The sequence below is a fragment of the Lynx canadensis genome, chromosome A2 (assembly GCF_007474595.2).
Source record: "Lynx canadensis isolate LIC74 chromosome A2, mLynCan4.pri.v2, whole genome shotgun sequence".
Lineage (NCBI taxonomy): Eukaryota > Metazoa > Chordata > Mammalia > Carnivora > Felidae > Lynx > Lynx canadensis.
The window spans coordinates 77,096,054-77,672,769 of NC_044304.2; the positions used below are offsets into that span (position 1 = coordinate 77,096,054).

General features: G+C 39.9%; 2 protein-coding genes, 5 long non-coding RNA genes and 3 pseudogenes across 9 annotated transcripts; 6 read left to right on the plus strand and 4 right to left on the minus strand.

The window, feature by feature from the left end:
• Positions 1 to 5,892: 5,892 nt before the first annotated feature.
• LOC115508783 lies at positions 5,893 to 7,569 on the minus strand. The gene is made up of 3 exons (XR_003967112.1): positions 7,430 to 7,569; positions 7,103 to 7,247; positions 5,893 to 5,934 (listed from the first exon to the last, which is right to left on the minus strand). It is a non-coding gene; the product is annotated as an uncharacterized LOC115508783 (long non-coding RNA).
• An 897-nt stretch (positions 7,570 to 8,466) lies between these two features.
• Positions 8,467 to 300,430, plus strand: LOC115508780. 2 transcript variants are annotated; one of them, XR_004343283.1, is made up of 6 exons: positions 8,467 to 8,540; positions 8,826 to 8,954; positions 103,996 to 104,208; positions 171,288 to 171,441; positions 171,790 to 171,889; positions 299,874 to 300,430. It is a non-coding gene; the product is annotated as an uncharacterized LOC115508780 (long non-coding RNA). The 2 variants fall into 2 exon arrangements; XR_004343284.1 differs by lacking the exons at positions 8,467 to 8,540; positions 8,826 to 8,954; positions 103,996 to 104,208 and adding an exon at positions 128,345 to 128,406.
• PIK3CG (phosphatidylinositol-4,5-bisphosphate 3-kinase catalytic subunit gamma) lies at positions 97,920 to 131,764 on the minus strand. Its single transcript, XM_030307778.1, is given in 21 exon segments — positions 97,920 to 99,181; positions 111,874 to 112,031; positions 113,511 to 113,622; positions 114,612 to 114,742; positions 115,994 to 116,084; positions 117,630 to 117,776; positions 121,780 to 121,829; positions 121,832 to 121,882; positions 123,645 to 123,689; positions 123,692 to 123,814; positions 123,817 to 123,865; positions 123,982 to 124,005; positions 124,008 to 124,049; positions 127,678 to 127,697; positions 127,700 to 127,733; positions 127,735 to 127,878; positions 127,880 to 128,038; positions 128,040 to 128,150; positions 128,153 to 129,213; positions 129,216 to 129,690; positions 131,626 to 131,764. Coding segments are annotated over 21 exon segments (3,378 nt in total). The 5' UTR covers positions 131,698 to 131,764; the 3' UTR covers positions 97,920 to 98,902.
• Positions 113,820 to 115,398, plus strand: LOC116737937. The gene is made up of 2 exons (XR_004343287.1): positions 113,820 to 113,858; positions 114,045 to 115,398. It is a non-coding gene; the product is annotated as an uncharacterized LOC116737937 (long non-coding RNA).
• On the plus strand, positions 182,579 to 183,251 carry LOC116737727 (annotated as a pseudogene).
• Positions 187,986 to 189,302, minus strand: LOC115508777 (annotated as a pseudogene).
• Positions 199,957 to 212,643, plus strand: LOC116737938. The gene is made up of 2 exons (XR_004343288.1): positions 199,957 to 200,048; positions 212,572 to 212,643. It is a non-coding gene; the product is annotated as an uncharacterized LOC116737938 (long non-coding RNA).
• LOC116737936 lies at positions 260,851 to 280,096 on the plus strand. Of its 2 annotated transcripts, XR_004343285.1 has the most exons (3): positions 260,851 to 261,584; positions 263,277 to 263,319; positions 280,006 to 280,096. It is a non-coding gene; the product is annotated as an uncharacterized LOC116737936 (long non-coding RNA). The 2 variants fall into 2 exon arrangements; XR_004343286.1 differs by lacking the exon at positions 263,277 to 263,319 and having other exon boundaries at positions 260,852 to 261,584.
• Positions 300,431 to 322,958: 22,528 nt separating the features above from the next.
• Positions 322,959 to 327,131, plus strand: CCDC71L (coiled-coil domain containing 71 like). The gene has a single exon (XM_030307777.1). The coding sequence runs from the start codon at positions 322,965 to 322,967 to the stop codon at positions 323,643 to 323,645; it is 681 nt and encodes a 226-aa protein (XP_030163637.1). The 5' UTR covers positions 322,959 to 322,964; the 3' UTR covers positions 323,646 to 327,131.
• Positions 327,132 to 516,837: 189,706 nt separating this feature from the next.
• LOC115508778 lies at positions 516,838 to 518,116 on the minus strand (annotated as a pseudogene).
• Between the last annotated feature and the right edge of the window lie 58,600 nt (positions 518,117 to 576,716).

Consider the following 576,716-nt stretch of genomic DNA (forward strand, 5'->3'; position numbering starts at 1 on the left):
GAACTTGTCAAGAATGAACTTAAGTATATGGATCTTTCCCAAAGTCACCTAACTGAAAATTTTCTTTAAACTTCAGCACCTTAAATTGTGTAGCTTATCTGGAACTCTGACTCTGCCTCGATTCTTGGTTTCCTCATTGAGCATCCTTCTTTCATCTTTCATGATTCCTCATTTGGAGCAGAATCCTAATCCCTTTTCATCTCTGACTCTCTCTCTCTCTCTCTCTCTCTCTCTTTCCCTCTCTCTCTCCCTCTCTCTCTCTATATATATTTTCAACTTGTGCATTAACCTTTGTTATTCAGCTTCACCATACTGCTTTCACACCAACCTGCTTTCATCATATTTTCTTTTTTCTTTCCTCTTTTAAAAGAAAAAACTTTTTTTAAGAGTTGTTTTGTTTTTGTTTTTTACATCCAAATTGGTTAACATGTAGTGCAACAATGATTTTAGGAGTAGATTCCTTAATGCCTCCTATCCATTTAGCCCATCCCCCCCACACACCCCCTCCAGTAACCCTCAGTTTGTTCTCCATATTTGAGAGTCTCTTCTGTTTTGTCCCCCTCCCTGTTTTTATATTATTTTTGCTTCCCTTCCTTTATGTTCATCTGTTTTGTATCTTAAAGTCTTCATATGAGTGAAGTCATGTGATATTTGTCTTTCACTGACTGACAAATTTCACTTAGCATAATACCCTCTAGTTCTATCCATGTAGTTGCAAATGGCAAGATGTCATTCTTTTTGATTGCTGAGTAATACTCCATTGTATATATATACCACATCTTCTTTATCCATTCATCCATCAATGGACAAAAGAAAAAAAAATTTTTTAGTGTTTATTTTTGAGAGAGAGATAGAGACAGAGTGCAAGTGAGGGAGGGGTAGAGGAAGAGGGAGACACTGAATCTGAAGCAGGTTCTAGGCGCTGAGCTGTCAGCACAGAGGCTGAAACGAGGCTCGAATTCATGAACTGTGAGATCATGACCTGAACCAAAGTCTAAGGCTTAACCAACTGAGCCACCCAGGTGCCCCACTTTCCATTTTTTGGTTTGTTTGTTTTTTTTTTTTTGTTTTGTTTTTTGGTAAGTGGGAGTTCAAAATTCCTGTTTTTTATTAGTTTTTCCTCTTTGCTCCCATTTGTCTTTCCATTTCTGTTCCTTCCCCCTTAATATCACTGCCTTAAGTTGTCTTTCCCATACTCCCACCCCTTGCCTTGTTCTGTTTACTCCTGCATCCGCATCAAGTGAGGCACAATTTTCCTCTTGTGTCTCACAGTCTGTAAGTTTCTGGTTATGGCTGTTGCCAAGTGCTCCTTTGCCTAACTGCTCTTTTCTGGCTCTGATACATTATATCTCATATGCCAGTTGGTTTTTTTTTTTTTTTTTTTGGTGGGAGGGGTGGGGTTTTTTTTTAGGTCCACATGGTGGTTCCAATCTCATATGCCATTTTTAAAAAGTTCTAGGGAAGTGGGGGGATGGGCAAAATGGGTGAAAGGAAGCAGGAGGTACAGGCTTCCAATTATGAAATGACTAAGTCATGAGGATGAAACGTACAGCACAGGGAATATAGTCAGTGATACGGTGATAGGGTTGTATGGTGACAGATGGTAGCTAGGCTTGTGAGCATAGCATAAGAGCAAAGCATAGCATAACATAAGGTGTAGACTTGTTGAGGCATTCTGTTGTACACCTGAAACTATGTAACACTGTATGTGTCTACTACATTTCAATAAAAAAAGAGAAAAACGTTCTATACTGCAAATTTTCAAGGACACCTAAAAGTAGGGAGAATAATAGAATCCCTATCACCTAGCTTCAACAATTACTGACATTTGCCAGTTTTGTTTCTAGATGTGACTTTCTAGGATTATATATGACCAAGCTCTACCTCCAGCAGGCACGCACGATACAGATATGTTTGGATGCCCTCTGGAGCCACAGAATGTCCAGTGGAGCTCACTGTTCACTGCCCTGCTTGCCCTCACATGCTCTGAACAAACCTAGGTGGTTCTCAGTGTGCTGTTGATACCATTTGTGGCCTTCTCTCTCCCCTCTCCTACACTGTGAGCTCTTTGAGCTCTTTAAGGCTGGGAGTTTCATCCTCTTCCTTATCTCCCGGCACCTGGCACATAATGCCTGACACATAGTGGCTCTTAACTTAAAGTTCTGGGGGCACCTGGGCAGCTCAGTAGCTTGAGTGTCGACTTGGGCTCAGGTTACTATCTCACAATTCATGTGTTCAAACGGCGCATCAGGCTCTGTGCTGACAGCTCAGAGCCTGCTTCAGATTCTGTGTCTCCCTCTCTTTCTGCCCTTCCCTGCTTGCACGCTGTCTCTCTCAAAAATAAACATTAATTTTTTTAATTAAAAAAAGTTCTGGAAAGAATGAATGAAAAAATATATTGCAATGACTCACCTATTTCAAATAAAATATTCAGGTATCCTGGTCACTTCTGGGCAGTGGTCTGCTCTCCCTTCTTCTGTTTCCAGCTTTTTTTCTCCAAGACAATGCAGTTTTTCATTCAGTTGATTTAGGCTACGTATTTTGATGCCACTTTCTACATTTCTACAATATGTGCATTGTATCTATCAGCCGTTCTCCTTCTAAATAATACGAATGCCAACATTTATGTACACTTATGTGCTGGGCACTGTACAAAGTTCTCTGCAAATGTTATCTTTGTCAATCCTGAATCACAAGAGCCCCTGAACTAGAAACTGTTATCATCCTTAATTACCAGATGAGGAAGCCTTGGTCCAGAGAGAATATGGAATATGTCAAGGTCATACCACCAATGAGGGGAGGAGTCTGTACTTAAACCTGGATTCCAGAACTTGAGCATCTAACTGCTGTGCCACACTACCATGGCTGCGTCTTTATCTTTGGCTGGCTTAGTGCTATTTGTGTCCAGTCAACACTAAATCTTTCTCTGTGGATACTGTGTCCAAAATAAATAAGAAATTGCTCTGCTCCTAAAGCTTGATTCTTGCTCTTTTCTGCCCTCTCACCCTTGGCAACTGAATCACTGCAGAAATGCCTCTTGAAGTCTTCCCCAGTGACTTCCTAATCTGAATTCCCACACAACATCCTCATGCAGACACTTGTTGACCACTTTTCATCTGACGCTGATGACAAATCATCCTCTGGATGGCTTCAACAATCGACTTGCCTTTCCTTCAGGAACCGAAGAAGTCTTTCTTCTCCTGCAGAAGTGCAGGCCCACACTAACAGGACACTTCTCTTGTCTTTTCTCTTTGCTTGTTCCTGAATTTTACTTTAGCCTTTTTCTTATATCATCACTTCAGTCAACATGGGCTTCAAGTCTCCCCTTCCTTGGCTTGCTTACCATCATAGTCATGTCTGTGATCACTGGAGGGGGCATATATTTTTCTGTGCTCAGTATCACTTTGGGGCATCACTCTTAACACCCATCCCTCTTGATCTGTATGTTCTGGTGGTACTGGCCTTCCTCCTGGCTCTAGGGCTGAGTGCATGAACCAGGCCCGGCCAATCAATTCTAAATTACTCCAACCATAGTAATTGCACCAGGATGAGCACATGACTGATGGTGTTGAATCCTTCAAGAGGTCTTGGACTATTGATCGAGAGTCATTCTCTCCCGAGATTGTAGATACTAGGGATGATAGAAGCCTGAAACCGCTGGTGGCCATCTCTGTCATGTGTAGAAAGAGCATGCTTAAGAATGGCATCTTCAGGGGTGCCTGGGTGGCTCAGTTGGTAAGCATCCGACTCTTGGTTTCAGCTCAAGTCACGATCTCACGGCTTCATGGTTTTGAGCCCCACACTGGGCTCTGTGCTGGCAGTGCAGAGCTGCTTGGAATTCTCTCTCCATATCACTCTGCCCTACCCCATTCATGCTGTCTCTGTCTCTCTCTCAGGAAAAAAAAAAAAAAAGGAATGGTGTCTTCGTGGAGAATACAGTATCAGAAAACGAAGAGGTACATATTCCTGACCCCATAGTTGAAAGCCTGAATCAAACCAGGCCTAAAGTCACCTCCACCTCTGAACATGATAACCATCAGCAGGAAAACCCTCTGCAGAGTATCTCTATACTATTATTAGGATAAAGGGAACACCTACCCTTCATTAATTGTAAATACTATGTTTGACTGGGTGTTGAGGGAGGAGGCAGCTATAAGAGCAGGAAGTTTCAAACCTTGCCCTGAGTGGGCCTTAGGGGTTCTGTAAAAGTTCCTTAGGGGACACCATGGAAACCAGAAAGCAGGGCTAAGAATAGCTCTGTATTTGTTTTATATATTGGGCTTCAAAATAAGGTTTCTGAAGAACGGCTCTGTTGCTAACAAAAGCAAAAACAAAAATCCTTTGAAAATTGATGTACTGTTTATGTTAGTTCTCCTAGAAACCCAAGTTCTCCTATTCTCTGGATCCTGCTTTGCACCCTGCTTTGGCTGAACTTATACCCCCCCGTCTACACAATCACTGAGTTGTGTGTCATGCTTTTTGTCCCTCCCCATCTCAGTAGTGATCAATCAGGCATTTCCTCCACATACTCTTCTCTCCTTTCTCCTGGGTAACAGCCAATTCAGATGTTCAACAAAATTCCAATTCAGCAAATATTTAGTGAGTGCAAGGTAGTGCTGTGTGCGGTGTTTTGTAACATTCACGAGTTCTTTCAACACCCTGAGGGATGGGTAGCTATTTACATTTGTGTTTAATGAATGAGGTAAACTGATCATCTCAAAAGGACACAGGGCAAATTGTTGGTAGAGCTAAAAATAGTACAACCACTAACCGTAGGCAGGTATAATAGAAGGAGCCTGAAGTTGGGGAACAGACAGACTTGGAGTTGAATCCTGGTTTGTGACATACTTATTTTTGGAACATGAGCAAATTATTCAAGCTCCCTGAGCCTCCGTTCTCTACCCATGAGATGTAATATCCTCTACCTTCTAATGACATATGTGGATTGTATTAAATAATGTGTGAAACATATTAGCATGAAATTGGCTCAGGAACTGTTAGTTTCCTTCCACCCCACCAGGAAATACGGGTGTTCCTCCATCCAGGATGATTTGCACGTAAAAGAGGCCTGTGTTGTGTAACTCCCTTTTTGTACCGTTTTCTATTGAGATGCTCATGCATGTAGGACATATTGTACTATAAGTCATAATATTTAGTCATTTCATTGTCGATAATACCCTGTTGGCCAGGAGAGAGCAAAGGCCTGTTACTATGAATTTGCAACACCAAGATTCTGGGAGGAAAGAATCAACATCAAATGGCAGACTTTCAACAAATTGCAACTTCTCTCCAGCTGTCAGAGCCCAGCTACCATTTACTGAATCAGCGATCACATATTTAGGCCTAATGACCACTAGGCACTGTTTGAGGGGCTGGAGCCCATTGTAATGGAAACAAGACAGACTAGTCTGTGAAAATGACAGAAGTGGATATGGATGGCCTGTCTGCTCTGCCCTCCTGCCCTTCAAGGCCCTTATATTTGCTGCAATAGCTTAGGATGGGGGCAGCAAATTGTATTTTTGTACAGCTGAGCTAAGAATAATTTTTACATTTTTAAAGAGATCCTGTATAGCCTGCAAAGCCTAAAATGTTTGCCATCTGGCCCTTCAAAGAAAATATTTGCTGACTCCTGGTTTAGAGTCACCTTATAATTCTTCCATCAACATCAGAATAAAGAGTTTCATGGTATAATTACTAGAGTATTTTTTATTAATAATTTGTTATTATATAAAGCATTATTAAGAATTATTTATTATGGGGGCTCCTGGGTGGCTCAGTCAGTTAAGCATCCGACTTCAGCTCAGGTCATGATCTCGCGGTCCGTGAGTTCGAGCCCTGCGTCGGGCTCTGTGCTGATGGCTCAGAGCCTGGAGCCTGTTTCAGATTCTGTGTCTCCCTCTCTCTGACCCTCCCCCGTTCATGCTCTGTCTCTCCCTGTCTCAAAAATAAATGTTAAGACAAAATTAAAATAATTATTTATTATGATTGTTAAACAGTATTTTTTAAATATTGTTTATTTTTGAGAGAGAGAGGAGTGTGATTGGGAGAGGAGCAGAGGGAGACACACCATCGAAAGCAGGCTGCAGGCTCCAAGCTGTCAGCACAGCCATAAGATCATGACCTGAGCTGAAGTCAGATGCTTAACCAACTGAGCCACTCAGGCGCCCCTGATTGTTAAACAGTATTAAAGGACAGAAAGCGATGGGTAGTGAGAAGGTAGATTTTTATATCAATTTTGCAAGAAAGTACAGTAAAATCTTGGTTTGTGAGCATAACCCATTTCAGAAACATGCTTGTAATGCAAAGCACTTGCATAGCAAAGCAAGTTTCAGGAACCATTGGCTCAGTTGTGATCATGTAACATTCAGCATCATGTACTACTCGTATTGCAAGACATTGCTCGTTTATCGAATTAAAATTTATTAGAAATGTTTGCTCATCTTGTGGAACACTCACAGAACAAGTTACTTGCAACCAAAGGTTTTCCTGTAATTCTCTTTTGTTAGGTCATTTGACTATCACTTTGTTTTCCTAGACTATAACCTCCACATAAAAGGTGGACCTTCCCTATACAGCTTTCCTGGGGTTTTCCAATCTTTTTTCCCTGTACCAAAAACAGAAGTTGAGAAGATGACGTGGGGAAGGGTCATCATTCCCCTGTGACAATGGGGAAGGAAGGCGAAAAGTTACTTCATTGTCACTCCAGCCCTTTGACAATTGAAAAATCTTCACCTTTCCATTTAAGTATGCCCTGCATTTCTTGCCTGTGCCACATTTATTTAAAATGGAACAGCCTTCCTTGTACTTGTCTAGATGTTTCTTAACACTTTCTCTTTAATGCTCACATATTTTCCCTTCCCTTGCTGCTTGCCCTGGCTTCTCCTACCTGGGCAAAGTGAGAGTCACTGGCTAGTGCACTCTTAGCATTGACTTTCTGTTGACTTTCACCTCGAAGGGTAATTCAGAGCCTGGGAGTGGCACCCTCTTCTTCCTCCTGTAAAATACTTCCAGGTAACAAGACTGTTGGTGCCCACCCAAAGCTTGTGTAGGCCCCCCTGGTGTCAACCCTCATATAGAAGAGCCCATGACAAACCAAGCTCACAGGGCACATGATGTGGAAGCTTCCAGCTGTAGGCACAAGTGTCCTGGGTTGGGTGTTAACAGTCCAGTTTCAGCTCTTCTTCCTCTGCTTCATCTTGTTGAATCTGGGCCAGTTACTTAGCTTTCGAATGCTTAAATTCTCACATCTGTAACATTAAGATAATGCCGACTCTCATTTCAGCTTCTGGGAATAGAATTAAACTGTATATGGACATTGATGTTCCCATAGTAACAGTCACGTAAGGTATCTAGCCTGCCACCAGAGGCAATAAATTATTTATGATAAGTACTTGTAAAAACTCCTGTCACTGTAATAAAAGATTCTTACAGGAAATCCTGGGGATATACTTTCACATTAATTTGCATTCATTATTTCAGGAAGAGTTCACTCTGCTCCCAACTACCAAATTCTAAACTCCCAGAATCAAATCAATTAGCACAGGCTGGAGCTGCTGAATTCAAAAGCAGAACAGAGTCCTCCCTTGGCCCCTGTGAAGGGAAGGAAGAGACTGACTTCCTGGGGCTATTTATTAAAACCTGGGAGGAGTCAGTGGGTGTGGCTTCTCGGGGAGAGATAGCTCCAGCTTGGGGCTGCATAAAGAAAACAAGAATGATAGCTATAGCTCTACAAAAAAAAAAAAGTATTATAATATTATTAGTGTTGTTATTATTATTGGGGAAATTTTAAATGTACAATAAAACACAAACAAAAATGTAATAATAATCCCTCATCCTCAGAGATAACCATTAACATTTTTGTTTGTAGCCTTCCTTTCTTTATATTTATATTTTTACAAATATTGTTTGGTAGCCTGCTTCTTATATTTGTGAACATGTGTCCAAGTTATTAAATATTCTTTTCAGAACATACTTGGCTGGAAATGCACCATAAGGATGTATCACAACTCACAATTGGTCAACATTTAGGTTGTATCCTGACTTGTCTTTTAATTAAACTTGATTCATATTCAGCCTGAGATCTCGCATTAATTTAGCTGACAGATTTAGACCTACAAATATTTTGATCCATCCATAATACTACCATTGCTAACAACACCCTCTTCCTTCCCAATGCTTTTGCTATTAGCCCATAGTGCAAATACACCCAAACTCCCCTTCAAAAACAAATTTCTGTGAAATTCTGTGAAATTTTTATTTTTCCATATTCTTTGGACCTTGCATGTGGATCTTTTGCCTAAAACATGATCTTCTTTCTTAATTTTATTGAAAATATCTTTTTTTCTTTCTTAATTCTACAATGGTGAACTACAATAGTGATCTTCATTTTAATTTCAAAATTGTCCTTATTATTCTCTTTTGATAATATTATTTGACTTGCTTTTCCCACGAAGGTTTTATTCTTTCACCCAGATCTCAAACTTTTTAGTATCAAGATTCCTTTACAAATTCATTGAGGACCCCAAAGAGCTTTTGGTTATGTAAGTTATATCTATTGCTGTTTGCCATATTAGAAATTAAAACTGAGAAATTTAAGAAATACTTTCATATTTCATTTTAAAGTAATGATAGAAGCCTATAACGTGTTAACATAAATGCATATTTTATGACAGATAACTGTATTTTGCCAAGCGAAATCCAGTGAGAAGAATGGTATTGTTTTACATTTTGCAAATCTCTTTAAATGTCTAGCCTGACAAAAGGCAGTTGGATTCAACAATCTGCTTCTGCATTGACACCATTGCCATGTGTTGTTTTTGTTGAAGTTCATGTACGGAGAAAACCCTGCCTCACACAGATACATGGTTGGAAAAGGAAGGACCTGGCTGGCCCTCTGCAAGATCTCTGGGCTTACAGTGATCCTCTCTCAGCCTACACATTAGGAACCACTGACTGTAAGTGCTGGACAGCCTTTTTATGCTTCGGTTTCCTTTTTGTAAAAATATGGTGGTAATAACAGCATTTCAAAGTGTTCTGAAATTATAATGTGAAAACTGCTACAGCAACAGGCAGAAATCTACACCTGTTCATAAAATAGGAAAACTGTTCTCTCGTTTGGGAGATATGTAGCTATCCAAAGTAACATGGTTACTAAAGCAATAGATATTTCCAATAGGTATGTAGGTTTCACATTCCACCATGGCAACCAAAACCTAGGAATTTTCAAAAGAAAATTTTAAAGTGTCTTATGTAGTTTTGGTAAGGAAACATTTTTTTCAGGAGGGTAAGATATGAATTCTGGCTCAATTTCAAAGTGGAGATCTATTTCTCTGAAACCCATTGCATAGTTATCTTGACATTCTTTGATCTAGAAAATGTGCTCATGTGTTTTGTTTTAGCTTAGGTCAAGGGTAGAACTAATCCCTATTGGACATTTTAAAGCCAGAATATATGGAGAACAAACAGAGGGTTACTGGAGGGGGTGTGGGAGGAGGGATGGGCTAAATGGGTAAGGGGCATTAAGGAATCTACTCCTGAAATCATTGTTGCACTATATGCTAAATAATTTGGATGTAAATTAAAGAAAATTAAAGAAAAAAAATAATAAAGCCAGAATGTAAGTTTCTCATGGCAGACCTCATAATGAGTTCTGTGTACTGCAACAGATCCAGTATGAGCTAGACTGATTGTAATATACATATTTGGCAGTGGACTTGCTTGCAGGTACCCTGTGCAGCTGAAATGTGGGGATAACTCCCAGGGCTGGTTTACAGCAGTAGACATTCCGTTTCAACTGACACAGTGACTCAGCCTGGGAAGGTGAGATTCGAGTGGCAGGATGGCACAGAACCCTCTGTCCTTTACCCCCACCCAGAGGTCCAGTGGATTGTCCAGCCCCCAGGAGAACCACTCACTGATCTGGCGGTTGCTTTGATGGCCATGTTTGGGGTGGCGCCCAGATGTTTTCCTCTGATCTGCCCCCAATTCTGGATTGTATCTCAACGTAGCATCTCCTGTTGTTGAACAGTGGTTGCAGCCCGGATTTCAGAGAGCTTGAGTTGCGTCTGCATTTGGCAAATGGAGATAATGGGCTGGGTGAGGACAAAAGTGAGAAAGGATAGGAAAGTGTTTTGAAAATACTTTAAGTGCAACCATTGTCGGGGGCGCCCGTGTGGCTCCGTCGGTTGAGTGTCCGACTCTTGATCTCAGCTCAGGGCTTGATCTCAGGGTCTTGATCTCAGGGTCGTGAGTTCAAGCCCTGCATTGGGCCCCCACATGGGGCATGAAGCGTACTTAAAAAAAAAAAAAGGAAAAAAAAAGGTGCAAGAATTGTTATTATTGCTCCTAAACCAGTAAACTGAGAAACCAGCCTAGTGTGAGGAGCTGTGGTGAAGAGAGACACCAGGCCTGAGGGGGTTCTTTCATTTGCTTCTAGCAGGTGAGGGAAAGAACTTGCCAGATCCTTCCCAGATCTTGTTATGCTAATCCTCCTGTCTATGGAGTTCCTGAAGTTGTTAATTTAATATTGGCTAACCAGCCACTTGTTGATTCCCCCAATCCTCCCTTAAGTCACAAAAGAAGGTATGGTCTGGCACTGAATATTTTTATGTCCCTAAATAATCACTTGTTCTGTCACTGCAAAAATGATTGCACCCTTCATTACCAATGACTTTATTTTTCAAGTCTTTTCTACTTCTTTGACATCTGAAAGTAGCTGATAACATCACGGAATATAGTCATTGTGAGAATATAGCACATAGTTCAGTGTGCATGTCCAGTGTTTTAAAAATCCTCTATTAATTAATTTTCAGTTTAAAGTAAGCAGAACCTTGGCACGGAATGGATTTTTGAATTTAGAAATTGGTTCTTCAGTGAAATCTTAACTTCTTTGTGTTTAATTAGACTTCAATTGCTGCACTTAAAAAAGGTCACCTAAATTTGGAAAAGACAACCAATTCTAATTGTGACAATCTCACACTTGCTGAATTTTGTCAGAAAGGTTAAAGTACTTTTTTCCATTTACTAAGTAACATTTCTACATACTCCCACCACACTGGCACACCAAAAACTCTTGGCTTCTAAGGAAAAATGAGGCAATCGTATTTGAATGGATTAGGCTTTGAATTCTTGTGACCACAGGTTCATCAGCTCCTCGTATGCAAACATTTTAGACTATATGCACCAAATTTTCTTTGCTGCAATAATGGAACTGTGTTTCCATTGGGTCTAATAGACCCATACTAAATGGGTCTATTAGAGGTGTTGCTGGTTGCCTAAGAAAGTGTGTGCAAAGCACTTAGAGTTTCCTGAGATAGCTGGAAATAAATTAAAGTGACTTTACTTCTAGAGAACCAGGGTAAGATAAACTGAGTGACTGAGGGAGAGGGTTCAGTAGGAATACAGGTGGAGGACCTTGGAAGAAGGAGCTCTGAGGAAACCTGCCCTGGGGTTGCAGAAGTTTCTCCAGCTGCCATGGTTACTGTGTCAATAAGAACTACTAGGCTACATAGCATCATCCAGTTTTGGGGTTCCATGGAAAATGGAGCTATGTTCTTAAGCTGATGGCTGAGCACTGGACAAAAAGCTCCAGCTTCCTGGGAACCATGTCAACTTAGTTTATATATAAGTATTGGCCAAAATATTTTAGCCAAAAACATCTCACATAGACTACTATCCAAGCATCAGTTGGATTATCATTATTATTATTTTCACTCCGGACTATATATAAAGAACCAAGGATTTTTTTCCCCAGCTTTATTAAAATAAAATTGACATGTACCGTTATATGTTTAAGGTCTATGACATGATGATTTGATGTATGTATGAATTGCAAATGATTACTGTAATAAAGTTGGTTAATATATCCATCATCTTACATAGTTACCCTTATTTTCCTCTGGTTTTATTGAGGTATAACTGACACACAGCAGTGTGTACTTTTTTTTTTTAATATATGAAATTTATTGTCAAATTGGTTTCCATACAACACCCAGTGCTCATCCCAAAATATGCCCTCTTCAATGCTCATCACCTACCCTCCCTCCCCTCCCACCCCCCATCAACCCTCAGTTTGTTCTCAGTTTTTAAGAGTCTCTTCTGGGGGCACCTGGGTGGCTCAGTCGGTTAAGCGTCCGACTTTAGCTCAGGTCACGATCTCGTGGTCTGTGAGTTCAAGCCCCGGTCGGGCTCTGGGCTGATGGCACAGAGCCTGGAGCCTGCTTCTGATTCTGTGTCTCCGTCTCTCTCTGCCCCTCCCCCATTCATGCTCTGTCTCTCTCTGTCTCAAAACTAAATAAACTTAAAAAAAAAAGAGTCTCTTATGCTTTGGCTCTCTCCCACTCTAACCTCTTTTTTTTTTATTTCCTTCCCCTCCCCCATTGGTTTCTGTTAAGTTTCTCAGGATCCACATAAGAGTGAAAACATATGGTATCTGTCTTTCTCTGTATGGCTTATTTCACTTAGCATCACACTCTCCAGTTCCATCCACGTTGCTACAAAGGGCCATGTTTCATTCTTTCTCATTGTCACGTAGTACTCCATTGTGTATGTAAACCACAATTTCTTTATCCATTCATCGGTTGATGGACATTTAGGCTTTTTCCACAATTTGGCTATTGTTGAGAGTGCTGCTATAAACATTGGGGTACAAGTGCCCCTATGCATCAGCACTCCTGTATCCCTTGGGTAAATTCCTAGCAGTGCTACTGCTGGGTCATAGGGGAGGTCTATTTTTAATTTTTTGAGGAACCTCCACACTGTCTTCCAGAGCGGCTGCATCAGTTTGCATTCCCACCAACAGTGCAAGAGGGTTCCCGTTTCTCCACATCCTCTCCAGCATCTATAGTCTCCTGATTTGTTCGTTTTGGCCACTCTGACTGGCGTGAGGTGATATCTGAGTGTGGTTTTGATTTGTATTTCCCTGATGAGGAGCAATGTTGAGCATCTTTTCATGTGCCTGTTGGCCATCTGGGTGTCTTCTTTAGAGAAGTGTCTATTCATGTTTTCTGCCCATTTCTTCACTGGATTATTTGTTTTTCGGGAGTGGAGTTTGGTGAGCTCTTTATAGATTTTGGATACTAGCCCTTTGTCGGATATGTCATTTGCAGATATCTTTGCCCATTCCGTTGGCTGCCTTTTAGTTTTGTTGATTGTTTCCTTTGCTGTGCAGAAGCTTTTTTATCTTCATGAGGTCCCAATAGTTCATTTTTGCTTTTAATTCCCTTGCCTTTGGAGATGTGTCAAGTAAGAAATTGCTACGGCTGAGGTCAGAGAGGTCTTTTCCTGCTGTCTCCTCTAGTGTTTTGATGGTTTCCTGTCTCACATTTAGGTCTTTATCCATTTTGAGTTTGTTTTTGTGAATGGTGTAAGAAAGTGGTCTAGTTTCATTCTTCTGAATGTTGCTGTCCAGTTCTCCCAGCACCATTTGTTAAAGAGACTGTCTGTTTTCCATTGGATGTTCTTTCCTGCTTTGTCAAAGATGAGTTGGCCATACGTTTGTGGGTCCAGTTCTGGGGTTTCTATTCTATTCCATTGGCCTATGTGTCTGTTTTGTGCCAATACCATGCTGTCTTGATGATGACAGCTTTGTAGTAGAGGCTAAAGTCTGGGATTGTGATGCCTCCTGCTTTGGTCTTCTTCTTCAAAATTCCTTTGGCTATTCGGGGCCTTTTGTGGTTCCATATGAATTTTAGGATTGCTTGTTCTAGCTTTGAGAAGAATGCTGGTGCAATTTTGATTGGGATTGCATTGAATGTGTAGATAGCTTTGGGTAGTATTGACATTTGAACAATATTTATTCTTCCAACCCATGAGCATGGAATGTTTTTCCATTTCTTTATATCTTCTTCAATTTCCTTCATAAGCTTTCTATAGTTTTCAGCATACAGATCTTTTACATCTTTGGTCAGGTTTATTCCTAGGTATTTTATGCTTCTTGGTGCAATTGTGAATGGGATCCGTTTCTTTATTTGTCTTTCTGTTGCTTCGTTATTAGTGTTTAAGAATGCAACTGATTTCTGTACATTGATTTTGTATCCTGCGACTTTGCTGAATTCATGTATCAGTTCTAGCAGACTTTTGGTGGAGTCTATCGGGTTTTCCATGTATAATATCATGTCATCTGCAAAAAGTGAAAGCTTAACTTCATCTATGCCAATTCTGATGCCTTTGATTTCCTTTTGTTGTCTGATTGCTGATGCTAGAAGCTCCAACACTATGTTAAACAACAGCGGTGAGAGTGGACATCCCTGTTGTGTTCCTGATCTCAGGGGGAAAGCTCTCAGTTTTTACCCATTGAGGAGGATATTAGCTGTGGGCTTTTCATAAGTGGCTTTTATGATGTTTAAGTATGTTCCTTCTATCCCGACTTTCTCGAGGGTTTTTATTAAGAAAGATGCTGAATTTTGTCAAATGCTTTTTCTGCATCGATTGACAGGATCATATGGTTCTTATCTTTTCTTTTATTAATGTGATGTATCACGTTGATTGATTTGCGAATGTTGAACCAGCCCTGCAGCTCAGGAATGAATCCCACTTGATCATGGTGAATAATTCTTTTTATATGCTTTTGAATTCGATTTGCTAGTATCTTATTGAGAATTTTTGCATCCATACTCATCAGGGATATTGGCCTGTAGTTCTCTTTTTTTTACTGGGTCTCTGTCTGGTTTAGGAATCAAAGTAATGCTGGCTTCATAGAATGAGTCTGGAAGTTTTCCTTCCCTTTCTATTTTTTGGAATAGCTTGAGAAGGATAGGTATTATCTCTGCTTTAAATGTCTGGTAGAATTCCCCAGGGAAGCCATCTGGTCCTGGACTCTTATTTGTTGGGAGATTTTTGATAACTGATTCAATTTCTTCGCTGGTTATGGGTCTGTTCAAGCTTTCTATTTCTTCCTGTTTGAGTTTTGGAAGTGTGTGGGTGTTGAGGAATTTGTCCATTTCTTCCAGGTTGTCCAGTTTGTTGGCATATAATTTTTCATAGTATTCCCTGATAATTGCTTGTATTTCTGAGGGATTGGTTGTAATAATTCCATTTTCATTCATGATTTTATCTATTTGGGTCATCTCCCTTTTCTTTATGAGAAGCCTGGCTAGGGGTTTATCCATTTTGTTTATTTTTTCAAGAAACCAACTCTTGGTTTCATTGATCTGCTCTACAGTGTTTTTAGATTCTCTGTTGTTTATTTCTGCTCTGATCTTTATTATTTCTCTTCTTCTGCTGGGTTTGGGGTGTCTTTGCTGCTCTGCTTCTGTTTCCTTTAGGTGTGCTGTTAGATTTTGTATTTGGGATTTTTCTTGTTTCTTGAGATAGGCCTGGATTGCAATGTATTTTCCTCTCAGGAAGCAGTGTGTACGTTTAAAGGTGGTCCACATAAGGACTCAACATACATACATTGTGAAATGATCACTACAATAAGTTTAGTTAACATCTCTTCATATCATTACAAAATTTTTTTTTTGCCTTGTGATGAGAACTTTTAGGATCTACTTTCTTAGCAACTTTCAAATATACTATACAGCAGCATTGACTATAGCCACTGTACAACTATAGTATAATTACCTCGTCTCTACTTACTTATCTTACAACTGGAACTTTGTACCTATCGACCACCTTCATCCATTCCCCTTGCCCAGCTGACCATTTTGTGTGTGTATGTATGGTGAGAATGTTCAAGATCTACTCTTTAGCAACTTTCAAGTATACTATACAGTATATATTGTTTTATATGTCATATATATGCATGTATTGTATATACAGTTAATAGAGATTTTTTTAAAGCAGTTTTCACCTTCATTTTTGTGAACTTTCTCACACATCTGAGTGCTGATTTCAAACACTATGAAATTACTACAGTGCTTAAAATGCAGTTTTGCATTACAGCAAAGCAACAGCCTGAGCTATAATGTTCCCCTGGATGTCTCTGAAAGGACAAGGGTGACCACATTCAAGTTTAGAATTTGGGAAAGAGGAGCAGAGATAGGGAGGGCTATCAAAGCTACCACCACCATAGCTGCTGCTGTGGTCGCCCTGATAAAGACAGGAGGAAGTAAGGCAGCCCAAGATCTTTGACCTTGAAGCCCTTGATCTACCAGCAAGAGAAAAATAGTGCTGAAGAATTTATCAGCATCCAGTTTCTCAAGAAGAGTTGAACAGTGCTATGGAAGATGAACCAGTGTCTGTTTTACAGTGTTTCTGGCAAGAAGGCTTGCACTCCTGTTTTAGATATAATGACCACCCTCAGAATTTTGAATATCTCATAGGGATATCTTCCCAAAGCCTGTAGGATATGAGTCGTTACATCAGAATCTTGAGCAAAAGACAACTTAGTTGTGGAGGACTTGCAGAAAATGACATTTCATCTCTAAGTCTAGCTAATACACTAATTCCTTTAAAGGTCTAGGTCTGGGATTCTATACTGTCCCACTAATGGTGAGGATGTTCCCAGGACAAAGGGACCTAGCATTTCTGCATGACCCAAGAGAAGCTGGCTAGAGACTTTTTCCCTCTTATGTTTTCTCCTTACCTATTCTCTATTAGATTGCTTTTAAGAAAGAATTTGATCAACTCCTTTCTCTGAAGAGACAGAAAGAGAAAATAAACAAAGGTTTGATGTGTTCTCTTTCTCAGGAGTACCCTCATTAGGGAACTAAGGGATGAAACTCTGTTGGTAGAATTTCAAAACTCAGCTAGCCTAGTGGGAAGGAATTTGAAGTGGCAAGGAGAATGTTGTCAACCCTACCTCGTTGTCTCTCTGCCTTTAGCAAGGCAAGCCCCGATGGGTTTCCACTAACATGGTAGATGTCCCCCTTACAGCCCTTCAGAAATCTTACTTGTCTCTGTGTGTGTCAGGGAAAATGGCTGAGTGGAAGAGGCATTTCCTCTTGTCCTGTCTGGCACTGCTGGCCTCAAGGGTTGGGCCTAATGTGGCTTTATAAGAGTTATACAAGTTTCCAAGCTGAAGCCCATTTTAGTGAGGGTGGAGACATCATACCCAGAATAGGAGCCAGTCACTGAGAAGGGTCACTGTCTTTTCTCAAGATGATTTTTATAAAGAAAGCCAGGAGAAATTTTTATTACACTGTTACAATAGATTATGGTAAGAAATACCAGAGCAACATTAAGTATGAAACTGCCCTCCTCCTTCCTTTTATCCAGAAAACACAAGATTCTCTTATTTAGTAACATTCCCTCCTTCTATGTCATGGACTTATTTGTCTTACTGTGCATCCTTGTCAAGCTTGTGGATTAATGTCAGAGGGAGCTCTACCAAAACCATGGCATAATCTGCACAGCTTTTTCTCTGTTTCCCTGAAAAATGTACCAATCAGGACACCTAATCTTTGTAACAATACCAACCCTACTCTGTAAAGGACACTTTGGGTACTTTATGTTGAAAAATTAAAAGTCATATTGGTTTTGGTGGAATGTGGTCTACAATAAGTGCCATTAGAAACATATCAACACACGTTTTTGGAATAGAAAGAAGAAAAAATAAATTCCAGCCAGGGAAGGAAATTATATGGACAAGAGCAATAATTGTGGCAGGTATCTATTCAACTCTCCAGTTAGGCCCCAACTGTATACCAGGGCTTAATCTTGAGACGTAAATGTTCTGTTTCAAAGGGGGTGAATTATAGGAGATGATAGTTCTGTGACAGTGTCACTCTTGATTAAATAGCAGACTACCATTAAGGTATTTACTAATCTTATTTGTGTCAGCTTCTTCACCTATACATAATGAGGCTGATAATACTTGTATATGACATATTTCATAGGAAGACTTCAAATGAGAACAAGTGCATAGATGCACCAAGCTAGTTTCCTGATAAACAGCCATAAGCAGCAGTAAGGTGTTGCTGTGTGCTTCGACATTGCCATTATGTCTTGGCATTGATTGTGTATGTGGAAATACATTTCATAAGCATTTTGGGAGGTGAACTTAGGCTTTTTGAAATACTGGAATATTTTTAGTAATTTCAAATAAGAAGGGTTCAAGTAAGCCTAATTAAGTAGGCTCTGGTATATTCAGCCACGTTCAGCATGTTCAACTAGTTCCCAGCTAGTGTTGGGAATGCCAGGCGAGAGGGAGAGATACAAAAACAAAGTTGACCAGATCTCTGCCGTCAAGGCCCTTCCAACCTGGTAGGGGAGACAGTTGCTTAACCAACATTTCAGCACCATGGGAGACTTAAGAATAAAAATATTGGATCGACACAGAGGGAGTATACATTTTAAGTGTGACAATTAGAGAAGGAAATTATACCAACAGTCACAACAATACAAATATTAATAACTAATAATTGCAAAAGAGCCTTTTACATCCAAGACCCACTAAAACATGTTACCGCATTTACTCCCCTCCAAAAAATGAAATAATTATCATCCTTATTTTATAGATGCAGAAACTGAGGCTTAGACAGATAAAATGACTTGTGCAAGATGGCGTGGCTGGAAAGGTGGAGCCAAGATTTTGAGTTCCAAACCCATGTTCTTTCTACTCTGCCACCATGCACCTTGGTAACAGTGTCATTCTACAAACATATTACGGTGATGTCCAAGCAATTTTGAGTCTTTTAGAGAGGCTGTTTCCCTGATAGCAGCCATGGCTCTGTGATTTGTCCATGGCCATTCAAGACCATCAAGGTCAGGAGGTGGGAGCCCTGCACACCAGCAGGTCTGAGGTCCATGTAGAGAATTCCTCCCTAATCTGCTGGGGCTTGTGTGCACCTGGTCACTTGACCTAGTAACAACAAACTGCAGGGATTTTTTTTTTTTTCTTTTCTTTTGAAAAGACTGGAGAGTGGGGAATAATCCCATTCAGCCATTTTCAAGGGCAAGCCAGCTAACTAACACTTCTATACATGCAGATGGTTTGCATTTCATGCTTTCCTTACTGGAACCTTTTCCTTCTAACATCTCTTAGGAAACTCTTCCCAGAAAATAAGTAGGCACACAGGAATCTTCACTATGTTTTAAATGATTATATTTTCTAAGATACATATTCTAAATAAAGGATTTTTCCTGATCACTAAATTTATTATATAAAAATTCTTATAAAAGTATAAAAATTCTTACAAAGGTATAAAAATTTGAGGGGCACGTGCCTGGTTCAGTCGGTAGGGTATGTGACTCTTCACCTCAGAGTCATGAGTTCAAGCTCCATGTTGGTTGTAGAGTTTACTTAAAAAAAGATGACATAACCATTTGGCTATTTTTTTTAATTAGTTGCTTTAATTGAATGTAGTAAAAATTACATGACACTAGAAGGGGTTTGGGACTATGCTATATTTATTTATAGTATGCAAAGTGCACTGAAAATCTGATATAATAATTTCTTTGTTTTTTAATTTTTATTTATTTTATTTTTTAAACTCTGCTGTAATTAATGTGTAGTGTTATATTAGTTTCAGGTGTGAAATATAGTGATTCAACAATTCTATACATTACTTAGTGCTCATCACAATAAATGTACTTATAATCCCCTTCACCTATTTCACCCATCCCCCCTCCTTCACTCTGGCAATCACCAGTTTGTTCTCTAATATAAAAGCCTGTTTTTTGGTTTGTCTCTTTTTTACTTTGTAAATTTGCTTTGTTTCTTAAATTCCACATATGAATGAAATTACATGGCATTTAACAAAATTTTCATCCTGATGTGAAAAAGCTTAAAGAACAATATATTCTGATTATATTCTTATTTGAGAATCAGATAGCAAGAAAAATGACAGATCCATGGAATGAAATTTTAGAAATATTACCTCAAATTAAACAAGAAGTTGTATCTGAGATATGATCCTTCTGTGATCAGCACAATGCCTAACAGATGTGGTGTCTGGATAGCTCACTGTTGGTTTGTTGAAACCCCAAAGTACAGAAGAAGCAACCTTTGCTTTTTCCAGTGTGGTCAGTAGCCTGAATTCTTATTGAAGGCACGGTTAACAGAATTGTTCCAAGATGGCTGCCATAGTTATAAAGAATGATAAATGATTCTACTGTGTCACCAATTTTTAAAGTTCTCTTTAGCTCTTGCAATGGAATTCAGATTGTGCCAACCATCTTTTATTAGTCAGTCCCATGGGTTTTTTATTGTTATTTTGAACAAGATCTATTTTTGTTTAATTCTATGGGAACCACACATAGTTTGTACTTTTGCCAGAAATTTATTTTCCAATGAGTATTACCCAATTCTAAATAAGTACATTTTTATGCTGAGACATAGTAGGGGTGAGTTCAATCAGGAATGCCATTTAAAATTGTATAATGCAGCCTGGACTTTTTTGGTAATTCTAATATTCTGGTAACCAAAAGTGAGTTTGGGGTTTGTTTACTGTCTTTCAAAGTGATCCATTTTGGGGCACCTGGGTGGCTCAGTTGGTTAAGCATCTGACTTCCGCTTAGGTCATGATCTCGTGGTTGGTGAGTTTGAGCCCTGCGTGGGGCCCTGTGCTGACATCTCAGAGCCTGGAGCCTGCTTCAGATTCTGTATCTCCCTCACTCTCTGTCTCCCCCCCCTCAAAAATAAGTAAACATTAAAAAACAAATTCAAAGTGATCCATATTAAACAAAAACATCTTCTTTTTAAAAAAGTCATTAAGAATTGATTTTATAGCAATGTAGCTTTTTTGTTGACTTATAGCATTGATTTGTATAATTTCACAATGTGTTTATTCATGCACAGAGATAAATATTATAATATTTCTAATAATCAGAAAATTAATATCACATGTCCTTTCACAAAAGAAAAAAGGAAACATTTTCTTACCTAACTTGGTGTATGATATATACAGAAATCTTGAGCTTGTTTTCAGACGTGGGAAGACAGTCTTGTTCTATTGCTCTAAAGTGTCAGGGTATGGATAATAAGACTATATCTCTTTGATCTGAGGAAAGCAGAATATTTTCACTTGTAACAAAGCTGAACTCCCAGGACTGCAAGAAGCAAGAGAGGCAATCTTATTAGAAGACAGGACCTTCAAGTGTCTTAGACCCTGAGGGATGTGTAGATGTTATATTTTATTCAATGCAATAACACAATCTGTGAACAAAACTGTGTAAGCAAAATCTCTAGAAAATGATGAATCCTGCACTAAGGCTTAAAGAAATCATAGAACTACAAAGCTTCTACAAAGACCACTTTTAGAGCACCAAGGAGAAAACTGAGGGGACTTTTAGTAAATATCATTTATTCTCATGTCAGAAAAGAAACTAAAGCAATTTCTTTTGTTTGTTTTTTTTTTTTTTTAATTTTTTTTTTTTTCAACGTTTATTTATTTTTGGGACAGAGAGAGACAGAGCATGAACGGGGGAGGGGCAGAGAGAGAGGGAGACACAGAATCAGAAACAGGCTCCAGGCTCCAAGCCATCAGCCCAGAGCCTGACGCAGGGCTCGAACTCACGGACCGTGAGATCGTGACCTGGCTGAGGTCAGACGCTTAACTGACTGTGCCACCCAGGCGCCCCTCTTTTGTTTGTTTGATTGGTTTGGTTTGGTTTGGTGTTTTTTTTTTGTAGGAACATAAACCATGGAAGATTATATAACTTAGTGTAGTTGTGCAAGTAATTATATGCCCAAATATCTAAGACATGAAGTAAAATTTTATATTTTGTTTTGCCTTTCAAATGGATAGAGATTTTTATTATTTTTAAAAATTATTTTATTATGAAATTTATTGTCAAACTGGTTTCCATACAACACCCAGTGCTCATCCCAGCAGGTGCCCTCAATACCCATCACCCACTCACCCCTCCCTCCCACCCCCCCATAAACCCTCAGTTTGTTCTCAGTTTTTAGGAGTCTCTTATGTTGTGGCTCCCTCCCTCTCTAACCATTTTTTTCTTCCCCTCCCCCATGGTCTTCTGTTAAGTTTCTAAGGACCCAAAAAGGAGTGAAAACATATGGAGTCTGTCCTTCTCTGTATGACTTATTTCACTTAGCATCACACTCTCCAGTTCCATCCATGTTGCTACAAAAGGCCATGTTTCATTCTTTCTCATTGTCACGTAGTACTCCATTGTGTATGTAAACCACAATTTCTTTATCCATTCATCGGTTGATGGACATTTAGGCTTTTTCCACAATTTGGCTATTGTTGAGAGTGCTGCTATAAACATTGGGGTACAAGTGCCCCTATGCATCAGCACTCCTGTATCCCTTGGGTAAATTCCTAGCAGTGCTACTGCTGGGTCATAGGGGAGGTCTATTTTTAATTTTTTGAGGAACCTCCACACTGTCTTCCAGAGCGGCTGCATCAGTTTGCATTCCCACCAACAGTGCAAGAGGGTTCCCGTTTCTCCACATCCTCTCCAGCATCTATAGTCTCCTGATTTGTTCGTTTTGGCCACTCTGACTGGCGTGAGGTGATATCTGAGTGTGGTTTTGATTTGTATTTCCCTGATGAGGAGCAATGTTGAGCATCTTTTCATGTGCCTGTTGGCCATCTGGGTGTCTTCTTTAGAGAAGTGTCTATTCATGTTTTCTGCCCATTTCTTCACTGGATTATTTGTTTTTCGGGAGTGGAGTTTGGTGAGCTCTTTATAGATTTTGGATACTAGCCCTTTGTCGGATATGTCATTTGCAGATATCTTTGCCCATTCCGTTGGCTGCCTTTTAGTTTTGTTGATTGTTTCCTTTGCTGTGCAGAAGCTTTTTTATCTTCATGAGGTCCCAATAGTTCATTTTTGCTTTTAATTCCCTTGCCTTTGGAGATGTGTCAAGTAAGAAATTGCTACGGCTGAGGTCAGAGAGGTCTTTTCCTGCTGTCTCCTCTAGTGTTTTGATGGTTTCCTGTCTCACATTTAGGTCTTTATCCATTTTGAGTTTGTTTTTGTGAATGGTGTAAGAAAGTGGTCTAGTTTCATTCTTCTGAATGTTGCTGTCCAGTTCTCCCAGCACCATTTGTTAAAGAGACTGTCTGTTTTCCATTGGATGTTCTTTCCTGCTTTGTCAAAGATGAGTTGGCCATACGTTTGTGGGTCCAGTTCTGGGGTTTCTATTCTATTCCATTGGCCTATGTGTCTGTTTTTGTGCCAATACCATGCTGTCTTGATGATGACAGCTTTGTAGTAGAGGCTAAAGTCTGGGATTGTGATGCCTCCTGCTTTGGTCTTCTTCTTCAAAATTCCTTTGGCTATTCGGGGCCTTTTGTGGTTCCATATGAATTTTAGGATTGCTTGTTCTAGCTTTGAGAAGAATGCTGGTGCAATTTTGATTGGGATTGCATTGAATGTGTAGATAGCTTTGGGTAGTATTGACATTTGAACAATATTTATTCTTCCAACCCATGAGCATGGAATGTTTTTCCATTTCTTTATATCTTCTTCAATTTCCTTCATAAGCTTTCTATAGTTTTCAGCATACAGATCTTTTACATCTTTGGTCAGGTTTATTCCTAGGTATTTTATGCTTCTTGGTGCAATTGTGAATGGGATCCGTTTCTTTATTTGTCTTTCTGTTGCTTCGTTATTAGTGTTTAAGAATGCAACTGATTTCTGTACATTGATTTTGTATCCTGCGACTTTGCTGAATTCATGTATCAGTTCTAGCAGACTTTTGGTGGAGTCTATCGGGTTTTCCATGTATAATATCATGTCATCTGCAAAAAGTGAAAGCTTAACTTCATCTATGCCAATTCTGATGCCTTTGATTTCCTTTTGTTGTCTGATTGCTGATGCTAGAAGCTCCAACACTATGTTAAACAACAGCGGTGAGAGTGAACATCTGTGTTGTGTTCCTGATCCCAGGGGGAGAGCTCTCAGTGTTTCCCCACTGAGAATGATATCAGCTTAGGGCTTTTCATAAGTGGCTTTTATGAAGTTTAAGTATGTTCCTTCTATCCCAACTTTTCCGATGGTTTGTATTAAGAAAGGATGCTGAATTTTGTCAAATGCTTTTTCTGCACCGAATGACAGGATCATATGGTCCTTTCCTTTTCTTTTATTAATGTGATGTATCACGTTGATTGATTTGCGAATGTTGAACCAGCCCTGCAGCTCAGGAATGAATCCCACTTGATCATGGTGAATAATTCTTTTTATATGCTTTTGAATTCGATTTGCTAGTATCTTATTGAGAATTTTTGCATCCATACTCATCAGGGATATTGGCCTGTAGTTCTCTTTTTTTACTGGGTCTCTGTCTGGTTTAGGAATCAAAGTAATGCTGGCTTCATAGAATGAGTCTGGAAGTTTTCCTTCCCTTTCTATTTTTTGGAATAGCTTGAGAAGGATAGGTATTATCTCTGCTTTAAATGTCTGGTAGAATTCCCCAGGGAAGCCATCTGGTCCTGGACTCTTATTTGTTGGGAGATTTTGATAACTGATTCAATTTCTTCGCTGGTTATGGGTCTGTTCAAGCTTTCTATTTCTTCCTGTTTGAGTTTTGGAAGTGTGTGGGTGTTGAGGAATTTGTCCATTTCTTCCAGGTTGTCCAGTTTGTTGGCATATAATTTTTCATAGTATTCCCTGATAATTGCTTGTATTTCTGAGGGATTGGTTGTAATAATTCCATTTTCATTCATGATTTTATCTATTTGGGTCATCTCCCTTTTCTTTATGAGAAGCCTGGCTAGGGGTTTATCCATTTTGTTTATTTTTTCAAGAAACCAACTCTTGGTTTCATTGATCTGCTCTACAGTGTTTTTAGATTCTCTGTTGTTTATTTCTGCTCTGATCTTTATTATTTCTCTTCTTCTGCTGGGTTTGGGGTGTCTTTGCTGCTCTGCTTCTGTTTCCTTTAGGTGTGCTGTTAGATTTTGTATTTGGGATTTTTCTTGTTTCTTGAGATAGGCCTGGATTGCAATGTATTTTCCTCTGAGGACTGCCTTGTCTGCATCCCAAAGCATTTGGATTGTTGTATTTTCATTTTCATTTGTTTCCATATTTTTTTAAATTTCTTCTCTAATTGCCTGGTTGACCCATTCATTCTCTCGTAGGGTTTTCTTTAACCTCCATGCTTTTGGAAGTTTTCCAGACTTTTTCATGTGGTTGATTTCAAGCTTCATCGCATTGTGGTCCGAAAGTATGCATGGTATGATTTCAATTCTTGTATACTTATGAAGGGCTGTTTTGTCACCCAGTATGTGAGCTATCTTGGAGAAGGTTCCATGTGCACTCGAGAAGAAAGTATATTCTGTTGCTTTGGGATGCAGAGTTCTAAGTTTATGTGTCAAGTCCATCTGATCCAGTGTATCATTCAGAGCCCTTGTTTCTTTATTGATCCTGTGTGTAGGTGATCTATCCAATGTTGTAAGTGGAGTATTAAATTCCCCTGCAATTACCACATTCTTATCAATATGGTTGCTTATGTTTGTGATTGTTTTATATATTTGGGGGCTCCCGTATTCGGCACATAGACATTTATAATTGTTAGCTCTTCCTGATGGATAGACCCTGTAATTATTATATAATGCTCTTCTTCATCTCTTGTTACAGACTTTAAAGTCTAGTTTGTCTGATATAAGTATGGGTACTTCAGCTCTCTTTTAACTTCCAGTAGCATGATAGATAGTTCTCCATCTCCTCACTTTCAATCTGAAGGTGTCCTCAGGTCTAAAATCAGTCTCTTGTAGACAGCAAATAGATGGGTCTTGTTTTTTTATCCATTCTGATACCCTCTGTCTTTTGGTTGGAACATTTAGTCCATTTACATTCACTGTTATTATTGAAAAATATGGGTTTAGAGTCATTGTGACGTCTGTAGGTTTCATGCTTGCAGTGATGTCTCTGGTACTTTGTCTCACAGGATCCCCCTTAGGATCTCTTGTAGGGCTGGTTTAGTGGTGATGAATTCCTTCAGTTTTTGTTTGTTTGGGAAGACCTTTATCTCTCCTTCTATTCTAAATGACAGACTTGCTGGATAAAGGACTCTTGGCTGCATATTTTTTCTGTTCATCACATTGAAGATTTCCTGCCATTCCTTCTGGCCTGCCAAGTTTCAGTAGACAGATCCGTCACGAGTCTTATCAGTCTCCCTTTATATGTTAGAGCATGTTTATCCCAAGCTGCTTTCAGAATTCTCTTTATCCTTGTATTTTGCCAGTTTCACTATGATATGTTGTGCAGAAGATCAATTCAAGTTACGTCTGAAGGGAGTTCTCTGTGCCTCTTGGATTTCAATGCCTTTTTCCTTCCCCAGTTCAGGGAAGTTCTCAGCTATGATTTTTTCAAGTACACCTTCAGCACCTTTCCCTCTCTCTTCCTCCTCTGGATTCCCAATTATGCGTACATTATTTCGCTTAATTATGTCACTTAGTTCTCTGAGTCTCCCCTCATACTCCTGGATTTTTTTATATATCTTTTTCTCAGCTTCTTTTTCCATAATTTCATCTTCTAATTCACCTATTCTCTCCTCTGCCTCTTCGATCGGAGCTGTGGTTGCCTCCATTTTATTTTGCAGTTCATTTATAGCATTTTTTAGCTCCTCCTGACTGTTTCTTAGTCCCTTGATCTCTGTAGTAATAGATTCTCTGCTGTCCTCTATACTTTTTTCAAGCCCAGCGATTAATTTTATGACTATTATTTTAAATTCATTTTCTGCTATATTGCTTAAATGGTTTTTGATCAGTTTGTTAGCTGTTGCTACTTCCTGGAGTTTCTTTTGAGGAGAATTCCTCCATTTTGTCATTTTGGATAGTCCCTGGAGTGGCTGGGAACTGCAGGGCTCTTCCTCTGTGCTGTCTGGAGTAACTTGCGTTGGTGGGCGGGGCCGCAGTCAGACCTGATGTCTGCCCCCAGCCCACCACTGGGGCCACAGTCCAACTGGTGTGTACCTTATCTTCCCCTCTCCCAGGGGCAGGACTCACTGTGGAGCGGTGTGGCCTCTGTCTGGGCTACTTGCACACTGCCAGGCTGGTGGTGCTGCTTCGATGGGATCTGGCGTATTGGCAGGGGTGGATCCGCAAGGTGCACAGGGGCTGGAGGGGCAGGCTCAGCTCGCTTTGCCTTTGGTGGTCCGCTTCGGGAGGGGCTTTGCAGCACCGAGAGGGAGGCAGACCTGTCAGAGGGATGGATCCACAGAAGCACAGCATTGGGTGTTTGTGCGGTGCATGCAAGTTCTGTAACGGGAACTGGTTCCCTTGGGATTTTGTCTAGGGGATGGGCAAGGGAGAAGGTGCTTCCCAGCTTCTTTGGTCTCCGCCAAGCTGAGCTCTGTCCTCCGGGGCTCAACAACTCTTCCTCCTGCTCTCTGAGCAGAGCTGTTGACTTATAACATTCCAGATGTTAAGTCCCACTGGCTGTCAGAACACACTCCATCCGGCCCCTCCGCTTTTGCAAGCCAGACTCGGGGGCTCTGCCTTGCCGGATGGGCTGGCTGCCCCTCCACCACACTGGCTCCCTCCCGCCAGTGCGTGTAGCTCACACTGCCTCTCCACCCTTCCTACCCTCTTCCCTGGGCCTCTTGTCTAAGCTTGGCTCCAGAGAGTCTGTTCTGCTAGTCTTCTGGTGGTTAGCGGGGTAAATTAGGCAGATGTGGGTGGAATCTAAGCGATCAGCAGGACGGTGTGAGCCCAGCATCCTCCTATGCCGCCATCTTCCTCTCGATCTGGATAGAGATTTTTAAAATGTACTTTGTATACATAGAAAATGATGAAGAGTAAAATTTAAAAGGCCTGTAATTCCATTGACTAGATAACACTGTTGACATTTAAAGACAATTTTTTTTATTTAAAAATTTTTTTTAATATTTATTTTATTTTTGAGAGAGACAGAGAGTGAGTGGGGGAGGGACACACACACACACACACACACACACACAGAATTCGAAGCAGGCTCCAGGCTCTTAGCTGTCAGCATAAAGCCCAATGCTGGGCTCAAACTCAGGAACCATGAGATCATGACCTGAGCCAAAGTCAGAAGCCTAACTGCCTGAGCCACCCAGATAGAGCCTGATGTGGGGCTTGGACTCACAATGAGATCATGACCTGAGCCAAGATCAAGAGTTGGATGCTCAACTGACTGAGCCATCCAGGCCCCTAAAGAATTTTAAAGTAATACAAGCACATGTTTTTAAAAATTCAAATAGTACTGAGAGGTGTAAATGAAACACAGATTTGTTCCTCCCCTCCCATATCCCTCCATAACCACCAGCCTTTTTCCACCAAACTGCAATTGTTAACAATTGTTTGTTAATCCTTCCAGAAAAGGAATATATCTTCAGACATCAATACATATGTGTGTGTGTGTGTGTGTGTGTAAGATTTTTTCACAAAAAGTTTATGCCCTTCCATATATCTTGAATTTTTCATTTAATAATATATTTTAAGATCTTCTCATATCAGCACACATGGAACTATCACATTCTTTTTTAATAGTTTTATAATTGTTTTTTATATAGTGTACTGTAAGTATTTAACCTGTCCCCTATTAATATTTAAGTTATTTTATATTTTTGTGAATATATATGTAATGACGGTTAAATAGCTGGTGAAGAGATGTCTACATTTTTTATTTTTTAATTTTTTATTCATTTTTAACATTTTATTTTATTTTTTTGAGAGACAGAGACAGACAGAGTGCGAGCAGGGGAGGGGCAGAGAGGAAGACACAGAATCCTAGGCCGGCTCCAGGCTCTGAGCTGTTAGCACAGAGCCCAATCAATGTGGGGCTCGAACCCATGAACTGTGAGATCATGACCTGAGCTGAAGTTAGACGCTCAACTGACTGAGCCACACAGGCACCCCCATTTTTTATTTGGATAGATACTATCTAATTTGTTGAATCAGTTTCCCCCCCCCCCCCAACATTTGAGAGTTAACTATTTATCTGACACGGGTATTATCAGAATTTAAAATTTTCACTCAAGAGAAATTCAGTTTATAGCATTCTACTTTTATTCTTTGTTAAGTGGACATTTTACCTAAAGAAAAACCAGAATGGGGGCACCTGGGTGGTTCAGTTAGTTAGGTGTCCAACTTTTGATGACTTTTGATCTCAGCTCAGGTCTTGATCTTGGAGTCATGAGTTCAAGCCCCATGTTGGGCTCCATGCTGGGCATGAAGCCTACTTAAAAAAAAAATGGAAAAAAAAAAAACCCAGAATGCACTTGGTTTTGGAGTATATGATGTCTTAGCCCAGTGATACCTGGACTTACAAAGGAGAAAGGAAATAGTTTAGTTTAATAAGATTGGATTGGCAAATGTGGCTAACACCGAGTAACACTTTATAGGCCAGTGAATTTTAGGAAACTTTTTAAAGAGTAGATTTAATTGATGACTCTCATCTTCAAAAGACAGTATACAGCAAAGGGAGAGGGGAGAATGGGAAGTTGTTTAATGGGTAAGGTTTCAGTTTTGCAAGAATTTTCAGTTTTGAAAAGAATTCCGGAGATTAATTGCATGATGTGAATGTACTTAACAACACTGAACAGGGCACTTAAAAATGGTTGAGATAGTACCTCTTGCATTATGTGTATTTCACCGCAATTAAAAAAAAAGATAATGTGCAAAGTTATGCTGTATAGAGAAAGAGGCCAGTTATCGACAACATAACTTCAAGAGTATAAGTGAAGAGCCTGTACCAGAAATTCAGTTGAATCCCTTCAGGGGCCAATTAATGTTGTTACACAATCAGATAAGGTCCAGAATGCAAAGATCCCTGGGAACGGACTGAAATTTAATCTAAGGCACAAGTCATTAATATCTGTAGCTGTAATCACCCCTATTCTGCCACGAAGTGGCTGCCTGCTGTACCTGATGACTACCAGGACATTTCCCCAACTGGAAAAGCACCTGTTCTCTGGGGCCTAATCAAGTGTATCTGCAAATAATCTTCCATCCATTGTCTTCAATTTTTTAAAAAAATTTTTAATGTTTATTTATTTATTTTTATTAAATACAATTTATTGTGAAATCAGTTTCCATACAACACCCACTGCTCATCCCAGTAGGTGCCCTCCTCAATGCCCATAATGTTTATTTATTTTTGAGAGAGAGACCGAGCGTGAGCAGGGGAGGGGCAGAGAGAGGGTGACACAGAATCCGAAGCAGGCTCCAGGCTCTAAGCTGTCAGCACAGAGCCCTATGCGGGGCTTGAACTACAGACTGTGAGATCATGACCTGAGACGAAGTCGGAGGCTTGACGGACTGTGCCACCCAGGCATGCCTCATTGTCTTCAATTCTGATGACCAGATTTAATACCTGCAGTCAAAGATGATGCGTGACCACAGAGAAGAGGAAGACCTCACTGAGCACCAAGGGGCCCTGGTCATTCTCTGACATACATCATTGTTCAAAAGCACTCTGTAATATTTTTATTTGTCACGGCTGACAGCCACTCATGAGAGAAACTAGAATGAAAGGGACAGTGAAAATCACAAAAGCCAGAGAAAATCGTACCTTTTGTTCACATTGACTTTGAGTCCCAGTTCCTGGTTACCAGAGCAGGGAAATCACTGCTACAAAAATAAAATGCATTGGGGTGCCTGGGTGGCTCAGTCAGTTGAGCGTCCGACTTCAGTTCAGGTCATGATCTCATGGTTAGTGAGTTTGAGCCCCGTGTCGGGCTCTGCGCTGACCGCTCGGAGCCTGGAGCCTGCTTCAGATTCTGTGTCTCCCTCTCTCTCTGCTCCTCCCCTGCTCACATGCTGTCTTTCTCTCTAAAAAATAAATAAAGATTAAAAAAATAAAATGCATTTGTCTTGGAAAGGTGAGTCATCGTGAATGTTAAGGCATTATCTAATTAAAGTGTTCCGCAAACTTCCTAAGCCCATTGCCCAATGGAAGTCGAGCAGTTGCTTCTTGGTATTCATACCTCGTATCTTGGCACGGAGGGAGGTTCTCAACTTTGGCAGCATTTTAGAATCACCTGCAGGCACTGTTAAAAGTCTGTTGCCCTGGGCCCAACCCAGACCGATTAATCAGAATCTCTGGGGTGGGTCTACAGGTGATTTCAACCTTCAGCCAAGGCTGAGAATCACTGGCACAAAGATTCTCAATTTTAATGTGAATAACCTTGGTGGAAGGCCTCCCCCTCCTCCAAAAGAAATTTGGTTTAATAGGTTTGGGATTTTCCCAGGATCTGTACTTTTTACATGCATTTCAGTGATGCTAATGCATTATGTCTCTGGTGTACACTTTGAAAAATACTATTAAAGTGGCCTAAATTCCTGATTTTTTCATCCTAATCACTGATCTCTTCTGCTTCCTGATAAATTTGGTTGCCTGGGCTTTGTTAATATGGCTGTTTACCCCAAGCTAATCACTTTCATTGCTTTGCCCCCTGGAATATGCCCAAGATCTTCACATATTACTTGTGATGAGAGGCTCCAAAAATTGGCCATTAATCCAACAAAGGCCCGACCAAGACTGAACAGAGTGGAAAGATTCCATCATGGCTTCTCCATGCCAGGTGTTTGATAAAAACTCCTGGAGTTGTACTTTAAAAAATAATAATACAATATTCAACACTATCATCAACATCAAGATGTAACGTTAGGGTTGTTCTGCTAGATCACTATGAACCTGAGAATACTTTTAAGTAAGCTTATTTTATTTTATTATTATTTTTTAATGTTTATTTTCGAGAGAGAGAGACACACACACAGAGTGTGAGCAGGGGAGGGGCAGAGAGAGAGGGAGACATAGAATCCGAAGCAGGCCCCAGGCCGTTAGCTGTCAGCACAGAGCCCGACACAGGGCTTGAACTCACAAACTGTGAGATCATGACCTGAGCCGAAGTTGGATGCTCAACCGACTGAGCCACCCGGGTGCCCCAGTAAGTTTATTTTTAAAGTGTGCATTTATATTTTACCTTTAGAAGTTTTGTCCTTGTTAAATCTTACCATGATTATTTTTGGCTGCTGCTCAGCTAATCACCTTAATATCACTGGCAAATGATGGGCACTTGTCTGTTCTATTATTCTCGATGCAGAGAGAAATATGAAATATTCTGATGCTCAGGAAAGATTTCGTACATTTGTACTTTGTTTCCCCAGGCTCACCTTGAACTCTGTATGCCTGTTTGAGTCATCATAGCCCAGCATGGGGTGGTCAGAGTCCACACTGTGGAGTGGAAAGGGCATGAATGGTCTTTGAGATGAAATAAACCTAGTTCAGACTCCCAACCCCACTTCTTACTAGCTGTGGGACCTTCAGCAATACCCTGATTTTAGAGAGCCTCTTTTTCTTTTTCTTCTGGAAACATGCAGCTACAATACCTCCCTTCAAAGGGGTATTTTGGCAACGATTAAAATGAAACACACAAATGTTTAGCACGTTGGATGACAGTAAGGTGCTTGAGATATAGGGCTTTTTTTTTCTTTCATGTAATATAGATAACATGAAGAGCGAAGAGCAAAAATATGGGTGTTCTGGGGCGCCTGGGTGGCGCAGTCGGTTAAGCGTCCGACTTCAGCCAGGTCACGATCTCGCAGTCCGTGAGTTCGAGCCCCGCGTCAGGCTCTGGGCTGATGGCTCAGAGCCTGGAGCCTGTTTCCGATTCTGTGTCTCCCTCTCTCTCTGCCCCTCCCCCGTTCATGCTCTGTCTCTCTCTGTCCCAAAAATAAATAAAACGTTGAAGAAAAAAAAAAAAAATAAAAAAAAATATGGGTGTTCTTCTAACTTAATCCATTCAAATAAATTATGGAAAAGAGAAAATAATTCAGATATGTTGGACTAACTGAAGGTCACTTAACCAAGGGTGACTGGGGTAACTGTAGCATCAGGCCAGGTGGGGCATGGAGCATTCTGGGTGTTGGGTGGGAGCCAGGCCAGGAGCCCTAAGGCCACTGCCAAGAATGAGGCACGGGGTGAAGCCAAGGAGACGAACCTGAGCCAAAGAGAAGCAAGGGCTGGTACTTGAAGGCAGCGGGGGGTCAACACTGAGCAATAGCCAGCCCTCAAAAGAACCTGGAAAAAGCCTAGAGGAGGTAAAGGGTCGGCCTCAAGGAAAAGATCTGGAACCCAAGAGTCTTCCTCAGGGAAGATGGTGGAGCCTGGCAGGGAGGGCCTCCAGAGCAGCAAGGCGACAGGCTGGGATCACCCAGGAGATAGGTTACCATCTTCTGAGGCTCTCTTGTCTTTCTATATTAGCCTGGCTACACTTTTCTGTCCTTGTCAGAGTCTTTCCTTCTGTTAGGCTTTCTTTGATGGATATAAATGTATTCTTCTATAATTAGGCACTATACTAAGAAGAGCAGGCTAGATCATGTACCTCCAAAATCTCAGTGACTTAACACAATAAAAGTTCACGTTAGGCTCCTATCACAGCCCGAGCTAAGTCTTTGAGGGTGGGGAGAGAGGGGACTCAGGTTCCTTTATCTGGTGGTGCTGCCATTCTCCATCAGGGATTCTTAACATTGGTTTATAATATCCTTTTTCACATTTTTAGCACCAGCTTGTTAAGGAAGTGTGAGCTACCTCCTGCTCCCCTACCAGCTGCCTCCTTAGCCTTCCCATCGATATGCTCATTAACAAATTCAGAAAATGTGGTTTTGACCAAGTAAATTGATAAACAGGTGGCAAACCTGGGGTGACTAGCAAACAAGACTGGGGATGTTTCCTCAGGATTGGTTCTGAGCCCAGTATTCTTATTTCCTTTGGTGGTTTGTATAATAGAGAAGTAGCTCATTATATTTCCAAAATAAATTTTCAGCATGAGAAGAGAGAGGCCCTTAATTTGGAATGGTTTTGATTTAGTTGGAGAAGTTATCAGAGACTGTCCATAGAAATAAGACTCATCCACTGAAATGAGAAAGAGCCTCTTGGAGTCTCAGATTCCCTCAGTGGAGGAAGTGGATCAGACAGTCCCCAGGGTTTCTTCTAGTTTTAGTCTTTAGGTAGTATAAAGATGAAGAAAAACTTTAAGAATATGATAGTCAAAGCTGAAAAATACCTAGGGGTTTTTAGTGCTTTATATGTGACTATCTTATTAAAGTAAAGCAGTTGTAAAGGAAAAAATGTACTAATAAAAATGTAGTGGGTGTGTGGGTTAGCATTCTTGATTGCAAGCAAGAGAAATTCTGACTGATTTAAGCCAAAAAGCAATTTGTTGAGAGGGTCTTGGGGTAAGTCACAGAATCTCCAAGAAGGCCAAGCTTAAGACCCAGGTGAGATTCAGAGCCTGAATCATGCCAGAGAACACATGATCAGGACATGTCTGCTGTTCTCACTAAATGCTAGATGTCCCATGGTCCCCCTAGGGCACAGATGAATTCTCGACCGTTCCAGCTTCTTTGCTTCACTCTTTCCAGATTTAAAGTCTCAGGCAGGAGCATCTGATTGGCTAAGACTGGTTTACATATCTGAGCCCTGTCTTTCAGCCATGGTAAAATTAAAGATCAGACCCATCCACTCAGACCTATGTAACGGGGAAAATCCCCCAAACACAGGCAAGGACTCCTTCAGAGTCCCTACAAATTTTCACTACATCTAGCATACTGAGGATCATCTCTATCAGTCCAGAGGCAGGGAAAAAAAAGGGTAATTTCTTTCTAGTATATTTGTATTTCTAATATAATTTTTCTAATATTAGTATTTCTAATATAATTTCCTTATATTCTTCTAGAAGTGAGGCAGATTTCTCTCTTTAGTGTTTTACCTCCTAAAAAGGTACAGAACTGAAAAACACAAGATTCTTGATTCATTCAAAATCAACAGTCCATAGGTATAGGGAGACTGGTTAAATTCCTCCATGATAGATATCATGCATATATCTGTTAGTTTTGGTGGCCAAGCTTTGGAACCTTTTTCCTATGTTGGGACATTCTTCATTTTGTGCTTTACTGTGATGTACAGCCTGCTAGCACTTGACAAGTTGAAAATTTGAGATGATTCCCATTTTACTTTCCCTGCTGCCAAGTCTTGGGCATGTGATGCAGGCACCAACCACCCCCAGGTGGTCTGCTCCAGACCTTGAACTGGAAACTGGAGACACAGAGGAGGGGATGGTGAGGAAGTCTCTCTGGTAGTGAGGCAATAGAGGCAGTGGTGCTGGTGACCACTGCGGGTGCTGAGGGCCAGTGGCGTTAGCCCTACAGGTGTCCAGGGTTGGGTGCTAGTCAAGAAGTACCTCTCAAGACCAGTTCCGCAGGGTGATTCGGGGTGGTTTTCCTGGCCTCATAACCACATTCCTGGATGTCCAGTCGTCTTGGTGACTTTGTGATACCCAATATTTTCTTTAGTAAGTAGTCTTTTTCTCTGTAATGAACTAGTATAGGAGCCCCTGGGTGGTTCAGTTGGTTAAGCCTCTGACTCTTGATTTCGGCGCAGGTCATGATCTCATGGTTCGTGAGTCTGAGCCCTGTGTCAGGCTCTGTGCTGACGGTATGTGGAGCCTGCTTAGGATTCTCTCTCTTTCTCTCTCTCTGTCCCTCCCCGCCCCCCACACTCTCTCTCAAAATAAATAAACTTAAAAAAAAGTTGAAATGAAGTAGTATAGATTTCCATTGCTGGCAGCTAAGAACTCTGTTACATATTGGCACTTTAATATCCTCTTATGGTGCCCAACCTAGTGCCTGATATACAGTATAAGAACTGTAACTATTTGTTATGTAGGTTGACAAGAAGGAGGAAAGGAAGGAGAGAAAGAAAGATGGAAGAAGGGAGGAAAGGAAAGAAAGGGAAAGGAAGGGAAGGAGGGAGAAAAAAAAGAATAGGGTATATAGTTTGGAAGCTAATCCTTTTATTGTTTATAACTTTCAGAGGTCGGGTTGGGGGGAGGTGGTCACACGAAATGAAGAACAGAGGGTACCTGGAGAAAGTATACAGGGAGGTCACAAGGACAGGGGAAAATAGAGATTTATTTTGAGAGGGTCAAAACAATGAGTGTGATTTGGCCTTAAAAAGGTTCAGGGATAGGGGCGCCTGGGTGGCTCAGTTGGTTGAGCGTCTAGCTTCGGCTCGGGTCATGATCTCATGGTTTGTGAGTTCAAGCCCAGCGTCAGGCTCTGTGCTGACAGCTCAGAGCCTGGAGCCTGCTTTGGATTCTGTCTCCTTCTCTCTCTGCCCCTCCCCCCACTTGTGCTCTGTCTCTGTCTCTCAAAAATAGATAAATGAAAAAAAAAATTTTAAAGGTTCAGGGACAGAGAACACATGTATTTATTGTTATATAGGTTCTGCGGCTTTCATCAGAGACCCAAACTAACTGTGACGTAAACAAGGTAGAAATTTGTTTGTCATGTTACAGTCAAGAAGTAGATGGTGTGGAGCTTTTGCTCCATGAAGTCATTCAGGGATCTGAGTTTCTTCCATGTTATTGTTCCGTGATACTTAGGATATTGCCCTTGCCGACATGGTCCATAGGGCATACCGTCACGTCCACGCCCACAGTGCAAGCAAAAGGAGGAGGAATGACAGGTGTGCCCCTTCCATTACAACACATTCCGGAGCTGAATCTATCATTTCCCTTCACATGCAGTTGGTCTGCTCGTGACCACACTGGACTGTAAGGGAAGATGAACAATGCAGTCTTTATGTTGAACGTTCATTTGAACCTCTACCAGTCAAGGGTTCTATCACTACAAAGAAAGAGGAGAAAAGATAACTAGAGAACAACCAATGTGGAAGCAATCTCTGCTAGGACAGAGAATTAGCAGGTTGAAACTTTAACACATGGGATTAGATGAGAATACAGAAGAATTTTCGAGGGTTTCTGAGCACAGTTACTTTAGAATGTGAGAAATGCTTCCAGATGTCAGACGGTTGTGATTTGTAATGAAATAGGTTGAGGAAAGGGACGGCTCATGCTCAGCCTCAGCCTAATGTCTATATTCAGAAATGACAAAGGGTACAAAACAGCACTGAATGAAAGTTTAAAGGTCTTTCTCAGGGCAGATTGCTACAGTTAGAGTTGGATGCTTGGCGGAAGGCAGCGTGCCTGTCCAAATGCTCCTCTGGGCCATTGTAGAAAATGCAGTGGCCCCTAAGGAGGTCAGAGAGGCGTCCGCCCTGGAGGAGACAGAGAAAATACCAAGAGAAATTTACAGATGACAAATACAAGGGCAAATTGGGTGCAAGTTCAAAGCTGTGGAAATATCGTGGAGAGAGAGAGGGCACATGTACATCTGTGTTCTCTTGCAACACATTGCTCGGGGCCAAGAGTAACAGGGCTCTAAGCCACTGGTGGCAGGGATGAAGGGCAGCGTCCAGGGAATGGCAGCTGGCTCTGACCCTTCCAGGGCCCCTGCCACCCAGGCGGAAGGCTTCCACTGTCTCTTCTGAAGCACGCTTTCTGAAGCAGTCTTTAAGTAACTGATTTTTCTAGGAGAGCAGTAATGCTTGGCCTGTCTCCACTACTGTAAATGCCTCAAAAGCTTTTTATAGGCATTGCCTTTGAAAAGCTTTGAAAAGCTCAATGAAAGCTTTGAGATACATGCAGCCATCTTTCCTGCCTGCACTGAGGGGGCCCACCTGAGCCGGGAGTCAGTACGGCCAACCCACAGAAGAAAGAAGAACTGAGAGATCCCAGGCTGGGGAGGAGAAACAGAGATAAAGGCTTGGAACGAGGAGTCGTGGGGGCTGGCCACCCCTGACCTTCCCAGGCAAGGGAGCCCAAACAGTCTCTGTTGTTGCTCCAGGTAGTTTGAACGGAGTTGTCATTGTAGCTAAAAGACTCTGGGCTGAGATGCTCTTTACAGGGAGTTTGTCCTTCTTCGATTCCTTCCCTGACATTGACCCCTTTCTTTCTAGACCCCCTGAGGGAGTTGGCATTGCAGGACCTACCTCTCTCCTTTTCCTAGTTCAGGAGTTTTCCGCCTCTCACTAATTTTCCTAGTTTCCTTTGCGGGGGATCTCCAACTGCAAGCTGGAATTCTTATTTATCATTTCTTCCTGAGTCTGTCCTTACTGCCTAGCCCCACCTTTTTTGCTTGCTTGCTTGCTTGCTTTCTTTCTTTCTTTCTTTCATCACCTCAGATGGCTTCTCTGTTTTTGTTTGAGGAGGTGTATCAGGCTCAGTTTTCTCTCTTTTGCCTTCGTTCTGTGTCTTTGCAGCTGGTAACCCTATGTCTTTCTTCTCTTCTGATCTTCATCTTGGGACATTTGTATAAATATGTTCCTTTTTGACACAGATATCACACACCGGCCGCTTGCCAACCTGTTTTTGTTTTGTTACTATATTAGACACTGCTCTGTTATGTTTCATACCTAAAGTGCTTCCAGGGGCGCCTGGGTGGCGCAGTCGGTTAAGCGTCCGACTTCAGCCAGGTCACGATCTCGCGGTCCGTGAGTTCAAGCCCCGCGTCGGGCTCTGGGCTGATGGCTCAGAGCCTGGAGCCTGTTTCCGATTCTGTGTCTCCCTCTCTCTCTGCCCCTTCCCCGTTCATGCTGTGTCTCTCTCTGTCCCAAAAATAAATAAACGTTGAAAAAAAATTTAAAAAAAAAAAAAATAAATAAAGTGCTTCCAGACTACACATTTCACTCTGATGTTTTTGTTTTTGTTTTTTTTAAGTTTTATTTATTTTGAGAGAAAGAGAGAGAGCATGAGCAGGGGAGGGGCAGAGAGAGAGGGAGATAGGAAATGCTAAGCAGGCTCTGTGCTGTCAGTGTGGAGCCTGATGCAGGGCTTGAACTCACAAACTGTGAGATCATTACCTGAGCCGAAATCAAGAGTTGGACGCTTAACTGACCGAGCCAGCAGGCACTCCACTCTGATGGTTTATTTATGCCTTATCTCTGGCTGCTCCTCATATCAAGTGAAATGATTAGTCCTAAATGAACATCACTGGCAAGTATTTCATTCTCCTCATGCCAGCAGTTCTGTTTCTTACTTATCCCTTAAAAAAATTTTTTTTTATGTTTATTTATTTTTGAGAGAGAGAAAGAGAGAGAGAGAAAGAGACACAGCATGAACGAGGGAGGGGCAGAGAGAGAGGGAGACACAATCGGAAGCAGGCTCCAGGCTCCGAGCTGTCAGCACAGAGCCCGACGTGGGGCTTAAACCCACAAACCGTGAGATCACGACCTGAGGTGAGTCGGACGTTCAGCCGACTGAACCACCCAGGCACCCGTTTCTCACTTACTCCTTTCATTAAGCCTCAAACCAGTGCCTTTCTCCAGGGCTGTTAAACCTTTGTAGTTATTTAAAGGCAAATCACATAGCACTTGCTTAGATTATAAGTCCAATTGATAAATGTTGAAGGAATGAAGAATGTGACATACACCACAGTTAAATAAGTGTTGGTAAGAACAATCAATGGATGCTGAAATCAGTGGGCAAAGTATAAGGAGAAACAGGATATTTGTGTAGTCTCAAAGCATCTCCCCACAAGAAATATATTGATTGTGAGGGGGAAAATAATAAATTTACATTAGAGAAACCTAGAAGACATCACCTTAACCAAGGTGATGCATGAGACATGTAAACAATATTCCTTCTAAGGCATTCTCGCCAAAAAATGTATAACCTCAGTGTAATCATGAGATATCAGAAAAATCCAAATCAAGGAACATTCTGTAGAATAACTAACCAGTATTCCTGGAATCACATTCCCAAATAAATGATTTACTCACAAGGTAAAAGCGTCAAAGTCATGATAAGGAAAGACTGAGGAAATGTTACAGATTGGAGGAGACTAGGGACACTGGACAACTGAATGCGCTTGACCCTGGATTGGATCCTGAACAAAAAAAGGACAGCAGCAGGCAACTGGTGAAATTTGAGTAACACCTGCAGATTAAGTAATGTTATTATTGATGTTAGTTTTCTTTTTTCTAACTGTGGTTTTTAAAAAGTTGAGATATAATTGACGTATTATATTAGTTTCAGGCATATAACATAATCATTTGATATCTGTGTACATCCCCAAATGATCACCACAATAAATCTTGTGAACATCCATCACAACACATAGTTGTAAAATTTTCTTCTTGTGATAAGAACTTTTAAGATCTATTCTCCTAGCAACTTTCAAATATGTAATGCAGTATTGTTAACTATAGTCACTATGTTAATTTTCTAATTTAGACAATTACTGATTCACTGTCTGGGTTATAGTCTAGGCATCAGGATTTTTAAAAAGCAGCTCCAGAGGCACCTGGGTGGCTCAGTTGGTTAAGCATCCAACTTTGGCTCAGGTCATGATCTCATGGTTTGTGGGTTTGAGTCCCACGTTGGGCTCTGTGCTGACAGCTCAGAGCCTGGAGCCTGCCTCAAATCCTTTGTCTCCCTCCACCCCTCCCCTGCTCATGCTCTGTCTCTGTCTCTCTCTCAAAAATAAATAAACATTAAAAAAAATTTTTTTTTTAAAAAGCAGCTCCAGTGGGGCACCTGGGTGGCTTGTTCTGCTAGGTGTCTGACTTCACCTTGAGTCATGGTGTCATTTTGTGTGGGTTCAAGCCCCACATTGGGCTCTCTGCTATCAGCTCAGAGCCCGCTTTGGATTCTCTGTCTCTCTCTGTCTCCTCTCTCTGCCCCTCCTGCACATGCACTCTCTCTCTCAAAAATTTTCTTTTTAAAAAAGCAGCTCCAGTGTTTCTAATGTGCAAAATTTGAAAACCACTGATCTAACTATATGGTAAAGGGGGGAAGTCTTAAATATTAGTAATGGCTTGGGGACCAGCTGCAGCTATTCCACTCTCCTTTGTGTAGTAAGTCCTTGCAAAGATTGCAACCAGCCATGACCTTGACTGGGACTCTTGAAGGACTGGACTTCCGAGAGGTGGGACACCTGCAGATCAGAGAGGATCCGGGTGGAGACTGTGCCCCACATCCACATCTCCTGGCCCCATGTCCTACTCCAGGCACGGCTGCGCTGACTGGTTTCCTGTGGGCTTTGATGGGCCTTGTGCAGATGCACTTGAGCCTATGCAGTGAACCTCTCACTTTTGGTCTGGGGTGTTGCTGATGCCGAGGTAAGAGACACCTGTAGGAAACCACCCTGTGCTTATCCATGCACAGCCCAGAAGCGTGGGTGAGTTAATGACAGTTCCCTATGTTATCTCCTCGGGAGACAGTTTAGGGGTGTCTCATCGGCTCCTCAGGGTGTCCTGGCATTATGGAGCACCAGTTTTGCCCTTAGCAAAGTGAGGCCCAGTCTCACTTCCTTACATTGTCTCTCCCTCCCTCCCTGTTTCCTTCACCTGTCCTGCCCTAGTGCTCCAGGAATCACATTCTCAAATAAACAACTTACAAATTCCAAAGGCTCTATTTTGCAGAGAACCGAGGCTAAGATAACCTTTGGTGAAAACAATAAAATGATTCAAAGTTGAGACCGTCATGGAAAAATCCAGGAGGTCTGGTCTGGGGATGAGGTTCTCTTCTGTTCTGTGCTCTATGGCCCTCTTTCCTCCTCTTTTTTTTATGGAAGCCCAGACAGCTAGTCCAGCATCAGCTTTCTTTCTTTTTTGACTAGTCCTTCCTAACTCTACAACTTTCCTCGGCCACCTCTCTCCTCATGTTTCCATTTGTGGCTCATAGCTCTTCCTCACGAGCCCCTTGGCGGAAGCCAGAAGAAAACTAAGCTGCTTACACCACTGCTCTGCTCTGCTTAAACAAATCCGCCCCTTCTCAGCCTGCTGCTGCTGCTGTTGCTCTTGGAACCAACTCTTCTTTCCTCCTCCAGCATGTTCGCCCAGGTTCTGCTTCGCCTTCTGGCCAGTCCACCTGCCTCCTGAGTTCCCCATCTGCACATTGGTGGCACCTGCCTTTCTTCCTGTGCCTCATCACCGCCACTTGGTTGGGGTCTTTCCCACTCTCATCAAGGTCCTTTGACTTGGACAACACTGTGAGGCAAGTAGGGGAAGAATCAGTGATGAAGTAGTCCCTAAGGGCTGTTTGCCTTCTTGAAGACTATAATCCTTTATTTATTCATTTGGTAGTTATTGAGTGCCCAATATGCGAGACACTTCATTCTAGGTGTTGGGTATATTGCCATGAATAAGACCAACAAAAAAGCCCCCGCCTACATACAGCTTACATCCCAGTAACTGGCAAATTAGTGATAGATGTGTGATCTAAAGGGGCATCTGGTAGCTTAGTCGGTTAAGCATCTGACTCTTCATTTCAGCTCAGGTCGTGATCTCTCAGTTAGTGGGTTCGAGCCCTGCGTCAGGCTCTGTGCACACAGCGCAGAACCTGCTTAGGATTCTTTCTGTCCCTCTCTCTCTTTGCCTGTCCCCCATTCATACTCTCTCTCTCTCTCTCTCTCTCTCTCTCTCTCGCTCTCTCTCGAAACTAAATAAACATTAAAAAAAGGAAGTGTGACCTAAATGCTGCACCTCTCTTTCTTTCTAAAATAGTTCTTTTCTCACTGTATTCTTCTTTTCACTCCACCTGTTTCCTGAACGGTGGGCACACAGCATTCATTCTTACACCTCATGGGGCAGCTTCCTTATTTGTCTCTGGGTTAAGATTAAAGTCCATCTCTGACTCACTGTCCCTCCCCCCGCACCACCACCCGGGGCTCCTCTCCTTTTCTGTTGAGGGAACACTTGGCTACCTGAGTGGTCTTCAGTTGTAAATACTTGCGAATTTTGGACCTAGCTTTCCGTGTCTTAGCTGGGATCCCACCACCTGGAGGGCAGGAAAGCCAGGTTCTCCACCACACTTTCACTCTCAGCTACAGCTCTTTTCCATTGATCATTCTCTTTGTGGTTTTGCAAAAGAGTGCCCCATTCTCAGATCTGTAACTTAATGTTTATTATAACAGCAGCAACAGAAACTCTTCCTTATGTAACAGCTGTTACATAATAAACCATCCTTATTATTAGTTGAGGTTAGTGAATGGGACCACCAATCGCTGTGGAGTCTGCACAGGAGCAGTTCAGCATTGTAGATGCACAAGCTGATTCAGAAAGAGGCCACGTGATGTGCAGACTTTCTTATTTCCCCTCATTCCCCTCAGATACCCGAGTATGACTGAGTGCTTTTACAGTTTGGGGGCGCACTCTCTTTGGGAATTTGCCATTGTTGTTTTTGAAGATAAAGGAATTTGTGCTGTTGTTGCCAGCTCGCTCTGAAGGCACACAAGCAAGTTGTGTCTTTCCACGATGTTGGCTTCATTCAATCCTAAAGCAAGGCTAACATAATTGTAAAGCAGATTCAGGATTCCAAACTCAGTGACATTTCATGACACATGGCTTCATGCAGGTCATACAAAGCAAAGCACAATACGAACTCACAACACAAACAAGATACAATAAAGGGTAAGAAGTTAACAAACTGCACATGAGGTCAGTCCATGAGCACACAGATGAGATGAGGCATCATTCTGGTCCAAGCCAGCTCTCAGCACATGCTGCTTGTTATGGAGAATCTCTGCTGTGGTTAGAGATCAATCTGGTGGCAGTCACATTTTTGATATGTTGAGGCATGAAAGGGTCAACATCTGGACAGTCTGAGAGTTTGCTGCAAAAATCCTGCCTTTTTAAAGAAGTTTAATTAGTCTCAGGCCTTTGCAGACCTCCTCTGGTTTTGGTTATCATTTCTGGGTGTCATCAGCCTGTGCTGGTTTTGGCAATATCTAGTCTCAGCTGCAACACCCCTGGCTGCTCATGTCAATGCTTGACATGAGTCTCTGCTTGACATGAGTGACTCCATCTTGCTCTCTGTAACGATAGAAAACTATCTAACTTTTCTGTTTTCAAGCACAAGTTTGGGAAAAGACGTCTCCATTTCTTGATGGATTTGAAAGAGGGAGAACTGTTTACTCACCAGCTGACCTATCTTTACAAGATCTCCCTACAAGCCTCTCCTTCCCTCTCTCGATGGCTCACATTTTCTGACTGCCAAGATGATGAGAGGGGTATAAGATTACCTCCATTTGGGAGATTTATTCCTTGAAATTTTACCTTTAGAGATCAAATATTTTGGATTAAGTGTTACCTTTCTTAACATCTACAATGTAAATAATTTCTGGAAGGAGGAGTAGGGAAGGAAAAATAATTGTCCCTCTACTTTTCTAGGTTCTTGTGTGAAAAACAAATTTAATCAAGTACATATGTGGTGAGAGCCCACTAAAGAAGTAACCAAAGCAGAAAGATTTTATGCCTTTTAGACAAACAAATTTGTGAAGAATCGATAAGAGAAAGAGGTTTGGACTACGTGTGGTAAAATGGCAAAGATATAACAAGGTTATTTACACAGTGTTCTTGGCCCTAAATTCCCTATTTCTGGTGATAAGGATGCCTATTAGCCTCCTGGTACAGAGAGGATATTTTCACATGGGAGATTTATCTCCTGCTTTCAGGGACACAGAGAGGGTCAGAGTGTCCTTATACCCGCTATTTCTCAAATACCTTTAATTCAAAATAATCAGTAGCCAAAGTGGCATATTTGGGGGTAACATATTCTGAGCCCTTACAGAGGTAACCTATTACTTTCTTTATACATTAGGGAGTTTATCACATCAGTCTCCTCCACTTGAAAGAACTGGGTAGAATGAGCTCTGAATATCTTTTGGAGAGGGAAGCAGAAAGCCTTGAAAGATATGCAAGGCAGGCGTTGAAAGGGGACATGAGAGTCCCCAACACCAATAAAGGGCTGGGTGGCCCTTTGTGATTACCAGGATGTCATTAAGGGTGAGGCTAGGAGAAGAGATAGAGGCTCCTGAGGGTTCTTCACTGTTCAAAAGAAATGGACGATTCTACTTCCTCTGTAGACTTCTGGTAATAGTGCTGCTTCTGGAAACAAGCCCCCATTGACCCACTTCCCCAGGGTAAGCAGTGTCTCTCAGCCTTTTTTCCCACTCTGAGTTAGGCCAGACCACAGAAACTCATCTGCGTTTACAGATAGGCAGTAATGACAATTTGTTATAGGTATGACCGATTTTACTTTGGTTTTCTTCAAAAGCAATGAAAAAGAGCCACCACAAAGGATATAAACAAGGTTAAGTTTGCTGGAGTGTGGAATGGCTCCCCATTGTCTCTCTTTATCTTATAGAGACTTTTCTAGAGTTTGATGATCTTGCCAGCCTGCAAAGATGCTTTTTATGCTCCAAATAAGAAAAAAATTTACACTAGCACATGAGGCGATGATTTTACTGCACAGGAAGCTACATCTCTCAGACCTTCTGTCTGAGTTTACAGCCTTGAAATTCTTGTTGCATCAGCCCTGGGACAAATTTCCCCTTATCTGTGCTTATGCTTCTGGGCTGAGTTTTCCATTTATATCTACTAGAGATGATGGTAACTACGTATGCTCCATACTCCAGGGGTGGGGCACACTTCTGTGAATAACAGTACCTCATACCAGTGGGAACTTAGGTGGTCAGAGAAGAGAAGAGTAGCTATTGGCCTTTCTGGAGCAGGGAAGCTTCTAATATATCCTACAAGAGACAGAGAGAGAGAGAGAGAGAGAGAGAGAGAGAGAGGGCTCCAGGCAGTGTTTCCTTTAAAATATATACTTTTGGGGCACCTGGGTGGCTCATTTGGTTAAGTGTCCAACTATAGCTCAGGTCATGATCTCGTCGTTCCTGAGTTTGAGTCCCACGTTGGGGCTCTGTGCTGACGGCTTAGAGCCTGGAGCCTGTTTGATTCTGTGTCTCCCTCTCTCTGCCCTTCCCCCACTTGCAGTCTGTCTCTCTCTGTCTCTCTCTCAAAAATAAATAAATGTTAAAAAAATTTTTTAATATATAATTCTAGTGTTAATGGAAAATGGCAAACAAACTTACAATATAAGTTTTGCTTTATAAAGTTTAAACTAGTTTCCAGCTGCTATGATGCATATTGAAGGTGGTAGTTAGGATATCTGTAATGTATTCTCTTTAATGTCATGTATTCTGATTTCAAATGCTTGAATTTGCAACGCTTAAGGACTATAGACTGCTTTTAAAATTGTAATTTTTTATAATTTTTGTTTTTCTTGATGAACTTTTAAAAATACTTTTGGCAATCTAAGAAATTACCTTCTATGCCTGGAGGGTAAGGATGTGATGACAGTTGTTCTTCTTTATAAACTCCTATCTTTTTGGAACAGGGTGTGATTGTGGGAGGATTATTCTGATACTATTGCTTTGGCTGTGCAGTATTTTGCAACCTAAAAGTGAAAGTTTTCTCTGTTATCACTGAACATGCATCTTTGCTAAGCATACAATGGTGGCTCTCTAGATACAAATGAGTTCTTTAAAATCTGTTATTTCAGTTCAGTGGCTCTCAAATTTTAGCATGTATTAACATCACCTGGGAAGATTTCTGAAATGCACATATTTGGGTGTTACTCACAAAGCTTATAATTGAGTAGTGTGGGTTGGGGTCCAAGGATCTGCATCTATATTATGTTTTTTAAAATTTTAATTCCAGTATAATTAACATACAGTGTTATATGAGTTTCAGGTGTACAGTATAGTGATTCAAAAATTCTATGCATTACTTAGTGCTCACCAGGATAAATGTATTTTTTAATCCCTACCACCTACTTCACCCATTTTCCCCACTCCACGTTTGTTCTCTATATTTAAGAGTCTGTTTTTTGGCTTGTCTCTTTTTTTTCTTTGTTTGGTGTTTTGTTTCTTAAATTCCACATATAAGTGAAATCATATGGTATTTGTCTTTCTCCAACTGACTTATTTCGCTTTTACCCTTTAGATCCATCCATGTCATTGCAAATGGCAAGATTTCATTCATTTTTAAGGCAGAGTAATATTCCAGTGTGTGTGTGTGTGTGTGTGTGTGTGTGTGTGTGTGTGTGTATAAATCATCTCTTTATCCATTCATCTATCAATGGACAGACACTTTGGCTGTTTCCATATCTTGGCTATTATAAATACTGCTGCAATAAATGGGTACATGTATCCCTTTGAATTAGTGTTTTCACATTTTTTTGGTAAATACCCAGTAGTGGAATTACTGGATCATATGGTAATTCTATTTTTAAATTTTTGAAGAACCTCCATACTGTTTTCCACTGTGGCTGCCCCAGTTTGCATCCCCACCAACAGTACACAACAGTTCCTTTTTCTCTACATCCTCACTAACACTTGTTGTTTCTTATGTTTTTGCTTTTAGCCATTCTGCCAGGGATGAGGTGATATCTCATTGTGGTTTTGATTTCCATTGTCCTGATGATGAGTGATGTTGAGTATCTTTTCATGTATCTGTTGGCCATCTGTATGTCTTCTTTGGAGAAATTTCTGTTCATGTCTTCTGCCCATTTTTTAAGTGGATTATTTGTTTTTTGGGTGTTGAGTTGTATAAGATTTTTATGTATTTTGGATACTAACCCTTTATTGGATATGTCATTTGCAAATATCTTCTCCCATTCAGTAGGTTGTATTTTAATTTTGCTGATTGTTTCCTTTGCTGTGCAGAAACTTTTTATTTTGATGTAGTTGCAATAGTTTATTTTTGCTTTTGTTTCCCTTACCTCAGGAGACATTTGTCTAGACATTTTTTAAAGTTTATGTATGTATTTTGAGATGGGGGAGCAGAGAGAGAGAGGGAGGGAGAGAATCCCAAGCAGGATCCATGCTGCCAGTACAGAGCCCAATGTGGGACTCAATCTCACCAGTTGTGAGATCATGACCCAAGATGAGGTCAAGAGGGGGATACTTACCTGCCTGAGCCATGCAGAGGCCCAAGGCATTGGTATTTTGATAGGGATTGTATTGAATCTGAAGATTGCTTTAGGTAGTATGGGCATTTTGACAACATTTGTTCTTCTGATCCATGAGCATGGGATACCTTTCCATTTGTATCATCTTCAATTTCTTTCATCAGTGTTTTTTTAGTTTTCAGAGCATAGGTCTTTCCCCTCAAGGATCTGCATTTTAAAGCTGTGGACTGAGACCCACACTCTGAGGGTAAATCATTGCATTAGAGCAGGTCTCTCAACCTCAGCACTATTGCTGTTTGGCTGGATGAGTATTTGTTGTGTGCTGTTCTCTGTGTTGTGGGATGTTTAGCAGCATCCCTAGCCTCTACTCATGAGATGACAGTAGCATTCCCACTCTCTTCTTGGTTATGACAACCAAAAATGTCTCCAGACATTGCCAAATGTCCCCTGGAGTTGTGAATTTGTGAACCACTGCCTTTGGAATTTTATTATTTGTAATTCAAACAGCCTAGCTACCCATTCTTATAAATGACAGATTTGTTTATGGAACTCTAGTCCCAAACTTAGTTTTCTAGTCCCAAACTTAGGATTCTGTGTGATGAAATAAGTCTTTTGTCATGTAGGGCTCAAACTAAGGAGCCATGGCCATTTCTAGTTCCCAGACATCTTCATTTGACTAGGATAGATTTTTTTTTAATTATTAAAATTAGTTGCTAGCACATGCAATTTGGGATATACTCATTTCTAACTGTGCTTGAAAATTCAGAAGATTTGACCCCATTATCCCTTATTAATATGAAGTTAGGACCAGCTGTATTAGGGGGACAGCTGCAACAGAGACCCAGATGTGCTCTCTAGCCGCCTGAGTCTGCAGTTGGCCGATCTCACTTACCCACAGATCTTGTCTGGCTCCTACACACATTGGATTTGCAATTCTTGATTTAATGCTCCACAACCACTAGATAAAAATGGAATATTCCATATGGAATATTTCTGTTAGAGTTGGCAACTTTGATGCCAACTCTTGAATATATTTAAAGATTAAGTGGATTGTAAGGCAATGGACCAAACGTTTTAATCTCCTGTGATTAATGTCTTCTAATTTTGTGATAGATTTACGTGGAGTTTCAGGTATTTGCCCTTTCAAAAGGAGAAAATTTCTAAAATGTGGATCCTACGTACTCAAGATGCATCACCAGTTTATCACATTCGACCAATATTTGTTGTTGTTGACTGATGCAATTCTGCATTGTCTGTTAAGAATTCTTGTTTTCTCAAGTGGTGGTTCTTGGGAGGCAAATGAACATTTCAGGAAACAGAAAAACAAAGGAGAAATGGGTGTGTGATGAACTCCCACCCAAATTACTCTTACCCCATATGAACCTATGTCATTGTGGGAATAACAATTTCATATGGGGTGGCTAGAAACTGGTTCTATGACTGATCTCAAAAGAAAGGTAGAAGGAAATGCCATGGGGTGGGGCTGGATTCGTGAGTGTACGACTGCACAGTTACCAAAGGCCTTGTGTGTAGAAGGGCCCTGCCCTTCTTTTAATGCTCCACTCTTGCCATCTTGAAAGGTTTTTTTTTTTTTTTTTAGTATAATCCATTATAACTCTTTCAGAGTAGTAAAAACACTGGAAACAGGGCAAATGTCCATCAGCAGCAACTGGTTGAATAAGCCACACAATGGAGGACACTGAAGCTGCAAAAGGAACAAAGAATAGCTCAACACAGTACTGCAAAGAGATCCCTGGGGTGGGTTGTTCTGTGAATAAAGCAAAGTGGGTGTCCAGGATAGGCAAATGTTTACCAGTTTATTATAAAAGAGTTTAACTGAGGAATAACCAGATGGAAGAGATGCGTAGGGCCAGGTATGTGGGAAGGGGCGGAGCACGCAGCTGCCAGCCATGCTCTCTGGCTGAGCTGCTCTCCCTGAACCCCCATGTGTTCACCAACCTGGAAGCTCTTGATATTCTTAATGACTTTTGACCGAGAGGCCCTGCAATTGCAATTTCATTTTGCACCAAGCTCTGCAAATTAGGTAGATAAATCTGTATGGAGGAGTTTTTCAGTTGATTTGATTTGATTTTTGCAGGATGTGGGAATGTTCAAGAACATCAAGTTTAGGAATTTCATTATTGTAGGAGCCTTCAGGTGGCTCAGTTGGTTGAACATCTGACTTCGGCTCAGGTCATGATCTCATGGTTTGTGAATTCGAGCTCCACGCTGGGCTTTGCGCTTGTATTGTGGAGCCTGCTTTGAATTTCTCCCTTTCTCTCTGCCCCTCCCCTGCTCTTTCTCTCTCTCTCTCTCAAAAATAAGTAAACATTAAAGAAAAAATTTTAAAGGAATTTCATTGTTGTAAAGAGAAAGCGTCCTTTTCTCTTAATGTGATTGGAGTGCATTTATTCAGGAAACTAACATGCTCTTAAAGTCAGCTGTGTGTGGGGAACCACTAAGAGGCAAGGAAACACAGATGACAAGGAAAGCAGTATGGTGATGTGGAGCCTGGTGGAAATGGGTTCTAATGAATTTAGACAAACCATATAATGTCTCCAAACCTTAGTTTCTTAATCTATAAGATGAGGATAATAGTTCCAACCTTGAGAAATTGTAAGGATTAAATGAGATTGTATCTCTTACAGTGATTGGCACTTAACCCTCAATATATGGCAGTTATGTGAATATGGGTCTTTGCTTTCAGGAAGTCTAGAATCTAAAAGAGGAGATAGACACGTATTGAATCAATTGCAGTAGAACCTGGTATACTAGTCACCTTGGGCAGCCATGACAAAAGACTGTAAACTGGGTGGCTTAAAGAACACAAATTAGTTTTCTTACAGTTTTGGAAGCTGTAAGTTGAGACCAGTGTACCAATGTGGTTGGGTTCTGGTGAGCACTGGCTTTCTTTTTGCTGTGTGCTCATGTGATAGAGCTCTGGTGTATCTTCCTCTTCTTATAAGGACACCATTTCTGTTGGATCAGTAGTGTACCCTTAAGACTTTATCTAATCTTAATCACCCCCTTAAAGATCCTTTCACCAAATACAGTCACATGAATGGCTACAGCCACCCATGTGCATTTGGGGGATGCAATTCAGGCCATAACACCTGGTATAAGTACAACTAGGGCATAACTGAAAGTGATTCTATGGTAGGGGAAGGTCAGAGAAGGCTTCATGGAGGAGGTGATTCCTGAAATGCATCTAAAACATTTAATTAAAAAAATATGTGTTTGAAATAACAAAGAGCATAGAGTAGTTTAGAGTAAAACACAATGGTCTCCCCACTTCTCTCCAGCCTCAGGAGTCAGTGCTATGGAATAAGTATTTATGTCCCTCCAAATCCATATGTTGAAACCCTAATCCCAAGTGTGATAGTTTTAGGAGGTGGGGCCTTTAGGGAGATGACTAGGTCATAAGAGTGGGGCTCTCGTGATGAGATTAGTGCTCTTATAAGAAGAGACACAAGAGAACTTTTTCTCTCTTTCTCTCTCTCATCTCCCCTCCCTCTTCCCTTCCTCTCTCTTTCTCTCCCTCTCTACACCAGAAGGATACAACACAAACATGGCCTTCTATAACCCAGGAAGAATACTCTCACTAAATACTGGACCTCCCAATGTCTTAATCTCGTATCTCCCAGCCTCCAGAACTGTGAGGCCACCCCAACGTACAATAGTCTGTTATAGCCATTCACACTGACTAAGACAGTCAACATTGTAAAAATATTTGTTTTAGTTCTCATATTGCAATGACATGCTCCTTCAGTCCTTCCAGTGCTGGATGACTCACCTGTATTTTTCCCCCATTGGTTTCCTTTGTAACTGAAGGTAATTTACCTCTACCTGTGTTTCCTGTGTCATCAACTTTATCATCTATCTATTGCCTCCCTGCTTAATAGAATATATCGGTGCCCCATTCTTTTCTCTGGCTTTCCCCTCTTGCCACGGCCTCCCTTCTGTCAGCTATCCTTTTCCATGATCACGATTACCAATTTGCATTCTGTTCTGCCATCACAGTCAAGTCTTCCTTAGAAGCCAAAAAAGCAGGTTTTGTGTTAGTCGGCCCGTGCAAACGCTGGCCCAGCTTATGTGCCTGAAATACTTTCAGTTTTTTACTGGGCCAAATGATATAAACTCAGGATCGGTAGGAGGATTTCTTTTCCTCAAAGTCAAATGGAATTTCTTTTCTTATAATTTAAAAATTTCTTAAAACCATTATGCATTTGAGTTTGCTATATATTTAGATACCTTTTTCTTATAGAGTTTTATTTTTAAGTTTCTAAATGCCTCCCCCCCCGCCACTCTCTATTGCTCTCTCCTCTTAAAGCACTTGCTTTGGCTGATCCTTTCTATTATACCATCTACCCCATCATACCATCTGTCTGCAATCCAGGCTGCTGTAACTGCACACTATACACTAGGTGTTCAAACAATACAAATTTAGTTCCCACAGGGCTGGAGGCTAGAAATCCAGGATCAAGGTGCCAGTATGGATGGATTCTGGTGAAGACCCTCTCCTGGGTTGCAGAATGCAACTTCTTGTGTCCTCACATGGTGAGGACAGAGAGAGAGGAAGCAAGCTCTCATGACTGTCATAAGGGCACCAACCCTATCCACGAGGGCTTCATCCTCATGACCTTATCTGACCCTGATTACCTCCCAAAGGTTCCAACTCCTAATACCATCACATCGGGGGATCCGATTTCAACATATGAATTTTCGGGGGGATATAAACCACTAGTCCATCCACCATCTTTTTCATCAAGAATACCTTTTTAACAGAGACCATCCTCTCAAAGATCTGCCTCCGTTCCAGAGAGCTCCATCTTTCTGCTCCTTTAAGAATGGCTTACTTTGGGGTACCAGGGTGGCTCCGTTGGTTGAGTGTCCGACTTCGGCTCAGGTCATGATCTCACGGTTTGTGAGGTTGAGTCCCATGTCAGGCTCTGTGCCGACAGCTCAGAGCCTGGAGCCTGCTTCTGATTCTGTGTCTCCCTCTCTCTCTGCCCCTCCCCCACTTGTTCTCTCTCTCTCTCTCTCTCTCTCTCTCTTTCTCTCTCTCTCTCTCACACACACACACACCCACACCCCCCCCCACACACAACTAAATAAACATTAAAAAAAAATAAAAAAGAATGGCTTATTTTCTAGCCCTGCACTGCAGTTATCATTCTGGAATTCTGGAACTTTCCTTCATTGCTGTTTTCTATGGCATCTACTGTTTCCTGAATACCATATCTTCTTCTTTCTTGGTTCCCTCCCTGTTGTGCTAAAATAGATCAAGAAATTTCCTAAAAATGGTGTTAAACTGAGAGAAATGTCTCAAAATATCTCAGTTCTGTCAGTGCATTTGATAGTTTGGTTGGGTATAGTGTTCAAGTATAACTGGAAGAGGGCAATTTTCTTTTTTTTTTTTTTTTTAATTTTTTTTTTTTAATGTTTATTTATTTTTGAGACAGAGAGAGACAGAGCATGAACGGGGGAGGGTCAGAGAGAGAGGGAGACACAGAATCGGAAACAGGCTCCAGGCTCTGAGCAGGCAGCACAGAGCCCGACGCGGGGCTCGAACTCACAGACCGCGAGATCGTGACCTGGCTGAAGTCGGACGCTTAACCGACTGCGCCACCCAGGCGCCCCTGGAAGAGGGCAATTTTCAATTAGTTTTGCACAGTCTTGGTCAGAGGAAAGTGCTTTCTATTCATGCCACCAAATCCCCACAAAACGACTTAGGTATACACTGTCAGACAGTGCATAGTCCACTCATACTAATGATTGTCCCATCAAACTGGGCACTCAGGGGGTGATGACCAGCCATTAGACCGGAAGCACGGAGCTCCTCACCAGAGCCGGCAACTGGTGTGGACAGCTCAGCACCAGATCAGTTTCCAGGCAACCAACTGATACCTGTGATGAGAAGCTTTCCCCACCTTCCCCATTCCCCTCCTAAATTTGGAGTTATCTTCGTTCCTTTCTAAGGTGGTCCCTCTGCCTTTTTCTTCCTTCTCCAGTTAATACTCTGCCTCATCTTGGAGGTAGAAAACCTAGCTCTGCAAGCATGCTGATACATCTTTCTGTCCGATCCTTTGTCTAAAGGCTTTTTCCTTTTAATTTTATACTCTTTGTTGCCTATTCCAAAGTGGGTGACTCATGGCTATCTGAGTAGGACTGAGTGGAAGAAAAAAAGGCCCCAGGGGTTCAAGTAAGTAAAGAGGGAAGGAAACACACAGGAAACATACAGATTAATACCTCAAGATATCATCTTACCACAACAGGTCAAAAATTATTTTCCCTTCAACCTTTGAAAGCATAGTGCCATTGCTCTCTAGCACCCGCTGTTACTAATGAGAAATCAGAAGCTAGTCTGGCTTGTTCCTTTGTGGCTGATTTGGTTTTCCTTTCTGGAAGGTTTTAAGATGTTCTCTTTATGTTTGGTGTTCTAAAATTTCATAGTAATGTGTGTAGGAACAGATATTTTTAAATTCTTGAACTGAGCATTTAATAGCTCCTTTCAACTTGTAGACTTGTGACCTCTTGGCTTTAAAAAATTTTCGTTATTTTTTTTTGCAAGTTTCCTCTTCTGCATGGTCTCTGTTTTCTCTTGGAATGTGATTTGTTTGCATGTTGGCTTGCTGAATTAGTCTTGTCTCATCTTTTTTTTTTGTTTTTGTTTTTAATTGTGGGAAAATACATGAAACAAAATTGTCTCTTAACCTTCACTTTTTCTGTATCTCTGTGTTGTTGTTGTTGTTGTTGTTCTATGGTCTAAAGAGAGATTGTCTGAAATTTTCCATTCTTCCATTGCATTTTTTTATATCATCAACTAATAATTTCTTTAAAAAATTTTTAGTATTTATTTTTGAGAAAGAGAGAGAGAGAGAGAGAGAGACAGAGTGTGAGTGGGGGAGGGACAGAGAGAGAGGGAGACACAGAATCTGAAGCAGGCTCCAGGCTCTGAGCTGTCAGCACAGAGCCCAATGTGGCACTCAAACTCAGGAACAGCGAGATCATGACCTGAGCTGAAGTTGGACGCCTAACCGACTGAGCCACCCAGGCACCCCATCAGCTAATAATTTCTAATTATTCTTTCTGTTTTCTGATTTCTCCTTGTGTATAGTACCTTAATCTTGGCTTATGAATAGCTAATTGCTCTGAGGATTTTCATTGCTTTCTTTCCTAAATTCTGTTTTTCCAGTTAGTTATCTTGGTCTCTCTTTCTTGTTGCTGGTTTTCTTCCTATGCCTGGCAATCCTAAACTGTCTTTTCATATGTAAGAAGGAAAGACTGAGTAGCTAGTGTATCTTTCTTCTGCTGTGTGTGTTCATTTATATATATCTTGGGTAGTTCCAACAGTATGCTTTAAAAAGAAATAAAACTCTGGTACATCCAAATGATAAAAATTTCCTAGTCTCTGCACTTGAACTCACTTTCTCCTTCCTCCCTCCATAGAAGTTTAGTAATGGTTCAGAAAATATCTATTTAATTCAGTTCTTTTTAACATCCGTTGCAGGAATTCTGAATCCAATCCGGCATCACTGTGTTTCTGGATGGCAAAGTTGAAGATTCTAGGATCTTTATGTTTTGTGTCTACAATTGGTAAATTACCCTGTTGCTTATCTGGGCTGCCTCTACTTAATTCTGAGGCTTTAACTTTGGTGGATCCTGAGGCATATCACATCTTCTCTTTCTCTAGTTTACTCTGGAGCTGGATAAGCTGTCCTGCCTGCTCTGTAGAGGTCCCTGGGGTCACGTCCTTGCTCATCACCCACTCACAATACAGAGAGTGGATCATGTCCAACAATCCCCAACGTTTTCAGTAGAATCTTAAGACTCCTCTTTGATAAAATGTTGAGACTTTTTTCTCCTCATTCAGGTTGGATCCCCAATTTTCTGGGGGTGACAGCAGCCTAGGCTGGAATTCTGCATGCCTTTTTTATTGCTGCAGGCACCGACGGGTACCCCAGAGAGAAGGCAAAGGCCACTCCAGGAGTCCGCCATCTCTATAAAGTGAATGATGAACACTGTGTGCACACTTTCCATACGGAAACCCTAATGGTGTCCTCCTTGCAGCCAAGGTCAGTGGTCTCTGCTATACAATGTGAGACCCACGTGCTTAAAGTAAAGGGTCAAAGGGCAGGGGAAGGTAGAGCCTGGACCCCTCAAATGGGTTCCCATTCCTTAATGCCCCACCCAACACATCTCTTTGGAATCCATGAACTGAGCGTTGTTTGTTTGTTTGTTTGTTTTTTACATTCCATTTGACCTGACCTAATCCTTCATTTTGGAGTGGTAGCTTCATTCCAGGCTAATGCTTTAGAAGAACTTGAGTCCCTGGCCCCTTTCCTCCAGTAGCTAAAAAGAGCAAATGGCCCCGAAGGGTTATATAAATTGCTTCTTCCCCCTTTCTTTTTGCTTAGTAGAATTTACCTGAACATGAATAAATTCTGTGCAAAATTACTTACATTCATGCAATTGATGTTCAGTCCAACAAATTACACAAAAATTAATAGAACAAATTGAATTTAAAAGATTCTTTACTGTGCCTTCAGATGGGCCCCAGGGGACCTATGTCCCCGTCTGCACTCCCTCTGCTTTATCCTACCCACCCCTCCCACCCGCCCCCCCCCACTCCCCCACCCCTGCACCCCCACTCTGCCCTTTCGGTTTAAGACACAGGCATTCACCTAATGAGTAGCTGGTGCTGGACTAATGGTGATGGGGGAGGGGTGGGGAGAAGCCAAACAAGTACAATAAGGAAGAGAGCATCTCTAAAGCAACTACTGATGCCCCTGCAATAGCATTTGGAGGTGGCTCAGCTCAGCTCACAGTCTGAACCAAATCCATGCTAAGGAAGAGATGGATTGTCAACTTATTACTGTCTTCTAAATGCAAGTTGGAGTCACTTGCAAATCAGAAGAAATACAACGTTGTAGCCAGAAACGTTGCCCACCTATCGGGAGCTTCAGAGAGGTTGCCCTCAAGAAACTGAAATAAGGTAGCTGGCACGGAGTTAAACAATGACAGCAGTACAACATGGCACAGAATACGGAACATTGAATATACATTTAAAAGACAATTGCCCCCCCAGCCTGCAAGACAGCAACCTGACTGATGTTAATCAGAGCTAAAGAAGTCATGTGGAAATCAGGAGCATGGTTATTAGCTTAGAAAATTGAGTCACCGCGGACAGCTGGCAGGGTTCTTCAAAGCATTGTCCAGGGCAAAGAGGCTAATCCCTTCCATTGGCTGGACCCATCCTGTCATGTAGGTGGAAGCATCAGGCTATCTAGCCTGATGCCATTAAGCATTGGATTTATCTGAACAACTCTCTTTGTTCTGACTTCCTGCTCTTCAGGCAATCTCTGATTATTATCTGACTTCCTCTATAGTTCTGCCTTTGGAAATGGATCTGCTACAAGGGCTTTTAGTATTCGTTCCATATAATGGTTTAAAAAAATTTGTTTTTCTGATTATAAATGAACAAATGGTATTTTGACCATTATATTATTTGGCTTCTCCTGTAGTTTGGCAACTGGGGAAGAAAGGCCCAGTTATATAATATATGTGCTCCTGTTCCCGTGAGAGGTACTTCTTGTTGCAAATGAACAAGCTGGCCCTCAGTTTTGGGGGATTTAGTGGATGTGAGTCTGTCCCTGAGGAGATTAACGTACTCAGGGAGCACTAGGTTTCTGAGCCTGGAAAGGGGAAGGCCTGCCTGCCTCTGGAATGTGGAAAGTTCCCCTTGCTAAAGGACACAGCCACTGAGCCTTGTTTCCTATGTGATAAGCACATATGCTTCTAGCTGCTGTTATTTTACCATTTTTAGGCAAAGATAAAATGCTTGATTCATAATGTAAGATACAGTGCTTACTGTGCGTGGTCTGTTCAACATTAACATTTAAGCTTCTAGAACAAAAACGTGGCATTGTTTCCCTCATATTCATCCTTTTAAAAGTTCTCCTCCATTCAGTACAAAATAAACAAGATCTTAACATTTCAACTTAATTAAAATCCTGGTGTTGATGCATTTATTATTAGGCCCATTAACCAGGAAGGGAAGGGAGGAAGGCAAATGGATTATTGCAGCCCCAAACTCAGCCCCTCCTGTTCCCCTCCAAGCAAGAGGCAAGATGAGATTTGTGCCAAGAAAGGAGAAGAATTTCCATCCTGTTTGGATTATGCAGAGATGCTTTTGGAAGACTGTTAAGGAGAAAACGGAGCGGTAGGAAAGCACAATTGCCTATTTGCTTCTGTTTTGGATACACATTTATAAACCCTTAGAACGATGTCCCAAGAAGGCAGGATTTCCAATATGAAGCAAGCAGAAGTAGGGGCGTTTAAAATGGACTGGCAGGATTGCCTGGGAGGGGATCCTATCTAGTGATAATGGCTGCTGTTTCCATGGCAATTGCAAGCACAACTCAAATTCACCTGCATACCCTATCTCTCTGCTCCTTTTGTTCAGAGCAAACTACCAATAAGCTCCGAATGGCGATATTAGCAAGGCAGAGGCATTGAAGTGAACTGGAAGCCACCATTCTGCGTTCTCTGTACAGATCTTTTGTTTGTCATGAATCTGCAACTTCCTAAGTGCCTTGCTGTTAGCACAACGGAGGGAGCTGGAAAAAAATACCGGTCTAAAAATGGGATCTCACGTGGGCCAAATTTTTCTGAGAAAGAGTTTGAGTCTTGAATTCTCTAATCTAGTGATACCCAAACCCCAGTATGCCTCAGACTCCCTAAAACCTGCAAAATGCAAATCCCACCCTCAGGGAATCTGAGTTTTTGGGTCTGAGATTGGGCCCAAGACTGAATTTTTAATAGGTACCCCAGCTGACTCAGATACAGATGGTCCCGAGACCACACTGAGAAGCCTTGTTTTGGATATTTGAGGATGCTCACTCCTTCATGGAAGATCAAGATTTTAAAGAGAAGGGTTGAGTGTCAGAGGATTTCCTCCACAAGGAATCTACTTTGAATATATCCAGGTGGCAGAGTGATTTTAGGATAGGCCTGGGCTTTAGACTGCTTGCTTTGGGGTTCTTGGTTCATTATAATTCTGTTGCTGGGCTCGCTCAGAGTGGCATCCAGCTCCTGCTGTGTCATCTAGAGAGAAGACAAGGAACCACTCCCTCTCCTGCAGCACCTGGCAGGTTTCAGAGAGCAGGCAGGGGATGCTGTGACTTCCAAGTTCAAGGCAAAGAGATCAGGTTCTAATCACCTTCTGCCTTTGTCCTAAGGGTCAGTGAGAGCTTCAGCTTTAGGAAGGGGGAAGATGTCCCTTTAATTTCCTGTTCTTGCTGATGCGAGGCTCCCATACCTTGGAGAAGTTTTGTAGCAACCTCTTCCATCAACCAGTTTGTCCAGGCTCTTAAGTCTTAGATGTGCTAAGTTAGTCTCTCCTTGCTCCTTTTTTCCCCCATTTCTGGGTTGCTCTAGATGCTTCTTTTAACCATATTCTGTTTGTTAAATGGATGCAGAATCCCCATAAGCACCTGCCTCCAACAGCCGTGGAAAAGAGTTTGGCACATCCCAGAAACCTTCCCGCAGGGCCTGCATTGAAGGTAGACAGGAGTCACACACAGTGGCTCAGGTGGAAATTCAGAACATCCTAGGTAAAACTTTGCAGGAGGCTGTTCCCCCTGCCCCAACCCACAGTCCTCTGGTTCAGAAATAACTTCAGTGTGCATGTGCCAAAGCACCGCAGGTGGTACTTATGCTTTTATTCAAATGCAGTTTCTCTTTGAAGGAGAACAAAGTAGATCCGAATAAAAGTCCTATTTTTGGAAAGGAGAAGTGAGTGATGCACTGGGAGATATGGGCAATGTAAAAACTCCTTCCTGATGCCTCATCCTCATCACCTTCAGCAGGTGGCCGAGGAGAGGCCCAGAACACGAGAGGAGCTGGTGACCGCTGTGTTGCTGACACTTTGTGGCTTTTCCCTTCTTCTCAAAATGGGAGCAAAAGGACAGGTTTCCAATGATGAAAATTAAAAATGAAATAATGTAGAGGCAATTGTTGACAATACCTTTGTTTTCCTTTTTAAAAATCTCTACTGGGGTGCCTGGGTGGCTCAGTCAGTTGAGTGTCTGACTTCGGCTCAGGTCATGATTTCACAGTTCATGAGCTCGAGCCCCAGGTCGGGCTCTGGGCTGACAGCTCAGAGCCTGGAGCCTGCTTTGGATTCTGTGTTTCCCTCTTTCTCTGCCCCTCCCTCGCTCATGTTCTCTCTCTCTTTCTCTCTCTCACTCTCTCTCTCTCTGTCAAATATATAAACAAACGTTAAAAAAAATTTTTTTTTAAATCTCTACTTTAACTGTTGTGAGTTAGAACCTCCCTTGCACCAATAAGTGCAAGGGCCAGCTTTATGTTTATAAAGTCACAGTTTAGGTCTGAGCACAGAGATGCTGGGGTATTATCCTTGTCCATTGAACTACAGGGAGTAGTTTTACTAAGAAAGTGGCAGTGGAGGGAATCCGTAAAAAGTAGTGGTTAAGCCTGGAAGCTTCGGAACCAGGCTGCCTGGGCACTAAGGCACACTTCCTACATAAGCGCCAGGCTCCCTATCTGTAAAATGGGACCACTGAGAGCTACCTCACAGTGTTATGGTGAGCCTGAGACTAGGAACGCATGTTAAGCCTTTAGTGGAGGGCTGGTGCTTAGCAAGGGCCCAGTACAAATTCGCGATTCTAAACGTGGAGAAAAGGCTGCTGCATCTAAAATCACTCCATGGACTTGCTTGGGTTTATTTGGAAGATCAGGGAAACCACGTGATCACCGTTTGGATTGGAAGAGTTGGCTCTCTGGCTGCCACCTTGTGTTCACAGGGTGGATCCTGGGGTTAGCCACTGTGACTCCCTTAATCAAGCAAGTGAGAGAGAGCATGCCTACAGGCTTGGATTTGGCTCTAGCCGTTCCTGTTTCCTGCTGACCAGGACCCCCCTTTTCACCACACCAAGGTTCCATTATCAGAGCCTCTTTAGCAGATCTTGTACCTTGCCCTTTGAATATCGAGAAATATTGATGTCCGCCGTCCCCTTACTTCTTCATCTCTCTCTCCCTTCCTCAGACGTTCACTACTTTGCTATCGTGTGTGCTAAGTGCTAGTGACAAGGCAGTGAAGAAGACACACGTGCTCCAGTCCTGGTGGAGAAAGTCCACAAACAGGCAAAGGACAAAACAATAATTTCATTGTTTTATAACAAGCACTTCAAAGAAAGGAAAGAAGGAGCTGCAGGAAAACAGTGGAACAGAGTCAGCGTGCTCCTTTAGAAAGGGAAGGAGATGCTGGGGTGGTGCATTTAAGCTGAGAAAAAAATCACGTCTTTGTAAGAGGACAGCAGGGGAGGCGATGTTCTTAGGTGATGCTGATGTTCTCTGTAGAGAGCCAGGCTTGGGTTGAGAGGAAGAGGTAAAAAAGACTTTGGAAAAGTCTGACATTATGGCACCGGTGCTGAGCTCAGAGCCGCGTCCCAGGGTGCTCAGGGAATTAGGTGCATGTGGTGGTTCGCTGGGTGCCTGGTAGATCAGGGACATACAGAACAAAATGCAGATTTACTAATTCTGTCACTCTGCATGTGCTATGGAGCATTACAACATGTCAGGCACTGTTCTGGGCAGTTGGGCTACATCAGCACATGAAACAAAGATTCCCACTTGGTGGAGCTTATGTTCTAGCTGGGAGAAATGGAAAATAATTGACAAAAGTCATACCCAAGTAAATGATGTCCAAGGTAGGTAGAGAAGGATGAGCTGGGAGTGAGAAGTACGGAGGTCGAGGAGCACATGCCTCTGTGTGTGTGTGTGTGTGTGTGTGTGTGTGTGTGTGTGATTTAAAATAGAGTGATCACCATAGGCTTCATTCAGAGGTCAGATTCAAGGATGACTGGGGAAGAGGGGCCCACACAGACTGAACAGGCAGTATGAAGGCCCAAATGTAGGAACATGAGCCTCTGGGTAATGATGGGTGTCTGGGCACCGGGGTCTCTGGAGGTGACTGAGCTAAGCAGGGAGGTGAGGCTGGATGGTTTCTGAGGGGAGAGTGGAGCTGCCGTTCCTAAGGCAGATTGTTCTGGTGTTCAGCTGCAGGTGCCACTGCAGACGCCAGACCTGGTGTCTCATAGCATTTATGAGCTAAGGCTCAGGAAGTGTGGGTGGGACACTGTGCGGGGTACGGGGGTCATGCAGAAGCCTTGTCTGCCTCTCTCCCTGGGCCTCTAGGTTTCCCTAAGCCCTCCAGGGTGGCACCGGCCCGACTCACAACCACCCACAGGGCTTTGTGGGTCCACGTTGCCTGTACGCACTTCTGGTCCCATCTTGTGCAGACCCCAGTCCCGATTCCTCAGGGCAGGGGACCTGAGGGAGATGTCAGGAGGGAAGGAGCTGGCGGCCTGCACTAACAAACAATGCTGATGAGTTAAGGGGCTGACTGAACCTGACCTTGGACTGATGAGAACCAGGCTATGCAGAACCAGACAGGTTTTGGCTTACATTTTGCCTTCGCCCCTTACTAGTTAAGGCACCTTGTGAAACTTATTCTAGGAGCTTCAGAGAATCCTGGGAAGCTTCCAGATTTTGAAGATCTTCACCCTTGGGTTTTTTTTTTTTTTTGAGATACAATTCACATACTGTAAAAAGTGTACAATTCAGTGGCTTTTCGTATATTCCCAAAGCTGTTCAATCATCACCACTATCTAATTCCGGAACGTTTTTCTCACCCAGAAAGAGACCCATACCCATTCACACTTACTCAGCATTCACCCCTGGCCTCAGCCCCAGCAAGCAGAAGCATACATTCTGTCTCTATGGATTTGCCTATCCCAGACATCTTGTATAAATGGAATCATACAATATGTGACCTTTCGTGACTGGCTTTCTTCACTTAACATAATGTTCTCAAAGGTCATCCGTGTTCTAGCACTGATCAGTACTTTATTCTTTTTACAGCTGAATAGTGGTCCCCCTTGGACTTAATTAGCACCAGGCCTCAGGGAATTTCTGTAGCACCTACTTCTCTGTAAGGATTTGCCATTGATGAGCAGTCAACAACCTCATCCCCCAAGCTTGAGGCCATGATACAGATGCTTTTGCATTTAGGGGCGCCTGACTGGCTCAGTTGGCTAATCACCCAGCTCTTGATTTTAGCCCAGGTCATGATCTCATGGTTTGTGAGATCGAGCCCCACATCGGGCTCTGCACAGATAGCATGGAGCCTGTGTGGGATTCTCTCTCTCCCTCCCTCTCCCAGTTTCTCTCTCTCTCTCTCTCAAAATAAATAAATAAACTTTAAAAATTGCTTTTGCATTTATTGCCTCCTAGGTCCTGGGTATGTGTCCTTCTTGGGCTACCTGAGCTGTAAAACAGATAATAATTATTATCTCACAGGATGTTGTGAAGACTATTGAAACAGGTATAAGAGCATTTATCCTCTCCCTTTGTATCATATATGCTATGAGAAAACTGTGCATATTCCTGCATTAAATACCTTACTCTCCATCCATGCAGGAAGACCATTACTAGTCCTGGCTCCTGGATATGGTCTGGGCATGGGGCTCCCTGGGGTGGTAAGAGTCATGATTAAGCTGGATCCCAGGTTCTGGGGGTGTTTCCGACGATAGTGTTGGATACAGGGGCTACTTGCTTTAGCCTCAGGGAGACAGTAAGCAGTATGGGTCTGAGAGAAGCTTGGCTCAGAGGTGAGCCAAGTGCTGAGCTATAGCTGGAGCCTCAGTACAGACAGTGCCTCATGTCGCCATGGTTCTCTGGCCTGGCCAGCCACCGCTTCTTGCCACTCCTCTCCATCATCGAGGGGCCCTTTGGAATAGGAGGAATGCGTTGCAAGTAGCTTTGGGCAACCTGTAGGCTCTACAGTGACAGGTGTTGTGCTTCTTGGGCACTGGGACTCCAGGCAAGGCAGTGGGTTTGCAGAAAGTTAGAGCCTTGAACAGACCAGCACTCTCTCATGACGTTTAGAGACATCCAAGCAGGATCCAGACATTTTTTTAAAAAGGGGATAAATGTTTTGAGGAGAGAAAGGAAGAACGGTGACAGGATACTGGTTCAATTTTGGCGTACCCCCATTCTGTGATGCACCTTTCTTATCATCCCAGGTCTGTGTCTCGCTCATTTGAGAACTTACACCAACAGTTCTAAATCATCCTGAGCAGCAGAACCACGCGGGGACATGTAAAAGTACACGGATCCCGAGGCCCCTGTCTCAGCCATATCTGATTCAATTGCTCTAGGGGCATCCGGGCAATCGGTATTTCTAATAAGCTCTCCAGGTGGTGCCAATGTGCACAAAGTCGAGCGCTTAGCTGGAGTCTCCTCTCACTCACCTGGGAGGAAATTTCCTGTAGGCTGCTCTGTGACAGCCAGCAAGATGCAGTCTGTGGTGCATTTGGGGGACAGCCAACTCTTAAAGTAGAGAGATCTCTGCCCCCACGGGCATTCATCCTGAGGCTTCATTCTTGCTTCTTGTCTTTCCTCCTGCCCACTTGGCTTTGTGGCTGCGGGCAGGCAGCCACTCCTGGAGCAAGCAGGGCCTGCACCCCCGCAGTAACCTGTGTTCTAGTACTTGTGTAGGAGGGAGGTCGGAAGGCAGCAGACACCACAGAGAGGCACTCTGCTGAGCGGTGTAGTCAGAGGAAGTGGGCTTAGGCTCCAGGACCATCTCTAACCAGCTTGGATGTTTGATGGGCAAGTTATCTGACCTTTGTGAGTTCCATAATTCCAGTCTGAACAGCCCCCTTAATACGGTTGTTGTCAGGTTCCAATAAAATAATGTAGGCATGAAAGGGCATTGTTGATTGTGAAGCTCAAATAGGACATTCATTCTATTACTATGGAGTGGGCTTCAGGCCCCCTTTTCCTCTCCAGCACACAACCGTCTCACCAGTAGATGGGAACTCATCTCCTGCCCTGGGGACGGGGCTTAAGACCAGGACATCAGGAGCAAACTTGTTGGTGAGTCAACTCTTATGAACACAGTGCTGCCAAACTGGATGGTGAACACAGAGGGAAGTTTTTATTCCCAAGAAAGGGTGGGGGGGGGGTAGAAAGAAAACCAAGTGAGCCCTATGTGACTGAATTCATCTAAGGCCTGGGCTCCTATTTGGGTTTCCTTTATTTTTTTTAGTTTTTTTTTTTTAATGTTTATTTTGAGACAGAGAGAGAGAGAGAGAGCATGAGCAGGGGAAGAGCAGAGACAGAGGGAGGGAGACAGAGAATCCAAAGCAGGCTCCAGGCTCTGAGCTGTTAGCACAGAGCCCCACACGGGGCTTGAACTCACAAACTGTGAGATCATGACCTGAGCCAAAGTCCGATACTTAACCAACTGAACCACCCAGGCATCCCATATTTTTGTTTTCAAGGTGGGAGAGCAAGAGGCCACGAGAAGGTGAGGCTGAGAGAGGCACAGGTCAGGGCATTGGGACCCATAGGGATCAGGGACTGGGGAGAACCTTCCCAGGGTGGGGTGCCAAGGGGCCACAATGTAGGTGGGTGCAGAGGAGATGCCAGGCGGCACTACAGCCTCCTCTGCAACCCTGTGTAACAACCCAGCTGCCTACATGCCCCTAAGGGAGCTCAGAGAGGGCCCCTGAAAGTTCCCTGTGGGCCTGGGGTGCCTCACTGGACTATGACAGGACGATCCCCAGTGCTCTCCCTGCCCCATCCTGGCTGAGGCAGGCACGTTCCCCACACTGGCAGGAGACAGGAGCAACGTATTGTTGCACTCAAAGGTAGAGGCAGCGGGGTGTGCGGCACACCCTCTGGCAGGCCCACTTTCCATGAGAGCCGCCGTTGATGGGGAGGCAGGAAGATGAGAGAGTTGAGCAGGAGGAAGTGGGTGGGGAGAGCAGGACTCTAGAGGTTTTATATTTTGCTCTTGCTGGGCAGGGCTCCGAGAAAAGAGAAGATGGAGAGAAAAGTGCACCACAGGCTGCCACGTGCCACGCTGTGCCTCAGCTCAAGCTCGCCGGGAAGAAAGCCATGTGCTCCATCAAGCACAGAGCTGAGGTCCCAGGGGGGGCTCTGACCTAATGTGGAAGCGTGCTTCTGTTGGAGGGGACAGGGGCTCTGGGGATGTACCTGTACTGAACCCTGCTTAGGTGGATGCTTTGCTTCTGTTTATGAAATATTTTCTCTTACAACTCTTTTGATTCTTCCAACAACCCCGGAAGGCAAGCCGGGCCGGCTGTATCGACCCCATCTTATAGAGGAGCAAACTGTGGTCCCCAAAGGTGAAGTGCATTATTGGAGAGCCTGACTTGTAAGCAGTGGAACTGGTGGGGGGTGTGGAACACATGTGTGATGACTTTTACTTTCCTGTTTGCTCATGTTCCTCCCCAGTCCCTGGCCTCCCATGGGCCTCCATAGGGCCCCGACCTATGCCCCCACTGGTTTCACCTTCTCTGGCATTACCCAGTCTGCCGTGTCACCAGACCCTCCATCCGGCTTTGCTTCATCCAGGGCCCCTGGGCAGGTGCGTGATGGGAGCACTCTTGTGTCTTGGCTCCTCTGGTGAGAGACTGGAGTTTTGGCCCACGTGGGAACCTCTGCTTTTGCTCTGAGTGTTGTGTGCATTTAATCATGTTTGACAGAATTTACTTTAGCTCAAATTCAGGCTGTGAGCCTTTCTCCTCTCATGGTTGCTTTCACTTTTACTCACACTCAGTACAAGTGATTTGTCCTACTTACACCTCAAAATGCAGGTTCCCTCCCCTCCCCCCGCTCCCCCAGTCAGAGAAGATGCCATCCTCTGAAAAAGTCTCCCTCTTCCCCTTGGAACAGACATTTGCTCATGGGACAGACGATTGCCTTGGGATAAGAAGCCAGAGTTCTCTTAGCTTTTTGGCTCTTTTTCTTCTTTAAGCTGCACATTTGTTTTACTCTTCCTTTCCCTGTCTCAGTTTTTCCAAGGTTCCCTCCTGGGTTGACCTGAGACTTTCCCTGCATAAGTTGCCTGAAATTTTCCTGCTGCTTCTCAGTGCTTCCCCATTTAATTATTCCAAGCAGGAATTACAACAACCTTTTGTTCTGGTTAAACAAGAAAACCAGGAGCGAATATTCATAATGTGTGGCTCCCTTCTGGGCAGGGAGGTGGGCAGGGTCGATCGTGGGATCCTGGAGTGTCCCGAGGCACGTCTGGGTTTGCAGAGTGCTCTGATGTCCCTGATTATCACAGTAGTGATGTGAGGCTGGCAGAGCAGGGATTGTCAATCCCATTTTACAGAGGACAAAATAGAGGATCACAGAGGGTGGTCCATCAAGGGTCCCCTGACTTTAAGTTTTGGCCTTAAACTCCGAATTTTGCATGAGAAAGCCCTTTGTTTGAGAGTAAAAAAACCTCAAAAAACCTCAATATATAGAGCTCAAGTTGATACCAGGTGCTGTCTCTTTTTGCTCCGGCTTCCACAACAAAATATCACAGCTTAGGTGGTTTAAGTAAGAGAAATCTATTTCTCATGGTTCTAGAGACTGGGAAGTCCAAGATCAAGATTTGCCAGCTGATTTGGTTCCTGGCAAAGCTGTCTTCCTGTCTTGCAGACAGCTGCCTTCTCTCTGTGTCCTGTCCTGGTGTCTCACATGAGATCGCACTCTCTCTCTCTCTCTCTCTTTTCCTCTTTTAAGGCCACAGTTCTATTGGAATTAGGGCCTGCCATGACCTCATTTAACCTTAATTACCCCCTAAAGATTCCATTTTCAGATACACAAGTGGTTTAGAGCTTCAACATATGAATTTGGGGAGCACACGATTCAGCCCATAGCAGATGTGTCTAGGAGAGATCAGCCTGACTTCTAATAGCCGTCACATCTTAGCGAATTCACTTTGGTCCAAAGTCCTTGGGTCCTCAGGTTCTCAGAACTGGGAGTTTCTCAAGGTTCCCAAGCTCAGCCCTGCTTGTCTGTGCTCTAGACATTGGTTGCTAGCACACCTTTCCCAAGCTTCAAAGTCACACATTGATTAAGATAAACTAATTGCATTACAGTCAAATATTGTAGTCCTAAGAGGTAGCAGCTTTATCTCCAGTCTCTTCCATTGAATGTTAGTTTATATTTACTCTCAGAGAGCCAACTTATTTCTGTTTCTTATGGGACAACCCACTGTCATTTCCATGCATCACCTGTATGGAAAAGACAGGTTTGTTCACTCTTTGTTAAACTTGATTTCCCCTCTCTTGGCTCCAGTTGTCTTACTGTTTTTGAGAATCTCATTGATACCCATGGGCGCTTCATTTCTTGCATCAGAGAAGAAAGATGCCATATCTCACTTTCTGCATTATAGGTTTTAAAAAATATTTTATTTTTATATAATCTCTACACCCAACATGAGGCTTGAACTAACAACCCCGAGATCAAGAGTAAAAATCTCCATTGACTGAGCCAGCCAGGCACCCCAGAGGGTTCTTGCTCATTATTGCCATTAAATAGCTGGCTCAGCAAATTGTTATTTTCATTTTAATTTAGTATCACTTTTTTGGGGACCTAAGAGAAAAGTGCACCCCAGGGTAACCTAATCCTGGAGACAGAAGGAGCCTAACACAGTGGTGCTTTTCTTATCTTAAGAAACATATTCCCCAGACTCTGCCTTGAATTCTCACTTTCCTTCCATTCTACTATTGCTTGTAAACCCACTGATTTCAGATTCCACTTTGAAAAATGTGAAACTAGTTGGATCAGTTTATTTGCTCATTAATTCAGCAAACATTTGTTGAACCCTCTGTATATGCCAGATACTGTGCTCTGTATGTTTGGGACATGCTGAGGCAAGGAAAGTCTATGTCCTCTGAAAATGTAGAAGCCAGACAGGGGAAAGAGCTGCCACAATGGTGTGTGAACAGTACTGTGCTAAGTGTTACACACCGTACCAGAGGATCACTGCATCTCCCAACAACTATACTTCCAAAGGGATAATCCTCTCCCCATTGGCTTCAGCTCTCCCTGAGCTCTGATGTCTGTTTCTTCCCTTTGTCTTTTCAGCCCCAGGGTGGTAATGGCTTCCCACCATTGCTAGTCTATGGGCAATCCAATTTCCTTTCTTGATTCACTTAACCCTTCCCATACCTTTGAAGTTGGTTCTTTCATTCAGGAGCCTTCATTTGAACCATCCCAGGTGAGTTCTATTTCTGCCAGCATCATCATTACTGATACAGGCACCAGAACATGAGAGAGTTTGGCACATGCAGGGAACTGAATGTAGCCCAGGAGGACCTAAGAATAGGGTGTGAGGTAGAAAGAAGGGAGAGGAATGGTAGGGATGGGGCCAAGAGAATCCAATTCATGAATGCTTAGGATATAGGGATTTTATTCTGAAAGCTCAGATTAGCCAATGAAAGATTTTAAGAATGAGAGACTTGATTAGATTTCTGTTTTATAAAGAAAGCTTACTGACTACAGTGTGTAGCCTGGATTGTCAAGGTAGTATGGGAGGGGTTAAGGCAGGGAGGTTAGTGAGAAGTTCATGGAGACACAAGATGAATAGAGCTGCATCAGCTAATGGTACACCTTAGGTGGTAAAGAATCCTGATGCCAGACTCCAGTAGGAAATGAATAGGGTTCATATGATCTGGGATAGAAGGATTCCACAGACACTCGGGAATAAGTACAACTGATTGAATGTTGTGATTAAAAGGATGCATGTGGCTAAGGAAGAGAGAGAAGTCCAGAGTGACTTGGTTTTTAGATTTGAGAGACTAGGGGGGCACCTGCGTATTTCAGTTGGTTAAGCATCCAACTTCAGCTCAGGTCATGATCTCACAGTTCATGAGTTCGAGCCCTGCATCGGGTTCTGTGCTGACAGCTCAGAGCCTGGAGCCTGTTTTGGATTCTGTGTCTCCCTCTCTCTCTCCACCCCTTCCCTGCTCTCTCTCTCTTTCAAAAATAAACATTAAAAAAAATAAAAAAAATAAAAAAGAAAACTTTAGATTTGAGAGACCAGGTACATGATGCATCATTCATGAAGATGGGGATATAAGAGGAGGATCACTTTTTCCATCCCAACCATTGGGGAGGGATGGTTAGCTCAGTTTTGACAAACTGAGTTTGCAAGTATTTATGGAAACATCCAAGAGACAGGCAGCTATGTGCCTCCTCCTGAATTTAGGAAAAATATCCAGCTGGAGATAGATATTTGGGAAGCATCAGCTTATCAGTAGCAGTTAAAAGAGTAGGTAACCTGAAAATAGAAGAAGGAAGAGCTGGGGGAAGGTAAGCAGCCCACACCGGTGAGGCATTAGAAATAGTAGTAGAAGGTCAAGGGGAAAAGAGTGAAGAGATTGAGCATGGGGTCTGGGGTGGAGAAAAGAGGGTTTTGACAGGATAGAGAGAGTGGGTGGGATTTAGGACTAGAGGTGCCAGTTTGCTTGAATGGTGTGGCAGTATTGTGATGCTCTGGAAGAACAGGATGAGGTCAGGGGGTGGGTATTTGAGTCTAAGATTTCAGAGGTGGAGCAATTCTAGGGAGCAATTAAACTTAAGACGAGGTCTTGAGAGGTAAAGGTACTATGAAACTAAGGTGGTTTATGGATGATCTTTTGCACAGAGATGAAAGTCCTCTGGAAGAAAGTGATGCCACACATGCCTGAGTTTGAGGCGAATGTGTAGTGAGGTCAGAGGTGAGAACGACAGTGAGGGACTGAGGGAAGTATTCATGACCCGGAAGTGCAAACGGGAGAATTCTGCACATATGCAGAGCTTGAAAATACACAGCAGCCTCTATTCCAGACGACTGCAGACAAGAAATAGTCTCTGGGAGAGCAGAGTTTCCCTTCATGCAAGGAAGGTAGAGGATACAGAAGACAGGGAACCTCTTTGATTAGATTGAGAATAATAAAGGTGGTTTTTGTTTTGTTTTGTTTTGTTTTGTTTTTGTTTTGTTTTACCATCAACTGAGGCATGATAGGTAACTGTAAGAAGGAGGAGAATGGTGGGAAATAGGATTTCAGGAGCAGAATGGGGAAGGGGATAGACAATCAGAGGGGTCTGCAGTGTTGATAATGTCCAGAGAGGGTAGTGGAAGGAAACCTGGGTTCACATTGGTGCCTTGGCCTGGTGGTTATCCACCCATGGCAGCCTACTTTTTGTCCTTCCATGAGCAAAAGTGAAGTCACCTGGGATGTGGGACACTCTGGGACTTGTGTTTCCTCCCAAAGGAGTGGTTTCCTACTCCAGTCTAAAGAAGCAACTCTCAGGGTCCTTGGGTGGCTCAGTTGGTTGAGCGTCCAACTCTTGACTTCCCCTCAGGTCATGGTCTCATGGTTTGTGGGATCCAGCCCTGCGTCTGACAGTGCAGAACCTGCTTGGGATTCTCTTTCTCCTTCTCTCTCTTCCCCTCCCCTGCTTGCTGGCATGTTCTCTCTCTCTCTCTCTCTCTCTCTCTCTCTCAAAATAAGTAAATAAAATTAAATAAAGAAGAAACTCACCTTCTAACAGGAATACCCACCAAGAGGTAGTAAGTGATAATGAGAAATTTTGATACCATGAACATTTAAAGCATTAAGCCCTTCTCAACTGTTTGCCTTTGCTGCGCTCTGTAATTGATGTCACATACAAATGTACTCCTGTGAATACTCCTGTGATGGTTTTCTGAAGTGTTTATCAATTATAATTTTAAAAAATATATTAAAAACATGTTTTCTTCTAAGAAGATACATACAGTAGTCTCATAACAAGGAGGAAGAATTCTGTCAGTGTGAACATAGGGTCTATTTGCTCCAAGTTGGTACATCAGCAAAGAACGTTCTTCCTTGTTAAGGGATTAGGAAAGACTTAAAGTAGCTACCAAAATTGTCAAGTCAGGAGCATTTTTGTGCAATATACAAAAGGTTCATTAGCCTACTCGTGATGATTTTGACATGTCTTCTGTCTTTGTCATCTGGACTGACTCCTCTATCAGGAGGTGAAGAGAAGCCAAAGATCCTTTGGGGAAAATCCCAATTCTCTCACAACAGAGAAGAGGTTACTCTCCAGATTAAAAGCGCTGAGGGTTCTTGAGCTAATAATGAAGCCTGAGGCCACTTATAGTTTGTGAATTCTGACCCCTGGGGGTTGGTTTCTGCAAATGCACCTGCACACTGGGGCAGAACACGCAGGACTCAACTTTGACTTGCCCTGCCTTTAAAAAGAACGGTTGCTGAACTGGTGCAAGAATGTGCAGCCATTTGTTACCAAACTGAAGAGAAAGGAGGTATTAAAAGGCACCTGAATGCAAAAGTGAACTCATTAAAAAGTTTAAAAAATCCAAAGGGAATTTATTGGCATTCTGATTACCCAGCAAAGAATGCATTATTTACAAAATCATGAAAATGTCATTGTTTGTCAATTTTCTTCATAAAAACAAAATGGCAAATAACAGTACTTTGTTAAAGATTTATTAAGCATGGAATGTCTGCCATGTATATTCAAATAAATTGTTACTGAGCTCATGTAATATGGGGAAGAAGAACAGCACTATTAGCTCTGGAGATTGTACCGGTAATAGATGAAATTAGTAAACATAGAAATCTTAACTTATAATTTTTTTTAACAAGGCAAGCTAAGTGGGAATGAAAAACAGATTCAGAATATGGGGCTAAGCTGCAAAAAATTCAGTGTGTTTCTCATTTCTCTTAAAACCTGATAATGGAATATACGTATGGTCTCAGAAGCTACATCTTTACACTCAGTCTTAGCCAAAAAGCCAAGAAGTGTTAGAAGCTAAATCTTTGGCTTCATGAAAGAATGGGAGTTGAATTCCTGCTAATGCCATGTCCCCCACATAAAATTACAAGTCTTTATTTGAAATTAATAAAATTGGCTTGAAATTGTCTTTGGCAATCAATGCAAATGCGGATCACATGGGAGATGCCCAAGGGCATCTTCTAAGTATCTTCAGAGTACTTTCCCCATTATTTGTGTATATTCAGCCAATGGTTGACAGAACGATCCCAGCTGTAGTATACAACTCTTCCTAAATAGGGGCATTTGATGAATAGGGTCTCACTTGTGCAAATAGAATAGTGGGGGTGGGGGTGGGGCTTTCTAGTGTGAATACAACTGGGGTAAGTAGAAACCTCCTAGTATGACTGCTAGGGAATTTTCTATTTTGTGGTTTGGCCCCAGTAATTAAATGGTGCTCAACCTAGTAGACCTTGATCAAAACTGAAGCAAGGTTTGTTCCTGGTGCACTCAACAACATTCTTTGCATTTTTTTCCACTGAGTACATATTATGTGCCAGGCATAGATTTTAGGGATACATGGCCCTAACCCAAATGGATCTAATAGTCTAAAGAGAGAATCAATACATGACAAAAACAAATCTTTTTTGAGAGAGAGTGTGTGCATGTGCATGTGTGAGCCAGGGAGAGCAGAGGGAGAAAAGAAGGGAGAAAGAATCTTAAGCAGGCTCCACACCTAGAGCAGAGCCCAATGCAGGGCTAGATCCTCTGACCATGAGATCATGACCTGAGCTGAAATCAAGAATCAAACATTAGGAAGGAAACATACAAGGGGGAGAGAAAATGGGAAACATTCAAACTAAGATCTAAAGATGAAAAGGAGCTTCAGTTTAGTGAATTGTAGTGGGTCCAAGAATCTGAGAAATGCCAGTGAGGCCAGAGCTTTCTAAGCTAGAGAGAAAAAGTCATATGAGTCTAGAGACAAAATTGGTGTCTTCCTCCCAATGATTTTCATCCCTTCCCCTGCCTTCCATCACCCAAAGCAAAGGTCATGGTCATTCGTTTATTTGTTCATTCAATATATAGGTACTATTCTAGGTGATCAGAATGTGGCAGGTAACAAAACAGACAAAATTCCTACTCACATGACTTTTACATTCTAGTAAGAATGTAAAGTGAAAGTTCACTAAGTGGTTGGAAAGAGGTAGAGGTAGGATGGGAATTGGGAAAAGAAGGGAAAGTATTGATACAGGGTGGTCAGAAAAGGCTCTATGATTAGGTGACTACCTCTCAGCCTTTCAAAGTAGGAAACAAAGATAACCCAATGACCAATAAGGTGTTGGTTGATGGACTTAAGATGAGCGTTTCCCTAGGGTGTTTTATTCAATACTTGACACAAAGGGCATTGGGGTACCCATTTTCTGTCTAGATGAGATTGGAATACAGACTGGGGGTCAATATGTGTGAGAATTAGAGGAAAGCTCCTGGAGAAGACAGACTTTGGGCTGAGCCTTAGGGGATGAGTGAGGTCTGGCTGAAAGAGAGGAGAAAGGATGACATTCCAGGCTGAGGGAGCTATGTGAATGAAAGCCCAGAGGCATAGCAGTACTTAGTATGTTTAGTGCAAGAAAGGTAGGGCAGACGGTGTGGTTTTTTATTACTGTGGGAAGAGGGCATAGGGCACCATTCTCTGTATATCCAGAAAAACGCAAAGCCCTTTAGGTATTTCGAAAGGAAATTTAATGCAGAGAACTGGTTTCATAGATGATAGTAGAGTTAGGACGTTCCAGCAGAGGTGATGAGGCAGCTCAGAGTTTAGCACCAGCAGGAACTGCTCCCTCTCCTAGGGCTGGTGGGACAAAGAGTGCTGTTACCAGAGCCTGGGACCTGGGACCATCTTGTGGGAACTGGAACCACAATATGTCCACGAAAGAAGAATATGTCCCATGGCACCTGGGGACACAGTCAGTGTTAGAGATGGTGATCTGAAGCAGAGAAAGGAGAAATACTCTGACTTCTTCCCAACTCCTGCCTTCCACATCCTGCCAGGGCTCCCTCTGATCAACTCCACTCAAGTTGCTTGGGAAATGTAGTTTCTTGTGATGTAGAGGGAAGGGAGAAGGGCAGAGAGTGGATCTAAGAGCAGACAGACAAATTACCAACAAAGGGGGTGTGGGGGGGGTGCAAAAGAGGGAGGCAAGGCAATTCTGATTATAGGAGATGAGGCTGAAAAGAAAGGTATGTTAGAAATAAACCATGGCAGCCTTTGGTGTGCTAAGGACTTGTGCTTTGTTTTTGGTTACAGAGAGCCATAGCATGACTTTTTAAAAAAGAAGTTAATTTCTATGAGTTTTAAAAATTATAAAAGTAATGCACACATTATAAAAATACTTTAACAGCACAGAAACATGTAATATAGGAATAAAAAGAAAAGATTCTCTATTTCTTTCCTGGGGCATCTGGGCGGCTCTGTTGGCTGGGCAACAAGCTCTTGATTTTGGCTCAGGTCATGACCTCACAGTTGATGGGATCGAGCCCAAGTCCAGCTCTGTGCTGACAGCATGGAGCCTGCTTGGGATTCTCTCTCCCTCTCTCTGCCCCCCCCCCCACTCTCTCTCACTTTCTCAAAATAAATAAATAAACATTAGAAAAGAGAAAAGAGTCTCTATTTCCTTCCTGATTGCCTCCCTTCCCATTCCATACTCCACACATTACCAGTTTGGGGTATGGCACACACTCTTCAAGTGTATACAAACATCATCACCACCACCACTTTTACACACACACTACTACTTATAGATATATGCATAATGTAACTAATTTATTATTTATATGTGTACAGTATGCCCCATTATGTATTTTAATATGTATGTATATTATGTACATGTGAACACATAAATGGGGCATATGATGTATATTTATATTGATATTAAAACACATAAATGGATTCATATTAAACAGTCTTTTCTGTCATTTTTTTTTTACCACTAAAAATACATCTTGGACATTTTTCATGATAGTGCATGTAATATACACATCTACCCGTGGTTTTATTAATGGCTGTATAGTATTCTAGTGTACAGGATTTATTTAACCAGTACCTTATTAATAGCTGTTTAGATTTTTCCAGTATTTTGTTCTTATGAACATTACTGCAATAACATATTTATACATACTCTTGGATTTTTGTCCAAGTATCTAGAAATAGAATTTCTGAGTAAAAAGGAATGTACATTTCTAATTGAAAATATATAATCAAATTGCCTTTAAAACCACTGCACAATCTACGCTCCAACTAGCAGTAAATTAAATTGTTTTTCCCATATCCTCAACAGCACTGATTTTTATAAATGAAGTAGCTAATCTGATAGTTGTAAATTGATATTTAATTGTTTGAAATGTACATTTATTTAATTATAAAGAAATTGAATATTTTCCCTATATTTATTAATCATTTGTAGATTCTTTGTCTAGTTTTCTGTTGGAAGTGTAGCTCTTTTCTTACTGATTTTGAAGAACTCTTTGTATTTTCTGGAAATTAGTCCTTACACTTTCATTTGTGTTGTAGATATTTCTATTTGCTATTTGGCTTTTGACCTCATAATATTTTCACCCTAAACATTTGTTTTCAACTTCCCCCCTAAACGTTTGCTTTTAATTACAGTTAGCAATCCTGCAGAATCTTTTTTTTTATCCTAGTAAGACATCCCTTAATGTTATAAAAATACTCACCCATATTTTTTCTACTGTTACTTTCAATTTTCAGATTTAAATCTTTGACCTACCTTGAATTTATTTTGATATAAGATGTGAGTTAGAGATTTTATTTTATTTTTCCAAATAGCTGCCTTCTTGTGCCAAAAACACTTATTAATAATTGAGTAATATATATTTTCTTTGCTAACTTGAAATGCCACATTTATCATACACTAAATCCCCATATGTATTTGGGTCAGTTTCAGGAACAATTTATATCTGCCTCTTTCTGCATGAATCCCTTATTATTGTGGCTTTATTTTTTAAATATATTTTTTTAATGTTTATTTTTGAGAGAGAGAGCATCAGCAGGGGAGGGGCAGAGAGGGAGAGGAACAGAGGCTCCGAAGTGGGCTCTGTGAGAGAGCCTGATGGGGGGCTGGAACCCACGATCCACATGATCATGACCTGAGCTGAAGTCGGACACTTAACTGACTGGGCCATGCAGGCACCCTTAAAGTGGCTTTATTTTTAATTTTCATATCTGGTAATGCTAGTCATCCCTCATTACTTTTATTTTTCAGCTTACTACACATATATTATTGCACACACATTCTCATGGAAGGTTTTTGAGTAGAAGACAACTGTTGATGATGATGATGATGATGATGATGATGATGATGTGTTTATGGCATGCTTATTAAGTGCCGGATCCTATCCTAAGTGCTTTATTACTGATTAATTTCTGCTATATTATAAATGCTTTTATTACCATTCCCATTACGGACATGAGAAACTGAGAAAGTAAGGTGCTTATTTCTTGTGTTCTCAACATTTCTTAGTTTACATTTTCAAGAGAAGGACTCATCAACTTTCCATACCAGGATCCATCAAGGGTCACCGGCCAAGCTATGGACTGGCTCATATTCAGCTATAGTTCGGTGAGGTCACAGTCTCTTAGAACAAAGCAGAGCTCCCTAGGCTGGACTGTGGTGGGGCAGGCACCATGGCTGCTAGGTTTGGTACATCCTCCAAACGATATCATGTGTACAGTGCTTTCTCTGTTTCCTTTGATATTTGATGCTGGACCATAAACCCATGTCTTCTTTGGGGTTCTGAATATGAGCAAATGAACTTAAAACTTCTTGGGGGCAGAATCAACCCGCCATAAAAGACACGTGGATTCATATGGGATCAGGGATTTTTGCCATACCAGGGCACCTAAAAAATATTTAAGAGGTTCACTAGATTTGCTTGGCTCACCAGCAAGCTTATCTGGTTGGCCTAATCAAAGACTAAACTTTCAGGTTTAATAGTGGGTATGATACTAGGGTTAAGTAGTTGAAGCATTAGAGGAAGAAGAGAAAAATATAATGGATATGACATATGCTGAAAATAGATGGCATTCACGCCCAGAGGACTGAGTTCTTAAAATGATCTTTTCTCCCCTCCCCCACTTAACCGTCTCCTAAAAGGAAATGTTTTTCTGTAACTCTCATTGTTTGTTTTAAGAGAACACTCCATTAATTCTGTGGTGTAGAAAGGGAGTTGGAGTTTTGCATTTGTCTCTGAATGTCTCAAATATTTATGCATAACGTCAGTGAATTTTAAGGTGTTAGTGTTACTTGTATTTTTATGAAAGCTGTCTGCAGGGAAATTCAACTGTTGGGGGAATCTAGAAACACCTGGGTCTTTTAAATCATAAAGAATTAAATAGTTTTCCATCAGGTTCTCTGGCTTACTTTTGAAAGCTTCCTTTGCTTTTCCAGCTTATCATTGTTCTTTCTGTTATAGGATGTAAATCTCCCACTGAAAAGAGATCTAAATGCTAGAGCATTAGAAGACTTGAGTGTTGTTTTTAACAGGAAATCACACTGGATGAAATGATATAGAACTGTGAGCAGAAGACCTCATATTTGTTTGTTTATGTATTGATGTATTTATTTATTTTTATAAAGATTTTATTTTTAGTCATCTCTACTTGATGGGGCTGGAACTCACGACCCTGAGATCAAGAGTCCACGCTTCACCAACTGAGCCAGCCAGGTGCCCCTAGAAGACCTCATATTTAGATGATTGTTTATTATTTGCATTTTATTCATATTCTTAGGAGTCCTTGAGAATTAAAGACAGAAGGAAAGCTTTGGAAATCACCAGCTAAATACCAATGCAGATGGATGACACTTGTCCTGCTCTGTCTTGTGTCAAAGTTATTTGTGCCCTTTTTCACCTCATTAGACTCTAAGGTCCTTGAGAGTTGTGTCTAAGTTATATTCTTAACCCCCATGGTGCTTCATATAGTATTTAATAATCATCGTGCCAAAACAAACTTTCATTTGACAAAATTTTCAATAGATAAAAATTTCCCTATCTTGGAAAAATTAGGATCTTATCAGCAAAAAACTCTGAAATAAGCACATAGTAAACACAACATAATCTGGGAAAAAGGCTATCTTAGTGTGACAATCTCTTATTGCATTAAAATAATATATATTAAAGTAATACATAATTATTTCATTATTGAACTTTCTTTAAAAAAATTTTTTTTAACATTTATTTATTTTTGAAAGACAGAGAAAGAGCACAAGCAGGGGAGGGGCAGAGAGAGAGAGGGAGACACAGAATCTGAAGCAGGCTCCAGGGTCCCAGCTGTCAGCACAGAGCCCTATGTGGAGCCGGAACTCGCAAACTGTGAGGTCATGACCTGAGCTGAAGTCGGATGCTCGACCAACTGAGCCACCCAGGCACCCCTCATTATTGAAATTTCAAGATGAAAGATAGCCCAGCTAGAACTCTCTAGGACAGCTTTGAAGACAATCTAATAGTAATATGTTGGGGTTTTGTTGTTGTTGTTGTTGGTGGTGGTGGTGGTGTTGTTTTGAGAGAAAGAGCATGAGCACATGAGCAGGGCAGAGGGAGAGAGAGAATCCTAAGCAGACTCCACGCCCAACACAGAGCCTGACACTAGACTCGATCTCACAACCATGAGATTATGACCTGAGCTGAAATCAAGAGTTGGATGATCAACCGACTGTGCCACCGAGGCGCAACCCCCACCTTTGTCCCAGCCTAGTCTAAATATGTTGGGTAGAAGAGAGAAAAACTGGCAGAGCTCCAAATTAAAAGCCTCATTACTTCTTACCTGTCCCACTTTGCTTCCTCCTTTCCACCTTCTTGGAGAGCTGTTTGTAATTGTCTTTGTAGCTCTTTTTCTCACAGTCTTCAGCCACTGTGTTTCAGATTTTCATAAGGTTGTGGTGTGTTTAAAAATCTGCTGATACTGAAGTACATAAGGCATCAGGCAAAGAGTATTTAAGAACTTTAAATTAAGGTGTTTAAAAGCACCTTCGGAAAAAAGAAAAGGACCTTTTGGTTTGGCAAAACTGTAAAAGAGTAATCAATATCTTACCACTTTTTTTTAAATGATGCTATTGTTCTTGGGTTATACTTTTCCTTTTGTATTTAAGCTCATTTATCACACACTATCCTATGAAATTGATAGGATCAGATTATCTCATTTTAGAAATAACAACAGGGAGAAATGAAAGCAGGGAGAAAGTAACTCATTTATACAGCACCACTCTTGTCCTAAACTAAGATGTGAGACTTCCACTCAGCCTTTGCAGTAAGGAACCAAGCCTGAGATGGGACCAGTAAAGCAGAGGCATAGTATATTAGCACCAGGGTTTTGGTTCTAGAATAGAAAGAAACACCCAGAAAAATAGGAAACACAGTAATTATTATATTGACCTTTTTTCCTCAAGGGAGATTAATCTTGGCCTACAATCTAACATGGGGTTGGTCTTAGAAAAGACTGTTGAGTCCTAGAGTTGATGTTGCAACTGGAAAGGTTTATTGAAGTGCCTGATGGATGCTCCTTTACGTGAGGGCTTAAAAACAACAGATTTTCATCAAGTGTTATTACACAGAGGTTGTACCTAAAAGCAAGGTAGGTAAGTTGCCTTAATAAATTCTTGTTGACTCTTCTGATCTTCTGATAGGAGCACCGAGGTTTCCTGGTATTGTCTCTGGTTTACTTTTCTTTTTTTTTTCTTTTGACTTTTTTTTAATATAAACATTTTATTGAGATATAATTCACATACCATACAATTCACCCATTAAAGTGTACAATTTAGTATATTCACAGAGTTGTGTAACCATTATCACAAGCAATCTTAGGACATGATCAGAAAGAAACCCCTCAGAAAGAAACCCCATGACTATTAACAGTTAACCTCCCCCCTAGTTCCCTCCCCCTTGCCCCCCCCCCCCCCCCCCCCGCTACTAGCCTCCAGCCCAATCCCCAGGGCTTCTAACCGTTAATCTTCTTTCTGTCTCTATAGATTTACCAAATCTGGATATTTAATATAAATGGTCTTTTGTAACTGGCTTCTTTGACATAAACTTAGCATAGTGTTTGCAATGTTCATCCATGTTGTAGCATATATCAGTACTTCGTTGTTTTTTGTTGCTGAATAATATTCCATTGTACATTTTAATTCATTCATTCATCAATTGGTGAGTCGTGGGTTGTTGCTAATTTTTGCTTATTATGAGTAATGCTACTATGAACATTTGGTACTAGTTTTTATATGGATATAGGTTTTCATTTCTCTTGGTATATACCTGAGTGGAATTGCTGGGTCAAATGGTAACTTGATGTTCAGTCTTTGGAGGAACCGCCAGACTTTTCCAAAGCAGCTGAGCCATTTTCCATTCCCACCAGCAGTGTATGAGGGTTCCAATTTCTCCACATCTTCACCAGCCTCATTATTCTCTTTTTGATTATTGCCATCCTACTGGGTGGGAAGTGGTCTTTCATTGTGGGTTTGATTTACATTTCCTGATGGCTAATGTTATTAAGCATCTTTTTGTGTGCTTATTGACTGTTTAAAATTTTCCCTGGAGAAATGTCTATTCATATCCTTCGTCCATTCACAGACTGGATTCTCAATGCTAGTCCGTTGATCTATATGTCTGTCCTTATGCCAGTAACACATGGTTTTCATTAACTGTACATTTGTGGTAAGTTTAGAAATCAGGAAATCCTCCAACCATGTTCTTCCTTTTTGAAATTGTTTCAGTTATTCTGGGTCCTTTGCATGTCCATATTAGGATCAGCCTGTCAATTTCTACAACAAAGCCAGCTGGGATTTTGATGAAGATTGTGTTGATTCTGTGATCAGTTTGGGGAGTATCGCCATCTTAACAATACTGTCTTCTGGTCCATGTATATGGATGTGTCTATGTTTATCTAGATCTCCTTTAATTTCTTTCAACAATGTTTTGTAGTTTTCAGAGTATAAGTTTGCCCTTCTTAGTTAAATTTATTCCTAAGTATTTTATTCTTTTGTGTGTTATTGTAAATGGAATTTTTTCTTTATTTCATTTTCAGACTGTTCCTTGCAAGTGTATAGAAATACAACTGGATTTTGTACATTTGATTCACTTTTGATCTAAAGTAACACTTATACTGGCAACAGAAAACAGTTATAAAAAATACTGTTTGTTCTAAATAGATTGTGCTAATGAAATAGCACATTATAGCCCAAGAAGTGTCTCTGTTTCATCCTGAGGACTGAAATATGTCATCAAAAAGCAGTTGCATAATGCAGAGGCATTTAAGCATATCCTATCTATCCCATAGATGGCTTTTGGTGCTTAAGTATACCTCCCGGAACAGGTATTGTCTATACCAATAGCATTGTCTATTTCTATATGTACTTAATTTTCTCTGGCAACAGCTAATAATTAACTAAGTACCAGCACCCTAATTCTCTTCCTTCTAGTTTTGACTCAGATGTCAGTTCCTCAGGAGGTCTTTCCTGACCCATCTATGTGTGGTTGTCCTCCTGCAAATACTGCTAACACATCACCTAGTTTATTTTCTTAATCACACTTATTACAGTCTGTAATTATCTCATTTGTTTATTGTCTGCCCTCATTATACAGTGTAAGTCCATGAGAAAAGGGATTTTCCCTGTATTTCCTCATGAAAGAATTTTTTTTTTCAACGTTTATTTATTTTTGGGACAGAGAGAGACACAGCATGAACGGGGGACGGGCAGAGAGAGAGGGAGACACAGAATTGGAAGCAGGCTCCAGGCTCTGAGCCATCAGCCCAGAGCCTGACGCGGGGCTCGAACTCACGGACCGCGAGATCGTGACCTGGCTGAAGTCGGCCGCTTAACCGACTGCGCCACCCAGGCGCCCCATGAAAGAATTTTTTTAAATTATTTATTTTAGAGAGAGGGAGGGTGAGAGAGAGAGAGAGAGAGAGAGCAAGGGAGGGGCAGAGAGAGAGGGAGACCCAGAATCCGAAGCAGGCTCCAGGCTCTGAGCTGCCAGCACAGAGCCTGACGCAGGGCTCAAACCCATGAACCGTGATATCATGACCTGAGCCGAAGTCGGACGCTTAATCAACTGAGCCACCCAGGTGCCCCATCACTAAAGAATTTCTAATGACTAACACACACTAATTTTTGGTGCACACGGGAATAAACATATTTCTAACTACAAAAGCATAGCACAGATAACTACTAAACATGCAAAGCGATAAACAAGTGGCACTGACATTGCACTTGTGTATGCTTTTGATGTACACCCGGAAGAACTGTAGAGATATGAATAAGATGGGTCAGAAGACTCATTAGCTAAGTGCCTCAAGTCCTCACATGAGCCTCAAAGCTGGGTTCAAAGTTGGCCTTTCTACAAAAAAATGATCAGTTAGTACCTACGATGGACCTTCAGAGTTGCCCTTCAATAGTTGGGCTCTTGGATGTTAGATCTGCAAGTGTCCATGACATATTTTATGGCTGTCTCAGGAAAGTTCGTGGGAGGATTTTCTTTTAACCTGAGTACATTTAGATTCTAGTAATTCTAGTTGTCCCAATATAATTCATGTGATTATTTAGTCCAATTAGTTAGGCATCCTGAAATCTTTAATTCTATTCTGCAGTTTCTATATCCAGATTTGTGTAAATTCAAAATATTCTCAAGTCAATTGATGTACTTGGTGAAGACAAAGTATTATAAGCATTCAAAATATGCCCTACATATTTCACCAAGATAAATATAACATTTTTAGAGAGTTCCAGGAAACTTGAGGAAAAGGAAATGCTGTGTTAGTTACCAATCAACAGTGTATTTCACTTGTTATTTGCAGAAATAGAGGGTTGAATTTAAATGGCAGGCCCACTAACAAAATGATAAGCCTTTATTGAGTTTTGCAGGTGAGCTGATGGTAGTTCTTATTCACACAAAGCCTATGTCAATTTGGATTTCTAGCTCCTTTTTCCTTCTAAGAAGAGCAAAGGCCAGGAAGGATAAGAATCATTCATCAGTGATCAACATTTGAAGAACTTGAGCTCTTGTGGTATAAAACATTTAGAAGGCCAGGCGATTCAAGAAAATTTCTCCCATCTAATATTTTATTCAGATTAATTAGGGAACATGATATTGCCCTAAATGTGAGCCAGAAGAAAATACAGGTGGGAGACTTAATTACCCTTTCTCTGAAGGAATCGTGTGTTATTAATTCTGAATTCCAAAGATTTCACAAGGTGTCTGGCACATAAATGATAGTCATATTGAAAGAGAAAGTACATTATCTTGAAAGTAGATTGGGTACTTCTGGCCGTGACCTCACGGCATCTTAAGTGCTGAGGATGACTTCAAGTGGAAATGGGGGCGCTGTTTTGGAGGCCTTGCCAGGGAGTCCAGAGTAGGTGCTGTTCTAGCTAATGTTTTTTCCTCTTGCCTATACAAGACTGGTCAATGTTATAATTGCACTGCCTGTCCTGATCTATTAAATAGAATCATGCAGTCTCTTCCATATCTTAGAATGATACCCCTTTCCTGGTGTGATTTGTTTGATTTTCATCTGCTCTATTGATGTTGGACATGGGGGAGGATCTTGAAACCCAGATATTGAACTGATGCCTTAAAATGTTAAGGGTTCCCAAGGAAGAAATAAAGTAGACCTCCCAAGATAAGCATCCCTAAATTAGAGACAAAAGTCAAAGAGGCAGGCTGATTTCTTTCTGATAACAGCCCTGGTTGTTATGGAGATGGGAGGGGGGAGGAAACAGGAGGATGGTGAAATGTTGCAGTGGAAGAAAGGGTTACTTATATAAGCTGGTGGCTTATAATATATCCCTTTAAGCTAGGCAGGAATCATGCTCAACCTAGCTCCCATGGCTCTTTGGGAATCGAGGTATTAGTAATTTCCTAAAATTCTTCAAGCCTGATTGTTCTTTTTTTTGGTAACCTTACCCCAAAACTCTAAAAGGTCACAGCTATTGATAAAGGCCCTGGGACTGATCCATCACTCATTCTGATACACACTATGGGACTTTCTCCATTTCCCTTTGATAAGCTAATGCTTGCAAATGCTTTTAAAATATGCCAAAAGCCACCTGGGCATATTTTTCTAATAGAACCAGGTAGTAAAGAGAGACTTGATACTAAATAACTGTAAGCAAAATAAGCCCAACCATTGCTCATAGAGCTGAAGAGCCCTCACCTTGACCTTTTAATGAATAGCAGGGGGCAGCCGGCAGGAAAGAATCCCCAGGCAGCAGCACCTGCTTCTTGAGAAGGTGCATGTGCAAGGTTCTTTAGAAAAAGGTTTCCAGGGAAACCATATAACTTCTATTCTGTTTTCTTAAATGTATTAAGCACTAAACGTGCCTGCGAATGCTTGGAGTTCTCATTTGAAGTCAGGAGCTGCTGAAGAAGAGTGTTTTCATGAAACACACCTACATAGCCAGAAATCATTTTTATGCTTCCTTCACTAAATGTCAGCTGCATACTCAGCTGGGGAGAATTAAGTGACCTGGGTTCATCTGTGGGGTGAAAGATAGGGAAGATTAACTCCAGTTGCTTGAATTGCTTTTCTTCCCTGTTATTATGATGGTTACTAATAAATGATAGTAATGTTCAGATTCAGCAGCTGTGTCTTACCAGTTAGATCTTATGTACATTAGACCATGTAGAAAATGTTAATACCATAGAATGTCTTTCTGTATATTGTTTAATATGTAAAGAAATATTCAAGCAAGAAAAATCACAGAAAACTTGGCCGAAGTGTTTCTACACCTACGTATTGCCTTTCATGGCCAAAGACCTTCAGACATTTGTGTGTTACCCTGCCCCTGTTTCCAGCGTGGTGGGGGGTGGAGGGGTGGGTCCTGGCAGCCATGTTTTCACCAAGTGGCCCCGCCTCCCTGATCACAACTGATTGGCCTAGAGGTGGACAAGCTGAGCCAATCATAACCTTCAGTGTGGTTTAATTGGAACATGAAGATGCTGGAGGTTTAAATTAGATGTTCCTACGAGAGGGGGGATGAGACGTGGCCATTTAGCGACCTGCTCCACCCCGGCGAGGAGAGGGGGGTACGCAAGGAGAGACAGTCAAGCACACAGAGGAGAAAGGTAAGGCAGAGGGAGGGAGGGAAGGAGAGAGATTGGAAAGACTTTTTTTTTTTTGTTTTTTTTGTTTTTTTTGTTTTTTTTGGAAAGACTTTTAATGTTTTTCAGTTCCTGTTTCTTTGGGAAGCTTGGATATACTTCTTGATCCAAGGTTTTATGAGACAGATTTATATCCTTAAAATAAACCCCACCTCGTTCCTAAGTTAGACTGGTTTTCTGTTACTTCCAATTAAAAGGCCTGTCATAGAACACCCAGCTTTGCTAGAATCAGCATTTACCACATTTCTTTCCATGGTCTGGGGGTGCGGGTTTTTGGTCTTGTCATTTCTGACTGCCTGGGTGCTGTGGTAGATGTCCTTTTGGCAGTATCACAAGGATGCTGACCTCCCACACTGGCCATTTAAGAGGTGGGTGTGTGGCTTTAGTCACACTCTTCACACTGGGTGTGGCTGGGTGATCTGCACAGAAATGCTGCTTCACACTCATGTGATGGGTTCTGGTGGGAGTGTCAGGGAGGCTTTTTATAGAACTGACACCAACGGAGCAGGCTGACCAGACAGGGACTAGAATTGAGGAGATTCAGGATTGTCCCTGGGAGGGAGAGCTCTGGGCAGAGAGGGACTTTTTGGTACAAAAACACCAAATAGTAGATATGGAAGGAACCCTAGGCAGAGTCCAGCTCTACCTCTTTGTCTAGATGAGAATCTTGTTGCCCAGGGAGGCTGATTGGTTTGCCCTGGAGTGGAGCCTGGACTCCCCACCTCCAGCACAGTGTTCTTTCCACATCCCCATTCTGCCACTAGCACTTTCTTAATGAAAAGAGTATTTAGAATCCTGTGTAAGGGAGGAAAAAAATTCTCTGTCCTCTGAGTGTCTCCAGCTGGGCCTGGAATTAAAATGATATAAGCAGATTAACAGGTGAAATGCATACACATTTTATTAAATTTTTTTCATGTACATGGAGGGCTTCACAAGAGAATGAGGACCCAAAGAAGTGACCAGAACAGAAAGCTTTTATACCTTTTAGATAAGGAGATGAGGGGCACCGGGGTGGCTCAGTCAGTTAAGCATCTGACTCTTGATTTTGGCTCAGGTCGTGATCTCATGGTTTGTGAGTTCGAGCCCCACATTGGGCTCTTCTCTGATGGCTCAGAGCCTGCTTGCAATTCTCTCTCTCCCCCTCTATCTCTGCCCCTCCCTTGCTCATGTTCTACTCTCTCTCTCTTAAAATAAATAAAACATTAAAAAAATTTTTTTAAAGGGAAATGATGATACATTTGGGAACAAATGACAAGGCAAAGGGTTTTGGGTTGGGGGCAGTAAATTGTAGGGCAGTTCCTAAGAGATATATTGGTGAGGGAAGCTAGTGGAAGATGAGTTATTTTAGTATATTTGTAGAGGTCCATTTCGGTGATGATTCCAAGTCTCTGGTGATAAGGATGTGCTTCTCTTCCTGACATAAAGAGGGCACCTCTCTCATGGAAGCTTGTATAGAAAAGGGGAGGCCAGAGCATTCATGCATCTGCTGTTTCTTAAGTGCTTTCAGTTCCAAATAAACAATAAGCCAAAGTGGTATCTTTGGAGTGGCATGTTCTGAACTCCTTCCCTGGGCTCTTCTCTTATGCATTGTATTTGGAATATACATAAGAAAGTACTGATATGACATATATGCCTAAGGATTTTTATGGCCCTTGTAATGAAATTAGATATTTATTTTATTTTTAAGGCAAATTGAAGAAAAATATGAGTCCCTAGGTAATGAGAATGAGTTTTTTTTCCAGTAGATTTGTATGTATGCCGTTTGTCTAACTTCAACCCAAGCTGTCTTAGCCTGTGTTTGTGCTCACAGCACATAAGCCATGTAACATGCCAGGGTCACCTGAACTTATTTCTCATGGGTAGAAACATGATGAAATCTAAGTTTTGTCTTTGTGTCACAGGACCCCATTGATGACACCTAAGATTTCCACACTTCTTAAAACTTTTCTCCCTTGACCCTTAAATATTCCTTGTGAGGTTATGAACAACTGCTGTGTTCATGTCATGCCTGTGATGTCTTTCCTGGTTCACACCATTTGATCTCTTGACTAGCCTACTGCAGGGCCTTTCTGGCTTCTGGGGGAACACCTCTACCTCATTGGCCCCCAAAGACTGTCTCTAGAATTCCTTTTTTTTATTTTGCACAGTTTTTTTTCCCCAGATTTGCACCCATTTCTGTTTCTTTTGAAAACAGCACTTGGATTTTCTGTTGAGGACTCACTCCCCCTTCAGTGAATAGAGTTTGGGTTGGGCTGATGCATGGGCACTACATTGCCCTGGCCCTGGCATTTATGATGGTAATGGGCGATCTAGATTATCCAGTAAGTTTCAGCCACCAGACTCTTGAAGAGAAACCCTCTTGTCTCACAGAAGGCCCTAAGCCGCTGGGATGTAAATCATAAGCTGTTGATGAGTAACTTTGCTACAGTGTGGAGAGAATCCCCTTGAGAAAGGAGTCAAGAAGGGGAAGGTAGTGCTGAGAGATGATATCATTTATTCTTTGGCACCAGCTGAGCCTGAAGCCAGATGTACCTCTTTTCTTTCCAGTTGAGTGAACCAATACATTCTGTTTCACTGAAGCCAATTTGAATTGGGTTTCAGTCACTAGCAACCTAAAGCATGCTGGCTAATGAATGGCCGGATTGCTCTTGTCCTTAAAAGGTAATCATGCTTTCCTATTACACGCAGAATGTATGTCATAAATCCAACCTCTTTTTGGTTTCAAGGCTTTTTATGATCTTCCCCCATTTTAGCCTTTGCTTCCCACTCTCTTGCCATCCAGCTGACACTTCCGTTGTGGTGCTGTAGCTAGCATTTCTTGACGTACCTTACATTTTTACACCTCACTTTTTGTCTCTGCTGCTCCTACCCTCACCCCATCTGGAATGCTTTTACCCACATGGTGAGATCCTATTTATTCCTCAAAACCACACTCAAATGTTCCCTTCATTAGAAAGCCTTTTCTGGTCCCTTAGTCAGAATTAATTTTTGGCGCCTTTCTATTTTCTCCACTCTTTACATATACCCCTAATACAACACGTCACAGCCTGCCTTGCCTCTCTAGTTAAGAGGTCATCTTTGCATCCTCGTCTTTGCTCCCAAGCCTATAACACAGCAGGTGGCCATTGGTTATGATGCTCCCTCATGGGTTTTCCTGACAGTCAAGTGTGACTGTGCCTGCTCCGTCCACCAGATGGTGCTTGACTTATTTTTGTTTCCTGGGTGATCCCAGGAGGGCGGAATGCCAGGCACACAGCGGATGCTGAATAAAGGTCTGATAGATATGATGGACTTGGTCTCACTTTGAAATGCTCTTACATGTTTATCAGTGATTTTCATGTAGATTTTGGTGATACTGAACCCATTTGAAAGTCCAGTTTCAGTGAAGGGCCATAATGGCTGGTAAGAGAGTGGCAGCTCCCAGCCTGGACTGACTTCCCTTCTTAGAGTTTCCATTTGGTTTGATGATTGCTGTTGAACTTGTATCTTTGAATAAACTGGAAGGTAGGAGGGAGAGAATGAGAAGAAAAATGTGGGAATGCCACTTTATAAAACATAGTTCAGTGGGAGCTCCCCTTCTTTCCTCCTCCTCTTCCCTCCTCCTCTCCCCTCCTCCTTCCCCTCCCCCTCTGCTCCTCCTTCCCCCTCCTCCTTCCCCTCCCCCTCTGCTCCCTCCTCCCCCCTCCTCCTCCCCCTCTTCCTCCTTCTCCCTCTCCCCCTCTTCCTCCTCCTCCTCTTCCTCTTCTTCCTCCTTGCTGGGGTACTTGAGCACAGCTCTAAGATCCATGAAAAAACAAGCTTATATTTAAAAAGTGAGATATCTACATATGTATGTAAAACATGCATGGGTATTAGTTATGTCTTTGTATTTATATGTATATGTCAAACTTTTTGGTCTACAGGTTCCCCAACAAGGCTGAAAGTAACAGACTTTATACACATGGATTGTTCTTGGATTAGTGGATGCAGCTGCTGTTTACAAATCCTGGTGATGTTTATGACTCTGCTGTTTTTAGATTCAACTAGCATTGCCAAGCAGCTACTCTGTGCCAGGCACTGTGCTAAGTTCATTCACATATATTAATTCTTTTGTCTTTTTTAATCCTTAAAACAACTCTGAAATCTATTAGTTATCTATTGCTACACAATAAATTACTCTAAAACTTTGTGGCTTAAAACCGAAACATTTATTATCTCATGGCCTCCGTATCAGGAATCCAGGCATGGCTTAGCTGAGTCCTCTGGCTCTGGATCTCTCACAAGACTTGACTTGAAAAGACACTTTTCCCAGTTCATTTATGTGGTTGGTGGCAGAATTCACTCCGTTTCTTACCGTGGGCCAGAGGCCTCCCTGGATTCCTTGCCATGTAGATCTCTCCAGAGAATGGCTCACAACATGGTGGGTGGCTTCGTCAAACTGCAAAGGTGGGAAAGAGCAAGCTAGAAATGCCAGTATGATGAAACTCCTAGGCTTTTAGAACCCAATCTTGAAAGTGATGTTGCATCATCTTTGCTATATTTTATTTGTTAGAAGCAACTCACTAGACCCAGTTCATACTCATGGGGAAAGAATCCCACAGGGGTGTAACATCAGGAGTCAGAGATCATAGGGGACCATACTGGAGGTCTACCTACCACAGATAGTTTAATTCCCATTTTACAGATGAGAAAATTGAGATGCCATTAGAAAAAACAAAGATGATATATACATACACATATATGGATTGATGAAAATTCATGTCTTTGGGTAGTATTTCTCAGGTGCAGATTGGTACATATTTTCAGCCTTCTTATTGCTTTGACATTCCCTACCAACCCACAGAATCTGCCTCTGTGTCTTATAGAACCTTGTTATGCAAAGTGTGGTTTGGGGACCAGAAGCATCGGCTTCCCCTGGAAGCTTGTTGGAGAGACAGAACCCCAGGCCCTGTCCTACACTATGGAATCAGAATATGTATCCCTAGTGATTTATGTGCACGTTAGGAGACACGCTGCTCTAGAAGGTCTCTTTTCTAGATTCTCTGATGACTTCAGGGGTTCCTGTGTTTGTCTGTCTGTTGGCACTGCTAGTTGCTTGCCCTTCGGCAGCAGTGGGGAATATTACAATCTACCGCTGCACTATTTCAAAACCAGAGGAAATGAAAGCTCCTTGTCATCTATTATCTTATATAAACAACAAGGTAAGAGTAATAATGGGTCTTTCTCAATAATCTAAGACAGAACAGGAGCCATGGGCATGCATTGTCACAGACAGCAGACAAAAGTGAAAGTTGGCATTTGACTGTAGAGTGAACCATAGCAAACCTGTCCAGCAAATGAACCTCCCTAAATTATATTTTATTTAGGCAATCTAGATGAATCTCCAAAATATCATACTATGTGAACAAAAGACCACATATTGCATGATTCCATTTATATGCAGTTCTAGAAAAGGCAAAACTATAGTGACAGAAAGCATTTCAGTGAAGACATGGGAAGAAATTTACTACATGCAGGCCTGAGGGAGCTTTTTGGTGATGGGGCCGTGCTGGATCTTGGCTGTGGTGATAGATGGATATATGGGTGTGACGTGTGTCAAACTTATCACATGATACATTTAAATGGCTGAATTGTATTTTATATAAATTAACTTTCCATAAAGTTCACAGGGAGGGGGAAAGTGAATAGGAGTTAATGGCCTTGTCAATTGGTTCCAGGCCCTCTAACTTTCCTTAGGCCCAGACAGAACCCACGGATAACGTACACTGATTAGATTAACTGGTCCGAGAAGGATGTTGTTTAAAAGATTTCCTTGGTATCTGATGTTGACATAGAGTGGAAATTATTTCTCCTTTGAAGTCATACTGGGAGGATGTCATATTTATAAAGTCATTAAGATTTCCATCATTTACTTCTAGAAGTCATTCCAAGGATAATGCCTTAGAACTTTTGATTTCTTGAGATTCTTCAGCCTTCCTTGAAAAGGAGCACGGAAACAATGGCTTTTGTTTATTGAGCAAAGACTCCAGACATTCCAGTTAATGCTTCACTTTCATTATTTATTTAAAAACATTTTTTTAATGTTTGTTTATTTTTGAGAGAGAGAGAGAGACAAACAGAGCGAGAACAAGGGAGGGACAAAGAGAGAGGGAGACACAGAATCTGAAGCAGGCTCCAGGCTCTGAGCTGTCAGCACAGAGCCTGATGTGGGCTCTAACTCATGAACTGCGAGATCATGACCTGAGCCAAAGTCAGTCACTTAACTGATTGAGCCGCCCAGACACCCCTCACTTTCACGATTTCATTTAATCTGCACAGCAGTTCTGTGAAAGAGGTACCACTCTCTACCCAGTTTATGGAGGAGAGAGCTGAAGCTTAGCAAGATTAGACAACTCTTTCAGGTGGACAGTTTGTACTGAATTTGGAATGATCAAATGCCGGAGCCACCGATCTACCCTCTTTCCTGCCTCACCTACTCTGAACTGCTACTGTGGCATCTGGCTGACTTTAAAGTGGATTATCCCCCAGTTACTGGCTTATGGTCCACTCTGCATCCACAGCCACACACACTCACCCTGGCTTTCCACTAGGGTATCTCAAGTCTCAGACTCCTTTAAATCTGTATAGGTTAAAGGAGTCAAACTCCTCTACCAGTTGAAAACCTACAGAATGTGCTTTGCCATGATAAACAATTACTGCCTAAGCAAGGGGTTGCTTCAAAATTGAGAAATTAGTGGGGCACTGGGGTGGCTCAGTCAGTTAAGCGGCTGACTCTTGATTTCAGCTCAGGTCATGATCTCACAGTTCATGAGTTTGAGCCCTGCATCAGGCTCCATGCTGACAGTGTGGAGCCTGCTTGGATTCTCTCTCCCACTCCCTCTCCCTCTTCTTCTCCCTCTCCCTCCCCACCCCCGCCCTTCCCTGCCTCTCTCTCCTCCCCTCTCTCTAAATAAATAAATAAACATTAAAAAAAAATTAAAAATACAGAGAAATTGTCTCTTCTGGTTTCTAGAGCCATGGATTGGGGAAAGAGAGCCAGGGAGAACTCAGGGATTTGGCAGTGGTTTGTGGCCACAGGATTTTCCCAGTGGAGACTCTGGTAATTTTGTAGAACAGGTGTTTGGCGATGATACAAAGAAAGGCATGGGGTGGGGGTGCTAGGGACCAGTATGGCTTTGGCTGCCATATACATCCGGTAATGGGAGGTTCTGTTCAGCCACAACCCTGCATGTGGCTGGAAATGGTGGGGGTCATGGTGGGCACATCTCTGAAGAGAATAGGGACCCATTTTAACACTTAAGTGTAATCAGAAGAATTCTGAGTTTGATTCTCTGCGTATAAAACTTGTCAGGGGACTGGCCACCCACTACGAGATACAGAGGGGCTGCAGGTAAATTCTATGTTCCTTTTTACGTCCCTGTCTCCATCATATCCTCCAAATTGAATGACCGGTGCATTATAAACCCAGACTCAGAGCCCAGCTCCCAGAAGGAAAACATCATACCAAAGCCACAGGCAGTGAGATTTAATTTGTACTAATGAGTGAATGCATAGAAAAAATTCTGGCACTCCCCGAGAAGTGAAAATGAGGTGCTTTGCACCTCCAAGGGGGACGTCATGTGTGAGCTAGAGAGCTCAGTGTAGAAGATTTGCAGAGCTGACAAGAGCTGGCCCGGGCAAGGCATCCCTTACTGACTAAACAGACAGCATCCTTGGAGGCCTCTCTTCTCTAAAAGCATTATCATTTTAGGGGATGGATCAGGCTGGCATTAGTGTACCAAAGATCACAACCAGGTAGGGTTGAGTAAGACAGGAAACTTTGACACGGTCATTTGTATGCCAGAAAGTTCTGACAACAGCTTGGCCGTCACTCCTTGACAACTGCTGACTTCATGGGTTTTTTTTTCCCTTAGAGAAACAAAATTTTCTGAGCTTTTAGTGAGGCTTGATGTAAGCTAAAGGATATGATTATCGTGTAGACTGTATTGTTTTCCCAAAATTAAAATACTATTTTTCCCTTTTTAAAAAATTCAAAAATATAGCATCAAGTTTCCCAAAACCCGAGAGAAAAAAAAAATAAATGTAGGGTAAAAAAAATCACAATTGACAGTTTGGTGTGAATATATTCTCCCAGCCTTTTAATGTTGCTATAAGCTTACATTTTTACTTGAATATGACTGTACTGCAACACTGACCTGGTAACCACCTTGTTTCACTCAATTATGTCATAGATCTACGTGGATGTTAATACATTTTCATCTACCTTATCTTTTCAGGGGTTTCATTGTACTCCATTGTATGAATGTGATTTAATTAACCAATCCCCTATTGAGGGACTGTTAGGCCATTTCCAATTTTGGGTTGTATTATAAAGAATATTGGTAACTGGTTTTGTCTGTAAGTCTTTGCACACTTGTCGGATAGTTTCTAAAGGATAAATTCTTGGATGTGAACTTGCTGGGTAGGAGAATAGACATCCTCTTTTTCTTTTGTTTTTTTTAAGTTGATTTATTGGGGCTCCTGGGTGGCTCAGTCAGTTAACCCTCATACTCTTGATTTCAGCTTAGGTCGTGATCTCATAGTTCCTGAGATCAAGCCCCACATCGGGCTCCCCGCTGTCTTTGCCCATACCCAGCTCACTCTCCTGTGTGTGAGTCGGGGAGGAGATGAGCAAGAGAGAGAGAGAAAGAGAAAATCCCAAGCAGGCTCCACACTCGGCATGGAGCGTCTAGATCATGATTGAAAGATCATGACGTGAGCTGATATCAAGAGTCAGATGCTTGGGGCGCCTGGGTGGTGCAGTCGGTTAAGCGTCCAACTCTTGATCTGGGCTCAGGTCATGATCTCACAGTTTGTGAGTTCAAGCCCTGCAGCGGGCTCTCACTGATGTTGCAGAGCCTGCTTGGAATTCTGTCTCTACTTCTCTCTGACCCTATCCCGTTTGTGTGCTCTCTCTCTGTCTCCAAAAAAAAAAAAGTCAGATGCTCAACAGACTGAGCCACCCCAATATCTTCTTAATTTTGATAAAATGTGACAAAATGCCATGCATAAATTTTATCAACTTGCTCTGTTTTCAACAGTGTGCTAGAGTATTCTTTCTTCCAAATTATCACCAACTCTCAGTATTACCAATCTTTCCTAATCTGATGGTGAAAAGACACTTAAATTATCTTAATTTGCATTTGCTTCATCAGCAGTGATTTGGGGTTCTTGTGATATGGTTATTGGCCACATGTATTTTTTTGGTGAATTCAACATTTTCTGATAAGGTATTCATTTTTTACTTATTGAATTATTACAGCTTTTTATATATTAAGTATATTAGCACTTTGTCACATATTTTGCACTCAATTAAGTCTTTTTGGTAACAGTAGAAAGCATCAAACAGGTTTACTTACATAAACTCTGTCTGCTCCTCCAAAAAGAAACCCCCACAAAACTGATGATGGTCGACACTCTATTAATTTCCTAGGGATGTCATAACAAAATATCACACACTGGGTGACTCAAAACAGTAGAAATTTATTCTTTCACAGTTCTAGAGGCTAGACATCTGCAAGTGTTGGCAGGGCCATGCTCCCTTCAAGCTTCTAGGGTGGGACCCTTCCTTGCTTCTTCCGGCATCTGGTACCCCAGGTGTCCGTTGGCTGGTAGACACTATCTCTACCTCTATCACATTCTTTTTCCTTTTGAGTATGCCAGACATATTGAATCAGGGCTCACCATCATGACCTCACCTTAACTCTATTACATCTATAGAACCTAATTCAAATAGAATTACATTTACAGGGACCAAGGGTGAGGACTTCATCTTTTTGGGAGGACACAATTTGACCCACAAGACACAACCATTATGAGGTGTCTGCTATTGCCAGCAAACTATAAACCTTTTAAGGACTGAGGCTGGGTCGATTTTGTTCCACATTCTAATACCCAGTCCTCAGCACACAGTCTAGTAGGGCGGTGGGCACTCCATAAAGATATTTTTTCTTTCTTCTTTTTTTAATGTTTATTTATTTATTCTGAGAGAGAGAGAGAGAGGGAGAGACAGCAAGGGGGGGAAGGGCAGAGAGAAAATCCCAAGCAGGCTCCATGCTATCAGCACAGAGCCCAATGCGGGGCTTTAACTCAAACTGTGAGATCATGACCTGAGCCCATGTCAGGAGTCAGACTGACTGAGCCAGCCAGGCACCATACTCCATAAAGATTTGTTAAGGAATCTGACTTTCAGGAATATCTGGACTTTCAGACATTAAAAGACGTGTACAGAGAATACAAGGCGTCGATTCTTTAATTTGAATTTACATTCAACGATTGTAATTGAAATGCAAATACAAGTGGGGATAGCTGGACTGTCCAGAAGAGGAAATATCTCTTGACTTTCTGAATGAGCGCCTTTGCCAAGGTGTGTGCTTTAGGCTCCCCTGGCATCTGTCCTAAAAATGAGTCCTTGCAAATATGCAGACAAGCACACAGATAAGAACCAGATTAATTGACCAGAATTATTAGGTTGGGTAAAACAGATATAAGATGGCAGAGTCCTTAAAAATCCAAAAACTTTTTTCTTCATGTTGTAAAATATAACTGACAATTTATTTCATAGCCATGGCAAATAGAGCCTGGTTTGCCAAACGCCAGAACTTGCTCCAGAAATATACTTTCTAAATTATTTTTTGGCCCATATCAAAAAAATAATTTCCATTTACCTAGGATTCCCAGCCTCCAAATTATCCCACAGAATTCCCATATCTAACCTTTCTTTAATTTTTTTTTTACGTTTATTTATTTTTGAGGGACAGAGGGAGACAGAGCACAAGTGGGGGAGGGGCAGAGAGAGAAAGACACAGAATCTGAAGCAGGCTCCAAGCTCTGAGCTGTCAGCACAGAGCCCGATGCGGGGCTCAAACTCACAAACCGCAAGATCATGAACTGGGCCGAAGTTGGATGCCCAACCGACTGAGCCACCCAGGTGCCCTTCTGGTCTTTCTTTAAAAAATGATTCATCTCCTATAAATATATATAGTTAATAAAGTTACCTTTTTAAAAGTCAAGAGTCTTCTCTAGGAATTTCTATATTTTATCTACGAGGTCTCCACTCCCTCATACTTCCACTAAAGGTAGTTAAATGGGGTCATATGGGGCTAGGTCTCGAACATCTGCTTTGCTGTCCTTTTAGTGGCCATTGTTCCAGGCCTAAATCAATGGGCCAGTGTTTTACGTCCAAATGTACAGCCACAGAAATGAGGTATTTTAATTAGAACATAAACAGCATTTCGATCTGGGCACTTTATCTGAACTCATACAGATGGAGTCCAAATGCAAAATTGAGCATCAAAGCCATTATTCAGATCTGTACAGCGCCAGCTTCACAGGCTTGTGACCTGTGCAGTGACTCATGGTCAGAAGTTCCTGTGCTTGGTTTCATGCTCTGCTGTTGCTCTCTTGAACTTCTTAATAATTTTTGAATGGCAGGCCCCACATTTTCATTTTGTACTGGGCTCTGCAAATCATGTATCCAGTCCTGGACATACATGAAAGCTGCTTTTACCCAAATCATCTGACCTGTAATCTCTGTTTTCATCTGGCAGTGAAGACAGAGTTGTGGGTAGTTCCCCCAAATCTCCTCCCAGGAGGAGATGACCTGAACTCTAGAACGTTTTCAAAGGTCTAAAAGCTGTGGGTCATGTGATTCACTGTAAATAATGAACGGAAGAGGCACACAGAAGTAATTTTTGTCTGTAAGTCTAAAGAGTTAAAGTTCTACCTTCACTGAAATACAGAAGAATCAGGCCCAATGTGTTGTGTGTCAGCATAACAAAAGAACTTGTCCATCTGAAAATAGGTATGCCCATGTGCCAGCAAGCTAAATATAAATACATTCCTCTAACTCTTCTATCAAGACGATTATTTCAGCAATTCAAATAAAAAGCAGAATCTGTGCAAGGGCCAGCTCAGCTATTTCTTATAAGAATAATGACTACATCTTCTCAATTAGAAAGCATCATCCTTCCTGTTCTTGTTCAGAAGAATGGTGGGGAATAGTTGTAAAAATGTCATACAACATCTATCTTCCATCAATGCATTCATTAATGCGTTGCAGGGCATGGTCTTCCGTACCGGGGGATGGAGTAGTTTTGAAAGAACGAGCTGTCAAGGAAGAGTTCTTTCTAGACACCTTATGAAGCAGGGGAAAGGCTCAGCCGGCAAGGAAGCAGTGTTACCCATACCTTCAAAGGCCTTTTGCATATACAAAAAAAAAAAAAAAAAAAGTTCAGGCTACACCAAAGGTATCTATTTAGAAAAGTTTTAACTTAAATACCTATTTATATCTGATTGTGTTTAAACACAGAGATGGTTAACAGTTATTTCTAGGTAAAGTATTAACTATAGGTAATTTAGAAATATTTTATAAATAATTTAACAATCTTTCTCTAAGGTTAAACAACACTTCCAATAAATAGCAAGCTATTTAGGAGATGAACATGGTTTTTAAAGAAACCATTTCAATTTTTAGGAAATCTGAAGAATGTGTCAGAGTTTAAAAGTCCTTTAAACTGAGAGATGAACAGGGCAAGTAGTGTTCTTGCTAATATGAAATACTGTTCAGATACCAAATACCTTCTTCCATTAAAAAAAAAAAAGAATAAAAATTCTTAGACCAAAATGTAAAATTAAGGTGTGTGAAAACAAATCCACATTTCCTAGAATGTCCTCTTTAATAATATACTTAAAAAAAAAACTCCACCAAACATTTTTACAAATAAGTACATAAAATTCCAGTAACCCTAGGGGAGAAATTGCTTTTCAACTAAGTTTTGAATTCTAGGGTAGATGCATTCTTGAGGACTTCACAACTTGGGTAAAGAGTTGTGGGAGGGTAACAGTTAAGGAAGAAAGGAGGCAGGGAGGAGGATGTAAAGGTGAAAAATGAGTCCCTTTAGTTTCTTCCTGTTTCCATGCTGGAGAAGGCTGTAGTAGCTGGAATTGGCAATCTGCTCTTGGGCCAAGTTAAGATGAATGGTCTCCTCTCTGTTCTTCCTCTTCGTAACCCTGAAGCAGACCAGCAGAGAAGTGCCAGGGCACAAAGGTTCAGATTTTCCATTGTATGTTTGTGCATCTCAGCTGTACACTGTACAAGAACCTAATTACAAAAGACACTGAAAAGACCAACTCGCCTTCCTTTGCTTTTAGCAAATCGCTATCATCTACAGACATGGAGGGGGATGTTTGGAAGTGTCCTTTAGGGAATGAGACAGAGGTTACGATTACGTCTTTTTCTCTAAAGAGGTTGAGGAGCACAAGAATGACCCAAATTGAGAGTATACGCAGATGAAAAGAGATGTCACCAATTATTCCCAATTTCCAGAGGCACTTGATAATAAGACAGTCAAACCAGCAGGCACAATGAAGAAATAGTTTGTTTAAACTTAGAATGTTCTCCAACATCACTGAAGCAAATGAGGAAAAACAAACCTGCATACAAGCCTAAAACTGAACATTATTTAAACAAACCGACATGCCAGTGTTTTTCTCCAGTAAAGGGTTCAACCAGCAACAGAGCTGCATTTCTGAAGTGCCAGCTTTCATAATGTCCTGTCCATCAGTCCAAGTTCAATGATGGACATGCTGACTTAAAGCTTTAGAACACTCACTTGTTTTTAATTCTAGCCCAAAGAATTAGGCTGAATGTTTCTCCCCTTGTTTGATGCCCAGAACAAGATGCAGGAACCAGTTAAACTGCACGGTCCATCCTTTGTCTCTACACACTTCGATCTGATCAAGAAAATACTTCTTAGCATCCTCCTCACTTTTCCCCACTGTTAGGGCATCCCGAATATATTCAATATCTTCTTTGCTTGTTAACTGGGGCATTCCTGTCATCAGCATCATGGAGAAGAGGATGATCAGCAGGTTTGTGTGATGACGAAGGGCGAGGTAAGCCTTAACGCAGACGTCCTGGATAAAGGGAAAGAAAGTACAGTTATGTTGATGCGGTAACTAAGTAGGGTGATGACTGCCCAGGGATCCTGGAATTTACATAGCATTATCCTGTCCATGAGAGGAAGCTACCACCAACAGGGCAGATCCTCTTTCTCAGATGGAGGGTTTGATGAGAACATATGCTATTTCCATACCCTAGGAAGCACATTAGTGTAATCGCCCATGTCCAGGGTGTGCTCGGGGAAAACTGGTTGATACGGTACATTTCATCTTTTTTCTAATTTTTTTTTTCAACGTTTATTTATTTTTGGGACAGAGAGAGAGAGACAGAGCATGAACGGGCAAGGGGCAGAGAGAGAGGGAGACACAGAATCGGAAACAGGCTCCAGGCTCTGAGCCATCAGCCCAGAGCCCGACGCGGGGCTCGAACTCACGACCGCGAGATCGTGACCTGGCTGAAGTCGGACGCTTAACCGACTGCGCCACCCAGGCGCCCCGATTTCATCTTTTTTCTTACTCTACCTTTCACATCAGTTTCTCTCCTAGGAAACTGAAGGTAGAAATTTCTGTACTCTCTTTAAAGAAATGAGTCAGTTTTTGAACACCATACTGGGATCACTGAGCTTCATGTAAGCATACGTGTTTGCCAAGGGCTAACGGAATCCAGAGAAATGATGGAAATGTGGCGTTTGAGGTTTTGTTTTCACCTTTATTTTACAATTTGGCCTATTCTAAGAAAACCAATGTATTAGCGTTTCACTGATGCTCCAAACTGTTGAAAAAACTTGGGAATTTTAATACAAATTCTTTTTTTTAAGTTTATTTAAAAACTTAAATAAAAGCAGGGTAGGGGCAGAAGGAAGGAGAGACACAATCCTAAGCAGGCTCTGTGCCATCAGCACACAGCCTGATGCAGGGCTTGAACTTAAAAACTGTGAGATCTTGACCTGAGGCGAGATCAAGAGTCAGATGCTTAACCGTCTACGCCACCCAGGAGCCCCTACACACATTCTGAATACTGAGTGAGAGGGCTTTAAAAATGCTTTGGCGTGGGGCGCCTGGGTGGCGCAGTCGGTTAAGCGTCCTACTTCGTCTCAGGTCATGATCTCGTGGTTCATGGGTTTGAGTCCCGCGTTGGGCTCTGTGCTGACCATGCAGAACCTGGAGCCTGCTTTGGATTCTGTGTCTCCCTCTCTCTCTGCTCCTCCCCCATTCATGCTCTGTCTCTCAAAAATAAAGTTAAAAAAAATTTAAAAAAATGCTTTGCCTGGCACATTCTCCAAAAGCCTTTGAGCAAGGTGCCACAGGTGAGTTAAGTCCACTTATTAAGCAAGGCATGCTTATTTCAATCATATTGTGCCAAAGTAAAGAAGAAAGTGCAAGGTTCTCAATTTTACAACACGAGGACAGCCCAACCTTAATGTTGTAACTTGGCAAAGATGGTGTGTTGAAGAAAACTGAAGTTAATGATTACAGATATAAATACTTCAAAAAAATCTGGATATAAGGATATAAATGTGATTTCACACCATAAGGCATAAAAACAGAGCATAAATGTGAAAAAATATGCAACCTCATTTGTAATCAAAGATATGTAAGGGAATGAGATGGAAACATTCACCTATCCAACTGGAAAATCTTAAAAAAAATTTTTTTTTGAAGAATAATACCCAATGTTCACCTTTCATAGGCTGATGGTAGGTGGGAATAGGTATAATTTTACTAGCAGACAATTTGATAACATGCATCAAAAGCTTTAGAATGCTAATAAATGTTAGAGAAGCTCATTGCGGTGATGGTTACGTGACTGATGCATTTGTCAAAATTCAAAGAACTGTACCCACAAAAAGGCCCAGTTCTGCTGTAGGTGAATAATGCCTCAATAAACTGGACTTTAAAAAAATGCCTATGTCCTTGTACCCAGCAATTTTCATGCTAGAAATTTACCTTTAAAAACTTGGATAATTTTGGGGCACCTGGGTGGCTCAGTGGGTTAAGCGTCCGACTTCAGCTCAGGTCATGATCTCACGGTCTGTGAGTTCGAGCCCCGCGTCGGGCTCTGGGCTGATGGCTCAGAGCCTGGAGCCTGCTTCCGATTCTGTGTCTCCCTCTCTCTCTGCCCCTCCCCCATTCATGCTCTGTCTCTCTCTGTCCCCAAAATAAATAAACATTAAAAAAAAATTTAAAAAAAAACTTGGATAATTTTGCAGTGACCAATACATAAGAATATTTGTTAGGATGTTTAAAAATGCGAGAACTTGAAGGTAACCTAAATATCCTACAGTTGGGTACTGATGAAAGTACCTACAACTGCCTGCTCTGTAACTGCTAGAATGATACTGTGAAAGAATATTGAACAAGCATGTGAAAGTGTCTGAGTTAAAAAGCAGGCATAAAACAACAACATAGGTGGCATCAGCCCATGTTGGCAAATGAACACAAAATATTTATATGGAAAAGAGATTGGAAGTCTACAGGCCAAAATGTTAAGATAGTGAGTTTTCTTTTCTTTTTTTTTTTTTTAAGTTTTTAAATTTACGTGTTGAGAGAGAAAGAGAGAAAGAGTAAGGGAGGGGCAGAGAGAGACAGAGTCCCAAGCAGGCTCCTCACTGTCAGTGCAGAGCCCAATGCAGGGCTCGAACTCATGAACCGTGAGATCATGGCTTGAGCAGAAACCAAGAGTCAGATGCTTAACCGACTGAGTCACCCAGGCACTCCTCCTGTTTGCTTTTACATTATCTTGTGTGTGTCATTTGCACGTGGCAGGATAACGGCAATGGTCATGGCGGTCATGCCTATATCATTCTGTGTGTCAAGGCTGGACCATGAACACATCACCCTGTCTAAGTAGAAAAACCCATGGACGGATCTGGCATTAAATGAGACCATATATATAAAAAATGTCTGGCACAGAGACTGGCACATAGCAAGTGTTCAATAAGTGTTAGTCCTCTCCTTTCCCTACCTGGAGGGTAGATCACTTTTACCTGCTTTCTGCTTACTTGTCAGGGAGCTGGACACTCCCAGACTCAAAAGACTGGGCTCTTCCTACTGTGGACCCAGCGCAGTAGTGTTCTTGCATCCTTAATGACTTCACTTATGTCCGGAAATCATTATCTTTTGCTCCTCCATTGGACTGACCAAAGTCACTCTCATTTCTTGGTGATTACACAGGCAAAGGGCAGACTTCACCCCGGGCAACTGGCTTATTAATTTGTTAGCTCACACAATTTTCACAAGGGCAGAGATGGGGATGCCTTTTGATTTTGAATTAGAGTACATTCTGATTTTTAATTATTTTCTATCCTTCTGTACACTGGGGGCTTCAGGCACAACCCTTGCTTTCTGAGCTCACTGTGTGGTCAAACTCCTTAACAGAACATTTTTGAGAAGGGAAATTGACCTGGGGCCAAGCTATTCTAACACCAGTCCGTAGGTGCTCCGGTGCATATTTGTTCAGCAGCAACCCACGGATTCACTCGTCACTATAGCACACAGGGACATGGTAAAGGAAGACAAATGTCTTGTGTCAGTCTCGAAGGCCATCTCCTCTATATAAAGCATTTCTGCTGGTTCGAATTTATTCAGTTCTGATTTTTACATACAAGGGTCACTTCTGTGAGAAAGAACTTTCCTCCCCCCAGATTTTCATGCCCTATGCTGGTCAGACACAATGTGTAAATTCTGACTGGCAGTGCAGGCTTAGAGATTTAATTAGAGATTTATTCTCTTTTTCTTATAGTACAGAGCCACGGTAAGAAGTGCAGGTTCACACCTTGCTGCCTGGGTTCAAATGTTGGCTTTATTACCGACAAGCTGTTTGTCATTGGAAAAATCACTTAACCTCTCTGGACCCCAGTTTCCTCATCTGTAGAATAAGAAGAATAATAACAATACCCGTTTCATATGGTTGTGGTGAGATTTCAGTGCTATGTATGTGGTCGGCAATTATTATTAATAGTATGAGAAGTTGCATTATTGAACGCTCACTTCTCAATGCGGAGGTGGGTGGGAAGTAGGAAGCCAGCACCCTGGCTGTGTGTGCAGATGGTTCTCTTGCCCCAGGGGCACAGCTGGGTGCTTGCTCCACCCCCTCAAGCCCCAGAAGTTTCATTTCTGCCCTTTGTGCTCAGCCACAGGGTGTCTGAAAGAACCCTGGCCATGCTGCCTTGGGGCTGGAGGCCTGTGGTTTGGGGGACTGAGGATGTGGCCTGGGGACCTGGGGGGGGGGTTGGTGTGGAAGCACAGAACACAGAAGTGACTGGCTGGGGAAGCAGAGTTTTTCCCTTCTGCCAGGCCTGCCTCGCACTGACCTCAGACATCCTCATTCTGTCCTTCTCAGCTGCCTGGGGAAGGCTTTATAATATTGAGTGGAGAAGAAGGGGCAAAGGAAGAACCTGATTTCAGGGATTTGGTGTAATGTACTTGTTAATGGATGTGAATGTGGGGAACACTGAAACGTTGTTAGCCGGAATGGTATACATGAGTAGCTGATCAAGTGATTGAGCCTAGATAGTATATCAGCTCTTAATTTCATAGTTGATTCAAATGCCTTGATTACAGCATCTAGTACCAAAAGAGAGGATTGTTTTTACAAAGCTACCACTCCCATAAGTCTTGGGAACAAAGGACTTCATGATCATTTAGGGGTCCAAACTTGGAGTTGATTTGTTAACCGGCCCAACGTAGTTCACTAAACTGAAAACTTTCTATACACAGTCTCCTAATTTCTTCTTAACTGCCAGTGAGTTCTGGCTGCCTCAGACTGTGCAGGGTCATACGGAATGGGCCTACTTTTTCTTAAAACAAACTCCTATATTTTCATCTAGAGAACAAAGTGGAAGTGAAATATTACTGTCCATCTTGACACAAATGAGGAAGTAGCCCCAGGACTACAAAACAGGAACTCCGGGGCCCAGAGAAGAGAGAGAAGAAAACTCACAAATAGCCGTCAATGAAAAGCAATGTCCTCACCCACTGACTTTTCCTAAATATTAATGCTGCCGCTGTCTGCTGGAGGAAGGAGACGGTGGATAGAAATGGTATTTCTGTCAAAGAGGATTTTATTTTTGTTTTGTATAAAAATTAATGAATTGGCCAAGCAATGCCTTTAGAAGTTATTTTGGCAAAACAGAGAGTCACCGATTAGCCGAGCTCATAAGGCAGGAGGAAGCACTTTCCGAGAAATCTGAAAGAAGAGTGTGTCTGACGCTTGGCTGTGTGTTTGCTGAGTTTGAATTAGGATTCTTATCCCTAAGGACCTCTTAAGAATGATTCTCAGACTAGTTCTGTCTAGCAGGGAAAGGGCGGTATTGCCCTCTTCTCAGATACTTGGAAGCTCATTAGAAACCTAAAGGTTACAATTAGGTCGTTCTGCTTTAGTCACATATTCTAAATGGATTGTATGTAGGGGTGTGTGTGTGTGTGTGTGTGTATGCGCATGCACGCACTAGCCTGTTCTGAAAAAGACTGAGGGTGGATTACCTGGATACGCAAAAGTCAAAATAACATTAATTAGAATTGGGTAGAAAAAGGAAAGGAATGACAAAGGAAAAGATCACAGTGGATTTCGAACAGAGACCAGTTTAACGCTATACATCACAAATGCTATTTACTTGCTATGGGTGGTCTTCAAATATATCTGTAGCCAAAAGGAAAATCAAATCCATTATTTAACCAATGCTCAGAAGAGTTTTTTAAAAATGTTAGGAGAAACACAGCTTTTCTAGAAATTATGACCTGATAGAGATTTCACAAGAGGATCTCTATAAAGAGTACACTTTTGGTAACATGGTGAGTAACCCCCTCGGTAATATTCTTCAGGTAGACAAAACACTTCTCTAAAAGAAACTAAACACTGAAAGAAGATACCAGTTGGAAGCTTATTCTCCATAAATGTTTAAAAGTCACAGGGGTCTAATATCTTAGACACTGAGTGACCCTGCATGCTGGTAGATTAACACATCAGTCCAATTCAAGGCCATCTTTCAAGTCTGCGTCTGGGGCAGGTACCTCACCAGGGGATTCAAACGCCTACAAATGGCTGATGCTGGACCCTTCTCTGATAGTATCTTCCAATGGATAGTACAGTACTGAGCATCTTCAGGCCTGGCTAGAAGGCTGAGCTTGACCTTGTTAGTGGTCCTGGGTGTAGGTCCTGAGAGTGAATCCTTTATCAATTCAGTGTATTGTGGGCAGTTTGACAGATAAACTTGTCATCTCCCTGTTGACCTATAGTAGGCCTCTATTACAGTCATTTGTGGTTAACCAATTGAGCTCTAAATGACTTCTTTGCTTTGCTCTCTAACCCCCCTAATCCAGCCCTTGCACTGCTTCAAATGGAATGCAGATCTCCTTTCTTGACCCAAACTCCAGGACACATTCACATCAATACCTGTGTTCCAACCATACCAAACAACTGTACTTTTTGTTCTTAAATACTGATACTAAATACGCACTTCATGCCCTTGCTAATGTTATTCTTTCTGCTTGGGTGTTCCTCCCCTCCCTGTATCTGCCTAACAAATGGAACTGATCTTATCAAGGGCTGATGAGAACCCTTCACTGGCAGTCCCTTTCCAACCCCCAGGGCAGGATTGCTCCCCCTGCAAACCACTTTTGCAATCCTTAGAACAAAGCTGTGTGTGTGTGTGTGTGTGTGTGTGTGTTTGTGTGTGTGTGTGTGTCTTCTGCAGTGTGTCAGGGCTGTGCTCCTGGCCACCTGTGCCCAGAACAGAGTCTGGAACACTGTTGGGCATCTGCAAACACACGATGAAAGAATGCTAAGATTCAATGCTTTAAAATCAGGATGAATCTGTGAACAAGTCATATTGGAAGGCTATTCAACTGTAAAGACATCTTGCCTTGCTACAGCAGGACTTGGGCCTTCTCTGGGCCTGGCACAGGCCTGAAATGTAGCAGGTAGTTAAGAAGTGTGTGTTGAAATGGTATGCTATCTTGGATATGGAAGAACAGGGCCTGGGGACTATAACAGGATGGAGCAGGAGGCTGAGAAAGCCCAGCCTGGAAGGTTACAAGTATAGATAGCTACTGGTGTAGACCAGTGCAGGGTTACCACACAAGGGCAGCCAGAGAATAGGGATGGGAAATAATGGGGAGGGGACCACAGTCCTCAGAAGTGGTCAGATGGTCAGGTCCCTGTGGCCCGGGAGGTCCCTGTGGCTGGGGTGAAGGAGAGTACTTGCATTTCCAACAAGGCAAGTGGCAGGAGGGAGCAGGACCCCAGTCCTGGAGGTGGATTAACTGAGGCAGAAGTAGTTAAAAGACTCTGGGATCCAAGATGAGAGCAAGATGGCAGCAGAGATAGACTTTGAATAAAGGTTTCCTAACAGCCCAGGTCAGGACACTGCATGGAGACTGGGCACAGGGCTGAGCCTGCAGGTGAAGGCTCCAGGGTACGCCCTAGGGTGGGGACAGCTCCGCCAGCGGTGGGCACCAGGCAGGGCCTGATAAAGCTGCACCCAAGACTAAAATAACACAACGAATAGGTCCCAGACTACTCTCCTATAAAATGTTTCTTAAGAGTGACATCTAGGGGCAAATGCCTTCCTTTTAAGTATGCTCATCAAGCCGCCTGCTTTATGTCGATGCACCTGTGAAGGTGTTATTGGGCTCCCCTGGTTTCTTCAGCTGTATTGAACATACATTTGCTTAGTGCCTACTGTGTCCAAAGAACATCTTCAAAATACTTGTTTATATACTAGGCCAAGTTGTTCACACTCCTTGGAAACTGTTCCATATTGAAAGTACACTATAGGTATATACTGTGTGTCCTGTTCTCTTGGCATGAGCTACTAATCCAATCGGGGAAAAATATGTATATTTATATTGTTAAGGAACTCTCCACAAAAATGTAAACAGGCACCATGTGACACTTACATTTTTGTATAATTAAAAAAAATTTTTTGTAACACTTACTTATTTTTGAGACAGAGAGAGACAGAGCGTGAGTGGGGGAAGGGCAGAGAGAGAGGGAGACACAGAATCTGAAGCAGGTTCCAGGCTCTGAGCCGTCAGCACAGAGCCTGACCCAGGGTTCAAACCCACAAGCTGTGAGATCATGACCTGAGCCAAAGTTGGATGCCCAGCCAACTGAGCCACCCACCCAGGCGCCCCACATTTTTGTATAATTTAATAAAATGTTAGATTTCATGGGCGCCTGGGTGACTCATTTGGTTAAGAGTCTGACTCCTTGATTTTGGCTCAGGTAGTGATCTCATCATTGTGAGATTGAGCCCCATGTCAGGCTCTGCACTGCGTGGAGCCTGCTTAAGTTTCTCTCTCTCTTTCTCTCTGCCTCTCTCCAGCTAGCACACATTCTCTCTCTCAAAACAAATAAACATTTAAAAAAACACATCAGATTTCATAACTAGGATTACTTCCTCTTCTGATGTGTAGATATTTAACCTGTATCTTGAAGGCTTATTAACATATGTGTGGCAGGAGCTTGTCAATCTATGCCTGAGTTGATATTTCATAAACTCACAGAATACAATGTATTATGGAGAAGGAGGAAATCCAAGGAGGTCGCCTGGCCTCATCCAGCCACTAACCAATTCCAGACTGTCCCCCTCCCCCCCCAACCTTCTCTCCTCCACTCAGCAAATAACCACTGAGCGCTCACTAGGTCTCAGGTCCCTGATGAGGGAGTCCGGTCAGGGGTGGTCCTGCTGCACAGACTCATACATATAATGATATGCTGTCATAGGTGCTGTGAAGGCAACATGCAGGGGCTGAGGCAAAGGATAACTCGAGGGACCTCATTGGGGGTCTGCTCTGAGGAATGACATTGAGGCTGAGATCTGAGGGTGTTCCAGGGAGAAGGCAGGAATGGGGAGGATGTGGAGGAAAGCCACTGTGACCTTGACCAAATGAGAGACTGTGGGGAGAGCCTTATAGGGAATGCTTAGTTAGATTTTATTCAAAGTGAGGTGAGAAGCCACTGAACAGTTTATAGGGAGTCACACTGTATCTGTAAAGTTCCGTCTTTAACCAAATTCTGGTTAATTTATAACCTTGTATAATACCAAATAATAGAATGAAGGAAAAACACTAAAATGTTGACAGTGTTATTTCTGGAAGGCGGGATAATGGGTTCTTAATATCCTTCTGATATTTTAAATATTTTGTTGGCTTTTTAAAAAGAAACACTTACTACTTTTAAAATTAGAAACGAAGCCCCCACATTCCTATATAAAAATAAAGGGGAAGGCAAATTTCACTTGCTAATGATATAAATGTATTTGCATGTAATCTATGTTCTAAAACCGTTTAGTGACATTTAAAGCAAAGTGGTTCTAAAATAAATTATTGGGGTAAAATATTGTTTTCTCTTTTCACTCTTCAGTAAGGGAGAGAGTTTTCAAAAGAGAATGTATTTATCAATATCGTCACCACTGAAATGTACATGTTTAGCACCTGGTGTATAGGACCGTGCTCCGCAGGCTAACAGATATTCCTGGACTCAAGTAGTAAGTACGCCTTGGTTTTATGTCTTTTTGTCCGATTACAGCTTGCTCCCGAAGTCTGCCCTATTCTAGAAACAATTTATTAATATGGTCCGGGGCTAAACTGAGTAGTTTGGAAAAAAGAAAGGGGTGGGATAAAACAGTGCCTTCCTCTTTCATTTTCTGGCCTTCTATCCACCAGCCAAGAGCTAGATATATTTTTAAATCTTTGTGGGGAAGGCTCACCTCACCCTTAACAAAAAGTGGGTCAGCTTTTATCCACCCTCCCTAACAGGTTATTTAAATGTGCTGCATGCATTAAATAACCTTCCCATTCAAAATTAGTGGTTCACTGGAAATGAGGACACCTTTGATTCAAAATGTAAATATATACAACATTTCCCAGCCTACCTAAAAGTGGCAGTTTTAGTATACAAGATCCTGCGTTGCTATTTAGAGGGTTTAGAGATGTACTCCCAGAGCCTGAAGGATGTCATCTCAAAAAGGGAACATAAAACTAAAAAACAGAAAAACATCCGGAAGGCTTAGTAGTGTGTTTAAAAAAAAAAAAATTGTCACAAGGTCTGAGTCAAATGACGAAAAACCTGCTGCTCATCTTTATCAAGCTGGAAACTTTAGAAAGCCTGTGTCTGTATAATTGTACACATAGATGTATATATGTCCACTGTTTTTCCTGTTGTCCGGTGGGGGGGTGGGGGCAGACAAGGGCGCAGGTTGGGGGATGGGGGCAAGCAGGCAGAGCTTGGACCCCCGCGTGCTCTTTAACCAGAACAATGCTACTACTTTCTTGTGTTTCATATGTTGCCGTTGGACTTGAGATCTCATTTCTAAGAGGGCTTCTCGGGGCGCCTGGGTGGCGCAGTCGGTTAAGCGTCCGACTTCAGCCAGGTCACGATCTCGCGGTCTGTGAGTTCGAGCCCCGCGTCGGGCTCTGTGCTGCCTGCTCAGAGCCTGGAGCCTGTTTCCGATTCTGTGTCTCCCTCTCTCTCTGACCCTCCCCCGTTCATGCTCTCTCTCTGTCTCAAAAATAAATAAACATTAAAAAAAAAAAAAAAAAAAAAAAGAGGGCTTCTCAACTTAAAAGTTTTCAAAGTTGGAAGACCCTTTGTGATGTATGTGACATCGGAAGCTACTGTGTATTAAATTTTTGCTGTGGTCTAGGCACTGGGGGAAGCATTCTACACATTTCATTCAAATAATCCCTTTAAAAATCCCTTAAAAAAAAAAGAGGTTTTAGTGATTTTAAGAAAGCAGCTTTGGTCACAGGGACGGAGAACTGGTCCCAGACCAAGAGGTTGGCACAAAGGCGCCTTGCAAAGGTTTCATGCTTGGAGTGGAAGCTGCCTGGGGCCGGGAGCAACCTCTCCTTGGCCTCCCACATCCCAAATCTTTTCATTAAAGAATATTTTGAAACTTAACAACAAAGAAGATTACAGGAAGAAGTGCTGCTGGGATTTTAGGGGTGGCACGGGTGCTCTGGGTGGTCATTCTGGGGAGCGATGCTGACAAAAAGGAAGAGAAGGCACAGAAAGCAGGAGAGCCTGCCAGCGAGGGCGGATGCCTTTGCGCCTGCCTCTCCTGGTGGCAGGATTGCCGCTGTGCTTGAAGCTAGGTAGATGAACCCCCTCCTCTGCAGGAGAATTGAGTGTCCCCCACTTCTTTTTTTTTTTTTTCCAACGTTTATTTATTTTTGGGACAGAGAGAGACAGAGCATGAACAGGGGAGGGGCAGAGAGAGAGGGAGACACAGAATTGGAAACAGACTCCAGGCTCCGAGCCATCAGCCCAGAGCCTGACGCGGGACTCGAACTCACGGACCGCGAGATCGTGACCTGGCTGAAGTTGGACGCTTAACCGACTGCGCCACCCAGGCGCCCCTTCCCCCCACTTCTTTAAATGGTAAAATTCGTCCAGGTTATTATTATTATTTTTGGAACCATTTTTCTGTTCCAGGAAGTTGTCAACATATGTGATTTTTAACTTTAAAGAAAAACAGGACTGAAATGTGTCAAATCCCTGGAAATAGTCTGAAACCCAGTTGAGTTTACCCAGAAACACACACTAAAAAATCCTAAGACCATCTGGCCCCAAAGATCTCAGTTTCTCTGACAAGCCTCCTAGAACTGTGGGGGCTGGGGGACGGGTAAGTCCTGTAATCAAATCGAAATCAGCCGGGAGAACAAACAAGAACAGGCAGGTTTCAAAACAATACATACATCCTAGTTCCTGTTCCACGCAATTTCAAGGCCCAGGCCATGTCCCAAGGATAACAGGGAACTCAAGAAGAGACTCTGAAAAAAGGCTTGTTCCTGACCTAATTGCAAGCCACACTGGGTTTAAGACAGGCCTAAAGTGGGGAGGGCAGGGGGCGGGGGCACTCTTTAAAGGTGACCCAAGGCGCCTGTGCATATAAAGGAATCCCTCTTCGCCTCTACTGATCTGTTTTGTGTCTGTGTGGGCTATAAATAGGTATTTTATGTAGTCATTACGTAGTAATTTCGAGGTCTGTTCCTTCACAGTTATTAAATTTGCAAGCGTGAAAATTTTACTCCTTGCGTTTTTGAAATATTTGATAGTCAAAAGTGGATGGAGACCAGGAAGGAGTGACAAAGAAAGCAGGATGTGAACACTTCCAGGGAGATGGGGTGACCCATGCAGGAGCTTGTTTACAGGTGAGCAGGACAGGCCTGAGCTTTTCTGTACAACCCGCAGTGGAGTTGACAGGATCAAGTGAGGGAAGAGACTGTCCTTCACCGAAAGGGGACTACATACAGTGGTGCGGCCAGAATTCCCTCTGTAGTAACCTGATAAACACACACCTGCAGCAAAAATCAGAAGCTCACAATTGTTTGAGAGTCCTGAAAAAATACATGTGGAATTTGGATCTTCCAGACAGTCTTGAATTGATAAATATTCAAAGGCTAAACCTGCTTACCAGACGCTCCTCCTGAAAGCCCCTTTTGGGCACAGTGCCATCCTGGCATTCTCTATTTGCTCTCTATTTGATTACGGAATGCTCTCTCTCGCTTCCTGGTTGGTTTTAGATGGGAAACCACGTTTTGTACTCAGGGATGGAATGGAGGGAACAGAGGGGAGGGAGGGTAGTCAGAAGCAGAGAAGCCTTAACGTGGAGTGAGGGGGAAGGCTGCTGTGCTCTGAAGGCACTATCTGATTGGTACTCTGGGAGGAGGCAGAGGCAATGAAGAGGGAGGCCAGTTACCTGAAATTTCTGGAAGTGCAGGCTTGTCTTCTTTCCAGAAGTTCCCATCACAAACAGGAAGTCTGGGGTTAGCACAAATGGCACTCTCTCTTTATTGATGCCCAGAAAACTTTTGTAATTCCCAAGAATGTGTCCAAAGTCAATATGAAATAGATTTCCTTAAGAGAAGAAAATGTCTGACATCATTACGCGGGCATAAGCACTTGTAACAACACTCTGGTTTGTTTATTTCCTGAGATATTTTTTAAGTTGCCTGAAAATGAGCTATCTTGGGCGAGAGAGCTATTTTTACACTGTTTTATCAGCTTGTGATATTTTTTGGCTTAGCAGGTGTGTATGGTAGTAACCACAAAGCACTCTTTGAACCAAGTGTGTTTTTGATATCCTTCTGGTGTTCTTCAGATGACAGCCAAATGCCATTAAAAAAATTCTCGTCTCGTCTGAGAATTATTCTTAGAAATAGAAGTCAGAACTCTCTGGCTAATCTGTCATCATTTTGCCCGAGACTCTCTTATGCCCTTTATATGACTCAGGATAGACTGATGGTTCGCTCTGCTTGGTGGGGGTGGGGGATAGGGGGGGGGGAAGGCATTCACCTTTTCCTTTTGAGTAGCACCATAGAAATACATCACTGTGAATCTCGTTTGACTCAGTTTCTACCACTGTCGCTGTTGCTACCATGATTACCATCATCTCTTCTTGTTTAGATACCCTGTATCATACGTATGGTCCATAAATACGTGATGTCTTTTGATTCTCACAGAGAGTAAGCAGTTTACCTCAATATGGTGCTTTTTCTGGATCCTACTTTTAAACTGGTCCAAATTTCTTAGAGATACTTTTCATGGCACGGCAGCCAATACTGACCATGGTCAGAGTGGTCAGTGAACTCGTGACACGAGGTAGGTTAGGAAGGCAGAGCATCTCAGATTTAAGGATGTCTGGGAGTTCTTTTTGTTGCTTCCGTGTAACATCTGACAGTATCGATCACACCCTCCTTCACCAGCTTCTGGGATATGCCCCTACTTATCTTTCTAGCTAATCGCTTTTCCTTCTTAGGTCTCATTTCTGGTATCTTCTTCCTCTCTGGGGTGATCGCAACATCTATGTTCCTACATAGTAATGACTTCTAGATGTGTACTCCAACCTTAAACTCTTTAAATATTACTCTCTGCTGAGGGATAGGGGAAATGGGGAGTTAGTACCCGTTCAGTGGGGCCAGTGTTTAAGTTGGGGAAGATGAGAAAGTTTTGGGGGATGATGGTGATGGTTGCACAGTAATGTGAATGTATTAAAAAATTTTTTTAATGTTTATTTTTGAAAGAGAGAGAGAACACACACACACACACACACACACACACACACACATGCATGAGTGGGGAAAGGGCAGAGAGAGGGAGACAGAAGATTCAAAGCAGGCTCCAGGCTGAGAGCCCAATGTGGGGCTTGAATCCACACAACTGTGAGATCATGAGCCGACACCTGTCACTTAACAGACTGAGCCACCCAGGGGCCCCACAGGATGAATGTGTTTAATGCCACTTAACTACACACTTAAAACTGGTTGATATGGTTGGTAAATTTTATGTCCTGTATGTTTTGCCACTGTAAAAACAAATTATAATAAATAAACTCACCTGTCTCTGTGATCATAATATTGTCGTTGTGCCTGTCGCCTATTCCAAGAACAAAGGTAGCCACACAGTAGCCAGCACAGGAATAAACAAATCTCTCCACTGCTGCCTGAAACTAATTAGACACATCTGAACATTAGTTGTGTTCTAGCTACAAAGAGCAGTGTGGATCTGTTATAAACGACTTCCAAAAAGGTACTATTCTGGGAACCAGTTTCAAGTTCATGGCACCTGATTTCATTAACATCCTATCTGCTACATGCCAACTTTCTCCTTGCTCTCCTTACATTCTAGGCGAAGATTCAGTGACTCACAATAGCACATGGAGGAAACGAGAGTCAAAGAGCAATGGTAATTTAATCAAAGGGTTCATTTCCTCTCCATGCCATCGTTTGCCAATGCTACAGAGCCTATAATAATTTCTCCTTCAGTGGAGAACATATGTTTTGCTTGTGACCACTTCACGTATGCATGGGTTCACAAATCCACACATATAACAGACTAATAAATGCTGCTAATTATATTTCCTACCCAAAGGGCTGCTAACCATGCAAATGAGAAGTGGTAATCCTGTACCGCAGAACTTGAAACGGCAGCCAAACAGCCAGCCTAACCATGCAGCTTGTGAAGGATTCAGCATGTGTACTTCGCAAGGATGGTGAAACTGATGTTTTCAGGATCTCTAATTTACCATTCAGAGTGCAGAGGTACATCAGAAATTACTTTGGAGGATATGTGGCATCTCCCAGGTAGGAAAGGACCTATCCACGGTAACTAGATTTTTCTGCCGAACATCAAAAGGAGGTGGTCGTAAAAAATGCCCACCAAGTTATTTCATAGAACCAAATTTTATGCAAAGCATGCCTGATAGTCAAAGGACAAACAAATGCTCACTGGCATTCTGAACTGAGAGCTTCCGTCTTACACAGATATGCTGTGTCACACGGGAAGGCACTTAAAACCCCCACGGCCTCACAAGTAAAGTATTTTGCCAAACCTCAGGAGGCACGACATTGGTAGATCCTTTGAAAATGCAAACCCATTATTGCTACATGAATGACAGCTCATAAGGAGCCTTCAGAGTGGGGAAAAGCTGGAGCTCACCTTTTCTTCAATAGGGCATTTCTCTTTGAGCCAGTGATTCAGGACTTCATCTTTAAACGCGCCCGTGTTGCCCACGGTGCTTTGCTGAATTTTGGCAATTGTCGTGGCCTCTTTCACGATCTCGATCATTCCTATGAGAAGATGCACAGAGGCTGATGGACACTGGGGCCTGGGGCCTGACCCAGAGGAGGAATGGCTGGGTCTCTGTTGACAGGAGGGCAGAGGGCTTTTCAACCAGGCGGCTATTTCCCTGGTTTGGTTTTCTTAGGAGAGAGAGAAAGAAAAGGAGGAGGATGCAGAAGTTTTGTGGGACATGCTTTCAGTCCCTGAATGAAAAGAGGAAAGGTTGGCTTTCAAAGGCAATAAGTAAAAGCACTTATGTGCTGAGCATATGTGCTTGGCAAACGGTGCCTTTTCCTTTTTTAATCACAGGGTCAAATGGAAGTGGTTTTGTACAGTTCTCGGATTGGAAACTTGAATAAAAATATGTCTGCTTGAAACAAAAATGTTAAATGTCTGTAAAAGCACCTAAGAGTAGAGTATGTAATAGTTTCAATAATGTGAATTCTAAGATATTAAAATAAGTGACAGATCTTTGTGTCTATTTTTAAACGTTATTTGTGAGAGAGAGGTTTTATGTGCAGTGAAACGAGTTACAGTTTAGAGGTGGAGAAGTAAAGAGGAGGGAACAAGTTCTTATGAAAATCATTTCCATGTATAGTCACAGGGATTTAAATCACACATTCATGTATTTTCAACAGATCCATATTAAATCAAGAGTCACATTCACCAACCTTGGAACATTTTCTTCCTTTTCTATTTGGATTATGATTGTAATTTTTCACTTATTAAATGCCTACGCTAAAGGACTTATGATCCCTTATTTTATTTTTCAATATTTTTTTATTTGAGAGAGAGGGAGAGTGTGTGTGCACAAGTGGGGTAGGGACGGGGGGGTGAAGAGAGAGAAAGAGAGAGAGAGAGGGAGAGAATCTTAAGCAGGCTCCACACTCAGCTCAGAGCCCCCATGTGGGGCTCGATCCCATGACCCTGGGATCATGACCTGGCTGAAATCAAAAGTCAGATGCTCAGCTTAGGGGGGTGCCTGGGTGGCTCAGTCAGTTGAGCATCCAACTTCAGCTCAGGTCATGATCTTTCGGTTTGTGGGTTTGAGCCCTGCGTTGGGCTCTGTGCTGACAGCTCAGAGCCTGGAGCCTGCTTTGGATTCTGTGTCTCCCATTCTCTCTACCCCCCCCCCCACTTATTCTCTGTCTCTCTCTGTTTCTGTCTCTCTCAAAAATAACTAGACATTTTAAAAAAAGGACTTACGATCTTTTAGAATGAGCTGAGTGGTATATTCATCTCCTGAGGTAATCACATACCTATTTTGTCACCAGTTGAAATGCAACCATATGGCAGGAGGCACAGATCCAGAGATTCAGTCTCCCAAATGGATTCCATGATTCGTAGAATCTAGACATCAAACACAAAACCGTTTCCATTACATTGGTTTAATAATTTTCTTCTCCTTAAAAAAACAACATGTATTTTGTGTCTGGTAACACAAAATATATGTCAGCATAAAATCTGTAAGTCACAACTATATTTATCAACCTGGTGCTCTAAAGTTCCCCTTCCCTGGGAGCCTGTTAATTTTGGTCCCTGAGATGGACCCTGGGGAAGAGGATACATGGAGTTCATGTGGGGAGAGGTTGCAGTGGTGTTTCAGCATTCAAATGTTCCACTCCACTTATGTATATTTTACCATCACAACAAAGTGTTCTCCCCTACCATTCTTAGAAATTTTTATCCATAAGGCACTCTGGGGCTAAACCAAGGCAACACTAGCACTGATGAGAATGCTTGCTAATTTACCAAGTGCTGTTTTGTGTTAATCTTTTGCATTTACCCTATAACATGAATATGATTAATATTCCCATTCTGCACATGAAGAGACTGAGGCTTCAAGACCTCACCTAACTTGCCCTCACCTGCCAAGCAGTGTGCCTCAGCAGGGAAACAAGTACATAAAGGGCAAGTGCAAAGTTCCCCTCAAAAGGAGAGGAACACAGTGATGCTTTGTGTTTCTGAAGAGTTTGTCTGCCAAGAATCAGAAGATTCTATGGATTTATTTGAAAGGCAGCAAACCTTCAAAAGGTTTGAAGGATTTCTTTTTCTTTCTTTCAATACTTCGGGACAATACACATAGTATTCTTGAAAAGAGAGCAAGAGGTATTATTGTTTCCATATTAGAAACAAGTACAAGCAGAAACACACAGAGAGAATTGAAAACATGACCAATTTTTTAATAGGCTACATTTAAATCAATGAGGTTTGCCTATTTTAAATAAACCTGATTAAATATTAGGAATTGTGTTACTCTACAACAGTGGACTATGGAGAAGATTACTTTCCAGGTTTGCAAAGCTAAAGTTGATCCAGAAATGTTAGAAAATATGCAAAATGATTAACATTGATTACTGTCCACCTTCTGGTCTAGTAACTTATTCATGCTTGTTACTTAACTGCACGATTTCTTCAGTCACTTATGTGTCATTCTTCTGTCTCCTTCCTATCAAATCATTTACTTGAGTTTGTGGATGTGGATGTAGATCAAAGTGAAGTATATAAAGAGAGCACTTGTGGGTACACAGATATGTCTATAAATATGAATAAAGTGGATGCCAGGGGGGTACATACGTCTATATTTTATGTTACTACACTAGGAATGGGATGTATAAAAGAGAGGTTAGGTGAGGGAGACATATCTGGTTATATGGGAAAGTTGGATATGCTTCTTCTCAGGAATAGACAGCATTGGGATGCTCACTAGATCACATATCTAATGGCCCTCAGCCATGTTTCCCCAGTGCCAACTCTCTGTTACAAAATCTTCTATCATTGTATATGGACAAAATAGGAGAATGGGAATAAAATCAGTAGCAGGCATTTTTTAGATCAAATACAGAATTCTTTTTTCAGGTAATTGAACAAAAAAATTCCTTAATGGTAGCATACCTGTAAAATCAGCATGTCTTGGCGCAGATCATCACCATGTTTAAAGATAATGCCAATCGTTTCATTTGATAGGGCTGTAGGGTCGGCACATTTAAACTCAAGCCATAGGGGCTTTTTCTTGGAGGCCATCACTTTACATTTTTCAATCTGTAAGGAAATAGTCACATGTTTCCTACATATAATGAACACATATCGTGGACGCGTAAATCCTCTTGCAAAATATTATTATAAACAACCAGTACAAAGTCCTAGTTGGAAGAGAAGATATTTGCAAATACCTATCAGATAAAGGATTAGTATCTAAAATCTATAAAGAATTTATCAAACTCAACATCCCAAAAACAAGGAATCCAGTGAAGAAATGGGCAGAAGACGTGAACAGACACTTTACCAAAGAAGACATCCAGATGGCTAACAGACACATGAAAAGATGCTCAACATCACTCATCATTAGGGAAATGCAAATCAAAACCACAATGAGATACCACCTCACGCCCCTGTCAGAATGGCTAAAATGAACAACTCAAGAAACAACAGATGTTGGCAAGGATGTGGAGAAAGGGAAACACTTTGCATTGTTGATAGGAATGGAAACTGGTATAGCCACTCTGGAAAATAGGATGAATTTCCTCAAAAAACTAAAAATAGAGCTACCCTACGACCCAGCAATTACACTATTAGGTATTTATCCAAGGGATAAAAAATTGCTGATTTGTAGGGGCACATGCACCCCAATGTTTGTAGCAGCACTGTTGACTATAGCCACAGTATGGAAAGAGCCATTGACTTTTGAATGGATAAAGAAGATGTGGGATTTATATATAATGGAATATACTTGGTAATCAAAAGAATGAAATCTTGCCATTTGCCACAATGTGGATGGAACTAGAATGCATTATGCTAAGGGAAAGAAGTCAGAGAAAGACAAATATCATATGATTTCACTCATATGTGGAATTTAAGAAACACAACGAATGAACATAGGAGAAGGGAAGGAAAAATAAGATAAAAACAGAGAGGGAGGGAAGCCGCAAGAGACTCTTAAATACGGAGAATAAACAGGGTCGCTGGAGGGGAGGTGGGTGGGGGGATGCACTAAATGGGTGATGGGCGTTAAGGAGGGCACTTGTTGGGATGAGCACAGGGTGTTATATGTAAGTGATGAATCACTAAATTCTATTCCTGAAACCATTATTACACATATATTAATTAACTTGGATTTAAATTGAAAAAACAAAAAACAAAGTCCTAGTTGGAAGATGATGTTCAATGATTTGGGTAAAAATACAGAAAGCGTTCTTACCAAATCTGCAAATGTTATAGGAGAGCAAGTTATAACACTTAAAAGCAAGGATTCTCAAACTGTATTCCGAGGAACCCTATGAGTCTGTGGAGGTGTTCAAGAGGCAATGACAGATCCTGTCCTCTGCATGCCTCACTCCTACAGGGCTCTGGTACTCCCATGTGCCCATTACTACAGAGCAACTATGCTGTTTATCTAAGCTCAACATACCCTAGGAAATGAAACATAAAGAAAACTATACCAAGGCTGATCCTAATCAAATTGCTGAAGACCATGGTACCAAAAAGAAAATCTTAAAAGTAGCCTGGGGAAGAAAGACACATACAGAAATCAGAGGTAAGAATGAAAGGAAACTTACAGAAAATATGCAAGCCCAAAGAAAAAGCTGCTGAAAGGGAGGAAAAAAAAAAATCCAACCTAGAATTCTATATTCAGGGAAAACATCTTTCAAAAATGAAGGTGGAATAAAGAGGTTTCAGACAAACAAAAGCTGGAAGAATTCTTGCCAGAAGACTTGCACTATAAGAAATTTTAAGGCTGAAGGAAAATGATGCCAGATGGAAACACAAACCTTTACAAAGAAATAAAGAGTCCCAAAATGTGGTAAATGTGTGGGTAAATATATATATCTATATCTATCTATCTATCTATATGACATATTTATATAGATATATATATTTATATTATATATATACATTTACATATGTAAGTTTAATCTATTAAATCTGCTAAATCTATTTTTAACTATTTAAGGCAATAATAATAATTATTATTGGGTTTATAACATATGTAGGAGGTAAAAGCATGACAAAAATAGCATAAAGGTCGGGAAGAAGTTAATGGAAGTATACTGTTGTAAGATTCTTACGCACACGTGAAGTGGTGTATTATCTGAGTGTAACCAAGAGCATGAGGTAACAGATATTTAGTATATGTGCTGCCGAAGCGAGCACTAGGTAACAGATATTTAGATCAATGAAGTGAACTAGAGAATCTAGATATGGACCCACACATATACGGGCAGTTGATATTTGACAAAAGCGCTGTGGTATTTCAACAGGTGGTGCCAGGAAAGTTGGATATTCAATACCAAAAAAACCACACCTGATCTTTACTTTCCATCATACCCAAAAATTAACTCCAAGCTGGATCAAAGACTGAAATGTAAGAGTGAAAACTATGAAACTTCCAGGAAAAAATATTTGTCACATTGAATTAGGCAGTCTTTCTCAACATTGGCACTGTTGACATTTTGGGCTAGATTGTTCATTGTTGTTGGGGGGCTGTCCTGTGCAATGTAGGATGTTTAGCAGCATCCCTGGTCTCTACTCACTAGATGCCAGTAGAATTTTCCCAGTTGTAACAGTAAAAAATACCTCTAGACATTACCAAATGTTCCCTGGTGTGTGTGTGTGTGTGTGTGTGTGTGTGTGTGTGTGTGTTGGGGGTGTCTCCCCAGGTTGAGTATTATTGGATTAGGCAAATGTTTATTTAAAAAAATTTTTTTAATGTTTATTTATTTTTGAGACAGAGAAAGAGAGAGACAGAGTGTGAGTGGGGGAAGGGCAGAGAGAGAGAGGGAGACACAGAATCTGAAGCAGGCTCCAGGCTCTGAGCTGTCAGCACAGAGCCCGACATGGGGCTTGAACCCATGAGCTGTGAGATCATCTGAGCAAAGTTGGACGCCCAACTGACTGAGCCACCTAGGCGCCCCACAAATGTTTCTTAGGATACACAAAAGCAAACTATACAAAAGGTGATGAATTGGACTTAATAAAAATTTAAAAACCCTTCTGCTCTCTGAAATATACTACTAAGAAAATGAAAAGGTAAGCCACAGACTGGAATTTGTAAAATGTATACCTGATAAAGGATTTGTATCTAGAATATATAAACAACTCAAAAACAAGAAGGCAACCCATATTAAACATGAATGAAAGATGTGAACAGAAACTTCTCAATAGAAGATGGAAAATAAGCACATGAGAAGATACTCAACATCATTACAGAAATGCAACATTGAGATGCCACTTCACCATTGGAATGGCTAAAATTAAAAGATTGGTGATAATTAGTATTGGCAAAGATGTGGAACAGTGGGAACTCATGTACATTGATGGTGGGAATATACAATGTTACACACTTTGGAAAAACAGTTCAGCAGTATCTTATAAAATTAAACACACATGTACCATGACTCAAACTATCTCACTGTTAAATATTTACTCAAAAGGTGAATGGAAAATAAAGCATAGTATATCCACACAGGGGACTACTACTCAGTCATAAAAAGGAACAGATGGCACACACAGCAATGTGGATGGATCGTAAAAGCACTGTGCTAAGTAAAAGGATCCAGATACAAAAACTACATACTGTATGATTCCACTTGATGAAATTCTAGAAAATGACATGACAGAAGCAGATCAGTTGTTCAGGATAGGGGATGGAAGGAGGAAAGGACTGCCTCTGCAAGGGAACATGAAAGAACCTTCCCTATAACGTCTCTATGGAAGTGTTCTGTATCCTGGTTACAATGGCAGTGGTTATGTGATTGCACACGTTTGTCAAAACTCATTGCACTGCCCACTTAAAACAAACAAAATTTATTATATGTAAATGATTCCTTAAGAAAGCTGATTTAAAACAAAATGGATGGGAGACTGCCTGGTTTTGAGGCTTTGAGGAGCTAGTGGTTAGAGAAAGGCTTGACAGAAGCCCGTCCAGGGACTTTCCAGCTTCTCTGTCTCTACAGAAACATTAGCTTTTACCCACAAGGCCCTGTGAAGCGTGCACAGACAGTTACAAGACATAAAGACCACTTGGGGACATCGAGGTGATACCTACCACTAGTGCTCCGGCCTTCAGTCCAGGATCATATGGGACTCTAAAGCTTTTGGGAGATTCGAATTCTGCAGGTTTTCAAGTTTTTGCTTAAGTTGTGAAATAACTGTAATTGTCAGAAGTGCACAAAGTTACATGAGTTCAAATAATCACCGACATTATCTATAGCATTTCCTGAGGCCACGTCTATTCATAACATTCTACACATTTGGTCTGGTGTGGAGTGGGAGCAAAGGGTGTAGGTTTCTGTCTTTGAGGAACTAACCATAAGACATGGTGAGATAAGTCAGGTTTACTGTGAGCAATACAACCATGTACACAATACTACAGCAGTGGATAGAAGCATGCGAGTAAAGATATGGGAGGCCAAGACATCAGGTAGGGAAGGATATCTTGAAGGTAATGCTAAGGAATATATACTGTTGTTCTCTTCCCAAGATGTGAAACTTTGAACTGCCATTTGGTTTGGGGAACAGACGTTCAAAGACCATATTAAATGCAATTCAGTTAGGGTTGTATAAATTCTTTTCAAAAGAAGAAGTCAGGTTATGTGGAGACAGTGTGATAGCCTCAAACTCAAGAGTTCTTTAGAATTCTAAATTCTAAGACAAAATATATAGGTTAAAAATTTCTTCCTGGATAACATACTAGAGGCCGGTACAAGTGTTTCCCTTTCTTACTTACAATGAAAATAAAAGTAAGATGATTATGACCACGATTATTTTTTTGGAGAGAACATTATTGGTGTATTGGAAAAGAATTCAAGGGGAAAAGTGGAAATTCCAGGAATATTCAAAATACTAGCTGACTATGTTAGTATATGTGTCCATTATGAGCCATAGTGCTGGTCTATGTATATAAAAATGAATAAAAAATATCCCTAGTTTTCAAGGCTCATGCAGTTTACCAGACCAGAAAGATGTGTCAATGACTATATTTTAATATAGTATCAACCCAAGCCTAGGGGAATACAGAGAAAGAGTGATTAATTTTCCTAGGGGCAGGGACAGGATTTATTAGGATAAGATCATATTGGAAATGACATCAGAGAGGAGGTATATATGTCTGTGTATAATTATGCTGATCTCTATATAATATATATAAAAAATAGAAGTACAACTGACATATATAAATATATATACACAAATTTAAAAAGCTTCTCAATAATTCATTTCTTTTTTTTAAATTTTTTTAATGTTTACTTATTTTCTGAGAGAGAGTGAGACAGAGTGTGAGTGGGGGAGGGGCAGAGAGAGAGGGAGACACAGAATCTGAAGCAGGCTCCAGGCTCTGAGCTGTCAGCACAGAGCCCGACATGGGCCTCAAACTCACGAACTGTGATGTGAGATCATGACCTGAGCTGAAGTTGGACACTTAACCAACTGAGCAAACCCTGGCACCCCAATTCATTTCTTTAAAAGACTGAAAATTTGAAAATTATACACATATATTGAAAGGAAGGAAAAAAGTAAATATTTGCAAATAACTAATCTTCGTGTGCGTGCAACTGTTCTGTTTTTTTGGTTTGCTTTTGTTTTTGTTTTTTAGTTTCAAGTTTTTAATTGACATTCCAGTGAGTTAGCATACAGTATAATATTAGTTTCAGGGCCTGCAATTGTTCTTAAATATATACCTTACATCTGCATGCTTTTAAATTTTCAAAGAGTTCAACATCTATTATAAATTCATCATTAGCATATATCCATAGTTTAAAAAATACGAACTTGTAAAAGGAGACTTTAAATTTGCTTACTCCACAAAGATGGGAAGATTGAAAAATGTTGTTCTTGGCTTCCTTTAGGAAGGTACAGCCCAACCTCCCTGAAGGAAGGAGAATCGCAGGGATAATGGCAGTGGAATAGAGGCACCATACCTTGGGAACGTGACATCATACTTTTCAGCAGAGAGTGATTAATATCAAGGGTGACCTTCTGTAGCATCTCGATCCACTTGCACTTGGTCGGTGAAGTCATGCAGCATGCTGTGCCACAGCCCATCAGGTAGGCTTCTAGGATCACTGCAAACCTCTGCTGGTAGGTCTGGACTGTGCTATCTCGCTTCTCAAAAACCAAAACAAGAAGTGACAATTCTTTTGTTCTGAAGGTGGGAACAAGAAGGGTGAACAGTTGTGACTAATGCTCTATCAGTCAGTTCTCGCTAAACTTTTTAAAAAGGTCACACTATTCTCAAAGTGGAAGTACTTACTCGTAAGCCACGCTTCAGCAGAAAATCTGGCGAGGGGCGCTGTCATGATAGGGTTCAAATTTCACAGCCTAAAGGAAGAACACAGGGGCATTTGTAGGACTGCATTTCTGTGTTGGTTAATCAGGGTAAAAAGGAAATGGAGGAAAAGCACTCTGCCTTACTGGGTCCTTTGTGGCTAGGCTGATGACAATCTTACCAGTCACTTCACTCAACCCTTTCTTTTGAGGACACTTTGGGTCAGAGTGAGCCACTTGCTTAGGGACTGGATTAGAAACCATAACTCTTGACCTCCAGTTATATTCTTTTGCTACCGTCAAAGGTTAGGCTTTGGCTCCCATTAAGGGCTTACTTGACTTATTGGAAGGATAGAGGGGAAATATGGGGATGACTGTAACACATCCTTAAAAGAGGAATGTAAAAGAGGTTGTTGGAAGAAAACACACAGTGGAGACGCAACATATAACAAGAAAAAATATGTTAGAGGTGAAGATTGTAAAAATTCTATAGCTTCCCTTCAGCTCAAGATGTGTGTTTCGCATCTCGCTGGCCAGGTCACCACGCTACCTCATGTGCTCTTACGTCCAAGTAAACAGCAGGCCTGGATCCACCCACACAGAGTGATCACTACCCTCTGCCATGCGGCAGTGTATACAGAGAGTTTTTCTGAAAAGTCTCTGATTTTATGTGCTTCCTAGGGTTTGTAGTTTTTGTATCACTTGGCTGTTATAGAGGTATTGACCTGCATGGCAGACAGCGCTTATGGACTGAAGAAAATCACCAATAAATATAAAAAAATAATTTAGAATGGTGGGGTATAGGAACATTTGGTATACCATTCTTAGTATTTACAGTAAGTCTGCAATAGTTCACAATTTTATGGCAAGACTAACAAATATAGTTTAAATTGTTAACAGATGTGTAGATAGATTTATAGGCTGATATCGTGTGTGTGCATAAGAGTCTTAAAAATGAAATATCTCAGTATTTCGTTACAGATAGAAATGGCCTACCTTTTTTTTTTCTCCCCCAAGGACAAGAGAAAATTCCCATTCCACTTTATCTTTTAGGGCCTGTGTGGGTTCTTGGTACAATTTCCAGTTCTTACTCTGGTTTTCCAGTTTGGAAATGATCAATATTGACATGCTTCCAAAGATGCTTTTCTTTTCTTAAAAAAAATTTTTTTTTTAATGTTATTCATTCTTGGGGGAGAGAGAGAGAGAGACAGAGTGGTGAGCAGGAGAGGGGGCAGAGAGAGAGAGGCAGACACAGAATCTGAAGCAGGCTCCAGGTTCTGAGCTGTCAGCACAGAGCCCAATGTGGGGCTTGAACCCACGATTATGAGATCATGACCTGAGCCAAGTTGGACGCTCAACTGACTGAGCCACCCAGTCGCTCCTCAAAGTGCTTTTCATGGCTGTTGGGCCGGTAGGTGCCTGTAGCTGCCGTTAAGGGCTGAATTCTGAGAATGTGGTTTATTTGGCCACTGGTACAGACTTCAGAATTGTTTTTCTAAGGTTCCAGTCAAACGTGAGTCGTTTCAACCTTATTCGTGTTTTCACTTCTGTAAACACAATGCAGATCTCAACTAGGAGACCATTTTAATCAGGAATGAGTCATTCAGCCGTATCTGAAAATGTCTCAAATAGTTTTACAATGACTACTCTTTTTCAAATTTATGACCACAAATATCAATGTTAATATTACTTATTGACCTCTTTCATTTAAAACATTCCAAGAAGACACGATTCATTTTCCAATTCTGCAAAATTTACTTGTGAAAATGACAATGAAAAATAATTCATTATGAATTAATTTTCATTCATTTTCAGTTGTCTTATGTTCACTATCTGAACTAGTGGGCAGAGAAAACTATTAGATACATTTAACAGAGGGAAGGCAAAGGTCAAGTGTAATGTTTCAAGTATCTGCTTAATGAGAAGGCAAGATTCAGAGTTAAAGTTGAGAATATTCAAAATGCTCAGAAAACTCCAGGGCCTTCCTCTAACTACAAATAATGATTACAGAGTTTAGTGGCAAACACTAAGAGTGGCTAATCCTCAAGAGCTCAGTTCAGGGGTGCCATAGGTGGCCCAGTGAGTTAAGCATCTGACTTTGGCTCAGGTCATGACCTCATGGTTCGTGAGTTTGAGCCCCGCATCAGGCTCTGTGCTGACAGCTCGGAGCCTGGAGCCTGCTTCTGATTCTGTGTGTTGTCTCTGTCCCTCCCATGCTCATGCTCTGTCTCCCGCTCAAAAATAATAAGCATTTAAAAAAATTAAAAAATAAATAAAGAGATCAGGTCAAACATCACTTACTCAGAACTGTCCCTGGTTTCCTCAATCTAAATTAAGTATCTCCAGGACCCCTGCCTATTTTGTCATAATACCCTGCAGATCTCCCCAGAGCACCTTGCACAATTTGTTATGAATATCTGTTTGTATGTGTATGCATTTAATGCATTTAATGTCAGTCTTTCCCCCCGCCATCACAAGCTATAGGGGGACAGAGACAGGCTCTGTTGTGATCACTGATCGCTCTAGTATCCAGAAGTGCACAGTACATGTTGTTGAATTAATGGAGGGACATGTCTACACTCTAAAATATAATTCTGTTCCAATTCCTTACTTCCTCTTCCTTGTTAAACAGGACATCGGTCTCAGAAGTGCCTCTGGTGTGCAGAACTGTGCCTCCTTTTTCTTCAACTTCCTAGTAACCTTAGGCAAATCACTTAGTCCTCTGGGACTACTTGGAAAGGTGTGACAACAGGAGTGGAATCCTATACCAGACCTGTCTGAAGAGAGGGGCTTTTGAGGTCCCACCCAGATAGATGTTATTCTATGAATTATGATAAGCGTGATCAAAGAGGGTGAGCTTTTCTCTCTGGACACACTATCCTGACCCCGGATTTTTTTTTTTATTTTTAATGTTTATTTTTTGAGAGAGAGACAGAGAGTGTGTGTGAGAGAGCAGAGGAGGAACAGAGAGAGAGGGAGACACAGAATCCAAAGCAGGCTCCTGGCCTCCGAGCTGTCAGCAGAGAGCCAGACACAGGGCTTTAAACTCACGAACCCCGGATCATGGACCTGAGCCGAATTCAGACGCTTAACCAATTGATACACCCAGGTACCCCCCTCACCCTGGATTTGATGCAGGAAATTGGAGGCAGAGAAAAGAGCAGGGCCTGGAGGCAATCTGCCTGGGGGTTTGATTTCTGGTCTGATTTTTAAAAGTATGTGACCTTGAGCACATTACTTAGACTCTCTAAGCCTTGGTTTCCATATATATATAATGCAAATGTTAATTTGAACCTCCATCATAGTGTTTGGAGAGTTCAGTGTGATAATACACGAAACGCATGCAAATCACTTGCAGCCTCAGAGCCTTGGTACAAGGGAGCATTCCACTAATCGCATCTGTCACTAATATAGTAATGAGAACAAGCTACTCCTATAGGGCCAGTTTTCCTAAAAAAGCAAAATACTATGTCCTCAAACTTGATGTTGCAATGCCTCAAAGACAGTAAAAAAGTAAATGGAACAGTTTACTACTGTTTGAAGTGGCTTCGTCAGATCTCCATTGACTGACTGTGACGCTATATGGGCAAAGGGCATTTGGTGACAACTGAATGGGGTGCCTGTGCACATGCAAATAAACTCTTTGAGAAGAGTGCTCCCTTGAGAACACCAGAATCCCTACCTGGACCAGCTGGAGGAGGTATGCAGAACATCATCGTCCTCCAAGCTCTCCAGTTTTCTGCACTGCAATGGCTCTTACATTTTCATCCGAAAAGTTGCAGTCCCGGAGTTGCATTGTTAACCCCACATCCAAAGCACTTTGATCCCAGACCTCCCGTCTGGCTAACAATTGGTACGTTTTGGCTACAATTTCTTGCTGTCCCCCATTTTACGGAGCTAAACAGCTTAGGATATGCCTTTGGATGCTTAAGGCTTTCATATCTAAAATGCCAGAGCAATTCTTTGTCCTCTGCTGTGAGAGGGTTAAGTGGATCAGTGGCTATGATTGCTTCCAGTTGCTTCCGAAGCTGGTTGGGCATTTCCTGCTCGAACCCGGTCCCTTCGGGGGTCAGGGGTGGGGCGATGCTTAGGCAAGGCTATTGGGTGACAGTAATTGTCCAGAAGAATGGAGATGGACATTGAGTTCCTCCTTGTCCTGGGTTCGTCGCAGACGTGAGCTTGTCAGCATTGAAGCTCCCTTGGTCTTCTCCCTTTCCAGATATCTGCCACATGTGGAGCACATACTCCCCGTGGCGCAGGAGGAATCGGTGGTCTATCAGCAGCAGGTTCACGTAATAGAGGAGCTGAGTTTTGCCTTTAGACTCGGAACTGGGGAGTCTCTGCAGAGGCTTGCCAGCCAGCAACGGAGCTTTGCTGCAGTAGATCTGGAGGTTGAGTAGAGCCCCTCTGGGTAAGTCTTTTATTTTGATACTGAACTCGAGCCACACATTCCAGAGCACCTCCTCTGTGAAGGGTTTGGGGCTGGTTCTCCTTTGGCAAAGGACTTGCTGCCCATGCTGGATGTTTGCCTCCACAAAAACTGTGAGGTCAGCATTCCGGGGCAGGACGGGGATATCAATGCCTCTGATTTTGACCCTGAACTTCCGGTCACAGTCCCACAGGGACACGGTGAACACACTCTCGTGGTCCTTCCCGTGGATGGTCAGCTGCTCATGGTAGCCAGTGACTCCCGTGCAGTCATCCACCAGTGGCCACTCTTCTTTCCTCACCTCGTCCAGGGCTGGGTCTGGAGGCGTGTCAAGCACCAGGTGAATCTCTTCTCCATTCTTGAGGCATTGCCTCACCCACTGAAAGTTTTTGATGGGCGTTTCACCCACTAGGTACTCATCCCGGCCGCAGACGCGCAGCACAAAATCCTGTTCGCTCTGGCTTTCGGGGATATCCATCAGAGACTTCTTCTTGGCCATCTTGGTGAAGAAGCTCTGGAGGATGGCGCCTGGGGTGTCATCGGCCGAGACCTTGATGGTCTGGCTGGTGGTGCTGCGGTGAATGACGATGAAGATGCAGTTGTTGGTGATCTTCTTCAACAGATACTCCGGGAGGGGCTTCGATGTCACCCAAGGGTGCATGGCGTAGAGCTTAGGGTCCGCGGCCGGCCACCTCGACCATGAGCGCGGGGTGACCAGGCGGCGGCGCGTGAACTCGAGCTCGTTATCGTGCACGTTGCTGACGTCGGTGACGTCGTAGCCGATCAGGCGGTGAGCTGCCGCTGGAAGGCCAGCGTCTCGTCCGAGGGCGCGCGCCGCTGCACCACGTGGATCTGGCCCGGGCTCCTGTGCAGCACCTGCCAGTAGCGCAGGCAGTCCAGGGTCTGCACCACCTGGTACTTGTCGTAGATCTCATACCACTGGCCCTTCTTCTGGTAGAGCAGGAGGAAGTGGTCCGGGCCGAGCCGGCGGTAGAAGTCGGTCGCCACGCTAGTCTCCAGCGCGCGCAGCCACACCTGGGCCTTCATCTGCTCCACGTTGCCGTGGCCGGCCACGTGCAGCAGCGCCGTCTCGGGGGTCTTGCTGTTGCGCTGGCTGGTGGGCAGCACGAACTCGATGGGGATGAGCTCCATGGAGGACAGGCTGGCCGTGGTGCTGCGCGGCTTCATCCTCCGGCGCCGGCGGCGGTTGTCCTCTCTCAGAACCACGGGCTGTTCATAGTTGTCCAGCTCCATGCCCTGCGTGACCTGGGAGTGGAGACACAGAGGGCTTGGTCACGGGGCAGGCACTTTCTGTAAACACTCTTCGACAAGGTGGCAGAAGGAGAAGGTAGAGGAAGGCAGTGATGTGCGCCCGAAGATACAGGGGTTTTGGAAGTGGGGCCCAGGAATGCTGCTCCCACCACTTAGTATCAGGGTGACTTGATCTAGTTAGAGAATCTCTGCGCCTGTTTCCCACCTGTAAGATGGGTTTAGTGATACCTCAGAGGGTGGAGGTGAGGATTAAAAAAGGTAATATGCTTGTTCGGCATGGGCGATAGGTACATGGGGGTTCATCAATCAGGTACCTTATGTTTGAAACTTTAATTAAGGAGAGAGAGAGAGAGAGAGAGATGTGAAGCACTCATCCATCACAGTCCCTGACACTTTATAATGGCTCAAGGTGGTAAGCGTTGTTCTTAAGCATACTGAAATGGATAGATGAATAAAATCATCCAGTTAAATGATCAAGTTCTAATTTTCAAGGTGCAGCGTGAGATGCTGAAACCCCACACTGTGACAACACGCCCTCAACCTGTTTCATCTTTGTTCATTCTTACACTTCTCTCTGGGACCGAGATACCTCGCCCAACCACGCTTCACATTCTCGACTTTCAAACTGTCTGGATCAGGTATCTCCTCCCTAGTCAACTTCCTGTCTGTCTTTTTCTTTTCTTTCTTTTTTTTTTTTTTCTTTCTAGTTAAGAAAGGTAGTAATTTCATTGATATATTCAAAAACATCAGAATTGGTGAAGTCGCAAGCAAGAACTTTTGCAGATACTTGAATTTTTGAATCACGAAATGGGTAGTCATTCTGGCTGTCATCGTTACATTAAAGCAGTGTCTTAGGGGAGTCACCCAAGGCTGTACTCTTCTAGCATGAACAATCAGATATTTTTAACTTTGTACCAATTCATTCCATCTGCCCCTGCATTAGATAGTGGAGAAGCCACCAGATGGGAGGGTGGATTTCTGGACTCCAGTGACCTGCTATTTGGACCCCAATCGATCACTTAACTTCCTTTTTGCTCCTATTTTCATCTCTAATGAGAATTCACAAACTGATTCTCATCAATTCACTTTCCTCAAGTCTTTAGTAAGTACCTACTCCGCACAAAGCATTTCAGTATAAGTGTGACAGAATGCAATAGGAAACACTTCAAATAATGATTGAAATATTAAAAATATTAAAATTGAAATACAAACAAGGTGTTTTGATTTTAATATCTAGTATCCCTAGGTTGTAAGATGTTCCACATAAGAATCAAATACTGAAAAAAATTGTTTCCAAAATTGTCATTTACTCTCTTAAATGACTAATGTTAGTGAGACTCATAACTACTTATTTTTTCATAGTGGACCACTTGATATATCAAAAAGGAGAGTTTGATTCAAAGATAAGAAAGACAAGTTTCAAATCTTGACTTTTAAGCTGACTTATAAAGTCAATAGTCCCTCTCTTAAATATTATGAAGTTATCTTCAGCAAATACAGAAAGCAACTGTTCCAGAGGACTATCTCTTGTAGCTTTTAATTCACTGTTTGGTCTGTTGCTACATTGTAGAATAACTACCAAAGAAGAGAACCACAAGATATATTTATATTGACAACAAACTGAAACAAAATAGTTCCATGTTGAGGCAAAATACAAATACATAGCAATAACTTCTGCCTCAGTGCTACCAAACAGTCTTACAAGATACAAGACACAGAGGAAAAAAAAGGCTGGCTAAATACTCACTGCTTTCCTTCATGGCTGAGGCTATGAAGCTTTCTCCTCTTATGAGAAGACATCAGAAACACTGTTAAGCACAATAATCGCTAAGCATGCACTTGTGAGAACGTAAAACCCGGCTGGCACAAGCTCCTGTGCCCTCCCTCTTCCTCCCAAACAAAACAAACAAACAAAAAGGACAGATGCACCTGCAAAGCTATGGCCGGAACCTTATGGATATCCACACGTATAGGTCTGGCCAGACAATGAAACGGAGGCATTCAGTGGTAGTATCATCTCAAGAACCGACAACCGTTCCAGAAAATATTCTACCCCAGACGGAAGTGTCACTATTCCGAGTCAGACCCAACAAAGGGCAAAAAAATAGAAGGAAGTAATACCTGATAAAGCAGCGGAGGTGATGATGCTGAAGGATCATTTGTTTAATTTTTGAAAACAAAACAAATTCGAATCTACCCAGTGTGCCTCTAAACTCTTCCGCTTTTCTGGGTCTCCCTTCGTATCCAGATGCAGAGGAAGTGTTGCAGTTACCAGGAAGGAAGTTTTAACCAAGTTGATTATACGTGTGATTGCTCATTTTAAAAGTGTCAGAAATGCATTTCCTGTTAAAGCACAGAGTGAAACACAGGAGTGAAAAATGTTTACCGTATACACACACACACACACACACACACACACACACACATATATTCTATTCTTTGAACTAATTTTTTTTTAAATAGGAGAGACTGAAACAAATTAAAATACACATTCACAAGACATAAACACATGAGACATAAATACTCTTTCTAGATAGTTCTTAGAAGAAAAGGCCTAACAGCCACAATATTAGAGAAACAGCCTGGTAGGCAGATTTTTAAGAGTTAAATTAAACTCATTAGTCCTGCAAAGCTCACTTAATTAAATTTTCTTTGCAGGAACTCAAATGAACTCTTGTTCATATGCTGTAACTGAGGAATGGGGGAGAGAAACCTAGTGATCCAGGGGCCTGAGTTACACAAGCTGAATATTTTCAAAGACAAGGTCTGGGAGCTTGCCTCCTTACCTTGGTGAGACATTTCTGTATATTTTCAGAGCATTCAGGGTCCAAAATATCACTGTCGTGTGTATGCGCGTGTGCATGCATGTCCATGTGTGTTGTAGAGGTAGACTTACTATGAGCCATGATTGGCTGCAGACAAAATAAAAGGTTTTTTGGTGTCATGGGAACATTGGGGAGTTGAGCACTGTCATCCCATCAGATAGACAGTCACTAGGAGATGGCTCCTGAGTCCCATGGGAGTACAGAATACATAGAAAAGCCATACTAGGGGCACCTGTATGGTCTAGTAGGTTAAGTGTTTGACTTCAGCTCAGCTCATTATTTCATGGTTCGTGAGTTTCAGCCCATGTTGGGCTCCCTGCAGTCAGCACAGAGTCTGCATCAGATCCTCTGTCCCCTCTCCCTGCCTCTCAAAATAAACAAACATTAAAAAAAAAACTCAAAAAAGAAAAAGAAAAGAAAAATCATCTTAAATCATTTTTAGAGCAGCTCTGTATTTTCAGGTGACCTCAATTTCCTCTAGAACCCCCAAGCCCACTCAGATCCTGAACCAGTGTTCCGTCTCCTCTCTCCCAGGGTTTTCTATACTTGAGTTCATCCTCTAGTCTGTGTTCTCATGGACTCCAGCTGAGTCCCAGGAACAGCCAGTAGGATGGTGCTTTCTTGGAGGTATATAATTGAGAGGTTCTCCGAGTTCCATTGACATCAGAATAAATTATTGTTGATCCAGTCTGTCTCCTTTCACACAGACCCCTTGGGGTCTTAGCTTTCTGCAAACAGTTTCTACACATAGTCAAAGAGTACCTATAATAGTTGACATCAAGCAGGAAAACCATTTAATTCAAAGACTGCCTCCCAAATATTTGGAGGGAGCTTATCAGCTTTCCAAAGTATATTCCTACTTAGGAATACTCCCTTGGGAGGCTGGCAGATTTAGAAGCCTAAGAGCTGGCCCTCTTTGTTGATTCTGAATGAGGGACCAAGGAGCCATGCTAAAGGAGTTTGCTAAGTTGTTATGGGGGTAGGTGGGCTGACCGCAGATTGACCACAAGCTTGGCCAGCCTTGTTCCCTAGACCATGCAACAGATACCTTCCTCACCCTGACTCAGTCACACCCAGGGGGCCAAATCCCAACCCGATTACCCACCTCCCCAACCACTTCCCATATACACACTAGTTATTCCAGCTGACTCTTGGGTCTCCTTGCTGCTGAAGGAACTACTCAGCTAAGTCCAATTATGCAAATATTTTCTGTTCTATGACTAAACTTGCAAATGGTTCAGGCTTTATTGGTGGTTTGAGATTAAAAATACCCTGCCCTTCCCCAAATCCTAATATAGCCACTAAAATTTGACTATATGTCATAAGCGTTCCAAGACAGAAGTCATGGCCAATATCACCCTTTCAGTGGATACTTCCTCCTTGCAGAGGAGTCCTCTTGTTGGGGCCTCTTTCGTCCCCAGATTTTTTAGGTTAGGAGACTTGTAGGCTTCATCATTCACCTGCTTTATTCATATGTTTCTTTTTTCTTCTTTTTTCTCCCCTTCTATGAATCTCCATGCATTTAGCACGTGTTTTACATATGGTAGACATACATTGCATTTTGACTGGGAGAAAAAAAATCAAACAGGTTGACCTTCTATATCACTCTGACCATCACAGGAATAAGATAGAACAGATGAAAAAAGAAGAACACAGTAATATCTGTCAATAGTCAATAAACAGATTATGTAATGTTCATTATAAATACAATATTTTGATGGAGGAGGTCACTTTGGGTGGGACTTAAAAAAAACAGTTCAACATGCAGAGGGATGACTAGGATTTAAGGTAAGAGGAATCATAAGGGAAATTTCCCAAGCCTGAAAGTATTTGGGGGACAGTGAATAGATCATTTTGCTGAAATAGAGGGTTATTGAAAACAGTCGTGGGAAATACGGAGATACGGGAAAGACATGGGAAGACTGGCATGTGCCTTCCAAATTCATTTCATGTCTTGGCACATGTCAATAGTAACAACATTTGTATGGCACACTGGGTGCAATGGGCTGAATGTTTGTGTCCCCCTGCAAATTCAAATACTGAAATCCTACCCCCCAATGTAGTGGTATTAGGTGGGGCCTTTGGGATTTGTGCCTTTGTAAAGGAATCCCAGAGAGCTCTCTTGCCCTGTTTCTGCCATGTGAGGATACAGTGAGAATATGGCAACCTGGAAGGGGGCCTTCACTAGAACCTGACCATGGGGGTACACTGATCTTGGACTTCTAGCCTTCAGAATAGTGAGAAATACTTTTTGGTTGTTTATAAGCCACCCAGTCTATAGTTCTTTGTTACATTAGCTCCAACAGACTGACACTGAGGTCAAGCAAAAAGGCTCCTCAAAGGATGAGATAATCCCTGCCTCCCCCAATGCTTTTGGGGTACACTGAGAAGCTCGGTTTGGGTTATTGCTCCTAGGTGGGGCAGCTATCTGATGCAGACCTGTGGGTATCTCTTGGCTTCGAAAAGCACTGGAATCCATCTTTTCATATGTTTTAGTTCAGCCTCAGAGGGCTTATACAATGTGAACAAAAATGCAAAAAATCATTTTAGTCTAACAATTTACTTTCATACCTTGATTTGTTGTCTGGGTACAAATACCAACCTTTGTGAAGCTTTTGGTCCATATCTGGTAAGCTGAAGAGAAGTATCCTGGTATTGTAGAAACACTAGCAATCGTGAGACCTAGGTTTATTTCTGCTTATTCTCTGGGCCTAATATATGCTAATTCATCTCTCTCGGCTCTCTAATCTACCAAAGGGAAAGCAACCACCCTAATTATCTCAGAGGAAGTTGTTGTAAACCTTCATGTTTCAACGGAACATAAACTTATCTAACTATACTATGCAAGACATTGTGTTGGATGTTCTAGAGGACATACAATTCTTGGTATCACTCAACCAACACGACACACAGAGGAAGAAGAGGCATGCCGCTTGTGTGTTCTATTTCAGAGAGAGAACGTTCCCAGAAGCCTCCCGGGTTCTCTCTTCTCTCTGGTCGGAATTATGGCAAATGCTTACCTGTCCCTCAGCCAATCACTAAGAAAGGGGATAGAATTACACGAGTGGATTAAACTAATCAGGATTTTCTCTGCTGAGTTCCTGGATGGCAGAGAACTGTGGCTACCCAAACAGAATGTCAGGGCTCTGACAGTAAGACAAAGGGTCGCTGGGGAGGACACCAGGAGAGTTTGTCAGAACCTTGACTGCCATTAGGGAGGTAGGGTATTATCATGCCATGTGGGTAGAGGGGAGCCACTCCAGGTTTAGAGAAAAGAAGCTATGGGAAATCATCACAGTCAACATCTACCCTACAGGCAGAGCCGTGTGCCTGTGGGACATTCCACACATTTTCCATTCTTATTATCAGAAATTGGCCATCGAGGGTGCTTTTTGCTGATACAGCTTAAGAAGGGCCACACAAATTTCTAGAGATTTTTTTTGTAAATTAATTTTTAACAATCCCAACTCCTTAGCATAATGCTAAGCATGATCTTTTGTGATCTACTCCTTGTGGTCTAACTTTAACAGGATGCCTTATCTTCCAAATCACCTCTCCATTTGAATTAAACTGCTTTCTGCTCTCGCATTTGCGGTGCTGTCTCCCCGCCTCTGTGCCTCCCCTTGCTGCTCCCCTGCTCAGTCTCCTTGCTTAGGCTTTCCTCCCCTCTCCTTCCCCCATTCCCTGGTCCCCTGAGCCATTTGACCAACTCCTCTTTTTTAATACTCCATTTGCCTAACCTCCTTAGGGAAGGCTTTCTGGTTTTAGGAGAGCACATGGTGAGGGAAGCTTTTCTCTCTATCAGTAACCACCCCAAGAATAACAATACTGTCACCACCAGCAAGAACAAACCTTTCCATAGCACTTTCTATGTGACTTAAACTGTCCCAAGCACTTTAATTTTTTTTTAATGTTTCTTCATTTTTGAGAGAGAGCGAGAGCGAGAGAGAGAGAGAGAGCATGAGCAGGGCAGGGACAGAGAGAGAGGGGACACAGAATCTGAAGCAGGCTCCAGGCTCTGAGCTGTCAGCACAGAGCCAGATGTGGGGCTCAAACACACAAACAGTGAGATCATGACCTGAGCCTAAGTCGGATGCTCAACAGACTGAGCCACCCAGGCGACCCCCCCCCCCCCGCAAGCACTTTAATTAGTGAATAGTGTATAATTCACTTAATCCTCACAACATCCCAAGGAGGGGCACTACTATTATCCTCATTCACAGATCATGAAAATAATGCACAGAGAAGTTAAGTGCCTTGCCCCAGGTCCCACAGCTGGGCAGCGGCAGCTGTCATAGTGCTTCTCCCAGGAGAGGATAGCTGTTTTACTAGGCTGCCTCCTCCACCAGACTGTGAGTTCTTGGGGACAGTGACTGCTCTGCTCTTCACCAGATTCCCCAGGGCCCAACACAGTGCTTGGCACATATAAGCAAGGGCCTTGATAAATATTTATAGAATGGATGGTTTGTATGGAATAGTTCTTTTTTCAAAATCAGTGGATTCCCTTGCATTTACAGTTAGCAACAGGAATATTGGGTGATACTCCTGAAGCCTCCCAGATCAACCAAGACCCAGGCATCCCCTCCCTCCCATCTAACCACCTAACCCAACACCCTACAATGGCCTCGTCTGGAAACCTCAGAACAGGAAATTTGGGAGGAAGATGGTGTGCAGCATGTGGAGTGGAGATGAAGCCCGTTTAACATTATAAGGAACCATAATGCTTTAGAAACATCCCCTTTATCGTCCCTCTGCCTGATCCGGCTTATTAGTTCTCTTTGTTGTTCTCTTAATAAAAGAACTTGAAATATAAGACGACCCCCCCCAAACTGCCTGTACCACACATCCTTGTGAGCAAGAAATCCTCCATAATGGATGCCCAGACCCATCCCTGGGACCCTACCTTCAGAATTACTTGCAGACTGTCTAGAATTTTTATCTAACTACCTACACACTGTTACCCAATCACATGCCTGTCTCTTTCTACCTCTTCCACACAAACCGATCCTGACAGAGACAAAACTGCAGTAAGGAGTGAAGCTTCCAAACTAAAGATGGTTCCTTCCTTCCTAAGATTTTCCTTTTCAAGGGCCTAGCAGAGACTTAGTAGACCGGCTTGAGTGGAGCCAGCTCTCAGAGCAATGGTCCTGTGCCCTGGAGTGACATTTTACTGGAAGCTGCTTCTCTGGCCTTGATGTGGGACTTTGTTCCTTCTAAAGCTCTGAGTTCTCGGCTTGGGGTCTGGCGGAGGCATCCCGTTGGAAGGCAGCCCGGGGGATGCGCTGCCTCCCCAGGTTCAGAAAAAGGGCGCAGGAATGCGGACTGCGAATGGGAAGTGGGGCGAGGGCGCTGACCCCCAAGCCGGGCCCTTTCCTGGCTGGGGACGCAGCGAGGTCACCGCCCTGCGTCGCCCAGGAGGCAGACGGGACCTCTCCGCGCGGCGCCACCTGCCCGGCTACCGGGGTCCCAGCGCTGCGATCCCTGCCGGGCGCCCAGGGTGGCGAACCGGATGGCATCGCGCCGTGTGGGTGCCTAGGAGGAATGTTCTTCGCCTCCAAAGCTCGGCCCTTTTGCTCTACGTTACCCATTTGTGCGTCCGTTTAATCCCAGGAGATTTCTATGGGTCTGGAAAAGCCTCGATGGGTGTGGCTCGATGAGGGCGTGAGTTACTCTGCCCCTCCTCCACCTGCTGACTGCCTCAGGGTTTCTCTTTTTCTTTTTAAGTGGATGCCTGGGCACGCCTCTCTCTCTTCCTTCCTTTTCTTTTAAATAGTATTACTGACTTGACGGGGAGGGCTTTTGGATGGCTGATAACATTTTTTCTTGATGACGTACTGACTAGTTTGTTGAATATTCATCAAACCATGTTCTCGACGGTCACTTTTCTGTGTGTTATATATCAATAGTTCAAAGTAGTATTTACTAAAGTTATTTTTACTTAAAGTGTCTAAAGTTCGAGCTACTCTCATGCTTTCTTAACTGGATTTCTCTTCTTTTTCTCCACTTTCTTGGCAGACTCCTTGCCTCCATGTGATCTTGTGTTCCAGCGGGAGGCCAGTGTTGGCCCATCATGTCTGCCTCTCACAGGGCATGCATTCATCCAACATTTATTATTGAATATCATCTGTGTGCTGGCAGACGGGAGTCCCTGTCTGCGGCCAGCTTGCAACTTCTAGCAAGGCAGAGATGTCCACCTATTGTCATCACACAGTGGGGGACATAGATGAACCCTCAGAGTCCAGAGGAAGGGTTGTAGGAATTCCAGAGCGGGATGCTGTCTGTCCCACCTGAGCCTTCCAGAAGGAAGGTCTCAGTAAGAGTGGCAGGGAGAACAGCACTGGGCAGGTAGAGGTGAGGGGAAGAGCATTCTGGCAGAGGGTATAGGCGGTCAAAGTTCAGAAGGCTGACATTTCCTTAAGTAGCCTGGAATGCACGAAGAGGCCAAGAGAGGGTGGTCTGCGGGGCCAAGTCATGGCATTCCCGACAGCACCCCTCAGCCCCCACCCCAGCAAGCAGCATTCTGTAGAAGCTGTGAAACAAGCAGGAAGGACGAAACTGAACAGTTTGGGGTTGGGAGTAGGGAGCGAGATTGGAATGCATCTCTAGGGACCCCTGGACTTGCTTTTTTAAATTAACAGCTTTACCGATGTATACTTTACATACCATTCCCTTTAGTTTTAACCTTTCACAAGGTTCTCTGAGGCAAATGCAACAGTCTTAATGTATTCATTAGGGTACGCTAACCGTGCTAATTGCATAAAAAAATCTCGGCGGGTTTATTGCTTTCTCTCCTCAGAGTCCCAAGCTGGTTGGGTGGGTAGGGCGCTGTCTAAGCATTCATTCAGGGACCAGCCCCCTGCAGCTAGTGGTTCTGCCCTCCCTTTGGGCTATGAGGCCTCCACTGGGTCTGAGAACTGCTCCCATTTCTTGTGCCATCATATCATTGGTCAGAACTCTGTTACGTGACCCACGTCGCCACCAAGGGTGGCTGGCGGGAGACTGCAGTCTATCTTTGTGCGCCAGTGAAAACAAAACATAGCGGTTAGGTTTGCCGCAACATGGTGGAGGTGATTGGGCTTTGATGAGCATGATAAATTTAAGTAGTATCAAATATCTAAGTTCAGGTGTTATGAATTATTTCTGTAGTGAGACACCTAGAATGTGGCCCATAAGCGTTAGGCAGCCATTGGTGATGTGATTATATCGCCTATGTTGAGTGGTCAGTGGTAAGTAGAGGCCTTTACAAAACCAGAACCTGGCAGTCTTCCCTGTTTGTTGCCTTCTCCAGACCCTCTAGAATAATGCAGTTCTTTCTGCACTTACTGGGGAATTCTCTTCTAATCAGGTGGTGCAGTGATCCAGAGAATACGCGTCAGAGAATGGAGAGATTGGTAAATAGCCAAGGAATTACATTAGTTGATCTTGTCATCATCAAGGCCAACCAAAACATTTTTTAAAATTCACACTTCTAGAGTATTCTGTCAAGTATTATCCCTCCCCATCAGAATTAAAGTTTCTCTATCATAATCCACATTTATTTTTATAAACTTTAAAAATAAAACGATTTTTAGTAAAACGTTTATATGTATCATCAGCAAGGTAGGGGATTGATGGAAGGTCTGGGTCATGTAGTCATTTGGAGACCAGGTTGACAGAGGCTCTGGCATCTTCAACGTGTCGTTTTCTAGATTGCCGCAGGCATCAACATCCAGCCAAAAGGTAAGAGTGGCATATGGCACAGGAGACTTATGGGCTGGGCCTGAAAGTGGAAAATGACATTTCCATCTGCATTTCATCAGCCAGAACTCAGTCACCTATTGCAAGGGTCTGAGAACTATAGCCTCTGTTGCCTAGTTGCAACTCAGCAATGACTCTACCCAGGGGAAATGATGGGGAAGGTCATCTGTCTTTGGTGAATCGCTAGTCATGTCTGCCACAGTGGGGCTACCAACTATTTTTTTAAAAAAAACTTACATACATACTCTGGCTTTACCCTAATGTGATACACTAGGGATGTAAAAGTGAAATATTCTGTTGTTGTTGGATTGATAATATTTTGTTGGATTGATAGTATGAGTCCCAAACAGAGGGATAGACAGTGTGGGCTGTTATCTGATGCCAATGTCCAGGGGAGGTAAGAAGCAAAGCAGAAATGATAGTCAGTAGAGCTGGTGACAAATTTTCTAGTTCTCCTAGGAGACAAGTGGTAAGACAATATTCTCCCATCCCCTTTGAAGTTACAATGATCACTTGTTTGCTTGACCAATGAAATGTGAGCACAAGTATGTCACAAATTGTGGTGTTTCCTTCTCTCTGCTGTGGAGAACTTGGAAGCACATGTACACATGTTGAGACGCAACATTGGCAACCTGGCCCCTGAAAGGCTGGGATCAGCAATGCTCTCCAATTCACTCATGTTGAGCGTTATATGGGCAAGAAATGTACTGTTGGGGGTGGTGCCTCAGTGGCTCAGTTGGCTATGCGTCCGCCAATTGGTCTTGGCTCAGGTCATGATCTCGGGGTTTGTTTCAAGCCCCGCATCAGGCTCCGTGCTGACAGTGTGAAGCCTGCTTGAGATTCCCTCTCTGTCCCTCTCTCTCCGCCCCTCTTGCATACACTTATGTGCTCTTTCTCTCTCAAAATAAATAAATAAACTTAAAAAAGAAAGGAAGGAAGGAAGGAAGGAAGGAAGGAAGGAAGGAAGGAAGGAAGGAAGGGAGGGAGGAAGGATGGATGGATCTTGGCCATTGATCTTGGTTCAGGTCATGATCTCAGGGTCTGTTTCAAGCCCCACATCAGGCTCCGTGCTGACAGTGTGGAGCCTGCTTGAGATCCCCTCTCTGTCCCTCTCTCTCCACCCCTCCTGCATACACTTATGTGCTCTTTCTCTCTCAAAATAAATAAATAAACTTAAAAAAAGGAAGGAAGGAAGGAAGGAAGGAAGGAAGGAAGGAAGGAAGGAAGGAAGGAAGGAAGGAAGGAAGAAATGTACCATGGGTGTGTCAAGCTACTGAAATCTCATAGTTGCTTGTAACTAAAATCCAACCAAACATGTTCTGACTGCTACACCAGGTGAAGGTTCCCCCTGAAAAAACAAGCTGACATAATATTCTGGAACATATTTTAAAAGGTTAAATTTCATTCTAGGGAGTTTGAAATGTAAAGCTGCTTTGGGTGGAAGATTTTGTTGTTATCAACTTTAAGTGGTATAAACCAATCCTATGTATTCATTAAGTTACAACATTCAACTTAAATATACTTCAAAAGTGATGCTATAAATGTCCCTTCTTATAAAATACCACAGAAATAACATTTTATCTCTTTTTAAAGTACAAAATTAAAGAAAAAATAACATCTAATCTCTTTCCTGTCAGTCTTTAAATGAGATATAATTTTCAGAGTTTTAGATGTAGATTTTATTAAGTAAACGATAATGTAATTTTTTGGTCTTTCTTTATACAGCTGTTCCTCTTTCCTCTCAGGGATTTTGTGTGGCTTTTCTTAGAACTCTCTCCTTATTGGTATTGAAATAACAGGAATTAATATCAGAGGATCTTTTTCTCCTTTTATTTCCTCAGTTCTGCTTTAAAAATTCTGATTACTGTACGTAAACTACAGTATCAGTATATTTACCACCAGTGCCAACATTTACTTGGAAACCTTATATCCTCTGCCCCAGTATGCCTCGTGATGAGTAAAGATGATGACAGTGCTAAATCATATGCCTCAGTATGAGACAATAAGTTGTGAGTCCCCTATCTTACAGTATGGCGGGAAGCTCAAAACTTGGTAGGCAACAGAACAGGCTACCCTAGTGTTTCCCAAATGCCAGACATTGCTCTGGCTACATCAGAACACTCTGGAAAACTTGTTAAATGTATAGGCTCCTGGTTTATTCCATTCTCCCCGAATCAAAACATCCAGAGAAAGGACCTGGGAATCTGCATTTTTCATAATCTCTCCAGTTGGGTCTGCTGGACAGCTGTGTCCACCTCAGCCGTGGCCATAGGGGACCCTCCAGAGGGCAGAACACAGGGCAGCATGCCCTCCCCATACTTTCTTGGCCATGAGGAAATGTGCACTTGCCTCCATGCCCTGAACCACCTTGGGACATGAGCTGGTGAGATCCTTTGAAGGGAAGAAACTTCTGATAGAAAGTTTGAACTTTGAGTTAACTAAATATTTACCCGAGACTTTTTTTTTTGAAATGACATGACTGGAGGACTTTTAATTGGCAAGTTTAATTCTTCCCTGTTACTGACAGCAGAGGCTCAAGAACAAGAGAAGTCAGTTATAGCAAATAGATACATTTTTGTCTTTGCACAACAGAATCATGGTATGGACAATATACTCCTCTACCCTTAAGCAACCCAGTGCAAAATTTATTCGACATTACATGATTTTAAGCAAAATTATTAAAATACTATCCCCTGGAATATATTTTGGGAAATGTTGACCCACATATTTTGCTTCTTCTCTGTGTGGCATGTGTATACATGTGTACTTACACAATCTTACAAAGCATGCCTTGCACATTTTGGTGGATTTCCCAAATGGCAAACTCAAAGCACTATTATATGGCTGCTATGGGGGGGTGTGATACCATGTTGATTTGAACAAAAGCCTCCAGACTGAGACCAGGATTTGGGTGCCAGAAGTTTGTTTGGGAAATGATCCCCATAAGCATAGTGATAGAATTAGATGGAGAGACAGAGAGTGGGGAAATGTCAGTAAAGGCTATTTCGGGGCACCTTGGTGGCGCAGTCGGTTAAGTGGCTGACTCTTGATTTGGCTCAGGTCATGATCTCATGGATCTCATGGTTTGTGAGACTGAGCCCTGTGTCAGGCTCACACTGATGGTGCAGAGCCTGCTTGGGATTCCCTCTCTCCTCTCTCTCTGCCCCTCCCTCTGCTCTCTCTCTCTCTCTCTCTCTCTTTCCCTCTCTTTCTCCCTCTCAAAAATAAATAAATAAACTTGAAAAAAATGGATGTTTTCATGACCCCTCTGGGCACAAGGGCTCAGTCACTTGGGATGCTCCCCCTACCAAAAATAGGAAACATGCCCTGGAAACATCCTACTGATAGGGGAAGAAATTGATTATTTATCCCTCATTGGTTGGGGGTTGCTCCTGGCCACATAAATACTTTGGCACTTCTGGACTGTGTTATGCTTGGGCTGAGCATGCCCTTTGGCAGAGAGACACAGGTACCTGAGGCTAAAAGATGTTGGTATTGTGAGAAGCATTTCCTGAAGACTTTGGTGGGCCAAGTGGATACCAGTGGGTTATGACAGCATCTGCTATGACTAGGTTGACTTCTACCTTACAAGGTCATTGTTTCTGCTCCTGTTGGCAAACAGTCACCTCTTGTTCTGTGGTTTTACCACCAGCTGGAACTGCCTATTTTGACCTCAACCGTATGATCAGTCATTTGTAGTATGTGATGTATTGTTTGTTTGTTTGTTTGTTGTTTGTTTTTGCTGATTAAGGATTTAAAATTTTTTAATTTATTTTTAAAAATTGAAGTATAACTAACAAGCAATGTTATATTAGTTTTGGGTGTACAATATAATGATTCAGTAATTATATATATTACTCAATGCTCAGCATAAGTATACTCTTAATCTCCCTTATCTGTTTCACCCAACTGCTCACCCACATCCCCTCTGGCAACCACCAGTTTGTTCTCTGTATTTAAAAGTCTGTTTTTTGGTCTCTTTTTTGTTTCTTTGTTTGCTTTGTTTCTTAAATTGCACATATGAGTGAAATCATATTGTATTTGTCTTTGTCTGACTTATTTCCCTTAGCATTATACCCTATAGGTACATCCATATTATTGCAAATGGCAAGATCTCATCCTTTTTTATGACTGAGTAATGTGCTAATATACCACATCTTCTTTGTCCATTTATCTATTGGTGGACACTTAGGTTGTTTCCATATCTTGTCTATTGTAAATAATGCTGCAATGAACATAGAAGTGCATGTATCTTTTTGAATTAGTGTTTTCATTTTCTTCAGTTAAAGTCTAGCTTTACAAACTAGTTTCTGGAGATATCTGTTCATCTTACTTTGCAGGAAATAAATAATAGTCAGTATAATAGAACCTAATGGGACTTGTAAGTCTAAGAATAGGATGAAGTAGAGACAGGGCATTTGATGGCTAAGTCAGTCCTTGTGAACAGAACCTATCACTAGTGACTTGTGAGCTCAGTCAAACCTAGTCCACCACACTCTCATCAACTGACCCACCATCAGGGTAATGAAACTGAAATTAACTGAAAAGTAGTTGACTCATTTTAACAAACATTTAGTGAGTCCTAATTGTGTCTTATAATAAAGACATACTGAGTGAAGGTGATTTTAGAAGTAAAATCATAGAGGGGCGCCTGGATAGCTCATTCGGCTGAGCATCCAACTTCAGCTCGGGTCATGATCTTACAGTTAATCGGTTTGAGGCCCACATCAGACTCTCTTCTGTCAATGCGGAGCCTGCCTTGGATCCTCTGTCCCCTGCCTCCTCTCTGTACCTCCCCTGCTCACACACACTCTCTCTCTCTCAAAAATAAATAAACACTTAAAAAAAGAAGTAAAATCATAGAATTTTAGAGCTGCTGGGAATTATGCAATACGTATTTTGAGTCTCCTTAGTGTAGTGGTTGGGAATGTGGGCTGAGAAATCAGGCTGCTTGGATCCAAATCCTGGTTCCATTGCCTGTAAGCTGGCCCTGGGCAACTTACTTTATATTTCTATGTCTTAGTTTATCCTACACAATAGTACCTACCTCATAAAATTTTAAAGAGTAAATGAATGAAAGTATGTGAAGATCATAGTACTTGGATCATGGTGAGCAGTAGGTAAATGTTAGCCATTAATTAGCTTTATCCTGTTTTACAGAGATGCTTGGAGACATTTCCAAGGTAATGCCCTTAACTTGGGACAGATCTGAGACTGGAACTCATCATGTCTCCTAATTTCTAGAGCAATTTGGTTTTGGTACAAGTTGGTGAATAATGGCAGACAATCTTTAAAGATGAGATCTTTATTAGTATTTGAGAGACAAGGTGAATAATGTTTTGAGAACAATTTAAAAAATCATAAATATGGCATTGCATAGCACATTCTATCTATGAACATTAAATGTAGATGGAATTAAAACTAATTCACAGAGATCATCATGGAAGCTTCCCGAAAGAGAAGAGCCTTGAGCCTAGTGCCTTTGGGCAACACTGGATTTGGCTGGGAATACAAAATGGGAAAGGCTTTCTTGGTGGGGAAAGGACATGGTGGTAACCATGACCAGGAGTGGGTAAAACAAGGGCTCCCAAGAAGATGGGCTGGATTGTAGGGCACTGGGTCACATACTGGTGAATTGCAAATATAGTCTGGGTTCATGCATGTCTTTTGTTTTGCCTCAGTTTCACAAAAGTTTGAGTTGGCTGTCAGGGTTCTTCACAAAACCAGAACCAAGAATGTGTGTGTGTGTGTGTGTGTGTGTGTGTGTGCGCGCGCGACAAGCCCAAAATCTGTGTGGCAGGCTGGCTGACTGGAAATTCAGGTAAAATTGCCATGTTACATTTTTGAGACAGAATTCCTTACTCTTTCTTCTCCAGGAAACTTCAGTTTTTTGCTCGTAAGGTCTTCAACTGATTGAATGAGTCCCTTTCATATTATCAAGGGTATTCTCTTTTGCTTAAAGTCAATAGATTGTTGACTACAAAATACCTTCACAGCAATACCTAGACTAGTGTTTGACTAAACAAAAGGGCACCACAGCCTAGCAAATTGACACATAAACTAACCATCATAGTTACCAACATTAAAAAGAAACTCAAGATTTTACTTTTTTATTTTCCTAATGTCTATTTATTCTTGAGAAGGAGGGGGGCAGAGAGAGACAGAGACACAGAATTTGAAGCAGGCTCCAGACTCTGAGCTGCCAGCACAGAGCCCGATGTGGGGCTTAAAATCACAAACTGTGAGATCATGACCTGAGCCAAAGTCGGATGCCCAACTGACTGAGCTACGCAGGCATCCCCAAAATCTCTAGATTTTAAAAGGAAGAGCCAGATTTCTAGATTCTTTGGACAAATGGAAAGATCTGGCAAGTCTGGATGTAAGTCCTTTAGATGAGGGATGGGTTTCTGGATTGCCTCAATTTCTATCTTGTCCATGGCCATTTGGACTTGTATCCTGAACCCTGAGGGGGAATGGGGAAATCTGAGTCTGGTAAAGGAAGGCAAGACCATTTGATGGAAGACGTTGAAATCTAAGTTCAGGAGTGAATCCTAGCAACAAGGAAGAAACTTAGAGATCTTCCAGGTCAATTATTTATCTGTGGAGGCTACTGGGCAGGGGTTCTGGGCATGGAAGAAGTGGTAGAATCTGGTTCCTGTGGATGCTTTCATCTGATGGCTCTACTTTAATCTGGTTTATGATTTGGGCTGCTTAAAATTTTGAAGACCACTCTTCAAGACCAGCATGGCCATTTCATAATTGAAGAAACTGAAGCCCAGATTCTTAGTTTGGTTTTTATATGACAGGCAGTAGAGAGACTTTGAAACACACTGTCCAGGAAACAATCAGTAGTTCATGAGAGCAAACTTTTCTGGCATCTTTTGTTATGTTGCATATGATAATATCCTATAATATCCTCATAATAATATGAGGTGAGAGTGGATAAAATTCCGAATATGTGTTGATAACTCATTACTGATCCCTAATTCTCAAATGTATCTAACTCCTTCTTGAGTCTACTTATATTTTTTACTTTTCCACCTCTCCAGACAATTATCTTCATGCCTCTATTACTAGAAGTATATTGAATAGTCCATTCTGTGGCTGATATCACCTGCTTTCCATCTTCAACTTAAGATTGAATTTTCAATACAATAATAGAAGTGTTCAGAAATTAAAAATCCAGATGTCACAAAGATGCAGGCAAAAATGGAAACAAATTTTATCTCCAATTGTATATAACTGATCAAAAGAACACAATGTTGATGTATATTTACTTGCACATATATAAAGGCATAAAAGTTGTGTCTCAGATGATTTAAAGTCCATCTCAAAATTATTTAAAACAATTCTTTGAGCTCTCTTAAACTTGGGCTGTCATGGAATAATATGAAAGAGTTACCTGACAAGAAATAACCAAACTAGTGAGGGGTTGGGATCAGGAGGACCATTGAGAAGGCATTTCACTCCCTTTGTTGAAGGACTCATGGCCTAGACCACATAGTAGCCCTGAGATAAGAAGAATGAGTAATAGTTGCAGACAAGCTGGAGATAAGTAAGAAAGGAGTGGGCAGAGGCAAAGGAATCCCTAAGATGTGGAGCCTGTGCACGAGGGGAATAATGTTACTTTTGACAGAAATGGGAAAGCTAGAAAAAGATCTCATTTGAAGGGCTAACATCTTGAACATCACTTATTGTATTTGGGGCTTATTATATTTTAAACTGGGATTGACTGACTTCACCCTTCCTTCTATTTCTTTAAACAATTATATGTTTTACTTTGGCTCCAGGATTTGCCAGGATAAACCTAGTGTCTGATAGGAATGACTGAGGGTTTGGTGATGCTATAAATGTATAATTTACACATGAGATTTGAAAAGACTTATTTTAAAAAGTTTAGAGTCTTAAAGGGTACAGACAAAAGATAAACTTTAAATACGTAACAAAATAAACTTATGTAGTATTTAATGAATTAAATTCTTCTTAAAGAAAATGTGTGCAGTAATGAACTTTTAACCTCTGTAGTGAATTCTGTTGTAGAAGCAGCTTTAACTGGCTTCATACAATTGCCTTTCTAATATATGTAAATTAGCACCTAGATTGTGCCCTAAAGTTATTTGATTTTAATAGAATTTTCCCTCTGAGTTAGTGTTTTCTTAATTGAACTAGTCTAGTCCCCAGTCTGAATTAAATTCTGCCCAATCTCATCCTTAGATGAGAAGATATTATCAGATATTCTATCTCAAAATGCTTTGTGTATATAATAAGTCAGAATATCATCTTTCACTTTAATATAAAAAGATGATCTAAACTGGCCACTGACTTAAATAGGCAGCATCCTTACCAATATATTGTAGGTAATATTCTGTATATAACTACACCTGTTGATATATATATCAACATATAACGATGACATTCACAGGAAATATAAACTATAAGACCAGCTAGAACACAGTAGGAGGGCAGAGAAGTGGAAGAGACAAGGATGAGTGTAGTAGAAAGCTGGAAGAATGACAACTGGATTTTAGGAGATGACTATGGTTTAGGGGTGGAAGAAGGAAATCCAGCCATTCAAAGAAATAAGAGGAAATACACAGAGAAATAGGAGAACCTGATATTAGAGAAACCAAAGGAAAAGAGCCTTCCCAGAGAAGGTGAAGGTGACTAATGACCAACCAGGTAAGAAACAGCAGATAAAGATGCTGGACAGATCATTGGATTCCATCAGGTAGTGTTTGGTCATGACGTGGAGAGAATAGTTTCAGCGGGTGAAGAGAATAGATGTCATATCGAGGTGAGAGTGGATATTGAGAGAACAAAAGAGAGGGAATAAAAACAGGCTGAGATTCAGAGAAAAATTTACCACCTTTAGCCAAGAGTTCAGTGCTGGCTCCCTTGAAATGCCTTGTTTACTTCAATTAACGACTGAAGCAAATCTATTCGTGGCTGTGATTCATACTCAAAACGATGACTCCATATTGTTTTCATTAATTACCCAAGACAGGGAGTTCATTAGTCATTGAGTGGACACCCTAATGATTAGCCCACGTACTTGCAGTTGTCGTATTATTAACATCATTTGGATTAACATTCTCTTTACCATGGATTTGCCTAGTCACAGAGACAACATAGGCTATCAGCTGCAGAAGTAGCATTTTGGTCTTTAGATTTATGAATCTTATTTCTCTGAGGCTGGCAGAAAAAATCTTTTTTTTAAAAAATTTTAAATGTTTATTTATTTTTGAGAGAGAGGGACAGAGAGTGAACAGGGGAGGGGCAGAGAGAGAGACACACACAGAATCTGAAGCAGGATCCAGGCTCTGAGCTATCAGCACAGAGCCTGATGCAGTGCTCAAACTCATGACTCTGAGTTGAAGTCAGATGCTCAACCAACTGAGCCACCCAGGGATCCCAGAAAAAATCTTTTAAAAAGAAACAAGTCATAAGAGTTACAGCAAATTCTCTAAGAGATAAACAATGCTCAACAGTGAGAGTCACATGGGAACATTCTAGATCTCCTTGGGAATGCCTCACCAGTCCTTCTATCACAAATCTTCTGCTGCATCTGAATTGGTTGGCCATTGTCTCTCTTGAAAATGTGCTCTCTTGGCTCACCTAGCACTAGCTCTTCTCTGGTTTTCTTCTTCTCTGACTGTCCCCTAAGTCTCCTTGGTTCCCTTTTCTGTGCCAGCCTCTTAAAGGATGTTTTCTCTTCCCAGATACAGTCACCAGCTCTCTTCTTCCTTTGTGCCTTTTGTTTTTCTATTCAAAATCTCATATCCTGCCATGGTATCAGCTGTCATTTAAACTGAGGTGATCTCAAATCTTCAAACTCAGTTCCTTTAATATCCATATTCCTAGATCCCTACTGAATAGCTACTCTGAAAGGTTTTATGAGGCACCTTGAACTCAAAAGTCTAAACACCAAACTTGCAGTCTCCTTACCCAATGCCTCAGTCTCCACCACACCTGCTCTACTTCCTTACCTGATGACATCAACATCTACCCATCTAACTAAACCAGAAATCTTGTTTAAAATTGTGTGTGTGTGCGTGTGTGTGTGTGTGTGTGTGTGTGAGAGAGAGAGAGAGAGAGAGAGAGAGAGAGAGAGAGAGAGAAAAGGAAGGGGAGAGGGGCAGAGGGAGAGAGAGAGAATCTTAAGCATGCTCCACTCTTAGCACAGAGCCCCACATGTGGCTCAATCCCACGACACTGGGATCATGACCTGAGCCAAAATCAAGAGGCAGATGCTCAGCTGACTGAGCCACCCAGGAGCCCCTGAACTAGGAATCTTGGAACGACCCTCATGCTTTCCCCTTCCTACCTCCCACATCCAGGGTGTTCCTGAATTATGGACACTCTGCTTTTTGACATTTCCCTGTTCATTCATTCACTCATTCATTCAACAGATGAGTCTATCATACAAGTGCTGGGCACTGGGGTAATGGCAACAAACAAAACAGATAAAGTCCATCCTCCTGGAACTTATATCTAACGGGGGAAATAGGCCATAGAGAAATAAATACATAATGGTAGCTGGTAGTAATTGCTAGGGAAAAAAATAAAGCAAGGTAAGGGAACACAGAGTAATAGAAGGGATTTGCCATTTTAGATGCACTGATTAGAGAAGACATCTCTGATGAGGTCACAAATGAAGAGACGGCTGAGTAAGTGAGGGAATGATGACACAACCCTGTTTCTGCTTTCTTACTTGCTCTGCCTGGATCCAGTCTTCATCACTGTTCTCCTGAGAGTTTTCAGGCTCCATGCTTCAGATTTCATATTTCTTGGTCTCATATGACTTCTCGTTCCTTGCTGGCCCTGGAGTGTCCACTACATGGCCCAGTACACTGAATTCTTTATAGTTCTCTGAACATACACCACCCTTTCGTTTCCTTAGACATGTTATATACATGTCGCTCCTTTTGCCTGGAATGTCCCTTCCCCAGCACCACTAGTGGATGAACCCTTAGTTATTCTTTCCACATCCTTCTAAACTTCCCTAAATCTGTTCTCAGACAAGGCAAATAGGGATAAATCATTGAATAAAATTTAGCCCAAATTTTACCTTTTTTACATCTTTGAAATTCCTATAAAAATTTAATTTTCCCTTCCTCAACACTGTCAAAGCTTTTTTTTTTACTAGAATCTACTGCAGGGGTTAGCAAGATTTTTCTCTAATGGACCAGAAAGTATATATTTTAGGCTTTGTGGGCCATATGTCCTCTGTTGTAACTACTCAGCTCCACCATTGTAGCATGAAAGCAGCCAGAGACCATATGTAAATGAATAAGCATGGTTATGTTCCAGTAAATTTATTTACAAAACAGGAGGCAAGTCACAGTTTGCTGATTTCTGATCTATCACCGTCTTATATTAGAATTATTAGTTTATTTTTCTGTTTCCACAATTAAGTTATGAGGTTTTTTTTAGGATAAAGGACCAGTGACCATGTATTATTCATTTTTAGTCCTAGCCTTTAGCAGATTGTTTTTTCAAATGGTTGACCACACCAACACCTCCCATCCCCCACACTCTTGTGCAGCAATCAACCACTGCCCTTCTAGAGGCAGGGTCTAATTCCACTCCCTTGAGTCTGGGGTGGTTTGTCACCATAGAACATCGTGGAAGTGAGGCTGTGTGATTTCTGCACTGAGACCTGCGAAGGCCATGCTCTGGTTCTCTTGTGACACTCGCTCTGGGGAGCACCCTCTGGGAACCCAGCCACCTTTTTGTGAGAAGCCCAAAGCATCTATAAGTGGAGAGGCCACTTACAGATGCTCACATCGACAGTGCCAGCTGAGCCTGTATCCAAATCTTCCCAGTCCAGGTACCAGACAGGTGAGCCAGAAAGCCTTCCTGTGATTCCAGCCCTGACTCCTCATGCTGTTCTCCCAAGTCCTTCAGCTGAGGCCCCAGATACTGTGGAACAGAGTGAAGTTACTCCCAATTAGCCATGACAAAGTTGTAGATTTGTGAACAAAATAAATGGTAATTAGTGTTGTTTTACTCCATTAAGGTTTTTTTTCCCCTTGAGATATAATTTCCTGAGATATAATTAACATATAATATGGTGTAGGTCTAAGGTGTACAGCCTGTTGATTTGGTACACTTATGTGCTGCTAAATGATTACCACCAGAGCTGTTAGCTAACACATCTATCACACCGCATAATTACCATTCCTTTTCTTGTGGTGAGAACACTTAAGATCTACTCCCTTGGCAACTTTCAAGTATGTAATATGGTATTATTAACCATAATCACCACACTGTACATTAGATGCTACTACATTTTGAGATAGTTTGTTATATGGTAAAAGATATTGGAACATAGCCCATGCTATGAATTTTGGTTTTATTTTTAACATCAGAGCAGGGACAAAAATAAAAACCCGAATGTCATACTGTCTCTGTGTGATTTTTACTCTAAAATATCTCAGTGTGTGATATATATGGGTATAAGTTAACATTAAATCCTAGGGCCTTAAGCTAACATTTGGAGAGGCTTTAATCAAGAATATACCTTTTAGGCAAGATTGCTTAATTAGTACTTGGAGCCCTCTACCTGGGAATCCACATTCTAAGGAGGCTAGCACTAGTGTTTTAAATATAGGCATCTAGTTACAGAGAGGGAAGGAGGCAAACCATAAGAGACTCTTAAATACTGAAAATAAACTGAGGGTTGATGGGGGGTGGGGAGGGGGGGGAAGTGGGTGATGGGCATTGAGGAGAGCACCTGCTGGGATGAGCACTGGGTGTTGTATGGAAACAATTTGACAATAAATTTCATATTAAAAAATACATACATACATACATACATACATCTAAGTCTACACCACAGGGCTTGTTAATTAGCATAAGAGATGTTAGGAATAATTTCCTTGGTAAAATTAATAGTTTAAAAAATATGTGGTTAGATTTTATGGGCCCTTGGATAAATAAACCATCACGAGTAGCAGGCCCAACAACAACACATATTTGGTGTTAGGACCCAAGGTCTAGAAATCCATGTGGTCCTGCATTCCCTGCTTAGTGAAGGACCATGCCACCTAGAAGGTTTGCTGATTCTGCTGTCAGAACATCAATGCATCTGCCTCAGAGGGAACTCTTTTTGCAAGGTTTCTGTTGGACTATATTGCCTAGGACAGAGAGCAGGGACTACTCTTAGGGTAACCAGGTTTCATTCCTGATTACTAATAAATTTGTATATATGGCAACATTTAGTTTGAGATTTCTACTGCATCATGCATGACGATACAAGTTTGTAGAGTGATAGCCTGACTTACTTCTAATCTGACAATTTGTTGATTGAGCAAATTAGCTTAGGTTTGGTTTGCAACACAGAAATACGGGTATCCCTGTCTTATCAAGGGGACAAAAATATTTTCCAGCTGACATTGGGTTTCAGTTTATGGAAAAAGGAGATCCTTTTTGTCAGGCAATGTGTCACATGGGGGCAATTGCTGTTGATGATGTGATAGACACTATATTGCTATGAGTTTATTAATCAGCATCATGCTAAATTGCCTCTGTGATTTCCTCTGAAAGGTGATGCTGGCACAACCTCACCCTGGGTTTAGGATTATGGATTGAGCAAAGAGGGTTGGTTAATGAACAATGACAAGCAGACACCTTATGAGTTTCATGAATAGCATCACGTAGCATGGAATAATCACTTAGCCCCTTTGAACACCATTTTGTTTCACTCTGCATGTTACTGAAAGACAAGTTTTGATTTGCAGACCCTAATGGCTCTGGAATGGGCATTAACTTTCCAGATGTACTATTTGTTTGAGTGCAGTGTTAAGTAAAGAGAATTGCACAGTGTGTTAATGGCCTGCAGCCGCTCAAATGGAGATGTATGCCTCCACTCTGCTGTACTTAATTACCAATCAGCCGGCCCATCTTGAACAGGCCTCCCCCTGGCTGCGGAGAACAAAGAATGGCCGTTTTTGCCACTCCTGGCACAGCTGGTGGCTGCTGCTGCTTCTGATTCGCAGCTGTGTCCTCAAAATCTGCTAAGATGTCCCACAGGCATCTCAAAACCAATGGTCCAAAGCTGAATACATCATTCTCCCAGCTGAAACCCCCTCTTTTCCTGTGCTCCCTGTTTTACTAAATGACACCACCATCTGCCCAGATGCACAAATCAGCAACCTGGGGGTTCTCTTTGACCCTTCCTGCTTCTCATAAACTGTATCCAACCAACCTCAGGTTCTGTCTCCTGGACACTGCCACAACCATAGTCCAAGGTGTCCAGTGTGAAATCTCAGTGACCTAATGCTACCTGACCTCCTATGTCCTCTGTAGTAGGAAATTATTTGAGATAAAGGCATATATGTATTTTATTCCTATATCTTTCCTTTCTCTTTTCTCCAGTTAAGCATGATGAGTAATATCTACAGTGGATATCTACCACAAAGAATAGGAAGAGCATGATCTAAAAAACATTAGTAACAAACCATGGGGTTGGGTTATTTCATGAGCAGTGAAATGCCTGGGGTGAGAGTGCCTGGTTAGCTGACCAAGAATTCCATGGGTCTGTGAGTACCATTCTGATAATATTGGTTCACTACAGCTGACATATCAGTGGGGGCCATCATGAGTCCTGTGCCTGGCTAGGACTTCCAGGACTATAATGGTGATTGCAGAAATTTCCAGATTTGTTGGTGGAAGTCTACCTTCCTTCCTGTTTTCTCATCTGGGGTTGCCTACCATCTTCCCGTTCAGCCTTGCTCCTCCTTCCATGTCATTCCTCCACTCCTCCTAGGAAGTTACCATAATTAACCTATCCTTGTTTGAGAATGCAGGCTGGATGGAGGACTGGAGTTCATGGTAGTCATGTTATGGGTGAATTATGATATTGGAGAGAATGTTATCGTGGATTTTTGTTTTGTGCTCATTGCTTCAGGGAAGGGATATAGATGACAAGAGAACAAAAATTCATTTTGTTCCTATAACTTAATGAATAGATTATGAAGTGCATTGTGAAAAAGACAACTTGTCCAGGTCAGAAATAATTGCAGAAAAGATTTTACCCTATACTAAACATACAGCCTCCTATTTCTTTCCCAGCCTCAGTGCTTGATGGGAAGAGAGAGGTGGGTGCACAGAGTATGAGGGCCTAGACTCAGCTTCCTGGAAGTGCCCAGGGAGGCAAGAGAACCCCCAAGTGAAATTTCTCAGGATATCCAGACAGAGGGAGCAAAAGCACTCTCTTGAAGGTTCCTGAGTCCACATCTTTGGGGAGCAGCTGATAAACTCAATTCCACTAGTTATAAATGGCAGAAGACCTCAAATGTTTCACCCCTCTCAGGGAGATTTTTATTTTAATGTTAAGCCAATCAGTCTCTAGTCTTGGAATTTTAGGCCTGACAGTGTAGCAAGGGAAACAGGGCTAAAATGGCCCTCCTGGGTCTTCGAAGACCACTCTATCTGTTTATAAGCTAGGCCATCTTTGCTGTCAGCATGGGCAAGTAAGGTTTGGTGCAGTTCCGCAGCATGGGACTTCTTTTCTCTGCAGTGTGTTAGAAAAAAGAATTAGGAATTGTTACTGTTTGTTTCTTTACTACTTGTAGAGAATTGAGGAATAATCTGATACTAAAAATTTTTTTAATGGTGCCAGGGCTTAATATTTTCACTACCATTTCAGAACAGACACAGTTCTTGATATTCTTTAATAGAGCTGAGGTAAAATTTGTTGTGATAAGTGTGGCAACCCTGCATGGAGCAAGTCTATTGGCGCCATTTTTCCAACAGCATTTGCTTACTTTGTGTCTCTGTATTACATTTTGGTAATTCTCATAATATTTCAAACGTCTTCATTAATATTAAATTTGCTGTGGTGATCCATGATCCGCAATATTTGATGTTACTACTGTAATTGTTTGGGGGTGCCACGAATTGCGCCCATTGGAATTGTTTTGGGGTGCCACGGATTGCGCCCACAGGAGATGGAGATCTTAACTGATAAATGTATGTGTTCTGACTTCTCCACTGACTGTTCTTCATCTCTTTCCCTCTCCCTGGGTCTCCCTATTCCCTGAGACACAACAATACTGAATTTAGGTCAGTTAATAACCCTGCAATGGACTCTAAGTGCTCAAGTGAAAGAAAGGGTTGCACATCTCTTGCTTTAAATCAAAAGCCAGAAATGATTAAGCCCAGTTGGGAAGCTAGAAAGCCAAGATAGGCCAAAAGCTAGGTGTCTCGCTCCAAAGAGTTAGTCAAGTTGTGAATGCAAAGGAAAAGTTCTTGAAGGGCATTAATAGTACTACTCCTGTGAGTACATGGATAATAAAAAAGAGAAAGAGCCTTATTGCTGACATGGGGAAAGTTTGAGTGGTCTGGGTAGAAGAGCACACCAGCCACAGCATTTCCTTGAGCCAAAGCCTAATCCAAGGCAAGACCTTAATTCTCTTCAATTCTGTGAAGGCTGAGAGAGGTGAGGAAGCTACAGAAGAAACGTTTGAAGCTAGCAGAGGTTGGTTCATGAGGTTTAAGGAACCTCCATAACATAAAAGTGCAAGGTGAAACAGAAGGTGCTGATGTAGAAGCTGGAGTAACTCTCCGGAAGATCTAGCTGAGATCATTAATGAAGGTGGCTACGCTAAACAACAGATTTTCAGTGTAGATGAAACAGGCTTCTATTGGAAGATATCATCTAGGACTTTTGTAATGAGACTTTTGTTTCCCTCTCTTCTCTTTTTACACCCCCTCCCATATATTCGTCTGTTTTGTTTCTTATTCCACATATGAGTGAAATCATGTGGTATTTGTCTTTCTCTGATTGACTTATTTCTCTTAGCATAATACACTGTAGCTCCATCCACAACATTCACGGGTGTTTGGAAGAAGCTGATTCCAAACCTCATGGATGACTTTGAGGGGTTGGAGACTTTAGTGGAGGAAGGACCTGAAGATGGGGTGGAAACAGCAGGAGAACTAGGATGAGAAGATGGAGCCTGAGGATGGGGCTGCATGGCCGCAATCTCATGACGGAACTTTAGCGGATGAGGAGTTGCTTCTGATGCATGAGCAGGGAAAAGTGGTTTCTTGAGATGGAATCTACTCCTGAGGAAGATGCTGTGAAGATTGTTGAAATGACCACAAAGGAGTTAGCATATTACATAAACTTAGTGGAAAAGGCAACACCAGGGTTTGAGAGGACTGACTCCAATTTTGAAAGCAGTTCTATTGTGGGTAAAATCCTATCAAACAGCATCGCGTGCTACAGAGAAATTGTTCATGAAAGGAAGAGTTGATCCATGTGGCAAACTTCATTGTTGTCTTATTTTAAGAAATTGCCACAGCCACCCCACCTCAGCAACTGCCACCCTGCTCGGTCAGCAGCCAAAGACATTGAGGCAAGACCCTCCACCAGCAAAAACATTATGACTTGCTGAAAGCTCAGATGATGTATAGCATTTCTTAGTGATAAAGAATTTTTATATTATAGTGTATACATTGTTTTTTTAGACATAATACTATTGCACACTTAATAGGCTATTGTATAGCATAAACATAACTTTTATATGCACTAGCAAACCAAAAAATTCATTTGACTCACTTTATTATGATATTCCCTTTATTGTGGTGGTCTGAGGTATGCCCTTTCTTTTTTTTTTTTTATATATGAAATTTATTGACAAATTGGTTTCCATACAACACCCAGTGCTCATCCCAAAAGGTGCCCTCCTCAATACCCATCACCCACCCTTCCCTCCCTCCCACCCCCCATCAACCCTCAGTTTGTTCTCAGTTTTTAACAGTCTCTTATGCTTTGACTCTCTCCCACTCTAACCTCTTTTTTTTTTTTCCTTCCCCTCCCCCATGGGTTCCTGTTAAGTTTCTCAGGATCCACATAAGAGTGAAACCATATGGTATCTGTCTTTCTCTGTATGGCTTATTTCACTTAGCATTACACTCTCCAGTTCCATCCACGTTGCTACAAAGGGCCATATTTCATTTTTTCTCATTGCCACATAGTATTCCATTGTGTATATAAACCACAATTTCTTTATCCATTCATCAGTTGATGGACATTTAGGCTCTTTCCATAATTTGGCTATTGTTGAGAGTGCTGCTATGAACATTGGGGTACAAGTGCCCCTATGCATCAGTACTCCTATATCCCTTGCATAAATTCCTAGCAGTGCTATTGCTGGGTCATAGGGTAGGTCTATTTTTAATTTTCTGAGGAGCCTCCACACTGCTTTCCAGAGTGGCTGCACCAATTTGCATTCCCACCAACAGTGCAAGAGGGTTCCCGTTTCTCCACATCCTCTCCAGCATCTATAGTCTCCTGATTTGTTCATTTTGGCCACTCTGACTGGCGTGAGGTGATACCTGAGTGTGGTTTTGATTTGTATTTCCCTGATAAGGAGCGACGCTGAACATCTTTTCATGTGCCTGTTGGCCATCTGGATGTCTTCTTTAGAGAAGTGTCTATTCATGTTTTCTGCCCATTTCTTCACTGGGTTATTTGTTTTTCGGGTGTGGAGTTTGGTGAGCTCTTTATAGATTTTAGATACTAGCCCTTTGTCCGATATGTCATTTGCAAATATCTTTTCCCATTCCGTTGGTTGCCTTTTAGTTTTGTTGGTTGTTTCCTTTGCTGTGCAGAAGCTTTTTATCTTCATAAGGTCCCAGTAATTCACTTTTGCTTTTAATTCCCTTGCCTTTGGGGATGTGTCGAGTAAGAGATTGCTACGGCTGAGGTCAGAGAGGTCTTTTCCTGCTTTCTCCTCTAAGGTTCTGATGGTTTCCTGTCTCACATTTAGGTCCTTTATCCATTTTGAGTTTATTTTTGTAAATGGTGTGAGAAAGTGGTCTAGTTTTAACCTTCTGCATGTTGCTGTCCAGTTCTCCCAGCACCATTTGTTAAAGAGGCTGTCTTTTTTCCATTGGATGTTCTTTCCTGCTTTGTCAAAGATGAGTTGGCCATACGTTTGTGGGTCTAGTTCTGGGGTTTCTATTCTATTCCATTGGTCTGTGTGTCTGTTTTTGTGCCAATACCATGCTGTCTTGATGATGACAGCTTTGTAGTAGAGGCTAAAGTCTGGGATTGTGATGCCTCCTGCTTCGGTCTTCTTCTTCAAAATTCCTTTGGCTATTCGGGGCCTTTTGTGGTTCCATATGAATTTTAGGATTGCTTGTTCTAATTTCGAGAAGAATGCTGGTGCAATTTTGATTGGGATTGCATTGAATGTGTAGATAGCTTTGGGTAGTATTGACATTTTGACAATATTTATTTTTCCAATCCATGAGCAGGGAATGTCTTTCCATTTCTTTAAATCTTCTTTAATTACCTTCATAAGCTTTCTATAGTTTTCAGCATACAGATCCTTTACATCTTTGGTTAGATTTATTCCTAGGTATTTTATGCTTCTTGGTGCAATTGTGAATGGGATCAGTTTCTTTATTTGTGTTTCTGTTGCTTCATTGTTAGTGTATAAGAATGCAACTGATTTCTGTACATTGATTTTGTATCCTGCAACTTTGCTGAATTCATGTATCAGTTCTAGCAGACTTTTGGTGGAGTCTATCGGATTTTCCATGTATAATATCATGTCATCTGCAAAAAGCGAAAGCTTGACTTCATCTTTGCCAATTTTGATGCCTTTGATTTCCTTTTGTTGTCTGATTGCTGATGCTAGCACTTCCAGCACTATGTTAAACAACAGCGGTGAGAGTGGGCATCCCTGTCGTGTTCCTGATCTCAGGGAAAAAGCTCTCAGTTTTTCCCCGTTGAGGATGATGTTAGCTGTGGGCTTTTCATAAATGGCTTTTATGATCTTTAAGTATGTTCCTTCTATCCCGACTTTCTCAAGGGTTTTTATTAAGAAAGGGTGCTGGATTTTGTCAAAGGCCTTTTCTGCATCGATTGACAGGATCATATGGTTCTTCTCTTTTTTTTTGTTAATGTGATGTATCACGTTGATTGATTTGCGAATGTTGAACCAGCCCTGCATCCCAGGAATGAATCCCACTTGATCATGGTGAATAATTCTTTTTATATGCTGTTGAATTCGATTTGCTAGTATCTTATTGAGAATTTTTGCATCCATATTCATCAGGGATATTGGCCTGTAGTTCTCTTTTTTTACTGGGTCTCTGTCTGGTTTAGGAATCAAAGTAATACTGGCTTCATAGAATGAGTCTGGAAGTTTTCCTTCCCTTTCTATTTCTTGGAATAGCTTGAGAAGGATAGGTATTATCTCTGCTTTAAATGTCTGGTAGAACTCCCCTGGGAAGCCATCTGGTCCTGGACTCTTATTTGTTGGGAGATTTTTGATAACCGATTCAATTTCTTCGCTGGTTATGGGTCTGTTCAAGCTTTCTATTTCCTCCTGATTGAGTTTTGGAAGAGTGTGGGTGTTCAGGAATGTGTCCATTTCTTCCAGGTTGTCCAATTTGTTGGCATATAATTTTTCATGGTATTCCCTGATAATTGTTTGTATCTCTGAGGGATTGGTTGTAATAATTCCATTTTCATTCATGATTTTATCTATTTGGGTCATCTCCCTTTTCTTTTTGAGAAGTCTGGCTAGAGGTTTGTCAATTTTGTTTATTTTTTCAAAAAACCAACTCTTGGTTTCGTTGATCTGCTCTACAGTTTTTTTAGATTCTATATTGTTTATTTCTGCTCTGATCTTTATTATTTCTCTTCTTCTGCTGGGTTTAGGCTGCCTTTGCTGTTCTGCTTCTAGTTCCTTTAGGTGTGCTGTTAGATTTTGTATTTGGGATTTTTCTTGTTTCTTGAGATAGGCCTGGATTGCAATGTATTTTCCTCTCAGGACTGCCTTCGCTGCGTCCCAAAGCGTTTGGATTGTTGTATTTTCATTTTCGTTTGTTTCCATATATTTTTTGATTTCTTCTCTAATTGCCTGGTTGACCCACTCGTTCGTTAGTAGGGTGTTCTTTAACCTCCATGCTTTTGGAGGTTTTCCAGACTTTTTCCTGTGGTTGATTTCAAGCTTCATAGCATTGTGGTCTGAAAGTATGCATGGTATAATTTCAATTCTTGTAAACTTATGAAGGGCTGTTTTGTGACCCAGTATATGATCTATCTTGGAGAATGTTCCATGTGCACTCGAGAAGAAAGTATATTCTGTTGCTTTGGGATGCAGAGTTCTAAATATATCTGTCAAGTCCATCTGATCCAATGTCTCATTCAGGGCCCTTGTTTCTTTATTGACCGTGTGTCTAGATGATCTATCCATTTCTGTAAGTGGGGTGTTAAAGTCCCCTGCAATTACCACATTCTTATCAATAAGGTTGCTTCTGTTTATGAGTAATTGTTTTATATATTTGGGGGCTCCGGTATTCGGCGCATAGACATTTATAATTGTTAGCTCTTCCTGATGGATAGACCCTGTAACTATTATATAATGTCCTTCTTCATCTCTTGTTACAGCCTTTAATATAAAGTCTAGTTTGTCTGATATAAGTATGGCTACTCCAGCTTTCTTTTGGCTTCCAGTAGCATGATAAATAGTTCTCCATCCCCTCACTCTCAATCTAAAGGTGTCCTCAGGTCTAAAATGAGTCTCTTGTAGACAGCAAATAGATGGGTCTTGTTTTTTTATCCATTCTGATACCCTATGTCTTTTGGTTGGCGCATTTAATCCATTTACATTCAGTGTTATTATAGAAAGATACGGGTTTAGAGTCATTGTGATGTCTGTATGTTTTATGCTTGTAGTGATGTCTCTGGTACTTTGTCTCACAGGGTCCCCCTTAGGATCTCTTGTAGGGCTGGTTTAGTGGTGACAAATTCCTTCAGTTTCTGTTTGTTTGGGAAGACCTTTATCTCTCCTTCTATTCTAAGTGACAGACTTGCTGGATAAAGGATTCTCGGCTGCATATTTTTTCTGTCTAGCACCCTGAAAATCTCGTGCCAATTCTTTCTGGCCTGCCAAGTTTCAAAAGAGAGATCGGTCACGAGTCTTATAGGTCTCCCTTTATATGTGAGGGCACGTTTACCCCTTGCTGCTTTCAGAATTTTCTCTTTATCCTTGTATTTTGCCAGTTTCACTATGATATGTCGTGCAGAAGAACGATTCAAGTTGTGTCTGAAGGGAGTTCTCTGTGCCTCTTGGATTTCAATGCCTTTTTCCTTCCCCAGTTCAGGGAAGTTCTCAGCTATTATTTCTTCAAGTACCCCTTCAGCACCTTTCCCTCTCTCTTCCTCCTCTGGGATACCAATTATGCATATATTATTTCTTTTTAGTGTATCACTTAGTTCTCTAATTTTCCCCTCATACTCCTGGATTTTTTTATCTCTCTTTTTCTCAGCTTCCTCTTTTTCCATAACTTTATCTTCTAGTTCACCTATTCTCTCCTCTGCCTCTTCCATCCGAGCCGTGGTGGTTTGCATTTTGTTTTGCATTTCATTTAAAGCGTTTTTCAGCTCCTCGTGACTGTTCCTTAGTCCCTTGATCTCTGTAGCAAGAGATTCTCTGCTGTCCTGTATGCTGTTTTCCAGCCCAGCGATTAATTTTATGACTATTATTCTAAATTCACTTTCTGTTATATTATTTAAATCCTTTTTGATCAGCTCATTAGCTGTTGTTATTTCCTGGAGATTCTTCTGAGGGGAATTCTTCTGCTTGGTCATTTTGGATAGTCCCTGGTGTGGTGAGGACCTGCAGGGCACTTCCCCTGTGCTGTGGTGTATAACTGGAGTTGGTGGGAGGGGCCCCAGTCCGACCTGATGTCTGCCCCCAGCCCACCGCTGGGGCCACAGTCAGACTGGTGTGTGCCTTCTCTTCCCCTCTCCTAGGGGGGGGATTCACTGTGGGGTGGCGTGGCCCGTCTGGGCTACTTGCACACTGCCAGGCTTGTGATGCTGGGGATCTGGCGTATTAGCTGGGGTGGGAAGGCAAGGTGCACGGCGGCAGGGGGGGCACGCTTAGCTCGCTTCTCCTTAGGTGATCCACTTCAGGAGGGGCCCTGTGGCAGCCGGAGGGAGTCAGATCCGCTGCCGGAGGTTTGGCTCCGCAGAAGCACAGAGTTGGGTGTTTGCGCGGAGGGAGCAATTTCCCTGGCCGGAACCGGTTCCCTTTGGGATTTTGGCTGGGGGATGGGCGGGGGAGATGGCGCTGGCGAGCGCCTTTGTTCCCCGCCAAACTGAGCTCTGTCGTCCGGGGGCTCCGCAGCTCACCCTCCCTTTGTCCTCCAGCCTTCCCGCTTTCCGAGCAGAGCTGTTAACTTATGACCTCCCAGACGCTAAGTCGCGCTTGCTGTCGGAACACAGTCCGTCAGGCCCCTCCGCTTTTGCAAGCCGGACTCGGGGGCTCTGCTTGGCTGGCGAGCCGCCCCTCCGCCCCGGCTCCCTCCCGCCAGTCCGTGGAGCGCGCACCGCCTCGCCGCCCTTCCTACCCTCTTCCGTGGGCCTCTCGTCTGCACTTGGGTCCGGTGACTCCGTTCTGCTAATCCTCTGGCGGTTTTCTGGGTTATTTAGGCAGGTGTAGGTGGAATCTAAGTGATCAGCAGGACGCACGATGAGCCCAGCGTCCTCCTACGCCGCCATCTTCCTTCAAATTTCAGGTATGCCCTTTCTTTAAAGATTTTATTTTTTTTTAATTTTTTTTTTAAAAAATTTTTTTTTCAACATTTATTTATTTTTGGGACAGAGAGAGACAGAGCATGAATGGGGGAGGGGCAGAGAGAGAGGGAGACACAGAATCGGAAACAGGCTCCAGGCTCTGAGCCATCAGCCCAGAGCCCGACGCGGGGCTTGAACTCCCGGACCGCGAGATCGTGACCTGGCTGAAGTCGGACGCTTAACCAACTGCGCCACCCAGGCGCCCCAAAGATTTTATTTTTAAGTAATCTTTACACCCAATGTGGGACTCGAACTCATAACCCCAAGATCAAGAATCACACACTGCACCGACTGAGTCAGCCAGGCGCCCCTCTCTCTCTCTCTCTTTTTTTTAATGTGAGTGGACAGTAGTGAAGAACAGTGATTACTACTAGATTTCATGCCATTGGTTGATTTGTGCTAAAGCACCAGCAGTTGTATCCATCACTGTTCTTGCATCATCTGTGCAAATATTAGTATAGTAATTAGGACAATATTTTAATATATTATGAAAATAAATTGGATGTTGTGGGTCTCCACAAAGGGTTTTGGAACTCTGAAGAGGTCACAGGCACACTATGAGAGCGCCATTCGATGGTGCACATACAAGAAAAATAAGAATGAAGTAAATTGTCAAAAGAATTGTTAAAAGTTCTTTACAGTCAGAGTCTACGCTTTAGAAACACTTTTTGACTTGTGGGCCAAAAGTTCACACGATGTCACATTCTGTGTCATATAAATTACTATCACATATAATTGTGATTTATTCGTCTCAAAGCAATGTCTAGAGTCATGCAGCAATATTTAAAAATGGTGTCATGTTTCGTGAAGGTCACAGCCAAACTTACATGTATATAATTTAAGAGTGACATGAACTTGTTAATATTACTATATATATATTCCTAAGGGCCAGTGTACAACTGTTGAAAATACAGTGACAATCTGTGTGTCCCCCGGAACCAAACCTTCTGGGGTTGGAACACGAGGAGAAGCTTTGACACCACTGGAAAATGCTACTTGGTGAATACAAGGATCTATTGAATTCACTTTGAGAGAAATGATGTGAGAAATTAACTTGGGTTTTCTCTTAAGTGTTTCAAAGTCAAAACCGTGTCTCCAAAGTCAGCAAAGACACCTCCCATAAACTGTCATGTCACTCAGCTGCAATCAGCTTTCATTCTGAGATCATAGGGCATAGGACAAGACATGTAAAGAAGTATTGCCCTGGAATATGAATGGTGTTAGCTGTGGGCATGGATGTTTAGGAGTATGGTTTATAATGTGTCAGTTCTGACCACTAGACTCTGAGGGACAGTGGTGACCTTAGGTTCTCTGCTACATTGTTTTTGAGCTTTCGCAACATGTGGAGACTTTAGAGTAGGGGGCCCAGCTTTTTGGAAGGAAGATGGCTGGGAGGTGACCAAACTGGAGGATAAGAGGCACACTGAAGATAAGAACACAATGTCTGGTTTTAGGACCAGCGGGTGAGCTCTACTGCCCGTGGAGCGCCAGCCACTGGAGGTTCAGTCTTTGGACTGATGTCTTGTATTGTTTGGATTTATATGATGTTAGGGAAATTTGCCGATAATTGACATTTAGAAACATTAAAAAAAATTTTTTTAATGTTTATATATTTTTGAGAGAGAGAAACAGAGCACGAGCAGGGGAGGGGCAGAGAGAGAGGGAGACACAGAACCCAAAGCAGGCTCCAGGCTCTGAGCTGTCAGCACAGAGCCTGACACGGGGCTCAAACTCATGGACGGTGAAATCATGACCTGAGCTGAAGTCAGACGCTTAACCGACTGAGCCACCCAGGTGCCCCTAGAAACATTATTAAACCACACATGCATAGCAACAAACAGACAAACTTACCAAAACATAAACTATAAAACTTGGTTTGGCCAAAGTAATCTCAGCAACTTAGGAGAACTGCTTGCCATTTATGCATAATTACTATGCAGCAAAATGTTAGGCGCATCCGTGAAGGTGCTGAATGAGCTTTTCGGCACAGTTTTGATAACACTAAACTGAGTTCACATACACACAGTTATCATAGTTTACTGCACATGGCACATGGTTGTTGGCATGAAATAGAAGATGCACTTTCTGTGACTACATTAAATTCCTAGCGTTTATTTATCTCCATAGATATTTTCCTCCATAGAAATTTTCATGGGGTGGTTGGGATTAGATGCTCAGCTGTAATGCCCTGGAGGTCCAGTTGGGGCCCCTCAAGTGCGGAGGAAGAGCCCTTGTGAGACCATGGGTGGGCCCAAGGCTTTTGTGGAAACACCCTATTGTCTTGGGTGTTGGCACCAAAAGTGCCTATTGTGAACGTGCATACACACTAAGTCCATGTAAGCAAATACCATTAAGTGAACAAAGTCTCTTGAGACTTACAGTCTAATATCTGTTCATCAGAGCTGACCCCAGAGAGCGATCCTGTGAAAGTGCGCGGTGTTATTGTTACAGCCAGGACGTAAGGAGAAATGTGTACACAATCAAATGAGACACCGTGGATTTTTGTTGAGAATAACTCTGACTTAGTATACTTTTGGTGTCAGGAAGGATACAGAGAAAGACTTTGCTACAGTAACAAGGTGACAGAAACAAAACATATGAGAACAGAATGTGTAAAAATGGAGGTATATTCATGTAATTCTAGCTACTGCTTATAAAAACTGACATCCTTTATTTCTTTAAATGTTAGTCATGATCCTAAAAGCATTACTGGAAAAGACCTGCTCACTGCAAGATCCACAGGGCAGGGAAATGGAAATGTAGGTGGTTGTCTTTCTTGTTAGGATTGATTTCAGGAAATTATCTTTACCTGCACTCAAAAATGCTGCTATTCTCTACTTCCAGATCTGCCAGTAATGGCTCAGATTTGGCCTTTGACATGGTGTCCTTTTACCACCTGAGAGGAGAGGAAAATGAATTGTGGGAGGCAGTTGAAGCCCAGTAGAGGACGTTTGAAAAGCAAACCTGGCATTTTAGATATTTAGATGAAGCACAGTTTGATCAAAATTAATCAGGCAGAGAGGCTCTCATTTTTGCGAATGACATTTTGAAGATGCAAAATAAACTTAACCTACGTTTGGACTGAGAAATGGAGATACTGGTGGGGAGTTAGGAGAACCAGGCAGCATTCAAAGCAAATGCATTTGAAATTTTTCTTTGTTACAGCTCTGTTGTTTTTTAAGAGCAATGCTTTTCAAATGATAGCATTAACAAACAAGTGTAATTCTGTATGGTTAACGGGGGCTGACTCAGTCATTTCTTTTTTGCCAATGGTTTAGAGTTACTGTTCGGGGAAATTACTTTTAAAGCTGAGCCCTTCCTAAAGGCCCCAGGTAATTACTTTTACCATAGATTCAGGTGGTAAATCCATTACTGTTTTGAGTAGAATTAAGAGAAATGTGGTTGATATTTTTGTTTTTACTGTGAAATTTTCAAGGAATGATTTGAGTTTGTGTAAAATGTTAGCACACTCATTCATTCAGTGTCTTAGGTTAGGCTCCTTAGAAACAGATACTTGAGCAGGGCACCTGGGTGGCTCATTAGGTTAGGTGTCCAACTTTGGCTTGGGTCATGATCTCACGGCTGGTGGATTTGAGCCCACGTCAGGCTCTGTGCTGACAGCTCAGAGCCTGGAGCCTGCTTCGGATTCTGTGTCTCCCTCTCTCTCTGCCCCTCCCCTGCTCATGCTCTGTCTCTTGGTCTCTCTCAAAAATAAACAATAAAAAAAAAAATAAGAAACAGATACTGAGCTAAGGACCACTGGCTCCCTTCCCCAACGCACCACCTCTCCCCCACCACTCCTACCCCACCTCCTAGCCCCTTGGGCAGGGAAGCTGTGCTCTCTTTGCTTATCAGTCAGCCCTTGGCTTTGGGCTGCCCAGGGGAGGAGTAATTGCCAGGGACTCAGGTCCTCTACCTGCGGTGGCAAACAGCTCTGGTAGCCGGGGAGCACTGCTCTGAAGATGCATTGGAGGGAGGGGGATCATTGGAATCAAAAGCACTTAAAGGGGTGCAAAGAAACACTACAAGAATAAAAAGGATGTGATTAGGATGGAGAACCCAAAGCGTCTGCTGCACTCAACAAATATTTATTGAGCACCTATTATTTGGTAGATACCATTCAAAGCTTGAGAAGTGAGTGGAATAGAAGACTGGGGCTTCTAGGCTGGTGAGGGAAACAAATAATGTAAGTGAGGCAATCCGTGAGTTAGGTAAGAACTTGGTGATATGTGTCTAGAAGAATATAAAGCAGGTCAAAGGAATAGGCAATGATTGTGGGTACTAGATGAGATAGGGTAGTCAGGGTAGGTTAAATTAGCAAATTATGTAAGAGATGTATTTGCATTTCCAGGGGCTATCTTTTGGGAAGTACTGGCATTGTGTATTGTTTCTCCCTAACCCTGGGAACTTCTTTCACAAGGAGCTCCTAGAAGGGAAGTCAGTCTTCTATTTGAATAAACCCATCACAATGGGTATTCTTGACATAGGAACAACAAACATAAAATAAAATGCCTCAAAAAATGTTTCCCCTCTGCATTTATTTTTAAATGTTCTGAAGGGAAACATTTGGGGCAGCAAAGGAAAGAGAAAATTGGTTTTGGAAGTTAAGAATTTTGATCATGTATGTTGGGAAGCATCACAATTCTGATGGAGAACTTAGAACAAAAAATCTAAGTTATTTGGGGGATAATGAGTAGAAAAGGAGGAAAGCACAGTCACCTGGCTTAGAATGTGAAGATATCCTTGATGTTTAAAAGTAAAGATCCTGGAGAATCTAAATTACACAGTGCGGGGAGGGGCGGTGCATCTGGGTGGCTCAGTCGGTTAAGTGTCTGACTTCAGTTCAGGTCATGATTTCATGGTTCGTGGGTTCAAACCTCGAGTTGGGCTCTGTGCTGACAGCCTGGAGCCTGCTTCAGATTCTGTGTCTCCCTCTCTCTCTGCCCCTTTCCTGCTTGTGCTCTCTCAAAAAATAAATAAACATTAAAAAAAAATTTTTAAATGACACAGTAGACATTTGGAAGAAAAGTATGTGATGAGGTCAGTGTTGCAGAGTGGATATTAAAGGTCAAGTACTGGATCTTCTTTTGTTTTCAGAGGCAACTGGACTCCTGTCATGGATTCAAGCTAAAACGCATGGTTGCCGATCTATTAATGTCTGGGATCGTGTTGGTGGGGGATCTTACTGGAGAATGCTGGGTTAGAAATTCTTAGTCTCTCCCCACCCCACCCCCACCTTAAGAAAAAAAAATCTTTCTCCTGAGTATTTCATCTGAAGAAATTTTTGGTAAATCTCATTTACCTACTGTCTCACCACCCCTAATTGCCCTTTGTTTTTTTGGGCCAGAGAGGTCAAAAGGTGATGGTGGAAGGAGCCAGATAAGAATTTGTTAGAGGACTAAAATAGTTTTCTTTCATATTCTTCATGATAAATCTTTCAGGGCTTTTCTAGTAGGGAAGAGAGAAGATAGGACATAGATTCTAATGGTTACAGTGTGCAATTTTTAGTAGTTAATGATTCCTACTTTTGTTTTATTAGAAAAAGATGTATTATGTTAAGAAATTAAATGGATTGTGGATTTTGAAACTTCATTAATGAGCATTAATATCATGATCAAAATGCCAGTATTCATTATAATTTAAAAATTAAGCAGTAACTGGGGTGCCTGGGTGACTCAGTTGGTTAAGCGCTGACTTCGGCTCAGGTCACGATTTCATGGTTTATGAGTTCAAGCCCTGTGTCGGGCTCTGTGCTCACAGCTCAGAGCCTGGAGCCTGTTTCAGATGCTGCGTCTCCCTCTGTCTCTCTGCTCCTCCCCTGCTCGTGCTCTCTCTCTCTCTCTCTCTCTCTGTCTCTCAAAAATAAAATAAACATCAAAAAAAAGTTAAAAAAATTAAGCAGTAACAATTAATTGAAATAAGTTAATATAATGTTGAAATGAATTATGTGGCAATGCCTTTCAGACACTATTTTATTTTTTTAAGTTTTATTTTATTATTTATTTTTGAATGAAGGAGTGAGAGAGAAAGTGTGTGTGCACAAGTGGGGGAGGGGCAGAGAGAGAGGGAGAGAGAGAGAATCCCAAGCAGGTTCCGCACTGTCAGCGCAGAGCCCGATTCGGGGCTCGAACCCATGAACCATGAGATCATGACCTGAGCCGAAGTTGGACACCCAGCCAACTGAGCCACCCAGGCACCCCAGACACCTATTTTAAAAGCAAAACGAGCACTATTGATTGACAATGAAATATGTAACAACAAAGGGGAGCAGATATTTTTCTCCTTTGGTCAGCCTAACTTAAAAGAGAAAGCACCTGGAGACTGTGAAATTAGAACACACCAAAACCCACTTGTCCCTCAACAAAGGATGATACATTGATCATCTACTGATGTAGGTGCTAGAGACATAATGGTGAAGACCACAGGCATGGAATTTACATTCTAGATGCAGGATATAGACACACAGGTTATGATTAATGTTGTGAAGAAAATAAGTGGAACGACAGGACAGAACAAAGGTTGGCAAACTTCTTCTGCGAAGGGCCAGATGGCAAATGTTTTAGGCTTGCAGGTTGTATGATTGGTCTCAACGACTCCAGTCTGCAGCTGCAGTGGGAAAGCAGTCATAGCCAATATTTGAATGAGTGGGCATGGCCGTGTTCCAATAAAACTTGATTTACAAAGATAAATAAACAAACAACCCCAAACCAACAACAGGTGGGCCAGATTTGGCCTGCAAATATAGTTTGATGCCTCCTGGCATACAGCGCCACTGGCATGGGGGATGGTGACCTTAGACCCTGCTGTTAGAGAAGACTCCTCTGAGGAGGCAACATTTGGAGCGCAAGTAGAACCATGGGTGGCCAGCCATGTGAAGCATGGGGAAGAGCATTCCAGGCAAAGGAAATGGCTAGGTAAAAAGTCCTGTGGCAGGAACAGGTTGGGTCCCCTTGATGTGGGCGGTCATCTCATTTTCACTGTGTAACTTTGGGCAAGCCACTGAATTCTTTGAGCTCTTTTCTCACAGATAGAAATGGTGATAACACTCTTCTTACAGGCTTTTTGTGAAGTAAGGTAGGTGAGAGCATTTTTCTGGTCGAATGTTAGGGAGTATTATTAATAACTAGGATTTAGAAAAAATAGTTGTGAATAAACTTTAATGGAATCAGGATTTTGGTGTCAAAGTCCCGGTGCTTTATAGTAGCTCTTCATATTTTTATTACTGGGTGTGTTATTTCATCTGTAGCTTACTATATGGTGTACTAATGCTTAGCCACCAAATTACTTCCTGCCAATTGCTTCTCAATTTTATTCAGCCATCTTCTCAACATTTCTGGAAAATTGCCATTGTTATTCTCATGTATGTTGGACAAATAGTTGTTAAAATTTTCCTTTGTTTTGTTTTTTTTCTTACTCAGAAACAAAGAAAACCCAAAAACATTGGGAAATCCGAAGACCTCAAAGTTTTATTTCTGTGAAAGCCTCTGGATCACCGATGAGCTAGCAGTCTGACAAAGTCAGGCCTCAGAATTCCTTCCTTAGATTGTCAAAGGACTAGGAACAGCATGGCCTGTAAGTCTGTTTGTGGCCTAACTCTGTGTGCCATTAAAGCTTGTGCCTGTCACCTCACTACATGCTTTTCCCCAGCTTCATGTCCCCATCTCGATTCTGCAGCCAAAGTTCATGCCTCCTCTGTGTGGCTGTGCTGTGAACCCTTTCTGGCCCCCCCACGGATCTTTTAAGTGTGGTGGGGGAGGGGAGCCAGTGTGAGGAGGGAGTGGGGGAGGACCTGGGCAATCATCAGTGTGGAGAGAAGTCAAACAGACGACTGCCTCGCTTTACACAAGATGGGAGCTGAGTAGGATAAGAGCACACCCTCCTCCACAGATACTTACATCAGGGCTTCTGTTTTTAAACCAGGATGTGTCCACCAAGCAACAATGTGGGAGCAAGAAAAAAACTGGATTCTCTTCTGTGTAATAATGTGACTTCCTGATTCTATGGAATACTACTGATTGCAGTAAGTATGGCTTTAGACTGTCCAGGAACACTAATGTTTGTCCCTGGGGGAATGTGTGGATGGAGCTGGTGTAATGGGTCCACCTTTGAATCAATAGGTGTTAAGTAAACAGGTGAGTACCCTCAGCTCACCCATGTGAGGAACCCACCCTGGACAGCCCCTTCCCTCCCAATTACTGGTTGTTGAGGCACGTGGGGGCATCAATAGACATTGTGGCTGGTCTTACTGGAGCCCCTGCTGAAAGGCCCAGATGTGGGTTGTGCTCTAATAGGGAGAGGTTATGGATTCTAGGATGAGAATTGATCCCTCTGGGTGAGGGGCACAATTTTCCAGAAGGTGTGGAGATTTTCCTTCCAAAAACTAGAGGCAAGAATCTCTTTGAGGGAGACATTTAGATATGAGGGCTCCGGATTCAGGATGTGAACAGGTTGGTTCTGAGCCTGAGCAAGAACCTTGTTGTGAAGAGTTAACATCTTGGGCTCCTGTTGCTTTTGGATTCTGAAGAAAACCAAACCTAGCATTCAGCTTAACTTTTCGTTCCCTCAATCCCTTTAAAATTACCTTGACCCTTCAGTAAAGTTGTCTCAAATAGGCTGGTATAGGGGACTTGAGGGTGCTGGATTGCAAGATCAAGGCAGCACAAGAGAGGGCCCATGCTATGTCTGCAGACCCTGAATGGGAGCAGCAGGACCGTGAATGGGGTCCTCAGCAGAGAGAGGGGCACACACTGGCTGTCAGCCCTAAGACAGAACTTTTTGTGTTGGGAACTTCTCAACCCTTCACTCTTCTGTCAAAACATTGTGGAAGTGCAGAAGAGAGGATGGGGAAATTTCAAGTGTAAAGTATAACTTACTCATAACAAGATCACTGGAATTGTAATTTATGATCAAAGCCTTAAACTGGAAGATTATAATTCTGGTGACATTTAGACATTGCCCAAGACATGAGGCAAGAAATGTTTTCAGGAGTAAAAAGCTTGGTTGCACTTCTGTAATCATTGCTTCTGGGGCATTACTCATTGATCCACCACATGGCCAGCCCTGGTGGATGGCAATGGTGGAGTGTTCTACTCATAACCCAGAAAAGCAAAGATTGCTGAGTCATTGGCCCACATGATGGAGAGCCATAAAACGTGCACGTGGTGAATAATGTATTTCTGCCTGTCCTCCCAAAGGAGGCCCTCTTCCCTGGAATAGTATCTCTTCAAAGAGCACATGAATACATTTAACAGAATGAGATGCAATCAGAGATGATTAAAGCATAGGTGATGCTGATTACAAGACAGATCAACAAGAAAGTATTTTCACTAAAATACCTGGACGTTTCTACCTTGATAGCCACGGTGTCTATTTCAGTCTGCTAATGGATTTGCTATAAAATCCTATTTTGAAAACTATAATCACTGTGGTCAATTGCTACAAACAACCCTTTACATATCTCTCTCACATTACACCACCTGCTTGGCAAAACCACAGCCCTGGGTCAATCCAAACCTGCCCAGCACCTGTGCAGTGGATTGTGGCAGGTGAATATACACCACCACCACCGTGGTGTTCATTGAATTAATGACCATAAACCTCAAATGAGCCTTTAATGCCATACTTTTCTCCTCCGTTTACTCTTTCACCTTCTGGGTGACTTTTCTCCTCTCCTGGCTCCCTCTTCTCCTCCTCCTCCTCTTCCTCCTTCTTGTTAAATTGAGGTATAATTTATGCTCACTGAAATGCACAGATGATGTATGATGACATTGACAAATGCACGCATTGTGTAACCGACACCCCTATCGAATACAGAATACTATAGATCCCCACCCCCCCCCCACAGAAAGTTTCCTAAGTCCCTCCCAGCTGATTCCCGCACCAGCACCCCCAGTGGTAACCACTGTTCTGATTTCTATCTGGAGGGATAATCTCACCCCTTTTCCTTTCTCCTCAAATCTCCAACTCCTCTTCCCCATCCTCGCTCTCAGCTGATGAGCTTGTTTCTGACTTCGTGGAGAAAATAAAAGCCACAAGAAGAGAACTTTCATATGCTCCCCCTGCCCCTTCCCATCTACCAGCACTTGCAACCTGCTGTCTTCCAGAGGGAGTATCTGGGCTCCTGTCTGAAGCTAAGCCCGATCATCCCCTCTCCTGTGGGCAAGAAGAGCACTCCAGCAATTCTTTCCTCTTTCTTTTGTATAATTTTCCACACACTACTGGACCCATGCTCATCAGCATTTATTTCTGTGCTATTACAGATTCCATCTGAAAAGAGAAACAAAACAATTCCCCTCAACCCCACCATTCCCATTAGTCCCCATTTCTTTGCTCCTCATCGTAGCAAAACTCAAGGTGCAGTTCATATTCTCTGACTTAAATTCTTCCCTATTCTCTCTCAAATCCTTTCTATTCAGGCTTTATTCCTGCCATCCCACAGAAACTGCTCTTCTCCAGGTCACCAAATGATCTCCATGTCACTAAATCCAATAGTAAAATTTGTAATGACAGGATTTGATAGAATCAGCCCCTCTTGTCTCCTTTGATAAAAGGAAACAATACTTACAACACTCTCATGGGTTTCCTCACTGCTCCATTCTTCTCAGAATTTCCCCTCCTGGCTCCTGGTCTTCTTCCAGAACCTTCCATGTTGCTGTGCCCCTTGGTCTCCTACCTCTCTCTGTCTACATGTCCTTTATAATTGCATTGGGCTCATGGCTTTAAATACCAACCTCATGGCACTGTTTTCCAAATTTGTTTCTCCAGCCCAGATGTCTGACCTTAAATCTACACTTATATTATCCAGCTTCTCACTGGGCATCTCTACTTGGATATCTGATAGATGGCTTGACCTGAACGTGCCCCAAACTGCAGTCCTGATATTCTATAAATGACTTCACCTGTAGCTTTGCCATTTGGGTGATGGCAATCCATCCTTGTGGCTGGCTGATCAGACCAAGATCTTCAAGTCACTCTTGACACTTTTCTTTCACTCATGCTCCACCTCCAATCTGTTGGGAAGGTGTTGGCTCTGTGTTGCTGATGGTATTACTTGTCATCAAATAATCCAGTTTCCTTTCCTGTTGTGCCCCTTCTTGCAGGATTAAATATCCCCACTTTGTTGAGTTTAGGAGTGATCATATGACTTGCTTTAACTAGATAAATGTGGGCAGAATTAATGGATACCATTTCCAGTGGTTGCTCTAAGAGCCACCATGTATGGTATGCACATCTACTTTCTCCCACTACCACAATGATCCACAATGTTCCAGACAGAGGCTGCTCTGCCAGCTTGGACCCGGACCCAAAGCCAAGTCAAAAGGAGCAGAGCCACAGCTGACTCACACCTCACACTGGACATGAAGTGTTGTAAACTGTTGGTTTGGGGGGTCTCTTGTTACTGCAACATAACTATCTCTTTGGACCAGTACTTTAAAAAGTGTACAGAATCTGCTCACTTCTACTACTACCCTGGTTCGAGCCATTGTCTACTCATGCCTGGGTTCCTATAGTAGCTTCTTAACTGGTCTCCCTGCTTCTTTCTTCTGCCTCCCATGGTCAGTTCTCACTAAAGCAGCCAGAGAGATCCTATTAAAACCTGTTTCAAGTCTCTGTTCAAAAAATTCTGTAATAGCTCTTAGTTTCACGAGCCAGTCCTTGCAAGGATGAAGAGGCCCATGTGACTGGTGCCATTACCTCTCTCCTCACCTGTCACCATTCTCCCCCTTGTTCAGTGTGTTGTAACCCCACTCACCTCCTCACTGTTCCTCAACTCAATAGCGCCCTTCTCAGCTTAGGGCTTCTCTTGGAGCTCTTCTCTCTGTCGGTCAGGCTCTTCTCCAGAGGGCCTCGTATCAAACCTCCTTGCCTCCAAATTTTTGCTCAAATACCACCCTCTCAGGGAGGCCTACCCTGACCCCTGTCTTGACAGCTTCCCCTTCCACCTCAGCACCTTTGATCCCCCTTACCCTGCTCTACCTGTTTTCCACATAGCACCTGTCACCTTTCAACATACTCTATCATTTACTTTTTACCTCATATTTAGTGTTTCTTGCTTGCAGCCTGCCTCCCCCATTTGAATGTGAGTTCCACATGGGCAGAGATCTTTATTTTGTTTAGTGGCTATACTGCTTGGCTATTTCAGTGACAGCACATGAAGTCTTTAGTACTGGGGTGAATTAGAGAAAATATTTATTCACTGTAGAAGAAAGGGAAGCTGGAAGAAGGTAATGCTAGGAAGAGAAGATGGCTTTGCAAATCAACACAGGGAACCAGGGCCCCATCCACACCCAGTTCAGAAGGCCAGGAGACAGTGGTACTGAGTGAATAATTGGCTCTGGCCATGGTTATGCCTATGGCTCTTCTCATAAACCAAAATGCTTGCTCTGCTCAGATTACTTGCATTTCTTATACTTCAGACATGCCATGGTTGCAGAAGGTGTGAGTTTTAGAGCCATGCTCACCTGTTACTAAGCAGTTATTCTTATGTACAAATATGCCACCCATCCCTAACTCTTTGTCTATCCATGACCATGGATCCACTAGAGGCTGAGTCCTCTACTGGGGGGGTAAACAGCACAGCTCATTTATCTTCTGGGCCAGGAACCTAGAATAATGCCTGGCACATAGCAGTTGCTTGGTAAATTTGTAGAATAAAGGAATTCAGAATAGCAACCAAGTCCAGGAATAAAAGAAGCATCTTTTTAAAGTGTGGCTGTTCAACCAGACTATATGCAAGATCTGTCAGATAAGACTGGATGACGGTAATTATGAGTGGAATAATTGTCTAACTGAGGCTCAACTGTGGACTTATTTCCCAAGTAAACACTCTGAAATATTTGGGGTCTCGGACAAAAGTTCAAGTCCAGTGTTACGTAAGGTCTTTAAATGACTAACGTGTTGTAACTGTTGGGCAACACTAGTTGACTTGCAGTTAGTAGTTAAGAACATGGACTCTGGAGCCTGATTAGGTTTGAATTCTAACTCTGCCACTTACTAGCTGTGTGAACTTGGGCAAGTTACTAACTCTTTGTGACTCTTTTCCTCATTTGTAAGATGGTGGCAATAATAATTCCTACCTCAAAGGGTTATTGTGAAGTTAGGTAAGTTAATGCATAGAAGCACTTATATCAATGCCCAACACATAGGGAGTAACATATGTTTGCTATTTTGTTGTCATCATTGTGTATATTCTATCTACCCTTTCTACACATTGTGCTGAGTTAATTATCTACTTGTTGTACATTCTGAAAGCCAGGAAAAGACTGTGTTCCTTAAAATACTATTGCCCAAATATCGGTCCTCTATGCAGTGTGCTTGGTCAAAGTTGGCCTATTAGCTTCATATTTGTTTAACTTTTGATAGGTGGGGGCTAATCATAGAACAACTTTTGTTCTCTTAAAATAGACTTTAGGTTCTCTCTTCTCCTAAATCCCCTTCTTCCTTTTTTTTAAATTTTATTTTTAAGTAATCTCTACATTCACATGGGGCTTGATCCTACAACCCCAAGATCAAGAGTTGCATGCTCTACCGACTGAACCATCCAGTCACCCCTCCCCTTCTTAATCTGTAATAATATCCCAGCTTTCTCAGAAATGAGGGAGACGTCCAAAGATAAAGAAGACTGTTGACCTAGACCCCAGAAAAATGAACCTTTTCAGGATATGTGAAAATGTGCATTCAATAGGAAATGGAGATTACAGGTAAGTTTTCTTCTTAATACTTTTACAGTTGATCCTTGAACAGTGCAGAGGTTAGGGGTGCCAACCCCCATGCAGTTGAAAATGTGCATATAACTTTTGACTCCCCAAGAACCTAACTGTTAATAGCCTACTATTGGCCAGAAGCCTTACTTATAATAGAAAGTCTATTAATACATATTTTGTATATTCTATGTATTATTACTGTACTCTCACAATAAAATAAGCAAGAGAAAAGAAAATGTGAAGAAAATTATAAGGGAGCCACAATACATTTACAGTATTGTACTGTATTTATTGAAAAAATTCCTGTGTAAGTGGACCCACACAGTTCTAGCCCACGTTGTTCAATGGTGAACTGTATTTTCTAAAACATGCCCAGTGAACATGGATGTTTTAAAATTTTGAGTAAATATGGTCTTTGATAAAAGAGAATAAAAAATCATGTTAAAATTTTGTTAAACAGCTAAAAGATCAACTAAAGGAGGACACAGCAGGGCAGATCAAAGGGGTGCAGGATAGATCTTGAAGCACGAGGGAGCACGAGAAGGAATACATGAGAAATGGGAGTGAGAGGCAGGCTTCCCTCCAAACCTGAAGCCATTTGGAAGAGTAAAAAGACGATCAGGAGACCAGAAAAACTCTTAGCTGATCACTAAACAATGTTTGAGCACCTACTATATGTGAATCACTATGCTGGATATCGTAGGAGAGAGAGCTATGAACAAGACAGGGTCTCTGTCCTCCAATTGCATTAAAACATGCCCTTCAGAGGACACCAACTCTGTAGCAATTGTGTCACCCCCAGGGACAGAATCTTACAAGCACAATGCCAGTACTCTTCAAAGTATCATCTGCTGACCAAGCAAATCAGGAATATCAGAGCTGACTAGGAAAATGGCAGATTCCCAGACCTCTCTATTCCTGATGAATCAGAGTGTCTGGGGCCCAGGGCCAAAGGCCCTGGCTTTTAATCAAGCACTTTGAGTGATTCTTATGCACAATTTAAAATGTTAGAACTCCCACCGCTTTGTAGTAGGTACCAAATGAATTATAAGAGAAATTGCTTTTGGCTGGAGGGTGGGGATAGATAGTTTCATGGAGGAAATTTTGAACCAGGGCTTTGGCTGGATTTTGCTACCTGTGGCAAAGGGGAGGCAGTATTCCAAGAGCAATGACTGGCTTGGTCCAAGGCACTGAAGTGCGTGGGGTGGGGGTGGGGGGTGGGCAGTGACTGTAGCCCAGGGAAGAACTGGCAGTTCTGAGGCTTCAGGCAGACTCACTTGCAGACCAACCAGGTGATGTGTTTTCCTTGTACACGGCTGTCCTGCCTTCTCTCAGGCTTTCTCTTCCATGCACAACCAGGTTGACGTTTGAGAAGAATTTCACCATGGAAAGCTGGTTTTGCTTTGTGCTCACTTGTCACTGAGGGAAGTAAGCTCACCGGCTTTCTGCCTTCTGTCAAGTCAGCTGTTCTCTGAATTCAAGCAGAAGTATGAGAATTTGTTGCCACTCAGTCTGGAATTTTGCCATCCTTACCACTTGAGATACTGTGAGCTGGCTATATTTCCACATGGAAGACAGTGCACTCAATGCTACTGTCACCTAGGGTAGGTTAGGACAGTACACTGAAACCAGGCCAGCACTTTGGCATGCCCAGATGGGTTTGCCATCTTGGGCAGCCTCTGGGGTGGATGAGTGTGGCAAGCAGCAGGAGATGAGATGTTACTAAATAGCATAAATGCCTCGACCAACTGTTGAGTCTGCATGACCAACTGTTGAGTCTGCATGTGGGTTGGTACCTCCCTAACTTGACCCCCTGGAAGTTGTCAATCAACTGAACAACAAGCATTTAATGACTGATCCTGCTGTTGACTCAGCGTTCTGTGCCTCCACGCCTTTCTTAATTCCTAGCTGATGCTATTTGAGGGTTATAAGGGATGAGACCTTGGTGCTCATCTCCCCATGAAGCCTGGGGCCCAGGCTCACCATTCTGCAACCTCACCACTACAGCCCTGCCTCCTTTCTGGCCCCCCACCATTGTGGTATAGCAGAAAAACATGATGAGCTGGGAGTACCATATGGACACAGTGCAACAGGCAGGGAGATGTGCTGCCAAGATGTCCCTCCCAGGAAGGACTTGTGGTCCCAGCCCTGGGAGTAGTGTCCGCAGACAGTTGTCAGTCATCAGCCCTTTGGGGTCTCCCCCAGGGCCATGTCCACATCTAATGACTGACCGAGGCAGGTGTATACAAGCTTGGCCATTTGGCCCAGTGCTGGACAACACAGATGTGTTTCCCAGTCCTACTTCTGGTCCCTTCCTTCCACAGATGCTAATCCTAAAGGTATTCCCTAATAAACAACCACAACCTTAATCCATTTCGCAGTCCGCTTCCCAGAGAACCCTACTTCCAATGCATGAATTTGAATTTCAACTAATTAGGAGCGCTGTAATCTTGAGGAAGCAATAACTTATTTTCTGTTAGACTTAACTTCCATCTCTGCAAAATGGGAATAATAAATCATTTCTTCATTGGATCATTGTGAATTCACTTAGTTTAATATGGTGCAGAGTAATTACTCATAAATATTAGATGTCATAATCTTGGGTGAGATATATAACGTCTATGAGTCTTAGATCCTTTATCTAAAAATGAGAGTAATACCACTTACATTCAGGATTTTGGTAAGGAATGTATGTCACAACGTGTGTGTGTGTATTAGGCACTCAACAGATGCCACCCTCCCCCCAACCTCCTATCATTTTCCCTTTAAAATATCAAAAGTACCTTTATATAGTGAATTTTAAAAATAATTCATGTTTATTTTCTTACCCTTTATTGGTTACCCTTTATCAGAGTATAGGGTGGTTGTATTTGGAGGAGGAAAACTGAATACAAAGCAGAAAGGTGAGGCTAGGATAGCCCTGGTTTTGTGCCTCTCTTCTCTTCCATCACAGTTCAAAGGCCAACTCTTCCAGGAAGCTCACCCTGACTGACTCAACACATTCTGCAAAGCCCACATACAAACTTTAACTCCGTTCTTCTTTCCACTTTTGTAATCCTTATTATGATATATTCCTTATTGTGATATATTATGGTAATATTGTCTCTGAGAAGTGGGGATAATATCTGTTTTTCAAAGGGAGTATACTGGGCCGAATGCTGCTTTGTTCCCTGGGAGTGTTCTGGTTACTACACTAGTTCATAGTGATTGACTCTTACAGCAATGCTGAGTCCTCCTAGAAGCCTTGTGAGATGCTCCAGGAGTTCCTGCTGAGTTGACAAGGAATATGAGAGCCAGATGGGGTCTTCTGAGGTGCTGTGGTCCCTCCTCTTAGTCATGAGGGAACTTTGTTTTGATCATCTCTTTAAATGATGACATTTTAAGGCTCATGTGAAATTTGGGTAGCCCCATCTTTATTGCATCTTCTCTGTTTTATAACTGGATACTCTTTTGTTTTGTTTCTGCTTTAAAGCTTGTTCAGTTGTAGGAACATTGTCTTACACTGACGCCTACTGGGCAGGTGGGAAATAACGGGTAACTGCAGCACTGGTGTCTAGAAACTGAAATTTTGTTTTCCTCATTGTATCGATCTTTAAGAAGCATCTTTCTTACAACTATCCTAGTTTTGAGCTTCCATTTCCCACTTCTGCTACTAAATGTAAAGGTCCATATTAGATTTTGAGTTTCTTAGGTTATGACGATTTCATCCAGTTAAAATGTTAAAAGCCCAAAAATACCTTTAATCAATGTCATTTCATAGATATATTTACCATTTCATGATGAACAATAATCACACTCATTAGATGTAACCTTAATGTTGCAAGCATTGCAGCTGTGAAAAGCTGATGTCAAGTGGGACCAATGCAGAGTATGGACATTCTTCCTCCTAGATTCCCCATTGGTGGTAGCAGTGAGGCACCCTCTAATCTGGATCAAAACACTCCACATTTAAGATACACAACAGATGAATATAGGGGAAGGGAAGGAAAAATAAGATAAAATCAGAGAGGGAGGCAAGTGATAAGACTCTTAAATACAGAGAACAAACTCAGGGTTGCTGGCGGGGTGTTGGGTGGGGGGGGGATGGGCTAAATGGGTGATGGGCATTAAGGAGGACACTTGTTGGGATGAACACTGGGTGTTATATGTAAGTGATGAATCACTAAATTATACTCTTGAAACCATTATTACACTATATGTTAACTAATTTAGATTTAAATAAAATTAAAAAAAATAAACAAACAAAAACAAAAGCACTCCACGATGGCAGTAAGAACCATCCACGATGAATGTGGTAAATTCTTTCCTTGAAGGTTTCTCCAGGGATCAGGACCCTAGTAAAAATTCATCCAAGTGTTTCATCATCCTCATGTTACAAAACCATCTCTCTCCTGCTTTTATCTAAAAGTTTCTTTTGTTTGTTCTCCTAAGGTTTGCAAATGATTAATCAAATTCTACTCATAAACGCTTTACAAAATATACCAGTAGGTTATATTCTCATAATTATCTCCTTACCAACCCCTTTGTTGGTACAGAGTGAGAACTTAACTGGTATCAAATGTGGTATGACAAAGTAGTAAAGAGCTTTAGAATCAGGCTGTGGTGTTACACACACACACACACACACACACACATAAATATATGATATAAAATATTTAAAAATATATATTAATTTTTTTAATGTTTATTTTTGAGACAGAGAGAGACAAAGCACGAGCAGGGGAGGGGCAGAGAGAGAGGGAGACACAGAATCTGAAGCAGGCTCCAGGTTTCAAGCTGTCAGCACAGAGCCCAATGAACCATGATATCATGACCTGAGCTGAAGTCGGACGCTTAACCGACTGAGCCACCCAGGCACCCCAAAAATATATACATATTTTTAACTAGGCTCTATGCCCAGTGTGGGACTTGAACTAATGACCCTAAGATCAAGAGTCACATGCTGTCCTGACTGAGCCACCCCCAAACCTTTTTCACTGTACTTTTTCTTTTGTTGATAATGTAATCACTTTGCCGCATCTACTGCGAGAATGAAGACTACTCTCGGCAATCAGACTGTCGACATTGCAGAAAATGTTGACATCACTCTAAAGGGATGCACTGTTACTGTGAAGGGCTCCAGAGGAACCCTGCGAAGGAACCTCAGTCACCTCAATGTAGAACTCAGTCTGCTTGGAGAGAAAAAGAAGAGGCTCTGCGTTGACAAATGGTGGGGAAATAGAAAAGAACTGGCAACTGTGTGCACCATCCATAGTCACGTACAGAGCATGATGAAGGGTGTTACCCTGGGCTTCCAGTACAAGATGGGGTCTGTGTATGCTCACTTCCCCATCAGTGTTGTTCTTCAGGAATGGTTCTCTTGTTGAAATCTGAAATTCCTTCGGTGAAAAATATATCCATAGGGTTCAGGTGAGGCCAGGTGTTGCTTGTCCAGTATCTTGAGCCCAGAAAGATGAGTTAATGCTTGAAGGGAATCACGTTGAACTTGAATGAGACCCAGTTGCTTGATTCAGGCATGCCACAACAGTTAAAAAGAAAGATATCAGAAAATTTGGGGATAGTATCTGTGTTTCTGAAAAAGGAACAGTTCAGCAGACTGATAAGATCTAAGTTGTCCAGCTACAGAAACAGCAAGAAGGCAGATGATTTTTCAGACTTACTTGTGATATTTTGAAGATGCAATAAGGAGTGCCTGGGTGGCTCAGTCGGTGAAGTGACCGACTCTTAATTTTGGCTCAGGTCTTGGTCTCACGGTTGGTAAGTCTGAGCCCATTGGGTTCTACATTGACAGCATGGAGCTTGCTTGGGGTTCTCTCTTTCCCTGTCTCTCTGCCCCTCCCCCCCTCTCAAAATAGATAAACTTAAAAAAAAGATACAATAAAAGCTGTATTAGTTTGGGGGAAAATAATATAATCATTAAAAGTACTTTCTAGTGAGTTCTTTTTCTCGTGTTGTATGTATACGTGTGTGTGTATGTATATGTATGTATGTGTGTATATATATGTGCATTTATACATGTAACAGACTATTATTCAGACTTAAAAATTAAGGAAATTCTGCCATTTTTGATGACAACATGGATAAACTTGGAGGGTATGATGCCAAATGAAATAAGCCAGTGAGAAAAAGACAAATACTGCATGGTATCACTTATATATGGGATTTCAAAAAAAAGACAAAGAAGTTAGACTCATGGAAGCAGAGAATAGAATAATGGTTTCCAGGAGCTTGGAGACTGGGGAAATGAGATATTGGTCAAAGGTTACCAACTTTTAGTTATAAGATGAATGACTTCTGAGGATCTACTGTATAGCATAGTGACTATAGTTAATAATGCTGTATTGTATACTTGAAATTTGCTAAGATTTGCTAAGAGAGTAGATCTTAAGTGCTCTAAACACACACACATACAAAGTATAACTATGTGAGGGATGGTTGTGTTAATTAGCTTGACTGTGGCAAACATTTCACAATGTGTACATGTATCAGATCATCATGTTGTACACTATATATATATATATATATATGTATGTATATATATATATATATATATATATATATATATATATATATTATACTTCAGTAGAGCTGAAAAGGTGAAGAGAGGAAGACAGCACCCAGGTTCTAAGCCTGATAGCATTCATTAACACATGTCTGGGAACAAACAGATCCTGGTATCATCTGGGGTTTAGAGGAGCCCTTGAGAGATTGACACCAGGTATACTTGGAAGGTGCCTGGAGCAGAGGGGACATACAAGTTCAGAGAGAGGAGAGGGAATGGATTTGTGACACTGAGAGACAGATTTGGAGGCTCCTCCCCCTTCCTAACTGTGGATCTCGGGCAGTTACGTTGCTTCTCTTTGCTTCAGTTTCTTCATCTGTACATGGGGATAGCAATACCACTTTGTATAGTTCTTGTGATAATAACACAGTGCTTGGCACACAGTAGGTGCCAAATTATTTCTATTTTGTTTCAAAAAGCACACCATTTGCTCTGGCCCTGTATACAGTCTGAATATCCTCTTAGTAACACTTCTTTCATGTGATAGATGCCATTTCTGGAAATCCTTAGGGCTCAAACCTTCCTCTGTTCATGTTTTCTGGTTGTCACAAATGATCTCTGTCTTTCTCTCAAACTTCTCAGACACCCTTTGGCCCTCACGTTGTTTGCTTCAGACTTTAAAAAAATGGTCTCGGATTTATTTGTTTAACAAATATTTTTGGGGCTCCTACAATGTGCCAGCACTAGGGGTAGAACAGTGAGTAAAACATATGAAAATTCTTGTCCTTATAGAGCTTTTACTCCAGGAGAGGAGGATGGAAAGGCAAGTAGAGCATATGAGTTGTCAGGTGATCAAAAATTGCTAAGTAAAAAAAAGAAGGGCAAGAAAAGAGATAGGGACTCGTGTGTGTGTGTGTGTGTGTGTGTGTGTGTGTGTGTGTGTTGGGGGGAGATGGGTTTTCATTGCTCATAGAACTATATGGGGGACAAGGAGCTCTGGGCTTCTTGTGCTGACAGAAAAAAAAGAGTTATAAGTATTCTGGGGTTGGTCTTGATTGTCTCGAGGAAGATAATGGTGTGAAATGGGAGGGTTGGGGAGTTGGTGTGTTGGGCTCTTGCCAGAAGTATTAACAGTCCCCTCTTGGTTCCTGCCAAAGGCAATGTGGAAGAGAATGTGGGGAGAACTTTCTTGATCTTATCTGGAGCTTGGAACCAGTTGGTGGGCTTCCCTTTTGATTCTCTCTGTCAGGCAGTGGGGATTTGTACATGTTGATTGACTTCTTGGGACTCAGTCACTGACAAGCATTTGAAGAGAGAGGGAGAGGGAGAGAGAGAGAAGAGAAGCAGAAAGAACCTCAGATGTTACCTTCAAGGAGCCTATCCTGTTCCTTTGGAACACAAGAGATTAGTAGAGAATCTGATATAGTCCTTCAGAGGATGACTTCCTAGTCCTCTTCCTAGAGCAGCTATCCTAAGGTATGATACCAAGAAATATTGGTAAGAAAATATTTAGCAAACATGGCAGAGTGGAGGGGGCATTGGCTGGGAGAGAATCTGTGTTCTCCTCTAGGCTGCCTGACTCTTGGGCTGCTGCACTACCCCTCCAAATCTGTTTCTTTTTTTTCTTCTCTATAATGAGGAGACTGGCCTCTAACATCCATTACCAATACAGAATTCCATGACTGTAAGAAGAAGTTGGAATTTTATCTCTGTTGTTGGAGTTTTCAGTAGAAAATAGAGGGCTTTAGAGCATAGATAAGAGTTTTCATTTATTTTTTCTTTTCAGTTGATTTTGGAAGAAAGGGCCTCAGGAAAGGAAGAGTTGGCTTTTGTTTTTGGTTTAGAGGTAGATTACATTTCTTGGATCTTAGCCAAACATAACAGAGTGGATCTTTCAAAGAGTGAGAAAAATTTGTTTGGCAGAATTGCTGCCTTGATGAAGAAAGCTTTTCCACTCAGTTTTCTGGAGGAGGGAGAGAAAAATCCTGGGAAACCAACTTAAATGCCCCCATTGGGAAGATGCCTAGTCCCTCTACATTGAATTAGATGCTCTCTCCTCTGTTTTCACAGAAAAGTAAGGAACAAGTTGGAGCCAAGGGATAGCAGAAAGGAAAATGACCCCACAGAAGAGTGGCAGTGCATATAAGATGAACATTTAGGATGTGTGTGATTAATGAACAAATAAATGAAAGAATGAAAGCAAGTTAAGACCAACCAATAGGTAAGAGAAAATGGGGAAATCAGAAAATTTGACTAAATGTGGTTTATGAGAATTTAGAAAAGGAGTTATCCCCAGGACCCAACATACCTTCACCAAGGACTGGTCTTGCCATTAATCTCACTGGTAGGTCTTCAGACTTGTAGGTTGGAGGATGGCTGTGGACAGAATCTATGTCAATTTCAGAAAAAATCAATTAAAGTCCCCCTTGTTTGTTTGTTTGTATTGCTTGAGATGGTGAAATGCAGACTCGATCATACTGTTAGGTTAATTTCAGCTGGTAGAAATAACTTTATTCAAATAGTGTTGATTATGCCATTTTTCTTCCTGGAATGAGGTATCAAGTTGGGCCCAACTATTCAACTTTTTTTTTTTTAATGATTTATTTTGAAATAATTATAAATTCACAAGAAGTTATAAAAAATGTATAGAAGCATGTATGTTTCATTCTGTTTCTTTCATTGATAACATTTTGTATAGCTATAGTATGGTATCACAACCAGAAAATTGGTGTTGGTACAATCCACAGAGTTTATTCATATTTTACCCAGTGTTACATGTGAGTGTCTTTGTGTGTGTGTCTATGTGTATGTGTAGACTGTGCAACTTTATTACATGTATAATTACATGTATAAGTTAAATGTATAACATTTTCATACAGATTTTTGAGCATAAGTTTTAATTTCTGTGGGATATATGCCCAAGGATGCACCTGTTAAGCTATAGGATAATTATATGTTTAGTTTTAACAATTTAGCAAATTATGAGGAACCTGAGTGTTTCAGTCAGTTGAGTGTCCAACTCTTGATTTTGGTTTGGGTCATGATCTCATGGTTGTGGGATCAAGCCTCATGTTGGGATCCATGCTGAGTAGGGAGCCTGCTTGGGGTTCTCTCTCTTTCTCCCTTAGCCCCTCTCCCCTGCTCACATGAGCTCTCTCTCTAAAATAACTATAATAAAAAAAGCAATTTAACAAATTACTATCCAAAGTAGCTGTACCATTTTACATTCCCATCAGCAATGCATGAGTGACCTGGCTTCTAGGATTTAGTATTATAACTATTTTTAATTTTAGCCATTCTGATATGTGTATAATAATACCTCACCGAGGTGTTTTTTTTTTTTTTTTTTTTTGCTGAGGTTTTAATTTGCATTTTCCTAATGGTTAAGATGTTGAACATCTTTTCACATGTGTATTTACTTGCTCTCTGTATATACTTTTCAGTTAGATTTTTGTTCATGTCTTTGTGCATTTTCTAATTGGATCGAATTGGATTATTTGTTTCTTATTGTTGAATTTTGGGACTTCTTTTTTTTTCAAGAGAATATTAAATCATTTATTGATTACACATGATAATGGACAATACACAAGCTTTAATCCCATCTATAATTTTATCTGATACCATAATTCAATTTAGATATATTGCATAGGATGTGCCAACAATCATATTAATAACCAAATAAACTCCAGGACTTTGCTTGTGTGACCCTTTTAATGCTGAACTCCAGGTCACAACACATTAACTATCAGTTCAACCACACTAACGTTTGTGGAGACAATGGCTTCTGTGCCCAAGCAGGTTGCAAATAAATTTCAAATGGAACCTGGCATCACCCTGATGGAACTCTAACTTCACACTGTTGGGGTAGTTTACCAATATGGCTTCAGAGTAGACTAACTTTACACAGCACATTTTAAAAAAGACACATTTATTCAGCGTCATGATCAGACTATTACATTTAGCAATCAACAGCATGGGTGCAAAAAAAAAATCTACATTAAAACCCTTTGTTGGAATGCTTTACACTTTGCACAGAACAGAAACTAAAATAATCTGTTATACAATTAGTCACAAATACAGTCCTCGAGTTTTTTGCCCATACACATGAGTATTGTCTAACACATACATGTCTTCTTTGTAGCAGCTAGGCCCTGCCACCACTGTGCTTGGCTGAGTTCACAAATCTGTTGTAACCTGTAGCTTTCCTGTCACTTCTCTGGCTCTCCTCTCCTGCTAAGCTTTGTTTCCTGGCAGTAATTAAAACCTTCTGCCACCGCCATAGCTACTGCTGCTGCTGGAACCGCCATAGCCACCTTGGTTTCGTGGTTTGACAAAGTATTGGCCTCCACCACCATAGGGGCCAGAGCTTCTGCCTCCAAAACTTCCTCCTTTCATGGGTCCAAAATTTGAAGATTGGTTGTTGTAATTGCCAAAATCATTATAGCTTCCACCACCTCCAAAGTTGCTTCCATCGTTTCCAAATCCATTATAGCCATCCCCACTGCCACCGTATCCACCACCACCTCGACTGCCACCAAAGCCACCTCGCCCACTGACGTTTCCTCCACAGCCAAAGTTGTCATTCCCACCAAAACCACCTCCACGACCACCACCGAAGTTCCCAGAACAACTTCGACCTCTTTGGCTGGAAGAAGCACTAGCCATCTCTTGCTTAGATAAAGCTTTCCTTACTTCACAGTTGTGGCCATTCACAGTATGGTATTTTTGAATGACAATCTTGTCTATAGAGTCATGGTCGTCAAATGTTACAAAGGCAAAGCCTCTCTTTTTGCCATTGCCTCGGTCTGTCATGATTTCAATCACTTCAATTTCCCCATATTGTTCAAAATAATCTCTTAGGTGATGTTCTTCAGTGTCTTCTTTAATGCCACCGACAAAAATCTTTTTCACAGTTAAGTGGGCACCAGGTCTTTGAGAATCTTCTCTCGAGACAGGCCTCTTTGGTTCTACAACTCTTCCATCCTCCTTGTGTGGCCTTGCATTCATGGCTGCATCCACCTCTTCCACAGTGGCATAGGTGACAAACCCAAAGCCTCTGGAGTGCTTGGTGTTTGGATCTCTCATTACCACACAGTCCGTAAGCATTCCCCACTTACAGGGAAGCTCAAAATGGCTCCTCAGACTCTCATCGGTTGTTTCAAAGCTCAAACCTCCGATGAAAGCTTCCGCAGCTCTTCAGGCTCTTTGGGAGACTCTGACTTAGACATGACGGCAGTGGGAGGGGAGACTTTCACGATGCTTACTCAGCGACATCCACGGTTTATATATTCTAGAAACAAGTCCTTTATCAGACACCTGATTTGCAAATATTTTCTCCCAGTGTATAATTGATCTTTGTAATCCTCTTAACAGTGTCGTTTACAGAGCAGAAGTTTTACATTTTGATGAGGTGCAATTTATCAAGTTTTCCTTTAGTGGATCATGCTTTTGGTGTCAAATCTAAAATTTCTTCACCTAATCATGAAGATGTTCTCCCATTTAATTTGTAAAAGTTTTATCATTTTATGTTTTACATCTATGTCCATAATCCACTATAGGTTAATATGTTCAACTTAAAATTTTTTTGTAATATTTATTTATTTTTGAGAGAGAGAGAGAGAGAGAGAGAGAGAGAGAGAGAGAGAGTAGTGGGGGGGGGCAGAGAGAGAGAGGAAGACACAGAATTCAAAGCAGGCTCCAGGCTCTGAGCTGTCAGCACAGAGCCTGATGTGGGGCTCAAACACACAAGCAGTGAGATCATGACCTGAGCCAAAGTCGGATGCTCAGCTGACTAAGCCACCCAGGTGCCCCAATATATTCAACTTTTAAAGTCAAAGAGGTTGAAAATATGGTAGGTATGCAGGTGATACAAGCCCCCAAGATAAAATTTATAAGCATGCCATATCAGAGTTTAGTGTGATGGTTGAGAATGTGGGTTCTAGAGCCAAGCTGCTTGGTTTTAAATGCCTGCCCTACCTGGGAGCCCTAGGGAACTATGATAAACTCTGTCTTAGTTTCTGCCTCTGCAGAATGGGATTAATGAGAGTATTTGCCTTAGATGGTTGTTTTGAGAACTTACTGGGATAATACACGAGAACACTTACAACTATACTCAAAGAAATGCTGCCTATTATGCAAAATTTGGGTAGTTACAGGGAAGACAGGTCCAAGTAGGGAGCGCATGTGAAAAAAAAATGTTTGTATAGACAAAAAAGTGGAGAGGTTAACTTAACTTACTTGCAATTTTTAACTTAAATATTCGTACAATTTTTGTTCATTGATATATGCTTATAAACATATGTCTTCATCCTGAAATAGCAAAGTTTGCCCAGGATCAAAATAACAAGGAATTTAAATCCATTCAGTGAAAACAAGAGTCCCTTGTTTACAACTGTATAGATTCTCAAATGCATTTTTTTCATATTCTTGTTGACATTTTACAAAGCAAAGTCACTGTTTTAGATTATCAACTATGAGAAAATGGTCATGATTTCCATGAAAGTAAAATAGCCCAGCAGTAGGGTAAAAGGGCATCACCAGAGTTCATAGTTATAGCCTGATATGGGGGTCATGTAGATTCTCAGCCTCTCATAGTGGGGACTTCTGGGCCCCAGCCCTTGGTACCACTAACAGAATGCTGTTGGGGCATGGATCTTTCTTATGGTCTCTATCTTCACTGAAAATGAGGAAATGAGAGAGATGTTGATATAGGAGGGTTGACTAGGTGGAGAAAGAGGTTCCTAGAAGTGAGAGGAAGAAGCTATTACAAATATTAGGCATTAAAAGAGAGAGGACAGAGGAAGTGAAGAGCGCCTGAGATTACTAGAAAGAGGTGGTCTTCCCTTGGACTGGTCATTACTTTGCCAGGAAGCAGCTGAGGGGCACTGGGCAATTCACCCACTGTCCCTGTGCCTGGGTTTCCTTTTCTGCCTCATCATGAAAAGAGTGTCTACCCCACACACTTCATGGGCTGTTATCCATTTACATGAAAGTTCTTTAAGCAAAACATAAATATATGACATTGTTTTATTTCATTGTGGACCAAATAGACATATATTTTTGTTCATTCTTGTTCTGGAGTATACCTTAAGAATTAGCACAGGGGCGCCTGGGTGGCGCAGTCGGTTAAGCGTCCGACTTCAGCCAGGTCACGATCTCGCGGTCCGTGAGTTCGAGCCCCGCGTCGGGCTCTGGGCTGATGGCTCGGAGCCTGGAGCCTGTTTCCGATTCTGTGTCTCCCTCTCTCTCTGCCCCTCCCCCGTTCATGCTCTGTCTCTCTCTGTCCCCCAAAAAATAAATAAACGTTGGGAAAAAAATTAAAAAAAAAAAAAAAAAAAAAAAAAAAAAGAATTAGCACAGTCTCCCTCTCCTGCTCTCTTGGTCTTAGATTTTTTTGGTTCCCTTCTCACTCTAGCAGTCCTCCTACTCTAGCAGTGTCTCAGCAGTGTGCTGTGGCTGGCTTTACCAGAGATGCTCTTTTGTGTTAGTAACTGCTACACCATGTTTCTAGTTAGATCATTAAGCTCATTCTCCTCTCCTAACTCTGTAATGTAGGAAACTGACCCAGATTATTCACCCTATGCCTTGCTACTTCTCAGATGTCTTTATGCCTGAAAAAACACAGGCCCTAAGTCCACCCAAGGAAACAAGCTTGAATTTGTCTTAAAGAATAGATATATGAATATTAGTTTAATCAACATTGTGAAATACAAATGTAGATTCACATTACTCACAGTTCTAGTGAAAACTGTGCAAGTGCACATGTGGAATAGTTTGAAGAGAAGACAGTTTTTTTTAAGTACTGTAAATTTGTCTATTTTTGCAGAAAACAGGAGAGTATTTTTTAGGGTTTGCTATTATGGGGGTTATGATCATCATTGCCTTCAATTTTTAACTATGTGTGTAATCAATGGAAGTATTTTTAGATACATTCACAGTTTTACACCAAAAATGGAAAGTTAAAGAATTAGTCCTTTGGGAGATATTTTGGAGGGAAAAATCTAGTGACCACAAAGTCCCTAAATTAAGTATGAAAACATGGGAGAAAATTTCTAATAGTGGGCCATATAAAGACCTTGGAATAATCTCAAGTTTTCTTAATTTAAATACTTACTTATTATTCATATTTTTCCCCATTGCAACCTCATCAAGTTTAAGAAATAGAGTTATATGTGTATCAATATATATATGTTATTTTCTTCATGATTTGAGGAAGCACTAGGAAGACTGTCTTGTATCATTAGAAATCTACCATTAGAGAACTATTCTTTGGGGAGTACCAGCTCTCCAGGAGGGACACATATTAAGCTGCTGTCAATCAAGGGGCGCCTGGGTGGCTCAGTTGGTTGACCATCCAACTTCGGCTCAGGTCATGATCTCACAGCTCGTGAGTTCGAGCCCCGCGTCAGGCTCTGTTCTGACAGCTCTGAGCCTGGAGCCTGCTTCGGATTCTGTGTCTCCCTCTCTCTCTCTGCCCCTAACCCACTTGCATTCTGTCTCTGTTCCTCTCAAAAATAAATAAACATTAAAAAAAATAAAAAGCTGCTGTCAATCAAGAACACATGTACAAGCCACATAGGATCATCACGAAACATAGGGTCTAAATTCAGATGGAGCTAGGATTTAATTTGGCTTTGGCACTTACTAGCTGTGAGATTCTGGGAAAACTATACTTACCTTCTCTGAGTTCCAATTTCTTCACCTATAAAGTGGGGTTAATAAAAATGAAAGACCCAATTTTAATGAGCTGATATATTTGAAGAATCCAATACAATACTTAGTTTAAAGTAGGCTCTTAGTGAATGGCAATGATAATTATTAGTAATAGCAGCAATTTAGAATATTTAGTTCAGACTGGGGCTTGCTTAGCTTTGGGGGTACATGAAGACATTAAAGAGGTATACAGATTTAGATAATTTTAAGGGAGTCAATTTCCAGATTCTACGTTTCTGTACATAAACACTTTTTCTGTACTCATCTGCTTGCAAATACACCTGCCTCAGGTTGCTTCTCCTTTTCCATCTTTCCTTTTACAATTTCCCTTATTCTGCCTTTTAAGAAAGAGGCATATTTTTCATTTCATACAATGGTACATTGCCACGAGTGAAGAAAGCTCTGGGATGCCAAGCAAAGACAACTTAGTCTATAGGTATTTGAGAGCTTCCATTAATCAAAATGGAACCATGATCCAAACATAATAGGGCACCATGTCTTTCCCTGTCCTATGCTTATGCTTATCTCTGTTAAAGGCCAAGCATAACTGTTATGGAGTGAATGTTTGTGTCCCCCTCCCCCACAAAATTCATATGTTAACATTTTAACCCCCAATATGATGGTATTAGGAGGCAAGGAATTTGGGAGATAATTAGGTCATGAGGATGGAGCTTTCGTGAATGGGATAAGTACCTTTGTAAGAAGAGATATGCAGGCTCCCTCTTTGCTCTCTGACAAGGAAAGGATGGGCATCTGCAAACAGGGAAGAGGGCCCAGCTCAGACACCAGATCTTCCATGATCTGGCCTTCCTGGCCTTCAGGACTGTGAGAAATTAATGCTTCTTGTATAAGCCACACAGTCTATGGTAATTTGGCAGAGCATCCTCAACTGGCTAAAACGATACCATAAACAGGTGTGCTGGCTGCTGACATATATTTAGATGTGTTGCTTTCAAGTATATTATGGATTAGGTGAGGGCTGGGTGGATAATGGCTTTTTTTTGGTCTTCACTACTGGCAAAGAAGATATTGTTCTTGAGGAAAGACTCCCTTGAGAATGGAGCAAAAAGAACATCTCTTGGAAATATTGACGATGGCAGCATGTTATTCACTCAGGTGACAAACTCATGATAGGTTTCTGTACTTCAGCTATCTATCTATCTTGAAATGTTCAAGATTTGTAAAAAGCATCCTGGGAAATGCCAATCTGCTATGAGCTGTACTCTCTGCAATTTTAGCATCTCAGTAATGAGGATGGGTTCAGTGAATACTCTGATTTATCTGCATATTAGTCTCATCTCAATAGTGTGATTTGCATGATTACAAGATGAAAAGACCCACAATTTCTTCCAACATACCAACGTTGTCTTTTATATTGAGAAACATGTATTAGAGGCAAGTTAGTGTTTTGTATTTTCTTGAATATTTATTCAAATTAATAGGAAAAACATTTTCATTGATTTTTGCCAAAAGTTAGCAAAATATGAACTCCATAATCATTTTTATGCAGTTACCAGTCTCCTGCTCGCTGTCATTCATCAACAACTTTTCTGCTTATTTATTAAATCCTACCATGTACTTATTAGGAATATTAGTTAGCTCTGACTGCCATAACAAAATGCCACAGACAGGATGGCTTGACCAACAGAAGTTTGTTTTTTCAGAGTGTCCTCACATGGTGAAGACAGAAAACTCTGGTGTCTTTTCCTTTTCTTATAAAGATACACATTGGATTAGTGCACCACCCTTAATGACCTCATTTAGCCTTTATCACCTCCTCACAGGCCCTGTCTTCAGATACATTGGAGGTTAGGGCTTAGATACAGGAATACAGGGGTGGGGGTGATGGGGAGGGGTATGTACACCATTCAATCCATAACATTAGGTTTAACTTAACAGGAATATAATTTTTTTAATGTTTATTTATTTTTGAAAGAGGGAGACGGAGTGAGAACAGGAGAGGGGCAGAGAGAGGGAGACAGAATCCAATGCAGGCTCCAGGCTCTGAGCTCTGAGCTGTCAGCACAGATCCTGATGCAGGGCTCGAACCCACGAACTGTGAGATCATGACCTGAACTGAAGTTGGATGCTCAACGGACTGAACCACCCAGGTGCCTCCTTTTATTTATTTATTTATTTATTTATTTATTTATTTATTTCCCTATGCAAGACTCACCAAGGCTCTCTTCTTGCTGGTATGATAACCAGAAATATTAAAAATATTTTTTTAAATGTTTTATTTTATTTTTGAGAGAGAGAGATTGAGAGAGACAGAATGCAAGCAGGGGAGGGGCAGAGAGAGAGGGAGACGCAGAATTGGAAGCAGGCTCCAGGCTCCAGGCTCCGAGCTGTCGGCATGGAGCCTGATGTGGGGCTCGAACTCACGAACCGTGAGATCATGACCTGAGCCAATGTCGGACGCTTAACAGACTGAGCTACCCAGGCGCCCCCAGAAATATGTTTTTTTAATTTAAGTTTATTTATTTATTTTGAGAGAGACAGAAACAGCACGAGAGGGGGCGGGGCAGAGAGAGAGAGAGAGGGAGAAAGATGCCCAAGCGGGCTGTGCACCATCAGTGCAGAGCCCAACGTGGGGCTTTAACTCACAAACTGTGACAACATGACCTGAGGTGAAACCAAGAGTCGGAGGCTTAACCGGCTGAGCCACCCAGATGTCCCCAACCAAAAATATTTTAGATCAGGGGTCGGCCAGGTGCCTCCTTTAAAAAAAAATTGTTTAAAAATGTTTATTTATTTTTGAGAGACACAGAGTGCGAGCGGGGGAGGGGCAGACAGAGGGTAACGTAACAGGAATATAATATAATATAACATGATATAAAATAATATAATATGTTGCAGATTATAGTCTAAATAATGTGCTCAACAACCCTTAGTGTACTTTTGTAAGCTTGTATTTATTAGTGACTGGGTCTTTTCCCTTCCTGTCAATTTACATAAAATATTTAAACTGTACTCTTAAAAGTAGACCACCTATTTAGGTTCAAAGACAAGTCAAAATTTTCCCCAGATGCAAATCTAGTATAAAATGACCCAAGATTTAGAAAACCAGTTTGATTTAATTAGTATTAATGTCTCCCTTTCAGAAGTTGATATACTGTGAAATTCTGCCTTTAATTATATAAACATCATTGACTTCCACCAACGTTGGGAAGAAATCATTAATGTACAAATATAAAATACCCTCCAGTGTCTGTGTCATTTCTTCCCATTAATTGCAACAGTTAGATAAAAATTTTCAAATATACAGAAGTATCTAATTCATTTTTTCATGCTTGATGCATAGAAGTGCAAATACATCTTGGATGATTGATGAATGACTAATTAACAAATATGTGAATGAATGATCTCCCCAATCAACTAGCTTATTTGACTTTCTCTCTTTTTAAAAAATTTATTTAAATTCAAGTTCGTTAACATACAGTGTAGTATTGGTTTCAGGAGTAGAATTTAGTGATTCATCACTTACATATAACACCCAGTGCTCATCCCAACAAGTGCCCTACTTAATGCCCCTCACCTATTTAGCCTGTCCCCCCACCTACCTCCCCACCAGTGACCCTCGGTTTGTTCCCTGTATTTAAGAGTCTCCTATGGTTTGTCTCCTTCTCTGTTTTTATCTTATTTTTCCTTCCCTTCCCCTATGTTCATTTGTGTCTGACTTTTTGTCATATCTTTACTACACACTTTGAGATGACCTAAAAAAAATGAAATGTGACATTAGCATGTAAGTGTTTGTTCACAGTCAAGGAGAAAAGTCCTAAAATGCACAATTTGCAATTTTGTTTTTAACTCTACTTTTATATATTTTCGCTCCATAAGCAAGATGCCTCTAAGTAAAAGATGAACAGTATAATCAATAGTCACGTAATAAGTCTTGAGTAAAATTTTTTTTTCGTACTTCCTAGAAACTGAGAAAATGCAGAACTCTAGAGACTGGGTAATAGTAGTTTGGTTTGGCTTGTTTTTTGGGGTAGGCAGTTTCCAATTCTCCCTTTTCAAGAAAATAGAGGACCTAACCAAGTTGTCAACAGATAATGAAAATATTTTTTTGATAATAGATCACTATGCACTTTTTGACTTATAATAAAGAAGGCATCCAAGTGAAAGAGTGACATTTCCTTGAGAAAATGCCTAACATCCTCATTACTGATTTAATAGAACAAGTTTTCTTGGGGCTTATGTCTATAAAAGTGAAAAATAGGAAAAGAATGGCTGCTGAATCCTGTCTCATTTCAACAATAACTAACAGCCAAACATACATGAACTTATTTAAAAAGATTCATTTATTAATTTTTATTGATTTTCAAATAAAACTTTACTTGCTATGTTTGATAATTATTTCTCAAAATACATTACATATTTATGTTGCTTTGGTCCATTGTGTACTCAAAATCATTGTTGAGATAAGTCAACCCAGAAACCTTTAAAGAACTTAGAACTTTGTGGTCATGCAAAATTGCAGTGTTTACATTTCAGCCCAAAGACAATTATTTTTTTATTGTAGTGAAGTTAATAGAGTGATCAGATAAAATCTTTCAAATACAAAAATCTATTGCATTACATTACATTTCTTTTTTGGGAAATATGAGATCAAGGAGAAAAAGGAATGACATACATTCTCTCATTGTCAAAAAAGAGCTTGTCTGTGGATTTTTAAATGAGTAAGGATGGGTATCAAATTACTTTGGCATTTAGAGTTCATTGGATGCAAACTATGATGTAAGTTTTATTTAAAAATCAGGGGTGCCTGCGTTGGCTCAGTTGGTTAAGCATCTGGCTTCGGCTCACGTCATGATCTCATGGTTCACGAGTTCGAGCCCAACATCAGGCTCTGTACTGAGCGCTCAGAGCCTGGAGCCTGCTTTGGATTCTGTGTCTCCCTCTCTTTCTGCTCCTCCCCCACTCATGTTCTGTCTCTCTTTCTCTCTCAAAAATAAATAAACATTAAAAAAATGAAAAAAAAATCAATATCTGTAGCATGCTAGAAAATACTATTTTGAAGCTATTCAAATTTGTGATGAAAAAATTTAGATGTCTATCTGAAAATGTGCAAGGGGATTCATAACTTTTCAAAATTCTTTTAGGAGGTACGAGAGAAAAAAATTGGAGGACGACTAATTTAATGTGTCAAGTCTTTACCATTTTAACAATCGATGATGATGGACTTCATGGGGAAGAAGTGGACAGAAATATTTAGAGCATAGAGAAAAGCAGACCTAGGTGTGCTGTTGACATGAGCTGTAGTGACAGAAAAGTAGAGCTGGAGAAATAATTACCAAAAAAAATGCACCCAGTTCCCAAAGTTCTGAATTTCTGAGACATGATCTCATCTATTATTGATGAGATTCTGCAAAGGGGATTTATGTTGAAATTGGTTCTCTTTTCTGCGGGATTTAATTAGGTTGGAGACCAGTTCTCCATTATCATACCCATGATTACTATGTGCCTGGGACTGTGTTAAGTGCCAGAGACACAAAGATGAACATGAAAAGAAGATCTCTCAAGGCGTGTTCAGCATAGAAGAAAACTGGAAATTAATTGAAGTTGGAAGTCACTGAATATGTGCTTTGAGTGCTTTTCATTTATATCCCATATTTCTCCATACAAAATATTTGAAGTGGGTGTCATATGAGTTGTTTAAAGAAGATGGTGGTGGATTTGTGATAATTATAACAACTCCTTATATGTGTGTAGTGTTTTATAGTTTATAAGGTGATTTCACATAAGATAGCTTACTTGATGTTAACAACAACCTTTTGTGGCAGACAAGACCTGTGTTATTACTCTCACTTTATTTATTTTTAATGTTTAATATTGAGAAAGAGAGAGAGAGAAAAAAAGCACGAGTTGGGGAGGGGCAGAGACACTTAACCGATTGAGCCACCCAGGTGCCTCTTACCCTCACTTTAGAGATCAGAACACTATGGCTTAGAAGGATTAAGTTTTGACCACATCACATTGTGTGGCTACTAAATGGCAAAATAGGGGGTGCCTGTGTGGCTCAATCAGTTGAGTCTGACTTCAGCTCAGGTCATGATCTCACAGTTCTGTGAGTTTGAGCCCTGCATTGGGCTCTGTGCTGACCACTCAGAGCCTGCAGCCTGCTTCAGATTCTGTCTCTCTCTCTCTCTCTCTCTCTCTGCCCCTCCCCTGCTCACGCACCATCCCTCTCTCTCTCTCTAAGATATAAATAAACATTTAAAAAATTTTAAATGACAGAATAGAATGGAACTCAGGCACTTTAGGCTCGTAGAAGTTTTTGGCACTTTGTTGCCTGAGTCACTGAGTTTCTTCTTCTGCACATTGGAAAAGACAGTCCCCTTTGGGCCTCATCTGTTCTGACACATCATGCTCTTGTACCAAGTCTACAAGGCCCTGAATGCTCTTTTACCTGGGCTGTTTCTCAGGGTTGTTTATGTAGCTGGTAACCTGCAGAGATCAGGTAACAAGCACCCCGAGGTATAAGCTGAGCTTACTGTTTGCTATAAAAGTATATTTTTTTCAAACTCAGTTACGATAGAAGCCCACTGCATACTATTATTCATCTGAGCCCATCATGTTGCCCTATGGGTTTTGAGGCCAATTGTAACCTAGGCAAGTGTACCGACAAAGAAACTCAAATATATACTCACAAATATAAACTCATGCTTCTTACTGTGCTGTAAGTGATCAAGTCCTTTGTCTTTGACCTATGAGCTTTGTGTCTTCTGCCAGCATCCATGAAATAGTATCTGAGTAACTGATCAGTTTGTACTAATTAAAATCCAGTTTAAAATCTAATCTTAGACCTGACAAGACAATGACACAACTTGCTCGAGAATGTTTGAGGACCATGTGTGAGGATGTGTAAGGTATGATGCGCCTCCTATGGGGCTTCAAATGGGGTGTATCCCCAGAGTCTGAATTCAAGAATCCGAGAGTCAAGAAAGAGACCTGTCAAAAGGAAGCTGGCAAAAATTGTCACACACTTATCTAGAAACAGGCATACACAGAACAGACTAGGTCCAAGAGATTTGTTGGTACTGTGGCAGGCTTGGTATTTTACATATGTTATGGTGTCAGACTGTGTAACCCCAATGTGCAAAAATGTAATATCATTGCTCTGTCATGAAATTTAACTTTGCTTTCTGGTTCTAATCTCCCAGTGGTAGATCATGGAAACTTAGAAAGGAGACAGTTGCTCCAAGGTTGAACTCAGACTCCCTTCCTCCTTGTTCTTCATGGTGGTGGAGTGGAATAATGTAAATTCAGGCTAAGATACCTTCTGTCTCTGCTGGCCTCTGCTGAGGTGTGATTCATCCCCTCCAGTCTTGGGCATCTTGTCTCCTCTTGCCCCATGGACAGTGGTATCGCTGGCCCCATCATGGCCTTCAGTTGTGACATTCATATACTCTGTGTTCTCCTCTGTCAGGGACCCCTTCTGGTCCAAGTACCCTCTCCCAGCATGTAGTTCCTTTTCGTTCCATTTCTTGTGCCCTGCTGGGGTATGCGGGCTCTCTGAGACCCATCTGCTTGGCTGTTTGCTTCTGCCATTGCTCATCTATCACTCATGTGCCATGTTGGGCTTAGGGTTTCCCTAGGAAGCTTGCATCTCACTAGGATGCTAGGCTCTGGCCCTTTTCTTTTAGACCCCTCCATGAACAGATCTGGGGTTTCTATTTGAATATCAAACTTGCTATCCCCCACATCCCATTTAGGGTATTGGGAATGGAGAGCTGGGGACCGTCTCAGCGTCTTACACATGAATTCTAGTCATATCCTCTGTGATTTCCCCCCATTTATTAAATTTTTAACTAATTTTAAACTACATTTACATTTTTCTTCCAAAAATGGTTTATGGTATAAGGTTCTCTGAATCCTTGGGGTTTGGACCTTGAGATTTAAAGTTAAGCCTTTGGTATTTAGAAGAAAAAAAAAAGGAGAAATCTTTTCTTTCAAACACCTGCTACTCACAATAGAAAGCCATGGCCTGCAGAAGATGGCGGCGTAGGAGGACGCTGGGCTCACCGCGCGTCCTGCTGATCACTTAGATTCCACCTACACCTGCCTAAATAACCCAGAAAACCGCCAGAGGATTAGCAGAATGGAGTCACCGGACCCAAGTGCAGACGAGAGGCCCACGGAAGAGGGTAGGAAGGGCGGCGAGGCGGTGCGCGCTCCACGGACTGGCGGGAGGGAGCCGGGGCGGAGGGGCTGCTCATCAGCCAAGCAGAGCCCCCGAGTCCGGCTTGCAAAAGCGGAGGGGCCTGACGGACTGTGTTCCGACAGCAAGCGCGACTTAGCGTCTGGGAGGTCATAAGTTAACAGCTCTGCTCGGAAAGCGGGAAGGCTGGAGGACAAAGGGAGGGTGAGCTGCGGAGCCCCCGGACGACAGAGCTCAGTTTGGCGGGGAACAAAGGCGCTCGCCAGTGCCATCTCCCCCGCCCATCCCCCAGCCAAAATCCCAAAGGGAACCGGTTCCTGCCAGGGAAATTGCTCGCTCCGCGCAAACACCCAACTCTGTGCTTCTGCGGAGCCAAACCTCCGGCAGCGGATCTGACTCCCTCCGGCTGCCACAGGGCCCCTCCTGAAGTGGATCACCTAAGGAGAAGCGAGCTAAGCGTGCCCCCCCTGCCGCCGTGCACCTTGCCTTCCCACCCCAGCTAATACGCCAGATCCCCAGCATCACAAACCTGGCAGTGTGCAAGTAGCCCAGACGGGCCACGCCACCCCACAGTGAATCCCCCCCCTAGGAGAGGGGAAGAGAAGGCACACACCAGTCTGACTGTGGCCCCAGCGGTGGGCTGGGGGCAGACATCAGGTCGGACTGCGGCCCCGCCCACCAACTCCAGTTATACACCACAGCACAGGGGAAGTGCCCTGCAGGTCCTCACCACACCAGGGACTATCCAAAATGACCAAGCAGAAGAATTCCCCTCAGAAGAATCTCCAGGAAATAACAACAGCTAATGAGCTGATCAAAAAGGATTTAAATAATATAACAGAAAGTGAATTTAGAATAATAGTCATAAAATTAATCGCTGGGCTGGAAAACAGCATACAGGACAGCAGAGAATCTCTTGCTACAGAGATCAAGGGACTAAGGAACAGTCACGAGGAGCTGAAAAACGCTTTAAAGGAAATGCAAAACAAAATGCAAACCACCACGGCTCGGATGGAAGAGGCAGAGGAGAGAATAGGTGAACTAGAAGATAAAGTTATGGAAAAAGAGGAAGCTGAGAAAAAGAGAGATAAAAAAATCCAGGAGTATGAGGGGAAAATTAGAGAATTAAGTGATACACTAAAAAGAAATAATATATGCATAATTGGTATCCCAGAGGAGGAAGAGAGAGGGAAAGGTGCTGAAGGGGTACTTGAAGAAATAATAGCTGAGAACTTCCCTGAACTGGGGAAGGAAAAAGGCATTGAAATCCAAGAGGCACAGAGAACTCCCTTCAGACATAACTTGAATCGTTCTTCTGCACGACATATCATAGTGAAACTGGCAAAATACAAGGATAAAGAGAAAATTCTGAAAGCAGCAAGGGGTAAACGTGCCCTCACATATAAAGGGAGACCTATAAGACTTGTGACCGATCTCTCTTTTGAAACTTGGCAGGCCAGAAAGACTTGGCACGAGATTTTCAGGGTGCTAGACAGAAAAAATATGCAGCCGAGAATCCTTTATCCAGCAAGTCTGTCATTTAGAATAGAAGGAGAGATAAAGGTCTTCCCAAACAAACAGAAACTGAAGGAATTTGTCACCACTAAACCAGCCCTACAAGAGATCCTAAGGGGGACCCTGTGAGACAAAGTACCAGAGACATCACTACAAGCACAAAACATACAGACATCACAATGACTCTAAACCCGTATCTTTCTATAATAACACTGAATGTAAATGGATTAAATGCGCCAACCAAAAGACATAGGGTATCAGAATGGATAATAAAACAAGACCCATCTATTTGCTGTCTACAAGAGACTCATTTTAGACCTGAGGACACCTTTAGATTGAGAGTGAGGGGATGGAGAACTATTTATCATGCTACTGGAAGCCAAAAGAAAGCTGGAGTAGCCATACTTATATCAGACAAACTAGACTTTAAATTAAAGGCTGTAACAAGAGATGAAGAAGGACATTATATAATAGTTACAGGGTCTATCCATCAGGAAGAGCTAACAATTATAAATGTCTATGCGCCGAATACCGGAGCCCCCAAATATATAAAACAATTACTCATAAACATAAGCAACCTTATTGAGAAGAATGTGGTAATTGCTGGGGACTTTAACACCCCACTTACAGAAATGGATAGATCATCTAGACACACGGTCAATAAAGAAACAAGGGCCCTGAATGAGACATTGGATCAGATGGACTTGACAGATATATTTAGAACTCTGCATCCCAAAGCAACAGAATATACTTTCTTCTCGAGTGCACATGGAACATTCTCCAAGATAGATCATATACTGGGTCACAAAACAGCCCTTCATAAGTTTACAAGAATTGAAATTATACCATGCATACTTTCAGACCACAATGCTATGAAGCTTGAAATCAACCACAGGAAAAAGTCTGGAAAACCTCCAAAAGCATGGAGGTTAAAGAACACCCTACTAACGAACGAGTGGGTCAACCAGGCAATTAGAGAAGAAATCAAAAAATATATGGAAACAAATGAAAATGAAAATACAACAATCCAAACGCTTTGGGACGCAGCGAAGGCAGTCCTGAGAGGAAAATACATTGCAACCCAGGCCTATCTCAAGAAACAAGAAAAATCCCAAATACAAAATCTAACAGCACACCTAAAGGAACTAGAAGCAGAACAGCAAAGGCAGCCTAAACCCAGCAGAAGAAGAGAAATAATAAAGATCAGAGCAGAAATAAACAATATAGAATCTAAAAAAACTGTAGAGCAGATCAACGAAACCAAGCGTTGGTTTTTTGAAAAAATAAACAAAATTGACAAACCTCTAGCCAGGCTTCTCAAAAAGAAAAGGGAGATGACCCAAATAGATAAAATCATGAATGAAAATGGAATTATTACAACCAATCCCTCAGAGATACAAACAATTATCAGGGAATACTATGAAAAATTATATGCCAACAAATTGGACAACCTGGAAGAAATGGACACATTCCTGAACACCCACACTCTTCCAAAACTCAATCAGGAGGAAATAGAAAGCTTGAACAGACCCATAACCAGCGAAGAAATTGAATCGGTTATCAAAAATCTCCCAACAAATAAGAGTCCAGGACCAGATGGCTTCCCAGGGGAGTTCTACCAGACGTTTAAAGCAGAGATAATACCTATCCTTCTCAAGCTATTCCAAGAAATAGAAAGGGAAGGAAAACTTCCAGACTCATTCTATGAAGCCAGTATTACTTTGATTCCTAAATCAGACAGAGACCCAGTAAAAAAAGAGAACTACAGGCCAATATCCCTGATGAATATGGATGCAAAAATTCTCAATAAGATACTAGCAAATCGAATTCAACAGCATATAAAAAGAATTATTCACCATGATCAAGTGGGATTCATTCCTGGGATGCAGGGCTGGTTCAACATTCACAAATCAATCAACGTGATACATCACATTAACAAAAAAAGAGAGAAGAACCATATGATCCTGTCAATCGATGCAGAAAAGGCCTTTGACAAAATCCAGCACCCTTTCTTAATAAAAACCCTTGAGAAAGTCGGGATAGAAGGAACATACTTAAAGATCATAAAAGCCATTTATGAAAAGCCCACAGCTAACATCATCCTCAACGGGGAAAAACTGAGAGCTTTTTCCCTGAGATCAGGAACACGACAGGGATGCCCACTCTCACCGTTGTTGTTTAACATAGTGCTGGAAGTTCTAGCATCAGCAATCAGACAACAAAAGGAAATCAAAGGCATCCAAATTGGCAAAGATGAAGTCAAGCTTTCGCTTTTTGCAGATGACATGATATTATACATGGAAAATCCGATAGACTCCACCATACATGAATTCAGCAAAGTTGCAGGATACAAAATCAATGTACAGAAATCAGTTGCATTCTTATACACTAACAATGAAGCCACAGAAAGACAAATAAAGAAACTGATCCCATTCACAATTGCACCAAGAAGCATAAAATACCTAGGAATAAATCTAACCAAAGATGTAAAGGATCTGTATGCTGAAAACTATAGAAAGCTTATGAAGGTAATTGAAGAAGATTTAAAGAAATGGAAAGACATTCCCTGCTCATGGATTGGAAAAATAAATATTGTCAAAATGTCAATACTACCCAAAGCTATCTACACATTCAATGCAATCCCAATCAAAATTGCACCAGCATTCTTCTCGAAACTAGAACAAGCAATCCTAAAATTCATATGGAACCACAAAAGGCCCCGAATAGCCAAAGGAATTTTGAAGAAGAAGACCAAAGCAGGAGGCATCACAATCCCAGACTTTAGCCTCTACTACAAAGCTGTCATCATCAAGACAGCATGGTATTGGCACAAAAACAGACACACAGACCAATGGAATAGAATAGAAACCCCAGAACTAGACCCACAAACGTATGGCCAACTCATCTTTGACAAAGCAGGAAAGAACATCCAATGGAAAAAAGACAGCCTCTTTAACAAATGGTGCTGGGAGAACTGGACAGCAACATGCAGAAGGTTGAAACTAGACCACTTTCTCACACCATTTACAAAAATAAACTCAAAATGGATAAAGGACCTAAATGTGAGACAGGAAACCATCAAAACCTTAGAGGAGAAAGCAGGCAAAGACCTCTCTGACCTTAGCCGTAGCAATCTCTTACTTGACACATCCCCAAAGGCAAGGGAATTAAAAGCAAAAGTGAATTACTGGGACCTTATGAAGATAAAAAGCTTCTGCACAGCAAAGGAAACAACCAACAAAACTAAAAGGCAACCAACGGAATGGGAAAAGATATTTGCAAATGACATATCGGACAAAGGGCTAGTATCTAAAATCTATAAAGAGCTCACCAAACTCCACACCCGAAAAACAAATAACCCAGTGAAGAAATGGGCAGAAAACATGAATAGACACTTCTCTAAAGAAGACATCCAGATGGCCAACAGGCACATGAAAAGATGTTCAGCGTCGCTCCTTATCAGGGAAATACAAATCAAAACCACACTCAGGTATCACCTCACGCCAGTCAGAGTGGCCAAAATGAACCAATCAGGAGACTATAGATGCTGGAGAGGATGTGGAGAAACGGGAACCCTCTTGCACTGTTGGTGGGAATGCAAATTGGTGCAGCCGCTCTGGAAAGCAGTGTGGAGATTCCTCAGAAAATTAAAAATAGACCTACCCTATGACCCAGCAATAGCACTGCTAGAAATTTGCCCAAGGGATACAGGAGTACTGATGCATAGGGGCACTTGTACCCCAATGTTCATAGCAGCACTCTCAACAATAGCCAAATTATGGAAAGAGCCTAAATGTCCATCAACTGATGAATGGATAAAGAAATTGTGGTTTATATACACAATGGAATACTATGTGGCAATGAGAAAAAATGAAATATGGCCTTTTGTAGCAACGTGGATGGAACTGGAGAGTGTAATGCTAAGTGAAATAAGCCATACAGAGAAAGACAGATACCATATGGTTTCACTCTTATGTGGATCCTGAGAAACTTAACAGGAACCCATGGGGGAGGGGAAGGAAAAAAAAAAAAAGACGTTAGAGTGGGAGAGAGCCAAAGCATAAGAGACTGTTAAAAACTGAGAACAAACTGAGGGTTGATGGGGGGTGGGAGGGAGGGGAGGGTGGGTGATGGGTATTGAGGAGGGCACCTTTTGGGATGAGCACTGGGTGTTGTATCGAAACCAATTTGTCAATAAATTTCATATATAAAAAAAAAAAAGAAACAAACTTCAAAAAAAAAAAAAAAAAAAAAGAAAGCCATGGCCTGCAGAACAGGGTCTCTGCTATAGAGTTAGCTCATAATCCACCGTTTATGTTCTGCCTGGATGATCCTATCCTGAGGGTGGTAAGTACAGAAGGTACCCACTGGCTGCTGAATAGTAGGTGAAAGGAAAGGGTAACAGGAATTTAAAAGTACAGAGTTGCCCCACTACCATTGGGAAACCATGCATATTTCAAGGATCTTCATCAAGAGACCATGGTGTTCCCAGGATGTTGGCTAATTGAAACTGGTATAAAGAAGCTGCAACCCACTCAAATTACATTGCAACTTGCCAGAAATTAAGTAATGGTTTCCTGGAATTGGAGAGTACGATGCATGCAGTATTTATCTAACACTGTCCTGAAGCGTCTGGCCTCAGCTTCTGGAGGGCCAACATGGTTATTGAGATAGTAATGTCTCTAGAACAGAGAGCAGTTTATCAGTTCATTCAGGAGCCCAACTTTTGTAGGATGGAGTTGATGGGCTCAGTATGGAAAGCAGGATCCTTTGCTCCAACCCTGAGCTGTTTGAAAACTCAATCTGGATTATACATCTGGGTTGGGATTCAGGAATTTATATTTTCACAGGCTTCTTCTGGACCATGTTTTGAGATTATACTCATTGAAGTGGCTGAGATAAAAATGAAATAATTAGTGGCAGTACCATTTTTCTATCCAGGCCAGAGGGTCTAGTATGAGGTCTGTGGTTTAGGGGGGATGGGGAGTCTGTGGGCTCAAGGGAATATGCCAGCCTGCAGCCTAGGACCAGCCTTCTAGACCATGGGCCCCTGGAATGTTCCACTCAAATGGCACTGAGCTGATGCCTAGGTTTTGTATGGGTTTTTCCCCAGGTTTGACCTCTAGAATGGGTACCCAGCTGTGGACAGCCTTAGGCCTCAGTGGAGGCTAGGGGGCAGCTGTTTGAGGGGACGTGAATGGAGCACCGCTGTGTGAACTGAAGTGTCTACTAGTAGTCAGAAGAAGCCTCAAGCAGAGGCCAGGCTGTGGGCAGACCCGGAGTGTAGTCTTTGGGCCACGTACCCCAGCATTCTTGACATCTGGTGTTCCAGGTGCTTCTGAAGGCATATTTATGAGGTAGGAGAACAGAACATGTCTTATTCAGCAGCTCTTTAGCTTTGATTTATAACTTCTAAATATGTAGACATATGGTTTCTGGGCCTTTGTGGTATACTTGCCTCAGTTTCCACAGATGTTTGGGGTTAGACCTGATCTATGCACTCAAATTATTAATGTCTTAGAATTGATTTCTTCTGATCAAGAAACAGTCCTTCAAGCCAAGCCTGGGGGAAGGAAAAATTGATGAGAAGGAAAAAGAAATGTGACCTCTGGATTGGCCTCACTGTGTAGCCCAGTGAGGGAACAAATCAGGGGGATGCTCTGGGGCAGGATTTGGAAGCCCATCTGCAATCCTCTCCTCTAGAGATGGGGTGGGTCTGGGGGCTGGGTGGGCTGAATTGTCACTCCCAAGGTCATACCAGACCCTGTCATTGCCTATCCTGTATTCCATCTGTGATTGCAAAGCGCTGGTCCCATTCTCTGACTCTCCCTCCCACCCAGTGCATTCCATGTAGCATCCTGTTTGCTAGGACTATGTAACAGGGTACCATAGACTGGGAGACTTAAGCAAGAGGCATGTATTCTCATATGGTGCTGGAGGCTAGAAGTCCAAGATCAAGGTGTTGGGTCGGTGAATTCTTCTGAGGGCTGCAAGGGAGAATCTGTTCCATGCCTCTTCCCTGTCTTCTTCTTGTGGTTCGTTGGCCATCTTTGGTGTTCCTTGGCTTATAGACACATCACTCCAATCTCTGCCTTCATCTTTACATGGCCTTCTCCCTATGTGTGTATCTGTGTCCAAATCTCCCATTTCTATAAAGACATCGGTCATACTGGATTTAGGGACCCACCATACTCCAATATGACCTCATCTTAATGTAACTAATTATATCTGTAGTAGCTCTATTTACAAGTAAAGTCATGTGTGGAGGTACTAGGACTTCAACATATAGATTTTGAGGGGCTCCTGGGTGGCTCAGTCAGTTAAGCGCCCGACTTTGGCTCAGCTCATGATCTCATGGTGCATGGATTTGAGCCCTTGCATCTGGCTCTGAGCCAGAGCCTTCTTCGGATTCTGTGTCTCCGTCTCTCTTTGCCCCTCCCTCACTTATGCTCTCTCTCTCAAAAATAAATAAACATTAAAAAACATATATATAGATTTTGAAAGGACACAAATTAAACCCATAACATGCTCCATCTCCAGCAATCTTTCAACACCACTAGGACCTGTAATCTTATCTTGTATGCTTCCCTAATGCCTTCCCCTCCCTCCATATCTAGTGCCAATACCCCAAAACTCATTAAGACTGCTCCTTTGCTTGCTTCCTTGTAGCTCTCACTTTGTTGACTTTCTTGGTTAAACCACAACCCTGGTAAAATCGAGCTCTCCACCTACTTGGTGTTTGATCCCATGAAGCAGAATGTGGTTGGAGAAAAATAACCATGCTGACTCTTCTCGTTTTAAATTCATGAACATAAACCCTAAGTTGGCTCTTAATTGCTGTTTGGCAAGCATACTCTCTCCTATATCATCAACTTCCTCCTCTCTATTGGGTCATTGCTCTCACCACACAAACATATTCGCATTTCTCTCATATTAATTGTATTTTAAAAAACTTTCTTGACCCCACATCTGCCAGGAGCTCTCTCCCAAGCTCTACTATCTCTGCTGCTTTTCATAGCATGGTTCTAGAATTGTCTATACCTACTTTCTCCAGTTCCTCTCTTTCCATTCTCTTAAGTTCTATCCCATTGAGTTTATGTACCCCTCCCCAAAGTTCTCATGTCAAGATTACCAAAGACCTTCAAGTTGTGATGTCTAATGGCCCATTTTAGTCTTCATTTTATATGATTTATTAGTGACAATTGACACAGTTGATCACTCTCTCCTTTTGGAAACAACTTTCTTCCCTTGGCTCCCAGGATGCTCTGCTGTTTTCTGCTTGTCTCATTGGCCCACTTTTCTCTGTGTCCTTTGCTGGCACCTCTTCTCTCAGCTTCTGCAATGCCCAGGGCTTTGACTTTGGGCCTCTTGTCTTCTCCATCTACACTTACTTCGGCTGATCTCAGCCAGTGTCATGGATTTAGGTATGACCCAAATCAAGTTTATGTCTCCAGCCTGAATCTTTCCTTTGGACTATAGGCTGATATGCATTGACTTCCTCAGCTTCCCCACTTGGATATCTAATATGTCCCAACTCACCATATCCAAAACTGCAGCCCCAATCTCACCCTCTCTCCTACTGCTCCATCCTTCATTGGGTCAGGCCACCCCAGACTCAGTCTCCTTCCCCTCACAGCTAACAGAGACTTGTGCCGAGCCTCCCTTCAGAGTGTGTCTGGAGTTTGTTGCCTTCTCACTGTACCCACCATGACCACCTGGCACCCACCACCATCACCCCGATGATGGCCTCAGTCTCTGCCTAGCCTCCATCCCTGCAGTCTATTTCCAAGGCAGTGGCCAGAAGGATTTGTGTGACACTTCAGCCATGTTAGTGCCCCCTCTCCTGAAACCCTACAATGGCTCTCCGCTCCATTTGGAGCAAAAGTCCAAGTCCTTACGAGGCCCTACCAGATCTGGGAACCACCATTATGACTTTCCTGACCATCCCTCCTCCTCTTCCCTGGTGTTCCTTCTTCTCCCAGGCTTTTCTCTCTCCTCTTCCTTGAACACACCAAGAATGCACCCTGCCTCTTAGCCTCAGCCCTGGGTGTTCCCTCTGCCTGAACTGCCCTTCCTTTAAGTAACGTTATGCCTTCAATCTTTGCTCAGATGTCAACTTCTTGGTGATGCCTCCCTGGCCTTCTTGTTTAAAGTTGGAGACCCTCCCCAGCATCCCAGCTCTCCTTCACCCTGCTGCGTTTCTTTCTATGGCATGTTTTACATTCTCATATACTATGTGATGTAATTTGTATTATGTTTTTTGGTCATTCTGTGTGTCACCCAGTAGAATGCAAGCTCCGTGATGTTTACTGGTGCTTCTTTTCTTCCCTGAGTCTAGAACACTGTCAACACCTAATATGTGCTCAGCAAATATTTGGTGAATGGATGAATGGTAGGTTACTCAGAACTAGGCAACAAAAGAGAATGGACTGGCAAAAGGGGATGATGGACTTGGCTAGGACTTAGCTAATTAACACCAGAATCACTCTGCAATTTTACCTGGATGCCACTTGAAAGCAATGGTATGAAGATTGGTGTGTGATTTGTTTGTTAAGTGAGCTAAGCATGGTTTATTCCTAAACACAATTCAGTGAGTACTCCTTTGCTGCTTTTAGAAAGTACTGACTGATAGATGCTACCTCCTCCTCCATGAAAGCCCATTATGGAAAGGAATTGGGGGGCATTAATGTGAAGAGGCTGCAGGGCAGGGAGACCTTGTTTTCATTCGACAAGCCCCATCAGATTCTGTGCAAGTTGAGGTCTGTCCATATCAAAAGATGCTTTTAAAAAATACCTTTACAGGTGTACCTGGGTAACTCAGGTGGTTAAGCTTCTGACACTTGGTTTCAGCTCAGGTCATGATCTAGGGGTTTCATGAGTTCCAGCCCTGCATCAGGCTCTGCACTGTCTCTCTCAAAATAAATCAATAAATGTAAAAAAGAAAACTATTTTAAAAATACCTTTACAAACACATGTGTCCTTGTCCCTTGATAGAGTTGCTAAAGTCTGAAGTTGCAGCGGTGACAGGTTTCATCTATGACAGTCTAGTGTCCCTGCTGGCTTAGTAACTGATCACTGTCCCACAGAATAATAGGCCACAATTTAGGGTGAGAGGAAAATAAAAACTTCTCGGATCATTTATTTGTTATAGGAACACTTCTTGGGAAGAGTGAGGTATTAGCAAAAAAGTATTGCTGATTTTTATATTTACAGAACGTTATTTACATACACGAATAATATTTGAAGTTTTGTAAAAGCCCACATTGGTCCCAGTCAGCATCTAAAACATGGACAGAGAATTAGCACGAAAGAGGAGTGTAGCCCTCAAACTGTGCGGTTTGTATCCCTGTGTCTGGCTTTCTAATTGTTTCATCTAACTTGTAGAAGGTCGCTTTGGTTTTCAGTCTAATTAGTAGTACACTTCCTTAGTTTGGTTTCTGGTGTCAGTGAATTTCTTCTTTTATCTTGGATTTCCTCAGCAAATACAAAGATGGACAATTGAACTTACTTCAATTTATTGGATATGTTAAGTGATGAGGTTTAGCCAAGCTCGGGAAAACAATGGAAAGGTGAAATCATTAAAAATGGAAAGATTGGCAGAACAAATGCATAGTGAACAAATTGTTGAAAAGAAGGTACTTCTTTTACAGAAGTGACAGTTTCATAGAGATTTGAACTTTAACATTTTATGTTTATGCTTGTCAGTCAATTACTTCATCCACCTGGACTATATGGATGAATTTACAGGAACCACTTAATCTTTCTGGGTTCATTGTGTAAGGCTTTCCTGACCCCTCCCTAAATTTGGAATCCCAGGAACTTGCTTGGATTATTACTCAGCCCTGGGACAAACCCTTAGGGATGCGCAGTAGGGGAGGGAGGACGAGGCAGGACAAAGGGAGTGATAGGGTCAATTTAGTGCAACAAAGGGATGAGAGAAGAGGAAATAAGGAAAAAAGGATCAGACACAGGCAACATGGGCAGTGACTATAATAAAGTTAATTTTTTTCTGTAACTGTTGGAAATAAATTTTAGAAAGGTACTTACTCTGTTAAATAAACAGACTACTTTGAAGGTGGTTGACTGTATAGTCTGTTGTGTTGTAGGTGAGAAAAAGTCCATCTGAATACTTTCTGGTCACACTTTCAACTCAGATCGCTACAATTCTTCAGAAACAGGTAAGGGGTACCTGGGTGGCTCAGTCAGTTAAGTGTCTGACTCTTGGTTTTGGCTCAGGTCATGATCTCACAGTCTTGGGACTCTGTGCTGGCAGCACAGGGCTTGCTTGGGATTCTCTCCCTCCCTCTTTCTCTGCTCCTCCCCTGCTCACACACACACACACACACACACACACTCTCTCTCTCTCTCTCTCTCTCTCTCTCTCTCTCTCTTTCTGTTAATAAATAAACTTAAAAGAAAAAAAAAAGAAATAGCTAATAGAACAGACAAGGGAACTCTCAGTGTGGCCATGATTCACCTCCCTGCCCTGTTATTCACTACTCTGTCACAAATGGCTGGTGGACACATGGCTAGGATAGAATAACTTTCATTTTGAGGATTCATGAACTGATTCAACACTGTGTGTGTCTTTATGTTTTGACACCATTTGAGTCAAGGCTTTGAGGTGTATTGATATCACAAGGCAGCAGAGAGGTGAGGGATCAAAGGATGAAAACAGTGAGCATGTGTAAGAACTTGGTATCTAAAACTATCCCTTCCCTGCACAACATCAGAAAGCAAGGTTAGATAGCCACTGATAGGATGGGTGATAAAAGCAAAACTGCTTTCTTCTTTGAAACTGAAAGATCCAACCACCTGCTCTTATACGACTTTCTTTTAACTGAAATATTTACAGTGAATAAAGAAAGGCAGCAAAGTAAGCATTCTTGGGCTTCCCTCCCATCTGAAGTCCCTCCCTGCCAAAAATTTGTCACTGAGACTTATTAAATCCACCCCCAAAAAACCACAATGATAGATTACTACATACTTAAAAAGCCTTATATCAGATATAAAAATAAGCAAGTTATACAGTCATTGGCTACTTAAATTATTATGAGGTGATAAAATTTCTGGCTACTTAATTTTTATTTGTGTTTATGGTAGCAAATCAAAATGTGAAAAAAAAATAACTATACTAGGTCATGACATTATGAAAATTTTCCATGGAAAGATGTCCTAATTTGAGCATCCAATTGGGTAGTAAAACTTGAATATTCTTGTTGGTGGAGAACTGGATGTAATGAATGAAATGAATATACTTTCTCTATTTTTGGTTTGTTTTTCTTTTAAGAAACTAAAAGTTCAAGGTTAGTAACATGTATTTAATTACAGAGATTTTTTTTTTGTAAAACAATACTGGTTGTTTTTTTTTGTTTTTGTTTTTGTTTTTTGTCAACAGCTCCCAGTGGATCAGGGACCCACTCTGCTCCCAGAGGGACTGTGGACAATGGGTGCGTGGGGTCTTTGGGGGAGTTAGGTCAGTGCAGTGAGAACAGCTCCAGCCACTACGGTGGCCTGGGTGTCAGAGACATCATCAGGAAACTACTGGGGGACATGGGAGCCCCCAGGAGAGTGAGGAGCTGAGACTCAGCTGGGTCCTCGGTAAGAGGCCAGTGAGGGCTGTCAGCTCAGGCCCACTGAGCCAGGTGGTGGAGCAACCAGGGGATGGGGTGGAGAATGGTAAGGGGCTTTATTTTCATCTAGGTTATTTTATTTCAGCCAAGCACACAACATATCATTAACCAGCAGTTAATCTCACTAGAAACCTACCCATTACTTGGTAGTGAGTGTCAAGGGTTGGAGGAAATAGAGATATTTGAGAAGCTACCGGCCAAGAACCAGTAGATAGACTTGAGATACATCTATGTATTTCTCAGATTGGAACCGTGGCTATTTATGGGTGCCAGAATATGAAACCTGGCATTAAATCCCCATGAGTGTGACAGCATATTTTAACATTGCTGAATATGGGTGAAGGGGGGAGGAGGGAAGAAGGAGCATAATGCTAAACTAAAATAGTAGTATAGTCAAAAAGTTATAAAGTTATATTCTTTTTAAAAATTTTATCCCAAATTGTGCTAATCAAAAAATAATTGCTTGGTTAAGCTTATTAGATTAAAAATGTTGCTGAAATCAGGCTAAACATACATGTGAAGTTCCTGCTGATGTGACCTGGCTATAAAACACCACAAATCAAGAGGATTATAAACTAAACCAGGCCATGGGCTGTGGAAGAGGGAAGGGCCATCACAAGTAAGTCAAGGTTCCTGACAGGCAATGACTTAGAGGTGTTGCAAGTTGGAAGAACCATTAGAGATCAGTTAGTTGAAAACCTTTTTAATTTTAGCAACCAAGAAGTTGAGGTTCAAGGTGTTTACTTGATTTGCCCAAGGTCCCATGTCTCAGTGGCAGAGCCAGGCTACAATATGATCCTGGATTTCCAGTACAGAGCTCTTTTGCAAAGGCAGTCCTGGAATTTTGGTGCTGGTCTGGCTTGCCAAGACTGCCTTTTCAAAATCACATTTAAACACAGCTCTTATTTACTTGCTGCTAATGAATTTGCACAGAACCATGTGGATGGAGATCCAAGTCACATGATTAAATGTCTGACAAGATGGTATTGAATAACTGAAAGCCTTAAATAAATATTGACTTCTAGTCTTTTTGGAGTTGTAACTCTCTATCAGTTTTTTTCTTGAATGTGTTTCTTATACAGATCATATATATATATATATATATTATATATCATATATATATCTGTTTTATATCATATATATCTTATATCATATATATATATATGCTTTAAAGAGAACCAAATTAATTTTTGTTTTGTTTATTTGATTTTAGAAAATCTTGGCAAGATCCATTGCGATAAACAGTGATGTTATAGAAAGATTATCAGATGCCTGCAGGAATGGACTTTCCATCCTGCCTGGCCTTGCGTTCGCTTTGGAATCACTTCCATTTTCTGGTCAATAAAACAGGGATGTTGATGCCTGCTCTACCTCCAAGAAAACACTCTAAGAATAAATCAAAGAAAAGAAGGGAAGTGCTCCAAAGGTTTCATATGTTTCTAATAGAATTAAAGTAGGTGAATTAGGCTTTAGACTACAACTTTTTAAACTCAAATGTTGATGGCTTCAAGTTTTCCTGTAGCTTTAAGACTCAATGATTCTCAGGAATCCCTTTCACACCATTTAACCTTTATTGAATCTTGGGTTCAGAAGACTCTGAGAAGCCACCTAGTGATTTCTCTTCCCAGTTCAAGGAAAAGCTTCAAGTATACTTTTTCATAGGAATGTATGCATTCTTTTCTTTTATGAGATGCATGTCTAGAGTATAGCAATAATATAGTATGTCTTGTTCAAAAGGAAATGTTTCATTGAAAGGATAGGATAGGAAAACTGTACACATTCTCTTTTTTGTGTGTGAGAGAGAATGAGCAGGAGAGGAGGACAGAGTCTTAAGCAGGCTCCGTGCTCAGTATGGAGCCTGATGCGGTGCTCAATCTCACGACCCTGGGACCATGACCAAAGTCAGGAGTCAGATGCTCAACTGACTGAGCTACCCAGGTATCCCAATATACATTCTCGATACTGTTTTCCTATACTATCCTTTCAATGAAACATTTTCCCTTTGAACAAGACATACTATGGTCTTCTATTGTTGTATTTCAGGCAGGCATCTCATCAATAAATCTTGAGATTTACTCTGAGACAGAATTCACCTTTCCTTATCTAAAAATCTTAAATATATATGTGCTGTGTGCATTGACATATACACATTTGAGTCCTAGACTTTCTTCCTGACCTACTTCTATGAGATGTCCTCTTGAGAAGGTTTCTCTTCCATGGGATCTCTGCAGTCTCACGCAGTGTCTGATTTGAAGTGGTTTATATCTGATTTGGTTTGTTTCCTGAGATTTGATCTTCTCCTCATTCTTGTACTGGGTTGGTCTCTCCAAACTCCTTCCAACCCCACCAACCAGTGGATATGAACATAGCCTTCTTCAGATTTTCTTCTGGTAGATTTTCCATTATTCTGATTCATGTGATTTTGTTGTCAGAGAGACATTACCCTGAGTTAAAATATCATTTGGTGATTAAAAAAAAAAATAAATGACTCTTTTTTTCTCACAGCCTAGAAAACAGGATTTGAGCAGAACATAGTGTTTTTTCCCCTTTCAAATATGAGGACTTGTCATGTGGAACAGGAATGAGACTCATCCTCTATAGATTCATTGGTGGAAATTATGGAGGCAGATGTGATAAGATAATCACCAGAATCATAATCATAATCAAAAAACTTTCTAATGATCAGAACTGTCCCAAAACAGAATGGCATGCTTTGCAGGGTTGTCAGCTCTATTTCTGGAAAAGTTGAAGAAGAGTGTCTTAGGCCATGTTCTCTAGAAGCAGAGCCTGAAATGGGTATTTTGTGTAGGTGATTAATGAATCACCTGACAGAGTACTCTCAGAAGAAGCTTGTAGGGAAGTAAGGGAAGCAGGATAGGGGAGGGGAAGAAGCTAGGCAAAGATAAAGGTTCAGCTAAAGTTTAACCTCAACCTGACCCCACTGAATTCTGGAGCATGACTGGTATCACAGAGTTGTCCTGCCTGGAGACAAGGGAGATGGGTCTTTTGTGCCCCTATATCATTCCATTATTGCCTGTGGGGTGTCCATAGGTCTGTGTGTGTGTGTGTGTGTGTGTGTGTGTGTGTGTGTGTGTGAGGTGGTGAAGCATAGCTCTGATAGACATTTCCATGCAAGACAATTGGAGGCAATTCTCAGGCCAGGGGTACATCTGTGGTCAATTGGAGGCAATTCTCAAGCCAGGGATATATCTGCGGTCTAATGATGAGCTAATACTCAACAGCAGTTGAAAGATGAAAGAATTGTCCAGGTAAATAGGATCTGGGTAGGGCACCAACAGCACTTACTACCCAGAGACGACTGGTCATGTTCCAGAATAGGAATGAGATAAGGAATCAAGACACCAGCCTTCTACCTTTGGTTTTGCTACTGATAATTTTCTGATACTCAATTTCTAACAGTCTGTAAAATAAAAGTATTTCTTGAAGTCTCTTTATCTCAAAATTAGTCTATGATGGCATGTTGTGGAGGAGTAGGTCCTGGCATATACACTGAAGACCCTTAGTGGTGGGGTTGGTGAAAAGAAAAAAGCAATGGTTACTGCAGTGATTCCTTGAGATCATATACACCTCACATACTGTGTTCACATTAATAATGTGAATTATTTACTATTTTTAAAATATATGCAACAAATGAAATAGGTTTTAATTTTAAAAGCATTATGGAATTCATACTGGTTCTTTTGTGTTCTGTGTTTTCTTAATCATTGGATTCTCAAGGGACGAGTTTTGTTCTGGGGACAGGGTGGAGAGTCCTCTAAAGGTATACTGACAAAAAAAGACATGCACATGCAGCATTAAATGGGAAGTACATAAGGAAGTACATAAGCTCTAAGAATTCGTGTGAATTCATTCACCTTATCTGGATTTTACCAACTTAGGTTGTGATTTTCTTCATGATATTTTTTCAGGCGTGCATAGTTCATTTAGGCATATGAGTATGCAGCAATTAATAACGGGAATATATTAAAATGAATTAAATTCCTTTCTCTGAGGGGTGCCTGGGTGGCTCAGTCAGTTGAGCATCCGGCCCTTGATTTTGGCTCAGGTCATGAATTCATGGTTTGTCAGCACAGAGCCTGCTTGGGATTTTCTCTCTTCCTCTCTCTCTCTGCCCCGCCTCCTCTCTCTCAAAATAAATAAATAAACTTAAAATAAATTCCCTTCTCTGACAAGTACACTAGCATTTGAGAGCAGGAAAACTTGACACAGCTTGTGTGGTCTTTCATTTTATTGATGAGGAAACTAAGGCCCCAAGTCATTCTGGGAAGACGTCCAATAATGTGCCCTGACTTCCCAGTCTGATTATTATTTCCATTTCATCACAAAGGCAAATAATAATTCAAAATTGTTAAAAATTGAAGACAATTGTTCAGAACTGTATTTCCTCAGTCAGAAGTGGAATTAGCTGATGACATACTATATCTTGAACTTTAGAAACATTTTTTTCTTAATGTTTATTTACTTTTGAGAGAGACACACAGAGAGAGACAGAGTGCAAGCAGGGGAGGGGCAGAGAGAGAGGGAGACACAGAATCTGAAGCAGGTTCCAGGCTCTGAGCTGTCAGCACAGAGGCGACGCGGGGCTCCAACTCACAGACCATGAAGTCATGACCTGAGCCACCCAGGCTCCCCTAGAAACATTTTTTATGTGGATCCCTGATACCCATTTTCATAGTATGATCACCATACTGTGGTTCTCTCTCTCTTTGTTTTTAGATTTCTGTTTTTAATTGATTCTTTCTTCCCTTCCACATGATTTCAACAAATTCATTTTTCACCATATATATATATATATATATATAATGGTTACTTTCATTTTATATTCATTCATATATATATATATATATATATATATATATATATATATATATATATATAATGGTTACTTTCATTTTAAACCCTTTTCAAATAAAGATAATTTCCCCCCTAGGGTGTTACAGCATTCAAGAACAAAATAAATATTGTAATATGCTGAAGTTGGTTATTTCTATAATAACCATGTGACTCCAGTGCCATGGAAATAATGCTAATATTTTTATTCTCACACTCTTTGTGGCTCAAGTGATTGCATGTGGTTAACAGCTGGGCTTATAATGCTGCAAGGCCCTGAGATGGAGAATGGCAAAAAGGAGAACAGTACATTGCTGGCATCATGTACCTTATTCCCTCCCATATCAAACTATGGTTCTCTTTTGAAAACTCTCTTATGAAGAGAGAGAAAATACTCCTTTTCCTTATACCATTCAATGTGAGATAAGATATCAGCGGTGAGTATATAGATAGACTCAGCCCATTATAAAAGATCAAGGTTCCTTGTATTTTCTCTGAAGGCTTGACAAATAGAGTTGCATGCAGAGACAATTCTTCCTAGGTTTTGCTATAGCCTGAAGCCTTGTGCCACCCTCGCCCAAATTCATGTTGAAACCTTAATTCCTAATGTAATGATATTCGGAGGTGGGCTTTTAGGAGGTGATTATTCAGGAGGATGGAGCCATTATGAATGGAATTAGTAAATTATACATGAGACCCCAGAGACCTCCCTCACCCCTTCCACCATATAAGAATGCAGTGAAAAGATGGCCATCAGTGAACCAGGAAGTGGGCCTTTACCAGACACTGAATCTGCTGGCACCTTGATCTTAAACTTCCCAGCCTCCAGAACTATGAGAAATAAATGTTTGTTGTTTAAGCCAACCAGTATGGTATTTTTGTTATAGTAGCTTGAATAGACTAAGACAGGTCTCTAACATTTCTTCACATTTTGCATGTAGAGGCACTGATTGTCTTTGTTCTGGATTATCTTTTTTTTCCCCCAAAGGATTTGTATTTATGTGTCTTCTTTCATTTCTTTCTTTCTTTCTTTCCTTCCTTCCTTCCTTCCTTCCTTCCTTCCTTCCTTCCTTCCTTCCTTCAAATTGTGGTATAGCTGACCTATCACGTGGTATTAGTTTTAGGTATATAACATAATGATTATTGTGGATTATCTTTTCAAGGATTTTTGTGTAGTGAACGGTATTAGAAGAATAAGATACTGTCTCCCTACAGAGTGGGGGGCAGATTTGTTTACTGCCCGATATAATAAAGAAAATTTCTCCTTGGAGACAAAACTTGGACAGGTTTGCTTGCAGCCTGTTATAAAAGATAGCGTTCGTTAAACTTGGAATTCTCAGCTGTAATGCAAATCTGCATGTTCAGCATCCCTCCAGGATGCTCTGCAGGGCTGGGGAGCAGGGAAACTGACATGCGCCTGAAGTTCATGCTGCCTTCTGTGCTCTGAATGGTAAAGTCCTTTGTCTCTGGCCTAGAAGTCAGGTGCCTTCTTCCAGCATCCATGAAATAATTTCAGACTTTTCACAGATCTTGGCACATCGACCATTTGCCATTAACGAATCACTTTCCAAGGGTAAATGGCTGTGTTCATAGAATGAAACACGTTCTTGGTTACCAGAGAAATAAAATAAGGAACTTTGATCCCCTTGACCATAGTCCCTTTGGCCAAAATTCACTGCTAAAGTTGCTGTAAACCCCTTGTATGTGGAGAGTATAAGTAACAACTGAAAACAGGTCAACATGGAGATTGGCCAGTCTTAGGCATTTAGAGGGGCTTTTCTTGCATCTCTTACTTCATAGCTATAGGCAGCCATCCTCTCTACCTTCTTAGGAGATAAATACTATTTGCTATTTTGTGTCTGGGAGAGCTGAGGGCAACCAAAGAGTGTATGTCCATCAGTGCTTCAGAGATATGATACAGCCCACAGCTCAGAGGTCCATCGGGATCCACGGCAGAACTCACTTTGCCTGGGCAGGGGATTGCCAACTCCAGCTGACCTGGAACACTGCCCTCCAAACCAGCTTCCAGCTCCACCTCCTGCACCAGGAGCTGCTTGTGTTTCTGTCACAAAAGAGCACAAAAGGAGAGGTGAGGGTTTTGGGATGGATTTGGGGTGCCACATGGGACACTAATTGCTCAAGGCGAAGAACAAAGGAGTTAAGTTGAAGCCACCTTAATAGAATTTGATTATTAAATTAAAATATGTTCCAGGATTTGGGGGTGAGGAATCACCCTCACAAAACCAGGGATCAGGAAGTGTCAATTTGTACACCATTTACTCTGCATGGCCTTGATTAAGCAACCTGCAGAAACTGCCTAACCACTGTCTGAACAGTTTGGTAAACTCTCTTTTGAGTTCACATTTAATGTATACAATGGTCATTATAGGTCCTGGGAGAGTTTCTTTGTTAGCTATATTATTGTGTTTGGCCTTCATGGTTTGAAATATTTGTGACTCTCCTACTTGTAAGATCCTTCAACTTGGCCCCTAGTTCACTATTCCAATACCAACATACTCTGCAAATCCAACAGTTTATAGAAGCCTTTTAATATCTAGAGCTAACTTTATATGCATAGCTCCTGCTTTTTGCTTGGAATATGATCTTGGAAACCAAAATAAAGTGGATGGTCAAAAAGCAGACTGTTATTTTCCATAGAAACATTATATATGAAAATTATGTTTATGAGCCAGCATTTGACATCAGATACATTTAAGTTCAGTTAATAATTTACCATGAAAACAAGGATGCAAACATTAGAAGTGCTATGATTATTCGGAATATGAAATTTACATTACAAGTTTTATACCATGTACATAAAATGATCACACCTAATGAAGGTGCAGAAACGTAATGATCAATATATAATAATACAGGTGTTATACCTTGGAGATAACATAAACCAGCAAAAGTAGTCACGCGTTAAATATTTAACTAACAGTTGAATTTGCCTTCTTGAGTATATGAAGGCTTTGGGGATAATATGGTTGAAGCACATGCCATTTATAAAAGCACTTTAATTGTTCTTGAAGCTCTAACCAATATAACGCAAAATAGAAATAACAACATATAATTATTGGAAAGATAAAATTATCTACAGAGTATATGATTGTCTAGGAAATGAGAAGAACACACAAACTAATAAAAGCATCAGTAGAGGTCAGATAAACTATAAATACTAAAAAAATAATTTTTCTCTATTAACATTAAGTAATTAAACAGTCTAATGAGAAATAAGCCAGAGAATAAAAAATGTATATAAATACTTAGGAACAATCTTAATAAGGATTGTGCAGGGCTTATGTGACAAAACTATAAATTCTACTGAGGGAAATAAAGAAAGACCTAATCAAAGGGAAAAAATAATACCTGGACAGGAAGTTCCATTGTGTCAATGGATTAATTTAGTGGAAATTGGCATAATCATTTAATCCAATCTCATAATAATTCTAATGGATTTTTTGTGACTTGAAAAAAATTATTTAAGGGTGCCTGGGTGGCTCAGTTGGTTAAGTGTCCAACTTTGCTCAGGTCATAATCTCACGGTTGGTGAGATCCAGCCCCATATAGGGCTCTGCCCTGACAGTGTGGCGCCTGCTTGAGATTCTCTCTCCCTCTCTCTCTGCCCCTCCCCTGATTCTGTGCCTGAGTGGGTGTGCTCTCTCTCTCTCAAAATAAATAAATAAACATTTAAAAATTATTTTAAAAATCTACCTAGAAGAACATGCATATAAGATTAGTTAGGAATTTTTGAAGAAGAGTTATGAGAGGAAACTAACCCTACCAGGTATTAAGTTTATTTTAGAGCTTTGGAAATGACAACTGAGCTATAGAGCCTGAAAGATTAATAAAATTAAACAGAGAGTCCCAAAATGGATCAGTGTATTTCCATTACATAACCTCTGTGCGTCTTAATTTTCATCAGCTATAAAACAGGGATAACTACCATGCCTACCTCATAGGCCTATTATGAGGCATTTAATACATGAAAAATTATTAGAATAATGCCTGGCACTCAGTATGTGTTATGGAACAACTTCCTATATTGTTAAACGGTGATACTTTACCAACCCAAACTGATTTGGTTTAAAATTAGATTCTGTTTCCTAGAATATATATTTATTGTAATTTTTATTTCTATGCCATGTTCTCCCAAGAAATTCCCTGTTTTCTATGAGACCCTGCTCTTGATAACTGTGATTTGGTCAACCATGGTAACTGACAGGAATATAAATATTGTGTTATAAATACCATGTCTGGGGTAAGACTGCTCAATGTAGATTACTTAGTAATTGATGCTGGGATAACTGGATAGCTATTTCAATAAAAACAAAGTTAAGCATCTTCCTCACATATGATACCAAAGTAAATTTCAAATAAATTTAAGGGTTGAAATGCAAAAAACAAAGCAATAAAAAAATCTAAGAGAAAACATACATTCATTAAAGTCTTTAATGTTTATAAAAATGGATACTCTGGCACTTTCATACACTGTTAGTTGAATAAATTGGTTTACTCTTTAAATTAAATTAAATTTTATTTTATTATACTTTTTAAATTTATTTTAATTCAGTTAACATACAGTGTTATATTAGTTTCATCTGTACAATATCATGATTAAACAATTCCATACATCACCTGGAGCTCATCATGACAAGTGCACTCCTTAATCTCCATCACCTATTTCACCCATCCCCCACTCACCTCTCCTCTGGTAACTATCAGTTTATTCTCTATATTTAAGAGTCTGTTTCTTGATCTCTCTCTCTCTCTTAACCTTTGTTCATGTGTTTTCACATATGAGTGAAATCATATGAGCATTGTTTCACATATGAGTGAAATCATATGGTATTTGTCTTTCTCTGACTTATTTTGCTTAGCATCTAACTCTATCTATGTCCTTGCAAATGGCAAGATTTCATTCTTTTTTATGACTGAATAACATTCCCTTGTGTATATATACAACCTCTTCTTTACCCAATCGTCTACTGATGGACACCTGGGTTGCTTCCATAATTGTAAAAACTTGTAAAAAATGCTGAAATAAACAGAGGGCTGCATAAGTCCTTTCAAATTAGTGTTTTTGTATTCTTTGGGTAAATATCCAGTAGTGCAATTACTGGATAGTAGGTAGTTCTATTTTTTATTTTTTGAGGAACTTCCATAGTGTTTTCCACATTGGCTGCACCTGTTTGTATTCCCACATCCTTTGCACAAAGGGTTTTTTTCCCCTCACATCCTCGCCAACACTTGTTTCTTGTGTTTTTGATAATAGCCATTTGACAGGTATGAGATGATTCGCATTATAGTTTTGATTTGCATTTCCCTGATGATGAGTGATGTTGAGCAACTTTTCACCTGTCTGTTGGCCATATGTATGTATTCTTTGGAGAAATAGCTGTTCATGTTTTCTGCCAATTTAATTGGATTATTTGGTTTTGGGGTGTTGAGTTGTATCAGGGATACTAACTCTTTATTGGATATGTCATTTGCAAATATCTTCTCCCATTCAGTAGGCTGCCTTTTAGTTTTGTTGATTATTTCCTTTGCTCTGCAGAAGTCTTTTACTTAGATGTAGTCTGAGTAGTTTACTTTTGCTTTTGTTTTCCTTGGCTCAGGAGATATATCTAGAAAGATGTTATGGCCAATGTCAGAGAAATTACTGCCTGTGCTCTCTTCTAGGATTTTTATGGTTTCAGGTCTCATGGTTAGGTCCTTAATCCATTTTCAGTTTATTTTTGTGTATGTTGTGAGAAAGTGGTCCAGTTTCATCCTTTTCTATGTAGCTGTCTAGTTTTCCCAGTACCATTTGTTAAAGAGATCTTTTCCCATTGTATATTCTTGCCTCCTTTGTTGAAAATTAATTAACTATATAATTGCAGGTTTATTTCTGGTCTCTATTCTGTTCTATTGATCTATGTGTCTATTTTTATGACAATATCATACTGTTTTCATTACTACAGCTTTGCAGTACAACTTGAAATCTGGAATGTGATGCCTCAATTTTTGTTTTTCTTCTGCAAGATTGCTTTTTTGGGGTCTTTTGGGTTGCATACAAATTTTAGGATTATTTGTTCTAGTTTCTGTGAAAAAACACTATTGGTATTTTTTGATAGGAATTGTATTAAATCTGTAGATTGCTTTGGGTAGTATGGACATTTTAACAATATTTTTTCTTTCAGTCCATGAGCATGGAATACTTTCCATTTGTGTCAATTTCTTCAATTTCTTTCATCAATATTTTATAGTTTTAGAGTACACGTCTTTCACCTGCTTGGTTAAGTTTATTCCTAGATATTTTATTATTTTTAGTGCAATTGTAAATGGGATTGTTTTCTTAATTTCTTTTTCTGCTGCTTCACTGTTAGAGTATATAAATGCAACAGATTTCTGTACATTAATTTTGTATCCTGTGACATTATTGAATTCATTTATCAGTTCTAGTAGTTTTTTGTTGGAGTCTTCTGGGTTTTCTACATATATTTTCATGTCATCTGCAAAAGTGAAAGTATTACTTCTTTACCAACTTGAAATGCCTTTTATTCCTTTTTCTTGGTCTGTTCTTTTTTTTTTAGTTTCTATTTTGTTTATTTCAACTCTAATCTTTATTATTTCCTTCCTTCTCCTGTTGTAGGGTTTTGTTTATTCTTCTTGTTCTAGCTCCTTTAGGTGTAAGGTTAGTCTGGTTTGTTGTTTTTTTTGTTTGTTTGTTTTGTTTTTTTTTGAGATTTTTCTTGCTTCTTGAGATAGGACTGTGTTGCTATAAATTTCCCTCTTAGAATAGCTTTTGCTGCATCCCAAAGATGTTGGACCATTGTGTTTTCATTTTCCTTTGTTTTTACTTTTTTATTTCCTCTTTGATTTCATGGTTGACCCATTCATTGTTTAATAGCATTTTTTCAACCTCCATGTTATTTGTGCACTTTCCAGATTTTTTCTTGTGGTTGATGTCTAGTTTCACAGTGTTGTTGTCAGAAAAAAATGCATGGTATGACTTTGATCTTTTTGAATTTGTTGAGACTTGTTTTGTGGCCTAATATGTGATCTATACTCTGGAGAATGCCCCAAGGTCAATAGACCTTGAAAAGAAGGTCTATTCTGCTGTTTTAGGATGAAATATTCTGAATATATTTGTTAAATCCATCTGGTCCAATGTGTCATTCAAAGCCACTATTTCCTTGTTGATTTTCTGTTTGGTAATCTGTCCATTGGTGTAAGTGGGAGGTTAAAGTCCCTTACTGTTATTGTATTACTATCAGTTCCTTTATGTTTGTTATTAACTGTTTTATGTATTTGGGTGCTCACATATTAGGTGCATAAGTATTTATAATGGTTATATCTTCTTGTTGGATAGCCCCCTTTATGATTATACAGTGTTCTTCTTTGTCTCTTGTTACAGTCTTTGTTTTAAAGTTTATTTTGTCTGACATAAATATTACTACCCCAGTTTACTTTTCACACCCATTTGCATGATAAACACTTCTTCATCCCTTTATTTTCAATCTGCATGTGTTTTTAGGACTAAAATGGGTCTCTTGTAGGCAGCATATAAATGGGTCTTGTTTTTAAACTATTCCATTACTGTCTTTTCATGAGAGCAAGTAGTCCATTTACATTCAAAGTAATTTTTGAAAGATATGTATTTATTGCCATTTTATTACTTGTTTCATGGCTGTTTTTGTAGTTCTTCTCTGTTCCTTTCTTCCCTTGCTCTCTTCTCTCACAATAAGTTGACTTTGTTTAGTGGTACACTTGAGTTTATTTCTTATTTTTTGCGTATCTATTACTGGTTTTGATTTATGGTTACCATTAGGTTTGTATATAAGATCTTCTGCATATTGTAGTCTGTATCATGTTGATAGGTGCTTACGTTTGAGCCTATTCTTTACTCCTCTCCCCCACTCCCATGTTTTAGGCATATGGTGTCGTATGTTACATCCTTTTATTTTGTGAATCCCTTGACTGATTTTTATAGATATATTTATGTTTGCTGATTTTGTGCTTCCTACTTTTCTTAGTATTACTTATTTTCTTCCTTTTTACTCAAAAAGTCCCCTTTAACATTTCTTCTGGTCTGATTTAGTAGTGATGAATTCCTTTAACTTTTGTTTGTCTGAGAAATTCTGTATCTCTCCTTCGATTCTGAATGAAAGCCTTACTAGATAGAATATTCTTAGCTGCAGATTTTTTCACTTCAGCACTTTGAATATACCATGCCACTCCCTGCTGGCCTATGAAGTTTCTGCTAAAAAACATGCTAATAGTCTTATGGAGTTTTCTTTTCTCTTGATGCTCTTATATTTCTCTCTTTATCAGTACCTTTTGCCATTTAATTAATATGTATCATGGAATGGACAACTTGGGTTGATTTCTGTGCCTCCTGAATTTCTGTTTTCTTCTCCAAATTCAGGAAGATTTCAGCCATTATTTTTTCAAATAAATTTTGTGCCCCCTTTGTCTCTCTTCTTCTAGAATCCTATAATGCAAATGTTATTTTTTTTATTTTATTTTTTATTTTTTAAAATTTACATCCAAATTAGCATATAGTGAAACAATGATTTCAGGAGTAGATTCCTTAATGCCTCTTATGCATTTAGCCCATCCCTCCTCCCACAACCCCTCCAGCCACCCTCAGTTTATTCTCCATATTTATGAGTCTCTTCCGTTTTGTCCCCCTGTTTTTATAATATTTTTGTTTCCCTTCCCTTATGTTCATCTATTTTGTCTCTTAAAATCCTCATATGAGTGAAGTCATATGATTTTTGTCTTTCTCTGACTAATTTCACTTAGCATAATATCCTCCAGTTCCATCCACGTAGTTGCAAATGGCAAGATTGCATTCTTTTTGATTGCCAAGTAATACTCCATTTTATATATGTACCACATTTTCTTTATCCATTCATCTATCGATGGACCTTTGAGCTCTTTCCATACTTTGGCTACTGTTGATAGTGTTGCTATAAACACGGGGGTGCATGTGTCCCTTCACAACAGCACATCTGTATCCCTTGGATAAATGCCTAGTAGTGCAATTGCTGGCTCGTAGGGTAGTTCTATTTTTAGTTTTTTGACGAACCTCCATACTGTTTTCCAGAGTGGCTGCACTAGCTTGCATTGCCACCAACAGTGCAAACGAGATCCTCTTTTTCTACATCCTCGCCAACATCTGTTGTTGCCTGAGTTGTTAATGTTAGCCATTCTGACAGGTGTAAGGTGGTATCTCATTGTGGTTTTGATTTGTATTTCCCTGATGATGAGTGATGTTGAGCATTTTTTCATCTGTTGGTTGGCCATCTGGATGTCTTCCTTGGAGAAGTGTCTATTCATGTCTTTTACCCATTTCTTCACTGGATTATTTGTTTTTTGGGTGTTGAGTTTAATAAGTTCTTTATAGATTTTGGATACTAACCCTTTATCTGATATGTCATTTGCAAATATCTTCTCCCATTCTGTCAGTTGCCTTTTAGTTTTGTTGATTGTTTCCTTCACTGTGCAGAAGCTTTTTATTTTGATGAGGTCCCAGTAGTTCATTTTTGCGTTTGTTTCCCTTGCCTCCGGAGACGTGTTGAGTAAGAAGTTGCTGCCGTCAAGATCAAAGAGGTTTTTGCCTGCTTTCTTCTTGAGGATTTTGATGGCTTCCTGTCTTACTTTGAGGTCTTTTATCCATTTTGAGTTTATTTTTGTGTGTGGTGTAAGAAAGTGGCCCAGGTTCATTCTTCTGCATGTCTCTGTCCAGTTTTCCCAGCACCACTTGCTGAAGAGACTGTCTTTATTCCATTGGATATTCTTTCCTGCTTTGTCAAAGATTAGTTGGCCATACGTTTGTGGGTCCATTTCTGGGTTCTCTATTCTGTTCCATTGATCTGAGTGTCTGTTCTTGTGCCAGTACCATACTGTCTTGATGATTACAGCTTTGTAGTATAGCTTCAAGTCTGGGATTGTGATGCCTTCTGCTTTGGTTTTCTTTTTCAAGATCGCTTTGGCTGTTCGGGGTCTTTTCTGGTTCTGTACAAATTTCAGGATTATTTGTTCTAGCTCTGTGAAGAATGCTGGTGTTACTTTGATAGGGATTGCATTGAATATGTAGATTGCTTTGGGTAGTATTGACATTTTAGCAATATTTGTTCTTCCTATCCAGGAGCATGGAATCTTTTTTCCATTTTTTTGTGTCTTCTTCAATTTCTTTCATAAGATTTCTATAGTTTTCACTGTATAGATTTTCACCTCTTTGGTTAGATTTATTCCTAGATATTTTATGTTTTTTTGTGCAACTGTCAACGGGATCGATTCCTTGATTTCTCTTTCTGTCGCTTCATTGTTGGTGTATAGGAATGCAACTGATTTCTGTGCATTGATTTTTTATATCCTGCAACTTTGCTGAATTCATGAATCAGTTCTAGCAGTTTTTGGTGGAATCTTTTGGGTTTTCCATATAGAGTATCATGTCATCTGTGAAGAGTGAAAATTTGATTTCCTCCTGGATGATTTGGATGCCTTTTATTTCTTTGTGTTGTCTGATTGCAGAGGCTAAGACTTCCAATACTATGTTGAATAACAGTGGCGAGAGTGGACATCCCTGTCTTGTTTCCCCCTGACCTTCTTCCCCCTGACCTTAGGGGGAAAGCTCTCAGTTTCCCCATTGAGGATGATATTGGCATTGGGTTGTTCATATATGGCTTTTATGATCTCGAGGTATGATCCTTCCATCCCTACTTTCTTGAGGGTTTTTATCAAGAAGGATGCTGTATTTTGTCGAATGCTTTCTCTGCATCTATTGAGAGGATCATATAGTTCTTGTCCTTTCTTTTTTTGATGTGATGAATCACATTAATTGTTTTGAGGATATTGAACCAACCCTGCATCCCAGGTATAAATCCCACTTGGTTGTGGTGAATAATTCTTTTTATGTATTGTTGGATCTGGTTGGCTAATATCTTGTTGAGGATTTTTGCATCCATGTTCATCAGGGAAATTGATCTATAGTTCTCCTTTTTACTGGGGTCTCTCTCTGGTTTTGGAATCAGAGTAATGTTGGCTTCAAAGAAAGAGTTTGGAAGTTTTCCTTCCATTTCTATTTCTTGGAACAGTTTCAAGATAATAGGTGTTAACTCTTCCTTAAATGTTTGGTAGAATTCCCCTGGAAAGCCATGTGGTCCTGGACTCTTGTTTTTTGGCAGATTTTTGATTACTAATTCGATTTCCTTACTGGTTATGGGTCTGTTCAAATTTTCTATTTCTTCCTGTTTCAGTTTTGGTAGGGTATATGTTTCTAGGAATTTGTCCATTTCTTCCAGATTGCCCATTTTATTGGCATATAATTGCTGATAATATTCTCTTATTATTGTTTTTATTTCTGTTGTGCTCATTGTGATCTCTCCTCTTTCATTCTTGATTTTACTTATTTGGGTCCTTTCCTTTTTCTTCTTGATCAAACTGGCTACTGGTTTATCAATTTTGTTAATTCATTCAAAGAACCAGCTCCTGATTTCATTGATCTGTTCTACTGTTTTTTTGGTTTCGATAGCATTAATTTCTGCTCTAATCTTTATTATTTCCTGTCTTCTGCTGGTTTTGGGTTTTATTTGCTGTTCTTTTTCCAGCTCCTTAAGGCATAAGGTTAGGTTGTGTATCTGAGATCTTTTTTCCTTCTTTAGGAAGACCTGGATTGCTATATACTTTCCTCTTATGACCACCTTTGCTGCATCCCAGAGGTTTTGGGTTGTGGTGCTATCATTTTCATTGACTTCCATATAATTTTTAATTCCTCTGTAACTGCTTGGTTAGCCCATTCATTCTTTAGTAGGATGTTCTTTAGTCTCCAAGTAATTGTTACCTTTACAAATTTTTTCTTGTGGTTGATTTCGAGTTTCATAGCATTGTGGTCTGAAAATATGCATGGTATGATCTCGATCTTTTTGTACTTACTTAGGGCTGATTTGTGTCCCAGTATATGGTCTATTCTGGAGAACATTCCATGTGCACTGGAGAAGAATATATGTTCTGCTGCTTTAGGATGAAATGTTCTGAATATCTCTGTTAAGTCCATCTGGTCCAGTGTGGCATTCAAAGCCATTGTTTCCTTGTTGATTTTTTGATTAGATGATCTATCCATTGCTGTGAGTGGGGTGTTGAAGTCCCCTACTATTATGGTATTACTATCGATGAGTTTCTTTATGTTTGTGATTAATTAATGTATATATTTGGGTATTCCCACATTTGGCTCAAAAACATTTACAATTGTTAGGTCTTCTTGGTCTATAGACCCCTTGATTATGATATAATGCCCTTCTGCATCTCTTGATACAGTCTTTATTTTAAAGTCTAAATTGTCTGATATAAGTATGGCTACTCCAGCTGTCTTTTGTTGACCATTAGCATGATAGAGGGTTCTCCATCCCCTTATTTTCAACCTGAAGGTGTCTTTAGGTCTAAAGTGGGTCCCTTGTAAACAGCATATAGATGGATCTTGTTTTCTTATCCATTCTGTTATCCTATGTCTTTTGATTGGAGCATTGAGTCCATTGACGTTTAGAGTGAATACTGAAAGATATGAATTTATTGCCATTATGATGCTTATAGAGTTGGAGTTTCTGGTGATGTTCTTTGGTCCTTTCTAATATTTTGTTGCTTTTGGTATTTACTTATATATATAAATTATATATATGTATATATATTGTATTATTGTATTATTTCTACATATATATATATATATATATTTTTTTTTCATCTTTTCTCCCCTCAGAGAGTCCCCCTTAAAATTTCTTGCAGGGCTGGTTTAGTGGTCACAAACTCCTTTAATGTTTGTTTGTCTGGGAAACTTTTTATCTCTCCTTCTATTTTGAATGATAGCCTTGCTGGATAAAGAATTCTTGGCTGCATATTTTTCTGATTCAGCACACTGAATATATCCCGCCACTCCTTTCTGGCCTGCCAAGTTTCTGTGGATAGGTCTGCTGCAAACCTGATCTGTCTTCCCTTGTAGGTTAGGGACTTCTTTTCCCTTGCTGCTTTCATGATTCTCTCCTTGCCTGAGTATTTTGTGAATTTGACTATGATATGCCTTGTTGATGGTCGGTTTTTGTTGAATCTAATGGGGGTCCTCTGTGCTTCCTGGGTTTTGATGTCTGTGTCTTTCCCCAGGTTAGGAAAGTTTTCTGCTATGATTTGCTCACATAACCCTTCTACCCCTATTTCTCTCTCTTCCTCCTCTGGGACCCCTATGATTCTGATGTTGTTCCTTTTTAATGAGTCACTGATTTCTGTAATTCTTAAATCGTGCTCTTTTGCCTTAATCTTCCTCTTTTTTTCTGCTTCGTTATTCCCTATAAGTTTGTCCTCTATATCACTGATTCTCTGTTCTGCCTCATCCATCCTTGCCGCTGCTGCATCCATCCGTGATTGCAGCTCAGTTATAGCATTTTTAATTTCATTCTGGCTATTTTTTACTTCTTTTATCTCTGCAGAAAAGGATTCTAATCTATTTTTGACTCCAGCTAGTATTCTTATTATCGTGATTCTAAATTCTGGTTCAGACATCTTGCTTGTGTCTGTGTTGGTTAAATCCCTGGCTGTCATTTCTTCGTGATCTTTTTTTGGGGTGAATTCCTTCGTTTTGTCATTTTGAAGGGAGAAAAGGAATTAATAATGTAGAAAAATTGAAATTAAAAAAAATTAAAATTAAAAAATATTAAAATTAAAAATTAAAAACACACACACAAATCGAATAGATGATGTGACATTAGAGAAAAAAGGGGGGGAGAAAAAAGGAAATTGTTTGAGAATTTGAAAAAATGAATACACTGAAGTAGACTAAAATGAAATGATGGGGGTAAAATAGAATTTAAAAAAATAAATAGAAAAGTAAAGAATATAGTAGAAAAACAAATTAAAGAAAAATATTTTTAATAAAAATTAAAAATAAATATGAATTTTTTCATCTTCTGTATTTAAGAAAAAAGAAAAGAAACAAAAAAGAGAAAAAAGAAAAAAGAAAAGAAAAAAGAAAAAGAAATCATTTGAAAATTTGAAAAGGTGAATACACTGTAGTAGACTAAAATAAAATGATGGGAGTAAGATAGAATTTGAAAAAATTTACATAAAACCAAAAACTATAGTAATAAAAATTAAATACAAATATTTTAAAAGAAATTGAAAAGTAAAAATGAAGTTTTTCTCTTTCTGCATTCAAGAAAAAGGATTGAAAAAGAGAAAAAAGAAAAAGAAAGAAAAAAAGGAAATTGTTTGAAAATTTGAAAACGTGAGTACACTGAAGTAGACTAAAATGAAATTATGGAAGTAAACTAGAATTTGAAAAAGTTTACACAAAAGTAAAAAATATAGTAATAAAAATTAAAGACAGATATTTTTAATAAAAATTGAAAATAAAAATGAAGTTTTTCTCTTTCTGTATTCAAGAAAAAGGAAAGAATTGTAAAAGAGAAAAAGGAAAAAGGAAAAAAAAAGAAAAACAATTGAATAGATGAACATGCTAACAGATTGAAGTAGGACTGAAATTGCTTCATTTTCCCCTAGAGGTAAGTCTATGTAGCTCTTTATACTCTATAAATTAAGCCGAGACTTGTGTTCTTGAAGAGCGAAGTTGGCCCAGTTGGGCAGGGCTCGGTGTAACAGCTCCACTCTCCACTAGATTTCGCTGCTAGCCTACTGGGGTGGATTGTTGCGGTGCTCATAGGTGCGTATGCGCATGTGCGGGAGCAGTGAAAATGGCACCACCTAGCCAGCCAGTCTGTTCTCCTGGATCAGCAATCGTGCACTGGTCCTCTGTCTTCAGCTCTTGTCCACTCCTGCTTTTTCACTCTCCTTGACGAGGCCCCAGGCAGTACCTCTCTCCCAAGTTTTGTCTCAGATGCAGCTGTTTTCCCCAGCCCCTTACTTCTGAAGGACTGTGGCTTTGACCCGTTCCACCCCTCTGCAGGAGGGTCTCACTGAGCAATGGCTGAATGAGCAATGGCTGAATGTTGGCTGCACCCAGGAACACCCTGCTGTTGCTGGTGCCCCGAGACTGGGCAGGTGCCAGCCCGCCCCCCAAAAAGTTCATGAGACAGTGTAGCAGCAGCATTTCAGGGATTATGGAAAATCCCAACACACATCTGGCACCAGGCCTCACCCTCAACGACCTTGCCCTAGCACCAGTGAATGTGGCTGCCTTCCGGGGTCTGCTGGGACCAGGTGGCTTCAACAGTCTCTACCAAATGTACTTCCAGCAGTGGAACTGCTTTTCCCCGTGTGGCCTGAGAGCCTCCCGGACCCCACTCTGTTCCTGGGGATTTGCCCTTCCCACCAGAGCACCGCCAGGTATTGAGCTCCGGAGTTGCAGCCTTTGCGCTCCCTTTGTTTACAGTCTTAATGGAATTTAAACCCTCTCCTGTCTCCTTTCTCCCTTTTAGTTTAGTCCCTGTGGCTGTTTCCAATTTTCCTCTTTCTCTCCAGCTGCTTTTGGGGAGGGGTGCTGTTCCAGTATGCTCCCCCCTCCCCAGTCTCCATCCTCTCTTAGCCTGCAAAAGTGGTTCCCTACCTTTCATGGCTTCTCACTCCCCAAGTTCAGCTCTCTGTGCCACGGACCTGCTGAATTCTGTGGTTCAAGTTGTGCAGATTGTTGTGTTAATCCTCCAATCAGTTTTCTAGGTGTACAGGATGGTTTAGTGTTGGTCTGGCTGTATTTCATGGATGCAAGACACACAAAAAGCTTCTGTGCTGTTCCACTATCTTGGCTCCTCCCAATGCAAATGTTATTAAGCTTGATGGTTCAGTAAGTTTTCTAAGTCTATTCTCTTTTGCATAATTTTTTTCTATCACCTGCCCAGCTTGATTACTTTCCATTACTCTGTTCTCCAAGTCACTGATTTATTCTTCTGCTCCTTTAGTCTACTATTTATTCCATCTAGCATATTTTTAATTTCATTTATTGTGTTTTTAATATCTGATTATTTGTTTTTTATCTCTTTGTTAAGGGTCTCACTGATATCCTCCACTCTTTTCTCAAGTATTTGGTATAATCTTTTTGGAGGGAAATTTGACAACTTTTATCAAATATATTTGGTGGGAAATCTCACAATACATATTAATTCATATGAAATGTGCATACCTTTGACCCATTTGCTCTACTTATAAGTATTTTTTCTGAGGAAATAATTGGACAAATATGCAAAGATGAATGTTTTAGAATGTTGGTTGAAGTATTGTTTATCATGGTAAGAATTTAGAAATAACCTAAATATTTACCAGTAAAAGATTAGTGAATCTATGATAGGTTCACTACTTGTGATAGGTTCAAACAATGTAAGGGAATACATTGTAGCAATTTAAATAATTTATTGTTGGGGCACCTGGGTGGCTCAGTGGGTTAAGCATCTAACTTCAGCTCAGGTCATGATCTCACAGTTCTTGAGTTTGAGCCCTGTGTTGGGCAATGTGCTGATGGCTCAGAGCTTGAGGCCTGCCTCAGATTCTGTGTCTCCTTTTTCTCCCCTGCTTGTGCTCTATCTCTTTCAAAAATAAATAAACATTAAAAAATTAAATAATGTATTGTTAAATAAAACAAAAAATTAAATAGACAAAATATAAATATTTATAGAAAAATTCAATGTTGGGGTGCCTGGGTGGCTCAGTTGGTTGAGCGTCTGACTTGGACTTCAGCTCAGGTCATGATCTCATGGTTTGTGAGTTCGAGCCCCATGTCAGGCCCTGTGCTGACAGCTCAGAGCCTGGAGCCTGCTTCAGATTCTGTGTCTCCCTCACTCTCTGCCCCTCCCCTGCTCATGCTCTGTCTCTCTCGGTCTCAAAAATAAATAAAAACATTAAAAAAAGAAAAAAAGAAAAATTCAATGTTAAATTTAACAAAGTAAGAGAAACTTCTGGAACCAAAGTGCAGTTCCCCAGACCAGGAGCACCTCATCATCTGAGAAGGTGTTAGAAATGTAAATTCTTGGATCTAACCTTAGAATTCCTGAATTAGTGAATCTGGCTGTGAGGTTTAGCAATCTGTGTTTTAAAAGTCTCTTCCAATGATTCTGATGCACAGTAAAGTTTAGAACCATAGCTTTAGATTTTAGGAGAACAGAAATAGAATATACAACTTTCAAATCATTAAGAGGAAAAAATGTGTTGGAAAGAAAATGCAACCAAGTCAAAAAATGTCAGGGAATAAAACAAAACAAAACAAACAAGAAACCATGGTGAATATGAAATATAAAATAAAATAATATCGTGGAAATAAGCCTAAAAATATTAATAGTTTCACATATAAATAAAGCCTAAATACACCTATAAAAAACAAAGGTTCTCTTGTTAAATACTTTCATGTTGTCAATCTAAGACTTGACTTAAAAATAAATGAACAGGAGGAGGCGCAGGAAGATGGCGGCGTAGGAGGACGCTGGGCTCACCGCGCGTCCTGCTGATCACTTAGATTCCACATACACCTGCCTAAATAACCCAGAAAACCGCCAGAGGATTAGCAGAACGGAGTCACCGGACCCAAGTGCAGACGAGAGGCCCACGGAAGAGGGTAGGAAGGGCGGCGAGGCGGTGCGCGCTCCACGGACTGGCGGGAGGGAGCCGGGGCAGAGGGGCGGCTCGCCAGCCAAGCAGAGCCCTCGAGTCCGGCTTGCAAAAGCGGAGGGGCCTGACGGACTGTGTTCCGACAGCAAGCGCGACTTAGCGTCTGGGAGGTCATAAGTTAACAGCTCTGCTCCGAAAGCGGGAAGGCTGGAGGACAAAGGGAGGGTGAGCTGCGGGGCCCCCGGACGACAGAGCTCAGTTTGGCGGGGAACAAAGGCGCTCGCCAGCGCCATCTCCCCCGCCCATCCCCCAGCCAAAATCCCAAAGGGAACCGGTTCCGGCCAGGGAAATTGCTCCCTCCGCGCAAACACCCAACTCTGTGCTTCTGCGGAGCCAAACCTCCGGCAGCGGATCTGACTCCCTCCGGCTGCCACAGGGCCCCTCCTGAAGTGGATCACCTAAGGAGAAGCGAGCTAAGCGTGCCCCCCCTGCCGCCGTGCACCTTGCCTTCCCACCCCAGCTAATACGCCAGATCCCCAGCATCACAAGCCTGGCAGTGTGCAAGTAGCCCAGACGGGCCACGCCACCCCACAGTGAATCCCACCCCTAGGAGAGGGGAAGAGAAGGCACACACCAGTCTGACTGTGGCCCCAGCGGTGGGCTGGGGGCAGACATCAGGACTGACTGTGGCCCCGCCCACCAACTCCAGTTATACACCACAGCACAGGGGAAGTGCCCTGCAGGTCCTCACCACACCAGGGACTATCCAAAATGACCAAGCGGAAGAATTCCCCTCAGAAGAATCTCCAGGAAATAACAACAGCTAATGAGCTGATCAAAAAGGATTTAAATAATATAACAGAAAGTGAATTTAGAATAATAGTCATAAAATTAATCGCTGGGCTGGAAAACAGTATACAGGACAGCAGAGAATCTCTTGCTACAGAGATCAAGGGACTAAGGAACAGTCACGAGGAGCTGAAAAACGCTTTAAAGGAAATGCAAAACAAAATGCAAACCACCACGGCTCGGATGGAAGAGGCAGAGGAGAGAATAGGTGAACTAGAAGATAAAGTTATGGAAAAAGAGGAAGCTGAGAAAAAGAGAGATAAAAAAATCCAGGAGTATGAGGGGAAAATTAGAGAACTAAGTGATACACTAAAAAGAAATAATATACGCATAATTGGTATTCCAGAGGAGGAAGAGAGAGGGAAAGGTGCTGAAGGGGTACTTGAAGAAATAATAGCTGAGAACTTCCCTGAACTGGGGAAGGAAAAAGGCATTGAAATCCAAGAGGCACAGAGAACTCCCTTCAGACGTAACTTGAATCGATCTTCTGCACGACATATCATAGTGAAACTGGCAAAATACAAGGATAAAGAGAAAATTCTGAAAGCAGCAAGGGGTAAACGTGCCCTCACATATAAAGGGAGACCTATAAGACTCGTGACTGACCTCTCTTTTGAAACTTGGCAGGCCAGAAAGAATTGGCACGAGATTTTCAGGGTGCTAGACAGCAAAAATATGCAGCCGAGAATCCTTTATCCAGCAAGTCTGTCACTTAGAATAGAAGGAGAGATAAAGGTCTTCCCAAACAAACAAAAACTGAAGGAATTTGTCACCACTAAACCAGCCCTACAAGAGATCCTAAGGGGGACCCTGTGAGACAAAGTACCAGAGACATCACTACAAGCATAAAACATACAGACATCACAATGACTCTAAACCCGTATCTTTCTATAATAACACTGAATGTAAACGGATTAAATGCGCCAACCAAAAGACATAGGGTATCAGAATGGATAAAAAAACAAGACCCATCTATTTGCTGTCTACAAGAGACTCATTTTAGACCTGAGGACACCTTTAGATTGAGAGTGAGGGGATGGAGAACTATTTATCATGCTACTGGAAGCCAAAAGAAAGCTGGAGTAGCCATACTTATATCAGACAAACTAGACTTTAAATTAAAGGCTGTAACAAGAGATGAAGAAGGACATTATATAATAGTTACAGGGTCTATCCATCAGGAAGAGCTAACAATTATAAATGTCTATGCGCCGAATACCGGAGCCCCCAAGTATATAAAACAATTACTCATAAACAGAAGCAACCTTATTGATAAGAATGTGGTAATTGCAGGGGACTTTAACACCCCACTTACAGAAATGGATAGATCATCTAGACACACGGTCAATAAAGAAACAAGGGCCCTGAATGAGACATTGGATCAGATGGACTTGACAGATATATTTAGAACTCTGCATCCCAAAGCAACAGAATATACTTTCTTCTCGAGTGCACATGGAACATTCTCCAAGATAGATCATATACTGGGTCACAAAACAGCCCTTCATAAGTTTACAAGAATTGAAATTATACCATGCATACTTTCAGACCACAATGCTATGAAGCTTGAAATCAACCACAGGAAAAAGTCTGGAAAACCTCCAAAAGCGTGGAGGTTAAAGAACACCCTACTAACGAATGAGTGGGTCAACCAGGCAATTAGAGAAGAAATCAAAAAATATATGGAAACAAACGAAAATGAAAATACAACAATCCAAATGCTTTGGGACGCAGCGAAGGCAGTCCTGAGAGGAAAATACATTGCAATCCAGGCCTATCTCAAGAAACAAGAAAAATCCCAAATACAAAATCTAACAGCACACCTAAAGGAAATAGAAGCAGAACAGCAAAGGCAGCCTAAACCCACAGAAGAAGAGAAATAATAAAGATCAGAGCAGAAATAAACAATATATAATCTAAAAAAACTGTAGAGCAGATCAACGAAACCAAGAGTTGGTTTTTTGAAAAAATAAACAAAATTGACAAACCTCTAGCCAGACTTCTCAAAAAGAAAAGGGAGATGACCCAAATAGATAAAATCATGAATGAAAATGGAATGATTACAACCAATCCCTCAGAGATACAAACAATTATCAGGGAATACTATGAAAAATTATATGCCAACAAATTGGACAACCTGGAAGAAATGGACACATTCCTGAACACCCACACTCTTCCAAAACTCAATCAGGAGGAAATAGAAAGCTTGAACAGACCCATAACCAGCGAAGAAATTGAATCGGTTATCAAAAATCTCCCAACAAATAAGAGTCCAGGACCAGATGGCTTCCCAGGGGAGTTCTACCAGACATTTAAAGCAGAGATAATACCTATCCTTCTCAAGCTATTCCAAGAAATAGAAAGGGAAGGAAAACTTCCAGACTCATTCTATGAAGCCAGTATTACTTTGATTCCTAAACCAGACAGAGACCCAGTAAAAAAAGAGAACTACAGGCCAATATCCCTGATGAATATGGATGCAAAAATTCTCAATAAGATACTAGCAAATCGAATTCAACAGCATATAAAAAGAATTATTCACCATGATCAAGTGGGATTCATTCCTGGGATGCAGGGCTGGTTCAACATTCGCAAATCAATCAACATGATACATCACATTAACAAAAAAAAAGAGAAGAACCATATGATCCTGTCAATCGATGCAGAAAAGGCCTTTGACAAAATCCAGCACCCTTTCTTAATAAAAACCCTTGAGAAAGTCGGGATAGAAGGAACATACTTAAAGATCATAAAAGCCATTTATGAAAAGCCCACAGCTAACATCATCCTCAACGGGGAAAAACTGAGAGCTTTTTCCCTGAGATCAGGAACACGACAGGGATGCCCACTCTCACCGCTGTTGTTTAACATAGTGCTGGAAGTTCTAGCATCAGCAATCAGACAACAAAAGGAAATCAAAGGCATCAAAATTGGCAAAGATGAAGTCAAGCTTTCGCTTTTTGCAGATGACATGATATTATACATGGAAAATCCGATAGACTCCACCATACATGAATTCAGCAAAGTTGCAGGATACAAAATCAATGTACAGAAATCAGTTGCATTCTTATACACTAACAATGAAGCCACAGAAAGACAAATAAAGAAACTGATCCCATTCACAATTGCACCAAGAAGCATAAAATACCTAGGAATAAATCTAACCAAAGATGTAAAGGATCTGTATGCTGAAAACTATAGAAAGCTTATGAAGGTAATTGAAGAAGATTTAAAGAAATGGAAAGACATTCCCTGCTCATGGATTGGAAAAATAAATATTGTCAAAATGTCAATACTACCCAAAGCTATCTACACATTCAATGCAATCCCAATCAAAATTGCACCAGCATTCTTCTCGAAACTAGAACAAGCAATCCTAAAATTCATATGGAACCACAAAAGGCCCCGAATAGCCAAAGTAATTTTGAAGAAGAAGACCAAAGCAGGAGGCATCACAATCCCAGACTTTAGCCTCTACTACAAAGCTGTCATCATCAAGACAGCATGGTATTGGCACAAAAACAGACACACAGACCAATGGAATAGAATAGAAACCCCAGAACTAGACCCACAAACGTATGGCCAACTCATCTTTGACAAAGCAGGAAAGAACATCCAATGGAAAAAAGACAGCCTCTTTAACAAATGGTGCTGGGAGAACTGGACAGCAACATGCAGAAGGTTGAAACTAGACCACTTTCTCACACCATTTACAAAAATAAACTCAAAATGGATAAAGGACCTAAATGTGAGACAGGAAACCATCAAAACCTTAGAGGAGAAAGCAGGAAAAGATCTCTCTGACCTCAGCCGTAGCAATCTCTTATTCGACACATCCCCAAAGGCAAGGGAATTAAAAGCAAAAGTGAATTACTGGGACCTTATGAAGATAAAAAGCTTCTGCACAGCAAAGGAAACAACCAACAAAACTAAAAGGCAACCAACGGAATGGGAAAAGATATTTGCAAATGACATATCGGACAAAGGGCTAGTATCTAAAATCTATAAAGAGCTCACCAAACTCCACACCCGAAAAACAAATAACCCAGTGAAGAAATGGGCAGAAAACATGAATAGACACTTCTCTAAAGAAGACATCCAGATGGCCAACAGGCACATGAAAAGATGTTCAGCGTCGCTCCTTATCAGGGAAATACAAATCAAAACCACACTCAGGTATCACCTCACGCCAGTCAGAGTGGCCAAAATGAACCAATCAGGAGACTATAGATGCTGGAGAGGATGTGGAGAAACGGGAACCCTCTTGCACTGTTGGTGGGAATGCAAATTGGTGCAGCCGCTCTGGAAAGCAGTGTGAAGGTTCCTCAGAAAATTAAAAATAGACCTACCCTATGACCCAGCAATAGCACTGCTAGGAATTTATCCAAGGGATACAGGAGTACTGATGCATAGGGGCACTTGTACCCCAATGTTCATAGCAGCACTCTCAACAATAGCCAAATTATGGAAAGAGCCTAAATGTCCATCAACTGATGAATGGATAAAGAAATTGTGGTATATATACACAATGGAGTACTATGTGGCAATGAGAAAAAATGAAATATGGCCCTTTGTAGCAACGTGGATGGAACTGGAGAGTGTAATGCTAAGTGAAATAAGCCATACAGAGAAAGACAGATACCATATGGTTTCACTCTTATGTGGATCCTGAGAAACTTAACAGGAACCCATGGGGGAGGGGAAGGAAAAAAAAAAAAAGACGTTAGAGTGGGAGAGAGCCAAAGCATAAGAGACTGTTAAAAACTGAGAACAAACTGAGGGTTGATGGGGGGTGGGAGGGAGGGGAGGGTGGGTGATGGGTATTGAGGAGGGCACCTTTTGGGATGAGCACTGGGTGTTGTATGGAAACCAATTTGTCAATAAATTTCATAAAAATAAATAAATAAATAAATAAATAAATAAATGAACAGGTTGAAAATAAAGAAGAAAAAAGTATGAGGCAAATAAAAATTTGAAAAAGGATATATGGCAATACTAATTCAAGACCAAATAGAAATAAAGGCAAAAGCATTACAGAATAAAATGGTTATTTCATATTGATAAAAAGTTCAAACCACTGGGGGCGCCTGGGTGGCTCAGTTGGTTGGGCGACCAACTTCAGCTCAGGTCATGATCTCACGGTTCATGAGTTTGAGCCCCGTGTCGGGCTCTATGCTGACAGCTCAGAGCCTGGATCCTGCTTTGGATTCTGTGTCTTCCTCTCTCTGTCCCTCCCCTGCTCACACACTGTCTCTATCTCTCTCAAAAATAAACATTAAAAAATTTTTTTTAAAAAAGTTCAAACCAGCAAACTCATTTATTTCTTAAATAAATCATGAAACTTCATATGGAACATGTTCCTTAGACATTAGCAGGCTACGTAGACAAAAGTAAGTGACAACAGGTAAATTTTGAATAACATAATTTATAAACTTAATCTAATAGATACATGAAGAACTGTGTCCAACAGCACATAGGAAGTCACATAGGTCACAATCACATATGACATTGTAATACAATTAGAAATTAACAACAACAACAACAACAAAAGGATAGGAAAACAACAACAACAAAACAGAAGTAAAAGCAAACTACAGACCTGGAAATTAAAAATTAAATCATGTTTGGAAGAAAGAAAATAAAAACTGAAATTATAAACTATTTAGAAGTGAACAAAAACAAGAATGTGGAATATTTCCTGTGGAATGCAGCCAAAGTACAACCGAGAGGAAAATTTATAGTTGAAATACATTATTAGAAAAACAAGAGAGATAGAAAGTAAATGATTAAGGACACAGCTCCAGGGCTAAGGGAAAAAAAAAATAAATCCAAAGTACATATCAGGAAGGAAGCAATAAAAAGAAAAGCAGAAAATAATAATTTAAAGAATAAGTAACAAGCAAAACCCTTCCATGATTGCAATCCTGATCAGTACCCAAGTATGGTTCTCTAAAAGACCAGTAAAATAGACAAACCAGCAACAAGTCTGATGAAGAAAAGGAAGAGAGGAATAACTGATAAATTATTAGGAATGACAAAAGATAACTATAGGGTAGAGGAATTTCTAAAATTGTAAGAGATCATCTAATACATTGTATGGCAACCTATATGAATATTTAAATAAAATGAAATGCCTTTGTAGCAGAAATATGGATAATCGAAATCAACTGAAGAAGAACTAAAAAGTGGAATAGCTCAAGAAGTATAAAAGAAATTGAGGGGCTCCTGGTGGCTTAGTAGGTTGAGCAACCAACTCTTTTTTTTTTTTTTAAGTTTATTTATTTTTGAGACAGAGAGAGACAGAGCATGAACGGGGGAGGGTCAGAGAGAGAGGGAGACACAGAATCGGAAGCAGGCTCCAGGCTCTGAGCCATCAGCCCAGAGCCCGACGCGGGGCTCGAACCCACGGACCGCGAGATCGTGACCTGAGCCGAAGTCGGACGCTTAACCGACTGAGCCACCCAGGCGCCCCGAGCAACCAACTCTTGATTTCAGCTCAGTCATCATCCCAGGGTCACGGGAATGAGTCTTGTGTAGGGTTTTGCACTGAGTGTGGAGCCTGCTTAAGATTCTCTTTCCCCTTCTCCTTTCCCCCACTCACATGCTCTCGCTCTCTCTCTAAACTAAAAAGTAAAAATAAAAAAATTGAAAATATACTTACAGATAGTTTAACTCCCCATACCTATAAGAAAAAAATGTTTATACTGTGGAAACTCTTCCAGATTATACAAAATGTAGAGAAGTTTTCTAACTCATTCCATACTACAGTAGTCTCAATAGCAAAACCATGCAATAAATAGCACAGAAGACTATAGTCTGTTGTCACTTATGAAATAAAAAATCCTAAATAAAATTTCAGAAAAGAGAATCTAGCAGAATATTAAAAGAACAATAAATCATGATGTAATAGGACTAACCCATTATACATGGAAGATTCACTATCAGTTTATGACTATAATAAAGGAAAAATAATACAACTATCTGAATAGATGCCAAAAAAATTTGAAAAAATCATGAAATTGTAATAAAAACAGCAACAAAAATAACCATTTGTAAGCCAGGAATATAAGGAAATTCCCCAACCTGATCAACGATATCTACTAGGAAAGTGCAGTGAATCAATCTTTTTTTTTTTTAAAAAGCAGCAGGCAAAAGTCTATTAGATTAGAAGTTTAGAAAATAAGAGGAGTATGAAAGCTTTCTTTGCAGAAAGGGGGACATGTGAAAGTGAATGCCCCAGTGAATCAATCTTAATCACAAAGTCCTTACCCATTTCCACTAGAGCCCAACAAGTTTACTGTCTCTGCTTCAAATTAACATTATTTTGGGGCTCTTAGTGTCATAAGACACAAATAGAAGAGGAATAAATCTTGGAAAGGAAGAGTCATATCAAATGGTCAGTACTTGCAGGTCATATTTTCCTCCCTAGAAAATTCAAGAGAATCAATAGTAGAACTACTTGAACCAAGAGTTCAAAGTAAAAGAGGAAGATTCAAAATCAAGGTACAAAACTCAATAATTTTCCTATGTATTATCAATAAGCAATTTGAAAATGGGGAGAGGAGTTAAGATGGCAGAACAGCATGGAGACCTGAGCTTCTCTTGTCCCAGAAATACAGGTAGATGAGCACCAAACCATTTTGTATACCTAGGAAATTGATCTGAGGATTAACACAATAATCTGCATAACTTGAGCCACAGAACTTGGCTGGTACGTGGTGTGGAGAGGTGAACTGGGGTAAAGAAAAGCTGCAGAGGGTAGGGAGCTGTTTTTGTGGAGAGAGGACAGAGAAAGGGGGAGAGTGCATTGGGATCACGGGAGAAAAGCACTCCCCCAAAAGTAGCTGGAGAGTAACACTCGCAAAGGACTGAACAAGAAATCTGTTCCTTAAAACCATTGATGGGAAGAAAGGAGAGGGTTTTAATACCATCATGATTCTATAAACAGTGGAACACAGTCTGAAGTTTCATAGCTCAGTGCCTGGTGGTGCTCTGGTGAGGAAGTAGGACAAATCCCCAGGAGTAGGCAGTGAGGTCTGAGGGGTCTGTGTGTCACATGGAGAATAGCAGTTCCCCCTGCTTGGAGTGCATTTGGTAGAGGCCATATGGCCTTCCCTTAGGCAAAGGTCCCAGTGTACTCCAGAAAGCAGCCACATTTGCTGGAATTGGGACAAAGATACCAGAGGGCAGTGAAACATGGTGCTGGCTATGTGTTGTGGTTCGCCATAATCTGTGAACCTCTGTCACTGCACAATCACACAGACATTTTCTGGGGCAAGCCAGCACCCAGCCATTGCTCAGTGAGACCCTCCCCTGAGAGTCAGAATGGGTCCAAGCCACGGGGGTCTCTGAAGTGTGGAATTTTGAAACATAACTCCATCTGAGATAAAACTCTGGGGGGGGGGTGCCACCTGGCAGGCAGAGAGCTTGGACATGGACAGGGCACAGGCACGGAGTAGACAGAAGCCTGAGACAAAGGGGGGGGGGGTCCTTGATCACAGGTAAGTGAGAGCTTAAAGTTCCCGTGACAGAGATGAGGGAGCTGGGTGAAGCCATTTCCACCTCTCCTGCACACGCACATGTGCAAGGATATGCATGCACGCCACTCAGATCCACCATAGTAAGCTACGCAGTGGCAACTAGTGGGCTTACACCAAGCCTCACCCAGCTGTGCCCTCCAAGCACATCCCCTAGAAGACCAGCACAAGTCACTCCACCTGCTTAGTGTATGGACTATAAAGGACTTCATAGTTTCAGTTCTAGGGGAGGCTGGACGTAACTTCATTCAGGTTTCATTCTGTTTGCTGGTTCATTTATTTGTTCATTTTATTTGCTTCTGTTTTTGCTTAAATTGTTTTCTTTTTTCTTTCTTTTTTTCCCTTTCTTGGATTCAGAAAGAAAAAAAATATTTTTCTTTTATTTTTTTCACTTTATTTTTAAAAATTTTTATTCTATTTCACTTCATTCTGTTTTATTATATAATTTTTTAATTTAAAATTTTTTCTTACTTTTTTTCCTTTTCCCCCCTTTTTTTTCTCTATTCTAATCAAGCTTCTTTCAACAATCAGATCAAAACACACAGTAGGATCTAGCTTCCCCTATTTAGTTTTTTTGTTTTGTTTTGAAAGTTTTAATTTTAATTTGTAATTTTATTAATTTTTTCTTCCTCCAAAATGACAAAATGAAGGGATTCACCCCAAAAGAAAGAACAGAAAGAAATGACATCCAGGGGCTTAATCAACACAAATATAAGCAAGATATCGGAATTAGAATTTAGAATCACGATAATAAGAATACTAGCTAGGGTTGGAAAAAGCATAGAATCCCTTTTTGTGGAGATAAAAGAAGTAAAACCTAGTCAGGGCAAAATTAAAAATGCTATAACTAAGATGCAATCTTGAATGGATGCCATGACAGCAAGGATGGATGAAGCAGAGCAGCAAATCAGCGATATAAAATATACAATTATGGAGACTAATGAAGCAGAAAGAAAGAAGGGAAACAAAGGAAATAGATCACAATAAAAGACTTAGAGAACTCAGTGACTTATTAAAATGGATTAACATCCAATTATAGGAGTCCTGGAAGATGAAGAGAGAGAAAAAAAGGACAGAAGATTTGTGTGAGCAAATTATAGTGGAAAACTTTCCTAATCTGAGGAAGGACACAGACATCAAAATCTAAGAAGCACAAACTCCCACTGTATTCAATAAAAACCGACCATCACCAAGGCATATCATAGTCAAATTCACAAATACACAGATAAGGATAGAATTATGAAAACAGCAAGGGAGAAAAAAGTCCTTAACCTTTAAGTGAAGACAAATCAGGTTTGCTGCAGACCTATCCAAAGAAACTTGGCAGGCCAGAAAGGAGTGGCAGGATATATTTCAATATGCTGAATCAGAAAAATATGCAGCCAAGAATTCTTTATCCAGCAAGCCTGTCATTCAAAATAGGAAAGATAAAGGGTTTCCCAGAAAAACAAAAACTAAAAGAGTTTGTGAAGTTTGTGACCACTAAACCCACCCTGCAAGAAATTTTAAGTGGGGCCCTTTGAGTAGAGAAAAGACAAAACAAAACAAAAAAGACCAAAAACAATAAAGACTAGAAAGCACCAGAGAACACCACCAGAAACTCCAAGTCTACAAGCATCATAATGGCAATAAATTCATATCTTTCAGTACTCACTCTAAATGTCAATGGACTAAACGCTCCAATCAAAAGACATAGGGTGTCAAAATGGATAATAAAATAAGACCCATATGTATGCTGTTTACAAGAGACTCATTTTATACCTAAAGACACCTGCAGATTGAAAGTAAGTGGATGGAGAACCATCTAGCATTCTAATGGTCATCAAAAGAAAGCTGCAGTAGCCATACTTATATCAGACAAACTAGATTTTAAAGAAAGGCCTGCAATAAGAGATGAAAAGGGGCATTATATAATAATCAAGGGGTCCATCCACCAGGAAGATCTAACAATTGTAAATATTTATTCCCCCAATGTCGAATCACCCAGATATATGAATCAATTAATCACAAACATAAAGAAACTAATTGATAATAATATTGTAATAGTAGGAGACTTCAAAACCCCACTTACAGCAATGGACAGGTCATCTAAATAGAAAACCAACAAGGAAACGATGGCTTTGAATGACACACTGGACTGGATGGACCTAACAGATATATTCAGAACATATCATCCTAAAGCAGCAGAATACACATTCTTCTTGAGTGCACATGGAACATTCTCCAGAATAGATCACATACAGGTCACAAATCAGCTCTCAGCAAGGACAAAAAGATTGAGATCATACCTTGCATATTTCCAGACCATAATGCTATAAAACTCTAAATCAACCACAAGAAAAAAATTGGAAAGATAATGAATACTTGGAGATTAAATAACATTCTACTAAAGAATGAATGGGTTAGCCAAGAAATGAAAGAGGAAATTAAAAAGTACATGGAAGCCAATGAAAATGAAACATGAGAGCCCAAAATCTCTGGGAGGCAGCAAAGGTGATCATAAGAAGGAATTACATAGCAATCCAAGCCTTCCTAAAGAAGGAAGAAAAGTCTCAAATATGCAACCTAACCTTATACCTAAAAGAGCTGTAAAAAGAACAGCAAATAAAGCCAAAAACCAGCAGAAGAAGGGAAATAATAAATATTAAAGCAGAAGCCAATGATATCAAAATAAAAAAAAATAGAACAGATCAATGAAACCAGGAGCTTGTTCTTTGAAAGAGTTAATAAAATTGATAAACCTCTAGCCAGACTGATCAAAAAGAAAAAGGAGAGGACCCAAATAAATAAAATCACTAATGAAAGAGGAGAGATCACAACCAATACCACAGAAATATAAACAATAATAAAGGAATATTATGAGCAATCATATGCCCACAAATGGGCAATCTGGAAAAAATGGACAAATTCCTAGAAACATATAAACTACCAAGACTGAAACAGGAAGAAACAGGAAATTTGAACAGACCCATAACCAGTAAAGAAATTGAATCAGTAGTCTAAAATCTCCCAACAAACAAGAGTCCAGGGTTTGATGGCTTTGCAGGGGAGTTCTACCAAACATTTAAAGAAGAGTTAACACCTATTCTCTTGAAGCTGTTCCAAAAAATAGAAATGGAAGGAAAATTTCCAAACTCATTCTATGAAGCCAGCATTACCTTGATTACAAAATCAGACAAAGAGCTCACTGAACAGAAACCAATTTCCCTGATGAACATGGGTGCAAAAATTCTCAACAAGATACTAGCAAACCGCATCCAACAATACATTAAAAGAATCATTCACCACGACCAAGTGGGAGTTATTCCTGGGATGCAGGGCTGGTTCAATATCCACAAAACAATTAATGTGATTCATCACATCAAAAAAAGAAAGGATAAGAACCACATGATCCTCTCAATAGATGCAGAGAAACATTTGACAAAATACAGCATCCCTTCTTGATAAAAACCCTCAAGAAAGTAGGGATGGAAGGATCATACCTCGAGATCATAAAAGCCATATATGAACAACCCAATGCCAATATCATCCTCAATGGGGAAACTGAGAGCTTTCCCCCTAAGGTCAGGAACAAGACAGGGATGTCCACTCTCGCCACTGTTATTCAACATAGTATTGGAAGTCTTAGCCTCTGCAATCAGACAACACAAAGAAATAAAAGGCATCCAAATGGGCAAGGAGGAAGTCAAACTCTCACTCTTCACAGACAACATGATACCCTATCTAGAAAACCCAAAAGACTCCACCAAAAAACTGTTAGAACTGACCCACGAATTCAGCAAAGTTGCAGGATGTGAATCAATATACAGAAATCAGTTGCATTTCTATATGCCAATAATGAAGCACCAGAAAGAGAAATCAAGAAATTGGTACCATTTACAATTGTACCAAAAATCATAAAACACCTAGGAATAAACCTAACCAAAGAGATGAAAAATCTGTACACTGACAACTATAGAAAGCTTATGAAAGGAATTGAAGAAGATGCAAAAAAAATGGAAAAACTTTCCATGCTCATGGATTAGAAGAACAATATTGGTAAAATGTCGATACAACCCAAATCAATCTACATATTCAATGCAATCCCTATCAAAATAACACCAGAATTCTTCACAGAGATAGAACAATCCTTAAATTTGCATGGAACCAGAAAAAACCCCAAATAACCAAAGCAATTTGAAAAAGAAAAGCAGAGCTGGAGGCATCACAATTCCAGACTTCAAGCTGTATTACAAAGCTGTAATCATCAAGACAGTATGGTACTGGCAAAAAAACAGACACATAGATCAATGGAACAGAATGGAGAACCCAGAAATGGACCCACAAACATATGGCCAACTAATTTTTGACTAAGCAGGAAAGAATATCCAATGGAATAAAAACAAATGGTGTTGGGAAAACTGGACAGGGACATGCAGAAGAATGAATCTGGGCCACTTTCTTACACCATAAACAAAAATAAACTCAAAATGGATGAAAGACCTAAACATAAGACAGGAGGCCATCAAAATCCTAGAGGAGAAAACAGGCAACAACCTCTCTGACCTTGGCTGCAGCACCTTCTTACTTGACATGTCTCTGGAGACAAGGGAAACAAAAGCAAAAATGAACTATTAGGACCTCAACAAGATAAGAAGCTTCTGCACAGCCAAGGACACAATCAGCAAAACCAAAAGGCAACCAACAGAATGGGGGAAGATATTTGCAAGTGACATATCAGATAAAGGGTTAGTATCCAACATAAAGAACTTATCATAATAAATAACCCAAAAACAAATAATCCAGTGAAGAAATGGGCAAAAACATGAATAGACACTTTTCCAAAGAAGACATCCAGATGGCTAACAGACACATGAAAAAAATGCTCAACATCACCCACTGTCAGGGAAATACAAATCAAAACCACAATGAGATATCACCTCACACCTGTCAGAATGGCTAACATTAACAACTCAGGCAACAACAGATGATGGCAAGGATGTATTGCTGGTGGCAATGCAAACTGGTGTAGCCACTCTGGAACAGTATGGAGGTTCCTCAAAAAATTAAAAATAGAACTACCCTACAACTGAGCAATTGCACTACTAGGTATTTATCCAAAGGATACAGTATCCAAAGGATACTGATTCAAAGGGATACATGCACCCCAATGTTTATAGCAGCACTATTGACAATAGCCGAAATATGGAAAGAGCCCAAATGTCCATTAACTGATGAATGGATAAAGAAGATGTGGTATATATACATAATGAAATATTACCTGGCAATCAAAAGGAATGAAATCTTGCCATTTCCAACAACATGGATGGAACTAGAATGTATTATGCTAAGCAAAATAAGTCAGAGAAAGACAAATATATGATTTCACTCATATGTGGAATTTAAGATACAAAACAGATGAACATAAGGAAAGGGAAGCAAAAATAATGTAAAAACAGAGAGAGAGAAAAGCCACAAGAGATTCTTAAATACAGAGAACAAACTGAGGGTTGCTGGAGGGGAGTTGGGTGGGGGGGGAAGGGCTAAATTGTTGATAGGTATTCAGAAAGGCACTTGTTGGGATGAGCACTGGGTGTTATATGTAAATGATGAATCACTAAATTCTATTCCTGTAATCATTAAAAAAAACAGCAACAATAACAACAATTTAAAAAAGTGATGGGAAAAGAATATATCTCAATGGAATTAAGATAAAAGACCTAGAAATAAATTAAGTAAATATTAAATACTTTTATGAAGAGAAATAAAACTTTTCTGGAAGATATGAAAAAAACCTGAATAAATGGAGAGACATATGCATTTTCCTAGATGGGAAGACTCAATGTTTACAGTTGTCTGATGTCTTAAATTTAATCTCTTAAAATCAATGTAGTCTCAGTCCCAATCCCAAGAGGATTCTTTATGGAACTTGAAAAGTGAATTTTGAAGTTCATAAAATGAGAAGATAATGCTAAGAAACTGTTGGGGGAAAATGAGCTTTAGTGGAAGACTTCCTCTATTGAATACCAAGATGTGTTATAAAGCAATATGTACTAGTTATCTATTGCTGTGTAACAAAGTGACTCCAAATCTGGCATTTTAAAACAACAGAGGGGTGCCTGGGTAGCTCTGTTGGGTATCAGACTTTGGCTTAGATCATGATCTCACCGTTCCGGAGTTCGAGCCCCATGTTGGGCTCTGTGCTGATAGTTCAGAGCCTGGAGCCTGTTTTGGATTCTCTCTCTCTCTCTCTCTCTCTCTCTCTCTCTCTCTCTCTCTCTGACCCTCCCCCTCTTATACTATGTCTCTCTCTCTCTGTCTCTCTCTCTCAAAAATAAATAAAACATTAAAAAATAAAATGAAATAACAGGTATTTATTGTGTCACGCAGTTTCTGAGGATCAGTAATCTGGAATGACTTAGCTGGCTGAGGCTCTCTCTTGAAGTTGCACTCAAGATGTCGGTCAGCACTGCAGTTATCTGAAGGGGCTGGAAAATCTATTTCCAAGCTCACACATGTGCCTGTTGGTGGGAGGCTTCTGTTCTTTGCCATAAAAGCCTCTCTATAGGCTGCTTATAGGACAGGGCATCTGGTTTTTCCCAGTGCAAGTGATGGGAGAGAGGGAAATCCAAAACGGAAGTGACATACAATCTCCTCTGTCATATGCTATTGATTGCACAGACCAGCCTTGGTATAAGAGAAGAGGGGACTATACAAGACTGTGAATACCAGGAGGCAGGAATCATTGGGAACACCTTGGCAGCTGCCCACCACATGATAGTTATATACAAGTGTGGTATTGGTACTGGAAGAGACAAATAGACCAAAAGAAAAGCACAGAGATTCAGAAACTGACCTGGGTATATATGGGAATTCAGCTTATCTTAAAAGGGTAAATTTAAATCAGCGAGGAGAACTGACAATTCAATGCACTGTGATATGAAATTCACTATCCATTTTTAAAAAGGATCACATTAGATTCATACTGCATACCATACCCCTAAGTAAATTTCAGAAAAGGAGCTTAAAAAATACATACACATTTATTTGAAATAAATATAGGAGGATATTTTTAATCAGCTTACTTTCCAAGCAAGGTACTAAAGCTTTAAAGCAACATATTGACATATATGGGTTCACTGTAGTAAAAACAAACAAAACCCCACAAAACAAATAATAATCTGTTAAGACAAATTTAAAGAGTAAAGCTGTGAAAAAGTAGTTAACATGCATTTTATACAAAAACACATTTTACCCAGGTTATATAAATAGCTCCCATAATCAATAAGGAATAAGGACAAGATTAGTAGTAAAACCAGCAAAGAACATAAACAAAACAATTCAAGGAAGAAGAGCTATAAATGGCAAATGAACATAAGACATAAATTTCATTAGCAACCAGGCAATGCAACTGTAAAAGATCATTTTACCTCTCAGAATGGCAAAAATTTTAAATATGGGTATGATCAAGATATAGGGAAGTGAATGTTCATGTTATTGGAGGGGTATATGTCAGTGAGACCTTTTTGGAAGGCAGTTTAGTAAGATCCATTAAAATTTTAAACGTTAGGTGTGCCTGGGTGGCTCAGTTGGTTAAGCATCTGACTTCGGCTCAGGTCACAATCTCATGGTTCACGAGTTCGAGCCCCGCGTTGGACTCTGTGCTGACAGCTCAGAACCTGGAGCCTGCTTCAGATTCTGTGTCTCCCTCTCTCTCTGCCCCTCCCCTGCTTATTCTCTTTCTTTTTCTCTCTCTCTCTCTCAAAAATAAACATTAAAAACTTTATATATATATATATATATATATATGAAATTTATTGACAAATTAGTTTCCATACAACACCCAGTGCTCATCCCAAAAGGTGCCCTCCTCAATACCCATCACCCACCCTCCCCTCCCTCCCACCCCCCATCAACCCTCAGTTTGTTCTCAGTTTTTAACAGTCTCTTATGCTTTGGCTCTCTCCCACTCTAACGTCTTTTTTTTTTTTTCCTTCCCCTCCCCCATGGGTTCCTGTTGAGTTTCTCAGGATCCACATAAGAGTGAAACCATATGGTATCTGTCTTTCTCTGTATGGCTTATTTCACTTAGCATTACACTCTCCAGTTCCATCCACGTTGCTACAAAAGGCCATATTTCATTTTTTCTCATTGCTACGTAGTATTCCATCGTGTATATAAACCACAATTTCTTTATCCATTCATCAGTTGATGGACATTTAGGCTCTTTCCATAATTTGGCTATTGTTGAGAGTGCTGCTATGAACATTGGGGTACAAGTGCCCCTATGCATCAGTACTCCTGTATCCCTTGGATAAATTCCTAGCAGTGCTATTGCTGGGTTATAGGGTAGGTCTATTTTTAATTTTCTGAGGAACCTCCACACTGCTTTCCAGAGCGGCTGCACCAATTTGCATTCCCACCAACAGTGCAAGAGGGTTCCCGTTTCTCCACATCCTCTCCAGCATCTATAGTCTCCTGATTGGTTCATTTTGGCCACTCTGACTGGCGTGAGGTGATACCTGAGTGTGGTTTTGATTTGTATTTCCCTGATAAGGAGCGACGCTGAACATCTTTTCATGTGCCTGTTGGCCATCTGGATGTCTTCTTTAGAGAAGTGTCTATTCATGTTTTCTGCCCATTTCTTCACTGGGTTATTTGTTTTTCGGGTGTGGAGTTTGGTGAGCTCTTTATAGATTTTAGATACTAGCCCTTTGTCCGATATGTCATTTGCAAATATCTTTTCCCATTCCGTTGGTTGCCTTTTAGTTTTGTTGGTTGTTTCCTTTGCCGTGCAGAAGCTTTTTATCTTCATAAGGTCCCAGTAATTCACTTTTGCTTTTAATTCCCTTGCCTTTGGGGATGTGTCGAGTAAGAGATTGCTACGGCTAAGGTCAGAGAGGTCTTTGCCTGCTTTCTCCTCTAAGGTTTTGATGGTTTCCTGTCTCACATTTAGGTCCTTTATCCATTTTGAGTTTATTTTTGTAAATGGTGTGAGAAAGTGGTCTAGTTTCAACCTTCTGCATGTTGCTGTCCAGTTCTCCCAGCACCATTTGTTAAAGAGGCTGTCTTTTTTCCATTGGATGTTCTTTCCTGCTTTGTCAAAGATGAGTTGGCCATACGTTTGTGGGTCTAGTTCTGGGGTTTCTATTCTATTCCATTGGTCTGTGTGTCTGTTTTTGTGCCAATACCATGCTGTCTTGATGATGACAGCTTTGTAGTAGAGGCTAAAGTCTGGGATTGTGATGCCTCCTGCTTTGGTCTTCTTCTTCAAAATTCCTTTGGCTATTCGGGGCCTTTTGTGGTTCCATATGAATTTTAGGATTGCTTGTTCTAGTTTCGAGAAGAATGCTGGTGCAATTTTGATTGGGATTGCATTGAATGTGTAGATAGCTTTGGGTAGTATTGACATTTTGACAATATTTATTTTTCCAATCCATGAGCAGGGAATGTCTTTCCATTTCTTTAAATCTTCTTCAATTACCTTCATAAGCTTTCTATAGTTTTCAGCATACAGATCCTTTACATCTTTGGTTAGATTTATTCCTAGGTATTTTATGCTTCTTGGTGCAATTGTGAATGGGATCAGTTTCTTTATTTGTCTTTCTGTGGCTTCATTGTTAGTGTATAAGAATGCAACTGATTTCTGGACATTGATTTTGTATCCTGCCACTTTGCTGAATTCATGTATCAGTTCTAGCAGACTTTTGGTGGAGTCTATCGGATTTTCCATGTATAATATCATGTCATCTGCAAAAAGCGAAAGCTTGACTTCATCTTTGCCAATTTTGATGCCTTTGATTTCCTTTTGTTGTCTGATTGCTGATGCTAGAACTTCCAGCACTATGTTAAACAACAGCGGTGAGAGTGGGCATCCCTGTCGTGTTCCTGATCTCAGGGAAAAAGCTCTCAGTTTTTCCCCGTTGAGGATGATGTTAGCTGTGGGCTTTTCATAAATGGCTTTTATGATCTTTAAGTATGTTCCTTCTATCCCGACTTTCTCAAGGGTTTTTATTAAGAAAGGGTGCTGGATTTTGTCAAAGGCCTTTTCTGCATCGATTGACAGGATCATATGGTTCTTCTCTTTTTTTTTTGTTAATGTGATGTATCACGTTGATTGATTTGCGAATGTTGAACCAGCCCTGCATCCCAGGAATGAATCCCACTTGATCATGGTGAATAATTCTTTTTATATGCTGTTGAATTCGATTTGCTAGTATCTTATTGAGAATTTTTGCATCCATATTCATCAGGGATATTGGCCTGTAGTTCTCTTTTTTTACTGGGTCTCTGTCTGGTTTAGGAATCAAAGTAATACTGGCTTCATAGAATGAGTCTGGAAGTTTTCCTTCCCTTTCTATTTCTTGGAATAGCTTGAGAAGGATAGGTATTATCTCTGCTTTAAACGTCTGGTAGAACTCCCCTGGGAAGCCATCTGGTCCTGGACTCTTATTTGTTGGGAGATTTTTGATAACCGATTCAATTTCTTCGCTGGTTATGGGTCTGTTCAAGCTTTCTATTTCCTCCTGATTGAGTTTTGGAAGAGTGTGGGTGTTCAGGAATTTGTCCATTCCTTCCAGGTTGTCCAATTTGTTGGCATATAATTTTTCATAGTATTCCCTGATAATTGTTTGTATCTCTGAGGGATTGGTTGTAATAATTCCATTTTCATTCATGATTTTATCTATTTGGGTCATCTCCCTTTTCTTTTTGAGAAGCCTGGCTAGAGGTTTGTCAATTTTGTTTATTTTTTCAAAAAACCAACTCTTGGTTTCGTTGATCTGCTCTACAGTTTTTTTAGATTATATATTGTTTATTTCTGCTCTGATCTTTATTATTTCTCTCTTCTGCTGGGTTTAGGCTGCCTTTGCTGTTCTGCTTCTAGTTCCTTTAGGTGTGCTGTTAGATTTTGTATTTGGGATTTTTCTTGTTTCTTGAGATAGGCCTGGATTGCAATGTATTTTCCTCTCAGGACTGCCTTCACTGCATCGCAAAGCATTTGGATTGTTGTATTTTCATTTTCGTTTGTTTCCATATATTTTTTAATTTCTTCTCTAATTGCCTGGTTGACCCACTCATTCGTTAGTAGGGTGTTCTTTAACCTCCATGCTTTTGGAGGTTTTCCAGACTTTTTCCTGTGGTTGATTTCAAGCTTCATAGCATTGTGGTCTGAAAGTATGCATGGTATGATTTCAATTTTTGTATACTTATGAAGGGCTGTTTTGTGACCCAGTATATGATCTATCTTGGAGAATGTTCCATGTGCACTCGAGAAGAAAGTATATTCTGTTGCTTTGGGATGCAGAGTTCTAAATATATCTGTCAAGTCCATCTGATCCAATGTCTCATTCAGGGCCCTTGTTTCTTTATTGACCGTGTGTCTAGATGATCTATCCATTTCTGTAAGTGGGGTGTTAAAGTCCCCTGCAATTACCACATTCTTATCAATAAGGTTGCTTATGTTTATGAGTAATTGTTTTATATAGTTGGGGGCTCCAGTATTCGGCGCATAGACATTTATAGTTGTTAGCTCTTCCTGATGGATAGACCCTGTAACTATTATATAATGTCCGTCTTCATCTCTTGTTACAGCCTTTAATTTAAAGTCTAGTTTGTCTGATATAAGTATGGCTACTCCAGCTTTCTTTTGGCTTCCAGTAGCATGATAAATAGTTCTCCATCCCCTCACTCTCAATCTAAATGTGTCTTCAGGTCTAAAATGAGTCTCTTGTAGACAGCAAATAGATGGGTCTTGTTTTTTTATCCATTCTGATACCCTATGTCTTTTGGTTGGCGCATTTAATCCATTAACCTTCAGTGTTATTATAGAAAGATACGGGTTTAGAGTCATTGTGATGTCAGTATGTTTTATGCTTGTAGTGATGTCTCTGGTACTTTGTCTCACAGGGTCCCCCTTAGGATCTCTTGTAGGGCTGGTTTAGTGGTGACAAATTCCTTCAGTTTTTGTTTGTTTGGGAAGACCTTTATCTCTCCTTCTATTCTAAATGACAGACTTGCTGGATAAAGGATTCTCGGCTGCATATTTTTTCTGTCTAGCACCCTGAAAATCTCGTGCCAAGTCTTTCTGGCCTGCCAAGTTTCAAAAGAGAGATCAGTCACGAGTCTTATAGGTCTCCCTTTATATGTGAGGGCACGTTTACCCCTTGCTGCTTTCAGAATTTTCTCTTTATCCTTGTATTTTGCCAGTTTCACTATGATATGTCGTGCAGAAGATCGATTCAATGTACATCTGAAGGGAGTTCTCTGCGCCTCTTGGATTTCAATGCCTTTTTCCTTCCCCAGTTCAGGGAAGTTCTCAGCTATTATTTCTTCAAGTACCCCTTCAGCACCGTTCCCTCTCTCTTCCTCCTCTGGGATACCAATTATGTGTATATTATTTCTTTTTAGTGTATCACTTAGTTCTCTAATTTTCCCCTCATACTCCTGGATTTTTTTATCTCTCTTTTTCTCAGCTTCCTCTTTTTCCATAACTTTATCTTCTAGTTCACCTATTCTCTCCTCTGCCTCTTCCATCCTAGCCGTGGTGGTTTGCATTTTGTTTTGCATTTCATTTAAAGCGTTTTTCAGCTCCTCGTGACTGTTCCTTAGTCCCTTGATCTCTGTAGCAAGAGATTCTCTGCTGTCCTGTATACTGTTTTCAAGCCCAGTGATTAATTTTATGACTATTATTCTAAATTCACTTTCTGTTATATTATTTAAATCCTTTTTGATCAGCTCATTAGCTGTTGTTATTTCCTGGAGATTCTTCTGAGGGGAATTCTTCTGCTTGGTCATTTTGGATAGTCCCTGGTGTGGTGAGGGCCTGCAGGGCACTTCCCCTGTGTTGTGGTGTATAACTGGAGTTGGTGGGCGGGGCCGCTGTCCGACCTGATGTCTGCCCCCAGCCCACCGCTGGGGCCACAGTTAGACTGGTGTGTGCCTTCCCTTCCCCTCTCCTAGGGGCGGGATTCACTGTGGGGTGGTGTGGCCCATCTGGGCTACTTGCACACTGCCAGGCTTGTGATGCTGGGAATCTGGTGTATTAGCTGGGGTGGGTATGCAAGGTGCACGGCGGCAGGGGGGCAGGCTTAGCTCACTTCTCCTTAGGTGATCCACTTCAGGAGGGGCCCTGTGGCAGCCGGAGGGAGTCAGATCCGCTGCCAGAGGTTTGGCTCCGCAGAAGCACAGAGTTGGGTGTTTGCGCGGAGCGAGCAATTTCCGTGGCAGGAACCGGGTCCCTTTGGGATTTTGGCTGGGGGATGGGCGGGGGAGATGGCGCTGGCGAGCGCCTTTGTTCCCCACCAAACTGAGCTCTGTCTTCCGGGGGCTCAGCAGCTCTCCCTCCCTTTGTCCTCCAGCCTTCCCGCTTTCCGAGCAGAGCTGTTAACTTATGACCTCCCAGACGCTAAGTCGCGCTTGCTGTTGGAACACAGTCCGTCAGGCCCCTCCGCTTTTGCCAGCCACACTCGGGGGCTCTGCTTGGCCGGCGAGCCGCCCCTCCGCCCCGGCTCCCTCCCGCCAGTCCGTGGAGCGCGCACCGCCTCGCCGCCCTTCCTACCCTCTTCCGTGGGCCTCTCGTCTGCGCTTGGGTCTGGCGACTCCGTTCTGCTAATCCTCTGGCGGTTTTCTGCGTTATTTAGGCAGGTGTATGTGGAATCTAAGTGATCAGCAGGACGCGCGGTGAGCCCAGCATCCTCCTACGCCGCCATCTTCCCTCCAATCCCTAAAAACTTTTTTTCAATGTGAACAATTCCAAGGCAGCATCACCTGTCTAGAAATTTATCCTGTGGGAATACTTACATGTGCACAAAGATGTACGTGTAAGGATGCACATTGTAACATTGTTTTAATTCAGTAACAAAATGAAAATAACCAATTAATACAGGCATGGCTTAACAAATTGTGGGAAATTTATCCCATGGAATACCATGCAACTGTTGAAAAGAATGAGCTAAACTTAATGCATTGAATGAAAATACCTGCAGGAAGTACTGTCAGTGAAAAAAATTTGTCACAGAATAGTACTTCTGGTATGTTCCCCTTTACTACATATAAATGCATTATATCTCTGTGCAGAGAAAAACTAAAAGGCTGCCCACTGAACCTTAAAAAAATATTTTAACATTTATTTATTATTGAGAGACAGAGAGACACAGAGCATGAGCATGGGAGGGGCAGAGAGAGGGGGAGACACAGAATCTGAAGCAGGCTCCAGGCTCTGAGCCGTCAGTATAGAGCCCGATGGGGGACTCGAACTCACAAACCATGAGATCATGACCTGAGCTCAAGTCAGACGCTTAACCCACTGAGCTCCCCAGGTGGCCCAGAATTTTGAAAGTACTACTCTTCTGGAGTACCTGGGTTCAGCGGGTTAAGTGTCTGACTTCAGCTCAGGCCATGATCTCAGGATTCATGAGCTTGAGCCCTGCATCAGCTTCTCTGTTTCAGTTCAGAGCCTGATTCAGATCCTCTGTCTCCCTCTCTCTGCCCCTCCTCTGCCTCACATATGCTCTCTCTCTCTTATAAATAAACAAACATCAAACAAACAAACAAATAAAGAAAGAAAAGTAGTACTTTCCTAAGACAGATTTGGGAGTGAGGATGGTGGCAAAAGGGATTAGTACATCTTTTAGTCTACATAACTACATATTTTAAAACTTTCACAATGAGAGCATTCATATACAATTTATGTATTTGTAAGATAATTTTTTTTTAAAAATGAATAGGTTTTAGGGCATCAAATTCAAGATGGCAGACAGAATATTCATCAACTACAGTTTTCTCTCTAGGCCCTATTCAAACTATAGAAAATTCATTTTTTAAATTTAAAAATTTTTTTTAATGTTTTTATTTATTTTTGAGACAGAGCACGAGCAGAGGAGGGGCAGAGAGAGAGGGACACACAGAATCTGAAGCAGGATCCAGGCTCTGAGCTGTCAGCACAGAGCCTGACGCGGGGCTCTAACTCACAGATTGTGAGATTGTGACCTGAGCTGAAGTCGGACGCTCAACCGACTGAGCCACTCAGGTGCCCCGAAAAACTCGTTATTTTAAAAGGTATGAGATCATAATAGCATTGCAAAAGAAGAGAATGTGCCATTGGCAAAACAGAAAAATTGGGAAACTCCTAGAAGATAAAAATTAGATAGAGCCAATATATAAATCAACAGAGAAACTAGAACAACAACCTTAGAACCAAAACGTCAAAGGTACATTGTTTCCAAGGAACGCCAGGAAGCTCCAATGTCAGAATCAGTGAATATGAAAGGCAGGGATGGCTTGTAAAGTCAATGAACAGGGCACTTAACTGGTACTCTTTCCACATTAGGAACACAGGATCAAACAGATCCCAGACCTTCCTCAAACAGTGCGTCCAGAATGGCTAGCACTGTGGCCAAACTGCAGGTACTCACAGCTGGAAAAAAAAAAAAAAAAAAGAAAGAAAATAAAAGAAAAGAAAAAGAAAAGAGGGACTTGTTTGGAGAGGAGAGGGCTCCCTGGATAGTTGTTGGGCCTGATGAATAAACAGACCTGAGCTGAGCGGCTACCAGGTGTCCACAGCAGAGGCTAAGGAAAAAACAATCAAATGCAGGAGAACTTTGGTCAACGTTCTGCCAACCTTGTCTGTTGTCACCATGAAACTTAGAGGAATCAGCCTGATGAAGTACCTGTCCACTAACTGGGAGCCTGCCATCCGTCCTCCTGTAGGGGAACCGGGACTTCCTGACTCAGGGGAAACCCAGACCACTGGTTAGTATGAATCCCCCTGTCTCTTCACTCATCAACAGCAACAAAGGGGAGCTCTCACGCAGGTGCTGGAAGTATGGGTGCAGTGATGGTCACTGCAGTGTTGTTTGTAACAGGGAAAATGAATAAACAGATGAAGGAAGGTTGGGAGATAGACGATTTGCACCAATAGGGGAATGCTTGGATAAGCTACCGTATGCTCTTATTATGAAACTGACATGGAAATCTATCTGTACTATTTTATTGAGTGAAGACCAGTTTGTGAAAGAATATATGTGATGCTGTCTCTAGTTAAGAAGTCTAACCCCCTCTCCGGGAAGGTTCTAGAAAAATATTTGATAAACTGTGGACAGTGATTATACTAGGGAATAGGAGTTTGAAGGGGAAGAGGGAGGAGTTGAGGGTGGGTCTTTTGACCTTACTGATAGTGTTTTAAATCTGTGTTGAAGAGCAAATACTGTTTTGTAAATAAGTATTCACAAATAAGTAAAAAAAGTACTATTTTACAAGTATCATTTTGTAAAAATAATTACAGTAGGAAAAGGTAGTTACAACACACACATATACACCTACACACACACACACACACTTGCCTGGAAAAGTCCACATAAAAAAATATCAGCAGTGTTTATTTCTAAGGCAGTAAGCTTAAAGATTTGTACATTCTTTATCCTGTTCTGTGTTATCTAATATCTTCCCAGTGATTATCGATCTGATCATAATCAGATCAATAAAAACTATTTCAATTAAAAAACAAAACTTTGGGGCACCTGGATGGCTCAGTCAGTTAAGTGTCTGACTTCAGCTCAGGTCATGATCTTGCAATTCGTGAGTTCCAGCCCCAAGCTGGGCTCTGAGCTGTCAGCACAGAGCCTAGTTCAGATTCTGTGTCTCCCTCTCTCTCTGCCCCTCCCCCGCTCACACTGTCTGTCTCTCTCTCAAAAATAAATAAACATTTTTAAAAAAAGCTTAAAAAAATTTTTTTAAAGTTCATTCATTTATTTCAAGAGAGAAAGAAAGAGATATGAGCATGGGAGGGACACAGAGAGAGATGGAGAGAGAGAATCCCAAGAAGGCTCAGCATGGTCAGCGCAGAGCCCAACCAGGGCTCAGACTCCCTAACCAGGAGATCATGACCTGAGGTGAAACCAAGAGTCAGATGCTCAGTGGACTGAGCCACCCAGGTGCCCCCCCCCCCCCCCCCCGCGCAAAAATACAAAACTTGTTAAAAGTTGAGTGTCTTTTGCTACTTTTTCAATATTAGACAGAAATACTAAAGAGTCATTATGTGTCTGAAAGCCCTAACCTTGAATGTGGGATTGTGCCTTCAGAATTAGATATTAGGGCATTTAAATTTGACCACTAGATCAGATGTTAGGTTTGAGGACAATTAAGTGTTTAAGTGTTTAAACGCTGATTAAGTGTTTAACAATGCCCCACCCCCACCCTCACCCCCACACCAGAACAAGCACCCTGATTTGTCACGTTTGTGGATCTTGCTATAAACACTCCCAATGCACCAGATGCTAGTGATTACCTTGCTGAGCAGGGACAGGTGGGCCTGAGGGGCTCTCACCTGGGACTACTAGCCACCTCCAACGCACTACTGAGGGTGAGAGACTGGTGAGCTGGGATTTTTGACTCAGATCGTCTGGCTTGACTTTCCGCTCTTGTCCCTTCTCCTTGGTCACTTAGCAAGCAGGCCTGAAGAGGCGAAGTTGGAGGGGGCAGTGGCCAGGTAAGTGTGGAAGCACCGAGAAGGCGGCTGCACTGCCTCGCTGCCCGCCAGAGGGGTAGGGTGGGGAGTGTTATCCACGGGCTTATTGCAGATAGGAGCCTCCATTTTGGTTTTTTAAAAATGGAACAGTTAGAGCGATTTCCACCCCCTTCACTTGCCCCTAAGCTTTAGCACCTTGAGGGCCTGTTGCCCACACAGTTGGGTACAGGAAGTTAGGAAGCAGAGATGCATATTTGAGGTGCAGACTGATGAAATGAATTAAAGTCAACACCAGGACCACCTGTACTCAATTCCAGTAAAGTCTGTCTGCTCAGAATCGATGTCTCAATAGCTCCTCTTTTAGTATTATGTAAGTGTTCCAGTGCACATGACTGTGCTCTGGCTGTGCTTAACCTTTGGTGCTACCTTTAGGAAGCAAAGGAAAACAGGCTAAAATCAGGTCATCTGTGCCCTTGGACGCAATTTAAAGCAGGAGAAAAATTAGAGGCAATTTTCCTCTCCCTGCATGCCTATTTATTGCCACTCACTCCCCCTGTGGAAATCTCCATTTGCACTGACTTTGCACCTCTTGGGACAACCTCTCCATGGAGAAGCATAAGCATCATCTCTTTTTTTCTGAGCAAATCAAGCCCTACGCTGCCCTCACCCCCCTCCATCTACCTGGATTCCCTCCCCGAGTGGAACCCAGTGCATTTGCTCCTCCTGGTCACTGTCCTCACTGTTCCTTGCATTGTCCATGTAGCCAAAAACGGGGAGATAAAAAGGTCCCCAGTCACAAAGCAGAGGTGGGGAAAGGATAGCCAGGACTCTGATTATTTCCACTTAAGGAAACCACAAGAGAAAAAAGTATCTTTGGTCAACTTCAGGGGAGTTATGGCTCTAGACTAAGATGAACACCACCCTTGAAGCTTTGCATTTTGGAACACCCAGATTACATTTCCAAACACTTCATTTGGGGGGCGCCTGGGTGGCTCAGTCGGTTAAGCGTCTGACTTCAGCTCATGATCCTGTGCTCCGTGAGTTCGAGCTCCATGTCAGGTTCTGTGCTGACAACTCAGAACCTGGAGCCTGCCTAAGATTCTGTCTCTCCCTCTCTCTGCCCCTCCCATGCTCATGCTCATGCTCTGTCTCTCAATTAAAAAAAAAAGTTAAAAACACTTTATTTGGGTCAATAACGGTGTTAATTTTTATAGCTTTTTACAGTAAATTTTTAATAACAGCTTTATTTTTTTAAGGGAAGCATATATGCATAGTTGATAGTTTGGTAAACATGTATCTGCATTTACGGAAGTAGAAAATTTTTGTCTACACATGCATTATATACCAATATGAATACGTTTATATATAAATGTGACTTTTTTTTCCTAATTTTTAATTTAGATTTGAATAAATTCATCATCACTGAGTGATTGGGCTGGGGGAAGTCAAGATGTTTTTGTGGTTTAAAAATGGAATTCTAGAGAACAGCTGTATTTCCTTGATAGAAGCAGTAGACCATTTCTGAAATGTTATGGTAAAAATAAGAGAGTAAACTCTGAACCAGTAGTTCTCATCCTACTTTTCTCCCAAGCATGCTGGAAAGTATGACACCAGTCACTGCAGAATAATGGGTGACCATGACAAAGGACTCTCAGGGAGTGGTGTGGGGATGGGCATAGTGGTCCTGCTAAGGAAGCTTAATAGAATAAGATGGGGTGAAGAGAAAGGGGAATATTAGAACTTAATTTTATCCTAAAATGAAGAAATATTTATTAATTCTGCTTATAAGAGTTGATCTGCATGAAAATAAGTATAAATAAGTATGCATATATTAATTTAAGACCTATTTATTGAGGGCCTACTATGTGCATCAGTGGACAAAATGGCTGACGAGGTGCCATATAGTTTACCTTCTACTTGGGTGGAAATGGGAGGAAAGAGAGAGAATGAAATTTGTCAGATGTTGATAAGATGATGGAGGACAATCCATCAGGATAAAGGGGATCATTCTTCTAGGTAGAATGGTCAAGGGAAAGTCTTTCTGATAATGGAATGAATTTGAACAGAGATGTCAATAAAGGGGCCCAAACCATGAAGATATGTGGGGAAAGAGCACTCTAGGCAGGGGAAGCAGCATGCTTGCTAAAGGCTAGAAGGAAGGCCGGGGTGCCTGGGCGCAGGGTGGAGGCGTAGAGTGCCGTGTGATGGGAGCTGAGGTCAGAGATGTAGCTAGCTCCAGGTGATGTCTTCACATCAGCCTTCAGGCCACTGCTGGGACTTTGACTTTTGCTTTGAGTAGAGGGAAAGGCAGTGGGGGCCTTGAGAGAAGAGTGACCTCATGTGACTTACATTTAAAAGAACTGGGTCTACCTGGTTGAGAACAGGCAGCAAGGGTGGCAATGTGGAGAGACGAGCTAGTTCACTAGCTACAGGAGCTGTTGTCATGGTTTAAATGAGGCCAAGGCCAGTGGCAGTAGAGATGGTAAGAAGCAGTCAATGCCACATATATTATTTAAGATGGTGCCAATAGGTAGAGAGCCAGGACTTGGTGAGGCAAGCAAGGCAGCATGGGTGGAGAATTTCAGGAGGCACACTCACTTGGAGACATGTCATGGAGGAGGTGAGAAGGGACCAGTTGGCTTATCTGAGCACACAGTTCATTCCTAGTAACTGGAGGGCAAGAATTTATGGCATAGAGTGGGTGTCTTGGTAGATGTGGGGATGGAGGAAGTGGAAGTGTTCTTTAGACTGCTAAGTTTTTTTCAATAGGGTAAAAAGCAAGGTCAACAGCTGAGTGAGCTTGGGGAGAAGTAAAGGTTTAAGGACTGTGAAGAAGGGGTGACAATAATCTCCTAGGATAGTGAAAGTGAATAAACCGAGGATATGTGGTAGGATTGGCAGATGTTACCAAAGCCCCACCTCCCCTAAAGTTAGGGGCTGTGGGGCTGGATTTGGGGCTGCATGCTCAGAGTTATTTAGCTATTTACTTATTTTACTGATAGAGAAGTCTGAAGACCACAGCTCTAGATCCTATATGATCTGCCGTACTGGCTTTAAAAGCCACACTTGAAAATTTAATTTTTGGAAATTTAACAATCACTGCCACACTGTCTGATAAATCAGAGCCTGGAATAATCATTTGAAAATCATTAATCAGCACTAATGACATCTCTCTACAGATTTTGGTTTCAGATAAAAATAAACCACAGGATCCCAGAACATACTGCTCTCTCAGTTGCTAGGACAGTCTTCTGAAAGCTTCTATAAATTCCTAACAGCACTCCCTTTCCTTTGGGACTGAGACTTGCCCAAAGAACCTCTGTCAGCATATTTGCCAACTGAATCTTCCAAAGTGTCCAACAAAATGTACAATTAAGAATTATCACATTATTACTGAATGTATGCAGTTCAGTGCTGTTTTTAGGTTCCTGTGTATCAACTAAGAATGATTGCAATCAGCCAACCTCAGGCATATAACTGCCCCCCCACCCCATTACTAAATTTAATCTTACCTCAAGCCCCCATTTCTGTTGACAGCAAAAATGTAACCCAGTCCTTTCTAGTCAGATTCAGTCACCTCAGAGATTTCCCAGTTAATTCAGAGAACCATCTCTCCTGGTCTCCCTTGAGTTCTGTGTCTATAGGGGAGAGGGGCAGCTGAGGGAAGGAGCCTAAGGCACCCATGAGGAGGAGTGTCAGATCCTGAATGCTTCTATGTCCTCTCCACTTTATCCTGAGATGTAACTTGTTTCTCTGGTCATTGGTCGGCAGCCTCTGTTCTGCAGAAACCAGGGGTCTGGCTGTGGATGCCAGCCTTTGTCATCCAGGACACTCCTTCCAATGGCATCCTCTCCTGACACCCTCAGAGCCCCTTCACATCCATCACTCCTCTTTCTGCCACTTTTGCAACCCTCCTAGAGCAAGGGAAACCTTGGGAAGCCTTGTCCCTCTGGATCTAAGGAAGACTTAGAAGATTAGCTGACATAGTTGGTGCCATATCTGTCACATGGTTGCTGCTCCTTGCTGACACTAAGGACGGCTCTGGGAAGTCTGCTGCCTCCCCGCAATCACTGGGATATGACTCAAACCTATAGGGTTTCCCTTGGGTCCCCTCCTGTGGTTATGCTGAGTGGAGGTACAGCACAACGTCCCAGTAACTAAATCCCTTATGTGAGACTAACTTTAATTCTTTTGAAGCAGAAACACTGGCTCTTCCTCAATCGAGGAATCTCCCCAGCTATTTTGCTTATGGCATAAACCTTGTGCACTGAGTCCTTTCCTTTTCAGATCTGAATAGACCCCTAAAAGAACAGACTCTTGCTATTGAATTCCTTGGCTTTCCAGTCTATTCAAGAGCCTATTTTAGAAACTGAGAGGCCAAATCTGTCTTTTGTTCTCCATGATCTGCCTTTCTAAGCATCACTCAGCCCCATAATCTAGTTTTAATGGTGGGAAAGCCATTGGGTAAAAAGCAATTACCCTAATTTTAAACTAAATATTATTTTATTATACCTGCTCCCGTATAAAGGAGGACTAATTTCAGGGGCTTAAAGGGATGGGAGTCAATGGAGCCAATCAGAAAATTGAAGGCCAATCAGAAAAAGATGGAGTTGGAAACTGATTTCCAGCTCTATACCTGCCATCAGAAATCTCTGGGGTCTTTTCAACAAGACACAATCCTGAGCCCCACACCTGGAATTACTAATTCAGAAGGCATCCATATATGCATATTTTTAACTCCCAATATTCACACTGGTGATTCTGATGTGTACCAATGACTGGAAGCCATGGGTTAGGAAACACCTGTGGCCTCCAACCATTCATAAAGAGGTGGCCTGGGAGAAGAGCTAGAAGCATCTAGAATCAGGTACATAATCTGGAGTTGGGGTTCACCTATCACCACTGCTCATAGCAGAATGTGCAGATAATCCCAAACAAAGGATCAGGAGGCCAAGGGGAAAACGAACAGGAAATAAGCCAGAGCAAGGGAGCAGGTGCCAGGAAAGTCATGAGAACATAGAGTGTGCAGAGAAATTGGCAAGCAAGAGCACTGAAAGAATGGAGGTAGAGAATCTGGAACCAGGAGCTCTTGATTCTTTGTTGACCTTCTGCCACCAACGAGGAAGATTCTAGTAATTTTCTGCATAATCAGGGATGAGTCCTAGGAGATTTTAGTCAACAACTTCTCACTTCTGAGAGATGTGGACATCAGGCTACAGAATTACTGTACTAGCCTATACCTGGTGTGCTGTCCGAGACCAGAGGGAAAGGGGCAGTTGGGACAAGGAAATGGGGAGAGAGGAAGCTAAGCTAAACTTGGATAGGTTGACAGGTAGAAGGAATCTTTTCAGGCTACAGGGATTCTGGAGCCAAAAAAACCTATGTCTGATTGAGAGGACCAAGTACTGTACTTCCTACCTTCTATCTATGCCCCAGAATCAAAGTACTCATTTTGAGTACCTTTGTTGATATTTCCTTAATACTAATGGTATTGCAACTATTTTTAATTAAAAAGAAACCTCCCCAAGAAAACATTAAATTTAGCAGATAGTGCATGCTGCATATTCTGATTTTTTTATTTAAACCTTTTTTTAATGATTATTTTTGAGAGAGAGAGAGAGAGCAAGAGTGAGCGAGTGAGCATGAGTGGGGGAGAGGCAGAGAGAGAGGAAGACACAGAATCTGAAGCAGTCTCCAGGCTCTGACGTGTCAGCACAGAGCCTGATGCAGGGCTCGAACCCACGAACCATGAGATCATGACTTGAGCTGAAGTCAGAGGCTAAACTGACTGAGCCACCACAGGTGCCCTGATTTTAAAAATAAACACAAAACTACCTTGAACCAGTGGAAGCACCTGCTCTGTGTGAGGCAACTAACTTCTTTCCATTTTTAAAGTAACAGTCAAGCTAGTGAATGAGAGATCACTTACCTAAACTCATGTCAATGTATATAGATTTGTTATTTATTTTATTTTTGATTGTAGTAAAATATAAAATTTATTATTCAAAATGTATTATTTTATTTTTTAATGTTTTTGTTTATTTTTGAGAAAGACAGAGCACCAGTTGGGGAGGGACAGAGAGAGAGAGGGAGATACAAAATCTGAATCAGGCCCCAGGCTCTGAGCTGTCAGCGCAGAGCCCGACATGGGGCTCAAACTTGTGAACTGTGAGATCATGACCTGAGCCAAAGTCGGGCCCTCAGCCATCTGAGCCACCCAGGCCCCCTAATTTTAACCATTTTTAAACATACAATTCAGTAGTGTTAAATATATTCATATTGTTGTACAACAAATATCTAGAACTTTTTTATTTTGCAAAACTAAAACTCTGAATCCATTGAATGCTCTTCATTGTTTCCTCCTTTCAACCCTGGCAAATACCATTTTGCTTTTTGTCTGTATGATTTGCTGGCTCTAGATACATTATGAAAGTAGAGTACAGTATTTGTCTTTTTGTGAGTGGCTTATTTAACTTAATACGGTGTCCTCAAAGTTCATTTGTATTATAACATGTGTCAGATTCTCCTTCCTTTTGAAGACTGAATAATATTGCATATTGCATTTTGTTTATTGATTCATCCATTGATTGGCCTTTGGGTTGCTTCCACTTCTGGCTATTGTGAATAATGCTGCCCTGAACATGGGTGTTCAAGCCTTTTCTTTTGATTCTTTCAGATATATACCCAGAGGTACTATTGCTGGATCATATGGTAATTCTATTTTTAATTTTTTGAGGAACTGTCACACTGGTTTCCACAACAGCTGTATGATTTTATATTCCCACCAGCAGCGGGACAAGAATTCCGTTTTCTCTACAACCTCACTGACAGTTGTGGGGTGACTGGGTGGCTCAGTCGGTTAAGCATCCAACTTCGGCTCAGATCATGATCTCACAGTTCGTGCATTTGAGCCCCTCTGTGCTGACAGCTCAGAGCCTGGAGCTTGCTTAGGATTCTGTGTCTCCTCTCTTTGTCCTCCCCACTTGTACTCTGTATCTCTCTCTCTCAAAAATAATAAATAAACATCAACCTCACTGACAGCTGTTACTTTCTGCTTTTTTTTTTCCTGATAGCATCTCTCCTAATGGGTATGTGGTGGTATCTCATTGTGGTTTCGATTTGCATTTCCCTCATGATTAATGATGTTGAACATGTCTTTATATACTTGTTGGTCATTTGTGTATCTTCTTATGAGAAATATATATTCAGGTCATTTGCCCATTTTTTAATCGGGTTGGTTTTTTGTTGTGTTTTGTTTTGAGTTATAGGAGTTCTTTATATATTCTGGATATTAACCCCTTATCAAATGTGTGATTTACAAGTATTTTCTTCTATTCTGAAGGTTGCCTTGTCAATCTGTTGATTGTGTCCTTTGAAGTATGGAAGCTTTAAATTTTGATGTAGTGCAATTTGTTTTAATTTTTGTTGCCTATTCTTTTTGTGTGGTATCCAAGAGATCGTTGCCATATCCAGTGCAATAAAGTTTTTACCCGATGTTTTTTTCTAAGAGTTTTATAGTTGCAGATCTTTGGTTCATTTGAGTTAATTTTTATATGTGGTATAAGGTAAGGATCCAAGTTTATTCTTTTGCATACGGATACCCAGTTTCCCCAACAACATTTATTGTAAAGACTACCCTTTATCCCCACTGAATGGGCTTGGCCCCCTCGTTAAAAATCATTCGACTATATCTGTAATATTTCATATATGGATTTAAAAAATAGCTTTATTGAGATATAACCCAAACACCCTATAATTCACCCACTTTAAGTGTATAATTCAATGGCTTTTTAGTATATTCATTAAGTACTGGAGTTGTGCACCCATCACCACAATGAGTTTTAAAATATTTTATCATCTTGGGGCACCTGGCTGGCTCAGCTGGTAGTACATCCAACTCTTTTTTTTTTAATTAATGTTTATTTTTGAGAGAGAGAGAGAGAGAGAGAGTGAATTGGAGAAGGCCAGAGAGAGAGAGAGAGAGAGAGAGAGAGGGAGGGAGGGAGGGAGGCACAGAATCTAAAACAGGCTCCAGGCTCTGAGCTATCATCACAGAGCCCAACGCCGGGTTCAAACCCACCAACCATGAGATCATGACCTGAGCCAAAGTTGGATGCTTAACTGACTGAGCCACCTGGGTGCCCCTAGAGCATCCAACTCTTGATCTCAGGGTCATGAGTTTGAGCCCCATGTTGGATGTAGAGATCACTTAAATAAATAAAACTTAAAAGAAAAGACTAAAATATCTTATCCCCTCAAAAAAAGAAACCCCAGACACCTTGGTTGTTACCTTCCACCTTCAAACTACCCTCAGCCCTAGGCAACCATTAATAAACCCTTTGTCACCATAGATTTACCTATTCTGGGCATTTCCTGTAAATGGAATCATATAACATGTGGCCCTTTGTGACGGTCTTCTTTCACTTACCATAATGTTTTCAAATGTCATCCACATTATAGCACATATTAATACTTCATTCCTTTTTTATACCTGAATAATATTCCTTACATGGATATACCACATTTCATTTATTCATTCATCCATTGAAGGACAATTTGGGTTGTCTCCACCTTTTGGCTATCATCAATAATACTGCTATAAACATTTGTATGCAAGTTTGTGTATGGACACATTTTTTCATTCCTCTTGGGTGTATAACTAGGACTGGAATTACTGAGTCATAGGGTAACTCTGTGCTTCTTAAATGGATTTCAAATATTAAAAAGAACTGATTTCTAAAAGAATGAGGAACAACCTACTGCTAAAGTATGGTGAAGGAAATAATACTCCCGTGGGTCTCATAAGGTCAGTGATGATTAAAATTGAGTAAGGTTACAAACTATTAGTTACAGACTATTTTAAAGTTCACATCCAGTAATACTAGCTTATCAGGTTCACATTCCTAGGACATGATACAATATAGAGAGACTAAGCTAGAAATGATGTAATATGAGAAGTTCAGAGAGAGAAAGGAAATAACCAATGTGGGGAATTTCAGAATAAAAACGAGGGAAATAAGAGTATACTTATGATGGGCACTGAGTAATGCTATACTGGAATTAAAATAAAAACCTTAATTAAAAAAACCTCCCAAATGTAAAACTAAAAAAAAAAAAACAAAAACAAAAAACGAGGGAAATAAATTGAAAGGAACTGGTCACCAACAGTGCTTTGATCCTTCTACAGTGGGGGATGGTAAACTCTTCAACCCTGGAGAGATTCCAAGAGGCATATGAAAAAAGACCATTGGTCAATTCACCAACAAAAAGGAATGTTCCTAGGGGTCAGGGAAGTAATGTAAATTACTGAATTGGATGGGCAGGGTGCAGGATTGTAGGGATTGGTGGGGAATGTGGTGTGATCCTGAGTATGTGCTTATCAAGAGTCATTCAAATTCATATTTTCTTAAAATAATACAACATCTAATCAAAACAATGTGAACCCAGGCTCTGGGCCAACTAGTCACAGCCCCTAAAATAAAGAGGTGAGGAGGAGAGAGAGAAGAGAGCAGGTGAGGAAGGGTGAGGGAATGGTAAGGGAGGAAGGAAAAAAAAGGCTAGTTGATAAAAATTATAGAAAAAGCTGGTGGAGTGAGTGCAGAGAAGGGCTGGAATTGAACCCTAGCAAATTCCAGTGACACCTCATTGTCTTCTATTGCTATTTTCACCACAAGGTGGGGCTCCTGGTAAATTGACTTTGCATCAAACACAGTTTCCCTGAAGCCTTCTTCCAGAGTAGGATGGGTTGAGTTGGTGGGGAAAAGGGTAGGAGGGTGGCGGGGGGGGTGGGGGTTGCTTCTTCAACTACCTCAAGGTCTGGCAGTAGATCACTGACTCTGAAACCAATAGTTCTTGTTAAAATGTGGATTCTGTTTCAGTAGGTCTGAGGTCAGGTCTGAGGTCAGGCCTGAGGTCCTGCATTTCAGTAAGCTCCCAAGTGATGTTCCTGCTGATGACCCCCATAGAGCACCCTTCGAATAGCAAGGTATTAAACAACTCTTGGATGAAAAAAGAGATGGAAACTAGTACCTCAACATATTTATAAAATTATAAGCAGTAAAGGATATGGCACAATTAAGGATGCTTCCTCTTTGTAGGCCATGCCAATTTTTTTTTTGAGTTTTGTAATCATAATAAGATATTTCAAGATATCAAGAGGCAGAGAGACCAGTTTAAAAAGGCCACTGTCCCTAGCAACTGAGTGTGGCCATGTGATATAGTTCTGGCCAATGGGATGTGAGGATCTTTTGGATTACACATTTAAAAGGAAGGATGGTCCCTCCGGTTCTTTCTTCTCTTCTCTATGGCTGGACACACATAGTGGTGAGCTGTTTCAGACCACGTGGACAAGGGCAACAGCAGAGGGATATTAGAGCAAAAAGATACAAAAAGGCCTAAACTTTGCAGAGCACAACAGCCATAACAGCTCAGACATTTATATTAGAGAGAAATACAGTGTTAATTTTTAAAAGTCACTGCTACTTTGGGTCTGTCAAGTGCAACTCTTCTTATATCATAAATAGTATAAAGCCACACTGCTAATTTCATTTATTATACTAGCCAAGGTTCAGATACAGGGAATAGAATTCATTCTGGCCAGTTTAGGAAGGGAATTATTAAAGGAGATTAAGTGGCTTGTAGAAATGTTGAGTATGCTAAAGACCAGATGCTAGGTTGAGCTTTCAGAAATGACTTTGAAAACCACACTGCAGATGGTGTCACCAAAGCAGCTTATGTATCTTCCACATCATAAAGCCACTGCTACAGAAACGTACTGCCCTGAGGAGGATGCTACCACAAACAGGAAACTGTCATAACTACCACAGGCTCTAGAACCACATAGCCTCTGCTGTGTTCTGCACCAGCAAAATGATGCCCTGTGCCTGCCATGTGATTTTCATAAAATTAGTGCTCAGCCCTGGAGCCTCTGCTAATTCAGCTGCAGAAAAATTAATCACTTCCAACTATGCTCAACAGCAGAAGCAGCCTCTGCCTTTCTTCTGTCTTCCCAAACTTGCGTGGATGCATCTGATTGGCCAAAATAAATCCCATTCAAAACCCTACCTTCTAGGGAATCTGAGAAATGTAGTTTTAGCTTTCCGGGTTCTGCAGTTCAGGAAGGCACATCAGAAGCACAGCATTATGGAGGTTCTTCAAAAAAATTAAAAACAAAACTACCCTAGATACAGTAATTGCACTAGATATTTATCCAAAAGATACAAAAGTGCTGATTTGAAGGGGCACATGCACCCTAGTGTTTATAGCAGGACTGTCAACAATAGCCAAATTATGGAAAGTGCCCAAAGATCCACCAACCGATGAATGGATTTAGAAGGTGTGTGTGTGTGTGTGTGTGTGTGTGTGTGTGTGTGTGTGTATACATATCTATATATGGAATGGAATATATATGGAAAAATGGAGGGGCGCCTGGGTGGCGCAGTCGGTTAAGCGTCCGACTTCAGCCAGGTCACGATCTCGCAGTCCGTGAGTTCGAGCCCCGCGTCAGGCTCTGGGCTGATGGCTCGGAGCCTGGAGCCTGTTTCCGATTCTGTGTCTCCCTCTCTCTCTGCCCCTCCCCTGTTCATGCTCTGTCTCTCTCTTTCCCAAAAATAAATAAACGTTGAAAAAAAAAATTAAAAAAAAAAAAAAAAGAAAAATGGAATACTACTTGGCAATGAAAAGGAATGAAACCTTGCCATTTGCAACAATGTGGATGGTATTATGCTAAGAGAAATAAGTCAGTCAGAGAAAGACAGATATATGATTCACTCATATTTGGAATTTGAGAAACTCAACAGATGAACATAGGAGAAGGGAAGGAAAAATAAGATAAAAACAGAGAGGGAGGCAAACCATAAGAGACTCTTAAGTATAGAGAACAAACTGAGGGTTTGTTCAAGGAGGGCACTTTTCAGGATGAGCACTGGCTATCAGGTGTAAGAGATGAATTACTGGGTTCTCCTGAAGCCAAGACTACATTGTATGTTAACTAACTTGAATTAAAAACAAAAACAAAAGCAAAAACAGTAGCGTGAATACTGAGACCTAATCTATCATATGCACATTATCTTCTTACACACACACAAAAATAGTGCCTGTCAAAACTTACGGGATACACTAAAACTGTACTCATGGGAAAAATCATAGCCTTCGCTACCTTGATTAGTAACCAGAAAAAGAAAATAAACTAACTACTGTATTCACCTCAAGAAGCCGTACAATGAACAAAAATAACTTTAAAAATAGAATAAATTAATTTTTTGGATTAAAACTTAAATTACTTTTAAAGCAGAATAATGAGTAAAAAAATATAAAATCTTGTTCTCTAGAAGCACAACAAAATGAAAATATCTCCAGAAGATTAATCTGGAAGAAATAGAGAAAATGTAAATAACATATATAATACAAATAACAAATACATACAGGGATAACCTATAAATACAGAGGGAAATTTTAGACATTTCACATATTTAAAATAGTACAGTGAACCCCCATGTACCTATCAGTCAGTGTAAACAATTATCAACATCGTCATTTTTGTTATTTATGCCTCTCTTTCTTTCTCTCTCCCCACTTCTTTTTCCCTTGGAGTATTTTAGGAAAATCCATGCAACATACCATCTTACCTACATATACTTCAGTATATATCATTAACAAATTAGGACTTTGAAAATGTATACTTTAACCATGACATCATTACATTGAACAAATTAATAGTTTTTAATATCATCTAATACCCAGTTTGTATTCAACTTTCTCTAATGGTCTCAAACTTTTTTTAACAATTGTTTTATTCCAGTCAGTATCTAAACAAGGTTCATATACTGCATTTGGTTAATATGTTGCTCAATCTGTGATAGCTATCCACTCCTTTCCCCCCACATGTTGTTTATTTGTTAAAGAAACAAGGTTCTATGTCCCCTAAAATTTTCACATTCTTTATTTTATTTTATTTTGTTATTTTAATTTTTGAGGGAGAGAGAGAGAGAGAAAGCAGGGGAGGGGCAGAGAGAGATGGACACACAGAATCTGAAACAGGCTCCAGGCTCTGAACTGTGAGCACAGAGCCCAACGTGGGGCTTGAACTCATGAACTGTCCTGAGCTGAAATCGGCTGTCCAACCAGCTGAGCCACTCAGGAACCCCATTTTTCACATTCTTAATTTGGCTGTTTGCATCCTCATGAAAAAGACAATATTTAAAGTGAGACAATAGTAGATAAAATTCTTTGTTGATAAATTTGAAAATAAAAAGTTCCAAATTTTACTACAAAAGAAGTGTAAAATGTGAATACGTTAGAAAAGAAATTGGAAAAATGTAAAGCTTTATCCAAAAAAACGCCTCCATGTTCAGAAGTTTTTATAGGTAAGTTGTTCTACATGTTCACAAAGTGATTTAAAAAAATTTTTAAGCTCTTTAAGAGAGAAAGGAGACATCATGAAATTTATTCTAAAATTTGAGAAAATACCATCAAGACAAAAACCACATGCCAATTTTTAATGAAATTATATACATAATATATACAAATAAAAATTAGAAAAGAGACAATAACAAAATATTAAAGAAACCATATCCACAAAACAAATAAGTTTTATTCAAACAATTTAAATATGGTTCAGTATTAACAATGTCTTCAAAGTTTATCTATGTGACATGATTTCCCACTTAAAAAAAACATGTTTATTTTTGAGAGAGAGAGAGACAGACTGTGAGCAGGGGAGGGGCAGAGAGAGAGACACAGAATCTGAATGAAGCAGGCTCTTGGCTCTGAGCTGACTCAGAGCCTGACACTGGGCTCGAACCCATGAACTGCGAGATCGTGACCTGAGCCAAAGTTGGACGCTCAACTGACTGAGCCACCCAGGCACCCCTGGATATCCTGCTTTTTAAAGGATAAATAATATTTTATTTTATGCCATATTCTATTATATGTCATACTTTCTTTATCCATTCATCTGTTGATGGACATTTGGGCTTCTTCCACCTCTTGGCTATTGTGAATAATGCTGCAGTGAGCATGAGTGTGCAAATATCTCTTTGTGGTCCTGCTTTGAGTTCTTTTGGAATAAAGTATTGTTGTTTTTTTCAAACCTCTGTAGGCCAAATAAAATATTGCTTCTTGCCAGCATCAGACCGTAAGTTGCCAGCTTGCAATCCCTGTTATCTTTTATTTATTTTACCTTTGTAGTGGGGACAGTGGAAGGGCAGCCTTAGCTGGCAAAGAAGAGAGAGTTCTGAACAGAGTCTAGCAGGATGAAAGGGAGTTATCCAGATGAAGGTGTAAAAGCACTTTATTCAAGGCAAAGTGAGTAGTATTAAGAAGTAACTATGGCAGAAGACAGGAGGCTAGAGAGGTCTGAATTTGGGCTGGCAGTGAGGGATAACCATGATGAAAGGCAGGATGTTGGTATTAGTTGTTGTAGGTAAATGTCATTGGAATTAAATGTGTCTGAACTTTGAGGGTAGTGTCACACGTGCTCCAAGCTGAAAAGAGTCTTGAGGTGGTGAAGGTGCTAAACTGGGTATCAGGCTCCCAAGGAACATAGCAGACTGAACAATAGACATAGATGACAGCAGCAAGTGACTGTGAATGAAATTATGAAATAAGAGCGTTTCATGTGGGCAAGGGGCACTAATCTGGATTTGGCAATGGGTCAAAAGGTAATGTGGTCCCTGGGAGGATGTGCTCTGGAAAGAATATTCCCGGGCAAAGCAGAGCCCTAGTTAATTGGGACTCATGCAATCTTGTCCTACAGATAAGACTCCCCACTTAAGGCAAAGAGACATCCTTCTGCCTTGATGGAAATAGGGACCATTGGGAAGCAAAGATGGGGTCAGAAATGTATGGTGTGGGAGAGTTGTAGTATGTATGGTGTAGTATGTGGTGGAGTATTTTGTGGAGGAGGATGAGGAGCAAGATGGACCTCCCACATGAAATTGTTTCTGATGTCAAGATGGATGGTGCAGACCAAGAGGGTATGAAAGTTTTATTATTCACATGATGTGGCTTTTTTTGGGACAGCAGGGCAAGTTCCCAAGTAGGTTTGAAAAGGGCTTGAGAGAGCAGAGAGGGGTGACTGACTTAGGTTTATAATGGTTAGAAGATAAGGCTGGGGTGAGGGGTCCTTTGCCTCACACTGGCCAAGATTTGCATGATCTAAATTTTTTCCCAGTGCCAAAGGAGGGAGCACATGGGTTTTCTTATCAACTTCCCAGATGTGGGGCAAAAGGGGAAGGGGGAATAGCAGGGCTTGAATGTTGTCAGCCATCAAATATTAAAAATGGCACCAGGCTCCCTGTTACAGAGTACCAGAGAGCCCTGGTGAGCCTGGACCTTGAGGGTACTAAAAGCACAAGACTGTTCATCAGACATCTCCTTAATCCCTTAGAAGAGATCAGTCACAGGGACTTCATAGGCCAGGACTATATAGCTCAAGCTCATGTGAAATGTTGGAACTTTTAAAATTTTCCATGTTTTTCATTTATATTTCTGGTATATTTCCTGTGAGGGTTATCAGAAAAATTCGCCTAACAAAAAAGGCCAGTAATCTCACCATCATGAGGTGTGTGTGTGTGTGTGTGTGTGTGTGTGTGTGTGTGTGTGTGTGAGAGAGAGAGAGAGAGAGAGAGAGAGAGAGAGAGAGAGAGAGACAGATGTATAGTGCTGATTGGCAATCAGGTTCCATTTCTATCTCATTTTGGTGTCTTTCTGTACTGCAGAGGCTGGAAAGCGGGAAACCACATTTGCTTGGAATCTTCTGGGGTGAATTTTTTCCTATACATTTTGGTTTACCCATAGAAAGCAAAATTAAAGCACAAACTCTTCTAGTTTTTGGCTACTTCTCTGCTGGTGAACAAGAGGTTGGAGGTTTTTCTGAAGTGGTATTCTAATGCGCAGCCACTAACTTCATGGGTGTTAAGAGGCCATTGTGGTGTGTTGGCAGTAGCTTCCTGAAATTCTTCCTTTCTGATCCCTGCATCACAGCTATGGTTGTGAACCACATGGTTCATGAAATCAATCGTTCCAGTATCTGCTTACTGATTGCTCACCGTCCAGATTGGTGCAGAGCTAGTAGTTTGCCTGGCTGATCAGTTCTGCATTGTTCTGGAAGTTATTGTTGGAGGCTTAGCCTAGAGGCTGCTCCTCCAGCCATTCTAGTTAACTTGTAAACATTCAATTCCTTTGATTAAATTCCTTTGTGCTTAATATAACTGGATTGGTCCCTCTTGAAACCCTGACCCTGTACTGTTATTGTGTGTTTATGTTAGTAAGGGGAGAATGTTGGTTTGGGGGCAAGGGAAGTGTGGACATTATATCAACTCCAAGCCTTATTTTGAGATGGGGGTGTGTAGGGACCCCACAAGTGAGAGAGAATGGTGGTCTCTATGGAAAGAAACTTGGCTGATCCCAGGGATCTGAAAATCAGATGGGACCCAAGAAGGTGTTCTCAATTAGGGGTAAGGTGAGGGGGAAAAGCCTTTAGGGCTCCCAGATACCTCCCTCTAACTCTGTTTACCTTGGAGCGCTAAAGGAAGAGGGTCTCAGATGACTTTCTTCCATCAGTAGATGAAGGTGTTTATATTTTATTTACTGTTGTATGTGTTGTTTTGCCTCTAAATAGTGGGAAGCTTATTCTCCTGAATAGTTTTTGAATTCTTCGTGCAACCATAGTGTACTTGAAAAACCTTTTATTTTTCTCCTCCACAGAAGAAAGATAACCTGAGTATGGTCTCCAACCAAACTCATACAACCATCCCTGAATTTTGTAGAATGAAAATGAGATTTTCCTAGGGCAAAGGTAGTGGCAATTTCTAATATTTTTAAGGTGACAATGACACCTTAATGCTGTCTCATACAGGGCTAGCAGGGGAAGTGGTTTTGATTTGATTAAATGAATAATTTCCAGGTGCATTAAGCCTCAGGTCTCCCCTGGGTCTCCACACCTGTCTCTCCACTCCACCTGGGCCACTCACTCTTATGACGCATGTTGGAACATGATTTCAAGGAACTGGACCACCTCTGTAGTGTTGGCCTTGGACACATTCTCCACTCCTTAGAATGTGGCTTTACCTTCCATTTCAACAAAAACCTTGAGGTTTTCAGTGAGGAATTTCAATTTTTTGACCCCAACCAGTGAACTTATCTATACTTGCAACCTCTTTCACTTCTTTTATTTAGTTTCAGAAGAAGTTCACTATTGACATAGAATTCGCATACCATATGATTCAGCCACTTAAAGTGTACAATTCTGTGGTTTTTAATATATGCACAGAGTTGTGCAAACGCCACCACCATGTTTTCAGAAATTTTCATCACCACAAAGAGAAACTCCTTAGCTGTCACTGATCCCCCCCCACCCCCAATTCTCCCCTTTTCCAACCCTGGGAAACCACGAATTTACTTTATTTTTCTATACATTTGCCTGTCCTGGCCATTTCATATAAATAGGATCATGTAGTATGTGGCCCAGCGTGACTGGCTTCTTTCACTTAGCTTAATGTTTTCAAGGGTCATCCACATCTTAACATGTATCAGTACTTTATGCATTTTTAATGGTTGAATAGTATTTCAGTATATGAATATATCTCATTTTTTTTGTCTGTTAATCACTTAATGGCCATTTGGATTGCATCCACCTTATTGTGAACAATGCTGCTATAGACATTCATGTACAAGGTTTTGTGTCGACATATGTTTTTACTTTCCTTGGGTATATGTACTGAAGAGTGGAATTTCTGGGTCGTATGATAACTCTAACTATTTGAGAAAGTGGCTGCACTATTTTACATTTTCACCAGCAGTGTATGAAGTTTCCAGGTTCTTCACATCCTTGTCAACACTTGTTATTCTCTGACTTTTTGATTATAGACATTATAATGGGTATGAAATTATTATGTCTGTAATGCTTAGGCCAATCATAGTGTACTTGAAAACTGTCTTTTTCTCACTATGGTTTTTCTCTGATGGGTAATGATGTTGAGCATTTTTTCATGTACATATTGGTCATTTGTACATCTTTTTTTGAGAAATATCTATTCAGATCCTTTGCCCTTTTAAAAATTGGGTTATCTGGGGGTGCCTGGGTGGCTCAGTCAGTTAAGCAACTGACTTGATTTCGGTTCAGGTCATGATCTCAGAATCGTGGGACTAAGCCCCAAGTCCGGCTCCACACTGGGTGTGGAGCCTGCTTAAGATTCTTTCTCTCCGGGGCGCCTGGGTGGCTCAGTCGGTTAAGCCTCCGACTTCAGCTCAGGTCACGATCTCACGGTCCGTGAGTTCGAGCCCCGCATCGGGCTCTGGGCTGATGGCTCAGAGCCTGGAGCCTGCTTCCGATTCTGTGCCTCCCTCTCTCTCTGCCCCTCCCCCGTTCATGCTCTGTCTCTCTCTGTCTCAAAAATAAATAAACGTTAAAAAAAAAATTAAGATTCTCTCTCTCCCTCTGCTCCTCCTCCCACTCCCACTGGTGCAAGTTCTCTCTCTCTCTCTCTCTCTCTCTCTCTCTCTCTCAAAAGAAAAATAAGTTATCTAACATTGAGTTGTAAGAGTTCTTTATATATCCAGATACAAATCGTTTACTATATATATGTGAGTCAAAGTTCTTTCCAGTAGAAACCCTGAGTTGGGCTTAAAGCACTCATATCCCCCTTGCTCCCAGCTTGAAACCAAGCCCTTCTGTTTTGCACCTTCAGAGATCAGTGCTAACGGAGGAAAGCTTCCACAAACTTCTTACTGAAGTCCTGAGGCTTTGCATATGACAGCAGATATGGAATGTGAGCAGGAGTGGCACGGCCTCCTGAGTGATGAGATGGATTTATGTCAGGGAGATGAGTTGAGTCACCACACTGAGAATTGTGAAGGGGAGACTGGGTCATGGGGGGGATGGGAAATCGAAGTGAGGCAGAAAGGTTGGGGTGCAGGTTAGCAAGCAGAGAGGAGCAGCCTCTTTGTGGAAGCTGGTCTGGAAGGCTTCTTCTCTGGGGAAGTGAAAGGGAATAGCCATGTTTGCCATTAATTTAATTTTGAATTTCCCTACACTGTTGATGAGGGTGGGGTTGTCTAGAAGCTGATAGAGGGATGGAGTTTTGGATGCAAAACACTTATTAAAGATCAACATCTGTGAAAGAAAGGGAGACAAAGCAAGACGAGCCAAAAGTGAACTGCAGTACAGGCCTAGGAAAACCTCAGGGAAGCTGCGTGGAAGCCCTGGACCAAATATTGCACATCAGAGTTGTCTCACATCAGACCAAGAAAGCCAGGATTTTATACCCCTGCTTTAATTGGTCACTGGATGCAGGCTGCTTGGGAATGGTGTGAGGTCAGGTGAGGAAGCTCTCTGAGGTGACTCAGACTCTATGAAGACTATGTCAGCTGGAGGCTGTCTGCTGTTTGTACTCTTGGCCATTGGTCAGGAAGGGGAATTTGGGTATGTCGGTATTGCTTTATGTTTCCTAACTGTCCTATTTAATGAATTGAATTTACCTACTTATTAGTCTGGAATGTCTGGCATAGTGAAGGCTGTTGGTCAGGCTGCCTCCTGTTCATTTCCTTGTGAGCTTTTGTGGCAAATGAAGAACCAACTGGAGGAGAGCCATCTTCCACCTTGGCCAGGCCTCCCCTTTACCATGCATGGGTGATAATATGGAAGCCGTCTTGTTCATGGGCAGTGGGAGATGCCCCCAGTGTTCAGGTGGACAGAACCTTTCTCTTCTCCTCTATGGTTTCTACAGACACTTTTATCGTCTTTGGATTGTACCATGGAGGAAACGTTCATTGTTCTCTTCATCCTTTTCTTGGCTCCCCCTCCTGTTTTCCTGCCAGAGTCACTGCTCTTCAGGGTTCTTGCCCTCCTGCTCCTTGCCTCAAAGATGCATAAGGGCTGTGGCAAGCATACCAGGGAGGGTCTAGCTCCTTTCCCTGGATGGGGTTGCAAGTTCAGTTTAGCCTCAAGCCCAAGGTGTGCTCTTCATTCCAGGTTTACCATTAAAAAAGTTGATACTTTGATCCCTACAGGTCTTATGACCTATGGAGAAAGAAGCTGGAAGTGCTAAGGGGGTAAAGGATTGAGCTTCCTGAAACCCCAAATAGAAAGTACATGGGGAAGTCCCAGGTGCAAAAGTGAGGTTATTATTTTTTTTTATCTTCACTATAGTGGTAAAGGCCTGGCCACACTAAGTTATACTTAGAGCAAACCTACCAAGGTGTTTACAAATCCATTTCACCAGATGAGGAACCTCAGGCTCTTACAGGTCACTTCCTTTTTTTCCCCCCCCAGAGGTTACTTCCTATTTAAGACAAGGCTAAACTCCATGAAGTCACAGCCTGTACTTTCCATTTACTTTTTACCCCCTCTCAAATATTCTTCTTTCTTTATTTTTTTTAATTATTTTTTTCCAACGTTTATTTATTTTTGGGACAGAGAGAGACAGAGCATGAACGGGGGAGGGGCAGAGAGAGAGGGAGACACAGAATCGGAAATAGGCTCCAGGCTCTGAGCCATCTGCCCAGAGCCTGACGCGGGGCTCGAACTCACGGACCGCGAGATCGTGACCTGGCTGAAGTCGGACGCTTAACCGACTGCGCCACCCAGGCGCCCCTCAAATATTCTTCTTAACCACATCCCTGAAATTGCTCCTCCCTGTGTCACCAAAGGATACTGTTTTCTGCTAACTCCATCAGACAGTCTTTAGATTTTATCTAGCTGTTCAAATTAAAAAAAAAAAAAACAACAAACAAAACCTTAATGTTTATTTATTTTTGAGAGAGAGACAGAGTGTGAGTGGGCAGGAGGAAAAAGAGAGGGAGGCACAGAATCCAAAGCAGGCTCCAGGCTCTGAGCTGTCAGCACAGAGCCTGACGTGGGGCTCCAACTCATCAACTGCGAGATCATGACCTAAGCCGAAGTCAGATACTTAACTGAAGATTTTATCTAGCTGTTTAAAGTTTTTACTTCTTAGCAGCTTCTGACACTGTTTACCACTCATTTCTTCTTCTAAAAATTCCCTTTTCCCTTCTTCTAAAAATTCCCTGGCTTTCATTGCAGTGTGCCCATTATGGTGCTGACCATCCTGACCATGCCTTCTCTGGCTCCTTAACTGACTTCTCACACTTTCAGTGTTCATTTTCCCCAGCATTCTGTCTTTGATCTTTATGGTAGGTAATGTGCTTTGGCTCGCTCATCGTGCTTTTCAGACCAGCCTCCTTCTAACACGTGGAAGCCAGAATGCTAACCAAACAACCCCCACCCCACAAAACAAATCAACAAAGCAAAACATTTTTCGTATGCTCTAGAGTTCTGTGTGTTATTTAAGTTCTGCCAATCAGATAACATTTGTGTGAGATTTAGATTTAGAGCTAATCTGAATACAGAGTCAGGGCATGGGAGTGGTTTTTTTTTGCTGGTACAGATTCAAGTGGTCATAATGTGGTTTTGGAGCAAGTACCTATAATACTAGTTCTAATGTATCAGACAATTCCCTGATTTTATAGATCCCTGATCATTTTACAGGCAGCAGCTTCTTCAGCTGTTCAGTTCTGCACTGTGGCTTTGCATGGAGTCTTTTTCATTAGGCTTCTTAAGTAGGCCTTCTTAATATTCTGTAATACATTCCTTTCCTCTTAACCTAGCCACAGTGAATTCTTTGTTCTGTATATACTTTGTAAGTAACGACTAATAGAGTAGTGGGTGTTTTATTTTGTTTTAAATTCAATAGGTTATCCATGGACAATGTTATCTAGTACCATAGATTTATTCCTCTTAATTTTATATCTGTGGACCAGGCAACTCTATTAAGCTCCAGATTTATATTCCCAACTGTCTACTGCACTTGTCTATCTAAAATGTAAAATGAAACCTTGAATTCAGTGTATCCAAAATTGAACTACTTTTTCCCCCAATAGGTTTTTGTTTTTGTTTTTTTTTTGCTTCCTATCCAGGTATATATCCTAAAAGCATTGGAGTCATTCTCTGTTCCTTTGTTGCTCCTTTCCTCAACTTTCCATCAGCAGCAAGACCCGTTGATTCCAATTTCTAAATATGTCTTGAATCCACCCTCTTCTCTTCATCCCCATTGCTTGTGCCTTAGTTCTTGTCTGGATTCTTAAAATAGAATCTATAGAATACAGACTATAGAATATATAGAATATAGAATATAGAATCTTTTCTTCTTCCTCTTTTTCTCTACATCCCTCCTTTTCTTCTTCTAGGCTTTAAAATGTGTATTGAAGGTAATTGTGTTTTTGGTGTATTCTTATATTTTAACATGTCTGATATTGGATACATCTTACAGTTGTTGGTGTCTTCTACCTGCGGTCAGCCAGGAAGCTGTTCCAACATAATGATCATCATCTGCTTGCACAAACTTGATTATTATTTGGGGTGATATCACTGGACAACTACAACCCCCTGGTGTTTTATTCAACAGTTGTTCAAGGACTATTTGAGGAAGGACCATTTGTTGTATGATAAACTTTTATTGACACCTTCTGGTAAACTCAAGTCATGACAGCATCAGAAGCTACAGAATGGTTTTCAGCAACTTGGAAGAAAACCTGAAGACAATATTAAAGTATTAAGTGGCTTAGGAAGGCAAAGTAAGCACTCTTTTAATAGATGCTGTATGTTGCTAATGCTCTAGATAGCACAGAGATCAATATTGTCAGGAAAAATACAGCGATCAACCACTTTGAATCCAAGAGAGCTCAGAAGATTTGGGACTGGTAGGAAGAAGTTTTAGAAATTCTATGGCCAATTTATTTTATTTACATTTTCTTTTTTATATATGTATAAGAGTGAGATAGGATTAAAAAAAATCTACAAAATCTCCAAATATCCCTTTCAATCAGTATAAAAATTCTAAACTATAGGAGAGCATTTTGTCCTAGTTTTTCAGCTTTTTTTCTTTTTTTTTAATATTTGTTTTGAGAGAGAGAGAATAGGAATGGGCAGGGGCAGAGAGAGAGGGAGAGAGAGAATCTCAAGCAGGCTCCATGCTATCAGCACAGAGCCTGATGTGGGGCTTGATCCCACGACCATGTGTGTGATCATGACCTGAGCTGAAATCAAGAGTCGGACGTTTAACTGAGTGAGCCACCCAGGCGCCCCATCAGCTTTCTTCTTAGTGGTGCATAAAATAGTGCATCTGAGTACATTGAGATCCAGTGAAATGTGTACTTCTCAAAGTTTTGTGGCTTTTTAAAAAATAAAAATCAGTTTTCTTCTAGGCATGCACCCCCATTTCTGCTTCTTGGAGGCAGCTACTTTCAAATCTTTTAGATGTTTCTGTTGGTATTTGCTTCTTTTTCTCTAAGTAGTATCCTTATACTGCTTTCTTGTGATTTTTTCCCCAGTTAGACCTATATATTGACTTCTGATTATAGAAAATAAGTATTTCATGCTCTCTTACCATCTTTCACTTCTCAAGGCATCATATACATCTTCCCCACTTTTCTTCTCCTCCTAATACCGTTACATTTTTAGTTAGGTCAGTATTCACCACTTACAATATTACAGCTATATTGCCAGTATTCCTACCTGAGTCCTGTCGTGTACTACTACCAACTTGTTTCCTTTCTTGTACAATTTTTTGTTTTAATAATCTCCCTCAGTTTTGATTTCATTTTCTGATTTCATTTTCATTATTGAATGAAATTGATTATTGAAAATTGAATCAAATGTTTTCATTTCATTTTCATTATTTCATGTTCAAGCTGTCTGGAAAATCTGTATCTTTTCTCAATACATTCAGATATTGAGATGTTCTATTTTCTTTCAGTATGATTTGTCTTGTTCCTGTCTGGACTGGGTGCTCTCTGGGCCTGTATCAAGCGCCATCTTGAGATTTCTATTTGCTGTCACCCTGTGGCTTTCCTGTCACCTCTCTTCTGTAAGATCTCTGATACCTGTGGGTCACATGCCTTCCTCTTTCTTGGCTTATTTTTTTGTTTCACTGAAGCACATGTTCCAGTAGCAGCCTCAGAAAGGATGCTGGAGAAGAAATATTTCAAGAATTTGGATATCTTAAAATGTCTCTAATCGGTACCACTTGATTGATACTTTGAGTATAGAATCTTAGATTGAAATAAATTTTCCTTCACGTTTTTGGGAGCATTGTCCATTCATTGTCTTTTTGCTACTCGTTTTGCAATAGAAGTCTGATGGCATCTTGATTCTAGATCACTTGGATGTAATCATCCCCCACTGAGTACCCACAGAGACTTTAGAGCTTCTCTTTGTTCCTGGATTCTGAAACTTTGTCATGTTTTGCTGGGCCCTCTGTGGACACTTATAATTTGGAAACTTATTTTTAAATTGTGGGAATTATTTCATTGCTACTTTCCTTCCTTGTTCTTTTTTGCTGGAACTCTTATGATTGAATGTTGGATTATCTATAATCATCCTCTTTTGTTTTTACTTTCTAGGAAATTTCCTCAATTTTGTCATTCACCTCTTCTAATAAGTTTTATATTTCTAATATTGCTTTTAAATTTCTTTTGTTCTCCAAATGCCCCTCTCCATACCTTTCTGTCTCTGTCTGTGAATGCATCATTTTTTCTGATATTTTCCTAAGGACATCAGTTATGATATTTAGAAATTATTTCTCCTGAATTTGTGTTTCTTCTCAACTTGCTATTGAGTTGTTGTGGTTTGTTTTGGATTCTGTCTTTCACATTGGAGGCTTTCCTCAAATGTTTGGTGATCTTTGACTGTCTGCCCATATTTGCAACCAGATACTAAAACCTGACTGATACTAAAACCTCTACCTCTGTGTGTAGAGGCTGGGCATTTTGATGGAAGGCTTTGCTCTTGGGTCCTCAGGCAGGACCCAGACCTTTTTACTATGGGACTGAACTATCTCACTATCTAAATGTCTCTTCTCCTGGTCTGATCACTTTCCCCAGAGAGAAATCTTCCAACCAAATATAGCTTATACCTCTTATAAAGTCTTTCCTGACCCATTGGACATTTCTGCATAGGTAGCCCTCTGTGTATCCTCTGTCAATTTATGATGCAACATCTATAAACTTAGGTGTTAGCGTATAGAATACATCATGAAGCTGTTTTTTCTTTTCTTTTCCTTTTTTTTTTGTATTAGCCATATACTGACTAATACAAAGTAGGTATTTCCTTACTTATTCCTATGTCCCCATCTCCTAGCAAATGCCTGCCATGTGAAAAATGCTCAATAAATATTTCTTGAAAAAGTATGCATCAGGCGCTGTATTAGGTTGTGGAGTAGAGATATGGGGTGGAAGTAGGGTTTCAAGAGTGGGCCAAAAAGACCTTTTCTCTCAGAAAGATTAAGTCTATCCATACCCAAACAATTCTTGCAAGCACAATGTTTATCTTGAGTTAGCTTTGGCTTTTGTTTGAATGCTTTAAACATTTTTAAAGAATGTTCTCAAGTACTCAGAAAGGCAGGTGTCTCCAGATTGATGAACATTAATTTGTTGGGGAATCTTTCACTAATGATGGTTTTGTTTTCTTCATCTCTAACAGCTTAGACATGGTAGCTCAATTATTTGAGTTGTAACATTTAAAAAATGATAATGAAATGGTAGTATACCCTTACACAATAAAGGCAGAGGGTGTTAAATATTTTTAATGGTGCAAAAGTATTTGTCACCAATTGCCTATGCTCATGCTCAGTAATTTCCTTCCTGCTCTTCCTCTGCTCAGATACCATTAAAATGTTGTAGTAAACTTCATTATGAAGGTGAACACATTACAAGCATTAAAAAATGCTACTTTCTTAATCATAGTAAAAGGTGTTTTTTAAATGTAATTTTAAAAAACATTTGCTTATATTATTTTTTATCTTCTACCCAGCCTAGTACCCTTCCCCCACACATGACTACTAACTATGAGTGAATCCTCCTATTGCTTCCTGCTCAGCTGAATCAACACTTCTGGAGGCTGTGACTAATAAAAGCCACAGCCCATGGTTATACTTGACTTTTGAAAATCCTGGCTAGCTTTAAGGACATAATTACAAGTACCCATGCTTACAGAATGAGTAAGTTGGTACAAAAACAAGTCAGACTTCATCAATGATTGTTAATTTACTTGGTGTGTGTGTGTGTGTGTGTGTGTGTGTGTGTGTGTGTGTGTGTATTGACTGATTACTTAGATATTTGGAGATCATGATAATGTAAATAAAAGTATTTGATTTCTAGGTCCTCAATGGTCCTTTACTTTTGTATTCATGGCTTAAAATGATGGGAAATATGGAAAAGGAAAGATGTGATCTCTGAAGGGCAATCCAACAGATACTGTGCTTCTGAACATTATCTTGACAGCTAAGTACCTTGGAGATCAATTAACCTTCAGGAAAAAAGAGAGGGGTGTTTTTCCAAGAACATAAGGATCTTTTTCAGTAGTGTCACTGGGACCATGAATAGACTTTTAATTTCCCCCAGAAAGGGTTTCCACCAAAAGGAAGCAAACATGTATTACTTTAGATGCCCCACCTTGATTGATATCTGTGCCTGTAAAGTTCATTTCCCTTGAATAGTACTTGCCCCAGTCCAATAAGCAAAGCAAGGTTGGAGACCTCATGGAGACCATGAGCACAGCCGAGATGATACACAGGTTTAGTACATTTACCTATTCCAGTCACAGCCAAATGTCTTGAAACATAATCTTGAAGTTTCTGTTCTCAGTTCCCCATAGTCCCTTTAGATCTCAGCTCCTTGCACTCTTGCTTCTGCCTCCAACACTCAAGTTTTCTCAAAAAAAGCCATTATTGGTGTCTTAGTTGACAAATACAGCAAACTATTTTCTGCCCTTAAGTTTTATCAGTTTTTAAAAGCAATTGGTTTACAATCTTCCAATATCATAGATTTCTCTGTTGGTTTTTCCCTCTGATGCTTCAGTTATTCCTTCTTAACCTCTACTCTCATTTTTTTTTCAATTTCTCTATCACTATAGGTTTCTTCTCCATAGCCTTTTACCACGCCAAAGTTTCTGCTGTATTAAAGGAAAACTCTCTTCCCCAAACTTGTAATCTCTGTTAGAGATCACCCTGTATTTTTTGTACTTATTATTAAACCTCATAAAAGAATATAAAGTGCATTCCCTGCACTTCTTCATTGCTCATTCACGTTATGGCTCTCTATAATCAGGCTTATCTGCCATCAATCCAGTGAAATGGCTCTGGCAAAGTCATTAATGACTTTCTAATCCTTTAAAATCCTTACCTTAATTAACTTGTTTTCCAGTATTTGACCATATTGGTCATGTCCTTCTTGAAACTCTCTTTACCTTGCTTCCATGACATTGCTCTTTGCTGCTTCTCTTCTTGCCTCTCTAGATATTCTTTTTCAGATTCTTGCTGTTCCATTGTCAACTCCTTAAACACTTATGTTCCCATTATGTTAGCCCTTTTTGCCTCTCACCCTAAGTAAGGTAACCCAGAGTAAGCTTACCCTTTTCCGTGGCTTTAACCACCTTACACATGTTGATGATAGTATGTAATCTATAGAAATCAGCATCTTAGACTTTATTTTCTGCTATGAAGTCTTGTTTTGACTACTGCCAGCTACTCTGAGAGAAATATAGCAGTGCCCCTCATAGCATCCCTCTTCATTTCTCAGAATTTGCCTTTTCCTCCTCTTGAAGGCCATGGCACTTTGTGTTCATCTTTTATTTCAACCCTCATGGCTCCTTTCCCCTTTGGACATATAGGTCTGTCCCTCCTATAGATTAAGCTGTGAAAACAAAATCCTAGACTTTTTTTCTAAGGCAAGGCAATATCAGGTCTCCAGCACATACTGCTGGATTTCTGAGTGTTTGAGGCTGTGGAGAGAAAAATCTTTAATTGGATGTTCTACCACTACTTCCAGTATAACATGTCCCACATGAATTTTCCTACCTTCTCCCACCACATCCTACCCTGTGTCTGCTTCTTTTCTTTATTTACAAAGCTGGTAAATATTATCATCATTTAACCAGTTGCCCAGGCCAGAATCCTGTGTGTCATTTAGTGCTGCTCACTTCTCCTTACCCCCTTTGCCCATTCAATTCTGTGGCTTTTATTGTCTAAATGTCTCTTGACACCACCTTCTTTGCATGGTCCTTGATGTAACTGTCTCTTTCAGGCCCTATTTGTCTCTTTTCCTGGCTATTTTCTCTAGTATTTCTTCCTCTAGTCTGTCTCCCACATGGTTGTCAGAGGGATCATTTAACTATACGTCTGGTTATATTTATTTCCTGCTTAAAAATCTTGATGACCAGATTTCCAGTGATTTTATGAAAATAAGCATGCTATGCAAAACCTTTTATATTGCTCCTTGTCTTTTCTCTTGTCTCATCTGTTGTCATCCTTTGAACCTGCCAAACACACCATTATCCCTAGTCTCTGCGTCTTCCTGTATATATGTTGCTTTCTCTGTCATTGATGCCTCTTCTTCCCTCCACCCTTCTCGTCCTGTGACCTCTACCAACATCTACTTATCAGGGAAATGCAAATTAAAACTAGAATGCGGGGCGCCTGGGTGGCTCAGTTGCTTAATGTTTGATTCTTGATTCCCACTCAGGTCATGATATCATGGTTCATGGGGTCAAGCCCTGGGTCAGGATCTACACTGAGAGCACAGAGCCTGTTTGGGATTCTCTCTCTCCCTCTTTCTCTGCCCCTTCCCCCCACCTCTCTTTCTCAAAATAAATAAACTTAAAAATAAATAAATAAATAAAACCAGAATGAGATACCATGACATATGTGACAAATAGTGTTGTTGAAGATGTGAAATCACTAAAACACAAATGCATTGCTGATAGGACAATAAATTGTTTCAATTTCAACTTTTTTTCTTTTTCTAATTTCAACTTTGGAAAACTAGTATCTATGAAGGCTAAATGTATTCAAAACCATTCAAGAATCAGAATTCTGATTCCTGTTAGAAATAGTTGGCTTCAACTCCATGTTCCCATAGAATTGTATCATAGTATTCATCTCACTTTATTGTATTTGTTTACTTTCATATTAGTTTTTCCCACTAGACTGCCACATATTTCTGCAACCAGATCTGTCTTCATGTCGGTACTGTGAGAGACTAGTACAAGTCTGGCGCATAACAGATATTCAGCAAATGCTTGCTGAATGAATTACGTGTATACTTAAATAGAACTTAATTCTTGGTAGTGATTTTTAATTTAAATTTTAGTTAACATATAGTGCAATATTTGTTTCAGTACTAGAAGTCAGCGATTTATCACTTACATACAACAGCCAGTTCTCATCCCAACAAGTGCCCTCCTTAATAGCCATTTCCCACCCACTTCCCCCTATCAAGCTTCAGCTTGTTCTCTGTCATTAACCACTTCCCCCTATCAAGCTTCAGGCTGTTCTCTGTCATTAAGAGTCTCTTGTGGTTTGTTTCTGTCTCTTCTCTTGGTGGTAGTTCTTTTATTTTTTTATTTTTTTTTAACGTTTATTTATTTTTGAGACAAAGAGAGACAGAGCATGAACGGAGGAGGGTCAGAGAGAGGGAGACACAGAATCTGAAACAGGCTCCGGGCTCTGAGCTGTCAGCACAGAGCCCGACATGGGGCTTGAACTCACGGACCGCGAGATCATGACCTGAGCCGAAGTCAGACGCTTAACCAACTGAGCCACCCAGGCGCCCCTCTTGGTGGTAGTTCTAAGTCAGATTTTGAACTTGTATAATTTCTTCTGATAGGAAGTGAAAACTGTGTAGCTCCATGTGCTTCCCCTTTTGCATTGGTTTTCAGAAAACTTTACAACTTTGAAAATCAGATTTTAAAATATCAGCACCAACCTGCCTTTCTATAAAAGGAGAACATTAAATTAAATCAGTACATCACAATACTCATTTAGGAAAAATTGTCAGAGTGTAAAATATAAAGAGCCACCTAGAGAAAGGTCAGCCTAGATTAGTGACAGTTTATAGAAACATCAATGGCAGAAAGATGATTTTAGATTCCTACCTGATGACTTTATCTGGCTCAAAATAGACTGAAATATAAAATACAACACTGGCAATCAAACACAGTAAAGATCATTTAAGGAAACAAAGGGAAGAGACTCTGCCAGCTACCTGAAATGAGTCATCTGGTACAATGAAGTGATGGATTTAGCTCCAAATTTTCTGGAGACTAAGGCAAAGAAAGGAAGCAATTAAGTTACATAGCTTTCAGTTGCTGTTGAAAGGATGCGTAAATTCATACTGAACCCAAATCAACCAGTTCATAAATGACAGAGCCAGAATTTGAACTTATCTACCCCTTCCAGTACTCCAGACCCCCTCCTCCTCTTACAGAAAGAGGTGCATTCATGCTGGTCACAGTTTCTCCAACCCGGGGAGCAAGGCTGCCTCTCAGAATAGCTAAGTTGGTTATACAAATTTCAGACCTTATCTGTAACAAGGAGTGCATGTTGAGAAACTTCAGGGGATCTCATAAATGAATAGTAAAGTGTATCAAGTTTACTTAAACTACCTCTGTAACTTTTGATGAAAAAGTGGAATCATAAAATTCTTAACTCCTTGGTGCTCTGAAGTATTTATAAGAGTGAATGAAGGATATGGGTAAGATACTGTTTCATGAATGCACAGAGGAGGAACTTTTCTGTCTAGGCAAGGCACCTGCAATCTAAAAAGAGGGAAAGAAAGAGAAAGAACCATTTGACAAGAGGTGTGTTTTGTCATCTCATTCTCCATTATGGAAAATTATTTTCTACTCTGGTCACTGATGTTTTGCCCCAGTCTTTTCTATGATTCCAGGAGGGTGCAATTAATAGGTAATTCAGACACTGAATCAGGAAAATCCTTTTCCACCCTGCTTGCTCATTCTCCTTGCATAGCATCTAAGGGCAACTAGCAGGGTTTTTTGGTTTTTTTTTTTTTGATGCCACATAAATATAAGTACAGTGAGAAAAGGAAGCCAGTAAAGCAACCAAAATTTCTCTTATGCTACAAAAAGTACATACAGATTGACTGCAAGGCAGGCATTACCAGACAAATACATTAGACAGTTTGTTTTCTGCTTTGCTGTCTTCTGCATTCTCCTTAAGGTTCCAAGTTATGTTTGGAAACAAAGTGTATGTGTAATGGATCTGTGGCTCAATGCCTTGGGAATGGAGGAGGGAGGGAATGAAAACTGTACCCTTCTATGTGATGCTGCTTTCCACTGTTGAGAAGCAAACAGAATTGTTTAGTTTAAATTAAACTAATCCTCTAATACATTAGATAAAAAATGCTATATTGATAATCCAATACCAAACTGCATTTAAAAATACAATAGGCTAATTTGACCTCCTACCCACCCTGAATTTCTCGTGTAGCATTGTAATTTATGATTGAAAATTGATTTGTGAAAATCATATATAAAACATAGTATTATACGTCATCTTTTAAAAAGCTAAGAAAACATGGCTTCTATTAACCCATGCTAACTACCAAAAATGAAATTTTAAAGGCACAAACCCCAAAAAGACAAGGTAAATGAAGAAGGCAATTGCAACAAAACTTGGGGAGTACAAAAACAAATGTGAGACCACAGAAATCCAAAGACTAATTTAATAATGAAGAATTCCCAGGATCACGTAAGATTTTGCTGCAGAACTTCAGAAAGACCAAGAAATTGAATCTGAAACTCCAAATGAGAATCAGTTAGGCTCCTAGGTCTCCTTCCCTTACGCCAATACCAGGCCACTACTCCTCTCCCATCCTGGAAGAAGATGGAAGGTGACTCTTTGAATCAGAAGAACTCTGGTCTCAGGGATAGCAGGCACATCTGTGGACAGAGCACTGTCCTGAAAACAGGGTAATTCTGTGCATTAAATAGATTGAATTCTTTCTTCCTGCAGCCTACACAGCTCCAAGAAAATGTTGACAGAGGCATGACTGGCTGGCTCAGTTGGTAGAGCATGTGACTCTTGATCTCAGGGTCATGAGTTCAAGCCCCACACTGGGCATGGAGCCTACTTTAAAAAAAAAAAAAAAGGCACTCTAAGTGCCCTGTCTATAGAGAAGATGTTGAAAGAGAGGCTTACACACCCCAGACAGGAATTTGGAGGATTTCTTTTTGGGGACTGATCAACCCAAGAGAAAAACCAACAGATAATGTTGGTTTGGGATTCCCATAAATGGCTGTACCTCTGTCCAAGTGAAGTTTAAAAGCCCTGTTTACTCACTGTCCAATTTTCAGTGCTTCATCTTTAAAAATTATTAGAGATCCAAAGAGCACCAGAAAATTGAATAACTCCTTAAACATGAAGTAGAATGTACAGAACCGAAGGAAAAAAATTTAAAAAGGAACTTGGAACCAGTCAGAATGGCTAAAATTAACAACACAGGAAATAACAGGTGTTGGCAAGGGTGTGGAGAAAAAGGAACCCTCTTTCAGTGTTGGTGGGAATGCAAACTGTTGCAGCTACTCTGGAAAACAGTCTGGAGATTCCTCAAAAAGTTAAAAATAGAACTATACTATGATCCAATTACACTACTAGGTATTTACTCAAAGAATACAAAAATACTAATTCAAGGGGATATATGCACCCTGATGTTTATAACAGCATTAGCTACAATAGCCAAATTATGGAAACAGCCCAAATATCCATTGACTGATGAATGGATAAAGAAGATGTGGTATATATAAAAAAATGGAATACTAATCAGCAATGAAAAAGAATGGAATCTTGGGGCACCTGAGTGACTCAGTGGATTAAGCATCTGACTTCGCCTCAGGTCATGATCTCCTGGTTCACAAGTTCAAGCCCCATATGGGTCTTTGTGCTGACAGCTCAGAGCCTGAAGCCTGCTTCAGATTCTGTGTCTCCCTCTCTTTCTGCCCCTCCCCACTCACATTCTGTCTCTCTCTCAAAAATAAATAAACATTTTTTAAAAAGAATGAAATCTTGCCATTTGCAACATCATGGATGGAGCTAGAGAGTATTACACTAAGCAAAATAAGCCAGTCAGAGAAAGATAAATACCATATGATTTTACTCATATGTGAAATTTAGGAAACAAAACAAATGAACATGGTGGAGAAAAGGGAGGGAAACCAAGAAACAGATTCTTAACTGTAGAAAATAGACTGATGGTGACCAGGTGGGAAGGTGGACAGGGGATGGGTTAAGTAGGTGATGGGGATAAAGGGGTGTACTTGTCCTGATGAGCACCGCGTGATGTATAGAATTGTTGAATCACTATATTGTATACCTGAAACTAATATTACACTGTATATTTTTTTTTCAACGTTTATTTATTTTTTTGGGGACAGAGAGAGACAGAGCATGAATGGGGGAGGGGCAGAGAGAGAGAGAGAGACACAGAATCGGAAACAGGCTCCAGGTTCTGAGCCATCAGCCCAGAGCCTGACGCGGGGCTCGAACTCACAGACCGCAAGATCGTGACCTGGCTGAAGTCGGACGCTTAACCGACTGCGCCACCCAGGCGCCCCTACACTGTATATTAACTAACTGGAATTTAAATAAAAACTTGGAAGAAAAAATAAAAAGGAACATGGAGGGTACACAGACAAGGCAAGGGGCAGAAAACACTAGAAAATTATAATTAAAATTTGAGAGGTAAGAGAAAATACATGAAAAGATCATTCACAGAACACAACAAGGATCTTAAAATTGAGTATACAATACCAGAAGTAAAAAGTTTAATAGACGAGTTAGAAGGTAAAGATGAAAGATTTCAATATGCAGAAAAATAATAGAGACAGAAAGAAAAGAGAAAAGAAATAAAATTAGTCAAAGGAAATGAGTTCTAGGAATAGGGAAACAAAGGAGGGAAAATTAAAAAATAGTACAAAAAATTCCCAGAAGGGAAATGTTTACATTCCCGTATTAAGTACCCAGCATGATGCATGAGGCAAAAAAAGAAACCCCAAAACAAAACAATAATCATCAATTTTAAGACATCTGAGAACAAAGTGAAGATGCTAATGCTTCGAGAAAGGATAAACAGGTCATATACAAAGGTTCAGGAATGAGAATGGCATTAAGTTTCTCCACAGTAAAATCAGAAACTGGAAGAAAGCAAAATAGTCTCCTTAAAATGCTGAGGGAAAGTGCTTACCAACCCGGGGTTCTATTCTCAAACTTTTCATCAATTATGAGAGGTACAGAGCTCTCAAAAAAATTAATGTACATGCATCTTCCCTCCCCACCCCCCCAAGAAGCTACTAGAGGAGGTATTCCACTAAATGAGGGAGTAAGCCAAGAAAGATGATGACATAGGATCCAGAAATCCAAAAAGATCCAACACAGGAGAGAGATGCAGGGATTTCCCAGGCTGGCAGTAAAGACAGAATCCAGGATGACAGCAGACAAGCAGGTCAGGAAAAAAACTGATTCGGTATGGCACATGAGGGTTGAGGATACCAAGAGGGAAGTCCCGAAGAAGTAATGAAACTGACATTTTGCCAGATGTGTTTAACAGTTTTGAGAGAGTATTTATAGTTTTGTTGAAAGTCTGTATATGAATAAGAGATAGATGTATATAGAAACTAAAGAAATAAAGAAACTATGAATAACTCCAGGGACAACAAAAAATAAGCAAGCAAAGATATATAACCACATTACTCTGTATTTTCAGCTAGAAATAATAGTCATATAGAAATATAAATAATAGTCATTTAGTCATATAATATAGTGACAATTGAGTTAAACATAATCATAATACTAATGGAATTAGATTTTGGGGGAGGAAGTACGTGCGTGTGTGTGGTGTAAGGAAGCTAAATACCCATCTTTCAGTGGGAAAAATTAATAGATAATGTTTAAGATGAAAAAAGTCAAACAGTATAAGCATACTATTTAGAAATATGGAGCTAGCAACCAGAATAACAGCTGTAAATAGAAAAGTGACCTCTCATGTCTAAATTAATGTAAACATTTATTACTTAGGGAATGGAAACTGGGAAAGGAAGAGGTAAAATTTGGAGTTTGGATTTTTTTTTTATGTTTATTTATTATTGAGAGACAAAGACAGAGCATGAGCAGGGGGAGGGGCAGAGAGCAAGGGCGACACAGAATCTGAAGCAGGCTCCAGGCTCTGAGCTGTCAGCATGGAGCCTGATGTGGGGCTTGAACTCACAAACTTTGAGATCATGACCTGAGCCGAAGTCGGATGGTTGACTGACTGAGCCACCCAGTCACCCCGAGTTTGGATTTTTAAAAAAATTTTGTAGAATTATTTGAGTTTTAAAACTATATACAAGTATAACTGATACAAAGTAATTTAAAAATCATGTAGAAATTAGAAAATTTGAGAACTGCAGGATCTCAGTGTTGGAAAAGGTTTTAGTAGATATTTGTTGAGTAGCTTTCAAACTTTTTGGACCATTACCCACCATCAGAATGTATTTGCATGAAACCTAGGGCTTGCGCGCGCACACACACACACACACACACACACACACACCTACCCTCTCCTCCCACACAACTAATATATTTCATGGAAGTGCTTAGACTTACTGTTTGTAATAGGCTAGAGGACAACAAGAGGGAGTGGCTGGAAAAGGAGGTTAATGGTGTCTGAATTGGGAGAACTGGCAGGACTTATGAGTGGATGGAAGGGTACCTGGCTGTCCCAGTTGGAAGAGCATGCAACTCTTGATTCTCAGGGTTGTGAGCTTGAGCCCCATGTTGGGTATAGAGATCACTAAAATAATAAATAAACTAACTAAAAAAAAGAAAAAGTGATAACTTTCTTTTCTTCTCTATTTTATATTTAAAAATGTGTTGGGGGGCGCCTGGGTGGCGCAGTCGGTTAAGCGTCCGATTTCAGCCAGGTCACAATCTCGCGGTCCGTGAGTTCGAGCCCCGCGTCGGGCTCTGGGCTGATGGCTCAGAGCCTGGAGCCTGTTTCCGATTCTGTGTCTCCCTCTCTCTCTGCCCCTCCCCCGTTCATGCTCTGTCTCTCTCTGTCCCAAAAATAAATAAATGTTGAAAAAAAAAAATTTAAAAAAAAATGTGTTGGGTTAGGACTCACTAATAATTTCATAAACTACAATTTGAAAAACACGAATCTAGTTCAACCATCTGATGTTTTGGACCCCACCTCTCACAGAAAACTTCCTGATTCCCACCCAGTATTTATCCTTTGGCCAACTGTTCTCATAGGACTCTTAAAGTGGTTTGGGGTTGGGCAGGGTCCAATGGGACCATCTCACACTGGACCAGACAAATCTCTTTTCAAGCCCTCTACAGATATGCCTGGGGGTTGGGGTATGTCTGTGAATGGAATAGCTTTCTGAGTCCTATAGTAATATAAATTTTGCATTAATAGTCTTGCATATGGAATGTGCTCAATAAATAATTGCTGATTTAGCATGACTTGTTCTTAAAGGCCCACTAAAGCCTCATCATAACCATGCATTTATTCTTCTCCTTCTCTGGCTGTTTAAATAAAGCTGGATGGTTTGCATTTGCTTTCCCAATTGACTTGGTGGAGATTGCTCCATTGCATCTGGAAGGGTTTAGTGCTTGGAATGGAGCTGAACTCCATCACCAGTACTGTTTTTTGTTTTTTGTTTGTTTTTTTTTTTTAAGATATTCATACATTGTTGTTCATTCAAGTGCATTCAACTTCATTCACAGGGGATGGACTCTGGAAGGCCAGCCATGCAGGGCTTTTACTTAAGCACACCCAAAGGATGCGCATTTCAGACATCTTAATGGACCAGACCCTCACAAAAGAATGAAAAGCATTTGAAGACAGGAAGCACAGAAGCATGGAAGAATTTGATTTAATGAAAATATAGGCTCCTGGAAACTCTACTCTGCCTTTAATTCTCATACTTCAAATATTACAAATGAGGGCTGAACCCCTAATTCTAATAAGATTAGAGTCTGTCTCTGATTGGAGAGTGCATATGGCTACAAAGCAATTGAAGATTTATGGGAAGCCTGTCTGGTGTGCAGTGAACCTAGAATATAATCTGACTTGCTCTTTTGTCACCTGTGAATTTTCTTGGAAGTTTTGTATAGGAAAACCCTGATCACAGGTTTTTAAGTATTTTTTTAACTAAGCAGACATTCATAAATACATTATAAAGTTGTCAACTAGTCTAACAGCTTTCTGTTTGCCCTTTTCAAGGTGGTAGAAATTGTGCATATTTTGTATGTCTCCAAATAAAGTATACTTCAAAGGAAAACATTTCTTTTCCTATGAATAATTTTAAATCCCTTAGAAAAGCTTCATACAATGCTGAATTTCCATGGGACATATCATAAAAACTGCTGGCCTTGAGTAAAGCATATAAAAGACATTTCAAAACAGTAAGAAAATAGCTCTATGTCTGTGCTGATATAGAAAAATGAGTTACAATGAGAAAAAGATTCATAAAGGATGTATGGAGATCTGGGAGGTAGGAGTGAAAGATGGCCAGTGGATTGCTGCCATTGAAGAGGCGCATAACAGGAATGCCTGGGTGGCTCAGTCAGTTGAGCATCTGACTCTTGATTTCACCTCAAGTCATAATCCCATGGTCATGGGATTGAGCCCTACATCAGGCTCCATGCTGATTCATCAGAATCACTTGAGGTGCTTGTTGTAATCAGAGGTTAACTGGCTTCATCTTGGTGTTACTGAATTAAAATATATAGGAGTGGAGTCTGGGAATATATGTCCAGCAAGTTCTTCAGGTTATTCTATTGAATACTAAGAGAAGGAACCACTAATCTGATTATGGGAGCATGCCCACAGAGTGGTCACTGTCACATATGCACCTAGAGTATTTCATTCCCGGTCACTATTGTCTAACAGGTGGACAATGTAGCAGAAAGGTACTGGTGGCACACAAGAAATAGTGTCAGCCATCTGAATGGGAAATCCAGGTGATCTGGCTTGTGAAAAGCAGCTTTTTATTTCCACAAATCATTTAAGGTAATTATTCTCAAGTTTTTGAGTGACATGATTAGAGGGTAGAAGAGCTTCCACTCAGTGTTTCCTGCACTTGGTAGGACCTTACCTGAGTCAAACAAATTGGTATTGCCATCAACCAAAATCTCCCACTGTAAGACTCAGGAAACCATACTGAAATTGCGGTGTTCTTGACTGAGAAGCTACCTTACTTTAAATTTTTTTAATGTTAGGCCGATATCCCTGATGAATATGGATGCAAAAATTGTCAATAAGATACTAGCAAATTGACTTCAACAGCATATAAAAAGAATTATTCACCATGATCAAGTGGGATTCATTCCTGGGATGCAGGGCTGGTTCAACATTCGCAAATCAATCAACGTGATATATCACATTAATAAAAGAAAAGATAAGAACCATATGATCCTGTCAATCGATGCAGAAAAAGCATTTGACAAAATTCAGCATCCTTTCTTAACAAAAACCTTCGAGAAAGTCGGGATAGAAGGAACATACTTAAACATCATAAAAGCCATTTATGAAAAGCCCACAGCTAACATCATCCTCCATGGGGAAAAAGAGCTTTTTCCCTGAGATCAGGAACACAACAAGGATGTCCACTCTCACCGCTGTTGTTTAACATAGTGCTGGAAGTTCTAGCATCAGCAATCAGACAACAAAAGGAAATCAAAGGCATCCAAATTGGCAAAGATGAAGTTAAGCTTTCACTTTTTGCAGATGACATGATATTGTGCATGGAAAATCCGATAGACTCCACCAAAAGTCTGCGAGAACTGATACATGAATTCAGCAAAGTCGCAGGATACAAAATCAATGTACAGAAATCAGTTGCATTCTTATACACTAACAATGAAGCCACAGAAAGACAAATAAAGAAACTGATCCCATTCATAATTGCACCAAGAAGCATAAAATACCTAGGAATAAATCTAACCAAAGATGTAAAAGATCTGTATGCTGAAAACTATAGAAAGCTTATGAAGGAAATTGAAGAAGATATAAAGAAATGGGAAAACATTCCGTGCTCATGGGTTAGAAGAATAAATATTGTTAAAAGGTCAATACTACCCAAAGCAATCGACACATTCAATGCAATCCCAATCAAAATTGCACCAGCATTCTTCTCGAAGCTAGGACAAGCAATCCTAAAATTCATATGGAACCACAAAAGGCCCCGAATAGCCAAAGTAATTTTGAAGAAGACCAAAGCAGGTGGAATCACAATCCTAGACTTTAGCCTCTACTACAAAGCTGTCATCATCAAGACAGCATGGTATTGGCACAAAAACAGACACATAGGCTAATGGAATAGAATAGAAACCCCAGAATTAGACCCACAAACGTATGGCCAACTCATCTTTGACAAAGCAGGAAAGAATATCCAACAGAAAAAAGACAATCTCTTTAACAAATGGTGCTGGGAGAACTGGACAGCAACATGCAGAAGGATGAAACTAGACCACTTTCTTACACCATTCACAAAAACAAACTCAAAATGGATAAAGGACTTGAATGTGAGACAGGAAACCATCAAAACCCTAGAGGAGAAAGCAGGGAAAAACCTGTCTGACTTCAGCCGCAGCAATTTCTTACTTGACACATCCCCAAAGGCAAGGGAATTAAAAGCAAAAATGAACTATTGGGACCTCATGAAGATAAAAAGCTTCTGCACAGCAAAGGAAACAACCAACAAAACTAAAAGGCAACCAACGGAATGGGAAAAGATATTTGCAAATGACATATCAGACAAAGGGCTAGTATCTGAAATCTATAAAGAGCTCACCAAACTCCACACCCGAAAAACAAATAACCCAGTGAAGAAATGGGCAGAAAACATGAATAGACACTTCTCTAAAGAAGACATCCAGATGGCCAACAGGCACATGAAAAGATGCTCAACATCGCTCCTCATCAGGGAAATATAAATCAAAACCACACTCAGATATCACCTCACGCCAGTCAGAGTGGCCAAAATGAACAAATCAGGAGACTATAGATGCTGGAGAGGATGTGGAGAAACGGGAACCCTCTTGCACTGTTGGTGGGAATGCAAACTGGTGCAGCCACTCTGGAAAACAGTGTGGAGGTTCCTCAAAAAATTAAAAATAGACCTACCCTATGACCCAGCAGTAGCACTGCTAGGAATTTACCCAAGGGATACAGGAGTACTGATGCATAGGGGCACTTGTACCCCAATGTTTATAGCAGCACTCTCAACAATAGCCAAATTATGGAAAGAGCCTAAATGTCCATCAACTGATGAATGGATAAAGAAATTGTGGTTTATATACTCAATGGAGTACTACGTGGCAATGAAAAAGAATGAAATATGGCCCTTTGTAGCAACGTGGATGGAACTGGAGAGTGTGATGCTAAGTGAAATAAGCCATACAGAGAAAGACAGATACCATATGTTTTCACTCTTATGTGGATCCTGAGAAACTTAACAGAAACCCATGGGGGAGGGGAAGAAAAAAAAAGAGGTTAGAGTGGGAGAGAGCCAAAGCATAAGAGACTGTTAAAAACTGAGAACAAACTGAGGGTTGATGGGGGGTGGGAGGGAGGGTAGGGTAGGTGATGGGCATTGAAGAGGGCATCTTTTGGGATGAGCACTGGGTGTTGTATGGAAACCAGTTTGATAATAAATTTCATATATTAAAAAAATAAAAAATAAATAAGTTTTTTAAATGTTTATTTTTGAGAGAGAGAGAGAGGGAGAGAGAGAGAAGGAGGAGAAGGAGGAGGAGAGGGAGCAAGAGGGAGGGAGAGAATTCAAAGCAAGCTCCAAGCTCTGAGCTGTCAGCACAGAGCCCCATGCAGGGCTCAAACCCACAAACTGTGAGATTATGACCTGAGCCAAAGTCGGACACTTAAACGACTGAGCAACCTAGGTGCCCCAAGAATCTACATTTTATGCTTACTGAAATAAACTGTAACTTCTTTAAGCTTATGGGCCTAGCTGGGCATTTTGTCAAGCCTAAGATCCAGTCTTCTGTGGGATGACATCAGCTACATAAACATCTTTAGAAGATACAAGTAAAAGGAAGATAGTAAGGAAAACATACACATACACACAGACTTGAAACTAAAGAAGAGACCAAACATTTAATTGTTTTAGAACCCAAGTTTTAAAATTTGAATAGTAATTACCCCAAAAGTCTTCTGTTGTATAATTAGTGAATTGATATATTTATCCATTCATCAAATATTTACTGAACACCTAAGTACTCTGTTAAAAGCTGGGGATTCAAAGGAAGTTGGACTTAATTTGTGTCTTCAAGACTTTTGAAGAAAAGAAACTGTAAGCAACTATAAAATAACTACTAACATTCAGATATGGATTAACAAGTTACAGAGGGGTGCCTGGATGGCTCTGTTGGTTAAGTGTCGACTTCAGCTCAGGTCATGATCTCACAGTTTGTGGGTTCAAGCCCTGCATCTGGCTCTGTGCTGACAGCTCAGAGCCTGGAGCCTGCTTTGAATTCTGTGTGTCCCTCTCTCTCTCTGCCCCTTCCCAACTCCTGTTCTGTCTCTCTGTCTCTCAAAAATAAATGTTAATTTTTTTTAAAGTTACATAAAGAGCGGTGCTAATAGTCTTGACAAAACAAGAAAATTCTTTTTTTAAACTATAATTCTACCTATTTCAGATGGAACTAATTCTTAGTTTTCTCTGTGGCATTTAAAATACATTGAAGTATAACTTCTACCTATTAGTCTTCAGATTGTTCACTGTAGATATCCTGACTTCAGGGTGGGCAAGAGGCAGTGACACACTATTATTGAGGTGACTCTGAATTGTAGTTTCTGGTTTTCAAAGTGAGGTGTCTTTAGTGATTTAGAAAGATCCTCAGGGAATTCAGGGAAATGGTGTCTTGTAATATGGTACTACTGTAATATGGTACCACTTTTTCTAACATTAATCAATCATTTACTTAATATCTTCCCCATTGGTATTCTATCAAAAGAATATTTTTTCCGTGTTTTCTGGCCTACCTTTTAATGAATCAATGGCCCATAGGAACTTTGGCTTCATAAATATAGTCCAAAAATTTTGCAAATAAGCAAATAAACAAAAACAGAAGACCAGTTTCAAGAAGATAGAATAAAAAATATGAATTGCTAAACATCATCATGACAAAGCTATATCCATTGGACCATGTAAAAGCTCTCCTCAAAGCACCAAGATGTAACTTCACTCCCCTAATGCTATCCAAGATATGATAAATAGTGAAGGGAGGGGGTGAAATAGTACCAGTATTAAGGGCAGGAGCTTTGATAATCTTGAGATTTCAGAGTTCAAGGATTGTAAATTTAAATATTACTGAGGACACACAGGTTACAAAACCTGTTCAGGTCCAGCCCTTGTGACCATGTTGATTGAGGATCCAGTGATGACAGAAGTAACAATTTTTCAAGAATAGGCAGAGATCCATAATTTTTTTAAAGTTTTCATACTTATTAAAATTCTGTGCAAGTTTTAATGAAGTGTTTCTGTGGATTTGGAACCCCTGACCAAAAGCTACCATTCCTATATCAAAACAGGAATTCATCTTTGGGAAAATCTTTTTGGGAAAGTCCATGTCCTTTCACTGAAGACCAACTCTATAGCTCAAAGTAGATAAAGTTTCTGATTGTTTTTTTTCTTGGTTCTCATGGAACCCTTACTTAAATCAATATGATAAAGCATCCCACTTGGAAGCTAGCACTCTGCTTAACAAAAGATAGCACCCTTTCCTCCTCCCCCACTTTATACCAAGAGAGAAATTGATACATGAAATCAATGTCATTTCAGGTGAATGAAAGATTCATCGTTATTATAAAATAAAGTGAATAATTATAACATAAAATCCCAGTAATAATAATGATCATAAAGGTCAACTGTAGGTCAAGTTGATAGTCTTGAAAGTTAAATAAAGGCCTTGACTTTTGTATGACTCTCAGTTACATGCAATTTTATCTGGTTCTACACAGAAACCCATTTCCTGCTCTGCCCCTAGTTCTGTCTGAACATTAGTAAGCTTTTTTGTAACAAATATTCATGCATTTTTTAATAGATGTATGGTATCCCAATAGATAGAAATAAAAATATCTAAATCTAAACCTGACTTCATCTCAATCCTTGTTACTGAACCAACATATCCTTACACTGTGAAATGTGTGTGCTAGGTCCAGGACATCACATTAAAGACATCAGGATGCCCTTTGGAAGCTGGAAACACTGAAAGGGTTATGGTTCTCTTTCTCTTACCTACTACTCTCTTCAGCCATACTTTGCTTTACTGTGCTTTGTTATGTTGTGCTTTGCAAATATTGCATTTTTTGTGGGTTTTCTCCCCCACAAATTGAAGGTTTGTGGCAACCTTGTGTGAAACAAGTCAATCTGTGCCATATTTCCAATAGCACTTGCTCACTTGGTGTCTCTGTGTCACATTTTGGTACTTACGGAAATATTTCAAACTTTTTCATTATTATGTTATGGTGATCTGTGATCAGTGATCTTTGATGTTACTACTGTAATTGTTTTGGGGTGCCATGATCTGCACCCATATAAGATGGTGAGCTTAATAAATGTTGAGCGTGTCTGACTGCTCCACTGATGGGCTATTCCCCAGTCTCTCTCCCTCTTTTCGGGTCCCTCATTCCCTGAGACACAACAGTATTGAAATTAAGCCAGTTAATAACCTTGCAGTGGCCTCTTAGTACGTGAAAGGAAGAGTCCCAGGTCTTTCACTTTCAATCAAAAGCTAGAAATGATTAAGCTTAGTGAGGAAGCAATGTCCAATGTCAAGATGGGTCAATAGCTAGGCCTCTTGCACCAGGCAGCCAAGCTGTGAATGCAAGGAAAAATTCTTGAAGGAAAATAAAAGTGCTAATCCAGTGAACACATGATCTTTATCCCCACAATAACTACTTTGATGCTTTTTTGGGAAATATTAAATGCCAAATTCTTTCACAATATACATTCTCATCTAAAGATTATGTCACATATACTGGCATTGTAGAAGGTACTGGAGATATAAAGATAAGAAAATATCTGATTCCTGATACAGTTTTGTTTTTTTTTTTTTTAATTTTAAATTTTTTTTTCAACGTTTATTTCTGATACAGTTTTTAAGACCTCAGTAAGCTCACAAGATTATTTCTTCCATTTTTGGAAGGGTTTACTGTTAGCAAGTTTGCTTTATTTACATAGTCATGGCAATGTAAACATCAGATACCTAAAGATTAGCAAAAATATGTGATATAAATATCTTAGGAGGTAGAGGGAAGGAGAATCCTCATTTCCATAGTAAAAAGTACATAAATAATATTTAAAACTCAAAGAATCAAGAAATGGCAGTATAGGCACATTATTTAGAAACATGGGTGGAAGGAATGCCAGAAACATTCCTTCTGGGTTGCTTCTGGGAAATGACAATCAAGTAGTGAGAAACAGCAGGGCAGGGACTGCTCTTCATTGGTCTTATACAACAAAGAGTTTTAAAATTTGTAAGTACACATTTGATTAAAAAATCACTAAAAGTGGGCACCTGAGTGGCTCAGTCAGTTAAGCATCTGACTCTTGATTTCAGGTCACGTCATGATCTCATGGTTCGTGACTTCAAGCCCTGCGTTGGGCTCTGCCCTAACAGTACAGAGCCTGATTGGGATTCTCTCTCTCTCTCTCTCTCTCTCTCTCTCTCTCTCTCTCTCTGCCCCTACCCTGCTCATGCTCTTGCTCTCTCTCAAAAATAAATAAATAAACATTTAAAAAATTATTAAAAGTGTAGGAATTTACCCCAGGGATACAGGAGTACTGATGCATAGGGGCACTTGTACCCCAATGTTTATAGCAGCACTCTCAACAATAGCCAAATTATGGAAAGAGCCTAAATGTCCATCAACTGATGAATGGATAAAGAAATTGTGGTTTATATACACAATGGAGTACTATGTGGCAATGAGAAAGAATGAAATATGGCCCTTTGTAGCAACGTGGATGGAACTGGAGAGTGTGATGCTAAGTGAAATAAGCCATACAGAGAAAGACAGATACCATATGTTTTCACTCTTATGTGGATCCTGAGAAACTTAACAGAAACCCATGGGAGAGGGGAAGGAAAAAAAAGAGGTTAGAGTGGGAGAGAGTCAAAGCATAAGAGACTGTTAAAAACTGAGAGCAAACTGAGGGTTGATGGGGGGTGGGAGGGAGGGTAGGGTAGGTGATGGGTATTGACGAGGGCATCTTTTGGGATGAGCACTGGGTGTTGTATGGAAACTAATTTGACAATAAATTTCATATAAAAAATTATTAGAAGTGAAAGAAATTGGGTACACAGAGGGAAGCAGAGATATATAGGAAATGGGGATCAAGGACTTACAAGGCTCAGTCCATGCTTCTGGTCCTTATCTGAGACCCAGCCATACCTCCGCCATTAGATTCTCATGGATATCAAGCTACCCTTCCAATAACCTCCTCCTGCTTAAAGCCAAGTGAATTTCAGTTATTCACAAGTGGAAGCATCTAACACATACATACTTTAAGAACAACATTTCATTGAAGGATGATCAAATAGCATAATAATCAGGAAGATTCAACAATTTTTCTTCCAAAATCTTCTTAAAAATAAGCACTCACCCTTGAAGTCCCTAGTGGCCACCACAAATTCTGGTATTTGTGAAGAGAAGAAAATTAGAAAGCATTATAGAGCAGGAGTTGGTAAACTTTTTCTGTAAAGAGCTAGACAGTAAATATTTTAGGCTTTGCAGACCTTATAGTGCTTTGCCACAACTCAGCTCTGCCATTGTAGTGGGAAAGCAGACATAGACAATACACATGAGTGTGGCTGTCTTCAACAAAAATTTTTTTTGAATGTTTATTTTTGACAGAGAGAGAGAGAAACAGAGCATGAGCGGAGGAGGGGCAGAGAGAGAGGGAGACACAGATATCGCAAGCAAGCTCCAGGCTCTGAGCTGTCAGCACAGAGCCCAACGCGGGGCTCGAACTCACAGACCGCGAGATCGTGACCTGAGCCGAAGTCGGACGCTCAACCGACTGAGCCACCCAGGAGCCCCTCAACAAAATTTTATTTACCAAAACAGGCAACAGTCTGGATTTGGTCCATGACCATAATTTACTGACCCTTCTTTAGCACTAGGGCCACTGTATAAAATTAAATAATCTGGACACAAATTGAGTGACCAAGGTAACACATGGGGACTGAAATGTAGCCACACTCCCTTTGCCATTCTCTGTACCAAAGTGTGACACTATGTTTGTCCAGAGAAGAGGGCACTTTTCTCTAATTCATCTGTCTAGTGGGGATGCTTTTCTCTAATCAGACGATGGCTCCATGGCTAGTTTCTTCCCTAATTAGATCCTCAGAGGACATGGAAACATTAAAATATTTGCAGGTCAGTAATAACCTCCTACATGAGACTTCTAGTCATCAGCCAAAATATCCCAAGCCAACTTCCCATTCTTTCCATGACCTAGTGTTGAGTCACTTCATCTTCCTTTATCATTCTTCTGGGAAATAGGCTCAGTGTACCAAAGTCCCAGAACCAAACACAATACTCCAGGAATGGTCTAAGGAGTACAGAGCAAAGTGATTATTTGTTGGTTAATTGTAGGATCAGATAAGGTCTTGGGCAGTAAATGTCTACTGTGGACTCATAGTAAGCTTGCTGCCAACTGAACCCTTAGTTCCTTTAAACACGTGCTGCTGTTGGGGCGCCTGGGTGGCGCAGTCGGTTAAGCGTCTGACTTCAGCCAGGTCACGATCTCGCGGTCCGGGAGTTCGAGCCCCGCGTCGGGCTCTGGGCTGATGGCTCAGAGCCTGGAGCCTGTTTCTGATTCTGTGTCTCCCTCTCTCTCTGGCCCTCCCCCGTTCATGCTCTGTCTCTCTCTGTCCCAAAAATAAATAAACGTTGAAAAAAAAAATTAAAAAAACAAACAAAAAAAAAAACATGTGCTGCTGTTAAGAAATAGTTCCTTTATGTTCTATTTCTACAGTTGAGTTGTTAGACCCCAGGTTTAAACTTTATACTTATTTCTATGAAATTACATGTTTTAGAACTGGTTCATTGTTTCACATAGTTCAGAAGGAGGTGTTAGTTGTCCTATCACTTCATGGATCTCTGTCTGATAAGCCTGCCACCTATCATCTTACTGAAATCACAGATTAAAATGTTGAAAACAGTAAAAGCCAGAGTGTAGGAAATTGCTTGTTCACTACCTAAACAGAAACTTTAAAGCAAGGTATATGCCTATATAGGTGTAATAATAAAAAACTAATCTCTAAAGAAAATATTACCTCTGTAGACCTTAATTCTAAATTTCAGTGAAAATTTTAAAAACTGTGGAATACATACAATGATATGTAATAAAAGAGTTAATATTTAACAGCATAATAGACCAATTATTTTCTTTTAAATGTTTACCACCAAGAGACCACAATAAATAATAATTGTAAAAGATCACAAAGAGAAAAATAGAATAACAATAAATAGAAGTTAAGAAATATAAAATATTCCTCTTACTAGTAATAAAAGAAATACAAATTAAATAATTAATAATTAATTATAGGCCAAAATGCTCAAAATATATAAAACATGTAGTGCTACCAAGGCTGGATAAAACCGTACTCCTCTGTTGCTGAAGTATTATGAGTCGGTATGATCTTCTTAGAAATCAATATGATGGGATGCCTGGGTGGCTCAGTCAGTTAAGTGTCCGACTCTTGATTTTGGCTCAGGTCATAATCTAATGGTTCATGAGATACAGCCCTGTGTCAGCTCTGCACTGATAGCATGGAGCCTGCTTGGGATTCTCTCTCTTCCTTTCTCTCTGCCCTTTCCCCTCTCACGCTCCCTGTCTCTCTCTCAAAATAAATAAAAAAGCAATCACTATAGTGATATGTATTAAGGAGTGTGAAATTTTTTCTTACTTCTTGACCCAGGATTTTTATCCTAGGGAAGTAATGAAAGAAGAAAAATGTTGAAGAGGTGCATATGAACATACTTTATAATCCTAAAAAATTGAAAACATTATCCTCATGTCCTAAATACCCTACAAATATTGTATTTTAACATCCTGGTGAAAGAAATACATTGTGATGAAGAACTGGAAGCATTAAGTATTAAATGTGTAAAAATGTGGAGAAATAATTGGATGGTAAGTGGAAAAGCTGTATGAGCAGAACTAAGGAAATGGAGCAGAACTAAGGAAACATGAAAAGAGATAATTGAATATTGATATTATTGAGTAAATTTTTTTAAAAAGTTAAAATCAATGTTACTGTAATATTGTCTTCAAAATAAATGCATTTTATATTAAAATTCACTACCATATAAAATACATCTTACTGAGTATGAAAAGTTATTGGTGGGGGCAATGTGGTAGAATCTAGAAAAAAAACATGTAGGGGAGGACCCTGGATCTCTTTCACCTGTGCAGAAAGGAAGGGTCACTGAGTTATAGCCTAGTTGCTAGACAAAGAGTGGGAAAGGGTTGATGGGATGGTGACAGTGTCTTCCTGGACACAATTTGGGGAAAGCTGTTCCAGTAAATCTTGCTACAAATCTCTAAAATTCAGAGTTAAGTAACTTAAATGGAATATTTTACACATGACATAGCCCTGTGGTCTTTCTGGCATTTTCTTGTCTAACATATTTCCTGGATTAATCATGTATTGCTTGAGACAGTGATTATTTACTATGAGTGTCTACCTTAATGTAGGGGAATTTCTTGACAGGGAAATTTCCACATATTTCGTCTTGTTTTGTTTCTCTTTTTTGAAAAGTTTTTATTTAAATTCCAGTTAGTTGACATGCAGTGTTATATTAGTTTCAGGTGTACAATATAGTGATTCAACAATTCCATACAACACACAGTGCTCGCCACAAGTGCAGTCCTTAATCCCTATCACCTGTTTCACCACCCCCCCCACCTCCCCTCTGATTACTATCAGTTTGACATCTGTGGGGATGGGGGATGGAACGCATGTCACAATAACCAGGTGGTCTGTATCAGGATGTCTTTGGCTTCACATAGTAGTTGAAGTCACAAGGACATTTACTGATATTTAACTAGATATCTGGAGGTGGGCAGTCTCAGGGTTGACTTGATTATCAACAATGCCCTTGAGAATCTAGACTCTAGCCCTTCCCACCATCCTCCACTTGCATTTCATCCCCATGATTTTGCCTCACAGTTGCAAGATGGCTACAAGAAGTTCAACCATCCTAGTTTCCCTCTCTAGAGTACAAAGCAGAAAAAACAAGTAGTGTGTCATATCCTTAGAGGTTGGGTTGAATTGGATAAAATGATGATTATAATGGTGAAGTAGTAAGAATAATCTTCTAAGCAAATTCTAGTGTGGACTGCCCTCTGTGCATGGCTAATAAAAAGCTCCTCCAACAGAGGAGGTGAGTTTTTCTAGCCAGGGACTAGTTCTTGTGTGGGGTAGGTTTAGAGGGGAGAGGCTATAAGAGGGCTAAGTGGTTATTCTTGGTTTTGTTTTAATTCACCACTGAATGGCAGGCAAATAGTGTCTAAGGCAGCACAGGCTTGAGCTTATAGCCTAGGGTTCTTTGGTAGCTCTCAAAGGCCTACAAACTAGTATCAATCTAATTTCTCCCTTTCTTTCCTTTTTCCTAGTCGTAAAAACATTTTATTCCCTGAGAATTTTCCAGTGCACAGGCTGGATGTGGCAGCCACTGCCAAATGAAGCCATTGCTATAGAAGCTCTTGTCCCAGTTGAGGAGCCTTCTGTGTTCACTCAGTCTGGCACCTCCCATACTGGATACAGTTGTTAGGGGCCCTTGGCCATGGACCTTGGGCCACTGCATCAGCTGCATGGGCTTGTTGCCCCAACTAGTCGAAACCACTGGCTCATAATGTTTTACTTTCTATGTGTTCTCATCTTTGAAAAGTAATTTATTTTCTATCCCTTTTGTTCAAAGATTTTGAACATTGATGTTGTCTTAAAGGGTTATCTAGCTTATTCATGTCACTAAAGGCTAAAATTAGAATCAAATGAGAACAGGAAGGCAAAAGTTATAAAGATAGCCAAAGAAGATTCTATCTTAGATACTAAAAGATTTGCTTCAAAATAATTGATTGTTTTTACTATGAGCAGGGAGAAACAGTATGGAAAAGAATACTAGTCTTTGAATCAGAAAATTTTGGTTCAGGATCCAGCTTTATCATTTTAACCTTGAACTGAACAATTACCTTTACTGGGCTTCATGCAACCTATTTATGTGTCTAAGAAGCAATATTGTTTTTAAATTTATGGGACTAATTTGTTGACTCTTTTCATCTGTTTGTTAAAAAAATTTTTTTTATTCTTTTTATTTTAGAGAGATAGACCATGAGCGGAGAAGAGGGGGAGAGAGAGAGAGAGAGAGAGAGAGAGAGAGAGAGAGAATCTTAAGCAGGCTCTGTGCCAAGATTTTAACCGACATGGGGCTTGATCCCACAACCCTGGGGTCATGATCTGAGTTGAAATTAAGAATCGAGTCAGACACCCAACTGACTGAGCCATCCAGGCATCCCTCACCTAGTATTCATTTTAATACTCAGTTCTCTTTTTCCACATTTATGATTCTAAATGTTAATATTTTTCCAATCTGTTACTAATAGTCCCTAACTCGCTGATTATTTTTATATGTAAAAATTTTATATGTAAAAATTTTATATGTAAAAATTTTATAAAAATTTTATAAAAATTTTTAATTTTATATTTTATATGTAAAAATATTATTTTTATATGTAAAAATGTCATTTTTATATGACATAGGCTTTTCTCATTGAGCTGTGCTAATTGATGACTTTGTTAAGGTGGAAGGACACTTGTTTAATTTTTTAAAAGGATTAATCAAAATTGGACATAACAGAATCCAGATCCCAAAGTGTCACAATCAGGAATATTAGAGTGAAACTAACAAAATGAAATTTAATAAGGATAAGTGTAAAAGTCTTCCCAGTACAGTACAAAGCATATATAAATTTGGAGAAGTTCATGTGAGACAAAGATTTAAGATTTTTATTTGACTTTAAATTTAATATGAGTTAACAGTATGAAGAAGTTCCTTAATTTGAAGTTTTGATAATCTAAAATTTACTTTTTGAGATAGGTTCTATGAAGCTCTAGAAGACCGACAATGGGTAAAAAGAAATTGAAAGTAGACTTTAATTAAGCATAAGAGAAATCGTTTTACTAGACCTGAGGAACAAAGAATTTTGGTTAATTTCAGGCCTGGCTATTTTCAAGTCTGACCAGTTTCTTGGTCCATTTTCCATTTGGACAATTTCTAGTGTAATCAATCATTCATCAATAAATGTTAATATACAATGCTATGTTGTAGATTTCTCTTCTTATTTTGATTTCTGCCTATTCTCTATTTTTCATTTCTTTATTTGCCTTTCTTGCCTTCCTCTGGCTTCTTTCTTTCTTTCTTTCTTTCTTTCTTTCTTTCTTTCTTTATTTTTTCAACGTTTATTTATTTTTGGGACAGAGAGAGACAGAGCATGAACGGGGGAGGGGCAGAGAGAGAGGGAGACACAGAATCAGAAACAGGCTCCAGGCTCTGAGCCATCAGCCCAGAGCCTGACGCGGGCCTCGAACTCCCGGACCGCGAGATCGTGACCTGGCTGAAGTCAGACGCTTAACTGACTGCGCCACCCAGGCGCCCCCCTCTGGCTTCTTTAAACATTTTTTTAGAATTCTATTTTGATTCATCTATAATTTAAAAAATTTATTTATTTTTTAATTAAAGTATAATGAACATGCAGTGTTATATCAGTTTCAGTTGTACAATACAACTATTCAACAATTCTGTATGTTAGTGTTCATTCAGCATAAGTGTACTCTTACTCCCCTTCACCTATTTTACTTTTCCCCCACCCGCCTTCCTTTTGGCAACCACCAGCTCTCTATATTTGAGAGTCTAAGTTTTTTGTTTATCTCTTTTTTCTGTTTGTTTGCTTTGTTTTTTTAAAGTCCACATATGAATGAAATCATATGGCATTTGTCTCTCTCTGTCTGACCTATTTCAGTTAGCATTACACCTTCTAGATCCATCCATGTTGCAAATAGCAAGATCTCATTCTTTTTTTATGGCTGAGTAATATTCCATTGTGTGTGTATAGATGAATGGATAAAGAAATGGTATATATTATATAAAATATATAATATATCTTTGAAAAGTATATTATATATAATATATAATAAAATAATATAATTATAATAATATGATAAATGTAATATAATATAATATAAATACCATTTCTTTATCCATTCATCTATAGGTAGATACTTGTGTTCCTTCCATCTCTTGGCTATTGTATATAATGCTGAAATAAACATAGGGGTGCATATATCTTTTCAAATTAATGTTTTATTTTCTTTGGGTAAATACCTAGTAGGGGAATTACTGGATTGTATGATACTTCTATTTTCCATTTTTTTGAGGAGCCTATATATTGTCTTTCACAGTGATTGCACTATTTTTCAATCCCACCAACAGTGCACAAGGCTTCCTTTTTTTCCCCCAACATCTTCACCAACACTTGTTTCTTGCCTTTTTGACACTAGACATTCTGACAGGTATGAGGTAATATCTCATTTTATGTGTCTCCTGGCCATTGTATGTCTTCTTTGGAAAATTATCTATTCATGGCTTCTGTGCATTTTTAAATTAGATTACTTTTTGGTATTGGGTTGTGTACATCCTTTGTATATTTTAGATATTAACCCCTTATATGCTTTGTAAATATTTTTCCCATTTGGTGGGTTGTGTTTTTGTTCTGTTGATGGTTTCCTTTGCTGGGCAAAAACAAAAGCTTTTTATTTTGGTGTAGTCCCAATAGTTTAATTTTGCTTGTATTTCCCTTGCCTGAGGACACATATCTAGAAAAGTGTTTCTATGGTTAATGTCAAAGAGATTACTGCCTATGTTTTCTTCTAGGAGTTTTGTGGTTTTAGGCCTCAAATTTATGTTTTTAACCCATTTTGAGTTTATTTCTGTGTATAATGCAAGAAATTGGTCCCATTGTACATTCTTAATCTTCCCTCTATCATTCCAATTTTAGTATATGTGCTGCTGCAGTGATCACAACTTATCTATGTTTTTGAGCAGATCTTTTTCTATCAATTTTTAGTGGCTTCTCTAGGTATGATGCCATACATATACAACTTATTCCACTCTACTGGGGTCGTTTCATCAGTTCCAGTGAAGTATAGAAACCTAACCTCCCTTTATGTCTCTTTATCCTCCCTGTTTCTAATATATTTGTTTTAAATATTTCCTTTACATACATTTAGAACCACATTTAAAAATGTTATAATTTTTACTTCAACCATTGTATGAGTCTGCTTGGCCTGCCATAACACAATACTAACAGCAGAGTGGCTTCAACAACAGAAATTTATTTTCTCACAGTTCTGGAGCCTGAGAAGTCCAAAATCAAGATCCCATCTGATTCAGTCCCTAGTGAGAGCCTTTTCCTGATTTACTGAGAACCTTTTTCTCTCTGTGTCTTCACATGGTAGAGAGAAAGAGAGCTCTGGTTTCTCTTCCTCTTATAAGGATACCAGCCCTACAGGAATAGGACCTCACTCTTTTTTAACCTTTATTACCTGCTCAGAGACCCTGGGTGGGGGGTGGGCCACCTTGGGGATTAGGGCTTCAACTTATGAGGAGCACATTCAGTCCATGACAACCATCCAACATAATTTAGGAAACTCAATAGGAAAAGGAAAGTCTATCATATTTACACATATTTTTGCTTATTGTAGTTTTTTATTCTTCCTGTTGTTCCAAGGTTCCTTCTTTATTGGTTCTCTTCTGTTAGAGAATTTCCTTTAGCCATTACTGTAGAATAGATCTGCTAGCAAAAACGTCCCTTTGTTATGCTTCATGTGAGGATGTCTTGCCTTTGTATTTATTGTAAAAGGATATTTTCACTGGGCATAGGAATCTGGATTGGCAGTTCTTTTCTTTCATGACTTGAAAAATGTTGAGCCACTTCCTTCTGGTCTCCATGGTTTCTGATGAGAAATCTGGTCATTCAAATGGTTTCTCCTTTTACAGTTAAGGTGTCATTTTTATCTGACTATATTCAAGATGGTTTTCATTGTCTTTGTCTTTCAGAAGTTTGACAGTGATGTGTCTTGATGTGGATTCTTTGGATTTATCTTGTTTAGGTTTGTTCAACTTCTTGAATCTGTAGGTTTGTGTCTTTTGCCAAATTTGGAACATTTTCAGCCGTTATTTCACATACTTTTTAGCCCCACCTTCTTTATCCTCTCTTTCTAGGCCTCTGATGACACAGAGGTTCTGTCCTGTTTGGTTTATTAGTCTGTTTTCTCTCTGTTGTTCGTATTGGATAATATTTATTGGTCTATCTTCAAGTTCGCCAATTTTTTCCTCTGTCTTCTCCATTCTGCTGTTGAGACCAGACCATTTGCTAAGCTCTTTATTTCAATTATTACATTTTTAAGTTCTAAAATTTCCATTTGGTTTTTCTTTATATTTCCTGTTTTTTTGCTATGATGTTTTATTTCTTTACAGCAGTTATTTATTTATTTATTTATTTATTTATTTTTGCTTCTTTCAAGAATGCTTATAATTGCTTATTAAAGTCCTTATGATGACTATTTAAAAATCTTGTTATATAATTCTAACATCTTTCTCATCTCAGTGTTGGCATCTATTGATTGTCTTTTTACATTCCATTTTAGATCTTCCTGGCTCTTGGTATGATAAATGATTTTAATAGAAACCTGGACATTTTGGATATTGTGTTAGGAGACTGTGGATATTATTTAAACTGGTTTAGCTGATTTTCCCCAACACTTTACCAACAGGGAATGGGAGGGATGCTGCCACAGTACTGCTAGGTAGGAGTCCAGGTTTCCCACTCTGGCTCCACTGACACCTAAGTCAGGGAAAAAGGCTTCTCATTACTACTGCATTGAGGTGGGCATGCTAGCGCCTCACCAGACCTTTGCTGATAGATCCCTGGCTGGTAAGGGGTAGAGTGTCTTGTTACTGCTCCCCAAATTGTCTCCACTGACACTATGGGAAAGAATTGCCTCTCTGACACCATCCAGCATGAGTAGTGGGTGCCGTGTTACAGCCTGGGGAGGGTAAAAGCCACAGGTTTCTTTGGGTGGTGTTTTGCTATAGTAGATTATTATTTTCTAAAAGTTTTTAGTCTTGCTAGGTTACTTCTTTCCTGATCCTATAGTTAGAAAGAAGAAGATTTTGTTGGGGCTTTTTGTATCTACATCTCTTGGCATTTCTGGGTCATTGGCTTCTCCAGCAATCAGTCTGAGATGTGTGTAGAAAAGAGAAGAAATGAAAACCCAGGGAACTCATTGCTGTGTTGTTCTTTGGGCTCTGAGGTCCCTAGCCTGTTTGCTTTCTCCTCTCCATTTTTCAGTCTTCTAATGTTCATTTTATGTCCAGAATTTAAAGTTGTAAGTAGCAGGAGGAATAGGGAAAATAAGTGTATTTCATCCTCCTGGTAGTGGAAGTCCTAGTCTCTCAGTTTATACGGTCTTTGTGTATTTCACATTAGCAGTATTAGAGCATAACAGAGCTTTGAAATAACTTGTAGAAAAATCTAAATTACTTTAGAATGGCTCTAATGAGAAGGCTGAAAATTTTTTTTTGATGAATCATGCCCTATTTAATTTCATTCAAACTAAAAATTAATGCTATCTCTTCAGACTAAATACAAGAATGTTTGAAACATCTCTGGACTAACAAAAACCTACATTCTGGTTCATAGTCTTCCACTATCCAGCCATGTGAACTTGAGCAGATTTACTGCAATCTCAGTATTCTCATCTGGATTAAGAGTGTTGGGCTCATTAGATGATATCTAAACTTCCTTCTAGCACTGGCATTTTACTTACCCCTCAACAACTTATTACTTGTTAAAAAAATCTCTAGACTCCCACTGAAATACAGGGTTTGAAATATGTTTGTTAAGTCAAATAAAATCCTCATGATTAGACAAGAAAAGTAAGGATGGCTATTATTTATTGGATACTTACGGTGAACCAGGCACTATAGTAAATGTTTTATAAATGTTCTCTCATCCAATCCTCAAAACAGTAAATTAAATTAGAGATTATGTACATTTTATTGATAAGAAGAGTAAGGCTTGGAAAAGTTAAAAACCATGTCTGAGGATATTTTTTTTCCTGAAGTTTTCTTTTTTTTAAATAAAGATCTATTTGATTCCAAAACTGATGCTTGCAACTACTTATATATACTCTTAAAAAATAGCTTACAATATTTTAAATGTTTATTTATTTTTGAGAGAGAGAGAGAGAGAGAGAGCAGGGGAGGGGCAGAGAGAGGAAGACACAGAATCTGAAGCAGGCTCCAGACTCTAAGCTGTCAGCACAGAGCCCAATGCAGGGCTCGAACCCACAACCCATGAGATCATGACCTGAGCCAGAGTTGGACAGTCAACTGACTGAGCCACCCAGGTGCTCCTATGTTTTCTTGTAGGAGTTTTATGGTTTCAGGTCTCAAATTTAGGTATTTAACTCATTCTGAATTTATTTTTGTATACGGTATAGTAAAAAAGTGGTCCAGTTTTCCCACACCATATCTTGAAGAGACTGCCTTTTCCTTATTATAATACATTCTTGCCTCCTTTATCATAGATTAGTTGACTATGTACTCTTACATATACTTTTTATTTTTTGGCCACTTTTCAATAAGCAAACTATTTTATAGATATGGAATCTTAAAGGAGAGGTCTAGGTAGCTAGGTGATGTCTTTTAGTTTTCTCCAATCACTTTATTCTGCTTGGATTTATTTTTTAACTGTGTAACATATATTCAGAAAATGTACAGCTACAGCTAGTTTTTTGTTTTTGTTTTTTTTCTGTTTATTCTCTTTATCCACCCACCATTTAGTATTCTGTTATAGGGAGCATCATTCCCCTTGAGAGGTAATGGAATAAACTCAGGATTTCAGACAGTCATTCCTTAAGAACAAAAATTTAATTTGACAACTTTCCATAAACTTTATAATGTCTCAGGACAGTCCCAGGAATTAGAAGGAATGTATTGTTATCTTTACGAGTAAACTTTACTTACTTATAGAGAATGGATAAGGATTTGAGTTAATCAAAAGGTAGAGGTCAAGAAGAAATATAAAAATAAAAAAAGAAAACAGAAGAATAGAGCAAATAATATCAAATTTAAAAGTATTTGGTTTTTTAAACTATTTAACATGATGCTAGTTCCTAAAAATATTTCATAAAAAGTTTCATTTTAAGTAAATTAAATGAGTGTGTATTAAAAAAGAACTGTTTAATACTATGCAATTTGTTGAGATGTTATGTTTTCTTAAAGTCAAAATTATGTCAAAAAGAGATTCATCCTCTTAATCAAAATCAACTCTATAAGTTTGTAGGGATGCCTGTTATGTATTTATTTGGCAAAAGACCCTAAAAGTACTTATGTTAACTTGTAAGGAAGGGAATAACAAGATGAGAAGCCAGGAGTACATAAATCCTTATTTTACCCTCTTCTTTTATTATGAAGTCCCCTTATCATTCAGCTGGCTCACTCTGTACAATTTTCTATGTCAGTCTGCAGGGGCATTCCAATGGAAGTTATTCAAATTTCACATTACTATGTGTTCCCAGAATTACCAAGAGAACTAATTGTGATGTAAAAAGTTTTAATATCATTTCTTTATAAGGACTTAGGAAGTTGGGAATTGGCTCCTTAATCTTGATCTGCGATCAGATGTGCTTTTCTAGGAAAATGATTTTCTCTTCAGAAATTGCCATGATTTTGGTAGGTAGAGAACTGGTCTCCATATAGGAAGTTCTGTTTTTGCCATAAACCCATTGTGTGGAGAAGGCATTCTGGTGTTAGAGAAACAGCTTTCAGAATAGTTTTGGTTGGTTTAGTTTTTATTGAAACTGAGCAAAGTATTATCTGGTTCAGACAAAATATCTGTTAAGTCCAATATAAGACTGATAAAAACTCAATTCTGGGTAGAGTGGAAGTAGAAATAGGGCTCTGACCCTTGCCACTTCACTCATGCATTAAGCATTTTCTATTGAACCTCTGAGTCTGGACGGCAGCATTTGAAAAGCCTCCAGTGAAATGTAAAGATCACTAGGTTAGGAACCCAATAACCTAAACTATATAGCCCCGTTATTGCTGTCAACAAGTTGTATGACTGAACCTCTGCGGGTCCAGATTTCCTCATCTGTGAAATAAGGAGATTGAACTTGGTATCTTTCAGCTCAAATATTGGAGGGAACCATTAGCAACTGTATGCAAATCACAAAACTTCTGTGCTTTATCAGTTTTCTACTGCAAAATAAGATGCTCACTGAAGGGTAAAATTTGCATGCATACCTTAAAGTTCTAAGTATTAAGAGATTTTTTTTAGCCTTAAAAATTTAAGGGAGTTGAGAGAAAATTGCATTATAAATGTAAAATATAAAATTGTCCTGTTCTAAGCGATTTCACTATATCGTTCTTTCTCAGTTCATTGCAAATAATTAGCAGTATTTTATTGATTTACTGAGCAAACATTGAGTGGCCCACTAGAGTGCCAAGTAGGCTAGAAAAAACGATTAGCAAATGACCACTACTCTATAAACATTTATAGTCCTCCCCTCAAATACAGGAGGGAATGTGTTCTTAACAATGTGTTGCTATCAACGGACCCTCTTTGATTGTGATGCCACGTTCTAAGTGATAAAGATGGTGCTGCAAAGGCACATATTGAAGCTAAATGAAAAGTGAAGTGTACTCATTTAGAAAGACTACTATTTAAAGACACAGAGACTTTCATTAAGGAGAATGGCTTTGTTGCAATTGATCTTTGATCAACTGGAGCAAAGAGTATTGTTTTATAGGTTTAATAGCCTTTGCTTTCCTGATAAGCAGAGTATCTCTTAAATATGAAGATGGTTCCATTGTCTAAAAGGAGATAGTCCCACCAATGCTGCCCATATTACCTGAGTGCTTCTGGATTATTAGTGGTTGGTTGAAATGGATTGGGGCCAAAAGAGGGAAGAGTTGGATGAAGGTGCCAAAAGAGATCTTTGAAGGTTTAGAAGGGATGCCTGAAAGGTCCATTCCCTCTAGACTTACCCCCCAATCCTCTTGCTATGATAGGAGGGGCAGCCTTTGGGCAGGTCTCCCTTTGTTATGCAGACTGCTAGATCTCCCAGCTCAATCCACAAATGCACCCACTCACTTTGAAAGGGTCCCTCCCCAAGGTGGATATGAAGTCCACCCCTTACCGTAGACATGGCAGCTTCTCCATATACCCACCCAACTGTTGACTGGCGTTCAAGGGCCACCACCATCACCCACCCCAGCACCATCTTCCAGGAACTGGCCTCTCCCCCATTAGTCCCCGCCCCTCTTCTGAGAGCACCCAATGGGTGGAGTCGGGGCTGTGGTGGGAGGGGCCTGAGGCGGGCGCATTTAAAGAAAGGCAGAGGGCGAAAGGAGGCTAGAGAGGAGAAGAAAGAAACCAGGGGGCGAGGCGCCGTCCAATGACAAAGCCCAGGGGTGGGCGCCGGCCGCCATCTTGTACCGGGCGGCAGGATATTCACCCGCGTCTTCCGCCCTCGGAGGGGGAGGGGCGGCGGCCGAGGCGAGAAAAGTAGCGAGAGACGCGCCGGCCCGGAGGCGCCAGCAGCGGCCGCCGCCGCGGACCTGGACGCGGGCGGGGGCGGCGGCGGCGGCGGCGGCGGCGGCGAGACCTGGCAAGCGCGGGCGGCCCCTAGCGGCCTCACATCCTGAGCCGCATGAAGAGGCGGCGGCGCAGGCCCCGGGAGGCCCTGGCCCCGGCCGCCCGGGGAGGAGCCTCTAGCGCTGCAGGAGGGGCCGCGCTGGAGGCGCCTGAGGAGAAGGTGGTGTACACGCGGTCGCAACTGTCGCTGGCCAACAGCAGCAAGGCGCTGATCGACGCTTTCAAGCTATTCGTGCCCCGCAGCACGGAGTTCATGAGCTCAGACGCGGAGCTCTGGAGCTACCTCTGCAGCCTCAAGCACCAGTTCTCCCCCCACATCCTGCGCAGCAAGGACGTCTACAGCTACTCCTCCCTCCTGGCCCAGGTCCCGGACCCCCGGCACCAGCCCCCCGAGGCCCGCCTCCAGACGCGCCGGCCAGCTGCCAGGAGGAGGCGCCACGGAGCCCGGACGGTCGCGGTCGGCCAGAGGAAGGTGCCGCCCCCGCCACCGCCGTCCCGCGAGGACAGCAGCCCTCGCAAGCCCGCGGCCCCCGGGCCCTACTCCGGGGGCCGCACCCTGGAGGAGAGTGGGAGGGCGGCCACCCCGACGCTGACCACCTTGCCCACCATCCGCGTAGTCGGCGACGTGTGGGTCGAGAGCAGCCTGGCAGAAGCGCGGCGCCAAGCGCGCCAAGTCCTGGGAGTGAACCTGGAACCCGTGGTGAGACTCTGCCGCTTCCCAGTGCCCCGGGCGTGAGACTCGGCCCCCTCCGCGAGACTCGGCCCCCTCCGCCCCGGGACGGCTTCCGCCTGGAGGGATGAACAAGTGACAGTCGAGTGTTTACAGATCCGGCCGGGCCCGCGTCCCCTAGTGCACTTTACGGGCGAAGAAGCACCAGACGGTCCCGGCCCGCGCCCCCGGGATGTGGCCCCGCCTTCTGGGACTCCGGGGCAGCTGTGCCCTCTGCTGCCTCCCAGCACCGGGTCTGCGGAGGGAGGAGACCCCTGGACCGCAAGGGAGGTCCCCTTGCTTCCTAAGCCCAGATTGAGAGGTCTCCAGGACTGTAGGGGCAGATCCATGTTCTCTCTTTTGGACTCTACCTCACTGGTCTGGAAGCCCTCCGAAGAAGTCATTCTTTTTTCCAAAGGAATTTGGTTCCATGCTTGTGTAATAAAGCTGGAGTTTCTTTGCTGTTCACCCACCTCCCGGCTCCTCCCGCCCCACTTTTTCTTTTTTGACTGCCACCCCTCGTTCTGGACGAAAGATCGAATATGTGTTGAAAGGTGTTGCACTAGTTTGTGCTCAGGGTATTCTGAATCCCACTCGTTTCCGAATTTTAACTGGATTCCAAAGCTTTGACCAAGGATATTTTCTAAGAAATTCAAGCGTATGACTGTTAATAATGTAGGGATTTGTATGGCTTTGAATTTCATGGGCTCAGTGATTACAAACAAAGAGATGCAAAGTTCAACTGTTTAAACATTTTTAAGGTGTTTCTAAAGATTTTATATTGAAATTTAATGTTTATATTTACTGAGCTCTTAAAGGAAATGGCAGAAACTCATGAAGTTTTGTTTAGGAAAAGTTGACTTGTGAAAATTCTTTTTAAGTGAATAAAATTAAAGTGCATTGAAACCACATGGCTTGTGATAAAAAAGAATGAGTGAATTACAAAGAACTGGTGTTGGTTAAAGAGATGGATGGAATCCGATTGGAAATGATTTGGCCTCCTTGTACTAGTCTAACATACAGATCTGGGAATATTTCAAGGATAATTTATTTTAAAATGGAAATCGCGTAGGAAAAATGAGTATGCGTATGCGCGGTGACCAAAATGCCAAACAGAATACCCATTGAAATTCCCAGAAGTATTAATGATCTAGAGGGGTGGAGGCATTTCTTGGTATCAGATAACTGGTTGAAGTTAACTTTGGGCAAAATAGGTTTTCCTCCCTTGTTTTTGTTGTTGTTGGGTAACAGAAATGTCCAGATTACTATCAGTCACTCTTATAAACATCATGACAATTAGTTAACTGTTTTGCTTCACGAGTTTCCTTTATTATCTCGTTTCCATTCATAATTATGTTTGCAGTTATTGGTCTTTTGTTTGACAGCCGAAGACCACAGGAATCAAACAGGCGAGCCACAAGAGTACTGACCCTTCTTTTACACTTTTATAATAGTGTTTATATCCTATGGCCCAGTGTGGAATTCTTGATTATCCAAGTGCCTTCGGTCATTGGTGGCAGCAAGACTTAATGGTTTTTAGCCAGTGGTGCCGCAGCCAGATTTTACTGCAATATCTAAAGGGTCAAGTAGTGATTTTGTACCACTATTATTTCAAATTTGAGTATTCTGCCATGGAACCATCCATACCAGGCTGGAACATGACCTATGAAATCTTCAATATTAAGGTTTCTCTCTGCTTGGCAGCTTCTTAGGGGAATAATGAGAGTTGCAATTTTGACTCTTGTGTTTTTAGAATTCAAATGGCATAGCTTTCTGAAATGAATTTTTCAAGTTTAATAGTTCATAGTAGGAGTTTTGTGACTTTAATTTCAGTGTTCTTGTTTTGTAAAAAAGAAAAAAAGGAAAAAAAAAGATATATCTATATATATATGACTTTATGCCAGTTACCCAGTAAGCCTCATATTCTTTTATTCACTACTCAATGATAATGTGTTGCTACAAATACTGTCACATGAGTAAATAAAAGTGAATAATTACTTAGAAGATGGAGAGTGTTAAATTATATTTGTGTGATAGGAAGCTTATATATATTCTTTTGGTTATTAGCTTCCATTGCCAATTGTATTTCAAATACATAGGGTTTTCTTCCCCCCCCCCCCCCAATTACCTTTTTTAGCTAATTAGCACCTGAGGAAAAAATACGTATTTGTACCACTTCACTATTGTATATAATTTTATATTAATTAAAAAATAAATCCAATGGCCATATTAGAATGTAATTTAAACATATAGCTTATCTAGATAGCTTCCCAGAGGATTTTGAAATTAGATGTAGCTGGGAGGATAACTTTGCTCAGCACAAAATTGAAACATAACCATTGACACCATGCGTTTATTTAAACTTAACTGAGAATCTTATTTTTTTTTCTTCCTATGCCTTGTTACTTTAGTGCACTTGAACTTGTGTTAATGCTTTGGGTTATCCGGGCTATCTGATTTCAGTTTGGATCTGATTGCCCATCCTAAATTTAATGTTATTTACCTGGTCTCTTAAAAAATCTTGCCGTTTCTAGTTTGCAAAACAAGATGTAAAAAAATCTTTATTTTTGCCAAGTTGTCTTTAGCAAAACCTTGCTGAAGTTGGTTGTTTTACAACTTATACAATGTGAAGAAACAACTAATATAGTTGATTCGTATATTAATAGGAAAATGAAAGTATTTTATGGATACTTTTGGGCAGAATGTGAAAAGAAACTTGGCACGGTGGCCTTTTTGATGAGGCATTCATTTACTGTCTTCTAAAGTGAGTCTGTGCTTAGCTTGTACATAGTTTTTTGAAAGAAATCCCATAATCTTTATTCATTCTCTTACCTTTATATCTCATATGGCACAAGTAAAGGGGGAAGTTAAGGAGGAAGTTTATCACCTTGCTATGCTTGAGTGCCTAAATGTGGTGACCGGCACCTGAAATAACCTTTTGAATTCCTGATGTCATTTTTATCCCCCTCCAACTTGTCAACCAGCAACTTATTTTTCCTTACGGAACTCAGTAATGTTATGATTGTTGAGGGCAAACTTCATTGTTGTTAGTGCAAAGTGTCGCTGTGGTGGTGTGTATTTATTTTGTCCAAGTTTGAGTACCCGATTGGACAAGTGTAATTTAAGCTGGTGGCTGACACGTATTGATTTGCTGTGTGCAAGCAATAGTACTATCTTCCTGAAAACTATTCAATAAAAATGCATTAAAAATATTTGGATACAAAAAAACGTGAGCAATTTTGAACTCAAAATTTTTTTGTTGTTTCAAGGATTGCCACAGCACTCTTTAAATTGGTGTTTTTAATGGACATATATACATAATATTTACTTTATTGCTGTGTTTAAAATATTTTTTGATAAGACTGTTATGTCTTAAGTGCATTAGAAGGCAATTGTTTGTAATGGAACTGAATTGTTTTCTTGGACAGTTTGATGTGCGCATATGATTAAGATTTACAATCTGGTTGTACTTTTCTTTTTAATTTATTAACTGTAAATAAATTTTAGAGAATATACAGTGTCTGGCTTTTCTAATGATGTTGGGGAGTTTTTGAAATGGGATTTTATGTTTGCATGTGAATTGGAAGGCGATGTGAGAAGTTTTGACTTCTTTTGTGAACTTCAGAATCCAGGAAGTCTTGACATATGTGTTTTATGCTATTTGGGGAGTCAACAGTATATCAGTATCAACTCTGATGATCTAGTGAATCTCTGAGACAGTGCTTCATGCCCAAGCCCAAACCATTACCCAGTTTGCTAGCTTAATAAAGGCTTTAAAAATGCATCAGAATTCACTTTGACTCCTGACCCCAACCCCCTTGGGGTGGTGATAGAAGGTCTCACGCTCACGTTTTTTTATATTGTAAAAGAAAGTAAGCCTGCTCTATACGAGTAGCAGCAGTAAAGGCTGTTCTACAGAAGTAAAGCCTGAATTTTCATTACAGTCTAGAGGGTAGAAGTGCAGTGCTAGGAAGGGCAGGATTCATAGTATTATGTGGCCTGAATATGTCTTCGTATCTGAGTTCCTATCAATAATTGGAGGCAGCAGTGTAATAGCTGTGGATCACATTGCCTGGGATGGCATTAAAGCTTTGCCACTTGGAACCATCCGAACTTTAGGTAAGTTACAGAAACTCTGTGCTTTAGCTTCCTCAAGAATCAAATGCGGTTAGTAAAAGAAACTATTGGGCTATTGAAAGGATTAAAAAGGGCGTTAATGGGTGAACACATAGGAAATGCTTAATAAATGCTATTAATTGGAGGCATATGTACTGAGAATAAGTGTATATGCTGAGTGGTCCTTTGGGAGTTTAGCATCCTGAAAATAGAGTGTGGTCTGGGAAAGGCAAAAGACAAATGATGAGAAGGTAATTTGTGGGTGAATTAAATTGAAGACAGACAGCAGGAGGTTAGATTAAGTTGATTTATTAGGTAGTTTTCACTGTTGGAGGTTTTCTAGACTTCCTTAGAAATTTTGGGGTCTTTTTATCATTTCTCTGAAAGATATTTAAAATAAGCTGTTAGGGATATTAAACTATCTGAGAATCTATAAAAGTAATAAAAGTTACTAATCAAGAACTTGCCAAATTTCAACACTAAGTTTTCACTTCAAGTAAGCTCAGTAAGGTTTGCTTCAAAGCCATGTGAATTTACATGTACAAAACTAAATTAGAAGCAATTTGTGTGAGCTTTGTACTTCCTGTGTTGAAACAAATGAGTGCAGTAGTTAGATTTGAAATAGCAGAAAGTTATTACCAAAAGGAGAAGATATCCTCACATTTGGAGCATTGACACACTCATCTTTGGATTTTGGGTCTAATGCCTGTAATTTAGCTCTGATGCCACCCCTCCCCCGCCCCCCACAAGGAATAACAATCTATTCTAAATTGGTGAGCAAGCCAAAGTTGCAGTAGCTGAAATTAACACAAAAAGAATTTCCCTAGATGGAAGTTATCCAGTGGTAAGAAGCTCAAAACTGAGCCTGATTGCAGATTCCGCAAGAGCAGTGACTTCTCACTGTCAGCACTCACTTGTCTTGGTAAAAGTCACCCTAAACTGTAATTTATTACATGAACATATCCAGAGCCCAACTGGAAAGCAGTGCTCATAACAACACAAGACAGTATGGCTCCCAAGCAAGTTTTAGTAAATATTCTAGTGGTCTCAAAACTGAACTTCGCTTGCTTTTGAAGGTATTCATAGAAATGTTAACTTTGAGATTCTTCAAAGTACTGAAATTAACTATGTAAAATGTATATACATTTCTCTCTTCCAGGATTTTTTCAAGTATGTATTCTTTAAATGTTTAGTGGATGAGTAGAGAAAAAAGGGTGTGACTTAGGCGTCTGCACTCAGATTAAAATAAGATTACTGAAGTATAGCATACATTCCAAAGGACATATATTATTAAAAGTATTCTGAGCACAGCTTGATGCAATTAAGTTCAATATACTTGTGGAATCAGCACTCATTAAAAAAGGTATCAGGACCCCAAGGGACCACCTGTGCCTCTTTCAGTCACGGTCTATCTCTCCTTTGGGACGGCAATTATTCTGACTTCTTACAGAATATACAACTTTTGCTTGTTTTTGGACTATATAGAAATGGAATTATGTGTCCTACACCTAGCTTCCTTCACTCAAACTTATGTTAGTGATATTCATGTTATTGTATGTATAGATCCTTTCTGCTCATTGGTGTATAGAATTTCATTCCATGAATAGTTTACAATATTTCTGCAACTCTTGGTGGACATTTATGTAGGTTCTGGCTTAGGGTAATTTTGAAGAAAGCTTCAGTGAACATTATAGGACACGTCATTTGGTGAACATTTTCTACAATAGTATTTATTTATCTAGGAGAGAATTTGCTGGGTCACATGTCATCCAACTTATCAGCTTTGGTAAGATTCCTCCAAACTGTTTCCAAAATGGTTATACCGATTTAAACAAACTTCTTTCTATACTAGTGCCTGCGTAGTGCCTGTGAGCTCTGAATACTTGATAGCCTTGCCAACACTTGCTAATATGGTCTTTTTCATGTTATCTATTCTGGCAGGTGTACAGATTTTTTTTTATTTGAGAAATATCAATCCAAGTATTGTATACAAATGGTTAAAAAAAAAAAAAACCCACAACATCCAAATTGCAGATCAGGACTTGCAATAAAAAATCAAAAGCTTTGTTTCCCCCTTGAACACCTCTTCCCCAGAGGCAACACTTTCTTTTGGTTTCTTTTTTCTTTTTTTTTAAATCAGGGTTTTTTTAAACAGACCATTTTTTAAGGACAATTTTAGATTTAGAGACAAATTGCACAAAAAATACAGGTTCCTCACCCCCGGTAGTTTCTATAGTACCTTGCACTAATGTGGATACATTAATTATAAGTGGTGGATGAGCCATTCTTGATTGACACATTATCATTAACTAACAGTTAGGGTTTATTTTGTGTTATATAGATTCGCAAGTTTTGAGAAATGTATAATGGTATGTATCTACTATTGCAGTATCATACAGAATAGTTACACCACCCTAAAGTGCCCTGTGCTCTGCCTATTACCACTTCCTCTCTCCCCCTAAACCCTAATAGCCACTGGTCTTTTTACTGTCTCCGTAGTTTTGTTTTTTTCAAATGTTATCATAGTTGGAAACGTAAAGCAAATGGCTTTCTCGTATTGGATCCCTTCACTTAGTAATCCACACTTAAGTTTCCTCCATGACTTTTAAGTAGCTCCCTTTCTCCCTCTTTCCTTCCCTCCTCTTCTGTCTCTCTGCGTCCCTTTCATTAAGGGAGTTTATTTTCTAAAACAGCTTTTAAAAAGCTGGTTTACAGAAAAAGACTGGAAAGTGCAGAGTTCCCCTGTTCTCCCTCCTACCCCCCAAAACATAGTTTTCCCTATTGTAAACTTCTTGTGTCAGTGTAGTGCATTTGTTACAATGGATGAGCCCATAGGAAAACTATTATTAACTAAAGTCCAAAGTTTACCTTAGCATTCACTGTGGTTTGCAGTTCGGTGAGTCTTGACAAACGCACAATGCCATGATTCAAAGCATTTCACTGTCTTACAAGGTGTTTCACTGCTGTAAATATTCCCTGTGCTTCATCTATTATTCATCTCTCCCTTCCCCCCTGAGTTCCTGGCAACCACAGGTCTCTTTCCTGTCTCCATTATTTGAGGCAACACTTTTAACTGTTCCAGGTTTATATTCTTTTGTTAGGAATCTTCATGAATATAAGTCATATAGTATACTGCTGCTTATTGATTTGTCAGTTTTAAGCCCCGTCTACTGACTTCCTATGTGAAGTTGACGTATAGGTCGCTTAAGCCACCTGTCTTCTCTCTCCTCACCTTCCGATATATTCCCGAACTTCTATCTGTATACTGTTTCAGTCAGGTCCAGCCAGCCGGTGAGTCACTATAGGTATTTTAAACAGTTACACACGTGATGGGAAATCCCAGAAGCCAAACAAAGGATGGCGAAGCAATCAGGAATTAGTATCATCAGAAAGCTGATTCCACCCCCAGAGCTAGAGAAATTCAGAACCATACCTAGCAGGAACTGAGAACATGGGAGAAGAGGCTCTTGGAAAGAAGCTAGAATTTGGAGGAGATAAAATCACTGCTAGGAAGTGGAGCAGGAGAGAGAAAAACCTCTGGGCTTATACCTTCCTCCCTTTCTCCCATCAAACACCATTGGTCAAACCCCTCTGGAAGCCAGTTGGCAAGGAACCAGGAAACACAGTCTGTAGGAGAAGTGCAGGAACTGGATCTGAGGGCAAAAAGACATAACGGATGAAGTTACATATAGGTACTAGTTAGGGTTCTCCAGAGACTCAGTATCAATAGGAATTGGTTCACAGGATTACGGAGGCTGAGAAGGGCAGACCCAGGAGATCCAGTAGTTTAGTTCCAGGCAGACTCCAAAAGCCTAAGAATCAGGAGAGCTGGTGATGTATGTTCTATTCCAAGTCTGACCCTGAAGTCAGGAGACCAATATCGCCGCTTGAAGACAGTCAGATAGACACAGTGGATTCTCTCTTACTCCGCCTTTTGTTCTATTCAGGTCTTCAATCGATTAGGTGAGGTCACCCAGTGTTTGGCAAGGCAATATGTTTTGCTTAGTCTACTGATATACAGATGTTAATTGTACTAAGAAATGTCCTCACAAACTCACTAGAAATAATGTTTAGCCATATATCTGGGTACCCTGTGGCTTAGCACAGTTAAAACATGAAATTAACCATCACACGATATAATTTTATGTATGTATGTATGTATGTATGTATGTATTTTGAGAGAGAGAGAGAGAGAGAGAGAGAGAGAGAGAGAATTCCAAGCAGAGTCCATGCTGTCAGTGCAGAACCTAATGCTCATCTTAGTCTTATGAACTGTCAGATCATCATCTGAGCCAAAATCAAGAGTTGGATTCTGAACTCACTGAGCCACTCAGGTACCCCACAAGATGTAATTTTAAAATAGAGACCTATTTCCCTTACCTGTACTATCATTTTTCATTCCTTACATTGTAAGATAAAGGTCTTCCTTAACCTTGCTGCACTTTTTGTCTGTCTCCCATCAGCTTTGGGCTTCTGTCATTGTTGTTAACACTGCTATTATGCTCTGCAATCAAGTCTCTTTAGAGGGTTCAAGGTTGATTCTAAAACTTGAAAACCAATAAATGGTTTACATTATTGTGATTATGTAAATAATATGCAAATCTTAGAATTACTACTCCTTCCTTGGAATTCTTGGACCTCTTGAATGAGGACAGCTCTGGCATCAAGGTGAAATGGATTATTTTTCTTTGTACTCCATCAGTGCTTTAAACCACACCATATTTCCATTGGCTTATTCAGACTAAGACCATCTTATGGATATTTTTTTGGTTCTCCTTAATTTTCTGATTGCACTTACTTGTTTTCTTATACTCTTTAAGCATTTTCAAATCATGCTATTTATGACATCATCTTGTTTCTCCCTCAGAGTTGTCTTACTGGACCCTTCTCTCCTCCTGCCTCAGTTTAGCCTGGTAACTCAGTAGGTCTGCTTCATAGCTTTCATCCTGAGGTTTTCCTTTACTACTGTCTCAGTTTGTTTCCATGGTTTGATGGTAATATGACTCTCTGAGAAGGTAGGGAGCATTTAAAAGCCTGGGCTTTTGAGCCAGACTGCCTGACTCTTACTTCCACCACTTACCAACTGTGTGACCTTGGGTAAGTTATTTGGCTTCTTTATAAGTCTATTTCTTCATCTATAAGATAATAATAGTAATTGTATATACTTTATAAGATTGTTGTATGGCTAAATGTAATAGTATGTGAGAAGCACTGGGAACAGTGCCTGGCACAAAAATAAACACTCTGTGAATGTTAGCTGTTATTAATTATATTTTTTCTTTATTTCTTCTTTCCTTGTTTTGCTGGAGTCCACCCTCAGATAACTTCCTAATAAAGAATGAATAGAGTCAAATGTTCTGAGACTTTGCATGTCTCAAGATATCTTTAATCTGCTTTCAAATTTAATTGATAATAGGTGTAGAATTCTAGGTTGTAATGGCCAGATGCCCCTTCCTTAGATTGTCCCCCGACCATAACACCATTGGAACTACCATATCTACTTTTTATAGTGTTTCTGACTCACCATCACTTTCACCGTCTCCTATTTTCAAAATCATTCTCTAAGCCCAACCTATGCTTAAGGCAAAGGGAATGAAGGTATACCTTATGAAGGGCTTAAAAGAGAATTTATGAACATATTTTAGACTGCCACAGTCTGCCTGCTGGCCTCAAATTGTTGACTTACATCCTGCATGCAAAATATCCTCACCCCATCCCAAGAATCCTCCCTCTTAAAGCCCCAACCCTTTATAACATCAGCTCAAAGTCCAGAATATTGTTATCTAAATTAGGTCCAGGTGTGGATGAGTCTCCTTGGGTGCACTGGTTTTTGACTACACTTTCTCTCAATCTGAAGACCTATGAATTAAGCATACAACCAACACGGGCACGTGATAACCAGAATAAATGCTGCTGTTGGAAAAGGAACGAAGGAGGTTCTCATGAGTCACCGGTCCATAGCAATTCTGAAGTTCAGCTGGCACAGGTAGGCAGTCCCTTCACTGGGTCTCAAGGCCTGGGAATGATTTTCCATGGCTCTCGCTCCTGCTAGGAGCTAAGTCATTCTTTCCTTCTCATGAAAGGTAGCCTGTGTCTGCAGCCTCACGGTTGTTTCAGCCTACTTACTGATTGTAGGAGTTTGTGGGTCCAAAGCCCTCTTTCATTTTCCACCCTGGGATTGAGTAAACTCTTCTCTACCCTGGGCTTCTTCAAAGACTGATGAGAAACAATACTCCTAAACTTCAAGTTATGTTGTAACAGAGCCCCACAGTTTACTCTGTGGGGGTATGCCTATGACACAGAACCCTGGGATTCTCCAAGACTCTACTTCATTTAGGAAACCTTTCTGGCATCTTTTCTCCAATGTCATCGGGTTCAGTTTTATTGCTAATGATTTCACCTTCAATAAGGGTGATGTTATTGATGTTATTTGTGCTAATAAAATGTGAGACTATATTTTAATGGCATTGAGTAAATGCAAGTAGTATCAGTTAGGGACGTGTTCAGCTGTTCCAGAAAGGCTGCCACCAGTGGCATAAACAAAGAGAGTTTTACTCACAAAACAGGCTGTAGGCTGCACTCCATTAAGGCAGCAATGTCATGGCAGCAAGCTGCATGGAATAGCAGAGCTGCCAATTTCTTTATGTCCTACTACAAAATCTTGGAAAAAATGTGAGCAGGCATTAACACTAATAATACCAATATTTTTACCACTTACCCTCTTCAAGATGCATGATATGTATGAGCATGTCAGGCTCACAGCACATCTGTGAGGTGGAATGATTGATGTCTTTTTGAAGTCATTCCTTTTCTTCTTCTCCAAGTCAAAAATTAGCTGTCATATTTCTAGGGCACATGGCTTCACCAAAACCCCTACTAGGTCTCCTTGGCTTATCAATGCATCAAGCAAATGGCTTATCAATGCATCAAGGAAACTTCTAAGAATTCTGGGATCTGATACTTGTGGGTCATGGAGAAACCAGTCCAGACTTTTCAAATCACATTAAAGATCCCTGCTGTTCAGTATACTCTCAGAATGGACCCTTGGAAGGTGCTCCTGTATTAGCGTTGTACTTCAGTTGGCAAGAAACTTGCCTCCTAGGAGGCACTGTAGCTTTCATATCTATTAGTAATTACCAATGAAGGGAAAGCCAAGGATTTTCTTTGTCTTCTTGTTGACATTTTCCAATGCATACTAAGTTAACAGGTTTCATTTTGTTTAATTCTTACCATCATATAACCACTGCAATACCATCACAGAACAATGGTGGCCCTGAATGTAGCATCGTCAGTTCTGGAAACTTCAGACGTGGCTGTGGTAGCAGTTAGGGTGGATCCCATCCAGTTCTTGGCCACTTGGGTTTGTCTGCTTCTCTCCTCCCTGCTCCCCCCACCCCCCTCCTTTATCTCTTCCCCGCTCCCCCTGCCCCTGCCCCAGCCCCAGCCCCAGCCCCAGCAGCAGTGAGAATCTGGTTAGTCAGTGAGTCTCTAGCAGATATAGATAGAGGTCATTTCTCTGGATAATCTTTATGGTTGACTGTGGCCTGGGTAGCAGGACTGGTTCAGACAGAAGCACCTGGTTTTGGGGCCACTGAGCAGTGTCTGTGCCCTGCCTGAGAAAGGGGACAGTATGCTTTTCAAGCACTTCAAGGCTCCATTTCTCCCTGTGGACTGCTGTGTTTTGTCACTTTCATCCATTTATCAAAATAACCTAAACTTTATGCTAAAGAAAGTGGGCCTTGTGTGTCCTTTGCAGTTTGAAAAACTGTCAAATCACGTAAAAATATAAGGGTGGGATCCCAGAATCTGTACCTTTACTAACTAAGCAGTCCATGGTTCTGTTGACTGGGGAGAGGTATCAGACCATACTCTAAGAAACCCTGCCTTAGAACGTTATAGCTCTTTGGACTTTCAAAGCACTGTGTTTAACCTGGTTATCAAAACTCTTTAAGTCTTTGTGAGTATACATTCAGAGCTATTTTGAGATCTGGATCCTAGTCTCCAAGTTTTCATTACCTTTCAATGCTGGTTTTTCTTTTTCCAGAGCTCTCTTTACTTTTTGCATCACTCTATTGGGCATTTGACCAAACTTGTCAAATAAACTTTTCCTCAAATTGAATATATGAACATTTAAGAGCACTGACATGTTCAGTGCCCAAATATTTTATTATTTCTGGTAGGAGTTGGTTCTGTCTGTGGAAGATGAATAAACCAATGTTTTTTTTGTTTTGTTTTTTTTTATTTTTTTATTTTTTGCACATAAGTAAATACATGTGCAAGGCAGCATGCTGAGTACCTGCCAGGGGGAATAAGAAGGTCAGGAGTGTAAATCATATTTCTGTCATCAAAAAAAGATAAACTTTTTATCTGATTAATTAAAATAAGCTGTGCTTTAAAAAATAAAAGGAAAGATAGCCATGAACTCAGGTAAAAGTTAGGCAATTAAGTATTTTTTCCCCTAGGGCAGCAAGGAGTTAGACAAATACCATAATCTGTAAATTTTGTTCTAAAAAGTTGCTACTAATAAGATTATAAAACTTATCTTTAAAGCTTGCTTTGTGTACTGCTCTTATTCCTTTGTTCTTCAAAGCTGAAGGTTTTCTCTTTGTCTCTTAATATGAAATGAAAAGACATTTTCCCCCCATATTTTCTTCTTACCATTTTAAAGCTGAGCTTTTTAAAAGTCTTTTATATATTAATTCTTTTTCTCTTCATCCTTTGTACAAAACCAGCTTTGAGATTGGGAATAATGTTGACTATTGTTAACCCAAGCTCAGTGGATTTAACTTCTCATAAAACCAAGCATTTTGAGGAAACTTTGAATTTTTATCTTGGAGTTCCTTGTCCAGACCATGGGCGGGGTTTTATTGAAATAATCCATAGCATGGTGGAGACCCTGTCTCTGGAAGGAACTCTGATTAGACCTCATACGTTGATTTTTCTCGAAATCTAGGCATTGAGAGGGTCGGAGGTTGGATGATGGGAGAGGGAGACCATAGAAGTGCAGAATACCCAGATTTTCTTGAAGCCAACTGAGCAGAGGAAGGTTCTGTCTTGGAAGAGGTTGGCTCAGCAGGGCTCAGCTCTCAATTGTTATGGACTTAGTGAAAAATACGCTCATGGGAGCCCACGGGAAGGATCCCTCTAGAATTCTAAGGGAACTTGTTCCTTTTTTTTTTTATTAAGGAAAGGGTCTTGGGGGGTGCCTCCTTCACCTTTGTGTGTCCATGATTCTTCTTCACACTATTTGTGTTGTCATTAACCCCCTTAGGTAGCCCTTGCTCCCCTCCTAGACCATGTGTTCCTCACGGAAGGACTCATTTTTCTCATCTGTGCGTCATTACTATAGTGCCAGCCAGGTGCAAAGGACCCAGTACATATTGAATGAATGCAGTGTGTTTATGGAGTTTCGGCTGCCAATTTTTACAGAAGAACTCCCTATGTCACTTCAGTTTTATGCGTAATAGAAGCAATCTCTACTGGAGATTCTCTCTCTCTCTCTTTTTACAAACACCTATGTAATAAACTTTCGATTAATTCTTACCATTTTGTGATCAAATGAATTGGCTGGAAATCTCGCCACCTTTTACAATCTTATTTGCACCCCAATACCACTTAAAAATCACTACCTAAGTCCCTTAACAAGAAGCACTACAGCTCAGTGATTAAGAGGGTGGCCCCTGGAGCCCGGCTGCCTGGGTTCCAAAATCCTACCTTGCTCTCTTTCTAGCAGCAGACCTTTGGACAAGCTACTTCCTCTCTTTGTTCCTCAGTTTCCTCAGCTGTAAAAAAAAAAGGCAGAGCATAACACCAACCTCATGGAGCTCTCACATGAATTCAGTGCGGCAACACAGGTAAAAATGCTTAGAATAGTGCCTGGAACTCACTTAGCTGCAAGTCAAATAAACATTAGCTTTTATTAGTAGTGATGTAAAAAAGTTTACAAAGTCTCTGCTTGCTTACTTAAAATTTTCACATTAGCCGTGTTGAAAGCAAAGAACAGGTGTACTCTATAAAGCACCATGTCAAAGTCAGACTTACTTGGGAGAATGAGGTCAAAATCACTGACGGTGGTTGAGTGCAAGAGGGTGTTCAAGTGAACAGAGAGGCACAAGACTTGCCCTCGGTACAAACCGATAGCAAGATGACCAGAAAGCCATAGGATATCAGAGGGAACAAACTAACATTGGTTTAGTTCCTACCATACACCAGTACGATTCTCTGCACTTCACACTTGTTTTTCTCTCAAGCAAAACTAACAGTCCTGTGTGATACATGTTATTATTCCTATTTAACAGACAGCTAACTAAACTAATGCTTAGAAAGGTTAAGAAATTTGTCAAATATCACACCTATGTGGCAGAGCTAGGATTTGAACCCACGTCTGTCACATCCCACTCCCTCTGCTAATCTTTAGAAACATCTTTGGAAGAAGTGAAATAAATTAATCATGCCCTGCATGATATAGAACTGGATACTGTAGGACCATGAAATCTCAAGGTGGAAAAAAATCAATTTAAGAATATTATTTTGCTCGCTGTTGTATTTCTCGGAGTGTATAGCCTAAGTGTTCAATATTTGTGAAATGAGTAAGTTTATGAATGAACGAACAGAAGTGTGAATCCCTATGCTCCTACGATTAGACTGTTTAGTTTGGCTGAGGATCTCGGGGAAGTCTGGCTTACATCTTAAGCCATCGGATGTGCTTCCCTTTAGAGCTGTCATGGCAGGTGAAAGAGAAGGTTATTTCACATAACATTTGTCTCAAATTACTTGTAGGCCAGTACAAAAGCAGCCCACAAACGTAAGCAGCGGGAGTCATACGTAGTTTGAAACCCTTCTTTCCCACCCCGCATGTGCCATCCTACAGCCTCTCTGTGTTAGAATCCTGTGTGCCCCATGGCAGGCACCTCTTCTGATTTATAACAATGTCAGCTCTCTAGACTGCTACGGATGATGGTGTAGGCTAGGTTCTGAGTATATTCCAATTCCCTTTTACCTCCAAAACACCTTTGTTAAAGTCTTTCCTTTAAATGTTTGTTTGTTTGTTTGTTGAGAGAGAGAGAGAGAGAGAGAGAGCCAGGAAGGGGCGGGGGGGGGGGGAGAGAATCCCAAGCAGGCTCCACGCTGTCAGCACAGAGCCTGATGCAGGGCTCGAACTCACAAACTGTGAGATCATGACCTGGGCAGAAACCAAGAGTCGGATACTTAATGGACTGAACCACCGAGGCGCCCCCACCCCTTTAAGGTTTTAATTCCCAGGTTTTACGTAGATAAACAACAGAGCTGATAAACACAACAAAACAAAATGGAATGATGGATATGGAACCAGGGATTGCAGGATTGCAGTAAGGACAGAATATGTGAGAGTAAGCGGGGGCGGGGGGCGGTAAGGAAGGGCAAGGGGGCATTTGGAGGGTCTGTAAATGGAATCTGACATTCTAGCAAAGGTGGGGAGTTGCTACTTGCATTCCTTTACGCCTGAACTTCTTGTCCCCAGCACGTGGTGTCCACTTGCCATAGGCTTCACAGCTGGAGGATGGATCAGTTGCTCCCTGCAATCAGGAGAGAAAATTCCATCCACAGAATTCACTCATTCTCCTGCCCTATAATGTTTACCCTCTGGCTGGTATTGCTAAAAGCACCTATTTTCTTTACAACCCAGTAGAACAGGTAGATTTTCCTCTGCCAGGCTTTGCTCGCTTGCTTCTCAGTTCATTCATCCACCTGTGGCTTTATTCACCCGCTCAACAAAAAATGATTGAGGGCCTCCGTGTGCCAGACTCTGTTCTAGAGGTAAACCCCTGCTTCGGTGATGCTGGTGGGTGATTCTTGACTTCTGGGCTTGCAGCTACTACATCATGTGGGTCAGTCCATCACCTTCTGTTTCTTTTTCATTGTCATTGGGCAGGTGTCTGCCTGCTTCTTCTCTCTAATTATGTACAGGGTAGAATTCAGTGCTTTGGGGATATGGATGACTGCAGTGAACAGACTCCTGAATGTGTCTATTATCTCGGTGAATCGTGCATATTTGTGTTTCAAAAGCTAGTTGATTCTAGAGCTAGATATTTTAAACAAAGCAAAAACAGTCCAGAAGGAGCTCAAGAGACAAAGTCATTGGGTGAGTCCCCAAACCTGGGAGGAAATGCAGTTGGGTATAGGCCTCCAAATGTGGAGCTAGACTTGTTGGCTGAGAGCCTCACTGTCTGTCTTCAGCTAGGAAGCGGTACAGCTGGGATGAGAATTCTCATAGTCAGATTCTTGGTCTAGTGTTTTTTTCTGCCGACTCATTGGTCTGGAAGGGCTGAGACCTTTTTGGACCTTTATTGTGTTTTGCTGCAGGAATCAAACACAAGGTAGGTTTCTTAGGCAGTTATAGAAGGGGCTGTGACAGTAGGGTGGGGTGGGAGGCAGGGAGACCTGGCAGGAGGGAGGACAATGGAGCGGCAGGAGAGTGAGTCTGAGAGATGCTCTGTTTCCTTCCATTTTGTTCTGGGCAGGCCTTAGTAAGGATGTCTGGTCCTGAGTGCTGGTGGAGTTCATGTACTGGCAGTGGCCATGAGGGGGTAGGGGCACCCTGGAGAGGTTCCTGACAGTCCGTGGGAAGTAGGTATGTGTGCGTGTGTGTGTGTGTGTGTGTATGTGACAGAGAGGGAGAGAGAGAGGGAGAGAAGATCCCAGTAAGGGAGTGTGATATTTATCCTGATTGCCTATTCAAATCATTTTCAAATGACTCAAATCATGGGGCATTTTCCTTAAAAATAAAAGTAGGTCCTAAAATTAATACTAATAACATTAATAATAAAATCAGATCCAAAAGTTGATGTCCATTATTTTAAAAAATCTTTCTAAATATGTTTCTTTCATTTGAGAAGTTGGCTTTGGTCTCTGAATTCTGGAAGATGTAGTGGAGTATTAAAGATGGTCTGGAATGGCACCTTCATGGGTATGATTTTTTTTTTGTTTGAGTGTAGTTGACACATGATATTACACTAGTTTAAGGTATACAACATAGTGATTTGACAACTCTATATGTTATGTTATGCTCACCACAAGCATACTTACCATCTGTCACTACACAACACTATTACAGTACCATTGACTATGTTCCCTATGCTGTGCTTTTTATCACGGTGACTTATTCATTCCACAAGTGGAAGACTGTGTCTCCCTCTCCCCTTCACCCATTTTGCCCATCCTCCCATCCCCCTCCCCTCTGGCAGCCACCATTTTGTTTTCTGTATTTATTGGTGTGAGTTTTTAAAAATGTTTATTTATTTAAGAGAGAGAGACAGAGTGAGTGAGCATGAATGTGAGCAGGGGAGGGGTGGAGAGAGAAGGAGAGAGAGAATCCCAGGCAGGCACCATTCTGTCAGCGCAGAGCCCAATGTGGGGCTCGAACTCATGAACTATGAGATCATGACCTGAGCCGAAATCAAGAGTTGGGCATTTAACCAAGTGAAACACCCAGGCGTTCCTTATTGGTGTGATTTTTTTATTCATTTCACAGACTGAGCATTCTGGCAGGAGAAACCTGAAATGCACAGTCAAATGAATTTTTCTAGTCAATGTGGAGCAGAGAGCAAGGCAGAATGGGGTGAGTACAGAGAGTAAAAGGTTTGGAAGCTGAGTTCATAGCACAACTACCAGCACACTGTGAGGATGTTAGCAAATCAGGATTCTTTCTATTTCACAACTTCATGATGCAGGTTAAAGTTTTACATGGATTCCATACAATCAGAATCCTTTCTGCATAAGCCATTGAGAAAAGAGGGCTTCCGATGGAATTATTCGGGCAGACATTGTTTATCTTTTAAGTCAGTGATGGAAAATGATGATCAGAACCCCAGGATCATGTGGCCGAGGTTCAGAAATGCAATTCATTCACCATGAGGACATTTTTTTTTTTCATTTTTTTTTTTTTTCAAAGTTTATTTATTTTTGGGACAGAGAGAGACAGAGCATGAACGGGGGAGGAGCAGAGAGAGAGGGAGACACAGAATCGGAAACAGGCTCCAGGCTCTGAGCCATCAGCCCAGAGCCCGACGCGGGGCTCGAACTCACGGACCGCGAGATCATGACCTGGCTGAAGTCGGACGCTTAACCGACTGCGCCACCCAGGCGCCCCCACCATGAGGACATTTTGAAACTGAACATTGCCCAGGTTTGGTTCTTCTGTTTTGGTCACTTTTTAGTTAAAGTGTTTGGTAAGCAATGTTTATCTTAGTTATGGCAAGGCTAATGTCTGAATAGGGATATCACTAGAAAATTAATGCATAAGGTTTTTCTGTTTCTAATATAAAGGAGAGTCATCTATTAACATAAACTATGATTTGAAGATAGGGACCAGCACATGGAAAAACTATTGTGAGCCTAGGATTCTGTTGTGGAATATGGTATTTGTTATGGTGAAAGATGATTGTCAAAATTCCAACATTCTTATCAAGTGGCGCTGATGGCTAAAAGGAGAGAGATATTTTGGTTGAAATTCATGATTGCTCTTGAAAATAGAAGTGTAAATAGGATTCTGACGAATTGCTTTGCTAACTGATCTTTGTTAAACAAAGTAATGTATTATAAATGGAAAAAAACATTCTGTATTTTTTTCTTTTAAATGTTTATTTTGAGAGAGAGTGCAAGTGGGGGAGGGTCAGAGAGAGAAGGAGAGAGGATCCCAAGCAGGCTCCACACTGTCAGCGCAGAGTCTGAGGCAGGACTTGATCCCACGAACTGTGAAATCATGACCTGAGCCGAAAATCAAGAATCAGATTCTTAACTGACTAAGCCACCCAGGCACCCCAAAACTAGCCTGTCTTCTTAAATTTTTTTTGAAGGTTTATTCATTTTTGAGAGATAGAGTGCAAGTGGGGGCAGGGCAGAGAGAGAGGGAGACACAGAATCCAAAGCAGGCTCCAGGCTCTGAACTGTCAGCACAGAGTCTGACATGGGGATGGAACTCAAGAACTGTGAGATCATGACCTGAGCCGAAGTCAGATGCTTAACCAACTGAGCCACGCAGCCACCCCAAAACTAGTCTTTCTTCTTAGGAAAACTGTTATTTAAGAAAACCTTGCTTATAAAGGGCTCCTGGAAATTCCACAGAAGATCCTCTTTTCTGTAGATTTGCTCATTTTCTCACTACACATAGATATTTTTCTGATGTTTTAGTTTGGTGTTTTCTAACTCCAACTTGACTCCCTCAAATACTTACAGTAAGTCTTTTCTTGTATGATCATGTTTTAAAAAAGATGCATTTAAGACTTCTAATATAGATCCATTCTTATCATGATGGGCATGTAAGCTGTTTCCACCTTTTCTGGAGAGCAAATTGGTAATAAATACTCAGAAACTTAATCTGCTCATACCCTTTGGGTCAGTAATTTCACACTTGGAATTTTGTTCTAATACAATAATCAGAGATGAAAGACTAAACTGGTGTTCAGAGGTGTTCATGCAACAACATACATAAGGAAATTGGAAATGAAGAATGTCCAGTGGTGGGAGAATAATTGTGTTACAATATACCCACACAATGAAATTTTATGTAGTTGTTAAAGTCATGTTTTTATAGCTCATTTAGTGCTCTGATGTTAAATGAAAAAGAGAAGGAATATATAACATAGAAGATATATTTCTAGTTTTCTTTTAATCAAATAGCTAAAAATCCTTTGAGGTATGATTTACATACAATAAGATTTTCCATGTTCAGGTACACACTTTGGTTAGTTTTGTCAAATGTGTAAAGCCATTCAATAACTACTGCAACCAAGACATAGAGTCCACCACCCCAAAAAGTTCCTCTTGCCCTTTGTAGTCAATACTTTGCCTCTACTCTTGGTCTTTGGCGAGCTATAGTTTTGCATTTTCCAGAATGTCAGATAAATGGAATTGTACAGTGTGTTGTCCTTGCATCTGGCTTCCTTCATCTCTGAGATTCATTTGTATTTTGTGCATCAGTATTTCACTCCTTTTATTGTGGAGCACTGCTACATTGGTATAGGCATTTGAGTTGTTTCCAGTTTCAGACTATTGTGAACCATTGAGTAGAGGATGTAACATTTTTATTTCTCTTGGGTAGACATCGTGGGAGGATTACTGGGTGTTATGGTGAGTGTAAGTTTAAGAAATTGCTAATCTCTTTTTCAAAGTGTTGTACCATTTTGCATTCCTACTAGCAATGAGAGCTCCAACTGGTTTGCATCCTCTATACTCATAGAATTGCCTGTTTTCAAATTTCAGCCATTCTAATAGGTGCGTAATGGTATCTCATTTTCCTAGTAATTAATGTTAAGTATATTTTCATGTCCTTCTAAGCCATCTGTACATTTTCTCTAGTGAGATCTCTATTTAAATCTTTTAAAATTGGAGTTGTCGTATTACTGAGTTTTGAAGAGTTCTTTATATATGCTATATACAATTCCTTTGTCAGATATGTGATGTGCAAATAATTTACCCAGTTTATAGCCTGTCTTTTCAGTTTCCTAATGGTGTCTTTTAATGAGCAAAATTTTTCAATTTACCAACTTAGCTATTTTTAATTTTATGGTTAATGCTTTTTTGTAATAAACTTCTCAGGTGGAATAATTTTAGGTTTATAAATGAAATTGTGAAAATAACACAAAAAGTTCACATACACTCAACCCACTTTCCTTCTTATTAATGTAAATATGGTTCATTTGTGACAACCAGTGAATATGGTTTATCATTGTGGCTTATCTACGAAGTCTTTGCCCCCAAATCACAATTTAGGTGATTAAATCTATACAATTTAGCTTTTAGGCTTCTGTGATACATTTTCAATTAATTTTTGTGTATGATCTGAAGTGAAGTTGAGATTTATGTTGGTTTTTTTTTTTTTTTGCTGTATGGGCATTCAGTTTTTCTGAATACACCTTTTATTAATATATAATATATTAATATACCTTTATTATATATATAAAATAAAATGTATATATAATATATTAATATACTTTTATTATATATATAAAATAAAATGTATATATAATATATAAATATATATCAATATAAAACAGCCTGGCTCTGTTGTGGTTCCTCTTTTTCCATGTGGTCTAGTCCAAAAGCTGAAAATCCTATGCTTTCTACTTCCACATCCACCCTTAAAATAAACCCCCATTACTTAAGACAACTTGATTGGGTCTCTGCTTCTTGCAACCTAAAAGAAACTAGCAACCCTAACACAGTCCAAAAAAAATTATTCTTTTTCATCTTTAATTCCAGTGCATTTTTATTAGCATCCCATTGGGAAGTTCTATTTCTTCAATTTTCTGGCTTTATGGGGATGAATGACTAAAAATCATGTTCTGGGCCCAAAACTTCTCCTCCAGGGTCTGGTCTCCATGAGTGAAACTAGAGCTATCTATGTCTTTATTATAACATTCTATTTTTCTGATAGTTGTAAACACATTGTCAAGATCAAGGGAAAACATATTAGTGTGTTAACCAATTATTCATTTTAAAATTTATTTTTCATATTATCCCAGCTCAAAGACCAGAGTTCTGAGAACAAGAAATTCTGATTTGGGGTCGAGAGAGGGTTGCAAGTAGAAATTTTCCGAACATAGGGGCACCAGGGCGCCTTAGTCATTTAAGCACCTGACTCTTGGTTTCAGCTCAGTTCATGACTCTTGGTTTCAGCTCAGGTGGTGAGATAGGGCCCTGCATGGGACTCTGCTTGAGGGTGGAGCCTGTGTGGGATTCTCTCTGTCCCTCTGCCCTCTCAAAAAACAAAAAACAAAAAAAGAAATTTTCTGAACACAGGCCAAGGCTTGTGTTTGTGAAACTGGTTATCAAAGATGGTAACAGAGTTACTGAAGCTTGGTTTTGCATACTGGAGACAGCAGGTGATGGACTAAAGAGTCAGAGTGCTTGGGTTTAAAGGCCATCTCCATAACTTTCTGAGCCGTGTGACCTTGAGCAATGACAAAGCCTCCATAAGCCTCAATTCCTTCTTCTGCACACAGGGGTGATTGGGAGGCTCCTATCAGGTACTGTGCTTGTAACACAGGAAGTGCTCAGTAGCTGTCAGTTCATCTCTTGGCTCCTTATATTCTCAGCACTCCTGTCAGGGGGCCTGGAGGCCTGTGTGCCCGCCTGAATCACCAGCCTTTTCAGGCTAATTGTTCACCAGCCTTTCAGGCTAATTGTGATGAAGGCTTCCTGTTTCACTGAGCCCTTGAGCCACCCCATCTGTTCAGCCATTTCTGTTGCCCTGTGTGGGTTCTCTCCTCCTTTTTAAGACCCTTAATTAGTTTTGGGTGATAGAATGATCACACCACCTGAGCATCAGTTATTAGCAATAAGTGTGGCTCCTCTGAATAGCTAGGGTATCCTAATTATTCCCACATAAAGGTAGTTTTCTGCAGCTCTGATTACCTGCTAAATTCTACCAATGCATATTTTAAAACATTGTTTTGTTATTTGGAAATCATTTGCTTCAGATTCATCTAGTCCATCCAGAAACACCTGCAATAACATTGAGATAAAATTCTTTTGTTTTACTTTTTGTTCACTTTTTAACGCCAGTGCTTTTTTTTTTTTTTTAAGCATCCCTTTGGGAAGTTCTATTTCTTCCATCTTCTGGCTCATGTTTCCTAAATAGACAATTAATTGTTTAATAGTTGCTGTCTCTGGGAGGTTGTTGCACTCTTCCAGGCATTAGTGTTGTCATGCCAGGCCTGGGGTGTTCATTCTTTCACTGACTTTTGTTCCAGGTCCACATGACAAAGGCAACAGGATAAAGAAGGTACTGACTTGAAACAGCTAGAAATTCAATTCAACTAGGACTAGGTTAGCACCTGCTGGGGGCAGTGGGCACAGCGTTTAGGGCAGGAGAAACAGAAATGAACCACAAGTGAGCAAAATGAGCTGGGTATAAGAGAAAAAAAAACCTATTTCCAACACTACAGTCAAGTTTTCGTTGCTTTTGTTTGAACTATGGGATAAATGTGTAACATACTACAAACCCATATTATTTCGGCTGCTTATTTTATTTTATTATTATTTTTTTAATGTTTATTTATTTATTTAGAGAGAGAGTGTGTGTGTGTGTGTGTGTGTGAGGAGGGGGAGGAGCAGAGAGAGAGGGGAGAGAGAATCCCAAGCAAGCTCTGTGCTGGCAGTGCAGAGCCCGACCTGGGGCTTGAACCCACAAATGGCAAAATCATGACCAGAGCTGAAACTAAGAGTTGGTCACTCAACTAACTGAGCCACTCAGGCTCCCCTTGGCTGCTTATTTTAATTTCACATTGGGTCTCAGTATTAGCAATACCATAGGGAGTGGTGTACATGCGTAATCTAAGGAGGGTACAGCTTTTAGATCTGGCTGATTTTTTTTTTCTTTATAACATTTTGTACAACAGCAATATTTCATAATAAGTTAATTAGAAACACAAATTTGAAGATTGTAATTGGGAGGAAATCTGGTAAGGAGTCATTGCATTTGGCCAGGAGATGTGAAAATGACAGAAATTAGTGTGGAGGCGGGAAATGAGATGAGGACAGATCTAGGATTTTTTTTTTAATGCTTTTTGTTGTTTAATTAACATTCTATAAAGATAACTTTTTTTGGTGCATGGTGCTGTGAGTTTTATGAATGTATAGACTCGTGTAAGCACCACCCCAATCCTAATACAGAACAGCTCAGTCACTGGGGCACGTGGGTGGCTTGGTCAGTTAAGCATCCCACTCTTGGTTTTGACCCAGGTCATGATCTCACAGTTCCTGAGTTTGAGCCCCACGTGTGGCTCCGCGCACTACTAACTTCCTGGAGCCTGCTTGGGATTCTCCCTCTGTCCCTCTCTGTCTGCCCCTCCCCCACTCACACTCGCTGTCTGTCCCAAAATAAATAAATAAACTTTAGAAAAAAAGAGAACGGTTCCATCACCTCCCAGAATTCCCTCATGTTGAGTCACCCCCTCCCCCATCGCTGAGGCCTGACAACCACCGACCTCCATCTTTAATATCATATAAATGGACATTTATTGTCGTTAACTTTCTGAGACTGATTTCTTTCATTCAACATAATACCTTTACAACACATCATTTTCTTAGTGTTTCACTGTATCGATATACCAGGGTTTGTTTTACCATTCATTTCCTGAAGGACGTTTGTGTTGTTCTGTTTTTGTCAGTTATGACTAAAGCTGCTATAAACATTTGTGTGCATGTTTTTATATAAACATAAGTTTTCACCTCTCTTGAGTAAATACGTAGGAGTGGGATTAATGGGTCACATGATAAGCGTCTGGTTTTAACTTTACAGGAAACTGCCAAACTATTTTCCAAAGTGGATGTAACATTTTGCATTCCCACCAGCAATGCATGCACGTTGCAGTCACTCTTAGTCCTTGCAAGTATTAGGTATTGTCTTTAAAAATATATATATTTCAGGAGTGCTTGGGTGGCCCAGTAGTTGAGTGTCCGACTTCGGCTCAGGTCATGATTTCATGGTTTGTGAGTTCGAGCCCCATGTCGGGCCCTGTGCTGACAGCTCAGAGCCTGGAGCCTGCTTTGGATTCTGTGTCTCCCTCTCTCTCTCTCTGCCCCTCCCCTGCTCACACTCTGTCTGTCTCTCTCCCTCAAAATTAAACAAACATTAAAAAAATCATTTCATTAGGTGTGTAGTAGTATCTCATTGCGGTTTTAATCTGCATTTCCCTAAAGCCTAGCATTGTTGAGCATCTTTTCGTGTACTTAAATATATGATATTCTGGATACAAGACCTTTGCTGGATATATGAGTTGGGAATATTTTTTCCCAGTCCATAGCTTGTCTTTTTGTTCTTTTAACAGTATCTTTTAACAGCAAAAGTTTTGATATTGATGAAGCCCAATTTATTGATTTTTTTCTTTTAAGTAAATCCAAATTATAAACCTTATAACTTCGGACATAAATTTGTACTCTTTATTCATTCATTTGCTATTCTATACTAGCATCTGAATGTTTTCAGGTTGTTGCTTATGGTTGCACAAGTTGTACACTGCACAATTCTAGGAGGCATGATTTATGTAGACTATAGTGTGAATGGTAACCCTCAAAGCTGTGAAGTGTACAACTTGTAAAAACATGTATTATCTCTTTGAGGGTCTTCTCTACTGCATATATTGCTGTCATTGCTGTGGTTCTGTTTTACTTTTCTTGCCATTTATTTATTATGTCGAGTGTATATTGAAGCTAAATTTAAGAAGCTCCTGTTTATGAACCATGTAAAACTAATTTGTTCTCATTGATTCTCAACCAGCTGATGGCTCATCCTTGGGGTTTCAGCAACATCAGGCTTTCAAGTTTGTTTCCTTAGCTGACTCTATTAATTTGCATTTATGGAAATTGGAAACTCCCTGCAGCCAGCCAGTGTTAACTAGACAGCCATGGTTTTGAAAAATCACATCTAAACAAAGGACTAAAAATTTAAGATTTGTAGCATCATCTGGATTTGCAAAAAAAAAAAAAAAAAAAAAAAAAAAAAGCAACAATATAAAAAGCAGGAAAAAAAGCAACACAATATGAAAACAGAAATGCCATTTGCAGGGACTATTTTGGCTCCAAGTATTTCACTAGTAACTCTGAGTAGCTCTGGGCTGGTGCGTGACTTCCCTCTGACAACATGAAAGTACCATTCAGTGTCACAAGATGCTTACATTCTAAATACTTGGTCCTGCTAAAGATGGGATCACAAACTATTAATTGATCAACAGTTAGTGTTGTAGCAGAACCAGCAAAAATTCAACAAAACAGACCTGTTCTGAGTGTGCTCCTATATCATTGTCTTCATCATTACTATGGGCTCTAAAATGCTGCATTGTGAGGCGAGGATAGGGAAGGTAGAGCAAATATCCTGCTTTTGAGTTGTTTTTGTTCAAAATCAGGCAGATTATGTTTTTATGTAGAAGAGACACATAATAAGATTGTATCTTGGGAATGAGTGTAAGTGAAATAGGGAAACTGGTAAAGAGGGCATCTTGGGAGGTGTGGACTTTGAAGGCTGAAGGTTTAGGAGGAGGGGGTGTGTCATATCACAGGTAGGTGAAAAGATTATTTAAGAAGGGATCTCTGCTTGGAGTGTCCAAAGAAATGATTTGAGAGATGAGAGTAGGAACTTATTTACTGAGGGGCTATTGATCCCACTCTAGGAAATGATAGTATACACAAAGGTATTTTGTTTTGTAAGTAAGCCCATGAAGGTATTCCAGGGAAGGCTATCGTGCCTGGTGTCTTCACCTACCAGGCCTCTTCATAATAAGCTACAGTAGGATTTCAGAAAGCGTCCCATTTTTCACCACTAAAAATGGTGAAAATTTTATGATATTAGCTGTAGGCTTTTATTTTTTATTTTTTGCTTGTTTTACAAATGTCCTTTATCAAGTTGATGAAGTCTCCCTGGATCCATAGTTTGCAGAGAGGATTTTTTATTTTTTGTGAATGGGTGTTAGGTTTTGCCAAATGCTTTCTCTGCATCTGTTGTTAAGATCATATGATTTTTCTTCTTTAGCCTGTTGTGATGGATTACACTAATAGATTTTTGAATATTGAAGCAGTCTTGCATACTTGCACTAAATCCCTCTTGGTTATGGGTATATAATTCTTTTTACACATTGCTGGATTTGATTTGCTAACATTTTATTGGGGATTTTGTGTCTATGTAAATGGAAGATACTGGTCTCCAGTTTTCCTTTCTTATAATGTCTTTCTCTTGTTTTGTCAATGCTGGCCTCCTAGAATGAGGAAGTTTTCCCTCTGCTTTTATTTTCAGGAAAAGATTATAGGACATTAGCATCATTTTTTCCTTTAAATGTTTGGTAGAATTCATCAGTGAAACCATTTGGGCCTAATGCTTTCTTTTTGGAAGGTTATTAAATCTTGATTATATTTATTTAGTAAATATAAGCCTGTCGAGATAATCTATTTTTCCTTGTGTGGGTTTTAGTAGTGTGTGTTTTATTTTTTTAAGTTTTTTAAAATGTTCATTTATTTATGAGAGAGAGAGAGAGACAGAGTGGGAGCAGGGGAGGGTCAGAGAGAGAGAGGGAGACAAGAATCCAAAGCAGGCTCCAGGCTCTGAGCTGTCAGCACAGAGCCTGACATGGGGCTCGAACTCACGGGCTGGGAGATCATGACCTGAGCCAAAGTCAAACGCTTACTAACTGAGCCACCCAAGGGCCCCAGAGTGTGTGTCTTTTATAGAATTGATCTATTTCACCTAAGTTATGAAATTTGGGGGCATAGAGTCATTCATGATATTTTTTATTATCCTTTTGATGATCATGGAATCAGTAGCGGTTACCTCTTTTTCATTTAAGATATTAGCCATTTGTGCCTTCTTTTTTTTCTTGGATAGCATAGCTAGGGGTCTATTACCTTTATTGATCTTTTCAAAGAGCCATCTTTTGATCTCTCTGTTGATTTCCTCCAATAATTTCCTATCTTTTATTTTATTGATATCTGTTCTCATTTTTTGTTATTTCTTTTCTTCTGCTTGCTTCAGCCTTCATTTATACCTCCTCCTCTATTTTCCTAAGGTGAAAGCTTAGGCTACTAATTTGAGATCTTTCTCCTTTTCTATTTTTTTTAAGTTTATTTCTTTTGAGAGAGAGAGCATGTACGTGAGCAGGGGAGGGGCAGGGAGAGGGGGAGACACAGAATCCGAAGCAGGCTCCAGGCTCAGCACAGAGCCCAATGCAGGGGCTTGATCTCATGACCATGAGATCATGACCTGAGTGGAAACTAAGAGTTGGATGCTCAACCGACTGAGCACCCAGACACCCCAAGATCTTTCCCCTTTTCTAATAAATGCATTCAATGCTATAAGTTTTACTCTAAGTAATGCTTTCACTGCCTCCCACACATTTTGATAGGATGTATTTTCATTTTCATTTAGTCCAAACTACTTTTAAATTTCTCTCAAGATTCCTTCTCTGATGTGTTATTTAGAAGTGTGTTGTTTAATCTCCAAATATTTGGGGATTTTTCCAGCTATCTTTTGGTTATTGATTTCCAGTTCAATTCCAGTGTGGCCTGACAGCATACTTTGTATGGTTTCTGTTCTTCTAAACTTGTTAAGATGTGTTTTATGGCCCAGAATGTGGTCTGCGGTGGGTGAATGTTCTGTGTGAACTTGAGAAACATGTTTATTCAACTACTTTTGGATGAAGTACTCCGTACATATCAGTTAGATCTAGTTGATTGATGCTACTGTTTAGTTCAGCTGTATCCTTAACTATGTATCCTGGATCTGTCAATCACTGACAGGTGTTGAAGTCTCCACTATAGTAATGGATTTTTCTCTTTCTCCTTGAAGTTCTAAAAGTTTTTCCATCAAGTATTTTCATTCTCTGTTCTTGGGAATAGACAAGTTAGTGATTGTTATGTCTTCTTACAGAACTGACCCCTTTGTCATTGTATAATGACCCTCTTTTATCTCTCTGAATTTTCCCTGTTTGAAAAGTCTGCTTTGTATGAAATTAATATAATTATTCCAGCTTTCTTTTGATTAGTATTAGCATGATATATCTTTCTTCATCCTTTTGATTTTAATCTATCTGTATCTTTATATTTCAAGTGAATTTCTTATGTAGTTGGATATAGTGGATTTCTTATATAGTCTTATATAGTTGGATCTTGTTTTGGGAACTCCTCTGACAATCTCTGAGTTTTAATTGGTATATTGAGACTATTCACATATGATGTGAGTATTGATATAGTTGGATTAATATCTACCATGTTCGTAACTTTTTTCTATTCACTGCACTTATACTTTGCTTCTTTTCAATCTTCCCCCCCTTTTCTGCCTTCTGTGATTTTAATTCAGCAGTTGGCATATTCCACTTTCTTCTTTCTCTCAGCTTATTAATTATACTTTTCTATTTTAAAAAGCTGTAGTGGTTTCCCCTTTGTTTGCATTACACATTTATAACTAATCAAAGTCCACTTTCAAATAACACTATACTGCTTCACAGGTAGTGCAGGTACCTTATAACAGTGTTCCCAATTCCTCCCTCCCATCCCTTCTAACATTGATGTCATCTACCTCACTTATCCATGTGCTATGATCACTCAATATATTGCTGCTGTTATCACTTTAAACAAATGGTTATCTATTAGATTGATTAGGAATGAGAAAAATAAAAGACTTTATTTTACCTTCCTTTATTCCTACTCAAATACTCTTATTTTTTTAATATAGATAATTCTGATCTATAATCTATATCATATTCCTTTTTTCTGAAGACTTTCTTTTGAGAGAGACAGAGAGGGTGCAAATGAACAAGGGGCAAAGAGAGGGAGAGGGAAAGAAAGAATCCCATGAAAGGTAGAGAGAGAGAGGGAGAGAGAAGGGGAGGGGATCACCCAAAGCTTGGCCTGTACTCACCTGCAGTGGGGCTTGAGCTCACCCGATGTGGGACTTGAACTCATGAATGGTGAGATCATGACCTGAGCTAAAGTCAGATGTTTAACCACTGAGCCACCCAGGTGCCCTCAAAAGACCCTCTTTTCAAATTTCTTGCAAGGCAGGTCTACTAGTGATAAAGTCCCTCCATTTTTGTCTGACAAAGTATTTCTTGTTTTTTTTAGAATGGGAGGTATTGTAAAATTCAGATGCCTTTGGGAAGAGTAACACCTCCATGCCTAACATCTCTTTTTTTAAATGTTTATTTATATATTTTGAAGGGGGGAGGGAGAGAGAGACAGAGAGAGAGAGAGAAAATCCCAGGCAGACTCTGTGCTATCAGCATGGAGCCTGATGCAGAGCTCAATCTCATGAACCATGAGATCATGACTTGTACAGAAATCAACAGTCAGATGCTCAACCAACTGAGCCACCCAGGCACCCCAGAAAGTCTTTATTTTTTCTTCAGTTTTGAAATATAATTTTGCTGGATATAGAATTCTCCATTGGTGCTTTTTGTCCTTTCAACACTTTAAATATTTCATTACAAAACGGGCTCCTGGGTGGTTCAGCTGGTTGAGTATCTGACTGGGGTCATGATCTTGTGGTTTGTGAATCCAAGCCCCATGTCAGGCTCTATGCTGACAGCTCAGAGCATGAGCCTGTTTGCATTCTGTGTCTCCCTCTCTCTCTGCCCCTCCACCACTTGTGTTCTCATGCTCTCTCTCTCTTTCTCTCTCTCTCTCAAAAATAAATAAATAAACATTAAATATTTCCCTACACTGTCTCTTTGCTTGTATAGTTTCTGAAGAGATATCCTATATAATTCTTATCTTTTTTTCTCTATAGATAAGGTGTTGTTTTTTTTTTTTTTTTTTTTTTTTACTTTATTACAATTTTCATTTCTCTGTTTACATTACCCCTCTGTTCTTGGATGCTGTCTACTTTTTCCATTAGAATCCTTGACATATTAATCATAATTAAACCCCCTATCTTTAAATTCCAAAATCTGTGTCATCTTTAATTCAGGCTCTGATGCTTATTTTGTCTTCCTATACTGTTTTCTTCTGGCCTTTTAGTGTGCCTTGTAATTTTGGTATGTTAACAGACATGGTATGTCTGTTAATAGGAAGTGAAATAATCAGGCTTTTAGAATGAGTTTTTATGTTAATTTGGCTAGGATCCTGTCTGTGTTTAGCTCTCTGTAGCTATAGGTTCCAGAAGCTTGTTTCTTTGTTCCCCTTGTTGTCTTTGGGTTTCCCTAAGAATTTTTTCATAAAAAACAGAATTCGTGTCTTATGTTTCTCTCAGTTGTAATCTACTTTTATTATACTAGAGCCCAGTTGATGTGGTGGTAGGACAGAGAACAGGAATACTTAATAATCTTATATTAAATCTCAATATTTTTGGTGGTTTGAGTTTCTAGGTTATGACCTTCTGAAACATTTCTTAGCCTTTTTTCTCCTCTTATATGAGATAGGAAGTCTAGAGGGGACTGGAGTTTTCTAATTGTCCTCCCACCAGGCTGGCTAAGCCTCTGGTAGTTTCCTTGATGGCTGGCCTTTCTTATGGAAAAAATCTGGATATAGTTCAAAATGTTTACTTTTTCCCTCCCTGAGCCTGAAGGATAGATAAGAGAATTTTTCTCCAATCTTTACCTTGAAAGTGTGATGGGCTTCTAGAGGTAAAACCCATAAAAGTGGGGAAGTTCCCTAAGACTGAGCCCTTGGGGGTTTTATGTCTGAAATTACTTCACACTCACCTCCAGGAGTACATCAATTATGGTTTAAAGGTTCCTACCAGTTACTAGCACCAGTGGCTTCTCCCAGTATCGCTAATCTCAACCTTGATTCTCTATTCTGTCTCTCTAGCATTGGGGTGGTACTTTGTGACCTCAGTTTTCTGATGGAATCTAAGAAGTCATTGATTTTCAGTTTGTTCAGTTTTTATCTTGTTGTGAGGATGAAAGTGATGACTTCAAAATTCTTTGCATGTTGGAACTGGGAACCTTCTCGGACTGTCATGGGATATATATTTTAGGACATGAATAGGTCAAAAAGCAAGCCTCCTTTGTGTGAATCCCAGGTAATGTAGTACACTATGGCCTCCAACTCTGTGCTTTCTGTCACTTTTTTAAAAAAGTAAACAATTAGCGAACAGAAAGAAAATAAAGTAAGAATAAATTTCACAAAAGAAAAAAATTGACAAAATGATAAAAAACAAAGTGTAGTTTTAAAATAAATTTCAGGGGCGCCTGGGTGGCGCAGTCGGTTAAGCGTCCGACTTCAGCCAGGTCACGATCTCGCGGTCCGTGGGTTCGAGCCCCGCGTCGGGCTCTGGGCTGATGGCTCAGAGCCTGGAGCCTGTTTCCAATTCTGTGTCTCCCTCTCTCTCTGCCCCTCCCCCATTCATGCTGTGTCTCTCTCTGTCCCAAAAATAAATAAACGTTGAAAAAAAAAATTAAAAAAAAAAATTAAATAAATTTCATAGCCCTTCCTTGGAAATATTCAAGTAAATAGTAGTATACAGGTGTCCTGTGCAAAGGAAGTGACTAAGAGGACTACTCTTTCAAGGGCATCTTATGACATTGAGCAGGATGAACTTTGGAAATAACCTAAGAACCTACAGAGGAGTCAGCAGACTATAACTGACCTGCTGTATCTTGCATACCATCTGTTTTCACATGGTCCACAGGCTGAATGGTTTCTATATTTCTATATGATTGGGAAATAAAAAAAAGAATATTTCATGACACATGAAAATTACATGAAATTCAAATTTCACTGTCACAAATAATGTTTTCTTGGAACTTAGCCATACTCATTTGTTTTTAAAATGGCAGTATTGAGTAGTTGCCCTGTAAGACTGTATATGGCACTCTCATCACTTTGGACTAATGCTTGGGATACTGAAAATTGCAGTGATGTAGTTTTAATTCAACAGCATTTCAAATGTCACGTGATAACATCCCTCCCTTTTTCCCTTCCTTCCTCCCTCTCACCTACCTTCCGTTCTTCTTTTCTTTTGTTTGTTTCTTCCTTCCTTTCCTCCTTTCCTTCCTTCTTTCTTTCTCTTCCCCTCATTTATTTATTTACATTTACAGTAAATATCTATTAAGTCAAAACAAGAAAGGAAAAGTGGGCTTTGAATCATGCTCTTAAGACACAGTGGAGGGGATGCCTGGGTGGCTCAGTTGGTTAAGTGTCTGATTCTTGATCTCGACTCAGGTCTAGATCTCAGGGTCATGAGTAAAAGACATGATGGAGTGTGGATTATTTTGTTAGAATTAGATGGCAAAGCATTCTACTTATTGTGCAATGAGGTAGTTATGCTAAAAGAATACAATATATGTCAGCCATATTAATCATCACAATATTCCTAGCTCACAGAAAAGCAATGGTTAGAAAAATTAGAAAAATGTAAAACAATGTCTCATTGCAGAAGAATTTCTTCCAAAAATAAAACAATAAAAACGAGCCTGCGCCCAAAGAACCCGAGTGACCCACTTGTTAGCCAAGCAAGGGAAGCTGTTTACCAATGGTGAGTTAACAAAATCCTGATTGATTGCAGCAGACAAAGAAATGTGTCCAGAGAAAATAAACTGGTTGAGACTTTTAGCCTTTCAGTGAAACGTAATGAATGTAAAGTGTTTAAAGCCTGTGGTTATTTATTGTGTTATTCATTAGCAGGTACTTTGCCAAAAATATCTGAATCCATCATGTGTAGCTCAATCCAGTAGCTCCGTTGGTGAACTCATTTGCTCCCATGGATGTAACTATAGTTGGGTCCATGAATTTTTGCCAGAAAAAGAAACTGAACATCTTGACTTGTGCCACACAGCAGTTAAACGGCAGTGGTAAAATTTTATTGTGATTTTTTGAGCTCAGGGCTAAGATTGAAATTTTTTGCAATAATAACTGCCTTTAGCCTCTACTATGGAACACTGAGGGGCTCTGAAAATTGGTTTCTGCTACATTCTTGGTGCCTCTTAATGAATTCAAACTAACATCATAAGGCTAAACAACACTCATACGAGAAAACTTACACTGCTGTAAGTCATTTTGACAACTTATATTGAGTCTCAGCCTTATACTCTTAACAGTGGTGTCAAAAGATAAAGCAAGAAGTGAGATCTCCATTTCCATGCAAATTTGCAGTGGATATATTTTCTGAGTTCAAACTTTGGTTCCAGCAGCAGTTTTTGGACCCAAATGCAAGTGCAAAAAAGATTTCCATATTTTAAAATCCATTTAACTGAGCAATAGAGGAGTTTCCATCTAACCTTCAATTGAAAGTGATTAATCTGCAAAGTAATGATATGCTAAAAGACAAATATCAATAGAAAAATTTAATAGAACTCTATAAATGCCTTCCAAGCAATCAATATGCTCAATTAAAATTATATGCTCATGAATTGATATCAGTATTTGGCAGTACTTTCCTGTGTGAAAAGACATTTCCAAAGATGTGATATTCATTTTTGAATTGAAATACTCAGTGAGGTAAAATCTCATTACAGACCCATATTAACAGCTGAGCATTAGCAATGATGATGCGCCAATTACATTTGAGCCCCAATTAAGTGAAATGTTATCACCCCAAAAGGATTTTTTTTCTTCTTGTTATAGACCTATGCAAAAAATTACATTATAGATTTATTACAAAAAATGAACCAAATTATTATGATTATGTTTTGAATTTTGTCAGTAAAAAAAGTGTGGGAATTTCTTTCTTAAATACAAGTGTCTATGTAACATTCTTGATTTTGCTTCTTGGTACACAAAGCCTAAGATATTTACTATCTGTCCCTTTACAGAAATTCTTTGCTGACCCCTGACCTAGATGCTCTTAACTCCCTGTGTGCTAGAAAACAGTCGGTGGTCCTCAAGTGAAGAGGCCCCTGGCAAAGAGCCAATCATCTACAAAGGTCCTTGTACATTTAAATGGGACAATGAAAGTGTTTAAGGATTGGTCAGCTGACATGTCAGCTTGGCACGTGAAAAAAATAGGGTGCCTCTTTTTCAACCCATCTGTGTGAGTTTCTTAGAGCCACTGTAACAAAGTACCACAAACTGGAGGTTTGAAACAATAGAAATTTATTCACCCCCACTTCTGGAGACCAAAAGTCTGAAATCAAGCTGTTGGGAGGGCCATGCTTCCTCTGAAGCCTCTAGAAAAGAATCCCATTTTGGCTCTTTCTAGCTTCTGGTAGTTGCCAGTAATCCTCAGTATTCCTTGGCTTGTAGCTTCATCATTCCTGTATCTACCTTCATTGTCACATTATCTACCTTCTTACCTGTGTCTCTGTGTCCAAATCTTCTCTTTTTATAAGGATGTCAGTCATATTGGATTTAGGACACACTCCCATGTAGTATGATTTCATCTTATTTGAACTGATTACATCAGCAAAGACCCTATTTCCAAAAGAGGTCACATTCTCAGGTCATAGGTGGACATGAATTTGGCAGGGGTGAGGGGTACAATTCAACTCCATCTGTTTTAGCAGTGAACGGAGAAAGTAATCAAAAATGGTACTTGGCTAGAAAGCTTTAGGGCATGAAGTAGACAGATTAATGCTCCTTCTGCCACAGGCATTCACATCCTAATCTCTAAAATATGTGAATGTCTTGTTTTATATGTCAAAAAGGACTTTGCTGATCTAATTAAGCTAAGAATTTTGACATGTGGAGATTATGCTTGATTATCTGGGTGTGCCCGATATAATCACAAGGGTCTTCATAAGAGGGAGACAGGAGAGTCAAAGGCAGAAGAAGGTGGAATGACAGAAGCAGACACAGGAATGATGAACTTTGAAGAAGGAGAAGGGACAATGAGCCACAGAATGCTAGCAGCTTTCAGAAGGTAGAAGTGAAAAAGAAATAGATTCTCTGTGGAGCTTCCAGAAGAAACACAGCTATACCCACACCTTGACGTTAGACTCAAAAAAAGTCATTTTGGACTTCTGACCCCCTAAATCCATAAGAGAATAACTCTGTATGGTTCGAAGTCACTAAGTTTGTGGTTAATTTGGCACAGCAGCCATAGAAAGCAAGAAAGAGAACTAGTTAAGCTTGTTACTATAGCTGGGAGGGTGAGTCCTGGTCATGCCAAAGAGAAGGAAACAGTAGAGAGATGGAGATAACATTTGGGGGCAGTTGGGGGGGGCAATGGAGAAATGGAGGAAAGGATGGATATAAGAAAGATCATCCAGAAATGGGTGAGGGTGCATCTTGGGGCAAATGGGAAGTCAGAGAATATTCTTTGCTTCTGCTCTGTTACAGGCACGTGTTTTTTAGATGATTGTAAAAGACAGATGAATTCCAGTTTGGGCCTGAAATTTTAAATAAACATGATTTAAGTTTGTAGGAAAAAGGTGATATTTTCTTAAATTAATGACAGAATTTAGGATTTACATGCAGTTTTTCGGATTCAGAACATTCCCAAGGGAATCTTCCTAATCATTGTTCCTTCCAGATGGCCTCCTACAGATGCCCTTGTTCATTATACAGACCACAACAGTGCTGAAAGGACCTCTCAGAGTTTTGTATCTAGGGGTGTTAAAGGCTTCACTTTGGCTTGGGAACTAAGAAATATTTGTAGCCAAGCAAACGTTTCAGAGGTAGGATGTTCCCTGCAAAGGATGATTTGCCCACAAGCATAGAAAGTGTCAGGTCAGGAAAAAGAACTTGAGTGTCACCACTAGCTTCTGAGCTTGGATCAGAATCATGAAGCTAAAAATAAACTCTGCTAGCCAGCTCATTCTGTCATGACCCCACACTTCTTAGGAAACTAATGCTGAAACTATTTTTCAAACAGATAGCAAATCAAGAAAACATCATTCCACACGGGGGATAAAAAGATCAGATGCTCAGAAAAGGACTTCAGAACTGTTTTAAAATTATAAAAACAATCTCTTATTTGAGAAAGTCTGATAGCTACCAGTTTCTTTTAACTCCTGATTTTATTTATTTATTTTAAAGAGGAATGCTATTTTATAGGGCGAGGGAGATTCTAGCATTGTGTCCCCAGAGGTTAAAAAAATAAACTAAAAAGTAATGAGATGTCTGTCTTCCTTGGATGGATGTAGGAAGTTACTGCCCACTCATAGGTGAATACATCAGGTCAGAGTTTAAATATGGCTACCAGTGGTTTTGAAGTCTTTTCCTCCAGTTAAAGAGCTTTAAAAAATACTGATGCCCAGGCCCCAAATCCTGATATTTCAATATAATTTGCTGAGAAGCAGGATTAGGTGGGGTCTGGAATTCCTTGAAAATGTAAAAATTCCTTGATTGACAAGAAATTCTATAATTATGGTCACTTAATTTTAATAAAGTAATATTTATGGTCACTAATTATAATAAAATTGTGATCTAATTTTATAATTATGTCTGAAATCTTATTGTGATAATTTAATGGGCTGAACTCTTTAACAGATTTCATTTAGCAAACATTTATCATGTACTGAGTATGCAGTAGTCTTTAGAAACCTTAGTTCTGTAGGGAAGTGAAGCATATAAAAAAAGTAAGAATTCTCAAGCCATGTGACATGTAGATAGAATTATGTTTAAATGAAAGAGGTACTGGTGAGGGAGGAGAGGTTAAATTTATTCAGGGTGGGATGGAGGTGTAATGGAGAGATAAGAGAAGTCTCTGGTCTTAGCTCAGTTTAGAAAGCTAACTAGAGTCTGTCAGGTTGGCAAGTCAGAGGGGTATTTTCAGACCCAGGGAAAACATGTGAAAAAACATAGACATGAGATAGCATGTTCAGAAGATTATTAATATTGCTGGAGGGCAACATTTGGAAGATAGTGTCAGGAACTGGGAATTGGCAGAAAGTAGGAAGCAAGGTTGGTCCCAGGAATGGGGCTGAGTGGGGAGAACCTCTCAACCTTTCAAACCTTGGGAAGCACATCCTGGATCCATCTGACAACGGCTAGAAGATTCTCAGAGCTGGGACATGCTCAGACTTGCTATTTTGTAGGATCCCTCTGGCAACCCTGGGAAAGAGTCTAGGAGGAGTGAGACTAGAGGCAGCGCGATGAATAAGGAGGCTGTTGCAAACACAACTGGAAGACTTGAACTAGAGTCATGAATAGAGAGGAAGGGATAGATCTAAAACATACCAGGGAGACAGAAAGAATAAGACCTGGCCAAGGGGTGATAGGTACAAAGGAGACAGGGAGTCAAATTGAGTTCCAGGTTTTTTATTTTCCAGATGGCTTATGATACCCATCTGGCCCTAACATTAAAGGACAATTTATTTTATAGATTTAGTCATACAGGAACAGATATCCTCAGGCTTCGCTCAGCAGCATGGAATGTGAACTGTGTTTCTTCAGGTCATCCTAGCCTTACATGGGCTAGGGGATGTGGGGATAAGGTTGTGCAGTGTGTGTAGGCGTTCAGGGTAGAAGTGGGAAGGAAGTAATGGCTTTTCTTTTGTTTTAATTGTAGTAAAATACGGACAACATAATGTATTTACTGTCTTAGTGATTTTAAATTTTTTTTTCAACGTTTATTTATTTTTGGGACAGAGAGAGACAGAGCATGAACGGGGGAGGGGCAGAGAGAGAGGGAGACACAGAATCGGAAACAGGCTCCAGGCTCCGAGCCATCAGCCCAGAGCCTGACGCGGGGCTCGAACTCACGGACCGCGAGATCGTGACCTGGCTGAAGTCGGACGCTTAACCGACTGCGCCACCCAGGCGCCCCTGTCTTAGTGATTTTAAACATGCAGTTCAGTGGTATTAAGTATATTTACATTGTTGTGCACCTGTCATCACCATCCATCCCCAGAACTCTTTCCATCTTGTAAAACTGACTCTGTACCCATTCAATTATAATTCCTCATTCTGTACTCTTCCCAGGTCCTCGCAAGCACCATTCTGCTTTCTGTCTCTATGAACTTGACCATTCTATGTACCTCAAATGACTAGAACCATACAATATTTATCTTTTTGTGACTAGCTTGCTTCACTTAGCACAATGCCCTCAAGGTTGATGCACATTATAATATATGTGAGAATTCCCTTCCTTTTTGTGGCTTAATAATATTCCATGGTATGTATATATCACATTTGTTTATCCATTCCCATCTCGCAATGGACAGTTGGGTTGCTTCTGCCTTTCAGTCATCGTGAATAATGCTGCTATAAACATAGGTGTACAAATATCTCTTCGAAACCCTGCTTTCCATTGCTTGGGGTGTAGACCCAAAAGTAGAGTTGCTGGATTATATGGTAATTCTATTCTTAATTTTTTGAGGAAGTGCTATACTGTTTTCCACTGTGGCTGAATCATTTTACATGTCACCAATACTGTACAAGAGTTCCAATTTCTCCACATCCTCACCAACACTTGTTACTTTGTTTTTTGGGGTTGTTTTTTTGTTTTCTGTGTCTGTCTGTGTGTGTTTATAGTAGCCATCCTAATGGGTATGAGGTGAGAGCTCACTGTGGCCTTTTGCTCCAGCTTTCATTAGCTAGAAGCAGCTAATGTCTCTTTTAGTTGAGGGTTCCATAGAGTTTTCTGAAGTGACTTACACCATTGTTCTTGCCCCTGCTTTTTCCTGGTCACTGTTGTGATATTTCTTCTAGACGTGGATGCCTCTGTTGCTGAACTAATGTTCAAAATGGCCACCCCTGCCATCATTGGTGGGTGGCTACTTCTTGTTCTGTTCTGATAGCCATCAAGCCATGAGAGGTAATCACCCTCTCCCACTGCCCATCAGTCCCCAACAGAACCTTTCACTCATAGCCTCACTTGCACTGGCTCTGAACCAATCATTTGACTTGCATTCAGTCTACTTCTGCCCCCTCTCTACCTGACACAAGGAGAAGGGCCAGAAAATAAAGTAGAAGGTACAAACCTGGGCTACATTCCCACATTGTCCCCCTTTGCAGCCTAAGCCTGGTCTCCCTTGCTCCCTCCTCCTCTTCTAGTGTAAGTACTTTCCCCAGCCTGGATATAGTCCTGGAAGTGAAGGAGTGACCCTCAGTCTCCACCCACTTGAAGCATTCGCCCTGCAGGATGACTACCAGTGTCATGGATCCAACCACTGTCTGCATGAGCCTTATAGGGCTTTCCTGCAGATAAAACCCTAATGGGCCTACTCAGGGATTCTGAATTCAACCAAGGATATGAACATAGGTCTTTCCTCTGGCCTCTTGCTTTAATGTCATAGAGATTTCAGACCAGATTGCTAGAATTTAGACCTATCGTTCTGTCTAATATAGAAATTATTCATAGTTAAGTATCATATAAATCCTGGTAAAACAGGTTCCTGCAGTAGCTCAACACAGTATTTTCTATACATCATTTCTTATTCTGTTCTATGCTCAGACCTGAGGTTTGGGGCCTGCGTTAGTTTCCTGGGGCTGCTGCCACCAATGAACACAAACTGGGTGGCTTAAAACAATAGACATTTATTCTCTTACAGTTCTAGAGGCCAGACCCCCAAAAGGATCAGCAGGGGCCGTTCTTTCTGAAGGCTCTGAGGAAGTATCTGTTCCGCACCTCTCCTCCAGGTTCTGGTGGCTCCCAGCAACCCTCAGCATTCTTTGGCTTCTGGCCTAACTCCAGTGTTGGTCTCCATCTTCACAGTTCTTCTTACCCATGTGTGTGTGTTAAATAACATTTTCCTTTCTCTTATGAGGACACCAGTCACTGGATTTGGGGCCCGCCCTCAATCCAGGATGACCTCAGCTCAGAATCCTTAATTATGTCTGCAAAATTCCTATTTCCAAATATGGTCACATTTCTAGGTACAGGGGTTAGGACTTAAATCTATCTTTTGGGAGTGACTGTGCACCCATGATGGGGCCCAACAGGCGGGTCACATCTGTAGCAGTTGTTCCACCGAGGTGGTGACCTAGAAAAAAGCTCTATATGATAATTGGCTATTTGGAACAAATTGGGAAATAGCTTCCTTCTGACTTTAAAGTTAGGTCATATTTGGTGCTCTGAAGAGTATTTGTTGTTAATGAGAATTTAGAGTCTCTCTCTCTCTCTCTCTCTCTCTCTCTCCCCGCCCCCCCTTGAAACATGCCCCCACACACAATTGTATTGTAATTTTCTACTTTAAATAATTTTCCCATTTTCTAAAGTGAATTCCTCTCAGTTTTCCACAAGACATTCCATTCTCCATCTTCACCTAGAATTGGACAAATGACTTAGCTTTTCAAAGAATGTCTCCCACATTCTTCAAAATCACACATTCTCCCATATTCCTTAAGGCAAGGAATTGCCTCTTGTCACCATGTTCCTTCCCTGAACGTGATGGTGAAAAGGCCTTGACCACCCCCACCCTCTTGCCAACTTTAGCTATGGCCACATGCTTCTCCTGCTCAGAAGCCAGCAGGAGACAGTAGCTGGGATGCTGGAGCTATTTAGAGTGGTATGATTAGTTTTCATGTCTCCTGACCCACAGGCTTTGCCATTTGATGAATTTACGACATTGCTTGTGAATATCAGTTTCTACTTAGTAACTAACAAGAATGACTGATTACACAATCCCAAATTGATACTTGGAAACTTTTAAGAAAAAAAAAGACTGGGAGATGAGATTTATTACCATTCTCAAGCACTTCCTGAACAGAATTTAAAACTCCCTCCTGGAAAAGATTGTAAAAGAAGACTCTCCTTGGCCAAGGGAGAATAGTCTACAGAAACCAAACATAAATATCAAACAAGGAAACAAAGTCTTCTGGGAGAAATAAGGATGGCAATGAGATGTGGAAGTCAGAGAGAGAAATTGAAAGAGAGAGGGAGAGAGAGAGAGTGGGACACATGTTTGCACAAGCCTAATGATGTCAGCCTGTTCACAAGAGTTCACAAGAATGCCTTCCCCACTTACCACAAGGGAGCCAAGACCAGTATGAAGATGGGGCTCTTCTAATCATGGCCTCAGTTACTTTCCTCTCCCCATTGTTTGTACCCACTCTGTGTTACACAATGCCAGGACTAGGAAAAAATGATACTGCCTGAATCTCATTGAAGTGTTCTTTAGCCTCAACGGTGACGTGAAGCCTGCTTTAGATACCTTAAAAATTGGTTGGGCACCTTGAAACTGACTTTAGCAAGAATTAAGTCTGTGGCATTGAGTTAGAGAGAGGAAAACTAGCTCTTTTGGACTAATGGTAGGTGTACTACTTTGCAAAAAGGAGACCAGAAAGGGAAGTGGAACGCCCTAACATAAAGAGGTGCAGTACTCTCTATATTCACTGGACCATAGCAGCTGCAAAAAAGGTATAGTTCACCTCCTTAAATTAAATGGAGAGATGCTCCTTTTCTTCACAGGATGGAAACCACTATGATAATCTACACAAGTATTTAACTTACCAGAAAAGTGGTTTAAAAAATTAGTGACAAATTGTTTTCTCTTTTACCTCTGTGCTTTTGCCCAGAGGAAGAGACACAATATTATACTATTGGTACTTGCCTACTGTCCTCTGGGAAATAGTCTCTCAATATGGAAAAGACAGGGATCAAAATAGCCCAGGAATAAGGGAATCCATCCATCCATCCATCCATCCATCCATCATCCTACCAACACATTGAGTACAGAGGCATTCAGCACTGTAAGGAATGTAAAGGTAAATATGACACAATGCTGAAATTATATACCTTTTAACTGCAGAATCTTGTGATTCTGTAGTTTTCCCCATTAGATGATAAATCCACCAATCTTCCTCTAGCCATGCTCAACAGTTGACTACCAGAGAAAGAGGTATCTATCTGAAGTCAAGAAATTTATGTTCAAATCCCAGTCCTGTTACAAGTTGTGTGGTTATGGGTTAATTAATTAAACTGTCTAGACCACAGCTTCCTCATTTGCAAGTGAGAAATAATTCCACCTTCAGAGAGTTATAGGGAATAAACAAAATATATAAAACTGCATATAGTAGTTCTCTTTCTCCTAATTCTTATAGGAAGACCTTTCCATCTAACAAGAATGTAGCATTTCTCTGTAAAATAGTCTATGGTATTTACAACTTTGGTTTAAGACTTGTAAAGAAAGGAATTTAATTGTATTCCTCAAGTCAGTATTACCTGGCAGGTCTCCTGGGTTTTTTTGCAGACTATCTCCTTTCCAGGATTCTCAGAATGTCCTAGTCTGAAGAAGTTTCGAAGTTCTCGGTCCATCTCCTGCTTCGTGCCAGGTCACCTTGGGTTTCTGTCTTTTCCAGCGCTGCATCTCCTTGAATATTTATGGTTTTAGCACATGCTAATGCATTTAGGAGCTCCAAAGGAAACATTATTGCTCTTACTCATGCTTAAATGTTTGCTCACCCAGCCCACAGACTCGCTGGCACATACCAGGGAGCCACATGCTTTTCCCAAGTATGTGGGTCAAAGGCTATTTTTTATCATTTGGGTCAGATACATACTATTTATAAACTTATCTTAATTAGATTTTTAAAAATATCCTAAAGTTTCTCCAGCCAAAACCTTGGGTTCAGAAAATGTTTATTCCTGAATGGTATTTTTTATTATTCAAAATGCATTTATGGTTCTTGAGAAAAATAAGATGAGAATTGGTAAATGCCATTGGAAACAAAGGGGGAAATATCTACAGAGGTGGAAATTCCACACTATTTTTCTAATTTCATAGAGATTACACTGGGCATAATTGTGGATTTTTAAAAAGACCTTGCCCTACCAATTTCTTCTGCCAACCAGATCTGAGATTATGGGCAAATGATACCTCCGAGGTTGCTTTTCCAATTTGTAAAGGGGAAGTATAACGCCTTTGTCCAGTATAGTGGTGAGATTATAGGTAATGCCTGTAAAACGTGTGGAAAAACTCCTGGCACATTACACTCCATAAACACTGTATTTTGTTTTGATTTCCTCATAGTTGTCACTGCATCCATACAAACTGTATCTCCAGGGTGGGGTCTTTTGTAGGTCAAAATGTAAGCTACACCCTAGAAGCTATCAACGAGGCAAAGTGTTTCTCCTATGCTTGAGGACGTGACCCTTCCCTTTTTTGTATATGTATACTAAATTTGGTGGTAGAGATTATTGATTATATACATTATTGAATATAGATTATATTTAATCTATATTGTAGTCTAGCACACAGAGAAGTAGTTGAAATCCCCCCATTTCAGGCATCGTGGATACACATATTGAACACCTTAGGTGTCAGGTGCTATTAGGTTCAAGTACACAGTGATGATGCAACATGCACGCTCCACATATTCAGCATGTTTCAAACCTTAAATACAAAAGGTACACGTGTAATTACAAATTGTGGTAAATGCCATGAAATAAAAGGCTAAAGGTTATGAGAAGGAATAACACAGGGAACAAAACTTAGAGGATTGGTCAAAGCAGCCTTCTTGGGGAGAAATGTCCTTTATTTAAGCTTTGACCTATACCAAGAGCTGGTCAGGAAAATAACAAAAACAAATTGCATTCCAAGTGGAGCCTGGGAAAAGTGGATCTATTTTGAGCAACCAGGAGAAGAGACCGTCCCGGTCACCTAATGAAAGGAGAATGAGGAAAGATGGCATTAGAGGGGTGACAAGGCAGGACTGCCAACGTCTGGTGGTCATGTTACAGATTCAATGTGTCATTTTGTGTACAGTGGAGATTAGAGGGTTGTCTTAAGCAGAGGAATGAACTGCTCAGATTCAGGATTTTTGGATTGCATTCCGGATGCAGTGAAAAGAATGAAGTGGGATTTTGGTGGGAAGGGAAAGGCAGCATGGGGCTAAGAACGAAAATGGAGAGTAGGCAGAAGGTGGTGAGAAACTAGCTGGCTTGGCATACGTTGGAGGTGGAGTTGAGAGCCCCTGCTGCTGAGTGGATCACAGGAAAGACGATGAGGAGGGGAGAACTGACAATGAGCCTCTTTCCCTCTTGAGCAACTGAAGACAATGCCCCATTAACAGAGAAACACAAGAGGGGTCTTAAGTTGGTCATGCATTTCAATTGATTGTTGATTGGGTATTAATTCATATGCTTAGAGAATTTTGCCTAGAATTTGATCTTTTCATTGTTTTGTTTCTACAAATTGCTTCGTTATTACCATCTTGAGGTTGTAACTGATGGTCTCCAATTCTTCGCTGTCACCAAGACCTTCTTACGTAAGAGTATGGACATGATGGGTTATGTAGGTACATCATCTTCTACCCAGTCTTTGTCATCGTCACAAATACTTAATGGCCACTGTTGTAGAAGAACCTCAAGCTCCAACAGGGTTGTTCTCACTGTTCTCTGAATATCTGCCCCTCCTTTATTCCCGCACCTTTGCTCTTGTCTGCAATGCCCTGCTCCTTTCTGCCTGCCAACTAGAAATGTGGTCATCCTTTAAGATTCTTTGTGCTATGCCTCTGAGACGCCTTTCCTGATCACCTCGGCTCAGTGGACTTGTCCTGATACATGAAACTTGACCTTGAAGTCTCACTGTGCTTTGCATGGTGTTTGGGTTTTTTCTACCCTCAAATATTGAAAGTTTCTTGAAGGCAAGGATGAGGTCTTGCATGCTTTAAGAAACTTTTATAAACACTCAAACATGGTCAAAGTTTAGAAATCTTTCTTGGTCAAGTCAGGTGGGAGGGGAGTCTGCTGAAGAGATATTCTGGGTCAGGTACAACCTTAAAACAATGTTTACACTACAAACTAAAAGCAACTACCTGATGGCACATAAATAATATTAAGTTTCTGCACATATCTGCACATATCACAAAAGAGTTATGTCATGGCCTCTGTTTTCTCCTACCTATCAATGCATATTGGAGACTGAACTTGAAGAACATATTTTTTAGAGCTTTGTGATATTTCAATGCTATCTGTGCTGTACATTCTAGAGTCACATTGTTTGTTTTTGTTTTTCATTCTCTGAAATATATTCATCAAGACAGCTTCTGGGCGTGGATCCAAAAAACAGTTTCAAGAAACCAGGGAATTAAATAGCACCAACCAAATTTTCAGTTGTAACAATAACTATTAAGCAGATCTCATTTAATTCTGGTCTGTGATCTGGACCATGGAAAATTAACTCTTGCCTTTTCAAGTCTCAATATTTATGAAGCTGGGATACCAAACTAGTGTCTGTCTAGATTTTTGATACCCTAACCCCCAACCCAAGTGTGCCATATCATAGCACACATATCTTTAAAGCATATCTAAAGTTGTTTTCTTGGGGCGCCTGGGTGGCCCAGTCGGTTGGGCGTCCGACTTCAGCCGGGTCACGATCTCGCGGTCCGTGAGTCCGACTTCAGCCGGGTCACGATCTCGCGGTCCGTGAGTTCGAGCCCCGCGTCAGGCTCTGGGCTGATGGCTCAGAGCCTGGAGCCTGCTTCCGATTCTGTGTCTCCCTCTCTCTCTGCCCCTCCCCCGTTCATGCTCTCTCTCTGTCCCAAAAATAAATAAAACGTTGAAAAAAAAAATAAAGTTGTTTTCTTTGAGAATTTGGGGAATTTTCAAAATAATCTGGAAGCCATTTATAGTATCATAAAGCCAGTATATGTAGTCTTTTTGTTTAGGAGCTTGAAGTAAAAAAAAAAAAAAAAAAAAAAGGAAAGCAATGTCAATATGGACACAACATAATTTTTACATTGCATTTTATTGTCCTGTTTCTGGAAACCATTCAGAATTCTTTGAACTGGATTCCTCTCCTCCTTTTGTCTGGGGATCTCAACATCTACCCTAGTGGTTCTTAACCCAAGCTCAAATTAGAATGCTCTGTGGAACTGACATCCAGGCACCAGGGTGATTCTAATGTGCAGCCAGGGTTTAAGACTAAGGAAGCTAACTAAACATTAACAGGCTATAGCAGATGTGCTTCAGTCTGAGCACAGTGGAGTGGAAATGTTCATAACAGCCTTCATTACAATAGGTCCAGTCTGGAAACAACCCAAATGTCGATGAAAAGTAACTAAATGGATAACTAAATTGTTAAATACTCACACAAGAGAATGCAATATGGCAGTACCAATAGCTGAGTTATAGCTATGCAAAACAGCATAGATGAGCCTCATAATGTTGACTGGAAGAAGCCAGACCTAAATAAATGTATATTGTTCCATTATATTTTTATAAGATTCAAACATGGACAAATTTAATCTATGTTGTTAAAAGTCAGGATATTGATTACGTTTGGGGAGGGAGATGGGGCAGGAATGGGGAGTGATGACAGGGAGAGAATTCATGGTGTTGGTAATGTTCTCTTTTTGGAGCTTTGCAAAGTTAGAAGCCTAAGGTTATACAACATAAAATTATGTTTTTGCTTTATCATTTCAGTATGACCTCAAATCTATATGCTGAAATAATTAAAGAAATTCAACTATATTAACAAACAATATAATCTTTTGGAAGAAGCTCTTTGGTGAAAAATAATAATAATGAAAGTTTATGGTGTCATTTATCATTATGGGTCTTGATTTGCTACTAGTTCTTGTTTTGTTTTGTTTTTTTCAATGTGATGCAGTCTTGGAGACAGACCTACTTAAGATAATATTTTGGAAGCTAATATATTAATTACAGTAAATGGGGGTCTAAGAAATCTGTTCATTTAAGTCTATTCTAAAGCAAATAGCATATGGTATAAAGCCAATCATATGATTTTCAAACAAATGTAATATCTTATAGATTCACATTGGTTTTTCTTTTTTAAAATTTTTAGGAGCACCTGGGTGGCTCAGTCGGTTAAGCATCTGACTTCAGCTCAGGTTATGATCTCATAATCCATGAGTTTGAGCCCTGTGTTGGGCTCTGTGCTGACAGCTTAGAGCCTGGAGCCTGCTTCGGATTCTGCGACTCTGTCTCTGTCTCTCTGCCCCTCCCCTGCTAGTGCTCTGTGCCTCTCTCTTAAAAATAAATAAACATTAAGAAAATAAAAAATAAATAAAAATTAAAATTTTTTTAATGTTTATTTTTTGAGAGAGAGGGAACACAAGCAGAGAAGGGGCAAAGAGAGGGGGACAGAGGATCCAAAGTGGGCTTTGTGCTGACAGCACTGAGCCCGGTGTGGGGCTTGAACTCATGGACTATGAGATCATGACCTGAGCTGAAGGTGGACACTCAGCCAACTGAGCTACCCAGGTACCCCCAGACTCACATTGTAATATAGACCTTAGCAGGGTTAACACTGGACTATCTTAAACCACCCTTGATGTCTTGAAGGTACCTAATAAATTTATGAATTGACACATTTTATTTATGTAACTGATACTGGACTGAATCATTTAATTTACTTTGAAATGTTATTTTCTGATTACGGCGGTCTTAAAGTTTATTGCAGAAAATTTAGAAAATAAACAAGAAAGAAAGAAAAATGGTCTTAAGTCAAACACCTGGAGATAAGCATATCTAAACATTTTTTTAAAGTTTATTTATTTTTGACAGAGAGAGCGTACATGCGCGAGAGAGGGGCAGAGAGAGAGAGAGAGAGAGAGAGAAAGAGAATCATAAGCAGGCTCCACGCTGTCAGTGCAGATCTCAATGTGGAGCTTGATCCCACACACTGTGGAATCATAACTGAGCTGGAATCAAGAGCCAGATGCTTAACCGACTGAGCCATTCAGGCGCCCCTGGAGGTAAGCACCTCTAAATAAACACTGTGGTATAATCGTCAGGGAAGAGGTATATGTACATGCATTAACCAAAATTAGCCATGTAGCTGTGAATCCCATTTTTGTTCCTCTAGTGATACGAGCATTTCGCTAGGTCATAAATGTTCTGCAGGGCTATGAATTGTAAAGGCCACATAGCATGCCATAACTTATTTAAACACGGCTATTCATCATTTAGGATGTTCCATTTTCTTGCTTCAATTAGGTGCAAAGAATGAGCTTTGCAAGGTGTAGAAAACAAGGTAAGGACTGTCAATTGTATCTCAATTAAAAAATAAAAAGAACTGCAGCCGGTAATGTTAGGCGGAGGAGCTGGCATGACCACATTTTTGTGCACCTTGTCTATTGCTGGCATCCTTCTCTCCCTCGTCCTCTTCTTTTGTCTACTTAACCCCTAGCCCCCACCTTTTTCTTCCTCCTTCTTCTTCTCCTCCTCCTTTTCTCTGGCTACACTGGCCTCCTTGCTTCCCATCAGTACACACGTTCACACTCCTGCCTTGGGGAATTCATGGGTCCTTCTGCCTAGATCACTTTCCTGTCAGCAGGTAGTTCTCTCATTTCCGTGAGGTATTTATTCAACTGACACCTTTTCAGTAAGACCCTCTCTGGTCACCCTATCTAGTATTTGACACACTTAACCCCAATTCTTATATCGTCTCCAAGATTTGTTTACCTTTTTCCCTCTAGCATTTGTTATTCCCTACCATAGTTCCTAGTTCCATTATCTTTGTCAGTCTCCCCCACTGGACTATTAAGCACCAAGAGCGCAGTGATCCTTGCTCCTTTGGTTCACTAGTGGATCCTCAGGGCGTAGACTGTGTTGTCCCATTCTAAATGCTCCAAAAGTATTTGTTGAATGATTCAATGAATCAACATCACTGTTGTCATAATCATCATCAACATCCCATCTCCTTCAGGAATCCTTTATTGAATATCCACGCTGTATGGAAATTTATAATCCAGTCAGAGAAACTGGGTACATAATTTAACAGACTCCATTACTTGAAGTAACCCCCTCAGAGTATATCCTCAGAGACAGATCAAACAATGAAATTGAATAGATGGTATTTGTTTATGTCACTGAACATAACAGCTAGACCATAAGAAGCTGGAAAAACTGCTCTGAGTACATAATTAACTAGATTAAAATGATTCAAAAGGGATTTGTGAAGGAAAGGAAATTTGGGGTTAAGGAACCTCTTAATCTTCCCAATTCTTGCAAAATGTGAGGAATAATTTATTAAGATGACAGGATTTATCCACCTTATCTAGAAGAACAAGACAGCCTGACCTAGTCTGCCCATAGTAACTCTGCCAAACCTCAGTAGTGGATCAACTCAAAAGTACATTTTCCTTGTTCCGCCTCCTGTTCCAAAACCAATAGACGCTGTTAAAGAAAAGCAAGTAACCAGCTCCATTGCACATATGCAATACTCAGCTTCATGCAGGCCCACAGCTCTGCTTAGCAATCCTACAATAGAGAGGTTCTCAATACTTTTGGTCCAGAACCCACTTTGTACTAAATTATTAAGGACCCCAAAGAACTTTTGTTTATGCGCATCATATATATTGATGTTTATTAGAAATTAAAATCAAGAAATTTCAAAAATATTTAAATCATTTAAAAATAGCAATAAAATCAATATATGTTAATACAAATAACATATTTTTATGAAAAATAACAATATTTTCCAAAAGAAATCAGTGAGAAGATGAGATTGTTTTACATTTGTGCTAATCTCTTTAATGATTGATTTAATAAAAGATAACTGGATTCTCATATCTGCATCTCCATTCAGTCTGTGTAGCTTCTGCAAGACTCCACCATCCACTCATGAGTGAGAGTGAAATTGTAGTAACTTATTGCACTGAGTCTGTCTTCCTGAAGTTTCCTGATGGTTTTTGCTTGTTACCAATAACCTCCCAATCAGTGTCAAATCCTGTGGTAGGGATTTAGCTAAAGGTATTGGGGAAGACTTCATGGGCATTGAGGTAGGTATTAAAGGCTGACTCTGAGTATACAAGTCAAGGTAGAAGAAAGGGCAGTGATGGGTGAGGGTGTAGGGAGAACAGTCCCTGTGACAGGAAATGAGGGAAACTGAGGCTGGAATGTCCCATAAGGAATCTGGGCTCCTCCTGGGGGCATTAAGAAGCATGGTAGGTGACAGGCAGGCTAGTTTGGGAAGGAGGCGTGTTGACAAATACTTCCTTTTTAGAACAAGAGGAAAGGGAGCAAAGGATACAGATATTGCTAGTGGTGGTAGTGACATGTAGGAGAGTAGAGTGCTCATTCATCTACTCAGTGGACTATTGAGCTCCCCCTAAGTACCATATGATTGATAGTTTTACTTACTCTGCATGTATAAGATGAACACCATTTGGGAGGAGGGGTATGGTTACAGCTTAGAAGGGCAGTAAAAGTTTGAAACAACTTCTGCAACTGGTATTGGTAAGGGTCTCACAAAGATTGACAGTCACAGAACCACTAGGGTTTCATCAGTGGATAGGCTAATCCACGGTCAGGAAATTGTAAGAGCCAGTGGAGCAGAAGACAAAAAGTGTAAATGAACTATGAGTGCTCATGAGAGTGTAGTTAAGATGATTGGCCCTAGATTTCAGGTTTGTTTTTTTTTTTTTTTAATCAAGGTAAAATTTACATAACATAAAACTAACCATTAATCATTTTAAAGTGTCAGATTCAGTGGCATTTAGTACACTCACAGTCATGTGCAACCATCACCTCTGTCTACTTCCAAGATATTTTATCAACTAAGAGGTAGTCCTGTTCCCATTAAGCAGTCACTGCCCATTCACCCCTCCTCCCAGCCCTTGGAAACAATTAATTTCTTCTCTTTCTATGGATTTTCCTGTTCTAGGTGTTTCATATCAATAGAACCATGCAATATGTGACTTGTTTCTTCACTCAGTATTATGATTTCAAACTTCTTCCATGTTGTAACACATATGAGTACTTTATTTCCTTTTGCTGCCAACTAATGTTCCATTTTATGGATATACTACATTTTGTTTATCTATTCGCCAGCAACGCACATTTGTGGTTTATTTCTACTTTTTAGCTATTATGAGTAATGTTGCTATGAACATTTGTGTACAAGTTTTTGCATGGACATATGTTTTCGTTTTTCTTGGGTATATACCTAGGAGTGGAAATGCTGGGTCATAGGGTAGCTCTATGTTAAACTATTTAAAGACCTGCCAAACTTTTCCAAAGCAGCAATGTATTTCCACCAGCAATACATGAGGGTTCTAAATTCTCCACCTCTTTGCTTGTTATTATTTGTCTTACTTTATTATATCCTTCCTTGTGGGTGTAAAGTTGTAGTTTGACTTGCATTTCCGTAATGACTAATGCTACTAAGCAACCTTTCACATGCTTACTTACCATCTGTACCTTTTCTTTGGTGAAGGGCCAGTTCAGCTCTTGCCCATTTTCTATTTGGATTGTTTGTTTTTTTAGCATTTCGAGAATTCTTAATATATTCTTGATGCACACGTGATTTGCGAATATTTTCTACCATTTTGTACCTTGCCTTTTCATTCTCTTAACAGTCTCATTTGCAGAGCAGAGACTTTTAATTTTGTTGAAGCCCAAACTACTATTTTAAAAAAATGTATGGATCATGCTTTCTCATGTCATGTCTAAGAACTGTTTGCCTAACTTTACTTTCTGAAGACTTCCTCCTTTTTTCTTATAAAAGCTTTATAGTTTTACACTTTTACATTTACATCCACAATCCATTTGAGTTAATTTTTATACAAGTTTTGAATTTAGGTCAATGCTTACTTATTTATTTATTTTGCCTATGAATATTTAATTGTTCCAGTAACATTTGATGAAAGAATATATCCCCTTTACCATTAGATTGGCTATGTGTCATTGTCAGAAATTGGTTGACTATGCTCGTGTATAGCCTCAATTTCTGGATTCTCTGCTATGTCTCCTTGATCTGTGTGTCCATCTTTCTTCAATATCACACTGCCTTGATTACTGGACGTTTATATTACGTCTTAAAATAGTGCAACATGAGTTCTCCAACTTGGTTATTTTTCTGAGCTGTTTGGCTGTTCTCGTTCCTTTGTCTTTTCACACATATTTTAAAATCAGCTTGCTGATATCCACAAAAAAATCCCGGGATTTCGACTGGGATTATGTTGAATCTCTAGATCAAGTTGATCATTGACATCTAACTAGCGAGGCTTCCATGGATAGATATGGCATAACTCTCCATTTATTTATATCTTCCTTCATTTACCCAATCAGCCTTCTGTAGCTTTTCGCGTACAGATCCTGTGCATGGTTGTTAGAGTTAAATGTAAGTATTTCAATGTTTGGTGTGATTTTAAATGGTTCTTTAAAAACAGTTCATATTCTAATGGTTAATTGCTTATGTATAAAAATGAAACTGAGTTTTATATATTGACCGTGTATTCTGGGGCTTATTTAATTATGTTTGAGTTCTAGAAAACTGATGTATACTCCTTAGAATTTGTTTCATGTTGATAATCACATGATTTAAGAGTTGAGGCAGTTTTCAGGGTGCCTGGGTGGCTCAATCAGTTGAGTGTCTGACTCTTGGTTTCAGCTTAGGTCATGATCCCAGCATCATGGGATCATGTCCCGTGTTGGGCTCTGTGCTAAGCATGGAGCCTGCTTAAGATTCCCTCTCCCTCTCTCTCTTTCTCTCTCTCTCTCACCCTCTTTGCTCAGTCTTTCTTTCTAAAATAAAAATTAAAAAAATAAAAGAGTTGAGATAGTTTTCTTTCTTTTTTTACTTTTTCCAATCCGAAGGCCTTTTCTATGCCTTTTTCTGTACATGCCACACTTGTAATCAGGGGAGGTACTGGTGTTTATGTCGATTTGTACACAGAACTGGCAGATTCCGTGCTTTTATTGTCTCCTTCCTTGGATTTCTCCCAAACTTTCCCCAATCAAAATAGGACTCAGAGGGATCCTATTCTCGTTTCGGTTCAAGGTGGTAGTATGGGAAGGCCTTGAACTCAACTCCTCCAAGGTGAAAGAAGGTTTCAACTACCTCCACATTGACCTTAAACTTTCTAATTGATTCACTTTTTCTTTCCAGTTTGTCTCTTAATTCAAGCCAAAGACCCTGAGGGCAAAGCAACATGCCTGACGGGAACTAAACTATCCCTCTAGCAATAAGGACTCCCTGAGCCAATAAGACTCCGCCCTCAAGCCCAAGACAATGACCAACCTGACCTTTACTGCCCACCTGCGTGTACCCACCCACCTTTGTCCCACATTTTCTTTACATATTCTTGGAAGTATTTTTGGTACTTTACAGAGAGTCTTTGATGTTAGTCTGCTATCTTCCTGGTGTTGGCCTCACTGAATAAATTCTCTCTTTGTTTCATCTCCACTAGTTCCTCTGCCTTTGGATTTTGTCAGTGGTGAGTAGACAAACCTGGTCTTTTTGGGTCCCCTGGAGCTAGGTGCTCCTGCACCCTAACTCCCTGGCTACATATTTGGTGAACCAGCCAGAAGGTGTACTTCCAATTTGTCCAGCTCCCTGGGGATTGCACCTATTGATATAACAATTCCTCCTGAGGAGCTGAGGACTGACTGCACAGATGGTGCCTAACAAAACACAGAAAATCAAAAGACAACAGCAAGACAGTGAGACAGTAACAAAGGAAACACTCACCCCTAACGTTGCCAAGGGGAGTTGGGGAAGGAGCAGAAACAGACTCCTCTGTCCTTGGGCAGAAAACAGAAAGAAAAAAAAAACTGCAGTTTGAAAAGAACAACTGTCATATAAAAGAGAGGACTAGAATTCTGTCAACAACAACAGAGGAGCCATGGGAGCACTCTCTGGGTCACAGGGACTGGAGAATGACAGGTTTACATTTTTTTATCCACCATTTTTTTTAATGTTTATTTATTTTTGAGACACAGAGAGCACAAGCAGGGCAGGGGCAGAGAGAGGGGGACAGAGAATCCAGAGAGGGCTCCACACTGACAGCAGTGAGCCTGATGTGGGTCTCAAACTCATGAACTGCGAGATCATGAGATTATGACCTGAGCCAAAGTCAGCCACTCAATTGAGCCACCCAGCTGCCCCACATTGTCCATCCACCTTAAATGCATAGACCAGAGCAGGGTCCAGTTGCTGTAGCTGGCCTGCTGCCTCAGTAAGTTCCAGGCCCACAATACACACCAGCCCCAATTGCACTGGACACACACACACACACACACACACAAGCCATGCTTTTTTTTCTTTTTTCTTTAAAAAATTGCAGTTTAAAGAGCAACTAGCATATAAAAAGAGCCATTCCTGGACTGTAACCCACCTCAGCTCCCACGGCCCCTTCAGGGCACCCTCTCCGTGGAAAGTCCTGGTACACCCTAGTTTATATCCACTTCAGCTTCAACTATATGGGCAAGGTATCCTCTGCATGTACAGCCCCAGGTGCCTTCAGCTTGTACGCACTTTAGCTTCACCTATCTTGCCCAGACACCCTCTGTGTAGAGAGCCCAAGGACCTCCTGCCCCACAGACTGCTTTAGTTCCAGCCACTCTGCCAGGGCACCCCCTTGTACAGAGCTCCCCAGGACACATCAACTTGCATTCATTTCAGCTTCAGCTGTCCTGCCAGGGTACCCTCAACACACAGAATCCTGGGACACCCCAGTCTGCGTTCTCTTCAGCTTTAACTATCCTGACAGGGCGCCTGCTATGTAGAAAGCCCCAGGATCCCCAGTCCATGCAAGCCACGGCCTCAGCCAGCCAGCAAATGTCACCAACTTGCACACAGAGTCTACCCAGGGGGACAATCATGGATAAGACAATTCCTTCAAGTGTAGGAGAAGTAGCTGCTCTGCCTAATCTATAGAAACAAATGCAGAAAGAGAAGCAAAATGGAGAGACAGGGAAATATGCTCCAAAAGAAGGAATTAGAAAAAAATCCCAGAAAAGAACTAAAACAGATGCTCACTGGGTTGCAGAGAAAAGGGGAAGAACTAAGTGAGACCTTTAATAAAGAAACTGAAAATATAAAAAAGAATAAATCAGAGTTGAAGAATACAATAACTGAAATAAAAAACACACTATAGGGAATCAGCAGTACACTAGGGTATGCAGAAGGACATATCAGTGGATATGGAAGACAGACTAATGGAAAGCACCAAGATGAACAGCAAAAAGAAAATAATTTTTTAAAAAATGAGGATAAGTTAAGGGATACTTTGGAAATATCAAGTGAGCAAAAATCCACATAATAGGGATTCCGCAAGAAGGAAAAGGGGTACAAAAAGTATCTGAAGAAAAGATAACTGAAGACTTTCCAAAACTAGGGAAGAAAACAGACATCTGGGACAAGAAGCACAGAGTTCCAAACATGATGAAACCAAGGAGCCCCACACTATGACACATAATAATTAAAATGTCAAAGTTTAAAGATTAATAAAGAATTTCAAAAGTTGTAAGAGAGAAGCAAAAGTTACCTATGATTTGAGAAACAGATCTCAACAAACAAACGCCTAAAGTTGTCAGCTGATTTTTCAGCAGAAAGTTGGCATGCTGGGAAAGAGTGACATGGTATCTTCAAAGGCCTGAAAGGATAATCCCACGACCAAGAAAACTTTACCTGGAAAGATTATCATTAACATTTGAAAAAAAAGAGATAAAGAGTTTCTCAAACAGAGGATAAAGAAGTTTATCACCACTAATCAGCAATGCAAGAAATGTTAACCAGGGGAAAATCATAATTAGATATTACAGAATTATGAATAAAAAGATGTAAAATATGACAACACACACATAAAATATGGAGGAAGGAGTAAAAAAATGTTATTCTTTTTAAATTTCTAGAATGTGTTTGAACTTAAATGACCATAAAATTAACAGACTGTTATATTCTTGGGATGTTATATGTAAGCCTTGTGACAACAAACTCAAAACACAAAATACATGAAAAATAAGGAAAAAGAAAGCCAAGTAAAGCACAACACAAATTCATCTATGAGAAAGAAAGAGAGCAAGGAAGAAAAAAAGAAACAGAGAACTACAAAAAACAATGAGAAAACAAAGAACAAAATTACAATGAGTACTTAATGGTCAACAATGACTTTAAATATAAACGGCTGAAGTGCTCCAGTCAAAATACCTAGGGTAACAGGATGGATAAAAAACAACACTCATCCATATGCTGCCTAGCCCAGACTCACTTCAGACCTAGACACATACAGACTGAAAGTGAAGGGATGGAGATACATTTCCCATGCAAATGAAAGCAAACAACAACAACAACACCTCAGAACCAGGTAGCAACACCTATATCAAACCAAATAGACTTTAAAATCCTCAATAAAATATTATCAAACTCCACTCAACAACACACTAAAATGATTCCGTGGCTTTTATTCCAGGGAAACAAAGATGGCTCATCAAATCAATCAATCAACATAATATCCCACCTCAACAAAACGGAGGGTAAACATCATATGATTATACCAATAAATGCAGAAAAAGCGTATGACAAAATTTAACATGTATTCATGGTAAAAGTTCTCAACAAAGTAGGCTTAGAGGGGACATACCTCAACATAACAAAAATACTATTTTGTAAAACTTTTTTTTTTATATTAAAAAGTTCTCACCTAACATCTCAATGGTGAAAAACTGAGAGCTTTCCCTCTAAGATCAAGAACAAGATAAATATGTCTACTTTTGCCACTCATGTTTCATATAACACTAGAAGTCCTAGCCACAGGAATCAGATATGAAAAAAGAAATTAAAGTCATCTACGTTTGTAACCAAGCTAAACTGTCACTATCTGCAGATGACATAAGAATATGCAGAGAAAACCCTAAAACTTTCCCCACAAAACTACTAGAAGTAATAAACGAATTCAGGAAAGTTGCAGATACGGAACTGATACACAGAAATTGGTAGCGTTTCTATATAATAATAATGAAGTCACAGAAAGAGAAATTAAGAAAACAACACCGTTCATAATTGCACCAAAAAAAGAGAGAGAGTAAAATAGCTACGACTCAACTTATCCAAAGAAGTGAAAGACCTGCAGTGTGAAAACCATAAGTCAATGATGAAATTGAAGATGACACAAACAAATGGAAAGATATCCCATGATCATGGACTGGAAGAATTAATATCATTACAATGTCCATATTACTCATAACTCTCTACAGTTTCAATGCAATCCCTATCAAGATACCAAAGGCACTTTTCACAGAACTGAAACAACTAATACGAAAATTTGTATGTGACCTCAAAAGACCCTGAATAGTGAAACTAATCTTGAAAGACAAAAACATACCCGGAGGTATCAAAATCCCAGATTTCAAGATGTACTACAAAGCTTCAAGTAAACCAATTAGTATAGGTAGTGACACAAAAACAGACACATAGGTCGATGGGACAGAATAGAGAGCCCAGAAATAAGCCCATGCTTATGTGGTAAATTAACCTACAACAAAGGAGGCAAGAGTAAACAATGGGGGAAAGACAGTCTCTTCAACAAATGGTATTGGGAAACCAGGAAATCTACATGCAAAAGAATGAAACTGGACCACTTTATAACACCACACACAAAAATAAACTCAAAATGGATTAAAGACCTAAATGTGAGACCTTAAATAATAAAAATCCTAAAGGGTAAACAACAGTAGTTTCTCTCACATCAGCTACAGCAACATTTTCTAGATATGTCTTCTAAGGTAAGGGTTACAAAAGAAAAAAAAAAAAAAAAAAAAAAAAAAAAAAAAAAAAAGAAAGAAAGAAAGAAAGAAAGAAAGAAAGAAAGAAAGAAAGAAAAAAAAGAACTATTAAGATTACAGCAAAATAGAGCAGGTCACAAAGGCCACCCTCAGGTAGAGTAATGAGACTTCACTTCTTGATGGGGAAATGGCAGGATCACATTGCAGAAGAGCACATTTGATGGGAGATACTGTGGTAGCCGTCTTTGGAAAATACAATCTGCTACACTCAGTTCATCTATTCCTGTTCATCTGCCAGCACAGCTCACCTGTATCAGGAATGCTTCTGGGCTCCAGCTTGTTTAGTTACTTTCTTCATTTACTTGTGAACACAGAACAAATCACAATTACTAAAATGCATAGAGGAAGTCAGAGGGTATTAGTGTCACAAATAAATCATGTTTATTTCACAAAGCAGAAAAAAAAAGACTACAGCAAAATAAAAAGGGTTTGTACAGCAAAGGAGACCATTAACGAAATAAAAAGACAACCTAACGAATGAGAGAAAATATTTGCAAATGATATATCCAGTAAGAGATTAATATCTAAAATATATAAAGACTTTATACAACCAAATACCAAAAAACCAAACAATCCAATTAAAAAATGGGCAGAGGACCTTCTTTCCAAAGAAGACATACAGATGGCAAATAGCTACATGAAGAGATGCTCAGCATTACTAATCATCAAGGAAATCCAAATCAAAAACACAATGACATATCACCTGTCAGTATGGCTAAAACCAAAAATACAACAAATAACAAGTGTTGGCAAAGATGTGGAGAAAAAGGAGCTCTTGTACACTGTTGATGGGAATGTAAATTGGTCCAGCCACTGTGGAAAACACTGTGGAAGTTCCTCAAAAATTTTAAAATAGGAATACCATATGATCCAATAATTCCACTACTGGGTATATACCCAAACAAAAACACTAATTTGAAAAGATATGCACCCCTCTGTGTACTTCAGCATTATTTACAATAGTGAAGATGTAAAAGCAACCTAAGTGTCCACTAATAGATGAATGGATAAAGGTGTGGTATAAGTGTATGGTGGAATATTATACAGTCTTGCCAAAAATGATGAGATCTTGCCGTTTGTGACAATATGAATGGACCTAGAGAGTATTATGCTATGTGTAGTAAGTCAGACTGAGAAAGACAAATATCATGTGACTTCACTCATCTGTGGAATTAAAAAAAAAGAATAAAGAAACAAAAAGCAGAATCAAACCTGTAAATAGAGAACAACCTGATGGTTGCCAAAGGGGAGGGAGAATGAGGAATGAGCAAAGGGAGATACAGACTTCCAGTCTGGGAATGAATAAGTCATGGGAATAAAAGGCACATTATAATGATATTGTAATAATGTTGTATGGTGATTGACGGTAGGTACATTTGTGGTGGGCATAGTATACTGTAGAAACTTGTTGAATCATTATGTTGTACACTGAAACTAGTATAACATTGTATTTCAACTGCATTCAAATAAAAAAATGAAAAACAAAAAGTAAGAAAATCCAAATCTGGTCCTTTGGCCAGAAAGCGAGGATTTCTTTTGGTGTTTTATTCAGCCTGCTGTTGCACATTTCTGCTACACTCAGTTTCCCCTGGGGGGGGGGGGGCAAAGTGGCAAAAAAAAATAGCTAAATAAATAAATAAATAGGATTCCCTCATCCTCTGTGCTGTAGGACTGCTTTTCTTGGTATCTCTGGTCAGAAAAATGGGGTTTTTCTCTTAGGGTTTTGGTGCCCATTTCACTAGGTTGTAGCTCTTGAGGCAACATACTCTTGAGGCAAGGCAAAGAGAAGAAAAGAGAGAAAAAAAAAACCCAGGAGATTTCCTCTACATTTTCTGGCTAATATGAGACTCTGGCCAGGAAGATAGGTTTTCTCTACATATTGTTGCCTTTACCCACTTCAGAGTTTCACATTAGAGCTGCCCTCAGGTCAATCACTGGAGACAAAAGAGGGAAAACACAAATTTGTCATATAAGTCTGGATTAGTTAGGGGTGTCCAGAGAAATTGGGCCAATAGGAGACTATAAGTATATGATTTAATATGAGGAATTCACTCACACAATTATGAAGGCTGGGAAGTCCCATAATGTGCTGTCTGTAAACTGGAGACCCAGAAAAGCCAGTGGTATGATTCAATCTAAGTTCAAAGGTCTGAGAACAGGGGAGAAAATGGCGTAAATCCAAGGAAGCAGGAGAAGACTGAAGTCCCAGCTTATGCAGTGAGGAAGGAGCTGGTGGGGACTAGGGGTGGGACATGGATTCCTCCTTTTTCTACCCTGTGTTCTCTTCGGGACCTCAGGAGATTGAATGCTGCCCACACTCACTGGGGACGATAGTGCTTTACTGAGTCCGCCAAATCAAACGCTAATCTCACCCAGAAACACTCTACAAATATCCCGAGAAAAAATGTTTAGTCTTGGGCACCCCACGGCCAACTCAAGTAGACACGTAATAATAACCATCACAGGGTCATTCTTGTTTTGCTTCCCTTCCCTCATTCACCTCCTATTGCTAACTTTAAAAAAATTTTTAAATGTTTATTTATTTCTGAGACAGAGACAGAGACAGAGTGCGAGTGGGGGAGGGGCAGAGAGAGAGGGAGACACAGAATCTGAAGCAGGCTCCAGGATCTGAGCTGTCAGCACAGAGCCCGACGTGGGGCCCGAAGTCACAAACCATGAGATCATGACCTGAGCTGAGGTCGGTCGCTCAACGGACTGAGCCACTCAGGCGCCCCTCCTATTGTTAACTTTTAAGTTCTAACATAGTTGCTTTTTATATTCTGAGCAGTATATAATTGCAGTCAATGCAGGCAATGCACTGAAGTGGAAGTAAACCTAAGAACCATGAAACTTAAGTGTTAGATGGATCATCAGTGAAGATGTTGAAATTATCTAGGTGATGACAGGAATCTGGGCAGAGAATGCCCAGGAGTAAGGTGTTAACATTTTTAATGAGTACATGTGTGTGGCTTGGGTAGCAGGAGATGACAGGGATGAAGATAGGCAGATGGAGCATGAAGACTGTCAGCTGGTGCATGAGTCTTCCAGGAGTTTTTCAAAGTGATTCAAAGTGGTGGAGCCACAGTCTAGATGTGGCAGCAAAACCCTATGTGAAGGCCCACCTTGCCTTCTAAGAAGTAGGAGATGGGTAGTCTATGCAAGGGTGACCAACTTTTGCCTTGAGAGAAATTCGAGGAAAGTTGTCTTGTGCAGGGACTAGTGTTTCAGTTAATATGAAAATGTTTTCGGTAAGGTAAGGGAAAAAGATCTTAGCTAGGGCACCAACATGCTCCATGTTACTTTATCAGGGGTGGCCCTTAGCTTTCCAAACCCGTAACACGCTCATGGGAAGGCAGTGTAACATGGGTGAGAGCATGCATGTTGGCATAGGAGCAGAGTTGGTGCCCATCCCTGCCACACCACTCGTGTTTGTGTTATCTTACCAGTTACTTCACATACCTGAAACTCAGTTGCCTAATTTATAAAATGGAAATAATTAGAAAGGGTCAAAAAGATTAAATGACAGTATTGGCAAGGTGCTTAATCCAACACCTGACAACACGGAACAAGTGCTCCACAGATGATAGCCATCATTATCCTCATTTTAACAGCTAAGACAGGCTAATATTCTGTCTGGGGTCAGATACCTACGGGGGAATCTCAGGTCTTCTGACACTGATTCTTCAATTTGGAGGGAGCCCAGGGCCAGGATGGCTGAAAGAGTACAAGGAGGTAGGCCAGTAAGCCAGTCCTCTATCCAACCTCTTATTTGATAGTCCAGTTGTATATTCATCTCTTTCCTTCCACTGGAAAAAAAAATGCAAATCCCTCCCTCTAGAAGACATAATACACAGACGCTTGCATGTAATATTAAGTGTTAGGCTCTGTAAAACTGACACATGCATCATCTCATTTAATCTTACAATGGCCCTTCATATGGGAGTCCTTATTCCAATTTCCAGGTGAGGAAATTGAGACCTAGGAAAGTCAAGTGCCTTCCCCATAACTTGTTTATGACCGTGTTAGACAACAACCCTAGACTCCTACTCCATGTCCAGTGTGTTTTCTTCTGTGCCACAGTTTGTTCTCTTCCAAGGCGAACACTGCTAAAGAATCATTTGAACAAAGCAGTAAAAAAAAAATCATTTAAAACGTCGAGTTTTCACCCAAGCACTGCTTTCTGGGTGACATTGGTGTGTTTTCTCTCTGAGAAACAAAGGTGAGAAATTCCAAACCTCGGCCTTTGTTACGGAGTTATGAAGACCAGTAAAAATTAGTAAAGCTCACTGGCAGATTAAGGTTTCCAAGTCGAAGACATTAGTTTCAATTCTCATATTATGTGTGTTAAAGTGGGAGCTGGGATTTCACATGGCTTTGACAATCGCCATCAATTCCTTTCTTCAAGATTTGACTGCATATTCTCATTCTTTCCTTTTTTTCTCTTTTCTAACTATACTTCCAATCTGCCAGCTCATCCCTAGTTTCTCCCTATGTCTAGCAATGGCCATTCTCCATATGTCCACATTAAATGTGTCATCAAAGGAGAATAGAAAGATAAAAGAACAAAGCCAGAGAAGTAAGACTCAATACTAAAATGTAAATTGGTGTTAACACTTCTACTTCCAGCCAAATGTAATAACAAACACTAGATTTATACTCCTTATGGGAGCAGCTAAAAGCGTAGACAAAATATATAAGAAGCTGTTCTCAAAACATCAGACATCAGGCAGTGAAGGGCAGTGATCCCTGATATTGGGGAATAAACAAAGTGATCCCTAGTGTCCTAGCTTACTGGCTGGGTGGAGTTTTGAGTCTGTGGTATAGAGAGGAGGAAGCTGGCATAGCCCACCATTTTCCCTGAATTGTGGAGGGGGTAGTCACTGATTCAGGAAGACTGCTATATTTCACAGAGCAGAGTACCAAAGAAGAGAAAGTTGTTCACAGAGAGAACTCCAGAGATCAACAGATGGTCTGCCTTGAGTATTCAATTGAATATTGATAAACTCTTGTGTATGAGGAAACTGAGACCAGGGGAAGGAACAATACCCACTGCCATACAGGGTCAGGAATAATGCCGCCTGACAGCCAGTGTGGAAGACGTCACAAGGTACATGCCATTTGGAAAATACTTGATTTTTGTGTCAGTACTGGACAAAAATTATCTCTAAACTAAGGGGTGCCTGTGCCTTGCCCAAAATATCTTTATAGAAAGACCTGAAAGGATCAAGCTATTTGTAAGTAACTAAACTATGTCCCAAAACAAAGGCAAGGATATTTTTAGGAATCTAAAAGTATCCAGCATCTGACAGGCTAAAACTGACCATGTTTGGCAACCCATAAAAAATTATCGGGCATGCAAAGAAGCAGGAGAATAAGACACGTAAGGAAGGGGAACTCAACTGACACTGACCCAGAAATTACACAAATGATATAATTTATACATCAGAACATTCAAATAGTTATTATAACTTTTATCAGTATATCCAAGAACTTATAGGGCAGAATGGGCATGTTAAATAGAGACATGCAAGTGGTATGTAAGACCTAAACCAAACTTCGCATGACAAAAGCCATGACTAAAATAAGAAATCTGGTCTATGATTACTGAATGGAATTAAAGGCATATAGACAGTGCAGAAAAAAAGGTTGATGAACCTAAAGACATAGCAATGGAAATCGTCTGAAATGAAACACACAGACAAAATATGCCTGCAAACCATCCAATATACATGTAATTGTATCTCCAGGGAACACAGACAAGAAAACTAATTTGAGTAAATAATGAAACTAATTGGAATTTATAGTTGGTAAGGTAGATGCAAACTAAAAATATATAGTTCCAATAAGGTCAATGAACCTCAAGGACAGGAAATATGAGGAAAATTACACCAAGGCACCCCACAATCAAATTGCTTTAATCCAGGGAACGGGAGGGAAAAGATTTCTCATCAGAACCGATGCAATCTAGAATACAGTAGGATAACATTTTTAAAGTACCTAAAGTAGGAAACCATTATGATCTTGGGTTAGGCAAACATTTCTTAGCTACACCACCAACACTATGATTCATTACAAGAAAAAAATATGATTGGATTTTATCACACTAAACCTTTTGCTTTTCAAAGAACAAAGACTTTGAAATATCAAGACTGAGACTGGGAGAATATATTTACCAATCATCTATGTGAAATGGGACTTATATCTAGAACATATGGGCAGTCCGCAAGATTCAATATTCTGAAGCTAAATAATCCAAAAAAAAGGCAAAAGATTTGAGAAGACACATTACCAAAAAAGATATATGTACAGCAGATACACACATGAAAATGTGTTCACCATCATGAGGGGAAATGCAAATATAAACTACAATGAGATAACATTTCATACCCACTAGAATGTCTAACGTCAAAAGACAGGGCTCCGAAGTGTTAGCTAGGATATGAAAGAACTGGAATTCTCACACACTGCTGATGAGAATGTAAAAGTGATAACACTACCCGGGCAAACAGTTTGACAGTATCCTAAAAAGCTGAACATGCAACCTATTCTATGACTCAGCCAAATCTACTCTCAAATATTTTCCCTAGAGGGATCAAAGTATATGTCCATACAAAAAATTTTACATGAATGTTTATAGATGCTTTATTTTCAATAGGCTAAGGAGCACCTGGGTGGCTCAGTTCATTGAGCATCTGACTTTTCATTTCTGCTTGGGTCATTATCCCAGGATCGTGATATTGAGACTCACATTGAGCTCCACACTAAGCATGGAGGCTGCTTAAGATTCTTTTTCTCTTTCCCCCTGCCCTCTCTCACTCATTCTCTCTCACTCTCTCTCTCTCATAAAAAGAAATAAATACGCCAAATGTGGAAATAATTCAAATGTCCACTGACATGTGAACGGATAAACAAAGTAGTAACAGACTATTGATACACACAACACTATAGATAATATTCAGAATACTAAGTGAAAGAAGTCAACTCCCCCACCCCTAGAAAATGCAAGATAATATGTAGGGACAGAAAACAGACCAGAGATTGCCTAGGAATGGGAATCGGGAAGACGTGGGGGACGGAGGGATATCTAAGGCATACAAGGACATTTTTAGTGGTGACAGACATATTCCTTGATGTGATGTATACATGGGTGTATATGTACATCAAAACTTACCAAATTATATAGTTTATTATTATTATTATTAATTTATTTATTTATTTATTAGATTTTTTTTTAGAGGGAGCATTCATAAGTGGGGAAGAGGGGCAAAGGGAGAGAGAGGGAATCTTAAGCAGACTCCACGCTTAGAGTGGAGCCCAAAACAGGGCTTGATCCCACCACCCTGAGATCATGACCTGAACCAAAATTAAGAGTCTGATGCTCAACCGACTGAGCCACCTAGGTGCCCCACAAATTATGTATGTTAAATATGTACAGTTTGTGTATATCAGTTAAACATTAATGAAGTTGTTAAAAAAGAAAACATGATTGGATATTGTGTCTTTTGACCTCTGGGGCTGATATTTCAAACCTGGTCCACCAGCATCTATTGATTCTCAGAATCCCCAGGATCTTTCATTAACTCACATAAGTTCTTCAAAATAAATGTAACTTGGAAAAAGGGGAAATACCCTGGCAGTTATCACGTGTATCAATTATAAATGTCACAACACTTAGAACTATGATCCATACATGAGATGGGTGATATAGCATATGTTTGCTGTCGGCAACTTGGAGCTGGTTGAGTCCCCGCACCCCATTACCCTTGTACACTTGTTAATTACTTGTTTACCAGTTAATGGTCCTCTGCCTCCTTATACTGTATAAGAAGGGAATTGGTCTGTCTTGCTCACTTCTGTGTTTATAGTAGAGCTCTATATACCACATAGTATATGCTCATTCAATCTATATTAAGTGAATGAGTTCTATTGCTTCTGTATCGGACATAAAACAAGATTTTTGACAATCTATATGGTAAGAGTCCCCAGACCATCACATTGTAGGGATTTCAAGGTTGACTAGTCTCCACACAATATTAAGGTTTTGTTACAACCACCAGAAGCTAACCCTACAACCTAACATCCTGGATCATATAATGCCCCTGTCTCCTCCTCATTCACAATCTTTTGCAACTGAGTGCACACAATTCCGTAATGTGGTCTTGGTTCAGAAAGCCAAATTCCTCAGTTTCTCTCAGTCAGACAGAATTAAATCTGACTGTGAACGTCTGCCAGTAATGTTGCAATAGAGATGAAGAAGATCAATTCAAGTGGACTCCCTGAGCTGATCCCTATAATCTCTTTAGGGCATGAGTACAGTTAAATAGAAATGCTGCACTCAGAAATATGTCTGCTGCTTATCCAAGGAACAAAAAGCAAGCATTGACAAAAGTAAGCCGTTTCCCTGCAGAACAGCTTAATCAGGGAGAGTGAGTGGTGCAAAGTGGGTGAATTCTTCTCTAGGGCCTTAACTATTGCAGAGACACAGTTCAACCTATGGGGGTGTATAACAGAAACATGAGACCTGAGAGCTGCCATTGTTGGGTAACAATGTTCTCTAACTGTGCCTTAGTCATTGACATGATAATCCAAGGGAGACAAGCACTAATTATAAGTGGCATAGAAGTGGACAATTTCTACATGCTTCAACACCTCTTTGTAACAATTCATCCTGTCTCCTCTTTGCACGTGAACACTCCCTTGGTCATTTGCTCCCTGAAAAATAAGTCCCCTGTATTTGAGTGAATATAGAGTGAATTTGGCCTTCCTGAATAGGGTTGGAGACATCCAAAGGGCATCTCTTGGTACCTGTTGTTTCATTTTGTTCGATAGTTGTGGACCTACCCCGATAAAAGGATACGGAATTTTCTTAGTATGTCTTAAGACTGAATTGGAAGCCCATTTCCTGTATTCAATTCAACTTAACAAAGAGAGTATTGCATGTCAGACATTGTGAAACATATAACTGAAGGAATATTACTTCCCAAAGATTGACCCTCAAAATCAGTACACCTTACTAATGATGCCTTGTTTTTTGGAAGGTCATGAAGGTGTGCATCAAGGGAAGAATGGATGAAAATTAAATAGAACCAATAAGAAAATATAAAAGTACATTTACCCTTAGTAAGGATAACCAATAATTCATGAAATGTTGTTTATTTCATTTATTTATATGTATGTGTATGTGTATGTGTATGCTTATACTGGGCTGTGACGAAATATGTGTTCCTTAAAGTAGATTGGGGATAAGATATTTGAAAGACACTGTGCTAATGCACCTTATCAAGCTGCCTCGTGCCTCTGTAGCTTGGGTTCTTGATATGGCTTAGGTTCATCCGCTTCATGCGCTTGCATGAAATTTGGAAGATATGATGGCTAATTTTATGTGCCAGCTTTACTGGTCCACAGAGGTCCAGATGCTTGGTTAAACGTTTTTCTGGTGTTTTGTGATGGGAAATACTTGAGTCTGTACAGTGAGTAAAGCAGATTATTTTCCTAATGTAAGTGGGCCTTATCTAATCACTTGAAGGCCTGAATAGAATAAGGATGATTCTCCCAGGGATACTAGGGAATTACTCTTGCCTGCCTGAATGACTTGAAACTGGGACATTGGCGTCTTCCCCAGATTCAGACTGAAACAGCAGCTCTACCTGAGATTCAAGCCTGCCAGCCATTGGACCAGAAATATACAATCAGCCCTCCTGGGTCTCCAGCTTGCCCGCTAACCCTGCAGATCCTGGGACTTGTCAGTGTCTACACTCATGTGAGCCTATTTCTTATAATAAATCTCTTTCTATATATATACATCTTATTGCTTCTGTTTCTCTGGAGAATATTGACTAATTCAGAAGGTGAAAGACATATCTATTGGTTTTACATCTTTTTATTTTTTTACTTTTTGGCAAACACGATGTGGTAGGCAGAATTCTAAAAAATAGCCCCCAAGGTTCCATACCTTAATCGTGGGAACCCATGAATATGAACAGAGACCATTTCTATGGTCGTGATGTATTATATAGAGAGATTGTCTGGGTGGGCCTAATCTCATCATGTAAACCCATGTAAAAGCAGAGAATTTTCTCTGGCTGGAGACAGTAACAGAAGCCAGAAGAGTTAGTGTGAGGGAGATTCCACAGAAGGGTCTTGCCCCAGCTGTGATGCTATGGGAGGGTCTGTAAGAAGGCCTGTGGAAGGAACTGTGAATGGCCTTCTTACATTTTAAAGTGACCCCTGGTCCACAGTCAGAAAATAAAGACCTCAGTCCTGTAACTGCAAGGAACTGAATTCTGCCAAACCCAAAAGAGCTTAGAAGTAGATTTCTCCCTGGAGCCTCCAGATAAGAACCCAACCTACTGACACTTGACTCTTACCTAGTGATACCCTAAGCAGAGAACCCAGGTGAGTCTGCTTGGACTTTGGACCTACAGAATTAGGATAATAAATGAGTGTTGTTTTAAGAATTTGTAGTAATCTGTTACACGGCAATTAAAAACTAATGCACTTAGTCATGGAGATGTGTTTTCCTGTGGTAGCATTAACAGAGATTTAGGGGCCAGTCACTGGTATCAGGGGACAGTGTATAGGACATTTGCTTTGGCTGGTGCAGGCCTAGCAGTTGTAGTGGCTCTGGAGCCAACAGTTCCACTGGTGGCCTCCTTGTTTCTAGCTTTCTCATTGCAGAAGAGGCTGGGGTTATTCTGGCAAGACAATTCTGCAGGGTTGTCTTTGGATTCTGGGAGTGCAGTGTACACCCCACTTAACTAACACTTCTCCTGATGGTTTGAACACACAATTCCTCATATTAAGTCACTGCTTGGATATAAGGTAATTTCTGCCATATGCTACTGAAATTTGACTATTTTCTTGCCACATATCTCCTACTTGTTAAATGCAATGATACCTGTAGCTTATTTCAAACTCAAGGAAAACAAAACACAAAACTCTCCTTACCTCTTGAAAATACCTCTTCTTTTGTTTTTCAAAACATTGGACTCTCCTGGTTTCTCTTATACATTCCCTCTACTAAATTTCATTCTATTCTCCTGCCTCATTTCCATTCATTAAGCATGAATTGAACACGTACTAGGTTGTAGACACTGTATACGAAGAACAGAGGTCTTATCTAGAACTAATAAGGGATCTTGTTATCCAGGGATTTGCCACTTTCTAAACAAATTAACTATACTGAGTTGATAACATCTGTAATAGAGGTGGATAAATGCACCCTGGAATTGCAAAGAAGAAAACACATGATTCTGTAGGGCACCCAGGGAGTGCTTTACAAAAATGAGAGTCAATTGAAGTGAATCTTCTAGAGAAGACATAGTTCATATCAACAGAGTAAGGAAGGGCATTGCAGGCAGAAGAAACAAGGCAAAGGCATGGAAGTTTGAAAATGTGACATATTAAAGGAGTAGCAAAGTTTCCTTTGCATGGATTTCATGAGGGAATGGGAGATTGGTAAAGAGTGAGGATTAATGTAGAAGGTGACATATGAATTGGATCCTAGAAACGGTTAACAGGAGATAGTGATTGTGCCCGAATGACTTTGATGACTACCCATTGTATTCAAATAAACCTGAAGACACTTCTTGGCTTAGTTAGAACGTTGCTCATCATCTGATTAATTCTATAAGGTTAATGTAATCTTATGTTCCTCTTCTCTACCAACCATTCACTCATTTACTCATTTATTTATTTAGTCAGAGAGGGTATGTGTGGGGTGCATATCATGAAGAATGTGAAAGTCATTATAAGGACTTTGGCTTTTATTTTCAATGAGATGGAAAGTCAGTTGAGTAGTCTGACCAAATTCACATTTTATTTATTTATTTATTTATTTATTTATTTGAGAGAGAGAGAGAGTGCAAGCAGGGGCAGGGGAAGAGGGAGAAAGAGAGAGAGAGAAACAGAGAGAGAATCTCAAACAGGCTCCACGCCTAGCACAGAGCCAATGCAGGGCTTGATGCCATGACCCTAAGATCATGACCTGAGCCCAAATCAAGAGTCAGATAGATGGTTAACCAACTGAGCCACTCAGGTGGCCCTAATTTACATTTTAAACAAATCACTCTGGCTACTGGGCAGTAGGATGGAGTGGGAGGCAAGTGTACAAGCAGTAAAACAAATAAGGAGGTTATTATAGTAATCCAGAAGTAACTGTAGCTTGAATCAGGGTGGAAGAAATGGACAAAGAAGAATTATGATCATGTGTATATTATAAATGTGGATATAATAGGATTGCTTGTGGTTGGAATATAAGGTATGAGAAAAACAGATATAAAAGATGACACCAAGGTTTTTTGGGCTGGACCACAGGTTGCTGGTAGTTTTAAGTAGTCTGTTAGAGATCATGGGTTTTAGGGGAAACATCAGGACTTGCTCTTGTAACATGGTGACTTTGAGATGCTTATCAGACATCCAAGCTGCCTTTTCGTGAATGTAGTTAGATATAGGCATCTGGAGTTAGAACTGAGAAGTGCAGGCAGGACTCATGGCTGGATTACTTAGTATTGAAGCTAGGAGATTGCATGAAATCACCTTGGAAGAGAGAGAAGATGTGCAAGGACTGAGCTCTGGGTTGAGAATTAGAGAACTCTTAAAGTACTGCAAGATGTGGAAAAACTAGCGAAGGAAACTAGACACAGTGGCCACTGAAGGAGTAGGCGAGACATGAGGAGGGTCTCGAGTCCAGGAAGCCTGGTAAGGAATGTGTTTCAAGGAAGGAGGTATCAAATTGGTCAAGTGCTGATGGCAAGTCAAACAGGATGAGGTCAAATAAATGATCATCAGGGTCAGATGGGTGGGGGTCACTTGGTTAAGTGTCTGACTCTTGGTTTCACCTCAGGTCATGATCTCATGGTTTGTGGGTTCAAGCCCCAGGTCGGGCTCCATGCTGACCGTGTGGAGTCTGCTTAGGATTCTCTCTATGCCTCCATGTGTCTCCTATCCTCCCCTGCTCACTCTCCCTTTCTTTCAAAATGCATACATACACTTTAAAAATTACTAAAATATAAACAATCACTGTGTTTTGCAAAGTGGATGTCATTGACATGTGATGAGAACCATTTCAGTAGCACCGGGGAAAAGCCGAATGGGAGTGGATTGAACAGAGAATTGGAGGAGAATGACTGTAGACAGGGAGTAAGGCAATTCTTTCAAGGAGCATTGTGACAAAATGAGGGCGAAAAAGGAGGCAGCAGTGGGAAGGGAAGGGAGCAGGGTCAAGAGAGGGCTTTGGTTTTTCTTTCTAAAATTTGAGAAATAAAAGCATTTTTGTAATTTCCATATTGCTGATGGAAACGATGATATGGCAGAGTGGGGGAGAATTGCTGACAGAAATGTTCTTAACAGGGCAAGAGTGACTTTGGTCTAGTGTCCAAAAGATAATTGGCTCAGAGAGGAATGAACAGATCCTTCATATTAATGTTGGTGAAAGCAGAGCACAAGGAAATAGATGTAGATGGAATGGTAGATGCGATAGGTGATTTTGCAAATTCTCTTTTCACTGACCTGGTTTTCTCAGTGCGGCAATAGGCAAAGTTATAAGACCAGAGTGAAGAAGGGTTGGGAAGAGTTGGAAGTTTGCGGAGAAGGAAGTTGTGAACTAGATAGAGGTCTAGGGGTGTGAGGAAGTAGCCTTCTGACCTCACTTTAGTCAGTGGCCATCAAGTAACTTTTGTGCTGCTTTCCTCCAATTACATAGGATGTTGCTATGTGCAGGCAGTAGATTGAACTTCCTGCGGTTGCCCACTTCTTTACCTTTGCATAGGTAAGTTTGCATCTGCCTGAGAAGCCCTCTCTACCCTAATCACTCATATTTCAAACTTGCCTCAACCATTACTTACTTAATCCCACCAGGCAGAGTTAATTAGTCCCTTCTTGGAACTCTTGTGGTACCATGTGCAGTGCCCTGTCCTGTAATTATTGCCATAGTGTAATAATTTGCGTCCCTGTCTCCCTAGATAATTTGGCCACTCCTTGAGGGTGTCAATTTGGTCATCGCAGTTCCTAGTATACAGTTTGACTTATGGTTAGCCTTTGTTAATTGCCAATTGAAATGAGTTGAATTGAGTTGAATTGAATGCAGTTGAATTGAATTGAATCGAATCGAATTCCATGGAGAGAATGAGCGAAGGAGTTGGCGGGTAGGATAGGCAGGGTCTAGAAAAAGAAAGAGTGGTGACATTTAGAAGAAGACTTGTCTGATCTATAAGGAGGGGAACTCCTGCTCATGAGGGTGGGAAAGGTAACTGTTTACCTACCTGTAGTGGTGGAGTGAATGGAGCCAAAACCCCAAATGAACTTCTGTAAATTGTGTCAACAATTCTTACTACTATAATGTTTGCTTTGAGGACCAAAAGAGTTCATATATGCAGAAGGATTTAGTACATAAAAATGTGCTGCATAATGTAAGTTACTCTTTCTCACAACACTCTGTGCCAAGATAAAAGAAACGTGTTGATTTTATATATTTTACTAAAGGGTAGCATGTATAACAGAGGGAGAGAAGGACGGGTTAAAAAAAAAAAACAATGATGATAGTTATACTCGTCTTGTTGACCTTTCTACTCTTCAATGTCTCTTTAGAAGATATCCTCATGGTCTCTTTCAGTTACAGATGTCTCTTATTGTCTCTGAGACAATAGCCCTAATATGATCTAATTTGCTAAGCCAGGTGCTGTGGAAGACAGATAAAACTGCCAGCTCATTCTGCAGGAAGCAGCGTATAAGGAGCCCACTGATCTGACAGGCTTGTGTCACAATGCACAAGTTTGGGAATTGCCCAGGCTCAGAAAAGGCCAGTTTTTCGCAACATTATAAAACTCAAGAGAACTCTCTAACACAGAGGCGATGTTCACAGTTCCACAGAAATAACATGTCTGATTCTTGATGCTGACTAGAAGTCAAGCAGGTATTTTAACACAGGTTTTAACTCTTATTGGTTTCACTTCACTTTCCCTTAAGTTTCCAGTTTCTTAAGGGCAGGGACCATGTTCTGGGCTTCATAACCTCTGCCCACACATGTCTACCATGGTATTTCATGGGCGCTCCGTTATCATCTGTTATTAATTGGGTTTTTTAGTAGGTGTCAGGCAGCTTTCATGGTGACCACGTTATTGGCAGAGCATAAAGAGAGTGGCAATAGTGGAGCTTTCTCTACCATATGAACCACATGTTCCTATCTGAAAATTCCTGGAATATATGTATGATGTCCTGTATGAATGATTGTGAGTTTATGACACTCATATTCGACTCCTTTTCCCCAACAGTTTAAAATACCTTTATGGCAGTTTACCTTCCTTTCATTCCCTAACTTAAAATAATGTACTTCTTTGGCTTTGGACTACCTGCTGACATGTGAAAAGAAGTAGCCTTAGAAAAAACATAGCTGTTGCATTTTGAAGTATCCCTAGAAGGCTGCCTTACTTCCTGCCTTTGTCAGGTGGGTTGGGTAACACTGTTATTTCTGGGAGGATCTTCTAAGATACAAGTTTATTTCTTGGGCAAAGTAGCATGTTGAGTCCATCATCATTTGGAGTGAAACTCAGTCTACGTCCAGTAGAGTTGGTCCCATTGGTCACATGAAGGAATGAAAAACAGGCCATATTCGTTTTGAGGTCGTAACATTCTGGGACATGTAGTGATGCCCATGAAAAAAAAAAAAAGAATCAGACTGGGGACTCCATTTAAGAGATGTCTCAGCAAACAGAATCAAGATGCCAGAATGAGGAACAAAGATAAATGCTGTGTAGGTTCTAGAGGTTGGAGACATTGCTCCAGCAGAGAGAAAACTCCTTCAGGGTTAAGGGAGAGGCTGGATAGTGATCTACAGGCCCCTTGTTACCACCTCCAGGCCATGATCTTTCTACTCCCCTGAAATTCCTGCCTTCACCTCCTTAGTCCATCTATTCAATCCCAGAGTGCCACCCTTTTCTTCATGGAAATTTCTGGAGTCCCTTCCTACTCTTCTTTCTTCTCATGTTGCTCCTACCTCTGTTGTGGGCAATTTCAGAATCCTGGTAAAATTGCTCTAGCAATGTAGCTTCAGTGTTCTTTAAATTTTCTGGCTCCCACCACCTTAAGAGTCAGTTTCCTCCAGTAGCTAACTTCCGTGATGGTGCTCTGAGCTCTATGATCATCCAGATGTCTCCTGCTAGAATGTCAAACTTAACGTGCCAATATCTCAGAAGATATCCTCCCCTAACCAGGTGTCTCACTACTTGACTTCACAACTTGTCTTCTTCAGCCCGATAGAGACTTGTGGTCCCTCCTTCCTCCCTCTCATTTCCCTGCATATCATCCCTTGTGGTTCCACTTCCCTTCCTAATGCAGTGTATACACCTCAGTACGTCACTTTGTGCTGGAACGTCCTAGTCCTCTGCTGCATCTGCTTTGGTGGCCTTGAAGCTTGGATGAGTCCTCCACTCTGTCAGCCCATCCTCTGTCTCACTCAGCCCAGTGAACTGTTACAGGGACTCACAGTCACTAGGGTCACTCACTATAATTTTATGGTTGCTGATGTCAACATACCCCCAGAGCTTCTTGCCAATCTTAAGCGGTCTTCTCCCCACAGCACCTATTCCATACCTCCATCATTTCCCTCAACCTATCTTTTTCACCTTTCCCTGGGAAATGGCTCTTATTTCATAGATAGAACGTAGATTGTAGACACCTTCAAACTCTCACTCAGACCTCATAATGACACCTTTCAACACAACTTTCAACCCCAACCCCAGTATGAGAGACAAAAATGATCCTATTCCCACTCTAGATTCATTAGTTCATTCGGCAATCACTGAGAGCCAACTGAGTCCTACGAAGCACTGTGCTATATGCTTGGGACATTAGAGATGAGGGGTAGACCCTACTCACAAGGCACTTACAATCACAAGGAGCTTACAATCATGTAGGGGAGACAGATCTTATGGTGTAATGGGCCAAAGATGCACGGAGCATTAGGAGAGTGTGAAGGGAAAATCCATGTAACTCAGCCTTCAGGCGAAGGAGATGAAGTGTTGGAAGGGACTTTTCAGATGGGGTGGTATCTTGAACTAATCCTTAAAGAGTGAGTAGGTATTAATTAGGCAAGGTTGGAGTAGGAAGGAGACAAGAGGTTCAGGCATTACACAGTAGAGAAAAATCACACTGGATATAGGGAGAGGGTATAAGTAAAAATTGGAAATTGAATCATTCCCATTCTTGACTGTGTCCTACGCTTTGTTAAGAGGTCATCTCACAAAGAACCTCAAACGAGCACATTTTCCCAAAATTTCCTTCTCCATTTTTTATTCTTTATCCTAGTGTAATTCCTCTCATTCCCTCACCAGTAGGATTCAATTAGTAACTCACTTCTGTGGATACTATGGCAACCACATTTCCTCTATGCCGCACCCTTCCGTATCTTTGCTTGGCATCAGTGGAGCCTCATGATGGAGCTCATATCTCTACTCCCCTTAGAGTGGACTTTGTAACATGCAAAAGGTATTACATCACTGCCTTCCAAGCTGTGGTTCCCCCACACTCCCGCATGAGAGAAAAACACCTTTCCCATCCACACCCTGCCCCCACCTTTGCATCCTTACTGGTCCTGGGCCAATTGTTCATGCCCTTAGACTCCCTCATGATCAACTATCAGCAAATTCCTTAATATGCCCTATTGTTTTATACCTAGATGTCTTCCCCCTCCCCACGGGTACAAGAACGTTTTGATGCAGCATCTTAATCTGAACATATTTCATAATGCAGTCTAAAACAACAATCAGACATTTAACGTAATCTTTTTTTTTCTTTCCTGAATAATGATTGTAATAGACGATTTTTTTTTAATTTTTCATTTTCTATTATTGAAGTAATGTTTACATACAGTGTTATTTTAGTTTCAGGTGTATAAAATAGCGATTTGATAATTCTATACATTATTCAGTGCTCTCCGTGGTAAGTGTAATCACCATTTTTCACCATTTCGTGTTGTTATAATATCAACTATATTTCCTGTGCTGTACTTTTCATCTCTGTAAGTTATGTATTTTATGACAGGAAGTTTGTAACTCTTAGTCCCCTTCCCCTATTCTGTACCCACACAACCGTTGTGTTTATGCTTTCGACACAGTATTCACTGAAATACATGAGACAGTTAAACTTTAATGGAACATAGGCTGTGTGTTAGATGATGTTTCTTAACTGTCAGCTAATGCAAGTATTCCGAGCACGTTTAAGATGGGCTAGGCTAAGGTATGATGTTCAGTAGGTTAGGTGTATTAAATGCATTTTTGGCTTAGAATAATTTCAACTCACACTGGTTTTATCTAGAGGTGACTCCATCCTAAATCAAGGAAGATTTGTAGTGTAAAAATCTTGGGAAATTTCCTAGAACTGGAATTGTGGTATCAGTAGGACAGAAAGAACCTCTTCCACATCCCTTCCTCCACCTCCTTCCCTTGCAGGATATTCCCAGCGCTTAGCTGTGCCTACGGGCACTCAGAATGAGGACTACATACCCCAGCTTCCCTTGCAGCCAAAGCAATATAAGAGGAAGTGTCATGTGGCAGCTTCTGAGAAAGTTGAGACAGCTGTGTGCCTTGTGTCCTTTATTTTGTCTTTGATGTCAGTCACATGCTGCCTTGGATCCTGAACTCTAGGGCCAAACCATTTGGATGGAAAGTGAACTGAGACTCTTCCAGCAAGAGCTGGTAGGAACTAGATTTCTAGGCACTTCATCGAATACAGCTGCCCAATCAGACTTGAGCTGTATACCTCCAAAGTTCATTTATTTGGGAGAGAAATCCACTTTTACCCTGTTCAAACCATAGTTCTTCCTTGTTCTGTGTCGTAGGGAAAAACCTAACCCTCATGAAGGTATACAGATAACAGGTATAAATACGTTGAGTTTTTATGGATATTGTCCAGCTTGGCAAGCTGAGTTTGAACTTCAGCTACTCTGTTCACAGCACATGTCTTAATCTTCTTGTGCCTCTGATGTCTCAGAGGGGTAGTAATACAAAGCACTTCATTTGGTTGTTATGAGGAATAATTAAATTAAAATATGTGAAATAGATCAGTGTCTGTCCAACATGCCAAATACTCAATAAATGTTATTACTGTTATTTTTACCATTATCATGTTTAACTGTCTTCCAAAGAAGAGGTACCAGTTCGCCAATTACATTTCTGAAATGCCTCTTTCCTCTTCCCTTATCTATAGTGTGCATTACTAACGTTTTTGTCCAATAGAAGAGTAGAAGTATTTCATTTTTGTTTGCAATTGCTTTCTAAAACTGTGGGTGTACGTCTTCACAGTTTTTAAAAGTCATTTATGCTTGTTTTCTGGTGAACTTCCTTTTTCTCTCCTCTATTCCTTCTATTGGATTTTTGTTTTGTTTCACAGTGTGGCTTAAAAAAAAAGCAATACAAGCATTATGGGAATATGTCTTCTGTGTTTCTATTGGTGGTGCAAATAATTCCACTAATTTTCATTTGTTTTTTTGGCTTTATTTTTTCTTTACAAAATTAAAAAATATAAGTTCAATATAACAAAAATGATCCTTCACTACTATCGTTACATCTGAGCTTAATGTCCACCCCTATTTTAGAAAGATCATTGTCATTCTGGACTATAAGAATAATTCCCCCATGTTTTCTCCTAGGACTTCATAGATTGACTTACATTAAAAAATATCTTCTCCATTTGTAATAAAACTGGGGGAGGCAATGAGATAAGATTTAAAGTGATTCTGCAGATGACTGTGTTGGAGCGTTTGCAAAAATGAACGCTTTGACACATAAATCTTACCTAAGAAAGTTATAGTTTCCTTTGATCCACATGAAAGATACTTCTTAAACAAAGCATGTGGGAAACCATCCTCCTTGCAGGTATGGGGTAAGCTTGCCTCCTGGGCTTTTTTTTTTTTTTACTGTTAGGGGGAAACGCATAGGTTGTTTATAATGGAATGTTGTATTTCCAGATTAAGGTGCTGCCAGGTATAGCATAACTAATTTACCAGTTTATAAGACTGCCTCTCACACATCGCTTCCTGGTGATAGGCAAACTTTCTTTCTCTGCAACCAGGGCCATACTGCCACTTGTACACAGGTTAAGTAATGATGCAAAGACATTTTTATGCCTATGTTAACAATGACCCCCCTGTGGATAAGTGCAAGCAGATACTGCCTACCTTTTAAGGCCAAGGAGGGATTGAGCCCACGGCCTTCCACTGGGCTCCACCATTGTTTCTGCTCTCTCTGGTGTTTGTCAGTTGGTATCATCACGTTTGAGAACACGCGCTCTAGAGTAAAACTATCTGACTACGTACTTCCATCTTGAGCTAAGGGGAAAAAAACAAGTTTTCTTACCTATTTTGTTCGTTGCTTTCTCTTTTGTGAAATGGTCATTATCACATAGTGTGGAAATTCAACAATTAAATAAATAAATACGTAAGTGCTTAAAATTTCTTAGCAACAAACCCTCAGTAAATATGAAGAAGGCTTTTCCCAATAGAGAATAGCAAAATAACTCTCTTGTTTTCTCCTAGGATTTTATAGATGCATTTTTATAAGAAAACATATAACATTGGTAACAATATTATAGCATATAATAATATGACATAATGCAAATTAAGACATTTATAAGAAAAGTATTGAAACTTCATGAATAGTATCATTGTTACTATTACTCAAACGATGCATTTGCTTTGAAAGGTTCACTTAGTTATATACTAAATTTGCATATGCTTTGAACCTACTTCTGGATTCTCTATGATGACTCATTCATTCAACTTAACCACATTTGCTTTATAACATAATTTATTATCTGGTAGAACTCACCTAATTCATATGCTACCTTTTCAGAAAATTTTTTCTGGATCAGCTTGAATTTTGATATTTATACAAAAATCTTAGAACCAGCTGATCTGATTTAAACATTCCATATTTTATTGGGCTTGCAACAAATTTACATAGTAATTTAGAGATACTTGGCATTCTTACAATAATAACTTTTCCTATTCCAACACAAGGAATAGCTCTATATTTATATTTAAGCTCTTTTTTAAAAAAAAAAAATCTCGGAAGAGTTTTAGAGTTATCTGAAAGTCTTCCTTATATATTTCTTGCTTGTTTTTTATTAAGTTGCTTCCTTCCTTCCTTCCTTCCTTCCACCTCCTTCTCCTTTTACTTCTGTTATGGCAAATGGCGCCAATTCTCGACTATATTTCTAATTATTTCTTGTTTGTATGGGAGAATGCTAAATTGTTACCTTGTGAGCCTGGATCATGTAATTTCAACAGGAAGACTCATGAAAAATCTGATCTCCCTTCCTTCATCACAGTTATGTATAATTGACACTTGTTGGAAGGAGATAAACATAGTCAAGAGAATCTCAGTCTTAGAAGAGAAGCCCCTCAGGTGAGAGTAGCCGGAGAGAGCAATTGGAGAGGGAACAAATGTGACCCAGAAAGGAGCTCACTGAACAATGTGATTGGGATAACACCCAAAAAGCCGGTTGATTAGGAATAGCAACAAAAAGTAATTGTCAGATATGATCAAAGCTGTACAAGGGCAACTTTAAAGTGTCAGGTGTTTTCCTTAAATACAAGGACTTTTTCTTAAAAAAAAATAACCGAGACAAAAATCAGTAAAATAAAACTTGTTTGTGTGTGTGTAGACAGAAAATTCAAGGAAACCAAATTATTAAAGTAAAACATGGGAACATTAGAGAGCTTTTGGTTATTAAAAAATCCTATGTACATAGGCCAACAAAACAGACAATGAATGTTTTGGAGACAATGTAAATGACTACAACTGGTTTAAGAAAAAGCAGCAAGAGAATGAAAGCGATGCAAGTCATTTCTTTGAAAAACTAGCATAACCCCATAACTCTAACACTGGAGCAAATGAGTAAGACTTGGGGACCAGCTAGCCTGGCTGAGATGTTTCTTGCCAACACTTACTTAGTTCTTACTCATACCAGGTGAGCTTCTGAACATTTCACAAGTAATTCATGTCATTCTCCTTAGGGCCCTATGAGGGAGGGGGGTTACTCTTCACCTCCTTTTACACAGCAGCAAATTGAAGAAGTTCAGACGTTAAGGAACTTGTCTGCTCCCAAGGTCAACACAGGTGGCATGTGATGGAACTGAGAGGTGGCATGAAATAGTGTCCTCTAGTGCCAACTCACCCAAGTTTACATCCTGTCTCACCAGTACTAGGTGTATGATCATCGGCACAGGTTTTTTTTTAATGCTTTTGTGCTTTAGTTCTCATATATGTAAGAGCAAGAGATGAATATAATGATCATATAAAGAGTTTAGAACAATATCTGAAACATAGCAAACACCCCTTATATAGAATCCTATTATTACTGCTATTATTACTAAAATGGGACACAGAATACATAAAAAAAACATAATTCTCATATACACACAAAATTTAATTTCCTGATACCTAAAATATCAGAAAATCCAGTAATTTAATTAGGTGCTCTAAAGTCTGGTTTTTCTTTTTTCATAAATGTAATTTAACTTATTTTTAAGTATTTTATTATTTTTTAAAAATGTTTTATGTATTTTTGAGAGAGCGCAAGCAGGGGAGGGGCAGAGAGGGAGGAATAGAGGATCTGAAGCAGGCTCCATGCTGACAGAAGCAAGCCCCATGTGGGGCTTGAACCCACAAACTGCAAAATCATGATCTGAGCCAAAGTTGGGATGCTTAACCGACTGAGCCACCCAGATGCCCCGATTTATTTTTTTAATTAATTTTTTTTACGTAAAGTGTTATATTAGTTTCAGGTGTACAATATATTGATTCAACGATTCCATACAACAGCCACCGCTCATGGCGACAAGTGCACTCCTTAATCCCCATCACCTGTTTCACTCACCTCCCCTACCCCTCTCCCCACCATCAGTTTATTCTCTATAATTAAGAGTCTTTTCTTGACTTGTCTTTTTTTTTTCACATTTGCTTCTTAAATTCCACATATGAGTGAATTCATATGGTATTTGTCTTTCTCTAACTGACTTATTTTGCTTAGCGTTATATATACACACACACAATATCTTCTTTATCCATTCATCAATTGATGGACACTTAGGCTGCTTCCATATCTTGGTATTGTAGATAATGCTGGTATAAACATCAGGGTGCATGTATCCCTTTGAATTATTATTTTTGTATTCTTTGGGTAAATACCCAGTAGTGTGATGGCTGGATCTTAAGGTATTGTATTTTTCACTTTTTGAGGAACCTCAGATGTTTTCCACAGTGGCTGTACCAGTTTGCATTCCTACCCACAGTGCAAGAGTGTTCCTTTTTTGCCATATCCTTGCCAACACCTGTTGTTTCTTGTGTTGTTGATTTTAGCCATTCTGACAGGTGTGAGGTGATATCTCATTGTACTTTTGACTTGCATTTTCTTGATGGTAAGTGGTGATAAACATCTTTTCATGTGTCTTTTAGCCATCTGGATGTCTTCTTGAAGTGTCTGTTCATGTCTTATGCCCATTAAAAAAATTTTTTTTAAATGTTTGTTTATTTTTGAGAGACCGAATGCAAGCGGGGGAGGGGCAGAGAGATGGGGAGACACAGAATCCGAAGCAGGCTCCAGGTGCTGAGCTGTCAACACAGAGCCCAACGTGGGGCTTGAACTCGTGAACAATGATATTATGACCTGTGCCAAAGTTAGATGTGTAATGGAGTGAACCACCCAGGTGCCTCTCTTCTGCCCATTTTTTAATTGAATTATTCTGTTTTGGGGTGTTGAGTTTTCTAAGTTCTTTATATATTGGATACTAATCCTTTACTGGATATGTCATTTGAAAATATCTTCTCCCATTCTGTAGATTGCTTTTTATTTTTGTTATTTCCTTAGCTGTGCAGAAGCTTTTTATTTGGATGCAATCCCAGTAGTTTATTTTTGCTTTTGTTTCCCTTGTCTCAGGAGATATACCTAGAAAACGTTTCTTTGGTTAATGTCAAAAAATGATTGCCTGTGTTCTCTTCTAGGATTTTTATGGTTTCAGGTTCAGCATCTAAATCTCTAATCCATTTTGGATTTATTTTCATGTGTTTTGTAAGAAAGTGGTCCAGTTTCATTCTTTTCCATATTTCTGTCCAGTTTTCCAACACCATTTGCTGAAGAGAATACCTTTTTCCCATTTTATATGCTTTCTTGCTCTGCCAAAGATTAATAGACCAGATACTTGTGGGTTTATTTCTAGGTATTCTATTCTGTTCCATTAGTCTACGTTCCAATTTGTGCCAGTACATGCAGTTTTGATAACTACAGCTTTGTAGTATAACTTGATATCTGGAGTTTGTGATGCCTCCAGTGTTTCTTTGTTTGTCTGTCTGTTTGTTCGCTTGTTTGTATGTTTAAGATTGCTTTGCTCTTCAGGTTCTTTGGTGGTCCCATATAAAGTTTAGGACTGTTTGTTCTAGTTCTGTGAGAAATGCTGTTGGTGTTTTCATCGGGGTTACATTAAATATGTAGATCGCTTTGGTAACATAGACATTTTAACATTATTTGCCCTTTCAATCCATGAGCATGGAATTATCCATTTCTTTGTGTTGACTTCAGTTTCTTTCAACCTTATTTAATAGGTTTCAGAGTATAGGTTATTCACCTCTTTGTATAACTTTCCCCCTAGATATCTTATTTTTTGGTCCAATTATAAATGGGATTGTTTTCTTAATCTGTCTTTCTGCTGCTTCATTATTAGTGTATAGAAATGCCATAGATTTCTGTTCATTGATTGTATCCTGTGTTCTTTAGTTCTAACAGTTTCTTCATGGAATCTTTTGGGTTTTCTATATAGAGTATCATGTCATCTACAAATAGTGAAAATTTTACTTCTTATTTGTTGATCTGGATGCCTTTTATTTCTTTATGTTATCTAAATGCTGTGGCTAGGACTTCCTGTACTATGGTGAATAAAAGTGGTGAGAGTGGACATCCTTGTTTTGTTCCTGACCTTAGGGGAAAACCTCTCAGTTTTTCCCCATTAAGGATGACTTTAGTTGTGGGTTTTTCATAGATGGCCTTTATTATGTTGAGGTATTTTTCCTCTAAACCTAATTTGTTGAGGGTTTTTATCATGAATCAATGTTGTACTTTGTTCAATGCTTTTTTTTGCATCTATGGAAATGATCATGTGGTTCTTATCCTTTCACTTATTGATATGCTGTATCATGTTAATTGATCTGAATAATGAAGTACACTTGCAACCCAGGAATAAATCCCACTTGATCATTGTGAATACTTTTTTTAATGTATTGTTGGATTCAGTATGCTAGTATTTTGTTGAGTATTTTTGCATTGATGTTCATTAGGGATATTGGCCTGTAGTTCTCTTTTTTTAGTGGAGTCTTTTTCTGGTTTTGATATCAGGGTAATGCTGGCCTCACAGAAAGAATTTGGAGGTTTTCCTTCCTGTTCTACTTTTTGGAATAGTTTGAGAATAATAGGTATTGACTATTCCTTGAATGTTTGGTAGAATTAATCTGGTCCTGGACTTTTGTTTGTTGGGAGTTTTGGGATTAATAATTCAATTTTTTTTCCTGGATATCAGTCTGTTCAAATTTTCTATTTCTTTGTGTTTCAGTTTTGGTAGTTTATATTTCTAGCAATTTATTAATTTCTTCTAAGTTGTTCAATTTGTTGGCATATAGTTTTTTCAGAATATTCTCTTAAAATTGTTTGCATTTCTGTGGTGTTGATTGTTATTTCTCCTCTCTCATTTGTTCGTTTTATTTTGTGATTTTGAGTCATTTATCTTTTTTTCCTGATGAGTCTGACTAGAGATTTATCAATTTTATTGACTTTTTCAAAGAGCCAGCCCCTGGTTTCATTGATCTGTTCTATTGCTTTTTAGTTTCAATATCATTTATTTCTGCTCTAATTTTTATTATTTCATTTCTTCTCCTGTCTTTAGGCTTTACTTACTGTTCTTTATCTAGCTCTTTAGGTGTATGGTTAGGTTGTTTGAGACTTTTCTTGCTCCTGGAGGTAGACCTGTATTGCATAAACTTCCTTCTTAGAACCATTTTTGTTGTATCCCAAAGGTTTGTACCATTGTGTTTTCATTTTCATTTTTTCCATGTACTTTTTCATTTCTTCTTTTATTTCCTAGTTAACTCATTCATTGTTTAGTAGTGTGTTATTTAACTGCCATGTATTTGTGGTCTTTCCGTATTTTTTCTTGTGTATGACTTTGATCTTTTTGAGTTTGTTAAGGCTGATTTTGTGTGCTAATATGTGATCTATTCTGGAGAATGTTCCATGTGCACTTTAAAAGAATGTGTGTTCTGCTGTTTTAGGATAGAATGTTCTGAATATATCTGTTAAATCCATATGGTCCAGTGTTTCATTCAAAGCCATTGTTTTCTTGTTGGTTTTCTGTTTAAATGATTTGTCCATTGATGTAAGTGGAATGTTAAAGTCCCCTACTATTATTGTATTATTATTGATTAGTTCCTTTATGTTTGTTGTTCACTGTTTTATGTATTTGGGTGCTTCATGTTTGGTACATAAATATTTACAATTATTGTGTATTCTTGTTGGATTATTCCCTTTATTATTATATAGTGTTTTTCTTTGTCTCTTGTTATAGTCTTTGTTTTAAAGTATTTTGTCTGATGTAAGTAGAGCCTTTGGCTTTTCTTTCAATGTTCTAAGAAGTATTTGAAATATGAAAGGGTTGCTAATGGACAAATCATTCATGAAGAAAAGCTGCTGAAAATTTCAGCAATGTTGGTGCACCTGGGTGCCTCAGTCGGCTAAGTGGCCAACTCTTGATTTTGGCTCAGGTCATAATCTCAAGGTTCATGAGTTTGAGCCCCACATCGGACTCTGTACTGACAGTGCAGAGCCTGCTTCAGATTCTCTCTCTGTCCCTTCTCTGCATGCACACTTTCTCTCTCTCAAAATAAATAAACTTAAAAAAAAAGATAAATTGAGACATTAAAATTAAAAAAAAATTGGCAATGTTGGCAATATTGTCAGATGGAATGAATTTGAGAAGCTTTTAAATATTGACTTCAAACCTGTCATCCCAATTTTATACAAATCAATATTTAAGGGGTTTTACATTATCTAATATCAAATCACATTTTTGAGGTAGTTTTTTAAAATCATGGTTTAAAGTACTATAACAATTTTGTGAATAAAATTTCAAAATTAATGAAAAAAACAAGAGACCTAACTTTCCGATCAAATCATTTCTGAAAGATTTTCATTTTGGAGAAAATAAATACAAATAATGATCATGTGTAAGATATACAAATTGACTTTATCTATTAAAAACAATTGTTTGGAAAACAATATGGAAACTTTTTAAAGAAAAAAACAGACTTATTGTAAGACCCAGCAACTCTACTCCTAGAACTCTAACCAAAATAATGAATGTATATGTTCACACAAAGAAAAAAAAGGCATCATTCTAAATTATAAATATAAATGCAAACTGAACTCTGAACAATAATGGAATTATCCACCATGGCCAAGTTGAGTTTAATCTAGGAATATATCATTTTAATGTACCCAATAAGAGTGTATGTGTATGTGTGTGTGTGTGTGTGTGTGTGTGTGTGTGTGTATATATATATATATATATAATGTAATTATCTCAATAGATCATTGCAACACTATTTATAAAATAAACAAACAGACAAACCCTAGACATTTTGGAACAGCAAATTCTTCCTAAACATGACAAGGATATTCTGTATTAAATAAGCAGCCAACATCATACTCCATGGTAAATTACCTGGATGAAGATCTCAATTCTCTGAACAAAAGAATTGCCTAGGGAGCTTTTAAAACCTTCTGATATTTGAGACCTACCCCTGACCAATAAAATCAAAATCTCACGGGTTGGGACTCTTGCAACAAAGTAGTGAAAAACTGGTCTATAAGAAAGCAAAATCAAGAACTAAACCAGGATGCATATCATGACCATTTTTATATAACATTATTTTGGAGGTTCTGGTGCATACTCTAAAACATGAAACAAGAGATAAAAATATTGGCCAGGTGGAGATAAAATCGTCATTTGTAAGCAATGTGATTATGTACTTGGAAAACCTCAGGAGAATAAACTGAAAATACAGTTTTTTAGAATTTTCAAGAGAATTTATTTATATACAAAGGCAACATTCCTGTATATCAACAACAATACAAGTTAGAAGATGTAATGATGAGGGTTTCATTTATATTAGTAACAAAGAGAAAATAGAACTAATAAAAAACATATGGAACCTCGATCAAGGGTATAATAAAATTTCGTTTGCAGAATAGGGCCTAGGTCTGTGGTTTTCACACTGTACTTTTTGAAGTCTCAGGGCAAAGTTGACCTGGTAAACACTGAAGAGGACAAAGGAGTCTGAGTAAAAGGAGCTCAGGACCCCCCACTCCTGCTTTAATTGAGGCAGCTAATAACAAAGGTTTTGTTTGACAACATCTGTCCTTGATGAAAGTTCCTTAAGAACATTAATTCCTTTTGTCCATTAATTTGTTCAGTTACATGTTCTGTGTTTATTGAATTCCAACAATATACAAAAATTACCAACTTTTGTTGAGCACCTACAGGAGTCTTACTGTGTTAGATGTTTTATGTACTTTACCTCATTCAATCTTTGCAAAAATCATGTGAGGAAGGTATTATCCCCATTATTTACAGACAAGGAAAAACATTCAAGGTGAGGAACTTGCCCAACCTCTTACACATTGTAAGAGCTACAGCCATAATTTGAAAGTATTTTAGCTTGCTTTCAGACCTCCTTTTCATTTTATAACATATCACACTACTTCTTAACATGTGGAAAACAATGATGGCATGGGAGATCATGATAATGATGGCATTGATGTTCATGACTCATTGGAGTTTTGATGAGGGTGTTAATGTTGGAGATGAGGTAAGGGACATGAAAGAGATGTTGATGATGCTGAGGGTAAGGAATATGGGATGCATATGATTTTGGTAGTAGAGGTGGAGTTTTTCTCTGTGATGACTCATCCTTCTGCCAGTTGAGATGGAATGGCAGAAGCCAGAATTTGCCTGGATGCCCTAGGCCAAATATCTTCTGTCAAGAAGAGAAGAGGGCTAGACTATTGGGTCTGGAGAATAGATAACATATTTAAGGTAAACAAGGGACTGGTTTTAAGGAACAGGAGATGTTGGGGGAGGATACTCTGGTTGAAACTCAGTCCCCAGCAAGGACTTCTTGGACAGAACAGGAAGCATGCCTAGCAATATTTGCTTCACCTATGGTAGTTCTCAGAATAACTTTACTCTTACATCTACTGCACATGTGCCAATAGACCCTGCCACTGTGCATAGTGGAAGGAATGGAAGGAGGTGTTATAAAAGACCTTTCTGATCACTGATTACATTCGTCAGAAATCTTGAAATTAGGCAAGATATCCAGGGCCTTATTATTTTAAAATAATCTACTCCAGGGGTGCCTGGGTGGCTCAGTCGGTTAAGTGGCAGACTTCAGCTCAGGTCATGATCTCGCGGTCCATGAGTTGGAGCCCCACGACGGCTCTGTGTCGACAGCTCGGAGCCTGGAGACTGCTTCTGTTTCTGTGCCTCCCTCTCTCTCTCTGCCCCTCCCCCACTCGTGCTCTGTCTTTCTCTGCCTTTCAAAAATGAATAAATGTTAAAAAAAATTTTAAATAAACTATCTACTTCAATTCTAGATTCCTACAACTCTAGTTTGTAGTAACTCTACCAATGCATAGGACCCCCAGTCGCCAGAGCAGCAAGTCCTCTCCATCTTTTTCACAATATGACATAGGAGATTTTTCATCAGAAAACATTTTCTGATGAAATAACAATATGGAATAGAAAACATGATTCCATAGACTCTATGAAATAAAATTATTATTTTTACTGAGAACTGTCACCATTTCAGACCTGCATGAAGTTGAAATAAATACTATGAACAACTCTAAGTAAGAACTAACAACTCAGAGTGAAAGGAATCAGAGGTGACCAGATGAGTTAGTTGTGTCCCAAGCAAAATGCCCTAATTTCAAAATTATTCATGTATTCAGAGCAACAGAATCAATGTTCATTCTATTTAAGAGGTAGTGGTTTTTTCTACTCAAGTAAAAACACAGTACATACACCCAAATTCTGGACTAAAAATAGAAGATTATTAGCATTATAATATATGTAAATGTCTGCTCTATTCATGTTAAAGTAATTAGTATCTCTCAGTCATATGCTAATTATTACATAAATAGATTATAAATAATCATTGGAGAAGATTTCATTTTTTAAGCCGAAACCCTACATATTTAAAGAGCCTATTGTTTTATTGTACAAAAAATATGGGAAGAATAACACTGTATGTTAACTATGCTGGATTTAAAATAAAAAAATGAACAAAAAGCATGAAAAGAATGACTTGCTTGTTCAACTGATTTAAAACTAAAAATTCTACAAGGTGCCTGGGTGGCTCAGTTGGTTAAGCACTCACTTTGGCTCAGGTCATGATCTTGTGGTTCATGAGTTCAAGCCCCACGTTGGGCTCTGTGCTGACAGCTCATAGCCTGGAGCCTGCTTCTGGTCCCGTGTCTCCTTCTCTCTCTGTTCCTCCCCCGCATGTGCGTAGGCACGCGCCCGCTCTCTCTCTCTTTCTCTCGAAAATAAACATTTAAAAAAAAATTAAAACCGAAAATTCTGTGGCGTTCTAAAACTTGTATTTGTTAAGGTTTGGTAGGTACAAGATACACTTAAGATCTAGAGCAGTAATTCCCAATCTTACTGGAACTTATTGAAGATGTTTGTCTTGGTGGCAGGCTTGGGGAAGAAAAAGGGGTATAATTTTCTCAAACTGAGTGCATAAAAATCACCTGGAAAGCTTGTTAAACACAGACTTCTGGGTTCCATCCCTGGAGTTGTTGAGTCAGTGGGTCTGACCTGGGGCCCATGATTTGAATTTCTAACAAGTTCCAGGTGATACTGATGGAGCTGGTCCCAGCACCACATTTTTTAGTGTTTTCAAGGATGAGATGGTGGTGGGTCCCAAGGACTGGAGGAGCCACCGAATGTGATGGCTTTTCGGGCTCCCATTCCCCTGACTGAGTAGATGCAGCATGTTTGGAGGTATGTCCTGTGTCAGAGGCCTTGCCTTTGCTTTTGCTGGTTGCGGTTGCTCTAGGCAAGTTGGGCTTTGCCTATGCTTATTTATTTATTTATTTATTTAATGCGTTGTTTATGCTTATTTATTCGCTTGTTTGCTTGATCTGATCTGATTCAGGGGAGGCTCATGTTTATGAATTCCAATAGCTTTTGGCCCTTAATCCAGAAAAAGGCCAAGATAGGCAAATTTCTTTGTAGCCTCCCTTTGCCAGCAGACAGCATTTTTTCGAATCCCCTCTTTCCACTGACCTGCGTCTTCAAGGGCTCTAGTGTTAGGTGGCAAGTGTATGTTTTGTATTGTTAGTTTCTGCTTTTCATGACTTCTTTTATTCTACTTTCTTTGGATTTCATTTGTAGTTCTTTATGTAATTTCTCAATATGAGTGTTTAGATTGATTTTTTTTAACTTTCTTTTCTAACGTAGGCATTTAAGTTCCAACTTTCTACCTGGAGTGAGCTCAAGTCTTAGTCTTCCTTTCTCAAATGGCTGTTAAAACTCAAACTTATTGTTTGGGAAGACCAGCCAATGCCATAGGGCAGCCAGAAGCTGTTAGGGCTTGCTGATAACCATGGCCTTAAGCCTCTTTGTTGTTTTCACTCCTGGGGAAATCCTTCTTTCTCTCTAGCTCAGATTATATTCATAAGTCAGCTTGTTATACTTCATAAATCATTTCTAGGTATTTTTCAATAAGTGGCTTCTCAAGAACTCTGTTCTGTCATATTGCTAGAAATAGAAGTCTAGAGTTAGCAGCACCTACAGATTGTGAGAATGAGATAATATCTATAAAGCCCTTAGCACCACTACTGTCAGATAACAAGTTCTTAGCAAATATTAGCTACTATTGTCATTATTATTAGCATACCTAGATCTCAGTGGATTATTAGTGGCAGAGGTAAGAAATGGAATGCTACAGGAAGCAAATCCTGCCAGGAGAAATAGTGATAGAAACAGGAGAAAACATGGTAAATTTATATTTTAACAAGTTTGTGATAAAGGATTGAGGATATGCATTGTATGCTTCCTGAATAGACCCAGAAAACTGACCCAATCAAGAGAACGTTCTCATACAGAGGGAGAAGTCCTGGAATCAAGTGCAGAGCTATCTTAACCAGTTGCTAAATCTAGGGGCACCAGTTGTAGACCAAGATGTCACAGTGGCTGTGACCAGGCTGAAGACTCTCTCCTCCAAGGTATGCATTTTGGCAAAGTTAGAAAGGAAGCAAGGATGTGGAAAAAAGCTAGACATTTTTTTAAAAGCAATAATTGGGAGTGTCTTTGCTGGCTCACAGGTGCACACCCTGTGTTAAACATAAATTAATAGCCGAGAAGGAATGCTTAGTGTAACTTTCTGTCTTGGTCTCTCACTCTCTCAAAGCTCTGGGATTCCTCTGATAATTAAATGGGTAAAATTAAGTTGTATTCCATCCCTCAAAACTATTTGAGGCAGAAGAGCTCAGTACTGGATGTCCCCTTCTCAGGTCCCCTCTCTTTTCTCCCCCTGGATGTTCTTTTCCACTCTTTCCTCTTAACTTTTCTCTCACCTCTTGTTCCCTGTCTTGGGATCACTGATTCTCCTGTCTCCAGCAGTGAACACCAGCCATTTCCCACACTGTACCATGTCATACAGCAGACAGTTCTTTTCAGTTCTGGTTGGGATTCAAGATGGAGGCCATGGCCCTTAGGAAGGCTGGTGGGAGCTAGGCAGGTGTTCACCTTTAGACCTGAGGTATCAGGCAAATGATCGAGCCAGTGCTTGTGGAATTGGGAATAGCTGGCGCTGTTTACCTTAACCATGTAGAGGCCTGTTATCAGAACAGGGGCTCAAACAAAGCCAGACCCAGGCAGAGGAAGCCCAGGACAGAAGAACAAGCTCAAGGCACCTGGTACTGTGGTTCCACTGCACTTGCGCTTTGGCACCTCAGAGAATGTATGTCTTTCTTTCCCACACACTTGACTTCAGTGTGAAGACTTTCAGAAAGATAACAGCTTCTCCTAAAAATCAGAGAAGACCTAGATATCACCAGGCCATTTTTGAAGTAGACAAGAGGAGAGCCACACGTTCCAGTTCCAATGGGCCTTTGCTAAAGAGTCAGGAAAAAGGAACAGTAAAAGATGGGTGAGATGCTGGACCCAGCCTGTGCTGCTGAGATTACTTTGTGGGTGTCTTTCTCTGTGGAGTACTGAGTGCAGTTAGTGGGTAAGGCAGTTTGGGGACCCAAGCTGGGGGCTCCACATGGCCTTGTAAACATGAAGACCAAGTCAGGATACACCTCACAAAGTAGCATAACCATCTTATGACTTACTGTTGGCACCAGCTATGGTTTAGCTGCTGTTTTGGGTAAACTTGGGTGAAGAGGCAAATAAAGAGCCTCTTAACATACTTGTCCGAGTACTGCTTTTTTATTACCTCTTTGGCTTTTTCAGAAGTTAATGGGAATCTGAGAAAGGGGATGAGGCAGGTGCTGGGGTCTCTGGTAGTTCTCTTCCAACCACTTGAGGTCCTGATGGTAGCACATTTCAGGAGGCAAAGAGAGAGAAGGAAGCAACATCCAGACGCATCCATCCAGGATCCTGATCAATACTGAGTGGAAATGGAGGCTCTTAAATGGTGAGGAAGGTATTCTGGATCTAAAGATCTTGTTCATCAACAAAATGGTCATTGCAAATGAGTTGTATTGTTAAGCTATACAAAGTGAGCCATATATGATATTGTATTTGCTCGTAATAACTGCTATTTAGAAAGTGCTGCCAATTTAACTCTTCATGCAAATTATTTTCACAACCTCTCTATGGCGAAGACATTGCTGTTTTCCGATTTTTTTTTTAAAAATTTTTTAACGTTTATTTATTTTTGAGACAGAGAGAGACAGAGCATGAACAGGGGAGGAGCAGAGAGAGAGGGAGACACAGAATCTGAAACAGGCTCCAGGCTCTGAGCTGTCAGCCCAGAGCCCGACACAGGGCTCAAACTCACGGACCGTGAGATCATGACCTGAGCCAAAGGTCGGACGATTAACCGACCAAGCCACCCAGGCGCCCCGCTGTTTTCTGATTTTTATAGATGAGAAAATTGAGGCCCCAGAGGGACAAATAACTTGTCCAGAGTCACACTCAGCTGGTAGTCCAAGCTGGAACACTAACCCTGTTCTGAATTTACCACCCAAGCTTTTAACCACTCTATGAAACTACTTCAGAGCAGACCTGGAAGGTGGGGACTGATAGCTGCATTTCAGGGCAGGAAATTTTGGTTTATATTAGGTTAAACTATATGAAACTGTTGATATTTATCATTTAAAAATTGTTTTAAAAATTTTAAATGTTTTATTTATTTTTAAGAGAGAGGGTATGAGCAGGGGAGAGGCAGGGAGAGAGAGGGAGACAGAATCCATGAAGCAGTCTCCAGACTTTGAGCTGTCAGCACAGAGCCTGATGGGGGGCTTGAACCCGTGAACCACAAGATCAGGACCTGAGCTGAAGTCAGACAGATGCTTAACCAACTGAGCCACCTAGGTGCCCCCCCCCCATTTTTTTTAATGTTTATTTTTGAGAGAGAGAGAGAGAGAGACAGTGCACAAGTTGGGGAGGGAGAGACAGGGAGACACAGAATCTGAAGCAAGCTCCAGGCTCTGAGCTGTCAGCACAGAGCCCAACGTGGGGCATAAACCCACAAACCGTGAGATCATGACCTGAGCTGAAGTTGGAAGCTCAACCAACTGAGCCACCCAGGCGCCCCGTTATTTATCACTTTTGACTTACAAAAATGACAATGTCATATGCTCCAACCCTAATAGAGACTAAGTGAATTAACCAAGTTTATCCCAGGTAATAAGTATTCTCCTAAGACTCTAAATCCAAGTTCTTTGTACTAATCCACTCAATCTGAAAGTAAAGGTCTAATTTACTCTCAAGTGCCTAAATGTTGCCACCCTTTGGGGTCTCACCACTTTGCAGGGTGAGCTGTTGGGACAAAGATGCAGGGTAATGGTTGTAAAGAACACCTCAATAGAAGTCTCGAGGTGAGGCTCTGAGATGGTAGAGGACAAAGTCCTAAAGAGATCAGGTAAGACCTCCAGACCACATTCCCTATTGAGAGAGCAGCTCAAGCCCTCACAGACAAGAGAAAGAACTGTGCCTTCAGGGAGCTTTCCATAGTTGCACTTGTTTACATCATTGGCCTTTGGGGAGTGGGAGAGAGGTGTGGGGGTGTATCACAAACTTCCTGAAAATGTTAGAGGCTTTTATCCTCCTTCAGAGCAACATTCTGATATGACACGATCACATTTGTGCTTGGAAGACCCTCACTGTATGTGTGTGCATGCTGGATTAGAAGGGCATGCCCAGGGGACTAGTTAAGAGAAATCCAGACAGGACATAATGCACATCTGGCCTAAGTCGCGGGGGAGACAAAATGAGGGAGTAATTTGAGGCTATTTAGAAAGTAGAATTGACAAGGCTTGGTGACTCATTTGGAAGCAGGGGGCATTCTACAAATGACAAATGTGTGTAGAATTTACAAATAGATTCTCAGCCTTAACCAGTTACTAAAAACTGTCACTCAAACTTCCAGAAGAGGGAAGAATAAAGCCTCTAAAATAAAGAGCCCCAGGCAACAAAGAACTATGCCCCCCCCTTTTTTTTAAGAAATATGGAAACAAGGGAACCTGGAGATCAGTCATGGGGGAAGTCTCCCCACTTGTGACAGGGCCAAAATTCTGTGGTAGGTACAGAGCTGACATACTGGCCAGATCCATTTGGACTGATGACTGCCATACTGCCATGTTTCATGTGTTGTCAAATATTTTGATCATTCCTACTTTTTTTTTTTTTTTTACCAAGGGACAAACCAACTAGCCTATTTTATTGGTGTGTGAGAGGTGCTATACAAGGATACTTATGTTCTGAATCCTTAGTTACTTATTGGAAAATAGATTTTTTTAATAGCTCTAAAATCCTTGGGAGGAAAGGAAGTTGAGACACCATAACCACAGAAGGATAGGGCTTGCTATCCTTGATATGCAATTGGTATTGATATGATATGATATATGATATGATATGATATGATATGATATGATATGGTATTGAATGCCCTGGGAAAAAGAGGGAAGTTCAGGCATATCTTGGGCAGGATTATAGTGCTTATTTACTTATTGAAAGAGAAGTCATGTATAGCCTGGATCTCACACTGCCCATCTCACTTGCTTTCAGCTGTGTGTCACCTTAGACTGGTGTAAATTGTTCCCATTTAAAAAAAAATATTCTTGGGAGAGCACAAGCAGGGGAAGGGAAAGGCAGAGAGAGGGGACAGAGGATCGGAAGTGGGCTCTGCACTGGCAGGCTGACAGCAGCAAGCTCCATGTGGGGCTCAATCTTACAAACAGAGATCATGACCTGAGCTGAAGTTGGATGCTCAACCAACTGAACCACCCACGTACCCCTAAATTGTTCCCATTCTTAGAACCTTGTGGTAGTATCTACAGTACAACAGCCTCCCCACAGCAAGTAGCAAGAGGAGTTATGGACAGATTTGTCCCACTGACTACCAATATAATGAAATGCAATAAAAAAAAATAATTCTGTACATACTAAAAGGAAAGTTCTGGGACTTTTCTTGGGATTGAAGTCAAATCAAAACACAACCTCTCAAAAGAACCTTTGTCCTTTTTTTTTTTTTTTTTAAATAAACAAACTAAGCCACCCAGCCCTGCTCTGTTGGAAAGTGAGTTAAAAGGAGGCTATGTTAATATTAGGCATGTCCTTTGACCAGTTAGTAAAGCAAATTTCCAAAGAGTAGGCCGCAAAAAAGTTATGCCCATTTAAAACTTTTTCCTGGAAACCTTTATTTCTCTTCCCCATATAGTCTGTGTAATTGAATATGAATTTTCAGAGGGCTCAAAAATACAAAGACTTTTCAATAAACTCTCCCAAGCAGCCTAGTGTAAAGGTTTCCAAGGAGGAGAAGACAGATGCATTAATCAACAGCTTTCAAAGTAGCAAAGCTCTCAGAGATAATCATGAAAGACATCTGTCACCAATGGCAAAGTGTTTAGTAGCAGGAAACAACATAAACTTCAAGATTAAATCATTCCAAAGATCTACGTGTTAGAAATGCCTCATGGTCTATGTCCCACACAACCTACATGTCTACAAAATGACAATTCAACTGCCATGGTTTTCCAATTTTACTGTCTCTTTGTCTTGCTCTGTTCTCAATTTCTTGGTCTCTGTATTTCTGGAGATGCAGATGTGTTTCACATAGACATAGTCAGAGAGTCCTCAGATGAGGCCAATTGTGGACTTGGCCAAGGACTGGCCTTCATGGGATGCTGAATGTTCCTGCAGCTGAATTTGGTGAAACCTGGAATAAGGGCAGAGTGAAGCCAGAGGACTGCCTAGCTCAGCACTGCACCCATCTTCACGGATTGTGTAAGCATGTCTAGGCCGCATGGTCTCCGGGAGGATAGTTCCAATGACCATCAAGGCATGAATAGGTTAAAATGGGACATAGTGTGGTCATCTTTTACTGTGGTCCTGTGTTCCCTATGTCACAACTTGGAGAATAACTAATGCCCCAGACAGGGAGATTTATTTTCTCTGTTGCAAATGTAGGACATCTACATTTCCCTTCAGCCTTTGCTGTTTCAGGGGGCTCTTCTCCTGAGACCAGGACAGACGATCTGCAGTTACTAAAAATGTATTTTTTTTCTTAAAATGATGGAAGAGGGGGTTATTGAGTATAGATGAAAATGCATCTTTCAAAGACACTGTAGACTGAAATAGACTTTGTATTGGTCTGGTAACCCAACAATTAGAAATAACATTCTTTTTGTGAGGAATTGCTTTTCAGGTTACAAACAAAATAATTAGGAATCCAACTCCTTTGAAAGTGAACGGATACCCTTAGTGGCACATAGTAGAAATCTATAAAATGATAACATTAAGCATTTTGTGGCAGAGACTTAGTTGTCTTCCAAATTCTGTAGCTATGCAATATTTAGCTGAGCACATGGCCTCTCAAAGTAGAGATTCTTTTTCTGAGCCTTCCTTGCAGCTAGATGTGGCTGGTGACTGATTGGCTAATAAGATGATGGCTTTACTGATGCTTGATGGTGTGTATGTGCTATATGAGTTATCGGGGATTTGGATGTGGGGGCCTTTTGTTGCTTTTTGTTCTTTCATCTTGCTGCTCAGAATGCATATACTACCATCTTGGTTCATGAGGTCAAGTCCACCAATAGCAGTGCAACCAGATAGAAGAAGTCTGGGGCCCTGGCACCATGTTGCTTGGGGGCTTTCTGTTACTTGCAACTCAGCCTAATTCTAACTAAAACATTTATTATCGTATGTTTAGACATAGTGACATACTTGATACTATCATTTTGGTATTAACTCAGTATCTAGAATAAGTTCCTTTTGTAAATGAGCCTTCCAGGCATGTATATTCTCTCTTTAGTATAAAATGCATCAGGTTTATAGGTAAGATTTTCATAACTAAGGTTTTTAGTGAAGTCTTTCATTAGCATGCAACTATAACACTAATACTGTTCTTACCAATTGCTTCCAATTGGCAGTAAGCCTGGAAAAAATCAATTATGCAAGTGGATCAATTCTTTTGTATTCTTTCTCAAGGTCTGTGTCAAGAAAAATATGAGATCTTTATTATTTTCTGCTTTGACTCTTTTAAAATACAAAAGTAACTGAGGTTCTGGTCTGATAGAAGGCAGAATTATTGACTAGAATGAAAATCAGCTTTTAAACATTCTACATGTATCAGTTGGCTATTTCTGGGCCAGCTGGTCTAGGATGGCCTCATACATCTGGCTGTTGGCTGGCTGTCAGATGAGTCAACGGGTGACCAGGCCACGTGTCTTTCATTATCTAGCAGGCTAGCTTGGGTTTGTTTACATGGTAGTGGCATGATTCCTAGAGAGAGTGGAAATGTGCAAGGTCTCTAGAGACCTAAGCTCAGAACCAGCACACCATCACTTCCATCATATTCTGTGTCCAAGCAAGTCACAGCACCAGTGGATTCAAGGCCTGGGAGAAATAGACTTTACCTCTTGATGGGAGGAGCCACAGAGTCACATTGCAACAGGTATAGATATAGGGAGGCTAAAGAATTGTAGCCATTTTGTAACCAGTGTAACAGAGGCTGTGGGCTTGGACAAATGTTTTCTCTTCTTGTCTGCTGGAGAAAATGACTGGGAAGGAGCACAGAGACCTAGAAGCAGGGTGAAAGGGGATGGCAGATTATCTAGGTATAAATGCTCTGGAGTTTAGAGATATTGTGTAGGCTGGAAAGGTAGGTGCTGGGAAAGACAGTTTTTGTTTTTGTTTTTTCTAGGAATCTGTTCGAACTTGAATGTGCATACAAATCACCTAATTCTGATTCAGTAGATCTGGGTTGAATCTTCAATTGCTGCATTTCTAAGAGTCTCCCAGGCAATGCTGCAGCTGATCTTAACACCACACTTTGCACAGCAAGATTCTAGACTCTTCAACCATCATTCCCCTGGAGAAGAGTCTAGCTTAATGGAAAACCAGAGAGTTGATATTAGAAAGAGCATTTATTTGTGAAATACCTAGTATTGGTCAGGAACTGTGCCAAGGACTTTCTGTGCCTTGTTTAATTCTGGTCACAGCTTTGTAAGCTAGGCAATGTTATCCTTATTTGAGAATAAAATTATAATACAAGGGTTTTGGGTTACCTGTCCATTGTGTTACAGTGTGGATAAAGGATGACCACACTTACAATACTGGGCATGGTGCCATGAATGTAATAAAACATAATAAATAGATTGATGTGATCCTATGGTTGGTCAGGCTCATGTTTTTCCAAGGTGAACTAAATCTTTCCAAGCCTGTTCAAGCCTACCTCTCTTTGGATACCTCAGCTTATGAATTGGTTCAGTCACTACACTATTTTCTACTAGATCAAAATGTCAAAGAAGTTCACCCTCCGTACTGCTGAAATTGTGCAGTGAGTTTCCTTAAGATCACCCCCAAAAGAGAAAGCCTTTGAAGTCTGGAATGATTGGTAGGATTGAGTCATATATTTGTACAGTGTATCACTTATATAAACATAGATGTTGGTCCTTGTGATAAGGAATAACGAAAACTACAAACTCACAACTGCCAAAGCCAAGTTACAGAGAAGGACTTCTGCCCATTTCTGGTGCCCTTCATTCCTTTGTATACAACCAATTATTAATTATCACTTGTTTCTTTCATGGATGGTGTCTTTGGTGATATATTGTGTTTAAAAATCTTTGCCATTTGGAATGATCTCCTATGTTATCCTCTAGGAATTTTACAGTTTTACATTTTACATTTGGGTCTGTGATCCAGTTTAATTCTTGTGCAGGATGTAATATCTGTGTCTAGGTTCATTATTTTGTTTGCGGATGTCCAGTTGTTCTAGCACCATTTGTTGAGAACACTTTTTGCTTCTTTGTATTTCTTCTGCTAGCTGTCAAAATCAGTTGACTGTATTTATATGGGTCTATTTCTGGACTCTGTATTCTGTTTCATTGAGCTATTTGTCTATTCTTTTGCCAATACCACTGTCTTAATTACTGTAACTTTTATCATAAGCCTTGAAGTCAGGTAGTACCAGTCTTCCAACTTTATTTTTCAATACTGTTTCAGCTACTCTGGGTCTTTTTCCTCTTCATATAAACTTTAGAAGCAGTTTGTTGATATTCACAATATAACTTGATGGAATTTTGATAGGGATTGCATTGAACCTGTAGATTAAGCTGGGAAGAACTGACATTTTGACAATATTGGGTTTTCCTATCCATGAACATGGGCTATCTCTCCATTTATATAATTCTTTGATTTTCATCAGAGTTTTGTAGTTCTCATCGTATAGATCTTGTACATATTTTTTTTTCACATTTATACCTAAGTACAGTAAAACATTGGTTTGTGAGCATAATTTGTTCTAGAAACATTCTTGTAATCTAAAACACTTATATATCAAAGCGAATTTCCCCATAAGAAATAATAGAAACTCGGATGATTCATTCCACAACCCAAAATAAAAATGTGTATATACACACACACACACACACACACACACACACACACACACACACACAGGCACACACACACCCTACATCTTTATCCATTCATCAGTCAAAGGACATTTGGGCTCTTTCCATAATTTGGCTTTTGTTGATAATGCTGCTGTAAACATTGGGGTTCATGTGCCCTTTCAAATCAGTATTTTTGTATCCTTTAGGTAAAATCCTAGTACTATAATTGCTGGGTTATAGGGTAGTTCCACTTTTAACTTTTTGAGGAATCTCCATACTGTTTTCCAGAGTGACCGCACTAATTTGGATTCCCAGCAACAGTGAAAGAGGGCTTCCCTTTCTCTGCATCGTTGCCAACCTCTGTTGTTTCTTGCATTGTTAATTTTAGCCATTCTGACAGGTGTGAAGTGATATATCATTGTGGTTTGGGTTTGTATTTCTCTGATGATGAGTGATGTTGAGCATCTTTCCATATGTCTGTTAGCCATCTGTATTTTTTGGAAGAATGTCTATTCATGTCTTCTGCCCATTTCTTAACTGGATTATTTGTTTTGGGGGTGTTGAGTTTGGTTGGTTTTGGGTCTTTATAGATTTTGTATACTAACCCTTTATCAGATATGTTATTTGCTAATATCTTCCCTCATCCCATAGGCTGCGTTTTAGTTTTGTTGATTGTTTCCTTTGTTTTGCAGAAATTTTTATCTTGATGAAGTCCCACTAATTCATTTTTGCTTTTGTTTCCCTTGTCTCTAGAGACGTGTCTAGTAAGAAGTTGCTCCAGCCAAGGTCAAAGAGATTGCTGCCTGTTTTCTCCTCTAGGATTTTGATTCTCCGCTGTCTCATATTTAGGTCTTTCATCCATTTTGCATTTATTTTTATGTATGGTATAACAAAGTGGTCCAGTTTCATTCTTCTGCATGTTGCTGTCCAGTTTTTCCAACACCATTTGTTGATGAGATTTTTTTTCGACTTAATATCCTTTTCTGCTTTGTCGAAGATGAGTTGGCCGTACAGCTGTAGGTCCATTTCTATGTTCTATTCTGTTTCATTGTGTCAGTTTTGGGGCCATACCTTCTTGATTCCTACAGTTTTCTTATGTAGCTTGATGTCCGGAATTGTGAGGCCTGCAGCTTTGCTTTTCTTTTTCAAGATTGCTTTGACTATTTGGGGTCCTTTGAGTTTCCATAGGATTGTTCCAGCTCTGTGAAGAACACTGGTGGTATTTTTATTGGTATTGCATTAAATATGTATGTTGCTTTGGGTAGCATAGACATTTTAACAATACTTGTTATTCTAATCCATGATCATGGAATGTCTTCCCATTTCTTTGTGTCCTCTTCAATTTCTTTTATAAGTATTCTATAGTTTTCAGAGTACAAATCTTTTACTTCCTTGGTTAGGTTTATTCCTAGGCATCTTACTGTTTTTGGTGCAATTGTAAATGGAATTGATGCCTTGATTTCTCTTTCTGCTGCTTCATTATTAGTGTTTAGAAATGTAACAGATTTCTGTACATTGATTTTGTATCCTGCAACTTTGCTGAATTCATGTATCAGTTCTAGCATTTTTTTTTTTTTGGTGGAGTCTTTTGGGTTTTCTACAGAGTATCATGTTGTCTGCAAATAGTGAAATTTTACTTCCTCTTTGCCTATTTGGATGCCTTTGTTGTTGTTGTTGTCTGATTGTTGAGGCTAAGACTTCCAGTACTATGTTAAATAGTAATGGTGAGAGTGGAAATCCTTGTCATGTTCCTTACCATAGGGGAAAGATTCTCAGTTTTTCCCCATTAAGGATGATATTAGCTATAGGTCTTTCATATACGGCCTTTATTATGTTCAGGTATGTTCCATCTGTCCCTACCTTGTTGAGACTTTTTATCAAGAATGGGTGCTGCATTTTGTCAAATGCTTTTTTCTGCATCTATTGACAGGATCATATGGTTTTATCCTTTCTTTTATTAACATGGTATGTCATGTTGATTGATTTGTGAATATTGAACCAGCCCTGTAGTCCAGGAAGTAATCCCACTTGATCATGGTGAATAATTCTTTCAGAATAATTATTACTGTTGAATTCAATTTGCTAGTGTTTTATTGAGAATTTTTGCATCCATGCCTCAAGGATATTGGCCTGTAATTCTCCTTTTTATTGGGATCTTTGTCTGGTTTTGGAATCAAGGTAATGCTGGCTTCATAGAATGAGTTTGGAAGTTTTCCTTCCATCTCTACTTTTTGGAACAGTTTGAGATGAATACGTATTAACTCTTCTGAAATATCTGGTAGAATTCCCCTGGGAAGCCATCTGGCCCTGGACTCTGGTTTGTTGGGGGATTTTTGATTACTGCTTCAATTTCTTTGCTGGTTATGGGTCTGTTCAAATTTTCTACTTCTTTCTGTTTTGATTTTGGTAATTTGTGAGTCTGTAGGAATTTTTCCATTTCTTCCAGATTGCTCAGTTTGTTGGTATATAATTCTTCATAGTATTCTTTTAGAATTGTATTTCTTTGGATGTTGGTTTTGATATCTCCTCCTGCATTCATAATTTTACTTATTGGGGTCCTTTATCTTTCCTCTTTGATAAGTCTGGCTAGGGTTTTAACAATTTGATAATTCTTCCAAAGAACTGGCTCTTAGTTTCATTGATCCGTTCTACTATTTTTGTTTGTGTCTATATCACTTATTTCTGCTCTAATCTTTATTATTTTCCCTCTTCTGCTGGCTTGGTCTTTATTTGCTCTTACTTTCTGTGCTCTTTTAGGTGTAGGTTAGGTTGTGTATTTCAGACCTTTCTTCCTTCTTGAGGAAGGCCTGTACTGTTATATACTTTCTTCTTATGGCTGCTTTTGCTGGATCAAAAAGGTTTTGGACTGTCTTGTTTTCATTTTCATTTGCTTCCATATTTTTAATTTTTTTCTTTAATTTCCTGGTTTACACATTTATTCTTTAGTAGGATGTTCTTTAACCTCCATGTATTTGTGGTGTTTCCAAATTTTTTCTTGTGGTTGGCTTCAAGTATCATAATGTTGTGGTCAGAAAATAGGCATGGTATGATTTCGATATTTTTGTATTGGTTGAGGCCTGATTTGTGACCTAGTTTGTGATCTATTCTGGAGAATGTTCTGTGTGTACTCGAAAAGATTATATATTCTTCTACTTTAGGATGAAATGTTCTGAATATAACTGTTAAGTCTATCCAATCCAGTGTGTCATTCAAAGCCATTGTTTCCTTGTCAATTTTCTGCTTAGATGATCTGTCCATTGCTATATGTGTGGTGTTGAAGTTTCCTACTATTATTGTATTACTTTCAATGAGTTTCTTAATGTTAGTTATTGATTACTATATTTGGGTGCTACTAAATTGGGGATATAAATATTTACAATTGTTAGATCTTGTTGCATAGGCCCCTTTATTATGATACAGTGTAGTTCTTCATCTCTTGTTATAGTCTTTGGTTTAAAATCTTCCAAGGAAGGATGCTGTATTTTGTCAAATGCTTTCTCTGCATCTGTTGAGAGGATCATATGGTTCTTGTCCTTTCTTTTATTGATGTGATGAATCACGTTAATTGTTTTGCAGATATTGAACCAGCCCTGCATCCCAGGTATAAATCCCACTTGGTCATGGTGAATAATTTTTTTAATGTATTGTTGGATCCAGTTGGCTAATATCTTGTTGAGGATTTTTGCATCCATGTTCATCAGGGAAATTGGTCTATAGTTCCCCTTTTTACTGAGGTCTCTGCCTGGTTTTGGAATCAGGGTAATATTGGCTTCATAGAAAGAGGTTGGAAGTTTTCCATTTCTATTTTTTGGAACAGTTTCAAGATAATAGGTGTTAACTCTTCCTTAAATGTTTGGTAGAATTCCCCTGGAAAGCCATCTGGCCCTGGACTCTTGTTTTTTGGCAGATTTTTGATTAATTTGATTTCCTTACTGGTTATGGGTCTGTTCAAATTTTCTATTTCTTCCTGTTTCAGTTTTGGTAGGGTATGTTTCTAGGAATTTGTCCATTTCTTCCAGATTGCCCATTTTATTGGCATATAATTGCTCATAATATTCTCTTATTATTGTTTTTATTTCTGTTGTACTCGTTGTGATTTCTCCTCTTTCATTCTTGATTTTACTTATTTGGGTCCTTTCCTTTTTCTTCTTGATCAAACTGGCTAGTGGTTTATCAATTTTGTTAATTCTTTCAAAGAACCAGCTTCTGGTTTCATTGATCTGTTCTACTGGTTTTGTTTTTTCTTTTTTTTTTTGGTTTCTATAGCATTAATTTCTGCTCTAATCTTTATTATTTCCTGTCTTCTGCTTGTTTTGGGTTTTATTTGCTGTTCTTTTTCCAGCTCCTTAAGGTGTAAGGTTAGGTTGTGTATCTGAGATCTTTCTTTCTTCTTTAGGAAGACCTGGATTGCTATATACTTTCCTCTTATGACCACCTTTGCTGCATCCCAGAGGTTTTGGGTTGTGGTGCTATCATTTACATTGACTTCCATATACTTTTTAACTTCTTTTTTTTTTTTTTAATTTTTTTCTCAACGTTTATTTATTTTTGGGACAGAGAGAGACAGAGCATGAACGGGGGAGGGGCAGAGAGAGAGGGAGACACAGAATCGGAAACAGGCTCCAGGCTCCGAGCCATCAGCCCAGAGCCTGACGCGGGGCTCGAACTCATGGACCGCGAGATCGTGACCTGGCTGAAGTCGGACGCTTAACCGACTGCGCCACCCAGGCGCCCCTATACTTTTTAATTTCTTATTTAACTGCTTGGTTAGCCCATTCATTCTTTAATAGGATGTTCTTCAGTCTCCAAATATTTGTTACCTTTCCAAATTTTTTCTTGTGGTTGATTTCAAGTTTCATAGCATTGTGGTCTGAAAATATGCATGGTATGATCTCGATCTTTTTGTACTTACTTAGGGCTGATTTGTGTCCCAGTATATGGTCTATTCTGGAGAATATTCCATGTGCACTGGAGAAGAATGTATATTCTGCTTTAGGATGAAATGTTCTGAATATCTCTGTTAAGTCCATCTGGTCCAGTGTGGCATTCAAAGCCATTGTTTCCTTGTTGATGTTTTGATTAGATGGTCTAAATTGGTGCAGCCGCTCTGGAAAGCAGTGTGGAGGTTCCTCAGAAAATTAAAAATAGACCTACCCTATGACCCAGCAATAGCACTGCTAGGAATTTATCCAAGGGATACAGGAGTACTGATGCATAGGGGCACTTGTACCCCAATGTTCATAGCAGCACTCTCAACAATAGCCAAATTATGGAAAGAGCCTAAATGTCCATCAACTGATGAATGGATAAAGAAATTGTGGTATATATACACAATGGAATACTATGTGGCAATGAGAAAAAATGAAATATGGCCTTTTGTAGCAACGTGGCTGGAACTGGAGAGTGTAATGCTAAGTGAAATAAGCCATACAGAGAAAGACAGATACCACATGGTTTCACTCTTATGTGGATCCTGAGAAACTTAACAGGAACCCATGGGGGAGGGGAAGGAAAAAAAAAAGAGGTTAGAGTGGGAGAGAGCCAAAGCATAAGAGACTGTTAAAAACTGAGAACAAACTGAGGGTTGATGGGGGGTGGGAGGGAGGGGAGGGTGGGTGATGGGTATTGAGGAGGGCACCTTTTGGGATGAGCACTGGGTGTTGTATGGAAACCAATTTGTCAATAAATTTCATATAAAAAAAAAAAAGATGGTCTGTCCATTGCTGTGAGTGGGGTGTTGAAGTCTCCTACTATTATGGTATCACTATCGATGAGTTTCTTTATGTTTGTGATTAATTGATGTATATATTTGGGTATTCCCACATTTGGCTCATAAACGTTCACAATTGTTAGGTCTTCTTGGTCTATAGACCCCTTGATTATGATATAATGCCCTTCTGCATCTCTTGATACAGTCTTTATTTTAAAGTCTAAATTGTCTGATATAAGTATGGCTACTCCAGCTGTCTTTTGTTGACCATTAGCATGATAGAGGGTTCTCCATCCCCTTATTTTCAACCTGAAGGTGTCTTTAGGTCTAAAGTGGGTCTCTTGTAAACAGCATATAGATGGATCTTGTTTTCTTATCCATTCTGTTATCCTATGTCTTTTGATTGGAGCATTGAGTTCATTGATGTTTAGAGTGAGTACTGAAAGATAGGAATTTATTGCCATTATGTTGCTTGTAGAGTTGGAGTTTCTGGTGGTGTTCTCTGGTCCTTTCCAATCTTTGTTGCTTTTGAGATTTTATATATATATGTGTGTGTATGTATATATATATATATATATATATATATATATATATACACACACACACATATATATATATTTATATTTATATTTATATTTATTTATTTATTTATTTATTTTCATCTCTTCTCCCCTCAGAGAGTCCCCCTTAAAATTTCTTGCAGGGCTGGTTTAGTGGTCACAAACTCCTTTAATTTTTGTTTGTCTGGGAAACATTTTATCTCTCTTTCTGTTTTGAATGACAGCCTTACTGGATAAAGAATTCTTGGCTGCATATTTTTCTGATTCAGCACACTGAATATATCCCGCCACTCCTTTCTGGCCTGCCAAGTTTCTGTGGATAGGTCTGCTGCAAACCTGATCTGTCTTTCCTTGTAGGTTAGGGACTTCTTTTCCCTTTCATGATTTCATGATTCTCTCCTTGCCTGAGTATTTTGTGAATTTGACTATGATATGCCTTGTTGATGGCTGGTTTTTGTTGAATCTAATGGGGGTCCTCTGTGCTTCCTGGATTTTGATGTCTGTGTCTTTCCCCAGGTTAGGAAAGTTTTCCGCTATGATTTGCTCACATAACACTTCTACCCCTATTTCTCTCTCTTCCTCCTCTGGGACCCCTATGATTCTGATGTTGTTCCTTTTTAATGAGTCACTGATTTCTGTAATTCTTAAATCATGCTCTTTTGCCTTAATCTCCCTCTTTTTTTTCTGCTTTGTTATTCTCTATACCTTTGTCCTCTATATTGCTGATTCTCAGTTCTGCCTCATCCATTCTTGCCACCACTGCATCCATCTGTGATTGCAGCTCAGTTATAGCATTTTTAATTTCATTCTGGCTATTTTTTACTTCTTTTATCTCTGCAGAAAGGGATTCTAATCTATTTTCGACTCCAGCTAGTATTCTCATTATCATGATTCTAAATTCTGGTTCAGACATCTTGCTTGTGTCTGTGTTGGTTAAATCCCTGGCTGTCGTTTCTTCATGTTCTTTCTTTGGGGTGAATTCATTTCGGGGCTTCTTGCTCCCCAAGTTCAGCTCTTTGTGTCGTGTACCTGCTGAATTCTGTGGTTCAGGTTGTGCAGATTGTTGTGTTAATCTTACAATCAGTTTTTCAGGTGTGTAGGATGGTTTAGTGTTGGTCTGTCTGTATTTCATGGGCATGAGACACACAAAAAGCTTCCATGCTGTTCCGCCATCTTGGCTCCTCTGTCTCTTTGGTTTAAAATCTAGTTTGTATGATGTAAGTATGGCTACTCCAGCTTTCTTTTGACATCCATCAGCATGATAAATGGTTCTCCATCCCCTTACTTTCAATCTACAGGTGCCTTTATGTGTAAAATGAGTCTCTTATAGATAGTACATAGATGGGTCTTGCTTTCTTACCACTTCTGCTGCCCTGTGTCTTTTGGCAGAGCATTTAGTCTATTTATATTCCGAGTGATTATTGATAGATATGAATCTAGTGCCAATGTAAAATCATTGTTTCTGGAGATTTTCTCTGTTCCTCTCTAGTCTTCATTACTTTTGGTCTTTTTTTCCCCCACTCAAAGCATCCCCTTTAATATTTCTTGCAGGGCTGGTTTAGTGGTCATGAACTCTTTAGTTTTTGTTTGGGAAATTCTTTATCTCTCCTTCTATTCTGAATGACAGCCTGGCTGATAAAGTATTCTTGTCTGCATAGTTTTCCCATACAGCACGTTGAATATATCATGCCACTCCCTCTGACTTGCCAAGTTTCTGTGAAAAAGTCTGCCGCTAACTTTATTTGTCATCCCTTGTAAGTTAGAGATTTCTTTTCCCTTGCTGCTTTCAGGATTTTTTTTAAATCTCTGTATTTTGCAAATTTTATTAAGATATGTCTTAGTTTGGCCTGCTTTTATTGATTTTGATGGGAGTTCTCTTTGCCTTCTGGATTTGGATGTCTGTTTCCTTCCCAGTTTAGGGAAGTTTTCAGCCATAATTCACTAAAATAAACCTTTTGCCCCCTTTCCGTTTCTTCTTCTTCTGGGAGTCCTGTGATACGAATGTTATTATTCTTTATGGAGTCACATGTTCCCTAAGTCTATGTTTGTGATCTAATATTTTTCTTTCCCTCTTCTTTTCAGCATCATTATTTTCCATAATTTTATCTTCTATATCACTGATCCGTTCCTCTGCTTCTTCCATCCTTGTAGTTACTACACCAGTTGGTTTTACATCTTGGTTGTAGCATTTTTTACTTTGGCCTGACTAGTTTTTAGGTCTTTTACCTCTGTAGTAAGGGACTCCCTGGTGTTTTCTATGCTTTTCTCAAGCCCAGCTAGTGTCCTTATGATTGTTGTTTTAAATTATGGTTCGAGCATATTACTTATATCTGTTTGGATTTGATTCCTTGCTGTGACCTTTTCTTGTTCTTTATTTGAGGATGAGTTCCTCTGTCTTGGCATTTTGTCTAAGTCTCTGTCTTCTCTGTGTTAGGAAAGCCTGTTATATTTCCTGCTCCTGAGAGTAATGGCTATATTTAGAGGTCCTATACTGTCCAGGGCCTGGCGCTTGAGGAAATTTTTCTGGGGCATGCTGTGTGCATTCCACTGCTGTGTTTTGGCTGCTTTTTCCCCTCCAGTGAGTCCTCTGGAGAATTTCTCCCTGTCTGCAGTGGGAAGCATTTGGGGACCTTGTCCAGTGTGGCGATTTTTAACTAAGTCAGTTTTGGTTTGCTTGTTAAAAGAAGCCAGATCCTGTTTCCCATAGAGCTGAAGCTTTGTAGCACTCTGTGGTCAGTAGACTTGGTACATGCAAGGGGTTTGTGCTGGTCTTCTGGTGGAGGGGGCCCACTGTTGCTCTGGATTTCAGGCACACTTGCCCTAGTTAAAAAGCACCTGTGGGATGCCTGGGTGATTCCATTGGTTAAGGGTCTGACTCTTTAGCTCAGCACATGATCTCACAGTCGTAAGATCAAGCCCTATGTTGGGCTCTGCACTGGGTATGCTACCTGATTATGATTCTGTCTCTCTCCCTCTCCCTCTGCCCCTCCCCAACTCCTACTCTCTTGTACACCTTCCCACATGTGCTCTCCCTCTCAAAACAAGGGAAAAAAACAGCACATGCAGAATGTAGGGTGGGGTACATTGGAGATGGGGGTGGCACATGGTGTAAGTACTTCAAGCCCTCCACTACTGGCACTGTGCTGCTCACTGAAGTCTATCAGTACTGATGGGGGGCAGGGGGGAAGATGACAACAGCCCACTCTCATACCTGGAGATGGGAGTTCGCACCCACTTCTGTTCAGGAATCCCTCATAGAAGAGCAAACAATCTCTCCTCATGTGTCCGAGGCATCCTTCAGATCCCTGCCTTCATGCTGTGTCTGAGCCATCTGCCCACTGGTGGTGTAGTGCTCCTGTGTTTCTTCTCAGGAGCACTGACCAGGTTTTAAAACTCAAATTTTAGGGACCCAGCACAGGGTTGACATATCCTGATCTTCTCCAGGAGGGTCTTGCCATGCTCAGGCTGGTGCTGGTTTGTCCTAGAGGGGCAGTTGCACGAATGCACAGGGGTTGGAGATTATGGTAAAGTGCAACAAAAAGCCAGTATCCAGGTTAGTTGCCTTCTGCAGGTGCCTCTACTCCTATGCTAATGAACAGTGTAGAAAAATGGCTTTTGCTGGCTCATTGTCCCCTATGAGGCAAAGCCACCTCTCCTAGATGTACTCCAAGAAGGGGGAACTGTCTCTCCCATTACAAACCAGGAGATCTTCAGTCCATGCTTTCCTCTCCAAGGCCTCTGTGCTCCTCCACAGGAGCACCTCTATGCCTGCCAGGCTCCACTCTGGCGATGGCATGGCCTTCTAAAACTTCAGACTTTGAGCTCTGCTGCTTGTAAAAGCTTGAGATAATCAGTCCCTCTTGTTTTCCCAATTAATGGTTTTGGCAAAGTGTTGTTCTTGTGCAATCCTGTGTGTGCTGTGCTCACTTGCTCATACTCTTTCTCTTTCTCTCATCACCTCCCCTCTCTCTGTGATCAGGGCTCCTCCCTGATCACACCTGTGAATCTGCAGCACCTGTGATTCTTTTCTCCCCCAAATCATATCTCTGCACCTCCTACCTTCTATGATATGTCCTCTTTTCTCCCTCTAGTTGTGCAATTTATTCTTTCAGTTCTCAGATTGATTTCTTGGGTGCTGAGAATCATTTGATATTTATCTAGCCATGTTGAAGGGACAAGGTGAGCATAGATTCCTCGCTACTACTCTGCCATCTTAACTCCTCTCCCCATCTCAGTTAATTTCTATTGCTATGTCTTCAAATTAATTTCTTTCAAATTAATTTCTCCACTTAAAGTACTGAATCTTTCCTCTAGTATTTTGAATATAAGGTACACAGTATTAACTATTTTAATGTTCTGGTATGCTAATGCTAACATGACAACTCTGGATTGGTTTTGATTGATTGATCTTCTCATGGGTCAGATTTTCTTATTCACTTGCATACCTGGTAATTTTTTGTTGGATAGCAAACATTGTGAATTTTACCTTTTTGGATGCTGGATATCTTTGTGTTTTATAAATAGTCTTGATGTTCCCTGATGCAAAGTTATTGGGGAACACTTTTAGATCTTACTCTTAAGCTTTTTTTCTCCCCAGCTTTATGAATTTATAATTGAAAAATAAAATTATAAGATATTTAAAGTGTACACTGTAGTGATTTGATATTCATAGTGTACACTGTAAAAGGATTTTGCCATCTAGTTAATTAACACATCCATCACCTCACGGTTTATATTTTTGTTTTTTTCTTTTGGTGAGAACACTAAAATTCTACTTCCTTAGCAAATTTCAATTATGTAACACAGTGTTACCAACCAAACAGTCACATGTTTTACATTAGATTTTTAGAAATTATTCATCTTACAGCTAAAAGTTTGCACTCTTTCACCATCCCCTCCCTCCTTCCCCCAACCCCACACCCTGGAAACCACTTTTTTGCTCTGTTTCTAGGATTTTGATGTAGAATTTTTAAAAAGTGATACTATACATACAGTATTTGTCTTTCTCTGTCTGGCTTATTTAATTTAGGATAATGCCCTCAAGCTCCGTCCATGGCTCTTAAGCTTTTTAAGGCATGACCAAAGCAGCATGTTGTCTAGAGCTGATTCTTTCCCATTACTGAGATGAGACTTCTTGAGTTCTATACCTAGTTCCCCATGAATTTTGAGATTTTTCAGTCTGGCTTATAGGATGAGACACTATCTCAGGTCTTGTATGAGTCCCTCTGATTATTTCAGGTGGGTTTTTCCCCCTTAGCCTCCAGCAGTATCCTTACATACATGTCAGTAGTCTGCTCAGTGTTCAAAGAGGACCCTCTTCAGACTTCCAAGTTCTCTGTCTGGCGGCATTCTCCTATCTAGTACTCTGTCCTGTAAACTTGAGCTGCTTTTGTGTCCCCAGATTTAGGTCTGTCTTCTCAACTCAGGGAATCTACTGGACTCTCTGTTCCCTATTGTGGAGTATAAAATTCACCCAGTAAGAAGGGAGTTCTACAAGAGCTCACTTTATTTTTTGTCCACTGGTTAGCCCTTAGTTGTCTGATGTCCAAGTCTTGGAAAACATTTTTTTCCTCAATATTTTTCCTACTTTTTTAGTAGTTTCAGGTGGGAGGATGAATATGGTCCATGATGTCTCATGTTGTTCAGAGGCCAAAGTTCTTATAATTGCATTCTGAAGCACACAAACATATAAAAAATTATTTCTTCATTTATGGCTCTCGGGTTTGCACACGCTGGCTTTAGGCTCTATGGGTCTTGATTTCCTTATTTGTAAAAGTAAAGGGCTAGACTATGAATTAGTCTGAGTTCTCCAGAGAAACAGAACCAATAGGATATCGAGGATATGGAGGTGTATGTGTACACACACACTTAGAGATGTATTATAAATTATCAGCTCATGTGGTGATGGATGCTGAGAAGTCCCATGATGTACCACCTTCAAACTGGAAACCTAGGAAAGCTGGTAGTTCAAAGGCATGAAAGCCAGACAGCCATTGCTGTAGATTCCAGTCTGAGTCTGATGGCCTCAGAAACAGGAATGCTGATGGCAGGAGGAGATTGATGCCCCAGCATGTGTAGTCCAGTGGGGAACAAATTCAGACTTTCTCAACCTTTTTGTTCTATCCAAGCCCTCAACAGATTAGCTGATATCCACCCACCTTGGAGGTGGAGGGGTCTCATCTACTTAACTCAGCCTACTAATTCAAATGCTAATCCCTCCAGAAACACCCTCACAGACATCCAGATAATGTTAAATCAGACATCTAGGCATCCCATGGCCTGGTCAAGTTGACACATAAAATTAAACATTACAGACCAGAAGCAAGACTCCTTGCATTGTAGTTCTAAAGGTTTCAAGTTCATGAAATAGACCTGCTGATATTGTCTGAAACAGAGCATAGCAAGCACTAGCCTGAGCTGACTCAAAGTTCATATGGGGGAACTTGGTGACCATGCATCTCCTCCCTATAGTTATTTCTCTTCTCTTCATCCATCTATTCGATCATTTAGTGAGTACCTACTATGTGCCAGGCACTATGGTAAGCACTGGAGATACAGAAACAGACTGACTGACTAGTACATTAGTGAATGCTTATCAAGCATTTACCAGGAGTCTGCTGGGCCAGTGCAAAGCACCTGACCTGCAGTATCTTACTCAGTTCTTCATAGGATTGACGTGAAGATTATCTTTACACAGATAAGAAAACCACGATCACAGAACCACTGAGTAATAAAACAGAGATGTGAACCTAGGCAGTCTGACTCCAGATCTTCTGTTTTTAATATCTTTGCCATAGATTCTGAAAGGTGACCCAAAGACAAAACTCAGCTTGTAGATATATTTGTTTGGACACACTTCCTTGTACAAAAAATTAAATCTGAGTTTCTGAAACTCTCCAATTTGCCAAACTGCATACTGTTTCAATTCTTTCATACCCAGCCTGATTCTTTTATCTACCTGTCTGGCCCTTAAAGGCATTTGGATTTTGATTTCTGCCCACTTCTGTGCTACCTTCTTTTCAGGGTAATTGCATACATCTTCCTCCTCTCTCAGCTCTGTTAACTACTCCTCAAGTAATTCTTTATCACAACACACCTCTCCCTTTTACTCCTTTTCTCTTTCCCATTTATCCTTAATTTTCTGCCAAGTTTTTTCTCAAAAATTTCTCACTCTTTTCCCTCTGGTTTTGAGCCTTATCCCCATGGGCTGATTGTGGCTGATATACTATAGCATTAAGAACAAGAAAGAAGTGTAAATGGACATAATAAAAGATTCCTTAAATGTCTAAAACCTTTGAAAATTTCATTCTGTTTCTTCAGATCTCAAATAAAACTAAACAAACAAGAGGACTGACATTATCTTTTTTTTTTCTTTTCTGCCTCATCAAAATCTGATTAAGAGAAACAGAGTTTTGATGTGGTCGTGTTTTCCTGTTTTGTTTAACCATAGTATCTGGGCTTGACTGTAAAGCAAACCATAGGATATACCATCTTATGAAAACAAATACATTTCAAATTCCAAATAATTGACTTAAGAATGCAGTTTTTAAAAATCTGAGTATGATTTATGTAACTACATAACCTGTTAGTTTCAGATGCATAACCAAATGATTCTATATTTGTATATATTGCAAAATGATCACCACAATAAGTCTAGTTAACATCTGTTGTCATACACAGTTATAAATTTTTTTTCTGGTGATGACAACTTTTAAGATACACCTTCTTAGCAACTTTCAAATAAACAATACAGTAGTATTAACTACACTCACCATACTATACATTACATCCCCGTGGCTTGCTTATTTTATAACTGGAAATTGTACCTTTTGATTGCTTTCACCCATTTCTCCCACCCCCACTCCTTGCTTCTACCAACCACCAATCTGTTCTCTGTATCTATACACTTGGGGTTTTTGTTGTTCCACATATAAGTGACATTATATGCTATTTATCTTTCTCTGACATATTTCTTATCACAAATGGCAGGATTTCCTTTTTTAATTGCTGAATAATCCATTGTGTGTGTGTACGTGTGTGTGTGTGTGTGTGTGTGTGTATATATATATATATCTTTTTTTTTTGGAAATATAATTGACAACATTCTATTAGTTTCAGATATACAACATAGTGATTCCACATTTGTATCCGTGGTGAACTCATCAATGCAGTATGTGTGTGTGGTTTCTGTCATCATGCAAAATGAATATAATCTGATTTACTATATTTTTATGCTGTACATTGAATCCCTGTGACTTAATTATTTTATCACTGGTGGTTTTTGTATCTCTTGATCCCCTTTACCCATTTTGCACTCCCTCCCTCCCCCAGTCCTCTTTACTTCCAACAACCACCACTCTATTCTCTGTATCTGAGTCTAGGTGTGTTTTGTATTATTTCTTTGTTTTCCTTTTGTTTTAGATTACACATATAAGTGAGAACATGCAGTATTTGTCTTTCTCTGACTTTTTCCCACTTACATAACAGTCTCTGTTGTCACATGTTGTCACAAAAGGCAAGATTTCATTTTTTAATGTCCAAGTAGTATTCCTGATTTCAAGCCATACTACAAAGCTATAGTAATCAAAACAGTATGCTACCTGCACAAAAACAGAAATACACAGAGAACCCTCCTACTGTTTTCCATAGGGGTTGCATTTCTTCCAATGGTGAATGAGGGTTCTCTTCTTTCTATATCCTGACCAACAGTTATTTATTTATATATTTTTTATACTAGCCATTCTGACAGATGTGAGGTGATCTCTTACTGTGGTTTTGATTTGCATTTACCTCATGAGTGAAGAGAATCTTTTCATGTTCCTGTTGAATATCTTTTTATCTTCTTTGGAAAGAGTCTATTCAGACCTTCAGCCCATTTTTTAATTGGATTGTTTGGGGAGTTTTGTTGTTATGGGGTTATGTGAGTTCTTTCTATATTTTGGATATGAACCCCTTTTTGGATGTATTATTTGCAGATATCTTCTCCTATTCAATAAGTCATTTTTTTACTTTTCTGATGGTTTCCTTTACTGAGCAAAATCTTCTTAGTTTAACATAATTCCATTTGTTTATCTTTGCTTTGTTGCCCTTGCTTTTGGAGTCAAATCAAAAACAAAAAAATTGCTATGACCAATGTCATGAAACTTACCACCAATGTTTTCTTCTATGAATTTAATAGTTTCAGGCATTAACATTCAGGTTTTTAATCCAGTTTCAGTTAATTTTTGTATATGGTATAAAATAGTTGTCCAGTTTCATTCTTCTGCATGTTGCTGTTCAGTCGTCCTAACACCATTTACTGAAAAGACTGTCCTTTCCCCATTTGTCATAAGTTAATTGACCATATATGTGTGGGTTTCTTTCTAGGCTGTCTATTTGGTTCTATTGATATGTGTATTTCTGTTTTTATGCAGGTAGCATACTGTTTTGATTACTATAGCTTTGTAGCATGGCTTGAAATCAGAGATTGTAATACCTCCAGCTTTGTTCTTCTTTTTCAGATTGCTTTGGCTACTTAGGATCTATTGTCGTTCTATACAAATTCTATAATTGCTTGTTCCAGTTCTGTGAAAAATGCCATTGGAATTTTGATAGGGATTACATTGAATCTGTAGATTGCTTTGGGCAGTATGGAAAATTTAACAATATTCTTCCAGTCTATGAACATGGAATATCTTCCGATTTCTTCTGTTTCTTTAATCAGTTTCTTACAGTTTTCAGTGTATAGATCTTTCACCTTCTTGGTTAAGTTTATTCCTAGGTATTTTATTGTTTTGGGTGCAGTTGCAAATGAGATTGTTTTCTTAATTTCTTTATGATAGCTCATTATAAGGGTATAGAAATGCAACTAATTTCTGTATGTTAAATTTGTATCCTACAAGTTTACTGAATTATTCTAACACTTTTTGGTGGTCTTTATGGTTTTTCTATATGCAGTATCAATGGCAAATGGTGACCATTTTATTTCTTCCTTTCCAATTTGGATACCTTTTATTTCTTGTGTAATTGCTGTGGCTGGGACTTCCAATACTATGTTGAATAAAAGTAGGGAGAGTTGGCATGCTTTTCTTGTTCCTGATATTAAAGGAAATACTTTCAGGTTTCACAGTTGAGTGTGATAATGGGTGTGGGTTTGTCACATATGGCCTTTATTATGTTGATACACATTTCTTCTGTACCCCCTTTGTTGAGAGTTTTTATAATCAATGAATGTTAAATTTTGTTAAATTTTTTTTCTGTGTCTATTGAAGTGGTCATACAATTTTTATTCAATGTGGTACCTCACATTGATTTGTGGGTTGATTAATTTGTGGATGTCGAAATATTCTTTCATACCTGGAATAAATTCCACTTGATCATAGTATGTGATCCTTTTAATGCATTGTTGAATTTGGTTTGCTGATATTTTGTTGAGGATTTTTGCATGTACTTTCATCAGGCATATTGGCCTGCACTTTTCCTGTTTCGGTAGTGTCTTCATCTAGTTTTGGTACCAGGCTAATGCTGGCCTCATTAAATGAGTTTAAAAGGAAGTGTTCTTTCTCTTTAATATTTTGGAAGATGGGTATTAAATCTTCTTTGGGGGCACCTGGGTGGCTCAGTTGGTTGAGCATCTGACTTTAGCTCAGGTCATGATCTCGTGGTCTGTGAGTTCGAGCCCCGCGTTGGGCTCTGTGCTGACAGCTCAGAGGCTGCTGGAGCCTGCTTCGGATTCTATGTCTCCCCCTCTCTCTCTGCTCCTCCCCCACTCATACTCTGTCTGTCTGTCAAAAATAAATAAACATTAAAAACATTTTAAATCTTCTTTGAATGTTTGGTAGAATTCACCCGTGAAGCTCTCTGGTCCTGGACTTCTGTTTGGGAGGTTTTTTGAATTTTTTTAATCTCCCTTCTATTAATTGGTCTATTCAGATTTTCTATTTCTTTATGGTTCAGTGTTAAAAGATTGTATGTTGTTAGGAATTTATCCATTTCTTCTAGGATGTCCAGTTTGGTGTGTAATTGTCATAGTAGTCTCATATGATCCTTTTTATTTCTATGGTATCAGTTGTAAATTCTCTTTAATTTCTAATTTTATTTATTCGGACCTTCTATTTTTCTTGGTGAATGTGGCTGGAGGTTTACCTATATATTTTTTAAGTTTATTCATTTATTTTGAAAGAGAGAGGGAGGGAGGAAGAGAGGATTCCAAACAAGCTCTGCACTGTCACCACAGAGCCCCATGTGGGGCTTGAACTCATGAACTGTGAGATCATGACCTGAGCTGAAACCAAGAGCTAGATGCTTACCAACTGAGCCACCCAGGCACCCCAAGGTTGACCTAGTTTTGTCTGTCTTTTCAAAGAGCCAGCTTTTATTGCCATTGATCTACTTTCTTATTTTTTAAGTTTCTATTTCATTTCTGCTCTGATCTTGTTGCCTTTCTTCTACTAACTTTAGGTTTATTTCCTCTTTTTCTAGTTTCTTTAGGTGTAAAGTCAGATTGTTTGGGATTTTTCTAGTCTTTGACATTGGCCTGTATTGCTGTGAACTTCCCTCTTAGAACAGCTTTTGCTACATTGCATAGATTTGGGAAAGTTATTTTCATTTTCATCTGTCTCAGGCATTTTTTTTTTATTTCTTTGACCCATAGGTTCTTCAGTAGCATGTTGTTTAGTCTCCATGTGGTAGTATTTTTTTTTCCATTTGTCTTCTTTTGATTAAATTCTAGTTTCATACCATTGTGGTTGGAAAAGATGCCTGATGGGATTTCAGTTGTTTTGAATTTGAGATTTGTTTTGTGGTCTAACATGTGATCTATCCTGGAAAATGTTCCATGTGCCCTCTAGAATAATGTATATTGAGTTGGTTTTGGATGGAATTCTCTGTATTTATCTATTAAGTCCACTTGCTCTAATGTATTGTTTAAGGCCATTGTTTTCGTAATGATTTTCTGTCTGTATAATCTATCTCTTGATATAAGCGAGGTATTAAAACCCTGTGCTATTATTGTTACTGTCTTTTTCCACCTTTGTCTATTAATATTTGCTTTATACGTTTAAGTTCTGTGTTGAGTGCATAAATATTTACAAATGTTACATCCTCTTCTTGGATTGACCCTTTTAACATTATGTAATACTCTTTTTGTCTCTTGTTATCTTTGTTTTAAAATATATTTTGTCTGATATGACTATGGCTACTCCAGCTTTCTTTTCATTACCTTTTGCTTGGAAAACCCTTTACTTTCAGTCTGCATGTGTCCTTAGATCTGAAGTGAGTGTCTTGTGGGCAGCATATACATAGATGAGTCTTGTGGGGTTTTTTAAAAAATGTTGATTTACTTATTTTTAGAGAGAGAGAGGGAGGGAGAGAGGAGGCATGTGGGAGGGGAAGAGAGAGAGAATCCCAAGCAGACTGCTGATTGTCGGCATAGAGCCAGATGCAGGGCTCGATCCCACACCATGAGATCGTGACCTGAGCTGAAATCAAGAGTCTGACACTTAACAAGCTGAGCCACACAGGCACCCCAGTCTTGTGTTTTTTTATATCCATTCAGTCACCCACCCTATGTCTTTTGATTAGAGAATTTAGCACATTTACATTTAAAACAATTATTAATACATATGTACCTATTGCTATTTTGTTAATTATTTTCTTGTTATTTTTGTACTTCTGTGGGCCTCTCTCTCTTTTCTCTTGTGATTTGATGATTTTCTTTAGGTTTATTTTTGGGTTCCTTTCTCTTTATTTTTTTGTGTATCACAGGTTTTTGGGGTTTTGGTTACCATGAGGTTCATATATATTGATGTATATCTATTTTAAGCTGATAGAATGCATTTGAACTTGAGCAACTCAAGCATTACATTTTTACTCCCCAACCCCTGCAATGTTTCATGTTTTGACATCATATTTTACATCTTGATTTGTGTCTCCCTTAGCTACTTACTGTGGTTACAGTTGATTTTTACCATTTTTGTCTTTCAACCTTTATACTTTTTAAGTGGCTGATCCACTGCCTTTATTGCATGTTTAGTTTTACCAGTGCGATATTTTCTTTTGTATATTTTATGTTATGGTCTTTTATGCTTGATGAAGACCCTTTAACATTTCTTTTAAGTCTGGTTTAGTGGCGATGAACTCCTTTAGTTTTTGCTTGTCTGGGAAATTTTATCTCTCCTTTAACTCTGAGTGATAACCTTGCTTGGAAGACTATTCTTTAAATATATCCTACCACTACATTTTGGCCTGCAAAATTTCTGGTGAGAAATCTGGTAGAAGGTAACCTTGCTCTTACAAAGTTATTCTCTTTATTGCCCCAGGAATGCACACACTTGTTCATTCATCTGTTCATCATTCATTCATTATTCATATACACCATTGTCAGGCTCTGAAAACACAAGGACAAATAGAACTCAACCCCCTCCTTAAAAGGCTCCTGATCCAGTATAGTGGTCCCTACCATTGTTACCTCATGGCACAAGTGATGGGTGGATGTTCACTCATTCGTTAGTCTGCTGGTTATAATCCTGGATGCACCCTCCTCTTCTTTTCCCTCTTAAGAGAGAATGGCAGGCCAGTGAATGAGAGCACTATTATTCAAGAGAGAACTTTTATCTTTTTGAAGTTACAGAAAATTATTTTTAAAGTACATTATCTGCTAACTTATGTGTAAGTAGTGAATGATATGGGTCATGCTGATGTGTCTTGCAGGTAATAATCTAAAATTTAGTGGCTCAAGTGACACTGCTCACTTGGAATGTCCTTTTCTTCTTTATTGAAGTGAATGCTGAGGGCGTCAACTAGTCCTCATGTTCCCAAAGAAAAGCAACTCAGAGATGAGGAACCTCCCACCCTTTTGAGGAGAGAACTTGATATCTGATCTTTCACCTTTGTGTTCTTTGAGTAAATACCACAAAATACAAAAGAACTGGGAATGTTAACCAGAAGAATAGAGTGTTAGAGAGATTGTGACAGGAGTCACTTGTCTGAAGGAAGAGATTTATTCTATTAGTTCCAGGGGAATAACGCCAATGAGAGAAAGCTATAAGAGGTATAATTCACACCCACATGACTTGTTCCCCAAAGGGGTGTGGCCAAAATAGCACTGAACTTGGAAATGCTCTGTTACAGGGGGTGGGGAGAACCCCAACATAAATAAGATCAAGACAAAAGGGGAACTTAATAATGACTAAGGAAGCCAGGGGTGGAGGGACTTCAGTCACCCCTGGATTCCCATTGTGTTGTTAAAAATCTATCTTCACCCCTGGTTTCTATGCCAGTACTGCACTGGCCTCCCCACTGGGAGGGCTCTAAGATACGTGGTGAAGTGAATCTTGGTGTCCCAGGTCACACCCAATAGCAGCAGTGCTATTCACAGTGGCTTGAGCACACTCCAGGGACTTGGGAAAGGGGTGCTGACTGGCTGCTGGAGTCATATGCTGGCCTTAAAACCAGGGATGTGGAAGAGGGGGTTGAAGCTTCCTGCCCAACCTTCAGAGTCTAAAGCTAAGGTGACCACCTCCCACCAAAAGAAAATGAGGCTGCTAGACTGAATGAAGGGGGGAGTAGGTGAAGGACAGGTGAAAAGAGCAGACACTGTTTGTGTTTCCAAGACTGATCAGAATAAATGAAGTCCTGTACTTGTTTTTGTTTTGTTTTGGTTTTTTGTTTTGTTCCACATGAAGGCCATGCAGAAATCTTTGGCAGCTCTTCTTAAAGTTCCCTGTTAATTATCCAATTCCACCCTCTCATATACCACAGCAGCCCTCAACACAATTCTCTTCAACTTAAAGATTCCCCTCCTCCTCAGCTTTTCCACCTGATTCTTGTACACAAAATGGGAAAACCGGTCTGACTGGTAGAATTGAGGAAGGGACAGGACAAGTAACTGTTTGGGGTGGGTGTGGGGAAGTTGGAAACACTGGCAACTGGATTATTTTATCCCATCACTTCAAGAAAATCAGATTCTTCCAAGGAAAACAATGAATTCCCAATCCTGGAGGACAGGCCATGCTCCTAGGACATGAGAGACCTGGAGCTTCACAAACTCACTCAATGCCCTGCTGCCACATTGGAACTTTATACAAGTCTACTTCATGTTTTTTGAGAAGGGAATTTCTCTTCTCACATGCTATCAAGGGTGTTGCTAATAACTTAAACTAGTATGACTTGCATAATGGTCTGGCACATCTGGGACTGAAGCTTCAAGACTATCTACTAGCAAATAAACAGCTATGAAAGAAGGGGAGAAAGTAGTAAAGAGCAAAAAGCAACCAAAACTCAAGTGAAAAAACATGGCCAAGATGGAGGGATGGGCAAAATGGGTAAAGGGAAGTGGGAAGTACAGGCTTCCAGTTATGGAATGAATAAGTCATGGGAATAAAAGGTACAGCATCGGGAACCTAGTCAGTGGTATTGTAACAGTGTGGTGTGGTGATAGATGGTAGCTACACTGTGGAGTATAGCATCTTGTATACAATTGCTGAATCACTTTGTTGTATACCCTGATACCAATGTAACGTTGTGTGTCAACTATATTCAAATAATAATAATTTAAAAACCTGGCCACCTTCATTAAGTGATGGGAAATAAAAATAATTCAAGGCGATTACCTAGAAGGGAACTTTTGGTTTTATCCATTTCTGAGATAAACCTCATTAATATAAATAGTTCCAAAACCAAAAATTTGGAAAACCTCCCCCTATATTTAACTAGCCACTTATCTCCTGGCCAATTTGTCTTAGAAGTTACACCAGGAAGCTCTATTTTATTTCTCTAAACTAAAACAACTATAGGAGCTTTGAAATTTTTATTATTTGTTTAATGGTCCAGGTGGATACATGAGAACACCTGCTTTAAAATGTTTTAGATGAAAATTATTATGATTATAATAAAGCAAAACTCTAAAGCCTTAAGATTTGTTTCATAATAAAGAAGCCCAAAATTGTTCCATCCCTATATCACCTCTGGAATGGCCTTTCATGCAGACCTCATCAGGCCCTCCAGCTGTCAGTAGGAGAGTGTCATTTCCACCCCCCTCCCTTAGCTGATTGCCAAAACATTTAGTTTTGCATTTTACCACCATCATTGGATAGCCCTATTCCAAAAATATATCAGGAAATATCTCAAATTTATGGAGGGTCAGTAATTGTCAAGGACTTAGTTGTGAGAAGTAGTATTTTAAGGAGGATTACCTGAAGGAAATGCATTTCTAACACTGTAAAATTTATCCTTGGGTTAGCAGACCCTCAGGGAACAGACTACCTGGACCACTAAGTTGTGGCTTCCCACCTAGTTAATTTTATTGAGCCCAGAATTGGCGTTCTGCCATTTGCATGCTCTAAGGAGTGGTATAAGAAGCAGTGCCAAGAAATGTGATGCTGCCCTTACTAAAGTGGTTTTGGGGGCGCCTGGGTGGCTCATTAGGTTGAACGTCAGACTCTTGATTTTGGCTTAGGTCATGATCCCAGAGTCCTAGGATCGAGCCATGCTGAGTATGCAGCCTGCTTAAGGTTCTCTCTCTCTCTCTCTCTCTCTCTCTCTCTGCCTCTCTCTCCCCCTCTCCCCCTCTCCCCCTCTCCCCCTCTCCCTCTGCCTCTTTCCCCACCTGGAGCACAGGTTTGTTCATTCTCTCTCTCTCTCTCTCTCTCTAGATTAAAAAAAAAAAAGGTTTAGGAGAAACTGCTCATGGTTGTTTTAGGATTCTTCCTGCATTAACTAGAATTCCAGAACACATGTTTATTTGCATCCCACCCCTAGTCCCTGAGGCCCCAAGTGCCAGGCCTTGCAAGGAGGTTTTGGCCCACCCCTCACACTTTGACCTTCCCTAAGGTGATGCACCAGATGGAGAAGCCTGGGGGAGATTCTTCAGGTTACTTGGGCTGTGTTGGTGGTGGTTATTTTGCCCTGGAAGGGGACCCCACAAGTTATTACTATTTTAGGCAATCCACAACCATGACTCTGCAAATTTACTGCAGAAGTTTTATTGGCACCATGGGACTGTTTTACAGAGACTGCAGAACTTTAACTGACCCTTAACACCTTAGGGACAGATCCTCTACCCTGGGGTTATGGTGATAAGGTCACTTTCTCATAATTTGAATGTGCTCTCTAATGGCCAATTCAAAGATCTCTTTGCAGCATTTAAATTGCTGCTAGTAATTTAGCTGCTGTTTAACACAGGCAATTATTGCATCATTTCGCACGTTGAAACTGAACACTCAGCCCTAGTGGTTATTGCATCACTTCAGAACAACCTGCTCTTCCAATCAATTAAACTCATTGCGCTTGAACACGAGTTGGCTGCCAGTCACGCTTTAAATCACCACCTCACCACCTATTTCACAATGAACTGCCAAAATGAAATGACCTCCCTAAACATAATCCATCTCTTCCTTGGGACAAACTGGCTTTGAAAGAGATTTTCCATGGTCTTCTGGGAATAAAACTATTGCCTGTCTCCCCTCACCCCTTCCTCCACAGGGAGGAAACCTTCTCAGGTCTCTGTTCCAGGAATAGTAGCGTTGCTTCCCAGCTGAAGTTTGTTTTTGTCCTAGGACATTGTGGATGATGAAACTAGTTGTGTTAACTGTTTTCTCCCCTCCATTTATTTTTGTTATACCAGTAAAGCATGCTCATTCTAGGAAAAATCAGAATACATAGCTGTGCAAGATGAAGAATAAATAAGTTAACTAAAATCTCACAACCCAAATGGTATCATGGCTAAAATATCAGTTACCTTTCCAGTCTTTTCTGTTTTCTCTTTGAACTGGCTGTTAGAAAGAGCCAGATACCAAATCCCAATAAAGACAAGGATTTAGTATACAACCCTGGAGAAAAGATGTAAGATATAGATGGTAATGGCTCTCCATTTGGAAGAATATAAAATTGAACTTCTACCTTATACTACATGGAAAAATCCACTTCAAATATATTAAGTATTTAAATGTAAGAAATAAAACAAAGAAGTGATTGTTTAAAAATTGGTAGGCTACATGATCTTTCTAAGGGTGGGAAAGACTGTTTAAAGTCAAAACTAGAAGCTATAAATGACAACATCATTATACTTACTTTTCAAAAACTTAGAGCCAATAGAAAAACAATAGGATAAGTATATTTGTAATGTAAGTAACAGGTTTGTATCTCTAATGTAAACTCTTAAATTTGAGGGAAAAAATGAGATAATGAAAGATACCCAAAATATACAAATGAACAGTTGACTGAAGAATAAATTCAAATGGCCAACACACCAACAAACATAAGATGCTGAGATTGACCAGTTGTCAGAGAAAGGTAAATTAAATTTAATGATAAAACACCATTTTACACTATGACGGGCAGAAAGAGCCATAATACCATATGCTGGTGGGGGTAGGAGGATGTACTCATATTTTGCTGGTGAGTGTGATATGCTAAAATCTTCTGGGAAAGAAACTTGACATCTATTAAAATAAAAAGGACATGTACCCCTTGACCCAGAAATCCATACCAAGGAACATAGCCCATACAAATATGCGCATATTTAGGGATATATGTCTAAGGAGGTTTACTGCAGCATGGTGTCAGAGGAAAAACAGGGAAAAAGAGCATACCCGTTACCAGAGTACTAGCTTAATAATTTATGATACATCTCACATAAAGGAATATGTTTGCAATCAATTTTAAAAAAGGAATTAAAACTAAACCAGATGATTTGGAGGAAATCCTCATAAGATACTACTGACAAAAATACATAGAATGATTCTATTTTTGAAAGATAAGAATTGACAGAGGTGTGTATGTGTACCTGAATGAGATGATATAAGTACAGAAAACAGGAAGGAAGCAAATTTGGTTGTAAAAATTGGTTACCTTGTTCTGGGGAAGAAGGCCATGTGATCAAGGTGCATGAAAGTGGAAAAGGGAGAAGGGACACACAGAGCCAAGTTTAAGGGGAAAGAAGCAAAAAAAATTAACTAAAAACTCTGTGCATATGATCACATTTATACTTTTGTATAAAATTATGTGATTTAAGGGTTGAATTGTTTCCCTAAAAGAGGATAAGCCCTAACCCCCAGCACCTTAGAATGTGACTTTATTTGGAACTAGTCTTTATAGAGGTAATCAAATCCACATGAAGTCATTAGGGTGGGCCTTCATTCAATGTGACTGGTGTCCTTGTAAAAAAGAGAAAATTTGACACAGACATGCATATGGTGAAGATGATCTGAAGACACAGAAGGAGAACACTATGTAAAGGGAGAGGATTGGAGTGATTCATTTATAAGCCAAGGAATGCCAAGATTCTGACTAACCACAAGGAGAGGCAATCAAATAGCCCCCTGTATATTTCAGAAGGAGCAGAACCCTACGAACACACCTTGATTTCATACTGCTATCCTCCAGAACTGTGAGATGACAGAATTTTGCTTTAGGCCACCCATTTGTGACACTTTGTTATGGCTGAACTACGAAATGAATATATATTGTGTGTGTATTAAAAAAAAATCAAGTAGCAAATTTAAAAAATCCTTATCTAAATCAGTAAAAATACCCTATAAGTTCAGAGCCGTATTTATACTTCCGTCCCTTGAATAGACTTAGCATACTTCTTTTAGTCCTTTTTCATCCCTCATGTATTCATCTTGATGTCCACCTTAAGTTACTTTTGGAACACAGAGCTGTAGATTTATGTAAGTCCTATAGCCTTGGAGCTGATGGCCTAGTTGAACCATATACACTAAAGGAAACTGACCAAGGTGAGAGGAGATGAAAATGCAGAATGAGGTGACCCCACAGCCCTTGATCATCAGAAAGAGATGAAAAACTATCAAACTACTCAGAAACAGCAATCTCATGGCCAGATTCCATGTTCCAGTTTCCATTCACTTTAGGCCTGTTGTTTTGGTTTCTGTGAGGAGTAGTCTTCAGAACCCTCCCCCCGAAACAACACTTTTTTATTTAAGATAATTGGAGTGGATGTCTGATTAATGTAACCAAACTTAAGACCCCCAGGAAGTTCGTGGTGGGTGAAGGACAAATGGTTGAATGGTGAATTCTGAATTAAAATGTTCAGTTGTGTGGCCCAAAGATTGAATCCCTCTCAGCCTCACCTAATCAGTGTACACTAACACTGAGAATTGCATGGTGGGTCCAAATTCTGTAACTGCGAATTTTGATCTATTTTTTGATGTGAAGATAATTAAAAGATAGCAAAGTTGTATATGAGAGCTTAAACTTACTCTCAGAGACTGAAATTTGGAAGAACCAACATATAAGAGATGAAATCAATGATCAGTAGTCCTCCCCCACCCCCTGCTAGAGAAATTGTCTCGTGAAAAGATGTAGGAATTCAGGTAGCTGAGGCCAAATTACACGAGCAAGAATATCTCAGAAGGCTGATGTTCCATGGAATTTGAAAAGAGGATCAAAAGATCAAATGTGTCAGAGTACCTTCAATACTGAACCAGGAGAAGGAGCCCCAACTCTTCAGGTTACCCACATAGTTTTGGAATGTGCCCATAGTGGGAAAGGTGGCATAATTCTGACTGGCAAAACTTGAGGGCACCTATCATTAATACCATCAAGAAAAACCCTCTTGTTTAGTCTTAATTGTTATCCTTCTGATAGTAAATCCTTTCTCCAAATAGATGTCTCTGTGGGGAAGGTACTTTGAGTTTTGATAAGCTCTCCCAGCCATATTGCCCACTGTGAAGTTGTATTTTCTCTGAAAAGGAATAAATGATGGGCCACTTTATGTCAGCCTCTGTTGAATCAATCCCGAATCTACTTGTGTAGGTAAGTTGACAACACAGTTTCTGATGAGCTCTCTAGAGAAGAGCTCTAGGGCATTCTTGTTTTATTAACTGTATCATCTAGCAGATGAGTGATTGAGATTATAAGTACCCGAGGGAAGACTTGGTCAACTCTGTAGGGTGATCTTGATGCAAAATCCAGGTGGTGGTGGTTTGGTGTGTGTGTTTGTTTATGATCACGTGCTTTGATGTTGGGCTGACTAACTGGGAACCATATTCCAGACAAAATTCTGTGTAAGTTCTGGTCATCAATCTTAATACTGCCTTCACACAAACATAGTAAATGACATGAGCCAACAAAAGAAATTCTGCAATTAATTGCTGCCTTTGGCTTAAATGGAATGGGTCAAGAAGGCCAACAAAATAAAATGTATTTTTCCCCCAGACCAACACCCTCTCTACTGGCTAAGAATCAGGTTATTCTTCAGTTTATAAGAAGTTCCCCTAAATGGATAAACTCTAAATATCCTGAACCATAACCACTGCTAGACAATCAGAAGCCTGGATTATAGTTTAATTAGCTAATTAAGCTTAATTGGTTTATTTATGTGCCAAAAGCCATGATCACTCACTACAGGCTGAGTGTGACATGCTTGGCATAGACATCCAACTGCTTTCAGCTCCATGCCTCCTGATCCCATTCGACACCCCCAGCTCTGGATTTCTGTGTTGGGCCTCCTCAGTCCACTCTGTGTTATGGTTATGCCAATGCATATGAGGTCCAGCTTTTCCTTTTTATAACAGAAAGTTGCTTTGGGAACTGCACTGGGGAAGTCACTGTGCTGGACTCTACTCTTTTTAGAAATTTCTCTGAGCTTAAAGTTAAGCTGTGTATGTTCTAATTCTTGGCTCTCTGCTCACTTAGGTGGATTTTGTGCTTCTCTTTAGGGGACTGCAGGGCAGCAACTGCCACACTTTTGGTCCAAATGTGGGGCATCACAAAGTCCTCCTCAAAGGACCCAGAAGAAGGTGGGCTTAAGAACTCTGGTGAAAATGGTCTGACAAGTGTTCAAGCTATATCCAAACCATAATCTTAATTAAATGGTAAAAAGAGGGGACTAGTTGGAACCAATATCTGGAAAGCCTTCATCTTGGTATTAAGTCTCTGCAGGCTGTTTACGGTTCTCAGGAGATGCTGCACCCGCTGTTTTGACATTTAAGGAAGAGTAATGTGACTTACTTGCAATAGGTTCCAAGCTCACTGGCGTGCAAGCATTCGGCAGATCTGATCTGAAGCCAGGGTTTTGATGTAGTATGAAAAGATTAAAGAAAGGGTGCCTTAGTGTTCCCTGTTTAGCTGATTTGCAGGTTAAATTGTTTATTTTCAACTTTCTGAGATTTGTCTAGAGAAGGTGTATGACTGCAGATTTCATTTACATCTTCCTTTTACTTGAATTTGATTAATTTGTGGTTAACTCTTCAAAAGGGAATGTTAAAAACAGACACAGCAAGTACAACTATAGAGAATAATGCTGGCTTACACATTATTACAGGAAGAGGAAAGGGTAGCTCTCTAAAAATGAAGCAGAACCAACATGAGATACATATTTTCCTTTTTTCCACATGCTGGTGCCATTCTGGAGAGAAAACAAGGGAGCTGTCACCCCAGTGAGAAATCCACTGGGGTTCTCCACACTGACTCAGAGCAGGTATAACCTAGACATCAAGAAGCTGCAATTGAGTAGAGAAATGTCTGAGGATACTGGGTAAATAGGGTAGGGATGACAGGGCCTCACCAGTCTGCATACAACTTTCTTTTGGTAAAAGGGCTGCCTGGGAAGGAGTAGGCACATCCCTTTCCCACGAACTGCCTCACAGCATCAGTTGGAATGATCCAAGCTAGGCTGGGTACGTGGTATTATTGAGGTTATATGATACACCACTGGGTATGTGATATAATTGAGGTTTGAAGCCTTGAGTCTCTGACCTTCTTGTAGCTCATCTTGTCTTTAGTCTCCTACCTCCCCCCACCCCAAATTCTTTTTATCATTATACACAGAAACATCAGCACATTATTTCTGATCTCTGATATTCTGTCCCATCATTAAGCTTTGTTTGATGCTGTCTCAATCATCTTGTCTTAGATAATCTGTTGCTCCACCTTGTGTGCATACATGTCCTTCTCCACAGGGAAAAGAACTTGTGGGGGACAGAAGAAAGGAAGAGGGAAGGAAGGGAAGGAAGGAGCAAAAGAAGAAAATAAATATGACTATCATGTGGCTCTTTCCATTCTCCAGAAATTGGTTCATTAATTACTTACTTTAACAAACACTTTTATAGTGTTTATTGAGTGCTAGATGCTGTTTTAAGTGCTATGTTAGTAATAACTTTTAAAATCAAGTAAAAACAACTATCATGATACACTTTGTGAGGTAGGTTCTATTTCTTTCCTCATTTTACAGAAAAGGAAGCAGAGTTGAACCAAATGCTCAAGGTCACAGCCAGGTTCCAACCCAGTTTGGTTCTGGCTTCTTTTCTTAACCATTTCCTTTTGCTATCTTTTCCTTCAGGTATTTTAGTTTTTAAGAATCTAACCTAAACATTTTATGACTATATGAATAATACATTCTTCCTGTCAAAAGTTTGGAAAGGAGATAAAGGATAAAAAAGGAAAAGATAACTCCAATATTTCTAACCTCCAAAAAGTACAGTTCCTATTCTTACATTATAAGTGTTTTATTTATGAGATTCTTGTTCACATATGGAGATCATATTACATGTATAATTCCATATCCTAATTTTTCCTTAATGTCCTATAATAAGTATTTTCTAATGGTCACCAAACACTTTTTTTTTTTTAAATAACTACTGGGCATTTGACTTGTGCTAAATTTTTACTCACAAATCTACTTGTGTTTTGTCTTACTGTTTTTTCTCTAAAAAAAGATATTTGTGTTAAGACAATTTGATTACAAATGTTCTGATGACAAAAGATTTGGAAATAGAGAACTATTCAATTTATAAGTTCATCAAGGTTTGTGGGGCATCCTTCCTATGCTAGACACGGTAAGAAGCTGTAGATATGGTGAACAGGAGCTGTTTCTTACCCTCAAGGAGCTTACATTCCAGTTAGGTAGACTAATATTGCAAAAAATATTAAAAAAGAAAATAAAAGGAGCCTCTTAGCCCCACCACCGAGGGATAACCACCACTCACAATTATGTGTATAACCTTTCTAATATTTTTTTATTTATTTTTTTAGAGAATGGGTGAGGGGGCAGAGGGAGAGAGAGAATCTGAAGCACGCTTCATGCTCAGCTCAGTGCAGAGTCCAATGTGGGGCTTGATCCCACGACTCTGAGATCATGACCTGAGCCAAAAGCAAGTGTCAGACACTCAACCAATTGAGCCACCCAGGCTTCCTTCTAATATATGTTATGTATACATATAGTTTTAAGGAAAAACTGAGATTACATTATCTATGGCTTTATAACCCAGCAGTAACATTTGCTATTATTCAATGCTTGTAAAAAAATTATACTGTTAATGGTGGCATAGTTTTCCATTTTATGTATCAAACATAATTTAATCATCTCTCTTTTGTAAAATGTTCAGATTGCTTACACTGTTTTGAACTATAATGAGTAGGCTTAGACTTAAAACCCTTTTTTTTTTCACATCTCCCTGTGAAATTTCTGAAGATCGAGTTTTCAGCTCACAGATCATGTTTGAGACACTTAAGATAAAAACATTACACTTTAGAAAGCCTGAATATTTTTCAGTCTCACCAGGACCACACGAGGATATACCTTTACTGTGTCTTTACTCATATTGTCATTACAAAACAAAACAAAAAGTGAAGGTTTGCCAAGACCTTGTTCAATTCCCATCTCAGTTTGAATATATTTGAGTACTGATAAAGGGCAAATATTTTTTTTTCACAAAATTATTGACTATTTGTGTATCTTTTGGTGATTTTTCCTTGTTCTTCACATCTTTTTTTTGTAGTAGGGTTTTTCTTTTTTCCAAACTGATTTGAAAAATTTCTTGTCACTAACCTGTTAATTGATAATCATGTGTTTTTATAGAGATGGCTGTGTAAGTTAAAGACTGCTGCTTTCCTTGGCTCATGCCTGCCATTTTCCAGTTTCAAAGCCAACCACTGGGGTCTCTCTGAACCTTTTTCCATAAATATCTCTCTGACTCTCCTCTCCTGCCCCCAATTCCACTCCTAATGACCCTGGTGATTGTATTAGCCTCCCCCCCACCCCTGGCCCCCGATAATACAAGATAATCTCCCTATCTCAAGATCAACTGATTAGCTGACTTAATTCCACCTGCAACTTAATTTTCACAGGGGAATTAGGATGTGGACGTATTCTGTTCATTACAATACTTTATTATACTTTATTTACCAAATAGCTACCTCTCTATACATCTTTGTCTATCAATTTACTGTATTTTTTGATGTATTTAAAAGTAAATTGCAGATGTCAGTACACTTCACCCTAAATAGTTCAGCATAAGCTGGATTATAATATTTGTTTACAGCTTAAAAAAATGCTTTTTGGGGGGCGCCTGGGTGGCTCAGTCGGTTAAGCATCCAACTCTGTTTGGCTCAGGTCATGATCTCACGGTTTCATGAGTTGGAGCACCGCATTAGGTTGTGTGCATATGGTGCAGAACCTGCTTGGGATTCTCTGTCTTCCTCCCTCTCTGCCTCTCCTTCTTCCACTCACACTATCTCTGTTTCTCTCAAAATAAATAAATAAGCATAAAAAAATTTTTTTTAACCACAAAACTGGGTTTTCCAGAAAGAGCAGAGAATTAGAATCTGGGATGAACAAGTTACAGCAAAATCATAGGCAAATACTCAGTTTTTAAAAATCTTGTAAATTTTACATACAAGAAAATGTACAAAATTTATTTATTTATTTATTCATTTAATATAATTTATTTTCAAATTGGTATCTATACAACACCCAGTGCTCATGCCAACAAGTGCCCTCCTCCCTGCCTATCACCTGCTTTCCCCTCTCCCCATCTACCCTTGGTTTGTTCTCAGTCCTTAAGAGTCTCTTATGGTTTGCCTCCCTCCCTCTCTGTAACTTTTTTTTCCCCTTCCCCTCCCCCATGGTCTTCTGTTATGTTTATCAAGATCCACATATGATTGAAAACATATGGTATCTGTCTTTCTCTGCCTGGCTTATTTCACTTAGCATAATACCCTCCAGTTCCATCCATGTTGTTGTAAATGGCCAGATCTCATTCATTGTCATTGCCAAGTAGTATTGCAGAAAATGCACAAATTTAAAATATGCATTTGCTGAATTGAATAAATGCATACGCTTATGTAACCCAAAATCCTATCAAGAAATGGCATCTTAACATCACCTCTCATGCCCCTTCAGAACCACTGTTCTGTTTTGTTTTGTATTATAGGTTAGCTTTACCTATTCTAGATCTTCATTTAAATGGAATTATTCAGCATGCACTTTTATGTAAGTCTTCTTTCACTCAACTTTCTAAAATTTTCATTTTTTAGTATCAGTAGTTCATTCCTTTTTACTGTTAATATTCCATTGTGTTGAATATTACTATTGCCCAGTTGATGTATACCAGATTTCAGTTCTTGGCTCTTACAAATAAATTCTTTTTTTTTTTTAATTTTTTTTTCAACGTTTATTTATTTTTGGGACAGAGACAGAGTATGAATGGGGGAGGGGCAGAGAGAGGGAGACACAGAATCGGAAACAGGCTCCAGGCTCTGAGCCATCAGCCCAGAGCCCGACGCGGGGCTCGAACTCACGGACCGTGAGATCGTGACCTAGCTGAAGTCGGATGCCTAACCCACTGTGCCACCCAGGCGCCCCTCTTACAAATAAATTCTTACACAAGTCCTTGTATGGGCATATGTTTTTATTTCCCTTAGGCAAATATCTAGAAGTAGAATTGATCAACCACTGGGAAAGAGTATGTTTAGTTTTATAAGAAACTGCTAGAACTTAAAGAAAATTTATATTATTTCACACTCTCACCAACAATATGTAAGACTTCCAGTTGCTCTAAATCCCTGCCAACACTTGGTGTTGTCAGTGTTTTTAATTTTATCCATTTTAATGGGTGGTCTCTTTTGTGGTTTTAGTTTGCATTTCAGTGATGACTAATGTTTAGCACTTTTTCATATCTCTTTTTTTATGAATGTATATTTACATCTTCTGCTCATCTTTACTGTTTTTTATAATCTTAAGTATTAACTGTTTTGTATCTCATTTGTTTTTATTTTAGTGGATGGTTTGAGATAGAAATTAAAAATTGTTTACACATATTGAACTAATTGTGTCCATATATATATTAATATTGATATTACATATTTAAATTCAAGTTAGTTAACATACAGTGCATTGGTTTCAGGAGTAGAATTTAGTGATTCATCACTTACGTACAATACCCAGTGCTTACCCAACAAGTGCCCTCCTTAATGCCTATCACCCATTTAGTCCATTCCCCCCACCCAACACCTGTCCAGCAACCCTCAGTTTGTTCCCTGTATTTAACAGTCTCTTATGGCTTGTCTCCTTCTGTTTTCATCTTATTTTTCCTTCCCTTCTGTTCATCTGTTGTGTTTCTTAAATTCCATATATGAGTGAAATCATGGTATTTGTCTTTCTCTGATTGACTTATTTCACTTAGTATAGTACATTCTAGTTCCATCCATGTTGTAGCAAATGGCAAGATTTCATTTTTTGATCGCTCAGTAATATTCCAGTGTGTGTGTGTGTGTGTGTGTGTGTGTGTGCGCGCGCATATCACATCTTGTTTATCCATTCATTAATCGATGGACATTTGAGCTATTTCCATAATTTGGCTGTTTATAGTGCTGCTATAAACATTGGGGTGCATGTACCCCTTTGAATCAGCATTTTTGTATCCTTTGGATAAATACCTAGTAGTGCAGTTGCTGTGTCATAGGATAGTTCTATTTTTAATTTTTTGAGGAACCTCCATACTGTTTTCCAGAGTGGCTGCACCAGTTTGCATTCCCACCAACAGTACAGTACAACAGTACACCAACAGTTCTCCTTTCTCCACATCCTTGCAAACATCTATTGTTGCCTGAGTTGTTAATTTTAGCCATTCTGACAGGGTGTGAGGTGGTGTATCATTGTGGTCTTGATTTGTATTTCCCTAGTGATGAGTGATGTTGACCATCTTTTCATGTGTCTATTAGCCATCTGGATGTCTTCTTTAGAAAAGTGTCTATTCATGTCATCCTCCCATTTCTTAACTGGATTATTTGTTTTTTGGGTGTTGAGTTTAATAAGTTCTTTATAAACGTTGGATACTAACCCTTTATCTGATATGCGGTTTGCATATCTCTTCTCCCATTCCATTGGCTGCCTTTTAGTTTTGTTGATTGTTTCCTTTGCTGTGTAGAAGCTTTTTATCTTGATGAGGTCCCAATAGTTCAGTTTTGCTTTTACTTCCCTTGCCTCAGAGATATATCTACTAAGAAGTTGCTGCAGCCAAGGTCAAAGAGGTTACTACCTGTTTTCTCCTGTAGGATTTTGATGGTTTCCTGTCTTATATTTAGGTCTTTCATCCATTTTGAATTTACTTTTGCGTGTGGTGTAAGAAAGTGGTCCAGTTTCATTCTTCTGCATGTTGCTGTCCAGTTCTCTCAGCATTTGCTGAAGAGACTGTCTTTTTTCCATATATTGAAAAAATTATCCTTTATATTTCCACTGATGTGAAATGTTCTCTTTCTTATACTGTTGAACACACTGGACTTTTTTTCACAAGGTTTTTTCTGTCCAATTATAATGCTTATTCTTTCACTGTTATAATTTTAATTGTTGTGGACATAGAATACACATTAAAAGTTGGCACTACAAACTCACTGTCCTTGTTCTCTCTTTTTCAGTATTTTATTTTTCACTTTTTCAAATGAAAATCACTTATTGAAGCTACATGCTTTTATATCTCATTATGATTTTGACTGGAAAATTTTTAAACTTACCAATTTTAGGGAAACTGCCCTTCTTACCTATTTTGCCTTACCATCTAGGAGCATAATAACTTTCTCCATTTATTCAAGTTTTCTTTAATTTTATTGAGTAAATTGAGTAAAATTGTTATTTGATATTTTGAGTTTGTTATGGTACAATGAGACTGGTATTTTGGATCTCTGTCCAGTTTTCCTTCTTTTTGTAAATATTTTCTGGTATTTATATCCTTAAAAGAAATGAACAGTCACAAACCAACCAATTAACACATTTTAATAGACACACCTCAGGACTTGGCTCATCAAGGCCTGTTTGATTAACCATAGCATCATGGGAGAAAATTTTCTAGGTAAGTCGGGCCACAGATGCCAGATGGAGTCTAGTGCATAGTATTCTATCTATAGGGATGCCTGTCCCTTACAAGCTGCTCCAACTCTAGGGACTAAGCAGATCACTAGCCCTGCATTATGTTACAGTCTTTAAGTCTTTGTAGACTCATGGTCTTTAAGGTTCCTTCCATCTGTAAACGACATTGGTCCTGTATCAGTGGTTCTTATCTGTGGCTATGCCAAAGAATCTATGATCTCAGAGAATCTGTTTTAAGTGATTTGGGAACTGGAACATCTATATTTTTGTCCCAGTTTTATTGAGATAATTGACATAAAACATTGTGTTAGTCCATGGTGTACAGTATAATGATTTGATCACATATATATTGTGAAATGATCACCATGTAAGTTAATATCAATCATCTCACATAGTTACAAATTGTTTCTTATGAAGAGAACTTTCAAGATTTATTTTCTTAGCACCTTTCCAGTGTACAATGTATTATTGTTAACTATAGGCACCATGTTCTACATCATATCCCTAGGATTTACTTATTTTATAACTGGAAGTTTATACCTTTTGACCACATTTATCCGCTTCCCCCACTCCCTTCTCCCCACCTCTGGCAACCACCCATCTCTTCTACCTATGAGTTCAATTTTTAAGCTGCCACATATAAGCAAAACCATACAGTATTTGTCTTTCTTTCTCTGATTTATTTCACTTAGTGTAATTCCCTCAAGGTCCATCCATGTTGCTGAAAATGGCAAGATTTCTTTCCTTTTTATGGCTGAATAATAGTCGTGTGTGTGTGTGTGTGTGTGTGTGTGTGTGTGTGTCACATTTTCTTTATCCATTTATTCACTAATAAACACTGAGGGTGAATCTATGTCTTGACTATAAGTAATGTTACAATGAACATGGGGATGCAGATATCTTTTTGAGATAGTTAGTTTCCTTTGGTTATATACCCAGAAATGGAATTGCTAGATCATCAGATAATCTCTTTTTAGTTCTTTGAGGAAACTCCACACTATTTTCCACAGTGGCTACGCTAATTTATATTTCCACCATAAGTGCACAAGGGTTTCTTTTCTTCACATTCTCACTAAGACTTGTTATCTCTTGTGTTTTTGATGATAGGCATTCTAACAGATGAGAGCTTATATCTCATTGTAGTTTTTGTTTGAATTTTCCTGATGATTCGTGATGTTGAACACCTTTTTAAGTACTGTTGGCCATTTGTATGTCTTCTTTGGAAAAATGCCTACTCAATTTCTCTGCCTATTTTTAAGATTATTACTGCTTTCAAGTTTTTGCTATGAGTTCTTTATATATTCTAGATATTCACCCTTTATCAGATATACGATTTGAAAATGTTTTCTCCCATTCCGTAGATTACTTTTTCATTTTGTTGATGGTTTCCTTTGCTGTGCAGAGCTTTTTAGTTTGATGTAGTCCCATTTGTTTATTTATGCTTTTGTTGCCTTTGTTTTTGATAGCACTTCCAAAAGACTCATTGCCAAGACCAGTGTCAAAGAGCTTAACCCCAATGTTTTTTTCTAGGAATTTTATGGCTTCAGGTCTTGTATTCATGTCTTTAATCCATTTTGGTTTGATTTTTGTGAATTGTGTAAGATAGGGGTCCAATTTCATTCTTTTGCATGTTGCTGTCCAGGTTTCCAACACCATTTATTGAAAAGACTATCCTTTCCCCATTATATATTCTTGCCCCCTCTGTCCTAAATTAATTGACCATATAAGCATAGGTTTGTTTCTGGGCTCTCTATTCCATTGATTTATGTCTATTTTTATGCCAATATCTTATTTTGATTACTATGGCTTTGTAATATAATTCAAAATCAGGGAATGTGATATATCTAGCTTTGTTCTTCTTAAGATTGCTTTGGCTATTTGGGGTCTTTGTGGTTCCATAAAATGTTAAGATTTTTTTCTGTTATTATGAAAAATGCCATTGGAATTTCACTAGGAATTGCACTGAATCTGTAGATTGCTTTGGGTAGTATGTGTATTTTAATAATATTCTTTCAATCCTTGAGCATGGAATCTTTCCATTTATTTCTGTCATCTTCAATTTCTTTCATCAATATCTTGTAGTTTTAAGTGTATAGCTCTTAATTTATTCTTAGGTATTTTATTAGTTTTGATGCAGTTTGTCAATAGGATTATGTTCTTAATGTCTCTTTCCAATTGTTTGTTATTAGCATATAGAAATGCAACAGATTTTCATACATTCATTTTTGTATCCTGAAACTTTACTGAATTAATTTATTATAACAGGGTTTTTTTTGTAGAGTCTTTAAAGTTTGCTCTATATGATATGTCATCTGCAAATAGTGACAGTTTTGCTTCCTTTTTACCCCTTGGATGAACTGTATTTTATTTATCCATTCATTTACTTATTTATTTACTTATTTTTGCCTAATTATTCTGGCCAAAACTTCCAATATTATGTTGAATAAAAGTGAGGGAGAATGGCATCCTTGTCTTGTTCCTGATCACAGAGGAAAATCTTTTCAGGGTTGAGAATAATGTTAGCTGTAGACTTGTCATATATGGCCTTTATTATGTTCCTCTATGACAGTTTGCTGAAAGTTTTTATCCTGAATAGATGTTGACTTTGTCAAATTCTTTTTCTACATCTACTGAAGTGATCATATAGTTTTTATCTTTCGTTTTGTTCTGTGGCATATTACGTTGATTGATGTGCAGATGTTGGACTATCCTTGCATGCCTAGAATAAATCTCACCTGATAATGATGTATGATCCTTGTAATGTATTGTTCAATTCAATTTGGTAACATTTGTTGATTTTGGCCTCTACGTTCATCAGGGATACTGGTCTGTACTACAACTACTAGTCTCCTCCTCCTCCTCCTCTTCCTGTCCTTGTCTGTTTTGGTGTCAGGGTAATGCTGGCCTTGTAAAATGAATTTGGAAGCGTTCCTTCCTCTTCTGTTTTTGGAGGAGTTTGAGAAGGATTGTTACTAATTATTTAAGTGTTTGGTAGAAGTCACCAATGCAGCCATCTGTTTCTGGACTTTTGTTTGTTGGAAGGGTTTTGATTAATAATCCAATCTCCTTACTAAGAATTGCTCTATTCAGATTTTCTATTTCCTCATGATTTAATTTTGGAATATTATGTTTTGCCAGGAATTTACTCATTTCTTCCAAGTTGTTGAGCTTGAATCATTTAATTGTTGTAGTAGTCTCTTGATTTTTTGTATTTCTGCCGTATCAGTTGTAACTTCAGTTTCATTTCTGATTGTGAATCCTCTTTTTTGTTGTTGTTAGTCTAGCTGAAGGATTGTCAATATTGTTTCTTTTCAAAGAACAAGCTCTTAGTTACATTGATCTTCTCTATTGTTCTTTTAGTCTTTATTTACATTCAGACACTATTATTCTCTTTCTTTTACTAACTTTGGGCTTTCTTCTTCTTCTTCTTCTTCTTCTTCTTCTTCTTCTTCTTCTTCTTCTTCTTCTTCTCATCTATCTATTTATTTATTTTTAAAATTTAAATCCAAGTTTGTTAACATATAATGTAATAATTTTAGGAATAGAATTTCGTGATGCATCACTTACATATAATACCTAGTGCTCATCCCAACAAATGTCCTCCTTAATGTCTCTCACCCCTTTAGCTTTTCCCCCCTCACCCAACACCCTGCCAGCAACCCTCAGTTTGTTCTCTGTATTTAAGAGTTTCTTGTCGTTTGTCTTCCTGTTTTTATATTATTTTTCTTCCCTTCCCCTATGTTCATCTGTTTTGTATCTTAAATTCCACATATGAGTGAAATCGTATGATACTTGTCTCTCTCTCTGACTTATTTCATTTAGCATAATACACTCTAGTGCTATCCGTGTTGCTGAAAATGACAAGATTTCATTCTATTTGATCACCAAGTAATATTCCATGGTATGTATATATATATATATCATATCTTCTTTATCCATTTCTCAATCAATGGACATTTGGGCTCTTTCCATACTTTGGCTATTGTCAATAGTGCTGCTATAAACAGTGGGATGCATGTGCCCCTTTGAATCAGCACTATTGTATCCTTTGGATAAATACCTAGTAGTGCAATTGCTGGGCCATAGGGTGGTTCTATTTTTTATTTTTTGAGGAACCTCCATACTGTTTTCCAGAGTGGCATATATATAAATTCTCCACAGTTTTGTTTTTCTGGTTTTCTTCTTGTAACTGATTTCTAGTTTCATACCAGAAACCAGAAAATGTGGTTGATATGATTTCAGTTTTCTTGAATTCATTATGACTGGTTTTGTGACCTAATATGTGAGCTATCCTGGAGAATGTTCCAATGTTCCATTTGAGAAGAATATGTATTCTGCTTTTAAATGGAATGTTCTATAAATGTCTCTTACAACCATATGGTCTAATGTGCTGTTTAAGCCCAAAGTTTCTTTATTGATTTTCTTTCTGAATCATCTATCCATTATTGAAAAGCAGTTATTGAAGTCCCCCACTACTCCTGTATCAGTGTCTCTTTCTCCCTGTAAGCCTCTTAATATTTGCTTTATATATTTTTGTGCTTCTGTGTTGGATGCATATATATTTGCAGATACTATATCCTCTTGTTGGATTAACCCCTTTATCATTATATAATTACCTTATTTATCTCATTGCAGTCTTTGTTTTAAATGCTGTTTTGTCAGATATAAGTATAGCTACCTCTGCTCTCTTTTGGTTTACATTTGCATGGACTGTCTTTTTCCATCCTTTACTTTAAGGCTATTTCTATCTTTAAAGTTCAAGTGACTCTGTTGTGGGCAGCTGATAGCTGGGGTTTGTTGTTGTTGTTGTTGTTTTATCTATTCAGCTACTCAGTGTCTTTAATTGGAGAATTTATTTCATTTATATTTAAAATAATTACTAACGGGTATGGACTTGCTATTGCCATTTGATTAATTGATTTCTGACTGTGTTACAATTCCTTTGTTCTTCTCTCACTCTCTTCCTTTGTGATTTGATGAGTTCCTGTAGTAGTATGCTTAGATTCCTTTCTCTTTCGTTTATTTGTTGTAATTTTCTGCTTGTGGTTACCATGGGGCTTATATAAAACATTCTACAATAGTCTGTTTTTAGTAATAATAAGTTTGAACTTATACAAAACCTCTTATTTTTACTTCATTCCCAACATTTTATCTTTTTGATGTCACAATTTACATGTTTTAATCTTGTGTTTCCCTTAGCAAATTACAAGTTATAGTTATTTTTAACACTTTTGTCTCACAACTGTCATACCAGCTTTATATGTGATTTGTCTATCACCATTACAACATTAGAGTATCCTGAATTTAACTATATATTTAACTTTACTGGTGTCCCTGATAATTTTATCGGTTTTCCTGTTACTACTTAAAATCCTTTCATTTGAACTTGAAGAACTCTCTTTAACATTACTTTTAAGACCAGTCTTGTGGTGAGAACTCCTTCAGATTTTGCTTCCTAGAAAATTCTTTATCCCTTTTTCAATTCTGAAGGACAACTTTGAATATATAATGCGACTCTCTTCTGTCTGGCAAAGTTTCTGCTAAAAAAAAAATCTGCTGTAGTCTTATGGGGGGGTTCCTTGTATGTAGCAAGGTGGGTTTTTTTCTTGACACTTTTAAGAGTCTCTCCTTAGAGGGTGGGTGATGGGTATTGAGGAGGGCACCTTTTGGGATGAGCACTGGGTGTTGTATGGAAACCAATTTGACAATAAATTTCATATATTAAAAAAAAAAAGAGTCTCTCCTTAACTTCTGACTTTTTAAATTATAATTTGTCTTGGCATGTGTCTCTTTAGATTCATCTCATTTGAAACTTTCAGTGCTTACTGGGTCTGGATGTCTGTTTCTTTTTTAGGTTGGGGAAGTTTTCAGCCATTATTATTATTATTATTATTATTATTATCATTTAAAGGTGCTGAATTTATGTTTATTGTATTGTATCAAATTTTGTTTCAAATTTTTATTTAAATTCTAGTTAGTTAACATATAGTATAATATTGGTTTCAGGAGTAGAATTTAGTGATTCATCACTTACATATAACACTTGGTGCTCATCATAATGAGTGTTCTCCTTAATACCCATCACCCATTTAACACATCTCCTGCCCACCTCCCTCCATCAACCCTGAGTTTGTTCTCTGTAATTCAGAGTCTCTTAAGGTTTGCTTCCCTCTCTATCTTTTTTTTTTTCCTTCTTTCTTTATGTATTCATCAGTTGATGGACATTTGGGCTCTTCCCATAATTTGGCTATTGTTGATAATGCCACTTTAAATATCAGGTACATGTGTCCCTTTTAATCTGTATTTTTGTATCCTATGAGTAAATACCTAATAGTTTAATTGCTGGGTCATAGGGTAGTTCTATTTTTAACTTTTTATGGAACTTCCACACTGTTTTCCAGAGTGGCTGCACCAGTTTGCATTCCCACCAACAGTGCAAAAAGGTTCCCTTTCTCTGGGGAAACAAAACAAACACTTGTTGTTTCCTGTGTTGTTAATTTTAGCCATTCTGAAAGGTGTGAAGTGGTACCTCATCAAGGTTTTGATTTGTATGTCCTTGATAATGAATGATGTTGAGCATCTTTTCATGTGTCTGTTAGCCATATGGATGTCTTCTTTGGAAAAAATGTCTATTCATGTCTTCTGTCCATTTCTTAACTGGATTATTTGTTAAAATTGCTAGAACCAATACATGAATTCAGCAAAGTCACAGGATACAAATCAACATACAGAAATCTGTTGCATTTCTTTTTTTTTTTTTTTCAACGTTTTTATTTATTTTTGGGACAGAGAGAGACAGAGCATGAACGGGGGAGGGGCAGAGAGAGAGGGAGACACAGAATCGGAAACAGGCTCCAGGCTCTGAGCCATCAGCCCAGAGCCCGACGCGGGGCTCTAACTCACTGACCGTGAGATCGTGACCTGGCTGAAGTCGGACGCTTAACCGACTGCGTCACCCAGGCGCCCCAAATCTGTTGCATTTCTACATACCAATAATGAAGCAGCAGAAAAAGAAATCAAGGAATCAATTCCAAGTATACCCAAACAATGAGATACCTAGTAATAAACCTAACCAAAGAGGAAAAAGATCTACATTCTGAAACCTATAGAACACTTATGAAAGAAGTTGAAGAAGACACAAAGAAATGGAAAAGCATTCCATGCTCATGAATTGGAAGGACAAGTATTGTTAAAATGTCTATATTACCCAAAGCAGTCTACACATTTAATGCAATCCTGATCAAAATACCACCAGCATTTTTCACAGACCTAGAACAACCAATCCTAAAATTTGAATAGAACTACAAAAGACCCTGAAATAGCCAGAGCAATCCTGAAAAAGAAAAGCAAATTTGGAGGGATCACAATTATGGACTTTAAGCTATGTTACAAAGCTATAGTCATCAAGACAGTATGGTACTGGCATAAAAACAGTAGCATAGATCAATGGAACAGAAAACCTAGAATTGGACCCACAACTAACTACATGGTCAACTAATCTTTGACAAAGCAGGAAAGAATATCCAATTGAAAAAAGACAGTCTCTTTAATAAAGGATGTTGTGAAAACTGGGTAGTAACATGCATAAGAATGAAACTAGACCACTTTTATTATTATTATTAATTTTATTATTAATTTTATTTAAATCCAAGAGAGTTAACATATAGTGTAATAATAGTTTTAGGAGTAGAATTTAGTGATTCACCACTTACATACAATACCCAGTGCTCATCCCAACAAGTGTCCTCCTTAATGCCCATCACCCATTTAGCCCATCCTCCCACCCCCAAACTCTCCAGCAACCCTCAGTTTGTTCTCTGTATTTAAGAGTCTCTTATGGCTCCCCTCCTCTCTGTTCTTATTTTTCTTATACCATACGCAAAACAAATGCAAAATGGATAAAGGACCTAAATGTGAGACAGGAAACCATGAAAATCCTATAGAAGAACACAGGCTTTGACCTTGGCTGGAGCAACTTCTTATTAGACATATCTCTGGGGACAAGGCAAACAAAAGCAAAAATGACCTATCTGGACTTCATCAAGATAAAAAGTGAAGGAAACAATCAACAAAACTGAAAGATAGCCTACATAATGGGAGAAGATAACTGCAAATGACATATCAGATATAGGGTTAGTATCCAAAATCTATAAAGAACTTATCTAACTTGATACCCAAAAAACATAACCAGTCAGCCATTATTTCTTTAAATAACTTTCTGCCTCTTTTTTTCCCTCTCTTCTCTTTCTCAAATCCCTTTTAATGCACATATTGGTCTACTTGATGGTATTCCATAAGTCTCTTAAAGCTATCTTCATTCTGGGGCGCCTGGGTGGCGCAGTCGGTTAAGCGTCCGACTTCAGCCAGGTCACGATCTCGCGGTCCGTGAGTTCGAGCCCCACGTCGGGCTCTGGGCTGATGGCTCGGAGCCTGGAGCCTGTTTCCGATTCTGTGTCTCCCTCTCTCTCTGCCCCTCCCCCGTTCATGCTCTGTCTCTCTCTGTCCCAAAAAAATAAATAAAAACCGTTGAAAAAAAAATTAAAAAAAAAAAAAGCTATCTTCATTCTTTTTTTCTCCTCTGCTTGAATGAATTCCACTGCCCTGCCTTCAAGTTCACTGACCCTTTCTCTGCTTAATGTATTCTAATGTGAACTCCTCTATTGAATTTTTAATTCAATTATTATATTTTTTGAGCTTTTGTTTGTCCTTTTTTATATTTTCTGTCTCTGTTGAAATTATCACTTTGTCCACACATTGTTCTCCTGACCTCAGTCAGCATCTTCATGACCACTATTTGGCTGTCTTATCAGGTAACTCACTTATATTCATCTCTTTAAGGTCTGCTTCTGAAGTTTTATATTGTTCTTCTACTTGGAACATATTTCTCTGATCCTTTATTTTACTTGACTCTCTGTGTTGTTTTCTGTGCACCAGATAAAATAGCCACTTCTCCCATTCTTGAAGGAGATGATCTTCCATAAAAAATGAACCTTATCAATCAGCCTATCCCTTGCTCTCAAACTTTTGTAATTGTCCCTCAAAACTTTGTGACTGTCTAAGCAACTTTCCTTGTTCTTGGTAGCTTCTAGGAGTTGAGCTGTGTCAAGATCTGTCAGCATCCCAAATGGGAGGATCTCAGTCAGCACCTACATGCAGGCTGTTTGGAAGCCAAACCCTCAGGCAGCATGTGTTAAAGTATGAAAATAGACTTCTTTTAGAGAAAGACTTGGTGATGGGTATTTTTCTGTTCCCTCTGCGCTGAGCCAGATGACCAAGAGGTGTGTCCCATGGGTGACAGCTGTAGACATTTGCAAAAGTTTCTTTTAGGGAGATACCAACAACCTGGTGCAGGGTAAAGACCTAGCCCAAAGGTGGTACTGCCAGCAGGTGGTTCATAGATGTATATTAAATTTGAAAGCTGACCTTCAGGATGGAGCTTTTAAGGTGTGAAAATAGGTCTCATACACAGAAAAACTGGGAATTGACATTTCCAACTACTGCCTCTGTTCTAAGCCTTGAGGGGATAGTCAGTTAAGTACTGTTTATCTGCTACACTCCTGTTGAAACTGCAAACACAAGCTCACTGGCCAACAAAGCCAGGCCATCAAGGGGATGAATCCCCTGGGAAGTAACTGCAAGATCCAGGGGATTAGATGTGTGCACAAGCTGGGTAGAGGGAGACCACAAAGATGATACCAAGCTGTCTCACCAGTTTCTGGAGAGGATTGTAGTCTGCCCCTAGGTTTGTGTTAAATCAGGAGCCTGACCCTCAGTCTGTGCCTTTAAGGTAAGCAAAAAGTTGTTTTTTTGTTTTTTGTTTTTGTTTTATTTTGTTTTGTTTTGCTTTTCAGGAAAAGAGTAGAGATGGGCATTCCTATCTGCTGCCTCTATGATGAGCCCTGGGTGGGTAACCACTGTGAGTCCTCAGGTGCCCATTTGTTTCCTACAGCCTTGTGGATCTTATGGATTCAAGCCCCATTGCCCTCAGAGCTAGGTTTTTGGGGGCCATTCCTTGGGTGGAAGTCCTAAAAGTTGTCTGAGTCCAAACCCTTCGTTTCTCAGGGAGAAGCTGGGAGTTGTGAGTTCTTTCCCGATTATATGTCACTTTGCTGGGGGTTGGGTTTATGGCAAGATTGTGTCTCCATCTCTACTACCCATTTTGGTGTTGGTTTTTACCTCCTATCCATGGTATATAGGAGTTGCTCAGCTAGTTTCTGGGTTTATTTCAGAGGGACTTGTTCCATGCATAGCTGTAGGCTTGGTGTATTTGTAGGAAGAGGAGCCTGTTATGTTGCCATCTTGAACTGGAACCCTGGAACATATTCTTAAAATTTCTCCCAGATAATTCTAATTTGCTTCCAGGGTTGATAATCATTGTTGTAAATTCTCGTCTAAAGATCTGGGGTGGAAATTTTCATATAGTATCCATAACCTGCCACCTGTTTCCTAGGACTCTTTTAAATGGACTGAAGAAAGGAAGGTTCATCCTTCCATTTACAAGACCCCATTCCCTTGAGTGAAATATTGTACAGGTAGGTGCACAGATTGAGAAGCAGAATAGCTGAGCATGGGGAGATGGGCATGAAACAAATAGATGAGAGGTTTTTCTCAGCCTAGAGACTAAGGACCAGCCTGAGGAGCTGGAAGTTTCAGTTGGCACCAGTGAAATGACAGAAGTTGGGAGTCTTTCTCTTTGGCTAGTGAAAATCAAACATTGTTTGTTGAGAGGCATGGTGATTGAGAGACAGGGAGATTTGGTGATTGGGTCAGTAGATCCATCACTAAATTGACAAATTTAAGAAAGGATTGGGTGCTGATATTTGGTGGTTATATACCATATGAATAAAATCTGGCAGGCCAGGTCAGCCTCCCTAAAGCTTGGACTCTGAAGGCAGATAAATGCTCTGTAGAGAATTTCCCATTCTGGCATTAGTGATTCTCAGATGGCCTTGACTTCTTGGCCTTAATCAGCCATGGGGCAGAGCATTACAGTCATGGATTTCAATGGGATATTTCACTTAAAAGGCAGTTGAGCACACATGGATTGGTATACCCTGATGTATGTCACTAGTTCAAATCGTTGTTTACATTGTGCCAGAGGTACACACTGTAATTCCCATGACCATACTTTGGTATTAGATGAGTCTCGGCTCAAGGTTCTTTACTTAGCATGTGACTCCATATTACTTCTGACAGGAAATTTGGGAAGAAAACCAAAAGCAGGCTTGCCTCCCTCGCCCAGGTACAGCCAGCCATGGTTACTTTAGGATCCCACAGGAAAAAGTCATGATATTCTGTTTTTCAAATGGAGCTTAGGAGTCCAGACTTGTGATCTGATACACTAGATGGGCTATCTAAACCTTTCAAAACAGTAATAACCATCAGTTAGCACAGTGTTAGGCTCTGAGTGCTTTCTATTTATTGATAAAATATTTCTCACACCAACCCTATGCATTAATATGACAAAACAACAATACAATTTAGTTCTTTGAACATGGTTTCCAAACCCCCTTACCAACGAAGGGCTCCTTGGCAGGCTCCTTAGCAATGAACCCAGACACAGATTGCTTGGGTTCAGATCCAATTTCATGATTCACTGTTAGTATGACGGAAGCAGGCTATTTAACCTCTTTGTGCCTCCTTCAACTTGTATATGAAATGGGGGGTGAGGTAGGGTGAACCTACCTCATAGAATCATTGAAGAATTAAATAAATTTATTTATAAAGCAGTTAGAACACAGCCCGCACATAGAAAGCAGTATATAAATGTCTGCCATATCATCATTATCTTAGGGAGAATTGGGTAAGGAAAGGTTGATAGTTGAGTATTATCTATAGTTTCTGTGGGTAAAACAGAAGACAAGCCTATTGATAATAATATGGATCGATAATATATTGCCATACAATGGTAGTAGCATGAAGTATTTAGGAGCCCAGGTGGCCAGCCAGATTACCTGAGTTCAAATTCAACAACTGCTTATAAGCTGTGTGACCTTGAGCAAGTTACTTAACTACTTTGTGCCTCAGTTGCCATGTCAATAATAAGGATAATGACAGTAATAATAGGTACCACATATGGTTGTTGTATGACTTAAATGAGGTAATCCATTTAAAGCACTTAGATCAGGTGTTGGGGTATAGCAAGTGCTACATAGTAGCTATTATATGAAAAAGAATATTTTAGATAATAAATTTTTCCCTTTTTCATACTTAGCTTTCTTCTTTTTCTCAATACCAGCTAATCCTCAGATTACTCTTAAGTCTTTCTTCAATGAGATTTAAAGAGATCTTTTCAATTCAACATTTGTTAAGCAGCTTTCACACATAGTGGGTTATGACCTACTCTTTGTGGAATAGGATATAAATATGGACTCTACCCTAAATAACTCCCAAGGTTTTAGGAAAGGCTGTGATATAAACACAAGAAGTAACACTATGATAAGCATTTTAAGAGAAATAGTCCCACAGTAAAACAGGCTCCTCGAGGTTTGATAAAAGTTCCGAACTGGAAGAGTAGAAAACGCGTGCAGAGGAAGTAACATTTAGGGTGGGCCTTGAAGTGTAAGTCATATTTTTTCAGGCAGAGAAGAGAAGTGTTTAAGGCACACATTAACCTTACACTTACATCCTTTAGCTGTACCTCAGAACCATCTGGGGACATGCTGAAACGTGGGCTACTGGGATCCACCCACAGAAATTCTGATTCAGTAGGTCTGGGGTGGGACTTGAAAATTGGCAGATCTAACAATTTACTAAGGGATGTTGATGGTGCTGGTCCAAAACACACTTTAAGAAGCACTAAATTAAGATCAGTAGGTCACCTTTTCCCTAGGAATTTATCCAAGGGATACAGGAGTACTGATGCATAGGGGCACTTGTACCCCAATGTTCATAGCAGCACTCTCAACAATAGCCAAATTATGGAAAGAGCCTAAATGTCCATCAACTGATGAATGGATAAAGAAATTGTGGTTTATATACACAATGGAGTACTATGTGGCAATGAGAAAAAATGAAATATGGCCTTTTGTAGCAACGTGGCTGGAACTGGAGAGTGTAATGCTAAGTGAAATAAGCCATACAGAGAAAGACAGATACCACATGGTTTCACTCTTATGTGGATCCTGAGAAACTCAACAGGAACCCATGGGGGAGGGGAAGGAAAAAAAAAAAAAGACGTTAGAGTGGGAGAGAGCCAAAGCATAAGAGACTGTTAAAAACTGAGAACAAACTGAGGGTTGATGGGGGGTGGGAGGGAGGGGAGGGTGGGTGATGGGTATTGAGGAGGGCACCTTTTGGGATGAGCACTGGGTGTTGTATGGAAACCAATTTGTCAATAAATTTCATATAAAAAAAAAAAAGAACTGGTGGGGGAAAATAAGAATTTTCACAGGAAAAAAAAAAAAAGATCAGTAGGTCACCATGGTTTGATTTCACTTTAGAATCCTCCAGGCAGCTTAAATTTTTTTTAAAAAGACTGTCAGGATGACACCAAAAAAACGCCTTTGGTTATTTTCGTAGGCAGCTCAGGTTGAGAACCTCTAGGTGTTTAGGTTCAGGTTGCATTTTACAAGGTACTTTCTCAAGATCCATTAATTCCTCCCTGTGCTTTAAGGTATTATTATTGGTATCCTACTTTATGGAGGCTTCAATTTTGACAGAGAGACAAGGAAGGTAAGGATTTGTTGAAGGTTACTAAATCCTTGACCAAGCTAGACTCAAACCCAGGTCATTGGCTGACCACATTTGCTTATTTTATACTTTCAGCCCTTTGGGGGGAAAATAATGCATCCAGAGGGGATGACATGAGTATATAAAGGAATGAACACAGGGTATGTCGAGGTATGAGCAGTTGGCTAGGATGGCTGGGCCATGGGTGCCTTGGGATGTCAGGGCTTAGACAGTTTGGGACTTGCTGTGAAGGGGCTAGAAAGTCATATTCAGGAATAGGAACTTAATTTGAGGAGAATTAGGGAGCCATTCAAAGACATTTATTAAGAACCAACAATTTAACACTTCCTGAGCACCAAAAATTCTGTAAAGGCCACTGTGCTCCATAGTTAATATACATTATCCCTAATTCTCATAGCAATTCTACAGAATGGGGAATATTATCCCCATTTGGAGGATGAGGGAACTGAGACTCAGAAAGACAAATGGCTTGTTGAACTCATGGAGCCAGAAGGTGACAAAGCCTGAACTCAAAGCCAAATTTGTCTGGCTTTAAAGCCCCCATGGTGTTCACAATGTGTCACTAATATGATTTGAAGGTGTTAAAAAAAAAATTTTTAACTTTTAATTTTGAAATAATTTTAGACTTTTAGAAAAGCTGTAAAGTAAAATAGTAAAGTTCTATATACCCATCATCTAGTGTCCCCTAATATTTGTTGTACATAAATTTGGTACAAATATCAAAATGAAAAAATTAGCATGGGCATAACACTCTTAACCAATCCAAGTGCCTTATTTGATTGATAGTTCTTTCCAATACTGTCATTTTAATTATTTTTAATGTTTATTTTTTAAGAGAGAGCATGAGCAGGGGAGGGCAGAGAGAAAGAAGGGGACAGAGGATCAGATACTTGTTCCATGCTGACAGCAGCAAGCCCAATGCAGAGTTTGAACTCATGAACCATAAGATCATGACTTGAGCCAAAGTCAGAAGCTCAACCGACTGAGCCACCCAAGTGCCCACCAATAATGTCCTTTCAGTTTTCATGTCTATGTCTCCTAATTTCCTCCTTTGTGTCTTCCAGTATAAGGACTTAGATTTACTTGTTCTTACACTTGATTCCAAGTCTAATGGAAGGATCTAGGCCTTCGACTACTCAGCCATCAGCTTGTGCTTATGTTCTTAACTCTCTTTTCTACCAACTCCAGTTCAACCCTTCACTCTGGTTAATTATATTAACTTGGTTTCCTGTGTGAATCCTTTAGATTATCTGGGTTTTTTTTTTTTTTCTTGATGGGCTTGAGAGAGTTTATCATTTTATGTTCACAACTCTTTTTTTTTTAATTTTTTTTAACGTTTATTTATTTTTGAGACAGAGAGAGACAGAGCATGAACAGGGGAGGGTCAGAGAGAGGGAGACACAGAATCTGAAACAGGCTCCAGGCTCTGAGCTGTCAGCACAGAGACCGATGCGGGGCTTGAACTCACTGACCGCGAGATCATGACCTGAGCCAAAGTCGGCCGCTTAATCGACTGAGCCACCCAGGCGCCCCTTATGTTCACAACTCTTAACATTGCTCTTCTCTCCCTGAGGCTGGCATCAAGGGACAATGGCTATGCACAAGTGGATGGGGACCAAACTGGGAGGTGATCTTATAGTGTCTATGGTTCCTGGTGTCCTGAGTTAGCAGTGAACAAGCCAGGAGGGACAAGTTTTCAACTGACTCTCTCATATAGGAAAAAAAAACAAAAAACAAAAAAGACCCTCTGGTGGCCCTAGTGTGCATCTAAATCAGGGTTTGGAACTGGGTATGCTTATGCTCTACCCACTACAAATAACAGTGTTAAAACACTGGATGACTCTGTTTTAGCAGTAATGGTGTGAAAGGACTGTTGCTTTCTCCATTTGTCATTATGATTAGTCCTTAGGAACTTTAGTCAATAATAACAACAGTAATAACAATATGTTCTGCTCTACCATATTGAATGAACTCCATGGTGGTTGATCATCAACAAGAGAATGCCATATTGGACATTCTTGTTGTAGGTCTTCTAAGACATACATATAGCTCTTCTTGGACATGAAAAGTGGTAGGAACTTTAGATCATACTACCTTGCAAAGACTGATGTTTGTGGTTAAAACAAGAAAACAATGCTCAGATGTAGATCAATCAGCATCTATTCTGGTTTGCTTTATAAACTGTCCATTAATCTGATGGCGATAGAAAATGCAAATTCTCAGTGTGTCAGCACTTCAGTAATTCAGCAGAACTGACTCTTGTTGAAGCTTGCAGAGTAACTGGCTGGGTAATAAGAAAACTACCCAAGTTTTTTTTTTTTTTTTTTTTTTTTAGTATTTATTTATTTATTTATTTATTTATGTATTTATTTATTTATTTGGAGCAGGGGAGAGTGAGCAGGGGAGGGACTGAGGGAGAGGAAGAGAGAGGATCCCAAGCAGACTCCACACTGACAGTGCAGAGCCCAGTGGGGGCTCGAACTGATGAACCCTGAGTTGATGACCTGAGCTGAAGTCAAGAATCAGATGCTTAACCGACTGAGCCACCCAGGCTCCCCGAAACCTACCCAATTCTTATTTGCCCCAACAATCTACCTCAGAACATACTTAGAGTTTTTCATTGATCTTTTACCTACAAATGATGAGAGCCTGCCCTTAGATTCCTTCCTTGCCATTACTGTCTCAAACAGGACTAATGGATATGCAGTCCCACTATAAGAAGCAGTAGTTGCTGCCTGTATTCTCCTCTAGGATTTAGATGGCTTCCTGTCTCATATTTAAGTCTTTCATCCATTTTGCATTTATGTTTGTGTATGGTGTAAGAAAGTGGTCCAGTTTCATTCTTCATGTCGCCATCCAGTTTTCCCAACACAATTTGCTGAGGAGACTGTCTTTTTTCCATTGGATATTCTTTCCCGCTTTGTTGAAGATTAGTTGACCATATAGCCGTGGGTCCATCTCTAGGTTTTCTATTCTGTTGCATTGATCTATGTGTCTGTTTTTGTGCCAGTACCATAGTGTCTTGATGACTACAGTTTTGTAGTATAGTTTGAAATCTGGAATCATGATGCTTCCAGTTTTGTTTTTCATTTTCAGGATTGTTTTGGCTATTTAGCTTTTTTTTTTTTTTGTGGTTCCATACAAATTTTAGGATTGCTTGTTCTAGCTCTGTCTAGAATACTGTGGTATTTTGATAGAGATTGCATTAGATGTGTAGATTCCTTTGGGTAGTATAGACATTTTAACAATGTTTCTTCTTCCAATCCATGAGCATGGAATGCTTTTCCATTTCTTTGTGTCTTCTTCAATTTCTTTCATAAGTGTTGTATAGTTTTCAGAGTGCAGATCTTTTACCTCCTTGGTTAGGTTTATTCCTAGGTATCTTACTGGTTTTGGTGCAATTGTAATTGGGATTGAACTTGATTTCTTTTTCTACTGCTTTATTATTGGTGTATAGAAACAGATTTCTCTACATTGATTTCATATCCTGCGACTTTGCTGAATTCATGTATTAGTTCTAGCAATTTTTTGGTGGAGTCTTTCAGGTTTTCTACATAGAGTATCATGTCATCTGCAAATAGTGAAAATTTGACTTCTTTCTTGCTAATTTGTATGTCCTTTATTTCTTTTTGTTGTATGATTGTTGAGGCTAAGACTTCCAGTACTATATTACATAGTAATGGTGAGAATGGGCATCCTTGACCTTGGCCAGAGCAACTTCTTATTAGACACATTACTGAAGGCAAGGGAAATGAAAGCAAACATGAACAATTGGGACTTCATCAAGATAAAAAGCTTCTGCACAGTGAAGGAAGCAGTCAATAAAACTAAAAGGCAGCCTGTATAATGGGGGAACATATTTGCAAACAACATATCTGAAAAAGAGGTATCCAAAAATCTATAAAGAATTTATCAGACTCAACACTCCAAAAACAAACAACCTGGGTAAGAAATGGGCAGAAGACATGAATAGACACTTTTCTGAAGAAGACATACAGATGACTAACATACACATGAAAAGATGTTCAACATCACTCATCATCAGGGAAATTAAAATTAAAACCACGAAGAGATACCACTCCACACCTATCAGAATAGCTAAATTAACACAAGAAACAACAGGTGTTGGTGAGGATGCAGAGAAAGGGGAACTCTCTTGCACTGCTGGTGAGAATGGAAACTGGTGCAGCCACCCTGGAGAACAGTATGGAGGTTTCTCAAAAAACTAAAAATAGAACTATGGCATGATCTAGCAATTGCACTATTAGGTATACAAAAGGATACAAAGGATCCTTTACCCAAAGGATACAAAAATACAGATTCAAAGGGGTATATTTACCCCAATGTTTATAGCAGCATTATCAATAATAGCTAAACTATGGAGAGAGCCCAAATGTCCATTGACTGCTGAATGGACAAAGAAGATGTGGTACACACACACACACACACACACACACACACACACACACAGGAATATTACTCAGCCATCAAAAAAATGAAATCTTGCCATTTTCAATGACATGGATGGAACTAGAATGTATTATGCTAAGCAAAATGAGTAATCAAAGAAAGACAAGTATTATATGATTTCACTCCTATGTGGAATTTAAGAAACAAAACAGATGAACATATGGGAAGGGAGGGGGAAACAAAGGGAAACAAACCACAAGAGACTCTTAATGATGGAAAACAAACTGAGCCTTGATGGAGGGAGGTAAGTGGGAGATGGGCTAGATGGGTGATGGGCATTAAGGAGGGCATTTGCTGTGATGAGTACTGGGTATTGTACAGAAGGGATGAATGACTGTATTCTACTTCTGAAACCACTATTGCACTCTATATTAACTAAAAAAAAAAAAAAAAAAGAAAAGAAAAACATTAGTGTCCAATAATCCTAAGTGGTAAACAGTAATTTCATTTATTTAAGAACTATTCTCCGGGTGTGCTTGATACTGTGCTAGGTATTAGGGATAAAATGGGTATTGAAGTAAATATAGTCCTTTTGCTGATAAAATCTATATTTTAATGTCAAATACAGAAAAGTCAAAGGATATTATGAGAATATTAACTCGGGGTGCCTGGGTGGCTCAGTTGGTAAAGTGTCCAACTCTTGGTTTTGGCTCAGGTCATGATCTCATGGTTCATGAGTTTGAGCCCTGCATCAAGCTCTGTACTGGCAGCTTGGGATTCTCTCTCTCCCTCTCTTTCTGCCTCTCCTCTGCTTGCACTCTCTCTCTCTCTCTCAAAAAAAATTAACTTATGATTAGTACTTTTTATTTTCAATGCTGTATTTTAATATTGAAATCCTTGATCTGTATGGAATTTTTGTGGTTCAAAAGTGATATAAAATCCAAATGTTTTCTCCTAGAATACTAATAAGTTGTCAAAATATTATTTAGTAAGTGGACCATGTGTTCCCCACAGATTTGAAATGCATCTTTCTCATATACTAAATTCTAATATATCAATGGGATTATTTTGGTACTCCATTCTGATCCATTGATCTGTTTCCTTACTAGTTTTTAATTTCTATAACTTTATAGTGTATTTTAATAGTTGGTAGGCAAATCTTTCCTTTTTACTTTTCTTACCTCTCTACCTTTCCAGGTTATTCCCATGTATGTATTTTCCAGATGGTATTTAGGATGGTTTTTTCAAGTTCTTCATCACCCTTTCCCAAGTTTCCTTAAAAGCAAAACAAAAAAACCTGGGGTTGCATAGGCTACTTTAAGCCCTAATGACAAGACATCTACTGCTAATGTTTTTCCATTAAATTTTATAAATTCACCATGTATGTTAAATGAGGATTCCTGGCCATTCCTCATGCAGAAAAAAAAGTTCCTTTGGTGGATTATGTTGAGCAGTAAAGCCTATAAAGTATATCCCTTTAGAGTACTTTAAAATATAAAAATTAATTCCAGATGCAGCTTCCAGTCAGTGCCTTCATGCAACAACTCCCCAATGTGCTTTAGGCAATATGGTTAAGGTAAATTATCAACTGCCTGCTGAAATTTAAAAGAAAAAATTCCCAAAAACTGCAACAGGGACCAGAGGAAGATGGCGGCGTAGGAGGACGCTGGGCTCACCGCGCGTCCTGCTGATCACTTAGATTCCACCTACACCTGCCTAAATAACCCAGAAAACCGCCAGAGGATTAGCAGAACGGGGTCACCGGACCCAAGCGCAGACGAGAGGCCCACGGAAGAGGGTAGGAAGGGCGGCGAGGCGGTGCGCGCTCCACGGACTGGCGGGAGGGAGCCTGGGCGGAGGGGCGGCTCGCCGGCCAAGCAGAGCCCCTGAGTGTGGCTGGCAAAAGCGGAGGGGCCTGACGGACTGTGTTCCGACAGCAAGCGCGACTTAGCGTCTGGGAGGTCATAAGTTAACAGCTCTGCTCAGAAAGCGGGAAGGCTGGAGGACAAAGGGAGGGAGAGCTGCTGAGCCCCCGGACGACAGAGCTCAGTTTGGTGGGGAACAAAGGCGCTCGCCAGCGCCATCTCCCCCGCCCATCCCCCAGCCAAAATCCCAAAGGGAACCGGTTCCGGCCAGGGAAATTGCTCCCTCCGCGCAAACACCCAACTCTGTGCTTCTGCGGAGCCAAACCTCCGGCAGCGGATCTGACTCCCTCCGGCTGCCACAGGGCCCCTCCTGAAGTGGATCACCTAAGGAGAAGCGAGCTAAGCCTGCCCCCCCTGCCGCCGTGCACCTTGCCTTCAACCCCAGCTAATACGCCAGATCCCCAGCATCACAAGCCTGGCAGTGTGCAAGTAGCCCAGACGGGCCACGCCACCCCACAGTGAATCCCGCCCCTAGGAGAGGGGAAGAGAAGGCACACACCAGTCTGACTGTGGCCCCAGCGGAGGGCTGGGGGCAGACATCAGGACTGACTGCGGCCCCGCCCACCAACTCCAGTTATACACCACAGCACAGGGGAAGTGCCCTGCAGGTCCTCACCACACCAGGGACTATCCAAAATGACCAAGCAGAAGAATTCCCCTCAGAAGAATCTCCAGGAAATAACAACAGCTAATGAGCTGATCAAAAAGGATTTAAATAATATAACAGAAAGTGAATTTAGAATAATAGTCATAAAATTAATCGCTGGGCTTGAAAACAGTATAGAGGACAGCAGAGAATCTCTTGCTACAGAGATCAAGGGACTAAAGAACAGTCACGAGGAGCTGAAAAACGCCTTAAATGAAATGCAAAACAAAATGCAAACCACCACAGCTCGGATGGAAGAGGCAGAGGAGAGAATAGGTGAACTAGAAGATAAAGTTATGGAAAAAGAGGAAGCTGAGAAAAAGAGAGATAAAAAAATCCAGGAGTATGAGGGGAAAATTAGAGAACTAAGTGATACACTAAAAAGAAATAATATACACATAATTGGTATCCCAGAGGAGGAAGAGAGAGGGAAAGGTGCTGAAGGGGTACTTGAAGAAATAATAGCTGAGAACTTCCCTGAACTGGGGAAGGAAAAAGGCATTGAAATCCAAGAGGCACAGAGAACTCCCTTCAGACGTAACTTGAATCGATCTTCTGCACGACATATCATAGTGAAACTGGCAAAATACAAGGATAAAGAGAAAATTCTGAAAGCAGCAAGGGGTAAACGTGCCCTCACATATAAAGGGAGACCTATAAGACTCGTGACTGATCTCTCTTTTGAAACTTGGCAGGCCAGAAAGACTTGGCACGAGATTTTCAGGGTGCTAGACAGAAAAAATATGCAGCCGAGAATCCTTTATCCAGCAAGTCTGTCATTTAGAATAGAAGGAGAGATAAAGGTCTTCCCAAACAAACAAAAACTGAAGGAATTTGTCACCACTAAACCAGCCCTACAAGAGATCCTAAGGGGGACCCTGTGAGACAAAGTACCAGAGACATCACTACAAGCATAAAACATACAGACATCACAATGACTCTAAACCCGTATCTTTCTATAATAACACTGAAGGTAAATGGATTAAATGCGCCAACCAAAAGACATAGGGTATCAGAATGGATAAAAAAACAAGACCCATCTATTTGCTGTCTACAAGAGACTCATTTTAGACCTGAGGACACCTTTAGATTCAGAGTGAGGGGATGGAGAACTATTTATCATGCTACTGGAAGCCAAAAGAAAGCTGGAGTAGCCATACTTATATCAGACAAACTAGACTTTAAATTAAAGGCTGTAACAAGAGATGAAGAAGGACATTATATAATAGTTACAGGGTCTATCCATCAGGAAGAGCTAACAATTATAAATGTCTATGCGCCGAATACCGGAGCCCCCAAATATATAAAACAATTACTCATAAACATAAGCAACCTTATTGATAAGAATGTGGTAATTGCTGGGGACTTTAACACCCCACTTACAGAAATGGATAGATCATCTAGACACATGGTCAATAAAGAAACAAGGGCCCTGAATGAGACATTGGATCAGATGGACTTGACAGATATATTTAGAACTCTGCATCCCAAAGCAACAGAATATACTTTCTTCTCGAGTGCACATGGAACATTCTCCAAGATAGATCATATACTGGGTCACAAAACAGCCCTTCATAAGTTTACAAGAATTGAAATCATACCATGCATACTTTCAGACCACAACGCTATGAAGCTTGAAATCAACCACAGGAAAAAGTCTGGAAAACCTCCAAAAGCATGGAGGTTAAAGAACACCCTACTAACGAATGAGTGGGTCAACCAGGCAATTAGAGAAGAAATCAAAAAATATATGGAAACAAATGAAAATGAAAATACAACAATCCAAACGCTTTGGGACGCAGCGAAGGCAGTCCTGAGAGGAAAATACATTGCAATCCAGGCCTATCTCAAGAAACAAGAAAAATCCCAAATACAAAATCTAACAGCACACCTAAAGGAAATAGAAGCAGAACAGCAAAGACACCCCAAACCCAGCAGAAGAAGAGAAATAATAAAGATCAGAGCAGAAATAAACAATATAGAATCTAAAAACACTGTAGAGCAGATCAACGAAACCAAGAGTTGGTTTTTTGAAAAAATAAACAAAATTGACAAACCTCTAGCCAGGCTTCTCAAAAAGAAAAGGGAGATGACCCAAATAGATACAATCATGAATGAAAATGGAATTATTACAACCAATCCCTCAGAGATACAAACAATTATCAGGGAATACTATGAAAAATTATATGCCAACAAATTGGACAACCTGGAAGAAATGGACAAATTCCTGAACACCCACACTCTTCCAAAACTCAATCAGGAGGAAATAGAAAGCTTGAACAGACCCATAACCAGTGAAGAAATTGAATCGGTTATCAAAAATCTCCCAACAAATAAGAGTCCAGGACCAGATGGCTTCCCAGGGGAGTTCTACCAGACGTTTAAAGCAGAGATAATACCTATCCTTCTCAAGCTATTCCAAGAAATAGAAAGGGAAGGAAAACTTCCAGACTCATTCTATGAAACCAGTATTACTTTGATTCCTAAAGCAGACAGAGACCCAGTAAAAAAGAGAACTGCAGGCCAATATCCCTGATGAATATGGATGCCAAAATTCTCAATAAGATACTAGCAAATCGAATTCAACAGCATATAAAAAGAATTATTCACCATGATCAAGTGGGATTCATTCCTGGGATGCAGGGCTGGTTCAACATTCGCAAATCAATCAACGTGATACATCACATTAACAAAAAAAAGAGAAGAACCATATGATCCTGTCAATCGATGCAGAAAAGGCCTTTGACAAAATCCAGCACCCTTTCTTAATAAAAACCCTTGAGAAAGTCGGGATAGAAGGAACATACTTAAAGATCATAAAAGCCATTTATGAAAAGCCCACAGCTAACATCATCCTCAACGGGGAAAAACTGAGAGCTTTTTCCCTGAGATCAGGAACACGACAGGGATGCCCACTCTCACCGCTGTTGTTTAACATAGTGCTGGAAGTTCTAGCATCAGCAATCAGACAACAAAAGGAAATCAAAGGCATCAAAATTGGCAAAGATGAAGTCAAGCTTTCGCTTTTTGCAGATGACATGATATTATACATGGAAAATCCGATAGACTCCACCAAAAGTCTGCTAGAACTGATACATGAATTCAGCAAAGTTGCAGGATACAAAATCAATGTACAGAAATCAGTTGCATTCTTATACACTAACAATGAAGCCACAGAAAGACAAATAAAGAAACTGATCCCATTCACAATTGCACCAAGAAGCATAAAATACCTAGGAATAAATCTAACCAAAGATGTAAAGGATCTGTATGCTGAAAACTATAGAAAGCTTAGGAAGGTAATTGAAGAAGATTTAAAGAAATGGAAAGACATTCCCTGCTCATGGATTGGAAAAATAAATATTGTCAAAATGTCAATACTACCCAAAGCTATCTACACATTCAATGCAATCCCAATCAAAATGGCACCAGCATTCTTCTCGAAATTAGAACAAGCAATCCTAAAATTCATATGGAACCACAAAAGGCCCCGAATAGCCAAAGTAATTTTGAAGAAGAAGACCAAAGCAGGAGGCATCACAATCCCAGACTTTAGCCTCTACTACAAAGCTGTCATCATCAAGACAGCATGGTATTGGCACAAAAACAGACACACAGACCAATGGAATAGAATAGAAACCCCAGAACTAGACCCACAAACGTATGGCCAACTCATCTTTGACAAAGCAGGAAAGAACATCCAATGGAAAAAAGACAGCCTCTTTAACAAATGGTGCTGGGAGAACTGGACAGCAACATGCAGAAGGTTGAAACTAGACCACTTTCTCACACCATTTACAAAAATAAACTCAAAATGGATAAAGGACCTAAATGTGAGACAGGAAACCATCAAAACCCTAGAGGAGAAAGCAGGAAAAGACCTCTCTGACCTCAGCCGTAGCAATCTCTTACTCGACACATCCCCAAAGGCAAGGGAATTAAAAGCAAAAGTGAACTACTGGGACCTTATGAAGATAAAAAGCTTCTGCACAGCAAAGGAAACAACCAACAAAACTAAAAGGCAACCAACGGAATGGGAAAAGATATTTGCAAATGACATATCGGACAAAGGGCTAGTATCTAAAATCTATAAAGAGCTCACCAAACTCCACACCCGAAAAACAAATAACCCAGTGAAGAAATGGGCAGAAAACATGAATAGACACTTCTCTAAAGAAGACATCCAGATGGCCAACAGGCACATGAAAAGATGTTCAGCGTCGCTCCTTATCAGGGAAATACAAATCAAAACCACACTCAGGTATCACCTCACGCCAGTCAGAGTGGCCAAAATGAACCAATCAGGAGACTATAGATGCTGGAGAGGATGTGGAGAAACGGGAACCCTCTTGCACTGTTGGTGGGAATGCAAACTGGTGCAGCCGCTCTGGAAAGCAGTGTGGAGGTTCCTCAGAAAATTAAAAATAGACCTACCCTATGACCCAGCAATAGCACTGCTAGGAATTTATCCAAGGGATACAGGAGTACTGATGCATAGGGGCACTTGTACCCCAATGTTCATAGCAGCACTCTCAACAATAGCCAAATTATGGAAAGAGCCTAAATGTCTATCAACTGATGAATGGATAAAGAAATTGTGGTTTATATACACAATGGAATACTACGTAGCAATGAGAAAAAATGAAATATGGCCTTTTGTAGCAACGTGGATGGAACTGGAGAGTGTAATGCTAAGTGAAATAAGCCATACAGAGAAAGACAGATACCATATGGTTTCACTCTTATGTGGATCCTGAGAAACTCAACAGGAACCCATGGGGGAGGGGAAGGAAAAAAAAAAAAAAAAGAGGTTAGAGTGGGAGAGAACCAAAGCATAAAAGACTGTTAAAAACTGAGAACAAACTGAGGGTTGATGGGGGGTGGGAGGGAGGGGAGGGTGGGTGATGGGTATTGAGGAGGGCACCTTTTGGGATGAGCACTGGGTGTTGTATGGAAACCAATTTGTCAATAAATTTCATATATATATATAAAAAAAAAAAAGAAAAAATTCCCTTATAATGTGTATCCTCTACAGGAAGATAATCATAGTGATAACTGAAGAACAATTTGATTTCTTTGAGCATTTTCCATGCTAATCATCCCATTCACACACGTTCCACACATAAAGATCTGTTACAGAATTTTAGAGTATTTTTTGATCAATTCAGAACAGCAAATAAATGAAATATATCAAAATGTCTGATAGAAACAGTATAACATATTTTGGTGTCTCTAGCAGCAGCTGGTTCAAGCATTATATTAGGTCTTTCTCTCCCAAGCTTGTGGTCAAACATGTAATCACTAGCACGAAGCCGAATATACCATGGCAGCATTAATAGTGACACAATTAAGGACATAGGCTTTTCCTTAAGTAAATCCCAGAGGAGGTTCAAAATCACAAAAGGTACAGAGAAATCATAGAAGTTCTTAACTCACACAGTAAGAAGGAAATAACAAGAATTTATCACTATGAAATGGGAAGAGTTGTGCATTAAATATCTGAATCTTTCATTTGAACCCAGCATATACTGTTGAATGTGACCATGACTTCAGATTTATTTAACCTCTCTGAACATAAATGGCAATAATACTCTGGCCTAAATCTTAGGGTTCTTTATGGTGTATTAATGGAGACTGAAAAGTCAACATCTTGATGCTCTGGAGAGCACTTTTGTACTGAAATTCTAATACCAGTAAAAAAAAAAAAATGATAAAACAGCTCACTGATTGCTGCCTTTTATGGAAGAAAAATATGAAGAAGTTAAACAGCCCCAAGAAAATATTTAATCTTTTAAATCTGTTTTAATCCAATCAAGTTAAAACTATAAAACATCTTTTAAAAAGATATTGTAGTTTAAATTGCATTACTCTGCCTTGAATTGAGTAAATACTAGTGTTAGGGGACCTTGTACTGTTCTCAATTATATGTTAGAGAAATACTTCTCCACCACCACGGACTTCAAGATGTTGCCACCCAACATCAGGCCATCTGATTTACTTTGGCCAATGTAAATGAAACTGACTTGTGCTTTTTTTGTTGTTGTTTGTTTTGAGCAAAATATTAAGATCCTTTATGAGATTCTGCTATTTCTCATTTCTTTTTTCTCTCTGCCATCTGAATTGGATGTCCTAAGATGTGTCAGTTCTGTTGTTCTTACCTGATACTTGATTGAGATGTGAAGCAGAGACACAGCCAAACTGAAGCTAGTATGTAATGTGACTAAGAAATAATTATTTTTTGTTATAAACCTTTGAGATTGGGGGACTGTCTGTTACCAACTAGGATAAGCTGACTAATACAGGCCAATATTCTGAAATGGTAGAAATAAACGTTCTAATGTCCCCTTGCCATTTCTTTGCTTGGATACCTGATTTCTATAAGGATTATAGGATTCTTCGATTATTTCCATGGATTCATCCTCTGTTGATTTCATAATTATGATATCAATGAAACATGACTGGGAAGTGTCGAGGGCTGTTTATTGAAAAATCCCAAAGGAGACACGAATGCATGAGGGAAAGAATTTAGCTTTGATAATGAATGATATTTGAACATTTATAGTGGCTTTATAAACAATAAGCTGTTGGTAAGACTTTACAAGAACAAATTAGACAAGAGCCTCTTCTACCTTTCTATAATACTCAAAACAGTTCCTCCCCTAGACAAGGCATGTGGTGGGCAATCAAGGATAGAGGTGAAAATGGCACATTTCATGATTACTCACAGAGTATTTACTTCCAAGCCCCATGATACAGGCCTCTGTTGGTTTAGAGGTCTGAGTACCCAAGGAAGGAATGCTTCCACCAGGACATCCAACAATAGCTCCACTGAATTGGAGCTAAGGCAGCTGCCCAGATGTTTTGGATAAGCAGGCAGATGCCATTGGATAAGCAGGCAAAAAATAAACTGGAACTGGCTAGAATAATTGCTCTTGATTATGAAAGTAAACTATTTTCTGGATACACAGTGGGGGCAGGGAATGTTATGTTGAATCTCCTATGGTACCCTTTGGTACAGGGTATCTTGCAATGAAAGTTATGAGAAGATGATAGCATTTTAACATAGGCAGGACTATCCAGAGCTCAGTCCTTTAGGAAGGATGGTGTGATTCAGTCTACTAAGAGAGGAACCCCAACCACCTGATGTGCTTACTGAGTACAATGAACATGGAATGAATACTGAGGGTAGAAGGCATAAAGATCAATCATGGATATGTGCACAAACTCAAAAGTGTGGATAATGATGCCTACTCATATTTTCTTCCTTATCATATATTTTTAAAATTATTGTCCATTTTCTCCCTCTCCTATTCTTTTCTTTATTATATAGAATGTATTGGTTAAATTTATAGGTTAGCTTACTGGATTCAGAATTTACAGACAAAGTCATGACAGATTAGAGGAGAAAGTTCTGTCACCCCAAGATCCTGGACTTGAAGCAGATGCAGTAATTGATAAGAGGCGAGGATAATAAGATAGTAAGAGGCAATTGTTTTTGAGGCGAGGATAATGTGCTTTTGTTTGTACAGTGGAGAGTTGGGTTATGTTGACTTGCCCATTTTGTTGTTTATGGTGGTAGTGTAGTTGTACTCTGCAAGTTTGAATATGGAAGAAAGAGTGGATGTAATTTGGTACGTGTCATGTTTTCGTCTCAGGTGATTTGCCTGTCATTCCTATTTTGGCAATTTCCACGTTAGGAGTCCGCCTTCTTCTCCAAGGAAGAATCTCTTCCTTCTCTACCTGAGATCTACACGCGGGCATAGATTCTGACACCAGGTATACTCAAATAAGACTTTGTTATAGAAGGGAATGATGTAAAGGATCAGTCACCACCTAGAATCCATGCTTTGGAGGTAGTAGTTGCACCTGTGGTCTATTCTAGGGGTGCAGTAACCGCTGAGCATCCAGCATGCTGCGCACAGTGTCATCAGTGCATACCGCTTGCTTTGTGTTTGGCCACAGGGAACACTAAGTTTTAGGGAGCTGTCCTTGGATCCAAGCCTGATTCTCTAGCTCTACTATACCAAGCTATCTAATATCTGTTAATAAATTCGCTTTTTGCAAAACTAACTCAAGTGGATTTTGTTTGCGACAAATAATAACACTTTCCAAAATTGTAGAGGTACCCGGTCCCCTACCTCTCAAACAAGATGTTCTTCAGCGTGTCAAATAGAAGCGGTTTATGTGTTTCATTCACGTAGCTCTGTTTACTAGACCTCAGCAGAGTAGCTGTTTATTTGATATAGTGTGGAAGTTTTGCTAATCACGAAATAGTTAAATGCCTTTTACATCTTTCAGGACTTTTGTGCCTTTCTATGCTCATCACTTAAATAATTTTTTCATTTATCAAATATATATTGAGATTCTTCTATGCGCTAATCACTGTAATAGTTGCTATAACTACAGCAGTGCCTGATACAGACAAGGTCTCTGTGCTTATACAGTTGAAAATCAAATGAGGGAGCCACTTGGGGCAACTGGCTGGCTCAGTCAGAGGAGCATGTAACTCTTGATATTGGGGTCATGAGGTCAAGCCCCACGTTGGGTGTAGAGATTACTTAAATGAATAAAAAAAAACCCTAAAATATAAGTAAGCCAGTAAGTAATGAAGCTGATTAAAAATGTGATAAGTGCTTTCAAGAAAATAAGCCAAGCAATGCAGTAGAATAAAACTGCAGATGGATGAGACATCAACTTATCAAATATATTTTGAGATTCTACTATGTGTGATGGATGAGACCATCAACTACAAAGGATGGTCGTAGAAGGCAGCTAGCGGACATGTAAAGTTAAACTTTTACATTTTACATTAATAAATCTGCTGTTCCCATTCTCACCAAATGAGGCACTAAAATGGAAATGCTAATTCACAAACAAATCTTGGTCTAATTTTCTTTAAAAACAAAGTGTTTTTGCCATATGATATAATCTCCCGAAAAGCCCAGCCTTCAGTACCAATGAAAATAGCCCAGCAGGTACATAGAAATACAGAAGCCCATGTTTCATTAAGTGACTCAGTTCTTTTCAGCTACGGCTTTCAAGTTAATAATACCTAGATTCAGATGAAATCACTAAGGCTTTTCTTGTAGATTCCCAAGTACATAGGAGTCCATCCTATTCTATGGGTGTGACTGCCTCGGACACTGACCACATTCTATGTTCCAGGGCCTATGCTAAATACAAGGAAAATAAAGGCCAAGCCTGACCATGCAGATACCAAATTCAGTTTCCACCTGCATCAAGTGTGTGATTATTGTTGTGGAAAGGATACCTATCCTTAAAAGCCTTGATGGAAAGCCCTGGAGAATTTCTCAAGAACCTGTATAATTAGTATATTACAATAGCAGTTGATTTCTATCTTGTTCTCACATTCAGAAACCCATATCCAAATTCACATTCAAAGTCTTAGCTTATTTATGCCTCTCTTTTCTTCACCTTCCACATCTGGTACATCAGCAAGTTCTGTTGACTCCACCTGAGGGTCATGTGGAACTCTACCACCGCCACCTGCTCTGCCACCATCACCTCCCAGGTCTCTGTCATTTTTCTGTGGTCACTGGTGTACTGGTGAATGTTTAACAGCCACCTCTGGAGGCTGGAGAAGCCCTGCTCTGTAGCCTTTGTTGTTCTGCAGTATGAATACTCCCGCTGTGGCCAGTTTTAAGCTACCTACATGAGTCCCACTGAACGTGAAGTTGGGAAGAGAGGCACAGTGGCACCTGTATTTCCCCACTACAGATAAAAAGATACACATCCCTTCAATGTTATAGATAATGGTTAAATGGAGTAAAATAGTTAGGAAGCAATGACTTTTCATTATTTATGAGCTTTGCTTTCAATATAATTTATTTAATTGTGAGTATATACCATTTGATTTTTACATAATGGTTGTGTTTAACAAGAGGTTCACAAAATTGCTAGAAATTTGAGTCAGTTCTTTGGCTTCAGCACACCATGACTTCCTGTCTCAGGCTCCTACAGCCAGTGATTGCCCCCCCCCAACCCCCGCCACCTCCCCACCCACACTAAGATGAAAATTTCAACTTTTCACCATGACCTTCAAGGCCCTTCAAGGTCTAGCTCTTCTTATCTTTCCAACCTTACTTCCTCAACACTCGTCCCTTTGCTTAATCCTCTGCAACCACATTGACCTTTCTGCTGTGTCTTCAGACACACCAAGAGCAGCTCTTCCTTAAGAATTTTGCACTCATTAGTCGCTCTCCCTGGAATGCTTTTTTTCAGAGATTCACGGGGGTTGCTCACATTATTCAAGTCTCTCGCTACTCTGTAGAAGAGTCAGCCTTCTCCATCAGCACATTCTCTTGCATCTCCTGCTTTGTTCTCCTCATTGGACTATCACTGTCTGGAACTTAATATCTATTCGTTGGCTCCCTGGTTATTGTCCTACTAGAAGGTAAGTCTTATGAGGCAGGGCCTTTTTCTTTTTCATTCAATTCTGTGTCCCTGGGGCCTGGAACAGCACCTTGTCCCAGGAGGGCACCAAGCCTGCACATTGTGTAACACGGGGTGAGGAAGGGGGGGAGGGGTCTCATTCCTATGGTGTACTTTATAGGTGGTGTCCTTCTGTAGAGTGCCCTTCATCTAGGATAAATCAGTGTTCGAAACACCTTCTGTGAATGAGTGCTCTCGGCCTGGCAATGCACTAGAACTACTTGTATTTTGAGCTGTAACACTTCAAACAGTGTGCCAGAGCCTCACGTGCCTCCCTAGGTTGGAAAGGATAAAAGAATCTTCAAGATCAAAAATCACAAGACTGAGAATAATGGTTTGTTGTCTCAAAAGTCTCACTCCCAGGCATATTTTCATGATAATTGCCTTATAAACTTCTGAGTCCTAGAAGCTCTGACGGTGCCTGCCCAGCTCCTGAAATTTGATTGGATAGACACTGAAGCTCTCTCTGATTCTGGCTTTGAGCCTTTTGGCTTCAGGACTAGAGCTCCCTTGCTGGCTCACTCGTTCTCTCTCTATCCGTCTGTCTCTCTCCCTCCCTCTCTCCCTGTCTCCTCCTCTCTCCTTTTTCCATCCCTGAGATGAGCCACACATGCCTAAATCCCCAAGATTTTCCTTACTGTGCCTTTGGCAGTTGCTTCCTGTGTCCTGGTTGTAAATGGATGTTTCATTTCTCTTTCCATTCATAGCTCTTTGGCTCTCTTCAATGTTCTTTCTAGAACCTGCACCCCACTTTGCTCCAGCTGTTGTCCTCTTCCATGTTATGGATCTCTGGGTAGGAATTTCCTTATGCCCTACTCACATCTGCCCTCTCCTGGCAGCTATGATGTCATTCATGTGAACCTGACTTTTAATTTAAATATTGACTGGGTCTCCAGGTGTTGTGCTGTATGTAATGGGCAACATGTTTGCAGTTTCTGGCTTTGAGGAGTTTGATGGGGGATACAGAGAAAATACCCACAGAGCAGACAAGTCAGTGTTTTCTCCAATGGAGTGTGTGAACTTCCAGGGCCTCCTAAAACGATCCACTGGGATGCTTGAAGAAAATGTCAGAACCTGTCTAATTCTATTTCATTCTTTTAATTTCGGTGTTTGTGTGTACCAAGGCATCTTTATTAATTAGGATGTGTTATCAGAAGAGTTTGGAGACCCCTGTGCTGGATAACAATCCTACTTATACTTTAGGACTATGAATCATTTTTATTGCTACTGCCTGAGCAGTCATCAAATTCTTCATGCCCTTTCAACTGTGGAGTTCTAACTAGACACAGTTTAATTAAGGTACAGCAAGGGCTGAACAGTGCGGGATCACTGTATCACATCGCGTATGTGATCTTTGCAGAGATAGTAACTCCTTGTGAAAAATCCACTGTATTTTAAAAGTCTGCAAATGTTATCTTTGTATTGCTTCCAAGTGAAATGATATGCGATATCACTGAATCAGTTAAAATGTGCTTCCTTTGAATCATACTTAAAATAATTTTGATATTGTACATTCTAAATGTTAACTTGTCACAAATCACATTTCTTAAGCATTTTTTCTTTTGTGCCGGGTTGTTGTTTGTCAACTTAGTATCATCCCTATCTCTTGCCAGGAGAGTTCTGGTTTAGATTTTGCCAGTCAGAAGAATTTGACATTTGGAAGGGGAAATAAGAGGAAAAGCCAAAATTCCCCCGGTAATGGCAGTGGACAGAAGTGGGGACCGTTGGCAGGCCTGAAGTTGTCAGGCTTCTGGGTAAACTACCTAAGGCTTTGGGGGTGGCAGGTGGCTGAGATGACAATAGCTTCCCTGCTATTCCAGGGATTCCTGCAATTCCTTACATTCTTGCTCCTCTGGATTTCCTGAAAGCCAGTTGAAGTTTTTGCCTGATCTTCATGTTTCCTACCCTTCCAAAAATTGTGTAGGTTTCTAATTTCCTAAATGAAATCCCCACCTACTTGAAATGTCTCCTGTGGTTTTCATTTTCTTAACTGAACCCTGATTCATAGACTAGTTCTGGGATTGCATCCGAAAGAATAAAACAAGGATAAAAGGATTCTTTGTGTTTCATGAGTGAAACAACTCAACATTTTAGAGATATCAATTGACTCCCAAATATATAATTTCATTGAAATTTCAGTCAAAATTCCAGTAGAGGTTTTCTGGGGGTAACAAAGTAGAAAGCTGAAATATATAGATATCGAGATGTTCGATTTTGTTCTCTGCTCTTGTTACTTTAGTCTATTCGCAAGTACCACTTTTTTTTTTTCATGCAGACTTTGTAAAACCTTGTAAGTTTTTCTTCCGTGGCATTGCCTTTATAGACCTTTGTTCTTCCTTATATATTTTGGAAACCTTATCAGGTCCCTCGCCTTCTCTTCCATTCCCTCCTAAAACACTATAATATGCATATATTACACATAAATATTAATATATACAAACTTGGCATAGAATAGTAGACACTTACTAAAATAGTGGAGACAGTATGGGGTCTCACATCAAGTACAGAAATAATCTTCAGTGGATTAAAGACTTAAATATAAAAGAGGAAAATGATAAAGGACAAAAACAATGTAATAGAATTTAAGTCCTCTGAATAAGGGAGATGTTTTTCTTAAAAAACCTAAAAGAACCCGGTGCCTGGGTGGCTCAGTCAGTTAAGCGTCTGACTTAGGCTCAGGTCATGATCTCACGGTGTGTGAGTTTGAGCCCTGCGTCAGGCTCTGTGCTGACAGCTCAGAGCCTGCAGCCTGCTTTGGATTCTGTGTCTCCCTCTCTGTCCCTCTCCTGCCCGCACTCTGTCTCTCTCTCAAAATAAACATTAAAAAAAAATAAAAAATAAAAGCACAAAATTCGACTATTTCAAAATTCAAGATTTAAGTTTAATGAAAAGGGCACCTACTTAGGAACACATCATGATAGAACCTCACCCAGGTCCCCAAGGAGATGGTGTTCATTACAGTGTGGTTTTGGTCACAGGGGAGTAGTCGCCACACAGGGGCCACCATTGCACAACAAGATGAATAAAACGTGGAGGATATATCCTGAGAATATTAAACCGTAGTTAAAAGCGAGGAGATTAATGTATATATAGAAACATGGATAAACCTTAAAAACATCCTGGCAAGTGAAAAATATGACAGAATATGATTTAGCCCAACACTATTGTAGAATCAGGCTAACTCTGACTCATTTTTTTTAACATGTACCCCGTATGTCAATTTTAATATGGAATTCATTCAGGTGCCTGAGTAAACCGAATCCGATTGCCTACTTTTGTCAAAGCATTAAGAATAAATTCTGCTGCTGGATTTTAAACATTAAGTATACCACTAGGTCTTGGCATAGTGCATTGCACAGAACAGGCCGTTAGTAATAAACACTGGTGTGAGCTGGTCCTACCCTAAATTATCATAAGATTTTACTCTATAAAGACACAATTGGTAACTCATGTCGCTTCCACAGGTGTGGGATTGGCTGAGTTCCCAAAAGGTGCCAGAAATGTGTGAGATTCAAGATAGTTGAAGGGCATTTTTCATTTTTGTGGAGTTATTAATCCTCCAGTTCAGGAGCTGACAAACTAGTGCATTCAGCGCAGACCCCGCCTGCAGCCTCTTTTCACAAGACTGTGAGCTTAGGATGGTTTTTACATTTTGAATAGTTGTCACACACGGACCTCAATAATATTCTTGATTGTGCCTCTTGGCCTGCAAAACCTAAAGTGTTTATTATCTGAACTTACAGAAGATATTTACGAGCCCTTGCTGTGTGGCTCATCCACTCGTTGGGTAAATATTTACTGATACCTATGGTGTGCCAAGTGCTGTTGGAGGCGAAAGTGGAACAGCGAACAAAAGAGATCAAACATCCTTGTTTCATGGAGCTTAAATCCTAGGGGAGGGAGACTGATAATGAAAGTCAAAATAGGGAGTGTCAGAGCAGTGCCACAGGAGCGATAAAACAGGGGAGGGGAACAGGGAAGGTGAGAATGACATGATTATGGAAGCATGGTGTTATTCATTTATTTTAAAGTTTGTTTACTTGAGAGAGAGAGAGAGAAAGAGAGAGAGAGAGAACGTGAGTAGAGGAGGAGCAGAGAGGGAGAGAGAGAATCCCAAGCAGGCACCATGGTGTCAGGGCAGAGCCCAATGTAGGGCTCAACCTCACAAACCATGAGATCGTGACCTGAGCCGAAATTAAGAGCTGGACACTTAACCAACTGAGCCACCCAGGTGCCCCCGAAAGCATGGCATTAATTAGGAAATATTACAATATATAGATTTGACTAAATGCTTTATATTATTTGTTGATACAACATAAGCAGTTTTCTTTTTTTTAATTTTTTTTTTTACATTTTATTTTTGAGAGAGAGAAAGAGACAGAGCACAAATGGGGGAGGGGCAGAGAGCAAGGGAGACACAGAATCTGAAGCAGGCTCCAGGCTCCAGGCTCTGAGCTGTCAGTACAGAGCCCAACGTAGGGTTTGGACTCACAAACTGTGAGATCATGACCTGAGCTGAAGTCGGATGCTTAACCAACAGCCACCCAGGCACTCCAACATAAGCACTTTTCTGAGTCTTTGGGTGGTGTTCTCACTTTCGTGAGACTCCACTACAATAAATTTATGAGGGTACACTTACCTCTCTGGCCTTGCCTGGCCTTTGCAACATCTTCTCATTCCGAAACTTCTTGTTATTGACCAGTCTTTGTCTATTTTTTTCTTCAACTCACAGATAGACATTGGTGCTTATCAAAACTGCTTTTGGTGAATCTTTCCTGTTCTCACCTCCTTTTCCTTAAAACAATGTTGTTTATTACAAAAACAAAATATAGCAGGGAAGTTAAACAACACCCAAAACTGTGACAAACTTCAGTGAACATTTTGGAATATAACCTTAGAAATAGTTTTTTATAAGTAACACACACACACACACACACACACACACACATATCATGTAACTAAAGTGATATGAAGATGAAAAGAGGGTTTTTTTCTTTTGTTTTTGCTTTATTTCTTTGTAAGCCAGGAAATGTAGAGGTAGGAAATTACTGGCATTAGTTCAGTGGCTGAAGGATTTCAAGGCAAGTTCTCTGTGTGTCTTTGGACCTTTTCCTCCACATAATCTCAAAGTAGCTGTTGTAGTTCATCCATTTTATACACAGCCTAGACAGGAGGGAGGAAAAAGGGGATGGAAACTATATTGGTTTCTTTTTTTTTTTTTTAAGTTTTACCTTGTTTATTTTTGAGACAGTGTGAGCAGGGGAGGGGCAGAGGGAGAGAGAGAGAATCCCAAGCCGTCTCCGCACTGTCAGTGCAGAGCCTGACTCAGGGCTTGATCCCACGAACTGCAAGACCATGACCTGAGCTGAAATCAAGAGTTGTACACTTAGCCAACTGAACCACCCAAGTGCCCCAACTATACAGGTTTCTTATTGCTGCTTTAACAAATTACCACAGACTTAGAGACTTAAAACACAAATTTATAATCTTACACTTTTGGAAGTCAGAAGCCTGAAATCACTTACAACACGCTAAAATCAAGGTGCTCACATGGCTGCGTTCCTTTTGGAGACTCTCAGGAGAATCCATTCCTTGCCTCTTCCAGTTTCTAGGGGCTTTTATATTCCTTGACTCATAGCCCCTTCCTTCATCTTCAAGCCAATGGCCTAGCTCTTCAAAACTTTATCTCTGATCCCTGCTTCTTTTATCACATCTTCCCTAACTCTGAGCCTCCTGTCTCCCTAAGAACATTTATGATTATGTTGAACCTTCCTGGATCATCCAGGGTAATCTCCCCATCTCAAGAGCCTTAACTTAATCACACCTGTAAGATCCCTTTTGCTGTGTAGGGTAACATGGTCATAGATTCCAGGGATAAGGATGTGGATATCTTGTCAGAGGGCATTATTCTGCCACTCACAGAAACCAATTAGAATAGGTAATATTTCTGTCAAGAAAACAGAAAATTCCCAGAAGTTGCTATCAGACTTGGGCTGATACCTTGTTGCTCAAAGCTATAGCATGTGGCCAATCTTCAGTGACAGCTTTGATGGACTCCAAGGGGAGCCGTGTCAGAATTTCTCTGAATTTGCCCATAATGACCTGACTGTTATACTCCCAGTTGATCAGTCCCTGCATGTGGGCTACCCCAGGAAGTGTGTGACCTTGGGCAAGACAATGCTCCACAACTTTGACACTTCCTGAAATAACTGACAGCTGGAGGCAGTCTGCAGACAGCATTCCCAGGTCTGGGGCAATATACCTGTCCCTGATGGGGGATCCGGACAGTGTATCATGGTGTTGTGACAGTCATGATTTACAAGCTGAAGTAGGTCTCTAGGTATTGCTGTGGGAAACTGTCCACACGTAACATGATGTAAATACAACAGTGAAGAATGTGAGGTTTTAAAACAACCAGCTTGTCAATGTGAGGTGACAAGCATGGGACCCAGGAAGGCTAACCTCCTGTTTTATCCCTGCCACTTATTCCCACTTTTAAGTTCATGAAGGAGCGAAAACCTCAAGGAACAAACATAAATCTCGCATAAGATACCACTCCTTTACCACTACTCTTGATCAGTCTTGTAATGAAGAGCTTTCTGGTAAACTGGGCTGGATTATGAGGTTTATATCCAAGATTAGGTGGGGTCTCTCCTCAGAAGCCTCAGTCTTATCACCTGTGATCCAAATGACAAACTTTGGAGCACATAAATAAGAGAAAAGAAAGCAAGACTTTGGATGCACTCCAAAGTCCAGCCTTAAGGTCACCACACCTAAAGAAAAGTAGCACAAAGAGGGTGTCTAGAGAGAGAGAGAACCATGTGCATGACCTTTGACTTTGACATTGACCTCATCAGTGTCACAGAATTAGGCCCATTCAGGTTAGTATTCCTGTCTCCCAGAGAAGCTGAGTAGAAGAAAAGTTAGATCGGTATATACAGTATTACCCCTTTTGTGGGTAGTTTGTATATGTAAATGTATCATGCCTAGAACAAAAATCTGGAAGAATACATACCAAACATTTAAAAATGGATTTTTCTGTGGCCTATGGTCATAGCTGGAATAAAGATCAAATCAGATAAGGCTCCTAAAAGATCATTGGAATCAACCAGAAACATGGCAGCAGTTAATTGCATTTTCCACACAGAACTCATTAAGTAGAGAGATGTCTCACGATGACTGATGTCCATCCTACCTGTTGGAATAGTATCCTTGGGAATAAAACAATGAATACCATAAACAGATTTCACTTTCACCAAGCCACTCCTGTCAAGAAAGGGACTATATGTTAAGGACTATCAGGACATAGGAGGCCTATCATGGCCTACCTGGGCACTTGTATGTCCTGGTGTTGCGTGGATGAAATCATGACAAGGTTTCCTTTATCATCTGTGTACTCTTTTATGTTGCTTGAACACTTTACAGAAAACAAGTAGAATTTTTATATTCTGTCAAAACCAAAGTTATTTTCCTGTGGGAGGCAAAATCCCACAATAAAATGTTGTGGATTCTCATGTGGAAAGTAGAGTTAAGAAAAGCATGTGCTACAGAGGAGGCCTGCTAGGGCAGATGTGTTTGCTGAGGGAACTCCTAGGTTGACTCACAAGACAGGGTGCTGTGTCATGTTTTGCACAGCACCACCCCACACATCTCCCTACCTGCATCGACAAACCCTGTATCTTGTTAATTTGTTTGGCATCACCCACTAAAGCCTTCACTGCTGGGCTTCAGGGTCCTACAGTTGTGATTGTATTACAACACAGGCCTCTTGAAGGTCCCCAAATCCCTTTAGTTCCTTTGACCATGCCAACTCCCCAGGCAATACCCTTGACTGAAATAGTCAAACAAAGCACGGAGACAGGCTGTGGGGGCCCGGGAGATTGTGAGCTACCAGAACTTCCAGGTTCTAATTTGCCTGTGCACCAGCTGAACCATGCTCCTTTTCTGGTGGTCTGCCCTGCCCGGACCTCCACTTACCCTCACTAGGCAATAAGAGGAGGATGTGATTTTAATACTAGGGTACACATTGGTGCCAATCTTAATGAAGACAGGCACTTCACATTGATAACCATGGCCTGGTAACTGCCTAGGGTGCTCTCAGGATTAAGTTCTTTTCCTTTCCAAAAACACATGGGCCTTTAATCCTTGATTATTCTAAAAATGGCAGATTATTTACTGAGATATTCCTTGTGTTTTGTTCTGACTAGTGTAGAAGAAGAAAAGAATATAATGTGTCTTCTCTTTTCATCCCAGCTCACTCTCTCCGTTACACCACCAAACCAAAGCGCAATGCAGACTTCCAACCCTGAAGAGCAGAAACTGTCCTTACCCTCAGGGTAAAATTAAGAAGCTTTTGTTTTCAAAGAACTGGCTCTAGGAAGAAATGAGTGTCTTTTCTTGAGTTCTGAGGTGGGAGTAAACAGACCTGGACAGTGTTGAGAGCTTAGAGGAGACCAGAAAGGGTCTTGTGTGGGTGGGTGGGGTGATCCTTGGGTAGCATCAGTGACCTCCATCCTGAACTCCTCCCAGCATACTGGGAAATGGCACAGTGGCCTTCCCCAAACATTTTGATCTGTGTAACCCCAGAAACTTTTGCATGAATCTAGAGTGAGGAGGGAAGCCACAGTAATGACTGACATGGAATTTCCTAAAAGCCTAATGAAATGGGGCCTCAGAGCAGACAAAATTGAATCAGGGAAATGGAAGACGTGAGAAACTTTACACCCTAGGATGTGCAGCAGAAGTTTCTCACGTGTCTTCTGTTTTCCTAATGTGTGTTATATAAAGTTAAGTCATTCTCTTTGTGATATCAGTGATCTTAGGGAACTGAGAAAACAGAATTTTTACTCAGCTTTATACTTTTCCATCTTTTATTTTTCCCTTCAAAATCTTTTTCTTTGGAATATGTTATATATGAGAGGCTTGGGAGAAAAATTAGTTTTTTAAGAAAAAAATACTGCCAAACAGGGTGCTTGAGTGGCTTAGTCGGTGAAGCTCCCAACTCTTGATCTTGGCTCAGGTCATGATCTCACAGGTGGTGGGATTGAGCCTGGAGTTGGGCTCTGTGTTGACAGCACAGAGTCTACTTGGGATTCTCTGTCTCTCTCTCTCTCTCTCTCTGCCCCTCCCCCACTTGCATTCATACTATCTCTCAAAATAAACAAACAATAAAAAAAATACAGCTATTAATGTGCTATCTGCTTATATGTCCTGAGCTCCTTGTAAAAACCACTGAGTGACAGGATAAGACTGTAAATCCTGGCGAGAGGAAGTCAGTTGATGAAACTATACCATGTGCCTACTATTACTACTATAGCTACTCCTATTAAAGGAAGAAAAGGACTGGGACATCTGCGTGGCTCAGTCAGTTAAGCATCCGACTTGATCTCACAGTCATGAGTTCAAGCCCCACACTGGGGCCAGCAGTGGGCATGAAGCCTAATTTAGAAAAAAAAAAAAAAGATAACAACCAAGAAACCAAAGAATAGAAAAGTTTTGATGCCAAGCAGAGAATCTGATTTGGCAGGCAAGCTAAACTCTGAGGAATGAGGTTCTCAAGAGAAGTGGGCAGGTCTTTCAAAGCTAAGACATCAGGAACCATGTCTATTTCACATTAAGGAAAGAGTCTTTGAATGTCAGTGATAAGCAGGTGACCCCCAGGCTTGTCAATGAAGCAGTGTTGAGCTTCTAGCGGTGGCTACTGCTGCCTGGATGGAGCGTCCACTGCACGGTAGAGTTCCCAGCTGTCTGCTCCTAAATCAGGCCAGGCAACCACGTCAGGGGTTAGGCTACTCTTCCATAGCATTGTTACTAGCACAACCACCACCTCTTGGTTGTTGGGCTATATCTTTCATCAGGACACTTTCATATATGTTAATCTTGTTTAGGCTGAGGGAGGCAGAGTACCTGTGCTCTCAGTTTACAGATTAAGAAGCAGAAGCTTATGAACATCCAGTAACTTTACTAGGTAAAGAGTATTCATGAGTAAGGGAAGAACGAAGAGGGTCAATGATGACTGAGCAGGGCTGAACATCAGGGATGATGGCTGAATTGTGTCTGTTCATTAAGAACTTTAGACCACACACAATGGGAAAAGTATACATCCCAGAGATTTCCATACTGAATTATGTACTCATCATCATCTACCTTAGGTGCAGTAGAAATACTTTCTTTGGAGTAATTCATTTTTTACATAACAAAAAGCTTAAAAGCTTAAAAAACTTTTTTATTATAAAATTAAAAACTTAGAAAGTATAGATGTCTGCACAAACATTAATCCTTTTGCAGAAAACTTAGAAAATATAGGGGGAAAATGGAGAAAAAGGTACCCACAACTCAAAGGTAAACAATAACATTTCCAGGGTTTTTTCTACATATATATATATGTGAGTATGTGTGCACAATTGGGATCACATTACATAGGCATTTTATGTCATATCTTTTTAATTTAACATGGTGTCCTAGTATGGCACCTGTTTTTCTCTGGCAGGGCTGCCATAACAAAACACCATAGACTGGGGGTGGCTTAAACAGAAATCTATTTTCTCACAGTTGTGGAGGCTAGAGGTCCAAGATCAAGTTTTCAGTGGAGTTAACTCTTACTGAGGGCTGTGAGGGAGAATCTGTTCCATGCCTCTCTCCCTGCTTTTGGTGGTTTGCCAGCAATATTTGTTGTTCCTAAGCTTATGGAAACATAACTCCAATCTTCCCATGGTGATCTCCCTCTGTGCAAATTTTCCTTTTTTTATATGGACACCAGTCATTGGATTAGGGGTCCACTCTATTCCGCTATAACCACATCTTAACCATCTTAACATTTGCAACAACCCTGCTTCCGAATAATATCACATTCTGCGATCCTGGCGATTTAGACTTCAACATATGAATTTGGGGAGGATACGCTTCAACCCATATAGCATGAGAGCATCCTTGAAACTTTCATTTATATTGGAAATAAAACATTTCATTATACAAACACAGCAGTATTTATTTAGCCAATCCTCTACTGTTTAACATTTAACTTTTTTTTTTCCTATTTACTTAATGCTGCTGTGAACCTTTTCATGATTCATAATGAAGTCCCTCCCATATCAACAAGAATGAGTCCATTGTGGCATTGCAATGAAAACTTAATGGCCAAAACTCTGGAGAAATACAACTAAGAAAACCTACTCTCAGTCTAGCTCATTTGCATACATATAGAAGCAACTGTGTCTAAACCAGTGGTCTCTGAAGTTGAGTGCAATAAAACAATATTTAGGGATATGGAAAATACATTGAAATTACTATTTCAATATTCTAGTAGACTAATTCAGTGTCTGTTTTTGTCTTATAATGCTCATAATGTAAAACTAGGGTAGAATCTACATATAATTTATAAATAAGTACATTATAGATTGTGGGAAATTCTCAAAAATCTTTCCCAGATAAGGATTATGAAATGGAAATAATTCACTAGCCTTGAATGTTTATCAAAGGACATTTCCCCTACAATTCCTGATGTTTCAGCTGTGAATCACAAGCCAGAACTTAGTAACCTACACACTTGGCAGATTACCTCTGATTCTAGCTTTTGGTATCCATTCTGACTGTGACCCCATCCCCTTGATTCTTCTCCCCATGGCCTTGCCTTGGTTTCTAGCCTGGGTTCAGAGATAAACAAGTAAATAAATAAATAAGTGATGGGTACCTATGTGGCTCAGTCACTTAAGAATCCGACTCTTAGTTTTGACTCAGGTCATCATGTCACAGTTTGGTGAATTTGATCCCCACATCAGGTTCTATGCTGACAGTGTGGAGCCTGCTTGGGATTCTCTGTCTCCCTCTCTCTCTGCCCCTCCCCCACTCATGCTGTCTCTGTCTCTCTCAAAATAAATAAATGAACTTAAATAAACACACCCATACATACATTCATACGTGACTGATGATCCTGCAGAACAGATAGGGAAGTTCAGAGGTGTGGAATGCCGACAGATCACTGCCCTCTTGAGACCCATTTGGTTTCCCATAAGTATCTTCAAAATGAAGAAAGAGGACCCACTTCAGATCATCTCAAAGCCTGCCCTAAATGGTTTGATACTTCCTGTTTATCCTCCCAGATATTTGCCACTTAGTCATATGGGTCCACCAAGCAGACAGACCCCCAACTGCTGACAGTCGGGAATAAATATTTTTCTGGTTTCTCTTTCTGCTTGTACAGTTAGAAAGTGTAGCTACCTGCATTCCATGACAAGGTCTGGCTCTACCAGGAACAGTGTTCAGTGTTCAAAATCTGAGTCTTTTTTTTTTTTTAACAAAGAGCCTGAAAAGATGCAAAAGAGAATGGATAGAAACTCACCTACCTGACTGCTGGAAACCAAACTTGTTTGTCAGTCTTTTTGAGCTAGCAAAAAAGCAAATTTTAAATACCAAGTTGCAAAACAAGATGGAATTAGCTTGAATTTTTAATGCAGATTTATATTCAGGAGTTACTTCTGGCCAAACCCTTTGCTCACTGTCTCATTTGTCATGTTGGAATTCCTTTGGCTTACTGTTCCATATGGTTTTGGGGTCAAGCCAATGGTAAGCCATCAATATTTTGGGTTCCATCACTTTTGTTTCTGCTTATTTACTGAAGCAAAAAAAAAATGTGAACTTTTTGTAAAACAGAGCTTAGAAGCAGGCTTTAGTCTACAAGTCTATATAGAAGTTGTTTAGGGATAAGAATACATTTTCTTCTAGATTGCTAGTCTGAACTAAAAAAGGATTTGTGCTCAAACTTTAGTGTGCAGATTTATGTAGTGGTATTTGTTAAAATAATTCCTCAACCCCACCCAGAGATGTATGGGCTCAGAAGTTCTGTAGGGGTCAGGGTGCTGTGGATCTACATTTGCAAATAAAATCCCCACGTTATACAGATGCATTGAAAAGCATATTAAAAAGGCAGTTCAGCCCACAGTGGACTGAAATACCAGAGATTTTAGAGGAAAAAATAGTAAAATAAAAGCTCTGTGTTGAGAGAAAATATTTAGAACAGATTTACAAAACATACCTAGAATGGTGTACAATGAAAAGCAGATTTATTTAGAGTAGAATAAAGAGGTGCTGATTTCTCCTGTCAACAAATATCACTTGAGACCCTACCTTGAGACAGGCACTAATTTAAATAGTAGGACACCGTGGTTTGACACAATTCCTCTCAAAGTTTATAGTCAGTGGAGGAGGCAGATGTTAATCAAATTACCTCACTAAATGAATAAATAATCACAAATTGAGGTAAGTGCTAAGAAGAAAAAGTATAACATTCCCTAAAAGTGTATGATAAAGAAACCTGAGTTACACAAGGTTAGGGGTGGTCAGTGGGGGGAAACATTCCTGAAGAGGTGATACTTGGACTGAGATCTGAATAAAGTTGTCTTGGTAATGTGTGATTGGTGGACTGAGGCAGGTGTCCTGGGCCGAGGGGGATTGAGTGCACAGAAGTCTAAAGAGGAGGAGGTGCTTTTCTGGCTGAGAAACAGGAAGAGGGCCAGTGTGGCTGGAGCACAGAAGTTGAAGTGGCAGATGGCAGAAAAGACTAGGAAGGAATCAAGATCACAGCAGACTCTTGTGCAATGATGTTGATCTTTAGCTTAAAATCATAAGTGTGTGTGTGTGTGTGTGTGTGTGTGTGTGTGTGTCTAATCACTGGATTGCAGGGTGGCCAGAGTAGACGTAGATAAAGTTTGGAAGTTTTTGCGGTGCTGTGAATGAGATTTAATGGCTGCTTGGCCTAGGATAGAAAAGTGGAAATGATGAGAAGAAAACAGAGATAGTTTGGAGGTTGTTGATGGATTGGCTGTGGGTAGTGGGCATCACAGAACATGTCTTGGGCTTCTGGCTTGTGCAATTGGATGAATGCATAAGCTTATGCCCATAGTTAAAATAAAAAATAGTGGATGCAGAGTCTGGGTGGCTCAAATGGTTGAGCAATTGAGCATCCAACTCTTGATTTTGGCTCAGGTCATGATCCCAAGGTTGTGGGATTGAACCCCACGTTGGGCTCTGTGATGAGTGTGGAGCCTGCTTAAGATTCTCTCTCCATCTCTCTCTGCCCCTCCCCCATGTACACATGTGCTCTCTCTCTCTAATAAAATAATATTAATAATTTAAAAATAAATAGTAGAAAGGACCAGGTACTGGGGGGAAGATCATGAGTCTGTTCTTAGACATGTGGAGTTTGTGATATCAAAATGGAGCATTTTAGGCATGCCAATGGAAAGAAAACATCCAGAAAAACTCGCTGGAGTAGTTTGAACTGAAGGTACAAATGAAGGTCATCAGTGTCTAAATTGTTACTGAAGCTTCAGGCATAAGTAATATGGCAGGACAAGAATTTAAAGTGAAGTGAGACGCGGTTCTGGGACAAATCCTTGGGAATCTTCATTATTTGCATCAAGTAGAGAAAGATGACCTGATACATCTGCAAAAGAGGGACCAGAGAGGTGTAAAAAGCCAGGAGATTGTGGTGTCATGGAAGATGTGGGAAGAAAGAATAGTTTCAAGAAAGAAGTAGGAGTCCTCACTGTTGACTACTGCTGTCTGGTCAAGGATGATAAGGAATGAAAAGGGTTTCCTGATAGATGAAAGTGGACATCATTGGTGGACCTTGCAAGAGCTATTTTGGAGGTATTGATGGGAAAAGAAGCCACACTGAAGTGTCTTGGGAAGTGAGCAAACATGAGAAAATGAAATAGTTTCATAGACTCTTACTGGACTCTCTAATGGTTAACAGCACTAGTGTTTGTTGCCTAATTTCTCTTTAAATTGTGTTGTTTATCTTTCCTTTGCTGTCTCAATACCAGTACTTCCATTTTAATCAGCCACCATTAGACTTGTTTATTAACTTTCAAAGAGAATAATTAGGCTTAAAAAAAATCTGGAAAAGAAGACAAAAAAAATTCCCTAAAAGACTGGACAAGAGTTACAAGAAAAAGAGAAAGATTAAAAGGGGTTCACCAAGGGGCGCCTGGGTGGCGCAGTCGGTTGGGTGTCCGACTTCAGCCAGGTCACGATCTCGCGGTCCGGGAGTTCGAGCCCCGCGTCAGGCTCTGGGCTGATGGCTCAGAGCCTGGAGCCTGTTTCCGATTCTGTGTCTCCCTCTCTCTCTGCCCCTCCCCCGTTCATGCTCTGTCTCTCTCTGTCCCAAAAATAAATAAACGTTGGAAAAAAAAATTTAAAAAAAAAAAAAAAGGGGTTCACCAAGATATGTCTACAGATAGTAATAAAAATAAAAATAATAGGGCAATATATGAGAGAAGTCTTAGGACACTCTTATTACGTGCCAGGCACTTGATAAAGCCTTTAAATATAATAATTTATTTAATAATCACAGCACTAGGAGTTATTCTCATTCTGTAGATTGAAGCAGTTGGAGCATGGAGAGTTTGAATCAATTGTCCAAGGTCATCTAGATAAATAGTGGTTGAGCTGAAGTATAAACACTGTGTCTTGAATCTTCAGTCTTCATAACTAAATGAATATGAGTTTTCCAGGTAGAAGTGACTTCAGAGTGATAGAAAATACAGACAAAGCAGGGGACCTGACATGGGCTGAATCCCACTGAAATGAAATGAATGGTAGCAGGGGAGAGATATAAGCAAATGTCTAGCCGGAGTAGGAACCACCAGTCCCTCCTCCTGCAGACACTCTAGCCTTTGCTAGTGATTTTCTTAGAGGCCCTTCCCCCATCAGGCTTTTAAGGGCAAGGATGGAAATATTCACATCCCTCATCATACTCAGTACTCTTTGTATGGTAGCTCCGCACTACCATAAGCTAAGACCTCAGCTTTGAGATCTTAACATCAAGTGGTGGGATGATGGGGAAAAAAATCCCACTTGATAACATGTCCCAAAGTATTTTTCTCTTTTGGCACAATGTCTAACATTCATTAATTGTAACTATTTTCATAATGTTTATTGTTGTAACCTTACGACTGATAAGAGGGCACACATAGTTTTGAGGACATTCTTCTTGATGGGCAACTTAACCATATCTGAGTGATTTTTTTTTTTTTTTTGGCTTCTCTGGCACTACACTTTAAGAAGGGCTTAGAGCATGTTCAGGTGAAGGTAAATGAATTCATAGTTTTGTCATAAGAAAAATGATGGAGGGAATTAAGGATGAGAAAGGAAGGAAAGGAATACTAACAGAAACTTGAAGAAGATATACTTTATCTTAATACAAATAAGTAATTTCTAACAAAGCCTTTGAAAGTTTTGTAACACACTGCTTTACTGAGTAATGGGTTTCTAAACCTTGGAGGTGGTCAACATGGCTGAGTGCATACTTGATAAGTGATAATAAATACGTTGTAGACAAATGATGGATTCATAAGTTGTAGAGAGTAAGCATTTGGAAGATGCCTGTTAAAACAGGGACTCAAACATATCTATTTAATAGATGAATAAATTAATGGAGCTGGAAGCTGTATCCAAGAGAGCCTATGATCCCATATAGTTCTTCAGATCTTGGGAAATCAGAGTCATATTTCAGTGACAAGGGATGGTTTTGGATCCAGATGAGGCACTGCCCAAAGGGATAGGCCACAGAGGGGACGCTGGGCTTGGGTTTGATACTGCGGCCAGGGAAGTATGAGGTATGATGGTGAGGACAGTGGTTACAGCCAATTGATCAGCTTCTGTTTCATCTTGAGTCACTCCAAGCTCTTGGTTCGTAATTACTATAAAAATATCGGGACAATACATCTTTATCTACAAGAAAAATCACCATCAAAGGACAAGCAACAGGGAATGAATCTCAGGTGAGCAGCTACCAGGGAAGGAAAGTACACATTCTGGCAGGCAAATCAGCATTATATTAAAACTAAGCATATGAACTCTGATAACTACCTTGGAAGGATTTTTCTAAAATTTTTAATGAAGAAATAAGAATCAAAATAGAGATTTGACATTGGCTGTTCCACCTGTGACTGTCACCTTAATGTCTTTCAGCTTTTCTCTGTGGCTACCTTCTGTTCTAAATGATTCTAGGACTCTACAAGAATTTATAAATTCTGATGTTGCTGATTAAAAGTAGTTTGACAAAAGTCTTGTTGATAAAAGTGTGGTGGCTACTGAGTAAACAATTGTCCTGACTTGTCAAAATATGTCAGCACAACTTGCTATAATAGTATGTTTTGAACTGCAAAGCTGGTGGGTCAACTCTCAACACATTAAATCGGTTCCTTTTTCTTCCCATGCATTTTCTCCAACATTAAATTGTCATGGTGACAGAATAGCAGCATTGCCAAATGCTGGAAAAATGGCAGGAAAAAAAATATAAGCCACATGCAATAAAGCAAACCATGGAAACAGTTCAACTCCGGATATCCAGAGCTGACATTCAAAATGGGACAAGTCAGTCTACTTGCAGGCTATATATTCTTGTGGCCTTGGCTACAATAAATGTATCTCTTTTTTTTTTTGCTTCAAGATCAAGAGCGAGGAGATAAAGAATTAAGCAAAGAAGGTTATTGTGGTTTGTAATTCTAAACAGGAAATAAGAACAGCTCTCAAACAAGTGCAAAAATAAAATTAAATGGAAGTCAGGATAAAGATCTCCTTTGCTTTCTGTAGAATATGCCCTGGGACCTAAGGTAACCTTTACGAATTTGAGTCTGTCTTATTGTTCAATTCTGACCCAGTCTTCCAGGCAGGTGTCCTTTTCTACTTCTCCTTCATCTCTCATTCCACCTGCTTCTGGGTTATTCCTGGCTACCTACGTTTGCTTTTCAGAAAGCAAAAATGAGGTAAGAAGGTTAGAACTGGAAAAACTTGTAAGATCGCATAGCCCAACTTCTTCATTTTATCCATGAGAAAAATAATGATGCTCATAAAATTTCAGTGGTTATCCCTGCCCACACAGGAAGCTAGTGGCATCACTGTGGGTAAACAGCTAACACTTGTTGCAACAAGATCATATTTTAAGTACTTTAAAAGCATTAGGTAATTTAATCCTCTCAACAATCTCATGAAGTAGATACTAGTATCTTGATTATTTTACCGATAACAAGAGTTTGTGTTACTTGCTTCTGGTAAAAGCCAGGAAGTAGCCAAGCAAAAACTCAAACACAGGTATCTATGATAGAGAAAGTCATGGGGTTTTGGAGGAAAATAAATTTATGTTGCAATACTTGCATTGACACTCAGTAGCTTTGACTTGGGTGATTTACTACATCTCTCAAGCCTCAGTTCCCTCATCTGTAAAAGAGGGTGATGTGGGATGGTTGTAAAGATTAAATGAAATTTTATATGTCTTAGCATAATGCCTGGCTTTTAGTAAAGGCTTGGTAAACAGTAGCTATCATTACTATTATATCACTTTATTTTTTATATCTCGGTCCTCTGGGTCTATCTAGGGGTTTCCACTAAACTGCTTATCTTATTATCAAATATCATCCCAACATTTCTACGAGTATAATGCATAGGAAGTCTGGAACCATATTTTTCAGCATTGAAGCTGCATTTGGGTAAAAGTAATTTAAAAAATTTTAGTTGTCTTTTTTTTGTTCTTTAGTTTTTGAGCATCATTAAGGGTATATGTAGTTTCCAGACTTCTTAAACTCACTTTATTCCTCTTTTATTCTACCCATACCTGAAAGTAGCTCCTCTTAGTGACTGTCTCCCCAATGTGTCCTTCCCCTCCACATTCCCTATATGTGTAAAAACACAGTTATATTGTATCACTCAAGGCCACCATAGGCAAAAATGTAAATATATGATTATCAAATTTCAGAGTCTACAGTTTCCTTAAAAATCATGTCATCCAGTCATTGTTGGGTGAGGATGTGAGTTGAGATATGTAGATGAAGATTTATGCTTTTAAGTTCTCCAAATAATAAACATCGTTCCACCATGACAGCATGATTTGTCCCACATGCAAAATTTTTTTTACCTTCTGTGAAATAGGTAGTAATTCTGTGTCCACCAGTCCCATAAACAACTGTCTACATTTAGAAATGTTACCCAGTTATTGATCTACAGGAAATAACAGTTGACTCAACTGAATGTGGAGTTCTAGGTTATAAAAAAATGTCCGGCAAGGTAAGGTGGATTAAAAGCAACATTTTTTCTAGTATCAGTTGTCCTAAAATTTAGGTGACTCACTATCCCTATAGATTCTGAATCTCATGAAGGTTGTAACTGTATCCAAAGCTATTCCAAAAATACAGAAGGCTCTGTTATGGGCGCTCCTTGCTAAGATTATGAAAGAAGCTGGTTTATGAGCTTGGAAGTAGAGAGCACCTGGGTGGCTCAGTAGGTTAGGTGTCTAACTTGAACTTAGGTCATGATCTCCCAGTTTGTGAGTTCAAGCCCTGCATTTGGCACTGTGCTAACAGCATGGAGCCTGGAGCCTGGAGCCTGACCCTCTCTCTGCTCCTCCCCCTCACGCTCTGTCTCTGTCTCTCTCAAAAATAAATAAAATCTAAAAAAATTTTTAAGAGCTTGGAAGTAGAGGTAAATGTGGATGTGTGTAGGAGGAGAACGATGCTGAAAAACACCCGGCAAGTGACTTTAGATTTTAAATTTCAAGAGGCTAGGGTTAACTTTTTATGCAGCACTACTCTAATATTCCTTGCAACTCTATAACTGGATTATCTTGATAATTGATTACTTTATGTTTCTTTTGGTATCCAAAAGAGTTGGTTAGTGGAGCCAAGCACTCTTTATCTCTGGTTTAAATAGAGAAAACCACAGTAATATGGAATCAACAGCACGTAATAGTTTGTCTTCCCAGATATTAAAACTCAAATTTATTTATTTATTTATTTATTTATTTATTTATTCATTCATTCATTCATTCATTCACTCATTCATCCATCCATGCATCCATCCATCCAACAAATATTTGTGGAACACACACTATGATCCACAAAGAATTGACCAGGTTTTACAAGACTGACTTATACCAGTCAAACAAGGTAATGTTCATTTATTTTAAAAGAGGAATAGTCTTTTCTAATAATCAGAATGCTTGGGCATACCTGCCCTGAGACCCAAATTTGTCAGAAGATTGCTTTGATAATGCAGAATTAGAACAATTACTGTCATCTGTTTTGTTAGTTTGTTTTATCTCTCTCTAGAATAGTCTGAAACATATACACCTCTGCTATAGCAGCAATGATTACATTCAATTAATAGCCATTCTATGAAACTTAGTAAATGTTATAAGCCTAACACTGTATGAGGTACTGAAAAAAAAAAGTCCACCATTTATTGAGTACTTACTGTATACTATCCAATTTTACAGATCCAGCAATTTATGTGTAGAGAAGTTATGTAAATCACCCAAGATTACATAAGTTTCCTTACCTGTTCCTTCTACAGCTTGGTGATGTCTGATAGCCTTACTCTCTTTAATGACTCTCCTCACCTACTAGCATCAATCCTGAGATATCAGTGAATTGCCAACTAGTCACTAACACTTAACATCCATCACAAGGCTTTTATGCTCTCCACTTTCCCAGATTAAAGACTTGAAACTAAAGACAAATAGAGCTGGGTTTGATACAACATAAGGCTGATATTACAGATTGAGCACAAGTAGGCCTTGGTGTTTATGTCCTGTTTCACAGTGGCAGTGAATTTGCAATGAATTAGCCAGCCAGCCTTTCTGTCTTCCTCCTCCTCCTCTCTCTCCTTTTCTCTCCTTTCTTTCTCCAGAAGCAGATGTTTGTGAGATGGCTGGAAAAGATTATACTTAGAGGTATGGCCTGGGAAAAGAAGGTTTTCCTCTGTGTTGGGCTTTATAGAACACTATGACTTCCTTAGCAAGCTACCCTTCTTAAAAATGGTAAATGACTGAACATGAAACTGTTCTGTGTTCAGAGCTAGGAGAGTCTTTGGAAGTGGGCCAGATGACAGCAAGTCTGGGGAGGAGAGCATCACAGGCTAGGTTGTTGTGAGACTGGACTTTGCTAATGAGCAGGTAGAACTGGCCCATGTGTGAAATATATAGATCCTATTGACCTGGGCAAATAAAAGCACAAGATTGACTGACATGGGGGACTTAAGAGGGTGAGAACATAGGAAATTAAATGTAAGGTGGGAAAAGTATAAATTAATACAATCAGATTACAAAAATTATTTTTAGGGGCACTTGGCTGGCTCAGTCAGTAGAACATACAACCCTTGATCTTGGGGTTGTGAATTTAAGCCCCACATCGGGGGTAGAGATTCCTTTAAAAAAATCAGTTTTAACATTTACATGTGAGGATATTCTACAATTAACAAGAATAATGTAAAATGATATTAATTTTCTTGTTAAAATATTGGTAAGAAAAAAGGTTGCAAAAGTATAGAGTATATGACTACAAGATATAAGAAAAAATATATATGGAGAAGGCTGGTGGTAACATGTTATTGGTGGTTTTCACTGGGTGATGATATTATGGATGACTTTTAATTTCTTCTTTGTGCATATTTATATTTTCTATAATAGTTATGTTATTTGTATTTTTAAAAATGTTTTTAAACAGTAGGACCTGGAAAGTAAGAATTTTGTCAGTGATTCTATACTAAAAGCAGAAAGCAGTTTATAGCTGTTAAAATTTGGCCACTAAAGACATGGGTTATTTTGGTCTCATGACAGATGTTTATAGAACAGGATGTCCCAGCCTCTCATAAGTCAGACCAGCTGACTTTGTACTTTGCACACTGTAGTCTGCTGTGGACATGAAGAAAATCAAAGCTGAAAAGGAATTTAATTTATCATGATGATGAAGAAGTGCAGTGTACCTGGAAAATGGATGTTGTGAGAGATTCTAGTCTCTAGATAGTGGGGAAGTCAGAGAAGATGCCAAGAAGTTGTTGACAACCATATCATACCATACCCTTGCCTACTCTTCCCTAGTTTTGACAGAAGTGGAGGAATTAAATTCCTTTTCAATTTCTCCGAGGCCTTTCACCACTCCTGGTCCCTTGTCCCATCAGCCAAAGTAGAGCATTTTGATGAGGATTCTTTTCCAGCCATTAACATGAAAAAACATTGATTTTAATTACTCCCTTTTCCAATGGTCGCCATTGACCCTTGCCCATCTCTATGTCATCACAAAGCTCCCCCTCAGTTCTGACCACTTTGAATTCTATCTTCACACCTTTGCAAGGGCTCAGTAACTTCTGTCAGTGTCTCCCTTGGAGTGTACATTGCATCAATTTCCTCACTGCACCAGTTCAGACCATTGAAACCATTACTGCCTCTCCCTTTATCCTTTGCTTTCTTGCCTCATTCCCACTTACCCCATTCTCCACTCTTATGCTAAAGTTGTGTTTTAAAAACAAATGCTCATGCCACTCAGCGCCCCCCCCCCCCCACCAATATCTAATACCTTATGGTTCTCTATGGGATAATCCAAATTCCTATGTATGACCTCACGTTGTATTCCCCATCTCTTTATCCACACTACTCCTTCCTCAGAGGCTAATCCCTGTGAATTCCAGGTTCAGCCCAAATAGGTTTGTCTGGTCCTAAAGGAACATGCTCTCTTTCTCTAAGCTTTTGCTTATGCTGTTCCCTTTGCCTGGAATAACCCCTTGCCTTTCTTAGACTAAAAAAATGCTTTTGATCTTTAAGCCTCAGCTCAGTTGTTACTTCCCCCTGGAAATCATAAATATAGCCACCAAATTTATAGTTATTCAAGTATTTGTATTTTCTCTGAGAGCACTTTGTTCCTATGTATGGTGTAGCTTTTATCATTATTGGATAATAATCCAGTGGTCCTCATGTGTAAAATGGAGGTAATTTGCTTCAGAGGACTGTTGGAAATACTAAGTGAGTGAATATATATATCACATTCTCTGTTAGACAGTTTCATGTATGCTACAGAAATATCTGCACTCTTAGTAGAAGGCAGGCAAAGAGGCCATGAGGCAATAGGTCCTTGAGAAGTTACCAGTAAACAAAAGCCATAATTAAGCAAAATCCAAAAGATAAATGTAGTAAAATGTGAGGTACTTCATTGATAGTAACAAGAAAAGTAGGCAGACATGGAGGAACCCAGGACCGTAAGAACAACTACCTTGTCACCTGTGCTCTGGTAGATCCTGAACACTGTCCTGTTCCCAGCCTACTTTCCTGACCCCATCGTTCTCTTCTGAACCAGCTACATAATTTGCAGAGCCCAGTAAAAAGTAAAAAGGTGAGATTCCTTGTTCAAAAATTACTATGAATTTCAAGACAGCAGCCTTACTGTATTTAACCAAGGGAGTGTCTATTTCTTGCAAATATAATAGTTTGATGAAAATATTCCTCCTTTAAATCTTGTTCCCCTTAATCTTTAATCTGGCTTTGAAGTAAGGACAACATGCAATTTCTTTGTAACTCTCATGGTATTTTATTTGTAACCTTGAGGCACCTAGCAATTTCTATCCTGCTATGATGAATGTCTTATCTGTGATACGTGTCTTATCTCCCCTTCTGGAGAGTGGTTTTAAAAGCAGGTCTATGTCTGATTTATCTTTGTTGCCTCAAGTCTGCCTATATCCAGCTTACTTGGTTATAATAACTAACTAGCAAAGGGATCATCTTTTCTCCTGTTTTGAAGCAGGTTACTTTAGTATTAAAGTAAGAATTACTTTCATTAAACTTGGTTAGAAGAGAAATCTTATTAAGTTATTTAACACTACATCCCCACCCATCCCAAATCTTTCAGTAAATATAGAACTCTTGGGTCATATGCCAAGATGAAGGATAAGGCTGAATTATCTTGGGATAATTCCTTGCACAAAATATGCCCTGGTATTATAATTATTACAGCCAGGTATGTCCCCCTAATAAGGGAGAAATAATATTCCTTGTGATCACAGAATCCTCATTCATAGATACATATTCAGTAATTACAAAAATAAGTTTTTTGGACCCTTGAGTTGGTAAAGTAGGTTTATAGGTTATATCACATTTATTAAACACTTCACTTTGTGCCAGGAACTGTACTCAATACATAGCTTATATCAGCTTCCTTAACTTGATTCTTACTATGAACACAGTAAAGGAGGCACCATTGTATCCATTGGTCAATAGAAAGAACCAACGCTTAGAGCACATTGGCCAGAGTGATAAAGACAGCAGATGGCACAGCTATGATCATTGGTCCATGCACTTAGCCTCTACTCTCCATTGCTTCAAGGACAGTGACCCTAGATGAAACAGTGTCTACTTCTCTCTGTCCCTCTTTTGAGACATTTGTCCTAGCTCTTCAGGGATTGACACCTCACCCACAGGTACCCATTGCCAGCATGACTTCCCATCACTCCTGTTATTCAAAGAAAAAAAAATTCTGTGATAAACTCAATAGGGATTCCTAGTATTTGCCTTAAAAAGAAAAAGTCCAGAATATTTATTTAATCAGAAGCACAGTGCTCCTAAATCTTTCCTACAGCAGTGACCCTAAAGGCAGAAGAAGATGGTTAGTCACTTCAAACAGAAGTTCTCTTCAAATCTTGCATATTATTTGTAAACTCCATTAAAATTTTGTGTTCTCCATGTCTGTTTACTTTAGTATTAAAGTAAGAATTACTTTCATTAAATTTGGTTAGAAGAGAAATCTTATTAAGTTATTTAACTCTACCTTCCCACCCATCCCAAATCTTTCAGTAAAAATAGAACTCTTGGGACATATGCCATATCTGTCTTGTTCTTCTATCCACTGGTTCACCTCTGAACCTGTACTTTTATTAACTGAAAAGTAATAAATTAGTACATTGTTAAAGGCAGAATTTGGGTACCAAGGAGGGAGTGAATGATGGGGAGAAAGAATATGGCCCTCAATTCATACTCTGATGGGCCATTTTCTTAGAGATGCCTCTCCAGGTGTCAGCATAGCATGTTGAGAAGCAAAAGCAAGGTGGATACTAGTCTTACTGTCTACGCTATTCACACACACCTGACATGTGGGTTAGGGTTGAGTTGTTATGCTTTAAATGACCACTGACAGCTAAAACATGTCTAAAAAAAGGACTCAAAACCATGGCAAACAATATTAACCAACACTATTGATGCACTAAATATGTTAGACATTTGATCATTTAAAAGGATATATATTATATATATACATATATAATATGTTTATATACAATTTCATTGAATAGATCCAGCAGCCTTTTGAGGTATTATCTAAATTTTAAAGATAAACAAACTGTGACTCAAAGATATTGAAATGCTTGCTCAGGTCTCCATAGTAACGGCTGGTAGATGATGTGGCAACATTGTTGATTGCCTACTCGATCCCATTCCTTCTTTCCTTGCTAGCAGAGCCTGATTGGCTTCATCCTCTTCTGAGAGATCATGTCTTTCTAAAGAGACTGGGTCCTCTCCAGGTTCATTGGGAGTAAGGGGGATGATGAACCTTAATCAGTTTAAGCCAATCATGAGCATCTCATCATCATTGTCAGAAAATTTGTTTAGGCACAGATGAGTTAATGTGAGAAAAAGTCAGCTCAGAGGATTAGACATGGGGAAGTTTCTCCTTGCTCTTAAAAATCCACACAAAAAAAGGAATGTTTCTTTTTATGCTTCTGGACACTCATCTTTTTTTTTAATTTATTTTTGAGACAGAGAGAGACAGAGCATGAGCAGGGGAGGGGCAGAGAGAGAGGCAGGCACAGAATCCAAAGCAGACTCCATGCCCTGAGCTGTCAGCACAGAGCCCGACGTGGGGCTTGAACTCACAGACTGTGAGATCACGACCTGAGCTGAAGTCAGACGCTCAACCGACTGAGCCACCCAGGCGCCCCTGGACACTGTCATCTTTATGTGGCACGTAGACCTGTGGTAATCATTGTAAAGGATCCAGATGACATTAACTACCCTCAGAGGCTTTATCATTTTCTCTGATCAGCAGATAGAGTGATAGTTTACCTCTCTACCTTTAGGCAGAGTTGAAGCTGGTTGCAGTTTTTAAAAGATTCTGTCCACCTCTGATTTTCTTCTGTATCTAAAAGGTAGTTTTTAGGATCTTTTAACTGAAAGCCTAGTATGATCTCTGGGGTACCTTCCCCTGGTGGTCTTGAACTGAATCTTCACGCATATCACAGGGAGACTGCAGAAAACCCCACTCAGCTTTTCAGTGGTTTTCTTCTTGGCTGTTTAGCCTCATGCCCTCTACAGCTCCAGAATTTGACAAATGTCTTGGGTAGAAAATAGCCTATAAGCTTTAGGCTCAGTTTTCTGCCCTTCTGTTACTACCTGGCCATCAGCCCTTGAAGTCTTTGGTTTTTGTCTCTCCCTGAGACCACTGGAGGTCTCTGGTTTGTCTGTCTCCCAGCAGTAACCCCGTGCTTAGGGAAAGTCCAGGTGCACAGCCTCTTGCCCTGAGCCCAGATTTGGCAAATATCCCCCAGAACGAAAGAAGCTGCAGAAGTCAGCATGTCTCTCCATGGTTCTCCTTGTTCTAGAATCCTGTGCCCTCTAGTTCCTGTTGTATCAGCAATTTTTTGATGCCTTGACTTGTTAGAGAATTTTTGAAGTTTACCCCATTTGTTTGGTTTTTCTCAGTGCGAGTATTGGCCAGCTGCAAGCTTAGCCATGCCTTACAAAGAAGTGTGTTTTTAAAAAGCAGATGATATAAATAACAATCTTTTCTTGTAAGTTTTTAAATAAATGTTTTCAGTTGCGCATTTTGCTATACCTGCTTTATCATCTTTTAAACTTGTGCTGAACCATTTTAAAGGAATTTGCAACCTTCTAACAATTCCATTACAAATAATTCAGCAAATATCTTCTAAAAATGAGAATATTTCCTTATATTATGATACCATATTATACCCCCAAAGATTAAGTTTTCTTATATCTTTTGCTAACTAGTCCATAATACAGTTTCCATTGTCTCACCTAGAGCAATTTCATCCAACTGTGAAAGAATCTGGCATTGGTTTTTATAGTTTTTTTTTTAAATCTATACTCTTTATTCATGACATTGACAATGTGAAGATGCTAGACCAGTAGAGTCAGAGTGAATATTTTTGGTAAAGACATGACATAGATGATATGCACAGTTTATATTGTATCATTTCAACAGGCACATGCTCTCACAAAGCTTAGCTATTCTTGATGCTAATTTGATCACTAGATTAAGGTGGTGACAGTCAGATTTTTCCATTGTAAAAATATGTTTTCCCTTTGTCATCTGGCACTGTGCAGATGTCCTGTTCCCCCACTCCCCACCCAACCAAAATTTTACTTACTGTATTTAGTATTTATTGATGATTCTTGCCCAAATAGATATTTCACTGAAGTTTGTAGTATGGGTAATTTTCTAATTCTGTAATTCCTCCTCCATTCATTATCTGGCATGCTTTTCTGTTTCAAAAACTTCTTAAAAACTTCCCTTCACCAATTGAGGATGAGCTATATTTGCTTCCAATTATGGAGATTAATTTTTTTTTAATTTTCTGAATAAGGAGATGATATGCCACCTTTAATGCTGGCAAATAGGTTAATTTCTTTTTTAATTTTTATTTCTTTATTTTTAAATTTCAGATTTCTTATTTCTTCAAGTTTATTTATCAGGGTGGCTGAAATAAAAATATATAATTGAGTCCCATCATTGGGGAAGTGGTTTTAAGAGAAAACTGGTCAGATGATGGTTGCCATTGATAAATAGACAGCCAACAGTGTGTCAAGAATAATGTAATATGCCTGTTCACAAGGGGATGCACTAGGAAATAATTTATGTGAACTTCTTGATTTCATCATACAAGAGCACAAGAGCACCACCCATGCCTCTGAGAATACTGGACCATGCACCTTTGGAAGAGCTTTGGCTACTTCATCAGGGCAATCTTCCTTCAGCAGTTGGGCATGCCTGTGTACATGATGTCAGTTTCTTTGCACCCTGGATGCATCATCATATGGCCATGAATAGTCAAATGGACAGGAAGTCAACCCAGCAAGCTCTGTGACAGATTAAGCAATCATCCAGCTGATTAAGAGATGAATATTCTGGGGATCTGGAAGCATTCCCTTTGCATTGTCATAGATACTGAAGTAGGCAGCTCAGTAGATGAGATACCCTGCATAGACACATTAAATTTGTACAGGCCCTTAATCCCACTAGATTTGTAGATTTCTTTTAATATTTACTTATTTTAAGAGAGAGAGAGAGGGAGAGAGGGAGGGGGAGAGAGAGGCAGAGTGAGAACCCCAAGCAGGTTCCACGCTGTCAGCACACAGTGCTATGTGAAGCTCAGTCTCACCAACCGTGAGATCATGACCTGAGCTGAAATCAAGAGTCAGATGCTCAACTGACTGAGCCACCAAGGCACCCCTAGATTTGTAGATTTTTTTAAATTTTTTTAATGTTTATTTATTTTTGAGAGAGAGAGAGAGCTGGGGAGGGGCAGGCAGAGAAGGAGACAGAATCTGAAGCAGGCTCCAGGCTCTGAGCTGTCAGCACAGAGCCTGACGTGGGGCTCAAACTCATGAACCATGAGATCATGACCTGAGCGGAAGTTGGTGCTTAATAGACTGGGCCACCCAGGTCCCCCATAGATTTGTAGCTCTTAACCAGGCAGTCACAGAGGCCTCTGAATTCCCTTTCAGTTCCAGCTGTGCCCACATCTGTTGCTAGACATATAAGGGAAAAAATCAAGAGGATACACAAAACACAAGGATGTGGCTCCAGCACCACCACCTGATGGCAAATTCCCTGCAAAGTAGGACAAAACTGGATTCTCTTGCCCACACCACCCAGGAAGATCTACTTGTATTTATCTTTGAAGGCAAAGTTGAGAGCCTGCATGAGGAAGTATCGGATGACATTGGCCAGGTTACTATCCCTGATCCTTAGGGATACGAACCACGCAGTCTGTAATGCCCTTTCATCACTTACCTGTGGTGATTTGTTTGCCAGCTTGCTGCACCTGCGGGGTGGGTGCTACCGCAGTCTTGGAGATGGCAAGAGTCACTCCACCTGCCAGGAAGTCCTTGGACACAGCAGCATCTATCATGTTGAAAGGAAAGAGAAGATGGATAACTGCAGGACTGTGGTAGGAACTGGCTGGGACTCTGGGGCCTTTTTTTTTTCTTCAAATAAGCCTGGACTTGTGGATTTTCATTTTTTTCAACGTGTTTGGTAAATTATGGCCCATATTCTTCTTAATGTTTCAAATAGACCAACTATTACCAGTGGTAGTTCCTCTCATTTGGCTTGTATGTCATATTTGGGAATTTTTGTGTTTTCTGGCACAAGAAGACGTTCTACTCTCACCATGGACTTAAGCCATTTCTCCAAGATGTGTATGGGGAATAGTATATGGAAATCAAGATAATCGGACTAGTGATGCTCATTACTCTAAGTATGTTACTGCATGGAGGACAATGGACAGATCGACCGATCTATCTATCTATCCACACACACACACCTTTAAAAATCATGAATTTTCGTGAATCATGAATACCACTGATATTTCAAATTAACATTTAACATAATTTTTCTTTTTTGATGTTCTATTTGTATCTTTTTTTGTTTCCACTGAAAATCTTGGTCCCTAGTAACATATTTCCTAATTTTCTCTGTCCTAGAAATACATAAAATAATTTCAAAACTATAGTACCATTACCTTTACATCTTGGTATACATTCCACTAAAAATAAACAGTCAGAAGTCCTTCGAAAGAATTCTTTTTCTCTGGGTAATTATATTACCAATTCGATATATTCTTACGTCATATATCTTCTATGTTCTATTTGGTTTCAGCTTGTTTTCAATTTTTTGGTATGAATTTTTTTAAGTTGTATTTTGCTTCTGATTATGTAAATGTTTTAATTGCCTCTCATTCACCCCATTGATGAGGTAGAGATTCTCGCCCTAAGATTAGGGGAATAAGAAGCATTTTTTTAGTCACTTATGCTCACAGCCTGGGGGAGAAGGACACTGGACTTCATGCAAGGCACACGGGTTGGATTCAAGAACAGAGAGAAAGGCATGGAACTGTGCAAGGCAGGCTTTTGTAGTATCAGGTGGGTTGGGTGCCCCTGGTTCCTGCAGGAGGCTGTGATTGGCTCGTTAGAATAATTCTTTGGGCTGTCAGAAAACTGAAACCCTGAACTCAGGGATAAATAAGAACTGTGTCTGGTCCATTTGAAAAGGAGGGTTGTGTGGCTTAAGGATTTCTATCCCCAGGAGCAGAGCTCAGAGGGGAATTTCAGTCCAAGACCCTCCTGATTTTACCAGATGTCAAGGCAGCACATCATGTCAAGGCTTAATTTTGGTCTTACACCACAGTAAAACATTTATGTGACTCAAAGTTTAAACTATATAAAACGGAATCCTCAGAGTATTGTTTCCATTCCTGTCCCTTCTACTCTGTTTCCCACATGAATAGCCTATTTTCTTAGTTTCTGACTTATTTTTCTTGGGTCTCATTTTGAAAATAATAAGCAAATAAGTAGATCACTCTCTTTCTACTACTTATCACTCTCTTTCTACTACTTTCTACTACCTACTTACTCTCTTTCTACTATTACTACTACTCTCTACTACTACTCTCTTTCTTACTACTTTCTACTCTCTATTGGCCTATTTATTCCCTTCCTTTCTGGCATAAAAGAAGCACACTTATCTACATTGTTCTGTATCTTGCTCTTTTCAGCAGGAGCACTTTATATTAGCATATAGAGATCTTGTTCATTGTTTGGTTTTGTTTTTTTTTTACCACTTCCTTGTACATCATTGTGTGGGAGTAACCATAGTTTACTCAACCAGTCCTTTTTTTAGTAGACATTTGAGTTTATAATCTTTTGATAGTACAAATAGTGCTGTAATGAGTAACATTGTACATATGTTATTTTCTTTTTGATGGTATATCTTCCTAATACAGTCTAAAAGAGGAATTACTCTGGGTGTAAACTCATGTAAAATGTTGTTAGGTATTGCCAAATCCCTGATCATGTGGAGCTGTACTATTTTCCATTTCCCAACAGCAGTGTATACCTCTTTGTTCCCTCACCAACAGTATATATTTTCAAACTAGTGGATTTTTTGTCAATATGAGAAATGCTGTATCAGTGAAATTGTATGTATATTTCTCATGTGAATGAAATTTATGGGTCTTTTTTGTGCACTTAATTGCTCTTTACATTTCTTTCTCTGATGTGCTTGTTCTGGTATTTTGCCTAATGTTTTTATAGATTTCTGGTCTTCTAGATTTTTAAGAGCCCTTTACATGTTAGGAAGATAAATGCCTTTTTGTAGCATAAGTAGAAATATTTAACTCCCAGTGGGCATTTTTCTTCTTCATTTGATTCTGATGTTCTTTGCTATGCAAAATGTTTTAGGTTTTAATATGTTTGAGTTTAAAACTATTTTCCTTTATTGTTTCTAGATTGTACCCCACTCCTAGGTAATAGGTTAATTCACCTGTGTTTTCTCCAAGTACTTGTACAGTTTAATTTTTTGCAGTTAGATCTCTGATCCACCTAGAGCCTATCCTGACATAGTGTGAAATATGGATTCAATCTTAACTCTTTCTGAATGGTTAATTTCCCCAATACTTGTTATGAAAATATCTAACTTCTAAAATGATTTGATGTATCACGTGACCAAATATTGAATTTCTACATGTACTTTTTAATGCAATAATTATCAAGTTTATTAATGTTATACTCGTCTAATAAAAAGTGTTGGAATTTTTTTCTTTTTTAACTGCTCAGGAAGGGTCACATAACATTGAGGATATCTGGTCTACAGAGGTTTGGTAGGTACTCTCAGAGGGTTGTAGCTCCTTGATAACTTTCTCTATTTCTCCTTTAGAATTTTTTCATCTTTGATCTTTACTGCACTCAGATTTGACAAACCCTGTTGTCTTAGAAAATTACCCATTTCATCTAGGTTTTCCAATTTATTTCCTTCCAATTGTTCAAAATAATCTCCTATGGCTTTTAAGGTTTCTTTTTTTCCAATAATAACTTCCCTTTTATCATTCCTTATTTTGTATAATTGTGCTTTTTCCTTTTATTTCTTTTGAGTAATCGTTTGGCTATGTGGTCAATTTTTGCAAAGAACAGGGCTTTAGAAAAGTAAATTCCACCACTTTCTGTATTTAAACTTGATTTTGCCAGTCTGTTTAAAAACAAACAAATACACAAACCTGCCAACAAGCAATTGTAGAGAGACTACACTTATTGTAACAGGAAAGCAGACTATATCCATTAGATCCCTTGCTTTTTCCCTAAATTCAGCCTTTATTATTTTCTCTATCTATATGTTGAACTTGAAAAGCCTGCTGGTCCATGTAACTAAACCATAGGCAGTCCAATTTTTCAAGCCTCCTCCAGATTTTGCTGACTTCTCAGTGATGATAGGTTTAATTATTCTCTATGTGTTCATCTGCTTGCTTCACAAGCAAATAAGGCACCAACTCCAGGGACCATGGGCTTAGGCAGAGGTATCTTTGATGATGGGGAAAAAGCCATACACCAAAAATAGAAATTGCTTTCTACACTTGGGGAACATTGTCCTTTCTAATCCCAAATTTGAGGCAGCTCACTGGGGATTCCTAACAGTTATCTTCTTATGGGCTATAGAAGAAACGGACCAGGGGCTGAAAGGCTGTATCTTGGGTAAATGGACAGTGTGCCCCCACTGGTTTCCCTGCCTCTTACTCCACTTCCTCTCTATGCAGGCCCCTCCTCCTTTTGTCCACCTTCAGTGTACCTAATTGTTTGAAATCCAAACCCACTGGAGCTCTGTTTTTAGATTTCTTGCTGGTAAAGATTAGTAAGCTTTTCTTTTAAAAGTTTTATTAGGGAAAATTTGAATCACACACAGAAATCCAGCAAGTATAGAATAAATTCCACATACTGACATAACAAACATCAACATTCTGTCAATCATGTTTCATCTCCCACTTTACATCACATCATATCATCTATAAATTCTTCGTAAGTCAGTCCTTAAGACAATCAAAATGCCATTTGTATTTAACAAAATAATTCCTTAACATATTACCCAGTACAAGGCCATATTTCATCATTGTCTCAAAATTTCCCAGCTATTTTAATTGAATCAGGATCCAAACAAAGTCTATGCAAATTTTTAAATTTTTCTGTTTTTAAATTGAGATATAGCTGACATATAACATTATATGAGTTTTAAAGTGTACAGCATAATGATTCAATATTTATATGTATTGTGAAATTATTACCACAATAAGTCTAGTTAACATCCATCACCATACATAGTTACAAAAAATTTTTTTCTTGTAATGAAAGATTTTAGATCTACTCTTTTAGCAACTTTGAAATATGCAATACAAAATTATCAACTATAGTTACTCTGCTATACATTACACCCCATGACTGAATTATTTTACAACTGGAAATTTGTAACTTTTGACTCCCTTCACCCCTCACCTCTGGCGATCACCAGTCTGTTCTCCATATCTATGAGCATGGAGATGATTGTTGTATAAATTGCACGTGTAAGTGAGATCATACAGTAGTTGTCTTTGTCAGACTTATTTCTCTTAGCATAATGCCCTCAAGATCATTTGTCATGACTAGTGGCCAAGATATCCTTTTTTATGGCTAAGTACTATTCCTGTGTGTGTGTGTGTGTGTGTGTGTGTGTGTTGTATGTATATGTGGGGTGTGTGTGTGTGTGTGTACACCACATATTCTTTACCCATTCATCTATCAGTGGACACAGGTTGTTTCCAGATCTTAGCTGTTGAAAACAATGCTGCACTGAATATAAAGATGCATGTATGTTCACAAATTAGTGTTTTTGTTTTCTTCAGATAAATAATGCAGAAGTGAATTCATGAGACATACGTAGTTCTATTTTTAGTTTAAAAATTTTTTTTAATGTTTGTTTACTTTTGAGAGAGAGAGGGAGACAGAGTGTGAGCAGGGGAGTGGCAGAGAGAGAGAGAGAGACACAGAGCCTGATGTGGGGCTCGAACTCACGAACTGTGAAATCATGGCCTGAGCCAAAGTCAGACATTTAACTGACTGAGCCAACCAGGTGTCCCTTCTTTTTTTTTTTTAAGGAAACTCCCCACTGTTTCCCATAGTGGCTGCACCAATTTACACTTCCATGAACAGTTCACCAAAGTTTGCTTTTCTCTACATTCTTGCCAGCACCTGTCATTTCTTGTGTTTTTGATAATAACCATCCTAACAGGTATTACGTAATATCTCATTGTGGTTTTGATTTGCATTTTCTGATGATTAGTGATGTTGAGCATCTTTTCCTGTGCCTGTTGACCATCTGTACACCTTTTTTTTTGAAAAATGTTTATTCAGATACTCTGCTCATTTTTAAATCAGATTATTTTATTGCTATTGAGTTATATGAGTTTTTTATATATATTTTGGATACTAACCCATTTTCAGATATATCATTTACAAATATTTTCTCTCATTCAGTAGATTGCCTTTCTGTTTTGTTGATGATTTCCTTTGCCATGCATAAGCTTATATTTGATATAGTTCCACTTGCTTATTTTTGCTTTTGTTGCCTTTGCTTTTGGAGTCAGATCCAAAACAAACAAAAAAAAAACAACAGCACATAATGTCAAGGAGCTTGTTGCCTGTGTTTTCTTCTAGGAGTTTTATGGTCCTAAGATCTTACATTCACGTTCTTCCTTAATCCATTGTGAGTTAATTTTTGTGTATGATGTAAGATACACATCATAGTTTTATTCTTTTGCATGTGATTGTCCACTTGAACCCAACATTATTTACTGAGGAGACTTGCCTTTCTCTATGTATATGCTTGGCTCCTCTGTTATAAATAAATTGACCCCTGTATGTGTGGGTTTATTTCTGGGCTCTCTATTCTGTTCCATTGATCTATGTGTCTATTTTTATGCCAGCACCATACAGTTTTAATGCTTTGTAACATAGCTTGAAACACAGGAGTGGGATGTCTCCAGCTTTGTTTTACATTCTCAGGATTCCTTTGGCTCTTTGGGGTCTTTTGTTCTTCCACACAAATTTTAGAATTATTTGTTCTAGCTCTGTGAAAATGTCATTAGGAATTTTGTAGAGATTACATAGAATTTGTAGATGCCTTTGGATAGTATGGTTATTTTAACAATATTCTTCAAATCTTTGAACCTGGAATATCTTTCCAATTATTCATGTCTTCTTCAGTTTCTGTAATCAATGTCTTATAGTTTTTAGTCTACAGAGCTTTCACCTCTTTGGCTCTATTTTGTTGATGATTTCCTTTGCCATGCATAAATTTACTCTGAGGTATTTTATTATTTTTAATGTAATTATAAACGGTATTGTTTTCTTAATTTCTATTTCTGAAAATTCATTAGCATATAGAAACAACAGACTTTTGTATATTAAATTTGCATCCTGCAACTTTACTGAATTCATTTATTCTAACAGTTTTTGGGGGGAGTCCTTAGGGTTTTCCCCTACATAATGTCATGTCACTTGCAAATAGTGTTAGTTTTATTTTTTTCCTTTTCAACTTGGATGCCCTTTATTTCTTTTCTAATTGCTGGCTAGGACTTACAATATTATATTGAAAAAAAAAAAAAGGTAAGAATGGCATCCTTGTCTTGTTCCTAAAAAGTTTTGGGCTTTTTACCATTGATTAGGATGTTAGCTGTGGACTTGTCATTTGTGGTCTTTATTATGTTGAGGTATGTTCCCTCTATACCAACTTTGTTGAAAATTTTTAACATAAATGGATGTTAAAGTTTGTTGGATGCTGTTTTGTGTCTATTGAAAGGATCATATAATTTTTATCCTTTATTTTGTTAATGTGGTGTATCACATTGATTGATTTGTAGATATTGACGCATTCTTGCCTTTCTGGAACAAATCCTACTTGATCATGGTATATGAGCCTTTTAATGTATGGTTGAATGGAGTTTGCTGATATTTTGTTGAGAATTTTTGCATCTATGTTCATCAGGATATTGGCCTGTAATTTTTTTTCTTATGATTCTTGACTGTTTTTGGTTGCAGGATTAAATGGTTTGTAAAATGAGTTTGAAAGTGTTCCCTCCTCTTCTGTTTTTGGAAGAGTTTGAGAAGCATTGTTATTCTTCTTTCAATGTTTGGTAGAATTCACCAGTAAAGATGTCTGGTCCTGGATTTTTGTTTATTGGGAGGTTTTGATTACTGATTCAACCTCCTCACTAGTAATTGGTCTAATCAGATTTCCTGTATCTTTATGATTTGGTCTTGGAAGGTTTTATGTGTCTAGGAATTTATCCATTTCTTTTAGGTTGTCCAACCACACATACTTTCGATGATTCAGAAAATGCAGACTAGTTTGGAATTGATCTAAATTGGCTCCAAGTTCTGAATAATTAAATCATTTATAAATTTAGCAACTTTCAGGTACTTGCAGACATGCCAACGTATTATTGCCTTGTTTCACAAATAAATGAGGACATTTTCATTGTGCACTATTAATAACCTATGAATGGCTGCCTTGAAAGTGCTAGCAGTACAAGCAATTTATTGTAACCTCTAAAATAATAACATTTAACTGTTTTTTTTCTGGTTATATAAGCAATTAACTTTCATTGCTGAAATTTGGAAAATAAGAAACAACAGAAAGAAGTAAATAACAATTCCCTCACTTTGATATAAACAATTGAAATATCTTGTCATATTTTCTTGACATAATTTCATGTATACATTTATTTTTAAATGAAATGATTATTTATATGTACTTTATATCTTATTTAATAACTTAATGTAGATAATGATCACAATATCATGTCTTCAAATATATTTCAAAAATATAAGTTTTAATGGCTACATAACAGTCCATAATACAGACCTGGTTTAATTTATTTACCTAGTCCTCTAAGGTTAAATATTGATGTATTTTCATTTGACACATCAATACAGTGATATTTTCATTTGAGAAGTAACCTTGCAATCCTTCCCCTTACACGTAAAAGCAAGCATTTGTTTTGATGACATTAGGGATTGGGTTTACTAAATTTAGGAAAATGAACAGTTTAGAGCTTACTGATGCAGATTTTTAAATTGTTTCTCAGAAAGTCTATAGTATTTAAAAAAATTTTTTTAATGTTTATTTTTGGGAGACAATGTGAATCAGGGAGGGGCAGAGAGAGGGAGACACAGAATCTGAAACAGGCTCCAGGCTCTGAGCTGTCAGCACAGAGCCCGACATGGGGCTCGAACCCAGGAACTGTGAGATCATGACCTGAGCTGAAGTCAGACACCCAACCGACTGAGCCACCCAGGTGCCCAAGGCTATAGTATTAACATGTAGAATCTGGGAGTCTTGTTGTACTCGCTCAGGGACCCAGATAGAGAGTTGCTCCATCTCCCCAGGGCAGGAAAAAGCAAATGAGTAAGTTGCACACTGTTGCCTAAAGTTTCTGTCTAGATGTGACAGATTGGATGTCTTCTCACATTTTATTGGCTACAGCAAATCACATGGCCACATCTAATTTCAGAGTGAGTAAGGGAGTGCACTTTTTCAAGGAAGAGATTGAGAATTTTTGTGAAGAGTTCATTACTATCTCATTGTGTTACAGCCAAGCCAACTGGGTGAACGTTGCTTTGAGGGCAAGTCCATTGGTGGTTCCCTTTCTGGGTCCCATGCTACCAGAGGTGGTATAGACTAACTTTCTCATTCACTGGTGGCCTCAGAGGCATGGCTGTCTTCAGCACCTTTGACCATTGCCCTGGAAGCAGCACTTTTTGTTCACTTATCAAATGTGTTATCTAAGAAACTATGCCTGCTATATTGTCTTGAAAGATGTACTCCAGCAAATCCTTCCATTTCTGTATATTTATGTAGTTCTTCCCACCAAGACATGGAGTACATTTCTCCTTTCGTTAAAACTGGGTGAGTTCTGTGGCTTACTTCAACCAGTGCAGTGTGGCAGAAGTGACCCCGTGCCAGTTTGGGCCTAATCCTTATCAGGCCTGGCAGCCTCACTTGTGCTGTCTTGGAAGCCAGCCACCCTGCAAAGAGGTCTCTACTATTCTACTTAGAGACAACATGGAGAGAAATCCAGGAAAATGGCAGGACACCTTGGACATTGCAACCCTAGCTGAGTACAGCCACACAAGGGACCCTGGCTGGTACCACATGAAGCTAAGATGAACTGTCCTAGTTGAATCCTGACCAAAGTACAGAAGTGTTAGCAAATAAATAGTTGCTTAAAGCCACTGAGTTTGGGAGTGGTTCCTTATGCAACAACAGATGAGTGAGCCATTATACATGGGCCCCTGATCTTACACATTTATAATAAAATTCGGCATGTGATAATTGTTATAAGAGAGGTGCAAAGTACTGTAGGAGATCAGAGCAGAGAGATTACTTGGAGACTGAGGTAGTAGGGACTGCTTCATGGAGATGTAAAGAAAATAGGTTTTAAAGACAGCCCAGGGGTGCCTGGGTGGCTCAGTAGGTTAAGCATGGGACTCTTGATTTCAGCTTAGGTCATGATCTTCCAAGTTTGGTTCCTGAGTTTTAGCACTGCCGCTTGGGATTTTCTCTCACCCTCTCTCTCTCTGTCCCTCCCCTGCACACTTACGTGTATACAAGTGCTCTCTCTCAAAAATAAATATATATTGGGGTGCCTGGGTGGCTCGGTCGGTTGGACGTCCGACTTCGGCTCGGGTCATGATCTCACGGTTTGTGAGTTCAAACCCCACGTCGGGCTCTGTGCTGACAGCTCAGAGCCTGGAGCCTGCTTTGGATTCTCTGTGTCTCTCTCTCTCTGCCCCTCCCCTGTTCCTGCTCTGTCTCTCTCTATCTTTCCATAATGAATAAACAACAAAAATTAAAATATATATATATATATATATATATATATATATATGTATGTATTAACAAAAAAGACTTAGCCCAGCTATGTTTTCATCAACTATTAATCTCCAGACATCTATTTCTCTGAGATTTTATACCTCACCTCACCCCCTCTTCTACCAATGTCCTTCTTTTTTTCTTTTTTCTTTTTTTTTCCAATATATGAAGTTTATTGTCAAATTGGTTTCCATACAACACCCAGTGCTCATCCCAAAAGGTGCCCTCCTCAATACCCATCACCCACCCTCCTCTCCCTCCCACCCCCCATCAACCCTCAGTTTGTTCTCAGTTTTTAACAGTCTCTTATGCTTTGGCTCTCTTCCACTCTAACCTCTTTTTTTTTTTCCTTCCCCTCCCCCATGGGTTCCTGTTAAGTTTCTCAGGATCCACATAAGAGTAAAAACATATGGTATCTGTCTTTCTCTGTATGGCTTATTTCACTTAGCATCACACTCTCCAGTTCCACCCACGTTGCTACAAAGGGCCATATTTCGTTCTTTCTCATTGCCATGTAGTGCTCCATTGTGTATATAAACCACAATTTCTTTATCCATTCATCAGTTGATGGACATTTAGGCTCTTTCCATAATTTGGCTATTGTTGAGAGTGCTGCTATAAACATTGGGGTACAAGTGCCCCTATGCATCAGCACTCCTGTATACCTTGAGTAAATTCCTAGCAGTGCTATTGCTGGCTCATAGGGTAGGTCTATTTTTAATTTTCTGAGGAACCACCACACTGTTTTCCAGAGTGGCTGCACCAATTTGCATTCCCACCAACAGTGCAAGAGGGTTCCCGTTTCTCCACATCCTCTCCAGCATCTATAGTCTCCTGATTTGTTCATTTTGGCCACTCTGACTGGAGTGAGGTGATATCTGAGTGTGGTTTTGATTTGTTATTTCACTGATAAGGAGTGACGTTGAGCATCTTTTCATGAGCCTGTTGGCCATCCAGATGTCTTCTTTAGAGAAGTGTCTATTCATGATTTCTTCCCATTTCCTCACTGGGTTATTTGTTTTTCGGGTGTGGAGTTTGGTGAGCTCTTTATAGATTTTGGATACTAGCCCTTTGTCCGATATGTCATTTGCAAATATCTTTTCCCATTCCGTTGGTTGCCTTTTAGTTTTGTTGGTTGTTTCCTTTGCTGTGCAGAAGCTTTTTATCTTCATAAGTTCCCAGTAGTTCACTTTTGCTTTTAATTCCCTTGCCTTTGGGGATGTGTCAAGTAAGAAATTGCTACGGCTGAGGTCAGAGAGGTCTTTTCCTGCTTTCTCCTCTAGGGTTTTGATGGTTTCCTGTCTCACATTCAGGTTCTTTATCCATTTTGAGTTTATTTTTGTGAATGGTGTGAGAAAGTGGTCTAGTTTCAATCTTCTGCATGTTGCTGTCCAGTTCTCCCAGCACCATTTGTTAAAGAGACTGTCTTTTTTCCACTGGATATTCTTTCCTGCTTTGTCAAAGATGAGTTGGCCATACGTTTGTGGGTCTAGTTCTGGGGTTTTTACTCTATTCCATTGGTCTATGTGTCTGTTTTTGTGCCAATACCATGCTGTCTTGATGATGACAGCTTTGTAGTAGAGGCTAAAGTCTGGAATTGTGATTCTACCTGCTTTGGTCTTCTTCAAAATTACTTTGGCTTTTCGGGGCTTTTTGTGGTTCCATATGAATTTTAGGATTGCTTGTTCTAGTTTCGAGAAGAATGCTGGTGCCATTTTGATTGGGATTGCATTGAATGTGTAGATAGCTTTGGACAATATTGACATTTTGACAATATTTATTCTTCAAATCCATTAGCACGGAATGTTTTTCCATTTCTTTATATCTTCTTCAATTTCCTTCATAAGCTTTCTGTAGTTTTCAGCATACAGATCTTTTACATCTTTGGTTAGATTTATTCCTAGGTATTTTATGCTTCTTGGTGCAATTGTGAATGGGATCCGTTTCTTTATTTGTGTTTCTGTTGTTTCATTATTAGTGTATAAGAATGCAACTGATTTCTGTACATTGATTTTGTATCCTGCAACTTTGCCAAATTCATGTATCAGTTCTAGCAGACTTCTGGTGGAGTCTATCAGATTTTCCATGTATAATATCATGTCATCTGCAAAAAGTGAAAGCTTAACTTCATCTTTGCCAATTTTGATGCCTTTGATTTCCTTTTGTTGTCTGATTTCTGATGCTAGAACTTCCAACACTATGTTAAACAACAGCGGTGAGAGTGGACATCCCTGACGTGTTCCTGATCTCAGGGAAAAGCTCTCAGTTTTTCCCCGTTGAGGATGATGTTAGCTGTGGGCTTTTCATAAATGGCTTTTATGATCTTTAAGTATGTTCCTTCTATCCCGACTTTCTCAAGGGTTTTTATTAAAAAGGGTGCTGAATTTTGTCAAAGGCCTTTTCTGCATCGATTGACAGGATCATATGGTTCTTATCTTTTCTTTCATTAATGTGATGTATCACGTTGATTGATTTGTGAATGTTGAACCAGCCCTGCATCCCAGGAATGAATCCCACTTGATCCTGGTGAATAATTCTTTTTATATGCTGTTGAATTCGATTTGCTACTATCTTATTGAGAATTTTTGCATCCATATTCATCAGGGATATTGGCCTGCAGTTCTCTTTTTTACTGGGTCTCTGTCTGCTTTAGGAATCAAAGTAATACTGGTTTCATAGAATGAGTCTGGAAGTTTTCCTTCCCTTTCTATTTTTTGGAATAGCTTGAGAAGGATAGGTATTATCTCTGCTTTAAACGTCTAGTAGAACTCCCCTGGGAAGCCATCTGGTCCTGGACTCTTATTTGTTGGGAGATTTTTGATGACTGATTCAATTTCTTCACTGGTTGTGGGTCTGTTCAAGCTTTCTATTTCCTCCTGATTGAGTTTTGGAAGGGTGTGGGTGTTTAGGAATTTGTCCATTTCTTCCAGGTTGTCCAATTTGTTGGCATATAATTTTTCATAGTATTCCCTGATAATCGCTTGTATCTCTGAGGGATTGGTTGTAACAATTCCATTTTCATTCATGATTTTATCTATGTGGGTCATCTCCCTTTTCTTTTTGAGAAGCCTGGCTAGAGGTTTGTCAATTTTGTTTATTTTTTCAAAAAACCAACTCTTGGTTTCATTGATCTGCTCTACAGTGTTTTTAGATTCTATATTGTTTATTTCTGCTCTGATCTTTATTATTTCTCTTCTTCTGCTGGGTTTAGGCTGCCTTTGCTGTTCTGCTTCTATTTCCTTTAGGTGTGCTGTTAGATTTTGTATTTGGGATTTTTCTTGTTTCTTGAGATAGGCCTGGATTGCAATGTATTTTCCTCTCAGGACTGCCTTCGCTGCATCCCAAAGCATTTGGATTGTTGTATTTTCATTTTCGTTTGTTTCCATATATTTTTTAATTTCTTCTCTAATTGCCTGGTTGACCCATTCATTCTTTAGTAGGGTGTTCTTTAACCTCCATGCTTTTGGAGGTTTTCCAGACTTTTTCCTGTGGTTGATTTTAAGCTTCATAGCATTGTGGTCTGAAAGTATGCATGGTATGATTTCAATTCTTGTATACTTATGAAGGGCTGTTTTGTGACCCAGTATGTGATCTATCTTGGAGAATGTTCCATGTGCACTCGAGAAGAAAGTATATTCTGTTGCTTTGGGATGCAGAGTTCTAAATATGTCAAGTCCATCTGATCCAATGTCTCATTCAGGGCCCTTGTTTCTTTATTGACCGTGTGTCTAGGTGATCTATCCATTTCTGTAAGTGGAGTGTTAAAGTCCCCTGCAATTACCACATTCTTATCAATAAGGTTGCTTATGTTTGTGAGTAATTGTTTTATATATATTTGGGGGCTCCTGTGTTCGGCACATAGACATTTATAATTGTTAGCTCTTCCTGATGGATAGACCCTGTGAATATTATATAATGTCCTTCTTCATCTCTTGTTACAGCCTTTAATTTAAAGTCTAGTTTGTCTGATATAAGTATGGCTACTCCAGCTTTCTTTTGACTTCCAGTGGCATGATAAATAGTTTTCCATCCCCTTACTTTCAATCTGAAGGTGTCCTCAGGTCTAAAATGAGTCTCTTGTAGACAGCAAATAGATGGGTCTTGTTTTTTTATCCATTCTGATACCCTATGTCTTTTGGTTGGTGCATTTAGTCCATTTACATTCAGTGTTATTATCGAAAGATATGGGTTTAGAGTCATTGTGATGTCCGTAGGTTTCATTCTTGTAGCAATGTCTCTAGTACTTTGTCTCACAGGATCTCCCTTAGCATCTCTTGTAGGGCTGGTTTAGTGGTGACGAATTCCTCCAGTTTTTGTTTGTTTGGGAAGACCTTTATCTCTCCTTCTATTCTAAATGACAGACTTGCTGGATAAAGGATTCTCGGCTGCATATTTTTTCTGTTCATCACGTTGAAGATCTCCTGCCATGCCTTTTTGGCCTGCCAAGTTTCAGCAGAGAGATTGGTCACGAGTCTTATAGGTCTCCCTTTATATGTTAGAGCACGTTTATCCCTAGCTGCTTTCAGAATTTTCTCTTTATCCTTGTATTTTGCCAGTTTCACTGTGATATGTCATGCAGAAGACCGATTCAAGTTACGTCTGAAGGGAGTTCTCTGTGCCTCTTGAATTTCAATGCCTTTTTCCTTCCCCAGATTCGGGAAGTTCTCAGCTATTATTTCTTCAAGTACACCTTCAGCACCTTTCCCTCTCTCTTCCTCCTCTGGAATACCAATTATGCGTATATAATTTCTCTTTAGTGCATCACTTAGCTCTCTAATTTTCCCCTCATACTCCTGGATTTTTTTATCTCTCTTTTTCTCAGCTTCTTCTTTTTCCAAATTTTATCTTCTAGTTCACCTATTCTCTCCTCTGCCTCTTCAATCCGAGCCATAGTTGTCTCCATTTTATTTTGCAGGTCATTGATAGCATTTTTTAGCTCCTCCTGGCTGTTCCTTAGTCCCTTGATCTCTGTAGCAAGAGATTCTCTGCTGTCCTTTATACTGTTTTCAAGCCCAGCGATTAATTTTATGACTATTATTCTGAATTCACTTTCTGTTATATTGTTTAAATCATTTTTGATCAGTTCGTTAGCTGTTGTTATTTCCTGGACATTTTTCTGAGGGGAATTCTTCCATCTCGACATTTTGGATAGTCCCTGGAGTGGTGCGGGACTGTGGGGCACTTCCCCTGTGCTGTCTTGAATAACTTGTGTTGGTGGGCGGGGCCGCATTCAGACCTGATGTCTGCCCCCAGCCCACTGCTGGGGCCACAGTCAGACTGGTGTGTGCCTTCTCTTCCCCTCTCCTAGGGGCGGGATTCACTGTGGGGTGGTGTGGCCCATCTGGGCTACTTGCACACTGTCAGGCTTTTGGTGCTGGGGATGTGGTGTATTAGCTGGGGTGGATCGGCAAGGTGCACAGGGGCAGGAGGGGCAGGCTCAGCTCACTTTTCCTTTGGAGTTCCACTTTGAGAGGGGCCCTGCAGCACCAGGAGGGAGTCAGACCCGCCAGAAGGATGGATCCGCAGAAGCACAGAGTTGGGTGTTTGCGTGGTGCAAGCAAGTTCCCTGGCAGGAACTGGTTCACTTTGGGATTTTGGCTGGGGGATGGGCAAGGGAGATGGTGCTGGCGAGCGCCTTTGTTCCCCGCCAAGCTGCGCTCTGTCGTCCGGGGCTGAACAACTCTCCCTCCCGTTGTCCTCCAGCTGTCCTGTTCTCTGAGCAGAGCTGTTAGCTTATAACCTTCCAGATGTCAAGTCCCACTTGCTGTCGGAACACACTCTGTCAGGCCCCTCTGCTTTTGCAAGCCAAACTCGGGGACTCTGCTTGGCCAGCGGGCTGCCCCTCTGCCCCGGCTCCCTCCTGCCAGTCCCTGGAGCGCGCACCGCCTCTCCGCCCTTCCTACCCTCTTCCGTGCACCTCTCCTCTGTGCTTGGCTCTGGAGACTTCGTTCTGCTAGTCTTCTGGCGGTTTTCTGGGTTATTTAGGCAGGTGTAGGTGGAATCTAAGTGATCAGCAGGATGCGCGGTGAGCCCAGCATCCTCCTACGCCGCCATCTTCCCAGGATCCTACCAATGGCCTTCTAATAGGTAAATAAATATTATATCTTAGTAACTCACTTGAACCCTCTTGTCCCATTCTTTGCATTTAATTTTTTAAGTTTATTTATTTTTGAGAGAGAGACAGAGAGCGTGAGCTGGGGAGGGGCAGAGAGAGAAAGGGAAACACAGAATCCCAAGCGGGCTCCATCCACACTGTCAGCACAGAGCCCAATGTGAGGCTCAAACTTGTGAATAGCGAGATCATTACCTGGGTCAAAACCAAGAGTCGAATGCTTAAGCTTAACCGACTGAGCCACCCATGCGCCCCACATTCTTTGCATGTTAATGGAGGACAATATTAGATAAATGAATCATTAAATTTTAGGAACAAGCACAAGGAAAGTGCTTTGAGAAGACTTAATAGAATCAAGCAACTTGTATCACATAATCACTCTTTACTACCCTTACAGGAAGGCTGGCTCTACTCGTACTAGGTAAGAGTGTACTTCTCTACTATGTTCCCAGGATGACACAAGGGAACAAACTCTTCATTTGAAGACACATGTTAATTCTCCCTTTGGAGCCCACCATAAGCCCTATAAATCAGTCAGCTCAATCAATGTCTTCAGTCTATTTGCATTGCCAAGAGTGCTACCCATACTCAAACCGACACTGCTTCTTCAGTTTTCAACAGCTAGCTATTTCTGTTAAGCTCCTTCATCATTAAATTCTCAAACTGGCACTCACTTTAAAAGGGCAAGTATGCAGTCAGCAGTATGGAAGTAAGCAGGTAGATTTACAAAGTCAAACCCAGTGAAGTTGAGCAGTCTAGAGCTGAAATGAGAATCCAGCAAATTTAAAGGTGTGCATGCTATGTGACCTAGCAATTTGACTCCTAGTATATATCCTCAATGTGCCCAAGGTAACAGTATGCAATTGCTAATGAAATGACAAAAAAATGGAGCCTGTCTACTTATTTATGGAAAAGAAAAATATATAGCAGCAAAACTGAATGAGAATTACATTTATTCATAGCCATGAATCTCAAATATATGTTAGTGAAAAAGGCAGGAATAACATATACAATAAGACACCAATTATAAAGATTTTAAAAATGGAAAATAATACTATATATTATTTATGGATATATACATACATAGTCAAGTTTAAAATATGGATGGAAATAATAAATAGAAAATTCAGGATGCTGGTTAGCTCTTGGGAGGGATTTATAGGAAAGAGATTAAAGAGGAATACAGAGAGATTCTATTGTGACTATAATATATAATAATTAATTTCTTAAGCTGGGTAGTGGGTACAGGAGCCTCAATGTATTATTCTTGGTATTTTTTTATATGTCTGAAATATTCTTCTTAACAAAATAAAAGATAAATTTTAGGATGAACTGATTCATAAATTAATATTGAACTATTGCAGACCATGTAATTCTAAATAAAAATCACATCAGCTCTCAGTGATGCATTCTCCTTTTCTGAAATGAGGGACTTGAACTAAGAGATATCTAAAGTCCCTTCCACCCCCCCAAAAAGAATTAAATCTTTCAACCTGAAGTTTCTCCAAATAAATGCTGTGTTTCTCAAGGACAGGGAACATGTCTTTACAGCTTTCCATGTTCAGTGTCTTTTCCATTGTCCATAGATTCCCAATAAATTTTAAGGTCTTACATAATAATATAATGTATAGTGACTGAATAAACAAGCAGTTACAATAAAAACAACAAAACCCTTTCTTTGCATTATTAGCTCCTCCAAAGCCAGATAGCTGTTTAGAAAATGGTACAAAGTGACTGTAATCAATTCTGGGTTCCATGTGTGAAGTAGTATCCAAGGAGAAATTGCTTTCTCAGTCAATACCACACCTTTAGCTATACCTAACTATGCAGATCAAGTATGCTTTTGATTACAGACAAAAGAGAAAGTATCCTCATGGTTCTCCTGTTAATCCCTACCACTGGAATTTCAAAAAGATTCCCCTTAGGCCTGCCTAGCTGGCTCAGTCCATAAAGCAAGTGACTCTTGATCTTGGGGTTGTGAGTTTGAGCCCCATGTAAGGTGTAGAATTTACTTTAAAAAAAATAAATGAAACCAAAAGGATTCCCCTTTGATGATGAGTAAGAGGTAATATTTTCTTAAAAATGCAAAGTTCAAAAGTGTCAATCCAATTTTCACTCCTTAAAGAGCACGTGGAAACAGATAATTTGGGTGGTACACATACAGCTTCAGTCTTACTTAACTTTTAAAATACCCCCAAATATATTCGCCTGTCCCACCCCTGCCCCCTGAATATTGCTTGACAGTTACTTTGAACCTCACTTTGTTCTGAAATCTCTGTGCATTTTTGGCTCATGTGTACTTGGAAAGCACTTGTACTTGCTTAGAAATAGCAGGGAGATTTTATCAGGAATTGGAGGTGATCAAAGAGATTGTCCAAAGAGCAGAAAATTGAGATTGGTGTCTTACCTAGTACCCTGGTAAGGGGTCTGTGAGGCTTTAGCCTAGGATATAATTGTGCTTGGAAAAGAGACCATGTTGGGGAGAAATTCACAGTTCTTATATAGACCACTTATGCTGGACAATACTTAGAAATTACAGCTGAATATGGGGAGTTATTCAATGGAATGGAATCAATGCGAGAAAACGTATTTCCTAATTGGTCCTATTGTACATGGAGTGCCAATGAATGCAGCCACAGAGTGCTGAAATGATTAATCACTGAATTTCAAGAATGCACTCAGGTGCCATTAAGCAAAAACTGAAACTCAGAACCTGTTTATCCCAGTGAAGCTTAATATTTCTTAGGCTATGGTAAAGATGGTGGGGAGCAAGTTATCAACTCATCTTCCCAGCTTAATGGCCAGAAGAGGAGATTTAAAGGAGATTTTCTAACTCTAGCTGGCCTAGTTTCTCTTGTCATTTTGAGAAAATGAGTCTTCTTCTTCCTTAGAAAGACAAGTAGATTTCTCCTGTGGCCAGAATAAACTGACAGGAATACACTTTTGTCAGTAAATTAGATAGAGTTTGGTTCATGAAAAACACCAAAAAAAGCCAACTCGGTGGGAGCAAACAAGTTGAGTTGATAGTCAATTAACTTCACCCTCTGCAACCTAGTTATACAATGAAAGCATTTTAAAAGATGAAAATTTGGATGTGTCTAGCAAATATTATATTTATTTGGAGCCTGATTCTTTGTTTTTTAGACAGGGAGATGCTTATTATAACAATAGAGGAAAGTTACTAAGCAAACATAAACATAAATGTGGAACTAAGCTTACCCATATGGACAGATATACATGAGACAGTATGACAAATCAGAAATAAAGTGGGGAAATAATGAGGTCGAAAGGAAAGAATTGAGGGTTTGGGAACAAGTGCTACTGGTCTGATAACTGTGGACAGTTAACTGTGAATCTGAGGCCGAAATTTGAGGAACTTTGAAATCTAGTTAAAGAGTTTGCAGGGGAAATGACTTGATGTAGCAGTGTGGTGGGCACTAGGATCCCCCTTCAATGAAGGTTCATGTCCCAGCTCCTGAGAGTGCTTTGAGACAGCAGAACTCAATTGTCACTTCCTTTAGGGATTGTCTTATCTGCAAAGAGCCACTTGGGGCGCCTGGGTGGCGCAGTCGGTTAAGCGTCCGACTTCAGCCAGGTCACGATCTCGCGGTCCGGGAGTTCGAGCCCCGCGTCGGGCTCTGGGCTGATGGCTCAGAGCCTGGAGCCTGTTTCCGATTCTGTGTCTCCCTCTCTCTCTGCCCCTCCCCCGTTCATGCCCTGTCTCTCTCTGTCCCAAAAATAAATAAACGTTGAAAAAAAAAAAAAGAAAAAAAAAAAAAAAAGAAAAAAAAAAAAAAAGAGCCACCTCCTCCAAGGTTATGCCCTGCCCCAAGGTGGCCCACATCTGGTGATTGATCAACATGGGGACCTCAGTTAGCATATGAGCTGCCATATTGTGTAGGGTCTTCAAGGTATAAATGGCACCTTTCATACTGCATTCCAGAGGTGGTCAAGGAACTCTGTACAGTTGTGAATGCATAGAGCAGTAGGTATAATTTGTTTGTAGCTGAGGAGGACAATGTACACCAGAAGGCCACTTCTGGAGGCCCAGCAGTGGGCTAAGAACTTTCTCAATGACTCTCCTCTCATAGTGGCGAATGAGTCTGGGGTGGCCCCTGCTCACAGGGCTCAGAGAGCCAATTTAGGGTGACAGGGTTACAGCATTCTTTTATCTGCTGGCCAGTCTAGCTTCAAATTTTACCACTAATCTATGCTTTAGGACAAGGGTGCTCTTTTTAGCTTTATATATTTGCTTCGTAAAATTATGTGACCACTTACTATTAATTTAACATCCTGAAGTATAAGGGAAAGAAACCATGAGCCAGGCATAACTTGTCTGCAACCTGAGCAACTAGTTCCTTTGGAATCAGACACAGAAATATGGGTGGGTTTTAAAGTCTTCTGATGAACTTGTGCAGACAATTTAGGTTTACAGTCACTTTTGTATCCAGTATTCCAAAACAGTAGTGCCTGGGACCTGTTTGCTCTTCAGGGTATTGTTGGCTTAAAGAGAGAGATGCCTTCAAATTCAAACTCTTTATCACTGAAGAATCTAAATTACATCTGCCCAGGAAACCTGAATTCCACCATTGCTGCCTGGGCACTTGTAGATAAAGTGTCTCGTTGTTCATGGCTCTGGGTCCTGGAAGACTTTTTTAATTAACACAGCCTCTTTCTTTTGTCAGCTTCACTCCATTTAGGGTGCAGCTGCTTAGAGTTAATTTTAAATTACAAAACTAGTCCTTGAGAGGCTGGCCACAACCAGATCCAAACTGCAACTCTATTTGCTGTTACCTTCATTTCTACCTGGTTTTGTCTCCTAGCTGGTGCTAAGATCAGCAGTGACTTTAGGAAGACATAGAATGAGGGAAAAAAGAAAAATTTAAGGCCTTTTATTCTAACTTCTGCAGGAAGTTTAGTAGGCAAAGGAATATTTTTGTTTACCTCTAGCTTTTTAAAAAATTTCTATTTAATCAACAAACTGTATTCATCAGAAAAAAAAAAAACAACAACCTCCCAATACTTGAGCAAGTGGATGCTTATTGTCTGAATAATCCACTAAGGGGCAATGAGAAGATCAAGAATAATATTTTTAAGGAAGCAGCCCAGTCGGTGTGGTAAACATTAGTGCTGCTGTCCAGTATTATTTGTTGTTCTCTTCCTCTGAGCCCTGGGGAAGACTGCACTTCCCATTCTTTGAAGTTAGCAGACATGTGATTCGCTTTAGTCAATGACATGTGAGAAGGCATGCCTACTAATTCTGGGTAGAAGTATTCAAGAGGCAATGTGTAAACCTTATGCTTGCTTTTTCCCTGCTACGACAAACACTTAAAGTATCATGAAATAAATTTTTACTTATTCCTGCAGGTAACCTAGGCTATCCTAGCTAACTAAGCTAACTATTGTGACACTGATCATCCTCAAAGACAATATCTATATTAATATCTGGGGATTACATAATCAAAAAGTCTTCTGGTTCAGTCAGCAAATCTTATTCTCTCTGAAATTTTAGTGCATCACTCTTATGTGACAAAGGAGGACAAAAGATCACCAAATATTTGAGGAAGACTCCAACTTGAGAGGCCAAGTACAAAGCCAACAGGAAAAAAAAAAAAAAGAACTCAGGAAAAACACAGATAACATGTACCAGGAGAAAAGAAATTATCATTTATATCCTCAGAAAGATGAGAGCTATCCTTTCCATGAAAGAAAACAGAAAGCTGTATAAAGTGAAAAAATAGAATTGTTGGGAAGCCTGGGTGGCACATTCAGTTAAGCCTCCAACTCCTGATTTTGGCTCAGGTCATAATCTCTCAGTCATGAGATCGAGCCCCATGTTAGGCTCTGTACTAAGCATAGAACCTGCTTGGGATTCTCTCTCTCCCTCTCTCTCTGCTCCTCCTCTGCTTGTGTTCTCTTTCTCTCTCTCTCTCTCTCAAAATAAATAAACAAACATTAAAAACAAACAAAAAATAAAATTAAGAGCTCTTGTAAATAAAAGACATGATAGCAGAAATTTAAAATAATTCAATAGAAAAATTGGGAAATCTATGAGAATGAATTAAAAAATTAAAAAATAGAGACAATAGGAGTAAAAGGATAATGTGATTAAAGGATTAATTTTTAAGAGCCAATCTCTAAATGAATATAAATTCCAGGAAGCCTGAACAGAGAGAACAGGGAAAGGTAATTATCAAAGAAATAACACAAGAAAAATTCTTAGAGTAACAGATCAATGGAGTAGGCAGCACAATGAATCAAAGAACAAATACTCGAAGACACATCAGGATGAAAATTTCAAAGTGCCAAGAATAAAACATTCTAAAAACTTCCAAAAAGAAAAAAAAATTAACACTTACAAAAAAGGATGGCAGTCAGAATGGCATCAGACTTATCAATAACAACACTGGAAGCTACAAGACACAGCACAATACCTTTAAAATTCTAAGGACAAAATATTTTCAACCTAAAATTCTACACCCAATAAGATAACTGTTAGAATTATTAGCTATACAAGTTTCAAAAATTATACTTCTGCACATTTCTCAACTGCACGGGCTCCACCAAAACCTACTTCCCCAATAGTAGTTAGTGTTTATGTATTTGCTCACTTGATCTTTAGGACAGCAGAATGAGGTAAGTACTGTCTTTTCACCACCATTTTACAGATGGGAAGATTGAGACATAGACAATGTCTCCAAGGTAGCACAACTAATAGTATAGAGATGGAGTCTGAACTCAAGCAATCTAACTCAAGAGCCCATTATTAGATCACAATTTTACTTGGCCTCCAAGACAAAGACATTTAACCCAGGAAACAGTGCATTCAACACAGAAAAGAGAGAAAATTATCAGAATAGCTGTACAAGAGACCCAAAGAATAAATAGTCAAGATTTAGGGGGGTGGGGGGGGGGGAATGAAGGACTCTAAAAGACGTATCTCCATAGAAAGAATGAAGTGATAGTCTATCTGATATATTTGATCATAGTAAAACTTTATTGAGATGAAGACCTTGAAGATTGAATGTAAGAAAATAATAAACATGAGGTATTTTTTTAAGTTTATTTATTTATTTTGAGAGAGAGAGAGGGACAGTGCAAGTGGGGGAGGGGCAGAGAAGAGAGAGAGGGAGAGAGAATCCCAAGCAGACTCTGCGCTGCCAGCGCAGAGCCCAATGCAGGGTTCAAACTCATGAAACTGTGAGATCATGACATGAGCTAGAACCAAGAGTTGGACACTTAACCAACTGAGCCACCCTGGTGCCCCTAAAGTATTTTTTAATTACAGGAAAAAGTAAAGTGAACCATAAGCATAGTATACTATCTACTTCAGATATAAAATCATTCATGCATTTACAGTATTTGCTAAATATTGACTTAACCAAAAATTGCTGTAAAAATGTATTTGGAGGCAGGTCTTCCAACTATGGTGAAGAGATTAGAAAAGTCTCTCCCCACCAAAAAAATAACCAAAGCAAAAATGGCAAAATAAAAACATTCTTAGATAAATCTTATTTTTCTTTAAAAAAATAAATTTGCATATAATAGTAAATATAATACCATATTATTGGTTTATAGCATATAGACATATATATGACAAATAGGGCAGAGGAAATGAATCAATGTCAAAGAAATTTTTATCAGAATGAATCCACTAATAAACTGATGTATATTATGTTAAGATACATATTGTAATCCCAACCACTAAGAAAATAACTTAAAAAAATACAATTAAAAGTCAACCAATGAGTTAAAATGGTACCCTCAAAAATAAGTATCTGACACAAAAGAAGTCAGTAAAAGAGATGACCTGAGGCATATGGAAAACAAATAGAACAAATGGTAGACATAAATCCAACCATATCAATAATTACATTAAATGTGAATGGATTATATCCCAGTCCAAAAGCACAGACTGTCAGACTGGACTTTTTTTAAAGCATGATCCCACAGTATGTTTTCTATAAGAAACACATGTTAGATTCATAGACACAAGTAGGTTGAAAGCAAAAAGATAGAAAAAGTTATGTCATGCAAATAGTAACCATAAAAAGCTTGGGTGACTACTGTAATATCAGATAAAATAGACTTTAAGGAAAAAAAATATTAGTAGATATGAAGTGGGCTATTTCATGAAAATAAAAGGGTCAATAAATCAGGATATATAACAATTATGCATGTTTACATATCTAACAAAAGAGTTCCAAAGTACATAAACAAACCAAGTGTTCTTCAAGATAACTAATGAGTCCATGAAGAAATTAAAAGGAAATTAGAAGAAAAAAATTAGAACTAAATTATAATGCATATACCTCATTTTAAAAATCATGGATGTAGCTAAAATATTATTTGGAGGGGGCGACTGGGTGGTTCAGTCGGTTAAGCATCTGACTTTGGCTCAGGTCATGATCTCGCAGTTTGTGAGTTCAAGCCCTGTGTTGGGCTCTGTGCTGACAGCTCGGAGCCTGGAGCCTGCTTCAGATTCTGTGTCTCCCTCTCTCTCTGCCTCTCCCCTGCTTGTGCTCTGTCTCTCTCTGTCTCTCAAAAATGAATAAATGTAAAAAAAAATTTTTTTTAATATTATTTGGGGAGAAATGTATGGAATTAAGTGCCTATATTTTAAAAGAGCAAAGGCCAGACATAGATGACATAAACATTCATTTATGAGACCAGTATCATGTAGATATCCACTTGACACGTCCTTTTTCCCCCAACTTTATTTATATAATTGACATATAACATTGTGTAAGTTTACAGTGTACAATGTGTTGATTTTATACACTTGCGTATTGAAAATGATTACCACCTTAGTATAGCTAGCACCTCTATCACATCACATAATTACCATCACTTTCTTGTGGTGAGAACACTTAGATTTACTCCCTTAGCAACTTTCATGTACATAATACAGTATTATTGAATTGTTTTATTTCTTAGATATTTCATTGTTAGAATACAGAAATTCCACTGATTTCTGTATGATGATTTTGTATCCTGCAACTTTACTAAATTTGTTAATTAGTCTATCAGTTTTTTGGTGGAATTTAGGATTTTCCATGTATAATATCATCTGAAAATAAAGACAAACGTACTTCTTCCTTCCAACTTAGATGACTTTTATTTCTTTTTCTTCCCTGGTTGCCCTGGGTAGAACTTGCAGTACTATGCTGAATTAAAAACAGAGGTCCTATTCCTGATTTTAGAGAAAAAGCTTTCACCCTTTTGCTGTTGAGTGTGATGTTAACTGTGGGCTTGTCATATATGGCCTTTATTATGTTGAGGTATGTTCCTTCTATATCCAATTCATTGAGAGTTTTTATTATGAAAGAGTGCTGTATTTTTGTCAAATGTTTTTCCTGCATGTATTGAGATGATTGTAAGATTTTAATCTTTCGTTCTCTGAGTATGATATATCACTTATTGATATGCATGTGTTGAACCATCCTTGCATCCCTACAATCAATCTTGCTTGTCATGATGTGTAATCCTTTCAATGTATTGTTGAATTCGGTTTACTAATATTTGTTGAGAATATATCTATATCTATCAAGGATATTTGTCTTTGTTCTCTTCTCTTGAATTGTTCTTATCTGGTTTTGGTATCAAAGTAATGCTGGCCTCATAAAATGAGTTTGAGTGTTGTCTCTTCAGTTTTTTGGAGGAGTTTGAGAAAATACTTCAGTTCTATATCTGCTTGTTTCTTTTTTTATGATTTCTATCTCTTGGTTAAATTTCTCACTTAGTTTATGCCTTGTTTTCTGAATTTCCTATTGAATTGTCTTTCTGTGTGTGGGGGGGGTTTTTTTTTGTTTTTTTTGTTTTTTTTTTTGTTTTTTTTGTAGTTCATTGAGTTTCCTTAAAACAGCTCTTTTGAATTCTTTATCAGGTAAATCATTGAGCTTTGTGTTCAGTTACCAGAAGATTATTGTAATTCTTTGGTAGTGTCTTTTTACTTTCATTTTGCATGTTCCTTGAAGCTTTTCATTGTTGTCTTTATATTTGAAATAGCAATCATCTTGTACAATTTTACTAATTGCATTTGGGAAAAAGATACCTTATTCTGAGGCTATCTCAGGCCTTCTGTGGATACCCTTGCCCTTGCTTCTTACTCCATTTTGTGGCACAATTCTTAAACTTATATGCCTTCTCTGGATCCTGCAACACACCAGGCTCTGTATTCATAGCCTCTCTTTTGTTTTCCCACATGTGGCCCTAAAGCTCAATTTTGTGGTCTCTCTCTTTAGCCTGCAGATTCAGCCAATTTTCTGTGTGTGCTCCTTGGCAGTCTGCCAAAACCCACATGCACCATTGTCAAGAGCACACATAGGGAGCTGGCCATAGGGTGGAGGTGAGGCTTGCAGAGCACCGTGGGTACCTATTAGTCAGTTAGAGTTGATCGATGGGTGAATCACTCTCAGAAGCTTATGGACAGGCTTCTGGATGAAATCCACAAGACAGTTAGGATCTATGTCCCTTTTATGTCCTCCAAGAGTTCTGTCATTCTCCTCACCTCTTCCCACCCTCCAAATCATAGAGCTTTTAATTAGCATTCTGGATAGGAAGAGAGAGAAATGAGCCCATTTGGCATTGTCCTATATAGCTGGGGAAACAGGTATTCACCCAAATGCTCTTCCTTTTACCTAGGGGATAAATCAAAAGCCAGAGAAAGTCTTTCTTGGCCCTATGCTGTGCTGCCTTGTGGGAGTGGTGATGTAGGTTAAGCCAAATTGTTCTTCCCTCTCCAGGGCATCCAAAACCATATTTTATTTCTTATTTTTATTTTAGATTTTTTGCTCTGAGTGCTGGAACTTCTCTGAAAACCAGGAACAAAGGCTGTCTCATTTGTGAGTGATTGTCTTAAGGCAGTGTTCACCAGGTTCTCCCAGATCATGACCAAGTAGAGCCAGTTCAATTTTTGACATGTTAAGCTTGAGATCCTTATCAAAAACCTGGTTAGAGATGATGAATAGGTAATTAAATATTCAAGTTCCTATAACAAGTGAAAAGTTTAGGCTAGAGATATAAATTTGGAAGTCATTAGCAAGCATGCAGATGGCATTTAAAGCTGTAAGACTAAGTGAAATCACCAAGGAAGTGAGTGTAGATAAAAAAGAAAAAAAGGACTAAAGTCTGATCCCTAGAGTGCTGTAATATTATGAAGTCAGGAATAAACCAGGAACGGAAATGAGACTAAGGAGGAGGCAGGCCAAAAACCAAGAGTCTGTGGACTCTTGAAAGTCAAGAAAAGAAAGCTTACAAAGGAGTAGGGAGTGATCACCTGTGTCAAATCTTATTGTTAGATCAAGTAAATCAGGCCTGAGAATTGACTATTGGATTTAATGAGGTGAAGATCATAGGTGACCTTGACAAAAATGTTTTAATAGTGTTTTTAGGCAAAAGTCTGATTGGAATGGATTTTAGAATGAGAGGAAAGAATTTAGAAAGGGCAAGTATAAACAACCTTTAACAGAAAGTTTACATAAAGAAGAAAGAGAGTTGAACATGAGTGAATATGAGCTGGAGAAAGATCTGGGGTCAAGAAGGAATGTATCTATTTTTAACAGGATAAATTAAAGCTTCTTTATATACTAATGCAGAAGTTCCAGTAAAGAAGAAAAACTGGTATTACAGGAGAGGGAATAATTTGTCCAAGAGTTGACCTTGAGTAGGTTAATGGGGATAGGATCTAGTTTATAGACAAGTGGTTGGCATTCACTAGGCTTCTTATATCCTCTTGATGAAGTCACTCTATCATTCTAAAATATTCTCTTTCTTTCTGATAATTTTCCTTTCTACATTCTGAGGATTATCTAGCCACTCTGGTTTTCTTTTCACTAATGTTAGGATGAAACATAATTTTCTATCCTTTTAATCTCTAAATGCCATTATATTTAAAGTGTTTCTTGTAAACACAATAAAATTGGATCTTGCTTCTTATTTAATCTGACAATCTCTTTTAACTGGAAAGTGTACCATTTATATTTATGTAATCATCAATATAATTGAATATAAATATACCATCGTGCAGTTTTTTCAATTTATCTCCTATGTTCTTTCTTTCTTTTCTCCCTTTTTTTTCCTGTCTTCTCTTGGATTCAAGGATTTTTAATTATTATTTCATATGTAGGCTTCTTAATTACACCTGTTTGGGTTTTTTTGTTTTAAGTTATGTCCCTAGGCTTTAAAATATATTTCTTTATGTGAACAAAGTCTACCATCAAATATTATACTACCTAACATAGATGGTAAAAATCTTACAAAAGTAAATTTATACTCCCTTCTCATCCTTTGTGCAATCGTCATACATTTTACTTCCACATATGTATGGACTCAATTTTCTGTTATTTTTACTTTAGACAATCAATTTTTTCAAGATATTTTTATAATGAGAAACAATCTGTTATATTTGCTTGTATACTTAAAATTTTTTTCTCATTACTCCTTGTTTAGATCCAAATTTCCATCTGGTGTTATTTTTCCTTTACCATTTCTTATAGTAAAAATCTGTTGGCAATGAATTATCTCATTTTGTTTTTGTCTGAAATGTCTTTGTTTTGATTTAATTTTTTAAAGAAGCTTTTTTGAGTTGTAATTTTCCTATTATAAACTGCACAAATTTACAGTATATAATTTGATAAACTTTGACATGTGTACGCACCTATGACACTATCACTATAATCAAAATAATGAACATATCCATTACTCCCAAGAGTATCTTATTTCCTTTTGTAACTTCTTCCCATTCCCTGCTTCCCTAGGCAGGAACTGATTTACTTTCTGTTACTACCAATTAGTTTGCATTTTGTTTTGGAATTTTATTTAAATGAAATCATAATTATGTACTCATTTAAATCTGGCTTCTTTCACTCAGCATAATTATTAGCGTTTCACTCCTGTTGTTGTATGTATTGACATTCTTATATCACATTTTTTTTCCCTCTATTTACCTATTAATGGATATATAGGTTGTTTCCACATTTCATCTATTACAAACAAAGCTGCTGTGAATCTTTGTACGCATGTCTTTCTTTGGAAATATATTTTCATTTCTCTTGGGTTTTGCCTTAATTTGACCAATGCAGAATTTTAGGTTGACAGCTTTTTTCTTTGAGTAATTTATGAGAGTATCTGACTTGCAAATCTGAAGCAAGTTTGCTGAAATCTTACCTTTGTTCCTCTGTATGTAATGTGTCCTTTTTCTTCTGGTTCATTGAATTTTTTTTCTCTTTTTTATGGGGTTTCAGCAATTTGATTATGACAAGTCTCGTGTGGATTTTTTTCATGTTTGGGTTTTATTAAGCTTCTTAGAACAGTGAGGTTTTAGTTTACATCAAAGTTGGAAATTTTTTGGCTACTGATTCTTCAAATAGTTTTTGTTTCTTCCCATATCCTCTCCTTTTGGGACTCCAATTACATGTATATATTAGGCTGCTCAATTTAGTCCCAGAGGTCATCCATGGTCTTTATTTTTTTCAGGTTTTTTCTCTATGTGTTTAATTTGAGTAGTTTCTTTTTTTTTTAAGTTTATTTTGTGAAAGAGAGAGAGAGAGAGAACGAGGTGGGAAGGTGCAGAGAGAGTGGGGGGACAGAGGATCTGACAGCAGACAGCCCAAAGCAGGGCTTGAACCCACAAACTGTCAGACCACGACCTCAGCTAAAGTCAGATACTTAACTGACTGAGCCCCCCAGCACACCCCTAATTTGAGTAGTTTCTAACGTTATGTCTTCAAATTCACTTATTTTTCTTCCACAGTGTCTAATCTGCTCTTACTACCATCCAGTGTATTTTTTATTTCAGGTATTTTTATTTCTATAATTTCAACATTTGTCTTTTAAAATATCTTATTTTTCTCTCCTCATCATGTGTATGTTTTGCTTTTGTTCTGGAGCATATGGAGTATATTTATAATAGCTGTTTTATTTTCATCGTCAGCTAATTCTTTTTCTGTGTCATATTTCTCTGTTTCTATTGACAGCTTTTTCTTTTTTCTGTTTATGGGTCACATTTTCCAGTTTCATAGTATTATTGGTATTTTTCTTATTGGATGCCTGACATTGTGAATTTTACATTACTGGGTGCCAGATTTAAAGTATTGATTTTAGTATCTTTGGATTTTGTTTTGGGACGTGTTGAGTTACTTGGAATCATTTTGATCCTAGCAAGGCTTTAATTCAGGGCCAACTTAACATCACTGCTAAGGCACTACCCTTCTGAGGACATTACCAAATGACCTACATATTAGGAAATCTTTCTACTCTGGCTGGTACTAATATAAATTACAATCAACTCTGTGTGAGTCCTAGCGATTGTCCCACCTACTCTTTTCCTGTGGTTCTTTCCAAGCTTTGAATAGTTTACTCATACAAATGTATAGTACTTGGCCCAAGACTTAAAGGGACTTCTCTGTAGATCATCACAGCTTTTCTATGCAACTTCCTCCTATAATTTTTTTAGATGTCCTGGCCTCCCCAAACCCCAGTATATGTTTCCTCAACTCAGAAAGACTTTTAGGCTCTTGTTGCTATTCCACTCCTGGCACTGTGGCCTGTAAAGTCCTCTGCACAGTAAGCTGGGGCAATAATAGGATTCACTTGTTATCCTTTTCTTGGAGATAACTGTTCCATGCTGCCTGTTGTCAAATGCCTGAAATCTGCTCTTTCATACATTTTGTTTCATTTTCACGTTGTTTAAGGTAAAAAGCTAAGTTCAACCCTGTTACTCCATTATGGCTAGTAGCCTAAAGTTGAGTCTTGACTTTTTCTAGGAGTGAAGACAGTTCATTGATTTTAATAGAAGAGAAAGAGAAATGTATGGGCACAAATGCATACAGGTATGTGAATGCAGCAGTGGCAGTTTAAAATTTTTATTTTTATTGTTTATATTTCCTCAGTGAAGTAAGTTACAAAATTCCTGGCTTAGAGTGGGGAAAGGAAAAGAGATGTTAGAGGTTTGGTGGAAAGGAAATGTGGCCTAGAAGAGTGGGAGGGTGAATCAACTAGGTAATAGAACTTGGTTGCTATGCAGCCGAGTCTCCTTGAACTGGTGATCATGAATTTCATTTCAGAGCTTTAGTTTTGTTTTACTCCAGACATGTTTAGCTGTGTAGTATAAGTGCATAATGGTTGGGTTAAACTACTTTTTTATTTTACCAAGAGTCAGAAAATTGTTTTTCTGAAAAAAAATTATTGTTTTTAGAAATGAGGCAAAACTGAGTCCAATGTCCTTCTTTGTCATATGGCCACCCAAGGATTGTCTAGGAGAACAAATCTAGTTCAACTCACAGTTAACTATTGATTAAAGTTTCCGGGTAATATGTGGAGGTACATATCAAGTTGTAGTTTTTGTCCAGTAGGAATACAGGTAATTACTGCCCAGTGGGACACATAATTTATGACCCTGTTAAATGTTAACTAGGTTTGTACCTCATGTAGCAATCCTGTACTTAGCTTCTTAAGTGCTCTTTGAACTGGTTATAACTTCTTCTTAATTTCTTCATTAACTAATTAATTCAATACAATATTTAATCTGCATTTATTTAACATTAACTGATTAATTGAATAAATAGTTGATCTGCATTCATTTGCTATTAGCATCAGAGTCTCGTTTACAAAGGTTACTATACTTTAACACAAGGAAGCATATCAAAATGAGAGAGAAGCAAGGGAGCTGAGGCTGTATGCAGTGCAATAAATATGATGATTGACCATAGAATTGAATCTGGGAAAGGAAGTACATGAGGATAAGAGAGGAACAAAGGTCCATGTAAAGGTGGAGAAAGCAATACATTGTAGGTTTTGGTATAGTAGAAGATTCTTGGAGGCCAAGTAGTAGAGGAAGTAAGCTAGAGAGATAGTAATGATTAGAAATGATGATATATAAAGTTATAGTTGTTGGTAAAAATAAAATTTATACTATGACCTTTGGAAAAGAAGAGGTCAAAGAACTGAGAAGTCAATTTATTGGGAGGATTACTTATTCTGACATCATCAAGAACCATAACAGGAATATATTAAGGAGGGTGACAATGACTCAGAAGTAAAATCTTCAAAGAGTGATGGACTGTAAGCAGTTGGTTGATAGGTGACTGTCACAAGGAAGAGAAGTAGGCAACATAATATTATGACATAATATGTAGAGAAGAGGAAGAGGAATTGTCTAGAACCAATAAAGAGGAGCAAGGAGAACATGGAAGCCCCCCTCTCCCAGACCTCCTGGCCAGGGAGATGTGGAAGAGAAAGCAGCACTTATTTGAGAAAGCTACAGGAGCAGCTTTATCCAAACTGTATCCTTAAGGGAGAGTCAACCTTTAGTGAGGGAAAGACAATGAAAATATTCAGAGGGGAAGTTAAGCATATAGAAAGTTTTGCTGCTCCTGGACAGTGAGTTCCAAAAGGCACATTCAGGTTATTTCAGGAGGTGAGGAACAGTGGGAGATGAGGTCAGAAAAGGGGATGTGTAGGGTCATGCAAGTATTAGAGTGAGGGAGATGGGGAAGAACAGGGAGACCTGGAATTTTTGAGGCAACACACACAATACTAAAAAGCAGAGTGAAAATAGCCTTGATGAGTAATGCGATGAAGGTGGAAAGATCTTGCTAAGAACACATAAAACTGTAGGATCTCACTTGAACCCCTGATTTATGCTAAAAGGCACGTGGAAGGCCACTTGTACTCACCGTTTGTGTGGAAACATGATTTTGGGGACACATGCATACCAGTAGGAAATAACTAATAATAATGTAGATAGGAAATATGGTGACTGATTATGGTAACTGCATAGCAACCCAGAGAGTTTTAAGCTTTGAAAGTCAGTATGGGAATCCATTGGTGGTTCATTGAGTCAAGGTAGGAGTTGAGGAATATTAGTCTGGTACTGGAGGGAATTGAAGCTGGAAAGTGAGTGAGACCAAATGGATCCAGTAATCCAAGGGTGATGAAGTGATGAGGATAAGAACAAGGGAGCAGTCATGGATAGAGAAAGGAGTGGACCCAGAGACATCTTGAGAGGAGAATCTGTTGAACATTGAAGCAGTTAGATGCTGATTATTAAGAAAAAAAGGGACATCAGTGATGACTGAGGTTTCAGTTTTAGGGGTAGAAGGGTGGTAACATTCATAGGTGACAGTAGGATGTCTAAGTGGATACATTTTGCTGATAGTTGGATATCTGAGACCAGCTTTAACCAGGAGTAGCTGCCAGGGTGTGCTTCCTAGATTGTAAAGGGATGGTATGAATGTTTAATTTAATCTAAGCCCCTACCCCCCCACCAGGAGCTGCACTGAAAGCAATCTTTCAGCTTCCAGTATTTTTTCTTTCTTTTCCTTGGGGCTGGGTTAAACAACCTCCTGTTCTGTTCTTGTTTTTCTGTTTGACTTTGAGCAAAAGGACATACTCAGGGAACATTTGGTACCTGCAGAACCTCTCCTTTTGCAGAGTTTTGGGCAGAATCACAAATTAGATTCCAGTAGGCATGAATGGCCACTCAGCATGGAGAGGTACCCCTGAATCTCATGACTGCTCCCGAGGTATCTTTCCTATACACAGCCTTAACTTGGCTGGCTGCCTGAGGGTCAACATGAACTTCCAGGCAACGATGTTCCATTTTCAGTTCAACAGCACACCAGTCAATCTGGGTGGAAAAAAAAGAAAGGGGTGGGCATTGTGGGAGAGATTGCACTGAGGGGAAATGGTATTGGGCATAAGAAGGCAATTAGAATAAAAGGAAGAATTGTGTGAAATGCTCATAATTAAATAGAAAATATATTAAATTCTAATACCACAAGATATTAAAAAGTTAGCTTTTTTAACCTTAGCACAGACTTCCTCTTTGGTTTCCTATTCTGACTTTCCTCATCCACGCGTTATGTTGTACTATATTGGTGGCTTAGGAAGAAGAAAGTTACTTCTTCACTTGAATCCAGGATGGTTGATAGTTTTAAACTTGCATGACAACTAATTGGTTTGTAGTGAATACCTGGAATGCTGTATTGAGACAGATTTTAAGTCTGGGTGCTGCAGGCAAGAATGCTGAAACCAGTGAGTAATGTCTGCTGTGGAAATGGGAAGATCTCTTGGGGACTCAATTGCCATACTTTTTGCTTTAGACAATTTTCTAAGTAGAGCATCCCTCATCTTTCCAATTCTATTACCTTCATAACTTACATCTATTTTGCCCCCATCCCTTTCTTTGCTTCAGAAGCCTCTATTATGATTCCAGATGTTGAGTTCATGGAGGATCAGTGTATGTTCTTCAGGTATCTTCTCACAGACTTCTCAAAATATCTGAACCTCCCCTGAAGAGTGCTCAGGTTTTACCTTCCCACCAGCTGGGTGGGTCTGACCATTTGGCTTCAGTGTTGAGGCAGCGATGGGCCATGGGGAAAGGGGAGGCAACCCATCTTCAAAAAGTTACCCATACTGGGCACCTGGGTGGCTCAGTTGTTAAGCATCGGACTTCAGATCATTTGCTCATGGTTGGTGAGTTCCAGTCCCACGTGAGCTCGAGCCCCTCTTTGGGTGAGCCCGACTTCTCTCTCTCTCTCTCACTCTCTCTCTCTCTCTCTCTCTCTCTGCCCCTTGTAGAATTCTGTCTCTCCCTCTCTTTCTCTGCTCCTCACTCACTTGCACCCTGTGTCTCTGTCTCTGTCTCTCAAAAAAAAAAAAAAAAAGTTACCCAGACATAGGATGGCCCCAACAGGAGGGGCCAGTAATGCAAATCCCATTGTCCTAGAGGATTCTGGGACCTCAGCTCTTTCCATGCTGGGATTGATACCAGAGGTGTCCAATGTGGTGAGCCAATTGTGAGGTCCATCAGGCTTCAGCAAGTTATTAGCTAGCAGTCAGTGACAAGATGTCACAATTCAGCTCCTGGGAGAAGGGAGTCTCAATAAAGTGGGCTGGTATATTGAGCATGATTTCAGTTCCAGAAGGTACAGGAATGATACCCAGGACACCAATTGGGAGGACTTGGGGAAAAGGGAAAATGTAGTTCTTCGGGAAAGGGAGTACGCTGGACAAAACATATGTTGACGCAGCAAAATTAATTCTAGCTCTCCCACCAGCTGATAAGAACTGAGCTCCTAATGTTATATGTCAATTATATCTCAATTTTTAAAAAAGACATCTTTCTTTAGACAGCATGTCTGAGGATGAGAATAGGTAGAACTAAGTAAAAGGCTGAAATTCAACCAGTCTGTACTACTCTGGCTCTCCAGTGTCCCAACCCATCCTTTCTCTGGGACTCTTCTCCCAACCTCCTTATTATCCAGAAACTAAAAGGGTACGTCTACACACCAGTGGGATGGGGTTATTGCTTATTTGTATTGTGCAGAATCTAAGAAGTGATCCCATTCAAGGACAGTCCATCTCACACAGAAATAGCCGCCTCAGTTTCTCAAAAAGATCATTTGAATGACCACAGAAAAGAGATTTCATTTATCTGCTTCTGATTACTCTTTATTTTAGCTTAATGGGTGTTTTCTCAGCGTCCTGGTTTCTTCTAGATTTGTAAATTCACCTTACTATGTTTAAGTCATATTTTATAAGTTGAAATTAATCATATAGGACTCTAGCTTTTAGGGCAATTTCTTCTCCCATTAAAATACAAGGACGATACTCTTGTTTTCATTTGATGGAGTCAAAAGCATACAGATGTAAAAAGTATTTATGATTCAAGCACTTCTTGATTCTCTCTGAATTCTTGGGAAATTATAAAATACCTTTTGGATGGCAGCTAAGAGAGACACTATATAGTTAGAAGAAGGCATCCCTCCACTGATGTATTATTTGTGACAGTCAGTACTGTGTTGATACGTGTGGTAACCAAAAGAATATTGATTCCTTCAATCCTCTCTCCAGTCTACAAGAACTGGAATTTCTCAAACAGGCCACAAGGTGGCAGATTAACTGCAGCAGGAAAAAAACCAAAGTCCTGCAAAAGCAATAGAGAAATTTCTTCAACTAAAGTGAAATTAAGAAATATCTTGCCCTCACCTTATCAGTTCCTGTGTAGTAGACCTCTCTGATCAGAAGTCATACTTGATAAAACAAACAAACAAACAAACAATGGTTATAAAGCCTTTTTTTCAATAAATGTTTTACTACTCCTTTGAAAGAAAACAAAACACAAAACCCTCTGCCTACTTGATACCAACCTTTCTGAACACACAGTTTATTTGAGTCCTACCTGGCAAAGGCCTCTCACAGAAGCCCCAGAAATGACTCCTCGAATTCAGGAATTTTTAGTCTTCTGTCCCTGTCAATCAATTGGATTATTTACAGTGTGTCTTTCTTTTTAGTGCCCATACATAGTGTCATTGTTGATTCACTGCCCCCCTTCGCTGGGCCTGCTGTCCTCTGTAATTTCTGGGGCTCCTAGAGCTGGTTGTACCTGGCCTTCCTGCTTCCAGTTTCTTCTCCTTCTAACCAACTCTCCTCCTTAAAATCCCTCCTCACTGGTGTGGAATCAAATTCAAACTCTAAGGCACAGTACACGAGGCCCTTCCAACTCAACCTTCAAGCAGTCTTACACACACACACACACACACACACACACACACACACACACACACTAATTCACTGCAGACATTTTGGTTGTCTGAAAAATATGCTATTTTTTTTTCACACATCTGAGTTTGCATATAATGTTCCCTCTATCTAGAATGCTCTTCTCTGCCTGTGTCTAGCAAACATCCAGTCCCATGGGCCTTGCTTGATACTCGCAGGTGGACCTGTGCTGTTCCTGCCTCTCAGGCCTTAGCACTCTGCACAAAGCCTCCTCTTACTGAACTCATCCTGTTGATATATAGAAGATAGAATTTTATGTCTGTCTTCCCATTTAAATGTAACCTCTTTATTCAAGAAATGGAATGAGTGATGGATAAGATATAATTTTCTAAGTAAATAAATATAACCTTTTGTTAAGTTAAATGATGAATAATTATTACATATCTGGGTCACTTCCAAACCAAAAAAAAAAAAAAAAAAACTAAAACGTTAATTACAGAACGTAGGTTTATCAACTTTGGGCTTCCTTTTACAGAGGAACTAAAGACATTTGGGTCTATTAGTAAAACATATTTTGTGCCACACTAAAAAATTTACTGTGAGAAAGCATATGTTTTTAGAGATTATAAAATGTATTTATAAATTTGCTAAGCCACAGAATGGTAATGTAACAATGGCTCACAATTGCTTACTTTTTAGTTTTCATTAGAAATTAAAGGTTTCTAAGGGTTAAAACTATATTATATGGCATTAAAACTACTAGAATTGGATAGTATTTATCTTTCTCAGTCACCCTTATTTCACTTAGAATAATACCTATTAGGTCCATCCACCTTGTTGCAAATGACAAGACTTCATATTTTTTGGCTGAGGAATAATCCATTGGGTTTACATATACCACATCTTTATCCGTTCATCCTTTATACATTCATCTATGGATGGATACTTAGGTTGCTTTTGTATCTTGGCCATTGTTAATAATGCTGCAATAAACATAGGGGAGCCTATATCTTTTTGATTTAGTGTTTTATTCTTTGGGTAAATACCCAGCAATGGAACTACTGGGTCATATGGTATTTCTTTTTTTAATTGTTTGAAGATCTTCCATACCATTTCTATAGTGCCTGTGTTACTTTACCAACAGAGTACAAGCATTCCCTTCTCTCCACATCCTTACCAATACTTGTTATTTCTTGTCTTTCTGATTCTAGCCATTCTGATTAGTGTAAGGTGAGAACTAATTGTGGTTTTGATTTCTATTTTCTTGGTGATGAAGGACGTTCTCTATCTTTTCGTATGTCTGTTGGCCATCTGTATATCTTCTTTGGAAAAATGTCTATTCAAATCCTCTGCCCATTTTTTCATTGTGTTTTGTTTGCTATTAAGTTCTTTATATATTTTGCATACAAACTCCTTATGGGATATATGATTTGCAAATATCTTCTCCCATTCAATATGTTGCCTTTTTATTTTGTTGATGGTTTCTTTCATTGTGCAAAAGATTATTATTTTGATGGAGGTACAACAGTTTACTTTTGCTTTTGTTTCCCATGCCTGAGGAGACAGATCCAGAAAAATATTGCTAATACTGACGTCCAAGAGATTACTGCCTATATTTTCTTCTAGGGAGTTTTATAGTTTCAAGTCTCACATTTAGGTCTTTAGTGCATTTTAATTTTATTTTGTATATGGTTTAAAGAGTGGCCTAGTTTCATTCTTTTGCATGTTTGCTGTCCAGTTTTCCTAGCATCATTTATTAAAGAGACTGTCTTTTCCCTATTGTATATTCTTGCCTTCTTTATCATAGATTAATTGACCATATAATTGTGGGTTTATTTCTGGGCTCTCTATCCTGTTCCACTGTTCTATGTATCTCTTTTTGCTCCAATACCATACTGTTTTGATTACTACAGCTTTGTAGTATAGCTTGAAATTTGAGACTGTGATATCTCCAAGCCTTGTTCTTTTTTCTTAAGATTGTTTTTGGCCATTTGGGGTCTTTTGTGCTTCCATACAAATTTTAGGATTATCTGTTCTAGTTCTGTGAAAAAAAAAAAAAAAACCACGCTATTGTTATTTTGACAAGGATTGAATTGAATCTGTAGATTTATTTGGATAGTATGGACATTTTAACAATATTCTTCTAGTCCATGAGCATGTATATCTTTCCATTTGTTTGTGTCGTCTTCAATTTCTTTCATCATTCTTTTATAGTTTTCAGAGTACAGGTCTTTCACCTCTTTGGTTAAGTCCACTCCTAGGTATTTTATTCCTTTTGGTGTAATTGTAAATGGGATTGTTTTCTTAATTTTTCTTTCTACTACTTCATTATTTGTGCATAAAAATGTAACAGATTTTTTATATTAATTTTATAACATAAAACTACTGAATTTATTCATTTATTACTCGAATAGTTTTTTGATAAAATCTGTAGGGTTTTCTGCTATAGTATCATGTCATCTGCAAACAGTGACAGTTTAACTTCTTTTCTACCAATATAGAGGTCTCTAATTTCTTTGTCTTGTCTTACTGCTGTGGCTAGTACTTCCACTACTATGTTGAATAAAAGTAGTGAGCATGGACATCTTTGTTTCTGATCTTGGAGGAAAATCTTTGTATTTCATCATTGACCATGATGTTAGCTGTGATTTTGTTATATATGGCCTTTATTATTTTGAGGTATGTTCCCTCTAAACTCACTTCATTGAAAATGTTTTTCATGAACAGATGTTCAGTGTTGCCAAATGCTTTTTCTGCATCAATTGAGATAACGATATGACTTTTATTCTTCATTTTGTTGATGTGGTGTATCTTGTTGATTGATTTGCAAATCAGTCTGATCCATCCTTACAACCCAGGATAAATCCCACTTGATGGTGTTGAATGATTCTTTTAATGCATTGTTGAATGCAGTTTGCTAATATTTTGTTGAGGATTTTTACAACTATGTCCATCAGGGCTGTTGATCTGTTCTCTTTTTCTGTAGTATCTCTGTCTGGTTTTGGTATCAAGGTAATGCTGACCTCACAGGATATATTTGGAAGCTTTCCTTCCTCTTCTATTTTTTGGAATAGCTTGGGGAAGAATAGGCATTAACTCTTCTTTTGTAGAATTAACCTATAAGTCCATCTGGTCCTGGATTTTTTTGTTTGTTGGCAGTTTTTTGTTACTGATTCAATCTTGTTGCTAGTAATTGGTCTTTTCAGATTTTCTATTTCTTCCTGACTCAGTTTTGGAAGATTTTATGTTTCTAGGAATTTATCCCTTTTAGGTTGTCTAATTTGTTGGCTTCTAATTTTTCATAATATTCCTTTATAACTCTTTGTAATTCTGTAGTGTCAGTTGTTACTTCTTTTTCATTTCTGATTTTATTTGGGTCCTCTCTCTTTTTTTCTTGGTGAGTCTAGCTAAAGGTTTTTCTGTTTTTGTTTATCTTTTCAAAAAAACAGCTCATTGACCTTTTCTTTTTCTTTTAGTCTGTATATCATTTATTTCCACTCTCATCTTTATTATTTCCTTTCTTCTAACTTCGGACATTGTTCTTGTAGTTCTTTTAGGTTTAAGATTAGATTCTTTATTTGTTTGTTTTTCTTATTTCTTGAGGTGGGCCTGTATCACTGTAAATTTTCCTCTCAGAACAGCTCAGCTCTCAGCTTTTACTGCATCCCAAAGATTTTTGCCATTGTGTTTTATTTTCATTTGTTTCCATGTATTTTCCTCTTTAATTTCCTCATTGACCATTGATTGTTTAGTAGCATGTTGTTTAGCCTCCATATGTTTGTGTTTTTTCCAATATTTTTCTTGTAATTGATGCCTAATTTGATACTATTCTTGTTGGAAAAGATGCTTAAAATGATTTCAGTATTCTTAAGTTTATTGAGACTTGCTTTGTGACCTAACATGTGATTTATCCTGGAAAATATTCTGAAACATGAATAGACACTTCTCTAAAGAAGACATCCAGATGGCCAACAGGCACATGAAAAGATGCTCAACATCGCTCCTTATCAGGGAAATACAAATCAAAACCACACTCAGGTATCACCTCACGCCAGTCAGAGTGGCCAAAATGAACAAATCAGGAGACTATAGATGCTGGAGAGGATGTGGAGAAACGGGAACCCTCTTGCACTGTTGGTGGGAATGCAAACTGGTGCAGCCGCTCTGGAAAGCAGTGTGGAGGTTCCTCAGAAAATTAAAAATAGACCTACCCTATGACCCAGCAATAGCACCGCTAGGAATTTATCCAAGGGATACAGGAGTACTGATGCATAGGGGCACTTGTACCCCAATGTTTATAGCAGCACTCTCAACAATAGCCAAATTATGGAAAGAGCCTAAATGTCCATCAACTGATGAATGGATAAAGAAATTGTGGTTTATATACACAATGGAGTACTACATGGCAATGAGAAAGAACGAAATATGGCCCTTTGTAGCAACGTGGATGGAACTGGAGAGTGTGATGCTAAGTGAAATAAGCCATACAGAGAAAGACAGATACCATATGTTTTCACTCTTATGTGGATCCTGAGAAACTTAACAGAAACCCATGGGGGAGGGGAAGGAAAAAAAAAAAAGGTTAGAGTGGGAGAGTCTAGCCAAAGCATAAGAGACTGTTAAAAACTGAGAACAAACTGAGGGTTGATGGGGGGTGGGAGGGAGGGGAGGGTGGGTGATGGGTATTGAGGAGGGCACATTTTTGGATGAGCACTGGGTGTTGTATGGAAACCAATTTGACAATAAATTTCATATACTGAAAAAAATATTCTGTGCGCACTTGAAAAGAATGTCTATTCTGGTGTGTGTGTGTGTGTGTGTGTGTGTGTGTGTGTGTGTGTGTGTGTGTGTGTTTGCATATGTATACACACATCTGTTAAGTCCGTCTAGTCTAATGTGTCATTTAAAGCCACGGTTTCCTTGTTGATTATCCCACTGGATGATCTATCCATTGATGTATGTGGGATGTTAAAGCCCCCGATTTTTATTGTATTACTGCAATTTCTTTGTGTCTGCTAACATTTACTTTATGCATGTAGGTGCTTTGATGTTGAACATACAGATATTTACAATTGTTATATCCTCTTGTTGGACTGATCCATTTGTCATTACATAATGTCCTTTTTTTGGTCTCTTGTTATCCTTGTTTTAAAGTCTACTTTGTCTGATATAAGTAAGCATTGCTACTCTCGCTTTTTTTTTTCAGTTCTATTTGCATGGAATATATTTTTCCACCCCTTCACTTTTCAGTCTGTACATGTCTTTAGGTCTAAAGTGAGTCTCTTGTAGACAACATATAGATGGGTCTTGTTTTTATATTCATTCTGTTACCCTATGTCTTTTGATGGGAGCATTTAAACCATCTACATTTAAACAATTATTGATAGGTAAGTACTTATTGCCATTTTGTTAATTGTTTTCTGGAGTTTTTTTTTTTCTCTTTCTTTCTTTCTTTTTATAGTTCTCTATTCCTGTCTTCTTCTCTTGCTCTTTTTCCTTGTGAATGATGACTTTCTTTAGTGTTATATTTGGTTTTCTTTCTCTTTATTTTTTGTATATGTATCACAGGTTTTTCATTTGTGGTTACCATGAAGTTCACTGATAACATACTAAGTGTATAGCAGCCTATATTAAGTTAATGGCCAGTTAAAGTTAAACACATTCTAAAATAACTTATTTTTACCCCCTCAATACTTTATGTGTATGTTGTCATAGTTTGCATCTTTTTATTTCGTGAGTCCTCTTAACTAAGTATTTAGATACAATTTACTACTTTTGTCTTTTAATCTTCCAAGTTGCTTTATTAGTGTTGCTCTACTGCCTTTATGTTTGCCTTTACTCATGATTATTTTTTTATCTTATAATTTTCTCACTTCTAATTAAGGCCTTTTCTTTTCCTCTTAAATAAGTCCCTTTAACATTTCTTGTAAGGCTAGTTTAGGGGTGATGAACTCCTTTAACTTTTGTTTATCTGGGAAACAGATATCCTTCCATTCTGAATGATAACCTTGCCGGGTAGAGTATTCCTCGTTGTGGGTATTTTTTTCCTTTCAGCACTTTGAATATATGATGCCACTCCCTTCTGGCCTTCACTGTTCCTGCTGAAAAATCAGCTGATAGCCTTATGGGGTTGTACCTAAGTAATTTCTTTATGTTTCTGCTATTAATTTTCTCTGTTTATCTTTAATATGTGACATTTTAATTATATTGCATTGTGGTATGGACTTCCTTGAGCTTACCTTGTTTGGAACTCTCTGTGCTATCTAAACTTAACTGTCTGCTTCCTCAGATGAGGGAACTTTTCAACTGTTGTTTCTTAAAATATATCCCATACTCCTCTCTTTTCCTGCTGGGACCCTTATAACGCAAATGTTTGCTAGGTGTTGTCCAGGATATCCCTTAGCCTATTCTCTTTTTTTTATGTTTTTCTTTTTGCTATTTAGCTTTCCATTTTCCTGTCTTCCAGATCACTGATCTGTTCTTCATTCTCTAATCTATTGTTGATTCCCTCTAGTATATTTGTCATTTCAGTTTTGTATTATGCAACTCTAATTGATTCTTTTTTATATTTTCTATCTCTTTGTTGAAACTGTCACTGAGTTCATCCACTCCTGTCTCTAAATCCAGTTACATCTTAGTGACCATTACTCTGACGTCTTTATCAGGTAGATTACTTAACTCCATTTTATTTCATTCTTTTTCTGAGGTTTGTCTTGTTCTTTCATTTGAATCATATTCCTGTCTCCTCATTTTGCTTGACTTTCTGTTTGTTCCTCTAAATGAGGTGGAACAGCTACTTCTCCTAAATTTGAAGGAATGGTTTGTGTATGGCCATCTCCTGTGTAGACTATATGTGCCTGGTGATTCTGGCCAGCTCACTGTCATTGTGGTAAGCATAGGCTATGGACCCCAAAGCACTCTGTGCTGCAGCAGCCCTGATGGGATAGTCAGAGCTAAAGTGGGCATGGACTGGGGTGTCCATGCAGAGGGCACTTGGGCAGAACAGCTGAAGCTGAAGTGGGTCCAAGCCATGTCCTGGGATGCTCTGTTCAGGGAGTTACATGACAAGATATCTGGAGCCAAAGTGAGTGAGGGTTGAGAGATCCCATGGCACTCTGCACCTAAGCCACCCTAGCAAGTTGTCTACAACCAAAGTGGTATAGGCCTGGAGTGTTTCAGAAGGCTCTTTCTGCCTGTGTCTCTTGGGCAAGGAGGCTAGCGTGTGGTGAGGACTGACTGGAGGTATCTTCGTGTGTGCTGCTCTGGGGCCACCTTGATGGGATCACTGGTGTTAATGTGGGCTAGGGGCCTGAGGTTCACTCAGACAGTAGGCTGGCTAAGATGCCAGGACCCTCATCCTGTCTTCACTATTAAAGTGGAAGGGGAACATAAACCATGATGCACACCAGCCTCTCTAACTTGGAGAGAGTTCCAGCAGCTCCCCACTGTTTGGTACAGTTTTAGGGCTCGATCTTTCATGTTCTAGTTGATCTTTTAACTCATTATCATTTTTCTGTGTCCTACTACAGAGGAATCTGCTTACAGTCCTTCAGTACTATCCCTAAGGAACTATGCCACATGTTCCTTACTGTGTGTCTGTCTCTTTTGCCATTGTTTGTGTGGTCTCTGTATCTTATGTTGTGCAGATGCTGTTCAGACAGCCCTCAGTTCTTCAGGAAAAATTGCTCTACAAATAGGCATAGATTTGGTGTGTCCGTGGAAGAGGTGAGTTCAGGGTCCTCCTATGTCACCATCTAGGACCCTCCTTTTCCTAACTCTTGAAAGTATTGTGGAATCTACCACTAAAACAATAGGTGCCCATCAAAAATCATTAGATTCTGGCCAAAGTTATTGATAATAACAGTCCTTAATTATCTCTTAACTGAGCGAGGAAGTATCTGTGCTGTGACCTACACCACCTGCTGCCCCTGGTTTAACACTTCTGGAGAAGTTGAAACTCAGTTACATAAGATTGCTGAGCAAACTGTTTGGCTTAAAAAGATGACTCTTTCAGTGTGGTCTCTCTTTGACTTGTTTGGTTTGATTGTTTTCAGTCTTGGGGACCATGGCTCCAAAGAGTACTTCAAGCATTGGGAATTATCCTACTTAGAACAATCAGAGTAGTCTCTCTGTCACATTGTATTCTCTCAAAGGTTTTCAATACATGTTCACAGTTACTAACCACCAAGCAGATGATCTCCCTAAGACTGGAACATCAGAAAAGGAATGAAGAGAATGATCAACCTAAAAAATTGTGAACCTGAAGTTATGACCTGTGACTATCACAGAGATTAAGCAAAACAAAACAAAAGAACAACAAAAAGTCATGACCTGTGATCACCACACAAAGGATAAAAAAAAAAAAACAAAAAAAACAACAACAAAGCACAAAAAACTGAGAACTTCTGTTCAGAGAGCAGTGTTAACACCTTAAAAATCTTCCATATCTCTCAGTTTAGCTGAGATTCTAATCAAAAGGGGAAATTGTTAAAAAAGTGATCACAGGGCTAAAATAGAGTCATTTATGCTAAGCCCCATTCCTCTAATTGAAGGTTCAGCCTCTCCAGAAATGTAACCTTTAACCAATCAATCCAGAATAACCTGGTCAGTCCTAGTAGGAAATTCACCAGATATATCCTTTCCATCCCCCTAAGGAGGTGACCTTGCTGAAACCAGGTACTCTAATAAACTTTTCCTGCCCCCTTTCTGCCTTTAAAAACTTTTCCTTTCTACAGCTCTTTGAAGATCCTTTCTGTTGGCTAGATGGGATCCTGCCCAATTTATGAATCCTTGAATAGAGCCAATTAGGTCTTCAAATTTACTCGACTGAATTTTTTTTTTCAAGTAGGCTTCCTGCCCAGCCCAGGGCTGAGCTCACCTCTTCTGAGATCAAGACCTGAGCTGAATCAAGGATGGGAGCCTTAACCAACTGAGCCACCCAGGCACCCACAATTTCGTTTTAACACCCAGATCAAGTCATGTTGGGACTGAGCTTTTGCACACCACAGGAAAGCAATTCTTGGGTAAACTTGAGGGTCTGCCAAGTAGAAAGATGAGTCCACAGCTCTCCAGTCATGATACAGAGGCACTGTGGGAGGTTCTTCCCGCCTGAAACTTCGGCAAAATTCTGCTGATTCATCCTCACACAGCGGAATTCTTAAGGGGGAGGAGGACTGGGGGAGCCGGGAATACCCTAGACCATGTGACATGGAGAGGAAGCTTGGCCAAGGGAGCTCCAGAACTGTGGCCTGAATGCAGGCTTTGTTCAGGTGGGAGGAACCTGGTGCCATTTAGCTCTGAAATAAAGAATTGAGGCGTGAATCCACTGGTCTTGCTAGGTTTTGTTCTATTCACTCTCATAGAGAAACCTATTTCAAGTAGGCTATTGCTTCAAGGAGAAAGAGATTCCTGTGGGTTAACTCTAAATGTAGTTTGGGGCTTCTTAACAGGGTCCAGGGGAAAAATAACACTTAGCTGTTGAAGGGAAATTGTGGCTATCTACCTCCTCAAGCCAGTTGATTCTCTGGGGATTTCCACCTCAGAAGTTACTTCCTGAGAGAACTTCAGCCTGGAAAGGGTGGTGCCCTCACTACACAATATGACGCATGTAAAAATATCGTGTAATATTTCTTGGTTTTATTTTTCTCCAGGGAGAAAGCCTGGATTAGAGATAGGTGGTGGGAAGAGGGAGCTGAAGATTCCCAGCAACTTAACTCACCACTTAGCACCAACTAACTGGTGGTTATCGGCCTTACCTCACAACTGCCCATCTTTTGGAACTCAACTTTCTTCTCCCCTTCTCAGTGTGGGCTAATTGACCCACATTTAGCTCTCCTATCAGGTACCTCCCCTTTCCTGGACTATGAGTCAAGGAGGACAGGCTCTTTCTTGAGTAGTGTCCCCCAGTGGCTAATGTAGAATTAACTCTGTACACACTTATGAAATGGGCCGAGTGGATGAGTAAGTTAATGAGTGAATTCCTAGCCCTTATAGTGGTCTCTCGAAATAGCTCACTTTCTTGTCTATCTCACCAACTAAATTGAAGGTTGTTTTAGGAAAGTAGCTGTTTGCCTTTTTTCAACAGGACTGTGTATCCCAGTGCCAAGCATAGTGCCTGACCAAAGTATTTAAAATATTGAAAAGAGAAGGGACAGGGTGATCCTGATCCTTTGTTTGTCTCCCAGTTGGGAAGGGCAGATGAACATGTATGGAAAAATCTGAGAACCATAAACAGCTAAGCTGACAGCTGTGACATTCAGAGGGCACAAGATGCCCTGAGGAGAGATGGTACCAGTTGGAGAGGGATTGCCTGAGACTGAGAGAACCAGAAAGCTCTGCCCCAGGAAGAACTGGTCAGGGTGATGGACTGTGTTAGCAGAGTTTGGTGAGGACAGCATTGGGAGTTTGATAATTTCTGAAAGGAAGGGAGGTTTTGCTAACTGACCAAAGCCAATTGGATTTAGGTTACAGACACCAAGTGGTTAGGTGAGAGAGAGCTCTAGAACCTTTTTCTCCAACCTCATTGCCTGGAGCTGGACTAAAATGAAAGCAGGTGGAATTCAGCCTCCCAGACAAGTCTATCTTAGCAGACAAGATAATGAGAGTCACACCATTTTTGGTAAACTCACTCCCCACTGTCTAATCTCTGGGCACTTGATAAGTGCTTTGCGTGAAAAGTTCACTCAAAACAGATGTACCAGCATGGTAGTGGCAGGAGAATCCACTACACTTCTCCTGGATCAGAATCCATTGTCAAGTGATAGAATATAAACCCAAAGGCAATCCTAGGCCTGGAATGCTCCCCAAAGAAAATTAGGCTACTGTGCCCATTAGATTGTTATTCCTAATTCAAGCAAGTGTGGGGATTTCTAGTCATATATACTAAAGTTTCAACAATGAAATTATATTTTGAATTCCCTTTATGTTAATTGCCTCTTCCCCTAGTGCATATTTACACAGAGAATGTTGGAGAGCTGGCCTCAAATGCTAACCCTGCTGCAGTGTTTATTTCTGATTAGGGCTCTTTAAATGATAATTAACCATCCCTCAGATTTGAATTAGAACTAATGTATCCACCTATATGTTACACAATGCATATGCTGACGTATTTCAAAGTAAATTACAGACAGCATAACACAGAGGATTATGAAACATTCTGAGTGTAGAGAGAGTTGGCATTACTGTACATTGTGGAGGGGGTGAAGTCCTCTTGGGCAATAAGGAGAAGTTGACCCCTGATGGGGAGATACCAACACCTGACTCAACCTCAAATGTGTCAGTAATCTCCTTTTATTTCACAGCCCTTGTCCTCATAGCTCCTGTCCTACCATCTCATGTCCTGAATTATTTTAACAGCTCCCTAACCAATATCCCTACCTCACATATTTTTCTCACCACGCCTCCCAACCCCAGGCAAAGCCATTCTCTTTATCATCATTTGTGTATTCTCTCTAAAGTACAATCTGCTATGAAACTTGATGGTTTAAACCCTTTTAATAGCTTTCCCACTTTCTAGAAAGAACCCCTAATCTCTTAATTCCTTAGCTTAGCTTAAATGCCCTCTATAATTTACTCTTTGTAGTGTCACCTCCTGTCACCTCCTGCTTGGATATTGACACTTGGATTAATGTTTTAGAGTTGCCATCCTGCCTGCTTTATCTTATTCATGCCTCAGTACCTTTGTGTCAGATGTTTGCTCTTTTTCGCATTCGCCCAACCCCACGTAACTAGCTGCTACTTATCCTGCAACAGTCTCTCATGATAGAAGAGTAATATACAAAAATCAATTGTATATATATGAGCAATGAGTAATTGAAAATTGAATTAAATATGATGGAAACATTTATAACATAAAACAACATAATGTGGGGCGCGTGGATGGCTCAGTTGGTTGAGCCTCCGGCTTCAGCTCATGTCATAATCTTGCGGTTTTTGAGTTCGAGCCCTGCATTGGGCTCTGTGCTGACAGCTCAGAGCCTGGAGCCTACTTCTGATTCTGTGTCTCCCTCTCTCTCTCTCCCACCCCCCTCACTCTATGCCTCTCTCTAAAAATTAAAAACATTTAAAAAAAACGTGTTTAGTGATAAATTTGACAAAATACAGTTGATTTTTGGACAAGGTTTGGAACCGCACAAGATTATTTACATTCAGATATTTTTCAATAAATACAGTACCAGTACTGTAAATGTATTTTACCTTCCTTACAATTTTCTTAACATTCTCTTTTCTCTAGTTTATTGTAAAAATACAGCATATAATACATATGACATACCAAACATGTGCTAACTGACCACTTATGTTATCAGTAAGGCTTTCAGTCAACAGTAGGCTATTAGTAGCTAAGTTTTGGGGTAGTCAAAAGTTATACGTGGATTTTCGACTGTGTGGGGGGGTTTGGCACCCCTCACTACCACATTGTTCAAGGATCAATTGTATATGCAAGCCTTAGATGCTAGTAACTATAAAACCTTGATGAAAAAAAGGACCAAATACAGTACTAAAAATTCTTAAATTTTCTTAACTTTTAAAAAAAATTATTGAGACATAATTTACATACAGTATAATCCAACCTTTTCGTGTATAGTTCTAGTTTGACAAATGTATTAGTAATATAATCATTACCACAATTAATATATGTAACAATTCCCTTTTCTTCCCCCAATTCCTCTGTGTTTCTTTCTAATTAACCCCTCCCCTCCACTAGCTCTGGTTAACCGCTCATCTGGTTTTTTGTTTTTGCCTTTACCAGAATGCCATAAAGTAAATACACTTTTGAGTCTGGTTTTATTCACCTAGCCATAATGCTTTTGGAATTCAATCCTGTTGTTACATGTATCAGTATTTCATTCCTTTTTATTGTAGAGTAGTATTCTACAAGTCAATATTTTCACCAGTTGAGGTTCATTTGGGTTATTTCCAGTTTTTGATGGTAATGAACTAAACTGCTATAAACTGTCATGAACAGGTTTTTTTTTTTCGAACATAAGTTTTTATTTATCTTAGACAAATATCTAAGAGTGAGTTTGCTGGGTCTTATGGTAAGTATATATTTAACTTTGTAAGAAACTGGCAATCTGTTCTCAAAAGTGGCTGTATCATTTTGTGTTCCCAACAGCAGCTTATCAGACTCCTAGTTGCTCTGTATCCTTAACTGATATTTGGTATCCTCAGTTTTCCCTCCATTCTAACAGGTGTATTGTTGGATCTCATTGTAGTTCCCTGATGACTGATGATACTGAACACATTCATGATTTTTTTTCCATATGTAAATCTCCTTTAATAAAGTGTTCAAATCTTTTGCCCAATTTTTAATTGGATTGTTCATTTCCTTTCTGAGAGCTCTTTATGTATTCTGAACACAAGTCTTTCACCAGATGTATGTTCTGCAAAATTTTCCCTCTGATTCTGACTTGTCCTTTTATTGTCTTAACAGTGGCTAAATGGTTAATTTTATATGTCAACTGATTGGCCAAGGAATGCTAAGATTAAATATTATTTCTGGGTGTGTCGGTAAGGATATTTCCAGATGAGATTAACTTTTGAGTTGGTGGATTCAGTTGAATAAATTGGTCTCTTCAGTATGAGTGGGCATCATCCAATACTTTGAGGGCAAAAGGAGAAAACCTCCTATTGGTTGTTTCCCTGAAGAACTCTGACATGCAGTGGCTTTCAAACAGAACATGTTTAATTTTGATAAAGTCTAGCAATTTTTTAAAATGTCATGGTTTGTGCTTTTTGTATCCTCTTTAAGAAGTTTTTTGCCTAACACAAAGTGATAAAGACATTCTTCTCTTTTCTCTTTTAGAGGTTGTATAGTTTTAGGTTCCATTTGTGTCTGTGATCCAACATGAATTAATTTCTGCCCTTAAGTAAGGCAGAGTGTCATTTATTTATTTTTTTACATTTGGATGTCTAATTGTTCCAGCACCATTCATTGAAAAGGCTATTCCTTCTCCTTTGAATTATCTTGTCACATTTGTCAAAATCAATTGATTGTATATGTGAGGGCTTTCTCTAGATCCTCACTTCTGCTCTACTGAATTAAAGGTCTAAGGCCAGTCCTACACTGTTCTCACTACTTTCCAGTAATGTCTTGTAGTTTTCCAGTAAGTCTTGAAATCAGCTAGTGTGATCCTCCAACTTTATACTTCTTTTTCAAAATTCTTTGGCTATTCTATAACTATTGACTTTCCACATACATTTTAGGATTAGCTTGTCAATATATAGGAAAAAAAACCTGCCAGGATTTTGACTGGGATTGCAATCTATAGCTCAGTTTGTGAGAAATGAACCTTAACAATATTGGCTCTTCTAATCCAGGATGTTGACCTTGATTACCCTGCTGAAGTAATGTCTGTCAAGTTTATCCATAGTAAAGTTATTCCTTTTCTCACCTTTTCTATACGGTACTGTTTGTAAGGAGGTCACTAGGCACAGCCCACACTTAAGGAGTGGAGAATTATGAGCCATCTTCTAGAGGGTGGAGTATTACATAAATTATTTGGCACTCTTTTGCATGAGAGATTTCTCTTTTCTCCACTTATTTATTTATTCAATCATTCACTTATATCTGTATGGACTCATAGAGATTCCTTTTAATCTTTGGGTTAGAATAGTTTATTTCATTGCTCAAATTACTCCAGTTTTGGATATTGGAAATGTTTCCAGTTGGCTCCTGTGTGCCTTTTATATGCCCCATCATTGTGGTGGGTTGTTTTTGAGCATGCCCTTGCTTTTTGGGGCTATAAGATTCTCCAAGTTCATTTTTACATTTCCTACCCAATCCTAGGGTTAGCCATTTCTCCAAGGAACCCTGGTTCCTTTTATTGAAGAAGGGTACTAGAAATCAAGATTTGGGCTCTAGAAGGGCTCATTCTTCTAGGCTCTCTCAGCTGAAAGAGCAAGAAAATATATGCTCATATATATATATATATATATATATATATATATCAATAAACATTTCTGTATGGAACCATCTGTATCTGTGTTAAACTAAACATGAGTTCATACTGATGCCTTCAACTTTAATCTATTAGTGCAAGGATCATTCTGGCCTCCTTCCCACTTGAACAGTGAGAAACCTGGCTCCTACCATCCACCATGCATTTACTTAATTGTTCATTTCCAGAACACATGTGTAATAGTATAAGAATCGTTAACACAAGGAAACAGGCTTATCCACTCGAATATAGTGCTTACGGATGCCACTCATTTCTGAAGTCACTAAGGTAACTTGGCACTTTGAGCATACTGTATGACCCAGCCATTCTACTCAGGTATTTACCCAAGAGAAATGTAATCATATGTTCATACAAAGACTTATACACAAGTGTTCATAGCACCTTTATTTTTAACAGCCCCAAACTAAAACAACCCAAAATGTCTATTAATAGAAAATGGACAAATTTGATATAGTCAAACAATGAGATACTATTGAGCAATAAAGAGGGATGAACTATTAGTACATGCACAATACATATGAATCTCTAAATGATTACTGAGTGACAGAAGCTAGACTCTGTTTAGCTGTCAGCAGAGAGCCCAATTCAGATCCAGATCCTCTCTCCTCCGCACCTCTGCTCCTCCCCTTCGCGTTCTCTTTCTTTCAGGAAAAAACAAAAAAAGTGTATGCCTAAAACTCCTCATCCTTTTTAACTCTCTGGCAGTGCTTCCCAAACTTTAATGTACACATGAATCTCCTAAGGGTCACGTTAAAATGGAGATCCTGAGCTTCTAGTCTAGGGGGGCAACTTGAAATTCCGCATTTCTAACAAGCACCCAGGTGGTGCAATTGCTAGTCTGTGGTCCCATGCTGAATGTAAATGCAGTTCATCAACTTTAGTTGGAATCACCTGGGGAGTTTTTGGAACCTGCAGATATTTTGAACACAGAGATGAGGATTCTTATAGGCGTGTGGCAAAGTCTGGAAGTGCACTTTTCACAAGACCCTCAAAGACTCTAATGCTCTGATACTCCATGACCAGATGTGGGAACACATTAATCAAGGGCTTGCAAACCAACTTGGCCATGTTCTCTAACATACTCAATAATTTGAACCAAATTTCCAGACATCATTTTAATCCTTTCAAGTTTTCCTCCCACACTTTTTATTCTTCAACTTTTGTTTGTATAAAATAAATAGAATTGGAGACCCAATGAGCAGGTGAAAGTCCAGACATCATTGTATGAGGAAGAAGGGAGGTAATTTAACACCTATAACTACAAAGGATTTATTGTGCTTTGGGTAACAATTGAGAAAAGACTCCTTCTTCCTTTTTTCTCTTTAATCTGGGCAATAAGGCTATAGAAAAATTTCAGATTGAAGTTAGGCAAACTGGGATTCTTAGTTATACAAATAGCACTCTAAAGTTGGGAAAGTGTACTCCTTGAGCCTGTATTTTTTTTTTCTTTTTACTAAATGGGGATAATAATACCAGTTTTGCAATAAATTGGGCATAATGCAGAGGAAAACCAAGGAACTTCCTTTCAATAAGTAAAATACAGTTAATGGAAAAGAAAATACAAATGGAGTTTATATATATGAAGTAAGCCTTAACTTGATTCCCAGCCAGAGAAATGCATATTAAAACTACAGTCAGGAACATTTTTTACCCATAATATTGGCAAAGGTCATTTTATATACTGTGTTGACAGAAGCATGAATTATAGGCACTTGCATACCCTGATGGTAAGAATATAAACTAACACATCATCTGTGGAGACCAATTTGGGCATGTCAATAAAAAATAAGATCTTTATACACCTTGAACCAGAAATTACACTTCTAAAAATTTATACTGTAAGTACTATACATAGGAAATAGAGCATTTATTGTAGTATTGTTTCTGATATCAAAATATTAGAAACATAAATTATCATCAATAATTAATATATGTAATACATGTAATCTATATAATATTATGCAGTTATTAAATGGATGACACATATTTATATGGAAGGATCTCTTAATACATATATGTATAAACGCATATGGTGGAAAGAAAGAGTCTAAATGTCCATCAACTGATGAATTAATAAAGAAGATATGGTGTATATATATACAATGGAATATTACTCAGTGATCAAAAAGAATGAAATCTTGCCATTTGCAACAACATGGGTGGAACTAGAGTGTATTATGCTAAGCAAAATAAGTCAATCAGAGAAAAATACCATATGATTTCACTCATATGTGGAATTTAAGAAACAAAACACATGAATATAGGAGAAGGGAAGGAAAAACAAGATGAAAACAGTGAGGCAAACCATAAGAGACTTAAATATAGAGAACAAACTGAGGGTTGCTGAAGGGGAGTTGGGGGAGGGTGGACTAATGGATGACAAGCATTAGGAGGGTATTGTTGGTGATGAGCACTGGGTTTTATATGTAAGTGATAAATCACTGGGTTCTACTCGTGAAACCAATACCACACTGTATGTTAACTAACTTGAATTTAAATAAATAAAATTTAAAACTAAAGTAAAATAAATAAATAAAATTTTAAGATAACAGTGATTCTAATTCTTGAAACGGACTCTAATAATACATGATATTTATAATTTTATCATAATCCTATGAGATAAATCATAATATTTTATGAAGTTTGGGATTAGAATTCAGGAACATAAAAAATTAAGGCAACATGACATGAAATTATTGTAAGTACAGAAGATTAAGACAATAAAAATATGAAATATGTTACAAAAAACACATATGATGAATATACATGTATTTGTACAGAAAATATCTGGAAGTATTTACAAGAAAATGTTAATAGTAGCTATATTTTTAAAAAAATTTAAGTTTAATTATTTATTTTGAGAGAGAGAGAGAGAGAAGGGCAGAGAGAGAGGGAGAGAATCCCAAGCAGGCTCTGTGCTGTGGGACTCAAACCCATGGACCTTGAGATCACAACCTGAGCTGAAACAGTCAGATGCTTAACCAACTGAGCCATCCAGGTGCCCCTTAATAGTAGCTATCTGTTGGAAAGAGAATTTATTCCAGTAAAATAGGTTGATGGGAAAATTGTATGCCCTTTTCTTCCTTTTAAAATTTTATTTATTTTTACTCTTTAACTTTTTATTTTACAAAATGTTCAGGCCTAGGTGAAGTGTGCAAAAAATATCAGAAAATTCTTGTATCTTACTTTGCAAATGTTAACACCTTATAAAACCACCATATAGGAAATTAACCTTACTATAGTACTATTAGCTATTTACCGATATTTTTTCGGATTTCACCACTAATGCCTTTTTTCTCTTCCAAGGTCACGTGTTCATGTTGCCTTGCTCTCCTCCAATCTAGGATAATTCCTAATTTTTCTTGGTCTTTTGTGACCTTGCTGAATACTGGCCAGATATTATGAAAAATGTGCTTTGAGTTTGGCTAAGGTTTCCTCGTGACAAAATTTAGGGAATGCATTTTTTGGCAAGAGTATCACAGAAGCGGTGCTGTGCTCTGCTCAAAGCATCATCGTATCAGGAGGCTTCGATATCAATATGTCTCGTGAGCTTGACTCTGATCATACAGTTAACTGAGGTTCCGCCCCTGAAAACTTACTCTTTTCCCCTTTGTCATGGGAATATGCTTTGAGGCTGTGCAAATATTTTTCTTAATATACCCCAGTAACGTCAGCAATTCAAGTTAGTTAACATACAGAGTAGTATTAGTTTCAGGAGTAGAACCTGGTGATTCATCATTTACATTACATTACATTCATACATTTACACCCAGTGCTCATCCCAACAAGTGCCCTCCTTAATGCCCATCACCCAAAAACCAAAGATGAAGGCATCACAATTCTGGACTTTAAGCTGTATTACAAAACTGTAATCATCAGGACACTATGGGTGATTCTTAGTTACAACTAATACTGTAGTGTTTGCTGATTAGTAATTTATATTTTCATCATAGCTTCTATATTTAGAGATTGGAATTCTGCTGTAAGAGCTTTCCCTCTCCCACTTTAATTACTTATTTACTTCATTATTTATGTCACAATGAACTCATAGATACTTACTTTATTCTGTGCATTAAAATCAACTATTATTGACATTTATTTTGTCACTCAAATTATCCCAGATTTCACCATTCAGAAGAGCAAGTTGAATTTGGCCAATGTGTCCTTTTTAACATGTCCTTGTTATTGTTTGTTCACATTTTTTGTTCATTTTTCTATCAAGTGTTTGGTTGTTTGTCCCTTAATGTCTAAGAAGTTTTTTAATATTAACCCTTTGTCTAGGATAGATGTTACAAAGTCTTTCTTTTAAATTTTATACTACATGAATATTATGTTTATACTATTAATGCAATGGCCTACATCTGCAAACAAAGTCCAGCCCTGCCAACGCCTATCCCAACTATCTGACAGAGAAGAAACCACACTTACTGTGGTATATAACCCAAGTTATATAGCCAGTTCTCAGGCAATATCATCTTCCAATACAAAGAATGTGGCTAGAATACTTATATTGCCTCAATATTACTGTAAGAAATACTTTTCTCAGCCACTCCTGGCCTCCCCATTCTTCCCGATGAATACATCCTATATAACCATCTCCAGACATTCTCTGGACAGGTGGTATTCTCATACTCTTCAATGCCTTTCTATGTTCTGTTCACTTTGCCTGTGATGCCATTCATTTACTGATTCATTTATTCATTGAAGAACAAATTTATTGGTTGTTTTGTTTTCTTTTTACCGATTACTATTGATTTTTTAATTTGCCAGTTAGTTTACTGATTGCCAATTACATTCCAGTCATTGTGCTCGGTGTCAGGGATATTGTGGTAAACAAAACATACATGGTACCTGCCCTCTTGGGAGATAGAGAGACAATAAATAAATAGAATCAAATATTTGCTTACATGATGTGATAAGCATCAAGAAGTAAATGACTATGGTGGAAGAGAAAATAGCAGATGGGAGCAACAACAGAGAGTAATTAGGAGTGGCTTCCTGGCCACCTGCCCTGTGAAGCATTTCCTCACCAGCCCACACTCCCACCTCCACTCAGTCAGTCACTCTTCTGTGCTCCAAAGTCATTTGCTTCCACTTCTGACTTGACACCTCTCTTTTGTAGTTCGTTGTTTCTGTAGCCACACCTCTAAGTACTAGACTATTAGTTTTCTCAATGCAAGGAGGGTACAGGGGAAAGCATATGGAATTTGGGAGTCAGAAAACCTGACTGTGAATTATAGTCTTCCATGTAAATGCTGGGATACTTGGAGAATCATCCAAACTCATGATTTTAGTCCAGGTTCCTTGGAAGTAGAGCTGGCAGTATCAAGGCTTGTGTATGGATAGTTTATTTGGGAAGAAACTGAAAAGAGTAGAAGTGAAGGATGGAAAGCGAAATGAAGGAGGAAGAGCCAACATAAGGATGCATTATTTAGTTGGCCACCACTGCAGTCAATGGGCCCCTATGCCTGGGAGGAGCCCTATAAAAATGGTCTCTGATGAGGGGAGTATTCATCTGTTGGCCATTTCCCCACTGACCGAGGAAGCCCACATGAGCACAGACCTGTGCCCCCTTCATTACTAAGTTTCACCATATGTAAGCTACCAGTAGATGCAACAAGCCGCTCATCTGAGATGTCACAGACACCCCAGGGCAGGAAGTTGGAGAACACACCCAAGGATAGATACTGTCCGGTTGTATCTGAGTGAGGCTGGGCAGTCTCATAGAACTGGCTGATGAAGCAGTGATTAGAGTAAGGGATATGATGAGAGGGTTTAAACTTGAGGCATCTGATGCCCTCATTTAGAAAATAGACACAGGAGCAAAGCCTGCCTCTTTGGCATGTGAGAGTTAGATGAGATGCCCTATGTGGAAATGTTCTATACCCAGAAAATACTTATGCAAGTACTAGTCACTATTGCCATGATAGCAATCTTCAGTTTATAACCTTAGGAAAATACATCACACACAATTAAAAACCTAATGTGAGTTTTGTTAATAAGTAAGACTGAGGAGTCAATCCCAGGCTCTTTACCCAAGGTTCCTACCCATGTAAGATTAAAAAATATATATTTCATTCACTCCACATTCCTTCTGCATTCAATTAGATGTAAATTAAGTTAATGGTGGCAGAAGAGATACTTTTGAAATAGGTTACTGAAAATGTTTTAGGCCATGCCTTAAAGAGAGCTAGGAAAAGGTTTATTTGCCTATGGAATGTGAGCCCATTAATGTGCTTAATTTCCTTTGGTTTTGTCCATTGTCTGATAAATACTCAAACAGAATTTGAGTGAGAAATCATTCAGAATTAGAAGCTAGGGTTCTCTCTGTCTTAAAAGCTTATAAACCATGGGGCGGACAGGGCAAAGCAAATTGCATTCAGTCATAAACAATAAAGCAGGCATAGCATGTTGACAGAGTCAATAGTTACCCATGATAATGGACTAACAGGACTGAAGTCAGGCAGCACCAACCAGGGAAGGTTTCATTACGACTTACTTCATTTCAATTAGCACTTGCAGATCCTATGATAGATACAGCCAGTCAGTGTTAGGCAATGGGGCTGCAGGGGTAGTGAGGGTGACAGACAAGGAAATTAGCAGTAAGAGCAAGTGTCATAAATGCTATCAAGAGAGCTTCACAGAGGTGTTAATGGAGGGTAGAAAATGGGTACAAGTAAAGGGCACCTAAGTCATCTTGCAGGGGAAGAGAGAAGGGCCCAGACAGTTTTCCAAAAAGAAGAGATACTTCACCTATGCCTTGATGGAGGAGTAGACATTAATTGAATGGCGTGAAGGGGAGAGGCCATGTTAGGCAGAGTTAATAGCCTGGACAAAGCCCTAGGGATTGGAGAGAACATGGTGCTTTGGAGGAATTGCAGGAGGGTTAGCATTCAGGAAGAAGGAGAACATGCAGGGATGAAGTGAACAATGAGGCTACAAGGAATTAGTGGGGGCAGGGTCATATGGAACCTTCTGTGTCAGAAGGATGCATTTCAACTTTCCTAAGGGGAAAAGGCAAGTCACAGAAGGATTTTAAGCAGTGGGATGATGCAATCCTATCAGTGCTTCCTAGAAAGATACCTCGGGTCATGGTGTGAGAGTGGAAGATAAAGTGGGGTTGGATACATGTGAGTGTAGAGAGCTCATTTTGGAAATGACGATAGTAGTCAGTCTGAGGAGAGAGGATAATGATCTGTGGC

Coding starts and splice junctions, on each gene's coding strand:
- CCDC71L (XM_030307777.1), top strand. CDS start 322,965: ATGAAGAGGCGGCGGCGCAGGCCCCGGGAGGCCCTGGCCCCGGCCGCC.